This window comes from Hemiscyllium ocellatum, chromosome 42 (assembly GCF_020745735.1).
Source record: "Hemiscyllium ocellatum isolate sHemOce1 chromosome 42, sHemOce1.pat.X.cur, whole genome shotgun sequence".
Taxonomy (NCBI): domain Eukaryota; kingdom Metazoa; phylum Chordata; class Chondrichthyes; order Orectolobiformes; family Hemiscylliidae; genus Hemiscyllium; species Hemiscyllium ocellatum.
Genome location: NC_083442.1, coordinates 19,042,331 through 19,590,061, shown reverse-complemented (window position 1 = coordinate 19,590,061; position 547,731 = coordinate 19,042,331). Strand labels below are relative to the sequence as shown.

Genomic DNA, 547,731 nt, shown 5'->3' with positions numbered 1-547,731 from the left:
AGAGAGAGATAGAGAGAGACAGAGAGAGAGAGAGAGGGAGACACACACAGAGAGAGAGACAGAGAGACACAGACAGACAGACCATTTACAAGCCAGGGAATGGGGTAAGAAGAGAGACAGAACGAGACAGACAGCATGAGTGTGAAAGAGAAAGCAAAGGAAAGAAGGAAAAATAGAGGAAATTTAACAAAACAGCTCTTACAGTGTGTACAAAAAGGTAACCTTAAAGCAGTTGATGCCTTCAGAATTGACTCCAGTTTAAATGTGTCAAATAACTTCTCACCAAGAAAGGAGGAAACAACTTCAAGGGGGAAGCCCAGAAAAGTGAGTTTATCAAAGGAAAGTGAGTTTGTAAACTTTTGTTAAAAGAATCAACTGCTTTTAGGCCACGGCTGAAGGAAACAAAACAAGGTAAACAAAATAAAGTGAAGACTGAAAGTCCAACAGCAGAATGCAGAGTGGGCAGCAGAGGGAGAAAATGAGCTAAATCTTTCCTAAACACCATGGCACAACCCATTCCGCACCAGAAGTGTTTAGATAGCACACAGTGGTGCGAGGGAGCAAGGCAAGGCCATAGAGTGTATTAGTTCCAGTACCTTGCTTTCTGCTGCGGCTAAAGATTTCAAGGTTTGGTCCATTATTCTAACCTCCTCTTCCACTTGGCGAGCCCGACTAACAGATCACGAGAATTGCACGTGGCCACACAGTAATGTGCAATGAAAGCATGCAGTGAAGAAGAGATAACATGTTAAACAAAAATCCCTAAAACAGACACAGCCATGGACATTTCACATCTGGATGTGTTTCATTAGTGCCTTAATTCTTTGAGTACAGGCTTTGTCGAAATCTGATTATGGTTTCTAATGAATCATTTCATAGCCAAAAAAAAAAATCACATTAGAAATGATATTTTTCCATAAAACTCGATGAGATTTGCAGTCACTGTCCTCAAAGATTTAATTCTTCCAAGTGGCTTTGCACAACATGTTTCTAAGCAGGTTTTAATGCTTGGCTTTTAAAGCACGCTTTAGTTTCACAGACAATGCGCAGCAGTGAAAACGATACATACGATTCAGAGAGTTCTGCCCGCTCCTCAGTCCTCTCCAGGTCACTCTCAATGATCACCAGTTTACGTGCAACCTGGAGAGAAAAACACAAGCGTGAGTTTCGGCCAAGGTTTGAGACATTACAAAATGAACTCTCCTCGAAGACAGCGATTGCAAGTTTAGTGAAACAGAAACGTAAAAACGTGCCCCCTTACAAATGGACCCATTGTACCTATACTAGCTCACTGGGCGCAACGTAAGCATAATTAGCCCAAACCATTCATCCATCATCAACCTTGCTAACAGTTCTATGTCCATTTCTCTACACAGGGAGTTACTATGGAATCTGATTCCACTCCCCTTACAGGCAGTGCAATGCAGATCACAACAGCTCACTGCATTAGAGATCTCGGCTCCTGTCCAGTTGGTTCTTCCAAACCAGTTATTGTTGTACTTTGCAGTCAGTGTATAATTAATTATACACTCACCTACATCTACCAGGGACTGAAAATACAAGTCTAGCAGCCTAATCAGCAAGCACTAATGTCCAAAACTGTTCAAAGATGCAATGGGTCAGCCACTGGCTTGTAGCCACTGGGACCAGGATTGCTAGCCAACACAGATTACTGGGATGGAAATCCCTCCTGTCTGTTGACTATTAAGGGATAGGACACTAGATAGAGGTTTAAACAGCAGTATGACCCACAGTCCAAAGTGGTTAGCACTGCTGCCTCACTGTGTCAGGGACCTGGGTTTGATTCCTGCCTTGGGTGACTGTCTATGTGGAGTTTGCATGTACACCCAGTGCCTGCGTGGGTTCCCTCCCACAGTCTAAAGATGTGTAGGTTTGGCCATACTAACTTGCCCATATAGTGTTCAGGAACACACAGGCTAGGTGGGTTAGCCATGGGAAATGTGAAGCTAGAAGAATGGAAGGTGGGGTCATCTGGGTGGGATGCTCTTTAGAGCACCAGTGCAGACTCGAAGGGGCAAATGGTCTTGTTCTGCACTGTGACCGCTAACCCCCTCTAAAAATATTCCACGTCAGAAGGGTCGGCAAGACAGCTGATGTGGAAAATGGAAAAATATCATGCTTATTTTTGGATGGGCATTCTCACAGAGAATAGATTTGAGAAATAATGAATTCTAAATTTCCTTCATTCCAACTGCAGGATTATAAAGCTTTCGGCCCTGGCATCATCTTCTACGCAGAGCCGGTGCCACGCAAAAGACCAACCTCTTCATACTTGCGGTCAGCCTCCTCTGCAATGTGCTTGGCCTCCTTAAGCTGGATCTCCTGCAGTTCCATCTTCTCCTCGTCCTTCTGGGCTCTGTTCTCAATGACCTTCATGCCTCTGTAGGAGAAAGGAGAGCAAAATAGCACAGATGAGCGCAGAGCGACAATACATTCCCATTTTTGGTGCCATTGTGCAATGCTCAACCTTTCCTAACCCCCACCACCAATTTTTTTCACCCATGCAACTTTGGGAGATGCTTCCATTTCATTCTCATGGAGTTTCATCATCTTGGCTTTGATGGGACATTGGGGGGGGGGGGGGGGGTGGAATTGTCTCTGGCTGACCTTTGCACAAGATGGGTCAGCAGACACCAATTCCACCCCAGTTAGTCAATCCAAACCATTATTATCAATGGTCTCAAACTTTCATTGTTAACATTTCCCCTCCCATTGAGGGGGGAGTCAACACAACACTTCTTAATTTCCTCCTTTATACAGAGCATAAAAATTAAAATCAAGAAATATTATTGTTGAGATGCTTACTAATTACTGTACGATGTTCAGCACCATTCACGGCTCCTCAGAAATTGTAGCAGTCCACGTTCGAATGGTTTAGAGGGATATGGGTCAAATTTCAGTAAACACAGCTAGTTTAGTTGGGAAACTTGGCCGGCATGGACAGGTTGGACCAAACGGTCTGTTTCCATACTGTATGACTCTATGACCATGACAAAGATCTGGACAATATCCAGGCTTAGGCTGACAAGTGGTAAGCAACATTCACACCACACAAATGCCAGGCTCTGACCATCTCCAATAAGGGACAATCTAACCACTGCCCCTTGACATTCAATGGTGTTACCACCACAGTTCCCCAGTTACCAACACCCTGATGGTTACCATTGACCAGAAACTCAACTGGACTCATCACAAACTGCAAGAGCAGACCAGGAGCCAGGAATATTGCAATGATAACTTACCTTCTGACTCCCAAAAGCCTGTTACCATCTACAAGGCACATGTCATGGAATAATCCTTACTTGCCTGGATGGGTGCAGCTCTGAACACTCAAGAAGCCTGACACCATCAAGCACATAGCAGCCCACTTGATTGGTGGTGGAGGCAGTGATGTAGTGCCAGTCAGTATAATCTACAAGATGCACTGCGGAACATAGAACATAAGACATTACAGCGCAGTACAGGCCCTTCAGCCCTCGATGTTTTGCCAACCTGTGAAACCAATCAGAAGCCCACCTAATCTACACTATTCCATTTTCATCCATATGCCTATCCAATGACCATTTAAATGCCCTTAAAGTTGGCATATCAACTCCTGTTGCAGGCAGGCTGTTCCACAGTAGTAATTCACCCAAGATCTTTAGACAGCACCTTCCAAATGCATAGCCACTTCCGCCTTGAAGGACAAGGGCAGATAGATGGGAACACCACCACCTGCAAGGTCCCTTCCAAGCCACTCACTATCCTTGACCTGGAAATATATCACTGTTCCTTCAGTCGCTGGGTCAGAAACCTGGAATTCCCTCCCTAAGAGCATTGTGGGTCTACCTACAGCACCCAAGTTGCAGGGATTCAAGGAAGCAGCTCACCACCACTTTCTCAATGGCAACTAGAGACGGGTAATAAATGTTAGCAACGACCATGTTCCAGGAGTGAATAAATAAAAGAGATGGTGATCAAAGCAGAGACTTCCCTCCTCCTAAGCCTTATGTTTACAATTTCAACCCTAGCAGGCAGCGACCTATGGTGGGGTCCAGGGTAATATTCATAGAATGGTGGTCAGCACAGGTACTTGGGATAGAATGGCTCAAAGTAATTAACCCCTAGGATGTAGCAATGATTAGACAGGCTAACAGCACGGACAGAAGTGAGCACAAAAACAAATCTTCATCACTCATTTTTACTTCAGCAAGCGGAACCACTGGGGAGAATTGAAAAAAATATACAACTGGTTTTCTAAAACAACCTTCAAAGCTAAGCCTGCTCTTTTGCCAACCATGGTAGTAGACTGGAAGCGGTGAAAATGATTTTTGAAAGATAATTTCTGAAGACTTAGTCAATAATAATGCCACTTATAGTCATAGAGATGTACAGCATGGAAACAGACCCTTTGGTCCAACTCTTTGAGGTATTTCAGAACTTCTAAGCATTGCCTTTATAGGTCAATGAGTTCAATGTGTGCAAAAAAATGGAGAGCAACATAATCCTCCAACATCCTTCCCTCTTCTCAATGTTACCCACATTCCTAACATGGTGCAGATGCTAAAGCGGCCATCTTTGTTTCTCAAAGACTGGATGATATGATGTTAAAGAAATCCAGCTACATCTTCCCACTTGCTGACACAATCAGGCAGAACAGGATGGAGAGTGGAGCATCATAGAAGTCAGTCAAGATACCCAACAACTGGTTGAGCACATGATGACAACATACAAGTCCCTCCCCAGCGAAAACAAATTAACTTTCCACAAATGCTAACCAGAAAGAGAACCACCTCCAGGACATGTCCAGATTTCTGGCCTGGCCATATGCATCGCAGGGTGGGCAGGTGCCACGCGATGCCTACCATTTCATCTCTGCCAACTCAGCAACATCTATCACCCAGAGACTGCCAGACCCCAGCCAGGTGTGGAACCCCAACTTCAGGGCAGGGTGTAGGATTTGAAGTGTTTAACGTCAGTCCTCCTCAAAATATTCTTGCTTAAAAGAAAAAAAGTGGAGTTTGTTGGAGAACATTAACCACCAGAACTTGCTGGAGTCCAATCTTTGAGAAAGCTCTTGGGAAATTCCCTTTCCCTATGATGGAAAGTGTTATATAACATTGTTGTGCTTTAATATTAATAAAACTAATTAAATTTGTTCCTAAATTATTTTTAACCTCAGGAACTCTTAAAATAACTGCAAAGGGCATTACTGTACATTCGTATTTAAAAGACTGCAGCAAGAGATTTGCACGTGTTGGCTTTGGGTGCTGTGGGTAGTGTCTCTGCCTCAGGACCAGAAGTCCCGGGTTCAAAACCAACTCACCCAAACGGGTGAAGGTTAGAACCTGTTTGAAAATACATCAATGGTCAGCAGCAAAAACAGGAGAATCTCCTGGTCGGCTGAGAGATGGACCAAAATGGAAGGTTCTACCATCGTTGCCATAGTGCCGGGCAGTAATATGCATGTCAAAATGCACGTTGCCATGGGAACCTGGACTCGTTGAGGGAGGCTAGGTGGCTGAATGGGCAGTGAGACCCAGATTTAGGGTGGGCTACAGTTTGATCCCATCCTGACTGGCAGCTTGCCATGCCCCCTAATGGTGGCACCCTGGTCAGACCTGCCTTGGGACAGCATTCGAGAATGAGATCGGCACAAGAGCTGTGACCCAGAGATAAAAGTTACGCTGGACCTCCTCACCTTTCACTCTCATCTGCAGCCTTCTCAGCTTCCTCCAGCTTCTGCAGAGCGGTGGCCAGGCGTTCCTGGGCCCTGTCCAACTCCTCCTCAACCAGCTGGATGCGTCTGTTCAGAGAGGCGACGTCTGCTTCAGCCTGGAGCGGGGAGGGAGGGAGGGCAGGAAAACAAACATTCAATACACAGGGCAAACACCAGGTGGCGTATGTTCACCTCAGTGAGAAAGACAAATAAAACTGTAGATGCTGGAATCCATAGTGGACAGGCAGGAGGCTGGAAGAACACAGCAAGCCAGGCAGCATCAGGAGGTGGAGAAGTCAACATTTCAGAAGGGTTACGCCCAAAACATCAGCTTCTCCACCTCCTAATGCTGCCTGACTTCCAGCCTCCTGTCCACCTCAGTGAGTGAGCCAGGCACCTTCATCATTCGTTGCGAAATTCCTTCTCTCTTGAAATTTTCAACTGGGATCGTCCTATGCATTTGGAATGGATAAATACAAGATTATTTTTAACCCAGCCCACATTAACTCCCTAATACCAGTGAGAAGCAAATTTCCCCCTTTTTCTTTTTAATCCTCTTAAGCTACTTAAATAGAGGAGCTGTCCAAGAAAACAATTTGATTTGTAACTTTAATTATCCAAAAACAACCTTCAGCAAATTTACTATTCAGGAGCCATGCAAGGAATCCCAGAACAAAGCGCAAACTTAAGGCTGATCAAATTCAGTAACATTCTGATCCATCATTTCTAGTGTACACTTGCTAAAGTCATCTGGCTTTAAAGGGGGTCATTTCAGCAAGGCCAGCATGTGCCATTGTGTTTCAGGGAAAATGACAGGAGTAATGAGATCTGGGCTGCAAAAACCAAAAGGGATCAATCACAGGAAAGACAATTCATAGGAAGCAAATTCCAATGATTAAATCTCTCAATCTTAAATCTTGTTCATGGGCATTGACAGCACAGAAACCAGGCATAAAGTTTTGGTCTGTATGCCCTTGTTGAACCATCACACAATGCGACATGATTCAAGAGCAGAAGTAGACCATTCAGCCCACCTCGTCTGCTCCACAGTTCAATGAGATCGTGACTGACCTGATAATTCTCATCTCCACTTTCCTGCCTTTCCCCCATAACCATCGATTCCCTTTCTGATTAGGGCGGAACCGTGGCTCAGTGGTTAGCAGTGCTGCCTCACAGCACCAGGGACCCAGGTTCAAATCCCGCCTCGGACAACCGTCTGTGTGGAGTTTGCACACTCTCCCAGTGTCTGCGTGAGTTTCCTCCCACAATCCAAAGATGTGCAGGTCAGGTGAATTGGCTGTGCTAAATTTTCCACATTGTTAGATAGGGGTAAGTATAGGATAGGGATCTGGGTGGATTACTCTTCAGAGGATCGGTGTGGACTTATTGGGTCGAAGGGCCGGTTTCCATACTGTACGGAATCTATTTAAAAGGCACCTGGATGGGTATATGAATAGGAAGGATATGGGCCGGGTGCTGGCAGGTGGGGCTAGGTTGGGTTGGAATATCTGGTCGGCATGGACGAGTTGGACTGAAGGGTCTGTTTCCATGCTGTATGACTCCAATCTAATCTAATCTATCTCAGCCTTGAGATATTCTTAATGACCCAGCCCTCTGTAGTAAAGAATTTTACAGTCATTATTCTCAGAAGAGATTCCTCATCTGTCTTGAACATGCAACCCTTTGAACCACCCCTACAAAAGACTTTGTTTTATTTTACTCCTTTGACCACCTACCTAGTTTCCCCCACAGTGCACTGATTATCTTCACCTCAACTAGTCAATGTGGTAGCAAATGCCATGCTCTCATCACTACCTGAGTAAAAAGGGCTTTTTTTTCAATTTAAATGGAGACTATGATACATTTACCCCCTGTATTTTCTGGGAGTTGGGTGGGGGAGCATCGAACACACTCCCATTTGTTCACTGAATAACAAACAGGAGTCAAACATCAATTCTCAGCCACTCAGGGAGCTATCTGCCCGAGTGCCCTCCGAAGGCAATCCTACGACAATTTGAAATCAGTCTTTTCTTTTTTAACAAAAAAAGAACCCAAGAAGGAATTTTTACTCTTTCAAGTCAACAATGTATGTGCTGGGGCAGGAGAGACGTCTTCTGCAAGTGGTGCCCCACAACATACAAATGCCCACCCAGTAGAATGAAGGGAGGGCCAAAAGACCCAGCATCAAGTCCCATCTGACTCAGGATTTGGAGATGCCGGTGTTGGACTGAGGTGGACAATGTTAAAAATCACAACACCAGATTATAGTCTGACAGGTTTATTTGGAAGCACTAGCTTTCAGAGCACTGCTCCTTCATCAGGTGGTTGTCAACTGATGAAGGAGCGTCACTCCGAAAGCTAGTGCTTCCAAATAAACCTGTCGGACTGTAACCTGGTGTTGTGTCCTTTTTAACCATCTGCCTCAGAGATGTATCATGAGCTCCTCCCTCCCAGCACCTCAAGTGTGTACGAAACAATATTTACACAAGCCTTTGGTTTGTTTGGTGGACAGAGTTAAACTCTGACGTTTGACTATTTTCTTCCTATGCTACCCTTTAGTGGCTACGTATATGCACAAAGATATTTTTATGAATAAGCACATTAGGATATTTTTACAAATAAGAACATTTTTGAAATTAAAAATAGATTCATTAAAATAACAACAATAGGTACAGACTTCAGTGATTTTGCACTGATTTCTGGTCACAGAATTCAGATTTGAGATTAGATTCCCTACAGTGTGGAAACAGGCCCTTCGGCCCAACAAGTCCACACCGGCCCTCCGAAGAGTAACCCATCCAGATCCATTCCTCTCTGACTAATGCAGCTAACACTATGGGCAATTTAGCATGGCCAATTCACCCTATCCTGCACATCTTTGGACTGTGGGAGGAAACCAGAACACCCAGAGGAAACCCACGCAGACACAGGGAGAATGTGCAAACTCCACACAGACACAGTCATCTGAGGCTGGAATCGAACCTGGGTCCCTGGTGCTGTGAGGCAGCAGTGCTAACCACTGAGCCACCCATGGTTTCCTACAACTGGACAGCCATTAAATTTATCTCACCCGCCAAAACCATTTTTCCCTCCTTGGTTTTTAGGTTTTTGATTTTTACAGCCTCGGGAGGTAAACGTTGTTTAAAATCGCTCTGATGCAGTGATTGAGTTTTTTTTAAAAATGTGAGCGCACGCATGCGCACACTTTTCTTCTTAAGCAGTGTATCCCCTTAGCTTCCCTGAGCATTCAGCCTTGTCTCCTCCATTATTCCCTCCCCCCCCCCCCCCCCCAAAATCAGTGAACAATGTGTCCCTCCTTGCCAGAGTCACCACCCCTCAGTTTTCCAGATTATCCAGAGATTAAGGACTAGCCTCCCAGGCGCCGACGTGAGGAAGCCAGGAGGAAAAAGAAATCAACCAGACACGAGGAAAACAATAATTGGAAATGGTCGAAGAACATTAGCAGCTCAGAGTTATCAAAGGAGTCAAGAATGGCCACATGGGGCTGGATAGTGGGATTGAAGATTGTGTTCAAAGTTATAATCTCATTCCAACCATTGCATTTGGATAGCACCATTAAAGCAAAATACATCAATGTGCTTTACAAGTGCTTAAAGGGAAGATTCTTGACTAATTGGGGGGTGGGGAGTGGACTAAACGTTATCAGAGGTAGACTCAAAACTGGAGTTAAGGCCATAGTTGGATCTGCCATAATCTCGTTCAATGGTGCAGCAGGCTTGAGGGGGCCGAATGGCCCATAATCCATATTTAGCTACGTACATCGGGTAGCAAGTCATACAGCTTTGGCAGATGACTGAGAGCCCAGTCAGAAAGAGAAGTCCCAAAGGGGCATATTTGGGAGAGGAAAGCAAGGTGGAGGGGCACGGTGAAGAAATTCCGGAGTTTGGGACCAACTGAAGGCACGCCATTGAGTTGCAGTGATTAACAACAAAAAAAAAATCAGAAAAGTTCACCAGGGCCAGGACTGGAGGAGCACAGCTAAGAGAGGGACATGGGAAAGGAGAGGTCATGAGAGAAATCTTGACAACAAGGGTGGGAATTTTAAAATCGAGGTGGTGCCAGAACACAACTGACTTAAGTCGAAAGAAAAAGACAGCAGGAAATGGTAAGTGCGGGCAGAGTTAGAGACGGCCTCAAATCAACGAGGTTGAGGGGAGGTCACCACAAGGGCAGTGACAAGCACAGCAAGGGGTTTGGCGAAAAATAGGACATGAGACAGAAAGGCTGGAGTAGTCAGTCGCTCCATTTTCTGCTCCATCTGAATTCATTTAAACCCCGTGGAGCCTTTGATCTTCTGTAACATGAAGAGGAGTTCAGAGATAGACAACAAGGAGTGCAATGAAGCAGATGGAAGAAGAAAAAGTGGAAACAGCAATACATTAGATTCCCTACAGTATGAAAACAGGCCCTACAGCCCATCAAGTCCACACTGACTCTCCAAAGAGGAACCCACCCAGGCCCATTCCATTTATTGACCCCTGACTAACGTACCTAACACTATGGACAATTTAGTACGGCCAAGTCATTTTTGGATTGTGGGAGGAAACCCACGCAGACACAGGGAGAATGTGCAAACTCCACACCGACAGACAGTCACCAGAGGTGAGAATCCAACCCAGGTCCCTGGTGCTGTGAGGCAGCAGTGCCAACCACTGAGCCACCATGCCTGACATAATTTCATGACAACTGGCTGGAGAAGATTCCCCCCACCACTCCAATTTGCTGCCTCTATTTTTTTTCTCCCATGAGGCTGATGGTTTAGTGTCGTCCTTCCAGCTTGTTGCATCAGGAATGTGGAAACACATCCCCGGCACTCCCTGATGACAGCAATGCTGTCAGTTGCGAAATGTGCCAAGTTAAGTGACATTGTTAGAGTCAGTTCACACCCATCTCATCTTAGTCAGCCCTTGGTTGGGAAAGCTGACCCGACAATTGGGCCATTCAGCCCTTCAGACTTACTGCATCATTCAGTGCAATCATGGCTGACCAGGGTGGGATTCAATCCACACTTGGTGAAATGCTGCCTTGATGTCAAGGGGCAATCACTCTCACCTCCTCTCTAGAATTCAGTGGAACATCCATATCATTTAGCTCAGGCCTAATCAGTGATAATTTAGCAACAGGCATAACTTTCTTGTCTTTGTATTCCAAGCCCTTATTTGTTAAGGCACTGGATCCCACAAGGTTTTTTTTCAAAAAGAGTTCTTACCTTATCCCACCACCTTCAAAAGGATGGCCTAGCTAATCGGTCATTAAATTACAAAAGACACTGATCCTTCAAGGGTAAACACAAACAAACGCCAGCTTTATTTGGAAAGCTGGTCTCTTATCTGTTTAAAAAGAGTGACGATAAAAAGATCGATCCTTTCATTGTTTCTGCACAACCCAGAAAACCTTTAACTGAGGTGTATTTAGATCCCAATATGACAGTCTACTCCACAGGTGAATCAAACAAGGTTACTCGCACCACACCCTTTTCTCAAAAGCTTATTGTTACAAGAGGCTAAAGGTTAGTACGGCTTCTGGTAACATTTACGATAGTCAGCTTCTCCCCACAGAGCAAAGTGCCAGCAGAGAACTCATTGACCATAAATGGCCTTTAAAACAGCACCACGCTTCAGCTAGAGAAATAAACGGGGACCAGAACTCAGTGCCAACTATCTTTCAAGACTCCCACTTTAAAAGGCCAAGCTGTTTCATAAATGCAACTTGAATCAAACTCTCAGTGGCTGCTATTAGTTATTTTAACGTACTGTGGAGTAACAGCATTCAAAAGGTATCTGGGAGAAACCACAGAGAGAGAGAGCAGCTCACCTACAAATATTAACCAACATTTAAATGTTTTAAAAACCAACATGTTTTTAAATCAACCCGCTCTGGGTTGTTATGATACATCTCTGGAGCAGATAGTATTTGATCCCAGGTCTCCTGGTTCAGGGGTAGGGACACTACAACTTACATTACATCAGCCTTATGATTTGGTCGATTCTCCCTCCCTACAAAATGACTCAACTCCTTCTCATCATCGTTACAATGAGCTTTTGTTTCCAATCTGCTCAAGTGTGACGTTCCTGGATCTGCACAGCAACCCAAGGTCTGAAATTGGGGGAGTCTGCCCTGTAGACCATCTCCATTCCAGTAGGTCATTCGCCCAGAGGGCGGGTGCAAGTATTGTGGTGAGAGAAAAGGAGCCAGTCAAATTACTGGATATAAAAACGAAAATACTGCAGAGGCCAGAATCCAAAAATAAAAACAAAAGTCATCAGAGAAACTTAGAAGGTCTGGAAACATCTGTGGGAGGTGTGGTGCCGGAAGACTGGAGGTTGGCAAACGTGGTGCCACTGTTTAAGAAGGGTGGCAAGGACAAGCCAGGGAACTATAGACCGGTGAACCTGACCTCAGTGGTAGACAAGTTGTTGGAGGGAATCCGGAGGGACAGGATGTGTATGTATTTGGAAAAGCAAGGACTGATTTGGATAGTCAACATGGCTTTGTGTGTGGGAAATCATTTCTCACAAACTTGATTGAGTTTTTTGAAGAAGTAACAAAGAATATTGATGAGGGCAGAGGAGTAGATGTGATCTATATGGACTTCAGTAAGGCGTTTGACAAGGTTCCTCATGGGAGACTGACTAGCAAGGTTCGATCTCATGTAATACAGGGAGAACTAGCCATTTGGATACAGAACTGGCTCAAAGGTAGAAGACAGAGGGTGGTGGAGAGTTGTTTTTCAGACTGGAGGCCTGTGACTAGTGGAGTGCCACAAAGATCGGTGCTGGGTCCTCTACTTTTTGTCATTTACATAAATGATTTGAATGCGAGCATAAGAGGTACAGTTAGTAAGTTTGCAGATGATACCAAAATCAAGGGTGTAGTGGACAACGAAGAGGGTTACCTCAGATTACAACAGGATCTGGACGAGATCAGCCAATGGGCTGAGAAGTGGCAGATGGAGTTTAATTCAGATAAATGTGAGGTGCTGCATTTTGGGAAAGCAAATCTTAGCAGCACTTATACACTAAATGGTAAGGTCCTAGGGAGTGTTGCTGAACAAAGAGACCTTGGAGTGCAGGTTCATAGCTCCTTGAAAGTGAGTCGCAGGTAGATCGGATAGTGAAGGCGGCGTTTGGTATGCTTTCCTTTATTGGTCAGAGTATTGAGTATAGGAGTTGGGAGGTCATGTTGTGGCTGTACAGGACATTGGTTAAGCCACTGTTGGAATATTGTGTGCAATTCTGGTCCCCTTCCTATCGGAAAGATGTTGTGAAACTTGAAAGGGTTCAGAAAAGATTTACAAGGATGTTGGAGGATTTGAGCTATAGGGAGAGGCTGAACAGGCTGTTTTTCCTGGAGCATCGGAGGCTGAGGGGTGACCTTATAGAGGTTTACAAAATTATGAGGGGCATGGATAGGATAAATAGACAAAGTCCTTTCCCTGGGATCGGGGAGTCCAGAACTAGAGGGCATAGATTTAGGGTGAGAGGGGAAAGATATAAAAGAGATCTAAGAGGCAACTTTTTCACACAGAGGGTGGTACGTGTATGGAATGAGCTGCCAGAGGAAGTGGTGAAGGCTGGTATAATTGCAACATTTAAGAGGCATTTGGATGCGTATATGAATAGGAAGGGTTTGGAGGGATATGGGCCGGGTGCTGGCAGGTGAGACTAGATTGGGTTGGGATGTCTGGTTGGCGTGGACGGGTTGAAGGGTCTGTTTCCATGCTGTACATCTCTATGACTCAGAGAAAGCAGACTTAAAATTCTGAGCCCAGAACGACTTCTGATGATGATAGAGAGAAACAGAGTTAATATTTTGAATTCAACACAAGTGACTGTCGCGACATTATGAAGAGGATTCACCCTGGACTCAAAATGTTCATTCTGTTCTCTCTCCACACAAGCTGCCAAACCTGCAGAGTTTCTCCATCACTTTGTTCTTAATGTCTGCCTAATGACACAGTCTGCTTAATCCCATTCTCCATGGAGATGGTCTGTGGTGTAGTGAGAGTAATCACAGAGCATATGTAGGGATTGTGCCAAATTTCATAGAATCCTAGAATCCCTACACAGTGAGGAAAAAGGCCCTTCAGCCCAACAAGTGCGCACCAACCCTCCCAGACCCATTCCCCAACCCTATTCCTCTACATTTACCCCAGACTAATGCACATAACCTACACATCCCTAAAAGTCTATGGTCAATTTAGCATGGCCAATCCACCTAAGCTGTACATCTTTGGATTGTGGGAGGAAACGGGAGCACCCAGAGGAAGACCCAGGGAGCACGTGTAAACTCCACACAGACAGTTACCTGAAGCCAGAATTTCAAGGGATAGCCAAAGCAGAGAAGAACCTCCCTCATCTAAAACTGGACATTCAACAGTCCAAGAGGTCACTAATGGTACAGCAGTTAACGCTGTTCCTTGCATTTTACTTGAATTTACAGCATGGCGAAGATTACATACCTCTCCAGGGACAAAATAAAAACCATACTGTGACTGTGTAAGGAATTCCTCAGCCACAGGGCGCTAGCAGTTGAGGGGGAAAGACAGCGGCAAGATAGCAGAGAGACTCCTCTGTAGTCTCCACTGTCATACTGGTCTTCCTTTTGGAAGATTATCTGGGGATTCTACAGTTGTGCCACATTTCCAAACATTTCTTTTCCAGATAAAGCAAATGAAATTGCACAGCTATGAATCTCCAGTGTGTTTCAGAATCCTTGCTGAAATTCTACCTGCTCCAAGGGGTTTTGTTGTTTGGCCTTTTCAATCTAACTCTACACTGGGGCAAACACACAGACTGAGCCAGGCAGGATTTCCAGGGATATTTGCATCTGTATGCACTCGGGGGGGGGGGGGGGGGGGGGGGGGTAAAGAAAATATCAGAGCTCCAGGTCATTTGTCAGCTCCTGACCTGACCAGCTGGAGGGCAAGGGGCATTTCACCAAGTGTTTTGAAAACCAAGGGCCTTCTTCCAACCAGCTTCAACAGGCCAACATCCCCCCACCCCAGCCACTCTCAAATGGCAGCATCGTGGAAAATATGGGCCATTTCCCAGAACTTGGGGGGCTTTCTGTCCATGAAGGCAGACACTAACAATATCTTTCACGACCCTCAACATGCCAGCTGAGCTGAATGAGCAAGCGATTATTCCAGGACCAGGATCTCAAACCAGGTTAACGCAGCAGCTGTGACCCCACACTCCTTTAGACCTCAGAGACTTGGGCAGCCTACAGCAAGCCCCTCAAAGCACTGTCGAGGGTGTGGTGCTGGAAAAGCACAGCACACCAGGCAGCATCCGAGGAGCAGGAGAATCAACATTCTGGGCATAAGCCCTTCATCAGGAATTCCCCTTAAAGTCTTGGTGCAGTAAAAATCAGGGATGACTTCCGCAAGATTCCTCCGATCCAGGGGCAAGAAAGGAATCCCATCAGCAACATCCTATCCCAATCCACTTTGCCCAACATCGAGGCATTAATCACTCACAACCAGCTCCAAGGGGCAGGACATGCTGTCCACATGCCTCATGCAACAACGTAAAATATCCCATTCCACTCAGAATTCCACTTGGGAGTGACTCCCAGAGGGATACTGGAAGTACTTCAAGGATTTCTGTCAGAAAGGTCCCAGACTACCTTCCCTGTGGTAAGTGACCAACATGGAGATGATCCATTTGGGAAAGTCCGGAATGCTTGGGAGACACCTGCTGGGAACATCCAGAAGGGAGAACGGGAGGTATGCAGGCCAGTGCCCTAACAACCTGTCCCTCAAAGCAAGGCCTGCCCAGTATGGCAGGGTCTGCTAATCCACGTTGGACTTATCAACCATCCCTGGACCCAGGAGTGATATCAGGGCACTCTTGATCCCCAGCAACTGCCTAAGGGGGGGTGGGAGGGGGGAGGAAATGCCTTAGATAGGCCCCTTGTTCAAATAAACCAGGAGGCTTTGAACAAACAGCCCTGGGTTGAGCTGATTAAGGCCTGCGGCTGCTTCTCCTTTGTTCTGCCCATCAGTGAAAGAACTACACAGCCAGCCGCAAGGAGACTAAGCTGAAGCCAACCTTTGAAATACAGCACAGACCACATCAGAGGGGAAAGCACAGAGACTTCTTACAGCCGATTTATCAGAAATCTAGGACTGATCACTCTAGATTCACCTCCCAGTCATTCACCACCCAAATCCACCCGAAACAAGACCATAACCATATGTACACCTCGATTTGATTTCACCTTTGAATGAACTCATTACAGTGACTAAACCACACTCCATAAACACACAGGAATCAGAAAACCAGTTTCCTGAATTAAGTGTAATCTTCAAAACCTAGGAAGCCAGCTCCAATCTCAAAGGAAAACTAAAGTACAAGGCATGGGGAGTGGGGGAGCTTCAATTAAATTCCGATCTGTAATTAGGGAAAGAAAGCTTTTTTGAAAAAAAAGCTTGCATTTCCAGACGGACTCAGCCACATTTTAGACAGTACACACGTTGGTGCTTTAATCTGAAGTAGAGTCTCTCCTACAAACCTCACCCGAGTAAATCCCCAGTCACGTTAGGAAACAGGTAGGTCTGGTCCTGGGAATTAGGCCAGCTTCCTGCCTGTCGCTCGCACGCTTTGCTGGCTCGAGATGAAGCAGGGAGCTCCTTCCCACCCAGCACAGCCACCTCCTGCCTGAGGGTTACACTGTGGCAGCCCAGGGTTACAGTGTTGCCCGCTGAGGGTTACACTGTGGCAGCCCAGGGTTACAGTGTTGCCCGCTGAGGGTTACACTGTGGCAGCCCAGGGTTACAGTGTTGCCCGCTGAGGGTTACACTGTGGCAGCCCAGGGTTACAGTGTTTCCTGTTGAGGGTTACACTGTTGCAGCCCAAGGTTACACAGTTGCCATCGCCTGGATCTCAATGCCCACAATTCCCCCCCCCCCTCCCTCAATTGTATTCGTTCTCACTTGCTCACGGCACTTTCGCTCCTCGTCCACTTCTCTCTGCAGCCTCTCTGCTTTATCTTCCGCCACATCTGCCTGGTCCTGTAAGCTTTTAATCTTCCTCCTGACTGCATCCACCGACATCGCACAGGCCATCCTAATCTGCTTTACTTTCCCTCCCCCGCTACACCAACACCTTTCACTTCTCCTCCCACTTCTATTGAAAAAAAAGGTGGAGGGGAAAGATTTTTTGGGGGGAAAAAAATCAAAAGGAACCGGGGGAATAGATCCCTTTTAAAAAAAATCTCCACTCTCCCGGTTTCGAATGCACTTAGCACCGGAAGTAGCCTAGTTTTTAACCCTCTCCTTCCCACCAGGAAGCTGGGGGGAGGGGGGGAATTGTTGGAATTTTTAAAAAATGCAAGTTCAAATTCTCAGCTTTCCGGGTGTTTGCATTTGGAAGTCAATATTTTTGGTGCAATTTCTTTTTTTTTAAAAAAAAATAAATATTTGGTCGCAGACGCCACACCTCGAAAGTGACATTCCGGTCGATTTCACATTCCAAGGTGTTTCACACCAGGAACGCGCCACCTACAGGATTAGAGGATTTGGAATTAGATCAAATTCAAACACCACAAGAGCACTATAATAAACCCTGCGGAAGATCTTAAACGGGTGTTTACTGGAGAACAGGTCTCTAAAATCCTGTAGATGTAATGATGCATCACCCAAGTGCCGAATTCAATATTTCATAAACGAATCCTGCACCACTCAAGTCATTTACTTAAAAATTGAAAAAAGGCATGAAATTTCAGGTACAGGGCATTTCCGGGCTTTTGATATCCTGAAGTACGGTTAAGGTCGAAATGTCGGCAGCGAAATCTCACAAAACCGGTGTAATAATCACAAGGAAATCTGTTATTTTTCCATTCTTCAGCAGAGATGGATATCCGCTTTATTTGTAAGAAATAATTTTATAATCTGAAACTCACTAACTGCATTGGGGGCTACTTATACCAAATGGACTGCAGTGGTTTAAGAAGGCAGATTTGTTCCTCCTTCTCTCAGGCAACTAATGATAGTCAATAAGTATTGACCCAGTCAGCGATACTCATGTCCGATGAATCAATTTAAAAAAAAATCTCACTGGCCACTCGGGTGTTTCTTTTCTTCCTGGTGGTGGAAATTGAATAAAGATTCGTGCACTTTGTGTCTTTCACTGTCTCAAACCTGCACACACACAACATGGGTGCGGGGGAAAAATAAGCACTACCGCAGATAGTTGGGAGTGTGGGGGTAATGAAACAGAGAAAAAAATTAAAAATTCACCTCAAACCTGCAGCTTGAGCTAATGTAGACTATTCCAGAGTAATGCCACAGGATTGGCACCCCCACTCTCCACTCTAATCTCCAGCTCCTGCAATCCTCACTTTCACATAGAATCTAGACTCAATCCAAAATTCTGGAGACAGGTTTAAATCCCACCACACCAGCTGGTAGAATTTAAGTTCAATTAATAAATCTGGGAAATAAAGCTAATCTTATTGGGGCTCTAGTGTTACACTGGAAATGTCCTGACTCTAGCTGAGGAAGCCTGGGTTCAAGGATCATCTGCTCCATTGATGTATAATAGCATAATAATAAACAGGTTGATTTGGAAGTATCCATAAAGCATTGTCTCTAGTAGTAGCCACATAATTATTAATTGTCACAAATTTCAGGAAGGATAGCTGCCACTTATGGGTATATGAATAGGATGGGTTTAGAGGGATATGGGCCAAGTGCTGGCAAATGAGCCTAGATTAGGTTGGGATATCTGGTTGGCATGGGCGAGTTAGACTGATGCTGTACATCTCTATGACTCTATGACTTGGTCTGGTTTACTACAGAACCATAACAATGTGGCTGGCTCTTAAACCGACTTTTCAGTTAGTCACTTCATAGGCAATTAGGATGGGCAACAAATGTTGGCATTACCAGCAACAGCCACATCCCAATAAAATCATGCTATGGAAATGGAGGTATGTCAGTGATTTACCATTAAATCCTATGTATGGATATAATTTAATAAACTCTGCAATAAGGGCAGTTTAATGTAGACTGGGGGAGTCAATGTATCCTGTCTTTACATTGCACTGTCATTTCATTTTTCAATAATGAATAGTTAGAGTCTGCAATGCGCTGTCTTGAAGTGTTCAAATGAGGCATTCAAGAGAGCTTTGGAAGATTATTTAAGTAAAACAATGCACAGAGTTAAGCGGAAAGGGCAGGATTTTGTATTAAGCTAAAATGCTGAGGAAATCAGTGCAGGCATGATGGGACAAATGGCCTCCTTCTGCACTCTCCCAATTCTGTGATTATAAATGCAACAAAATTTAGCACAGATTAATGTTTGGTTGGTAATCTGGTTTAGATTGGCTACTGCACGAAATGCACACAGTCCTGAGTGTAAGTTCACTCTCCGACACAAAATCTAGACCAGTATTTTCATTGTGGCTCAGAGTAAGTACTACATTATTAGAAGTACTGTTTCAAATGGGACGTTAAATCCAGCCTGTTCTCGAGTGGACATAAAAGGTTCCATTGCCCCATTCGGAAGTACAGCTGGCCAATATCGATCCCTTAACCATCACAAAAACAGATTATCTGATCATTATTACATTGCTAGGTGTGGGGGCTTGTTGTGTGTAAATTGTCTGCCATTGTTCCCAATTGCAACAATGACAAAGTTTCAGAAGGGTCACTCGAAATGTAAACTCTGTTTTCTCTCTCCACAGATGCTGCCAGACATGCTGAGTTTCTCCAGCTATTCCTGATTTTTTTTCCCCCCGTGTTTCAGAAGTGCTTCTCAAATGGAAGGCCCTGTGGTTGTGAACAGTGATTTGGGAAACAGATTCTTTCTTTCAGAGTACGAGAGTTACTTTTCATGGGGTCTGTGCCTGCATCGTGCTGAGAGTTGGCATTGAGTGCCCACCATGTCAGGCATCCTTCATCCACAGCACTGGTAGCTGGCACTTTGACAAGCACAAACATTCACAAAAATCTGCATAAATGGACTGTACAGCGTTGAGGTACAATGACAGTCAGCGTTCCCAGCCCTGTTATAGGAAGGATATTATTAAGTGGGTTTGGAAGAGATTTGCCAGGATGTTGCTAGGTATGGAAGGTTTGAGTTACATAGAAAGGGACTTTTTCACTGGAATGTAGGAGGTTGAGGGGTGACCTTATAAAGATTTTTTAAATCATGAGGGGTACAGATCGGGTTAATGATTGGTACCTCTTCCCTGGATTGGAGAATTCCAAGAGTACATTTTTAAGGTGAGAGGAGAGTGATTTTAAAAAGACACATGGGGCATTTTTTTTTAACAGAGGGTAGTTCACATATGGAATGAACTTCCTGAGGAAGTAGTGGATGCAGGTAAAGTTACAACATTTAAAAGATATTTGGATAAGTCCATGAATAAGAATAGGAATATGGGCCAGGAGCAGGTAGGTAAGACTAGCTTAGTTTGGGATCAAGTTCGGCATGGGCTGGTTGGACTGAAGGGTCTGTTTCCATGCTGTATGACCCTATGATAAGTGGGAATGGGTTTGGATGGGTATGAGATGGTTTCGGGCTGGGTTAGGGAGAGGGAGGAGGGTAGGTGGTGTGAGGAGTTGTGGTGAGGGTGGAATCAGCCAGGACTGTCACTCCTGGTTATCCTCATGTTCACTCACCTCACTTAACAGCTTTCTGCGATACTGGTTATGGTTAACACCAGAATAGGATGCACTGGTTTCTGACCAGTGCTTGGTAACAGCTGGTATGAGCTGCCCAAGAAAGGCTGACCCACTGGATCAGAGCCCTGATGCTCAGTTATTTTTCCACAGCCACAGGAGGAGGGAATAATCAAAGGGCAATGACTCTCTCTCTCTGTTTTGGGGCCTCTGGGATCAGACTGTGCTGTTTCAGTCCAACAACCCTTGGGATCAGATCAGACTATACTCTCTCTGCCCACGGGCTCATGGGATCAAACTGAACTCTCTGTGCTGGAACCCCTGAGATCAAACTATGTGGTATCATGCCTAAGCACCATGGATCAGATTGTACTCATTCAGTGTACTGGTCATGTGATCAGACTGTGCTCACTTGGTCCAGTAATTTCTGAGGTAAGATTGGATTCTGCACTCTCTGTACAGTAGCCTCTAACATTAGACTGAGCTTTATCTGTCTCATAGCTCTGGGGTGTACATTGTGCTTTCTCTCTCTCTCTCTCTGTCTTACAGCCCTTGGAAATACACCATGTTCTCTCTCTCTCTGAATATATCCCCTGGGAATACATCTTTCTCTCTCTCTCTCTGCCCTATAGCCCCTGGGAATACACCAAGCTCTCTCTCTCTGTCCTATAGCCCCTGTGGGAATACACCATTCACTCTCTCTCTTTCTCTGAATATATCTCCAGTAATACACCTTTCTCTCTCTCTCTCTCTCTCTTTCTCTCTGTCCTATAGCCCCTGGGAATACACCAAGCTCCCTTTCTCTCTATCTCTCTCTCTCTTTCTCTCTGTCCTATAGCCCCTGGGAATACACCAAGCTCCCTTTCTCTCTATCTCTCTCTCTCTCCTATAGCCCCTGGGAATACACCATGCTCTCTCTCTCTCTCCCTCTCCTATAGTCCCTGGGAATACACCATGCTCTCTCTCTCTCTCTCCTATAGCCCCTGGGAATACACCATGCTCTCTCTCTCTCTCTCTCTCTCTCCCCTATAGTCCCTGGGAATACACCATGCTCTCTCTCTCTCTCTCTCCTATAGTCCCTGGGAATACACCATGCTCTCTCTCTCTCTCTCTCTCTCTCTCTCTCTCCCTCCCTCTCCTATAGCCCCTGGGAATACACCATTCTCTCTCTCTCTCTCCCTCTCCTATAGCCCCTGGAAATACACCATGCTCTCTCTCTCTCTCTCTCCCTCTCCTATAGCCCCTGGGAATACACTATGCTCTCTCTCTCCCTCTCTCTCTCCCTCTCCTATAGCCCCTGGGAATACACCATGCTCTCTCTCTCTCCCTCTCCTATAGTCCCTGGGAATACACCATGCTCTCTCTCTCTCTGTGCTGTAGCCCCTAGGATCAGATTGTGCTTTGTCTGTCCAGGAGCAACTGAGATCAGACTGTTTTCTCCCCCAGGAGTCCCTGCTCCCTGACAATCAGAATTCCACAACTAATACTGAATGTTGAGCGAATCCAACCCATTAAACTGATTCCACTAACTTCCGTACGACTCAGTGAGTCACTGTACCATACAACACAGGGAGGCCTGGGGTCAGTAAGTGGTCTGGGCGTAAGGCAGTGTTCTCAGTCCAGCTGGATCGCGAAGGGAGAGGTCAGCCACTGTTCGAAGTCCCAATTGGTACCTATGAACGTCTTCCCCTGTCCTGGATCAGTGCACATTGGCACACTCTTGCTCAGGATTAGAGGGGTCTTGGCTACTGGGTGCCAAAGTGTCCTTCGGGTAAAAAGTGAGGTCTGCAGATGCTGGAGATCAGAGCTGAAAATGTGTTGCTGGTTAAAGCGCAGCAGGTTAGGCAGCATCCAAGGAATAGGAAATTCCTGATGAAGGGCTTATGCCCGAAACGTCGAATTTCCTATTCCTTGGATGCTGCCTAACCTGCTGTGCTTTAACCAGCAACACATTTCCAAAGTGTTCTTGCCCATCGCTACCCAGTGTCAGGATTCAAACATGAGAAATTAGACTGAAGGTTTGAGCCCACTAACCCAGGGGGGAGTTAAATCTAACACCAGAGAAGTCAGCATCATCAGTGAAGGTACAGCAAGGAAAAACATCATTCTTTTCACCTCTTAGTTTGATGACTGTATCGTTGAATAACTGTCATAATCCAGAAGCTGTTAGCAACAAACTATCTTCTGTAGATATTCACCAAAAAAACCCAACTTATTTGAGGGAATCTTCTCCCTAGCTCCGACAGCCTCAGGGCTTTAACACATTGGACAGTAGGCGAGTCATAGAACTCCCCTTTTTTTTGAATGATAGCAAATTGAAAATATGATTGGGAGAATGTTCCAGAAGTGACAATCACACAGAGCTGGAAAAGATCCTGTAAAATCTTAACAAACAAAAAAAAACAGAGGATTGATTTGAAATAGACCGGACTGGGGAGGCAGCCCGTCCTGGAGGTCGACAAAGTAACCGGAGTCTGGGATGTTGTTACCCGTTCTATGAGGCATCACAATAAAGTGTAAATAGCTCAGAACTGGGAGCGGGATTTACACGTGGCGCTTGTTAATACAGCTCCCAGGGGTGATGGAACTTGGCAATGTTAATACTGTGGTTATCTGAAGCAGCCGGGGTTATTGGCTCTCCAAAATGCCAGGGATATAAATGCTATTCGGAATACTCCGCATACTTTTCCTTTTAAGGAATATCCTTTACGAACGCATTACAAATAGATTGGGGCGGGAGGGAGCGAGTGGATTTGGGTTCCTGTCAATTGGATCCGCTGGTTGTAGGGCGCTTTAATGGGAGCGTTTGATGGGATCTCTCAATCAGATTTTTTTGCTCCTAATAATCCCTGAGATTGAGTTACGAGTGGATTTCCCTTTTTGTTAAACAGCCTTGTTTGACAAGGGGACAAATACGTGCCTCTCCCCCCCAGGGACAGCTCCCTTAAGCCAGTGCATATCCATGCCATATAAAGCACTGAGCTATAAATACACCCAGATACCTACTCAGGACATACACACCACCTAATCTTGACTTAAACCTACAAGGGATATTATTAATGTCGTCTTGGCATCCAGCTGTCTGTCGAAGCATTTGGGGAGAGGAATTGAGTGAAACAGAATATAAATGGATCACTAGAATCAGTGAGGGGTGGGGTGAGGCTTGTCATGCAAGATGAGGAAGATAGGAAATAAAGAGAGGGGGAAAAAAGTGTATTTTCCACAGATTGAAAAGCTGTGTCTGATACTCACATCTGTGGCTTTCTTTTCAGCCAGTTCCAACTTCTCCTGTGCATCTTTCAGAGCTTCGGAATATTTGTCAAGTTCATCCTCAGTCCCCTTCAGTTTCTTCTGTAAGGCCACCAGCTCATCCTCCAGCTGCCCGGTGTTTTTGTTGTTTTTGTTTTGTTGTTGTGTGTGTGGGAGCAGCAGCGAGATGACAGACAGCACAGGGACACAGAGAGAGAAGCGGCGTGGTCGGTGGAAAGTGGAGCCATGCGTGCGTTTGTGTGTGTGTGTGTGTGAGAGAGAGACAGAAACAGACACAGAGAGAGAGAGGAGAGAGAGAGAAAAAAAGCAGAAAGAGGTTACAAGAGACGTTCATTCACCTCGCACCAATACCTTAGTGGCATTCTCTTCCGCCAGCAGCTGCCGTTCTTCCGCCTTGTTGAAATCTTCTACAAACTTATCCCTCTCATCCTCCACGGTTCGCAACTTCTTCTCTAGTTGTAAAGCATCATCCTCAAACTATACAGACAATTCATCAGAGAGCCATCAAACAAAGCCGTGGTCCAAATTAGCCCCAAACTTCCCCACAACAAATTAATGCAAAGCTGGATACAATCGGACAACAGCATGCTTTTTCGACAAATCCGTAAGTTTTTTTTAAAAAAGACTCGCATTTTAATCATCTGCGCGTTAAGTTTGCACATTTTACGCTCTACAAAGCTGCATTTTAACCATCTACACGTTAACTTAGCACATTTTACAGTCTACAATGCTGCATTTTAACCATTTAAGCGTTAACTTTTGCACATTTCAGTCTACAGTGCTGCAGTTTATCTGCGGGTTAACTTAGCACATTTTACAGTCTACAATGCTGCATTTTAACCATTTAAGCGTTAACTATTGCACATTTCTGTCTACAGTGCTGCAGTTTATCTGCGGGTTAACACAGCACATTTTACAGTCGACATTGCTGCAGGTTAACCATCGAGGCGATTTTCTTTTTGCATACTTTGCAGTCTTTTTTAATCCCTTGTTTATAAACATCTGGGGATTGGGCTGCAGATACTGGAGTTGCCCCCTTTCAGGGTAGGTTTTCAGATCCACACTGTAAGGTCAGGGCTGGGATTTGAACCCTCCGCGCAGTCGCTAACCTGCTTGCTCCTGTCCTCCGCTGCCTTCTTGTCCGCTTCGGCTTGTTCAGCTCGGTCCAAGGCATTTTCCTTGTCCAGCTTTAGCATCTGCATCTTTTTCTTAATGGCGTCCATGGCTGCTGCTGGTGGTGGTGAGCTTTGTTTAGAAAGGCACTAAAATGTACTTGTAAATAATTTTGGAAAAAAGAGGGAGAGGGTGTGCAGGAAGCCTGGAGGGAGAGAGAGAGAGACGAAGCTGATTCAGGAGCTGAGCTGAACTGCACGGGATCCTACCCCCAGCCTCAGAAATATGTCCTTCTCAGGGGCAGAGTGAATTCCTTAAGACATTTAATACTTTTTTGGAAGCGGTCAAAGCTTGCCCCTATCCTATGGCCAATCTTCTTCCTGCATCAGCCCGTTGATTCGTTGCTGGGGGACATTTGACTGGTAGCATCACCGTATATGGGGAGTTGCTGTAGACACCCTCTTCCCGTCAGCACTATTTCCAGTCCTCCCGCCTTAAAAAACACCAGCTTCCCGAAGCCGGCGGCTCCGTTCCAGAGTCGCCACATCAGCTGGACCTGACTCCTCAGTGTTGGTGGGGGGAGGGGGGGTCCTGACCGACCAACTCTCCAGCCCGCGACCACCCCGCAACCCCATTCTCCACTAACACCCCCCGACCTCAATCTCACTAAATCTCCCCCCCGCCCCACACCCCAGTCTTGTTACTCCTCCCCTCACTTTAGGCACCAATGTATCTCAACCCCTCCATCCAAGACCCCAACCTCATTCGTCCCTCCACACACCAATCTCACTGACCACCCTTCCACCCACACCCCAATCTCACCAAGCCCCTCACTTTAGATCCCATTGCCTCCAAACCTCCCACCGAAATCCCAATCTCACTGCCCTCTCCCTCTGAGACCCCAATCTCACTGACCATCCTTCTGCCCACTGCCCAATCTCATCAAGCTCTTCACTTTAGATCCCAGTGCCACCAACCGCCCCCCCATTCCAATCTCACTAGTCCCCTCCCTCCAATCTCACTGACCATCCCACCACCCAATTTCACTGGCACCCTTCCTATTAGATGCCAATTGTGTAAACCTCCCCCTCCAAATCCCTAATCTTTTATCTAACTCCTTCCCCTTAGAGCCCAATTTCACTAATTCCCTTTGAAACACCAATTTGAACCCCCCCATTAAAACCCAATCCCACTGACCCACTCCCTCCAAGATCCAAACTCACTAACCCCCAGCTTTTAGTCCCCAATCTCAGTAACCCCCTCACTTTGAAACTCAATCCCTGTAATGACCCCCCCTCACAACCTCTTCATCCCCTCCCAGACCCCAATCTCATTACCTACCACCTTCTCCTTATTAAGTCCTAGTGCTTCTTTAAGGATTCACTCATCTACAGACAACCTGACTACCTACCCTAAGGATATAGACTGAACCCGCTGGCGTGAGGGTACAGACTGATTACCCTACATCCTTAAGGTACAGAGTGTGCCCACTCTATCCTGAGGCTTATTAGATTACAGCCCACTACCCCAAAGTACAACTCTCACTGGTCAGCCTGGAATACAGTTTAGACTCGCTCTGCCTGGGGACGGAGCTGTGTGGGTACAAACTAGACCGTCTGGATGGGGGTGGGGAGGGAGGTTACAACTGAACTGTCTGTGCTCTAGGGGAGAGTTCCGAATTCTGTCTGCCCCAGTTAGGGGGAGGTGGTTGGGGATATTTGTACTGGGAAGGTAAAGACTGAAACCTCTGTGTCCCAGGCAAGTACAGCTTGAGCTCTCTTGTGCCCCAGTATGGGGTGAAATAAAGCCTGACATGTCCACGCTGCAGGGACAGAGAGGTGGGGCAGGAGTGGTGTACAGACTGAACTACCTGTGCCCGAGGCTACGCTGTGAATGCTGGGTGCCATTAGGTCGAAGTAAACCCTTTGTGCCCCGTTAATGCAGCATTTGCTTGTAGTTAAGTGGGTTTCTGAGGTTCTAATTGATTAGCTGATTGACTGGGCAGATATAAATGGGGAGTAGATGGTCTTGTGGCATGACATTTGTATTTCTATTTCTCGGCAAGAAGGACCAGGTTTAAGTCCCCCTGCCCACAGTGTGCTGGCCACAGACATGTATCACAACACACCCCAACAGGCTGATCAAAGGATTTTGTTTTATAAAGGGGCAACATGGAGGAGCTGGCGTGTGGAAGCAGCTGTAAGACTGAGTAGTTAATAGACTCTATCCATTAGGAAAGATAGAGTCATAGAGTCGCACAACACAGAAACGGACCCTTCGGCCCAACTCGTCCATGCTGATCAGGTATCCTAATCTGAACTAGTCCCATTTGCCTGCATTTGATCCATTACCCTCTCAATCTTTCCTCCCCCTGTACCCTGTCCAAATGACTTTTAAATGTTGAAATTGTACTCGTCTCTACTACTTCCCCTGGCAGTTCATTCAATATATGCACCACCGTCTGTGTGAAAACGTTGCCCCACAGGACCCTTTAAGATCTTGCCCTCTCACCTTAAAACTAAGTCAAAAGTCACACAACACCAGATTATAATCCAATAGGTCTTTGCTTCGAAATCACAAGCTCTCGGAGCAATGCTCCTTCGTCAGGTGAACTGGATGAAGGGGGCAGCTCTCCGAAAACTTGTGATTTCAAACCAACCTGTTGGGACTATAACCTGGTATCGTGTGACTTCTGACTTTGTCCACCCCAGTCCAACACTGGCACTTGCACATCTTAAAACTATGCCTTTCAGTTCTGAATTCCCCTATCCTAGGGAAAAGACCTTTATGCTCTTCATCCTACCTATGCAGGTCACACCTCAGCCTCCCACACTCCAGGGAAAAAAAAATCCCAGCCTATCCAGCCTCATTTTCTGTCTCACCAACTGGCCTGGTTGGGAATTGATGCATCCAGGGATTGGACCCTCTGTACCCCATCATTGAATATAGTCATCAATGTTTTTGAAAATTCACTGTATCCACTGTATGGCTGATGGACACAAAGGTGTGTAACATATATAGCACAGAGGCCAATGGACTGTAATCATTGTATCAATGTTGTTGGCAGTTCCTATCTATGCTTAATGCATTTCTCAAGTGCTTTAAAGCTGTTTGACTTTCCCTGTGAGCTAGTCCTGACATAGGACTACATCGACATATCAAGTTTTATATTAACTGAGGCAATCTCCATGGATTACAAACAAGTTTCCATCCTGTGCAGAGGGAATGGATACGGGATCCTGCTTGGTACGTACTTGGTCCATGTATGAGGCTCTCAAGGGTGCAATAATTTGAACAGGAGCTTTTCGAGTCAGTTCCTTGCAATGGCAGCTCCTGGTTATGAGGCTGTCTCTGAGCCACTCGACAGATATATAAAGCAAATGTTAAGAACGAGCAGTCAGCAGAACTACTTAGAGCCTCTGATCAAGTTGCTTGGCAGATGTGATTAGTAATCAACCCAATTTGTTTGTATGCCAGAGAGTTTGAGAAGTACGTAAATAAATAATAGGGAGTCACCTTGCCAAAATCCTATGGTATGGGGTTAAAAGGACACTAACTCTGGCTCTTTCTAAACTTGCCATCACAATGTAGCTTTCACTGAAACGCCTCCTTCTTATCTTAGAATGCTGTCATGAAGCCTTGTCTCGTTCTGGAAAATCTGAGTCATCCTGAAAAAAAGGACTTATCAAAATAAACCTAACCCAGTCAGGACATCTTTTGCAGCCTGGCATTGCTATTAGATCATTTAAGTTGACTGAGGCAGCGGAGACACAGTATTCAAAATGGTGCCACTTGAACTGAAGTATTGTTTGGTGAACTGAAACCGATTCCTCTGTCTCAGTCAATAGCAATATATTTCAACTGAGTTCTGACTGAGAGTCATAGAGATGCACAGCACGGAAACAGACCCTTCGGTCCAACTCATCAATGCTGACCAGATATTCTAAATTAATCTAGTCCCATTTGCCAGCATTTGGCTCATATCCTTCTAAACCCTTCCTATTGAACGAGATGCCTTTTAATTGTTGTAATTGTACCAGCCTCCACCACTTCCTCTGGCAGCTCATTCCATACACGCACCACCTACTGTATGATAAAGTTGCCCCTTAAGTCTCTTTTAAATCTTCCCCCTCTCACCTTCAACCTATGCCCCCTAGTTTTGGACTCACCTACCCACGACCCAGCATGCCCCCAATCCACCATTACCATCAAGTCAAGGGATCGTAGAGTCATAGAGATGTACAGCACGGAAACAGACCCTTCAGTCCAACTCGTCCATGCTGACCAGATATCCCAACCCAATCTAGTCCCACCTGCCAGCCTGGCCCATATCCCTCCAAACCCTTCCTATCAATATACCCATCCAGATGGCTTTTAAATGTTGTAATTGTACCAGCCTCCACCACTTCCTCTGGCAGCTCATTCCATACATGTACCACCTTCTGTGTGAATAAGTTGCCCCTTTTATATCTTTCCCCTCTCACCCTAAACCTATGCCCTCTAGTTCTGGACTCTCCCACCCCAGGGAAAAGACTTTGTTTATTTATCCTATCCATGCCCCTCATGATTTTGTAAACTTTTCTTTCTCCAGAGTTCCAAAACAACGCAACAGCATACAAAACATTAATTGCTGCTCCTGGAATTCGTGGGAATCACTTCCAACACCTAAAATACCTCAAAATAAAGGAGCAGCTGTTACAGCCAGAAATTTTTCACATCCTCCATCTTGGATTCTGTAGTTCAATGAAGAGTGCAGGAGGGCATTGCCAGGGGCTGCACGAGCCGTATCTCAAACTGAAGTGTCAGTTTGGTGAAGCTACAGATCAGGGCTACATGCATGCCAAGCTGAGGAAGCAGTATGTGATGGATGGAACTATGCAATGCACAACCAAGAGGTCAGATCTGCGGTCCTGATCCAGTCTGCCGACTCCACTCATCCCTGTGATCAAACCTGTTCCAGTCCTTCCAATCTCTCTTCTGCTGTGACCACTTTCACTCTGGAGAGCATCATTGAAGTGCGTGACAGAGAGAGGCAGATATTGATTGGAGGAACAGGTTCTCGATGAGTCTTCTCTCCAGGGCATGGGATTAACTTGGCTCTGATTGGGTGCAGAGAAGCTGTCTCTGAGCATGGGCTCCCTGAAAGCAAGGGTTCTATTTGAGGAGAGACATTATGAATTAAATGTACATTATAATGGGGGTGCAGGAGCAGACTTTGCCAGGATATATGCAGCCGAATCATTGAATACAGGATCATGTGCCTCACCAGTCGAAGCACAGGGAATGTAGAATGTTTAGTAAACACTGCCTCAGCTCGAGCATTATGTGTTAGGATATTGTTAGCAGCTTTGAGGAGGTAGGGGCAGACGAGAGTTGACCACAAGACTAATCAATAATATCCTTGAGAGAAGAAAATCTTCATGTCCGGCCTAGATGGGACTCCAGATCTGCAACAATATGGCTGACCCTATTAACAGTTATTAACCATTAGCTCGCTCTCTGCAGGTACATGTGGTCAGTTAGCTCAGTTGGCTGAATGGCTAGTTTACAATTACAGAATGGTGCCAACGGTGTGGTTTCAATTCCCACATCAGCTGAGGTTATCACAAAGGATTCTCCTTCTCAACATCTCCCCTTGCTTGACGCATGGTGACCCACAGGTTAAGCCACTATCAGTCATCTCTCTTTAATGGGAGGACAGCCCTATGTTCCTCTCGGGATATGGTGACTCTACCTTTATTAACAGAAGCTTGATAGAATAGGACTCTGCTCGTACCTTGAGCCATCAGGCCTCAGTCCAATGTGAGTTCAGTAGCTGTAGTTAAAGTAGTGCTACAGTTAACTCTTTACATGGTGGCCAACTCTGTACATTACACTTTTGAAAAGACATTGGAGAGGCTGCAGAGAAAAAGGAAATGCAATAATCATTTCAAGGATTCAGTTACAAGGAGAGATTGGAGAAGTTAGAGTTGCTCTTCTTGGAGAACAGGAGGTTGAGAGAAGATTTGCTCGAGGTGTTCAAAATCATGAGGTACCTGGACAGAGTAGGTAGGGATTAACTGTTCCTGCTGTTGGGAATCTCAAGTAGGAATCACTGATTTAAAGAAATTGGCAAAGAAACAAAAGATAATGGAGGGAGTGTGGAAAATCACGCATCGTCAAATGCCCGACACGAATTGCCCTTGGCTCGCTTGGCTATTTTTGTGGATCTGGAGTCCGATGTAGGTAGGACATTACTGAGCACAATAGGTTTTTCCAACAATCAATAATAGTTTCACAGCCACTATGTCAACTGCTGTCATGGAATTTGAAATCAGGACCCCCAGGGCCTACAGAATAACTCGACCTGTGACATTAGCACTGTGCCACTTCTAAGTAAATAGCCTGAGACTGTGGTGGACGGGAATTCAGCCATGGGTTATGTTGTATCACCATAGTCTTACCACACCATAGGGCTGCTCTCCCATTCGAGAGATGGAAGCAACTGGTGGCGATTTAACCTGAGGGCCACCAGACCTCAGGCAAGGGAAGAGGTTGAGGAGGAGAGCCCTTCATGGTAACCTCAAACCAGTGATGGGAATTGAACCCACGCTGTTGGTATCACACTGCTCTATAAACCAACAATCCAGCCAACTGAGCTAAACTGATTCCCTGAAAGGGAAGTAGATAATTATCTGAAGATGAAAAAATTTGCAGGGCTTCAGGGAAACGGATGAAGCATGGGAATATTGAAGTTACTCTTGCAGACAGCTTGCAGGGCAGTGAAAGGCTGAATGGTCTCTTTCAGTACTATTCTATGATCCTATAATTGTGCACTTTTTCATTGATGTCTTCAAAGGGCAATGAAATTGATACTCCCCAAGTGTTAATTGCTGTTCCCAACATCAGAACCTCGTTGTATTGGGAATCACTGTGTGGTCCAATTGGACAGCCAGCTCTCTGGAATCTGCTCCATTGGAGTATTAAATTAAAGCTGGAAATCTCCTTACATCTAATCGCTATTGGACTGCAATAAAAGCTGACTTGTTGCCAACTCTAATCACACACACACACACACACACACACACACACACACACACACACACACACACGATAGTGACCTCTCTTAATATCAGGCCTTTATAATGAACTAATTTGTGTTTCTAAGAACACGGACTGTTCATATGTTATGTGTAGTTCACTGTCACGAATTCTCAAAGGTGTTTTTCTGACAAGGTGACTCAGTTTATCCACATTTCAAGCCACTGAGCACACTGCCACACAACTGAATACATTATAAATGCCCCGGGAAAAAAGAAACACATTTTAAAAATAAATAAAAACGCGGATGTGGACTTTACTTCCACATGGAGTTGAGGTGAATGGATACAGTTAAAGGCAAACCAAAGAAGATACGATGGAGGGGGAAAGAAAAGGGGGCTGTTTTAATAAGAATCAGATGAAGTAGAGTTGCAAAGTGTGGCCCTGGAAAAGCCCAGCAGATCAGGCAGCATCCGAGCAGCAGGAGAGTCAACGCTTCAGGCATAAGCTCTTCATCAGGAATGTTGGGGGGTAAGGGGGCTAAGAGATAAATAGGGGAGTGGGGTGGGGGGTGAGGTAGCTGGGAGGGTGATTGCTAAATGCAGATGGGAGGTGATTCTGATAGGTCGGAGGGGAGGTTGGAGTGGATAAGCGGGAAGGAAGATGGACTGTTCGGACCATTCAAGAGGGCAGTGCCAGATTGGAAGGTTGGATCTGGGATTGGGGAGGTGGGGGGGGGGAATGGAGGGTGGGGGGAGATGAGGATACTGATGAAGTCAACATTGATGCCATGTGGTTGGAGGGGTTCTTCCTCCAGGCATCGGGTGGCTTGGATTTGGCAATGGTGGAGGCTCAGGACTTGCATATCCTTGGCAGAGTGGGAGGGGGAATTGAAGTGGGAAGAACAGGAGAAGGCTAGCATTAATATAAGACACATTGGGCTGAATGGCAGCTCCTGGGCTGTAATCAGACAGTTTTGTTTTAGCTAAGCGAGAGTTGCGATAAAGTTTTGGAAGGGATTCTCGCTGTGAGGCTGTGCGAGACCTCTTACCATTTCTTACCAAACTTGTCTCATTAACTACCTACCCAGCCCCTACTTTGTCATCCGATTAGAACTCCATCTTTCCATGTCCCAGTTCCTGGAACAGCTGCATGGACGTCCTCTGAAAGACCAGCTTCCCTGCATCTGTGCCAACTTTACCGAAATAACAATGCCACTCACTTTCATCCCCGGTTAATACCTGCCTCTGTCTCATTCTGGGGGGGGGGGGGGGGGAGGGGGAACAGCCCCCAGCTGAAAAAGTCGAGATGATAGACATTCAACTCCTCACCAGTTCGGAGAAGGAGATTTGCTGACCACCTCAAAGGATGACTGATGGAGTCCAAGCCCCTGGACTGGTAATGGAGGCTGCCTTTGACTTACAATGCCAGGGTCCCCCCCGAGTGAAGGCTGTATCCCTCCATTTGATGAGTCCTCTCCTGATAACCAGGACAAGCTTCCAGATGTTGTCTCTGCACCCAAGGGCACAGCAAGCCAGCAGCACCAAGAGCCCGGTATCTCTGGCTGAGGGGGTGAAGCACAGGAAGGTGATGCAAGGCTGTGAGCATCCAGAGATGCTCAGAGTGAGTGAGGGCTGTGACAGAGAGTGAAGAGCCTGGCGCAGACCCTGAGCTGGGGGCTGTGTGTCCCTGAACACACAGTGCCCTCGCTGCAGCATTACAATGAAAGTTTCCAGTATCGTCTGAGGTGTAGCATTGCAGAGCAAAAATGTCCTGTGCATGGATCAGAGACGGGCCATTGGGATAGGGGGACTTTAGAGTCTAGCACATGTCAGATGCCAATGTTTATAACTTTAAATAGGTAAGGGAGACCAGTCAGTCTCTCTCTATTTAGCCGGTACAGTCCCATGTTCAGTCACTTACTTGCACCTTCACCCCACCTCCATCCACTAGTGCACACAGCATCATTGTGGACTTCATCAGTTTCCTCATTTCCTCTCTCCCCACCTTACCCCAGCTCCAACCTTCCAGCTCAGCACTGCCCTCATGACCTGTCCCACCTGTCTATTTCCTTCCCACTTGTCCGCTCCACCCTCCTCTCTGACCTACCACCCTTACCTCCACCTCCATCCACCTATTGCACTCTCAGCTACCTTCCCCCAGCCCCACCCCCATCCCATTTATCTCTCCACCCCCGAGACTCCAGCCTCATTCCTGATGAGTGGCTTTTGCCCGAAACTTTGATTTTCCTGCGGCTCTGATGCTGCCTGACCTGCTGTGCTTTTCCAGCACCACTCTAATATTGACTGTGATCTCCAGCATCTGCTGTACCCACTTCTGCCCAATTACTTCACATGGTCTCCAATGGTTTCTGTGTCCGTGCTACCAATTGGATTTATCTGGGACAAAAAGTGTGGTGCTGGAAAAGCACAGTCGGTCAGGCAGCATCCGAGGAGCAGGAAAGCCGACCTTTGAAGCAGAAGCTGTGATGTCAGTCCTTTTGCCCACCACTAATGTTCACACTGGAGCCAGGGTTTCCATTTTGCGTTGGGCTGAAACAGGGGACTGCTCAGGGCAGAATAACCTGGCAGGGATGTTCAATGAATTGGCTAATTACGGAAACTTCAAGTGGCCCCTGCAACACTTTTCATTACAGGGACAGCCTCAGCTGCCGGGCAGTGTAGCTGGCTGAGATCTACATGCCTGTGAAAGCCATGGCCCTTATTGATCAGCCCTATCAATAGTGGATGGTAAGTGAGGACAACTTACTGAGAGTGTTGCACTCCTAGGCTCTCCAGTTGCCATGCACTGGCAAGTAGCTCAGAATAGTAACACCCAGAGGAGAGCTAATATTCCATAATGGACCAGCTTTCCGGAGGAGGGACCTGTGGGGCATCTTACGGCTGTTACTAAGCAAGTGGGGAAGGCCTCAAAACCCGTCTGGAGCACTGGACATCTCTCCCCACTCCCTCCTCCCAGTCTGTTTTTTTTTATTTTATTAAACAAATTACAAAACAGTTTACAAAAAACATTTACAGCTGTACACAAGAGACAGCAGTTTTACAAGGGAGAGGAGCAGCAAAGCTAGGCCCCAAACCCTACCGTTCAACCATTTTACAGGGAGATGAGGACAAACCTCAAATCCCAGTTCCACATACGACAGTGACAATGACATTTGTACATTAGACAATACTGTTACATACAGAAGTGCAGACAATACAGACCCAGCAAGCCCCCGTCCCTCCCACCTTCCGACCACTCTAAGGCAGCCCGCCCCTACCCACCTTCCGGTTCTCAGTCCACCCCGTGCCCCTTCCAGTTCTCGGTCCGCCCTGACACACCTCCTCCCAGTCTGTTAGCAAGGGGCTACCTCCAGAGAATTGGCAAGATCCAGTCTGCCTCTAATTGGCTTTACTTGACCATTAACTTTCCCTAATTGGCGACCCACTGCTTGATGCCTCTGAACTGCTTTTGATCCTCTCCTCCAGCTGAACCTCCAGCTCTTGGGTAATAAGTGACCTTCCTGTCCTTGCTACTGAAACAGACTGCGTCACATTTATAATCCCTTTCATTGAAGTCCAGCCTCAGCTACTTCATGGGGGAATAATTGCGTCGGCCATGTTCCTGCTCCCTTTCTGTGTGATGTCGTCCATCAGCGAGGTCCTGTCGACCCCAGCCTGGATTAGGTGTGCTTCCTTTATAGTGAACCTGAAGGAACAGTCGCCTCATCGTGTGAACCCTTCCGAGCAGAACGCCAGTTGATAAAAATCAACACAACTGAATCAACAAGTGCAACCAAATTCTTTCCAGTGTAGAAAAATGTGAAGAATTCACTGCTCATTCTTTCAGGAAATGCTCTCTACTCCATCAGATCGATAGCACATATACATGCGCGCACACACAGACAAATTGACACAGACACAGACACAGATACGAACACATAGGCATAGACACACACAAACACAGATACACACATTTATACACAGTCACATGCACATAAAATTACATACAGATACAGACACAGACACAGATACACACAAAATTACATGTAGACACAGACATACACAAACTCAGATACACACAGATACAGACACACATAGACAGAGAACACACTCACAAGCACAGTTACACAGACACCTATACACAAATACATACAAAATTACAAACAAACAGATACACACACATGCATACACAAACACAGATGCACACAAAATTACACAAACACAAGTATAGACACAGATACATACAAACTCAGACACACACAAAGACATACACACACAGATACACATAGACACAGACATGCACACAAATACACACCACACACAGAGACACAGACACACACAAACTCAGATACATGCAAAAATACACATAAACAGATACAGACACACATAGACACAATACACACAAATAAACACACAGACACATGCACACATACACAGATACCCATAGACGCAGGCACATACCCACATTGGCAGTCTCACACACATTGATAGACATATACATAAACATAAATACAAACAGACACAAACATATGCATAGACAGACATATGCACAAAGACAAAGTTACACAGAGTGACACACAAATAGATACAGAAACACACAGACGGACACACACATAGGTACAGAAATACACAGACATGCAAATAAACACACAGACAAAGAAACTAACTTGTGAATCACTTTATTGCAATTAAAGGAAGCATTTTTTTGTATCTCTGTAGACTGAAATAATTATACATAGTTTGACTGCTAAATAGGTATGGAAAGTTGGAAGCAGATATATGGGCAGGAAACTGAGAAGGTTATCACATTTGTTCTCAGGGGAACTGGATCCCCAAGCAGTGGATCCAAACGGATTTCTCCATCACAGCACCAAAACGTTACATTAAAATAGATTTGAATATGGATCTGGGCAGAAAAGGAGTGTCCCCTCCCCCGTCATTAAACCACTGACTGCCCATTGATCAGACCCTTCCTACTTCAATCTCACTTTTCGAGAATGTTCTTTCTTTGTCCAATCACCTCCTGACTACCCCCTTCTCCCTCCTGACACTCACTTTTCCCAGTCGCCCCCGTCCTGATACCCTTTCTCCCTCAGCACCCCCTCCTTCCGATTATTGATCGATTGATTGTTGTCACACGTCCTGAGATGCAATGGAATGTTCTGTCTTGCATGCTGAACAGGCAGACCGTACCATACACAGTGAGTCAGGATAACAGAGTGCAGAACACAGTGTTACAAGATGCAAAGAGAGAGATCAGAAGTAACATTTGCGAGGTCTGTACGACAGTCTGATAACAGCAGGGAAGAAGCTGTTCTTGAACCTGTTCATACGTGTATTCAAACTTTTACATCTTCTACTTAACAGAAGAAGGTGGAAGAGAGTGTAACCGGGGTGGGAGGAGGTCATTGATGATGTTGGCTGCCTTCCCAAGGCAGCACGAAGTGTGGATGGAGTCAGTAGAAGGAAGGCTGGTTTGCAAGATTGACTGTGCTATGTTCTGTCCTCCATCTGTTTACCCCCTGCTTATCTACCTCTCCTCTTCCAATGACTCTTCACCTTCTGATTAACCCCCTCCTTCTGGGAACCTGCTTGCCAAAGACTCCACTGATTGTCGAGTCACTCGGTTCACCTCCTACTAATTACTCTCACTGATCATTCTCTTCCCATTCACTCCCAATGTCCCCTCCCTCCTCCTGATCACCATGCATTCCTGTTTATACCGTCCCGATCCCTTTCTGTTCACCGCCTTCCTGATCACCATGCACCAATCAACCTATCCCCAATCACCACCCGGCAGTCAAACCCCTCCCAATCCACCCACCTCCCAATCACACTCTGCTGCCATGATCATCCCGTCTTCCCAACAAGCCCCTGACCTGATCACTCCCTTCCTTTTTACACACCCTACCCCCATAATGACATCCAATTTGATTACTCCCCTCCCAATCTCCCCTCCCCTGATCACTGCTTTTAAGATTTGGGAACAGAAGTTGGCCATTCAGCCCATCAAATTTGCCCAGCCATTCAGTGGGATCATGGCTGATCTTCAGTGCTGGGTCCACTACTTTTCATCATTTATATCAATGATTTGGATGTGAGCATAAGAGGTATAGTTAGTAAGTTTGCAGATGACACCAAAATTGGAGGTGTAGTGGACAGCGAAGAAGGTTACTCCAGGTTAAAACAGGATCTTGATCAAATGGGCTGAGGAGTGGCAGATGGAATTTAATTTAGATAAATACGAGGTGCTGCATTTTGGGAAAGTAAATCTTAGCAGGACTTATATACTTAATGGTAAGGTTGTTGCTGAACAAAGAGACCTTGGAGTGCAGGCTCATAGCTCCTTGTAAGTGGAGCTGCAGGTCGATAGGATAGTGAAGAAGGCGTTTGGTATGCTTTCCTTTATTGGTCAGAGCATTGAGTATAGGAGTTGGGAGGTCATGTTGCGGCTGTACAGGACATTGGTTAGGCCACTGTTGGAATATTGCGTGCAATTCCGGTCTCCTTCCTCTTGGAAGGATGTTGCGAAACTTGAAAGAGTTCAGAAAAGGTTTACAAGGATGTTGCCAGGTTGGAGGATTTGAGCTACTGGGAGAGGCTGAATAGGCTGGGGCTGTTTTCCCTGGAGTGTGGAAGGCTGAGGGGTGACCTTATTGAGGTTTATAAAATCATGAGGGGCATGGATAGGATGATTAGACAAAGTCTTTTCCCTGGGGTGAGGAGTCCAGAAGTAGAGAGCATAGATTTAGGGTGAGAGGGGAAAGATATAAAAGGGACCTAAGGGGCAACTTGTTCACGCAGAGGGTGGTATGTGCATGGAATGAGCTGCCAGAGGAAGTGGTGGAGGCTGGTACAATTACAGCATTTAAAAGGCATTTGGATGGGTATATGAATAGGAAGGGTTTGGAGGGATATGGGCCGAGTGCTAGCAGGTGGGGCTAGCTTGGGTTGGGATATCTGGTCAGCATATACGAGTTAGACCAAAGGGTCTGTTTCCGTGCTGTACATCTCTATGACTGTATGGTATTCCCTAACTCCTCTACTAACTTTCCTGATTAGAAATCTGTCTCTCTCAGCTTTGAATACACTTAGTGACCCAGCCTTGACAGCCGTCTGTGGTAAAGAATTCCGCAGATTCACAACCTTTTGAGAGACGATATTCCTCTTTATTTGTCCCCTGACTGGGCAACCCCTTATTGTGAGATGATACACCGTGGTTCAAAACTCTCCCATGTGGGGAAGCAACTTTTCCCATCTCACCTAGCAAGACCCCTAAGAATTGTGTATCTTTCAGTAAAGTCACCAGTTATTATTCCAAACTTCAATGCAGACATGCTCAACTTCCTCAATCTATGAGAAAATCCCTGCACACCTGGGATCAGCTTAGTTCTCCTTTTCTGGTCCACCTCCAATGCCAGTATGTCATTCTTTCAATAAGCGGACTAAAACTGTTCAGAATATTCTAGGTGTGGTCTAACTAGCGCCCTTGTGTATCTTTAGCTGGATTTATCCATTTTTTTATTCTATTTCCTTTGAAATAAAGTCCAGTGTTCCATTTGACTTCCTTGCTAGTCAGTTTGCTCCTGACCTTAAACTGTTTTCCACTGCCAGCGATGCCATGGTTGAGCTGTGAATGCTATCTGCTGGAGAGCTGTCTCTCACTCTCCACTGGCTCTCCTGCACCCTCAGACCCTCCTTGCCAGAGTTTCCAGGCCAATCTTTCCAACGTCATCTGCAGCACCATCTGCAGTCTCTGCACTTTGTACAGTATAGTCATTGGAATGATGTCAGCCAAGTGCACCTCATAGAATACGAGTTCTCTGAATGGGGCTGGTCCAATCAGGGAGCTCTGGCTGACAGATAGAAACAGGAGCAAGCTTGCTTCTGTACTGTAGTGGTCATCACGTTCGCCTCACACGCGAAAGGTCCCCAGTTCCAAACTAGGCAGAAACTGCTTTGTTCTTCAATTGCAGCCTTTAAAAAAGAAAAAAAAATATAATCAGATTAGCATTGCCCTTTGATGTGAAGGGCACTGCTTGTCACAGGCCACTTGGGTGTTTTCCTATTTTCCTGGTGGTGAAAAAAAAGAAAAAGAAAAAAAAAGAAAAGATAGAAAAAGAAAAAAAAATAGAAACAGGAGCATCAGGGATTCTGCTCACACTAGGAACTGGCTCTGAGGTAGCTGGGTCAGTGTAAGCAAAGGATACCAGCTTTCGTGGAGTTATTTCACATAGTCCAGACCAGGACTGCAGCAGTTCTATACGTTTGCTGGATAATTGCGTTACCCTCAGATTGACCAACTCGAGCCTGCTGCCTCTTGCAGGAGACGGAGCTGGGACCCCACTATTTATGATAGACATCAATAACATTGTCGAAGGGACTTAAGTCTATTGTAGCAACATTCGCTGATGGTACAAAGGTGGGTGGGCAAGCAAGTTGTCAGGAATGGAGGAATATCGATAGATAAGTGAGTGGGCAGAAATTTGACAAATGGAGCATACACAGGAAACTATGAGGTTATCCATTTCGGTAAGACGAAGGAAAAGGCAGAATAATATTTACATAGTCAGAGGTCGCCAAATGATACAGAGGGATCTGGTGTCCTTGTACGCAAACCATAAAATGTTAGTGTGCAGGTACACCAAGTTATTAGGAAATTGAGTGGAATATGGATCTGAACTAGATAGACAAAGGGGTGTAAAATAGGGAAGTGTATGGGGTATCTGCGAGACAAAATCTGTAGTATCCTACATAGTCTTAGTTCAGCAGGGATATACTGGTATTGAAAACAGTTCAGAGAAGGTCTCTAGACTGATTCTTGAGTTTTGTCTTAATCAAAAAGCTTGAGCAGATTAGCCCATACCCATCAGAGTTTAGAAAAATGGAAGCGATTCTGTGAGGGCTTGACAGAGTAAATGCCGAGAAAATACTTGCTCTTAAAGGAGTCTAGAATCCTTGAACCCCTACTGTGTGGAAATTTGGCCCAACAAGTCCACACCTACCCTCCAAAGAATAACCCACCCAGACCCTATCATATTACTCTACATTTACCCCTGACTAAAGCACCTAACCTGCACACTACAGGCAATTTAGCATGGCCAATTCACTCTAACCTACACATCCCTGAACACTATCAGCAATTTAGCATGGCCAATTCACCCTAACCTGCACACCTTTGGACTGTGGGAAGAAACCGAAGCACCCAGAGGAAACCCACGCAGACACGGGGAGAATGTGCAAATTCCACACAGACAGTCACCTGAGGCGGGAATCAAACCTGGGACCCTGCTGCTGTGAGGCAGCAGGGCTAACCACTGAGTCAAATGATGGGACACAACTTTTGGTCTGGCATTTAAGACAGAGTTGTGGATGAATTTCTTCTCTCAGAGGGTTGCTGTACTTTGGAAAATCTCTTCAACAGAGAGTGTGGCCGTTGAATATATTCAAGTTTGAACTAGATAGCTTTTTGTTTTGACATGCAGGTCATAGGGAATGAGGCAGAAAAATTGTGTTCAGACCAAGATTGTGTTGAATGGTGGAGTAGGTTTGAGGCCTACTCCTATTCCTAAAAGTTCAAATAAATATCTTCTGCTCCATCATCTCCCACTGTTGGAGTTTCATAGAATTCCTATAGTGTGGAAACAAGCCATTCAGCCTCTTGAGTCTATACTGAACCCCTAAAGAGCATCCCAACCAGACCCGATCTCCTACATTTCCCATGGCCTGTCCACCCAACCTGAACATCTTTGGACTGTAGGAGAAAAACCAGACAGACACAGAGAAGATGTGCAAACTCCACACAGACAACCACCCAAAGCTGGAATCGAACCTGGATCCTTGGCACTGTGAGGCAGCAGTGCTAACCACTGAGCTGCCCTGTTTGTGAAGGAGGAACAGTGAGAGAAACCAGTTTGCTCAAAATGACTTGTGCGTTTTATTCCATTTTTAGGTAATTGCTGTATTTACATAAAGCCTAAAATGGAAAGGCTGTTGAAGTGTCTGTTCCGAGGCCGTGTGCGGAATGATTCTGGGTTGGGTCACATTGTTTACATTCAGATTCACTTTATCACAACAACTGGAGACTCGATTTTCCTGTTAACCCAAACATATGCAGCACTCTTTGAGACCTCCTGATAGAGATGGGTACAGAGAGAGAGAGAGAGAGAGAGAGAGAGAAGCAACTGATGGAGTAGTAGAAGCAACAGTTTAAATGGCGAAAGTGTAGGCAGTGATTGTGAAGATACAGTGGGAGGCACTCGAAGGGTTCTGTTTGATGTTTAATGTGTATTCTCTGTGGAAAGGAATCCTTTATTCGGTCATGAGTGTGCAACTCTTAATCATTAATAAATGGCAAGTGTTTGACTCCATTTCCAAGAATTCGTCCTTGGCACAGGATTGTTCTTGCTAAGTTCACCTGAGCACTACCACATGGAAAATAAATGAAATTTTAATGGCCCATCAATTTACACACCATCCACGCTTGGGCATTTATAATGTCCATTCACTGTCACATTCTAGAATTCCTTATTCAGCGAGACACCTACACGGAGTACAGTCGCTTGAGAAAACTCAGCACCATCTGCACAAGGGAACTCCAGACCCTCAATGTTCATGGCCTCACCAACAACACTCACACCCCCAGAGGAATTTTATTTTTAATTGTGACAAAGAACAGAAAGTATTTCCTTAAACAGTGTGCACGGTATCAACGATTAGGAGTCAGGGATCTGTTGTAATGTCAAAAGAATTGATTTCATAAAAATGAAGTCCAACCTCAGCTAACTGGTTGGGGAATGCTATTCAATGGAAGAAACAGTCTATTCAAATGGACTTAAGGCGGCAGCGTGGCTATGTGGTTAGCACTGCTGCCTCACAGGGCCAGGGACCTGGGTTCAATGCCACCCTCAGCTGACTGTCTGTGTGGAGTATTGCACATTCTTCCCCGTGTTTGTGTGGGGTTTCCTTCCCATGGTCCAAAGGGGAGTTGGCCATGCTAAATTGATCATAGCGTTCAGGAGTGTGTCGGTGAGGTGCATTGTCAAGGGGCAATGTAGAGTAATAAGGAATGGGTCTGGGTGGGAAACTCTTCGGAGGGTTGGTATGAACTTGTTGGGCTGAATGGTCTGTTTCCTGAGAGATTCTGGATTGTGTCATAGTGGAGGAATTGGTGACAGTAAAGTCATTGAATATCAACAGAGGAGGAGACAAACACCTTGAGTGAAATGTTACTTGGAATACACCCAATGAATATTTTGGTTCAGTTGATCTTGGGATGTGGGCATTGTTGGCTGGGCCAGCCTTTATTGTCCATCATTGGTTGTCCTTGAGAAGGTGATGGTGAGCTGCCTTCTTGAACCACTGCAGTCAATGGGGCTTTAGGCTCCAGGATTTTGACCAGTGACACTGAAGGAATGGCTATATATTTCCAAGTCCAGATGGTGAGTGACTTGGAAGGGAACTTGCGTATTGTGGGGCTCCTATACATCTGCCACTCTAATCCTTCTGGAAGATAGAGCTAACAGGTTTGGAATGTCCTGTTGAAGGATTTTTGGTGAATTTCTGCAGCACATCTTGTAGATGATACACACTGTGGTTACTGAGCATTGGTGGCAGAGGGAGTGAATGCTTAAAGTAGAGAATGATGTTCCAGTCAGGTAGGAAGCTTTGTCCTGGATGGTCTCAAGCTTTGTGAGTTATACCTACCAAGGCAAATGTAGAGTATTCCATCACACTCCTAACTTGTGCCTTGTAGATGGCAGAGAGGCCTTAGGGAATCAAAAGGTAAGTTAGTATTGAATTCTTAGCCTCTGACCTGCCATAGTAGTCACTGTGTTTATATGGTGAGTCCAATTCATGTCCTGGTCAATGGCAAATCCCAGGATGTTGATGGGGGCGCGGGGTTCAGAGACAGTAAAACCATTGAATGTCATGGGCGATGGCTAGATTCTCTCCTCTCAGAGACGGGCATTGCCTGGCATTTTTGTGGTGCCAATTTTACTTGCCACTTATCATCCTGAATCGTCTTGCTGCATTTGGATACCGACAACTACAGGAGTCATGGTTGTTGCTGAACACTGTGCTGAACACTGTGCAATCATCAGTGAACATCCCCATTTCTGATCTTATGAGAGAGAGAAGGTCGTTGATGATGCAGCTGAAAATGGTTGGACCGAGGACATTATACTGAGAAACTAAGGGCTGTTGTGGGACAATGGTATTGTCCAGACCCCTGAGCCAGCAGACCTGGGTTTCAAGTCCCACCTGGTGCATGATAACATCACTGAACAGGTTGATTAGGAAAAATAGGAATACTGAAGAACTCAGACAGAGATGTCTCAGGACTGACGTGATTGACCTCCAACAACCACAATCAGCTTCTTTTATATTTGGCAATATTACATTAGAGAGTTGCCCACACCCTCCCCGATTACTAGTGATGCCAGTTTTGCTAGGACTCGTTGATGCCATACTCAGTCAAATGCAGCCTTGATCTCAAGGGCTGTCACTCTTGCCTCATGCCTTGAGTCCAGCTCTTTTGTCCATGTTTGGACCAAGGTTGTAATGAGGTCAGGAGGCAGACTTGAGTGAGAGAGGACCATTAACATTGATTTGGGCCTTTAGGTAGGCTTAGGGTGAGAGGGGAAAGATATAAAAGGGACCTAGATTAGATTAGATTACTTACAGTGTGGAAACAGGCCCTTCGGCCCAACAAGTCCACACCGACCCGCATCCCACCCAGACCCATACTCCTACATTTACCCCTTTGCCTAACACAAAGGGCAATTTAGCACAGCCAATTCACCTGACCTGCACATTTTTGGACTGTGGGAGGAAACCGGAGCAAACCCACGCAGACACGGGGAGAATGTGCAAACTCCACACAGAGAGTCACCTGAGGTGGGAATTGAACCCGGATTTCTGGCGCTGTGATGCAGCAGTGCTAACCACTGTGCCACCATGCCGCCCGTGACCTAAGGGGCAACTGTTTCATTGCACGTGTATGGAATGAACTGCTAGAGGAAGTGGTGGTGGGTGGTACAATTACAACACTTAAAAGGCATCTGGATGAATATATGAATAGGAAGGGTTTAGAGGGATATGGGCCAAGTGCTGGCAAAGGGGACTAGATGAGGTTAGGATATCTGTTCGGCATGGGTGAGTTGGACCGAAGGGTCTGTTTCCATGCTGTACGTCTCTATGACTCTAAGTGACCTACACCATTAGTGAATGAAACTTTGGGCTGCGTGGGTTTGTCTGTCTGTTATGCCGGAGGATGGTAAACATGGCAGTGAGCTCAAAGTGACCAAACAGCGAACGTGATTCTGTCTTTAGAGTGCTGAGCTCTGCACTCCGGAATCTCTCGACGGTAATGCAACACACAATGTCAATAAACATTTCTATCCTCTTGTCAGAGAAATAAGGTCAACTGGGAATTGCTGGAAAATATTCAACTGATTATTGAGGGCCAATGTTTAAAGGACATTAATTAAATTTGTTTGTTTGTTCTGCTGGAAAGACCAGTCTGTGAAAAGCCTGGGATCCTCCTGGGCCATAATTGGGCTAATTGTCATATATACATCAATCAGCTATTCTCTGGTATCTCGGGTATGTTTTGTACAGGCTGTGCTGTGCACTGTTTGACAGATTTACACCACCCTCTGGTACCAAAGGGATGCAGAAGCAAGAGGGAAGAGGGTACTGTGTACAGTTTAGTGCACAGACCTGGTGTACGTGGAGGTGGTAGAGTGGGCTACATCGTCACTGTGGGCAGAATGTGTTTCTGGGCATGGCCACACACTTGTTGTGTGTATATGTGCGTACAAACAAGACTGTGAGTGTGGTCAGGGTGAGAATGTGTGTGAGCAGAGCGTGAATGTCAGTGTCGACAGAGTGTGGGTGTGTTCAAGGTGCAGGTGTGATCAGGGTGTGTGTGTGATCAGGATGTGAGTGTGGGTGAGATCGGGTGTGAGTGTGTATGATCAGGGTGTGAGTGTGTGTGTGATCAGGGTGTGTGTTTGTGTATGTGTTCACGGTGTGTGTGTGTGATCAGGGTGTGAGTGTGTGTGTGATCAGGGTGTGTGTTTGTGTATGTGTTCACGGTGTGTGTGTGTGTGATCAGGGTGTGTGTTTGTGTATGTGTTCACGGTGTGTGTGTGTGATCAGGGTGTGAGTGTGTGTGTGATCAGTATGTGTGTGATCACGGTGTGAGTGTGTGTTTGTGTGATCAGGGTATGAGTGGGTGTGATCAGGGTGTGAGTGTGGGTGTGAGTGTGTGTGATCAGGATGTGAGTGTGGGTGTGATCAGTGTGTGTGTGATCAGGGTGTGAGTGTGTGTTTGTGTGATCAGGGTATGAGTGGGTGTGATCAGGGTGTGTGTGGGTGTGAGTGTGTGTGATCAGGGTGTGAGTGTGGGTGTGAGTGTGTGTGTGTGTGTGTGATCAGGGTGTGAGTGTGTGTGTGATCAGGGTGTGAGTGTGGGTGTGAGTGTGTGTGTGTGTGTGATCAGGGTGTGTTTGTGGGTGTGAGTGTGTGTGATCAGGGTGTGAGTGTGGGTGTGATCAGGGTGTGAGTGTGGATGTGAGTGTGTGTGTGTGATCAGGGTGTGTGTGTGGGTGTGAGTGTGTGTGATCAGGGTGTGAGTGTGTGTGTGTGAGTGTGTGTGTGTGTGTGATCAGGGTGTGAGTGTGTGTGTGATCAGGGTGTGAGTGTGGGTGTGAGTGTGTGTGTGTGTGTGAGATCAGGGTGTGAGTGTGGATGTGAGTGTGTGTGTGTGTGTGTGTGATCAGGGTGTGAGTGTGTGTGTGATCAGGGTGTGAGTGTGGGTGTGAGTGTGTGTGTGTGATCAGGGTGTGAAGTTACGGAGAATGAGTGTGGACAGATAGTTAGAATTCAGTGAGGTAAGAGGAGATGACTGACTGTTATGGTACCAGTGGGGGTAAAGGACATTCACACAATGAATTTGATGAGCTGAGGTTGTCTTTTACTCGAGTTTGTTGGGAGAATTGTAGTTCGTGTCAGTCTGGTTGATGCAGGCAGTCTGTGGGATCCTCCTATGTATTAGATGCCTTGGCAGAACCCAGGAGTTGCTTTCTGCATGTCACCAGATCATCTGTACAAAACCTGAAACCTGACTCTGGAAGTAACAGCCTGAATCTTGGAGCCAGCAATGAGTAAACTGGCCGTGGAATCTCCAGCTGACCAGAGAGGCCGATGAATGATTAATATGATCAGATGGTACTGTGTTCTGCCTGCACAGCTTTCTACTCATTTGAATTAAATGGGTTAATAGTTCTTTTAAAATATTGGCCAACAGAATGCCAGAAGAATGTTTAACAGTGTGTGTCCAACAATAACTTCAAGCTCGGAGTTACATAACAGTGAAGGCTGAATCGCAGTGAGATGGAGAAATGAGAATCCCAGGGATTGCTGAACGATCACAGAGCCTCTATATCCCCACGGTCAACAATTTAACCAGCTGCAGTAATCCCTGGAAAAGGGTAAAACTATTCAGGGATGACTGAGATCTCGGACAAGAATGAACGCGCACACCCATTCACTAACTTTCTCACAAACACATTCTTACACACGTGCAATCTCATACACACTCACACAACATACAGAATTATAAGTCCTTCCAGCGTGAAAACAGGCCATTCAGCCCAACAGGTCCTCCAAAGAGTAACCCACCTAGACCCATTCCCTCTCCCCTATTACTCTACATTTAACTTTGACCTAACCCAAACGTCCCCAAACACTATGGGGCAATTTAGCACGGCCAATCCACCCTAACCTGCACATCTTTGGACTGTGGGAGGAAACTGGAGCACCCGGAGGAAATCCACACAGACATGGGGAGAACGTGCAAACTCCACACGGACAATTGCTTGAGGCTGGAATCAAACCCAGGCCCCTAGCGCTGTGAGACAGCAGTGCTAACCACTGAGCCAATGTGCCGGCTCAAATATACGCACACATTCCCTCTCACACATTGATTCACACACTCAGTATCACACACTCACCCAGACACACATACACTCATACACACACACACTACCTGACCCACACATACACACAAGTGTGCACAAACACAGAAACACACACACATGCAGAAGTGCAGATAAATGCACAGATACAAGTGTGCATGAACACACGTGCACATATACACACAAGTCAACACATACACATCCCCAGTGTAAAAATTCACAATCACACCCGGGGGTGCTGAGAGAGGTAATGTTACTAAGCCGAAAGGAGATGGTGAGGTAACAGGCATAAGACCAGACGCTCCAGTTAGAGTTGGACTCTGAGATAGTGAGTGGCCTGGTTAAGCCCGACGCAGTGATCAGGGAGAGAGGTGGAGTCAATGCCAAGGGAACAGGAGAGATCTGAGTACAATGGATACCAGGATTCCCAATGTCCCAGTGGAAGAAACGGTGACTCCTCCAGTCCTTCCTATTGGAATGGCCGTGGAACAACTCAGAGGCTTGGAGACTGGTGATTGGGGGATGTTAGGATAACAGAGAGGCAGAGGTGGTCTAAGTTTGCCGCTGGTGAGTCTAACTGGGAATGTAAACTGTGGGCTGGTAACAGGGAGGTTGCAAAGACAGCTTCTGCTCGTGGTCAACAATGGGGCAGCGGCACTGTCACTTGGAGCAATGTGAATGGGAGAGGTGGTGATGTAGTGTTAATGCTGCTGGACGGGTAATCCTGAGCTCCATGCTAATCCTCTGGGGAAGTGAGAATGAACCCTGTTGCAGCAAATAGTGAAATTTGAGTTCAATAACATTATGGAACTGAAAGATAGTGTCATATTGACCATGTGACTACTGTCCATTGTTGGCTGTTAAAAAAACATCTGGTTCACTAATGCCATTTAGGGAGGGAAATCTGCCATCCTTTCCTGGTCTGGTCTACATATGAATCCAGACGCTCGGCAATGTGGTTGATTCTTAACTGTTCCCTCAACAATTAGGGATGGGTAATAATAGGTGACCCAGCAGTGACATTCAAATCCCATTAATGAATTCTACAGAAGTTGTCCGCTTTTATAGTAAGAATAAAGAAGAATAGTGTTATTTGAAAAGCTGTGAAACTCCCAAATGTTGATGTGCGGAGGAACTTGGGCCTATTGATACAAAGAAAATTAGCTTGAGGGTGCAGTAAACAGTCTGCACATTGGCCTTGGTTCCAAGAGGATTATGGTACAGGAACAAGGAGGTCCTACTAGAAGTCCTCTGGGGTTTGGTGAGATCAGAGCCATAATACAAAGCAAAGTTTGATCTCCATATTGAAGGGCGTATATATTTGCAATGATAATAGATACATTGAAGGTTCACAGAGTGGTGCCTTGATTAATTGGGTTGTCCAACGATGAGGGATTGAGCAAATTAAGTCTATGTTCATAGAATCACTACAGTGCAGAAAGAGGCCATTGACTCATCAAGTTTGCACTGACCCTCTTAAGAGCACCCCACCCAGACTCAACTCCCATCCTATCCCCATAACCCCACATTTCCCATGGCTACTCCACCTAGCCTACACATCCGTGGACACTGTGGCCAATTTAGCATGGCCAATCTACACGAGCCTGCACATCATTGGACTATAGGAGGAAACTCACACTGACATAGGGAGAACGTGCAAACTCAGTCACCCAAGGCTGGAATCAAACCCAAAAACCCCTGGTGCTGTGAGGCAGCAGTGCTAACCACTGAGCCACCGTGCAGTCAATATTCTCTGGCGTTGTGAAGAATGAGATGATCTCTTTGAAGCATACAGGATTTTGAAGAAGGTTAACAGGGTAGACTCTGATAGGTTGTGTCTCTGGGCTGGGAGGAAATCTACCACACAGGGGTTATAGTGCCAGAATAATGGGCTGGTTATTTAGGATTTAGATGAGGAGAAATTGCTTCACTCAGAGATGATGAACCTTTGGAATTTGGGTAGGGGTGGGTATCAGCAAAGGTGGGAGGAGGATGGTCAGCCATGATTGTATTGAAAGTTGGTTCAAGAGGCCAAAACAGAGGTGGAAGCTGAACCCATTCCTACAGATTGTGGTTTGTAGGAGCGAGACAGAGATTGGCATAAAGTTTGTGAAATGATCTCCTATCCCGCAGGTTCAGATCCCAAGGTCCCCGGCCAGGTCACAGTCCCGGGACTGTGGTTCTTGGAGTCTCAGGGCTTTTGTGACTCAAATGAATTGCCCAGCCATGGTTGTAGTCGTGGAGCCGGCATGGTTGGCAATTTTGCACAGGAGGACGGGTTCTCAGTGGATATCAACACTGACATTTGGGGGAGGTCGTTAATAATATCAATACTCACTGAATACTTAACCATTATTGCAGCAGCAGCTCTACAGAGAAGGCTTTTCCTGAGTCCAGGTGAATTTTCTACCCAGTATCCAACTGTTCCTGTTCACTTGTTGCTCTTCTAAGGATAGTCAGCTCTCTGCTACCGTGCCAACAACCTGGACCTGAACAAGTGCCAGGAGTCAGTGTCAGCATTGGGTCACTTGAACATGAGTTCTCAGGAAGAGCCATACTGGATTTGGAACACTAACACACTTTCTCTCTCCACAGACGCTGCCAGACCTGCTGAGTTTTTCCAGTACTTCCTGTTTTTGTTTCTCTCAGGCACAGTCTAGACTCCCCCATCCTGGAGAAAATGACTATTCACCCTATCCATGCCCCTCATGATCTTATAAGCCTCTATAAGGTCTTCCTTCAGCCTCCAGCACTCCAGGGAAAGCAACCTCAGCTTATTCGGTGTCTCCCCAAACGCAAACCTTCCGAACCCAGCAACATCTTTGTAAATGTTTTCTGAATCTTCCCAAATTTAACAACATTCTTCCTCAGGAGGGCAAATCAGAATTGAGTACAGTATTCTAAGGGTGGGCTAGCCAGTGTCCTGTACAGCTACAAAATGCCCGCCCAACTCCTATACTCAATGCAATGAAAAATGAAGGTGCCAGACGCTATCTTTGCCGTCCTGTCTACATGTGACTTCACTTTCAAGGAACTATGCACCTGCGCCCGGTCTCTTTGTTCAACAACACTCCCCTGGGCCCTCCCATTAACTTTATACGTCCTGTCCTGATTTACGTTACCAAAGTACCACACCTCCCATTTATCTAAATTAAGTTGTGGGTTACCAAGGGACGTAGATAAGATGCAGAGCCGGGCTGAGAAGTGACAAATGGAGTTTAATGTGGAAAAGTATGAAGTAGTTCACTTCGCAAGTAGTAACAGGAATGCAGAGTACTGGGCTAATGGTAAAATTCTTGGCAGTGTAGATGAACAGATCTCGGTGTCCAAGTGCATAAAACCTTGGAAGTTGCCACCCAGGTGGCAACGGTGGCACAGTGGTTAGCACTGCTGCCTCACAGCGCCAGGGACCTGAGTTCAATTCCTGCCTCAGGTGACTGACTGTGTGGAGTTTGCACGTTCTCCCCGTGTCTGCGTGGGTTTCCTCCGGGTACTCCGGTTTCCTCCCACAGTCCAAAGGTGTGCGGGTCAAGTGAATTGGCCATGCTAAATTGCCCGTAGCGTTAGGTAAAGGGGTAAATGCAGGGGAATGGGTCTGGGTGGGTTGCGCTTCGGCGGGTCGGTGTGGACTTGTTGGGCCGAAGCGCCTGTTTCCACACTGGAAATAATCTAATCTAATCAGGTTGATAGCGTTAAGAAGGCTGTTAAGAATATGATGTGTTGACATTTATTGGTAGGGGGATTGAGTTTTGGAGCCACAAGGTCATGCTTCAACTGTATAAGACACTGATAAGGCCGCACCTGGAGATTTGCGTACAATTCAAAAGGAAGCTTTGGAAAGGTTTCAGAGAAGATTAATTAGGATGTTGCCTGGTTTCCTGGTCTTATGAGGAAAGACTGAGGGAACTGAGGCTGTTTTCATTGGAGGGAAGAAGGTTGAGAGATGACTTAATGATTAAGTCACCTCTCAGGTGATTATAAGATAATCAGAGGGTTAGATAGGATGGACAGTGTGAGCCTTTTTCCTCAGATGGTGAAGGTTAACACAAGGGAACATAACTTTAAATTGAGGGGTGATAGATTTAGGACAGATGTCAGGGGTAGTTTCTTGACTCAGAGTAGTAGTACGGGCATGGAATGGCCTGCCTGCAACAGTAGTAGACTCGCCGACGTTAAGGGCATTTAAATGGGCATTGGACATATATATGGATAATAATGGAACGGTGTAGGTTCAATGGGCATCAGATTAATTTCACAGGTCGGTGCAACATCGAGGGCTGAAGGGCCTGTACTGAACTGCAACGTTCTATGTTAAAAATCCATCTGCTACCCCTTGACCTATTGGCCCACCTGATCAAGGTCCCATTGAGTACTCTGAGATAATTGTTTGCGCTGTCCACTCCACCTCCAATTTTGGTGTCCTCTGCAAACTTACTAACAAGACCTCCTATATTCACATCCAAATCATTCACAAATAACAGTGGACCCAGCACCGATCCCTGCAGCAAACCACTGGTCACAGGCGTCTAGTTTGAAAAGCAACCCTCCACCACCACCCTCTGTCTCCTACCTTCAAGTCAGTTATTGTATCCAATTGTCCTGGATTCCATGTGATCCAGCCCTGCTGACCAATTTACCGTGAGGAACCTTGTCAATGCACCTGACCTCCAATCAGCTCCCTCCTTTTGGAAGCAAATTCCAAAAAGCATTGTCATCGCTATCAGATCGTCATTTTGTCAGGCACCTTGCAGTGCAGGGCGGAGGTGGGTACTGCAGATGCTGGAGTTAGAGTCAAGATTAGAGTGGTGCTGGAAAAGCACAGCAGGTCAGGCAGCATCCGAGGAGCAGGAGAAATTGATGTTTCAGTTCCCGATGAAGAGCTTTTGCCCGAAACGTCGATTTTCCTGCTCCTGGGATGCTGCCTGACCTGCTGTGCTTTTCCAGCACCACTCTAATCTTGACAGGACAGTGCAGTCTGCTTTCCGCATTGTTGGGATGGTAGTCAATTAGAGTGACAAGCTCATGTATCTTATTCTCTGGTTGACATGCCTGGTGCTGATGCACGGGCATTTCCAACTCATGAATCAGCGAACTGCACACCCTTTGTTTTCTGAATGACGAAGGGCTGAGTGCCAGGGGTGTAATAAATGCCAGGCTACTGTACACTGTGGAGCCATACCCATTAAAATAACTCTTAAAAGCTGTAAAATCAAGATGATTCCAAATGGAACATGCTAAGACCCCTACTGTGTGCCTTTTGCTCGACATAATTCGCATTGTCTAAACAGCAGCTGCCATTGGCAGATGTCTAGCATGTGTAGCCTTGAGATAATTACTGACCATCCCAGCAATGCGGATAACAGGCTGCATTGTAAAGTGCCTGACAAAATGATGATCTGTTAACGATGACGGTGGTGCACAGGTTCTCTCGGGGGTTGGGCACATTTCTGTTCACCTTTCACAGGGACCACATTTCATGGAAAATGATACAATTGTACCTTGAAATTCCTGAAATACATTCCTGCAATAGTGCTTAAGTGGTACTGTCCCTATCACTGAATCAGGAGGCCTGGCCTCAAGTCCTACCTCCTCCAGACATGGGTCATAACACGTATGAAGAGGTTAATTAGAAATATCTGCATATGTCGGACAGGACTGCGTGTTTGCAAAATCTGTCTTGGCCTTTTTTACTAACTGATCATAGCATCTCTAGAGAACAGAAAAAAGCCACTCAGCCCATCATGTTTGCACCATCCCTCCAAAGAGCATCCCACTCAGTCGCCGTAACCCTGCATTTCCCACAGCTAATCCACCTCACCTGCATATACCTGGACTCTATGGGCAACGTAGCATGGCCAATCCACCTAACCTGCACATCTTTGGACTGTGGGAGGGAACTGGAGCACCAGGAGGAAACGCATGCAGAAACGGGGAGAATGGGCAAACTCCAGACAGTCATTCAAGGGTGGAATTGAACCCAGGTCCCTGGCGCTGTGAGGCAGCAGTGCTAACCACTGAGTCACTGTGCTTTCATTTGTTTTTTTAATTCAAATTTCCAACTGTTGCAGACTTTCTTGACTTGTCAGGGTTTGAGCCAGTTGCTTTCCTGAGGTCATTGTGGGGACAGAATCTCCAACATAAACTAAAAAATTGGTTGATTGTCCAAACTATCAGCTGCAGAATCCACAGTAACTGGGGTCAGGGATGAGAGTAGGGTATTGGGTTGGGGAGATAGGGAAGAGAGAAAGAGGGGGCAAATCTGTTTACTTAATATAAACCTTATGCAAAGCTTGCATTTCTGTCAAATCTTTGGACATTCCAAAGACCCTTAAGGTCAAGTAGAACTCAAGAATTGTTGAAATGTAGGAATGTGCACATAAAAACTCCCACAGGCAGCAATGGGATGACTGAGGAGGTTTCAACTGAGCACTGACATTTGTTTTTTTTGGGACAACTAACAAAACGAATCAATCTTATTTTTATCGCCTTTTCATGGTTGTCAATATCACATCAGTTGAGAAGAATGGGGGTAACTCATTGAAGTTTCAGAGTCTTAATAAGGGGCTTGACAGGCTAAATGCTGAGAGGATGGTTCCCCTCCTGGGAGGGTCTAGGACCAAGGGGATACAGTCTCAGAATAAAGGGCATTAATTTAAGACTAATACGAAGAGGAATTTCTTCTCTCAGAGTGTTGTGTGTCTTTGGAATTTCTTGGCACAGAGAGAGCTGTGGGGGCAGAGTCCTTGAGTATATTTAAGGCTGAGGTAGATGGATTGTTGATCGGGGAATCAAGAGTTAGGGGGAAAGGGCAGGAAAGTGGACGTAAGGAATGTCAGATCAGCAATGACGTTATTGAATGGTGGAGCAGACCCAAGGGGCCTACTCCTATTCCTGTTTCTTATGGTCTCATGACCCGCTGCCCACAGTGTTCCCAATTATGCAGGGTGCAAGGGTCAGACTTGATGACTATCTCTGAAGTGACTGACTCAGTATGAAATCAGGAGGTCAAAGGTTAGTTAGCTTCCTCCAGACTTTGGTTCACAATTTAGATTGACTCCAGTGCGGGTCTTCTTAGCACAAGATGTTTGTGAGCTCTGTGCTCGCGGCATCCTGCAACTCAACCCAAAATCACTTGGGTCTACATTTTATTTTCATTTCCAATTGTCATTTACAGAGTCATGGGGTTAAACAGCGTGGAAACTCCTCTCAAAGGAAAATGGTTTCTGATCTGTTAGTGTCCTCTCAGAAGTGACGTTAAATTGAAGCACTGTTCCTTTTTTATCAAATCACTCGTGGGGCGTGGGTGTCGTTGGCTGGGCCAGCATTTATTGCTCGTCTCTAGTTGCCCCTTGAGAAGGGCTGCCTTCTTGAATCACTGCTGTAGGCCAGATAGATGTAAATAATGATGCCTCAGCCGACATCCCTAAGCCATGTTATCTGATCATCACTTGCACACTTTCCTCCAAGCCATACCCCATCCTGGTATGAAACTATATTGCTGCTCCTTTGGGTCAGAATCCAGTGTGTCCCTTCCTAACAGCATTGTGGGTATTCCTACGCAGCAGTTAAAGAGGTCAGCTCACAATTGCCTCCTAAAGGGGAATTAGGGATTGGCAAGAGACATTGGCCTCACCAGCAATACTCACATGGTGCAAAAGAATTACATTGCTTTTTTGGGTGCTTGCTGTAAATTGGCTGTGGAGTTTCCTATGTTATAATGGGGACCATACTTCAATAAAATATTTCATTGGCTGTAATATCCATTAAAAGTCCTGAAATGATGAAAACTATTATAAAAATGGAAGAACTTTCATTTTCCTTGGAGAGGCGAATTTGGATCAGTTTGCTGATGGTTCCATTAGACAAGGTTTTTTTTTAATAAGGGCTTTCGACCAAGAGGACTCATTGAAAAGGAACAGATCTGTAAGTATCTCAGTTTCTGCAGCTAATTCCTGACAGTTTGCGTGACCAAGCTAGCCCGGAATTCTGCCTTCCTTTCCCTTTCATATTCATTCACCGGATATGGGCATCACTGGCTAGGGCTGACCCTTCCTGATTGGCCTTGAGAAGGTTGGTGACAAGTTGTCTTTATGAGTCACTGCAGCCCCTGCAGTATTAGATTAGATTAGATTACTTATAGTGTGGAAACAGGCCCTTCGGCCCAACAAGACCACACCGACCCGCCGAAGCGCAACCCACCCGTACCCCTACCTTTACCCCTTCACCTACCATTACAGGCAATTTAACATGGCTAATTCACCTAACCTGCACATTTTTGGACTGTGGGAGGAAACTGGAGCATCCGGAGGAAACCCACGCAGTATTGAGACACCCGTCATATTGTTAGGTTCCCAGATCACCGCAGCACAGTGGTTCTGTGGTTAGCACTGTTGTCTCGTGGTACCAGACATCCAGATTCGATTCCACCCTCAGACAACTGTCTTTGTGGAGTTTGTGCATTCTAAGTCTGTGTGGATTTCCTCCCACAGTCCAACAATGTACAGGTTAGTTTGGTCATGCTAAATTCCCCATAGTGTGCAGGTTAACCATGGGAAATGCAGGGTTATGGGGATAGAGTGAGGGGGTTGGGTCTGGGTGGGATGATTTTTGAAGGGTCAGTGTGGATTTGATAGGCCGAATGGTCTGTTTCTATACTGTGGGGATTCTATGGATCCTACCTTGATCCAGTTACATTGAAGGATTGGTGATTGATTGCCAAAACAGGTTGTGGCTTGGTGGTTGAATATGTTATTAGGAGCCTATTGTCCTTCTCCTTCTATGTAGTAGAGGTCAAAAGGAGTCTTGTTGAGTTACTGAAGTGCATCTGGTAGATTGTATATTCTCCTTCCACTATCCATCAATGATGGAAGAAGTGAATGTATAAAATGGTGGATTTCATACCAAGCAAGTGGGCTCTTTGGTGTTGACCTTGTTGGGAGATGTTGGAATAGCACTCAACTGGGCAAGTGGAGAAAACTACTGCTTAACACTTGTGCTTTGTAGATGGTGAACAGGCTTTGAGGAGACAGGAGGGGAGTTACTTGCTGCAGGATTCCCAGCCTATGGCTAACCAAGTCAGTTCCCAGTCAATGGCAGAGCATGTGAAGACAGTAGTGCCATTGGATGTGATGGGGAAATGTTTAAAGTTTCTGTCTGGTAGACTAGATTGTTCGATGTTTAAAAATATTGGATCAAAAGCAAGTTCAAAGCATGAACATTGGGTCCCACACGTTAAAAACAAAATTAAAGAGATTTCATATAAAAAAGACACCGACACCTTTCAACAGGTTGGTTGGAAGGCAGCTGTTCTTGAGCTGCCTCAGGAACATCAGAAACAGACTCCAAGTACAGATGGGATAGTCATTGCATTCTGGCTTTGACTCTAATGACTGCATTTTGCAATCTTGTTTGACCCTCACAATTCCATACTGGGAGATAGCTACACTCTCAGAAGGACTGCATTTCAGAAACCTTACCAGACTATCTCTGCTTTATGTTGGACACAAAAGATGCCATGGTATGATTCACGGATAGCAGGGGTAACTTTGTGGCATCGCGGTCAATATTTGTCCCTCCACATCAGTGACAGCCAGTTTAGCCAGTCAAATGTCACATTATGGTTTGTGGGATGAGGCTATGTGCATATTATCTGTTGGATTTCAGAGTAGTCGAGAATATTTGGAGCTCAGGCTGTTGACTTGCTCACCGAGCTGGTAAGTTTGTTCGCAGACGTTTCGTCACCATGCTGGGTAATATCATCAGTGAGCCTCCAGTGAAGCACTGATGATCTGTCCCACTTGCTGTGTATGTCTCTGGTTCTACTGGGGTTGGTGGTGCCATTTCTAGTTCTTTGTTGGTTCTGTTTCTTAGTGGTTGGTATATGGGGCCCAATCCAATTGAATCAAAACCAACAACAAAACTGAGAACGACACCACCAGCTCCAACACACCTAGACACGTAAAGAGCAAGTGGGACAGAACACCAACGCCTCATTGGAGGTGCGCTGATGATGTTACCTAGCATGGTGACAAAATATCTGAGAATGAACTTACCAGCTCAGCGAGCAAGTCAACAACCTTATCTGTTGGGTTTCTCTATGTTACAACAGCAGAATGCAGAAATAATTAATTCAGCTTGAAGCACATCTAGCACATGAACAAGAGTCCTTCCTCCCTGCAGTATGTCTCAGAGGGAAAGATGGTTCAACAGTAATGCACATGCAAAATTCAATTAATCTCCCATCTCCTAATTTCCATTATTAATTCTTACTTTCTGTAGGACAAATGCTCACTTTGTTTGCTATTTTTAAAACGTTTATAGAAACTCGTACTTTTTAAATACATTTCTGGCTAGTTTTCTCTCAGACATGATTTTTTCTTCCCTATAAATAATTAGATCATTCTTTGCTGTTTTTACATTCTGCCATGCCACTTAGCTTTGCACAGTTAGAAACTTTTCCTGCATTTCGGTTATCTCTCTCTGTTCCCATCATTAACTAATGTCTTCTTCAAAATTGTGCCATGTGGTTTTGGGATCCACCCTCAGGAGCTACTCAGGGATTTGGTTTAACATCTCTCCCTAAGAGGAATGCAGTGCTGGCAGTGTTGCAGTCCATCAGGGACTGAACTGTTAGCCCTAATCACCTTCTTTCACCTCTAGAGTGGGTTTGAACTCACCACCTCTCTCAAACTCCAGAGTACCAGCCAGTGAGACACAACGGGCAGCATTTTGTTAGCGCTTCACAACCTGCTGACTGTAAACCATAGACTCCAGTCTGTCAGGCGGACTGTCTTTCAGTTGAAATGCCCAATTAAAGCTCTGTCTGCCTTCTCAGGTGAAGGGATCAGATCCCACAGCACCATTCACACTATCATAGAGTGATAGAGTCATACAGCACGACAACAAAGCCTTCGATCCAACCAGTCCCCCCTGACCATATTCTCAACCAAACTAGCCCCACCTGCCTGCACTTGTCCCATATCCCTCCAAACCTTTCCTATTCATGTACCTATCCAAATGTCTTTTAAACATTTTAACTGTTCCCACATTCACCACTTCCTCAGGAAGTTCATTCCCCACACAAACCACTCTCTGTGTAAAAAGGTTGCCCCTTCGTCTCCATTTAAAATCTTCCTCCTCTCCCCGTAAAAATATGCCCCCTAGTTTTGAACTCCCCCACCCCTGGGGAAAAGACCCTCGTCATTCACCCTATCTATGCCCCTCATGATTTTATAAACCTCTATAAGGTCACCCCTCAACCCCCTACACTCTAGTCTTTCCAGTCTATTTTCACTACTTATAATGCCATCTATCCCTTTGGCCCCTTGATGAATATTTAACCTTTAATCAATATTACCAAAAAAAACAGACTATCTGGTCATAATCACATTACCTTGTGTGGCAGCTTTCTATGCAGAGATTGGCTATTGAGTTCCCAACGTTGTTACAGTGGCCACACCTCAGAAGGATTTGATTGGATGTAAAGTGTTTTGGGGTGTCCTAAGATTGCCAAAGGTGCTATAGGAATACAAGTCTTTGTTTTTGTTCTAATATGGGGGTGGGGGGGGTAGAAAACTGGCATAAAGTATTTGGGAATTCGGGCGTACATCGTGTAACACAAATTGAAACACTTCTCCCATGTTTATACACCCAGTGTATATCCATGCAATAAATCTAAAGCACATATCACTGGGTACCGTGAAATAATGTGCCCAATGAAATAATGTCAGTGCAGAATGAGTGCTGGCCATGCCAGGTTGCGTTGTTTCTTCAGTAGCTATTGCAGTATAATGGAAGAATTTCACACATTCAAGATATCAGTGACGTGTACATACTGGCACAGAGCAGTCAGCATTACTGGGAGATTAAGACATTGTCTGTGCTCACTGTTTAAATTCATTGAACAGCAGTGTTTGGATTATCCACTTGAACACCAGAAGAGCAATTTAATCTGAACCAGGGAGAGAGAATCTGAAGAGGATTGCTTGGAAATGGCTAATTGGAAATTACACCCCATCTGATTTACACCCACGCAGCCTACACGTGCTAAACATTCCCCCAGTGCCGAGAGTGTGGTGCTGGAAAAGCACAGCAGGTCAGGCAGCATTTGAGGAGCAGGTGAATCAATGTTTTGGGCATAAGCCTCATTCCTGATTTCCTAGCACCACACTCTGGACTCTGATCTCCTGCATCTGCAGTCTTCACTTTCTCCTTATCATTCCCTCAACCAAACCCAAAATATACCAGATACAATATGCACCCTGCCTGAAAGGGAGTATTGGAGCAATACATACCTTATTCAAAATGCATTCCAATCAATATACGTCTCACCCAGAGTATAACTGTTCAATTTACATACCTTACAACATACACATCTTCAACCCTTACTCACTAAATATACACCTCACCCAAATACAGTCATCCAGTAAACAAGCACCTGATATACACCTTCCACTATGCACCCCACTCAATATATATTGGCTGAATATACACCACTCAAAGTATATTCCCTCCAATATCCATCCAGCCACTAATCACTCGCCCAATATTCCTCCATGTAATATACACCCTCCCAATGTATACCCACGCAATATAACCTTACCTATTGTTTATCCAGTATACTCCCCCAAATATACACTCATGCAGTAGATACCTTGCCAATACTTGCACGTCCAATATATATCTGCTAACATATGCATCGTCCGATATGTTCCTTAATAAATAGATATACTGGCTGATATGTTGCTGCTGGATTTATACTCTAAGCAGATACAGTCCACCTGTATATACTTCATCTGTAACACAAGAGTGATCTTGAACTTCCTCTCTGTCTGAACGTTATATTTTAAAAAAAATTGTTCTTCAGATCTTCAATGTCCCAAAGTGTGAGTCAAGTCCCTACAGATTTCTTATAGGAATCTCCTCCTTAAGGTCTGAATGGAACCAGCAGTTGCCCTGAGATTTCTTCAGAGGCAATAAACAGCACCAGGTTTGATTCCAGCCTCGGGTAACTGTCTGTGCGGAGTTTGCAAGTTCTTTCTGTGTCTGCGTGGGTTTCTTCTGGGTGCTCCAGTTTCTTCCCACAGTCCAAAGATGGGCAAGATTCAGTGGCTTGGTAATGCCAAATTGCCCATAGTGTCCAGGGATATGCAGACTAGGTGGATTAGCCATGGGATATGTGGGGTTACAGGGAGAGGGTAGAGTGGTGGGTCTGGATGGGATGGTCTTTGGACAGGCGACGTGGACTTAATGGGCTGAATGGTCTGCTTCCACACTGCAGGGATTCCATGATCCATTCCCATCCATGAGATGCTGAGTGCAGTTCGAAGAATGGTGTCCAGTTTCAAATTGTGTCTCCCCATGGGTGCCCCAAACTTATGTCCTTTACAATTCCATAGCATCAGATTTTATCATGGATTCTGAAAAATGAATTCTGATTTTTATCATGATTGGATTTGAACCCCATTGCCCAGAAAATTGGAATGGGGTTTGGGATTACTAGCCCAGAGACATTACCACTATGGTGCTGCCTCCCTTTTATATGTTCAACAGTCCAGGCATGGATGTAAATAATGAATCCAGCAAAGTCCAAGAAGAAAAGGACTTGTCTATCCCCTTGGTTGCAAATAAGACAGAGGAGTGAAAATAAAAAAAACCAGGTGAGAAGAAAGGGAGTTCTTTTCCTTCACTAAGAACAATGGGGTGGGTACAGCTGATGCAACAGGAGGAGATGACCATCTCTTAGTTGACCCCTTAGCTATTGATCTTGATGTTTACCTCCTGTGCCGATGCAGACTGTATCACAGGCTTCACTGCAGCTACTCACTCAACACACTCCACCACAACCTGCCAGTTCCACAGTTTCCAAAACTTGGAAGCATAGGGATAGCAGTCACTTTGGAACACCAGCAGCAGCATGGAACCTTGCAAATCCTAAGACCAAAGGCTCTCTTTCTGTGCTGTACCACTCTCTGACTCTAGGTCACAAACCATATCACCTTGGACTCATATCACCAATGGGCTTCATTGTCACTGGATCAAAATCCTGAAATTCCATCCCCAACAAAATTGGGGAATTATCCCCACCACAAGGTTCAAGAAGGTGGTTCACCATCACTTTCTCCTCAGGTAATTGGGGACGAACAATTGGGGCCATTCCAGTGACATTCATATCCTGAGGAGAACCAACAAAAAGAATCGGTGGGGCTGCATTTTATAGACAGGAAACTGAACTGGATGTTTTTCAGATCATTTCAGAGAATGTGAGACTGACCACAAAAACTGCAATGTTTCCATTAGTGGTTCTTGCTGCTGACTACCCTGAACTATTGGCCAAGATTATATTGACTCCCATTTTGAGATATTACAGAATATAAAAGCTATTTTGCCAACCCAATAAAAACTGGAGCCATTAAAGAGGAGAGTTATATACATGTACAAAGAAATACATAGAAAGGCAGTGAAAATGAAGAAACAGGCTAATTCTTCCACATTGACATTTACATTAATTTAATCACATCTCCCTTCGAAACCCTTTTTGTTTATTAACTATTCAGTCAAAAAGAAAAAGTTTGCATTTATATAGTGCCTTTTTCTTCATTTATGTAGTGTATTTTCCTTCATCTGTATAGTGCCTTTTTCCATTTATATAATATCTTCCCCTTAATTTATCCATTCAATTGAAAGAAAAGCTTGCATTGATACAGTGCCTTTTCCTTCAGCTAACTATTCAATCAATAAATAAAACTTGCATTCATATACCTTTCTCCTCATTTATACAGTGTATTTTCCTTCATTTGTTGAGTGCCTTTTTCTTAATTTATATAGTGTCTTTTCCTTTGGCTAACCATACAATCAAAAAGAAAAACTTGCATTTATGTAGTATCTTTCACAACCTCCTAATTAATTTAATGGCCAGCGTTCATTGAAGGTTGTTGAGGTGCAGTCAACGTTGTCAGCATAGGTAATACAGCCACCAATCAGCACACAGCAAGTTCCCCCAAAACAGAAAGGAAGTACCAATGAGATGCTTGGATTTAGTGATGTTTTCTGAAGAATAAATATTGTCCAGGAACCCTGTTCCTATGTGAATGAGTGTATCCATCTGAGCATCCACAAAGCCACATTTTAATGTATCACCTGAAAGATGGCATCTCTGACTGTGCAGCACTCCCTCAGTAACTGAATTGACCCAGAATTGCTCAATCAGTCCTGAAAGATGACATAGTAAGATTTAGTAACTAGGACGGAGAACTCCCACCAAATGGCCTGGTTAGTTTAACTAGTCAGCTAGTATGTGGTTCTGAATAGCGCCAACAGTATGGGATCAAATCTGAGGTAAACATAGGACCTGTCGCCTGGTCTTGCCCCTGAGATAGGAAGGCAGCAAGAAACCATCGCTGACCAAAACAAAAACTGGCCCAGGATGGAACCTCAGCTGAGAATGAGCCAAAAATCTGTCTTCAGGAACAGTATGAATGAATAATTAAGGAATGTTTCTTGTGTGCGGCTGGAATGCAGTTTTGCTGTCCCTCCTTGTACTGTTCAAAAGGGTGGACTGTTTTATTTATTTCTGAATTCCAAACCATAATCAGTAAAAGCCACTTTTCTAAGGCCAGCATTGCTTATAATCAGTTACACTGCTCAAAAGCCTACACCAATCTTTGGTCTACTTTGCTCTTCAGTCTAAACTGAGCTGGGCTGATGGAGCTCACTATTTGGCTGATGGGCAGTACACTGCAGTAAGGAGAAAGTGAGGACTGCAGACACTGGAGATCAGAGCCGGGAGTGCGGTGCTGGAAAAGCACAGCAGGTCAGGCAGCATCCGAGGAGCAGGAGAATCGACGTTTCGGGCATTCCGTGATGAAAGGCTTATGCCCGAAGCATCAACCTGCTGTGTTTTTCCAGCACCACACTCTTGAGTCCACTCCAGTCATTAAGTTTGGCAGGATCCTGGGGATACTGAGAATTCACTCTTTTCCCAAATAATGTGGTGGGATCTGTGGGGGTTCTGCACTGTTGGAGGAGTTGATTTTTGCACAAGATGTTAACCCTTTCTTAACCCAGAGGCCATTGAGAAAGGAAAACTTGTTGTCACATGGGCTGGCTCAGCAAATAGCACTAATGTGTTAAAGGAAAATTGATGAAGGCAGAGTAGAAAGCAGGGTGTGTGCTGATAGAGTGAAAGGAAGTCGGGTGGTGGAGATGCAACATAACACCAGTCCCAGAGAAGTACTCTTAGAATGAGCAGATACCAGAGGAACAGCCAATGAAAATACACATATACTCATGATTTAAAGATGAGATGCGAAATGCATGCATGGAGATTGATGGAAGTGGAACTGACCAGAACTATCACAGTTTTAGACAATAGACAATAGACAATAGGTGCAGGAGTAGGCCATTCAGCCCTTCGAGCCTGCACCGCCATTCAATATGATCATGGCTGATCATTCCTAATCAGTATCCTGTTCCTGCCTTATCTCCATAACCCTTGATTCCACTATCCTTGAGAGCTCTATCCAACTCTTTCTGAAATGAATCCAGAGACTGGGCCTCCACTGCCCTCTGGGGCAGAGCATTCCACACAGCCACCACTCTCTGGGTGAAGAAGTTTCTCCTCATCTCTGTCCTAAATGGTCTACCCCGTTTTGTTAAATGTCAATTATATTTGTGGTAATGTGTATTGGGAAAACAATACTTTGTAAATGTCAATGATAGTGCATGAAAAGGGAAATGTTTAGTAAATGCATTGGTACTAAGGTGTACTAGCTGGCCTACAATAGTCATGTGACTGCTACCTCTGCTATAAATACAATCTGTGCCAGAGATTAAGCCGACATCACTTGAAACAGAGTTGGCGTCTATCTGCCACTTTTATATTATTTTGTCTGTGTGACCGCATCAGTAATTCATATTGCGCTGATCTTATAATTAAAAGGCACATGGGCCCTGACATGTTTGAGGGCTGCTTCTCCAACACCCCATGTCTCAGTCACAATCTTAGGCCCAGGGAGTGAATTCCAGAACAGAGCGACTCGCGCTAAAAATAAAACTCCTTTGCGGGAATCTGATAGCAAGCAATAAAATGAAATGGTGAAATTAGATACCTGCTGAAACATATAAAGTACTTGTTGAATTTTTTTTTCAAAATCCCCCCTCGCCTTTTTACAAATTGGTCACCATAAAACATAGGCCTTCAGAGAGAGGCCTCAACTTTAATTTCTCCAGCAATTTGGCTCCCACCCATGAACAAGTTCCTCTCTCACTCTCCAACAGAAGAAGAGTTGTTGGCAGTGTTAAGAAAGAAATTTGTGGGAACCATATTTAGCTAATACCAATCTAGTGAAGAAGCAAACATAACTGGCCTGAGAACACGACTGTTCATTTACATCCACAGCTCACCAAACCCCTATTTACCTGTCTAGTCTCATTCCAAGTTATCTCCTTAACCCAACAATGGTCTATTGAATTAATTGCATGACCTGCAATCCTTGAACATCCTTTTGAGGGAAGGAGAGAATTTGCTAAAGACTTTCTGTGGCTGGAGCTGGTGAAGAGCAAGTATCACTGGTGGCTTCAGTGAAGAGGTATCACTGGACCCAAGCTCTGTTTCTCTCACCAGAGATTAGATTAGATTAGATTACTTAGATTACTTACAGTGTGGAAACAGGCCCTTCGGCCCAACAAGTCCACACCGACCCGCCACCCACCCCTACATTTACCCCTTACCTAACACTACAGGCAATTTAGCATGGCCAATTCACCTGACCCGCACATCTTTGGACTGTGGGAGGAAACCGGAGCACCCGGAGGAAACCCACGCAGACACTGGGAGAACGTGCAAACGCCACACGCAGTCAGTCGCCTGAATCGGGAATTGAACCCGGGTCTCAGGCGCTGTGAGGCAGCAGTGTTAACCACTGTGCCGCCCACCTTGCCATTTGATGGTGCCAGACTTACCAGGTTTCTCCAGCACTTTCTTTTTGTGTACCACTGACGGCTAATTGATTTACAATCCAATCCTGTTTAACAAACGTCATCAAGAAGAGCAAAATTCTACTTCCACATGAAGACCCAATGAAATCAAACGGCGAACCACTTTTGATTTCTCTGCCTCAGCTTTCTTGTCACCCAATCTCAACACACCTTGTTTGTGCATTTGTTAACTTGGTTTCGATTAATCTGGGTTTAACACTTTGATGGGTAATGTTAAACTGACTCTCTCTGATGTATCAGTTTAGCAGTGATACTGCTTAATTCCTTCTGTCATTGTTAGTTCTGAACTTGTTGAACGTCTTTAGTCACCTGTATCCTGTAGCGAGATAAATCACTGATGACAATATACACTCAATGTTAATTGTTTTTTTAGTTGCATTTATTTGACTTTCTAGTGCAGATCAGAGCAGCAGCTGTGAGCAGCTTTGGGACCTTAGCTCAGTGCGATTCTTTAAGATGGGTGACAAACTCAAATTTCCCACACAGTAACTTGTCAATGATGGCAAGCATTCCCAGGGGGATTAGGGTGTATGACATCTATATCCCGAGAAAACTCAGCCTGAAGAGGATGTCAGTCAAAGAGCAACGTTGTGTGTGATTTGGGAGACGTGACTCACTATTCAAAAAGCTGATCTCTGAGTCAGGGGGTTGTGGCCTAACACAAAGGCTTGAGCACAGATTTAGTGAGGTGCTTAATGCACTGTCAGCGACATTGTCTTTAGGATTTAGAAACATTAAACTAATCTGTTAAATTATAAAAACTAGGTTCAAAGGAAAGCTCATCAACATGAAACACTAAGTCCATTTTTTACCCTTCACAGAAGCCACCTGGCCTACTGAGTTTTAATTTTATTTCAGATTTTCAGCATCTCCATCTTCTGTATCAAACAGATTTGAAAGATCCCATGGTTTTATTATTAAGAAGTGTTCAGGGGAATGTTGGGGTGTAGGGTGCTTCCCCTGGCTTCCTGGCTAATATTTGTCTCTCAAACAACATTATATAACAAAGGATTGAGATATCATTACATCGCTGTATGCGGGAGATTGCTAGGAGCAATTTGGGGACCTTGCTTCCTTTTGGACGAATGTGATGGCACATCCAAAGCATTTCATTGGGATGCCCTGAGGTTGTAGGAAACAGAGGCCATTCAGCCCACTGAGCCTACCCCACTGATCAAAAGGAACATGGCTGATCAAACACCTCAACGACCTTTAGCCACGCCAGCACCATAACTTTGTACATCATTGATAAATATGCATTATGTAATTGTTAATGCCCATTATGGAAAGTTGTACGTAAATATAAATTCCATTTTTTGTTAATGTGCTTCTTTAACAGGGGCTGATGTAAGAGGAAGGGGGTCTAATGGTGCAGTGACAGCCTCTGAGCCAGTAGTGTTGAGGTTCAAGTTCCACATGGAACGGATAGTCAAACATTCACTTATAAATTATTCCAACTTACATTAATGTCAGGCAGTAACAGCAGGAGAAATTCCATGTCAACTATTTGATGGAAAGACAGTGAAGTGTCTACAATCTAATATCCTTAACGACATAAGAACATTAGAAATAGGAGCAGGGGTAGGCTATTAGACCCCTTGAGCCCGCTCCACCATTCAATAAGATCATTTCATGGACTCAGCTCCACTTACCTGCCTGCTCACTGTAACCTTTAATTCCTCTACTGCTCTAAAATCTAATTATTGCTTTAAAAAAACATTCAAAAGGAAGTCTCAACTGCTTCACTGGGCAGGGAACTCCACAGATTCACAACCCTTTGGGTGAAGAAGTTCTTCCTCAACTCAGTCCAAAATGTGCTCCCCCTTATTTTTGAGGGCTAGTTCTATTTTCATCAGCCAGTGGTAACAACCTCCAGGTTACTATAGATGACTCAGTGGTTAGCACTGCTGCCTCACAGCGCCAAGGACTCGGGTTCGATTCCAGGCTCGGGCAACTGTCTGTGTGGAGTTTGCACATTCTCCCCGTGTCTGCGTGGGTTTCCTCTGGGTGCTCTGGTTTCCTCTCACAGTCCAAAGGTGTGCAGCTTAGGCGAACTGGCCATGCTAAATTGCCCATCGTGTTCAGGGATGTGTAGGTTAGGTGCATTAGTCAGGGGTAAATGTAGAGTAATAGGGTAGGGGAATGAGTCTGGGTGGGATACTCTACAGAGGGTTGGTTGTTGACTCAATGGCCTGTTTCCACACTGTAAGGATTCCATGAGCATGGAGGTAAAAGCGTCCTGTTACCAAAGGAACATGGACTCCCTGGGGAGGCAATGGGGCAGATGGGCAGAGTGGTTCAGATTGCTTCCACCAGGGTTCAATCCCATCTCTAGCTGAGGTTGATTTGAGCGGTGTCCCATTACCATCAAAGATGCTAATCACAACATGGCAGATCAGAGAAGCAGAGATGAAAGAAAAGAGTAAGAGGTTCAGTAACCTAAAGAATGGGAAAGATGCATTGAAAGGACAATCAATATCAGAGGAAATGGTGGACACAGGTACAATTTCAAGGTTGAAAAGACATTTGGAGAAGTACATGGATAAGATATGTTTGGAGGGACTTGGGCCAAGTGCAGGCAGGTGGGACTAGTTTAGTTTGTGATTCTAGTCAGCACAGGCTGGTTGGGCCGAAGGGTCTGTTTCCATGCTGTATGACTACATAAGGCTCTGACCAGGATGAGGAATTGGAGGCTGTGGCGCCTGCAAGTGTTTTCAGCAAAAGCCAATGTGTTCAGGAGTGGGGCTGAGGGGAGGAGAGGGAAGAGGAGGCAACAAAGGCTGACTGCGCCTCAACCTGGGAAATTAACCCGAGCAAACCACACAGAGAAAGGATTTCAGTCTCTCTCTGCTACAATGGACTCTAAGAGACCAAAGCCCATTCCTCGTGGGCATTAATTCGAATCCACGGTGCCCTTGATTGGAAATCAAAGAGGCTGCATTGGTGGATAACAGCGAGTCTGCAATTGTGACGAAGGCAGGCTGCTGAGGAGGGAAGATTTGCATTTCATTAATGCCACTCATAAACTCAGGGTGTCCTGAAGAGTGGTTCCCTGCCAAGAGCTTTTGAAAGGTAATGGAATGTCAGGTTTGTGGCAGCCAGCTAGTGCACAGCATGATCCCACAAATGACAAGGCAATCAGGTCTGGATAATCTTTTTTTTTGTCAACCATGTCAATCATGGGATTATGACATCAGCAGTGGCAATAACTCCCCAGCTATTTGTTGTGATATGACTGAGAGAGTGGCCAACACATCTCATCCAAGCAATGGCCTCCGTGACAGAGCAGCACTCCCTCGGTGCTGCAATGAGTGAGCATGTGGGTTTCCAGACTGGGATTTACACCTACAATCCTCAGAATCTGAGGTGATAGCGCTCCTCACTTGTCACCTTGGCGTTTGCTCTGGGTTTCCAACTAGTCTCCACGATTAAGGTGATGATCCCCTGTATCAATACCTGATTCTGAAATAGTGAAAACTGAGAGGGAGCTAAAGCTGGATGAGGTAGAGAATGGAAAGCACAAGGTCTTGTCAGTTGGACAATTGATGGGCTGAGCCAAACAGTCTTGCAAGGAGCCAATTAATTGAATTAGTGTGAACCTCCCAGAAATATGCCATCTGCCATTTTCATAGACGTGGAGTCAGTTATACATAGCCACAGACCTCATGCCAGCTATTTATAGACCCAACAAGACCATGCATGGTAATATTAACTTATGGCATCAAATACAAATGGAGCAGCACATACTGCAATCGTGGCCTCACGAAATACGATAGCCATCTTTTCACCATGTCAGAGGAAGGTGACTGAATACTGCCTGACCAAAAAAAAATTACGAGTGGAGAATTAAACATATTCAACAAATTTTAAATTAAAAGTACTTCAAAAATAATGTTTTCCAAAAATTTACAATAACCTTAAACTTTAGCAATTATTAAAATATTATTATGGGGCTATGGATGTCACTGGCTGGAATTTTAAAAACTTAATTTACAGGATGTGGGCACTGCTAGCTAGGCTATCATTGATCAGGCCCCCCCAAATGTCCAGCAGGCATTTCAGAGCCGACCACATTGCTGTGAATTATTTCTAAGCCAATTCAGGTTATGGCTTAAAGGACATGAGTGAAGCAGATCTTTTCTTCAACAATTGACAGCATTTATATGTTTGTCACTAGGCCAGATTTTTATTGAAGTCAAATTTCACTGTCTGCATGGCAGGATTTGAATCCATGTCTGCATAACATTAACCTGGATTTCCAACTTCCTCGTCCAGTAAGATGACCACTACACCATAGCTTTCCCTAAATCCCCTTTATTGCTCCTTAAGAAGGTGATGGTGAGCAGACTTCTCAAGTTCCTGCAGTTCCTGTGGTGTAGGGCCACCCACAGTGCTGATAGGACAGAGTTCCAGGATATTGACCCAGTTGTAGTGAAGAAATAGAAACCTAGAAACATAGAAAATAGGTGCAGGAGTAGGCTATTTGGCCCTTTTGAGCCTGCACCATCATTCGATATGATCGTGGCTGATCATGCAATCTCAGTATCCCACTCCCCGTTTCTCTTCATACTCCATGATCCCTTCAGTCTACAGGGCTACATCCAGCTCCCTCTTGAATAAATCTAATGGACAGACCCCAATAGTTTTCAGTGGTAGAGAATTCCACAGGTTCACAACTCCCTGAGCGAAGAAATTCTTCCTCATCTCAATCCTGAATGGCTTACCCCTTATTCTTAGGCTGTGACCCTCTAGATGTGGACTTGCTTAACATTGGGAACATCATTCCCAGATCTAGCCTGTCCAGTCCCATCAGGATTTTATATATTACCATGAGAGTCCCCTTCATTCTTCCAAATTCCTGTGAGTATAAGCCCAGTGGGAAAGTATTCCCAAATTAGGCTGGTCTGAGGCTTGGAGAGGAACTTGCAAATGGTGGTGCTCCCATGCCCTAGTATTCTTCTTCTGCTTCTAAGTGGTAAAGTTTGTGGGTTTGGAAGGTACCATTGATTGATTTATTGTCACGTGTACTGAACTACAGTGAAAAGCTTTGTTCATGAGCAGGCAGATCATAGTAAGCAAGGATATACAGATCAAAGAGACTCAGAGGCCTACAGGTTACATTGCACATGGCATGCACTAGGCAAGATCAGTGTTAGCGAGGCTAGAGAGTCCATTCATCATTGTTGTGGTTCTGTTCGCCAAGCTGGGAATCTGTGCTGCAGACGTTTCATCCCCTGTCCAGTCCATTCATCAATCTAATAACAGCCGGGAAGAAGCTGTTTCTGAACCTGCGGGTGTGTGTGTGTGTGTGTGTGTGTGTGTGTGTGTGTGTGTGTGTGTGTGTGTGCAGGTTTCTGTATCTTCTGCCTGATGGAAGAGGTTGTAGGAGATCATTACCAGGTTGCGATGGGTCTTTGATGTTATTGGCAGCCTTTCTGCAGTAGCGAGCCATGTAAGTGGAGTCTATGGATGGGAGGTTGGCTTCCTGACGGTCTGGGCTGTGCACACCACCTTCTGTAGTTTCTTACAGTCCTGGGCAGAGCAGCTGCCGTACCAGACCGTTACGCACCCAGACAGTCTGCTGTCAATGGTGCATCTTTAGAGGTGGTGAGGGTCCTTATGGACATGCCGAATTTTCTGAACCGCCTGAGGAAGAAGAGGCGTTTTTGTACCTTCTTGACTGTCACATCTATGTGGCGAGTCCAGGACAGATTGTCGGTTATCATCACTTTGAGGAACTTGACGCTCTCGACCCTCTGAGCCTCAACTCCGTTGGTGTGGATGGAGGAGAGGGGGGTGGCCTCCTCCTTCCTTTCTGAAGTCAATGATCAGGTCTTTAGTTTTGCCGACATTGAGAGAGAAGTTGTTCTCATTGCACCACATCTATCTCCCTTCTATATTTTGACATGCTGTTGTTAGACATCCGTGCAACTGTGGTTGTGTCATCAGTGAACTTGTAGATGGCGTTCATTTAGAATTTGGCAACACAGTTGTGGGTGTACAGGGAGTACAGTAGGGGCTGAGGTCACATCCTTGGGGGGGGCTCCAGTGTTGCATGTTATTGTGGAGGAGGTGCAGTCATCTATCTTCACTGATTGTGGTCTGTGGATCAGAAAGCTAAGGATCCAGTTGCAGAGTTTGGTCCAGGTTTTGGCAAGTTGCTGAGGAGCGTGTTGTAGGTGGTGGTAAGAGTAAACATTTTAGTTGGTAATAGGGTGGCATCAATTGGAATGCTTTGTCCTGGATTGTCAGTTAAGTTGTTTTAACAAAACATTTTCTCCCGGTTATGCAGATTATTTCTAATCTTAAAATAAATTTTGAATATTCAGATCAAGAATGCATTAATTAGGTTCATCAAAGAACAGAGCAGTGTCTAAATAATGATCACACGCAGTGGGCAGTGAAGTGATTTAAAGCATATTACTTTATACCAGGAAGGCAGAGTATTAGACATGTCATCCTATACACAACAATTCCTTTGAAGTTCCAGATAAAATCAAGACTACTGGAGGAAAAATAAGTGGAAAGTTTCTGCATTGCAGCCAAAAAACATCCACTGGAAACAGACAATCTCAGGATAGGGTGAATAGCCAAGGTCTTTTTCCCAGAGTAGGGGAGTCCAAAACTAGACGGCATATGTTTAAGGGGGGAGGGGAAAGATTTAAAAGGGACACAAGGGGCAACCTTTTCATGCAGAGGTTGGTGCGTGTATGGAATGAGCTGTCAGAGGAAGTGGTGGAGGCTGGTACAATTACAGCATTTAGAAGGCATCTGGATGGGTATATGAATAGGAAGGGTTTGGAGGAGCAATAGAAATAGAATTATGTTTATTGTCTCGCGGTACTCAAGTACAGAAGTAAGCAAAACATTTACAATGTCAGTCCAAATGCTAGCAAATAGGACTAGGTTAGGTTAGGTTATCTGGTTGGCAAGGACAAGTTGTACTGAAGGGTCTGTTTCCGTGCTGTACATCTCTTCTCACCAACTCTGGATCTTCTGCAGTTTAGGTTGGAATAAGGTTTGCCAAAATCATTCCAGTCAAGATTGTGTGCCATGAACCAAGGTGTCCACAGCAATGATAGAATCTGAAAATGTTGAAACAACTCTGGTTTACCAGATCATTTCCCTATGCAAAAGATCCTGATCCACTCCTTAATCGTACCTGATAGCAACTCACCCTTCAGACCCCAACAATCAACGAATGTGGACTAGGCCAGCATTTATTGCCCATCGTCAACTATATTGTCCCTGGAGTCACATGTGCTAGGCCATGACCAGGTAGACATTGCAGACTTCCTTTCCCTGCATGACAGCATGAATCAGTTGGGTTCTAAACCATCTTTGATGAAAACTGCATGGTGCCTATTTTAATTCTAGCTTTTCTACTGAATTCAGATTCCATTGACTGCCTCGGCAGGATTCAAACTCACGTCCCCAGATCATCTCCCTGTTACAGGGAGAATATTATTATACTGGACGGGGTTCAGAAGAGACTGACCAGGATGTTGCCAGGAATGGAGGGTTTGAGTTATAAGGAGGGGCTGGATAGGCTGGGGCATTTTTCACTGGAGTGTCGGACTTTGAGGGATGATCTTACAGAGGTTTATAAAATGATGAGAGGTATAGATAAGGTGAATAACAGGTGGCATTTCCCTTGGGTGGGGGCATTCAAGACAAGTGGGTGTATTTTTAAGGTGAGACAAGAAAGATTTAAACAAGAAACGTGGGGCAATATTTTTGACGTAGAAAGTGGTTTGTGGGTAACTTCCAGAGGGTGTAGTGTGGGGGAGGGGGGGGGTGTACTGTTATTATGTTTAAAAGACATTTAGATGAGTACATGCATAAGGAATCTTTGGAGGGATGTGGACCAAGTGCAGGCAGATTTAGGGACTATTTTAATTATGTTCAGCACGGACTGGTTGGACCGAAGGGTCTGTTTCTGTGCTGTATGACTCTATGAGGCCGAAGTTCTGAATCATTAGTCCAGTGATATTACAACACACACACACACACATACACACACACACACACACACACACACACACACACACACACAACTGATAAACCTTTGAACTTGATTTTGAATACTTTATGCAGATAAATAAATCATGAATGCTCAAATCCTCTGTCTAAGAACCTCTCTGTCAAATCAAAATCAACAAACATCTCAAAAACTTTCCAGTAAGAATTAAAGAACAATCTGAGGTTAATGATCTATTTTGTTGAGAAATTATGTGGAGGAAATCACTGTAAAGGCTGATATGCTTACTTCTATCACAGTTATATCCTTGTTTTTGACTGGCACAGACTCGATGAGCTGGAGGCCTTTATCTGTGTTGCAGACTGTAAAGTAGAGGCACTGTAGTCTAACCAGACCACAGGCCACTCTCTCACAAGAGAGAGATCGTTTGTGATGGTTTAACCTGGGGGTAACCATGCAACAGGCAAGAGGAGAGGTTGAGAAGGAGAGTCCCTAATGGTTACCTCAACCAGGATGTGGGAATTGAACCCACACTTCCAGTATCATTCTTAATCATAAACCAGCCAAATGAGCTAACTGAGCTCGTCTCTGACTAGTGCATTGATGAGACAGTACACACAGTACCAATCCTGGCCCATATGGTGACATCCTAGTTATTTCCAGACGTGTGTTGCATTGGTGACTCCCTTCAGCTGACAAAATTCAACCTCTGGCATTGCGACTAACTGCAGTCCCAGACTATCAAACAGATGTTGATGCCTTCCACCTTCTTATCTCATTCACAAACCCAGCAACACACAAAAACAGCAGCTAATAACTTGAAAGACCCTATACAGACAACAAGCTAAACCAATGTCATATACAAAATACCTTGCAAGAACTGTAACAAACACTACATTGGACAAACAGGCAGAAAACTAGCCACCAGGATACAGGAACATCAACTAGCCACAAAAAGCCATGACCCACTCTCATTAGTATTTTTACATACTGATGAGGAAGGACACCACTTTTACTGGGATAACACATCCATCCTAGGAAAAGCCAGACAGAGACAGACACGAAAATTCCTACAAGCAGGGCACTCCAAACAGAACTCTATCAACAAATACATTGACTTGGATCTCATTTACCTGAGGAAATAAACAGGAAATGACATCACAGGAAATGACATCACCAACCCAGGGAAACCTAAATATGTAAATAAAATGTGGGCCATACCACCAGTGCTTCACCGAAGGCCTACTGATGATGTTACCTAGTATGGTGACGAAACGTCTGAAAACGAACCTTCCAGCTCAGCAAGCAAACTCACATTCATCCATGAATATGGGTGTCACTGGCTGGACCAGCATTCATCGCCCATGAGAATGTGATGAGGACCTCCCTTCTTGCACGACTACAATCTGTGTGGTGTTGATATTTTCTACCTAACCTGCTCAGATGTCTGACGACACGCCTCTGGAAGCAGGTGGGATTTGAACCCAGACCTCCTGGCCCAGAGGTGGGGAGATTACCACAACAGTCCCCTGTCTATACAACGTAGGGCAAACAACAAAGCTGTCAAGGAGGGAGGTATGGTGTTTTGAACCAGCTACCCTCTGGAGGAATGGTAATAAATTGAATCAGTGGTTTGGAGGAGATCTTGCAAATGGTGGTGCTCTGTCCTTCCAGACGGTCACAGTCACAGGTTTGGAAGGTGCTGTTGCTTGAAGTCTTGGCACGTTGCTGGGATGCATCCTGTAGATGGTACACACTGCTGCTGCTGTGCATTGGTGATGAAGGGTGTGAATGCTGAAGGAGGTAGATAGGGTGTCAATCAAGCAGGATGGTGAATTATAAACATTAATGAGGGACACTATTCAAAAAATAATTCTGAAACAACTGTCATTTTAGAAAGACCAGCATTTATTGCCCATTGGTTTGAAATGGGTGTAATGCACCTTTACGTGAGTGATTGCTGTCCCTGTAGTGAGTGTGTTCTCACAGTGGTGTTATATCAGTAGTTCCTGAAGCCTGATCCTGAATAACCTACATTCATGTGGGGACGGTGAGATACTTAACAGTGTTCCTGTGGCATTGATGCTCCTCCCCTGGAGGACAGAGAAAACTTCTGTCACCAGAACAGATTGAATATTGTGGTAAAAGGTTCAGAGGGGATTGACTGGAATGGAAGCAGGAATGAGGAATGTGGAGAGACAGGAGAAACTGATGTTGTGCTCTTAGGATCTCAGAGAGCCAACGGGAGGTTCAAATTGAGGTGTTCAAAGGTATAAGAGTTGTGAATGGAGTGAATAATGGATGAGCAGGAACATCAGTAATCAGTATTGAAAAGTCATTGGAACGAAACCTTAATATTTCCAGTGGCCATCAGACATCGCGGAACATTTCACAGCTGGTGAAGGCACTGAGAAGTAGAATCATTATTGTAATTTGGGAAACACAGCAAGCAAATCAGCTAAGCCAATATAATAATGAGCAAACAATCTGTTTTTCCTGGCTTTGACTGAAGGAAAACTATTGGCGTTCGTGACAACTTCCCCACATCATTGTGTTGTGGGATCTTTTATGTCTGCCCGAGGATAGATGGAGACTCAGTCTCACCCAAAAGGTGGCATCTCCATCAGTTCAGCACACCCCAGGTACTGCAGTATAATGCCAGCTTTGATCTTTGTGCTTAAGTCCCTGGGGTAAGCTTAGACGCAGGGTCTGATTCAGATGTGACAGAGCTGCCAACCAAAACAGAAAGGAACAGCGTGATTGGAGAAGAAACAATGAGAACTTTCTTTTCCCTTTTTGCAGTGAGCTGCCTGGATCTGCTCTGGAATGCTCTGTCTGGAAGGAAGCAGGTTCCGTAATAACTTACAAACTTTGGAAAATACTGAAATGAAAATGCCGCAGGGTTATGGGGCAAGAGTGGGGGAGTTGGGACAAATCGAACTGTAGAATGGGGTGGACTGGATGTCCTTTGTTTGCACCCCATAATTTTGTACACTGAGTCTTTATTCCAGGAAATGTTTTAGTCTTAACTCCTCAGATTGTCAAACCAGCAGCAAAGATCACGGGATGTTGGAGGGTCTACTGTCCCATCAGGAGGAGGTGAGTGAATCCCAGAGGAGACAAGGTGCTCCCTCAGTGCTGCTATAGACATAGAATCCTTACAGTGTGGAAACAGGCCTTTTGGCCCAACAAGTCCACACTGACCCTCCAAAGAGTATCCCACCCAAATCTATTCCCCTGCATTTACCCCTGACTAATGCACCTAACTGACACATCCCTAAACATCTGAACAGCACATCATTGGATTGTGGGAGGAAATCAGAGCACCCGGAGGAAATCTGCGCAGACACAGGGAGAATGTACAAACTCCTCACAGACAGTCACCCGAGGCTGGAATCGAACCTAGGTCCCTGCTGCTGTGAGCAGTGCTAACCACTGAGCCACCGTGCCTGAACAGGAAATTGGAGGAGCAGTCTGAACCCAGAAAACAGAGATTCCAATTGCATCTCTGTCCTTGTAGCCCTTTCCCTTATCTGCAGGGCAATCGCAAAAAAATGACCCGGGGGGAGGGTGGGCGCAGGGATAGGTTTGTGGGGAGAATGGAGTATTAGTGGGCGGCACGGTGGCACAGTGGTTAGCACTGCTGCCTCACAGCGCCTGAGACCCGGGTTCAATTCCCGACTCAGGCGACTGACTGTGTGGAGTTTGCACATTCTCCCCGTGTCTGTGTGGGTTTCCTCCGGGTGCTCCAGTTTCCTCCCACAGTCCAAAGATGTGCGGGTCAGGTGAATTGGCCATGCTAAATTGCCCGTAGGGGTAAATGCAGGGGTATGGGTGGGTTGCGCTTTGGCGGGTCGGTGTGGACTTGTTGGGCCGAAGAGCCTGTTTCCACACTGTAAGTCTAATCTAATAACATGGAGGGGGAAAAGGATCAGGAGTTGACCTGACAAACACAAGCTTCTGATGCAATATTCCCAATATGGAAGTTACAGGAATTCTGAATTGTAATGCCTTCCTGCCTTTTCCAAGAGGACCATTGCTGAAGGGGTTAAAGGGCGTAAGCCCCACCTACATTCTGGAACAGAAACCGTGGCAACCCCACATGGAATCAATCCAACCTCGACACTGTGCTCCAGAAAAAATGCGAAATGCTCATTTTGATCTCTATCTGACGAAGAGAAATGGATAGTCTTTAAGGGGATGAAAGGGACTCTTGCTTTGGAGAATGCTGTGAAACAGTGGGAAAATTTGTTAACAGATTAACAGAATGACAAGCTAAAACATTAACACTGCTTTTATAGCTGGAAACACTCTGCTGTACCAGACCGTGTTTGGTCAGTCGCAGACAGTGTGGGAGGCCACACACGATGAGAGGGTGGGCAGATCACCTGCCGTGGTTGTGGGTATGTTCGCTGAACTGAGACGTTGATTTGCAGATATTTTGTCCCCTGTCTACGTGACACCTTCAGGGCTTTGGTGCCTCTTGCCAAGCTCTGCACTACTGTGTCTTCTGGAATTTATTTGGTTCTATTCCGGCTGCTTCTGGTTGATGGTTCCAATTGTTCGTTGTAGTGGCCGGTATATTGGGTCTAGGTATATGTGCTTGTTGATGGAGTCCATGGATGAGTGCCATGCTTCTAAGAGTTCTCTGGCTGTTCTCTGTTTAGCTTGTCCTGTGATCGTTGTGTTGTCCCAGTCGAATTTGTGGTCCTTGTCATCTGTGTGTGCGGCAACTAGGGGGCAGCTGGTCATGGCGTTTATTGGCTAGTTAGTGTTCGTGGATTGCCAGTTGTCTGCCTGTTTGTCCTTTATTGTGCAGTCTTTGCGTGGAATCTTGTTTGTCTTGTCCATGTTGGGTTGAGGATGTTTTATTCTGGTTGTTGTTTGTTGTTGTTGATTGAGTTGTTGCCTGAGTGTGGCTGTTGGTACCTTGAGCTACCAGACGTAGGGATTTAACACAGCTTCAGATCCAAGCTTCAGGACACACTCACTCAGACTGGTTGGAGTGGGATTTGAACCCTGCACTGCCAGTAGAGGGATTGACCGTAGATCTCAATGTAGAGGAGTCCTGTGATTAAGAAAGTATTCACATCAAGCTCGTGCTAAACAATCAGTAACTCCCCAGCAGAGGCAATCAGAATGATTCTCGCTTCCCAAAATAGGAACATTGTGGGCGACAGAATACAGTAAAAGTATGACAGTCTCTACGTGCTCCTCATCCTGTCTGGTCTTCAGGGGTTGGTGTTGGCTTAACGTGTGATGCGTGGACCCACATGGGCTTTCCTTCTGTCTTCACTACCGTGTGGGTTACCAATGAAACAGTCATTCCCCACCTGGGCTCCAAACAGTTCTTTCAGCGGAATGACTTCACAAACACGTAGTCTCCTGGCCGGTATATGTGGCAGCTTTCAGTAGTGGGGTTTCAATAACCTTGGGTGGCATGGTGGCTCAGTGGTTAGCACTGCTGCCTCACAGTGCCAGGTCCTGGGTTTGATTCCACCCGTGAGTGACTGTTTGTGTGGAGTTTGCACATTCTCCCCGTGTCTGTGTGGGTTTCCTCCCACAGTCCAAAGATATGCAGGTCAGGGTGAATTGGCCAAGTTAAATTGCCCATAGTGTTAGGTGCATTAGTCGGAGAGAAATGGGTCTGGGTGGGTTCCTCTTTGAAGGATTGGTGTGGACTTGTCGGGCTGAAGGGAATCTAATCTAAACCTGTGAGCAGAAATCTTTAAATGATTTAGTTAACATTATGTAGTAATTTTCATCCACGCTATGGCCATCCATCTGCTCAGTGATAAGAGGAACATTAATTGGTAGTCTCATTGGCCTACCCATGATTATCTCCTGTTATCTGGTTAGGACTTGATCTCATTAACATGAGTGCGATAGGCCATTTCAGGCCAGCTTCAGCACAAAGCTCATCATCTCTATTCTTTAATTTTCTGTGGTGACTTTCCACTGTTCCTGTTGATTGGGGGATGATGTGGACATGTCAGATGATGTTTAGTCTGGAGACCTTTAAGCAGTTCCTTAATAATTTGTCCTGTAAAATGTGGTCCATTTTGGCTTGATATCTGTTGTGGTACTCTGAAACGGAGTGCAAAGTCTCGCAAGAAGATCTTGGCATCCATTGTGGCATCATTCTTTCAGGTAGATTAAGCTACCACCCAACTGGAGAATACATCTAAAATAACTAATACACAACTAGAACCCATACATTACAGCATTTGTATGAAGTCCATTTGCAGATGCACAAAGGGGCCCCATTGCTGGGGCTGAGAATCAGGCGGGACACTGGGAGTTTTCCCTGCATTAAATATTTGACACGCCATGCACTTGGCTCAGTGGCTAGCACTGCTGCCTCACAGCGCCAGGGACCCAGGTTCGATCCCAGCCCCAGGCAACCGTCTGTGTGGAGTTTGCATGTTCTCCCCGTGTCTGGTTTCCTCCCACGATCCAAAGATGTGCAGGTTAAGTAAATTGCCCACAGTGTTCAGGGATGGGTAGGTTACAAGTATTAGTCGGGGTAAATGTAGAGTAATAGGGTAGGGGAATGAGTCTGGATGGGATACTCCTCAGAGGGTTGGTGTGGGCCGAAGGGCTTGTTTCCACACTGTCGGGGTTCTATGATTATTTTATCCATTATGGTCGTTCAGCTAGGATTGCTGTACAATAAGATTCATTCCACTCCACCCCCCCCCCCCACCAAACTTTTCCCAATGGCTGAATTGGCCACACTTTGGCCTCATTATAATGGCGGCTCTCTGGCAGTGTCCAACCCTCTGAAGTTACCAGATTAAAGATAAGGATCCCAGCACAGTTATCTCTGTGTGTGTGCACAGCTAATACTCACCAAAACTTCAGAGAATGTAGGTCTGGTCTGCTCAATTCCTGTCTCAGGCAACTGTCTGTGTGGAGTTTGCACATTCTCCCTGTGTTTGCGTGGGTTTCCTCCAGGTGCTCCAGTTTCCTCCCACAGTCCAAAGGTGTGCAGGTCAGGTGAAATGGCCCTGCTAATTGCCCATAGTGTTCAGGGATAAGTAGGTTAGGTACATTAGTCAGGGATAAATATAGGGGAATGGGTCTGGTTGGGTCACTTTTTGGAGGGTCAGTGTGGACTTGTTGGGCCGAATAGCCTGTTTCCACACTGTAGGAATTCTATACATTCTATTAATCCTCGCAAGCAATAGAACCATATAAGGTTTAGTAAAATGCTGCCAGACAATTTGAGTCTGTTTCGATGGATCTTGGGAATATTCCAGAAGTATGTAATGGGTCCTTTGTGATCAGAACAACATTGGAAACATGACACCACCTGCATCCATGAAATTCCTGTCAGGGGCTTCAGCTACTGGTGTCTTTAAAAGGATTAGGAGCAAAGAGGTCTTAACTTAAACAGATCTGACTGTGTGGAGACTCAATCTCAATGAAGTGTAATGGGCTCCAGTGTTAAAAGTGGCAGATAGTGATCTATCACTGAAGATGAAGGAGATCAGACAATGGCATTGCATACCAGTGTAGTCCCGTCATTACTGCTGTCTGTTTTCCATTTTTTTCCCTGAAGGATATCATCTTGATCTTCATTTTCACCTGTAAAAGCAAATTCTTTTCAATAGTCAGTGTGGATTTCCATATTTTGCTCCCATTTGAACACCATGCAAGTAAATCTCTTCAGCGGAGAGGTAAGGGAATGTGAAATTTCGGTTTAAGTGATATGGGCGCCGAACAGCAATGCAATCCCTTCCGTGACTTTTGCATCTGCAGTTTTCACGATAGTAGGGCTGCTATGTAAATGCAAATTGTTATTCTTGCTTGCTTTCCATTGTTTTGTTTGGTTGGTGTTGAGAATATTTATTTACATTTAAGGGCTTTCCGGGAAGTATTAGAGGATTTTTCACTGTTAAACATTCTCTGAATTGAAATGGTTTTTTCCATAGACTTCCAAGAAAAGAAACAAACAGTTTAAAAGTTGGGCAAACACAGATTGCTGGAAAAACTCAACAGGTCTGGCAGCATCTGTGGAGAGAGTTCTTGTTTCAGGTCCAGTGATCCTTGCCCAGCACAGGGGGGTCCTGAAGAAGGGTCACAGGACCCGAAATGTTAACTCTGCTTTCTTTCCACAGATGATGCCAGACCTGCTGAGTTTGTCCACCAATTTCTGTTTTTATTTTTGATTTCCAGCATCTGCAGTTCTTTGAATTTTTTGAAGTTTAAAATGTGATACAGCTTAGTTTTCTTGACTAGAAATCGGGTGAGTTTGGGGAAACAGCTTTGCAAAGATTTCAGAGAGATAAAAGATAAGATTTTTAAATCTTGATTATTAGAAAATCTGACTTTGAAAGGACTAGTAGTCTCCCTATGCTAATTATTACTTAACAACTGTTTCTGGCAAGTTTACTCAAAGAGCTTTTTGGGAGTATCTTTTCTTGTAAAGAGAACTTTTTCCTATGAAGATCTATTTTCAGTGCCCCCTTTATACAGACTTTCCCTTAAATTATTTGATAAATTTAATCTAATATCCGCTACTTTCACAGAGCAAGTGTTTCTGCAACTAAAATACTTTTTAACAGTTAGAAAAAAGTTCCTATCTTCCCAGGCTAAACGGTGACATTTCCCAATCTCATTCAACAAAACTATCATGAAGCCTGTAGCGTTTGTCTGCTTACTATGAAGACTGGTGACTTATGTGGAAACTAAATCATTTCATGTTCTTTTGATATGGACCAGATCGGATCAGATCCCCCACATGCCCAAATATAATTAAGAAATAGCCTAGACCCTAACTTTTATATTTATTTTAAAGCAAGTATCAGGTGCTGTCTTCCAGTTGTGATGTGATTGGTCCATTACTAATTCTTTACAACACAGTTAAAATACATAAGAAGAAGAAATGGCATAACTTTAATCTTGTTGAAATTGAAGTGGGAGATGGCACAGGACAGGGTGACACTAGGCACACTGGCACACAAGACGATCGCTGAGACATAAGTTGGCCACTTGACACACAAGATGGCCTCCAGACCACAATATGGAGAGAGACGGCAGAGCAAATATAGATACTGCCTTGGGCCACCAGAATGCCAGTACAATGTACTCACAACCTAGTTGATTAGTTTAAAGTGGGTGGGGGAGACAATACACATGAGTAGCATACACTGCCTGCCAAAGTGTCTGGGTCCAGCCAACATCTTTGATAGAAATGCTAATAGCTTGAAATACAGATTCAATAAAGAGTGATATTAGCCAGGGCTGCAGTAACTGTAATTCTCAGGAAGAGCGATTAGCGCCCATTACTACTGCAATGGACTTCTGTCCAGACATTGAAACTGACAATGTCTGCGCTGAAACTAACAACGACTGCGCTGAAATTAACAAAGGCTGCGCTGGAATTGACAATGACTGTATCAAAACTATCAATGATTCTGCAATGTTTACACTAAACAAACCATGTTACAAAGACAATAACCTCATCACTGATCTATTATATTACACAATGTATAATAGTATCTTGACCTGTGCTCTGGGGGGAGAGAAGACTCGCAGCTGACCACTGTGTTGTTGGTGTCTTTCTCTCCCCGGAGATCTGGTATTTCCTTGTTCAATAAACTCTGTCATTGAACCCCGACTCTGACTCTGAGGCCAGTGATTTTCCCCACAACAAAATACCTAACATAATGATGTATTACTTAACCACTTCTCATCAACTGTTCCAATATAGGCAGCATCCCATTAACACACCTTTGGCAAGGTCATTTAGCAAAACAGTTAAGGTTGTCACATACTGCTTCTCTTTAGTCCAGCCTATAAGAAACAGTCTACCTCTTTTTATTTCTAAGAGTAAGCCTCTTGTCTAGCAGCACAGAACTCAAGCTGTTAGCACATTAGCAGCAGAAACCTTCTCACTAACTGAAAGCAAATCTGAAAGTTTCCTGGGTCACTCATGCATCTTTTGTCTAATTTAACAAAAACAAATCATTCAGGGATGTATCCAAGCTGTTTACCAGCTGTCTGTCCACAGCAGACATTCTGGAACCAGTGTGGAAAGACCCCTCTGCAAGACAATCAGTACAGAACACATGCCTCTTTGGTACAGATACCTTTTGGCTCTTTTAAAGACGGAATCTGTAACAGTGTAAGATTTTCATACTTGAGACTGAACAGTGCCAGACTTTAATGAACGTAACTCTCTATATAGCAGCTGGTAAGGGAGGACATCTTACCTCGAGACAGACTCTGGATCCATGTGACCTGACAGCATAATGACATAGTTCCTGTTGCACATGCTCAATAGCTATACTTACAGTAAAGTATACCTTTACAGAAACTGAGGTATGCATTTCTCCATGCTTACTTATTTTCAAAGATTCATTTGCCCTTGAAGTATCCAAAACTTTAAGGAGGCCCACTATGGTATTTACTTCCAAGCCAGGGGATCCCTGACTCATCAATGTCTGACTTACGAATGATTGTACTTAATAATGAGATCCCATATTAATTTTACGATGCGCCCATTCACTCGTACTTACGAACAGTTATTTTATATTGTACCGTGCTGTGTTCTAACTTGCATACAAACTGACTTACAAACATAATCAGCAGCGGAACCCATTTGTGACCCAGGGACTGGCTGTATATCAAAGCTAGCCTTGATATCTTGTCTTAGTGTGTAACAAATTCAACTGACCGAGCAAGCTTGGTAATTGTTTCTTCTTCAGATGTGGCATCATATTTCTGCGAGGAGCTAGCGAGATTAACTAGGAATGGAGGAACACTCCTAAATAGGCCTGCTGATTCAAAGTTAGTCCAGACTTATTCTGCTCCAAACCAATAATCTAAAAGGCCCTGAAGCCTGACTTCAAACTTTAAATTCCACGTTAATCTTAGTAATAACACACTCCTCAAATTTCATCGCACCATCAGTGGAGACCAGTAACTTTTGAAAAGAAATTCGAGCTCCCAATTATTAACTGAAAGAATTGCAACACAAGATTTCACATTTCAAATCAAAAATGTTACTGCACACACGTCAAACATGTACTTACTAGGTGGTATAATGGTAATGTCACTGACCTGGTAGTTTTGGTTTAGGGTAACCCAATATACCGGGTAGGACGTCCCACCATGACAGAGGGTGGAATTTAAATGTGCATTTTTAAATTTAAAATGTCTGGTATCGAAAGCTGGGAACAGTAATGGTGACTGTAAGCTCTGAATTGATTGTCATAAAATTCCCATCTGGCTCACTAGTCATCCTTATCTGGTCTAGCCTACTGTGGCTTCAGATTCACAATGACACGGCTGACTCTTAATTGTCTCTGAAATGACTAGTTCCAAGACAATTGGTCACTGGCAACAAATACTGGGCTAGCCAGCAATGTCGATATGCTATGAAAGAAAGCGTTGAGGAAGCTGTAGATGTTTTGTCTCCATCAAGAAACTTGATTGAAATATATAAGGTATTGAACAGTCTTCACCAGGTGGATGTTTCCTGTTCTGTGGGGCGGTCCAGAACTGAGGAACACTGTTTGAAGATTAGGGATCCTAATCTTTAATTGGAGACGAGTAGGAAACCTCTTCCCTCAGAGAGCTGCATGACTTTGGAACAGATGGCAGTTAGTGAACCTTTATATATTTTTTCTTTTTCTATTTTTTTCTTTTCTTTTGTTTTTTTTCCCCCAGCACCCATGGTGTGGGTATGTGCAGGTGTGAGACACAGTGAAAGACAAAAGGTCCACGAATCTTTATTCAATTTCCACCACCAAGTGAATCTTTATAAACCAGAGGGGAACCCATACTCATTGGGCCAGGGAATAAAGGGTTAATTAAGTGGGGGGTCAAGAGGAATGTAGAATTCGACGCACAAACAGACCGGCCATGATCTTGGATAAACTGCAGCATTGGGCTGAGGTGACAAATGAAGTTCAATACAGATAAATGTGAGGTGATGCACTTTGGGAAGAATAACAGGAAGGCAGAGTACTAGGTCAATGGAAAGATTCTTGGTAGTGTGGATGTGCAGAGGGATCTTGGAGTTCATGTACATAGATCCTGAAAATTGCTACCCAGGTTGATAGTGCTATTAAGAAGGCATACGGTGAGTTAGGTTTCATTGGTAGAGGGATTGAGTTCCGGAGCTGTAATGTCATGCTGCAACTATACAGAATGCTGGAACGGCCGCTCTTGGAATATTGTGGATAATTCTGGTCGCCCCATTACAGGAAGGATGTGGAAGCATTGGAAAAGGTGCAGAGGAGATTTTTTTTTAGATTAGACTTACAGTGTGGAAACAGGCCCTTCGGCCCAACAAGTCCACACCGACCCGCCGAAGCGCAACCCACCCATACCCCTACATTTACCCCTTACCTAACACTACGGGCAATTTAGCTTGGCCAATTCACCTGACCCGCACATCTTTGGACTGTGGGAGGAAACCGGAGCACCCGGAGGAAACCCACGCAGACACGGGGAGAACGTGCAAACTCCACACAGTCAGTCGCCTGAGTCGGGAATTGAACCCGGGTCTACAGGCGCTGTGAGGCAGCAGTGCTAACCACTGTGCCACCGTGCCGCCCGTAAATTTACCAGGATGTTGCCTGGTCTGGAAGGAAGGTCTTATGACGAAAGGCTGAGAGACTTGGGTCTGTTCTCATTGAAAAGAAGAAGGCTAAAAGGGGATTTGATAGCTTCATACAAGATGATCAGAGGATTAGACAGGGTGGACAGTGAGAGTCTTTTTCCTAGGATGATGATGTCAGCTTGTATGAGGACGCATAGCTACAAACTGAGGGCTGATAGATTTAAGACAGAAGTCAGAGGCAGGTTCTTTACTCAGAGAGTGTTAAGGGCGTGGGATGCCCTGCTTGCCAATGTAGTAAACTCAGCCACATTAGGGAGGTTTAAACAATCCTTGGATAAGCACATGGATGATGATGGGATAGTGTAGGGGGATGAGTTTAAAATAGTTCACCGGTTGGCGCAACACCGAGGGCCGAAGGGCCTGTTCTGCGCTGTATTGTTCTATGTTCTATAACCTTATTGAATGACGGAGCAGGTTCGAGGGGCTGAATGGTCTTCACCTGTTTCTGGATCAGTGGTGCTGGAAGAGCACAGCAGTTTAGGCAGCATCCAAGGAGCAGCGAAATTGACGTTTCGGGTAAAAGCCCTTCATCAGGAATAAAGGCAGTGAGCCTGAAGCGTGGAGAGATAAGCTAGATGAGGGTGGGGGTGGGGAGAAAGTAGCATAGAGTACAATGGGTGAGTGGGGGAGGGGATGAAGGTGATAGGTCAGGGAGGAGAGGGCGGAGTGGATAGGTGGAAAAGGAGATAGGCAAGTAGGACAAGTCATGGGGACAGTGCTGAGCTGGAAGTTTGGAACTAGGGTGAGGTGGGGGAAGGGGAAATGAGGAAACTGTTGAAGTCCACATTGATGCCCTGGGGTAAAAGTGTTCTGAGGCAGAAGATGAGGCGTTTTTCCTCCAGGCGTCTGGTGGTGAGGGAGCGGCGGTGAAGGAGGCCCAGGACTTCCATGTCCTCAGCAGAGTGGGAGGGGGAGTTGAAATGTTGGGCCACGGGGCGGTGTGGTTGATTGGTACGGGTGTCCCAGAGATGTTCCCTAAAGCACTCTGCTAGGAGGCACCCAGTCTCCCCAATGTAGAGGAGACTGCATCGGGAACAACGGATACAATAAATGATATTAGTGGATGTGCAGGTAACACTTTGATGGATATGGAAAGCTCCTTTAGGGCCTTGGATAGAGGTAAGGGAGGAGGTGTGGGTGCAGGTTTTACAGTTCCTGCGGTGGCAGCGGAAAGTGCCAGGACGGGAGGGTGGGTTGTAGGGGGGGGCGTGGACCTGAGCAGGTAGTACGGAGACAACGGTCTTTGTGGAAGGCGGAAAGGGGTGGGGAGGAAAATATATCCCTGGTGGGGGGGTCTTTTTGGAAGTGGCAGAAATGTCGGCGGATGATTTGGTTTATGCGAAGGTTGGTAGGGTGGAAGGTGAGCACCAGGGGCGTTCTGTCCTTGTTATGGTTGGAGGGGTGGGGTCTGAGGGCAGAGGTGCGGGATGTGGACGAGATGCGTTGGAGGAAATTGCGGTCTCTAAAGAAGGAGGCCATCTGGTGTGTTCTGTGGTGGAACTGGTCCTCCTGGGAGCAGATACAGTGGAGGCAGAGGAATTGGGAATACGGGATGGCATTTTTGCAAGAGGTAGGGTGGGAAGTGGTGTAATCCAGGTAGCTGTGAGAGTCGGTGGGTTTGTAAAAAATGTCAGTGTCAAGTCAGTCATCATTAATGGAGATGGAGAGGTCCAGGAAGGTGTCAGAGATGGTCCAGGTAAATTTAAGGTCAGGGTGGAATGTGTTGGTGAAGTTGATGAATTGCTCAACCTCCTTGCGAGAGCACGAGGTGGCGCCAATGCAGTCATCAATGTAGCGGAGGAAGAGGTGGGGAGTGGTGCTGGTGTAATTACGGAAGATCAACTGTTCTACGTAGCCAACAAAGGGACAGGCATAGCTGGGGCCCATACGGGTGCGCATGGCTACCCCTTTTATCTGGAGGAAGTGGGAAGATTCGAAGGAGAAATTGTTAAGGGTGAGGACCAGTTCGGCCAAACGAATGAGAGTGTCGGTGGAAGGGTACTGTTGGGGACGTCTGGAGAGGAAGAAACGGAGGGCTTGCAGGCCCTGGTCATGGTGGATGGAGGTGTAGAGGCATTGGATATCCATGGTGAAGATGAGGCGTTGGGGGCTGGGGAAACGGAAGTCTTGGAGGAGGTGGAGGGCGTGGATGGTGTCCCGAACATATGTGGGGAGTTCCTGGACTAGGGGGGATAGGACAGTGTCGAGGTAGGTAGAGATGAGTTCAGTGGGCCAGGACCATGCTGAGACAATGGGTCGGCCAGGGTGGTCAGGCTTGTGGATCTTGGGAAGGAGGTAGAACCGGGCAGTTCGGGGTTCCTGGACTATGAGGTTGGAAGCTGTGGGTGGGAGATCTCCTGAGGTGATGAGGTTCTGTATCTCCACCAGGGATATATTTCCCTCCCCACCCCTTTCCGCATTCTGCAAAGTCTGTTGTTACTTCCGTGACTACCTGCTCAGGTCCACGCCCCCCTACAACCCACGCCCCCATCTTGGCACTTTCCCCTGCCACCACAGGAACTGTAAAACCTGCGCCCACACCTCCTCCCTCACCTCTATCCAAGGCCCTAAAGGAGCCTTCCACATCCATCGAAGTTTTACCTGCACAACCACTAATATCCTTTATTGTATCCGTTGCTCCCGATGCGGTCTCCTCTACATTGGGAAGACTGGGTGCCTACTAGCAGAGCGCTTTAGGGAACATCTCTGGGACACCCGCACCAATCAACCACACCACCCCGTAGCCCAACATTTCAACCCCCTCTCCCACTCTGCCGAGGACATGGAAGTCCTGGGCCTCCTTCACCGCCGCTCCCTTACCACCAGACGCCTGGAGGAAGAACGCCTCATCTTCCGCCTCGGAACACTTCAACCCCAGGGCATCATTGTGGACTTCAACAGTTTCCTCATTTCCCCTTCCCCACCTCACCCTAGTTCCAAACTTCCAGCTCAGCACTGTCCCCATGACTTGTCCGGACTTGTCCTACCTGCCTATCTCCTTTCCACCTATCCACTCCATCCTCTCCTCCCTGACCTATCACCTTCATCCCCTCCCCCACTCACCCATTGTACTCTATGCTACATTCTCCCCACCCCCACCCTCCTCTAATTTATGTCTCCACTCTTCAGGCCCTCTGCCTTTATTCCTGATGAAGGGCTTTTACCCGAAACGTCGATTTCTCTGCTCCTTGGATGCTGCCTGAACTGCTGTGCTCTTCCAGCACCACCAATCCAGACTCTGGTTTCCAGCATCTGCGTTCATTGTTTTCACCCCCCTGGTCTTCACCTGTTCCAGTTTTGTATGTTCCTCTCTAAAATTGTTTAGTGTTTTCCCACTTCCAGCTCTGACATTATTAATGGCAATTAGTTCTACCAGAGGGTGTTTTCTTTCATTTCACATTGAAAACTTACCATTCCTGACCTAAAAGTTATATTCCTAAAATAGTTGATTCATGGAATTACAGATTTGTAACTCTCCCTAGAAGAAATCAGGGACGTGCATTTTAAAGATGTGTGGAAGGCTTTTTTTTTATTCCAATAAAGCCTGTGTGTGACCTGCTCTTCATTGACTGCAGACCAGCAAAGCAAATCTCACTATCCCCTTAATAAGTCATGCACAATACTTTTATTGCCACAGTCTGTCTTATCCATCACTTGCCTCTTTAGGTCGGGTCAGGAACACTTCTCTCTGAAATCTATCCCTCTGCAGAAGTGTACATTTTGTATCAACTGACCTACACTGTAATGAATATTCAGCCAGAAAGGATTTTCAGGATTATTTTGCCTCCTGTGGGAAGTGCCCACCCTGACATTTGTATCCCTCAGTCACTCTTCAAAACCCCAACTTTCTCTTTATTCATGGAAGTGTGCTTCATCCCGAATTCCCCCAGTCGAGTGTCATTGCTGTGGGTCTGGAGTCACATGTAGATCAGGCCAGATAAAGATGGCAATTTCCTTCCCTAAAAGACATTTGTGAACCCAGATGGGTTTTCCCTGAAAATGGTTTCGTGGACATCATTAGACTTCTTCGTTTAATTAAAATGCCAACATCTACAATGGCAGGATTTGAACTCAAGTCCTCAGAGAGTTACCTGGGTTGTTAGATTAATAACCACTGGGTCCTTACCTCCCCATAGCTCAGGCCATCCAGTGTTAGATATACCATCTGCAAGAGTCCTTATTGTCCAAATAAATGAGGAGACTAGCTCTGCCATATCTAATACTTCGGAATGAATTCTAAATTCCTTCCATTGTCTAATTTGTTTTATTTGCCTCTGCTATTGGTTTACGTTCTAGTTTATTGGTAGCCATGGCAATTCCGTGGTGATGATTCAGAGTCTAAGAATAAGGGGTAAGCTATTCAGGACTGTGGTGAGGAAGAATTCCTTCACTCAGAGAGTTGTGAACCTGTGGAATTCTCTCCCACAGGAAGCTGTTGGGGCCTAATTCCCCAGTTAAGAGTCAACCGCATTGCCGTGGGTCTGGAGTCACATGTAGGCCAGACCGGGTAAAGATAGCAGTTTCCTTCCCTAAAAGACATTTGTGAACCAGATGGGTTTTCCCTGAAAATCAGCAATGGTTTGTTCGATATATTCAAGAGGGAGCTGAATGTGACCCCTTGGAGCTAAAGACACCAAGGGATATGGAGAGAAAGTGGGAGTGGGATAATGAGATTAGCCATGATCATATTGAGTATTGGTGAAGGCTCGAAGGGTCAAATGGCCTACGCCTGCACTTATTTTCTGTTTGTCATCCTACCTTGGGACTGGTGTATAGCCCTCCTTTCATTGATTCAAGCTGCAGTCTTTACTTGGAGTTTGAAGGTGACTCCTGTAACAGGGCTCTCTCAAGCTGTCAGAGATTCTTTCTCCAATATCTGATCATTTTCTAATGCGGTTCCTCCTGGGTTCATTCACGCTGCACTTTCGTATGACCCTCTTGGATCTCTCTCATTCAGCATCACCTCAACCAATGCCCTCGCCCACAGTGGTTGGATCCTTCTGTTGAATGGTCCATTCTGGAACATTTGCCACCCAACTATCCCACTTTGAGGAAGTGGTCATTGGATGTGAGCCATGTCCTGTGTGTCATGGTCTATCCAGCCCCTGATTAATTGCATTCTGTTACTCAGGAGGGTTTGGAGGGATATGGGCCGGGTGCTGGCAGGTGGGACTAGATTAGGTCGGGATATCTGGTCACATGGATGAGTTAGACCGAAAGGTCTGTTTCCATACTGTACATCTCCATGACTCTATGACTCTATGAGGACTGTCATCGCAAATCACTTGAGAATAGGTACCTCCACAGGTGCTCACATTCTGAGTGTTTACTGGAGGGCTTGTGTTATAAGGAGAGGCTGAACAGGCTGGGACTGTTTCCCCTGGAATGTCGGAGGCTGATGGGTGACCTTATAGAGGTTTATAAAATCATGAGGGGCATGGATTGGATAAACAGACAAGGTCTTTTCCCTGGGGTGGGGGGAGTCCAAAACTAGAGGGCATAGGTTTACGGTGAGAGGGGAAAGATATAAAAGGGACCTGAGGGGAAACTCTTTCTTACAGAGGGTGGTGCGTGTATGGAATGAGCTGTCAGAGGATGTGGTGGAGGCTGGTACAATTACACATTTAAAAGATATATGGGCAGGGTGGGTCACAGGTAGGAGTGGTTGAAAAGCCAGTGTATCTGAGGTATTACAGGAAGTAAATCCTGGGCGTTTTCTTGACTGTGAGATAACAAGGTCATAAAGCCACGAGTAGAAACAGAAGGGCAAAGAATACAGATACAAACGTTGTAGTAGAATTATTGGAGACCATTTTTTTGGGGAGAATGAACGGGGGTGGTGGTGCAAGGGAGAACGGGAATGGAGAATGGGAAGGGGAGAATGGTGCAGGGGGAGAGAATGGGGCAGGGAGAATGGGAGGAGAGAATGGGGGGAGAACAGTAGTGGGGAGCGATGGGGGATGGGTGAGAACAGTCTTCAGGAGAATGGGGTGGGGGAGAAAATGGTGCAGGAGAAAGAATGGATGGAGAGGGAATGGGGGAGGAGAACAGTGGGTGGAGCGAGAATGTGGAGGTCAGGGAGAACCGGGGGGAGAGAACACTAGGGGAAAAGAGAACGGGTAATGGGGAGAACGGGATGGGGGAGAGAACAGGGGTGGGGAGAGAATTGGAGGGAGGGGGTGAGAGTGAATGGAGGGTGGAGTTTAGAACAGGGCAGCTAGAGAACAGGATGGGGGTGAACAGGGAGGGGAGAGAGCAGGGGTGGGGCCAAGAGAAAGGGGCGGGAGTGTGAACAGGCGCGAGAGAATGGATAGGAAAGCTTCAGAGGGGTACAAACCAAACGCAGGCAAATGGAAGTAATTGGAATAACCTGATCAGCATGGATGAGTTGTGCGGAATGGTATGTTTTCATACTCTAACAATCTTACTTAACTGTGATGAATGAACCTTAATAGTTTACGTATAAATAAGGAACAAGAGTAGGCGAGCTGGCTGATCCCATTAACCCCAATAATTTTTCATCCCCTTGGTAATCAAAAATTTGCTGACCTCTGTCTAAAAAATGTTTAAATTTTCTACATCCACTCCTTTTTCAGAAAGGGAATTCCAAAGACTCTCACCCCTCTGAGAGAAAACAATATTTCTTCATCTCTCTATCCTAAATGGTTGGTCCTTATTTTTAAATTCTGCCCCCTCGTTCTCAATCTTCCCACAAGAGGAAACATCCTTTCCACAGCAGTCCTATCAAGTCCCCTCAGGGTTAGTGAGTTTTGAGAAGATTTGAGACACACACAAGAATTCTTAGAAGCATAGCATTCCAACTGGAACTCTATTAGCAAACACATTGACTTGGATCCCATTTACCACCCCCTGAGAAAAATAACAGGAAATGACATCACCACGGGAAATGGCATCACCACAGGAAATTACATCACCACGGGAAATGGCGTCACCACAGGAAATTACATCACCAACCCAAGGAAACCTGAACAAATAAATAGAAAGCGGGCCATGCCACCAGTGCTTCATCCGGAAGCTCACTGATGATGTTGAAATGACATCACCACAGGAAATTACATCACCAACCCAAGGAATCCTAAACACACAAATAGAAAGTGGGCCAAGACATCAGTACTTCATCCGGAGGATCACTGATGATGCTATCTAGTATGGTAATGAAACATCTGAAAACAAACCTTCCAGCTCAGCGAGCAAACCTACATCCAGTCCCCTCAGGGTCTTATATATTTAGATTCCCTACAGTATGGAAACAGGCCCTTCGGCCCAACAAGTCCTCACTGACCCTCTGCAGAGTAACAAATCACCTCTAATTTTTCTAAACTCCAGAGGATACAGGCCCACCCTGTCTAGACTTTCTTATTATCCACTCATTCTGGGTATTAGTCTGGTAAACCTGTTAACTGCTTCCAACACATTAACATCCTTCTGTAAGTACACAGTACTCCAGATGTAGTCTCAATTTCCCTCATAATAAAACACAACATCCTATTATTAGCTCTCCTGATTTACTGTTGTTGTAGTTCTGTTTGCCGAGCTGGGAATTTGTGTTGCAGACGTTTCGTCCCCTGTCTAGGTGATATCCTCAGTGCTTGGGAGCCTCCTGTGAAGCGCTTCTGTGATGTTTCCTCTGGCATTTATAGTGGTTTGAATCTGCCGCTTCCAGTTGTCAGTTGCTGTCCGCTGCAGTGGCCGGTATATTGGGTCCAGGTCGATGTGCTGATTGATTGAATCTGTGGATGAGTGCCATGCCTCTAGGAATTCTAGACAGGGGACGAAACATCTGCAACACAAATTCCCAGCTCGGCAAACAGAAGCACAACAACGAGCACCCGAGCTACAAATCTTCTCACAGACTTTGAACTCCTGATTTACTTGCTGTACTTGTATATTAACCTTCTATGATTCAGGCACTAAGATCCCTTTGGATCTCAGAACTCTGCAGTCTCTCACCATTTAGGTAAATCGCTTCTTTTCTGTTCTTTTTGCCGGAACGTTCTTTCTGCATTTGGCAGCCTCGGGTGTGGCACCCCTGGCAGAAGCTGTCTCTCAAGGGTTGGTCTCTTGTGAAATCAAGGAGGAAAAGCCCGCTGAAGACCCTCCTCCCACCAGCTGAATTATTTGCCATCTCAAATAGGATGGACTTGAGTGTCTGACTCAACCCAGGGGAAGAACACAAATCAATACACAATTCAACAAAATGGAGCCAGTTGTGGCCTACAAACTGACACTTGTATGATACGCGACAGCAAGTCAAGTGCAAGACTATAACAGTAACAGTGCGAAAGTGAGGACTGCAGATGCTGGAGATTAGAGTCAAGAGTGTGGTGCTGGAAAAGCACAGCAGGTCAGGCAGCATTCGAGGGACAGGAGAGTCACCATTTCGAGCAAAAGCTCTTCATCAGGAATGACAGTGACAATGACAGTAATACTGGCCAGTGCTCTTCAACAATGAGAAAGACAGATTTAACTCAGTCCTCTGAAACACTCATCTTGTACACAATCCTGGCCAGACCCCCCCCACTAGAGTAACTGCATTTGGATCTGGAAATTCTGCACCTTGGGAAGAATGCATTTGCTTTTTTGCAGAGCAGAAAACCACCAGGATGTGTAACGAGTTACATTACGGTAGTTCATGTATAAAATTTGCTACCAGTGCCTCGAGTTGGCAGGATTTGTGCAGATTTCATCCAGGTCTACAAAATGATAAGGGGATTCCAAGCGGTGAGGGTTCTAGATCAAGGTGGGATGACTGGAAACGTAAAACTAGGCTCTTCAGCTGTGTAGTTATTTTACTCATAAAGGCCAGTGGAGGTACTGTCCTTTGTGGCATCGTGGTTAGCACTGCTGCCTCACAGTGCCAGGGACCTGGGTTCGATTCCACTCTTGGGTGACTGTGTGGTGCTTACATATTCTCCCTGTATCTGCGTGGGTTTGCTCCGGTTTCCTCCCACAATCCAAAGATGTGCAGGTTAGGGTGAATTGGCCATGCTAAATTGCCTGTAGAGTCCAGGGGTGTGCAGGCCAGGTTGGTCAGCCATGAGAAATGCGGAGTTTCAGGGAAAGGGTGGACTCGATGGGCCGATTGGCCCCTTTCTGCACTGTAGGGATTCTAGGAAGCAGCCACACTCCTCACAATGTTGAGGGATCAACCAAAACATTTAGATGGTGATCAGTCAAATTTTGTTGGAAAGGGTGTAATAAAATGAACAGATCCAGGGCGGCATGGTGGCTCAGTGGTTTGCACTGCTGCCTCTTAGTGGGCCCGGGTTCGGTTCTCGCCTCAGGCGATTGTTGTCTGTGTGGTGTTTGCACATTCTCCTTGTGTCTGCTTGGGTTTCCTCCCACAGTCAAAAAGGTGTGCAGGTTAGATGGATCGGTGATGCTAAAGATGTGCAGGTTAGATGGATCGGTGATGATAAATTGTCCAGAGTGTCCAGGGATGGATAGGTTAGATGCATTAGTCAGGAGTAAATGTAGAGTAATGGGTCTGGATGGGTTACTGTTCGGAGGGTTGGTGTGGACTTGTTGGGCCTGTTTCCACGCTTTAGGGATTCTGTGATAAATGGGAGTCAGGACTTAGAGGTATAGCAACAGATTGCTGATTGACGTGGAAGTAATGAGCCAATTTACCCTCTCTCAGAAGTTGCTCATGGAGGAGGAGGTTCCTAAAACCCTCATTGATACCCCTGAATAGAACATATTCTTTCAGTGAAGCCTCGAGGCTGCAACAACAGGCCTGAAGGGCTTATGCTCGAAACGTCGAATTCTCTATTCCTGAGATGCTGCCTGGCCTGCTGTGCTTTGACCAGCAACACATTTTCAGCTGTGATCTCCAGCATCTGCAGACCTCATTTTTTACTCTTTAGACAATGAAACCATTTAAAGCACGTATTCTACGACAGCCCATGACGGAAGCCAGGGCTTGCTGGTGACTTCGTTAAGCAGATACATGTTTATCCAGGCAGTCAGCTATATTAACACGACGTCTCTGTGACTCTGTAGCTTCCTATGGAGGCCTGAAGAGATTCAGGACCAGGCTTTTTAAGGGCTGAGATCTGGAGTCACCCGAATTTGTATTGACAAAAGCATTTGCTCCGTCTGTTAAGGGAATGTTGCAGGGCAGTGAGCGAGCTTTGGCATCTGTTTGGATTTCAGAATTAAAAGCTGTCAGACAGCCCCGGTGATATAAACCTCAGAACTCCAGTACTGGCCCACATTCCTCGAAATTAACACAGAATTCCCTGAAGTGCAGTGTTTGATTTCGATGTGCCCTTTCCCTTCTCATCCAGCCCTTCTGAGTGATCACACATCTCTTGTTCTTTCAGGCTAATTGAAAGGACGTTTTGTAATCAGGGGCAAAACAAAAAAAGCAGGGGTTTGATCCAGACAAATAATTAAATCAGATCATTTCTTCCAGCATTAAGCTGGAGAAGGTAACTGATGTTTGATGTGGTGCCTATTCTTTGGAATTCTTTTGTTGAATTGACCATATCTTGCTTTTTAATTCAAAGCCATGCAAAATTTGTTCCTTTAAATTAATCAAGGAAAATATTTTAAACACACTAAACTTCATTATGTGCCAGGGATTAACTTTAATAATGGTTACATACTGCGTAATTAAAAGGAGTATGATGTGGATTTTTAAAGTCCTTTCCATGACCTCCCGAAGTCAGGAAGCATTTCACAGCTGATGACTGAACTGCAGACACTGTTGTAAAGTCTAAAACATGTGCATAGGAAGATCCCATGAGCAGCAGTGAGCTAACGGCCAGCTAGTCTGTTTTAGTGACACTGGTTGAGAGAGAGATATCAGCAATGACATAGAATCCTTGCAGTGTGGAAAGAGGCCATTCTGCGCATCACATTTGCACCAACTCTTTGAGGAACATCCACCCAGACTCCTATCCTATCACCCATATTTATCATGGTCAGTTCACCTAGCCTGCACAACCTTGGATGCTATGGGGTAACTTAGGCCAATCCACCTCATCTTTGGACTGTGGGAGAAAACCCATGCAGACATGGGGAGAATGTACAAACACCACACAGACCAGTCGCCCGAGGCTGGAATCGGACCCAGGTCCCTTGAGGCAGCAGTGCTAACCACTGAGCTACCATGCCAACATTAGGGAAATAAATACCTCTGTTCTCTATTGAGTAGCTCCACAGAGTTCTTTACCTTCACCTGTGGCTCAGTGCAGAGCTTCTTCAAAGAATACTGGTTGTCCTGGTTGGGTCCAAATTTTGTTGGTCGGAACGTAGTCCGGAGTCTGTGTGGGATCAGTCGGTTCCGTAGCAGGTGCTGAGGAAGGAGATGTGGCTGTGGTAACGAGTCTGTTTGAGAACGTGGCTGAAGAGCTTCTGTGCAGAGGAGATGTCCTGGGGGGTGCAGTGAGAGAGGGACTCACTGAAATCCTTGGAGAGGGAGGAAGAGAGCCTCTTCCTAATGAAGGGCTTATGCCCGAAACGTCGATTCTCCCGTTCCTTGGATGCTGCCTGACCTGCTGCACTTTTCCAGCAACACATTTTCAGCTCAGTGCAGAGCTGTCTTGATTCAGATTCAGAAAATCATATGTCCACCCTGGTGTTACAACCTTGAGCCCAAAAATCTCCTCCAGTGTAACGTTGTGGGAGTGCTCATTCATCTTACATGACAGAGGCCCTGTAGTAATGAAACATGGTACAGTTTTGCTATTAACTTTGATAATTTCATCCTTTTCAAAAAAAAATCATGCCAATGCACAGTACCATGTTGTTGAAGGCATCTCTAAAACCTGCAAAGAGTCAAGTTTGTGATTATGGTCAGCATGGACTGGTTGGACTGAATAGGAGAAAGTGAGGGCTGCAGATGCTGGAGATCAGAGTCGAGAGTGTGGTGCTGGAAAAGCGCAGCAGGTCAGGCAACATCCAAGGAGCAGGAGAGTCGACATTTTGGGCATAAGTTCATCGTCTGGAAAGAGTCACGTAACACTCCTAACTATTAAAGACATGTCTCTCTGTCCTGCCAACTGTCTCACTCCAGTCATTACTAAGAATTTTACTGTTTGGAATATACTGGCTTTTAATTTTCTTCTCTCACTCCAACATATAGTTTTCTCATTTGCTGTATTGAATTGCAACTGCCATTTACTTGCCCCTAGCCCTTGCCTATTATATTATGTACACTGCTCCCTAACCCAATAGCAGTAAGTTTCAATATCATAGTCCCCCAGTGTATGGAGAAAGTGAGGACTGCAGATGCTGGGGATCAGAGCTTAAAAATGTGTTGCTGGAAAAGCGCAGCAGGTCAGGCAGCATCAAAGGAGCAGGAGAATCGACGTTTCGGGCATAAGCCCTTCTTCAGGAATGAGGAGGGTGTGCCAAGCAGGCTAAGATAGTGTGTGTCCAAATCACTTACGCATTGCAAAAATAAAAAATTCCTAACAGATGTGCCGGGGGCATTCTATTATCCACATTTCAGCCAACATTGCCCCCTGGGCTTTTAAGCTTTCCTTGATCCACACAATTTATTTATTTCCATGGGATGTGGGCGTGCCTGGCTGGACCCATTTCACACCCAATGACATACTCTCGAAGCACAGTCAACATTGTAAAGTCAGGAAAGTGTCAGCCAACTTGTGGGCATGGGACGTTCCCATTGCCCTTGAGAAGGTGGTGGTGAGCTAGCATCTTGAACCACAGCCGTCCATCTGGTGCAGGTACGTCCCCATGGTTTCACATCGAAGAGGAATCAAAGAGGGTGGTTTAGGCGATATCTAAATGCAAATTAGTTCTGAGGAAGGGTCACTCGACCCGAAACATTAACTCTGATTTCTCTCCACAGATACTGTGAATTATGGATTTTTGTAAATGTACATTTGACTTCTCTATGCACTCTGTAACAAACTTCATCTGAAAGTCCAGTATCAACTGTGTCCCTTTATTTATAGCACTACGATTTAATACACAGTTTAAAGGTTAGTCAAGCAGAACCTCTTCCTTATAATTGGTGGGGGGAAGCTGAATAGGCTGTGGTTTTTTTACCCTGTAGCGGAGGAGGCTGAGGGGTGACCTTATCGAGGTTTGTTGAATCATGAGGGGCATTGAATGTATCTAAGACTGAGATAGATAAGTTCTTGATTGTCAGTGGGATCAAGGGTTATGGGGAGAAGGCGGGAGAATGGGGATGAGAAACGTATCAGCCATGATTGAATGGCGGAGCAGACTCGATGGGCCGAATGGCCTAATTTCTGCTTGCATGTCTTATGGTCTTACAAATAGGATGTATAGCCGAGGTCTTTTCTCCAGGGTAGAGGAGTCCAAAACTGGTGGCACAGGTTTAAGATGAGAGGGAGAAAGATTTAAAAAGGGCTAAGGTGGAACTTTTCACACAGAGGGTGATGCATGTGTGGGAGGAGCTGCCAGAGGAAGGGGTAGGCGTGGGTACAAATTAAAAGCATTTAATAAGACATTTGGACAGATACTTGGACAGGAAAGGTTTAGAGGGATATGGGCCCAGTACGGGCAAGTGGGACTAGTTCAGGAAATCTGGTCGGTATGGACGAGTTGGGCCGAAGGGTCTGTTTCTCTGCTGTATGACTCTATGTCTATGATTCAGTTTGTTTCTGTAATTATAAATCATTGTTGTGGTTCTGTTTGCCGAGCTGGGAGTTTTGATTGCAAACGTTTCGTCCCTTTCTAGGTGACATCTTCAGTGCTTGGGAGCCTCCTGTGAAGCGCTTCTGTGCTGATTCCTCCGGCATTTATAGTGGTTTGAATCTGCCGCTTCCGGTTGTCAGTTGCTGTCCGCTGCAGTGGCCGGTATATAGGGTCTAGGTCGATGTGTCTGTTGATGGAATTTGTGGATCAGTGCCGTGCTTTTAGGAATTCCCTGGCTGTTCTCTGTTTGGCCTGCCCTATAATAGTGGTGTTGTCCCAATCGAATTCATGTTGTTGGTCATTTGAGTGTATGGCTACTAGGGATAGCTGGTCGTGTTGTTTCGTGGCTAGTTGGTGTTCATGGATGCGGGTTGTTAGCTGTCTTCCTGTTTGTCCTATGTGGTGTTTTGTGCAGTCCTTGCATGGGAATTTGTACACTACGTTGGTTTTGCTCATGATAATTATAAATTATCATGATAATTATAAATTTTGCTCATTATAAATCATGCCCTTCGATGAACTTGATCTTTTATGAATAACCTTATTCATGACACTTTCGGACTTTGAGAGAGCGCAGAGGAGAGGGACCAGAGTGGTTCCAGGAATGAAGATTAGATTGAAAAAGTCGGATTTGTTTTCCTTGGAACAAAGGGTTTGGGAGGAGGGTGAGCTGGTCAAGATGATAACAGATTTGGATAAGGTCAACAAAGAAATGCATTAGTTGATGTTATTAGGACTAGGGGGACACAGATTAAGATGTAGAGCAAGAGATACAGGGAAACATGAGGAAGGATTTGGTTTCTGTTGAGTAGCAATTGGTATCTCGTGTCTATGAGGGTGGTGGAAACTGAGACAATCACTGATCTCAAAAGTAAAGCTGATGCAAGTTCGAGGGAAAAGACAGGGCCTTGGGGTCAGATTGGGGATACGAGACTGACGGGAAAGCTTCCGAGAGAGGAGAAAGTGAGGACTGCAGATGCTGGAAATCAGAGTCAATAATGGGGTGGCACGGTGGCTCAGTGGTTAGCACTGCAGCCTCACAGTGCTACGGACCCAGGTTTGATTCCACCCTCGGGCAACTGTCTGTGTGGAGTTTGCACGTTCTCCCCCTGTCTGCGTGGGTTTTTTCCGGGTGCTCCGGTTTCCTCCCACAGTCCAAAGATCTGCAGATGAGGTGAATTGGCCATAATGTTAGGTGCATTAGTCAGAGGGAAATGGGTCTTGGTGGGTTACTCTTTGGAGGGTGGTGTGGACCTGAGCCGAAGTGCCTGTTTCCACACTGTAGGGAATCTAATCTAATCTAAAAAAAAGTGTGACACTGGAAAAGCACAGCAGGTCAGGCAGCATCCAAGGAGCAGGACAGTTGATGTTTCGAGTATAATCCCTCAGGAAAGGCTTATGCCTGAAACATTGACTCTCCTGCTCCTCAGATGCTGACTGACCGGCTGTACTTTTCCAGCACCACTCTTTTTGACTCAAGCTTTAGAGAGAGCCAACATTATCTTGAAGGTCCGAATGCCTCCTCCATGATTTTATTGTGACATTAATTGTGATTGGCCTCGTGGCCCAATGTTGCAACTCCCCCTCCCACTCTGCATAGGACATGCAGGTCCTGGGCCTCCTCCGCCGCTGCTCCCTCACCACCTGACACCTGGAGGAAGAACGCCTCATCTTCCGCCTCAGAACACTTCAACCCCAGGGCATCAATATGGACTTCACCAGTATCTTCATTTTCCCCTCTCCTCCACCTTACCCCAGTTCCAACCTTCCAGCTCAGCACTGTCCCCATGACCTGTCCTACCTGCCTATCTTCCTTCCCACTTATCCGCTCCACCCTCCTCTCTGACCTCTGTATTACCTCCATCCCCACCCCCATTCACCTATTGAACTCTTTGATATCTTCTCTCCAGCACCCCCCTCCCCCCCTCATTTATCTCTCCACCCTGGAGGCTCCTTGCCTTCATTCCTGATGAAGGGCTTTTGCCCGAAACATCGATTTTCCTGCTCCTCAAATGCTGCCTGACCTGCTGTGCTTTTCCAACACCACTCTAATCTAAACTTCTCCTATAGATGGCCTGGTGATGTCATTGCTGAGCTGTTAATACTGTTCTGGCATGACCTGGCTTTGAACCCCGCCACGGCAAATCGTGGAATGTGAATTCAATAAAAATGGAATTAAGAATCTAATGATGACCCGGAATCCATTGTTGGAAAAGCCCATCTGGTTCACTAATGTCCTTTTGGGAAGGAAACTGGTGTCCTTACCTGGTCTGGCCTACACGTGACTCCAGACCCACAGCAATGGGGTTCACTCTTAACTGCCCTCTGGGATGGGCAATGAATGTTGCCTTCATCCAGTGAATGGATAATAAAAAAAGAGAAATGATTGGATCTTTACAGGTTCCATAATCTTTAATGTAGATTGGATGACAAGTAAGGCCTCCTGTTGATTTGCTGCACTCTCAACTGAGTTCAGATGTTAGCACTGATTAACCAAGTTCTGTACATGTTATTAAATATGGATAAAGAGAGACATGAACTTGAAGCTTTCTATAAACCTTCTCAGATGGTTTTCCTGTATTTCAATCCTGATGAATGCAAGATGAAGATCTTCAAATTTCTTTTTAACAGTTTTCAAACTCTGTAATACCAAGCAATTGTACAAATGTGATTTTTGAGAATAGTTACAGCTATATCCATTCATTCTGTTAATTGGCAATTTAAAATTAATTTAAGATTTTCAAAGTCTGTGTGTCTCCAGATCCTCAGGTATTGACTTTTTTTCAATCTTCGCATTTCTGGTAGCCATTAAAGCCCTGATGAAGGGCTTTTGCCTGAAACATCGATTCTCCTGCTCCTCGGATGCTGCCTGACCTGCTGTGCTTTTCCAGCACCACACTCTCAACTCTGATCTCCAGCATCTGCAGCCCTCACTTTCACCTCGGTGTAGCCATTAGACAGGCCTTGCTCAGTGCCAGTAATGGTTCAAAGGGCATGCACTCTGACCTCTCAGAGTCCTAATGTTATTTGCTTATAGCTGAGCATAAAATCTAGTCTGACTCTCCTGTGCAGTACTGATGGGATGCCACACTGTCAGCCTGAAACATGAGAATAAGACTTGGTCTGCCTTCCCTTCTCCTGGCTCCAGTTCTAAAGAAGTCTGTAACATTCTCCTTAGCTAACATTTACTCCTTATCCAACATTGTGCAAACAAATGATCCAAATACCTAGTGTTAAGGAAGATGGGAATACAGAGGAAGACAACATTATAACGTTTTTTTACATATTTCAGACTCGTTTGCTTCCACTTAATTTTAAGACTGATGTGTTTAATTGGTGATTATGATGTGCCAGTCGTAGCTTTATGAACAAAGTCACAAGTGAACATGACAAATCATCTATTTAGTTATTCTCCACTTGGAATTTTTGATGAGCTGAAAATTCACATTTTAGATCCTCAATTGTTGGAAGTTAATAATCTCCTTCCCAGCAGGAGTTCCTCAGATCCTTGATCCAATAATCTTCATCAGTAACTTCCATGCCATTATAAGGCCAGTAGTGAGGATTGTACAATGCTCAGTTCCATTCACAACTCCTCAGACAATGAAACACGTGCAGAGGCAGTGAGTGCTCGACACTATTCAGATGTGGGTTGATAAGTGGTAAGTAATGAGTGTCACATGAATACTTGGCAAGAGCTATTTTCGGCAACTTGTAACTATCTCCCTTTGACGGATAACCATTATTGAAACTCCCACTAATGGGGGATTACCATTAACCAGAAATGGAACCGAACCAGCTGTTAAAATACTTTGGCTACAGAGGCCAGTCAGAGTCTGGGAGTTCTCACCTTACTGCTAGACTCCCCAAAGCCAGACTATCGCCTACAAGTCAGGAGTGTGAAGGAACGCTCTCCACTTGTCTGGATGAGTGCAGCTCCGACAACACCCAAGAAACTCAATACCATCCAGGACAAAGCCGGCTGGAGATTGGCACTGAGCCCACCACCTTCCAACATTCACCTCTTCCACCAGGCAAGCAAAGTAGCAGCAGTGTGTACCTTTTACAGGGTAAAGTGCAGCAACATGACAAGAGGCCCACTCAACATGACCTTTCATACCCATGACCTTGACCACATGGGAGCACAAGGGCATGGGAACACCGCTGCTTAGAAGTTCCCCCTCCAAGCCTCACACCATCCTGACCAGAAACTAAATTCATCATTCCTTCAGGGTCGCTGGGTCACAATCCTGGGTCTCCCTTCCGAGTAGCACTATGGGTGCCCCTACAACTCGCAACAAATTGAGAAGACTGCTTCCCACCTCGTTCTCAAGAGTATGAGAGATGGTAACAAATGTTGGCCGAGCCATTGATGCTCCCATCTTGTGACCAAATCCAGAAATGAACAGAATATAATTTGGAATGGATTGCAAATTGCTTCAGATTTCGACAAGGTGGCCATGAGATCAAGTCTCACAGCACAGAAACAGACCCTTCGGTCCAACTCACCCATGCTAACCAGGTTTCCCCAACTAAACTAGCCCCATTTTCTTGTGTTTGGCTCATGTCCCTCAAAACCTTTCCTAGTCATGTACCTGTCCAAATGCTTTTTAAGTGTTGTAACTGTACCTCACATCTACCACTTCCTCTGGCAGCTCATTCCATACACAGACCACCCTTAGTGTGAAGAAATTGTCCCTCGAGGTGATTTTTCTTTATTTTGTGACTTGAGTTCTCTGAAATCAGAGTGAGGTAAAGACTCAAAAATAAAATCAACGTTAACATTCTCTTCGTGAAATCCTCCAATGATTTACAGACTCTGGAACACTGGAGATGACTTGGACTCCGAAGCAGAGAATGGTGGTCTAACCGAAGTGGCATCGTGTTACAGTCAATGAGCTCAGCTCACCCACATCGGGACTGATGTCCACACCTCAGCACATTTCAGAGTAGCGACCCCCTCACTGTAGGCAGCACGGAACGAGAGAGGTTAAACAGGGGGTGGAATGTGATTTCATTTCACATGCACCGCGGGGGGAGGGGGGTTTGTTTACACTTATGAAGATAAAAGGGGTTTATTTTCAGAAATCTCTGGGCCAGTCCAGTGTTTCTCTCGATGGACTCAGTCGCCTATTTCTCCTTGGACCTTATGGAAATTTTCTCCCTTGTGATAAATTAAGATGTTCCCTAAATTAGCCAGAGCTGCAACTGGGAGACAAATTTAGAAAGGCTTCTCCTTTGCTGACTCAGAAACATCTAGTGTTCTCAAACGCCAGCTTTCCTCTCTCCCGTTCTTTCTTACTCTCTCCCTCTTTTTTAAAATCTCTCTCCGTCTCTCACTTGTTTTCTCCCCCTCTCCTTCTTTCTCTTATTCTCTGCCTCTTTCCCTTCCCTACCGTTTCCACTCCATTTCTCTCTGCTCTTCCCCACACCGATCCTTCTCCATCTCTCCCTCATGCCCTCTCTCATTCCTTCCTTCCTTATTTCACTCCCTCTTATCCACTTCTCTCTCGCACCCTTCTCTCTTTCTCTCCAGCCTCTCTCTCTTTCCCTGTCTATCTCCTTTACTTGCTGTCCTGGCTCTTCCTCCTTCTCATTCTCTATCTCTCCACCTCTCTCCCTCTCTCTGCTTTTCTCTCTCTCTCTCCACCTCTCTCTCACTCTCTGCCTTCCTCTTTCTCTCTCTCTCTATCTCTCTCTCACTTTCTGCCTTCCTCTCTCTCTCCACCTCTCTCTCACTCTGCCTTACTCTCTCTCTCCCCACCTCTCTCTCACTCTCTGCCTTTCTCTCTCTCTCCCTCTCCACCTCTCTCTCACACTCTGCCTTCCCCTCTCTCTCTCCACCTCTCTCTCACTCTCTGCCTTCCTCTCTCTCTCTCTCCTTCTCCACCTCTCTCTCACACTCTGCCTTCCCCTCTCTCTCTCCACCTCTCTCTCACTCTCTGCCTTCCTCTCTCTCTCTCCCTCTCCATCTCTCTCTCACTCTCTGCCTTCTCACTGTCCTTCTTTCTCTTTCTCTCTCCCTCTCTGCCCTATATCTCTCTATCCACCTCTTCCTTTGTACCTTCTCTCTCTCTCTTTCTCACCCTCTGCCCTTATTTCTCTCCCTCTCTCTCTCACTCTCTGTTCTCTCTCTCTTTCTGTTCATCTCTCCATTGTCTAACTGCACTTATTTTCTTTCTCTCTCTCTCTTTCTCACACTGCCATTCCCCCTCTCTTTCTCCCTGACTGAAAACAAAATTGACTGGGATCCTCAGCAAAAGTTCCAAAATTCCAGAATGTGCTGATGAAATAATTGGCTTTCAATGGTGTCATTATAGAAAAGAGCAGGCGAGGGGCTTGGATCTTTCCAGGTGTTAGCACAGACAGTGGGTTAAATGATTTGTTCTGCGTTTCTTACATTTAATGATGTATACAGCATGGTAGAGGGTCCGATTATCCCAGCTCCCTCCCTGTAACTATACACACTGTGAAATAAACATAGAGAACACTGGAGGAACTCAGCAGGTCTGCCAGCATCTGTAGAGAGAGAAACAGAGTTAACGTTTTGAGTTCATATCCTTTCTCACCCCCTCTCCTGTATTTTTAACCCTTCCTCCTTGTCTATCCTGCTCTCTCCCCTTCTCCCACCGGAGTTGATCATGTTCTGATTTTCTGCTGAATCTTGTCAACTAGTTGATCAGCTTCCACTTCTGTTGCAGCTGGTTTTACTCCTTGCACCCACCTCCCCCCCATCCCCTGGAGGATGCCGGACACCCCCCAGTGGGGGTGGGGGTGGAATGTTCCCAGTTGGGGAGATTCGGTCAGAGCTGCAGTCATGAGATTCCCAATGTCGAGAGAAAGCAACTCCCCATTCTAGAAACCAAGTGCTGAATGCTGAGACAGCAATCTCACCAGTGAGCAGCTGGAGACTTACTTGCATCCAGTGACGCCTCAATAGTAGTGAATTTGTGCCTCATTAATATGCGGTTTCCCACTTTCTCATGTGTGGGATAGAAACTAGATGGGGACAATTCCCGAAGCGAGAGTCGGAGCAGGTACCTGGTGACTCCAGCATGTGTCTAGCTTTACATCTCACTGGTCATCAACGTTTGGCAATGGGCCATGACCACTTTCACTCCCCCTGCTGGCACAGACATTCACTGCACCCCTGTTATGAATCAGCCCAGAACCCCAAAAGCACGTTATTGAGATAGCCTAGACCCAAACGTTTATATTTATTTAAAAGGCAAGTGTAAGGCACAGTGTTCCAGATATGATTCGATTGGTCCTCCACTAATCAAAATACTTTCGTCTTCCAACACAGTTGAAATGCAACAAAAGAAGAATTGGCATAACTTTACTCTGTTGAGATACTTAACAAGGTAATGTATTATTTAACCACCAATCATCAACTGTTCCAATACAGGCAGCATCCCAAAAAGAAAAGAAATATATAACCAGGTGATGTAGGTCTCCTCAGTTTAGGGGACTGATTCTGAGCTGGCTGGTGCTTCAGTCAGTGTGAAAAAGAGAGAAGAAAAGAAAAAAAGTCTCGGCAGCATCCCATAAACACACACTTGGCAAAGACAATTCAGCCACACAGTTATGGGTCTCATGTGCTGTCTTGCTCCAGTCCAGAAGAAAGAAACAATCTGTCCCTTTTGATTTTGAAGAGGAAGTCTCTCTGTCTAAGACTTCACTCTTGCAGCAGAGAACTCCAGCTGTTAACCCCAGCAGCCTGCAAAACCCTATTCAACTCACTGAAAGCAAAACCAAAACCTTTTGAGTCTGTGGGAGCATGACTCCACCCACTCATGATGCTTTTGTCTTACTGTAAAACACAAACACTCAGGGAGGACTGAAAGCTGTTAATCAATGGCCTGTCTGAAGGAGAGATTTCGGGACCATTGTGACAACACCCTGCTGCAAGAGGAACAGCACAGAACACACCTCTTAAAGGCACAGGATCATCACAACCCTCATGGCACATTTCCAATCCACTTAGAATATGATTATGTATTTCAATGCTGTAATTTGGAGCACACTATCGCCTCCCAGTGTAATGCTGCCGCCAGGACACTTTGCAAGCAGGGACAGACACCCATCTCATGAATTGGACTAGGCTGCAACTCAGGGCTCCTCGCTCACTCTCTTAGCACTCACTCACTTTGACCTTATTTCAATGCTCACAGTATCTCTTCCAAGCCTTGCCTCTTTATGAATTGGGCTCTCAGCTAGAGCTGGTTGCCTTACGGTTTAGTGCCGATTCAAAGCCAGGCAGCCGGCCATGGCTACTCATCTTCCCCCTCGGAACACTTCAACCCGAGGGCATCAATGTGGACTTCACCAGTTTCGTCATTTCCCCTTCCCCACCTCACCCCAGTTCCAAACTTCCAGCTCAGCACCGTCCCCGTTGACTTGTCCTACCTGCCTATCTTACTTTCCACCTATCCACTCCATCCTCCTCTCTGACCTATCACCTTCATCCCACCCCCATTCGCCCATTGTACTCTTTGCTACCCTCCCCCAACCTCCTCTCTGACCTATCATCTCCATCCCCACCCCCATTCACCTATTGTACTCTTTGCTACTTTCTCCCCACCCCCACCCTCCTCTCATTTATCTCTCCACCCTGCAGGCACTCTGCCTCTATTCCTGATGAAGGGCTTTTGTCGATTTTCCTGCTCCTCAGATGCTGCCTGAACTGCTGTGCTTTTCCAGCACCACTCTAACCCAGAATCTGGTTTCCAGCATCTGCAGTCATTGTTTTTACCTATTAGTACCTGTCAGTCAATGAATGGACACATTTTGCTGTATGGCAATGTCAAAGATCACTGAATTCTAACAGGAGCCTCATTCCTGAAGAAGGGCTCATGCCCGAAACGTCGACTCTCCTGCTCCTTGGATGCTGCCTGGCCTGCTGCTCTTTTCCAGCAACACATTTTCAGCACTGAATTCTAATACCCAGCTTCTGTGACTAAAGACCTGCAGATAGGCATGAACCAGCTACAAGGAAGAGCTGTCCTTGTTAGCTAAAGATCTAAGCTCTGTCAATTTAGAAGTTGTATGCCAGAGTACAACGGGATCTCGATCAGATGGGCCAATGGGCTGAGGAGTGGCAGATGGAGTTTAATTTAGATAAATGCGAGGTGCTGCATTTTGGAAAAACAAATCAGAGGAGGATGTATGCACTTACGGTCCGATGGAGTGTTGCTGAACAAAGAAACCTTGGAGTGCAGGTTCATAGTTCCATGAAAGTGGATTTGCAGGTAGATAGGGTAGTGAAGAAAGTGTTTGGTATGCTTTCCTTTATTGGTCAGAGCAGTGAGTATAGGAGCTGGGAGGTCATGTTCCGGCTGTACAGGACATTGGTTAGGCCACTTTTAGAAGATTGTGGAGGATGTTGTGAAACTTGAAAGGATTCAGAAAATAATTAGAAGGATGTTGCCAGGGTTGGATTGATTTGGAGATACCGGTGTTGGACTGGGGTGGACAAAGTTAAAAATCACACAACACCAGGTTATTGTCCAACAGGTTTGTTTGGAAGCACTAGCTTTCGGAGCGCTGCTCCTTCATCAGGTGGTTGTGGAACAGAATCATAAGGCACAGACTTTATAGTAACAGAATTGCAGTGTCATGGAATGAGATATTAAACAAATTTAGCTTGGGTCTTTCATCTTTTAGAATGATCACGTTAGTTTTGGTTCTTTCATATGTAAATCCCATAACTTTTTAAAATTACATTCTCAAGATAGCTTTAACAATAGGTGCCATCTCAGCTCAGATAATGCATTGAAGGTGTGAGGTTAATGTCTGTCTGTGTCCCAATGTTAGGTCAGACTGGAGACCTGTGACTAGCAGGGTCCAGCTGGGATCGGTGCAGGGTCCACTGCTGTTTGTCATTTATATAAGCAAGTTGGATGAGCATTTAGGAAACATGGTTAATTAGTTTGCAGATGACACCTAAATCGTGGTATTTTAAGCAGTGAAAAAAGGTTATCGAAGAGTACAAAAGGACCTTGATGAATTGGACCAATGGGATGAGGATGGAGTTCTGACTGTATCTGCAGCTTTTCTCCTTTCCTATAACTGCCATCCATCACAACCCCGAGCTCTTGTAAATTCCTCATTTCCTCTAACTATCGCTCCAACTGATCCATGCAACACGACAGGATTCACAACCAAAGACACTTCCTGCAGACATAATCATCAGTAACATGGAAACTCTCCCTAAACTCCCACACCCGACAGGAAGAGCACATCCACACTATTAAAGGCTATCTTTGCTCCTTCACAATCGACAGACCCAGCAAATAGCAGTTATTTTGCCCTGAGAAATGGTGCTCCAGGCTAACTTAATACTTATGATTTATATTTTTAAAAATGTAATTAAGAGACACATTTCAATTAAGCATATAATCAAGAAAGAACTCACTCTATTTGGTACTGCAGGTGTACAGCAAGGTTACACGTTAAAAACTATGTGCTTATCTGTTCCTGCGCTGGTTCCTCCAAGGTCAGCTGTGAATTTTGCTGTTTGTTGATTTTTCTGAGATGCACTCTGTTGTCCATGAGCTCAAACAGCAAAGGCAGGAACAGTACAGCTTCACTTTTAGCAGGTTCCTTTTACCATCTCTCCTTTCTGACCATGCGCTCGCTTTCTCTGTCTATCTTTCTTCTTTTTAAAAGTGCAGCGGTTCTGACTTTATTTTTTTCTCTCCAAAGTTCCAAAACAATGCCACAGCATATAAAACAGTAATTGCTGCTCCCGGAATTCGAGAAAAATCACCTCCAACCCCTAAAAAAATGTCAGGATGTGGGGAAAAAATGGAAAAGGCATGTAAGAAAAACAGAATTACAATAACCATGGAGGACTTCAATATGCAGGTGGACTGGGAAAATCAGATTGATAGAAAAGGAATTTGTGGAATGTATGCACGTTGGCTTCTTGGAGCAGCTTCTGGTATAGCCCATAAGGGAGCAGGCAATTCTGGATTTGGTGCTGTGTAATGAGGCAGATTTGGGAGCTTAAGGTGAAGGAATCTCTGTGGGGGAGGAAGGCAGTGACTGTACTATGATAGAATTCACCCTGCAGTTTGGGAGGGAGAAGCTGGAATCAGGTGTATTCAAACTGAGTGAAGGTAACTACAAAGACAGGAGGAAGGAGCTGGCCAGAGTTGACGGGAAGGGGAGTCTAGCAGGGAAGATGGTGGAGCAGCAATGGCAGGAGTTTTGGGGAGTAATTCGGGAGGCCCAGCGGAAATTTGTCCCAAGGGACAGACTATGGGGAGGGCGAGGCAACCAAGGCTGACAAAGGGAGTCAGGGACAGCGTAAAAACAAGAAAAAACATGCAATGTGGTGAAAATTAGTCAGAAACCAGAGAATTGGGAAGCCTTTAAAAACCAGCAGAGGATAACTTTAAAAAATCAATAAAGGGGGAGAGGGTGAAATATGAAAGTAAGCTAGCTCGTAATAAAAAAGATGATTACAAGAGTTTTTTAATATATATTAGTTAAGTGAAAGACAAAAGTGGATTTCAGATCACTGGAAAATGAGGCTGGAGAAGTAGTAAAGGGGAACAAAGAAATGACAGAGGAACTGAATAGGTACTTCGCAACGGTTTTCACAGTGGAAGACATCATTAGCATACCAAAATTTCAACAGTCAGGGGACAGAGGTGAACATAGCAGCCATCACTAAGGAGAAGGTGTTGGGGAAACTGAAAGGCCTAAAGGTGGATAAATTACCTGAACCAGATGGATTGTACCCCCTGGTTCTGAAGGAGATTATAAAGGCATTGGTGGTGATCATATACACAGGCCATTGGTGGTGATCATAGACACAGGCCATTGGTGGTGATCATATACACAGGCCATTGGTGGTGATCATAGACACAGGCCATTGGTGGTGATCATATACACAGGCCATTTGGCCCATAAGGTCCACACCAACCCTCTCAAGAGCAGCCCACACAGACCCACCCACTACCCTAACACCCTCCATTTCCCATGGCTACTCCATTTAGCTTGCATATCCCTGGATACTATGGGCAATTTCCCATGGCCAATCCACCCTAACCTGCAAACCTTGGGAGGAAAACTGAGCACCCGAAGGAAATCCATGCGGACACGGGTAGAATGTGCAAACTCCACACAGGCAGTTGAAGGTGGAATTGAACACAGATCCCTGGCGCATTGAGGCAGCAGTGCTAATCACTGAGCCACCGTGCAGCGCTAAGTGATCTCTCAGGAATCGCTGGAGTCAGGGAGGGTCCCAGAAGACTGGAAAATGGATAATTATAGAATCCCTACAGCGTGGAAACAGGTCTTTTGTCCTAACAAGCCCACACTGACGAGTAACCCACACAGACCCATTCCCCTACCCTATTATGCAACATTTATCCTTCACTAATGCACCTAATCTACACATCCCAGAACACTACGGGCAATTTAGCATGGCCAGTTCACCTGGCCTACACATCTTTGGAATGTGGGAGGAAACCAGAGCACCTGGAGGAAACCCACGCAGACACGGGGAGAATGTGCAAACTCTGCACAGACAGTTGCCATGTATCACATGGCCTGTTTAAGAAGGGAAGGCAGCAGAAACAGGAAACCATGGGCCGGTCAGCCTGACCTCGGTTGATAGTAAGATTTTAGATTTAATAATTAAGGAGGAGATCATGAAGTACTTAGAAGTGGATGATAAACTAGGACTGAGTCAGTATAGAATCGTCAAGGGGAGAGAATGCCTGACAAATCTGTTAAAATTCTTTGAGGAGATAACAAGTAAATTCTTCACACAAGAGCCAGTTTGACGGCTGGCAGAAGGCAGAGAATGGGGATGAAGGGGTCTTTTTTAGGAAGGCATCTGGTGGCAAATGGATTTCGTGGGGGGGTCAGTGTCAGGACCACAAGTATTTACATTGTACATAGAGTCATAGAGATGTACAGCATGGAAACAGACCCTTCGGTCCAACCCGTCCATGCCGACCAGATATCCCAACCCAATCTAGTCCCACCAGCCAGCACCCGGCCCATATCCCTCCAAACCCTTCCTACTCATATACCCATCCAAATGCCTCTTAAATGTTGCAATTGTACCAGCCTCCACCACATCCTCTGGCAGCTCATTCCACAAATGCACCACTCTCTGTGTGATGAATGATCTGGACGTAGGAATTGAGGTCATTGTTGCTACTTTTTCAGATGATGCAAAGATAGGTGGAGGGACAGGTCATATTGAGGTAATGGAGAGGCTGCAGAAGGACTTGAATGGGATTGGAGATTGGGCAAAGAAATGGAATCCAATGTTGGAAATTGTGAGGTTATACACTTTGGTAGGAAGAATAGAGGCATATACTGTTTTCTAAATTGGAAAAGGCTTTGGAAATCTGAAATTCAACAGGGCTTAAGGATTCTCTTAAGGTTAACATGTCGGTTCATTTGGCAGTAAGGAAGGCGAATGCAATGTGAGCATTCATTGCAAGAGCTCTGGAATACAGAACTGAAATGTACTGCTGAGGCTCTGGTCAGACCACATTTGGAATATTATGAGCAGTTTTGAACCTATATCGGAAGAAGGATGTATTGACCTTGGAGGGGCTCCTAAGGAGGTTTACCAGCATGATCCCAGGATGAAAGGTTTGTCATATGAGGAGCACAATCATCCTCTGGAAGTGCATTCCACACACGAACCACTCTGTGTGTTAAAAAAAACTGCCACCCCACCCCCATGTCCTTTCAAAACCTTTCCCCCTCACCTTAAAAATATGCCCTCTAGTCTTGAAATCCCTCACTCGAGGGAAAAGACACCTTATTTATAAACCTCCTCACCATGAGAAAAGGAATGTAAGCAAAATTTATCTTCTTTGTTCATGGAAAGGTTTCCATTGTAAGGTTGATATGAAATAATAATCCAAAAATTGGGATGGTAATGCACACACATACACATTCATTCCCTCCTCATTTCGACATGCATTCAAAACCTGCATTGGGCATGGCAGTCAGACTTATTCATTCTCTGGGCCACATCAATGGTCTCAGCCTTTCACTGCCCAATTTTATAATTTATATGCCAAATTCAGACATTTTTACAAACTTGATTTCTCAGAGGGTTGTGCGTGGTAATCTGATGATTGCCTCTTGGAGGGTGTCTGGACTTTCATTCCTGACCCCACTTGTATCCAATTTAACTTTGCATCAGCCTGAAAATGAAATTTTCTCATCAACCTGTTCAGAGAAATTATTATGCACCTCTGGAGCAGGAGGAAGTTGAACCCAGGTCTCTTGGCTCAGAGGTTGGGACACTACCATTGCATCACAAGAGCCCTTTCAACCTTATTCGATCCATTAAGTTTTCAGAATTGTTTCTTTTCTTTTGATCTCCCAGTAGGCACCTCTGTTTTACCTTATTTGGTAAGCCCCTGTTATCCCCACCAGATGTGCCTGTTCCCTTCTCTTTCCATTTCATTTTGAGAAAGAATTTTCTACCATCATTTCCATTTCCCTGGAACATTATTTTGTAAACCTCTATAAGGTCACCTCTCAACCTTTTGCGCTCTAGTGAAAAAGGCCCCAACCTATCCAGCCTCTCCCTATAACTCAAACCCTCCATTCCTGGTGACATTCTGGTAAATGTCTCCTCAACCCTCTCCAGCTTTAATAATACACTTAATAATACCATTGTGTGCTGATCTCAGCATACAGTAAAACCCTGATTATCCAAACATCAATTATCCAAAATTTGGATTATCTGAACAAGATCTCAAGGTCCTGTAAGAACGGTATTAGGCAACCCAGCATTCTGTTGTCAGTCACATGGCATTATGGCATGCATTGCGGGATAACCGAGGCATGTTCAATAACTGGCATCCATAAATGACCACCTGTTTACGATCAGATCAGTTATCTGAACAATCAGTTATCCGAACAAAATACGACCCCCTCCCCCCCCTCCAATCTCGTTCGGATAATCAAGGTTGTACTGTAATCACAATGCATGGGACTCAAAGCACAGCCACTGTATTGGAACAGAAACACAATCAAATCAGTTGAAGTTGAAGACATTCTTAAGGTTGAGCTGTTACTTTGACCAGAGCCAATGTGAACTGTACCAGTTGATAACTGTTAAAGATAAGTAACTATAAGGGTCGCAAAAGATTATTATCCAAGAGCAGGTCAGAGGCTAGGAATACTCTGGCGAGTAACCCGCCTCCTGACTCCCCCAAAGCCTGTCCATCATCTACAAGCCACATGTCAGGAGTGTGATGGAACACTTCTCACTTCTCTGGCTGGGTGCAGCTCCAACTACACTCAAGGAGTTTGACACTATCCAGGCCAAAGCAGCCCGCTTGATATGCATCACATCCACAAACATCCATTCCCTCCACCACTGACGCTCAGTAACAGCAGGGCGTTCTATTTACAAGACGCACTGCAAAAATCACTGAAGATCCTCAGACAGCAAACACACAACCACTTCCATCTGGAAGGACAAGGGTAGCAGATACATGGGAACACCACCTCCTGCAAGTTCCCCATCAAGCCACTCACCATCCTGACTTGGAAATGTATCGCTGATTCCTTCACTGTAGCTGGGTCAAAGTCCTGGAAATTCCCTCCCTAAGGGCATTGTGGGTCAACCTACAGCAGGCGGACTGCAGCAGTTCAAGATGGCAGCTCACCCCCCACCTTCTCAAGACGCAACGATAGATGGGTGAAAAATGCTGGCCAGTCAGTGATGCCCACATCCTATAAAGGGAAGATCACTCACACACCATTCCACCCTTTTACTTTTGAGCTCACAAATAGACGAATGAAGAACAGGAGGAGATGAATTGACCCCTCAAGCCTGTTATTCCCTTAGATAAGATTGTGGCTGATCTGACCCAGACTCGATTCCACCCTCGGGCGACTGTCTGTGTGGAGTTTGCACGTTCTCCCCGTGTCTGCCTGGGTTTCCTTCCACAGTCCAAAGATAAATTCGACGTTTTGGGCATAAGTCCTTCTTCAGGAATCATTCCTGAAGAAGGGCTTATGTCCGAAACATCAAATTTCCTGTTCCTTGGATGCTGCCTGACCTGCTGCGCTTTTCCAGCAACACATTTTCAGCTCTGATCTCCAGCATCTGCAAACCTCACTTTCTCCTTCACAGTCCAAAGATATGCAGGTTAGGTGGACATACAGACTTGGTGAGCTAGCCATGAGAAATGCAAGGCGATAGGGTTGGGGTGTGTGTCTGGATGGGAGGCTCTTTGGAGGGTCAGTATGGACTTGATGGGCTGGATGGCCTGCTTCCACACAGTAGGGATTCTATGACTCATCAGCCCCTGCAAGAAGAAAATTCTCCTTGTCCCTCTCCATTAAATGTGTGAGGTTCCATTTTTAAACAGCGATCCCTCATTCTAACATCACCCCCATGAGAAAACATCCATCTCACCGACCAGCCTGACACTGAGCGATTCTCCCAGATACAATCTCTTTCTGTTCTGGAGTAGCGTACTTTCAAAGTGAATTGAATGGGCGAGATTCTGATTGGCTACTATTGTGCACAGCTTTTATTGTGTACTGACAGATCAGTCATTTTTGGGAAACCTGAGAATTAATATTTTCCCTTCCCAAATCCATGTAGCAGGAATTTAAACTATTTTCAATTGACCGGCCATTTCTGGAGGGAAAGGGTTAAGTTTTGTATATGGTGAGCAAAACGCCATCTCCTAACAAAAACCACACACACTCAAAAATCTATTTCTATATTTATCTATATTTCCTTTTAAAAACTGGAACACACCAACATGCAAATGATGGCCAATGCACAGCTAACGCACAGTCTGTTTAGACCCAGGCAAGTCAGTGAGCTCAGAGAAAAGACCAAATATGGTATTAATTAAACTAGAGGCTGACAGAAATTCAGTAGCTCCCTTACATTCCGGCCAAAGTTTCCTTCTGCCATGCCAGAGGAAGGGAGAGGGAAGGAGGGATTGAAGCAGGAGGATCCTAGCAGCTGGAAAAGGGGCAGGGGTTTATTGGGAAGAGGTAACGGAGGGGAGCAGGGGGTTTGGTGGGCGTCAAGGGGAAGAGGCAAAAGGTGCCAACAAGAGAGGGGAGGCTGCTAACTTCGAGACGGTCACGTTTTTGGCTGTTGCTTGTGCGAATGTACCAGATGACGCATGAATTCAGAGCAGGAGCCAGCTGGAGGGAGGCTGTACCTTTGAGTCAATGTCCCTGGGCTAGTACAGCCAAAGATTAATGCACTGGGGACATGGGTTTGAACCAGCATAGTGTTAGATTTTTTATAAGTCTGGAATAAAACCCTAGCCCGGTTTTTGCTGTTTAAATAAAAAACACCCCAGCTAGATCACTTTAGGGAAGGAAATCTGCCATTTTTACCTGGTCTGGCCTACTTGTAACTCCAGACGCGCAGTGAAATAACTCCATGAAGGCCAAGTCACTCTTTATTGACCCATGCACACGATATGGGCTCTCACCAGCTAGCTCAGAGCCTAGAGGGACGAGAATCTCTCAGAGTCCTGATTATATCTGTCAGCCAGGGCTCCCTGACTGGCCCAGGTTCACAGCCCCAATCAGGGGATCTGCCCCAATGCAATCCACCTGACCAGCCTTGTTCCAATCACTACACACAAGCAATGTGATTGATTCTTAATTGCCTCTTACCTGGACAATTGGTGATGAGCAGTAAATGTTGGCCCAGCCAGCGATGTCCATATCCCCAAACAAATTTTTATATCAAGCCCCTTGAGCCATTTAATAAGATGGTGGCTAATTTGATTGAGGTTCAACTTTACGTTCTTGACCATCTCCCGATACACTGTGCCTCCCTTTTGTAGGTAAGATATTATCTGCCTCTGCTATAATACATTCACTGATCCACCGCTCTCTGGGGAAGACATCATGAGAGAAATCTAATTGTCCTCATTGCCATCTTAAATCGGAGACCACTTACCCTTAAACTGTGCCCTTTAGTGGGCGGCAAGGTGGCTCAGTGGTTAGCACTGCTGCCTCACTGCATCATGGTTCCAGGTTCGATTCCAGTCTCACATAACTGTCTGTGTGGAGTTTGCACATTTTCCCCGTATCTGGGTTTTCTCCGGGTGCTCCGGTTTCCTCCCACAGTCCAACGATCTGCACTTTAGGTGAACTGGCCATGCTAAATTGCCCTTAGTGCTAGGTGCATTACAGTAGTCAGAGGGAAATAGGTCTGGGAAGGTCAGTGTGGACTGGTTGGGCCAAAGGGCCTGTATCTGCACTGGAGGGAATCTAATCATCTTAGTTCTACTCACTCCCAGAGGGGAAACATCCTCTTAGTTAGACCCCGCAGGATCTGATATATTTCAATAAAATCACCCCAACTTCTTTTAAACTCCAAATGTTGTAGTTCCTACTGTACCTCAAAAGCTGACTTCTTCATCTCAGGCAGTTCATCCCAAGGAAGAGGGCAGTCTGAATTCAAGACTCATTGCTGCCTCCAGATACATTTTGGAGAATGCTAAGGTGCCTATTGCACTAGAAGAGACCAGTTGGCCCATTGGGTCACTGTTGGTTGATGAAGAGCTGCCCAGTCAGATATTAGCTTCCTGCACTCAGCTCATAGCCCTGCAGGTCACAGCTCTTCACGTAGACATTCAGTCAATTTTGTTTTGGGTTTTGAGAGTTTCAATCTCAACCAGCCTTCCAGGCACTTAGTTCCAGCTTTCTGTCAACTTCCCAGTGAATAAATGTTATCCCTCTAATCTTCTCACTAACCCTTCAACCAATTACTTTCAATCAATACGCTCTGGTTTTTGACTTTATTGGATGGCACAGTGGTTAGCACTGCTGCCTCATAGCACCAGGGACCCGGGTTTGATTCCAGCCTTTGATGACTGTCTGTTAATTCTCTCTGTGTCTGCATGGGTTTCCTCTGAATGCTCTGGTTTCCTCCCATAATCCAAAAGAGCATTAGGGTCATAGGGATGTACAGCATGGAAACAGACACTTTGACCTGATTCATCCATGCTAACCAGATATCCTGAATTAATCTAGTTGCATTGGCCCATAACCCTCTAAACACTTCCTGTTCATATGCCCATCCAGATGCCTTTTAAATGTTGTAATTGTACCAGCCTCCACCACTTCCTCTGGCAGTTCATTCCAGACACACACCACCCTCTGGGTGAAAAGTTGCCCCTTAGGTCCCTTTTAAATCTCTCCCCTATCACCTTAAACCTATGCCCTCTAGTTTTGGACTCCCCCAACCCAGGGAAAAGACCTTGGCTATTCACCCTATCCATGTCCCTCATGATTTTATACATCTCTATAAGGTCACCCCTCAGCCTCTGACACTCCAGGGAAAACAGTCCCAGTCTAATCAGCCTCTCCCTAGAGCTCAAACCCTCCAACTCTGGTAACATCGTTGTAAATATTTTCTGAACTCTTTCAAGTTTTACAACGTCCTTCCTACAGCAGAGAGACCAGAATTGAATGCAATATTCCAAAAACTCCAAAACCAATGTCCTGTACAGCTGCAACATGACCTCCCAACTCCTATACTCAATGCACAGATTAATAAAGGCAAGCATATGAAATGCTTTCTCCACTATCCTGTCTACCTGGGACTCTACTTCCATGGAACTATGAACCTGCACTCCAAGGTCTCTTTGTTCAGCAACACTCCCCAGGATCTTACTATTAAGTGTATAAGTCCTGCCCTAATTTCGGTGTCATCTGCAACTTACTAACCATACCTCCTATGTTCACATCCAAAACATTTATATAAATGATAAAAAGTAGTGGACCCAGCACCGATCCTTGTGGCACTCCACTGGTCACAGGCCTCCAGTCTGAAAAACAACCCTCTGCCCCCACCTTTTATCCACTACCTTTGAGCCAGTTCTGTACCCAAATGGCGAGCTCTCCCTATATTCCATGTGATCTAATCTTGCTAACCAGTCTGCCATGAGGAATCTTGTTGAGCAACTTACTGAAGTCCATGCCGATCATGTTTACTGCTCTGCCCTCATCAATCCTGTTCGTTACTTCTTCAAAAAAACGTCAAGTTAGTGTGACACCATTTCCCATGCACAAAGCCATGTTGACTACAAAGCCAGGTTGTGTTGACTCGATGGGCTGAATGGCCTCTTTGTGCCCTGTATGGAATGCTATGGTAACTAGGCCCCTGATAATTTCATGCAGCTCAGTTAAGTGGCTCCTCAGCCCTCTTTGTCCTCGGGACATTGCACGTGGAATTGGCGAACTGCTGTGTGCTGACCCAAAGCCTGACATTTAATCCACTTTGGCTTCCCCTGTCTCTGGTACATGTTTGTTTGAGAATTCACAGGGGTAGTTTATTGGCAACCTGGCCCTGTGCCAATCTTAGCCAATTATGAATATCACCAGCTCAGAGAATTCGAATCTTTGCCACTAGCTCAGGTGGCATGATGTGGAATGTGTGTTCCCACTCATTGTCACATTTGGTTTTGTCAGTCACTTGATTGTATACTCAGCTGGTGGGTTACCAGATGGTCCGTATTTGAACTTTGAGATATCCTTTGTGCAAGTGCCCACAATTTTTTCCAGCCCTCTGCTGCAGTGCACTGCCAATGATCTTTTCTGTCACATGGCTTACCAAACCGATGAACATCTGGGGATCTAAAGGCAGCCAGACCTCCCTCCTTCCTTATGGTTGGGTGTTCTACTGATTGTGATAACCATGGAGTTTGAGTTTAATTCCTGAAGCTTCTTCAATCTCCACATTGTCCTTACTTCCATCCTTTAACAGCATATTGACACACTCGACTGATTTTTTTTGGGGGCGACGTTTCATGAACAGCTTCTTGTGAGATTTCTCACAGTGTCTTATGAAACAAGCCACATTGACCACCAGCCTTGTCCCTGAGGCCACTCGCTTGCCCGATTCAAGACCCATTTGACCACTCTACGATCCTGGAACAAAACTCGCTACTGCTGGGATATCTTGGAATAGTCCGGCATTCTTGGGACAACTCACTACTGCTGGAATATCTTGGAATAGTCCAGCATCCTTGGGACAACTCTACGATCCTGGAACAACTCGCTACTACTGGGATATCTTGGGATAATCCGGCATTCTTGGGACAACTCACTACTGCTGGAATATCTTGGAATAGTCCAGCATCCTTGGGACAACTCGCTACTGCTGGAATATCTTGGAATAGTCCGGCATCCTTAGGACAACTTGCTACTGCTGGAATATCTTGGAATAGTCCAGCATCCTTGGGACAACTCTACGATCCTGGAACAACTCGCCAGTACTGGGATATCTTGGGATAGTCCGGCATTCTTGGGACAACTCACTACTGCTGGAATATCTTGGAATAGTCCGGCATCCTTAGGACAACTTGCTACTACTGGGATATCTTGGAATAGTCCGGCATCTTTGGGACAACTCGCTACTGCTGGGATATCTTGGAATAGCCCAACATCTTTAGGACTAGTGCCATGGGCACTGGCCATTAGCACCCCAGGTTTCCAGAGACTGGCCACGTGTCAGATGCCCATGACTGTGGACATGGGGTGCCTGTGGTCAGTGCCTATGGAGTATGCCCTTAGAGGTTGGTGAGACAAATCCCAACGTCAGGAGAAATTCCCTACGACTTTTAGCTAAAACCCACTTGGTTTTCCATGTGAAGAATTCTTGGTGTTTAATTTGCTCACAGCATGTGGTCAGATAAGAGGCTGCATAATAATGAGGCAATATGTGCAGCTAATGAGGCCGTCAACACGGAACAGCACCTCCTCCAGTGAGTTACCGCAGCCTTCAGCCAGCTGAGGGAAAAGGTGTCCGAGGACAACAACATCAGATCCGACACCAATCTGATGGTATACAGAGCTGTGGTGGTCCCCAGCCTCCTGTATGGCTCCGAGACATGGACTGTCTACAGCAGGGACCTCAAGGTGCTGGAGCTGTCCCACCAACGCTGCCTGAGCAAGATCCTGCCAATCCACTGGGACGCATCAACACCAGAGTCTTCGACCAGGCCAACATCCCCACGATCGAGGTACTGACCCCTCCCTCGATCGGATGCGATGGGCTGGGCACGTCATCCCCATGACTGACACGAGTGGAGGAGGAGCATCCAAGGAATGCCTCGAGACACACCGTTGGGAATCACTGGCCCCAGACCATCCCAAAGTGGAGGAGGAGCATCCAAGGAATGCCTCGAGACACACCGTTGGGAATCACTGGCCCCAGACCATCCCAAAGTGGAGGAGGAGCATCCAAGGAATGCCTCGAGACACACCGTTGGGAATCACTGGCCCCAGACCATCCCAAAGTGGAGGAGGAGCATCCAAGGAATGCCTCGAGACACACCGTTGGGAATCACTGGCCCCAGACCATCCCAAAGTGGAGGAGGAGCATCCAAGGAATGCCTCGAGACACACCGTTGGGAAAAAGCGGAAGCCGAGGGGCAAACAGTGTAAGGAGCGCGCTGTCACAGCAACGCCCCACCCACCCCCTTCCTGTGAGACATGCACGAGAATTCCTAGAAGCATGGCATTCCAACCGGAACTCTATCAACAAACACATCGAGTTAGACCCCCATCTACCACCCCCTGAGAAAAGGAACTGGAAGTGACTTCACCACAGGAAATAACATCACCACAGGAAATGACATCACCAACCCAAAGAAACCCAAACATATAAATTGAAAGCAGGAATCATCAGCATTGCTTCGCCTGAGGCCCACTGAAGATGTTACCCAGTAGGGTAACGAAACGTTTGGAAATGAACCTTCCAGCTCAGTGAGCAAACCCACATCCAGCCTTTTTCTGTATTATAAAATTCTATGAGTCTGTGCATAGTCGATCTCCTGGATAACTATTCAATTGACCCCAGTATTATGTCCTATACCCAAACCACACTCTCCCAGACCTTGACTTGACACATCTGCCCCCATCACCTCCAGAAACAGCCGATATATCTCCCTCTGGGACTCAGCCCCCAACCCCAAACCCTCCCCCCTCACCCTTCACTGCACCCAGACCAACTCCTGTACCATAAAGGCACCTCCCCTCTCCCCCATTGGCATCATGGGTGGCTCTGCAGTTTTTCCCTTTTCCTCCCTGACAGCTCGACGATGTGAGAGATCTGTCAAAATGGAAATATAGCTCCTCATTTTCCTGAGGATTCTGTGCTCAGTATCTCCTGTTGGAAAAGCAGAGCTCCTTCCTCTCATGATAAAGGAGGGAGGGCCAACTAACAATCCGCCACTCCCTGAAAAATAGAATCCCTGCAGTGTGGAAACAGGCCATTCAGCCCACACCAACCCTTCAAAGGCCATCCCACCCAGTTTCTCTCCCTAAATTTCCCATAGCTAACCCATCTAGCCTACACAAATTCCCATGGACAATCCACCTAATCTGCACATCTTTGAACTCTGGTAGGAAAACAGAGCACCCGGAGGAAACCCACGCAGACACGGGGAGAATGTGTAAACTCCACACAGACAGTTGCCTGAGGCTGGAATCAAACCCAGGTCCCTGGCGCCGTGGGACAGCAGTGCTAACCACTGAGCTGCCCTGAACACTGCTCCCTGATTTCGGTCTCATCCAGGTGCCCTCTGTAGCGGCATGAAACCTCATCCAGCCCAATTTCAGGTTTCATTGGACTTTCCTGCTCCCGAATCCCAATATCCACCCAACCTGCATGTCCATTTGGAGGAATCCCGGTCAGTCGGGATTTCTGGTTGTGGACTGGCTCCACCCAGTGGAGAAGCATGGTACTGAAGGAAATCTCAAATGAACCAACATCCAGGAACTGTCCCTTGGTCAGGATTGCTGCAACATTTGGCCGCACACACTTACTATCACATTTCCTTATTTAACACAACAAGCAAGAAATGCTTTTATTTCCAAAGAAAGGCAACTTTTTGGAATTCTGAAGAAGGCTCGCTGGACCCGACTCTTTAACTCTGCTTTCTGTCCACAGATGCTGCCAGATCTGCTGAGTTTCTTCAGCTGCTTCCGTTTCAGATTTCCCAGCATGCACAGTTCTTTGTTTTGGGTGTGTTGGCCATGGTTGCTTTGATTCATTTCAGAGACAAAGATATTCAAGTTGCCCTCCAGGGAAATGCTATCAATGGCTACACTGAGGTAGGTGCTCCCTTTTGGATCATACATGAACCAAGACACTCGTCTGCCTTCTCAGCTGCAAGGGCACCCCCTTGGCAACTATTTGAAGAGCAGGGGGACGTTTTCCCAGTCTCCTGGCCCTCAGCCAGCAGACCAGGCCAGGTTATCTGGTCATTTACCACATTTATCTGTTTGTGGCAGCTTGCTGTACATCAGTTGGTCACTATGGTCACCACATTACAACAGTGACCAAAATTTGTGGGGCACTATGGGATGTTCTGAGGTTCATCGAAATGCTTTATAAATCTTGGCTTTTTTTATTCGATTACTTAAAGTGTGGAAACAGGCCCTTCAGCCCAACAAGTCCACACCGACCCTCCGAAGCGCAACCCACCCAGACCCATTCCCCTACATTTACCCCTTCACCTAATACTGCGGGAAATTTAGCATGGCCAATTCACCTAACCTGCACATCTTTGGACTGTAGGAGGAAACCAGAGCACCCAGAGGAAACCCACGCATACACGGGGAGAACATGCAAACTCCACACAGACAGTTGCCTGAGGTGGGAATTAAACCCCGGTCTCTGGCGCTGTGAGGCAGCAGTGCTAACCACTGTGCCACCAAAAATTGGACTGTTTTCTTCAAAAAGGAATCAGGGAAAGGATCAGAAACAAAAACAGAAGTTGCTGGAAAAGCTCAGTGGGTCTGACAGTGTCTGTGGAGAGAAATCAAAGTTAACATTTCAGGTCAAGTGCCCTTTTCTCAGGCCTGGGATAATTCGTTATTAGGAGCATGGAATCGAAAGCTTTGAGAGATTTGGAGATGATGCGTGTCTTGCCTTTGACAGGGGATTTTACCTGATGAGCCAATGCCTATGCTATTCCTTGTAACATTAAAAACTGGACACAGTGATTTATTTGAAGGTGAAATACCGATGCCCTTTGACCAAATAACCCATAAGTATGGTTTAGCTAGCAGAGAACTTTTTTCAGGTCAGGGATTCAGGAAGTGACCACACTTTTAACAGATTGCTACAGATCTGTCATGGAGGAGACATGCTTCATGCCAGAAGTACTCTCTGCCAGAGGAAGTGGTGGAGGCTGGTACAATTGCAACATTTAAAAGACATCTGGATGGGTATATGAATAGGAAGGGTTTGGAGGGATATGGGCCGGGTGCTGGCAGGTGGGACTAGATTGGGTTGGGATATCTGGTCGGCATGGACAGGTTGGACCGAAGGATCTGATTCCATGCTCTATGACTCTACTCTATCTTATGTTAGGGGGTGATCTTTCAAAAGACGTTGAGAGGCTTTGTAGGGGCTGGGAGAGAGAGGTAGGGGTTGAGATCTCTATGGAAACAAGGGAGGACATTTATGAAAATGTGAGAAAGGTTTTGATCTGTAATAGGATCCATGCCATGCAGCTAAAGATTCTGCATCGGGCCCATTTGGCCCCAGACAGTCTCGCAGAATTTCAGATGGTAGCATCTGCATTATGTCCTAAGTGTAAAATAAGTATCGCTACGCTCACTCATTGTCTGTGGTCTTGCTGCAGGCTCCGTACAAATTGGAATGCTGTAGGGAGGGTTTTGGGGATCGAAGTGAAGAGGGACCCTATCTCTCTTCCCCTGGGCCTACCCAATTTAACTTCTTTAGACACTCATGGGGAAAAAAAAACATTTTAATATTTTCAATTTTTGTGCGAGGAAAATATTCTGATGTGTTGGATTTTCAAAGACCCGGGTCTGTCGGATTGGTAAAAAATGAGGTCTGCAGATGCTGGAGATCACAGCTGCAAATGTGTTGCTGGTCAAAGCACAGCAGGTTAGGCAGCATCTCAGGAATAGAGAATTCGACGTTTCGAGCATAAGCCCTTCATCAGGAATAAGAGAGAGAGAGCCAAGCCGGCTGAGATTTGGCTCTCTCTCTCTTATTCCTGATGAAGGGCTTATGCTCGAAACGTCGAATTCTCTATTCCTGAGATGCTGCCTAACCTGCTGTGCTTTGACCAGCAACACATTTGCAGCTGTCGGATTGGTGTAGACTAATCATGGAACATATTCCTTTGGACTTTCTGATGAATATGGTACACCGAAAAACTGAACATGTTTATAAGCTATGGTAGCCCTTTTTGGATTATCCGGATGTAGATTGATTTGCCATTTTAACTCGGGCTTTTGTATAGCCATGATGATCTGATTTGGGGAACGTGGTGCTCTCGAAGGAAGAATTTCAAATTAATTTACGTGTAATACTCAATGCTCTCGGAGGTCGGGAGCTAATTGTGCTGAGCTGTTTCATTTATTTATTTATTAATTGCCTTTACTGATTTGTTCATCTTGCACATGAGTATGGCTGTGTTTTATTTGCGTTGTTGTTTCTTGATGCTGTTTTTAGTGTTTTTTGTTGATTTATTGTTGTAATTTTATAAAAAAAATCCTTTTCTTTCAATTAAAAAAACAACAACTGGACACAGATATTGTGGTATAGAAAAAACCCAAAAGACGTTTGTTACAAATGCAAATATTACATTCACAAACACATAAGTATCCAGGTTAACATTAAACAGATGAATTACTATGTTTTCTGTAGCATGCCATGCTTCAGTGATCCTGGGGTAAGATAGAGTCTGAGACTTTACACCCACAGGGCAGAAATGCGTACTGCAGGTGCTGGAGAAGCCCTTCATTCCTGATGAAGGGCTTTGCCCGAAACATTGATTTTCCTGCTCCTCGGATGCTGCCTGACCTGCTGTGCTTTTCCAGCACCACTCTAACCTTGACTTTATATCCACAGGTCACGTTCTGATATAATGATGGTCATGGTCTCTTAAAGGTACATGTACCGTGAGACAGAACACACTACGGAATAGAGAGGGACAATGATCAAAACACAAAGAGGTGGGGTCACAGCCACTAACTGCATTCCCGTTCCTGAAGCCTAAGAAAGCTTCAGTCAACAGCCACTATTTATCTTAGCCTGCGGTTTCACTTTCACAGGCACTGTCAGCTTATACTTTGACCATACGGAACAGTACCAGGTAGTAAACATCCTCTATAAGAGCAAAACTTCTTTATTCGTTAAAATGAAACAGAATGCAGCCGAGCTGCGAAGTGTCGAGAGGAATAAAGGCTCGTGATTGTATGACAGATGTTACTTGACTAATCCAGGGAGTCGAGGAGGGATCTTCATGCATTATTTCTGAGATTGACCATTCTGTTTATTGTTTCCTCTGGGAGTCGGATCAATCAGAGATTGGAAACAGCAAGCCCTGCTATATCACAGCAACGTCAACGAAGTGGGACCCAGTGGCAGAGAGCTGGTACCTTAATGTGGGGCGGCCCCTATACTGGGGGTGGTGGGTGGGGGGGGGGGGTGAGGGGGTTGGTGATGCAGATGGCAGTGAAGTGGTGGGACTCTCTCCTGAGGCTTGGTGCTGGCTTGGATGGGGTGGGAAAAACTGATAATCCACACAATTTTCTTCTTTATTTTTCTCATTTATTCCCAAGACCCATAATGCTGGACGATTTATTTCTTCACTTTTCTAATTTGTTTTGTTTCCGAAGAACTTGATCTTAAGCATTTATACCTAGGTACCTCTGTACCTGAGATAGCGCTGTAATGTGGCGACAGTAAACGGCTCACTGTATTCGTCTGAGTACATGTGACAATAAAACTAACTCAATATCCATGTCTAGTTTTTGACCTGCTCTCTCTCACCTCTGACCCCGAAGGTTCACGCCCTATTACATTCACAAACATGTACAGTCAGTTTCTCCAACGCAAGTTGGCTATAATACGATTGAAGTCTTTCGACCGCTATTTGTAGAATGTGAACTTTCCTTACCTGTATTGGCTATAACGCACTTCCAGTCCCATTCGTTTAAATGGTGCTGCTATTACACAATATTCTTATAACGCAGAATTACACAGGAACAGAAGCATTGTGTTGTAGCTGAAATGATTATAAGTGCCCAGGCTGACACTGAACTGAGAATCCCATGCTTTCAGTAGCATGCTCATGTTCAAGTGATCCTGGGGTAAGATGGAGTATGAGACTTTTATATCCACAGGTCGCATACTCTGACACAATGATGGTCATGTATCTTATATGGACAGCACGGTGGTATAGTGGCTAGCATGGCTGCCTCACAGCACCAGAGATCAGTGTTCAATTCCCGCCTCAGGCAACTGACTGTGTGGAGTTTGCACATTCTCCCCGTGTCTGTGTGTGTTTCATCCGGGTGCTCCGGTTTCCTCCCACAGTCCAAAAACGTACAGGTTAGGTGACTTGGCTATGCTAAATTGCCTGTAGTGTTAGGTGAAGGGGTAAACGTAGGGGAATGGGTCTGGGTAGGATGCTCTTCGGAGGGTCGGTGTGGACTTGTTGGGCCGAAGGGCCTGTTTCCACACTGTAAGTAATTTAATCTATTATGTACGCTGACACACGAACTGTGAGACAAATTGCATGATGGACTGGAGGGTTATGGGGGAGATGATGATCAAAATGAAAGAGATGACAACTGAACTATTCAATGGACTGACGGTCACAGTGCAGTGCTGAGGGGTGGCTGCACTGTCAGAGGTGCTGGTTTGCAGATATTCAGCCTGTTCCTCCTTCCAGGCTAGCTGGTACCGTTCCTCCCCACTATCACAGCTTTATCACACTGCTGGTTCTCAGAGACTGGGTATCACAGGCTTGTTTCACACTCTTTCCACATGTATTTTAAAAAAAAAAATTAAAGCTCCAAAGATTATTCTGGAACAATCAAATACACGGTTACACAACTGATTGCACTGTGAGACTCAAGAGTCTAGTGAGAGCCAACATCTGTTGTCTAGCCTTCATTGCTGTTGGGAAGATGATAGAATGTCATCGCTGCAGTCTGTGAGGGGGTAGGAGCACCCTCAGTGCTGCAGGCAAGTGAGGTAATGCCCAGGATTTTGACCCAGCACCAACACAGGAGGCCATTTGGCCCTTCAAGCCTGCACCCCCATTCAATATGATCCTGGCTGATCATCCAACTCAGTCTCCAGTTCCTGCTTTCTCCCCACACCCTTGAACACCCACCCCACCCTTATTATTTAAAAGGCATCTGGATAGGTAAATGAATAGAAGGACATGGGCCAAGTGCTGGCAAATGGGACTAGATAGGGTTGGGATATCTGGTCGGCATGGATGAGTTGGACCGAAGGGTCTGTTTCTATGCTGTACATCACTATTGACTCTATGATGACTACGTCTAATTCCTTCTTGCAAAACATTTAATGTTTTTGGCCTCAATTGGTTTCTGTGGCAGAGTTGATTAGCCCCCGCTCACAGAGGGGAAAACATGTTCTTTACCTGTGTAACCTTTTCACTGCCTTGCTCCCAGGAGGGAGGTCACACATCCGAGAGGTGGGGTCACTGCAGAGAGCAGTACCTCACTGCAGTCTGAGCAGATAGCTTCTGAGTGGATACAGCAGACTCAGAGCAGTGTAGCCCTAGTCCAGACAGTGACTGCAGACCCCAGTGTGGATGGCAGGGCAGGGAAGGGATTTGAAAACACAAGGCAAGAATTTTAAAGACCAAGGCTGGAAGCTAAAGTTGCCCAGGAACGATGGGCACATGGGGGTCACCCCAATCATGTTTTTGGACTGACAGAGCGTGATGTTGAACTTTCAATTCTTTTTCCATGTTTTACTGAGCAGAGAGTTCTCAGTGTCCATGTATATAGATCCCTGAAGGTTGCAACCCAGGTTGATAGGGTTGTTAAGAAGGCATACAGTGTGTTCGCTTTTAGGGGTAGAGGGATTGTGTTTTGGAGCCATGAGGTCATGCTGCAGCTGTACAAAACACTGGTGTGGCCGCACTTGGTGAATTGCAGACAGTTCTGGTCACTGCACTATAGAAAGGATGTGGAAGCTTTGGAAAGGGTTCAAAGGAGATTTACCAGGATGTTGCCTGGTGTGGAGGGAAGGTCTAATGAAGAAAGGCTGAAGGACTTGAGGCTGTTTTCATTAGAGAGAAGAAAGTTGAGAGACGACTTAATTGAGACGTACAAGATAATCAGAGAATTAGATAGAGTGGACAGTGAGAGGCTTTTTTCCTTGGACGGTGATGGCTAGCACAAGGGGACATAGCTTTAAATTGAGAGGTGATAGATATAGGACAGATTTAGGATAGTTTCTTAACTCAGAGAATACTAAGGGTATGGAACGCACTGCTTGCAACAGTAGTAGATTCACCAACTTTAAGGGCATTTAAATAGTCATTGGTTAGGCATATGGGTAAGAATGGAATAGTGTATTTTAGATTGGCTTCAGATTGGGTTCACAGGTCAGTACAACATCGAGAGCCTGTACTGCGCTGGAATGTTCTATTTTATACCTAGGTATCTTGTAACCAAGATGGTGCCGTGAATGGCAACATTGTAAACTTTTCACTGTACTCCTGGACTTGAGTACATGTGACAATAAAACTAATCCTAATGATTCTGTAGGCAAGTCCTGCTGTATTCAGTTAGCTCAATTGGCTGGATGACTAGTTTATGATGCAGAATAACACCTAACATTGTGGATTCACTATCTGCAAGGACTGAGCTTACAGCATAGAAACAGACGCTTCATGCTGACCAAGTTTTAAATTTGGGCTGTTTTCCTCTGACCCTTTCCTCTTCATGTACCTGTCTAAATGTGTGTGGACTTGTATCCGCCACATCCCCTGGCAGTTCATTCCACATATGAGCCATTGTCTGTGTGAAAAAGTTGCCCCTCGGGTCCCTTTTAAATCTTTTTCCTCTCACCTTAAAATTATACTCTTAGTTTTGAACCACCACCCCCCTCCCGGGAAAAGGCCTTTGCCATTCACTTTATCTATACCCCTTACGCTTTCACAACCTCTACAAGGTCACCCCTCAACCTCCTAAACTCCAAGTAAAAGAGCCCCAGCCTATCTAGCCTTTCCTTATAACTCAACACCTCCAGGCCCAGTAAAATTCTTGTTAATCTTTTCTGCACCCTCTCCAATTTACTCACATCTAGAACTGTACACAGTCACTCCTCACCAACTGCAGGAGAAAGTGAGGACTGCAGATGCTGGAGATCAGAGCTGAAAACGTGTTGCTGGAAAAGCGCAGCAGGTCAGGCAGCATCCAAGGAGCAGGAGAATCGACGTTTCGGGCATGAGCCCTTCTTCCTCACCAACTGCAACATGACATCCTAACTCTTAAACTCAACGGTCTGAGTAATAAAGGCAGAAGGCTGTGCCTTCTTAACCTTTCCCCTTGCCTGAGGTGTGGTGACCCTCAGGTTTAGGGGTCTGGGTGGGTTGCGCTTCGGCGGGTCGGTGTGGACTTGTTGAGCCAAAGGGCCTGTTTCCACACTGTAGGTAATCTAATCTTAACCCACCACCAGCCAGCTCTCTCTCTCTGGTGAGACAGCAGTCCCGATGGTCACATAAGATTACGAAGACGTTTCCTAACTTGACGAAAACCTCTCCCAAGACTCGAATTTCCTTTGAAATCTTTTTTTTTATTTCTGTGAATACAAAAAATAGTTTTTGTGGCCGATAAATTAGCAGTTTATGTTACATACAGTAATACATTCTGTCATGGCAGTTATAAGTGATGCTTCATTTCAACTTTGGGTCATAGGAGGTCAGGCAAGCCAATGGGAACTTGCAAACCGGAGAAGAAAACAGCATATTGATTTTGCAGGTACACCTTCCTTTTCAAACATACCATCTCAAAACAACTCAAACCTAAAGGCCAATACGAGAACACTTCAGGAATAATTTCGGTACATTAAATTTCATTCATTTCTTTAAGAAAAACAAAACAATGGTTGAAATTTCTCAGTGACTTAACAAAAGAGACGGATGTTTCTACGTTTGGAACTTAGAGACGATCAGGGTCACTGAGATGACAGAGCCTGGGCTGGGAGATAGGCAAGTCTGTGACACTGAGAGTTACAATACGACTTGGTGTAGTTCTGTGGAATGCAATATCCAGAAGGGGATTTCAGCTTGCTGCAACATTCTGGTGGACTACAACTCAGGTGGAGAAACACAGAAGGCAACCAAGTGCTGCTTAAACCAGCAGCTCCCCTGGGGATTAAGACTTCAGGAACACTACTTCAAATAGACAAGTGTAGAGGAACTTGGTGCCATTCTGGGGTTTAAGTAGAATAACAGAGGCAGCTGTTGTAGGCAATAGAAAAGTCAAATTAAAGCAACCGTGCAGCTATTATGGCAAAGCGTATAGACATGGAGAGGTGCACCAGGGGGAGGGTACCCATCACATTCCATATGACATGAACTTGGAACCGTGCTCTGAAATTCTCCCCGCACTCCCCTTTTCTTTTTATTTTAAGAACACTGCCTTTCTGGCGCACGCCCGGATTCTGCTTTGACCGAGCACTCGGGTTTGTAAACACAACATGGCTTTTTGTTTTATTTATTTCTTGCTCTCTTGCTTTTCCTTTTCCTCAGTGGGACTTGTCGCCCATTGGCTGCACAGAACGCAACCCTGGGTGGGGGTGAAGGAGTTAGGGGAAGTGGGGGGGGTGGGGGTTACAAATCGATGAGCTTTTCTGAGAGATGGGGATGAGGGAGGGGTATCTCACCCCAAACTGTGTTGCCCGTCCTGCTGTTCAGTGGGTCGGGGTCAGTTGAACACTGAACAGGAAGACACGACGACGATGTGGATTGAACCTCCCCTGTCCCCCATCAGAAAATCCTCAGCTCACATGGCTGCGCGACATCCCCACCACCCCCCCCAACAACATTATCCACAGGATGCTTTTCATCTTCCTACATCACCGGAGCAGACAGACTCAGATCGTCCAAGGTACAGCTCTGTGTCTGAGCATCGTCCTCCTGCACAGAACGTGGTCTGGCCCTATTCATCTTTGTCAACGTCCCTGATATGTATTTTTAGTGCATGCATGCCTTGGGAGTAGAGGAAGCCAATACTAAAACTAACATATTTCTGACTACAATCTACAATTGGGTAAATCCGGGTTGATGCAAAAGTTCCCCCAGCCTCGGCAGTCTGCCAGAGCGACTGGCTTTCCGCTCGGAGATGGCTCAAGTTCTGAGAGGGACCGAGATCCGTCCTGCCCGCCGACGATTAGCTTTCATCTTCACGGAGCTCCGACGGGAGGAACTTGTACTGCTGCTGGCGGATCTGTGCCAGCTTCTTGCGAGCCTCCTCCAGCTCCTTCTCCTTCCTCAGCATCTCCTCCTGGGCCGCGATGATCTGCCGGAGAAAAACAATGGTCACTGCCAACCGAGACGGACTTCGACTTAAACACCCAAGGGACCGGGGCACAAAGAGCAAAAGAGAAGTACAGCAGAGGGAACAGGCCCTTCGGCCTTCCCCGGCCTGTGTCGATCATCTGCCTTCTGCCCTTATTCAGTCTGTATCCCTCTATTCCCTCCTTATACATGGAATCTCTTTAATGTCACCAATGTGTCTGCTTCTACCACCTCTTCTGGCAGAGCTTTCCAGGCTCTTCCCACTCACCATGTGACAACTTGCCTCACACATCTCCCTTAAACTTTCCCCCTCTCACCTTGAGCCCTGAGCCCCCTTGAAACTACAACCCTGGGGAAAAAAGTCTCTGACCATCCTCCCTGTCTACGCCTCTCACAGTTGTGTAGATCTCCATCAGGACTCCTCTCAGCCGCCATCTCTCCAGTGAAAACAATCCCAGTCCATCCCCATAGCCAATGCCCTTGAGACCAGGCAACATCCTGGTGAATCTTCTCTGCACTCTCTCCAAAGCTTCCTCATCCTTCTGGCAGTGTGGCAACCGAACCTGCACACAATACTCCAAATGCGGGTTAACAGAAGGTTTTATATAGCTGCAGCATGGTCTGCCAACTCTTGTACTCCATGGAGAAAGTGAGGACTGCAGATGCTGGAGATCAGAGTCAAAGAGTGTGGGGCTGGAAAAGCACAGCTGGTCAGGCAGCATCCGAGGAGCAGGAGAGTCGACGTTTTGGGCAAAAGCCCTTCATCAGGAATGTTCTGATGAAGAGCTTATGCTCGAAACATTGACTCTCCTGCTCCTTGGATGCTGCCTGACCAGCTGTGCTTTTCCAGCAGCACAATCTTCGACTCTGGTATTCCATGCCCCAGCCAATGAAGGTGAGCAGACCATGTGCCTTCTTAATCACCTTGGCCACCTGTGTCGCCATTTTAAGGGAACTGTGGACCTGCACACCCAGATCCGTCTGTATGTTAACCTTTCTCAGCGTTCTGCCATTTACAGTAGAATTCATACCTAAATTTGATCATCCAGAATGCATCACCTCGCATTTGTCTGGATTAATCTCCATCTGCCATTTCTGTGTCCAGGTCGCTAATCTATCTATATCCTGTGGATAGAGAACTGATTACCAGACAGGGAACAAGGAGTAGGAAGCAATGGGCCTTTTTCCAAGTGGCAGCCACTCACAGTGTCATACAGCACGGAAACAGACCCTTCGGCCCAACCAGTCCATGCTGACCATAATCCCAAACTAAACTAGTTCCACCTGCCTGCTCTTGGTCCCTCTGAACATTTCTTATTCATGAACTTTGTCACAAAGCTGGCTCCTTTTTGCTAAAAGCTGTTCCTTTTCTCAAGGATACTGTGTTCTTGGTATTTTTCAGAGGGGTCGTAAACAGCTTCCTGTGCCAATCAGACTGGCTTGGTACCGAGATTAAAGGGTATTGAGAGGCCTTTTGTTTGTATGTAAACAGATGAGACTTCAGGCCAAAGTGGTCATGTTTTAGAAGTGACCTGTATAACGAAAGGTCAGCGGGCAGCTCTCTAGCTGAGCAGTTCAGTTCAGTCCAGAACTGGTTGGGAGTTCAACAGTGAGCTGTGTGGAAACTCTCTCTCTTCTTCTGCTGATCTAACTTCAACCTGTAAGCATCTTTTCCATTTATACTGGTTTTTAAGGGGGTTTGCTTATTGGGACTGTTGTGTATATTCAGAACAGCATACGTAAGTCTAGTTTGGATAGACTGAGTTCTGTAAGGGTTCTTTATTCAGTTCTTTGTGTTTCATTGTGTAATTTTGTGAATAAATGTCTGTCTGTTTTATAACCTGGTATCTTACTCTGAGTAATTCTCACTGTACACTTACCGAAACAAATTGCTAAGTTATGGTCTGGATTGCCGGCTCAAGAATGTTTTGAGTGGTCTGGCCTAGTCCATAACAACTTATCCAAATGTCTTTTAAATGTAACTGTACCCGCACCCACCACGTCCTCTGGAAGTTCATTCCACACTTGAATCACTCTCTGTGTAAATCTTTCTTCTCTTACCTTAAAAATATGCCCCCTAGTCTTGAACTCCCCCACCCTAGGGAAAAGACATCCGCCATTCACCTTATCTGGACCCCTTATGATTTTATAAACCTCTATAACATCACCCCTCAACCTCCTCCACTCCAGTGAAAACAGGCCCAGCCTATCCAGCCTCTCCTTATAAGCCAAACCCTCCATTCCTGGCAGCATCCTATAAGTCTTTTCCGAACCCTCTCCAGTTTAATAATATCCTTCCAATAACAGGGAGACCAGAACTGGGCACAGTATTCCAAGAGAGGCCTCACCAATGTCCTGTATAAGCTCAACAAGTGACTAGTGAGGTAACACAGAGATCAGGGCTATTCACAAGATACTTTAATAATTTAAATGAAGGAACAATGTATAATATCTTCAAGTTAGCAGAGCACACACAGAGTTGGGTGGAGGGTGAGCTGTGAGGAGGATTCAGTGGGATTTGGACAAGTTGGGTAAGTGGTCAAATACATGAATAAATGTGAGGCTATCTACTTTGGGAGCAAAAACAGGAAGGCAAATTACTATCAAAGGGGGAAAGAGGGATATACAATGAGACCTGGGTGTCTTTGTGCACCAGTTGCTGGAAGTGAGCATGCAGGGGTAGCAGGGGGTGAAGAAGTACCATAATCCCAAACTCAACTGAACATAGAACATTCCAGCACAGTACAGGCCTTTCGGCCCTCAATGTTGCGCCGACCTGTGAAACCAATCTGAAGCCCACCTAACCGACACTATTCCATTTTTATCCAATGACCATTTAAATGCCCTTAAAGTTGGTGAGTCTATTACTGTTGTAGGCAGTGCGTTCCACACTCTTACTACTCTCTGAGTTAAGAAACTATTCTAAATCTGTCCTATGTCTATCACCTCTCAATTTAAAGCTATGTCCCCTCATGCTAGCCATCACCATCCGAGGAAAAGGCCTCTCACTGTCCACTCTATCTAATCTTCTGATTATCTTGTATCTCTCTATCAAGTCACCTCTCAACCATCTCTCCAACAAAAATAGCCTCAAGTATCTCAGCCTTTCCGCATTAGACCTTCCCTCCACACCAGGCAACATCCTGGTAAATCTCCTTTGAACCCTTTCCAAAGCTTCCACATCCTTCCTATAATGCAGTGATCAGAACTGTACACAATTCTCCAAGTGCGGCCACACCAGAGTTTTGTCCAGCTGCAGCATGACCTCATGGCTCTGAAACTCAATCCCTTTCCCAATAAAAGCTAACACACCATACACCTTTTATCAACTTGGGTGGCAACTTTCAGGGATCTATGTACGTAGATACCAAGATCTCTCTGCTCATCCATACTACCAAGAATCTTATCATTAGACCAGTACTCTGAATTCCTGGTCCCCTCAACCAGCCACTACATTGGCCTTCATAGCAAAAGGGGCAGGGCTATCTCACCGCAATTGTACTGGGCCTGGTGAGACCACACCTGGAACATTGTGTGCAGTTTTGGTCTCCTTATCTGAGAAAGGGTGTTTTAGCTATTGATGGAGTGCAACAAAGGTTTACCAGACAGAACCCTGGGATGGCAGGACTGATGGAGGAAGACAGACTGAATCAGTTAGAACAATATTCATTGGAGTTGAGAAGAATGAAGGAGATCTCATAGAAACCAAAAACGTCTAACAGCACTAGACAGGGTAAATGTAGGAAGGATCTTCGTAATGAGCAGAGAGTCTGGAACAGTTTAACGATACGGAAGCTGTTTATGGCAGAGATGAGGAGAAATTTCTTCACCCAGATTCCCCGGCACAGAAAGGAGATGAAGCCAAAACATCAAAGGTTTACAAGAAAAAAATAAATATTGTTCTTAGGCCTAAAGGGATCAAAAGGTTTGGGGTGCGAGTACGAACAGGGGATTGTTGAGAGTTGGACGATCAGATGTGATCATATCGACTGATGGGGCAGGCTCGAAGGGCCGAATGGCCTACTCCTGCTCCTGTTTTCTATGTTTCAGCAATCTGCATTAAAATAACAAACCATCACTAGGTCCACCACAGGAGGTGAAACCAAATACGATTGGGTGCAAGAATAGATGACAAAGACTTGGTTGGAGGTAGGTTTTTGGGGAGCAATTTAAAAGCAGAGAGATGGGGGAGAGACAGTGAGATACTGGGGGAGAGAGACAGTGAGATACTGCGGGAGAGAGAAAGTGAGATACTGGGGGTGGGGGGGATAGAACGGTGATATACTGCGGGAGAGACAGTGAGATACTGGGAGAGAGAGACAGTGAGATACTGGGGAGAGACAGTGAGATACTGGGGGAGAGACAATGAGATATTGGGGGAGAGAACATAGAACAGTACAGCACAGAACAGGCCCTTCGGCCCTCGATGTTGCGCCGACCTGTGAATTATTCTTCCCCCTACACGATCCCATCATCATTCATGTGCTTATCCAAGGATTGTTTAAATCTCCCTAATGTGGCTGAGTTGATTACATTGGCAGGTAGGGCATTCCACACCCTTACCACTCTCTGAGTAAAGAACCTGCCTCTGACATCTGTCTTAAATCTACCACCCCTCAATTTGTAGTTATGACCCCTCGTACACGCTGACGTCATCATCCTAGGAAAAAAGACTTTCATTGTCCACCCTATCTAATCCTCTGACCATCTTGTATGTCTCTATCGAATCCCCTCTTAGCCTTCTTCTTGCCAATAAGAACAGGTTCAAGTTTCTCAGCCTTTCCTCATAAAACCTTCCCTCCAGACCAGGCAACATCCTGGTAAATCTCCTCTGCACCTTTTCCAATGCTTCCACATCCTTCCCGAAATATGGGGACCAGAACTGTCCACAATATTCCAAGTGTGGCCGCACTAGCGTTTTGTACTGTTGCAGCATGATATTGCGGCTCCGGAACTCAATCCCTCTACCAATGAAGCCTAACACACCCGTATACCTTCTTAACAGCGCTATCCACCTGGGTGGCAACTTTCAGGGATCTATGTAGATGGACTCCAAGATCCCGCTGCACATCCACACTACCAAGAATCTTTCCAGTACTCTGCCTTCCTGTTATTCTTCCCAAAGTGCATCACCTCACATTTAGCTGCATTGAACTCCATTTGCCACCTCTCATCCCAATTCTGCAGTTTATCCAAGTCCCCTTGCAACCTGTAACATTCTTCCACACTGTCCACTACTCCACCGACTTTAGTGTCGTCTGCAAATTTACTAATCCATCCACCTATGCCTGCGTCTAAGTCATTTATAAAAATGACAAACAGCAGTGGTCCCAAAAGAGATCCTTGTGGCACACCACTAGTAACCGGACACCAAGCAGCATATTTTCCATCAACCACCACTCGCTGCCTTCTTCCAGAAAGCCAGTTTCTAATCCAAACTGCTGAATCACCCTCAATTCCATGTCTCTGCATTTTCTCCAACAGCCTACCATGTGGAACCTTATCATAGGCTTTACTGAAGTCCATGTACACCACGTCAACTGTCCTACCCTCATCCACATGCTTGGTCACCTTCTCAAAAAACTCCATGAGATTTGTGAGACACGACCTGCCCTTGACGAAACCATGTTGACTATGTGAAATCAAATTGTTGCTTGCTCGATGATTATAAATCTTATCTCTTATAAACCTTTCCAAAGCCTTTCCTACAACAGAAGTAAGGCGTACTGGTTTATAATTACCTGGGTCATCTCTACTGCCCTTCTTGAACAAGGGTGCAACATTTCCAATCCTCCAGTTCTCTGGTACAAAACCTGTAGACAAAGGCTCTGCTATCTCCTCCCTAGCTTCCTAGAGAATCCTCGGATAAATCCCATCCGGCCCAGGGGACTTGTCTACTTTTACTTCTTCTAGAATTGATAACACCTGATCGTAACTCACCTCGATCCTTTCTAGTGTCAGAGAGATGTACAGCATGGAAACAGACCCTTCGGTCCAACCTGTCCATGCTGACCAGATATCCCAACCCAATCTAGTCCCACCTGCCAGCACCCGGCCCATATCCCTCCAAACCCTTTCTATTCATATACCTATCCAAATACCTCTTAAATGTTGCAATTGTACCAGCCTCCACCACATCCTCTGGCAGCTCATTCCATACATGTACCACCCTCTGCGTGAAAAAGTTGCCCCTTAGGTCTCTTTTATATCTTTCCCCTCTCACCCTAAACCTACGCCTTCTAGTTCTGGACTCCCCGACCCCAGGGAAAAGACTTTGCCTATTTATCCTATTCATGCCCCTCATAATTTTGTAAACCTTTATAAGGTCTCCCCTCAGCCTCCGACGCGCCAGGAAAAACAGCCCCAGCATGTTCAGCCTCTCCATGTAGCTCAGATCCTCCAACCCTGGCAACATCCTTGTAAATCTTTTCTGAACCCTTTCAAGTTTCACAACATCTTTCCAATAGGAAGGAGACGAGAATTACATGCAATATTCCAACAGTGGCCTAACCAATGTCCTGTATAGCCGCAACATGACCTCCCAACTCCTTTACTCAATACTCTGACCAATAAAGGAAACCAAACGCCTTCTTCACTATCCTATCTACCTGCGACTCCACTTTCAAGGAGCTATGAACCTGCACTCCAAGGTCTCTTTGTTCAGCAACACACCCTAGGACCTTACCATTACGTGTATAAGCTCTGCCAAGATTTGCTTTCCCAAAATGCAGCACCTCGCATTTATCTCTCGTACCTCATTCTTCTCCTCCACAATATTCTCCTTTTTCTGAGTGAAAACCAATGAGAAATGTTCATTTAGCACCTCTCCAATCTCCACAGCGTTCACACTCAACTTCCTACTTCTGTCTTTGACTGGCCCTATTCCTACCCTAATCATCTTTTTATTCCTCACATACCTATGGAAAGCTTTAGGGTTCTCCTTTATTCCATTTGCTAAAGTCTGCTTGTGTACTCTCTGTGCTTTTCTTAACTCTCTCTTTAAATCCTTCCTAGCTGATCTGTAACTCTCCATCTCCTCATCTGAACCATCTCGCCTCATCAACACATAAGCCTCCTTCTTCTTCTTAACCAGAGATGCAATTTCTGTCGTAAACCACGGTTCCCTTACCTGATCACCTGTCTGACAGCGACATACCTATCAAGGCCACACAATATCTGTTCCTTAAACCAGCTCCACATTTCCGTTGTCTGCATCCCCTGCATTTTGCTACCCCATTCTATGCATCCTAATTCCTGCCTAATCGCATTATAATTGCCCTTGCCTCATTGATAACTCTTGACCTGTGGCATGTACCTATCCCCTTCCTTCGCTAAACTAAATGTAACTGAATTATGGTCACTCTCTCCAAAGTGCTCACCTACAACTAAATCAAACCCCTGGCCTGGTTCATTACCAAGCACCAGATCCAGTGTGGCCTCTCCTCTTGTCAGCCCTTCGACATCCTGTGTCAGGAAACCCTCCCGTACACATTGGACAAAAGCTGATCCATCCGACGTACTAGAGATATAGCATTTCCAGTCAATGTTGGGGAAGTTAAAGTCCCCCATAATGATCACCCTGTTCCTTTTACTTCTACCCAGAATTATTTTACTAATCCTCTCTTCCACCTCCCTGGAACTCTGCCGAGGCCTATAAAAACTCCAAGCAGTGTGACCTCTCCTCTCCTGTTTCTAACCTGAGCCCACACTACCTCAGTAGACGAGTCCTCATCAAAAGTTCTCTCAGCCACCGTTATACTATCCTTGACTAACAAGGCAACACCTCCCCCTCTGTTACCGCCTTACCTGTTCTTAATGAAAGATCTAGACCCTGCAACATCCATTCCTCACCTTGCTCTATCCATGTCTCTCAAATGGCCACAACATCAAAGTCCCAGGTACTTATCCATGCTGCAAGCTCACCTACCTTATTTCGGATACTTCTAGCGTTGAAGTAGACACACTTCAAACCACTTCGCTGTCTACCAGCACATTCCTGTGACCCTGAAGTCCTGTCCCTGTCCTACTTGTGCACTCTCATCCTCCTGTGCACTGCAACTACACCTCCAGTTCCCATCCCCCTGCTGAGCTAGTTTATAACCCAACCAAATAGCACTATCAAATTTCCCACCCAGGACATTAGTACCCCTCTGCTCCAAGTGAAGACCGTCCTGTTTGTAAAAGTCCCACCTTCCCCAGAATGAGCCCAAATTATCCAAGAACCTGAAACCCTCCCTCCTGCACCATCCTTGCAGCCACATGTTCAACTGGGATACTGAGACACAGTGAGATACTGAGGGTGAGAGATAACGAGATATTGGGGAAGAAAAGTGACCATACTTAGACAACCAATGGCGATCGAATTAAAACATTGGGTGCCCAAAGGCCAGGATAACAACAGCACTGATCTCTGGAGGAGGGGGCTGGAAGAGATGACAGAAATAAGAAGGGATGTAGGGGCTGGAGGAGGTTACAGAGATAGGGAGAGATGTAAGGGCTGGAGGAGATTACAGAAATAGGGAGGGGGTGTAGGGGCTGGAGGAGATTACAGAAATAGGGAGAGGTGTCAGGCCTGGAGGAGGTTACAGAGAAAGGGAGAGGTGACGGGGCTGGAGGGAGCTACAGAGATAGGGAAGGGTGTAGAGGCTGGAGGAGGTCACACAGATAGGGAGGAGGTGTAGTGGGTGGAGGAGGTTACAGTGATAGGGAGAGGTGTAGGGGGTGGAGGAGGTTACAGAGATAGGGAGGTGGTATAGGTGCTGGAGGATGTTACAGACATAGGGAGAGGTGTAGGGGCTGGAGGAGGTCACTGAGATGGGGAGAGGTGTAGTGGCTGGAGTAGGTGACAGAGATAGGGAGAGGTGTCGGGGCTGGAGGATGTTACAGAGATAGGGAGAGGATGTAGGGGCTGAAGTGAGTTTCAGAGATAGGGAGAGGGTGTAGGGGCTGGTGGGCCTTACAGAGATAGGGAAAGGGTTTAGGGGCTGGAGGAGGTTACAGAGATAGGGAGAGGGTGGAGGGGCTGGAGGAGGTTACAGAGATAGGGAGGGGCTATAGGGGCTGGAGGAGGTGACAGAGATAGGGAGAGGTGTCAGGGCTGGAGGAGGTTACAGAGGTAGAGAGGGTGTGTAGAGGCTGGAGGGGGTTACAGAGATAGGGAGGGGGTGTAGGGGCTGGAGGGGGTTACAGAGGTTGTGAGGGGGGTGTAGGAGCTGGAGGAGGTTACAGAGATAGGGAGAGTGTGTAGGGGCTGGAGGAGGTGACAGAGATAGGAAGAGGGTGTAGGGGCTAGAGGAGGTCACAAAGATAGGGGAGGATGTAGGGGTTGGAGGGAGTTACAGAGATGAGAGAGTGTAGGGGCTGGAGGGAGTTACAGAGATAGGGAGAGGGTATAGGGGCTGGAATAGGTCACAGAAATAGGGAGAGGGTGTAGGGGCTGAAGGAGGTCACAGAGATAGGGAGAGGGTGTAGGGGCTGGAGGAGCTCACAGAGATAGGGAGAGGGTGTAGGGGCTGGAGGAGCTCACAGAGATAGGGAGGGGGTGTAGGGGCTGGAGGAGGTGACAGAGATAGGGAGAGGTGTCGGGGCTGGAGAGGTTACAGAGATAGGGAGGGTGTGTAGGGATTTCGGAAGTCACACAGATAGGAAGGGGGTGTAGGGGCTGGAGTAGGTTACAGAGATAGGGAGAGGTGTAGGGGCTGGAGGAGGTCACACAGATAGGGAGGGATATTGGGGCTGGAGGAGGTTACAGAGATAAGGAGAGGTGTCGGGGCTGGAGGGAGTTACAAAGATAGGGAGGGTGTTTAGGGGCTAGAGGGAGTTATAGAGATAGGGAGTGGGTGTAGGGGCTGGAGGAGGTTACAGTGACAGGGAGGGGATATAGGGGCTGGAGGAGGTTACAGAGATAGGGAGAGGTGTTGGGGCTGGAGGAGGTTACAGAGATAGGGAGAGGGTGTAGGGTCTGGAGGAGGTCACTGAGATAGGGAGTGGTGTCAGGGCTGGAGGATGTTACAGAGATAGGGAGAGAGTGTAGGGGAGGAGGAGGTTACTGAGATAGGGAGAGGTGTCGGGGCTGGAGGGAGTTACAGAGATAGGAAGGGGGTGTAGGTCACACTGATAGGGAGGGGGTGTAGGGGCTGGAATAGGTTACAGAGATAGGGAGAGATGTAGGGTCTGGAGGAGGTGACAGAGATCAGGAGGGGGTGTAGGGGCTGGAGGGAGTTAGAGATAGGGAGAGGGTGTAGGGGCTGGAGGCGGTCACATAGATAAGGAGGGATGTAGGAGCTGGAGGGAGTTACAGAGATAGGGAGAGGATGTAGGGGCTGGAGTGAGTTACAGAGATAGAGAGAGGGTGTAGGGGCTGGAGGAGGTCACACAGATAGGGAGAGGGTATAGGGGCTGGAGGAGGTTACAGAGATAGAGAGAGGGTGTAGGGGCTGGAGGAGGTCACACAGATAGTGAGAGGGTGTAGGGGCTGGAGGGAGTTACAGAGATAGGGAGAGGGTATAGGGGCTGGAAGGGGTTACAGAGATAGGGAGAGGGTGTAGGGGCTGGAGGAGGTTACAGAGATAGGGAGAGGGTATAGGGGCTGGAAGGGGTTACAGAGATAGGGAGGGGGTGTAGGGGCTGGAATAGGTTACAGAGATAGGGAGAGATGTAGGGTCTGGAGGAGGTGACAGAGATCAGGAGGGGGTGTAGGGGCTGGAGGGAGTTAGAGATAGGGAGAGGGTGTAGGGGCTGGAGGCGGTCACATAGATAAGGAGGGATGTAGGAGCTGGAGGGAGTTACAGAGATAGGGAGAGGATGTAGGGGCTGGAGTGAGTTACAGAGATAGAGAGAGGGTGTAGGGGCTGGAGGAGGTTACAGAGATAGGGAGAGGGTATAGGGGCTGGAAGGGGTTACAGAGATAGGGAGGGGGTATAGGGGCTGGAGGGGGTTACAGAGATAGGGAGAGGGTGTAGGGGCTGGAGGAGGTCACACAGATAATGAGAGGATGTAGGGGTTGGAGGGAGTTACAGAGATAGGGAGAGGGTGTAGGGGCTGGAGGAGGTCACAGAGATAGGGAGAGGGTGTAGGGGCTGGAAGGGGTTACAGAGGTAGGGAGGGGTGTAGGGGCTGGAGGAGGTGAAGAGATAAGGAGGTGGTGTAGGGTCTGGAGGAGGTTACAGAGAATGGGAGAGTTGTAATGGCCAATGAAGATTACAGGGATAGGGAGGGTTGAGGGGCTGGAGAAAGTTACACCAAATGGGAGGGGATTAGGCGCTGGAGAGTTTATGGAGGGGTGGGGTGGTGGTGTAGGGATTGGAGATGGTTATAGAGATGGGTGGGGGGGGGATGGTTGTAGGAGCTGGAGCAAGTTACCAAGTCAGGGAGAGGTGAAGGGGCTGGACGAGGTTGGAGGGGTCTAGGGGCCAGTGAAGTTACAGAGATAGGGAGAGTTGTTCTGGTGGGAAGTGGTTACAGAGATTGGGAGGGATGTAGAGGATGAACGAGGTTGAAGAGACAGGGAGGGGTTTAGGGGCCAATTGAGATTACAGTGATAGGGAGGGGCGTAGGGCCAATGGAGATTACAGTGGTAGGGAGGTGTGTAGGGGCCAATGGATATTAAGGAGATAGGGAGGAGTGTAGGGGCCAATGGATATTAACGAGATAGGGAGGGCTGTAGGGGCCAATGGAGATTACAGTGATAGGGAGGGGTGTAGGGGCCAATGGAGATTACAGTGATAGGGAGGGGTGTAGGGGCCAATGGAGATTACAGTGATAGGGAGGGGTGTATGAGCCAATGGAGATTACAGTGATAGGGAGGGGTGTAGGGGCCAATGGAGATTATAGTAATAGGGAGGGGTGTAGGGCCGATGGAGATTACAGTGATAGGGAGGGGTGTAGGGGCCAATGGAGATTACAGTGATAGGGAGGGGTGTGGGGGCCAATGGAGATTACAGTGATAGGGAGGGGTGTAGGAGCCAATGGAGATTACAGTGATAGGGAGGGGTGTAGGGCCAATGGAGATTACAGTAATAGGGAGGGGTGTAGGGGCCAATGGAGATTACAGTGATAGGGAGGGTTGTTCCAGTGGTAGGTGACAGAGATAGGGAGGATTGTTCTGGCTGGAGGAGGTTACAGAGATAGGGAGAGATGAGGTGATGGGCAGATTTGAAAATAGAGATGAGGATTTTAAACCAATGTGCTCCTGAACGGGGTTTCAATCCAAGTTCTCAGCATAATTGTAAATTACATCGAAAATTAATACCATTTAATATCTGATATAATTTTATCCAGCACCATGACAGATTCCTACAGTCAGGAGAGAGTAAAGATGAAGGGATAAGTCATACAGAGGAACCTCGATTATTCAGCATTTGATTATCCGAATTTCGGATTATCCGGCAAGATCGCAAAGTCCCAATGCTTGACTAAACTGTGTTATCCGGCATCCAATTAACCGAACAAAATACTCCCTGTCGTGTCCTTCAGATAATCGAGATTCCTCTGTATTTCTAAATGCTGAAAATGCTTGGTGGATGATTTGAGCACAGGATGTGAGGCTTAGATTCGCAAATAGGTCTGAGACACAGATGAAATAGAACATAGAAAAGTACAGCACACGACTGACCCTTTGGCTCCCGATGTTGTGCCGAGATTTAATCCTTATGTCAAATATAGTAACTTGTTGTGGTTCTGTTCGCCGAGCTGGGAATTTGTGTTGCAGACGTTTCGTCCCCTGTCTAGGTGACATCCTCAGTGCTTGGGAGCCTCCCGTGAAGTGCTTCTGTGATCTTTCCTCCACCATTTGTAGTGGTTTGAATCTGCCACTTCCGGCAGTAACTTAACCTATGCTCCCCTATCCATGTGCATGTCCAGCAGTCGCTTAAATGTCCCCAGTGACTCTGCTTCCACCAGCACAGCTGGCAACGCATTCCATGCATTTACAACTCTCTGTGTAAAGAACCTACCTCTGACATCTCCTTTATACCTTCCTCCTAATATCTTCAAACTATGACTCCTTGTACCAGACAATCCTGCCCTGGGGAAAAGTCTCTGGCTGTTGACTCTATCTGTTCCTCTCATTACCTTGTATACCTCAATCAGGTCTCCTCTCTTCCTCCTTCTCTCCAGAGAGAAAAGTCTGAGCTTATTCAACCTTTCTTCATAAGGCAAGCCCTCCAGTCCAGGCAGCATCCTGGTAAACCTTCTTTGCACCCTCTCCAAAGCCTCTGTATCTTTCTTACAGTAAGGCGGCCAGAACTGAACACAATATTCCAAGTGTGGTCTCACCAGGGACTTGTAGAACTGCAGCAAAACCTCGTGGCTCTTAAACTCGATCCCTTTGTTAATGAAAGCCAAAACACCACATGCTTTCTTAACAACCCTATCCACTTGGGTGGCACCTTTGAGGGATCTATGTACTTGTACACCCAGATCCCTCTGTTCCTCCACACTGCCAAGAATCCTGTCTTTAATCCTATATTCAGCATTCGAGTTTGACCTTCCAAAGTACATCACTTCGCATTTATCCAGGTTGAACTCCATCTACCATTTCTCAGCCCAGCTCTGCATCCTCTCTATGTCGCGCTGCAGCCTGAAGTAGCCCTCTATACTAACGATGACACCTTCAACCTTTGTGTCATCTGCAAACTTACTAACCCACCCCTCAACCTCCTCATCCAAGTCATTTATAAAAACTACAAAGAGCAGAGGGCCAAGAACAGAGCCCTGCGGGACGCCACTCAACACTGACCTCCAGGCAGAATACTTCCCATCTACAACCACTTTCTGCCTTCTGTCAGCCAGCCAATTCTGGATCCAGGCAGCCAAATCTCCCTGTACTCTATACTTCCTGACTTTATGAATGAGCTTACCACGGGGAACCCTATCAAATGCCTTGCTGAAGTCCATATACACCACATCCACTGCTCGAACATTGTCGACCTGTCTTGACACCTCCTCAAAGAACTCAATAAGATTAGTGAGGCATGACCTGCCCCTCACAAAGCCATGCTGACTGCCTTTAATCATACTATGCTTTGCCAAATAGTCATAAATCCTATCCCTCAGAATTCTTTCCAAACCTTTGCTGACCACAGACGTAAGACCAACTGGTCTGTAATTTCCAGGGATTTCCCTGTTACCCTTCTTGAAAAGAGGAACAACATTTGCCTCCTTCCAATCCTCCGTTACGACTCCTGTGGAGAGTGAGGAGGCAAATATCCTCACCAGCGGCTTAGTAACTTCCTTTCTCGCTTCCCGGAGCAGCCTAGGATAAATCTGGTCTGGCCCTGGAGACTTATCTATCTTAATGTTTTCCAAACTTCCCAGCACATCAACTTCATCAATCTTGATCTGGTCAAGACTGTATCCCAGCTCCTCTAAGTTGTCATTTATAACCAGCTCCCTTTTCCTTGGTGAAAACCGAAGCAAAAAACTCATTTAGGGCTTCCCCTATCTGCTCAGACTCCATGCACAAGTTCCTTCCGCTATCCCTGATTGGCCCTACTTTCTCCCTGATTATTCTCTTATTCCTCACGTATGAGTAAAATGCGTTTGGGCTCTCCCTGATCCTTATTGCCAAGCCTTTTTCATGTCCTTTCCTGGCTCTCCTCAGTCCAATTCTGAGCTCCTTTCTAGCAAGCCTGTAATCCTCTAAAGCTGTGCCAGATCCTTGCTTCCTCCACCTTACGTAAGCTGCCTTCATCGTTTTGGCGAGAAGTTCCTCTGTTCTTGTCATCCAAGATTTCTTAATCTTACCCCTTCTTACCTGTCACAGAGGAACAAATTTGTGCATCATTCGCAACTGCTCCTTAAATAGTCTCCACATGTCTACTGTGGAACAATTACGCCCAGTCTGTACTTCCCAACTCCTGTCTGATAGCGTCATAATTTCCTTTTCCCCAATTAAATATCTTCCCTCGGTAACTGCTCCTTTCACTCTCCAAGGCTATGCTAAATGTGAGGCAGTTGTGATCACTGTCACCAAAGTGCTCTCTCACTGTGAGATCTGACACCTGTCCTGGCTCATTGCTGAGCACCAAATCCAAAATGGCCTCTCCCTTTGTCGGTCTGCCTACATACTGAGTAAGGAAACCCTCCTGAACACACCTGACAAAAATGGCTCCACCCAAACCATCTACACTTAGGAGGTTCCAGTTGATATTGGGAAAGTTGAAATCACCCATAACAACAACCCTGCTACTTTTGCATTTTTCCAGAATCTGCCTGCCTATGAGATCTTCAATCTCTCTACTGCTATTAGGGGGTCTGTAGAAACCCCCCAGTGCGGTAGTTACTCCCTTGCTGTTCCTAACTTCCACCCATACTGACTCAGTAGACAAACCTTCCTCAACAACCTTCGTTTCTGTAGCTGTGATGCACTCTCTGATTAGCAATGCTACACCCCCCTCCTCTTTTTCCACCCTCCCTGTTCTTTTCAAACATTCTAAACCCTGGAACATCAAGCAACCATTCCTGTCCCTGTAAAACCCACGTGTCCATTATGGCCACAACATCGTAGCCCCAAGTACTGATCCATGTTCTAAGTTCGTCACTCTTATTTCAGACTCCTTGCATTAAAGCAGACACACTTTAACCGATCCCTATGTTTCATCGCGTGAGAAACCTTCCTGATAGATTCAATATTTCCTGTCACTGTCCTGTCTGCAACTGACCCCCTCTCAGACACGTGGCTCTGATTCTCACCCCCCTGCCAATCTAGTTTAAACCCGCCCGAATCACACGAGCAAATCTCCCACCCAGGACATTTGTGCCCCTCCAATTCAGGTGCAACCCGTCCTTCATATACAGGTCCCACCTTCTCCAGAAGGTATCCCAATGGTCTGGGTATCTGAAGCCCTCCCTCCTGCGCCAGCCTCACAGCCACGTGTCATGCTACACTCGCTAACTGTTCCTCACCTCACTATCTCGTGGCACCGGTAGCAAACCTGAGATCACTACTCTACTTGTCCTGCTCTTCAGCTTCCAACTTAACTCTCTGTAGTCACTTTTCAGATCCTCAATCCCTTTCCTGGCTATATCATTGGTGCCAATACGTACCACGATTTCTGGCTGCTCCCACTGCCCCTTCAGAATCTTGTAAACCCGATCGGCGACATCCCGGACCCTGGCACCAGGGAGGCAACATACCTTCTGGGAGTCCAGTTCCTGACCACAAAATCTCCTGTCAATCTGTCTACCAATCGAGTCCCCTACCACTTTCTATTTGATCCCCCACCCCCCACCTTCCGAGCCACAGTGCCAGAGACCTGACAACTATGGCTTTCCCCTGGTAGGCCGTCCCCACCAGCAGTATCCAAAACGGTATAATTATTGCTGAGGGGAATGGCAGGAAGGATTTTTGCGACTCAATGTCTCTTGTTTTGCCTTCTTGGTGCTAGCAGCTGTTTTGACATGTTGCTGTTTCCAGTAATATATAAAAACTTGGAACTTTAAAGGATGTCTACTCCCTGTGCCACTCTGAGCTTCCCATGGCCTTAAACGTGGTAAAATACTTCACACGGCAGAATGTGACATTGAGTTACTTAGATTATGGAGTTAGGCCACAGGTCGGCGAATGTCTCACCAAACGGCAGGACAGGCTCGAGGGGCTGAATGGCCTCCACCAGTGAGGGTCCAAAAGGAGGAGGCAGAGGAAGAGGTTTAGTTGGGAAATACAGCCCCAGGCTACAAAAGGAGTGGAAGTGTTTGAGTACTGAGGATATGGAAATGGCAGATATCATGGTGGAGTTGGAAGGAGATTATAGAGACAGTGAGTGGTAAGACTATGGAGAGATTTAAACACAAGAGAGAGAATTTTTAAGTGGAAGTTTTGCCAGGCTGGGAAACCCTCTGGATACATGAGTAAACTCTTCCCTGACACTCTTCAAACAGACACTGGGTTGGCCAAGGTGACAGGAGAGAAGAAACAAAGACCGATGTTAATGAGGGATCTACCCAGGAACAAGGAGAGCCAACCTGAGCGATTCCTCCAACAAATCGCGTTTTCACCACAACGTTCTCCTCGTCCGGTTTGTTGAACGCGGCTTTCTGAGCTGCTCGCACCAGGTTGTCAGATGCCCGTTTTACTGCGTTTCCCGCAGTCTGTAAAAACAAAGCAGGCCACAGAACTGTCACTACTTCTCCACCTTACTGTGACAACAATCAGCGCAAACAGTGTACAGTTAACACAGCCACTCAGTCAGAACAACGCCAGCCATCATTGCAACAGGGTCAGCGCATTGACTGTGTCAAGGGTCAATAGGTCACGGGCCATATTAGGGGGTCAACCATTGTGGGCAGACACACTGAGTGCTAATGATTAGCGTATTAACAACGGGATAAAGAGCGACATAACCAGGTTTGCCAGTGACATGAGGACTGGACATTACACAGACCTTAAGATGTGGGGTGGCACAGTGGCTCAAGGGATGGCATGGTGGCTCAGTGGTTAGCGCTGCTGCCTCACAACGCCAGGGACTTGGGTTCAGTTCCAGCCTTGGGTGACAGTCTGTGTGGAGTTTGCACATTCTCCCCATGTCTGTGTGGATTTCCTCCGGGTGCTCCGGTTTCCTCCCACAGTCCAAAGATGTGCAGGTCAGGTGAACTGTCAATGTTAAATTAACTATAGTGTTCAGTAATATGTTGGTTAGGTGCATTAGTCAGGGGTATATGTAGAGTAATAGGGTAGGGGAATGGATTTGGGTGGGATACTCTTCGGAGTAGTTGGGTCTAATGGCCTCTTTCCGCACTGTAGGAATTCAATGAGAAAAGGAGCCCACAACTGTTCACAGCATTCCAGCTATGGTCTGACTAGTGCAATGTATAGCTTTAGAAAGACTTCCTTGTTTGAACACTTCGTTCCCTTAATGCTATTATGAAGAGACTGGAACAGATTTGGTGAAAGGGCCAAACATTGAGAAATAGGTCTCAATGTGAAAAAGGGAAATATTACTTTGAATCTGGATAAGGTGAACAGCCAAGGTCTTTTCCCTGGGGTGGAGGAGTCCAAAACTACAGGACATAGCTTTAAGGTGAGAGGGGAAAGATTTAAAAAGAACCCGAGGGGTAACTTTTTCACATGGAGCGTGGTGCGTGTAGGGATTGAGCCGTCAGAGGAGGTGATGGAGGCTGGTACAATTACAACATTTAAAAGGCACCTGGATGGGTTTATGAATAGGAAGGGTTTAGAGGGATATGGGTCAATGGGACTAGGCCAGATGGGGCTGCCTGGTTAGTGTGGACAACTTGCACCCCACAGGGTCTGTTTCTGTGCTGTATGACTCTGTAAGTGACTTCCAGAATTCCGCTCCCCTTGTGATTCCCCTTTTCACTTCCTGTGTCTTCCTTGAATTTTAAGATCCTGCCTCTTGTTCCGGACTCGCTATCGCTCCCACAATCAGAGAAAATAATGTTTGTCTGCACCATGAAATCTTGAATCATCTCAAACACCTTGCTTCTATTATTATTCAGGACGTGGAGAAGCCGGTGTTGGACTGGGCTGGACAAAGTTAAAAATCACAGAATGCCAGGTTATAGTTTAACAGGTACTTCAGAATAAACCTGTTGGACTGTAACGAGGTGTTGTATGATTTTTAACTATTATTATTCCTTCACAGGTTGTGGGTATCCACGGACTGGGTCCAGCAGTTACTGCCTGTCCCTAGTTGCCCTTGGGAAGGTGGCGGTGAGCTGCCATCTTGAATTGCTGCAGGGGGGTCCACTTGCTGTGTGTAGACCAACCCTCTGTAAGAGGGGGTTCCAGGATTTTGACCCAGCGACACTGAAGGAACGGCAATATATTTCCAAGTCAGGATGGCGAGGGGCTTGGAGGGGGGTGGTGTTCCCAAGTATCTGCTATTCTTGTCCTTCTAGGCGGAAGTGGTCGTGGGTTTGTCACAGGAAAATACAAGCCTGATCCTAGTAAACTGTTTGAGACATCAACTCTGAAGTCCTGGTCCTGATAGTATTCTGATGAGGTGGCTGTGTACCTCCCCCCCACCTTCAAGAGTACTTCCCGAGATGTGGGCTCAGGACTGAGACACAAGGTCTAACCAGAGGTTTTAACGCTCGAAACTGGAAAGACTGCTTTGCATTCCAGCTCTGGGAATAATTGTCAACATTGTTTCCTCTCCTGACAGTGTCCAGGACCAACAGGCACAATCACAGATTAAAGGGTCACATATTTAAGAAAGAGATCATGAGGTAGTTACTCTCCCAGAGGGGAGTGAATAGCATACATGACTGTCAAGGCTGGGTTGGTAAGTATATCCAAGGCTGACATAGTCAGATTTCATTAACAGAATCTCAGGCTATTGAGAAATGGCAGGAAAGTGGAGTTGAGGATGATCAGATCAGCCATGATGTCATTGAATGACGGAGCAGACTCAATGGGCTGAATGGCCTACTAACCTTTTTCCATGTATGGAGTCAGCTATTACGAGGGGGCATAGCTTTAAATTAAGGGGTGGTAGGTATAGGACTGATGATTCTTTAATCAGCGAGCCGTGAGTTCATGGAATGCCCTGCCAGTAGCAGTGGTGGACCCTCCCTCTTTATGGGCATTTAAACAGGCATTGGATAGACATATGGAGGATAGTGGGCTAGTGTAGGTTAGGTGGGCTTGGGTCGGCGCAACATCGAGGGCCAAAGGGCCTGTACTGCGCTGTATTTTTCTATGTTCTATGTTCCTGCTCCTATTCATTGTGTTTTTTTTAACATATTAAGTGATATAGGGCAGGGAGTTTGAAAGTTTGCCAATAAATTGATTTACATCCGAGATGGTATGTTAACACGACAGGGCGGCACGGTGGCACAGTGGTTAGCACTGCTGCCTCACAGCGCCAGAGACCCGGGTTCAATTCCCGACTCAGGTGACTGACTGTGTGGAGTTTGCACATTCTCCCTGTGTCTGCGTGGGTTTCCTCCGGGTGCTCTGGTTTCCTCCCACAGTCCAAAGATGTGCGGGTCAGGTGAATTGGCCATGCTAAATTGCCCGTAGTGTTAGGTAAGTGGTAAATGTAGGGGTATGGGTGGATTGCGCTTCGGTGGGTCAGTATGGACTTGTTGGGCCGAAGGGCTTGTTTCCACACTGTAAGTAATCTAATCTAATCTAAAAAAAATGTAGATATAGTAGATGATCAGATTATGTTTAAAAGCTAGTAAACACTTCTTCAGCAAGTTGAATGTCCATTTTTTAGACTCATTGTTATTCTCTCGTGGGACCTGGGGGTCACTGGCTGGGCCAGTAAGCATTGCCCATCCTCAGTTGCCTTTGAGAAGGTGGTGGTGAGACGGCTTCTTGTACACCTGACAATTAAATCAAAATCAAAATTTAAATGCCCTCGGGGAGGGAATTCCAGGATTTTGGCCGAGTGACAGTGAAGGAACGGCGATATATTTCCAAGTCAAGATGGTGAGTGGCTTGGAGGGGAACCTTAAGATGGTGGGGTTCCCACGTTAACAGGTGCCCTTGTTCTTCTAGTGATTGTGGGGTTTGGAAGGTGCTGTCTGAGGAGCTCTGGTGAACTTCTGAAGAACCGTATAACACCCGAGTGAAAGTGGTGATGCGTGCACAGGATGTGGGGGGAGAGGGGGGTGTCACTTGTGCTCCAGGGTGATAGCCTCTCGGGAGAACAGACAATGGCGACAGATAGGCCGGGAGAGTGCAGGCCAGCGAACGTCAGGTTACCTGAAGCCTCCGCATGGCCTCCGAGTCTGTGTCCGCCTTCACCTTACACGCCACCAGGAGCTGCGCAGTGGAGGCTGCCACTTGCTTGGCGGAGGAAATGAGCTTCTCCTCGCTGGCGTGACCTTGAACTGACGCATTGGCTGCCTCGCACAGATTGCTGGTGGCAGCCGCGACCATCCGGGCCTAGACAGAGAGGGGGACAGGGGAGGGAGAGAGGGAGAGGGAGAGAGGGGGGAGAGAGAGGGAGAGGCGGAGGAGGAAGTGGAGTGAAGATGAGAGAGGGGGACAGAGAGGGAGGGAAAGAGGGAGGGGGGAGGGAGAGAGGGGGAGAGAGGAGAAGGAGGGAAGAGAGGGAGAGGGGGAGGGAGGGGAGAGAGAGAGGGAGGGAGAAGGAGAGAGAGGGAGAGAGGAAGTGGAGAGAAGGGGAGAGAGGGGAAGGGAGAGGGAGGGAGAAGGAGAGAGAGAGGGAGAGAGGAGGGAGAGGGAAGTGGAGAGGGAGGGAGAGGGGGAGAGGTGGGGAGGGAGGGAGAGGGAAGGAGAGTGAAGAAGAGGGAAGGAGAGGGGGAGACCGGTGAGGGGGAGAGAGGGATGGGGAAAGGGGGAGAGAGGGAGAGAGAGGGAGAAGGAGAGAGAGAAGGAGGGGAAGGGGGAAGAGGGTGAAAGATGGGGGGGAGGGAAAGAGGGGGACAGAGGTGGGGGAGAAGGAGACAGGGAGGGGATGAAAGGGAGGGGTGGGGGGAGGGAGAGGGAGGGGGAGACAGGGAGTGGGATGGATTATGAGAGGGAGGGGGAGAGAGGGAGGGGGAGAGAGGGAGTGGGGGACAGGGAGAGAGGTTGGCGTGGAAGAGAGGGAGGGAGAGGGAAGGAGAGCGAGGGTAAACAAAAATGACATTTGAAAGGCATCCGAAGTCTAGGCTCCATGTGGCAGTTGGGTAATTACCACGATCACATTGGACAATGAACAGTTCATGGAATCCATTCTCTTCTACAACATAAGACTGAAAACACATCGTTTTAACCCTCCCGAAATTGACCCTGTCTTTCCTTCCGAAGGGACCCTTCCAGAATCAAGAGTGAAATGGACAGTACTGGAACTTGAACCATCAAATACTCGAATTCCAATGGGATCATTCTCAGCCAACCTTGATCACAACCTCAGAACCCCTAGCACATCATGGAAATTGTGCTTCAGTGGCCCCTTCACAACAAAAGGCCATGGGATAGATGCCCAGTCAAGGGATCGGAGCTCAAACTGCAGTGCAGCACTGAGGGAGAGCCCAGTGTTGGAGCCACGGGCCTTACAACATGAGACATTCATTCAAACTGATTCCAAACAAAACTTCAATGCACAACCAGTGGATTTGAAACGCTGATGTTTCCCCTAAAATCTAGTTCTGCTTTAGGAGTGGGTCCCAGAGTCCAGGCCAGCGTCCATACTGCAGACTGAGTGCGTTACTGAGGGCTGGTTTTTTTTACAGTTTCTAGCCACCCAGCCATCACACTACACTACATCACACTACACTACAGCACACTACACTACATCACACTATACTACATCACACTACACTACATCACACTATACTACATCACACTACACTACATCAGTTCCCAAATCAGGAGGTGACAGAGTAGAAAGACACTGCGACACAGAGAGCACACTCTGTCAGAGTAACAGGCTGGGATCAGGGAGAGGGCTGTGCAGAGTAACAGACTGGGATCAGGGAGAGGGCTGTGCAGAGTAACAGACTGGGATCAGGGAGAGGGCTGTGCAGAGTAACAGACTGGGATCAGGGGGAGGGCTGTGCAGAGTAACAGACTGGGATCAGGAAGAGGGCTGTGCAGAGTAACAGACTGGGATCGGGGAGAGGGTTGTGCAGAGTAACAGAGTGGGATTGGGGAGAGGGTTGTGCAGAGTAACAGACTGGGATCAGGGAGAGGGCAGTGCAGAGTAACAGACTGGGATCAGGGAGAGGGCTGTGCAGAGTAACAGACTGGGATCGGGGAGAGGGCTGTGCAGAGTAACAGACTGGGATGGGGAGAGAGCTGTGCAGAGTAACAGACTGGGATCAGGGAGAGGGCTGTGCAGAGTAACAGACTGGGATCGGGGGAAGGGCTGTGCAGAGTAACAGACTGGGATCAGGGAGAGGGCTGTGCAGAATAACAGATGCTTTCCTTTACCTGTTAGAGTATTGATTACTGGAGTTGGGAAGTCATGTTGCGGCTGTGCAGGACATTAGCTGGGTCATTTTTGGAATATTATGTGCAATTCTGGTCTCCTTCCTATCGGAAAGATGTGAAACTTGAAAGGGTTCAGAAAAGATTTACAAGGATGTCGCCAGGGTTGGAGGATCTGAGCTAGAGGGAGAGGCTGAATAGGCTGGGGCTGTTTTCCTTGTAGAGTCGGAAGCTGAGGGGTGGCCTTAAAGATATTTATAAAATTCTGATGGATAACGAGACATAGTCTTTTCCCTGGGGTGGGGGAATGCAGAAGTAGAGGATATAGGTTTAGGGTAAGAGAGGAAAGATCTAAAAGAGACCTAAGGGGCAACTCTTCACACAGAGGGTGGTACGTGTATGGAATGAGCTGCCAGAGGAAGTGGTGGAGGCTGGTACAGTTACAACATTTGAAAACATCTGGATGGGTACATGGATAGGAAGGGTTTGGAGGGATATGCTGGCAGGTGCGATTAGATTGGGTCGGGATATCTGGTTGGCATGGACGGGTTGGACTGAATGATCAGTTTCTGTGCTGCACATCTCTAGGACTCAATGACTGGGATCGGGGAGAGAGCTGTGCAGAGTAACAAACTGGGATGCAGGAGTGTGCTGTGCAGAGTAACAGACTGGGATCAAGGAGAGGGCTGTGCAGAGTAACAGACTGGGATCAGGGAGATGGTTGTGTAGGGTAACAGACTGGGATCAGGGAGAGGCCTGTGCAGAGTAACAGACTGGGATCAGGAAGAGGGCTGTGCAGAGTAACAGACTGGGATCAGGGAGAGGGCTGTGCAGAGTAACAGACTGGGATCAGGGAGAGGGCTGTATAGGGTTACAGACTGGGATCAGGGAGCATGCTTTGCAGAGTGACAGATTGGGATCGGGGCTGGGCTGTGCAGAGTATCAGACTGGGATCAGGGAGAGGGCTGTGCAGAGTAAAAGACTGAGATCGGGGAGAGGGCCGTGCAGAGTAATAGACTGGGATCAGGGAGAGGGCTGTGCAGAGTAACAGACTGGGATCAGGGAGAGGGCTGTGCAGAGTAACAGACTGCGATCAGGGAGAGGGCTGAGCAGAGTAACAGACTGGGATTGGGGGAAGAGCTGTGCAGAGTAACAGACTGAGATCAGAGAGCAGGCTGTGCAGAGTAACAGACTGGGATCAGGAAGAGGGCTGTGCAGAGTAACAGACTGGGATCGGGGAGAGGGTTGTGCAGAGTAACAGAGTGGGATTGGGGAGAGGGTTGTGCAGAGTAACAGACTGGGATCAGGGAGAGGGCAGTGCAGAGTAACAGACTGGGATCAGGGAGAGGGCTGTGCAGAGTAACAGACTGGGATCGGGGAGAGGGCTGTGCAGAGTAACAGACTGGGATGGGGAGAGAGCTGTGCAGAGTAACAGACTGGGATCAGGGAGAGGGCTGTGCAGAGTAACAGACTGGGATCGGGGGAAGGGCTGTGCAGAGTAACAGACTGGGATCAGGGAGAGGGCTGTGCAGAATAACAGATGCTTTCCTTTACCTGTTAGAGTATTGATTACTGGAGTTGGGAAGTCATGTTGCGGCTGTGCAGGACATTAGCTGGGTCATTTTTGGAATATTATGTGCAATTCTGGTCTCCTTCCTATCGGAAAGATGTGAAACTTGAAAGGGTTCAGAAAAGATTTACAAGGATGTCGCCAGGGTTGGAGGATCTGAGCTAGAGGGAGAGGCTGAATAGGCTGGGGCTGTTTTCCTTGTAGAGTCGGAAGCTGAGGGGTGGCCTTAAAGATATTTATAAAATTCTGATGGATAACGAGACATAGTCTTTTCCCTGGGGTGGGGGAATGCAGAAGTAGAGGATATAGGTTTAGGGTAAGAGAGGAAAGATCTAAAAGAGACCTAAGGGGCAACTCTTCACACAGAGGGTGGTACGTGTATGGAATGAGCTGCCAGAGGAAGTGGTGGAGGCTGGTACAGTTACAACATTTGAAAACATCTGGATGGGTACATGGATAGGAAGGGTTTGGAGGGATATGCTGGCAGGTGCGATTAGATTGGGTCGGGATATCTGGTTGGCATGGACGGGTTGGACTGAATGATCAGTTTCTGTGCTGCACATCTCTAGGACTCAATGACTGGGATCGGGGAGAGAGCTGTGCAGAGTAACAAACTGGGATGCAGGAGTGTGCTGTGCAGAGTAACAGACTGGGATCAAGGAGAGGGCTGTGCAGAGTAACAGACTGGGATCAGGGAGATGGTTGCGTAGGGTAACAGACTGGGATCAGGGAGAGGCCTGTGCAGAGTAACAGACTGGGATCAGGAAGAGGGCTGTGCAGAGTAACAGACTGGGATCAGGGAGAGGGCTGTGCAGAGTAACAGACTGGGATCAGGGAGAGGGCTGTATAGGGTTACAGACTGGGATCAGGGAGCATGCTTTGCAGAGTGACAGATTGGGATCGGGGCTGGGCTGTGCAGAGTATCAGACTGGGATCAGGGAGAGGGCTGTGCAGAGTAAAAGACTGAGATCGGGGAGAGGGCCGTGCAGAGTAATAGACTGGGATCAGGGAGAGGGCTGTGCAGAGTAACAGACTGGGATCAGGGAGAGGGCTGTGCAGAGTAACAGACTGCGATCAGGGAGAGGGCTGAGCAGAGTAACAGACTGGGATTGGGGGAAGAGCTGTGCAGAGTAACAGACTGAGATCAGAGAGCAGGCTGTGCAGAGTAACAGACTGGGATCAGGAAGAGGGCTGTGCAGAGTAACAGACTGGGATCAGGGAGAGGGCTGTGCAGAGTAACAGACTGGGATCAGGGAGAGGGCTGTGTAGGGTTACAGACTGGGATCAGGGAGCATGCTTTGCAGAGTAACAGACTGGGATCGGGGGAAGAGCTGTGCAGAGTAACAGACTGAGATCAGAGAGCAGGCTGTGCAGAGTAACAGACTGGGATCAGGGAGAGGACTGTGCAGAGTAACAGACTGGGATTAGGTAGAGGGCTGTGCAGAGTAAAAGACTGAGATCGGGGAGAGGGCTGTGCAGAATAACTGACTGGGATCAGGGAGAGGGCTGTGTAGAGTATCAGACTGGGATCAGGGAGAGGGCTGTGCAGAGTAACAGACTGGGATCAGGGAGAGGGCTGTGCAGAGTAACAGACTGGGATCAGGGAGAGGGCTGTGCAGAGTAACAGACTGGGATCGGGGGAAGGGCTGTGCAGAGTAACAGACTGGGATCGGGGGAAGGGCTGTGCAGAGTAACAGACTGGGATCAGAGAGCTGGCTGTGTAGAGTAACAGACTGGGAGCAGAGACTGGGTTGTGCAGAGTAACAGACTGGGATCGGGGGAAGGGCTGTGCAGAGTAACAGACTGAGATCAGAGAGTTGGCTGTGCAGAGTAAAAGACTGAGATCGGGGAGAGGGCTGTGCAGAATAACAGACTGGGATAAGGGAGAGGGCTGTGCAGAGTAACAGACTGGGATCAGGGAGAGGGCTGTGAAGGGGTACAGACTGGGATCGGGGAGCATGCTTTGCAGAGTAACAGACTGGGATCAGGGAGAGAGCTGTGCAGAGTAACAGACTGGGATCAGGGAGATGGCTGTGCAGAGTAACAGACTGCGATCAGGGAGAGGGCTGAGCAGAGTAACAGACTGGGATCGGGGGAAGAGCTGTGCAGAGTAACAGACTGAGATCAGAGAGCAGGCTGTGCAGAGTAACAGACTGGGATCAGGGAGAGGGCTGTGCAGAGTAACAGACTGGAATCGGGGGAGTGCTGTGCAGAGTAACAGACTGGGATCAGGGAGAGTGCTGTGTAGAGTATCAGACTGGGATCAGGGAGAGGGCTGTGCAGAGTAACAGACTGGGATCAGGGAGAGGGCTGTGCAGAGTAACAGACTGGGATCAGGGGAAGGGCTGTGCAGAGTAACAGACTGGGATCGGGGGAAGGGCTGTGCAGAGTAACAGACTGGGATCAGAGAGCTGGCTGTGTAGAGTAACAGACTGGGATCAGGGAGCAGGCTGTGCAGAGTAACAGACTGGGATCAGTGATAGGACTGTGTAGAGTAACAGACTGGGATCAGGGAGCAGGCTGTGCAGAGTAACAGACTGGGATCAGGGAGAGGGCTGTGCAGAGTAACAGACTGGGATCAGGAGAGGGCTGTGCAGAGTGACAGACTGGGATCGGGGGAAGGGCTGTGCAGAGTAACAGACTGGGAACGGGGGAAGGGCTGTGCAGAGTAACAGACTGGGATCAGGAGAGGGCTGTGCAGAGTGACAGACTGGGATCACGGAGAGGGCTGTGCAGAGTAACAGACTGGGATCGGGGGAAGGGGTGTGCAGAGTAACAATCTGGGATCTGGGAGCCAGCTGTGCAGAGTAACAGGCTGGTATCCGGGAGAGAGCTGTGCAGAGTAACAGACTGGGAGCAGAGACTGGGTTGTGCAGAGTAAAAGACTGAGATCGGGGAGAGGGCTGTGCAGAATAACAGACTGGGATAAGGGAGAGGGTTGTGCTGAGTAACAGACTGGGATCAGAGAGCTGGCTGTGTAGAGTAATAGACTGGGATCAGGGAGAGAGCTGTGCAGAGTAACAGACTGGGATCAGGGAGCAGGATGTGCAGAGTAACAGACTGGGATCAGGGAGAGGGCTGTGTAGAGTAACAGACTGGGATCAGGAGAGGGCTGTGCAGAGTGACAGACTGGGATCAGAGTGAGGGCTGTGTAGAGTAACAGACTGGGATCAGGGAGAGGGCAGTGCAGAGTAACAGACTGGGATCAGGGAGAGGGCTGTGGAGGGGTACAGACTGGGATCGGGGAGCATGCTTTGCAGAGTAACAGACTTGGATCAGGGAGAGAGCTGTGCAGAGTAACAGACTGGGATCAGAGAGCTGGCTGTGCAGAGTAACAGACAGGGATCAGGGAGATGGCTGTGTAGAGTAACAGACTGGGATCAGGGAGAGGGCTGTGCAGAGTAACAGACTGCGATCAGGGAGATGGCTGTGCAGAGTAACAGACTGGGATCAGGGAGAGGGGTGTGCAGAGTAACAGACTGGGATCAGGGAGAGGGCTGTGGAGGGGTAACAGACTGGGATCGGGGAGCATACTTTGCAGAGTAACAGACTGGGATCGGCGGAAGGGCTGTGCAGAGTAACAGACTGGGATCAGAGAGCGGGCTGTGCAGAGTAACAGACTGGGATCAGGGAGAGGACTGTGCAGAGTAACAGACTAGGATCGGGGAGTGGGCTGTGCAGAGTAACAGACTGGGATCAGGGAGAGGGCTGTGGAGGGGTACAGACTGGGATCGGGGAGCATGCTTTGCAGAGTAACAGACTGGGATCAGGGAGAGAGCTGTGTAGAGTAACAGACTGTGATTAGGAGAGGGCTGTGCAGAGTAACAGACTGGGATCAGGGAGAGGGCTGTGGAGGGGTACAGACTGGGATCGGGGAGCATGCTTTGCAGAGTAACAGACTGGGATCAGGGAGAGAGCTGTGCAGAGTAACAGACTGGGATCAGAGAGCTGGCTGTGCAGAGTAATAGACAGGGATCAGGGAGATGGCTGTGTAGAGTAACAGATTGGGATCAGGGAGAGGGCTGTGCAGAGTAACAGACTGCGATCAGGGAGATGGCTGTGCAGAGTAACAGACTGGGATCAGGGAGAGGGGTGTGCAGAGTAACAGACTGGGATCAGGGAGAGTGCTGTGGAGGGGTAACAGACTAGGATCGGGGAGCATGCTTTGCAGAGTAACAGACTGGGATCGGGGGAAGGGCTGTGCAGAGTAACAGACTGGGATCAGAGAGCGGGCTGTGCAGAGTAACAGACTGGGATCAGGGAGAGGACTGTGCAGAGTAACAGACTAGGATCGGGGAGTGGGCTGTGCAGAGTAACAGACAGGGATCAGGGAGAGGGCTGTGCAGAGTAAAAGGCTGAGATCGGGGAGAGGGTTGTGCAGAATAACAGACTGGGATCAGAGTGAGGGCTGTGTAGAGTAACAGACTGGGATCAGGGAGAGGGCTGTGCAGAGTAACAGACTGGGATCAGGGAGAGGGCTGTGGAGGGGTACAGACTGGGATCGGGGAGCATGCTTTGCAGAGTAACAGACTGGGATCAGGGAGAGAGCTGTGTAGAGTAACAGACTGGGATCGGGAGAGGGCTGTGCAGAGTAACAGACTGGGATCAGGGAGAGTGCTGTGCAGAGTAACAGACTGGGATCAGGGAGAGAGCTGTGCAGAGTAACAGACTGGGATCAGGGAGAGGGTTGTGCAGAGTAACAGACTGCGATCAGGGAGAGGGCGGTGCAGAGTAACTGACTGAGATCGGGGAGAGGGCTGTGCAGAGTAATAGACAGGGATCAGGGAGATGGCTGTGTAGAGTAACAGACTGGGATCAGACAGCAGGCTGTGCAGAGTAACAGACTGGGATCAGGGAGAGGACTGTGCAGAGTAACAGACTAGGATCGGGGAGTGGGCTGTGCAGAGTAATAGACTGGGATCAGGGAGAGGGCTGTGCAGAGTAACAGACTGGGATCAGGGAGAGGGTTGTGCTGAGTAACAGACTGGGATCAGGGAGCAGGCTGTGCAGAGTAACAGACTGGGATCAGGGAGAGGGCTGTGCAGAGTGACAGACTGGGATCAGAGTGAGGGCTGTGTAGAGTAACAGACTGGGATCAGGGAGAGGGCTGTGCAGAGTAACAGACTGGGATCAGGGAGAGGGCTGTGGAGGGGTACAGACTGGGATCGGGGAGCATGCTTTGCAGAGTAACAGACTGGGATCAGGGAGCATGCTTTGCAGAGTAACAGACTGGGATCAGGGAGAGAGCTGTGCAGAGTAACAGACTGGGATCAGAGAGCTGGCTGTGCAGAGTAATAGACAGGGATCAGGGAGATGGCTGTGTAGAGTAACAGACTGGGATCAGGGAGAGGGCTGTGCAGAGTAACAGACTGGGATCAGGGAGATGGCTGTGCAGAGTAACAGACTGGGATCAGGGAGAGGGGTGTGCAGAGTAACAGACTGGGATCAGGGGGAGGGCTGTGGAGGGGTACAGACTGGGATCGGGGAGCATGCTTTGCAGAGTAACAGACTGGGATCGGGGGAAGGGCTGTGCAGAGTAACAGACTGGGATCAGAGAGCGGGCTGTGCAGAGTAACAGACTGGGATCAGGGAGAGGACTGTGCAGAGTAACAGACTAGGATCGGGGAGTGGGCTGTGCAGAGTAACAGACAGGGATCAGGGAGAGGGCTGTGCAGAGTAAAAGGCTGAGATCGGGGAGAGGGCTGTGCAGAATAACAGACTGGGATCAGGGAGAGGGTTGTGCTGAGTAACAGACTGGGATCAGAGAGCTGGCTGTGTAGAGTAATAGACTGGGATCAATGAGAGAGCTGTGCAGAATAACAGACTGGGATCAGGGAGAGGGTTGTGCTGAGTAACAGACTGGGATCAGGGAGCAGGCTGTGCAGAGTAACAGACTGGGATCAGGGAGAGGGCTGTGTAGAGTAACAGACAGGGATCAGGGAGCAGGCTGTGCAGAGTAACAGACTGGGATCAGGGAGAGGGCTGTGCAGAGTGACAGACTGGGATCAGAGTGAGGGCTGTGTAGAGTAACAGACTGGGATCAGGGAGAGGGCTGTGCAGAGTAACAGACTGGGATCAGGGAGAGGGCTGTGATGGGGTTCAGACTGGGATCGGGGAGCATGCTTTGCAGAGTAACAGACTGGGATCAGGGAGAGAGCTGTGTAGAGTAACAGACTGGGATCAGGAGAGGGCTGTGCAGAGTAACAAACTGGGATCAGGGAGAGGGCTGTGCAGAGTAACAGACTGGGATCAGGGAGAGAGCTGTGCAGAGTAACAGACTGCGATCAGGGAGAGGGCTGTGCAGAGTAACTGACTGAGATCGGGGAGAGGGCTGTGCAGAGTAATAGACAGGGATCAGGGAGATGGCTGTGTAGAGTAACAGACTGGGATCAGGGAGAGGGCTGTGCAGAGTAACAGACTGGGATCAGGGAGATGGCTGTGCAGAGTAACAGACTGGGATCAGGGAGAGGGGTGTGCAGAGTAACAGACTGGGATCAGGGAGAGGGCTGTGCAGAGTAACAGACTGGGATCAGGGAGAGGACTGTGCAGAGTAACAGACTAGGATCGGGGAGTGGGCTGTGCAGAGTAACAGACAGGGATCAGGGAGAGGGCTGTGCAGAGTAAAAGGCTGAGATCGGGGAGAGGGCTGTGCAGAATAACAGACTGGGATCAGGGAGAGGGTTGTGCTGAGTAACAGACTGGGATCAGAGAGCTGTCTGTGTAGAGTAATAGACTGGGATCAATGAGAGAGCTGTGCAGAGTAACAGACTGGGATCAGGGAGAGGGCTGTGTAGAGTAACAGACTGGGAACAAGAAGCAGGCTGTGCAGAGTAACAGACTGGGATCAGGGAGAGGGCTGTGCAGAGTAACAGAGTGGGATCAGGGAGAGGGCTGTGGAGAGTAATAGACAGCGATCAGGGAGATGGCTGTGTAGAGTAACAGACTGGGATCAGTGAGAGGGCTGTGCAGAGTAACAGACTAGGGTCAAGGAGATAGCTGTGCAGAGTAACAGACTGGGATCGGGGAGAGGGCTGTGCAGAGTAACAGACTGGGATCAGGGAGAGGGTTGTGCTGAGTAACAGACTGGGATCAGAGAGCTGGCTGTGTAGAGTAATAGACTGGGGTCAATGAGAGAGCTGTGCAGAATAACAGACTGGGATCAGGGAGAGGGTTGTGCTGAGTAACAGACTGGGATCAGAGAGCTGGCTGTGTAGAGTAATAGACTGGGATCAATGAGAGAGCTGTGCAGAATAACAGACTGGGATCAGGAAGAGGGTTGTGCTGAGTAACAGACTGGGATCAGGGAGCAGGCTGTGCAGAGTAACAGACTGGGATCAGGGAGAGGGCTGTGCAGAGTGACAGACTGGGATCAGAGTGAGGGCTGTGTAGAGTAACAGACTGGGATCAGGGAGAGGGCTGTGCAGAGTAACAGACTGGGATCAGGGAGAGGGCTGTGGAGGGGTACAGACTGGGATCGGGGAGCATGCTTTGCAGAGTAACAGACTGGGATCAGGGAGCATGCTTTGCAGAGTAACAGACTGGGATCAGGGAGAGAGCTGTGCAGAGTAACAGACTGGGATCAGAGAGCTGGCTGTGCAGAGTAATAGACAGGGATCAGGGAGATGGCTGTGTAGAGTAACAGACTGGGATCAGGGAGAGGGCTGTGCAGAGTAACAGACTGGGATCAGGGAGATGGCTGTGCAGAGTAACAGACTGGGATCAGGGAGAGGGGTGTGCAGAGTAACAGACTGGGATCAGGGGGAGGGCTGTGGAGGGGTACAGACTGGGATCGGGGAGCATGCTTTGCAGAGTAACAGACTGGGATCGGGGGAAGGGCTGTGCAGAGTAAAAGACTGGGATCAGAGAGCGGGCTGTGCAGAGTAACAGACTGGGATCAGGGAGAGGACTGTGCAGAGTAAAAGGCTGAGATCGGGGAGAGGGCTGTGCAGAATAACAGACTGGGATCAGGGAGAGGGTTGTGCTGAGTAACAGACTGGGATCAGAGAGCTGGCTGTGTAGAGTAATAGACTGGGATCAATGAGAGAGCTGTGCAGAATAACAGACTGGGATCAGGGAGAGGGTTGTGCTTAGTAACAGACTGGGATCAGGGAGCAGGCTGTGCAGAGTAACAGACTGGGATCAGGGAGAGGGCTGTGCAGAGTGACAGACTGGGATCAGAGTGAGGGCTGTGTAGAGTAACAGACTGGGATCAGGGAGAGGGCTGTGGAGGGGTACAGACTGGGATCGGGGAGCATGCTTTGCAGAGTAACAGACTGGGATCAGGGAGAGAGCTGTGTAGAGTAACAGACTGGGATCAGGAGAGGGCTGTGCAGAGTAACAGACTGGGATCAGGGAGAGGGCTGTGCAGAGTAACAGACTGGGATCAGGGAGAGAGCTGTGCAGAGTAACAGACTGGGATCAGTAAGAGGGCTGTGCAGAGTAACAGACTGCGATCAGGGAGAGGGCTGTGGAGGGGTACAGACTGGGATCGGGGAGCATGCTTTGCAGAGTAACAGACTGGGATCAGGGAGAGAGCTGTGCAGAGTAACAGACTGGGATCAGAGAGCTGGCTGTGCAGAGTAATAGACAGGGATCAGGGAGATGGCTGTGTAGAGTAACAGACTGGGATCAGGGAGAGGGCTGTGCAGAGTAACAGACTGGGATCAGGGAGATGGCTGTGCAGAGTAACAGACTGGGATCAGGGAGATGGCTGTGCAGAGTAACTGACTGAGATCGGGGAGAGGGCTGTGCAGAGTAATAGACAGGGATCAGGGAGATGGCTGTGTAGAGTAACAGACTGGGATCAGGGAGAGGGCTGTGCAGAGTAACAGACTGGGATCAGGGAGATGGCTGTGCAGAGTAACTGACTGAGATCGGGGAGAGGGCTGTGCAGAGTAATAGACAGGGATCAGGGAGATGGCTGTGTAGAGTAACAGACTGGGATCAGGGAGGGGGCTGTACAGAGTAACAGACTGGGATCAGGGAGAGGGGTGTGCAGAGTAACAGACTGGGATCAGGGAGATTGCTGTGCAGAGTAACAGATTGGAATCGGGGAGAGGGCTGTGAGAGTAACAGACAGGGATTAGGGAGAGGGCTGTGCAGAGTAACAGACAGGGATCAGGGAGTGAGCTGTGCAGAGTAACAGACAGGGATCAGGGAGAGGGCTGTGCAGAGTAACAGACTGGGATCAGGGAGAGAGCTGTGCAGAGTAACAGACTGCGATCAGGGAGAGGGCTGTGCAGAGTAACTGACTGAGATCGGGGAGAGGGCTGTGCAGAGTAATAGACAGGGATCAGGGAGATGGCTGTGTAGAGTAACAGACTGGGATCAGGGAGAGGGCTGTGCAGAGTAACAGACTGGGATCAGGGAGATGGCTGTGCAGAGTAACAGACTGGGATCAGGGAGAGGGGTGTGCAGAGTAACAGACTGGGATCAGGGAGAGGGCTGTGGATGGGTACAGACTGGGATCGGGGAGCATGCTTTGCAGAGTAACAGACTGGGATCGGGGGAAGGGCTGTGCAGAGTAACAGACTGGGATCAGAGAGCGGGCTGTGCAGAGTAACAGACTGGGATCAGGGAGAGGACTGTGCAGAGTAACAGACTAGGATCGGGGAGTGGGCTGTGCAGAGTAACAGACTGGGATCAGGGAGAGGGTTGTGCTGAGTAACAGACTGGGATCAGAGAGCTGGCTGTGTAGAGTAATAGACTGGGGTCAATGAGAGAGCTGTGCAGAATAACAGACTGGGATCAGGGAGAGGGTTGTGCTGAGTAACAGACTGGGATCAGCGAGCAGGCTGTGCAGAGTACCAGACTGGGATCAGGGAGAGGACTGTGCAGAGTAACAGACTAAGATCGGGGAGTGGGCTGTGCAGAGTAACAGACAGGGATCAGGGAGAGGGCTGTGCAGAGTAAAAGGCTGAGATCGGGGAGAGGGCTGTGCAGAATAACAGACTGGGATCAGGGAGAGGGTTGTGCTGAGTAACAGACTGGGATCAGAGAGCTGGCTGTGTAGAGTAATAGACTGGGATCAGGGAGAGAGCTGTGCAGAGTAACAGACTGGGATCAGGGAGCAGGATGTGCAGAGTAACAGACTGGGATCAGGGAGAGGGCTGTGCAGAGTAACAGACTGGGATCAGGGAGAGGGCTGTGGAGGGGTACAGACTGGGATCGGGGAGCATGCTTTGCGGAGTAACAGACTGGGATCAGGGAGAGAGCTGTGCAGAGTAACAGACTGCGATCAGGGAGATGGCTGTGCAGAGTAACAGACTGGGATCAGGGGGAGGGCTGTGGAGGGGTACAGACTGGGATCGGGGAGCATGCTTTGCAGAGTAACAGACTGGGATCGGGGGAAGGGCTGTGCAGAGTAACAGACTGGGATCAGAGAGCGGGCTGTGCAGAGTAACAGACTGGGATCAGGGAGAGGACTGTGCAGAGTAACAGACTAGGATCGGGGAGTGGGCTGTGCAGAGTAACAGACAGGGATCAGGGAGAGGGCTGTGCAGAGTAAAAGGCTGAGATCGGGGAGAAGGTTGTGCAGAATAACAGACTGGGATCAGGGAGAGGGTTGTGCTGAGTAACAGACTGGGATCAGAGAGCTGGCTGTGTAGAGTAATAGACTGGGATCAATGAGAGAGCTGTGCAGAATAACAGACTGGGATCAGGGAGAGGGTTGTGCTGAGTAACAGACTGGGATCAGGGAGCAGGCTGTGCAGAGTAACAGACTGGGATCAGGGAGAGAGCTGTGTAGAGTAACAGACTGGGATCAGGGAGCAGGCTGTGCAGAGTAACAGACTGGGATCAGGGAGAGGGCTGTGCAGAGTGACAGACTGGGATCAGAGTGAGGGCTGTGTAGAGTAACAGACTGGGATCAGGGAGAGGGCTGTGCAGAGTAACAGACTGGGATCAGGGAGAGGGCTGTGGAGGGGTACAGACTGGGATCGGGGAGCATGCTTTGCAGAGTAACAGACTGGGATCAGGGAGAGAGCTGTGTAGAGTAACAGACTGGGATCGGGAGAGGGCTGTGCAGAGTAACAGACTGGGATCAGGGAGAGTGCTGTGCAGAGTAACAGACTGGGATCAGGGAGAGAGCTGTGCAGAGTAACAGACTGGGATCAGGGAGAGGGTTGTGCAGAGTAACAGACTGCGATCAGGGAGAGGGCGGTGCAGAGTAACTGACTGAGATCGGGGAGAGGGCTGTGCAGAGTAATAGACAGGGATCAGGGAGATGGCTGTGTAGAGTAACAGACTGGGATCAGAGAGCGGGCTGTGCAGAGTAACAGACTGGGATCAGGGAGACGACTGTGCAGAGTAACAGACTAGGATCGGGGAGTGGGCTGTGCAGAGTAACAGACAGGGATCAGGGAGAGGGCTGTGCAGAGTAACAGACTGGGATCAGGGAGAGGGTTGTGCTGAGTAACAGACTGGGATCAGGGAGAGGGTTGTGCTGAGTAACAGACTGGGATCAGGGAGAGGGCTGTGCAGAGTAACAGACTGGGATCAGGGAGAGGGCTGTGGAGGGGTACAGACTGGGATCGGGGAGCATGCTTTGCAGAGTAACAGACTGGGATCAGGGAGCATGCTTTGCAGAGTAACAGACTGGGATCAGGGAGAGAGCTGTGCAGAGTAACAGACTGGGATCAGAGAGCTGGCTGTGCAGAGTAATAGACAGGGATCAGGGAGATGGCTGTGTAGAGTAACAGACTGGGATCAGGGAGAGGGCTGTGCAGAGTAACAGACTGGGATCAGGGAGATGGCTGTGCAGAGTAACAGACTGGGATCAGGGAGAGGGGTGTGCAGAGTAACAGACTGGGATCAGGGGGAGGGCTGTGGAGGGGTACAGACTGGGATCGGGGAGCATGCTTTGCAGAGTAACAGACTGGGATCAGGGAGAGAGCTGTGCAGAGTAACAGACTGGGATCAGAGAGCTGGCTGTGCAGAGTAATAGACAGGGATCAGGGAGATGGCTGTGTAGAGTAACAGACTGGGATCAGGGAGAGGGCTGTGCAGAGTAACAGACTGGGATCAGGGAGAGAGCTGTGCAGAGTAACAGACTGGGATCAGTGAGAGGGCTGTGCAGAGTAACAGACTAGGGTCAGGGAGATAGCTGTGCAGAGTAACAGACTGGGATCGGGGAGAGGGCTGTGCAGAGTAACAGACTGGGATCAGGGAGAGGGTTGTGCTGAGTAACAGACTGGGATCAGAGAGCTGGCTGTGTAGAGTAATAGACTGGGATCAATGAGAGAGCTGTGCAGAATAACAGACTGGGATCAGGAAGAGGGTTGTGCTGAGTAACAGACTGGGATCAGGGAGCAGGCTGTGCAGAGTAACAGACTGGGATCAGGGAGAGGGCTGTGCAGAGTGACAGACTGGGATCAGAGTGAGGGCTGTGTAGAGTAACAGACTGGGATCACGGAGAGGGCTGTGGAGGGGTACAGACTGGGATCGGGGAGCATGCTTTGCAGAGTAACAGACTGGGATCAGGGAGCATGCTTTGCAGAGTAACAGACTGGGATCAGGGAGAGAGCTGTGCAGAGTAACAGACTGGGATCAGAGAGCTGGCTGTGCAGAGTAACAGACTGGGATCAGGGAGAGGGCTGTGCAGAGTAACAGACTGGGATCAGGGAGATGGCTGTGCAGAGTAACAGACTGGGATCAGGGAGAGGGGTGTGCAGAGTAACAGACTGGGATCAGGGGGAGGGCTGTGGAGGGGTACAGACTGGGATCGGGGAGCATGCTTTGCAGAGTAACAGACTGGGATCGGGGGAAGGGCTGTGCAGAGTAACAGACTGGGATCAGAGAGCGGGCTGTGCAGAGTAACAGACTGGGATCAGGGAGAGGACTGTGCAGAGTAACAGACTAGGATTGGGGAGTGGGCTGTGCAGAGTAACAGACAGGGATCAGGGAGAGGGCTGTGCAGAGTAAAAGGCTGAGATCGGGGAGAGGGCTGTGCAGAGTAACAGACTGGGATCAGGGAGAGAGCTGTGCAGAGTAACAGACTGGGATCAGGGAGAGGGCTGTGCAGAGTAACAGACTGCGATCAGGGAGAGGGCTGTGGAGGGGTACAGACTGGGATCGGGGAGCATGCTTTGCGGAGTAACAGACTGGGATCAGGGAGCATGCTTTGCAGAGTAACAGACTGGGATCAGGGAGAGAGCTGTGCAGAGTAACAGACTGGGATCAGAGAGCTGGCTGTGCAGAGTAATAGACAGGGATCAGGGAGATGGCTGTGTAGAGTAACAGACTGGGATCAGGGAGAGGGCTGTGCAGAGTAACAGACTGGGATCAGGGAGATGGCTGTGCAGAGTAACAGACTGGGATCAGGGAGATGGCTGTGCAGAGTAACTGACTGAGATCGGGGAGAGGGCTGTGCAGAGTAACAGACTGGGATCAGGGAGGGGGCTGTACAGAGTAACAGACTGGGATCAGGGAGAGGGGTGTGCAGAGTAACAGACTGGGATCAGGGAGATTGCTGTGCAGAGTAACAGATTGGAATCGGGGAGAGGGCTGTGAGAGTAACAGACAGGGATCAGGGAGAGGGCTGTGCAGAGTAACAGACAGGGATCAGGGAGTGAGCTGTGCAGAGTAACAGACAGGGATCAGGGAGAGGGCTGTGCAGAGTAACAGACTGGGATCAGGGAGAGAGCTGTGCAGAGTAACAGACTGCGATCAGGGAGAGGGCTGTGCAGAGTAACTGACTGAGATCGGGGAGAGGGCTGTGCAGAGTAATAGACAGGGATCAGGGAGATGGCTGTGTAGAGTAACAGACTGGGATCAGGGAGAGGGCTGTGCAGAGTAACAGACTGGGATCAGGGAGATGGCTGTGCAGAGTAACAGACTGGGATCAGGGAGAGGGGTGTGCAGAGTAACAGACTGGGATCAGGGAGAGGGCTGTGGATGGGTACAGACTGGGATCGGGGAGCATGCTTTGCAGAGTAACAGACTGGGATCGGGGGAAGGGCTGTGCAGAGTAACAGACTGGGATCAGAGAGCGGGCTGTGCAGAGTAACAGACTGGGATCAGGGAGAGGACTGTGCAGAGTAACAGACTAGGATCGGGGAGTGGGCTGTGCAGAGTAACAGACTGGGATCAGGGAGAGGGTTGTGCTGAGTAACAGACTGGGATCAGAGAGCTGGCTGTGTAGAGTAATAGACTGGGGTCAATGAGAGAGCTGTGCAGAATAACAGACTGGGATCAGGGAGAGGGTTGTGCTGAGTAACAGACTGGGATCAGGGAGCAGGCTGTGCAGAGTACCAGACTGGGATCAGGGAGAGGACTGTGCAGAGTAACAGACTAAGATCGGGGAGTGGGCTGTGCAGAGTAACAGACAGGGATCAGGGAGAGGGCTGTGCAGAGTAAAAGGCTGAGATCGGGGAGAGGGCTGTGCAGAATAACAGACTGGGATCAGGGAGAGGGTTGTGCTGAGTAACAGACTGGGATCAGAGAGCTGGCTGTGCAGAGTAATAGACAGGGATCAGGGAGATGGCTGTGTAGAGTAACAGACTGGGATCAGGGAGAGGGCTGTGCAGAGTAACAGACTGGGATCAGGGAGAGGGGTGTGCAGAGTAACAGACTGGGATCAGGGAGAGGGGTGTGCAGAGTAACAGACTGGGATCAGGGGGAGGGCTGTGGAGGGGTACAGACTGGGATCGGGGAGCATGCTTTGCAGAGTAACAGACTGGGATCGGGGGAAGGGCTGTGCAGAGTAACAGACTGGGATCAGAGAGCGGGCTGTGCAGAGTAACAGACTGGGATCAGGGAGAGGACTGTGCAGAGTAACAGACTAGGATCGGGGAGTGGGCTGTGCAGAGTAAAAGGCTGAGATCGGGGAGAGGGCTGTGCAGAATAACAGACTGGGATCAGGGAGAGGGTTGTGCTGAGTAACAGACTGGGATCAGAGAGCTGGCTGTGTAGAGTAATAGACTGGGATCAATGAGAGAGCTGTGCAGAATAACAGACTGGGATCAGGGAGAGGGTTGTGCTGAGTAACAGACTGGGATCAGGGAGAGGACTGTGCAGAGTAACAGACTAGGATCAGGGAGAGGACTGTGCAGAGTAACAGACTAGGATCGGGGAGTGGGCTGTGCAGAGTAACAGACAGGGATCAGGGAGAGGGTTGTGCTGAGTAACAGACTGGGATCAGGGAGCAGGCTGTGCAGAGTAACAGACTGGGATCAGGGAGAGGGCTGTGTAGAGTAACAGACTGGGATCAGGGAGCAGGCTGTGCAGAGTAACAGACTGGGATCAGGGAGAGGGCTGTGCAGAGTAAAAGGCTGAGATCGGGGAGAGGGTTGTGCAGAATAACAGACTGGGATCAGGGAGAGGGTTGTGCTGAGTAACAGACTGGGATCAGAGAGCTGGCTGTGTAGAGTAATAGACTGGGATCAATGAGAGAGCTGTGCAGAATAACAGACTGGGATCAGGGAGAGGGTTGTGCTGAGTAACAGACTGGGATCAGGGAGCAGGCTGTGCAGAGTAACAGACTGGGATCAGGGAGAGGGCTGTGTAGAGTAACAGACTGGGATCAGGGAGCAGGCTGTGCAGAGTAACAGACTGGGATCAGGGAGAGGGCTGTGCAGAGTGACAGACTGGGATCAGAGTGAGGGCTGTGTAGAGTAACAGACTGGGATCAGGGAGAGGGCTGTGCAGAGTAACAGACTGGGATCAGGGAGAGGGCTGTGGAGGGGTACAGACTGGGATCGGGGAGCATGCTTTGCAGAGTAACAGACTGGGATCAGGGAGAGAGCTGTGTAGAGTAACAGACTGGGATCGGGAGAGGGCTGTGCAGAGTAACAGACTGGGATCAGGGAGAGTGCTGTGCAGAGTAACAGACTGGGATCAGGGAGAGAGCTGTGCAGAGTAACAGACTGGGATCAGGGAGAGGGTTGTGCAGAGTAACAGACTGCGATCAGGGAGAGGGCGGTGCAGAGTAACTGACTGAGATCGGGGAGAGGGCTGTGCAGAGTAATAGACAGGGATCAGGGAGATGGCTGTGTAGAGTAACAGACTGGGATCAGAGAGCGGGCTGTGCAGAGTAACAGACTGGGATCAGGGAGACGACTGTGCAGAGTAACAGACTAGGATCGGGGAGTGGGCTGTGCAGAGTAACAGACAGGGATCAGGGAGAGGGCTGTGCAGAGTAACAGACTGGGATCAGGGAGAGGGTTGTGCTGAGTAACAGACTGGGATCAGGGAGAGGGTTGTGCTGAGTAACAGACTGGGATCAGGGAGAGGGCTGTGCAGAGTAACAGACTGGGATCAGGGAGAGGGCTGTGGAGGGGTACAGACTGGGATCGGGGAGCATGCTTTGCAGAGTAACAGACTGGGATCAGGGAGCATGCTTTGCAGAGTAACAGACTGGGATCAGGGAGAGAGCTGTGCAGAGTAACAGACTGGGATCAGAGAGCTGGCTGTGCAGAGTAATAGACAGGGATCAGGGAGATGGCTGTGTAGAGTAACAGACTGGGATCAGGGAGAGGGCTGTGCAGAGTAACAGACTGGGATCAGGGAGATGGCTGTGCAGAGTAACAGACTGGGATCAGGGAGAGGGGAGTGCAGAGTAACAGACTGGGATCAGGGGGAGGGCTGTGCAGAGTAACAGACTGGGATCGGGGAGCATGCTTTGCAGAGTAACAGACTGGGATCGGGGGAAGGGCTGTGCAGAGTAACAGACTGGGATCAGAGAGCGGGCTGTGCAGAGTAACAGACTGGGATCAGGGAGAGGACTGTGCAGAGTAACAGACTAGGATCGGGGAGTGGGCTGTGCAGAGTAACAGACAGGGATCAGGGAGAGGGCTGTGCAGAGTAAAAGGCTGAGATCGGGGAGAGGGCTGTGCAGAATAACAGACTGGGATCAGGGAGAGGGTTGTGCTGAGTAACAGACTGGGATCAGAGAGCTGTCTGTGTAGAGTAATAGACTGGGATCAATGAGAGAGCTGTGCAGAATAACAGACTGGGATCAGGGAGAGGGTTGTGCTGAGTAACAGACTGGGATCAGGGAGCAGGCTGTGCAGAGTAACAGACTGGGATCAGGGAGAGGGCTGTGTAGAGTAACAGACTGGGATCAGGGAGCAGGCTGTGCAGAGTAACAGACTGGGATCAGGGAGAGGGCTGTGCAGAGTGACAGACTGGGATCAGAGTGAGGGCTGTGTAGAGTAACAGACTGGGATCAGGGAGAGGGCTGTGCAGAGTAACAGACTGGGATCAGGGAGAGGGCTGTGATGGGGTTCCGACTGGGATCGGGGAGCATGCTTTGCAGAGTAACAGACTGGGATCAGGGAGAGAGCTGTGTAGAGTAACAGACTGGGATCAGGAGAGGGCTGTGCAGAGTAACAGACTGGGATCAGGGAGAGGGCTGTGCAGAGTAACAGACTGGGATCAGGGAGAGAGCTGTGCAGAGTAACAGACTGGGATCAGGGAGAGGGGTGTGCAGAGTAACAGACTGGGATCAGGGAGAGGGCTGTGCAGAGTAACTGACTGAGATCGGGGAGAGGGCTGTGCAGAGTAATAGACAGGGATCAGGGAGATGGCTGTATAGAGTAACAGACTGGGATCAGGGAGAGGGCTGTGCAGAGTAACAGACTGGGATCAGGGAGATGGCTGTGCAGAGTAACAGACTGGGATCAGGGTGAGGGGTGTGCAGACTAACAGACTGGGATCAGGGAGAGGGCTGTGCAGAGTAACAGACTGGGATCAGGGAGAGGACTGTGCAGAGTAACAGACTAGGATCGGGGAGTGGGCTGTGCAGAGTAACAGACGGGGATCAGGGAGAGGGCTGTGCAGAGTAAAAGGCTGAGATCGGGGAGAGGGCTGTGCAGAATAACAGACTGGGATCAGGGAGAGGGTTGTGCTGAGTAACAGACTGGGATCAGAGAGCTGGCTGTGTAGAGTAATAGACTGGGATCAATGAGAGAGCTGTGCAGAATAACAGACTGGGATCAGGGAGAGGGTTGTGCTGAGTAACAGACTGGGATCAGAGAGCTGGCTGTGTAGAGTAATAGACTGGGATCAATGAGAGAGCTGAGCAGAGTAACAGACTGGGATCAGGGAGAGGGCTGTGTAGAGTAACAGACTGGGAACAGGGAGCAGGCTGTGCAGAGTAACAGACTGGGATCAGGGAGATGGCTGTGCAGAGTAACAGACTGGGATCAGGGAGAGGGCTGTGTAGAGTAACAGACTGGGATCAGTGAGAGGGCTGTGCAGAGTAACAGACTAGGGTCAGGGAGATGGCTGTGCAGAGTAACAGACTGGGATCGGGGAGAGGGCTGTGCAGAGTAACAGACTGGGATCAGGGAGAGGGTTGTGCTGAGTAACAGACTGGGATCAGAGAGCTGGCTGTGTAGAGTAATAGACTGGGGTCAATGAGAGAGCTGTGCAGAATAACAGACTGGGATCAGGGAGAGGGTTGTGCTGAGTAACAGACTGGGATCAGGGAGCAGGCTGTGCAGAGTAACAGACTGGGATCAGGGAGAGGGCTGTGCAGAGTGACAGACTGGGATCAGAGTGAGGGCTGTGTAGAGTAACAGACTGGGATCAGGGAGAGGGCTGTGCAGAGTAACAGACTGGGATCAGGGAGAGGGCTGTGGAGGGGTACAGACTGGGATCGGGGAGCATGCTTTGCAGAGTAACAGACTGGGATCAGGGAGCATGCTTTGCAGAGTAACAGACTGGGATCAGGGAGAGAGCTGTGCAGAGTAACAGACTGGGATCAGAGAGCTGGCTGTGCAGAGTAATAGACAGGGATCAGGGAGATGGCTGTGTAGAGTAACAGACTGGGATCAGGGAGAGGGCTGTGCAGAGTAACAGACTGGGATCAGGGAGATGGCTGTGCAGAGTAACAGACTGGGATCAGGGAGAGGGGTGTGCAGAGTAACAGACTGGGATCAGGGGGAGGGCTGTGGAGGGGTACAGACTGGGATCGGGGAGCAAGCTTTGCAGAGTAACAGACTGGGATCGGGGGAAGGGCTGTGCAGAGTAACAGACTGGGATCAGAGAGCGGGCTGTGCAGAGTAACAGACTGGGATCAGGGAGAGGACTGTGCAGAGTAACAGACTAGGATCGGGGAGTGGGCTGTGCAGAGTAACAGACAGGGATCAGGGAGAGGGCTGTGCAGAGTAAAAGGCTGAGATCGGGGAGAGGGCTGTGCAGAATAACAGACTGGGATCAGGGAGAGGGTTGTGCTGAGTAACAGACTGGGATCAGAGAGCTGGCTGTGTAGAGTAATAGACTGGGATCAATGAGAGAGCTGTGCAGAATAACAGACTGGGATCAGGGAGAGGGTTGTGCTGAGTAACAGACTGGGATCAGGGAGCAGGCTGTGCAGAGTAACAGACTGGGATCAGGGAGAGGGCTGTGCAGAGTGACAGACTGGGATCAGAGTGAGGGCTGTGTAGAGTAACAGACTGGGATCAGGGAGAGGGCTGTGCAGAGTAACAGACTGGGATCAGGGAGAGGGCTGTGGAGGGGTACAGACTGGGATCGGGGAGCATGCTTTGCAGAGTAACAGACTGGGATCAGGGAGAGAGCTGTGTAGAGTAACAGACTGGGATCAGGAGAGGGCTGTGCAGAGTAACAGACTGGGATCAGGGAGAGGGCTGTGCAGAGTAACAGACTGCGATCAGGGAGAGGGTTGTGCTGAGTAACAGACTGGGATCAGAGAGCTGGCTGTGTAGAGTAACAGACTGGGATCAATGAGAGAGCTGTGCAGAATAACAGACTGGGATCAGGGAGAGGGTTGTGCTGAGTAACAGACTGGGATCAGGGAGCAGGCTGTGCAGAGTAACAGACTGGGATCAGGGAGAGGGCTGTGCAGAGTGACAGACTGGGATCAGAGTGAGGGCTGTGTAGAGTGACAGACTGGGATCAGGGAGAGGGCTGTGCAGAGTAACAGACTGGGATCAGGGAGAGGGCTGTGGAGGGGTACAGACTGGGATCGGGGAGCATGCTTTGCAGAGTAACAGACTGGGATCAGGGAGAGAGCTGTGTAGAGTAACAGACTGGGATCAGGAGAGGGCTGTGCAGAGTAACAGACTGGGATCAGGGAGAGGGCTGTGCAGAGTAACAGACTGCGATCAGGGAGAGGGCTGTGCAGAGTAACTGACTGAGATCGGGGAGAGGGCTGTGCAGAGTAACTGACTGAGATCGGGGAGAGGGCTGTGCAGAGTAATAGACAGGGATCAGGGAGATGGCTGTGTAGAGTAACAGACTGGGATCAGGGAGAGGGCTGTGCAGAGTAACAGACTGGGATCAGGGAGATGGCTGTGCAGAGTAACTGACTGAGATCGGGGAGAGGGCTGTGCAGAGTAATAGACAGGGATCAGGGAGATGGCTGTGTAGAGTAACAGACTGGGATCAGGGAGAGGGTTGTGCTGAGTAACAGACTGGGATCAGGGAGAGGGCTGTGCAGAGTGACAGACTGGGATCAGAGTGAGGGCTGTGTAGAGTAACAGACTGGGATCAGGGAGAGGGCTGTGCAGAGTAACAGACTGGGATCAGGGAGAGGGCTGTGGAGGGGTACAGACTGGGATCGGGGAGCATGCTTTGCAGAGTAACAGACTGGGATCAGGGAGCATGCTTTGCAGAGTAACAGACTGGGATCAGGGAGAGAGCTGTGCAGAGTAACAGACTGGGATCAGAGAGCTGGCTGTGCAGAGTAATAGACAGGGATCAGGGAGATGGCTGTGTAGAGTAACAGACTGGGATCAGGGAGAGGGCTGTGCAGAGTAACAGACTGGGATCAGGGAGATGGCTGTGCAGAGTAACAGACTGGGATCAGGGAGAGGGGTGTGCAGAGTAACAGACTGGGATCAGGGGGAGGGCTGTGGAGGGGTACAGACTGGGATCGGGGAGCAAGCTTTGCAGAGTAACAGACTGGGATCGGGGGAAGGGCTGTGCAGAGTAACAGACTGGGATCAGAGAGCGGGCTGTGCAGAGTAACAGACTGGGATCAGGGAGAGGACTGTGCAGAGTAACAGACTAGGATCGGGGAGTGGGCTGTGCAGAGTAACAGACAGGGATCAGGGAGAGGTCTGTGCAGAGTAAAAGGCTGAGATCGGGGAGAGGGCTGTGCAGAATAACAGACTGGGATCAGGGAGAGGGTTGTGCTGAGTAACAGACTGGGATCAGAGAGCTGGCTGTGTAGAGTAATAGACTGGGATCAATGAGAGAGCTGTGCAGAATAACAGACTGGGATCAGGGAGAGGGTTGTGCTGAGTAACAGACTGGGATCAGGGAGCAGGCTGTGCAGAGTAACAGACTGGGATCAGGGAGAGGGCTGTGCAGAGTGACAGACTGGGATCAGAGTGAGGGCTGTGTAGAGTAACAGACTGGGATCAGGGAGAGGGCTGTGCAGAGTAACAGACTGGGATCAGGGAGAGGGCTGTGGAGGGGTACAGACTGGGATCGGGGAGCATGCTTTGCAGAGTAACAGACTGGGATCAGGGAGAGAGCTGTGTAGAGTAACAGACTGGGATCAGGAGAGGGCTGTGCAGAGTAACAGACTGGGATCAGGGAGAGGGCTGTGCAGAGTAACAGACTGCGATCAGGGAGAGGGTTGTGCTGAGTAACAGACTGGGATCAGAGAGCTGGCTGTGTAGAGTAACAGACTGGGATCAATGAGAGAGCTGTGCAGAATAACAGACTGGGATCAGGGAGAGGGTTGTGCTGAGTAACAGACTGGGATCAGGGAGCAGGCTGTGCAGAGTAACAGACTGGGATCAGGGAGAGGGCTGTGCAGAGTGACAGACTGGGATCAGAGTGAGGGCTGTGTAGAGTGACAGACTGGGATCAGGGAGAGGGCTGTGCAGAGTAACAGACTGGGATCAGGGAGAGGGCTGTGGAGGGGTACAGACTGGGATCGGGGAGCATGCTTTGCAGAGTAACAGACTGGGATCAGGGAGAGAGCTGTGTAGAGTAACAGACTGGGATCAGGAGAGGGCTGTGCAGAGTAACAGACTGGGATCAGGGAGAGGGCTGTGCAGAGTAACAGACTGCGATCAGGGAGAGGGCTGTGCAGAGTAACTGACTGAGATCGGGGAGAGGGCTGTGCAGAGTAACTGACTGAGATCGGGGAGAGGGCTGTGCAGAGTAATAGACAGGGATCAGGGAGATGGCTGTGTAGAGTAACAGACTGGGATCAGGGAGAGGGCTGTGCAGAGTAACAGACTGGGATCAGGGAGATGGCTGTGCAGAGTAACTGACTGAGATCGGGGAGAGGGCTGTGCAGAGTAATAGACAGGGATCAGGGAGATGGCTGTGTAGAGTAACAGACTGGGATCAGGGAGGGGGCTGTACAGAGTAACAGACTGGGATCAGGGAGAGGGGTGTGCAGAGTAACAGACTGGGATCAGGGAGATTGCTGTGCAGAGTAACAGATTGGGATCGGGGAGAGGGCTGTGAGAGTAACAGACAGGGATCAGGGAGAGGGCTGTGCAGAGTAACAGACAGGGATCAGGGAGTGAGCTGTGCAGAGTAACAGACAGGGATCAGGGAGAGGGCTGTGCAGAGTAACAGACTGGGATCAGGGAGATGGCTGTGCAGAGTAACAGACTGGGATCAGGGAGAGGGGTGTGCAGAGTAACAGACTGGGATCAGGGAGAGGGCTGTGGATGGGTACAGACTGGGATCGGGGAGCATGCTTTGCAGAGTAACAGACTGGGATCGGGGAAGGGCTGTGCAGAGTAACAGACTGGGATCAGAGAGTGGGCTGTGCAGAGTAACAGACTGGGATCAGGGAGAGGACTGTGCAGAGTAACAGACTAGGATCGGGGAGTGGGCTGTGCAGAGTAACAGACTGGGATCAGGGAGAGGGTTGTGCTGAGTAACAGACTGGGATCAGAGAGCTGGCTGTGTAGAGTAATAGACTGGGGTCAATGAGAGAGCTGTGCAGAATAACAGACTGGGATCAGGGAGAGGGTTGTGCTGAGTAACAGACTGGGATCAGAGAGCGGGCTGTGCAGAGTAACAGACTGGGATCAGGGAGAGGACTGTGCAGAGTAACAGACTAGGATCGGGGAGTGGGCTGTGCAGAGTAACAGACAGGGATCAGGGAGAGGGCTGTGCAGAGTAAAAGGCTGAGATCGGGGAGAGGGCTGTGCAGAATAACAGACTGGGATCAGGGAGAGGGTTGTGCTGAGTAACAGACTGGGATCAGAGAGCTGGCTGTGTAGAGTAATAGACTGGGATCAATGAGAGAGCTGTGCAGAATAACAGACTGGGATCAGGGAGAGGGTTGTGCTGAGTAACAGACTGGGATCAGGGAGCAGGCTGTGCAGAGTAACAGACTGGGATCAGGGAGAGGGCTGTGCAGAGAGACAGACTGGGATCAGAGTGACAGACTGGGATCAGAGTGAGGGCTGTGTAGAGTAACAGACTGGGATCAGGGAGAGGGCTGTGCAGAGTAACAGACTGGGATCAGGGAGAGGGCTGTGGAGGGGTACAGACTGGGATCGGGGAGCATGCTTTGCAGAGTAACAGACTGGGATCAGGGAGCATGCTTTGCAGAGTAACAGACTGGGATCAGGGAGAGAGCTGTGCAGAGTAACAGACTGGGATCAGAGAGCTGGCTGTGCAGAGTAATAGACAGGGATCAGGGAGATGGCTGTGTAGAGTAACAGACTGGGATCAGGGAGAGGGCTGTGCAGAGTAACAGACTGGGATCAGGGAGATGGCTGTGCAGAGTAACAGACTGGGATCAGGGAGAGGGGTGTGCAGAGTAACAGACTGGGATCAGGGGGAGGGCTGTGGAGGGGTACAGACTGGGATCGGGGAGCATGCTTTGCAGAGTAACAGACTGGGATCGGGGGAAGGGCTGTGCAGAGTAACAGACTGGGATCAGAGAGCGAGCTGTGCAGAGTAACAGACTGGGATCAGGGAGAGGACTGTGCAGAGTAACAGACTAGGATCGGGGAGTGGGCTGTGCAGAGTAACAGACAGGGATCAGGGAGAGGGCTGTGCAGAGTAAAAGGCTGAGATCGGGGAGAGGGCTGTGCAGAATAACAGACTGGGATCAGGGAGAGGGTTGTGCTGAGTAACAGACTGGGATCAGAGAGCTGGCTGTGTAGAGTAATAGACTGGGATCAATGAGAGAGCTGTGCAGAATAACAGACTGGGATCAGGGAGAGGGTTGTGCTGAGTAACAGACTGGGATCAGGGAGCAGGCTGTGCAGAGTAACAGACTGGGATCAGGGAGAGGGCTGTGCAGAGTGACAGACTGGGATCAGAGTGAGGGCTGTGTAGAGTAACAGACTGGGATCAGGGAGAGGGCTGTGCAGAGTAACAGACTGGGATCAGGAAGAGGGCTGTGGAGGGGTACAGACTGGGATCGGGGAGCATGCTTTGCAGAGTAACAGACTGGGATCAGGGAGAGAGCTGTGTAGAGTAACAGACTGGGATCAGGAGAGGGCTGTGCAGAGTAACAGACTGGGATCAGGGAGAGGGCTGTGCAGAGTAACAGACTGGGATCAGGGAGAGGGCTGTGCAGAGTAACAGACTGCGATCAGGGAGAGGGCTGTGCAGAGTAACTGACTGAGATCGGGGAGAGGGCTGTGCAGAGTAATAGACAGGGATCAGGGAGATGGCTGTGTAGAGTAACAGACTGGGATCAGGGAGATGGCTGTGTAGAGTAACAGACTGGGATCAGGGAGGGGGCTGTACAGAGTAACAGACTGGGATCAGGGAGAGGGGTGTGCAGAGTAACAGACTGGGATCAGGGAGATTGCTGTGCAGAGTAACAGATTGGGATCGGGGAGAGGGCTGTGAGAGTAACAGACAGGGATCAGGGAGAGGGCTGTGCAGAGTAACAGACAGGGATCAGGGAGTGAGCTGTGCAGAGTAACAGACAGGGATCAGGGAGAGGGCTGTGCAGAGTAACAGACTGGGATCAGGGAGAGAGCTGTGCAGAGTAACACTGCGATCAGGGAGAGGGCTGTGCAGAGTAACTGACTGAGATCGGGGAGAGGGCTGTGCAGAGTAATAGACAGGGATCAGGGAGATGGCTGTGTAGAGTAACAGACTGGGATCAGGGAGATGGCTGTGCAGAGTAACAGACTAGGATCGGGGAGTGGGCTGTGCAGAGTAAAAGGCTGAGATCGGGGAGAGGGCTGTGCAGAATAACAGACTGGGATCAGGGAGAGGGTTGTGCTGAGTAACAGACTGGGATCAGAGAGCTGGCTGTGTAGAGTAATAGACTGGGATCAATGAGAGAGCTGTGCAGAATAACAGACTGGGATCAGGGAGAGGGTTGTGCTGAGTAACAGACTGGGATCAGGGAGCAGGCTGTGCAGAGTAACAGACTGGGATCAGGGAGAGGGCTGTGCAGAATGACAGACTGGGATCAGAGTGAGGGCTGTGTAGAGTAACAGACTGGGATCAGGGAGAGGGCTGTGCAGAGTAACAGACTGGGATCAGGGAGAGGGCTGTGCAGAGTGACAGACTGGGATCAGAGTGAGGGCTGTGTAGAGTAACAGACTGGGATCAGAGAGCGGGCTGTGCAGAGTAACAGACTGGGATCAGGGAGAGGACTGTGCAGAGTAACAGACTAGGATCGGGGAGTGGGCTGTGCAGAGTAACAGACTGGGATCAGGGAGAGGGTTGTGCTGAGTAACAGACTGGGATCAGAGAGCTGGCTGTGTAGAGTAATAGACTGGGGTCAATGAGAGAGCTGTGCAGAATAACAGACTGGGATCAGGGAGAGGGTTGTGCTGAGTAACAGACTGGGATCAGAGAGCGGGCTGTGCAGAGTAACAGACTGGGATCAGGGAGAGGACTGTGCAGAGTAACAGACTAGGATCGGGGAGTGGGCTGTGCAGAGTAACAGACAGGGATCAGGGAGAGGGCTGTGCAGAGTAAAAGGCTGAGATCGGGGAGAGGGCTGTGCAGAATAACAGACTGGGATCAGGGAGAGGGTTGTGCTGAGTAACAGACTGGGATCAGAGAGCTGGCTGTGTAGAGTAATAGACTGGGATCAATGAGAGAGCTGTGCAGAATAACAGACTGGGATCAGGGAGAGGGTTGTGCTGAGTAACAGACTGGGATCAGGGAGCAGGCTGTGCAGAGTAACAGACTGGGATCAGGGAGAGGGCTGTGCAGAGAGACAGACTGGGATCAGAGTGACAGACTGGGATCAGAGTGAGGGCTGTGTAGAGTAACAGACTGGGATCAGGGAGAGGGCTGTGCAGAGTAACAGACTGGGATCAGGGAGAGGGCTGTGGAGGGGTACAGACTGGGATCGGGGAGCATGCTTTGCAGAGTAACAGACTGGGATCAGGGAGCATGCTTTGCAGAGTAACAGACTGGGATCAGGGAGAGAGCTGTGCAGAGTAACAGACTGGGATCAGAGAGCTGGCTGTGCAGAGTAATAGACAGGGATCAGGGAGATGGCTGTGTAGAGTAACAGACTGGGATCAGGGAGAGGGCTGTGCAGAGTAACAGACTGGGATCAGGGAGATGGCTGTGCAGAGTAACAGACTGGGATCAGGGAGAGGGGTGTGCAGAGTAACAGACTGGGATCAGGGGGGGGGCTGTGGAGCGGTACAGACTGGGATCGGGGAGCATGCTTTGCAGAGTAACAGACTGGGATCGGGGGAAGGGCTGTGCAGAGTAACAGACTGGGATCAGAGAGCGAGCTGTGCAGAGTAACAGACTGGGATCAGGGAGAGGACTGTGCAGAGTAACAGACTAGGATCGGGGAGTGGGCTGTGCAGAGTAACAGACAGGGATCAAGGAGAGGGCTGTGCAGAGTAAAAGGCTGAGATCGGGGAGAGGGCTGTGCAGAATAACAGACTGGGATCAGGGAGAGGGTTGTGCTGAGTAACAGACTGGGATCAGAGAGCTGGCTGTGTAGAGTAATAGACTGGGATCAATGAGAGAGCTGTGCAGAATAACAGACTGGGATCAGGGAGCAGGCTGTGCAGAGTAACAGACTGGGATCAGGGAGAGGGCTGTGCAGAGTGACAGACTGGGATCAGAGTGAGGGCTGTGGAGGGGTACAGACTGGGATCGGGGAGCATGCTTTGCAGAGTAACAGACTGGGATCAGGGAGAGAGCTGTGTAGAGTAACAGACTGGGATCAGGAGAGGGCTGTGCAGAGTAACAGACTGGGATCAGGGAGAGGGCTGTGCAGAGTAACAGACTGGGATCAGGGAGAGAGCTGTGCAGAGTAACAGACTGGGATCAGGGAGAGGGCTGTGCAGAGTAACAGACTGCGATCAGGGAGAGGGCTGTGCAGAGTAACTGACTGAGATCGGGGAGAGGGCTGTGCAGAGTAATAGACAGGGATCAGGGAGATGGCTGTGTAGAGTAACAGACTGGGATCAGGGAGAGGGCTGTGCAGAGTAACAGACTGGGATCAGGGAGATGGCTGTGCAGAGTAACTGACTGAGATCGGGGAGAGGGCTGTGCAGAGTAATAGACAGGGATCAGGGAGATGGCTGTGTAGAGTAACAGACTGGGATCAGGGAGGGGGCTGTACAGAGTAACAGACTGGGATCAGGGAGAGGGGTGTGCAGAGTAACAGACTGGGATCAGGGAGATTGCTGTGCAGAGTAACAGATTGGGATCGGGGAGAGGGCTGTGAGAGTAACAGACAGGGATCAGGGAGAGGGCTGTGCAGAGTAACAGACAGGGATCAGGGAGTGAGCTGTGCAGAGTAACAGACAGGGATCAGGGAGAGGGCTGTGCAGAGTAACAGACTGGGATCAGGGAGAGAGCTGTGCAGAGTAACAGACTGCGATCAGGGAGAGGGCTGTGCAGAGTAACTGACTGAGATCGGGGAGAGGGCTGTGCAGAGTAATAGACAGGGATCAGGGAGATGGCTGTGTAGAGTAACAGACTGGGATCAGGGAGATGGCTGTGCAGAGTAACAGACTGGGATCAGGGAGAGGGGTGTGCAGAGTAACAGACTGGGATCAGGGAGAGGGCTGTGGAGGGGTACAGACTGGGATCGGGGAGCATGCTTTGCAGAGTAACAGACTGGGATCGGGGGAAGGGCTGTGCAGAGTAACAGACTGGGATCAGAGAGCGGGCTGTGCAGAGTAACAGACTGGGATCAGGGAGAGGACTGTGCAGAGTAACAGACTAGGATCGGGGAGTGGGCTGTGCAGAGTAACAGACTGGGATCAGGGAGAGGGTTGTGCTGAGTAACAGACTGGGATCAGAGAGCTGGCTGTGTAGAGTAATAGACTGGGGTCAATGAGAGAGCTGTGCAGAATAACAGACTGGGATCAGGGAGAGGGTTGTGCTGAGTAACAGACTGGGATCAGGGAGCAGGCTGTGCAGAGTAACAGACTGGGATCAGGGAGAGGACTGTGCAGAGTAACAGACTAGGATCGGGGAGTGGGCTGTGCAGAGTAACAGACAGGGATCAGGGAGAGGGCTGTGCAGAGTAAAAGGCTGAGATCGGGGAGAGGGCTGTGCAGAATAACAGACTGGGATCAGGGAGAGGGTTGTGCTGAGTAACAGACTGGGATCAGAGAGCTGGCTGTGTAGAGTAATAGACTGGGATCAATGAGAGAGCTGTGCAGAATAACAGACTGGGATCAGGGAGAGGGTTGTGCTGAGTAACAGACTGGGATCAGGGAGCAGGCTGTGCAGAGTAACAGACTGGGATCAGGGAGAGGGCTGTGCAGAGTGACAGACTGGGATCAGAGTGAGGGCTGTGTAGAGTAACAGACTGGGATCAGGGAGAGGGCTGTGCAGAGTAACAGACTGGGATCAGGGAGAGGGCTGTGGAGGGGTACAGACTGGGATCGGGGAGCATGCTTTGCAGAGTAACAGACTGGGATCAGGGAGCATGCTTTGCAGAGTAACAGACTGGGATCAGGGAGAGAGATGTGCAGAGTAACAGACTGGGATCAGAGAGCTGGCTGTGCAGAGTAATAGACAGGGATCAGGGAGATGGCTGTGTAGAGTAACAGACTGGGATCAGGGAGAGGGCTGTGCAGAGTAACAGACTGGGATCAGGGAGATGGCTGTGCAGAGTAACAGACTGGGATCAGGGAGAGGGGTGTGCAGAGTAACAGACTGGGATCAGGGGGAGGGCTGTGGAGGGGTACAGACTGGGATCGGGGAGCATGCTTTGCAGAGTAACAGACTGGGATCGGGGGAAGGGCTGTGCAGAGTAACAGACTGGGATCAGAGAGCGGGCTGTGCAGAGTAACAGACTGGGATCAGGGAGAGGACTGTGCAGAGTAACAGACTAGGATCGGGGAGTGGGCTGTGCAGAGTAAAAGGCTGAGATCGGGGAGAGGGCTGTGCAGAATAACAGACTGGGATCAGGGAGAGGGTTGTGCTGAGTAACAGACTGGGATCAGAGAGCTGGCTGTGTAGAGTAATAGACTGGGATCAATGAGAGAGCTGTGCAGAATAACAGACTGGGATCAGGGAGAGGGTTGTGCTGAGTAACAGACTGGGATCAGGGAGCAGGCTGTGCAGAGTAACAGACTGGGATCAGGGAGAGGGCTGTGCAGAGTGACAGACTGGGATCAGAGTGAGGGCTGTGTAGAGTAACAGACTGGGATCAGGGAGAGGGCTGTGCAGAGTAACAGACTGGGATCAGGGAGAGGGCTGTGGAGGGGTACAGACTGGGATCGGGGAGCATGCTTTGCAGAGTAACAGACTGGGATCAGGGAGAGAGCTGTGTAGAGTAACAGACTGGGATCAGGAGAGGGCTGTGCAGAGTAACAGACTGGGATCAGGGAGAGGGCTGTGCAGAGTAACAGACTTTGATCAGGGAGAGAGCTGTGCAGAGTAACAGACTGGGATCAGGGAGAGGGCTGTGCAGAGTAACAGACTGCGATCAGGGAGAGGGCTGTGCAGAGTAACTGACTGAGATCGGGGAGAGGGCTGTGCAGAGTAATAGACAGGGATCAGGGAGATGGCTGTGTAGAGTAACAGACTGGGATCAGGGAGAGGGCTGTGCAGAGTAACAGACTGGGATCAGGGAGATGGCTGTGCTGAGTAACAGACTGGGATCAAGGAGAGGGGTGTGCAGAGTAACAGACTGGGATCAGGGAGAGGGCTGTGCAGAGTAACAGACTGGGATCAGGGAGCAGGCTGTGCAGAGTAACAGACTGGGATCAGGGAGAGGGCTGTGCAGAGTAACAGAGTGGGATCAGGGAGAGGGCTGTGCAGAGTAATAGACAGCGATCAGGGAGATGGCTGTGTGGAGTAACAGACTGGGATCAGTGAGAGGGCTGTGCAGAGTAACAGACTAGGATCAGGGAGATGGCTGTGCAGAGTAACAGACTGGGATCGGGGAGAGGGCTGTGCAGAGTAACAGACTGGGATCAGGGAGAGGGCTGTGCAGAGTAACAGACAGGGATCAGGGAGAGAGCTGTGCAGAGTAACAGACAGAGATCAGGGATAGGGCTGTGCAGAATAACAGGCTGGGATCGGGGAGATTGCTGTGCAGAGTAACAGACTGGGATCGGGGAGAGGGCTGTGCAGAGTAACAGACAGGGATCAGGGAGAGAGCTGTGCAGAGTAACAGACAGGGATCAGAGAGCTGGCTGTGCAGAGTAACAGACTGGGATCAGGGAGAGGGCTGTGCAGAGTAACAGACTGCGATCAGGGAGAGGGCTGTGCAGAGTAACTGACTGAGATCGGGGAGAGGGCTGTGCAGAGTAATAGACAGGGATCAGGGAGATGGCTGTGTAGAGTAACAGACTGGGATCAGGGAGGGGGCTGTACAGAGTAACAGACTGGGATCAGGGAGAGGGGTGTGCAGAGTAACAGTCTGGGATCAGGGAGATTGCTGTGCAGAGTAACAGATTGGGATCGGGGAGAGGGCTGTGAGAGTAACAGACAGGGATCAGGGAGAGGGCTGTGCAGAGTAACAGACAGGGATCAGGGAGTGAGCTGTGCAGAGTAACAGACAGGGATCAGGGAGAGGGCTGTGCAGAGTAACAGACTGGGATCAGGGAGAGAGCTGTGCAGAGTAACTGACTGCGATCAGGGAGAGGGCTGTGCAGAGTAACTGACTGAGATCGGGGAGAGGGCTGTGCAGAGTAATAGACAGGGATCAGGGAGATGGCTGTGTAGAGTAACAGACTGGGATCAGGGAGAGGGCTGTGCAGAGTAACAGACTGGGATCAGGGAGATGGCTGTGCAGAGTAACAGACTGGGATCAGGGAGAGGGGTGTGCAGAGTAACAGACTGGGATCAGGGAGAGGGCTGTGGAGGGGTACAGACTGGGATCGGGGAGCATGCTTTGCAGAGTAACAGACTGGGATCGGGGGAAGGGCTGTGCAGAGTAACAGACTGGGATCAGAGAGCGGGCTGTGCAGAGTAACAGACTGGGATCAGGGAGAGGACTGTGCAGAGTAACAGACTAGGATCGGGGAGTGGGCTGTGCAGAGTAACAGACTGGGATCAGGGAGAGGGTTGTGCTGAGTAACAGACTGGGATCAGAGAGCTGGCTGTGTAGAGTAATAGACTGGGGTCAATGAGAGAGCTGTGCAGAATAACAGACTGGGATCAGGGAGAGGGTTGTGCTGAGTAACAGACTGGGATCAGAGAGCTGGCTGTGTAGAGTAATAGACTGGGATCAATGAGAGAGCTGTGCAGAGTAACAGACTGGGATCAGGGAGAGGGCTGTGTAGAGTAACAGACTGGGATCAGGGAGCAGGCTGTGCAGAGTAACAGACTGGGATCAGGGAGAGGGCTGTGCAGAGTAACAGACAGGGATCAGGGAGTGAGCTGTGCAGAGTAACAGACAGGGATCAGGGAGAGGGCTGTGCAGGATAACAGACTGGGATCAGGGAGTGGGCTGTGCCGAGTAACAGACTGGGATCAGAGAGCGGGCTGTGCAGAGTAACACACTGCGATCGGGGAGCAGGCTATGCAGAGTAACACATTGGGATCAGGGAGAGGGCTGTGCAGAGTAACAGAGTGGGATCGGGGAGAGGGCTGTGCAGAGTAACCGAATGGGATCGGGGAGAGGGCTGTGTAGAGTAACAGAGTGGGATCGGGGAGAGGGCTGTGCAGAGTAACAGACTGGGATCGGGGAGAGGGCTGTGTAGAGTAAAAATTGGGACTGAGAGTGTGTGGTAAATTTGGATCTGATGAACAGGAGAATTCGTATCTACGTTACAACGACATTTACAAAGCGAGTAACTGATGGTCTTGGAACAAAATCAGATGGTCGCCATAACAATTGGCTGACGGACTGCACGTTCACTCCTGGGCGCTGCGTTAGAAATTCCTCCTTGCTCAATTACACAGAGACTCGAATACCCCTAGCCCCGAATCTGGAGAGATGGACACCTACTGCGGATATGAGACCTTGTGACCACTGTCCATCATCCACCGCATTCGCAAGAATAGCTCCAACCTAAGGACAGAGAGAGAGAGAGAGAGAGAGAGAGAGACATTAATTCAGCACCGGCAAGTAACAAGTTGCCGAATTGCAAGTCAGATTGCTTTGAACTCAGTGGGAACCCTGCTGCTTACCTTGCCCTGAGCCACGAGCTCTCTCTGGGCAGCAGAGGCTGACTTCACCAACGCACTGGTAGCAGCCGCAATCGACTTTGCGGCCTCCAGAATCTGTTCCTCAAAGTCGAGGGTCTCATCAGCTTGCTACGGGGAGAGTAAACGCTTGGTTAAAGGGGACAGTCAGTACGAATCACCGCACAGCGCCCCGTGCATCGCACAACACTTGCTGGAGTGGGTGGACTGGAATTCTAACTTCAAACCCGATAGAACGGGGTATAATCTGTGAGACACAGTTTTTCTGCCACTCAATTCTGACTGCAAAAATTGAACTAAACCACGGGAATACAATGTGAGTTGGCACGAGGCGCGGTCTAACGCCATTGTTGATCTTCTGTTCAAGAATCAACTCTGTTTTTAAGCGACATTGTCTCCAATAGCTGTTTGAGCCTGTGATAATTTACTTGTACCTTGGAGACAGGACAGGACACTATAGCAATATGTTTGATATATAGTTGACTCGAGTAACAACCTAATATATCAAACATATCACACAGCGTCCTGCAGGAAACATCCCACTTGCTTTCAGCTTCAGAGAGACAATAGTTCCTGAGCCATTCCTCCAGAATCAACCGCTAACCCGGGAGCAGTGGGGGGCGACTAGCTGAGGTTGTTCTGGAGGTCAGAGGCCAAGGCTGGTTCACACTGAGCTAAGCAGGTTCACAAACATGACGGGTGAGGAGCCCTGCGCACGGCCCGGGGCTGCTCTCTAAACCGCTCGCCGCCTCACTCACCCTGGGCTTGGCCCTCGGTTTCAGCTGCTCCAGTTTCTTTGCGGCGGCTTCGATGGAGGCCGCGGCTCCCAGCAGCTCTGCCTCCGCCACGACGGTCGGGTCTTCGGGATCCACCCATTCCGTGCCTGAGGAAGTCAAAACATTCCCTTTAATCTCCCCGGGCTCTTCAAATCCGATAAGGGGACGGAGGGACAGGGTGAGGGCAAAGGGATAGATCTTCCTGAAACTTTGATGTTGAGGAGCTGGTGTTGGACTGGGGGTGGACAAAGTTAAAAATCACACAACACCAGGTTACGGTCCAAAAGGTTCATTTGGAAGTACAAGCTTTCAGAGCGCTGCTCCTTCATCAGATAGCTGCGTCCTAATGAAACTACCTGATGAAGGAGCAGCGCTCTGAAAGCTAGTGCTTCCTAATAAACCTGTTGGGCCATAACCTGGTGTTGTGTGTAATTTTTAACTTTATTGGAACTTAGAAGATCTTCAGGGGACTTGCCAGTTCTAATGAGTTTATCCACTTCCTTCATACATTCTTCGTTTAAAAGGCATCTGGATGGGTATATGAATAGGAAGGCTTTAGAGGGATATGGGGCAAGAGGTGGCAAATGAGACTAGATTAGGTTAGGATATCTGGTTGGCATGAACTGATTGGACCGAAGGGTCCGTTTCCGTGCTGTACATATCTGTGACTCATGCCTACTTTAAACAACCCCAGGTGTCAGCATCCCTTCAAAGAGCACTTAACCATACGGCTGAGGAAGGGGACAGCACTTTGACTGGGACAACACATCCATCCAAGGACAAGCCAAGCAGAGACACACGCGAGAATTCCTAGAAGCATGGTGTTCCAACCGGAATTCTATCAATAAACACACGGACTTGGATCCCATTTACTACCCTCTGAGAAAAAGAACCGGAAATGACATCATCAGCCCAAGGAAACCTAAACACCTAAATAGAAAGCGGGCCTTTAACACCAGCGCTTCACTGGAGGCTCACTGATGATGTTACCTAGCATGGTGATGAAACGTCTGAAAATGAACCATCCAGCTCAGTGAGCAAAATTCCAACCAGCCACATAACCATTCCCAAAATGATATTTCTCCTTGTGGAGGAGACTGGGAGGGCCACTATTTAAAAATAAGAGAGCTCCAATTTAAGATGGAGATGAGGAGCATTGCTTTTTCTCAGAGCACTGAGCGCCTTTGGAACTCTCTTCCCTCAGAGGGTGAGGGTTAGTGAATCAGAGGCAGATGGATTCTTGATGGTTATTGAGGGGAGGTGGGAATGTGGAGTTGAAGCCAATCAGATTTGTCATGATCTCATCAAACGGCAGAGCAGATTTGAGGAGCTGAATGGCCTATTTATGCTCCTAATATTTCTGTATGTTCATATAGGAAAGGAATAAGTCTCCTCTTCAGGGTGTTTTGCTATTAACATCAGTGCAGGGATTACCAAAGAATTTCTCAGGTTTCTGCAGCAGAATTGGCGTGGATGTAATGGGTCACTGAAATGCAAGTTGAGCAGATCAGTTACGGAGAAATGGAAGCTCCCTGGATGATGCGCTTTATCAATAGGTACATCGTCACCATGGTCACCGTCTTAACCGAAGTGGTGCTAGAACCCTGATACCCAAAGTGCCGTCCCAAAACCTGTGCCAACTCTTCTTGGTGTTCGGAGGGGAGGGGCAATCGTGTGGAAATGAGGGAGAGTTGGGGTTCCCACAAGCACAGAGGTAGCTGCGCATGGGAACATGCAGCCACCTTCAATTAGGAGGTGCCGGTGTTGGACTGGGGTGGGCAAAGTCAGAATTCACATGACACCAGGTTATCATCCAACAGGCTTATCTGAAAGCACAAGCTTTTGGAGCACTGCTCATTCATCTGATGGCAGACAGGCAGGACACTGGAAGAACACAGCAAGCCAGGCAGCATCAGGAGGTGGAGAAGTTGATGTTTTGGGTGTAACCCTTCTTCAGGATTGGGCGGGGAGAGCTGCAGATAAAGGGGAAGGTGGGGGCAGGATGGGGAGACGGGGATAGGTGAAGACAGGCAGAGGGTACGACCTGGTTGGTCAATGGGAGGAATGGATCCGGTTGGTAGCTGGGAGGGGTGGGAGAGAGGGGTAGGGGCTGGAAAGGGAGTCGGGCAATGGGAAGGGAGGTTATTTGAAACTGGAGAACTCAACGTTGAGTCCTCCAGGCTACAGGCTGCCCAGGCGGAAGATGAGGTGTTGTTTCTCCAATAGGAGCTGTGGTTTGTTTTGGTAATCGAGGAGGCCAAGGATGGTTATGTCGGAAAGGGAGTGGGAAGGGGAATTAAAATAGACGGTGACTGAGGGGTCTGGTCAGACCCTGTGGGCCCAGCTGAGATGCTCAGTGAGCCATTCCCTAAGTTTAGATTTGATCTCCCCGAATGTAGAGAAGACCACATCAGGAGCACCTGATGCAGTAAACTAGGTTGGAGGAGAGGCAGGTGAACCTCTGTCTCACCTGGAAGGACTGTTTGGGGCCCTAGATGGAGGTGAGGGGAGTGGTGTATCAGAGGGTTTTGTACCTTTTCTGGTTGCAAGGGAAGGTACCTGGGGCTTCAGAAGTGTTGGTGGGGAGAGTGGGGCAAATCAAGGACTGTCAAAGGGAACAGGCCTTGCAGAAGGCAGAGAGGGGTATGGAGCGGAAGATGTTCTTGATGGTGGGATCTAGTTGGAGTTGGCAGAAGAGTTTAAGGATGATGCGTTGGATGTGGAGACTGGTGGGGTGGCAGGTGACAACAAGGGGGACTCTGTCTTTATTGTGTTGGGAGGGAGGTGGTTTAGAAAACTGGAATGGGGAATGAAGGTGGTTTGGTGGAGGGCCGTCTGGATGATGGGGGGGTAAAGCATGTTGTTTGAAATAGGTGGACATCTGGGATGTTTGGGAGTGGAATGTACCATCTTCATCTGATGGAGCAATGCCTGTGATTTCAAATAAACTGTTGGACTACAACTTAGGACATGTGACTTCTGACTTGGGCCTTCAATCAGATGCAACTTTCACTGGCATAACATTCATAAAATCCATAAAACGTAACTGTCAGAATTGAATATTTGAGGTAAATCTCCACTTCTGCCAGAATCATTTGGAAACTTACGGTACCTTCCTTTTGCAAATGGCCAGGGACCCTTTGGGAGGGGTGAGGTAATTTTTGGATTTTAAAACAGACCTGATTGCATACAGGAAGTGGATATCTAATTGGAACTATCAGGTTATCAAGGTATTGAAATTCTCAACACTCATTTTTAAAAAGAGAAAAGAACTTGCTACCACTTCTTGATGCTTCCCTGCGGGCTATGATTATAGGATGAGTGCTGTGTAACTCATTTCACAACCTATCATTATCTCAGTGGGGCAGGGGCTGGGAAGCTCATAATTTGATTGATCAACTCCAATGCTGGAGAGAGTCATTGTCCGATACGGTACAAAGATGTGAACAGAGCACCTTTACAAATTAACTGGAGTGTGGAGTTTAAATCTTAGGAGCACTCTTTCAGGGAGGACGAGGGCTCGAGAGTGGTGTTGGAAAAGCACAGCCGGCCAGGTAGTATCCAAGCAGCAAGAGAATCAACATTTCAGGCATAAGCTCTACATCAGGAAACCCTTCTTCTGCTCCTCGGATGCTGCCTGACCTGCTGTGCTTTTCCAGCACCACACTCTCAACTCTGATCTCCAACATCTGCAGTCCTCACTTTCTCCATTCAGAGGGCCTTTAAAAGGGGCAAAGGAGATTTACCAGAACACTGTGCAGAGTAGATTTACTCACTCTCTAACGGTTTAATTAACTTGAAACATTAACCTGATTTCTCTCTGCAGGCACTACGGGACATCCTGAACTTTCTTGCTATTTTCTGTTGATAGATCAGATTTCCAGCATTCTCAGCAATACCTTTTCTTTTCACTAGAATGATGTGAGTGACATGGAGGGATTAGGGAGTCGTGATGATCTGAAAGTTGCTTTGTGAAAGGAAGGTGCTAACTCTTCAAAAAGTAACGAATAAAGCAGAAGTGGAGAAATGTCAGAGCGTGAGGGATTTGCAGAGCTCTGGGTAAAGGGTGGGAGTGTGGGACTACGATAAATCATGGCATACAAGTCGATCTTTGAAATCTTGAAAAATCTTAAAACCACAGAAATGAGAAATAGGGACAGGAGGAGGCCATTTAGCCCCTTGAGCCCCTTGATCACCACTCTGAACTGCGAGATAAAAAGAGCACAGCTCTAGTAAATTTAAATTAAATTAGTATGAAACGTGTTCCTGAATGGATTAATTCTACATGGAGCACATTCAGCCACAATCAAACCGATTTAGAACCATTAAACCCTTTGGCACCCAGAACGTGGAACTCGTTCAGAGTCACTTTGGCATCGGGTCATGGGTCAGATTTGGTGCATCCATTTTCAGTGTTAGCCTTTTGCCATCTTCCTCACCAGTAAATTAGCTCTTCCTTATTCCTGCCGGACCATAGGGCTGCTCTCTCACTAGAGAGAGAGAGATGACTGGTGGTGGTTTAAGTTGAGGGACACTGTGCCTCAGGCGAGGGGATAGGTTGAGAAGGAGAGCCCTTCATGGTAACCTCAGCTATCACTCTTTATTGCAAACCATCTGTCTAGGCCGAGGGGAGTGAATCTGTGAAATTCTTTATCGTTGAGGGCTGTCAAAGCTGCGTTGTTAAATATATTCAGAGCTATTAAAAATTTTTAGTCAGTAAGGAAATCCAGGGTTATGGGGAAAGAGGCAAGAGAGGAATTGAGAATCATCAGATCAGCCATGAATTACAAGGCAGACTTGATGGGCTGAATGGCCCACTTCTGGTCCCATGTTTTAATCTCTTTCGTAGCACAGAGCGTTAGCACATGGGAAACTTGGAAGGCAAAAGAAATGTTGTCCTTTATTGTAAGGAAGGTGAAATATAAAAGTAGGCAAGTTTTGCTACAACTGTACAGGTATTGGTGGGACCTGTGCACTATGGACAGTTTTGATTTCCTTACTTAAAGAGGGATTAAGGAGATCAAAAAAGGTTGATGCAGTCAATTCCTGGACTGAGGGATTATTTGATGAGGATAGGTTGTGGAGTTTAGATCTACATTCATTGGAGTTTCGAAGCATGAGAGGTTACCTTACTGAAACATAAAGGTAGATGCTGAGAGAGCCTTTCTGCATCTTTGGGGGATGGGATCTAGAACAAGGGGGCAAAATGAGGGGTCTCCCTTTTAAAATGGAAATGAGGAAGGGTTTCTCCTGTGGTTGGAGAGGGAGAGCTGGGAGGGTTTGAAATCTCTTCCCCAGCAAGATTGGAGGAAGGCTCACTGAAATAATTCAAGTCTGAGTTTTGACTCATGAGGAACTCAAAGATTATGGGGACGTGCAGACAGTAGTAAGGTCATGATTAGATTGGCAATGAGATTACTGGATCAAGGGGCTTTTACAGTCAGTAGGAGTTATTTGGTACCGAGGGTCTTTAGATTCTGTTACAATCTACAATCTTTGTCAAGGTTGGAGAGTTAGCTGAAGGGTGTGGACGGGGTGGTCATAAAGGAATAAAGGGGGTAGACAGCAGATGGGATTGGGACTAATGTATGGAGGATAAACAGCAGCAGAGGCCGGTTAGAGTTTGCGATAATCGCTATGGTTCAAGATTTTCAAAAGAATAGATGAAACATTGCAAATCAGAATATTCACAAGGGTTTTGCAAACCAGTCATAGATCCATACATCCAATAGACCCTCCAAGTACAACTAGTCCACGCCCACCATGGCCCCAAACTCAACCAGTCCCACCTACCTACGCTTGGCCCCATATCCCCTCAGACATTTCCTACTCATGTACTTATCCAAATTTCTTTTAAACATTGTAACTGTACCCATAACCATCACTTTTTCTGCCAATTAATTCCACACACGAACCACTCTCTGTGTAAAAATGTCGCCTCTTGTGTCCTTTTTAAATCTATCTCCTCTCGCCTTAAAAATAGGCCCCCTAGTTTAGAACTCCCCCACCCTAGGGAAAAGCCACCCGCCATTCACCTTATCTATACCCCTCATGATTTTATAAACCTCTATAATGTCAACCTCAACCTCCTACACTCCACTGAGAAAAGTCCCAGCCTTTCCTGTCAATTTTTACATCTCAAACTCTCCATTCTGAGCAACATCCTGGTAACTGAACTCTCTCCAATTTAGCAATGTCCTTAAATTGAATGAATACGAATGCTTTTCTCTGGAATTATCCAGCAAGTACAGCACAAAGATAGGCCATTCGGCCCAACTGCTCCATGCCTGAGTTTAATGTTCTACACACAGCCTCTTCATTTCACCCGGTCTATACAAACCTCTGTTCCTCTCTCCCTCATCTATCAAGATTCTCCTTCAATGCAGCTCACATCAAACATTCTGTGTGGTCGCAGGCTCTGTATTTCAGAAAGGGATTCTCACATCATAGCAATGAACAATGTTACACAGGGACCTTCAGTAAAGTGTGGTGGATCAAAGGAGCTGACCCCAAACTAACTCCAGGTTTATGGAGTTGATAAAAAAAATCAGGTCCAGATCCTGCAATTAACTTAAAGCCAGCCTCTGTTGCATTGTGTGTGTGGTGGGACCCTACACTAACGTGGATTGCAGGGGAAATGAAAGAAACAGCCACAAGATTACTGACAGAGAGTTTGTTTTGAACAAGAATGTTCAACCCCAGCCAACTATTCAGATTTGGAAACAGCAGCGTGACCTTTCTGTATGTGGAATGTTGCAATGTGAGGACTCTGAGATGGTTGGGAAACTGGAATAGCAACTTTTTAAGTGGACAAGGCATTGGTTTGATTCAGTGATCCCACTCTCCCCTTTCAGTTCAGGTTCTGCGTCACAGACCACAGCCCCCAATCCAGGCCGATATGTGGGAGTGACACAGGGCTTGACTGCTGGAGGGATAGAGGTGAAACAAGGAAGGTCCCACAACGACCTTGCAGGTAGATGAGAGAGAGCCCATGGCACCACTTCACTGAGAGTGTGGGGGCTCTCCCCACATTTATCCTTTAATCAGCATCACAAAACCAGCTTCCCCAGTCCTTTAGACTGGAACATCTGAGAGCAGACTCACAGACTCTGTGGAAGACTCCCTGGACAAATAAACATCTGACAAACAACTTCCCTGTTGTGCTGAATCTCCTGCAAAAATCCCCATGTCCAGGTCATTCAGTAACCTTGGACAGCTTTGATGTAATAGACTAAATAATCACTTAGAGAATGTTGATGGATAGTCGCTGGGTAAATATACAATGAACACCCGGACTAAACCAGATAATAAACGACTCCCAACCCCCCCATTCCCCAAACCCTACCATGGCTGATCTTCCTTCAACTTTCTCAAAACCCAACACCTCTGACTTACCCCACCCATTCTACACCATCACCCCTGTACCGCACCCATTCTACACCCTCACCCCACACCCCACCCATTCTACACCCTCACCCCTGTACCGCACCCATTCTACACCCTCACCCCTGTACCCCACCCATTCTACACCCTCACCCCTGTACCGCACCCATTCTACACCCTCACCCCACACCCCACCCATTCTACACCCTCACCCCGCACCCCACCCATTCTACACCCTCACCCCTGTACTCCACCCATTCTACACCCTCACCCCTGTACTCCACCCATTCTACATCCTCACCCCAGTACCTCACCCATTCTACACTCCCACCCTGCACCCCACCCATTCTACACCCTCAACCCAGTACCTCACCCATTCTGCACCCTCACCCCTGCACCCCACCCATTCTACACCCTCACCCCTGTACCCCACCCATTCTACACCCTCACCCCTGTACCTCTCCCATTCTACACCCTCGCCCCTGTACCCCACCCATTCCACACCCCCACCCCTGTACCTGGTAAAGTGTCCATTCAGCCACAGGATGAAAAGTTTCAGGGCATGTATGCAGCTCTTCACCGTGTCAGTGATTTTGTGGGCATGTGAGGAGTGTGGGTGGTAACAGGTGAGTGGGTAAACTAAGGAGGTGGGCTGGATAAGGTGAGGGAGTTCAAGGTGTGAAGTGGGCAAAGTGTAGGGCTAAGGGTGTGGGGGGGGGTAAGGGTGTATTTTGGGTGAGATATGGGAGAAAGGGTGTAGAGTGGGTGAGTTAAGGGGGTAATGATACAGAGTGGGTGAGATACGGGGTTAAGGGTTTAGAGAGGGTGAGGTACAGGGGTGAGGGTGTAGAATGGGTAGGGTATGGGGTGAAGGTTTAGAATGGGTGGGGTACAGGGGTAGGGCTGTGGAATGGGTGGGGTACAGGGGTGATGGTGTAGATTGGGTGGGGTACAGGGGGGAGGGTGTAGAATGGATGGGGTACAGGGATGAGGTTGTGAAATGGGTGGGGTACAGGGGTGAGGGTTTAGAATGGGTAGGGTACAGGGGTGATGGTGTAGATTGGGTGGGGTACGGGGGGAGGGTGTAGAATGGATGGGGTACAGGGGTGAGGGTTTAGAATGGGTGAGGTACAGGGGTGAGGGTGTAGAATGGGTGGGGTACAGGGGTGTTAAAAGTTTGTGTGTCTGTGAGTGTCTGTTTATTGTGAGTGCCTGTGTGCTTGCGCACGTGTGTGCTGGTGCATGTGTGTGTTGTGTGTGTGTCTGTGTATGCACCTGTGTGTATTTGTGTGTGTCTGCGTGTCTGTGCATGTTCATGTGTGTCTGTGAGTGTCTGTGTGTTATGAGTGCTTGTGTGCTTGCGTATGTGTGTGCAGGTGCATGTGTGCATGCACATGCGTGCCTGTGTATATGCCAGTGTGTGTGTATTTGTGTATATTCGTGTGTGATGCGTGTCTGTGAGTGTGTGTGCGTGCATGTGTTTCTGTGTGTGTGTCTGTGTGTGTGCATGCATGTGTGTGTGGAGTGAGTTTCTCTTGGCCCAATAACCCAGCCCTATGAGGGAATCAGGTATCCTCTGCATTCCAGTTCAGTCTGGGATCAGAAATCCCAGCCCGATGTGTGGAGCTCAAAAAACATTTAGAGCATAGCGACAATCACCTTCGGATTGTCTCTTTCCAGATGCATCAAACTAATGTGTATTGGATGCGACCACCTACAGGGTGCAGTCTCCAGGGGTGATCGATGAGATTATGAGATATATTCTTCCCAAAACATGTGATGTCAATACAGGAGCGGGCAGTATTTTGTTGGGTTAATTGAATTCTGGATAATTGAATGCCGGATAACATAGTTTAGCCAAGCATCGGGATCTTGCCAGATAATCCAATATTCGGATAATTGAATGCTGGATAATCGAGGTTACTCTGTGTACTGTAGTGAACCTGGACTCAGTGAGGGTACAGCAGTGACACCACTGGTCGGAGGGTGTAACTGCAGGCTGATAATGGCAAAATCTCCATTATAATTACGGGCACAGAAATTCCTGCTGAAGACATAATTTATGGACTCTAACAGATGAAAGACTTAACAGACAATCAATTTTTCAATGTATAATTTCAGTTACATCATACTGTGAATTTTTGCTACAAATTCTGTGGGTTAGGATTGAGCCCTCCACTACCACCTGATGAAGGAGCGACGCTCCGAAAGCTAGCATGCTGTCCGAAACCTGTTGGACTATAAGCTGGTGTTGTGTGATTTTTAATTTAAGGACAACAGGTTAGATGGAAACTAAACTATAACAAGCATAGAGGATGCAGGAAAAACTCAGCAGGTCTGTGGAGAGGTAGAGACAGTTAACATTTTGAGTCTGGTGAGACTTGTAATGATGTAATCACTTTAAGAGGTTATTTTGTCTTAGTTTTTTTTCAAAGAGAGGTCATAAGACAGAGATATTGAGCTGGTGAGTTAGGACCACTTGAGTGAACAGCTTGGGAGCACTTGGGTTTTTTTTTTAAAAAGCAACCAAAATGGAGGTGGCCAGTTCTGACAGATCTGAAAATCTGGGTTTTGGTTTCTCAGTAACATCAGAAGCTGTTGGCGTTTCAACAGAGTTGGAAGCTTCAATGAATGTCTTCTGGCTGCTACCTTCACTGAATTTTCTCTTGATGTGTTTTTCCTCCTGGATTGGAGAACTGCGTGTGAGAATCTGTGTCTGAATTTGTCTCTTCTGTCAAGGGGTGTGTTTATGGGATGTTACTACAATGGAACAATTAGTTACTGTATCTATTATTCGATTAATTTTCCAACAGAGTTAAGTTATTCTAATTTCCTCTTTTTTTGGTTGTACCTTTAACTACAGTGTTTAAATAAATTGTGTTCTGCTTAACGTATTTTGACCAATTGCATCACATCTGGAACAGACTCTTAACATTTATCTTTAAAATAAGAAAAAGTTGGAGTCAAGGCTACTTTCTGAAAATATTTTGCGGGGAGTCTGGTCTAGTCCATAACAAACTCTTCAGAAACTAAACTATATCTGCCAACCCTGGCTCATTCCACCCTCTAAACTCACTTCACCTGATGACAATATTTGACTCGTGAGAGCTACACAATGCCATTATTTCCTTTTGAGGATTAGGTAATCTGTGAAAACAACATGCAGGATCCTATAGGTTTAGGTAGGTTCAATGAGGTAGTGCCCTGATGAAGGGCTCTGGCCCGAAATGTTGATTCTCCTGCTGCCTGACCTACTGTGCTTTTCCAGCACCACATTCTCAACTCTGATCTCCAGTATCTGCAGACCTCACTGTCTCCCTGGTGCCCATAATAAATCTATACAAATCATGGTAAGGCTTCAGATAAAATATTTGGATCCAGTTTTTGGGCATCCCAATTTAGGAAGGATGAGGGAGAATCCCACTGATGTGGGAGGCTTTAGACAGAGATTAGAAATTTTGGAAATTCCAGGTATTTTCATTGTGTTGTGAAACTTGAAATGGTTCTGAAAATATTTATGAGCATGTTGCCAGGATTGGAGGGTTTGAGCTACAGGGAGAGGCTGAACAGGCTGGGGCTGTTTTCCCTGGAGCATCAGAGAATGAGGGGTGACCTTATAGAGATTTATAAAATCATGAGTGGCATAGATAGGGTAAACAGACAAGGTCTTTTCGCTGGGGTGGGGGAGTCCAGAACGAAAGGGCATAGGTTTAAGGTGAGAGGGGTAAGATTTAAAAGGGACCTAAGGGGCAACTTTTTCACAGAGGGTGGTACATGTATGGAACGAGATGCCAGAGGAAGTGGTGGAGGGTGGTACAATTACAACATTTAAAAGGCATCTGGATGGGTGTAGAAGGGAAGGGTTTAGAGGGGTATGGGCCAACTGCTGGAAAACAGGACAAGATTAATTTGGGATATCTGGTCAGCATGGATAAGTTGGACCATAGGGTCTGTTTCCGTGCCTGTACATCTCCATAACTCCAAAGGAGGTGTATTTCAACATGAGAGGTTCAACATTGTCAAAAACAGATAGGCAGCACTTTCCAAACCCACAAACATCAGCAGCTAAAAGGTCAGGGGTCAAAATCCTGGATTTCTCTCCCTAAGGGCATTGTGGGTCTATCTACAGCGCATGGACTGCAGTAGTTCAAGAAGATAGCTCACCCCCACCTTCTCAAGGACAGTGACGCACGGGCAATAAATGCTGGGCTCAGCCAGTGACGCCCATGTTTCATGAGCAACTCAAACAAATCACAACACGGGGGGTTTTGATGAGGTAAATCAGGAATAATTATTCCCGTAGGCTGGTGAGTCAGAAACAAGAGGTCAATCAATTTATATTCATCAGCAAAGAATGAACATGCAAAATTGGGATGATTAAGCCACTCGGTCTCTCAGACCTGCTCCCCATGTCTGACCTGATTATACCACATTCCCATCTATCCCCGATAACTTTTCAACTCTTTGCTTATCAAGTATCTATTTAACTCGGCCTTAAAAAAAGATTCAAAGACATTCCTTCCACCATCTTTGGAGGCAGGAAGTGGCAAATAATTCATGACTGTCTCTGAGAAAAGGATTCTCCTCATCTCAGTCTTATTCTAGACTCTCTGACAAGTGGAGGCATCCTTTCCATTTCGGGGTTACCCACTTCTGAGATCTCTGTCATGCACATTCTCTGCAGAGGGCAGTTTTTCCACAAGTATTTCAATGGGAATTTGGGAGCATGCGGTTATCCTGGAACAAATTCCCATTAAATTGTGAAACTGTGGAACTTACGCCCCCAGTGGATGCTGGGACATTGAGTAAATTTAAGGAGGAGGGAGGTGAATTTTTAACGAGTAATGGGTTGAAGAATTATGGTGAGCAGGCAGGAGTGTGCAGTGGAGGCAGAGATGAGATCAGCCATGATGGTATTAAATACAAGTGAAGGCTCGAGGGGCTGAATGGCCTACTCCTGCTCCTGGTTCTTATGTTTGCTCCCTTGAGGTGACAATTGGATATTGTCATAGAATCGAATCCCTACAACGTGGAAGAAGGTCATTTGGCCCATCCAGTCCACACCGACTCTCCAAACAGCATCCCACCCCGACCCGTCTCATCCCTGCAACCCTGCATTTCCCATGGCTAATCCACCTAATCTGCATATCGCTGGATACTATTGGCAATTTAGCATGGCCAATCCATGCTAACCTGCACATCTTCGGACTGTGGGAGAAAACCAGAGGAAACCCACGCAGCCACAGGGAGAAAGTGCAAGTTCCACACAGACAGTTGCCTGAGGCTGGAGTCGAACCTTGGTTCCTGGTGCTGTGAGGCAGCAGTGCAAAGTACTGAGCCACCGCATGGTAATGTCACTGGGCTAGTGAAAAAAGGAGTAATTCAGAGCTTCAGGCTAATGGCTTGGGGACATGAGTTCAAATCCCATCATGGCAGATAGTGGAATTTAAAGTCAATAATAAATCTGGGATTGTTAATTGGTCTCAAACATAATGAGCATGACAGCTAACATCAACAAGATGGTAAGACCCATCTGGTTCACTCGTGTGTTTCAGAGAAGAAAATCTGCCGTCCTTACCCAATGTGGTTGATTTTTAATTACGCCTCAAACAGCCTGGCGAGACACTCTTCCTCAAGGGTCACTGGGCATGGGCAAACAATGCTGGCCTTTCCGGTGAGGCTCACATCCCGCAAAAAGAATAGAGGTTAAAAGAAATGCCAACCTTTCATGGCTTCCGCTGACTGGATCAGTTCGGTAACGGCTGCCGCTACCCGCTTGGAATATCCGGAGAGCTGCTGCTTCTGCTCTGCCGTGGGCTTCTGAACAATCTGTTCCAAAACAAAAGCAGGGCAATCCAAAGTTTTACAACAGGGGGGAAAAAAAAACGAACATGAATTCTGAAGCAACCAAGAGCAGGAAAAGCTAGTCATTCTTCATGTTTCATCAAAACCTCCCCAAAACTGGAAAACGGTGGGGAACTCCCAACCAGACTGGCCTAGCAGGCTTAAAGGGCTGTGACCTACTTCCAAGGCCATAAGACACAGCAGTGGAAGTAAGGCCATTCGGCCCATCCACTCCACCATTTAATTATGGCTGATGGGCATTTCAACGCTACTTATCCACACTCTCCCTGTATCCCTTAATTCCTTGCGGATTGTTCCTTGTTCATATAAGATCACCGTGGGTTAGAATGATTGTTGATTCCCTAAAATCTCAAATGTTCTGGATGTAATGGGACGAATTTAGGAGTCAGAGTTGTACAGAATGGAAACAGACCCTTCTGTTCAACTCGGACATGCTGACCAAACATCCCAATCTGACTTATTCCCATGTGCCAGCGTTTTACCCCTGTAAACTCTTCATATTCATGTACCCATCCAGATGCCTTTTAAATGTTGTAACTGCACCAGCCTCTATCACTTCCTCTGGCAGCTCATTTCATACACCCTGTGTGAAACGGTTGACCTTAGGTCCCTTTTAAATTTTCCCTCTGCCTTTGCCCTCTAGTTTTGAACTCTCCTACCTTGCGGAAGACCATCTTTTCTACGACTCCAGGGAAAAGACCTTGTCTATTTAACCTATCCATGCCCTTTATAATTTTATAAACCTCTATAAGGTCACCCCTCAGCCTCTGAAACTCCAGGGAAAACAGCCCCAGCCGTATTCAGCCTCTCCCTATAGCTCAAAACCTTCAACCCTGACAACACTCTTGTCAATATGTTCAGCATCCCTTCACATTTAACAACATCTTCCCTCCGTCTTAATATTTTCGAAAGCGTTCCAGTTTACCTGTAATCCTCATGTGGGTTCTTTTTTCTTAAAAGATCCCAACCTTATTGATGAGATCGACAGGCAGTTTTTCTTTATGCAGAGAGTTTGTGGACTTGCTCAGTCCGAGAGCTTTCATACGAGAACCCCGGTGTCCCAGCTATCTTTTATTTATATTTTGTCAAAGACAATGAATACCCACCTCACATTTCTCTGAACCTCACCAATGTCGATACAAACTGTTGCAACGTAATTGCTGAGTTGGACACAGTTCTGTGATGTGAAGCTGAGAATGTACTCACCACAAGGACGTGCTCCAGTAACTCCATGTAGCCGACAGTGCATTCAGTAGCAAAGTGTAAGGCTCGGCTTCGGACATCTTCCCCCACTTCGGCGTGGTATGCTGCTTGCTGTCCAGACAAACACATTCACATTTCAGCACTGTTACACCCGTCAGGCAGGACGCCAACTGCAACTGGGCGACCACAGAGAGAGAAAGATGCCCGCTTACCTTGCAGGCAGTCAGCATGTCGATGATGGCCTTGCGGCTGAGATTGGCTGTTGCAATCACATCGTCCTGGCGACAGGAGTTACCCGCTGCCACCGCCTTGGCAGTCGCTGTTGTGATGCCCTTTGTCATGCGGATAAATTCTTCCGGGGTGTAGGTCTTTGCTGGTACCTCCTTCGACTGGAAAACCTATCGTTGGTGTGAGGGACACAGACCATTAAAAAGGCACAATGGAGCAGTGAATCAGGGAATATCTGTAACGCACTGGGCCCATCTAGCATGTGTCAGCTCTTTGCAAAAGCTATTTAGTTAGACCCAGTCCCCTGCCATTTCTATATAGCTCTGAACATTTTCTGTCTCATTAAATTGGTTCTTATTCAACTGCCTTTTGATATCTATAGCTGAATCTACCTCCATTACACATTCTGGCCATATATTCCAGACCTTAACCACTCACAGCCTAATGCTTTTTCTCATGTCATCTTTGGTTCTTTCATCAATCATCTTAAATCTATGTCATCTTGGCTCTTGACTTTCACCTGATAAGGGACTGTTTCTTTCTTGTGATTTGGATTATCTCTATTAATTAACCCATTTAACTCTAAAGGTGAACAAGTTTAGCTTCTCCAATCTAACGTTGTGACTGAGGTCTCACTCTTCCCTGGAAAGATTAGCAGTTATAAGACTCCATGTATATCAATAGGGCAGTTGATTATGTTACTGAAAAAAACAGTAGCAATATGCAGATAATCTCTTGGTACTCCACAATTTGGGCACTGCCGAAAAATATTCTGTTGCATTGAAGCTTTCTATCTTACACACATCAGGAAAATTCACAAGAATACTAAAGGGAAAACAATGCTTACACCAGATAAGAAGATAATGTTGATTCGTTAGCAAGTGGATTCTGATTGGTAGAGGCGTTGTTATGGAAAATGCATCAGCTAATGATGACTGACAGTTAACTGTGAAGATTTGTGTAAATTCTAAACTAGGCAGGTTTCCTCTGATTAGTCAAGTTATTGACCTGAGAAATGAACCAGTGAGTGTCTCTCATCAATTTTGTTGAGTTGAAACAGGCACAGTGTGTGTACCTGCCCTTTCTGTTTGCAATGAACATGGCCCTGGGTAATTATGTATAGAACTTCTGCTACATATAAGTCCACCGCACTGACAATCGCAAATGAGTTTGAGTCAAAATGCGTGGCGCTGGAAAAGCATAGCCAGTCAGGCGGCATTTGAGAAGCAGGAGAGTCAATGTTCTGGGCATAAAATCTTCATCAGGAATGTGGGGAGGGGGGAGCAAGGGGGCTGAGAGATAAATGGGAGGGGGGTGAGTGGGTTGGGGGGAAGGTACCTGGGAATGTGATAGGCAGGTGCAGTTGGGGGCTGATGGTGATAGGTTGGAGGTGGGGGATGGAGTGGATAGGTGGGAAGGAAGATGGACAGGTAGGACAGTTCAGGAAAGCAGTGCTGAGTTTGAAAATTGGATCTGGGCTGAGGTGGGTGGTGGGGAGGTGAGGAAACTGGTGAAATCGACATTGATTCCGTGTGGTTGGAGGGTCCCAAGGCAGAAGATGAGCTGCCTCGCGTAATTCTTCAATTTGTTGTGCACTCGGGATTACTTAGCAAATGTCTAACATCGGAGATTGTGGGAGGGCTGGATGGGTATGTGCAAGACCCTGCTTGTTCTGAGCAGCAGTAAGAACATGCTGTTTTCTCAGGTCTGCCAGTCTGTTGGCCATACACTGGCACTGAAATTCATATAACACGTTACTTACACATGTGAGTGACAGAATGTATTTTGGCAGCATGCTGTTAGTAGTGAACAGCGCTCACATACTGTAGCAGCAGGAAACAACTGGCTTCATCTATTGCTCAAAGCTTTTTGTTTTCTTATCCATGTATTCGAATGATGGCCTTAGACCTGTTCATGAGTTTGCCTGATACAGAATGAAGAAATGATCTAATCAGGAAGAATTATCTAATCAGGGACGGCATGGTGGCTCAGTGGTTAGCACTGCTACCTCACAGCACTGGGGAACCAGGCTCAATTCCAGCCTCAGGCGACTGTCTGTGTGGACTTCCTCTGGCTGCTCTGGTTTCCTCCCACATTCCAAAGATGTGCAAGTTAGGGTGAATTGGCCATGCTAAATTGCCCATAGTGTTAGGTGCATTAGTCAGGGCTAAACGTAGAGTTATAGGGGAGGGGAATGGGTCTGGGTGGGCTACTCTTCGGAGGGTCAGTGTGAACTTGTTTCCACACTGTAGGGATTCTATGAGGATAGCTGTTATTCTGCACACTGGTTTGGTTGCACCTTCCTTCAACGTCAAGTTTTCACCCTGCACAAATCACTTGGGTCTTCAGTTACAAGGTTATCAATAAAGGATAGTCATAGACAGGAAACCGAAGACACACACAAGCAAAGACGATCATAGATGATCGGAATCTACATTTAGACTGGACAAGCCACCTTAGTTGTGGTGGAAGAACCCTGGAGTGTGCACAAGATGGGTTTTTTAGACCAGCATATTGGGGAACCTACTCACGAGGATGGGGGGGTAAGTTCGTAGAACTGGTGTCCACAGCCCTACGAGTCTGAAAACACCTGATCTCAGAAGCTAAGCAGACTCAAGACAGGTTCGCATTTGGACAGGAGGTCGCCTGGGAATACAAAGTGCAGTAAGCTTGCCCTCTTGTGGCGGTTAAGTCTCCTTACCTCGGGACTGGGAGACCCTTGTTCAAGTCCCACCTGCTCCAGAGGTGTGTAATAACATCTCTGAACAAGTGGATGTGAAAAACAGGCTAAACGAAAAGAAAATCCTTGAATTGGTTTTGTGCAATGGGAAAGGATTAATTAATAATCTTGGTTGTGAGAAGTCCTTTAGGAAAGAGTCACCATAATATGTTAGAATTCTTTAATGGGATAGAAGGTGGTGTGGGTCAATCCAAAGCTAAGGTCTAAATTGCGAAGGTATGAGGGATGTGGTGGCTGCGATAGACTGGGGAACCTCATTAAAAGACTAGAACGTTGATAAAAATGGTTAAAATTTAAAGAGTGAAGACATGCATTGCAGCAGTTATACATTCTGATCAGCTGAAAGAACCATTACCTGTCAATGCTCTGGTCTTTTAATGAAGTTACCCAGTCTATCGCAGCCACCACATCCCTCCTATCTTCACAATTTCCTTTCTGATTTAGACCTTAGCTTTGGATTGACCCACGTTCTCTTCCATTGAAAAATTCTAACGTGTTATGGTCACTTTTTCCTAAAGCCCATGCACCCTTTACAAAATAAATTAAGGACAGCATTCGGTCCAAAGTGGAATTATATAAAGCTGCCAGAAAAGTAACAGCCTGACGACTATGGGCAGTTTTGACTTGAGCAAAGAAGGGCCAAATCTAAGAGGGGAAAACAAAATAGGCCATGAGTGTGAATTTTCAAAGTAACATAAAAGTAGACTGTAAGAGTTTTGGTAGCATGTACAAAGGCAAGGATCAGTGAACACAAATTCAGGACCCTTACAATCTGAAACAGGAGAATGGGTAATGCAGAACAAGGAACTGGCAGAGCCAATTAAATGTTCTTTGCTCTGCTTTCACAGCTAGAGCAACACATTTCCCTCTGAGCACCACACGATAGGAAGGATGTGAATACGTCAGAGGGTTTGCAGAAGTGATTTACAAGAATGGCTTCAAGGATGAAGAACTGAGTTGGTACTGTTCTCTCTCGAAAGAAGAAGGGTTAAAAGGAGATCATGGGCAGCCTAGACAGAGTGGGTAGGGAGAAAATGTTCCTGCTTGTAGGAGGAACAAGAACGAGAGGGCACAGCTGTCATGCTGCAGCCGTACAGGACATTGGTTCGGCCACTTTAGGAATTCTGCGTTCAATTCTGGTCTCCCTGCTATAGGGAGCATGTTGTGAAACTTGAAAGGATTCAGAAAAGATTTACAAGGATGTTGCCAAGGTTGGAGGATTTGAGCTACAGGGAGAGGTTGAATAGGCTGGGGCTGTTTTCTCTGGATCATCGGAGGCTGAGAGGGGACTTTATAGAGGTTTATAAAATCATAAGGGGCATGGATAGGGTGAATAGTTTTACCCAGGGTAGGGGAGTCCAAAACTAGAGGGCATGGGTTTAAGATGAAAGGGGAAAGATTTAAAAGGGACCTAAGGGGCAACGTTTTCACTCAGAGGGTGGTACGTATATGGAATGAGCTGCCAGAGGTGGTGGTGGAGGCTGGTACAATTACTACATTTAAAAGGCATCTGGATGGGTATATGAATAGGAAGGGTTTGGAGGGATATAGGCCAAATGCTGGTAAACCAGACTAGGTCAGATTGGGATGTTTGGTGGCATGAATGGGTTTGACGCAAGTTCCGTTTCCGTGCTGTACAACTCTATGTCTCGATTTAAAAACAGCAACCGTGAAGCAAGAAAATAGTTTTTTTTCCCACACAGCGAGTAGGTAGGGTCTGGAACGCATTGCCTGGAAATGTGGTGCAGGCCAATGCAGGTTCTATTAAGACATTGATGAGGTACTGGATGATTATTCGAATAGAAATTACGTGCAGGGATGTGGGAGAGAAAGAAGGAAATTGGTTGCAAATAAGGATACTCATTTAATGAGCTGATGGGCTGAATGGCCTCCTTCTGCATCCTAACACTTCTGTGATTTGATGGACAGAAGGCGACCCAGAAACATTCCCAAATGTTCTTTGGGGAAGGAAGAACTGAAGGAGAAATTAATGGGACTGAAAATTGATAAATTCCCAGGGCCTGATAATCCACAGCCCCGGACACTAAATGGGTTGGCTATGGAAATGGTGTCATTTTCCAAAACTCTATAGATTCTGGAACAGTTCCGGCAGAGATTTTTGGAATGAATTCCAAGGTGTATTTATGGCTTCAGCAGCTAGCCAATGGGCTAGTGATTAAAAATGGGGACTTACAAGCAGTTTAGAAGCTGAGGAAGTTGGGAAGTGAATCGTAAAAAAAAACGATACCAGTGGGTGAAAAGTTTCCGAAGGGCGCAGGATCGTGCGCAAGTTTGAACTGAAGGTGCAGAGCTCTCACATACCGCCAGTTCCTGTTTGATGCTCTCTATCGTTCCCTCGAGTGCCCTGGTACCTCGTGTGGCCTCATCCTCCACAGCTTTCACTGTTTTCAGGAGCGATGTGACATTTGTAACCATCACCTGTGGCGAGGGAGGGGAGGGAGGAAAACCAGGTCATTGCACTGTCACGAGAACAGGAGGTATTAAGTGCACCTACCCACCTTGGCTCTGTCACCTGTGTATCCAGCAATCTCAATTTTACTCCTTAGAATAGACACTCCCTACATTCCTTCCCCACCCAGTACCTCAAACTCCAAGGGTTTCTGGGAGAGAGACTTCCCAATTTCTATTGTCCTCCCGTGTCAGGGGATAATTCCTCACATTAGCCCTGGATGCCCAGTTCGAAGGTAAATATCCCACGACAGGAAATGATTTCCCTCAATAGCTTCTTTTAAAAAACATGATCAACCCTTTAATTAGTTCACACACTGCTTCTCTTTGTGCAACAGAACACAGGTCCGTGCAACACATTCTCATAATTTAGCATTTGTAATTTTTTTTTGAAAACCGTTAAATGATAAAATCAATTCAGGACAAATTACACCATTGTAAGGGCTATCTTGAAGGCTGGTTATTGATGTGGAATTGTGGGTCACACAGCCAATACACACAACTGGAGACATCTGTTAGTACGCCATCTTCCCCACTCAGGACCCTCACCCCAGAGTTCCAAAACACAGCCTACAGACCCACCCCTCAATTCCACCATCCCATAGTCACACCTCTCACCCCACAGTCTCAATCCCACCATCCCACAGTCCCATCCCTCACCTCCCAGTTGAACCCCTCACCCTACAATCCCACCCCTCAACTCACAATCTCAATCCCACAGTCCCAACCCTCTCCCCACTTCATCAACACTCACCTCTCTCCCCACTCCACCAATACTCGCCCCTCCCACCCAAACTCCTCCCCGAACCAACTCTCGCTCCTTCAATCCCTCCCCCTCCTCAAAGTCCCAGCTCTACCCCCACTAACTCCCACCTTTTCCCTGCTCCATCCCTGAGTCCCCCCCCCCCCCCCCGGTCCCTGTTTCTACCCCATGCCTTTTGCCCTGTACCTTGGCCGCGCTCTTCAGTTGGTACATGGACGGATCGTCAGCGGGTTTGCCAGCTGCACATTTTGTGGCGCTGATGAGGTCGGTCAAAGCCTTTGCCACATCCTTCACTGCATTGATGAGCACCACCTAAAGACCAACAGGACTGTGCCTCAGTTCACCAACGGCTGAACTCTCCCTGTCAACTGAGCAATGATTAATGGCGGATCACTGAAAACACGCAGCGCCTCCTGTTGAGCTGGGATCCCAGCTCCATACCTGGTCTGTCTAGATTTATCATAGAATCCTGACAGTGTAGAAAGAGGCGGTAGTGGGCGGCGTGGTGGCACAGTGGTTAGCACTGCTGCCTCACAGCGCCAGAGACCCGGGTTCAATTCCCGACTCAGGCGACTGACTGTGTGGAGTTTGCACGTTCTCCCCATGTCTGCGTGGGTTTCTTCCGGGTGCTCCGGTTTCCTCCCACAGTCCAAAGATGTGCGGGTCAGGTGAATTGGCCATGCTAAATTGCCCGTAGTGTTAGGTAAGGGGTAAATGTAGGGGTATGGGTGGGTTTCGCTTCAGCGGGTCGGTGTGGACTTGTTGGGCCGAAGGGCCTGTTTCCACACTGTAAGTCTAATCTAATCTGAAGGCCATTCAGTCTACCGCGTCTGCAGCTTTGAAAAGCATCCTATCCACCAACCCTATCCCTAACCCTGCATTTTCCCATGGCTAACCCACCTAGCCTGCACATCCCTGGGCACTATGGGCAATTTAGCATGGCCAATCCACCATAACCTGCACATCTTTGGACTGTGAGAAGAAACCGGAGCACCTGGAGGAAAGCCACACAGACACGGGGGTAATTGCAAAATCCACACTGACAGTTGTCTGAGGCTGGAATCAAACCCGGGTCCCTGGCGCTGGGAGGCAGCAGTGTTAACTACTGATTTACTGTGATTTCAGGTAAATATTGATCAGAATCCTGGGGAGAAATAAAAATCTTGCTCTTGCCCTAACCCTAAACCATGCCCTGGGTCAGTTTACAGGATCTCTGATATCAAGCCCAGAGGGCAGGAGTTACATATTTCAAATGAAGGGCAGTTCTGACAGAACTGCACTGAACCATCAGGATCTCTGGAGTAAGACTTGAATCCCTGAACTCCGACCATAGCGGGGGAGAACTGGGATAGGCTCTACCAACCATGACACAATGAACTCTAATCTGCTTCCCCTGCAATTCAGGTCGCAAGATCATTGGTTTAGGATAAGGGGTGACAGATTTAAAACAGAGGTAAGGCAGCATGGTGGCCCAGTGGTTAGCACTGCTGCCTCACAGAGCCGGGGACTTGAGATCGATTCCAGCCTCAGGCAACTATCTGTCAGGAGTTTGCGTGTTTTCCCTGTGTCTGTGTGGGTTTCCTTCCACAGTCCAAAGTGCTGGTTAGGTGGATTGGCAATGCTAAATGGTTCATAGTGTCCAGGGATGTGCAGGTTAGGTGGATTAGCCATGGGAAAATGCAGGGTTACAAGGACGGGGTGGGTCTGGATGGAATGCTCCCCGGATGGTCGGTGTGGACTCAATGGGCTGAATGGCCTGCTTTCACACTGTGGGAATTCTATGAAACACTCCCCTCAAAGGATCTTGAGTTGATGGAATTCACTATCCCAGAGGAAGGTGGTATTATCGCAGGGCTGTTCATCCAGAGACCCAGGTGATGTTCTGGAGACTTGAATTCAATTTTAAAAAATTGGAATTAAGAGTCCAGTAACGACCGTGAATCCATGATCACTAGTTGGAAAAACCAATCCATACTTTGAGAAAGGAAACTGCCATCCTTACCTGGTCTGGCCTACATGTGACTCCAGACCCACTACAATGCGGTTGACTCTTAACTGTCCTCAGGGCAACGAGGGATGGGCGATAATGGCCTAGCCAGTGACACCCTCATGCTGGTAACGAATTTTAGTGAAGTGCTGGGACACTGATTCAGGACGAGGTAGACAGAGTCTGAATGAGGAATCAGGAGAGTGGAGCTGAGGCTGGGATGAGATTGTACCAAATCGTGGAGCAGGTTCGAGGGGCTGAATGGCCTACTCCTGCTCTCAGGCCTTATGTTTGCCAACCCACAGATGTTGTGAATGAATGGGGTCAGTATCTATTCCCTAGCCATTGAGTGCAGTAACTTGGAGACAGTAAGGGACTGCAGATGCTGGAGGTCATAGTCAATAGATGTGAAGCTGGGAAAGCACAGTAGGTCAAAGAGTATCTGAAGAGCAGGACAGTCAACATTTCGGACCAAAACCCTTCGTCAGGAGCTGCCATGTTTTTCGAGCTCCACATCTATTGACTGGAGACTCATGTGTGGGTACCTGGGTTTCTGGGTCATTGGAGCCAAGGCTGGCTGCTCCCTGCTTCACCACGTCTGCCAGCTGGGTGATGGTGTTGACCGAGGACTGCGCAGCCTGCGCCAGCTTCTCCTGGCTGGAGGCCGCCCCCGACACCAGGAACTTGGTGTCTTCGACCAAGGCCTTGGCTGTCTTCAGGATGTTCTCCCTGGGGACAGCAAACACAGTTCAGCCAATCAGGTTACTCCGTCACCGCGGCAAGGGCTCAAGCAGAAACAGACACCGTGGCACACTGTCCGGCAAGGCCAGGGGGAGAGAGGGGAGGGGAGAGAGGGGAGGGCTGAGACGGAGGGGAGAGAGGAGAGGGGTGAGAGGAGAGGGCTGGGAGGGGAGGGGAGAGAAGGGAGGGAAGAGAAGGGAAGGAAGAGAAGGGAGGGAAAAGAGGGGAGAGAGGGGAGGGAAGAGGGGGGGGGAACGGGGAGAGCAGGGAGGGGAGAGAGGAGGGGACAGAGGAGTGAGGGAGGAGGGGAGAAAGGGAGGGGAGGGAGAGGAGAGAGGGGAGATAGGTGCGGAGGGGGGGAGAGGAGATAGAGGAGGGGAGATAGAGGAGGGAAGAGAGAGAGGAGGGGGAGGGGAGAGAGGTGCGGAGAGAGGAGGGGAGAGAATGGAGAGGAGAGATGGGGAGGGGAGAGAGGGGAGGGAAAGAGAGGGGAGGGGGAGAGAGGGGAGGGGAGAGAGGGGAGGGGAGAGAGGGAGGAGGAAAAAGAGGGAATGGAGGGAGGGGAGAGGAAGAGGGGATGGAGAGAGGGAGGGGAGAGAGAGGCAAGGGAGAGAGGGAGAGAAAGAGGAGGCGAGCGGGAGAGGAGGGGAGTGGGAGAGGAGGGATGCAAGAGGAGGGAGGGGAGAGAGGGGAGAATGGGAGGGGAGCAGGAGGAAGGTAGAGAGTGGGTCGACAGAGAGGAGGGGAGAGGGGAGGAGAGAGATGGAAAGAGAGAGGGAATGCAGGAGACAGAGAGAGTGTGCAGGGGAGGGGGGGGAGAGAGAGGGAGGGGCAGAGATGGAGGACAGAAAGAGGGAGGGGAGAGAGAGGAGGAGAGAAGAGAGAGAGCCATGGCAAGAGAGAGAAATCACTGTCTTTGGTGTTTCGGAGTCCCTAATCTTCTACTGTACACCACCATCCCCCAGTCTTTATTGCTATGACTTCTCTCTCCAAGTATTTCCTCCAATTTCCTAAGGAACAGTAATTGGAATCTGTCACCATCGGGCAGGGAGAGCACTGGAATGCTGAACCACGCTTTCTATAAACATCCTCCCCACGTGTCACCCTCTGGTTCTCTCAACAATGAACCAAAATGAAGTTGAATCTGGTCTAGCTACCTTCTCTACCTGGTCCCAAAATGGATTTCCACCCACCCCCCCTACAGCTGTGGATTGTCATGTGCCGTCTCTGTGAGATGCCCTGTACCTTGGCACCAGGGAGGGAATGCATCAAAACATGGCGCAATGAACTGAGAAGCTGGGAGTTACAAAGCTAAAGGTGACAGGAGCAAGATCGGAATGTGACCTCCAATACCACTGCCCACCCCTCCCAGCCCCTACTAATTATTACCACCTCCAGTACTACTGTATTCCTATAGTTGGCTGTTCCCTTCTATACGGTCTATTCCTGCTCGGAGGCAGCTTTGGTCTATACTCCATCATGACGTTGCCACTCTCACTGTATTCAAGACCAGTTTACGTTAAGTGCCACACCCCTAGACTGGTATTATCCCTTACACAGAACTGACAGGACCCCTCAGCTCAAATCAAAACTTCTAATTCCCCAATTTCAACTTATTTCACAGGCTAGGAAGAGTTGAGTTAAATCCCTGTCTTATGTTCCCACTTAATCCTGACCTCAGTAAGGCAGTGTCTTAAATAGGTCTCAGAGCTGCTGTTTTCCCGCTGGGCTGAATGAGGTTAAAATTTTGCAGTGATTATGCAAGAAAACATTTTATTTCCAAATCTGACAAATAGTGTTTACTGAGGACAGCTACTCAACAGCCAAATGGCCTGGACAATGTTGAGTCAAAACAGACCTCCAAATTCTTAGCACGGAAACAGACCCTTTCGGTCCAACCAGTCCATGCTGACCATAATTCTAAACTAAGTTAGTCCCACCTGCCTGCTCCTGTCCCATATCCCTCCAAACCTTTCCTATTCATGTACTTATCCAAATGCCTTTTAAAATTGTAACTCTGCCAACATCCATCACTTCCTCTTGAAGTTCATTCCACACACAAACCACTCTCCATGAAAGAAAAGTTGCCCCTTATATCTTTTTTAAAAACTTTCCTCCTCTCACTTTCCTCCTCTACTCCTGAAATCCCCCGTCCTAGTGAGAAGACCCTTGCCATTCACCTTATCTATGCCCCTCATGATTTTATAAGCCTCTATAAGGTCACCCCTCAACCTCCCTCCCTCCCTCCATCTAGTGAAAGAAGTCCCAGCCTATTCAGCCTCCATAACTCAAACTCTGGCATCATCCTGGTAAATCTCTTCTGAACCCTCTCCGGTTTAATTATATCCTTCCTGTAACAGGGAGACCAGAACTGGACACAGTACTCCAGAAGAGGCCTCACCAATGTCCTGTACAACCTCAAGATGACATCCCAACTCCTAAAGGGTGGCAGTAAGGAGCTGTTGGACACTCGGTGTAACCCCTTTGGGTGTAGGACCATTCAGCACAGCCACTGTGGCGCGAGCGATTCGGCGTGGCCGGTTTGGTGCAGCCCGTTTTGGCGCAGACCCATTTAGGCACGCAGCCCATATTGATTCCTTTTCAGGCTTAGTTACAAGCATTAATGAAAGCAATAAAAAGAAAAATAACGTTTATCCTCTTCAGGAAAAATGTTAAAAAGAAAATAAAAATGAAAGAAGTAAGGTAAATACAAATAATCTGAAATATGACATTTATTCAAAATTATAGGCAATCCCTCGTAAATACTCAATGTCATTTCTCTCACTAAATCTTCTTACAAGTGTCTGTATTCTGATCCCTGAATTTCTTCAATTTCAACGGAATATCATTTTAATGGGTTATATTTTATTTTAATGATAACTATAAAGTACTGAATAACTACAAACTACTAACTACAAAACAGTGTCTGCGCTTAAATGGGTTGCGCCAAACTGGCCGCGCCGAATCGCTCGCACCAAACCGGCCGCGCCGAATGGTGCCACTCCGAACCTCTTTAGCATTTCCTGTGTCAGCATCTCCAGCTTTCTTGACCCCAAACTCTCCCATCACGTCTCTACAAAGCTAACTACATTTCAAACTCTTTCCCTCTCTCCTGAAGCTTTGCTGAGCGCACAGCTTTGACCAGGTGTGTTGAGTACCCGCCCAGCTCCTGCTCTCTCTGACCCTCCGCCTCTGTCAAGCAGGCTTCACTCAGGGAGCACGCTCTTGAATCAATTGGCAGCGCGCAGTGGCCGAACAAACTAACCTGTGGTCTGCAAACGACTCGTCGTTCTCCGCATTGAGAGTACCGGCTGTGGCGAACATGATGGTGGTGTCCAGGTCTCCGATGATACCAGACACAGCGCTGGCTGCAGTGATACAGGCCTGTGTGCCCCTGTTACCCGCTTGCAGGGCAGACAGAACCAAGGAGACCTGGCAGGAAGAAAGCTCTATTCAGAATATTGCACCCCCACAGCAATTCCCACCACTCCACCCTACCTGAGAATCAAACGTGTGGGAGCATTTCAAACAACAGTTCATAAATGAGCTCAGGAGCTGTGAAGGTGAGAATAGATATGGCATGTAACGTGAGCCTTGGACGACCAGATGGTATGATTAGATTAGATTCCCCCTACAGTGTGGAAACAGGCCTTTCGGCCCAACCAGTCCACACTGACCCTCCGAAGAGTAACCCACCCAGTCCCATTTCCCTCTGACTAATGCATCTACAAAATGCACTATGGGCAATTTAGCATGTCCAATTCACCTGAACTGTACATCTTGGACTGTGGTAGGAAACCAGAGCACCCCGAGGAAACCCACGCAGACACAGGGAGAATGTGCAAACTCCGCACAGGCAGTCGTCCGAGGCTGGAATTGAACCTAGGATGCTGGTGCTGTGAGGCAGCAGTGCTAACCACTGAGCCACCATGCTGGCCACGTTATGACCTTGGTCAGAAAGAAAAAGAAAGCATATGTAAGGTCTAGGTGGATGGGAATTGCTGAAGCCCTTTGAAGTATATAAGGAAAGAACTTTAATAAGAAATTAGAAGGTCTAAAAGGGATCTGGGTGTTCAGGTCCACAGATCACTGAAGGTGGCAGCGCAGGTAGATAAGGGAGTAAAAGGTCTAAAAGGGGTCATAAAAAGTCATTAGTAAACAGGATTAAGGACAATCCCAAGGCTATTTATACATATATAAAAAGCAAGAGGGTAGCCAGGGAAAGGGTTGGCCCACTCAAGGACAAACAAGACAATCTATGTGTGGAGCCAGAAGAGGTAGGTGAGGTCCAAAACAAATATTTTGTAGCAGTATTCACCAAAGAGAAGAAATTGGTGGAGGACGATATCAGGATAGAGACAGTCGGGTTTCTGAGCCACGTTGCTATTAAAAAGGAAGAGGTGTCGTCCGTTTTAAAGAGTATTAAGGTAGATAAGTCCCCCGGATCTGATGGGATCTATCCTGGAATGGTGAGGGAGGCAAGAGAACAAATTGCTGGAACATCGACAGACACCTTTGTATCCTCTTTGGCTACAGGTAAGGTCCCAGAGGACTGGAGCATCATTAATGTGGCCCCATTGTTTAAGAAGAAAAGCAGGGATAATCCAGGAAATTACGTGAGTCTCATGTTGGTGGTAGGGAAGTTACTGGAGAAGATTCTTGGGACAATATCTGTACTCATTTAGAAGCCAACGGATCTATTAGCCATAGACAGCATGGTTTTGTGCAGGGGAGGTCGTGCCTCACTAACTTAATTGAGTTTTTTTCAGGAGATGACAAAGATGATTGATGAGGGAATAGTGGTTGATTTTATCTACATTGACTTCAGTAAAGCCTTTGACAAGGTCCCTCATGGCAGACTGGTCCAAAAGGTGAAGTCACATGGTATCGGGGTGAGCTGGCCAGACGGGTGCAGAACTGGCTCAGTCAGTGGTAACGGTGGAAGGATATTTTTCAGAATGGAGGATTGTTACGAGTGGTGTTCCACAGGGATCAGTGCTGGGACCTCTGCTGTTTGTGATCTACATAAATAATTTGGAGGAAAATGTAGCTGGTCTAATCAGTAAGTTTGCAGACGATATCAAGATTGTGGAGTTGCGGATAGTGAGGTGGATTGTCAGAGGATATACATCAGTTGGAGACATGGGCAGAAAAATGGCAGATGGGAGTTTAATCTGGACAAATGTAAGAGGTGATGCATTTTGGAAGGTCAAGTACAGGTGGAAATTGTACAGTGAATGGTAGAACCCTTAGGGGTATTGATACGCAGAGGGATCTGGGTGTTCAGGTCCACAGATCACTGAAGGTGGCAGCGCAGGTAGATAAGGGAGTAAAAAAAAAGCCTATGACATGTTTGCCTTCATTGGAAAGGGCACTGAGTCTAAGGATAGACAAGTTATGCTGCAGCTTCATAGAACTTTAGCTAGGCCACATTTGGAATATTGTCTACAGTTCTGGTCACCACACTACCAGAAGGATGTGCATGTTTTGAAGAGGGTACAGAAAAGGCTTACCAGAATGGTATGGGGGATTTTAGCTCGGAAAAAAGGTCTGTTTTCACTGGAACGCAGGAGGTTGAGGGGCGACCTGATGAAAGTTTATAAGATTGTGAATGACATAGAAACCAGAGTGGAAAGTATGAGGCTTTTTCCCAGGGTGGAGGGGTCAGTTATGAAGGGACAAAGGTTCAAGGTGCAAGGAGGGAACTTTAAAAGAGATATGTGGGGGATTATTTTCACACAAAGGGTGGTGAGTTCCTGGAACACGCTGCTAAAGGTGGTGGTGGAATCAGATACAATAGCAGCATTCAAGAAGCACCTGGACAAATACATGAATAGGAAGGGAACAGAGGGATACGGATCCTGTAAGTGAAGAGAGTTTTGGTATGGAAGGGTGCAGGCTTGGAGGGCCAAAGGGCCTGTTCCTGTGCTGTATTGTTCTTTGAGAAGCTACTCAGCACCAAAAATATCTCTGTTACAAATTAGTTCGTCAGATATGTCAGTAAAACTGATTACCGTCGCGGCTGGTGGCTCTATCGACCTCAGGAACTCCTGTGATTGAATGAGCTGAGCTTTGGCATCACATCAAGCTGATAGTATGATTTTAAAAGGGGGAGAATCTTGTGGTGTGGTGGGTAGTGCCACTGCCACTGAACTAGAAGTTCTGAGTTCAAGTCCTTGATGGCTAGGAAAGTGGGTTCAAAACGCACTGTGATGGTGCAACCTTCAGAACTTTAATAACCGTTTATGGATTGAAAGAATCAGCAATAACTCCAGCTGGATTAAACTATTTCCCAAGATGAAAGAGACAAGGACAACTGTTATAAAGGAATTAAAAGCAGCACGCTAGTTGACCATGCCTGGGGCAAAAAGTGTTGAAGCAACAAAAACAAACTTGTCTTAACACGGTGGCTCAGTGGTCAGCACTGCTGCCTCACAGCGCTAGAGACCTGGGTTCAATTCAGGCAACTGTCTGTGTGGAGTTTGCACATTCTCCCCGTGTCTGCGTGGGTTTCCTCTGGGTGCTCCAGTTTCCTCTCACAAAGATGTGCAGGTTAGGTGGATTGGCCATGGGAAATGCAGGGTTACATAGATGGGATGGGTCTGGGTGGGATGTCCTTTGGAGAGTCGGTGTAGAGTCAATGGACCAAATAGCCTCTTTCTGCACTGTAGGGGTTCTATGAACAGCTGCTTGATAACTGGCTGCATTATGCCAGGACAAATGACTGCCCGATGGAAGAACATAAGGAGTTAATGGGAACAGGTAGCCAAATTAAAGGTAGCTTGTGGGAACTTACACACACCAGCAGCCAGACAGGTTGAATGTCAACACGGAAATACTTCTAACATAGCACTGGCACAGAGTTTGTTCAGGAGAGATTCCTCATCAGGTGGACTTGGTGTGGAGTTGGTCCCACAAGGTACATGGGCTAGCAACATGGAAACAGAAACAGCACGTCTCTAAGTTGTCCTGGGGATGTGACATATTGTATCTGTGGAATTCTTTACCACAGAGGGCTCTGGAGACAGGGTCGTATCCAAGGCTGAGGGTGATGGATGTTTAATCAGGAAGGGAATCAAGGGTTTGGGGGAAAAGCAGAAAAGTGGAGTTGAGGATTATCAGACCAGCCATGATCTCATTGAATGCTGGAGCAAACTTGATGGGCTGAATGGCCTACTTTGGCTCATAACTTAACAGGTAGGGTGAATGAAGAGGAACTATCTCTGGGGGCTGTGGAGTCCAAATAGTGGGGGAAGGAGAGGAGGAGGGGGAGAGACAGTTTAACAATTAGAGATGGACTTTTCTGCAATTTAACAATACAACACATCTTCACATGAAGGGCAGATGTTTGGAACTCTCTTCTGCAGATACCATAGTTCGGAAGATCCATTATTCAGTTTAGAATTGCAGACTTGGTGAACCAAAGGTATGGGGTAAAGACCCCAGGTCCATTATGTAAGGTCAGAGACTAAGGGGTGATCTCAATGAATGGTGGAACAGGATTGTGGGCTTAAATCATCTCCTCCAATACCAATGTTGGTGGCCATCACTGGTTAGTCTGCAGTTCCAATGGGCTCAGGGTTATCTGGCATCGGTAGCTAACTGCAATAAGAGCAGCAAGCCTCCTACAGGATGGGACAAGGTCTCTCTCTTGAAAGGGTCAATGTCTCTGACAAAAATGTCTTCGCAATTTGCATAAAACTGGGGAAAATGAGGCCTGGCAGCCCACATGTTCAAAACGTTCAGTGCTCTTTCTCGGTTTGTTGGAGAAATAGTCTTCTTTCCTGTCAGCTTGGAAGAAGATTTTGTCAGGGGTTTCTTGGGTTGAACACTTTATATTGGGCAGCTTTTGTTTTTAAAAATGCAGGGGGTGAGCACTGTCACACGAGGGCAAAATGGGAAACAGGAGACTGCCGCTCCCTCACCTTCTCAGTCACAGCACGGGCACACTCGATGAGCTCTCTCTTGGTGAAGCTGTCGGTGGGACTGATCTGCACAGCACCAGCTTTCTGCACCAGGAATATACAGCCGTGACCAAGATCCTGGACTCGGGTCTTAATCTGGAATCCAATCTGCAGAGCAAACAGAGCAGATCGTGACTGAACCCCAAACATTCTCACTCCAGGGAGAGAAAGGGGAGGACAGCAACTGTTAACCTGGGAACTGAAGGAATGAGGCCAGAGACTTGAGTACTGCACAGAAACAGACCCTTCGGTCCATGCCAAACATTATCCCAAACTAAACTGGTCCCACCTGCCTGCTCCCAGCCTGTATCTGCCTAAAATGTTTCCTACTCCTATAATTATCCAAGTGCCTTCAAGGTCAGTGCATCTGACTCTTTTGTCTTTATTGATTTATTTTTCTAACAAGCCTGTTCAGAGATGTTAGTACACACATCTGGAGCGGGTAGGACTTGAACCCAGGCCTCCTGCTCCAGGGGTGGGGACACTACCACTGTCCAACAAGAGGCTCCTTGCACCTGACACTTTGCAAACAGTGTTTCAATATTTGTTAGTAGAGGGCATTAATTGACGTTTCACTTTAAGTACACAAGGAGTGATCTAGTGTGTAGTGGTGGTATCCCTACCTCTGAGCCAGCAGACTTGAGTTCAAGTCCCATCTGCTCTAGAGGTGTGTGGCAATGTCTCTGAATAGGTTGGATTAGAAAATATCCAGCGGCAGGGTGATATTGTCCCTTCATCTGAGCCAGGAGACCAGGGTTCATATCCCTGTTTGCAGGTGTGCAGTTGTGGTCACTGTGTGCAGTGTTGGTCTCCTAGTCTGAGGAAGGACATTCTGATAATTGAGGGAGTCCAGTGAAAATTCACCAGACTGATTCCTGGGATGGCAGGGCTGACAGATGAGGAAAGACTGGATCGACTGGGCTTGTACTCACTGGAATTTAGAAAATCGAGTTGAAGGGGATCTCAGAGAAACGTATAAAATCCTGACGGGACTGGACAGACTAGATGCAGGAAGAACGCCCCCGAAGTTGGGGAAATCCAGAAAGAGGGGTCACAGTCTAAGAATCAGGGGTGGGCCATTCAGGACTGAGATGAAGAAGAATGTCTTCAATCAGGGAGTTGTGAACCTGTGGAATTCTCTCCCACGGGAAGCTGTTAGGACCAGTTCGTTCGATATGTTCAAGAGGGGGCTGGATGTGGCTCTTGTGGCTAAAGGGACGAAGGGATATGGAGAGAGTGTGGGAGTGGGACACTGAGATTGAATGATCAGCCAACACCATATTGAACGGTGGTGTAGACCCGAGGGGCCGAATGGCCTACTGCTGAACCTATTTTCTATGTTTCTGTGCTCAGAAGTGTATCATGGCATATCTAAACAGGTTGACTAAAATATTAAGTTCACAGGCTGAATCAGAGGAGCCAGGTTCATGCCCCACCTATCCCAGAGGCTGTGACATAGCATGTGAGAACAGATTATCAAAATAACTTTAAGCACACAGAGGAGCTCTGTGATACAGTGGTAGTGTTCATACATCTGAGCCACAATGTCCAGTTTCAAGTCCCACCTGGCATGAAAATGTCCAAACAGGTTGATTTCTCTTTTAAAAAAGACACTGAATGAAACAGGCTGTAAGTTGAGTTAGGAGGTGTATTGCTAGTAGTGCTTTATTCTGTAAATAAATATATGACTGAGTTTGGCTTCTCATTCTTCAATAACTGGTCTATTGGACTTGACCAAAACCTCGCCCCCCCTCAAAATATTTGAAGAAGGTAGCCTAGACCCCAACGTTTTCTTGTTTATAAGGCAAATGTAATGTCCAGTGTTCCCGATACAATTCGATTGGTCAAACTACTTGACATTAAGCAAAACACAATTTATTTAAACACTACAAAAAGTACAGCCAAAGAAAGAGGAATTTAGATTAGCTTAACTCTACTGGAAAACTTAACTGAATAACAAATACAGTTACTGTTACTAATTAACTGTTCCAATATAGTAACATCCCACAAACACACCCTTCAGGCAAAAAGGCAAATTCAGAAAAATAGATTTGCTCATGGGTGACCCAGCAGCAGAGAGAACCCTCCCAAGCTTCTGGTTGCAACTGAGAGAGGGAAAAGATAGCTTCAACTTCTTTCAAGCCCACAACAGCAACTGCTAAAAGAAAATAGTAGAAATCCTGATCTGTGAGAGCTGGCCACACCCAGCCAGGCTGCTTCTATTGTTCCAACTTTTTAAAAAAAAATCACCCCAAGGCCCTGTTTACTCTAGTGGTTTTGGTAGACTGCTCCGCACTTGTGCAACTTAAACCTCTTTTCCAAGAAAAAGGACAATATAACCTTTTAAATTCATAGCATCGTCACATTGGGAATCCAGAATAGAACATCTCAATTCTCCCTTATGTCAGCTGCCACTTTTTTCACTTATTCCCCATTGGCTTCTTTTATTTCTTTACTTTTCTGATTCTCCTGTATCTCATGCGTACTCACCACCTCACACCTGTCATACATATACTTGTTCTTCAAGTTAATTTCTACCTCATTTGTCACAAGCAAGCTGTGGATATGTTCGCCCTACCTTTCTCTACTGAAGGAATGTACCTTGGGCTGTACCTGAATCACCTCTTCTTTGAAGGATTCTGCTCAACTATTGCTTTCTGATTTATGACAGTCTTCCTGACCCAGCTCAGCTCTCCACCAGTTCTTCAAGAAGAGAAATTGAGACCAAGGAGAAAACAAGGCTAAGGGGAGAGTTGATAGAACCTTACAAAATAATTGCAGGTCTGGATGGAGTGGTTAGGGAGGAACTGTTCTCACTCACAAGAGAATTGAGAACCAGAGCACACAGTGTTTTGCAAAACAAGAAAATGTGACATGAGAAAACAAAAACATTTTCATTCAGTGAGGAGTTAGGGTCTGGAAGGCACTGTCTGGAAATGTGGTGAAGGCAAGTTTGATTCAGGCATTCCAGAGGGTTACGGACACAGAAAGGCTCAGGGAGACAGTGCAGACATGACGGGCTGAAGGGTCTCCTTTGGCCCTGTAACAATTCTGTGATTGGATTTAGAAACAACACAATGTGGCCACAAAGGTGTTTGAATTAAATACATGAAATCTGACAAGTGCAGAGTTACATGTCAACTTGGCTGGCGACATTTGATACAAGTGATAAGCTGCAAAAGCTGGGTGTACTGGTGCCAGGCTAATGTACTGGTAATCCAGCAATGAGCAATCGGCCCAGTGTCAGTGACAGTGACTGTCGGATCATTATTACAAACCTGACAATGCCTTGGAGAGAGAGTAAATCTGACCATTTTTGGCTTACACTGCACTCCAGAAATTTTCCAGTAGATTGATAATGGAAAGCAAGCCTTCAAAGAATACAAATGAAACATTCATATCTTAAAATTTTCTATGGGCCAGGTTTTCCAAAGGGATGGCAACCTCACACAGACTGTCCCTTCTGATCTTTCGAGTGTTTTAAAAATGGGAGGGTGCTCCACATTTTTGAGAGGAGATATCGAATCCAGACACCTTGAGCAATGTATACCTCCATTCTGACTATCAGGGGAGGGTGAGCTGAAACACAGAGGGATGTGGCAGCATATTAATCACTGGACTCAACTCGTAATCCAGAGGCCTGGACTAAAGATCTGAAATTGTAGGGTTCAATCCCCCCCCCCACCACTAACTGCAGCTGGGAGAATTAATTACATAAATCTGGAATGGAAAGTTTGTCTCAATAATTTTGTGATCACAAAATCACAATTGTCATAAGGTCCATCTGGTTCAAAGTTATCTCGAAACTGACCCTGAAATGGCCTCACAACTCGCCCAACTATAATTCAAGATGGCCGCTCACTGACATCTCTCTCAAGGGATAAGTAACAAATGCCTGATCAAAGAAACACAAACCACACATGCAGAGCTTTTAAACTTCGTCTCCCTCCAAAGACAGTACTGGGTCAAAGCAGTGGGAATACCAGCCTCTCAGGGGCAATTAGAGATGGGCAGCACACCTTCGCCTTGCCAACAATGCCCACAGGGCAAGTTAATTCCACTGGTAACAGAATGTCCTACCTCCTCGCTGTCAGCAGTAGCCGTGGCAAGGCGTCCTTGATGGGCCAGGTGGCCATAGTCAGTAGTCACCTGGGAGGCCAGGCCACCCAACTCCTCAGGGCTGGTGACGGATTTGGACATCTGTGGAGATAGCAGAATGGGCGTGGTTAATCAGCAAACTGAGAGGCACCGGAATGTTTAGGAAAAAAAGCAGCTCACTCAGGAAGCAAAGGGATCCAAAGCAAGGGCCTGAAAACTAGATGTATTTTGGGTCAGTTTTCCCCACATCACAGAGGTGTTGGGATTTTGAAGGAGTGACATTACTGAGAAACATTTAACCCACAGCAATGTGATTGACTCTTAACTGACTGCTGGGCAATTGGGGATGGGTAATAAATGCTGGCTTAGTCAGCAATGTGAATGAATTAAAATAAAAACACAGGTGGTAACGGATTAGATTTCGATTAGCTCCTAGTTGAGGAATTTGATTTTTAACTCAGGTTCATATTGCCAATAGGACCAGTTAAAGGAAGTGCAGGTTAGACTGTGCGTGCATGAGATGGGGTCTATACCTGTGTAAGTGTGAATGTAGCATGGTATGTGAGTGTACACGGGAGTGTACAAGGTGTAGTATGCACCTGGGCATGTGTACATGAGCATATAAGATGGAGTGTGCACCTGGGCATGTGTGCTTAATTATGCATATGTGTTTGCACATGTATGTGCATGTGTGTTTACCTATGTGGATGTATGTGTGGGTGCCTGTGTGCACGTGTTGGGGTGCACCTGTGAACATCGGTGCACACAGCGTAGCTGTGTGCTTATACACGTGAGCTTGGCGGGTTTACTGTGCCTGTGCACACTGGTGTAGAAGCTGCGGTGTACCCCTTTACGTTTCACATCCTTGCGTGAGGCTTGGTGTCAGCTGGTATTTTTGTGGCAAGAGCATTCAAGTTAACTGACCTCAGCACTCAGAGCCGATCCTCACTCACCATCTCCTGAGCGGTGACTGCGATCGCCTTGGAATATTTCACCATCGTGGTTTGGTAGTCCACAAAGTTTCCCTCAGGCTCCGGAGGTGTGCCTTCATCCAGCTGGAAGAGAGGAGACCAAGAGTAGTGAAGATAGGATATGGTCAGCAAGGAATCTTTGATTGTGGTCCTTCAGGTGTTAAGAGAAGCTCAGGCCAGACTTCCTCATTTACTGGGCACCATGTTTGATGCAGTCATTGGGACTGAAGGCAACAGGAACTAGAATTGAACATGACAAATGGTTTATTGGGCTCCTGTCTGAATCCAATTGTCAAGACTCATTAGTGAGACAAAGGGAAATTATTTGGGTCTTAACTGGTGCTACACAACTCACTCAAAGGTGGAGAGTTACATTAAGAATGTGATGGGTACACACGCTATCTCCCACCGGCATTACGACATTGTAAACACACTGGATAGGAGGATGGGAACTGTGCAACACGTATACCCAAGGTCACCAACATCAAGGGACACAGTGACCAACATAACCAGATCGACTCGGCCCACTGGTTGGGAATGTTGTTTTCATTTCCTTGTAGGAGGTGGACATCGCTGGCTGGGTCCTGCATTTATTGCCCATCCCTAGTTGCCCCTGAGGTGGCAGGGGTGAGCTGCTTTCTTGAACCGCTGCAGTCCTCCTGCTGTGGGTTAACCCACAATGCCATTAGGTAAGGAATTCCAGGATTCTGACCCAGTGACACTGAAGGAACAGTGATGTATTTCCACGTGGGGAGGGTACGGGGCTTGCAGGGGGTGGGGTTCCCATCTATCTGTTGTTCTTGTTCTACTAGATGGAAGTGGTCATGGGTTTGAAAGGTGCTACCTGAGGATCTTTGGTGAATTACTGCAGTGCATCTTATAGATAGTACACACTGCTGCTACTGAACATTGGTGGTGGAGGGAGGGAGGTGCCAATCAAGTGGACTGCTTTGACCCAGATGCTGTCAAGTGGGGAGTATTCCATCACACTCCTGACTTGTGCCTTGTAGAAGATGGAGAAAGTGAAGTCTGCAGATGCTGGAGATGAGAGCTGAAAATGTGTTGCTGGAAAAGCGCAGCAGGTCAGGCAGCATCCAAGGAACAGGAGATTCGACGTTTCGGGCACAAGCCTTCCTGAAGAAGGGCTTGTGACCGAAACGTCGAATCTCCTGTTCCTTGGATGCTGCCTGACCTTCTGCACTTTTCCAGCAACACATTTTCAGCCTTGCAGAAGATGGACAGGCTTTGGAGAAGTCAATGCAGCAATATGACAGTGTGCTGACTTGGCAGCTCATCAGAGCTCTGAACAATGACAGGACCATTACTGGCTGGCAGGATGGGAGTGCATACCAACACACTCCGCTAACAATAAAACTCTAATCACAACCTGGATCATTTCGAGTTACAATGAATCATTTCATTGAAGGACCGGTCAGTTACCTTCAACCCTGAGCTGAGTTTTAAACCTTTCCTTGCACCAACGGGTATCAGTATATGAGAATCAGTACAGAAGAGATGACAGAATAATAGTCTGTTCTGATACAACGCAATAGCTCCATTCCCCTCTGATCCTGCATTATAAGGAAATCGTGTTACAGCAGCACTATTTACATTAATGGGACTGGAATCACGTTATAGCCATACAGGTAAGGCAAGTTCCCGTTCTTCAAATAATGGTCTAAATTCTTCAATTGCGTTATAGCCAATTCACATTGAAGAAACGCGCGTTATAGCAGAACCGACTGTACAGTACAGAAGATTCCATCGGCCCACGGGGAGTGTAGCGCCTAAACAGTTTAAAGTGGTGTTAGGCATTTGAATATTTTAATGTCTCTGCCTCTCCACAGTCTCTAGCTCCTCATTATTGATCAAACACTGCTCGATCTCTCTCAGGTTCAGTGGGAGTGACCCCAAGCGTCACAGGTTCACCCCTTCAGTGAATTGACAGCACCAATCTCTCTTTGCAGTTTTCTGCTCCTATCTTCTGTATTTCCTGACGCATCTCACTTGCCCTGATATCACAAAGGCCACATACCACTGACTCCAAACTGCCTCTGCCCCCTCCCTGTGTCCCTGACATCCCCCCCCCCACCTAATCTGGGGTGTGATTCATAAGACTTCACCCTGCCGCTCTGTTCTCCACTCTCTCGGAACCACATTGCAAGGCCCTAACTAATGCTACGTCCCATTCCTCTGTCACACCTGTGCTCATGTCACTGAGTGGTTCCCAGACAAGCCACACCTCAAGTTTAAGATTCTCATCCCTATTTTCAAACCTCTCCACCACCTCACCCCTCTGTGTAATCATCCTGCGGTCAATACAACTCTCAGCACTTCACCAACCACTTGATAAATTCAAAGATGTACATCACTCATGGCAACCTGGTCTTCAGCTGTCCAGGTGTCAGCTCTGGAATCTCCTCCCTAAACAGTTTTTACTTTAGTACACACTCTCCAGCTTTATCTTTTTGATCACCAGTCAAAACATCTACGAGTATGGTTTGGGGTCATATTCTGCCCGATAATAGTCATGGAAGTCTGCAGTGCAGAAAAAAGGCTCTTTGGCCCATCAAATCCGTGCTGGCCAAAAACAAGCACCCACCTTTTCTAATCCCTTGGCAGTGCAGACGTACATCGAAATATTGAACAAATGTTCTGAACGTTTCTGCCTCTGCACTGCGCACCACCCACCCCCCAATCCCCGCTCCAGCCAAAGGCAGTGAGTTCCAGATTCCCGCTAGCCCCTGGGTGAAAACTGTTTCCTTACATCTCCGATACACTTCATGCTCCGTACCTTAAATCATAGAATCCCAACAGAGGCGGAAGCAGGCCTATTGAGTCCACATCAACTCCCATCCCACCCCCTTCCTGTAACCCTGCATCTCCCATGGCTAACCCACTCAACCTGCACATCTTTAACAATGTGGGTGGAAATCAGAACGCTCCCATGCAGACACAGGGAGAATGTGCAAACTCCACACAGACAGTCGCTCGAGGTTGGAATCAAACCCAGGTCCCTGGCGCTGTGAGGCAGCAGTGCTAACCACTGAGCCATCGTGCCTCAGAATATAAGCCCCTGATCATTGATCCCTACACTAAAGGGAAAGGGTTCCTCCTGTCTATCTTATCCACGACCCTCAATTTATACATCTCAATCATTTCCTCTCTCTGTCTCCTCTAAAGAAAACAAGGCCAGTCTATCCAATCTCTCTTCGTAAACGATACTCTCCAGCCCAGGATATTCTTGTCTGCACACTCTCCAGTAAAATAAAGTTGGTGAGAAGCACCGTGAGACAATTTATGACACCAAAGATGCTACATAAACACAACTTGTTGTTAACGGTTGGTAACTGGAAGTTGTCAATAAGAGGAACAATTTGAGCTGAAATTCACAACTTACTCTGTTCATCGCATCAGCGATGGCATCGACCATACCTCCCACCATTCCGATATCGCTGGCGGCTTCGTTCAGAGTCACCATGATATCGTCCACTGCTTCTTTCATGAGCTGAGCTGCCTCTGTAATCGCATCGTGTGTGTGCACAGCCTGGCAAGTCAATGATACACAATAGCGTTACTTCCTGGCTACAACATGAAATGAAATGTAACACATTGCATACTTAACTCCAACTTGGAAAAACCTACTGCACGAGGATAAGACTCACTTGAGGTCTTGTGATGTGATAGGGGAAGGACAACCAGTGATCCCTAGTTTGTCCAAGTAGCCTGGTTCATTATCATCCAGACTCAATCTCTGAGCAATGCTTAAAGAATTAGCAATATACGTTTGCATTTAATGCAGGCACATCTCCCCAGTGTTGAAAATGTCTAGTCAGTCATTCATACGTTTCAGATAAAACTTTCAGTATTCAAATTTAAGTGTCAAATAGATAACTGAGAAGCTGCTAAGCAGCTCTGAAGTAAATGTAATTCAAACAAATGTGGAGTTAATTACAGTTAAATGTGACTTATCTTCCGAGTCTAGTGTTGATAGTGAAAACCATGAGCTATCTCTCAGTTTGAAATACAGACAAGCAGTCTGCAGGAATTGTCTTGAAACCCCATTAGCAATAAAAGTATTATTTACATCCATTACAGGGTCAAAAGGTTGTGTTGAAGATAATGTTCTTTGTTGGTGTTTCTGTTTGAACTATCGTAAGGCATGCCTCTCTGCCAGCAAGACAATGATCAGTTTGGAGTACAGTGCAAAATGCCAATTCAGGTACAAGCACCTAGGTACAGAATCTTATGAACAAGGTAGAAGCAAAGAAGCAAGTTAAAAGTTTAATATTGCAGCAATTATGTAGAAACAGATGCTGGAATCTGCACAGAAAACAACCAATGCTGGAGATCAAGATGGGTCAGCAGCATCTGTGGAGAGAGAGCAAGCTAACGTTTCCAGTCTAGATGACTCTTCATCAGAGCTGATGTGAAGCGTGTTGGGGGTTGCTGGGGGTAGTGGATGTAGAGTGCTGGTGGAGAAAAGATACACAATAGCGTTACTTTCTGGCTACAACACGAAATGTAACACATTGCATACTTAACTGGAAGTTGTCAATGAGTGATTGGAACGTGAGAATGGTATGCCTCCTGCCAGACTTGAAAGGACAGGAAATGGGATGGGGGAGAGGAGGACATGATAACAAGCTCAAAGCAAGGAAAGAAATGGTTCACAATTTGAAGGTGTGGAACTCAATGTTATGTCCAGAAGGCCGTAAAGTGCCCAGTCTGAAGATGAGATGCCTTTCCTCCAGTTTGTGCTGGGATTCACAGAAGCCCTGCAGTATGCTGAGGACAAAGCATGTGAGCAGGACGTTGTGTTAAAGTGACCGGCTGCGGAAGATCAGGCTCATGGTTGCACGTGGACTGGAAGTAGTCTGCGTAGCGGTCACCCAGTCTGCATTTGGTTTCTCCAATGCAGACCACATTGGGTGTAGTGAATACAATACACAAGATTGGAGGAGATACAGGGGAAATCCTGCCTCACCAAACACATCCTCCTCTCATTCCCCCCATGTGCATTTCAGAGGGATCATTCCCCCCAGGAAACCCTAGTCCATTTCACAACCACCAAAGCCTCTCCACGGCACCTTCCCATGTAACCGCAGAAGATGCAACACCTACACCTTCAACACTTCTGTCCATTCTGACAGATCTCGTCATCACACTCTCAAAGAGCCTCTTGTCATTGCCAAGGTCCATGTTGTGAACACATCCCAGTCCATCATGGAAGCCAACCTTCCATCCATTGACTCCATCTACACTTCCTGTTGCTTCAGGAAGGCAGTCAACATCATCAAAGACCCCTTCCATCCCGGTTATAATCCCTTCCACCCTCTTCCATCAGGCAGGATATAGAAAAGTTCAAACACACATTCAAATAGGTTCAAGAAGAGCTTCCTCCCCGGTGTTATCTGAATGGACTTCTGAAATTTTCAACTTAATGTGATCGCGCTCTCTGTGCGTCTTCTCTGCAGCCCTAACATTATCTGTTCTATTACCCTGATGCACTTTGTATGGTATGATCAGCATGTACTGCACGCAAAACAACACTTTTCACTGTATGGAGGTACATGTGACATAACAAATCAAATCAAAGTGGGGTGACTGGAATTGGACAGCTCAGTTCAAACTCCAGCACAAGCTGAAGGTTAGCTCTGACATCTTGATGCCCTGTGAAATTCATGACTTGATCATCGCTGGAATGTGAAGCATAATGAAAATTCCAAGGTGGTTTTGCCCTGGTAGAATTTCAATTATCAGTGAAGCTGGAGTTAGACTGGTACAATCAGAACTCAGTGTGAACTGGTCTCACACAAAGTCATGTCACGTGAATGCAAGAGCAAATCAGCTTCCTACACTGATCCCAACAAACACAATCCAGATCACAAATCACAGACTGGATCCATTCCAGCAGGTCAGAGAGATTCAGGATTATCCCACTGACTTGATCAAAACATTCTGGATTCATCAACACAATGGGCAGCGTAACGCATCGGAGAGCAGGGTTATCAAACGATTGGAAAGGCGGGACAGGAGAGGTTTCTGATGTCTTTAGCACAAGCCAGGCCAGGGGCTGGGTTCACTCCCAACAGAGTGGCCCACCCTCATCAACTGGGAAGAGGCAAAGGGTCTGATCAAGGTCGAGGCAGACTGCCGGAAAAGAGGGAATGGCTACCACTTGATCATAGACTCATTGGGTATTTACAGACCAGAGTGAGGCCATTCGATCCATCACGTCAGTGCCGGTCAACAAAGATCTGATTACACTAAACACATTTTAGACTCTTCGCCCATAATCCTACAGGCTACAGCAATGCAAATCCACATCCAACTACTGCTTAAACGTTATAAAAATTTCTGACTCAACCACTTTTTCAGGTAGTGAGTTCAGCAGTCCCATCACCCTCAGTGAAAAACATTCTCGTCAACTCTCCTCTTAGCCTCTGACCTTAAATTTATCCCCCCATGATTATTGATCCCTCCATACTAATTAATTAAACGCCTTCCCATCCACCCAATCTATGCCCTCATTATCGTATATTAGCAAGCCCCTCTTCAACCTTCACATCTGTGACTCCAAACCCACAGTCATGTGATTGACTCTAAACTGCCCTAACCACTCCCCTCACCTCTGTCTGGGGCCCCAAACAGTCCTTCCAGGTAAGTCAGTGGTTCACCTGCCTCTCTTACAACCTAGTTTACTCCATCATGGAAGCCAACCTTCCATCCATTGACTCCATCTACACTTCCTGTTGCTTCAGGAAGGCAGCCAACATCATCAAAGACCCCTTCCATCCCGGTTATAATCCCTTCCACCCTCTTCCATCAGGCAGGATATAGAAAAGCTCAAACACACATTCAAATAGGTTCAAGAACAGCTTCTTCCCCGCTGTTATCTGAATGGACTTCTGAATTTTTCAACTTAATGTTGACCTCGCTCTCTCTGCATCTTCTCTGCAGCCCTAACATTGTATTCCTCGCTCTGTTCTCCTGATATGGTCTTCTCTACATCAGGGAGACCAAACATAAACTTAGGGAACAGTTCACTGAGCCAGGCCTGCAGTGGCCAATAGGAACTCTCAGTCACCGTCCATTTTAATTCCCCTTCCCACTCCCTTTCCGACATGACTTTCCTTGGCCTCCTCCATTGCCAAAACAAACCACAGCTCCAAGTGGAGGAACAACACCCAATCTTCCACCTGGGCACCCTACAGCCTGGACGATTCAACATTGAGTTCTCCAGTTTCAAATAACCACCCTCCCCATTCCCCAACTTCCTTCGGAGCCCCTTCCCCTCCATTCCACCCCTCTCAGCCACCAGCCGGATTTACTCCTCCTATTGACCAACCAGGTTGTATCGTCTGCCTGTCTTCACCCATCCCCACTTCACCACCCTGTCCCTGCCTCCCCCTTTATCTACAGCTCCTCCCATACCCACCCCCAGTCCGGAAGAAACGTTGAATTCTCCACCTCTTGATGCTGCCTGGCTTGCTGTGTTCTTCCAGCCTCCTGCCTGTCTACTCTGGGCAATTAGGAACAGCCAATACATGCTGGCCTTGCCCAAATGAACAAAAAGAAAAGGAAAACAGCTTCAATCTGTCCAATTTTTCCTCATAGTTCATGCCCTGCAGGCCAGGCACCATCCTGGTTGGAAATGCAACCACTGGGACCACAATCGAGCGATGACCGTCACAGGCTGTGTGGCTTTCGCTCAGTCCTTCTCTCTCCCTCCGCTTTCACATGACCACACTCAACATCGTGAATAGCAATGAAGAAGGTCACAAGGTGGGGATTGGAGCAAGTAAATTCACAACCAGGCAAACCACGAACATAATCCTGTCCACAGTTTTAGTCACCTGTTGGATTCATTTAATTCTTCGTCTTTATTTTCCTGGCAGGTTCCCACCCCCTTGTCCTCAATGATGGGCGTTCAATCGTTGAACACAATGACATCTAAATCTTATTTCTCCTGCAAGATTAGGACCATTGAGACTTCAGCAGATTGATGCAGTATCTCAGTCAATGAACGGAGGACTACATTGATACATTGTCACTGGGCAATCGCTGAACAAGATGGGCTAATTCAGATCCCTGGGGACAAACTGTGGAACTTACTGACAAAGAGCCATCGTTGCCATAGTCCCAGTGGGCGGCTCTCCATCAGAGAGAGGAATTTAACTTCAGGGTCACTGGCGAGCTTGAGATTCCCATTGACTCAAGTTGGGCTCTTTGGTACCACAGTTGGTCAAATGTTGCTTTGATGTTGAGGGTATTCACTCTCACCTCACCCAGAAATCAATTCCTTTTGTCCACGTTTGCACCAATGAGGTTTGGAGCAGAGTGGGACCAGTGGAACCCAACCTGAGCAGCTTATTGCTATACTCCATAGCACTGTTGATGATCCCTTTCCATCACTTGGCTGATGATCGAGAGAAGGCTGCTGGGATGGTAACTGGCTTAACTGAAGGTTTCTCACACTGAGCAACTTTTTCAAGTCCCCGCTTCCCCAACACCACCCCTCCCCGAACCCCGCCACCATCACTTTCTCTAAAGACGTGGCATCATTGTGAGCAGGTCCAAGTTATGCCAGACTCTTAGAGTCATAGAGATGTACAGCATGGAAACAGACCCTTCAGTCCAACCCGTCTATGCCGACCAGATATCCCAATCCAATCTAGTCCCACCTGCTAGCACCTGGCCCATATCCCTCCAAACCCTTTCAATTCATATACCATCCAAAAGCCTCTTAAATCTTGCAATTGTACCAGCCTCCACCACTTCCTCTGGCGTTTCATTCCATACACGTACCACCATCTGTGTGAAAAAGTTGTCTCTTAGGTCTCTTTTATATCTTTCCCCTCTCACCCAAAACCTAAGCCCTCTAGTTCTGGGCTCTCCTATGCCAGGGAAAAGACTTTGTCTTTTTACCCTATCCATTGTCTTATTGAATTCTTTGAGGAGGTGACCAAGCATGTGGATGAGGGTAGAGCAGTGGATGTAGTGTACATGGATTTTAGTAAGGCATTTGATAAGGTTCCCCCTGGTAGGCTTATGCGGAAAGTCAGGAGGCATGGGATAGAGGGAAATTTGGCCAATTGGATTGAAAACTGGCTAACCGGTCGAAGTCAGAGAGTGGTGGTAGATGGTAAATATTCAGCCTGGAGCCCAGTTACAAGTGGAGTTGCGCAGGGATCAGTTCTGGGTCCTCTGCTGTTTGTAATTTTTATTAATGACTTGGATGAGGGAGTCGAAGGGTGGGTCAGTAAATTTGCAGATGATACGAAGATTGGTGGAGTTGTGGACAGTGAGGAGGGCTGTTGTCGGCTGCAAAGGGACTTAGATATGATGCAGAGCTGGGCTGAGGAGTGGCAGATGGAGTTCAACCCTGCCAAGTGTGAGGTTGTCCATTTTGGAAGAACAAATAAGAATGCGGAATACAGGGTTAACGGTAGGGTTCTTAGTCAGGTGGAGGAACAGAGGGATCTTGGGGTCAATGTACATAGATCTTTGAAAGTTGCCACTCAGGTGGATAGAGCTTGTAAGAAGGCCTATGGTGTATTAGCGTTCATTAGCAGAGGGATTGAATTCAAGAGTCGTGAAGTGATGTTGCAGCTGTACAGGACTTTGGTAAGGCCACATTTGGAGTACTGTGTGCAGTTCTAGTCGCCTCACTTTAGGAAAGATGTGGAAGCTTTGGAGAGGGTGCAGAGAAGATTTACCAGGATGTTGCCTGGAATGGAGAATAGGTCGTACGAGGATAGGTTGAGAGTTCTCGGCCTTTTCTCGTTGGATCGGCGAAGGATGAGGGGTGACTTGATAGAGGTTTATAAGATGATCAGAGGAATAGATAGAGTAGACAGAAACTTTTTCCCCGGGTACAACAGAGTGTTACAAGGGGACATAAATTTAAGGTGAAGGGTGGAAGGTAAAGGGGGTCGTTAGGGGTGGGTTCTTTACCCAGAGAGTGGTGGGGGCATGGAATGCGCTGCCCGTGGGAGTGGTAGAGTCAGAATCATTGGCGACCTTTAAGCGGCAATTGGATAGGTACATGGATGGGTGCTTAATCTAGGATAGATGTTGGGCACAACATTGTGGGCCGAAGGGCCTGTTCTGTGCTGTATTGTTCTATGTTCTATGTTCTATGCCCCTCCTAATTTTGTAAACCTCTATAAGGTTACCCCTCAGCCTCCTCTTGGTGGGACACTTTTTGTTCCTGCTGTACCCGGCTTCATTTCGTCACCTCTTTTCACGCTTTGTTGCCATTTTCTACTCTTGTCCTGAACTGGAGTATCTTGACGCCTTTGCTCCCAGTCTCCACTCTGCTCTCGCCTTGGCACATTTTTGGTGAGGCCACATCTGGAATACCGTGTGCGGTTTTCGTCTCCACGTCAAAGAAAGGGATGACTTGCACTAGAAGCAGTACAGCAAAGCAAAGCTTCACTAAATTAATCCCTGGGTTGAGGGGTTTGTCCAATGGAGAGAGACCGAGCGAGCTGGGCCTGCATTCCTGCAATGTAGGAGAATGAGAGGCCCAGGTCTGATGGGGTTTTCACATGACGCATACTGCAAAAGCGTTTCTGCTGGTTAAGGAATCTAAAACACAGAAGCCTAGTCTTAGGATAAGGGGCTGATCATTTAGGATGTAGACAAACAGAATTGTCAAAGGGTTATGAATCATTGCGATTCCCCACCCCTTAGCGTTTTAGATGCACCATCATTGAATCCATTCAGGCAGGGACAGGCAGATACTCAGTCTCTCGGAGGACATGGGGAGCTGGTGAGGAACTGAGTTTAAAGCCCAAGATCAGACACGATCCTATGGAATGGTCGAGCTTGAGGGGCCAAATGGTCTCCTCAGCTCCTATGTCTTGCATTGATATGGCCCACTTCACTGTCTCCCCATCTCTGTCTTCACTTCCATGGACAAACCAGTATTTACTGCAAGCCTCCCACGCCGATCTTGTCTTCAGTTCCTCACACCCTAGTACCAAAAGGATTCTATTCCAATCTGTACTGATTGGAACATGTCAGCCAATTGGGTCTCCTAGAATAGAAGTTGCCTGAATGGACCAGATTAACAGCCCCTATCAGGGAGCCCTGGCTGACAGATATGAACAGGAGTGTCAGAGCTTCTGCTTACTCTAAGAACTGGCTCTGAGCTAGCCAGGTCAGAGTCAAATACTATACACGTGTAAATAAAGACTGACTTGGTGACGGGATACCGGTCTCTGTGGAGTTATTTCTCTGTCTCTGTCACATCGGTTCAGAGGATGTAGCTTTCCACACTGATATAGCTTGAAGTTATTCATGGCTCACAATGCAGTCTGCTCTCCATTGGAGAGTCCAATCACAGATTGAAATGATCGGTTTGTGGAACACCATTGTTCAGTCAATAAGCATGATCCCGAGCTTCCGGTCGCCTGACATCTTAATTTCCTATATGACTCTCACACTGACCTCTCTGTCCTTGGCCTCCTTGAGTAACCTTGAGAAACAGAAACTCATGTTTTCACCAGGCTCTTTACAGCTTTCTGCCCTCAATACAGGGGCTAACAATTTCAGACTGCAATCTCTATGGCCTGTTTGTTTCCTTTCTCTTTGCATTTTTTACACTCGAGCATCCCTTACCTTCATCTTTATTTTTCATTCTGCCATTCACATCTTTCCTTTTTTCTTACTTATCTCATGATCACTCTCTTTTTGCACCACCAACTCTGAATCTCTGGTGCATCGAGCCACTCTTTGTAATGATAGGGAACAATCAGCCATGCTATGCATTCTGGGTACAGACAGTCACCATTGGAACCATGATCAGAAAATTAAGTTTATCTGAAAGAAGTGACAGCAGGGAAATAGGAACAAGTATAGATCATTGAACCTGTGCCATGGCTCAAGGGGGAAGGTTGACTGCGTTTTAACTTAAGATAAATACCTTGGCTCCATAAGTCCTGCCTTAAAGCATTTCAGGTTCTGAAAGGCACTATAAGAATGCAAAATTTTCAATGCAGTCACAGATACAGCAAAAACATCCTGCAGTTCATTGAGATGCTCAGACTATGTTAGCTGCTTCTGAAAGTGAAGAAAATACATTTGCAATAAATTTGAAAGATAACAGAAGCCTGTTTGGAGGCCATGTCAACATCTGGACATAAAATCACATATAAATTTCTGCTGACCTCTTGCACATATTGTCAGAGGCCACTGAGTATCAGTCAGGAAATACAGAGCTTCAGGCACCCTGGTACCATGAACCGTTTTAATCTTTTTCTGTTTGTGTGCATCCACTGTCGAATTGGCCATAATTAAAGACAGGAAGGATCAACTTATAACACTCCTCATGAGATGCTGGGTCATAACTGACTGTGGTTAATGTAAATTACCCGTCCTTATTGCAATATCCACAATAAGGGACCCCCCAAACTTAATGCTGAAATAATGATACACAGCACACCCCTAGCAAACAGAAAGCAGGAACAGTCACAGGGGTTTAAGCTCATAAATGATGCAATAAAGCTGTGCTCTGTGAAGAACAAAGCAACAATAAGGATCAAACACCCATGAGGCACGTCCATCCACCAGAAACCCCAACCCCACACTTCCTGCCCACTCCTCCATTGCCCAGCTGTCAACCCTCCCACTCCCCCTCAACAGACCTGATTCTGTCTTCTCACTCCACTATCCACGTGCTCTGCTTATTGTCTCATTACAAGCAACTGCAATGTGAAATAAGTTACAGCCAGATCATAATTAGCCTGAGGCCCGGAAGCACAAATGACTTTCAATCAGTGCTGAGAACACATTTGGACCCAGCCAAGCAGATGGACGCAGAGATAAGGGAAGCGCTGTAATCACAGCTTGGAGAATCACATCAGGATATTAAAGCCATTAAACAATCAGCAACTTTGCAGGTTTTAATCGTTTCTTGGCCCTTGTTCACCGCGACTGCAAACCTACGAAGCACTCCATTAACAGGACACACAACAGCCCATTGAACAAGGGCTTTCACCATTTCTGTACAAAACCATACGCAGGCAAGCTCAACTTCCAGTTTTCTGATATGCAAGTTCAGAACGCAGGAGACTGGAAATCTATAAAGGCTGACGGAAAAAAAACAAGAGTATGCACTCGGCCCATCTAGCTTCAACAGGAGTTGGTTTTCTGGTGCCTACCACTTTCCGATTCATGTCTTTGACAGTACCACACCATGAGTTTAAACATGTTCCAATATTTATAAACCTGCATCCTAGTAAATAGAAGATGAATCTTCACTGTATTATTACTGCAGTGTGACCATCAAAACACCCCCACTAATGAGACTGCAAATAAGAGTCTTAGTCGTAGAGACGTTCAGCACGGAAACAGACCTTTGGTTCAGGTCATCCATGCCGACCAGATATCTTAAATTAATTTAGTCCCATTTGCCAGCATTTGGCCCATATCCCTCCAAACTCTTCCTATTCTAGATGCCTTTTAAATGCCGTATTTATACCAGCCTCCACTACTTCCTCCGGCAGCTCCTTCCATATACGCAACACTCTTTGCATGAAAACGCTACCCCTTAGGTCCCTTCAAAATCCTTCCCCTCTCAGCTTAAACCTATTTCCTCGAGCTTTGCACTCCCCTACCCTGGAGGAAAAGGCTTTACCTATTTACCCTATCCATGCCCGTCATGATTTTACAAACCTCAATAAAGTCACCCCTCAGCCTCTGATGCTCCAGGGAATTAAGTGGGTTCTGTTTGAAAAGTCACTGTTCATCAACAAATAAATTAACTGAAACCAAGGAATGTATGCTCAAGTGTTGTAACAAAGTCTTTCACCAATGTGCAGTTGAGCTGTTGCACTGACGAACTTTTCAGGGGCAGTCATACTGAGAGGAATGTGGGAACTGGTAAACTTTCAGAGTCTATATCAGCTCGCAATATTCACAGTCAGTGTCATGCCCATGAATGTGAAGCGAGACACCTGACAACAGAAACACAGCAGGAAGAGGCTGGGGCGAGACACAATTTACAAGGCAAGCTTAAAATGACAAAAACTAAATTTGCACACCAATGAGTAACAACTGAACACTCATGAAAGAGAATCAAAAACTAGTTGCGCACAACATGAGTAAAATCAAACAATGAGAGAGTCCAGGAGCCATGGTGTCAAACCTGAACACACAGCCGGTCAGTTGGTGGGATTTTGCTTATTGCTTTAGTGAGGAGGGGCTGCTGTTTGTCTGATCAACCGACTGTTGAAGGTTATTTTGCCAAAATGCTAAAACTACACTGGGAAAATCAAGAAGAGAGACCCTCAAGAAATTCTGCAGTTATACATAAACCTCACTCGATGGAGTACAGGCCAGAGACTCAAGATTCTGTCCCCTGCTGATGGGGCACTGTTATTACTCCATAGTTCAAATGGGCTGGTCATGGACACTCTCTCCAACAAGGCAAAGGTCTCCTGTTTTGGATTCTGCTCCCAAATGGGATGTTGGTTTTGCAGCGGTAAACCAGGGCCTTACACACGATAAGGGTCTTTGTCTGCTGCTTGTATCTGTCCAACAGTAGGCCACTACCGCCCAGGTGAGGTGGCTCACGGACTGTGTGAACCCAGAGGAAGAAGTGTGGCTTACTATTAAACTCACTGGCAAAGTTGCAGGGTGGATGTCTGTAACCAGAGTGTGCAAATCTCCAGGGAAGCAAATACATTGCACGGAGCAGGAGGCGATGGAACAATTTCTCAATGGACACACTTGCCATTGAATTTATAAGGTCCACATGTCACTTGCAAACTGTGTCCGACTTCAGTGAAGTTGGAGAGTCAAACTGACATGTGACAGAAACAAATGTCAGCCAGTAGCTGGTTGTAAAGACCATTCCAGTGCAATTTCAAATTAAGTGGGTGCTTTAGCAGAAAGTTAAACACCAACAACTCTAGTATCACTCCAAACTGAATCACAGTTAAAAACAGTAGTTTATACTTTAGCATCCAACAACAGGTCAACATTTCTGGCTTAATTTAAAATGTAGCAATGGATAATTACACCTACAGTGCAGCCTTCCTTAAATATCTACACTCAGAAGGAGTACAGGTTCCTTGCTTTATTACATGGTTAAAGCATCTGCAACACTAGCACACAATTTACTGGCTACCATTTAAGAAGCAAAGTCAACCCTCGATTTCTCATGGTGTGATTCCCCTCCCTCACCTCCCCCAACCCCCACCAATCGTCCTTTGCCCTTCCTTCCCTGTTAGCTACCCTCCCTCATGGACAGCTACAGCCACCTTGCTTCATCCCAGTCTCTCTCCACCTTTATCAGTGCACGGGAGCAGGACGATGTCCGAATTGGCCGCCCCTCATCCCTCAGGACTCAGCTCCACCTAGCACCTCCCTCAGTGATGATCAGGAACAGGGTAACAGACCTCTGCCCATGCCCCGCTGCTCACTGTGTTCGAGTCATAGAGATGTACAGCATGGAAACAGACTCTTCGGTCCAACTCGTCCATGCCGAGCAGATATCCCAACCCGATCTCGTCCCACCTGCCAGCACCTGGCCTATATCCCTCCAAACCCTTCCTATTCATATACCCATCCAGATGCCTTTTAAATGTTGCCATTACACTAGCCTCCACCACTTCCTCTGGCAGCTCATTCCTTACACGTGACACCCTCTGCGTGAAAATGTTGCCCTTTAGGTCTCTTTTATATCTTTTCCCTCTCACCTTAAAACTATGCCCTCTAGTTCTGGACTCCCCGAATCAGGGAAAAGACTTTATCTATTTATCCTATCCATGCACCTCATGATTTTATAAACCTCTATAAGGTCACCCCTCAGCCTCTATCACTCCAGGGAAAACAGCCCCAGCCTGTTCAACCTCTCCCTATAGCTCAAACCCTCCAACCCTGGCAACACCTTTGTAAATCTTTTCTGAACACTTTCAAGTTTCACAACATCTTTCCGATAGGAAGGAGACCAGAATTGCACGCAATATTCCAACAGTAGTCTAATCAATATCCTGTACAGCTGCAACAGGACCTCCCAACTCCTGTACTCAATACTTTGACCAATAAAGGAAAGCATACCAAACGCCTTCCTCACTATCCTATCTACCTGTGACTCTACGTTCAGGTCAAAGCTGGCAGGAAGGATTGCTGGAGGTTCTGTCACATGATTCCAACACCATTCTGCCATTGGTCACCCCTAGTACCCCACAGTGCCCCAACAGCTAAAGCAAACAGATCTTCATTACCCAGATTCTTATTATCTTTCATTTTCTTGTGGCATTATTGGCAAAGCCAGAGTTGATTGCCCGTCCCTAATTGCCCCTGGTCTTTTTGGCCCACTTCGGAGAGCAGTTAAGAGTCAACCACATTCTGGAGTCACATGTAGCCCAAACCAGGGCAGGATGGTCTAAAGGCCATTAGTGAATCGGGTTGGGGTTTATGAAAATCAGTGATAGTTTCTTGGCCATCACTGAAATGGCTTCAATTCCAGAATTATTAATTGAATTTAAATTCCATGACAGTTTCCTGAATTATTAGTACCTGCAGTACAAGTCCATTGGCATTACCATTATTCCACCATCTTCCACTTCGAAGAAATAGGATCATCTCAAGATCCTCTCTCATTGTGTAATGGATATAGAAATTTAAGATCATGCTGTTTAATTCCTCAATGACCGTCCTTTCAGTTATTGGTTCTCTCAGCGTCCTAGAGGTTAACCACTGATCCAGGGAGACTCTAGGTCAAACCTGGAGAGTTGATAACTCTGGTTACACCTCATCAATAACCACACTGACTGTCAAAAACAAGAAATACCTCACCAAAGCAAAAAGAAACAACCTGCAAATATAAGCTAGCATCTGCATGAAATGAAAATGGGCGAGGTTTCCCCCAAAGTTAATGCTGGGAAACAGCTGACTGTCCTCAGTGTCTCTGCCTACCTTGGGGTTACCACCACCTTCTTTAGCAGCGTAGAGCATTTGCAACGCAGACTCTGCCAGGGTCTTGGTTTGGTCCAACACGGTCATCTGCTGCTGGTGGTCAAGAATCTTTGATGCCACACCAATAGAGGCCAGGGTCAACGGTTCAAAGTAACTGGCCAGCTGAGTAACCTGGAGATGATGGGAGTGAGAGAAGGAGATATGTTTACACAGAGAGGAATTCCACACAGGGCTCAAGAGGTGGTGCGACCGATCTACTCCCTCCGTACCCTGCGACGGAATATTCGCAAGGGACCGTACATTTAGGACTGAGAGGGAGAGAAATATCTTCAACTCATAGGATCGCGAGTATTCATAATTCTCCACCTCAGAGGGATGCTCAGTTGCTGAAGAAGTTTAAAACAAAGATTTTTTTCATTGCTCAGAGGATACGGAGAGGAGGGAGGAGATCAGCCACAATCTTATTGGCCGACGAAGCAGGGTCTCGGCGGGCCGAATGGCCTCCTGTTTCTTACCTTATGGCCGAGCTGCGCAGCTTCTCCTCGAGCTGCTGTGGTGATCGGGTCGATCAGGTGTCCAATCTCCTGCACGGTGGAGCTCATCTGTTCCTGCAAGGCCTGATGGACAGAGAACAATCTGGAAAAACGGCGTTTACAGCAGAGAGCAGAAAACAGGCCAAACATTTGAGGGCAGCTTCCGTTTCGAGGTAAGCTTGGTCGGCCCAAAATGAATATTGGATTGAATTGTAACCCTTCAATCCCATCCCAAATATCCCAGGCGCGGGCTATCCACTTGCTTTCCTCAGATATTCATATCATAGAATCCCTACTGTGTAGAAAGAGGCCATTGGGCCTGACACATCCCACCCAGACCCCTCCCCTCCATCCCATCCCTGTAACCCTGCATTCCCCATGGCTAATCCCCCTAGCCTGCAGATCCCTGCACACTGTGGTGTAATTTCCCATGGCCAATCCACCCTAACCTGCACATCTTTGGATGGTGGGAGGAAACCCATGCAGACACGGGGAGAATGAGAGCCTCAGCGTGACCAGGGATGTCTACCTCCATTCCGCGAACTGTCGCCACTCCCTGTCTGCAGCCCAGCCATCTCCTGTCCACATTCTCATCTTCATCACATCAACTCTTCCAATGTTTTCTGGGCCAGCCTCCCCTCTTCCACAAGCTCTGGAAACTAAAGACCAGACCTCTGCTGTCCATGCGCTGCTCACCCACCACTATAACCTGCCTTCCAGAAGCTGCATTCATTGTCACTGCCTCAGCTATACTCATATAGCATAGCGTGAGGCCATTCGCTCCATCTATTTTGTGTCAGCTCTGTGACAAGAGCTCTCTAATCAGTCCCATTACCCTACTCTTACCACCTAACCCCCCTGAGGTTTACCCTTTCCCCTCCTACATTTATTTTGAAGCGTTTAGGAACAGTGCTCATAGTCTAAGTCAGGAAACTGTAGTGTGCTGACTTGGACTTGTATCACTCTTCTTAAATGTTTAAGAGCATATAGTCAGTCGTGACAGATTTCAGGGCAGCTTCAGCTTTTCGGTATGCTCAGTGAGCATGGTGATAAATACAGATATGGCAGTGAAAACTGAATCAAACTCTATCCTTCAATGCATTGCCAGCTATCTTGGTTCAGGCAAGTTCCTTCCAACCCTCAATGGATTCCAGCTGAGGCCGTTGTGAGTTCTCACCCCTGCACCACAGAGGACACACAAGCTTGATGGGGAATCACCAATCTTTCATTGTCGCTGGCTCAAAATCCTGGAAAGCTCTCCCTCAAAGGGGATTGATTCACTCAGTTGGGTAGTTGACTATAGTGTATGGTGCAGAATAAATCCAACATTGTGGTTTCAATCCCCAGACTAGCTGGTTGTTTATACCTACTCTCCTTACCCCCATTCTGGTGGAGTGGTTCCCCCCTACTCACAACGAACTGACCCTCTCAAATGGAGAGAGAGAGATGCTAAGGGTCCTTTGTTGGTTCTCGCACTATACCCTGGCCAACAGCAAATTTGGTGTATCACCCGCCACCATACCCTCCCCCCTGCTACGGACCGCAGCGGTTCCATAACGCATCTCACTGCCAACCTCTCAAGGGCAACTAGCGATGTGCAATAAATACTGACCCAGCCAGCGACAGCCTTGTCCCATGAATAAGAGAGAGAATCAAAATCAGATTTTCCTTTTATAAGTTACTATTAATCTGTTAGGGCAGGGAATGTGCTCCAGATTACAGTGAGGACCCTTTCCTCATTCCATTTTCTGCTTCTGCTGCCGATTGTGTTAAATTCATGGTAAATCGTGCATGCTCTCAGATTGCCAGCCCTTCAGCCACTGGGCATAGTTTTACTCCACATTTAACAGCAAGACCCCTCATGGTGCTGAACAATCTGGATTGAATACCGTCAGGGGAATAATCCCAGTTTGCCCAGTATCTCCACAGAACTAAAGTTCTTTTAGGCCCAGTATTAATACAGTAAATCTCCCTTGCACTCTCTCCATGGCTGTGGCTGGCATTGTCATGTGTCATGCCCAGAACTGAACACGATGCTCGAGCAGTGTGATTTATCGGGCTTAGCAAGTTCTTACACTTTTACTGCACTTCTCAATATAAAGTCCAACTGCAGACATCCACAATATTCCAAGTTGTCTATCTCCATCGTTCTTTTTGTGCTAACCCAAACAACATCCATTAAACAGAAGCAGATTGCAACTTAAAACACAGCGTAGAATCATAAGCAATAGAAGTGTGTCAGTCATAGCCAGTGACACCCGAATCTGTGAATGAGGAACAAAAAACCATGCCTCTACAAAAATCTATGAGAAAGCATGGAGGCCCTGCAGCGCCTCCCTCGGTATTTTACTGTGTCAATTTGAACAATATTTCAACGCCCAGGATCAAGGTTCACCTTTCAGACACACATTAGAGACAGAATGCAAGCAATTCCCTCTCTTCCGGAAGGAGGTGGAGGTGACACTATGGCGAGTGAAGTATTTTACCTCCAGGGAGATGTCGTCTCTGGTGGGCAGGTTCTGGCTGACTGCTGACAGTGAGGCTTGCTCAATCTCCCGGATGCACTTGTTAATGTTGTCGATGGAGCTGTCACACTCCCGCTGACCTGGAGCCTTGTCCCTTGGGCAGAAAGAGACAGGGTTCGCTCAACAGTAACTCAGCCCAGTACACACCGTCAACGCTCAGCCAATAGTTGGCACTGGGCCTTCTGTTAGCCATGCACCTGGCTACATACAATAAATCAGACCGTGGTACTGTATCGTCAGAGCTGTCCTTGGATTAGCAAATGGAAACAAAGAAATTGCTGGGAAAACTCAGCAGGTTTGGCAGCTTCTGCGAAGAGAGAAAGCAGAGGTAATGTTCTGGGTCCAGTGACGCTTCTTCAGGAACGACTGGTGAATTGGAAAATTCAGAGAAGTTCAAATTGTGGGATATGATCTGGGAAAGTGTAGAATCATTAAATCCTCAACAGTGTGGAAGTAGGCCATTCGACCCATCAAGTCCACACCGACCCTCCGAGGGACATCCCTCTAGACTCACCCCGCTACCCTATCCCTGTCACACTGCACTTCTCATGGCTAATCCATCTAGCCTGCACATCCCTGGACACTATGGGGCAATTTATCATGGCCAATCTACATACTTTGCAAATCTTTGGATGGCGGGAGGAAACCAGAACACCCGGAAGGAACCCAAGCAGACACGGGGAGAACGTGCAAGCTCCACACAGACAGTCGCCGGAGGTTGGAATCGAACCCGGGTCCCTGGTGCCGTGAGGTAGCAATGCTAACCACTGAGACACCATACCACCTGAAGGAGGGCAGCTCTCTGCCACCAACTCTTCAGGGTTCCTTGCCAGAGTGGCGCACCTCTACCATCTCTCCTCCCTCCCCAACCTCCACATCGGGCGGCACAGTGGCACAATGGTTAGCACTGCTGCCTCACAGCGCTAGAGAACCGGGTTCAATTCCCACCTCAGGCAACTGTCTGTGTGGAGTTTGCACATTCTCCCCGTGTCTGCGTGGGTTTCCTCCGGGTGCTCCGGTTTCCTCCCACAGTCCAAAAATGTGCAGGTTAGGTGAATTGGCCATGCTAAATTGCCCGTAGTGTTAGGTGAAAGGGTAAAATGTAGGGGAATGGGTCTGGGTGGGTTGCTCTTCAGAGGGTTGGTGTGGGCTTGTTGGGCCGAAGAGCCTGTTTCCACAGTGTAAGTAATCTAATCTAATCACTCACAGCAGCCTTACCTCCAAAGGACTTGCTTCTCCTCTCCCTCCCTCCCTCCTCCTACATGGAGCCCCCTCCCCAGAGATGCCTTGTACAGGCCCTCAGAAAAATAAATTCTACTGTGGTCCTCGCTGTACGTCCGACAGGATCTCCACCTTCCCGGGATTTCCCTGTGGCAGACACACCCCAATGTCTCCCCTGACGCAGTTGGGCTGGAGTTGGGGGTGAATGGACATAATCAGAGAGAGTCAGGAGAGTGATACAGACGCACCCAAAACACCAGCTTTCAAAGCTATGATAGTGAGAGTCTAGAATCATTACACTTCTGTCAGAGTGAAACGTAGGGCAGGCAGGATTAGAGGACAAAGGATGAATAGAGATATTGAAGTTTTAGCCAAGAATAAAGAAGAATTATATATTAGATATAAATGACTGGGTTCAAATGAATGTCTTGAACAGTATAAAGAATGTAGGGACATTCTTAGAGGTAGATCAGGAAGGCAAAGACAGGATATGAGTTAGCCTTGACAAATAAGGTTAAGGATAATCCAAAGAGACTCTACAAGTACATTAAATGCAACTAGAGAGACAGTAGGGCTCCTTAAAGATCAAAGAGGTTGTCTTTGTGTTGAACCTCAGGAGATGAGAGAGATATTAAATGGATATTTCACATCAGTTTTGTTTTTAGCCTGTCACGTTCCACAGAGATTGGTCCACTTTTGTTTGTCAGTTACATGAAATGATATAAATGAGAATATAGAAAATAAGTTTTCAGATGACATCAAGGTTAGTGGTATAGTGGACAGTGAAGAAGATGAGAAAGAGACAATGGGCTGAAAAGTGGCAGATGGAGTTGAATTTGGAAAAATGTGAGGTATTGCATTTTGGTAAAATAAACAAGGGCGGGACTTTTATAACTAAAGCAAGGCCCTGGGCAATGTTGTAGAACTGAGACATTTCAAAACAAGGGGGCATAACTTTCAGGAGAAAAGAAAAAGATTTAAAAAGATCTTTAAACTTGAGACAAATTTTATTTTTTTTAACACAGAGAGTGGTTCGTACATAGACTGAACGTCCAGAGGAAGTGGTGGATGTGGATTCAGTTGCAGTGTTTAAAAGACGTTTGGGTAAGTAGACGTTTGGAGGTCCATGGGCTAAGTGCAGGCAAGGTAGGACTAGTTTAGTTTGGGATTATGGACTATTTGCACCGAAGGGTCTGTTTCCGTGCTGTATGACTCGATAACTCCGAGATAGATAACACCATCTCTGAGAGACACTCTGCAAGTTGAAATCGGGAACCTCGGGTACAATTTTCATTCACAAGCAAATTTCGAGACTAACTCACCTGATAGAGGTGATGAGGCTTTTAATGGAGTCTGACACTGTACGGGAATGTCCTGCCAGTATGGACCAAGTTGGGGGATCTTTTGGGTTGATAGCGAGCGACCGGGCACTCTTGATGAGCGAGGACGAGCTGTCGAGCATCGAGCAGGCAGCAGCAAGGATGGGTTCCTGGGCCTGAGCGCCCTGTGGGAGGCAAGCCACAGCAACATGGAGTATTAATAGATATTCCAGTCTGGTCAACGCCAGGTCAAGGTAGAATCACCGTCGTCTTACCAGATCACAGGGCTGCTTTCTCTCATTACAGAGAGAGAGAGAAAAACAGAGAGAGAGAGAGACAGAGACAGAGACACAGAGAAAGAGAGAAGAGAGAAGAGAGAAACAGAGACAGAGAGAGAGAGACAGAGAGAGGCAGAAACAGAGAGAAAGAGAGAGAGATAGAAAGAGAGAGAGAGATAGAGAGACAGAGAAAGAGAGACAGAGAGAGAGGGACAGAGAGAGACAGGAGGAGAGGGAGTAGGGAGAAAGAGATGGAGGGGGAGTTGGAGAGAGGGAGAGGGGTAGAGGGAAGAGGGAGGGAGAAAGGTAGGGGGGAAAGAGGGAGAGGAAGAGGGGAAAGAGAGGAAAAGGGGAGAGAGGAAGACAGGGAGAGAGGAAGATGGGGAGAGAGGAAGATGGGGAGAGAGGAAGACGGGGAGAGAGGAAGACAGGGAGAGAGGAAGACGGGGAGAGAGGAAGATGGGGAGAGAGGAAGACGGGGAGAGAGGAAGACGGGGAGAGAGGAAGATGGGGAGAGAGGAAGATGGGGAGAGAGGAAGACGGGGAGAGAGGAAGACGGGGAGAGAGGAAGACAGGGAGAGAGGAAGATGGGGAGAGAGGAAGCGAGAGACAACCAACGATGTTTTAACCTGAGGATCTCCAACCTTAGAAAATGGAGAATCCTTCATGGTAACCTGGTAGCCAGTGCAGGAATTGAACCCACCCTGCATCTCTGAGTTAACCAACCCCTGCAGGGAATATACAATAACTTAGGCTTCACGACGACTGTGAACAAATCATTATTGTAAAATTCCGAACAGCTCTGCAAACCTTCCCTTTCGAAGTCGTATGAATACTAATGAACACTACCTCCACATGGTTTTTATTCCTGTTCAGTCAGTCCACTCTGCAAACACCCTGACCTGAACACACATCAATTCCCATTGACTCAGACAACTTCGGCACTAAACAGTCAACCCAACATTGCAAAGTACGATGAAACGCTGATGAAGGAAGGACATGAAATGGTGACCGTAACTGAGACACAGGAAGGACAGAACCAGTCAGAAAAGCAAAATGTTGCAGAAACTGGGAATCTGAAACAAAGGGAGAGAACGCTGGAGAAACTCAGCAGGTCTGGCAGCAACTGGGGAGAGAGAAACAAGTTAATGTTTCAAGTCAGATATGACTCAAAGAAGATGTGAAGGGCAAGTTTGTTTTATACAGACAGTGTCTGGAATGCATTGCCAGGGGTGGTGGAGGCAGATGTGATAGGGGCATTTAAGGGACTTTTAGATGAGCAAATTAACCTGCAAAGGAAGGGGAGATTTAGACCAAGGCAGAAGTGAGGACCAAGGGCAGGCAGAAGGCATTAGTTTCATTTGGCGCCATGTTCGGCACAACATGTGGGCCCCAGATGCTGCCAGAACCTACTGGGCTTCTCCAGTGTTCCTGAGCTCTACTGCTCTGCCTACGTTTTATAATCCTTCTTCAGAATTGCCGGAAGAGTCATAACAGAGTTGAAACATTACAGAAGGAGGATTGGTGGTATCATCCATTCACATATCAGGGGGTCACTGGATAGAAATGGGGAGCTGGACCCATGGTCATTGCCCCTCACTAATGCCCAGAGCAGGCTGCCTCTCTCCTGCTCCCCTTTGTGGGATCAGAACTGATCAAAATCTGGGCCATTCCAGATCAATCATAGCTGATCATCGAAAGTTAATCAGAGTCAGCAGCACGAGCATCTGAGAAACTGCCTTCCAATTTCTTTGTTGCGAAACATGCTGTGACCCACACAACGCATTCTCTCTCACAGAAACCATTCGCTGTCAATAACCATTAGCCCACAGATACATAACGTTTCTCCTTTCTGATCCTGTAATGTGTCTGGGCTTTACATCTGGGACCAGGGATGAAGAGTCATTAATGTTTTACAGCTTGCAACTGGCCCTATTTGCAGTGTTGTAAATTACCAACATTAGCCTTGTTCTGTAGAGACCAAATTATTCTTTTATTGGTCTGTGCCTTGTAATGCTACTCTGCACAGTCTGACCCGGCAGGAGATGAGTGATTAGGGGTCAACACTTTTCAGAGTGCTCTGCATTGAGTTTTTTTTAATAAACTAATGCTTCGTGAGAGTGACACAGGTCAAAGCTTTCACAGGCATAGTCACAGTCAAATTGAAATTAGGATGTATCTTAAATAATCAATGATTGTACCCTGAAGGGATTACTTGTTTTTCAAATCTTTTGATGAAGGAGTAATGACAGAAGTTCACTCCAGTGAGGGTTTGAAGGTACAAGCCCACATCCCTAGCAAAGCCACTGGGGAATTTAAATTCGGTTAATTAAATAAATCTGGAGTAAAAAGCCCATTTCAACAACAGTGGTCACAACATTCCTGGAGTTTTAATGAATCCGCATGTTTCACTAATAACTCCCAGCTCTTTGAAATGGCTGAGGAAGCCATTAACCACCTCAGCTCAAGGGCAGCTAGAGGACAGGTGTAAAGTGCTGGCTTTCTCCAGGATCTAGGCTGTGTTTTCTCTCATTCTTTCACAGGATGTGGGCATCGCAGGCCCAGGAGGGACAGGTGACTTTGGGCCTGCTATCCCCCAAGCTTTCCAACGCTGGGGGCTCTCCACGCCTATGTTGCAGACTCTTGGATGAAGACTGATCGCTGGAGTTGGTCAAGGGTGACATCATCACCTGATGACGAGGATGACGAACCTGAACAACCTGGACTCAGCACGTCCTGCCTTCCCACCAGCACACGCTCGAGACGAATTACCTCAGCTCCAATCTGGGCCGGGATGCTGACAAACTCAGGGTTGGAGGCAAACGCCGTCAGGTTTTCCACAGCCTCGATTAAAGGGGAAGTGGCTAACCTGCACTTGTCTCGATTCTCTTCGGAGAAGTCACCATCAAGGGCCTGAGAACCAAGGAACAGAAGGAGTGAACACTGCACCAGGTGAGCAAAGACAAATACACGCATGCACGAGCGCGCGCGCATATATACACACACACACACACACAGAATAAGGATAGAGCAACCAGAGATGCTTCATGGAGCACATTGTTCGTAATGAATAACAGTCAAATGCATTGAGTACAAGATGTTGGCATATTTACCACAATATGATTGGGTCAAGTCATCAGCCGAGGGGCAGGGTGGCACGACCTGAAGCCACTGTTTCAAGCTGGAGAAGGTTTTACTCGTAATGGGCTCCTCCTGGTGGGTGAGACTCATCAAAGGACAATTCTGGTGTATCCATTCCAAAGGCATACATGACACCCATGTTCTGTACAAGAGTGAGCCCCACATCCTGTTACAGGGTTGACCCCACATCCTGTTACAGGGTTGACCCCACATCCTGTTACAGGGGTGACCCCACATCCTGTTACAGGGGTGACCCCACATCCTGTTACAGGGGTGACACCCATCCTGTTACAGGGGTGACCCCACATCCTGTTACAGGGGTGACACCCATCCTGTTACAGGGGTGAGACCCACATCCTGTTACAGGGGTGACCCCACATCTTGTTACAGGGGTGACCCCCATGAAATCGAAGAGAAAATATTCTGTGCGATGCTGTGGCTTTAAGAAGTGTGTTTTGTCCTGATATCTGTTAGAGGGAGATTGGGGGACAGGTGCCAAGGGGTCTGTGAGAAGGTAAACAACTTGTGAAGCCTTGAGTTCTACAAGTTGGAACAATAGAAGCAGCCTGGCTGGGTGTGGTCAAGCTTCTTCCAATAGAACCAGAGATTTTAGGTTTAGCTTTCAGCAGTTGCTGTTGGTGTCTTGGAGAGGTAGAAGCAATTTTTTCGCCCTCTTGGTTACAGCTGAAAGCTGGGGGTCACTACTGCAGTTACAGGTGAGACAATCTGATTTCCAGAATTTGCCTTTTGTCAAATAGGAGGTATCTTGTACAGTCAGGAAGATTGTCAGAATTTGCAGCAGGACTTTGATCACCTCGGGAAATAGAAATAGAGTTTAATATAGATAAGTGTGAGCTCTTGTACTTTGGAAAGTCAAATCAAGGTAGGGGTTTCACAGTACATGGTAGTGCCGTAAGGACTGTAGTGGAATAGAGGGATCTTGGAGCTCAGGTGGACAGTTCTCTGAAAGTAGAGTCACAGGTAGATAGGGCAGTGAAGAAGGCTTTTGGCACACTGGCCTTCATCAGTCAGGGCACTGAGTATAGAAGTTGGGAAGTTATGTTGCAGTTGTACAAGACTGCACTTGGCATATTGTGTTCAGTTTTGGTCACCTTGCTATAGGAAGGATGTTATTAAAGATGTTGTCAGGACTCAATCATTCGAGTTATAGGGAGAGGTTGGACAAGCTAGGACTTTTTATCTTTACAGCATAGGAGACTGAGGGGGACAAGTTTTACAGAAGTATATAAGATCATGAGTAGCATGGTTAGGGTCAGTGCACTCAGTCTTTTTCCCAGGGTTGGGGAATCGAGGACTAGACGGCATTAGTTTAAGGTTAGAGGGGAAAGAATAAGAGGGAACCTGAGGGGCAACCTTTTTACACAGAGGATGGTACACATATGGAATGAGCTGCCAGTGGAAGTGCTTGAGATGGGTGCATTAACAACATTTGAAAGGCATTTGGAAAAATATATGGATAGGAAAGGTTTAGAAGGAATTGGGCCAAGTGCAGGGAAATGGGGTTAGCGTGGATGGCAAGGACCAGCTTAGGCCGAAGGGCCTGTCTCTGTGCTGTAGGACTCTATGAACCAGAACAATGGCGTAAACAGTGGAAGAGTCAGCTCCACAATGGGGACACACACGACAGCAGTCACACACGGTTACCTTGATGGTCTTCACCAGGTTGGCGGTGCTATTGGCAACTTCCTTGGCCGACTGGACAAAGTGTCGCTTGGCAACCGGGTTGGCGGTTTTGGAGGAGGCGATCCGGCAGGCGTTGCACAATGCCGAAGTGTGTTTGGCGACGATGGTAGCAGCAGACAGCACCTGCGCGATGAGAGTTACGCATTACCACGGACGCCAAACCCGAACAGGAGCAGCAACTGACCTTTCGCCAACATTGCTGTGCCCCGCCTTTTTACCTGTGATGGACTACTTGCTGGATCCACTAGATTCTGACACGCCATCTGGATCGCCTGATTGGCCCGAGCAAACTGGATGGGATCCACTAGCCCCTGGTGCCCGGCTTGGCTGTTGGGATCAGATATCCCAACCAGGTAACCAGCCTGCATGAAGGGAGATGTAATAAAACTCAGTAAAGAGTTGGATTGACAATACGTTGGTATCCCAACCCATCCTCACAGCTAACTTTGAGTGCAATGGAGTTCTTAAGCATCGAGAATTTAAAACAAGGACCTGCAGATGGGGCGTGGGGTGGCATGGTGGCTCAGTGGTTAGCACCGCTGCCTCAGCGCTAGCGACCTGGGTTCGATTCCCGCCTCAGGCGACTGTCTGTGTGGTGTTTGCACATTCTCCCCGTGTCTGCGTGGGTTTCCTCCGGGTGCTACGGTTTCCTCCCACAGTCCAAAGATGTGCGGGTCAGGTGAATTGGCCATGCTAAATTGCCCGTAGTGACAGGTGCATTAGTTAGGGGTAAATATAGGCTAGGGGAATGGGTCTGGGTAGGTTACTCTTCGGAGGGTCGGTGTGGACTTGTTGGGCCAAAGGGCCTGTTTCCACACTGTAGGGAATCTAGTCAAAAGATGCTAGAAATCAGAAACAAAGACAGAAAATTGCTGGAGAAACTCAGCAGGCCTGGCATTATCTGTGGATAGAAAGCAAACTCTGCTTTGTCTCCACAGGTAGTGCCAGACCTGTCAGGTTTCTCCAGTAGTTTCTGTTTCCATTGAGCCTTTAGTTGCTTTCAGACAGTTTGAGTTATAATTTTTGGGATGTGATGAGGTCAGCTCTAGTATCTTACGTTACTTGCAAGAATTGAGGATGAAACATAACCCTAGCTGAGCCATGTTCCCCTATGCACAATGCTGGCCAATTTGCACTCTCAGTTCCCAAAGCAACATTCAATGATCAGTCGTACTCATGTAGGAATGGGACAACAAAAAAATCAAGAGGTGGCTCTCTATCCCAGAGAATTGTGGAGTGTGCCATCTTATGTGCTAATGCCAAGAAGCTGTATTCTGTTCCCACACGTTCACACTGATGGACATGTTTCGTGGTTGGAGTAGAATTCATCTTCAACGAGTGATCAGTCCCACAATACATTCATTGGTTGTCTATTCCAGCAGCTTTGACCACTTCAGGAGTGAGAACTGGAGCGAGATTATAGGAAAGGAATTTCCAATCTTCTGAAATGGCCTGGCCTGGGATTTTATTGGCATTTCTGTCTCTGCAGGAAATCACGTAGTTTTCAATGGCGTGTCTATCTGTGTGCACGTGTGTGTGTTTGTGTCTGTCTGCATGTGTGTGTCCGCGTGTGCCTGTGTGTCCACGTGTGTCTGCGCGTGTCTGTGTGTGTGTCTGTGTGTGTTGTCATGTGTGTCTGTGTCTGCGTGTGTCTGTGTGTCCGCATGTGTCTGTGCGTGTCCGTGTGTGTCTGTGTCTGCGTGCTTTTGTGTGTCCATGTCTGCATGTGTCTGTGTCTGTGCATCTTTGTCTGCGTGTGTGTGTGTGTGTGTGTTGCAAAGAATAAAGTTTCCTTGTTGTGTAAGGGAGGCTGAACAGTTTCCAAAGTCTTCTCCTGTCTATGGATTTTTTAAACTCATTTGTGAGATGTGGGTCTCACTGCTGGGCGTAGGATTTATTGCCCGTCCCCAGTTGCCCTTGAGAAGGTGGTGGTGAGCTGCCTTCTTGAATCGCTGCAGTCCACCTGCTATAGATCGAAGCACAATACTCTTAAGGTGGGAATACCAGGATGTTGACACAACACTGAAGGAGGGTGACATATTTTCAAGTCAGGATGGTGAGTGACTTGGAGGGGATCTTAGAGGTGTGGCTTAAACAGTTACAGAGAAATGCCAGATCACTTTTCTAACCGGGTGGGGGTGACAAAGTGCTGCCTCACAGACCTGGATTCGATTCCAGCCTCAGGAGTTTGCCCTTCTCTCCATGTCTACATGGGTTTCCTCCCATCGTCCAAAGATATGCAAGTTGGGTGCATTGGCCGTGCAAAGTGCTGGGCTACAGGCATTGGTTCAGGTGCTGAACTGAATGGGATGTTCTTTGGAGGATTAGCACAGGTCCAATGGGCCAAATGGCCTCTTTCTGCACTGCAGCGATTCTAAGATTCTCACCCATCATACATAGTTTGCAGGGGTAGTGAATACTGGAAGACAGTAAATGGCTCGATACAGCTTTAGTAAAATAGACCAAACAATCCTGGGCAGGGAGTTTCATCATTCCAGAAGCAGATTTGATGATTCTGCGACTTTGCTGTCTATTCCATGCTTCGCTTTCGATGATGGAATCGACCCTAGATTCGGTTTCAGCCTCGGGCGACTGGAGTTTGCCCATCCTTCCCGTGTCTGTGTGGGTTTCCTCAGGTTTCCTCCCGCAGTCCAAAGATGTGCAGGCTAGGGTGAATTGGCCATGCTAAATTGCTGATAGTGTTCAGGGATGTGTAGGTTAGGTGCATCAGTCAAAGGTAAATGTCGAGGGTTAGGGTAGGGGAATGGGTTTGGGTGGGCTACTCTTTGGAGGGTCGGTATGGATTTGTTGGGCTGAATGGCCTGTTTCCACACCGTAGGGATTCTATTTTATGCTCCCCTCTCAGAGGGGGAGTCATGCTTATCTCAAGCTGCGACGGTGAGTTGGCAGACCGATGCCCACCTGAGCCGCTGCCTCTGTCAGACCACACAGTGCCTTGGAGGCGATGCCAACTGATTCCCCAAACGCCGGAAGATCGCCAGTCTTGGCTTTCTGAGAGATCCCAGTCATAGCCTCTCCGAGGACCTGAACAGCCAGAGAGAACGGGAAAAGGGGAAATAATGGAAAAGTGCCATGAGAGATGGTGCAGAGTGTCACAAACCAAATTTTCCCAAATCGCTCCCGAGGGAGCCTTGACCTACCTTGGAATTCTCCATCACACTCTCAATGCAGTCAAAGTAGGAGAGGTCACTGACAGGGTCATTGGGATTTTCCAGCATGCCTTTGACAGTCTGCAAACATTCCCAAAATTACAAGTTAGTGAATCTGCACGACGATTTTACCAGTCAATGCTGGAGCTAACTAGCGAACTAACTAACTGGCTGACTTTTAGAGACTTCAGGCATGCCCCTCTACACAAAAAAAAGCCCTTCATAAAATTCATCTCGGTTTCCTTTCCAGGTGACTGGAAAATGAGAGGCTTCACTGACACCCAGCAGTGAAATTGTCTCATGTCGCACCTACAGAAGTGTGCAGAATCTAACACACGCCCTACACCCTGTGTGTACATGGAGCTGCAGTGGAGCTTACCTCAGGTAATAGAACAACACAACACTGAAAGAGGTCATTCAGACCATCACGTCAGCGCTGTCTCTTTTAAAGAGCTAGCCAATTATTTGCAATCACCAGTTATTCCCTTTTGAGTGCTTATCCCAGTCTCTTTGGACTTATTATGGCAACTGCTTCTCCTGCTCTTAAAGGCACTACATTTCAGATTTGCTCACAAAATAATTTCATATCATTTTGACCTGGTTCTTTCACCAAATCTGTGTATCTGCGTCCGCTGGTTATAGTCTTCTGCCACTGGAAATGCTTTCCATTTATTTACTCTGCCAGAATCTTTCACAATCCTGACCAATTCAAAGTTAAAAATCACACAACACCAGGTTATAGTCCAACAGGTTGAATTGGAAGCACTAGCTTTCGGAGCGCCGCTCCTTCATCAGGTGGTAGTGGACTGATCTAGTGTGCTTCCAATTAAACCTGTTGGACTATAACTTGGTGTTGTGTGATTTTTAACTTTGTACACCCCAGTCCAACACCAGCATCTCCAAATCTTGACCAATTCAAACTCTGTTAAGGCTCTTCCTCCTGGGAGAACAATCTCCGTTTCAGAACCTCAGCCCTGGTATTATGCTACAAAATCTCCTTTCATCTAAAGGACTTAGCACCCTTGTTAAAATCTTACTCCAGCTGGCATGTAACCTGTGATTTCTCAAGAGTTAGCATCACCTCCTTCCTTCTGTACTCAATGCCTTTGCTTTTTTAAAAGTATCCGTTCAGTGGATGCTAGAAGCAAAGCCCATCTTTAATTCTCCTTGAACAGAGTGAGGCCATTTCAGAGGGTAGTTTATTAGAAGACAGAGGTTTAAGGTGAGATTTAAGAAGGACCTGAAAGGTAACTTTTTCATACACAGACTGGTGCGTGTATGGAACAGGCTGCCAGAGGAAGTGGTGGTGTTGGGTACAATTACAACATTTAAAAGACATCTGGATGGGTCGATGAATAGGAAGGGTTTTAAAGTGATATAGACCAAGTGCTGGCAAATGGGACTACGTCCGATTGGAATAGAAACATAGGGGATAGGAGCAGGAGGAGGACATTCGGCCCTTCGAGCCTGCTCCGCCATTCATAGCTGATTGCACAACTCAATAGCCTAATTCTGCTCTCCCCCCCATAACCTTTGATCCCATTTGCCCCAAGTGCTACATCTAGCTGCCTCTTGAATACATTCAATATTTGGAGATCAACTACTTGCTGTGGTAATGCATTCCACAGGCTCAACACTAGACATCTGGTTGGTGTGGATGAGTTGGGCTGAAGGGTCTGTTTCCGTGCTGTATGACTCCCAGCACAATGCTGTGGTTCTCAGGTCATAAGTAGGCCAGACTGGCTAACTCTGGCAGACTGCCGTCACTAAAGATGAACTAGATGGAGTTTTACAACAAGCAATGACAGCCATCATGGTCACAATGACCGGGATTAACATGTTTCTTCATGGTTTGGACTGAATGAAGGAATTGAAATTCAGCCAGCTGCTGAGGTAGGATCTGAGACCTCGTAGCAATCATCTGGATCTCTGGATTGTTAACCCAGGGACCGTCACCCCACCGAGCTTCTACTGCCCAGAGAGCTATCCATTGAGGGTTCACTGACACAACAGTGGGGACTTTGATAAAAACTCAACATTTAATCTCCTGCACTGCACATTCAATGTACTAGTTAGCTGCTGGGATTTAGCATCAAAAGGTGTGGTGTTGGAAAATCACAGCTGGTCAGGTAGCATCCGAGGAGCAGGGTCCTGATGAAGAGCTTATGCTCAAAACATCAATTCCATTGCTTCTCAGATGCTGCCTCACCAGCTGTGCTTTTCCAACACTACACTTTTTGACTCTGATTTCCAGCATCTGCAGTCTTCACATTCTCCCTCTGGGATTTAGCTGCCAGTTGAGTTGACCGTGTAAAATCCATCTCGATCTTGGCTGCGAAATCTTAAGCCATTTTATGGATCCAAATCTCAGCACTATCTTCCAAGTTATGAAACTTATACGTTATTGGTGCCACGGCGAAATAGTTCACCCCCACCTGACCTGCTCTCTTGGTAAGATTACTCGATGGAGGAGCAGGTAGTGAAATGGATTAACATCCACGATGTGAAAGAGCTGGGTGGATGGGGTGTCGGAGTTTGGTTTCAGCCAGTACCTCGAGTTCTCGGAGAGCGTTGTCACATTCCTTCTGGCCAGGAGCCTGCTGGGTACAGAGTGTAATCAGCTGGTTGATGCTCTCGGTAACAGCCCTGGAAGATATCAGATACACCTCCTGTTAAATTAACACTTCAACACCTCTTCAACCAGGCTCGCTTTACTAAATTTGACACAAGACGGACTCGCACCTTTCAGGACAACCCAAAGTTATTCACGCCCTCAGTCATGTACGTCTTGTTGCCAATCCTGGAAACCTGGCAACACATTTGCACAGCACGCTCCCACAAGAATAATCTGATAAAAGTAACATTAGACAATAGCCTGCTCCCACCCCCAACACTGTCCGTCATGCCCATTGAATGACTGACAGATCAATATTGGTCAAGACTCAAGGGAGAACCTCTGCCCACCTCCCTTCATCCTTCTTCCAATTCGTGGACAGTCTTGTGGACCCTTGGCTTAATGTCTCCTCTGAAAGAGTGACAGAATCATTACAGTGCAGGCAGAGACCACTCTGCCCATCGGGTCTGCTCCAGCTCTATTATCTCCTGCTGAATTCCTGCCTTTACTCCCACAGCCTGCACACCATTGATGTCCAAAAAAACACAGCCAATTCCCTTTTCAATTGAACCTGCCTCCACCACATTTCCAAGCAGTGCCTTCCACACCCTAACTACCGTATATACTCATGTATAGGTCAACCCTTTTTTTGGCCAAAAAACCTTTTACCTTCCATATATCTCATGTATTAGTCTACTCTACTATATCGCATTAAATCACATACATACATTCATTCGCACCACTAGCTTTACTCATTGCTCTGTGTTTACAATATCACATTTCGATTCATTTATTCCTAACTCTAACTTACTGCACTTGGTTGACTACAGCACGTTTTGAGTCATTCATTCAGAACAGTACTAAGTCTAAGTCTATCAGTACTTATCACACTTTATTCACTATACATCCAAAAGTTAATATCGTTAAAATTTTAATTGTGCCATTATATCTGAATAAAAGTGAGATGTATTAGCTACATACCAGTAGATCTTTAATTCTTTGGCAAATGTGTTAATGTTGTTGAGGTTCATAACATGAGGGAGTAAGTGGGAGGGAAAGGGAAGAATTTGGTGGGAAAGTTCCAGATGCTTACACATTCAGAATTTAATAAATGGTTCATTTTAAGTGTGCCATTATACCAGGCCATGACGATGTTGAACAATGTGATTTTGCAGGATTTCGATGAATCTTTGACATGTTCAATTTTTGTACCAGTCTCTTGCTTTTATCCGGTAGTTACGTTGACCGTAATTCATGGTGTTTTTGATCCTTACCCGGGATTAGTTGTGCGATCAAATCAACTTTTGAACTGCAGCGTGAATTGCAGCTCCTCAAAACTTGTGCCCGTGCATTAGTCGACCCCCTAATGTCAGCTTTAAAAAAAGTCTTCAAAATTTGACCTATGCACGAGTATATATGGTACTCGAGGAGAAAGTGAGGTCTGCAGATGCTGGAGATCAGAGCTGAAAGTGTGTTGCTGGAAAAGTGCAGCAGGTCAGGCAGCATCAGGTCAGGAATTCCTGAAGAAGGGCTTATGCCCGAAACGTCGAATCTCCTGCTCCTTGGATGCTGCCTAACCTGCTGATCTTTTCCAGCAACACATTTTCAGCTCTATATATGGTACTCACTGAATGAAAAAGGCTTTCTCTCACATCAGCATTGCTTTGTTTACACGTTACTTTATATCTACTCCCTTTTCTCTTGGATAAGCAGAAACAGTGTCATCCTATCCACTCTGTCTAGACCACAATTCTGAAAACGCACATCGGATCTCCTCCTGGCATTCTCCTCAGGGAGAGCACTCCTAACGTCTTCAATCTATCCTCACTAATAAAATGTCCTCATACCCAGAACCATTCCTGAAAGCCAATGTCGGTGCAGGGCTCCCACCGTCTGGATTTTGTGCTCAGCTGATTAGAGCGAGGCTTATACCCATGACCGACTGACTCAGAGGCGAGTGCGCTACCCACTGAGCTACAGCTGACCAGAGTGGGGTGAGGAGGCTCAAACCCGGGCCAATATAAAGTACAGCACGATGGTCCTTACCGGGCAGCTGCTGCCAGGAGATTCTTTGCATTGGGTGCAGCAGAATCAACAGACAGCGACTTGGCAGCGAGGAGCAGTTTGCTGGAAGCCATGGAGATATTCTTCAAGTTACCAATGACCTGGATCTGACCCTCCTTTGTCTGTGGGGAAAAAAAAACAAGTAAAATACTTAATGGCTCACGTTGTTGTTCTGAACAGGCAGGCTGTCCCTCTCAATTGTCTTCTGTTCCACCCCACACACAATACTGGGCTGTGTCAAAGGAAGCAGCCTTCAAAATGAAAGAAAGGGGGAAGCGATTGCAGAGTGTGGCATTATCAGATTAATCGAGAGGCCCGGGTTCGAATCCCACCATGGCAGATGGCGGATTCTGAATTCAATAAAAATCTGGAATTAAGCGTCTAATTATGACCATGAATCCATTGCCGATGGTTGGGAAAAACCCATCTAGTTCACTCATGTCCTTTAGGGAAGGGAATCGTCATCTTTACCATTAGTTCTGGCCTGCGTGTGACCCCAGACCCACAGCAATGTGGTCGACTCTTAACTGCCCTCTGGGCAATTAGGAATGGGCAAGAAACATGGACAGTGCAGAAAGAGACCACTCTGCCCATTGGGTGTGCTCCAGCTCTATTATTTCCTGTCAACCTCCTGCCTTGTGCTCTATTGCCAGTGATACCCATGTCCCATGAATGAATAAACAAAATAACACTGGGGGCAGCTGACTTGGTGAAATTTTCCACATCCACATGGAGATTTTAGAAGGGTGAGGTGAGGTGGTGTTGGGGAGGCTCAGCCTCTGACATCTCCAGGTGCTGGAGAGAACTTGAGCAAGCCCAGACAATGGGGATAGCCAAATCTCCTGTGCCTCAAGTTGGCGTTTTATCTGCTCGGGCACACGTGACGAGCTATGAGGAATGCAATCGCACAAAGGAAAACTTTCCCCTTGGAAATTTCTCCTGCTTTTAGACCCGACTCCACACTCTGTTTCAAAACAAAAATCCAGCATTCTGCCATATCTCCCAGCTGGGTGTTCGAAAAGGCCATCCAATCAATCTCACTCTTTCCTGGCGTCTTTAAGTAATGACCCAAATCCCTGTTGGAAGTTATTATGGAATTACTTCCATTACCTCTGCGGCCGCCTGTGCATTCCTGGCATAACAGCTCACTGTCTGAAGTAAATCTCTCTCTCCCACCATCTTCTCCCCAGATAGCTGCAGTCTGCCTATCCTCCGCACAATGGGAATCAATGGAAACTCATGATGCAGAATAAGACAGTGGGTGGGGGAGGTGTGGGGTCAGGGGCCAATGTACATCCATCTGCTCAGAATCACAGGGCACAGGGATTTGGACATAGTTCTGGAATCCACATTATAGGAAGGATGTAGCAATGGTGGTATAGTGGTGAGCATAGCTGCCTTCCAAGCAGTTGATCTGGGTTCGACTCCTGGCCATCGCACTGTTGCTGTTTTAAACCGACATTGAAAGGAAATCATCCCCACGATAAAATGAGAACTTGAATGTTTCGTTCTGTGGTAAAACGGATCTATCAGATAGGAAGGACGTGAACGAACTGGAGATGGTGCAGAGGAGATTTACCAGGAAGTTGCCTGGGCTGGAGAGTCTCAATCATGAAGAGGGATTGGACAGACTAGGGCTGTTTTCCTCGGAGCAGAAGGGGATTGAGAGGGGACATGACTGAGAGGTGTAAAATTATGAGAGGTAGGCAGGAAGAAACTTTTCTCCCGATGGAGGGAGCAATGAGTAGGGGCATCGATTTAAGGAAAGGGGCAGGAGGATATGTGAGGAAAATGTTTTCCTCCAGAGGGTGATGGGAATCTGGAACTGACTGCCTGTTAGGGTGGGAGAGGCAGAGAATCTCATCACATTGAAGATACTTGCAATACAAAGGCTAATGGACCAAATGCTGAAAAATGGGGTTAGAACAGTGAGGTGGTAGTTTTTGACCAATACAGAATCGACGGGCTGAAGGGCCATTTTCTATGCTGTATTATTCAATGGGGGAAAGTGAGAGATAGGTTCTCTCTTTAATGTGAACTCCAAACACCACAATCTTTCACTCCAACTGAGGGGGAAGAGCTGATTCGTATGTGATCCTCATGACTTCGGTCAAGGGTTTAATTCTGCATCCGATGAGGACATAGCCCCGTGCCCTTGAACCGTCTCCAATTTAAGGGACTCTCGGTTTGAGGGGTGGAGAACGTTCTATTGTCTGTTTGGGAGATGGTTCCCTGAGATGTTGGTGTTGTGGTGACTGAGAGAATTGCTGCGTTTGGCATTCTGTTCCACACTCGACCGAGAGGAGAACCATTTTGATGACCATTATCAGCATAACAATTCCAATATTAAATAGCCCACTGTGCGGAGTGCAATCATAGAGGCTCAGAGATTCCTATTAATGTTGTCACTTAAATGTGAGTCTCCCCCTCTCTGAAAGTAGACTCCTCCCAATAATGAGGGCTAGCATAATCTAGGCACTTCAAGAAAAATGCCTAGGGCATTCTGACTGAACTCCATTTGGTGGTGGGACCGTTACCACATTCAGTTGGGAGTCTGGATAAGTTTACCATCACTAAAGATCATTCATTGGGATCTTTACAACAAGAGGTAATTTTAGTGAAAACAGCCAGATTTTTAAGCCAATTTTCCAACCTGCCTTGTTGGATTTCGACTCACGTCTTCTGGATCACCTGCTAGGCCATACGCCTTACCTGAGCCTCACGCCTTTTGGATTAACCACTAGGCAGCACACCTTACCTGAGCCTCATGCATTCTGGATTAACCGCTAGGCCATACGCCTTACCTGAGCTTGTCCAGCCATTTCAATGCCCGCATCCAGAAACTCATCAAAATCTTCACTGAATTTGCCGGAGGCAGCGGCCAATTGCCTGCTGGTCCCTCGCGAGGCGTGTACCACCTCCCCCGCTGACTGATTCAGGCCTGCAGCCGCTTGATTCAACTCGCTCTGAGCCTCCTGAAAACTCTTGGTGCTTGGTGGCAACTGTGGGAGAGGCGAAGGAGAGAGTGATTGATAAGGAAATTGAGAGAGAGAGAGAGAGAGAGAGATAGAGAGTGAGAGAGTCTCATTGATCCCACCTGGATACTTATAAACCTTAGCATCTGAAGTTCACACTCATTCAGAGATATACACACAAAGCACACACTCGTACAAATACACATTCATGTAAAGACACACACACACTAAGTGGCACATACAGTGAGACACACACACACAGAATGGCACCAAGTGACCCCCTTGGCTCTGTAGACAAATGGGACTAGTTTATTTCTGAATACTGGGCAGCATTGGGCACATCAGGCTTAAGGGTCTGTTTCCATGCTGCAGACCTCCAAGTGACACTGACACACACACACACACACACACACACACACACACACACACACACACACACACACACACACACACACACACACACACACACACACACACGCAATAACATATACAGTAAGACACACACACAGACGGTGTGAGATTGAATGAGTCCCACAGAGTGATGGGCAAACACTATTGGAAACCCATGGTGCCAGGACTGTGAACCTGTTGAACTGGGTGGCTTTGCCTTGTAATGTCAGAGCGAGCAATGTCATGATTTTGGATGAGGGTGAGAGTTATCAGCATGGTGTGTTACTGACCAATGGGCAGCAGTAAATCAAGAATGCTATGACAAACAACAAGAATCTACTTTTTGAATGAGACTGAAGCTTATCAGCTAGACAACGCAGTGGGGTGGTGTGGTAAGTCTAAGATTAATCTTAGTTGGGTCTTCTATGAATATGGGTCCCGAATCTGTGCGTGAAACATATGATACTCGCTTAGCTCTGCTACCCTTCCATGCTCCGTGCTCATTCAGTACAAGATTCCAGGATAAGAATCCTGTACTGAATGATGGACTCTCCCTCTTTATGGGCATTTAAACGGGCATTGGATAGACATATAGAGGATAGTGGGCTAGTGTAGGTTAGGTGGGCTTGGATCGGCGCAACATCGAGGGCCGAACGGCCTGTACTGCGCTGTATCTTTCTATGTTCTAAGACAGTTCTAGCTGCATTTTTACAGTGAACAGGAGGATTTCATGGATGGAGATTGAGTAAGAGACTCTGGCTCAGTTGTCTCGATCATCTCCAAGTCTTTGATTGGGTCTTGGGTAGATTTAATGAAGGAAAATAATGATCAAAGCTTACCAAGTCAACCAGCAACTTTTTGCTGGATTCTCCAATGCTTTTAAGTGCCATGTCCACATCCTTCTGTCCTGGCAAACAGTTCACACAGTTGTTCAACGAATGGGAGACCGACTTAGCCACCTTGAGAAAAGAAAGGAGCAACGTTGACACAATTGGAATTGTTCAACACATTCACTGTCTCAAGTGGAGTCCAACTCGATGACCTGTTGGAGGGCAGCGGTCAATGCTGAGGGTATGACCCTCTGAATGGAAATTCAAGATTCCAACTGATAGTAGGGTGAGAGGAGACAGTGCCACTTGAAGGTAAGTGGTGAAGAAGCCCAAACAACCTGAACTTATATAGCACCTTTAATGCAGTGGAACATTGACAGCAGCGAAGATGAGGCTAACTGAACACTAAGCTACCCATTTGGGAAAGCAGTGAAAACGTTAAATGACAATGACTGAAGATCAAAGAAAGAGAGAGAGAGACCGAGAGGCAGAGGGGTTTAGGGAGGAATTTCCAAAGCATGGGGCCTGGGCGGCTGAAGTCAGGGCCACCGATGGTTCAGTCAGGATGGTCAAGAGGCCAGAATTAAAACAGCACAGAGATGGGGGCGGCACGGTGGCTCGGTGGTTAGCACTGCTGCCTCACAGCACCAGGGTGCCAGGTTTGATTCCAGCCTCAGGCGACTGTCAGTGTGGAGTTTGCACATTCTCCCCGTGTCTGTGTGGCTTTTCTCTGGGTGCTGAACATTCCAAAGACGTTCAGGTCAGGTGAATTGGCCATACTAAATTGCTCATATTGTTAGGTGCAAAAGTCAGAGGGAAATGGGTCTGGGTGGGTTGCTCTTCGGAGGGTCGGTGTGGACTGGTTGGGCTGAAGGGTCAGACCATGGCAACATGATGCCTGGAGGAAGAGCGCCTCACCTTCCGCCTAGGAACCCTCCAACCATAAGGAATGAATGCAGATTTCTCCAGCTTCCTCATTCCCCCTCCCCCCACCTTATCTCAGTCCCGACCCTTGGACTCAGCACCGCCTTCTTGACCTGCAATCTTCTTCCCGACCTCTCCGCCCCTATCCCCTCTCCGGCCTCCCACCCTCACCTTAACCTCCTTCCACCTATCGCATTCCCAACACCCCTCCCCCAAGTCCCTCCTCCCTACCTTTTATCCTAGCCTGCTTGGCACACCCTCCTCAATCCTGAAGAAGGGCTTATGCCCGAAACGTCGATTCTCCTGCTCCTTGGATGCTGCCTGACCTGCTACGCTTTTCCAGCAACACATTTTTCAGCGCTGAAGGGGCCCGTTTCCTCACCATAGGGAATCTAATCTAATCTCCAAGGATTGTAGGGATGTTTAACCACATTTCTCAACTGGAGATCAGTGAGTTTAGGGAAATATTCTGAATTATTTTGAGTACAGTCGATAGATTTTGAGGTTCTTTCTTTGATATCAATAGTAATAAGGGTCTGAATAAATCAGAGAGAATCACAGAAGTGGGGTGAGAGAGGCAGGTTTTTCGTTACTGACCTGAGTCAAGCTGTGCCTTGCAGCTTGTTGTGCTAACATTGTCCTGTACTGTAGTGGGATCAGTAAGACACAGTGTCCACTCACTCCCGTTACGGAGGGTGAACAGATCAGTTTTAGTTCAAAGGACAGTAAATGTGTCTGGAGTAAGAAAATGAATGTAAATCCACTCAGACCCTTTCCCAAGGCACAGCTATAGGAAACCCTGAACAGATGGGAGATGGACATGAGGTTACTGAGAATGGGTCCACAACTGAGGACAGAGAGTCGCTCTCTTAAAATTAAGGACATTCCTATTAAGACAGAGATGATGAGAATTTGTTTTCTTTCAGAGGATTGAGCGACTTCAGGACACTCTGCTTCAGATGACGGCGGAGGTCGGGGGTCATTAAGTATTTTTAAAGCTGTAGATTTCTGGAAGGCCGGGGAGGAATTAAAGATTATTGGGGATAGTTGAGAATGTGGAATTCTGAACTCGAACAGACCAGCCGTGATCTTAGTGGATTACAGAGCTTGAGGGGCTGAATGGCCTACTCCTGATTTAAATGCTTGTGTAAAGTCCTCATGTACATGGGTCTGATGTAAAGTCACTCACCCTAAGACACAAACTCTGGTGTTGCTCTCTCTCCACAGATGCTGCCGGACTGCTGAGTTTTTAAAAATTCATTTGTAGGATGTGGGTGTCGCTGGCTTGGCCAGTATTTATTACCCGTCCCTTGAGAAGGTGGGTGTGAGCTGCCTTCTTGAACCGCTGCAGTCCACCTACTTTGAATTGACCCGCAATGCCCTTAGGGAGGGAATTCCAGGATTTTAACCCAGCGACAGTGAAGGAACGGCGATATATTTCTAAGTCAGGATGGTGAGTGGCTGGGAGGGGATCTTGATATCCCCATGTATCTGCAGCCCATGACCTTCTGGATGGAAGTGGTTCTGGGTTTGGAAGGTGCTGTTTGGAAGGTTCTGTAGTGCACCTCATAGATGGTACACACTGCTGAATCTGTGCGTTGCTGGAGGAGGGGATTTGTGAATGCGGTGCCAATCAAGTGGGCTGCTTTGGCCTGGATGATGTCAAGCTTCTTGAGTGTTGTTAGAGCTGCACCCATCCAGGGAGCATTCAATCATACTCCTAACTTGTGCCCTGGGGATAGTGGACAGGCTTTGGGGGAAGTCAAGAGGTGAGTTACTCACCGCAGGATTCCTAGCCTCTAAGTTGCTCTTGTAGTCACTGTATTTCTGTGGTGAGTCCAATTCAGTACTTCCAGCACTGTCTGCTTCGCTTTCAGATTTCTAGAGTCCACTCTATTTTGCTTTTATATTCCTGTTGAAGGAGATCCTTACAACATTTATATATCTCACTCTGACTGACGTTTGACAATATCATGTATTGTCCTGAGAGGGATCCTGTTATCCTGGGATAAAGAAAGCTGGGATTGAGGATAAATCATCTCAGATTTAAAAAGGGGCATTTTAAATCTAATTCATTCAGTGGAAAGCCAGTGAATCCACGTTCACCTCCCACTGGGCTCTCCTTTTCATTGCCCTTCCACCCGAACTGTTCAGGTTCATAGTATCCTTACAATGTAGAAGCAGGCCATTCGGCCTAACAAAGCCACACCGACCCTCCGAAGAATATCCCACCCACATCCATTCCCCTGTGATTAATGTACCTAACCTACACATCCCTGAACACTATGCAGCAATTTAGCACGGCCAATCCACCCTGACCTGCATATCTTTGGATTGTTGGAGGAAACTGGAGCAAACCCAGGCAGACCAGAGGAGAACGTGCAAACTCCACACAGGCCCGATGGTTGAATCGAACCTGGCTCCCTGGTGCTGTGAGACAGCAGTGCCAGCCATTGAGCTACTGTGATATTAGATGGGACATCAGCATGATAGCTCATCCAAACACAGCACTTCAGCTCGCTCAGTCTGCAACTGGGAAGGTCAGTTTGGTCAAGCCTCTGGAGTGGGATGTGAACACACGACCTTGAGACCTGAAGAGGGGAGAGCGCTGCCCACTGAGCCACTCCCAATATTGTGGCTTTTGGTCAGAGCCGGGTCTTACTGTGACACACACAGGGGTCCCTGCACAATTGGAGCAAGACGCTTGATCTGACTAACCTGTGCCAGCCGTTGCTGGCTCTCAGTGTCTCCGGGTGAAGCCAACGCGTGCTTGGCTTCCTGGATCAGCAGGGCAGACCCATCCATCACATCCCGAGCAGTGTCCAACATGGAGTTCTGAGCTGGAGAGTTTTCCGTCGAAGCCGCCACACCACGGGCAGCTGATGCCAGAGTCTTGAGAGCTTGCGCTGTTTCCCGTGCGGCGATACCTGAGGGCAAGAGTACAAACAAGAGGACCTTGTCTGAAATGCTTTGGCATAAAGGAGAGAAACAAGAGTATCGAACACCAAGTGGTCTCCTGCCTCACTGTATCAGCCCAGTGGTATTATAACTAAACTGTTAATCGAGAGAATCGGAGGCTCGAATTCCCAGATGATGAAATTTAAATTGAATAAAAATCTGCAATTAAGAGTCTAATAATGACCATGAAATGCTTCTTGATTTTTGTAAATATCCACCTGGTTTAGAGGGGAAACTGCCATCCTGGTCTACAGAATTGGAAGGGTCAGGAATGGAACTGAGCGCTGTGTGAACACCTGCACTTCTGAATTTACCACAATTCTGCTCCATCAGCAATGTACTGAGAGGATTCACCTCCAATAACCACAAATACTTCCCTCTGTGTTAGGTGTTAGCGCAGTCAGTGGGTAGCCTTCCCAATCATTCAAGGGGCTCCTCAATGGCACACTTGGTTAAATGCTACCTCAACGTCCAAGGTCATCTGTCTTCTCAAGTTCAGCTTGTTTGCTTGCGTTTGGACTGATAAAGTCAGGAGCTGGGTGATGGAGGGCTTCTGCCCAATTCTCCTGCTCCTTGGATGCTGCCTGACCTGCTACACTTTTCCAGGCACCACGGTCTCGACTCTGATCTCCAGCATCTGAAGGCCTCACTGTCTCCTAGTTGATTTCGACCCTATTGAGAAGCCTCTTCCAGGGATACCTACCTTGAAGTTTTCCTCCTCTCTCTACAAGGATCTCAGTGAGTTCTGGATGTAGGCTTGCTCGCTGAGCTGGAAAGTTCATTTTCAGATGTTTCATCACCATAGTAGCTCATCTCAGTGAGTCTCTCTTTCACTGCACCTCCATCCCCCCCCCCTACTACCCAGGTAATCAGATTCCTGATGAAGGGCTTATGCCCAAAACGTCGATTCTCCTGCTCCTCGGATGCTGCCTGACCGGCTGTGCTTTTCCAGCACCCACGCTCTCGGCCTTGGAGAGACCCAAACTAAGCAGCAGTGGGAAGGTGGTCGCTGAGTCATTGGTACTGTCAATGATACCTTCCACCCCTTTCATTACTCCATCATTTCCAAGACTGATTTAGCGAGAATTGGTCAAATTAGATTTGCCCTGCTTTTTTGTGGACAAGATGCACTTAGTTAATTTTCCACATTGCTAGTTAAATGGCAGTGCTATTGCTTGGCTAGGAGGTCTGACTAGTTCTGGAGCACAAGTCTTCGGTACAATCACCAGAATGTTATCAGCGCCCATCACCTTTGCAGTACCCAACGCCTCTCACCATTCCCCGCTGCGATGAAGAGTGAATACGAGTTATCGAAGACTAGCATTCATGTAGTCCGGGAACCCAGGAGGAGGCTGCAATGGATTATCCATTTGTCACTTCTGGCTGATATGAAGATGGTTGCAAGTACTTCAGACCTTTACAATGATGTTGATTGAGAGTGTGTTGCTGGAAAAGCACAGCAGGTCAGGCAGCATTCGAGGAGCAGGAGAATCGACGTTTTGGGCCTGAGTTCTTCATCAGGAATGAGGGACGTGGCTGAAGAGCTTCAGGGCAGAGGGAGGGACTTGGGGAGTACAGTGAGAGAGGGACTCACTGAGATCTTTGTAGAGGGAGGAGGAAAGCTTCTTCAAAGTAGGCATCCTTGGAAGAGGCTTTGCAGTGAGGTTAAAATCAACTAGGAGAAAGTGGAGACGCTGGAGATCAGAGTTGAGAATGTGTTGCTGGAAAAGCACAGCAGGTCAGGCAGCATCCGAGGAGCAGGAAAATCGACATTTCGGGCTGGAGCCCTTCATCAGGAATGACGATGTGGCTGAAGAGCTTCAGGACAGAGGAGAGGACTTGGGGAGTACAGTGAGAGAGAAACTCACTGAGAATTTTACAATGATCTGCGAAGCTCCCCCACTGAGGGAGATAACTGTCCAGCCTCCTTTCCCACCCAAGCGTCATTCACAACTGAATAACCAGGCTGTAGAGCTTTGATCAAGCCCATTGGTTGTGGATTCACTTAGTGCTATCTTTCGCTAACTTCTTCTTGCTTCTCATATTCCCAAGCATCCCCTCCTTCCACCACCGACGCTCAGTAGCAGCAGTGTGTACCATCTACAAGGTGCACTGCAAAAATTCACCAGAGATCCTCAGACAGCACCTCCCAAACCCACGACCACTTCCATCCAGAAGGACAAGGGCAGCAGAGTCATGGGAACACCACCCCCTCAAAGCTATTCACCGTCCCGACTTGGAAATATATCGTCATGTCATTGGGGCAAAATCCTGGAATTCTCTCCCCAATGGCATTGTGGGTCAACCCACAGGAAGTAGGCTGTAGCGGTTCAAGAAGGCAGTTCACCCCCACCTTCTCAAGGGGCAACTAGGGATGGGCAATAAATGCTGGGCCCAGCCAGTGACACCCACACTCCACAGATAAATTAAAAAACATACAAGCCCATGGAGCTTCACCAGTTGGTACCTCATTTTTAGGCGTGCCTTGTGCAGCCATAATCCTTATTGAAACAGGGTTGTTTCTTTGACTTGATGGCTACGCTAGAGTGAAAGATATACCGGGCCATGAAGACTGTTTTGCTGCTGTTCATAGACCAATAAACCTCATGCATGCCCAGCTCTGAGCTGCCAGATCTTTCTTGAGTCTATCCCACTTAGCACAATGCTGGACGTGATGGATGGTATTCTTGATGTAAAGACAGGATTTCACTCCCATGAGGACAGTGCGGTGGTCACTCTAACCAACACCATCACGGACAGATGCATCTGCCACAGATGTATGAATCAAGATACAACCAGTCAAGTAGATTTTGGCCCAAAACCAAAATAGAAATTGCTGGAGAAGCTCAGCAGGTCTGGCAGCATCTGTGGAGAGAAAATAGAATCAATGTTTCAAGCCCAGGGACCCTTCCTGAGAATATTTTCCAAACTTGTGGGTTTCTGTCTCACCAGCTGTAGGCCCAGTCCTGCAGCTACGCCATTTCGGAGACAAAGAGTTAAGGCTGAAACCAGTGCCTGGCTCGAGGTACATCTCATTGGTTCAATGTGAGTCACTTCATTTCTGAGACTAATTTTACAAGCTCACACTGGGATGAAAAACGTGTGAGTGCCTCTTTTCAAGTTTGGATTTTAAACTAGTGGCATATGGATTTAATCAATGTAGTTGAAAGGATTTCATAATTAACCTTTTCAGTTCTTGTCCTGTGAAGTGTGAAGCCTTTTCTCTTTGACTCACATGATTAACTTCAATGATTAACCTTTTCAGAACAGCGATTTTAAACCAGTATATGTCAAAAAGCAGGTAACTGAATGCCCCCCGAACGTCAATGGAAGTTTGTTTATACTGTGGGGCTTAGGACAAGAGGAGAAGAAACAATAAGTCATTAGCATAGCAAAGGTTGGGTTAAGCAAGGAATTTTGACAATTTAGTCAGAAACTTTTGAATTTAGTTGGTAAGAGGTTCAACTAAATTTAGATGCAAGAATAGTTTCTCCTTGAAAAAAGAAGTTAGTTTAGTTAAGGAAATACGTTACCTCAGTGAAAGGGTTTCATTTTGTGAAAACCTTCCACATCAGGAGTGTTTGGTTAGACATCTGCATTGGTTATTCAAAAGTTGAGAAACTCTAAGATCACAGTCGTGTGAGTCAAAGAGAAAAGGCTTCACACTTCACAGGACAAGAACTGAAAAGAAGCAATTCAGCCAGCGTACAGAAACAACAGGGAGGAAAACTATAAAGTGATGGCATTAGGTAATAAATGCCACTTTGTTTTGCTAGGTGTTTGCAAACTTTAAACCTGTATTTTATATAGCTAGCTGGTTTGTTTTACTTTATTTTTCTTTTTTATTATATAATAAACTTCTGTTTTATTGTTAAAACTAAATTTACAGCTAGCATGCCCAGGTTTCAATGGAAGATCACTACATTACATTTACAAAAAAAAACAAAATATGATGAATCAAGCCAGATTTCAATCTGGGATCTGACTTGTCCAGCTGTCGCATCTGCCAGGACCATAACTAATGGAATTTGCCTGTGATTCACTGCACAGTATCATCTGTGTGAATATATTGAACAGATTCTTATCTAACATTTGATTCCCAAAGTTTATGAGAAGATTTGTAGCTCGGGTGCTCGTTGTTGTGGTTCTGTTCGCCGAGCTGGGAATTTGTGTTGCTGACGTTTCATCCCCTGCCTAGGTGACATCCTCAGTGCTTGGGAGCCTCCTGTGAAGTGCTTCTGTGATGTTTCCTCCGGCATTTATAGTGGTTTGTCTCTGCCGCTTCCAGTTGTCAGTTCCAGCTGTCTGCTGCAGTGGCCGGTATATTGGATCCAGGTCAATGTGTTTGTTGATAGAATCTGTGGATGAGTGCCATGCCTCTAGGAATTCCCTGGCTGTTCTTTGTTTGGCTCGTCCTATAATAGTAGTGTTGTCCCAGTCGAACTCATGTTGCTTGGGACAACGCTACTATTATAGGACAAGCCAAACAGAGAACAGCCAGGGAATTCCTAGAGGCATGGCACTCATCCACAGGTTCTATCAACAAACATATCGACCTGGACCCAATATACTGGCCACTGCAGCGGACAGCTGGAACTGACAACCAGAAGCGGCAGGTACAAACCACTATAAATGCCGGAGGAAACATCACAGAAGCGCTTCACAGGAGGCTCCCAAGCACTGAGGATGTCACCTAGACAGGGGACGAAACGTCCGCAACACAAATTCCCAGCTCGGTGAACAGAACCACAACATCTGATTCCCAAATTGTCAAGCCACCTTGGATACACCTCGGTTAAGCATGTTCACAAACAGTAAATACTACAAGGGGTTTGTGGGTAAAAATGATGTGAAGTGAGATGTTAATTGTATATCAAGTGAGGACTTATGCAGAGGTGGGGGAGTGACCTACAGGTTTCCATTTCTTTTGGCTGTTTCTTTTATTTCTCCTTCAGTTTCAAGTCCTGTCTTTTGTCGATTAAAATGATGCCGGAGAATGGCGATTCTGTATACTTTTCATTGTATTCCTGAACTCGAGTACACATGACAATAAAATTAAATTTAAATCTAGCCTAAATCTAATTATAAATGGTAAAGTCATCATAGTCTCACTGGACTATAGGACTGCTCTCTCATTACAGAAAGAGAGAGAGAGAGAGAGAGAGATAGGGAGAGAGAGTGTGAGGTGACTGATGGTCATTAAACCTGAAGGTCACCACATAGTTGTGATCCCCTTATTTAAGGAAATAAATAATTTTATTGGAGGCAGTTCAGAGAAAGTTCATTAGGATGATCCCTAGTATGGAGAGAGTGTCTTATGAGCAAAAGGTAAACACGCTGAGTTTGATATATTGTTGTCTCATGCACTGAGATACAGTGAAACGTGTTGTTTTGCGTACCATTCAGGCAGATTGTATCATACAAAGTGTATCAGGGTTGCAGAACAGAGTGTAACAGCCACAGAGAAGGTGCAGAGAGAGAGAGAGAGAGAGAGAGAGAGAGAGAGAGAGAGAGAGAAAGAAAGAGCAATATCATCAGTAACATTGGAGAGGTCCGTTCAAAAGTTTGAGAACAGCAGGGAAGAAGCTGTTCTTGAATCTGTTTGTACGTGTATTCAAACTCTTATACCTTCTGCCTGACGGAAGAGGGTGGATGAGATTATAGCGGGTGGGAGAGGGCTATGGTTACCTCCCTGAGGCAGTGGGAAGTGTCACATTGAAACATATTGGATTGTTCAGGGGCCTGAAAGGGTAAATGCTGAGAGGATGTTTCCCCTCATGGGAGTGTCTAGGACAAAAGGGCACAGTCTCAGAATAAAGGGGCTCCAATTTAAGACTGAGGAGGAATTCCTTCTCTCAGAGGGTTGAGTGTCTTTGGAACATTTTGACCCAGACTGCTGAGGGCAGAGTCCTTAAAGCTGAAATAGATAGATTCTTGAGCAGTTGGGGAATCAAGGGTTATGAGGAATGGGCAGGAAAGTGGATGCGAGGACCATCATGATGGTATTAAATAGTGAAGCAGGCTCATGGGGCAGAGCGGTCTACACCTGTTCCTGCTTCTTATGGTCCTGTGGGAGAGGCTGAGAAGGAGAATTCTCCATAGGGACCTCAGTGGGTGGGCAAAGTTAAAAATCACACAACACCAGGTTATAGTCCAACAGGTTTAATTGGAAGCACTAGCTTTCAGAGCGCTGCTCCTACATCAGGTTTGCCCGGAACATCGATTTTCCTGCTCCTCGGATGCTGCCTGACCTGCTGTGCTCTTCTAGCACCACTCTAATCTAGACTCTGGTTTCCAGCATCTGCAGTCCTCACTTTTGCCTAGTTGATTTTAACCTCACTGTGAATCCTCTTGCAAGGATGCCTACCTTGAAGAAGTTCTCCTCCTCTCTCCACAAGGATCTCAGTGAGGCTCTCTCTCTCTCTCTCACTGCAACCCCCAGGTCACCTCCTCTGTCCTGAAGCGCTTCAACCATGTCCTGAAACAGACTCGCTACCACAGCCACATCCACTTCCTCAGTGCTTGCCTCCATAGCCATATGATCCCACATGGACATCGGACAACATTTAAACCAACACAGTTTGGAGCTGAACAGGACAACCAGTACAGACAACAGATACAAAGCCACCAGCAACGGTTCTCCTTCAGGATCCTCCGCTCCACACTCGCAGCAATGTGCCGGTACCCCAGCTCTCTACAGTCAGCACTGCCTTAACTGATGGCCATACTCTCTCAGAACTGCAAAGGACCTTTTCTGTACTATATTCTAAGAAGAATTCATACTCTCAACAAACAGCATTTCAACACCCATTTCTGATGAAGGGCTTTTGCCCGAAACGTTGAGTTTCCTGCTCCTTGGATGTTGTCTGACCTGCTATGCTTTTCCAGCACCACACTAATCTAGACTCTGATTTTTAACTTAGTATACCTCAGTCCAACACCGACATCTCCTAATCAGCAGGTCACAGAGTCAGAGAGATGTACAGCCTGGAAACAGACCCTTCAGTCCAACCCGCCCATGCCGACCAAATATCCCAACCCAATCTAGTCCCACCTGCCAGCACCTGGCCCATATCCCTCCAAACCCTTCCTATTCATATACCCATCCAAATGCCTCTTAAATGTTGCAATTGTACCAGCCTTCACCACATCCTCTGGCAGCACATTCCATACACGTACCACCCTGTGTGTGAAAAAGTTGCCCTTAGGTCTCTTTTATATCTTTCCCCTCTCACCCTAAACCTGTCCCCTCTAGTTCTGGACTCCCCGACTCCAGGGAAAAGACTTTGTCTATTTACCCTATCCATGCCCCTCATAATTTTGTAAACCTCTATAAGGTCACCCCTCAGCCTCCGATGCTCCAGGGAAAACCGCCCCAGCCTATTCAGCCTCTCCCTATCACTCAAGTGTGTGAGAATTGAACCCACACTGTTGGCATTGCTCTGCATTGCAAACCAGCCATTCAGCCAATGTAACAGTATGGGTCAGAGGATCCAAGCTGAAGTTTCAACATGTAAACGGGCCCTTATTGAAAGTCAGGAGTGGTTCAAGTTGGCTCCCATATCAGGAGAAAGTGAGGACTGCAGATGCTGGAGATCAGGGTCAAAGAGTGTGGTGCTGGAAAAGCACAGTCAGTCAGGCAGAATCCAAGGAGCAAGGGAGTTGACGATTCCGGCATAAACCCTTCATCAGGATGGGCTTTCCTGATAAAGGCCTTATGCCCGAAACATCGACTCTCCTGCTCCTCAGATGCTACCTGACCGGTTGTGCTTTTCCAGCACCACACTCTTTGACTCTGTCTCCCATATCATCCCTCACTAACTGGCAAAATTAGTTTGTGACAGGGTGACACAGTGGCTCAGTGTTTAGTACTGTTGCCTCACAGCACCAGGGACCTGGGCTTCAACACTTAATATGATCATGGCTGATCTGTTGGCTCTCGCGGCTGCTTTCTTACCTTTACCCTTGATTCCCTAAATGATCAAGAATCTAGGTATCTCAGCCTCGAAAATATACAAGGACTCTGCCCCCACGGCTCTTTGTGGCAAAGGGTTCCAAACACGGACACCCATTCGAGAGAAGAAATTCCTCCTCATCTCAGTTCTAAGTTGGTGCCCTTTATTCTGAGACTATGCCCTCTGGCCCTAGACTCTCCCAGGAAGGGAAACATACTGTCAGCATTTGCCCTGTCAAGCCCCTTAAAAATCCCCTACGTTTCAATGTGACACTTGGGTGACTGTGCGGAGTTTGCACATTCTCCCTGTTTCTGTGTGGGTTTCCTCTGGGTGCTGTGAGTCCAACCATGTACAGATTAAGTGCATTGTGCTAAGCTATCCTGTAGGGACTGGGGATGTACAGGCTAGGTGGGTTAGCCATGTGGGGTAACAGGGGTTGGGTCAGGGTGGGATGCTCTTCGGAGGGTCGGTGCAGACCCGATGGGCCAAATGGCTTCTTTCTGCACTGTTAGGATTCTACGATTCCATCAACGGATCATAAACTTTACTTGAGGTGGTACAGGGAATTTAAAATAACCCATCAGAGGCATAGATCGCAGCAACCACTGTATGTGTGAACCCCCCTCGCAGCCTGAGCTAGATTTATCACTTTGTTATTTCCCACGGTAAACACTTTCTGTTTCTGTTTATACAATTGAGACATTAATCCTGTTTTATTGTCAATTAGCTTGTCATGTTTTGCTTTCTGATTTTTGAGAAGTCCTGCTAAAAATGAATTAGACCAGGAAGCCATAAATCAAGCTACAAAAATAATGAACTCAGGAAAAAAAAAAGACTGGACTCCGACTCGGAAAGACCTTGCTCCCTGAGAGAGACTCGGACTGTATTTTTAAAGTATTGTTTTGTAATATAGGAAAGAGAGCAGCAAAGCTTGCCAGTGTAAGGTCCCACAATCAATAATAATAAACGATACGAACATGCTAATGATTAAGTCATCTGTTTTAACAGCTGCTTGAGAGACATGGACGAGGACAATGAGAATAATTCATCAACTCCTCGTCAAATAGTGAAGGAATTCCTTCTCACCTCAGTCTTACATTGGTGTCCCTTTATCTGAGACTATGCCCTTTGGTGCTAGACTCTCCTAGGAGGGAAAATATCCATCACTAAGACAGGACAGACTCTGTCCCTTAAAAGGGATATGGGCCAAATGCTGGTAAACGGGACTAGATTCATTTAGGATATCTGGTCGGCATGGATGAGTCGGAATGAAGGGTTTGTTTCTGAGCCGTATATCTCTATAACTTCATAACTTATCATCAAGACAGCACTGCAGACAAGTCAGCATTCCCTCAGTGCTGTGTAGCCATGTCTGCCTAGGCCAGGTGCTCAGGCCTATGGACTCGGACTTGAAACTATGAGGACAGGATGAACAGATGGGTAACAAATAGGGAATTCTCAGCCACAGGGATTGGCAGAGTTGAATGCATTGAAAGAGAAGCTAGATAAGCTAAGAAGGGGAAATCATGAGAAGGAATTAGCAGAAACACAACTCATATCCCATTTCGAAGCCGAGGGGCAATTTAGGCGAGGGGTTTGAAATGATGGAAGGATTCAGTGGGGTGGATGTGGTGAATCCAGAACAAATCTAGAACCTTCCAGCCCTCGGACCTCAATGAACTGGAAGGACAAGGGCAGCTGATGGATGGGAACACCACCTTCCAGGCCTAACACCATTCCGATTTAGAACAATACTCTTACTGTCCTTCACTGTCACTGGGTCAAAATAATCCCGGAACCATAATCCCGGAACTCCCTTCCTGGCAACTGGGGGAGGTGGGGGGGGTTGAGTGAGTGAGAGAGACTGAGACAGACACACCCATGTTATTCACACATCTCCCTCCCCTCCCAATCCGCACCCCAGGACCCAAATTGAAAGCTCTATCATTTCCAACCCCTCTGCCAACTTTCATGGGAACTCTGCCAGGACTAGCTGAGAGAGTTCACCACAGCTCCTTAGCCTGGCCTCCGTCCCCACCCATTTCCCTTCTGATCAGGACTTAGGGTGTAATCTTTCACTCTCCCTAGCTCAGCTCCTTAAATCAGAAAAGCAAAAACATGTTCCATTAATTAGCTCTGCTGCTACTTTTTAAATAGGCCAGCTCTATCAGCTGTTGAGTTAAATGATCGATTTGACGCTTTGGACATTATTTTAAAAAAAAATGAAATTCATGGTTTACTGTGGTACCACACCTGCCCTGAAGCAGAGAAGGGTGGCACGGTGGCTCAGTGGTTAGCACTATTGCCTCACAGCACCAGGGACCCGAGTTCAATTCCAGCCTCGGGTGACTGTCTGTGTGGAGTTTGCATATTCGCCCCGTGTCTGCATGGGTTTCCTCCGAGCGCTCCGGTTTCCTCCCACAATCCAAAAGGTGGTTTAGTCACGAGAAATGGGGGGGGGGGGCGGTCCTCAGATGGGTGGTATGGTCTCGATGGGCCCAATGGCCTCCTTCCATACTCAGGAATCTGTGAAAAGCTGCAAGGGAGCCACTGCCACTCTCTGTTCAACAAAAGGTTAAACAACTCTGCTCAAGAGCTTGCTGTTTGATTTACTCTACTCCATCCTTCGCTTCATAAAGAACCTGCTAAGCTTGCACATTTATTACCCATTACACAGGTGCTGTTCTTTCATTCATGCATGGAATATGGGCACCACGAGCAATTATTGTCCATCCTTAATGGGCCAGGGGGCAGTTAAGAGTCAACCACATTGCTGTATGTCTGGAGTCACATGTAGGGGAGACTGGGTAACAACGGCACTTTCCTTCCCTCAAGATCATTAGTGAACCAGATGGGTTTTCACTGACAATGATCCCGTCATTAGACGCTTAACTCCAGATGTATTTATCCAATTCAAATTCCACCATCTGTTGTGGAGGGATTTGAACCCAAATCCCCAGAACATTGGCTGAATTAACAGTTTAGCAATAATACCACTAAGGCCATCACCTTCAGGGAGGCAGGAGTAAGGTCAGAAATGGTAGGAACAACACAAATATGCTCCTTAACAAACTGATGGTTGCAAATAACATGCCAATGCAGCGCCCGACCCCAGAATGGGAACATTTTAAACTGCCAGGGGCTCACTCCTGCAGGTGATGAATAGAAATTGGAAGCTTTTACAAAAATCGTGTATCATATGGCAAGATGCCCGAGGTCAGTGAGAGTCAGTCCATTGTTACCATGGAGACCAATCTCACCACAGTTAGCACAGCAGTCAACATGCTTCACATCACAAACTGTGACTCCAAGAAACTGCAGCTAGTGCATGGACGTGAGGGATATGGGATCAGGCGTTATTCTCTACTCGATCACACTTAGCAATGATCTGACGAGAAACAGGATTGTCAGCACGCCACTGTCCCGATGTTACACTGCTAGACTTCTGGCAAAGTTTCGAAGATATCCTACTGAAAATTCAATGGGTTTCGTCACAACAGTTCAGAACTCAAGGTTCAGAAATCAGCAATGGAGGCTTCATCACCTGCACACCTCCACAACCTGCTCTACCCTGCACTGGACCCACCTCCACAACCTGCTTTACCCTGCACTGGACCCACCTCCACAACCTGCTCTACCCTGCACTGGACCCACCTCCACAACCTGCTTTACCCTGCACTGGACCCACCTCCACAACCTGCTTTACCCTGCACTGGACCCACCTCCACAATCTGCTCTACCCTGCACTGGACCCACCTTCACAACCTGCTTTACCCTGCACTGGACCCACCTCCACAACCTGCTTTATCCTGCACTGGACCCACCTCCACAATCTGCTCTACCCTGCACTGGACCCACCTCCACAACCTGCTCTACCCTGCACTGGACCCACCTCCACAATCTGCTCTACCCTGCACTGGACCCACCTCCACAACCTGCTCTACCCTGCACTGGACCCACCTCCACAACCTGCTCTACCCTGCACTGGACCCACCTCCACAACCTGCTTTACCCTGCACTGGACCCACCTCCACAACCTGCTCTACCCTGCACTGGACCCACCTCCACAACCTGCTCTACCCTGCACTGGACCCACCTCCACAACCTGCTTTACCCTGCACTGGACCCACCTCCACAACCTGCTCTACCCTGCACTGGACCCACCTCCACAACCTGCTCTACCCTGCACTGGACCCACCTCCACAACCTGCTCTACCCTGCACTGGACCCACCTCCACAACCTGCTCTACCCTGCACTGGACCCACCTCCACAACCTGCTTTACCCTGCACTGGACCCACCTCCACAACCTGCTTTACCCTGCACTGGACCCACCTCCACAACCTGCTTTACCCTGCACTGGACCCACCTCCACAACCTGCTTTACCCTGCACTGGACCCACCTCCACAACCTGCTTTACCCTGCACTGGACCCACCTGTACAGTGAGTTTTATCCTGCACTGTACCTGCCTGCACAGTGTGTTTTATACTGCACTGTACCCACCTGCACACTGTGTTTTACACTGCACTGTACCCACCTGGACACTGTGTTTTATCCTGCACTGTACTCACCTGTATAGTGTTCATTGCCTTGAGCTGCACAGGTGAGGAGTTGTGCCATTGAAGAGCCCACAGCCTTGGATGTGCTTCCCAGATCCTGTGCACATTTCTCCAGCTGGAATAAAACAGGAAGACAAGAACTCTTCACACAAAGGATAGTGAATCTTTATAATTTCCAACCAGCAGGCCTGTGGCAGCTCACTAAGTATGTTCCTGAGTGATTGATAGATTTCTAGACATTAAAGATACCCAGGACATGGGGAGGGGGTGAAAAAAGGCACTGAGGAAGTGAATTGGGTAGATTTGATGGGCCGAATGGCTCTTGCCTGTGCTCATTCCCAGTGACCGAAATGAATTGCCTGCTGAGCCATTAGGCCCTCACTCGCTGACTGAACCCTTGCAGTTCCACTGAACCAGATCATTATGGCCTAACAACCCAGGAAATGCTGATGAACAGCATCACCTCCACTGCAATGAGACAGTGCAAACATTTTGGGGTGATCGACATCTCAAAGTGACTGTCAATAGCAGAAAATTTAGATTAGATCACTCATGATTGGATTAGATTAGATTACTTACATTGTGGAAAAAGGCCCTTCGGCCCAACAAGTCCACACTAACCCTCCGAAGTGCAACCCACTTAGACCCATTCCCCTATATTTATCCCTTCACCAAAGACTACAGGCAATTTAGCATGGCCAATTCACCTGACCTGCACATCTTTGGACTGTGGGAGGAAACCGGAGCACCCGGAGGAAATCCACGCAGACACGGGGAGAACGTGCAAACTCCACACAGATAGTTGCCTGAGGCGGGAATTGAACCCGGGTCTCTGGCGCTGTGAGGCAGCAGTGCTAACCACTGTGTCCTGACCAACAAGACATCAATCACAGCGACCAAAGGGGAGGGTTCTACATGTCTCACACCATCTGATCAATCGATTGGTGAAATTCCGTCAATGGATAAAATAAGACGTTTCAACACAGGAGAGACACTGGAAGCCAATGAGACACAGTTAAAGCTCTAATTCTGGGTGGATTTGGCAAACCTTCATTTCAGGGCCGCTCAAAATTAAATCACAGGTGAGGTGCCGGAAGACTGGAGGTTGGCAAATGTGGTGCCACTGTTTAAGAAGGGTCGTAAGGACAAGCCAGGGAATTATAAACCAGTGAGTCTGACCTCGGTGGTGGGCAAGTTGTTGGAGGGAATCCGGAGAGACAGGAAGTAAATGTATTTAGAAAGGCAAGGACTGATTCGGGATAGTCAACATGGCTTTGTGCGTGGGAAATCATGTCTCACAAACTTGATTGAGTTTTTTGAAGATGTAACAAAGAGGATTGATGAGGGCAGAACAGTAGATGTGATCTATATGGACTTCAGTAAGGCATTCAACAAGGTTCCCCATGGGAGACTGATTAGCAAGGTTAGATCTCATGGAATACAGGGAGAACTAGCCATTTGGATACAGAACTGGCTCAAAGGTAGAAGACAGAGAGTGGTGGTGGAGGGTGGTTTTTCAGACTGGAGGTCTATGACCAGTGGAGTGCCACAATGATAGGTGCTAGGTCCTCGACTTTTTGTCATTTACATAAATGATTTCGATGCGAGCATAAGAGGTATAGTTAGTAAGTTTGCAAGTGACACCAAAATTGGAGGTATAGTGCACAGCAAAGATTACAACAGGATCTGGATCAGATGGGCCAATGGGCTGAGAAGTGGCAGATGGAGTTTAATTCAGGTAAATGTGAGGTGCTGCATTTTGGGAAAGCAAATCTTAGCAGGACTTATACACTTAATGGTAAGGTCCTAGGGAGTGTTGCTGAACAAAGAGACCTTGGAGTGCAGGTGCATAGATCCTTGAAAGTGGAGTCGCAGGTAGATAGGATAGTGAAGAAGGTGTTTGGTATGCTTTCCTTTATTGGTCAGAGTATTAGTACAGGGTTTGTGAGGTCATGTTGCGGCTGAACAGGACATTGGTTAGGACACTGTTGTAATATTGTGCGCAATTCTGGTCTCCTTCCAATCAGAAAGATGTTGTGAAACTTGAAAGGGTTCAGAAAAGATTTACAAGGATGTTGCCAGGGTTGGAGGATTTAAGCTGTAGGGAGAGGCTGAATAGGCTGGGACTGTTTTCCCTGGAGCGTTGGAGGCTGAGGGGTGACCTTACAGAGGTTTACAAAATTTTGAGGGGCATGGAAAGGGTAAATAGGCAAAGTCTTTTCCCTGGGGTCAGGGAGTCCAGAACTAGAGGACATAGGTTTAGAGTGAGAGGGGAAAGATATAAAAGAGACCCAAGGGGCAACTCTTCACACAGAGGGTGGTACGTGTATGGAATGAGCTGCCAGACGAAGTGGTGGAGGCTGGTACAACTGCAACATTTAAGAGGCATTTGGATGGGTATATGAATAGGAAGGATTTGGAGGGATATGGGCCGGGTGCTGGCAGGTGGGACTAGATTGGGTTGGGATATCTGGTTGGCATGGATGGGTTGGACTGAAGGGTCTGTTTCCATGCTGTACATCTCTATGACAATGGCACCATTGCAAAACCAAGCAAGAGGAATTGAATTCAGTGACAGGAGATACACGAAACTGGGCATCGATCTCCATTCTTGAGGATGGGAAAGGTAGAGGCAAGAAAGTTCTTGGGAAACATCTCACAGACTAACCTTCCTTGGACTTTGGGGGCCTTTTTTGAGGGTAAATGGTAGTGAGTTAATAAGACATGACTGATGTTTAATAGCAAACACATCACTCTGTCATGTGACTGTAATGAGCTTGTACATACAAACTGGGGCCAGGAGTTGGCCATTCAAACACTCCAGCCTGCTCCACCATTCGGTACGATCATGGCTGATCTCATCTCGCCCTCAACTCCACTTTCCTGTTTGCTCCTCCATAACCCTCCATAACTTGATACTTGTCCAAATTATGTCTATCTCCTTAAATGCGCCAGTATCCATTGCACATTCTGGGGGAATGAATTCCACAGATTCATGACCCTTTGAAAGTAGCATTTCCTCCTCATTTATATTTTAAATCTGCTCCCCCTTATCCTAAAACTATGACCTCTCATTCTAGATTACCCCGCACGAGGACCATCTGTTCTTCGTCTACTCTGCCAACTCCCTTTAGCATCTGTTATACTTGAATGAGACCACCTCTCATTCTTCTAAACTCCAGCGCCTATCAGATCAATCTCTCTTCCAAAAACAAACCCCTCCCCTCTGGAATCAATCCGGTGAATCTCCTCCGAACCGTCTCCAATACAACCACATCCCTCCTCAAGTAAGGAGGCCAAAACCGTGGGTAGTACTCCAGGTTTATTTGCTATCCTTTGGTCAAAACACACAGTCAACTGTGATTTTATTCACCATTCCAATCAACCATGAAGCTTGGAGGCACCTCAGGCTCCCCATTACTTGGACAAGAAGCTGGAAACAGCATCAACCGACTGGGGCATGTGTAAGAATAAACGACAACATCCAACTCCCATTGGTGCTAAAGGTGAGGACAAGCAGACTTAAACAACAACATGCATTTGGAGAGCTACCTTTGGATAATATTCTCAGTGGCTCAACAGATTACTCAAAACGTGGGTAGCCACACTTCTGCATGAGGGCTGAACTCCTAAAGTTCTAACTCCTTCATCCTTGTAATAGAATAGGCCTGATAAATACTTGATTAATCAAAGCACGTTCACCGGGACATTAATGAATAAATAGATTAGAGAGCGGTGCTGGAAAAGCCCAGCTGGTCAGGCAGCATCCGAGGAGTAGGAAAATCGACGTTTTGGGCAAAAGCCCTTCATCAGGAATGAATAATGAATAAATGTCAAATTGATGACTCGCCAGCTGACTTGACTCAAAACCAAACAGTATCTTTTCTGTCCACTGCTTTTTCACAATTTCATTCACATTCTGACCTTCCACAGTTTGAGGAACAAGCCTCTTCAGGAATGGTACACTGGCATTGGAGGCTGTCTCGGGAAGGCTCACGCAGCTCTGCCCTGGGTATGGAGGGACTGTCTTATGAGGAAAGTTGAAGTAGTTTGAGCTTGTGCTTATTGGAGCTTAGAAGGATTCTATTGAATCATATAAGATTCTTAGAGGACTCGACAGGGGAAATGCAGAAAGGTTTTTTTCTCATAGAGATGTACAGCATGGAAACAGACCCTTCGGTCCAACCTGTTCATGCTGACCAGATATCCCAACCAATCTAGTCCCACCCGGCCCATATCCCTCCAAACCTTTCCTATCTCTATATCCATCCAAATGCCTCTTAAATGTTGCAGTTGTACCAGCCTCCATCACATCCTCTGGCAGCTCATTCCATACACGTACCACCTCTGCGTGAAATGGTTGCCTCTTAGGTCACTTTTATATCTTTCTCCTCTGACCCTAAATCTATGGTCTCTACTTCTGGACTCCTCGACCCCAGGGAGTTTCTTTCACCAGAGGATATAATTTCAGAATAAGAGGTTGCACATTATAGAGATAAGAAAGGATGTTTTTTCACTCAGAGGATGGTGAATCTGTGGAATACTTTGCTGCAGAGGGCTGTTGAGGCTGGGTCACTAAGTATATTCAAGGATTGAACAGCTTACTGTTTCTAAGTCTCTGGTCATGTGGATGCACTGGTTATAAAGGCACAATAGCTTCCTCAGGCAGCTGAGGAAATTTGGCATGACGGTGAATACCTTTGCCAACTTGTATAGGTGCACCATCGAGAGCATTCTGTCTGGATGTATCACTACCTGGTATGGCAACTGTACCATTCAAGATCGGAGACGGTTACAGAGAGTGGTGAACTCACAATCACAAAGGCCAACCTCCCAAACTATAGAATCCATCTACCAGGCCCGATGTCAAGGAAAGGCCGCCAGCATTCTCAAAGATCCATCCCACCCTGGCAATGTTTTTCTACAACCTCTACCATCGGGGAGAAGGTACAGAAGCCTGAACACACGCACCAGCCAGTTTCGTTCCTGTTTCTACCCTACTGTTGTTAGAATACTGAATAGATTCACAAACTCTTAACATTCACCTGTACCTGTTTTGGGTTTTGCAGCTGTTTACCTATTATTTGCTTATCTATGCTACTTAACCATGTGATCTGCCTGTATTGCTCTCAAGACAAAGCTTTTCACTGTGCCTCGGTACACCTGACAATAAATTCAATTCAGTTCAATTCGATGTAGTTCTATTTTCAACACACTGGCACAAGCAGCAATCAATCACTGCAGGCCAAGAGCTCAATGCAGTTTTCATGTTTATGCCTTCATTCTTTAATTTTAATAACAGAGTCCCTCCTTAATTTCACATCCGCACCTTCTGGCTTGGGAATCCAGAATCAACCATCTTACCGCCAGACCAGGATTCAGGAGCAACACAAGTTGCAGTGAACAATCAAGGGATAGTCTGGGAATACCAGAATCGGCATTTCAGTGTGCTCTTGCCACTTGGAGTGAAGGTGATGCCCACTCACAGTGAGAATGTGCATGTGAAGTCATTGAATCTAGGGAGGATGAGGCATCGCACAGTTCTGACTGACCAGAAAACTTCTCCTTTTCCCACACGTCAAACGGGTGGTGTCTTTTCCCCAGGGTGGGGCATTTCAAGACAAAGGGGCCATACTTTTAAGGTGAGAGGAGAGAAATTGAGACAGACACAAGGAGCACATCATTTACATAGAGGGTCGCTTGCATCTGGACTGAACCTCCTGAGGAAGTGTTGGACACGAGTCAAAATGTTTAAACACACTTAGGTAAGTATATGAATAGGAAATGCTTTGATGGATATGGGCTAGGAGCATGAGGTGGGACTGGTTTAGTTTGGGATTATGGTCGGTATGGACTGGTTGGACTGAAGGGTTTGTTACCGTGCTGTGTGACTCTCTGACATGGTACCAGACATGTTTAGAACCTGATACTTAACGTTACAACATAACCTCCATGGCCATTGAGTCCAGGAGTGGGACTTGAACCAGGAACGTCTGGCTCAGAGGGAGGGACACCTGAGTGGGCCAACATTTGTGCCCTAGTATTCCAGTGGCATCCAAGTGTGATGAAGGTGAAAAATATCACTGCGATACGTCTGAGCTTCACAATCTGGGTTATGACAACATAGTGGCTCAGCTAGTCATGGCTGGATGGCTGGTGAGTGATGCCAACAATATGGGTTCAATTCCCGCAGCAACTGAGGACTCTACTTTTCAACCTCTCCCATCGACTGAGGCATGGGGACCCTCAGATTAAACCACAGTCAGACATCTTTCTCTCACGAGAGCGTGACCCTCTGGAAAAATGGCAACTTTATCTCATTTTCTGAGGATGTACAAAAGTGGTCACCCTCATATGAGTCGAAACATTTCCGCACTGACAGTCAAAGAACCAATTAAATAAACGAAACTCCTGTCACACTCAGTGCCAATTCTTCACACTAACTTGATTTTTAAAATAAATTCCGAAGGTCAATGGTCACGGCCTTCACTCAAAACAACAAGATTGATGTGCGAAGGAGTTCATCTTACCGTCTCCCCTGGCAATGGCTTCAGTTGCCCATCAGCTGCCGCCATCTTGGCATCCTGCAGTTCGTTCCTCAGAGTCTGCACCGACTGCAAGGCAGAGTCAATTTCCATGGGCCCACACGTCTCATGAGCCTGAATTCAAGAGAGTCGGACGTTACCGTGTTAGTTCGCCTGTCAAGATCAGTTTGCTCAATTGTTTTGGTGAACGACTGGGCCACTCCAGACAGAAAGCAAACCCGTACGAAGACACAGTCAGAGCTAACATGTGGGGGGAGGGGACTGTGGGGACCATGACCATTACTGACCTTCTGTACAGATGTTCGGAGCTCAGCCAGGCTTGTGGCGAGGTTCTTGGCGCATTGTCCAAGCTGCATGGCAGCGGCCTGGTCAGCGACTGTGGGCACAGCAGCTTTGGCAGAGGAGACCATCTTGCTTCCGGGCTACAGGAACGTAACGACAAGGTTAAGCAAAAAGCCTTACATTTACACAGCGCCTTTCACAACCTCAGGATATCCAAAGTGCTTTTTCTTACGAGAAATGATGCACTCCTGAAGAGCACTCATTGTTGCAATTAAACAAAAAAAGGCGGCTAATGAATACACAGCAAGGTCCCAGGATCAGCAAGACTAGATTCCCTGGTTTCCTAATGAGGGTGTTGATAGTGACCGGGCCAGGTTACTTCTGCTCTTCTTCAAAATTAGGCCAAACGATGTTTGAAATTCACCCAAAAGTGCAATTAGGCCCCAACATTTTCAGCACTGAGCCTCCAACAGTGCGGCACTCCCTCAGCACTGACCCGTCGACAGTGCGGCACTCCCTCAGCACTGACCCGCCGACAGTGTGGCACTCCCTCAGCACTGACCCTCCTACAGTGCGGCACTCCCTCAGCACTGACCCGCCGACAGTGCGGCACTCCCTAGCACTGACCCTCTGACAGTGCGGCACTCCCTCAGCACTGACCCTCCCACAGCGTGGCACTCCCTCAGCACTGACCCTCCGACAGCGTGGCACTCCTACAGCACTGACTCTCCGACAGTGTGGCACTCCCCCAGCACTGATCCTCCGACAGTAAGGCACTCTGTCAGCACTGACCTGTTGACAGTGCGGCACACCCTTGGCACTGATCCGCCGACAATGCGGCACTCTCTCAGCACTGACCCGCCGACAGTGCTGTACTCCCTCAGCACTGACCCTCCGATAGTGTGGCACTCCCTCAGCACTGACCCTCCGACAGTACAGCACGCCCTCAGCACTGACCCGTTAACAGTGCGGCACTTCCTCGGCACTGACCCGCCGACAGTGCGGCACTCCCTCGGTGCTGACCCTCCCATAGTGTGGCACTCCCTCAGCATGACCCCCCAACAGTGCAGCACTCCCTCAGCACTGACCCTCCGACAGTGCGGCGCTCCCTCAGCATTGACCCTCCGATAGTGTGGCACTCCCTCAGCACTGACCCTCCGACAGTACAGCACTCCCTCAGCACTGACCCGCTAACAGTGCGGCACTCCCTCATCACTGACCTGCCGACAGTGCGGCACTCCCTCGGTACTGACCCTCCGACAGTGCGGCACTCCCTTGGCGCTGACCCTCCCATAGTGTGGCACTCCCTCAGCATGACCCTCCGACAGTGCAGCACTCCCTCAGCACTAACCCTTCGACTGTGTGGCACTCCCTCATCACCGACCCTCCGACTGTGTGGCACTCCTTCAGCACTGACCCTGCGATAGTTTGGCATTCCCTTGGTACTGATCCTTCAACAGTGCGGCATTCCCTTAGTATTATACTGAGAATGTCAATCTGGATTAAGGCTCTGGAATCTGGTTTGAAACACAACCCTCTGACTCAGAGGCTGGCGTACTAACCACTGAGCTAGCATCGAAACATAAACATATCAGCTTTCAAAATCCAAAATAAACCTGTCTGTCTTATATGCAGTAGGAGCTGTGGAAAGGATACTGAATCTCAGAATACTGCCCACAAATGGTTTAAGCATTTGAAAGACACCATAGAACATTTATTATTTAAACCTCCAAAATGTCTATCTTTCCAAGTACTTGTATAGCCTTATAAAATGGAGCTTATTTGCAAAGTGGCACCTTAACAACTCAATTCGATAGAATCTATCGAGGAACAAATAGATGGTACCACCACAGCAGCATCAGATAAATATTTTAATCTGGATAAATGCTCCATAAAAACAATGCCATTTAATGGTGTTCAGTAATGGCTGCCTGATTTACAAACACAATTATGTGGAAGAATTTATTACAGGCTCAGGGAAAAGGGAAAACGCATTTATTCGGATTCTGAAAGTCCAGGTCATAGACCAGCCACTACCAACATGACATATGAAGGTTTTCGATGCAAGGACATTGACTGATTAGACATTCACTCTCCGCTGGTTAACTGAGTTGGCTGGACGGCTGGCTTGTGAACCCAACATCATGGGTTCAATTCTCACACTGGCTGAGATCACCATGAAGGTGCCAACTTCTTAGTCTCTCCCCTCACCGGAGGTGTAGTGACCCTTCGGTTACGCTCACCACCACTCGTCTCTCTCATACAAGGGCAGGCTACAAGACCAAGACAACTTTCAATTCTCACTTCACGCCCTCTCTCCTTCGACAGCGCCTTCCCAACCCATGACATCCACCATCGAGAAGGACTCGGGGAGCTGATGGGTGGCAACACAAGCAAGTTGCCCTCCAAGCCACATACTATTTCATAGTTACTTCAGTACCACTGGGTCCAATATCCCTCCCTAACAGCACTGATAATGGAATCATAGAATCCCTTCAGTGCAGATAGAGGCCATTTGGCCCACTGAGTCCACACTGACCCTCTGGAGGACATCCCACCCAGACCCGTTTCCCCACGGTATCCCTGTAACCCTGCATTCCCCATGGCTAACCCATCTAGCCTGCACATCCCTGGACACTATGGGCAGTTCAGCACAGCCAATTTACGCTAACCTGCACACATTTGGATTGTGGAAGCAAACCGGAACACCCAGAGGAAACCCACGCAGACACGGGGAGATAATGCACACAGACAGTCGCCAAAGGCTGGAATTGAACCTGGATCCTGGGTGATGTAAGGCAGCAGTGCTAACCACTGAGCCAGTACTCCAATCCAGAGTTCAGTTGCTGTGGGGGCAAGAAGATCTTGGGATTTGTGTGTGCCAATACCCTGTCTAATTCAATGTCCTCCCCAGCTCTCTGCTCACCACCTCCGGAAGCAGAGGGTCCTGCAGTGAGATGTGCAGAGAAACACACACACACACACACACACACACACACACACACACACACACACACACACACCCACACACACACCCAGAAAGACAGACAGACAGACACACACACAGACAGACACAATCACACACACAGACAGACATAGATATAGAAAGACAGACATACACACACAGACAGACAGACACACAGGCAGACGCACACAGACAGACGCACACAGACAGACAGACACACACACACACACACACACACACACACACACACACACAAACAGATCATGGAAAGGTGTAGAGGCAATGAGTAGTGGTGATAAGAGATTTTAATTTTCCTAACATTGACTGGGATACAGTTAGCGTCAGAGGTCTGGATGGGGTAGAATTAGTAAGAAGTGTCCAGGAGAGTTTTCTAGAGCAGTATGTCAATAGTCCAACGAGGGAAGGGGCCATATTGGACCTGGTATTGGGGAATGAGCCAGGACAGGTGGTAGAAGTTGCGGTGGGGGATTTCTTTGGGAACAGTGACCACAATTCTGTAAGTTTTAGAAGACTCATAGATAAAGATGAGCGTGGGCCTAAGGGAAGAGTACTAAACTGGGCCAAGGCCAATTATATCAAAATTATACAGGAGCTGGGAAGTTATTTGAAGGGAAGTCCACATTTGAGATGTGGGAGGCTTTCAAAGATAGGTTGAAGATAGTGCAGGATAGGCACGTCCCATTGAAGGCAAAGGATTGGAAAGGCAAGATTCGTGAACCGAGGATGACAGGAGAAATTGTTTGACTAGCCAAGAGGAAAAGGGAGCATACATAAGGTCTAAGCAGCTAAGAACAGAACGGGCCCTGGAGAAATATTGGAAGAGTAGGATAAGTCTTAAGCGAGGACTGAATTGGAAGAGTAGGATAAGTCTTAAGCTGGCCAAAAGCGGTCATGAAGTAGATTTATCGAGCAGAATTAAGGATAATCCCAAAGCATTTTATTATTATTTAAGAAGCAAGCAGGTGACTAGAGAAAGGATTGGTCCATTAAAGGATGATGAACGAAGGCTGTGTGTCAAACCTGAGAGAATGGGTGAGATTCTGAATGATTACTTTGTATCAGTATTCACTAACGAGAGGAACATGATGAATCTTGAGATTAGAGATAGATGTTTGATTCATCTGGATCACAGTGACATAAGTAGAGAAGATATGTTGGGTAGGCTAAAGGTTATAGAAGTGGACAAACCCCCAGGACCAGATGGGATCTATTCCAGGTTGCTGAGGGAGGTGAGAGAGGAAGTAGCTGGGGTCCTGACAGATAACTTTGTGGCATCCTTAAACACAGGTGAAGTGCCGGAGGACTGGAAGGTTGCTCATGTTGTCCCTCTGTACAAGAAAGGTAGTAGGGATATTCCGAGTAACTATAGACCAGTGAGCCTGATATTGGTGGTGGGAAAGTTGCTGGAGAAGGTACATTTGATAAGGTTCCCCATTGGAGACTAATGGAGAAAGTGAAGTCACATGGCATGCAGGGCGTTCTAGCTAGGTGGGTAAAGAACTGGTGGAGCAACAGGAGACAGAGAGTAATAGTTGAAGCAAGTTTCTCGAAATGGAGAAAGATGACCAGTGGTGTTCCACAGGGGTCAGTGTTGGGGCCACTGTTGTTTGTGCCGTGGGCGGCACGGTGGCACAGTGGTTAGCACTGCTGCCGCACAGCGCCGGAGACCTGGGTTCAATTCCCGACTCAGGCGACTGACTGTGTGGAGTTTGCACATTCTCCCCGTGTCTGCGTGGGTTTCCTCCGGGTGCTCCGGTTTCCTCCCACAGTCCAAAGATGTGCAGGTCAGGTGAATTGGCCATGCTAAATTGCCCGTAGTGTTAGGTAAGGGGTAAATGTAGGGGTATGGGTGGGTTGCGGGTCGGTGTGGGCTTGTTGGGCTGAAGGGCCTGGTTCCACACTGTAAGTAATCTAATCTGATATACAAAAATGATCTGGAAGAGGGCACTGTTGGTATGATCAGCAACTTTGCAGATGATACAAAGATTGGTGGAGTAGCAGAAAGCATAAGGGACTGTCAAAGAATACAGCAGGATATAGATAGACTGGAGAGTTGGGCGGAAAAGTGGCAGATGGTTTTCAATCCAGACAAATGTGAGGTGATGCATTTAGGCAAGACTAATTCTAGAGTGAATTATACAATGAACAAAAGAGCCTTGGGAAAAGTTGATGAGCAGAGAGATCTGGGAGTGCAGGCAGGTCCACTGAACCCTGAAGGTTGCTGAACAACCGGATAGAGTGACCAAGAAGGCATATGGTATGCTTGCCTTCATTGGATGGGGTATTGAGTATAAGAACTGGCAGGTCATGTTAAAATTGTACAAGACATTGGTTAGGCCGCAATTTAGAATACAGTGTACAGTTCTGGTCGCCACATTACCAAAAGGATGTGGACACTTTGGGGAGGGTGCAGAGAAGGTTTACGAGGATGTTGCCTGGGATGGAAGATGCTAGCTATGAAGAGAGGTTGAGTAGGTCAGGTTTGTTTTTATTAGAAAAAAGGAGATTGAGGGAGGACCTGATTGAGGTTTACAAAATCATGGAGTGTATAGACAGGGCGGATAGAGACAAGCTTTTTCCCAGGGTGAAGGATTCAATAACGAGAGGTCACACTTTCAACGTGAGAGGTGGAAAGTTTAAGGGGGATACACTCGAGGCAAATACTTCACACAGAGGGTGGTGGGCATTTGGAACACATTGCCAGCAGAGGTGGTAGAGGCAGGCACAGTAGATTCATTTAAGATATGCCTTGACAGATGCATGAGTAGGTGGGGAGCTGAGGGATACAGATGCTTAGGAATTGGGCAACAGGTTTAGACAGTAGATTTGGATCAGCTCAGGCTTGGAGGGCCGAATGGCCTGTTCCTAGGCTGTAAAATTTCTTTATTCTTTGTTCTTTTGTTCACACATACACACATTCACGCATAAACACAGACACGCACACACACACAGACACACGCACACTCACAAACAGACAGACAGACACACACCACTCACAGACACACCACAGACAGACACACACACACAAACACATACAGCTACACGCACACACAGACACACACACACAGACGCGCACTGACAGACACACACACAGGGACAGACATAGACACAAACAGACACACACGCAGACACATTCATACACACAGATACACACTCACATACAGACATACATACTCAGACACAGACACACACACTCACTCTCACACACAGACAGAGAGACACACACAGACACAGACACACACACACACACACACACAAAGAGGCAGACACACACAGACGCACAGAGGCACAGACAGACGCACACAGGCACAAACAGCAAACACAGACACATACACACATAGACAGACACACAGACGTAGACACACAGACAGACACATATATTCACAGACACACACTGACACAAACACAAACAGGCATACATAGACACATGAACACAAACACAGACAGACACATATACACACACACACACACACACAGACAAACTTACCGACAGACACACACACACAGAGACACAGACAGACAGACAGACACAGACGTACCTGAAGGAAGTTCTGGCTGGCAATAATCAAGGCGAGTTGGGCATTAAGATTCTCAGGCTCTGCCTGACTTCCTCGCACACCTTGCACCAACTGAGGAATATAATCAGCAACAACCTAGAGAAAGCAAATAGGAGACATTGCATGTGAGGAGATCTTCCTCAAACTGCTTCTCTGCAAACTATCCCCTGCTAGCTCGTAGCTCCAACTACCACCTTCAAAACCGATACAATCGCGGGAGTGTGTACCATCTACAAGCACTCACCAAGGCTCCGCAGATAGCACCCTCCAAACCCATGACCACTTCCACCTGGAAGGACAAGGGGAGCAGATACATGGGAACACCACCCCCTGAAAGTCTCCCTCCAAGCCACTCACCATCCTGACTTGGAAATGTATCGCCGATTCCTTCACTGTAGCTGGGTCAAAGTCCTGGAATCCACTCCCTCAGGGCATTGTGGGTCAACCCACAGCAGGTGGACTGCAGCGGTTCAAGATGGCAGCTCACCCCCACCTTCTCAAGGGGCAACTAATGATAAAGGAGGTCAACCCAAAACAAAAAGGGAAAAGACAAAAAGGGGATGTGCCAAGAAAGGGGTGATGAAGAATATTTCCATTTCCATAGTGTTCACCTCAGAACATTGCAATGTATGAACAACCAAACTAGGCCATTCAGCCCTTTGAGTCTGCACAGCCATTCATTCAGATCACGATTGATCTGACTGGAGCTTCAAATCTGTCACCCTCCAATAACCTTTAACCTCTTTGGTTAAGAAGGGTCAGTCTACCTCTGCCTTAAAACTAGTTACGGACTCTTCCTGCCCCTTAGTCGGGAGTTATATTCGGTGCAAATATTTCTGCAAGGGGCCCAGCAATTTCCTCCCTCAACATCCCAGGATACGCCAGATCAGGTCACCCCCTCAGCTTCCTTTGCGCCGTCTAATCGGAATTGAAGAGGGAGATGTCCCAGCGCACCTTCCAGGGAAGAAATAACCGAGCGAGAAACCGAGGCGGACTCGCACCCAGCCCTCTGGGACGCCCCTTTACCTTGCAGCTTTGTACCAGTTGCTGGTGGGCGGCCGTGTTCTTATTGGACGACGAGGCGTTTTGCGAAGCAGCGATGGTTTGCGTGGCGGCGGCAGCAGCTTGCTTGGCCGCGTTCTGGTCAGAGGAGAGAGTAAACACAAACACATCCTGATCAAGAAAAAGATCCACCGAGCCCTGCAAAGCGCTACTGGTCAACTGACCCGCACACGAAATATTTGAATTGGGTGCCATTTGGTGAGTGAGGGGGTTGGGATGACCCTGCCTCTGGCCCCATTGATAACTTCAATGCGTTTGATCCTTTATGGAATGGCTTCCTCACACACTGGCTCTCCCCCTTTCACTCAGTTACCCAATGCTGGGAGGAGGCCGCTTATAAACCCACCTGAAAAGTACCCGTGGTGCGTTACCTCAAGCCGGTTGATCAGCTTCTTTTTGATGGCGTTCTGAGCTGCTGAGTTGGTGACAACGCGGAGGCCCTCTGCTGCCTCCCGCAGTTTCTGCTGCTGGTCCTGGTTTTCCGGATTTGCTGCCGCACCCTACGAAGGGCAGAGAGATGGGAGGGGGTCACAGAGGGTCACACGCGAGAGGACGAGAGAGGCTGACCCCGTTGGCACAGCTGGTATACCCGGCTAGCTTCAACTGCACGCAGCTGCCCCACACTAACGTGGCGGAAAATATCAGAAAATCACCTCAGCCCTGCGGTCAGGGACTGCTGCTTGGCCATTTCGATTGAACTTGTTTGCGACATCCGTGCTGCCCTCATTGAAGGGTGGTCATCAAGTCACACAGCACAGAAACAGAACCTTCGGCCCAAACAGTCCATGCTAACCCATAATCCCCAAACTAGACTGCTCCCACCTGCCTACAGTTGGCCTATATCCCTCCAAACCTTTCCAATTAGATTAGATTCCCTACAGTATGGAAACAGGCCCTTTGGCCCAACAAGTCCACACCGACCCTTCGAAGAGTAACCCATCCAGACCCATTCTCCCTGACTAATGTACCTAACACTATGGGCAATTTAGCATGGCCAATTCATAAACTTATCGAAATGCTCTAACTGTACCCATATCCACCGCATCCTCTGAAAGCTCATTTCACACACGAACCACTCTGTGCACAAAACAAATGTCCTTCACGCCTTTTTTAATATTTTTGTCCTTTCACCTTAACAAATTATGCCCCTTAGTCTTGAAATCCCCCACCCTAGGGAAAAGGTTCCTGTCATTCACCTTATCTATACCCCTCATGATTTTATCAACCTCTATAAGATCACCCGTCAACTCCCTACACTCCAGGGAAAAAGCCCCAGCCGATCCTGCCTCTCCTTATAAGTCAAACCCTCCAGTTCCAGCAACACTCTGGTAAATTTCTGCTGAAAGTTCTCTCCAGCTTTAATAATATCCTTCCCATAATAGGGCATACAGTCGCCTGGTGAGGCCCCCAAGACAGACTTTCAGAAAAGAGGTACTCTGCATATCCATAGAAACTGGGAGTTGGGGGAGGCCATTCAGCCCATCGAGCCTACTCAGCGAATCAATGTGATCATGGCTGGGCTTCTACCTCAGTGCCATTTTACTGCTTTCCCTCCACACCTTTTTACACATCATGAGTAGCGATCCCTTTCCTGAAGATATTCAGTGGCTCAGCCTCCACAGGTTTCGGTGAAAGAGAGTTCCACAGTTTTGTTGCCTTTCGAGTGACACGATGTTTCCTCATCTCATTCCTTCCCTGTCTCCTGAGACTGTGACCCCTGGTTCTAGAGTGCGTTGCTGGAAAAGCCATAACCACCTGATGAAGGAGCAGCGCTCTGAAAGCTAGTGCTTCCAAATAAACCTGTTGGACTATGACCTGGTGTTGTGTGATTTCTAACCAAGATTGGTGGTACAGTGAACAGTGAAGAAGGTTATCTAAGACGACATGGAGATGTTGATCAATTGGGTCAATGGGCTGAACAGTGGCCGATGGATGAATTTGGATAAACGCGAGGTACTGCATTTTGGTAAAACAAACAAGGGCAAGATTTTTACAATGAAAAGTAGAGCCTTGGGTAGTGCTGTAGAAAAGAGACCCCCTAGGGAACGAGGTACATAATTCTTTGAAATAGATACAGAGGTTAAGAAGGTATTTAGCTCACTCGCCTTCACTGCTCAGACCTTTGCGTGTATGAGTTGGGGCATCGTGTTGAGGTTTTACAGGACATTGGTGACCTCTCTTCTGGAGTACTGTGTCCAGTTCCTGTCACCCTGTTGTAGGAAGGATGTTATTAAACTGGAGAGGGTTCTGAAGAGATTTCCCAGGATGTTGCTGGGAATGGAGGGTTTGAGTTATAAGGAAAGGCTGGATAGATTAGGACCTTTTTCACTGGAGCATAGGAAGTTGTGAGGTGACCTTACAGAAGTTTATAAAATTATGAGGAGGATTGAAAAGCTGAAAGGCATGTGTCTTTTCCCTGGGGTGAGGGATTTCAAGAATATTTTTAAGGTGAAAGGAGAAAGATTAGATTAGATTACTTACAGTGTGGAAACAGGCCCTTCGGCCCAACAAGTCCACACCGACCCGCCGAAGCGTAACCCACCCATACCCCTACATTTACCCCCTACCTAACACTACGGACAATTTAGCATGGCCAATTCACCTGACCCGCACATCTTTGGACTGTGGGAGGAAACCGGAACACCCAGAGGAAACCCACGCAGACACGGGGAGAACGTGCAAACTCCACACAGTCAGTCGCCTGAGTCGGGAATTGAACCCGGATCTCTAGCGCTGTGAGGCAGCAGTGCTAACCACTGTGCCACCGTGCCAAATTCTAAAGACACAAGGCGCAATTTTTTTTACAAAGAGGGTGTTCACATGTGGAATGAACTGCCAGAGGAAGTGGTGGATGCGGGTATAGTTACAATGTTTAAAAGGTATCTGGATACGTAGAAGTATTTTGAGTTCGATACAACTGTTAATACATAACATCTGAATGCTATGTCACTTGTTGTCCCAATAACAGATACCCTTTCACTAACATCAATGACATCATTTAGATTCCTGCCAAGTGCAGACAGGTGTGACCAGTTTAATTTGGGATTACAGTCGGCACAGGCTGAAGGGCCTGTTTCCGTGTTGTATGACTCTATGACAGGGAAACAGGATAAACTGACGAAACCAGCAATAGGATTCCAAAGAAATTCCTGACACCATTGTACTCTGGCCAACAATAAACTGGAGCCAAGCTTGCTTGAGCGACTCTCGGGTTTTGCTCGAGTTCTGCACAAAGCAGTGTATCAGCACACCAGCTGCCAAACTAAACAATCGACCACTCTTTCCACAGAGATCTTGATTTTCCTTCGAAAGCAAGCTGCTCGAAATATCAAAGCCTTGCAAATTTGAGCAAAAGACCTTGCAACGAGTAATTTATTTGCAATTAGGAGAAATTTAGTTCCCTTGGTGACTTTGTGTACAAATAAAACAAGAAGTCTGGGAAACTTTGAGAAAGCAAATTAAACCAAGAGTCAGCCTTGCTTTGTTTTCTTGAAATGAACCAAGTTATTTAATAAGCCCCACACAAACAATTTAATTTCCTCTCAAGTATTTTTGCATTTCAAGGGATGGACGGGGATTATTGTCCACTTTCGGGACAAAAATGCGCTTGAAAGATTAGATTCGATTCCCTACAGTGTGGAAACAGGCCCTTCGGCCCAACAAGTCCACACTGATCCTCCGAAGAGCAACCCACCCATACCGATCTCCCTCTGACTAACACACCAAACACTATGGGCAGTTTAACGTGGCCAATTCACCTGACCTGCACATCTTTGGACTGCAGGAGGAAACCCACGCAGACACGGGGAGAATGTGCAAACTCCACACAAACAGTTGCCCAAAGGTGGAATCAAACCTGGATCCCCAGAGCTGTGAGGCAGCAGTGCTAACCACTGAGCCACTGTGCCGCCCCAAACAAAAGCCCACAGAACAGCCCAAGAATGATCATCTGACTTTGTGACCACTGTTAAAATGGTGACCGCTAGAGAAAGGAGAATTTCCTGACAGGACAAAAAAAATCTCACGGTTGCAGGATGGACCCGTGATCCAAAAAAAAAAGCAGAAGTGCTGTGGATGCTGGGGATCGCAAACAGAAGCAGAAAGTGCTGGAGAAAGCCAACAAGTCTGGCAGCACCCACGGAGAAAAGCAGAGTTAACGTTTGGGGTTCAATACAACTGTTAACACACAACATCCGAACGCTATGTCACTTGTTGGCCCGAGAGCAGACATGAGAAAGTCTATAGCCTTAAAACTTGTGTTTAAACATTTCGACTAAAATGTAATGTTCAATTATAGAACACATTTACTGCACTAGAAAATAGACAGGCAGGTAGAATCAGAAAAAGGGGGGGACTCAAGGAGTGCAGAAGATAGGGACATCTGTGCTCACCAAGTGATAACAGGATGCTGTAAGGCAATGAAGAACATTTCCCCTAGCATCAGTGAATATGTATGAACAGGGCACCAAGTGATAATATTCATGGCCGTTCCCTTGTGAAATTAATGACAGTGTTTGATTCTGACCCTGAACCGAAACTCGGTACTATTAAAAGCCTTGTAATTAACGGTCAAATCCTGTCAATTATAATGGATTCTTATTACCCCTTGCAAGTGGGGCAGATACAGAGAGAAAAACATCTTTGCTGTTACAAGACTCTGACTTGAGATTCAAAAGGACATTAGACAGAGGCTTTACAGGTCTGAATCCACAAGGGATTCCCGGGGCCATCTCAAATCTCTACTTTAACAGATACGCTTTCACTGACATCAATTATACCATTTTAATTCAGGATTTTTGCTGAATTCAAATTTCACCGTCGGCCGTGGTGGGGCTCAAACCTGCGGTCCCAGCCAGAAATTTGGGAATACACGTACGATGATACCACCCCCCCAGCTGGAGCTCTGCTCCAAATTAGCCGGGGTCTGATTGATGAGCACAGCACAGTGGAGGGGGCTGAATGGCCCCCTTCGCTTTGCAACATTGCCATGATAAAACCCCAGCTGGGGCACTCAACCATGACGGAGGGAAAGGAGCGAGCACTTCCTTCAGCCCCATGGGCAGTCATTGAGGGGGTCACAGATGAGGGTGGGGGTTTGCAGGCAGCTGTTCTGGTGAACTGTTGTTGAGCTTCCCTCATAAAATCACAGAATCCCTAGAATGTGGAAACAGGCCCTTCGGCCCATTAAGTCCACACCAACCCTCCAAAGAGTAACCCACCCAGACCCATTCCCTTACTCTATTTACTCTACACTTAAGCCTGACTAATGCAACTAATCGACACATCCCTGAACACTATGGGCAATTTAGCATGGCCAACTCCCCTAAGCCACACATCTTTGGTCTGTGGGAGGAAATCGGAGCACCCAGTGGAAACCCACATAGACACTGGGAGAATGTGCAAATTCCACACAGACAGTTGCCTGAGGCTGGAATCGAACCTGGGTCCCTGGTGGTGGGAGGCAGCAGTGCTAACCACTGTGCCACCTCTATTCTGTTCAATGACCCCTGCTATATTAAAGGTGGTTCAAACATCAGCACTGATGAAGGAACTCAGCTAAAAGATAAATGATGTAGCCAGCTCAGTTAAAGCCAGTGATCACTTACAAAGTATGAGGTTAATATCAGTCCTACTCTCCATCCATCACCCAGCCCAGAAACGCATCGCATTAGCACTTGTGCAGATGTTCAAAAGCCCGCCTGCAACCACAGCAACAGTGACCCATGAAGTGACCTCACATCTGGTCTCTTCGCTCCCTCAATTATTATTCGCCTCTGCTTCACTCTAAACCAAACGAGCTGTGACAGTTCGTCTTCAGAGCTGGGGCAGTTTTAAGACACGGGACAGCAGATACCAGCCCTGGCTCCTCTCGGAATCCGCCCGATGAGAACTGCAGAATGGCTACAATCCAACGTGAAGCTACAGCATGGAATTTGTCGGTCTGCAGAAGATGGAGAGATTTGATTGAGTCGCTCAGAAATCATGAGGGGTAGACAGGGCAGAAAGACTGAGAATGAGGGAGGGCACAGCTTTATTTTGGCGAGACAAGCAAAAGCAATGAGCGGGAGAAATCATTTTTCTTACGTAGGGAGCGGTTGAGGTGTGGAATGAGTCGCCTGAGAGCGTGTGGTGGAGGTAGGTTCAATCGATGTGTTCGAAGAGGGAATTAGACCCTGGTGCTCTGAAAAGGAAAAGGACGTGAAGGGGGCTACAGGGAGAACGGCAGGAAGTGAACTGCTCGTTTGGCACAATGGGCCAAATGGCCTCCCTCTGGACCGGAACATCTGTACATCTGTGCAAGGCAATACTCAGTGCCAATCTCCTCTCTCCTGGAGTCGGGCAAGGCGCAGCAAGCATCACGTGCCAGCCAGTGGGTAGGGCTGTAGGATCACCCAGCCAATGGGCAGGGCTGGAAATCACCCAGCCAATGGATAGGGCTGTAGGATCACCCAGCCAATGGGCAGGGCTGTAGGATCATTCAGCCAATGGGCAGAGCTGTAAGATCATCAGGTCAATGCGCAGAGCTGTAAGATCACCAGGCCAATGGGCAGGTCTGTAGGATCACCCAGCCAATGGGCAGGGCTGTAGAATCACCCAGCCAATGGGCAGGGCTGTAAGATCACCAGGCCAATGGATAGGGCTGTAGGATCACCCAGCCAAGAGGCAAGGCTGTAGGATCATCCAGTCAATGGGCAGGGCTGTAGGATTATAAACCAATGGCAAGGCTGTAGGATCACCCAGCCAATGGGCAGGGCTGTGGGATTATAAACCAATGGGCAGGGTTGTAGGATCACCCAGCCAATGGGCAGGGCTGTAGGATTATAAACCAATGGGCAGGGCTGTAGGGTCACCCAGTCAATGGGCAAGGCTGTAGGATCACCCAGCCAATGGGCAGGGCTGTGGGATTATAAACCAATGGGCAGGGTTGTAGGATCACCCAGCCAATAGGCAGGGCTGTCGGATTACAAACCAATGGGCAGGGCTGTAGGATCACCTGGCCTTGAAGGACATGCCATGCAGTCAGTTTCAGTGTCACCGAGCCAACTTCAAGCACCAGCTCATTAATTATCAGATGAATTGAATTCATATTTCGAAGCTGTCCCTGGAGTATCGACTGGCTTCTCTGTCCGGTATCACAATCTATCAGTTCTGCAGACAGCAGGAATTGGAAACTAAGGGGGCCTGGCTTTTTGAATCAAATTGCATTTTCTTTTTCCTCATGGAGATTCGTTTGTAATGTTTAAAGGACAACTCTGACTAGACCGCAACTCCGCCCTCTGTATCAGTCCCAGTGAGCGCCAGTTGAGAACCTATCAAACCCAATGAGTTCACTCGGCAGCAGACTGTCGACACTCTGGGAGTCAGGGGAAACATGACAAACCAAACTCAACCACATTCAACCCTGAGCGAGACCGCTGAGAATCAGATTATGTCTGCCAGGCTGTGATTAACAGGATAAATAACCACAAAAAGGAAAGCTATATTAACATTGGAGGAAATGCAGTGAGAAATGGCACGGTGGTTCAGTGGTTAGCACTGCTGCCTCACAGCACCAGGTTTGATTCCAGCCTCGGGCGACTGTCTGTGTGGAGTTTGCTCATCCTCCCAGTGTCTGCGTGGGTTTGCTCCAGTTTCCTTCCACAATCCAAAGATGTGCAGGTTAGGGTGAAATGGCTACGCTAAGTTGCCCATAGTGTTCAGGGATGCGTAGGTTAGGTGCATTAGTCAGGGGTAAATGTAGGGGAATAGGGTAGGGAAATAGGTCTGGGTGGGTTACTCTTTGGAGGGTTAGTGTGGACTTGTTAGGCCAACAGGCCTGTTTTCACACTGTAGGGATTCTGTGGTTCACTCAGCTGATACCCACATGAAAGGACTGTCTTATGAGGACAGATTGAGTAGGTTGGGCCTGTACTCACTGGAGTATCAAAGGATGAGAGCAGATCTTACTGAAACATATAAGGGGACATTAAAGAAACATTCTTACTAAAACACTAAAGGGGAATCCACAGAATGGATGCAGAAAGGTTGTTTCCCCTGGTGGGAAAGTTGAGGAAGAGAGGGTATAATCTCAGAGTAAGGGTTTCAAGGATAGAGATAAAAAGTGATTCCTTCTCTCAGAGCGGAGTGAATCTGTGGAATTCTTTAAAGCAGAGAGCTGTGGAGACCGGCTCATTCAGTAAACTCAAAGCTGAGATAGACAGGTTTTTAGTCAATAAAGGGAATCACGGGTGATGGGGAAAAGTGAATTTCAGGATTATCATATCGGCCATGATCTCATTGAATGGGAGCACCCCCTCACTGGGCTGGATGTACTACTCTGCTTTATGGTCCTAACCAGGAGCCAGGGTTGGTTAGTGAGCACAAGGTGATAAAGGATCTGGACAAGTTGAGAGCTCGGAGAGCAAAGGTTTGGATGAGATTGAGTTTAAAGAGGGTGGAATTTGGGATACCTACTGGGAATACGCTGGAACAGCCATATCTGGAATTAAGGCAAAGTACATCAGTTTGTTTGTCAGTGGGAGGAGATAGCTTAATGGTATTGTCGCTGCAATGTTAACCCAGACACCCAGGTTATGTTCTGGGGACCTGGGTTCGAATCCTGACATGACAGACAGTGGAATAAAATTCCAATGATGGCCTTGAAGCCATTGTTGATTGTTGGAAAAATCCGTCCGTGGCTCAATGGTTAGCACAGCTGCCTCACAGTGCCAGGGACCGGGGCGACTGTCTGTTTGCACGTTCTCCCCATGTTTGCATGAGTTTCCTCTAGGTTCCCGTGTCCAGAGATGTGCATTGCCACAGGAAATGCAGCATTACAGGAGTAAGGTAGGGGGTGTGGGTTTGGGTGGGATGCTCTTCAGAAGGTCAGTATTGACTCCATGGGCCAAATGGCCTGCTTCCACACTGTAGTGATTTTATGATCTGGGTCACTAATGTCCTTCAGGGAAGGAAACTGCCATCCTTACCTGGTCTGGCCCACATGTGACCATCGTTCTGACTCGGAGATGGGCCATAATTGCTGACCTAGCCAGCAGCACCCTCATCCCGCTAATGATTATGAAAAGAAGTGAGACTGTTTGGATTGAGATTTCCGCCGATTCAGAGGAAGTTCAATACCTTTGCAGCTTCCACCATTCTCGCTGTGGAATCGGCCAATAACTTGGCGGCGGCTAGCAGCTTCTTGGAGTTATCGACATCGCTCTCTGCCTCTGCGTCCGACCTCATGGCGTTCACCAAATCCGAGGTGGCCTGGGCCAGCACTCGCGCTTGCCGCACCATCTCCCCTGTGGGCCACAAGATGCCAACTCGCGGTTACTCAATTCTGCCCAGTCGACCGTGTGCCCTCTCACCGACCCAGAGCCACGCTCATCCCCTCATTAACCCGACCGGCCTCCCTCCCCCAGCTTGCGAGCTGCTGCATCGCACTCCCCTCTCCACCATTATTTCTACACCGTCCAAGATTCACTTGTCCTGTCTCCTGGTATTCCCAAGATCCAAACTACCCTTCGATTTGACCCTTTTGGAATTCTGGATCCAAACTATTCCTGTAACCCAGCAGCAGAGAAGATCCCAGGAAGAGCTTGGCATAGTCCACTCCATCTGCCCCCAAATCCTGTCGTCATCCTAGAAATTACCAACTGAACAAGCTTTCTCTGGGGCTTCCCCCTACCTGGGAAAGGATGTAGTTGCCATAGAGGGAGTACAGCAGATGTTCACTCGCCTGAAACTGGGGACATCGCGACTGTTTCACACGGAGAGATTGGTTTGACTTGGGCCTGTATTCACTAGAGTTTAGAAGGACAGGAGGGAATCTGATTGAAATGTACCAAATTCTGAACAGGGTGAACAGACAAGGTACCTCAAGGAGTCATGAACCGGTAGACACTCTCTCAGTATCTGTGGTGGCCCATTGAGGACTGAGATGAGGAAAACTGTCTTCCCTCAAACCCATGGAACTCTCTACCGCAGGAGGCTGTGGAAGCTAAGTCACTGGATATATCCAGGAAAGAGCTTGTAATGGCCACAAGGGGAGCAAGTGGGAAAATGGCGTGGAGACAGATGACCATAATGAACAGGACAGCAGGCCAGAAGGGCCAAATGGCCTACTCTAGCTCCTATTGACAGCCTTCCCAGTACTCTGAGCACACAGGGCCTTCCCTCATTAACTTGGGATCCACTCTCCTTTTAAAACAAAATGCTAAAGGCGGCTGATCAGCTGAATGTTTTCCCAATTTTTGAACCACGCTGATGGTGAGTTGCCTGATGATTCCCATACCAATGTTGAAAAGTGGTGGCCCCGTTAAACCTGTGCTTTTTCAGTATTCGACATTTTCCGAATAGCAAGAGACCTCATTTAAATTACCGCAAACCCGAAAACCTAAAACCGACCCAGCATTACTCTCTTCAGGCTAATGTACAGGTTAAACCATCATTTTCAAATATCTTCTGAAATTGCTACAAAATCCTTCTTTTGAAACATTCAAGTCAATGGTCTTTCACCTGAAATGTTAACTCTCTTCCTCTCTCTCTCTCTCTCTCTTTAGTATGTACATAATTCTGGATTTCCATTGCCCACAGGACGACAGAGAGAAAACAAAACTGCAGAGGCTGGAATCCAAAGTCGACAAGCAGGAGGCTGGAAGAACAAAGCAAGCCAAGCAGCACCGGGAGATGGAGAGGTCAACGTTTCAGATGTAGCCCTTCTTCAGGACTGATTACATCCGAAATGTTGATTTCTCCACCTCCTGATGCTGCCTGACTTGCTGTGTTCTAGAATTAGATTAGATTACTTACAGTGTGGAAACAGGCCCTTCGGCCCAACAAGTCCACACTGACCCGCCGAAGCGCAACCCGCCCATACCCCTAAACCTGAGGGTCACCACACACTACGGGCAATTTAACATGGCCAAGTCACCTGACCCGCACATCTTTGGACTGTGGGAGGAAACCGGAGCACCCGGAGGACACGGGGAGAATGTGCAAACTCCACACAGTCAGTCGCCTGAGGCAGGAATTGAACCTGGGTCTCTGGCGCTGTGAGGCAGCAGTGCTAACCACTGTGCCACCGTGCCGCCCGCAGTATTCTACCAGCCTCTTGCTTGTCTACTATTAATAGATGGAGGCATAATTATTCTCTTTAAAAAAAATAGAATACTGCGGACGCTGGGAAAACTGAAACAAACAGAGCATGCTACGGACTGTGGAGATAGAAACAGAGTTTCGAGTAACTCTTCAGGATTCTGAAGAAGAGGCACCTTATCAAAATGGCGTACCAGGCCTGAGGCCTACTCCTGCTCCTAACAGATATGTTGTAAAGACACCCACCCAGACCCTACTACCTACTGGCAAGGGCTCATTGCAGATTAACATTTTTCTGCTAATGGTTTTCCCAGACGCAGCGTGTGCCCCTTGAGGCCACTCCCGACTCACCCGCATCGCCCATGGAGCTGAAGATGCTCTCGGTCACAGTCATGATGGTGTCGGTCGCCTGGTCGTAGCGCCCAATGGGCTCCCCCCTGCTGGCGTACTGGCGCACGTGCTGGAGGAGGTCGTTGAGGGCTTGGCTCACCACGCTGGCCGCGGCGCTGACCTGCTTCAGGAGCTCCGTGTCCTCTGTAGCCGCCTGGCAAGCCTTGACACAGCCCTCGACCGAGCGGTCCACCAGCTTCCCGGCTTCCACCAGCTGCTCCTGGCACACGGGCGAGCTGATGGTCGGACTGACCACCTGTACCGGAACACACAAGATTGGTCATTTGCCGAACACCGATACCAATAGCTGTCATCGAGTTGTACAGCATACAAACAGACCCATGGTGGCCCAGTGGTGAACACTGCTGTCTCACAGCGCCAGGGACCCAGGTTTGATTCCAGCCTCGGGCAACTGTTTGTGTGGAGTTTGCACATTCTACCTGTGTCTGCGTGGGTTTCCTCCCATTGTCCAAAGGTGTGCAGGTCAGGGTGAATTGGCCATGCTGAATTGCCCCATAGTGTTCAGGGATGTGTGGGTTAGGTGCATTAGTCAGGGGTAAATGCACAGTAAGAGGGTAGGGAAATGGAGAGTGAGTGTAGACTTGTTGGGCCGAAGGGCCTGTTTCCACATCACAGGGATTCTAATTCACCCGTGCTAACGTGATAGGAGTAGATTAGATTAGATTCCCTACTGTATGGAAATAGGCCCTTCAGCCCAACATGTCCACACCGACCCTCCGAAGAGTAACCCACCCAGATCCATTCCCCATACTTACCCTGACTAATGCACCTAACACTATGGGCAATTTAGCGTGGCCAATCCACCTGACCTGCACAAATTTGGATTGTGGGAGGAAATCGGAGCACCCAGAGGAAACCCACACAGACACGGGGAGAATGTGCAAACTCACACAGAGAGTCACCCAAGGCTGGAATCAAACCCTGGCGCTGTGAGGCATTGCTAACCACTGAACCACCGTGCCTCCCCCAAATTAATCCAGTTCCATGTGCCGGCATTTGGCCCATATCCCTCTAAACCAATTTGATAAGAGTCAGGTCACGTCCAGCGTAACACTTAGACAAAGCTTTGACCCAGGTTATCAGATGCTATCGCATCTTCCAGCACAGCAGAACCCATTCAGCCCATTTATTTTTGCTTGTTAAGGTCCCATCTCAACTGTTTTTTGTAGTCAATGCTCAGAATCAATTCCGGTGTCTATAATGGACAGACACGCAATAGACAAACATTTTTCTCCGTCACCCTTTCCCCATTCAGCTCCTTCTTGGAATGAACTTTCCCACTTACCCGTATCTTTCCATTATTCTATAAATTTTCACCCTTAGTAAATGAGCATGTTGATTGATTGATTGTCATGTGTACCCACGTGCAGTGAAAAGCTTTGTTTACGAGCAGATCACATACGCAAGGATGTACAGATCAAAAAGACTTAGACAGGGGGCTTGCAAGTTACATTGCTTATTGAGGCTAGAGAGTCCATTCATCAGTCTAATAACGGCTGGGGAGAATCTGTTCCTGAGCCTGCTGGTGGGTGTGATCAGGCTTCTTTACCTTCTGCCTGACACAAGGGGTGTGCAAGGGTTCAGGAATGGACACTGTTCTTTTGAAGTTAGACGCATTAGGTGGATGTCATCACAATGTGAGCCAACACAGGAAGGATGTGTCGACCTACAACAGGGCGATGGTTGGGGGTGGGAGGTAAACAATGTTCCTTCCTTTCACTTCTCATGGCTTGTCTGATTAACAAAGCCAATTTATGCCCATATTCTGAGTTGCCTGGGATACGGCTTGTCCCCGAGCCAGCCAAGGATGAAGTTTCCATGCATTTCAATTGGGTTGGCCTGACCTCAGCAGCCAAATGTCAAAGGTCAGGATATAACACCCTGCACCAAACAAATGGCGTGAGCAAGAAGGGGCAGGCCGGGGTCGGTTCGCGGGATAGTGAGCCCTCATGAGGAGAGTGAGCCCAGCATGGCTAGGCACTTACAGACTGGGTGTTGGACTGTTAACTGTGTTCCTTTGTTTTCCTACTTTACAAGTAAGCATGATGTTCAGTAAGGAAAGACATGGTTACACTGGACAGAGTGCAAAGAAGATTGACGAGGATGTTGCCAGGTAGGGTCGAAAAGTGTAGCACTGGAAAAGCACAGCATCTGAGGAGCAGGAGAATCGACGTTTCGGGCATAAGCTCTTCATCAGGAATCTTATGCCCGAAACGTCGACACTCCTGCCCCTCGGATGCTGTCTGACCTGCTGTGCTTTTCCAGCACCACCGTTTTTGACCCTGATTCTCCTGCAGTCCCCACTCTCTCCCAGGACTAGCAGGCCTGAGTTTTCAGGAGAAGTTGGACAGGATAGGACTTTATTCCTTGGAATGTAGGAGAATGAGAAGGTGACATTACTGAGGCGTATGAAATCATGAGGGGCATAGATAGGATGGAATGTGTATAATCTTTTTCTCTCAGGGATAGGGAGCTGAAAACTAGAGAGCATAGGTTTAAGGTGAGAGGGGAAAGATTTAAGAAAGACCTGAGGGGCAATTTCTTCATGCAGAGAGTGGGGTGTATTTGGGAATGGGCTACCAGAGAAAGTGAGCAGAAGTAGGTACTGTGGATGCTGGAGATTCGAGTCAAGACTAGAGTGGTGCTGGAAAAGCACAGCAGGTCAGGCAGCATCCACGGAGCAGGAAAATCGACGTTTCGGGCAAAAACCATTCCTGATGAAGGGTTTTTGCCTGAAACGTTGATTTTCCTGCTCTATGGATGCTGCCTGACCAGCTGTGCTTTTCCAGCAGCACTCTAATCTTGCCAGAGAAAGTGGTTGAGGCAGGTACAATAGCAACATTTAAAAAACATTTGGATAGGTACATGGATGGGAAGGGTTTAGGGGGATATAGAGCCAATGTGGGCAATTAGAACAAGGTGAATGGGCACCCTGATCAACATGGACCAGTTTGGGCTGAAGGGCCTGTTTTCATACTCTATGACTGTAATCTTTCACTTTTTAAACTTTGTTTTCTTTATTTTTCAGTCTTGTACCAAGATATTCTCCCAGGATGGCGCCATAAGTGGCGACTTGTAAACTTTTCACTGCATTCACGTGAGTGCACTAATTCAAATTCAAATTCACAGCATTGATGTAAATCAAACCCACGTGTAAAGACGCAAAATACAGGCATCCCGCTGATGCACTGGGACCCAGTGACGAGGAAGTCTGGGATCTTTCCTCCTGCCCCTGCACTCACCTTGGCACAGGCGACCAGCTGGGAGGTGGAGAGGGCACACTGCGTGGCAGCAGCTATCACCCGGTTTTGGAGCACGGTATCCTCTGCCACTTGGGCCACGTTCTTCGCCTTCAGGACCAACATGGCGGCTGCATTGGCCACCGCCTTGGCCAAGCTCATCAGCACATCCTGCCACAAGGGGGAGACAAAGGTGGTAAGCGGCTCAGCCATGGCCTGTTCACAGAACAGGGAGAAATAAAGACGGTGTATACGGCACAGACTAGAGGCTGCTCCCGGACACGGTCTATTGTCAAACAAGGGATCGGTTCATTATCATTAAATGTTATTACACAGTAACTGGAGCACGTGGGACTCAAACTGGGCTTCCTGGCTCACAGGTACGGACACTACCACTGTGCCACAGGAGCTTTTGAGATCATGCATTGTATCTTAATCACCACAATTGATAATTGTGTCAAACATGGAGCATTAATACTCACCAATTACTAGTTAGCGATGCACGGATCGGTTACTGATTACTGAACATCAAACTAACTGATTACTGGTTACCATTCAGCTTTAACAAGAACTGATTACTTGAATCAGTTGCGAGTGACTTGCGAGTTAGGGGGTGGGAGAGAGGAGGTGGGGGGAGGAGCACGTGTGAGGGGGTTTTGGGGGATGGAGAGCGGTTGGGGGGATGGAGGAAGGAGAGCAGGTGGGGAGATGTGGGGGAAGGAGATTGAATGGAGGGTGGGGGAGGAGAATGAGTGGAGGGTAGAGGGAGGAGAGTGGTTGAGGAGGTTTGGGGGACAGAGAACGAGTGAGGGGTGGGGGGACAGAGAACGAGTGGGGGTGGTGGGGGGACAGAGAACGAGTGGGGGTGGTGGGGGGACGGAGAGCGAGTGGGGGGTTGAGGGGATGGAGAGTGAGTGGGGAGGTGAGGGGTTGGAGAGCGAGTGGGGGGTGAGGGGATGGAGAGCGAGTGGGGGGTGAGGGGATGGAGAGCGAGTGGGGGGGGTGAGGGGATGGAGAGGGAGTGGGAGGGTGAGGGGATGGAGAGTGAGTGGGAGGGTGAGGAGATGGAGAGTGAGTGGGAGGGTGAGGGGATGGAGAGTGAGTGGGAGGGTGAGGGGATGGAGAGCGAGTGGGGGGTGAGGGGATGGAGAGCGAGTGGGGGGTGAGGGGATGGAGAGCGAGTGGGGGGGGTGAGGGGATGGAGAGGGAGTGGGAGGGTGAGGGGATGGAGAGTGAGTGGGAGGGTGAGGAGATGGAGAGTGAGTGGGAGGGTGAGGGGATGGAGAGTGAGTGGGAGGGTGAGGGGATGGAGAGCGAGTGGGGGGTGAGGGGATGGAGAGCAAGTGGGGGGTTGAGGGGATGGAGAGCGAGTGAGGGGATGGAGAACGAGTGGGAGGGCGAGGGAATGGAGAACGAGTGAGGGGATGGAGAGCGAGTGAGGGGATGGAGAGCGAGTGAGGGGATGGAGAGTGAGTGAGGGGATGGAGAGCGAGTGGGGGGGGTGAGGGGATGGAGAGCGAGTGGGAGGGTGAGGGGATGGAGAGCGAGTGAGGGGATGGAGAGCGAGTGAGGGGTGAGGGGATGGAGAGCGAGTGGGGGGGTGAGAGGATGGAGAGCGAGTGGGGGGGTGAGGGGATGGAGAACGAGTGGGGGGTGGAGAACGAGTGGGGGGTGGAGAGCGAGTGAGGGGATGGAGAGCGAGTGAGGGGATGGAGAGCGAGTGGGGGGGTGAGGGGATGGAGAGCGAGTGGGGGGGGTGAGGGGATGGAGAGTGAGTGGGGGGTGAGGGGAAGGAAAGCGAGTGGGTGGGGTGAGGGGGTGGAGAGCGAGTGAGGAGGTGGGGGGACGGAGAGCGAGTGGGGGGTGGGGGGCGATGGAGAGTGGGCGGGGGGGTGAGGGGATGGAGAGCGAGTGGGGGGTTGAGGGGATGGAGAGCGAATGGGGGGATGGAGAGCGAGTGAGGGGTGAGGGGATGGAGAGCGAGTGGGGGGCTGAGAGGATGGAGAGCGAGTGGGGGGATGGAGAGCGAGTGAGGGAGTGGGGGGATGGAGAGCGAGTGGGGGGCTGAGAGGATGGAGAGCGAGTGGGGGGATGGAGAGCGAGTGGGGGAGAGGGGGGATGGAGAGCGAGTGGGGGAGTGGGGAGACGGAGAGTGAGTGGGGGGTGAATGGAGGGAGAGCGAGTGGAGGGGGTGGGGGGAAGGAGGGTGAATGGGGGGTGGGGGGAAAGAGAGCGAGTGGGGTAGGGTTGAGAAGTGCAAGTGGGGGTAGTGGGAGGAGAGTGAGTGGGGGCTAGGGGGAGGAGAGTGGGTGAGAGAGTGGGGGAAGGTCAGTGAGGGTGGGGTGGGTGGAGGAGATGAAGGGAAGCAACAGGAACTGGGCCAGATTTTCAAATCTGGAGGGGGTCAGCAGCAATTGAGCTGAACAAGAGGCAGGCATGTGATTGATCTGGACAGAGGGGGTCTTAGTAATGGCACAGATATAGAATTCAGTGATTATTAGCTAATAACACGAAACTTTAATGTTACTATCACTGGCAGCAGTAATACATCGTATGAACATTCCCTGGAATCACCTTGTGACACATTGGGTAGAGTCTGAATGCTGCAGGTTCAAGTCCCACTTTAAGAGGTTAAGGTTGAGGACAGTGTTTATAACACGACTACACCAGGCAACTATTAACCTGCAAATCCCCACCAAACCCCCGACCAGAGACATGGACGTCGGGCAGTAAGAGCAGGAGAAGCTCCCGTCGGCCATGTTGTGAAGCAGAGTGGCGCCCCTCGAGCCCCAAGGTCGGCAATTTGTTCCAGGGAACCGTTGCCATGGAAACAGAAGCGCGCACACACACACTTGGGCTGTTGTCTGCCTCGTTACCCACTCATTGGGAGAAATTTATTAACATTCTCATCCAGCACCAAATTCATGCAGCTGCTGAACAAGTGCATCGGAATGAGTAGGAGGAAGTGAGGACCGCAGATGCTGGAGATCAGAGCTTAAAAATGTGTTGCTGGAAAAGCGCAGCAGGCCAGGCAGCATCAAAGGAGCAGGAGAATCGACGTTTTGGGCATAAGCCCTTCTTCAGGAATCTGAATGAGTAGAACATTCTAGATCAAACATGGAACTAATTTAGCTCCAGGGACAATAAATGAAGGATCAATCCTGTGAAAAGTCCATGGAAAACCAACACAAGTCAGACCGACAAACAAGGGTAAGTGTCAAACTGCGATGACAACAACCAATGAATCCCTCCCGAGAGACGTTTCTTCCTACCTGGAATCGTTCGTCTGTCTCGCTCTCTCCAATGTGCCGCAGGAGGTCTCCACTGGCCTGGCCGATGCTTCCAGCCGCTGTCAGTACAGTCTGCCGAGGCTGCAAACAGGAAAGCACACACACAGATGCACTGACTTCAGACTAAACATTGGGTCCTGAAACTATCTCCTAATAACACCCAGGAGGATGTGGAGGAGCCGATGTTGGACTGTGGCGGACAAAGGTAAAACTCACACAGCACTAGGTTATAGTCCAATGGGTTTATTTGGAAGCACTAGCTCATAGCCACCTGATGGAGGAGCAGTGCTCCGAAAGCTAGTGCTTCCAAATAAACCTGTTCGACTATAACCTGGTGTTGTGTGGTTTTTAACTTCAGATTAAGAAAGACTACCAGTCCCCAATGACAGGGACACGGCAATAAGTGTCAAAACCTTTGGCCTAAAGAACCCAGCAAAGGTTTGCATCGCTCTTACTCCAGCTCAGTGACTCAGGAGGTGGGGTAACATCCATTTCATAACAGGAGCTCAAGACCATATCACACACTGTGCATTATTGCACAGATCAGGCAGAGGCGGAACGGAAATGGGGATTCAGTTGGACCTTCATTGGAAAAGGTGAAATAAAACCAGCCTATTGGGACAAAGCAGAGCTAGTGGGATTGCTCTTTCAAAAGAGCCAGTACTGGCATGATGGATTGAATGGCCTCTGTATTTGTTTGATGTTATTCTCCAACGCCAGCCGGCAGAACTAACAGCCATAAATATGTTTCCCAAAGCCAGAAACTGTGTGACTGCCCATTCAATTTTCTCAATTTCTTTGCATTTCAGACTTCAACGAGAAATGTTTTCACGATGCCCACTCCACCCCACCCCCACCCAGCTCGTGACTCATCACCCTCCCCTTCCCGCCAGCTCACCTCCCCTGACGAAGGTTCGACTGCCTTCAGCAGGTCAGACACGGCGCCAGCCAACGTCCTCGCGGCCCGCAGGAGGTCCTGCCCACTGCCAACGTCATCGTCCATGAGAGCGGCCAGCATCTTCACCCCCTTGGACATCTCCGTCAGGTTGGAGGAGATGGTGGTGATGGCGCAGCCCACCGCTGTGTAATCGGTGTCTGCGGGATCTCCTGGAGGGAAGCATCGCTACTTACAACCTGTCCCAGCTTTCCGCGTCACGTCACTCAGCCCTGCTCCTCCTGCCATCACATTACTCCCATAGTCTCTCTCTCTCTCACTCACACACACACACACACACACACACACACTCTCTCATTACTGAGTCCCGGAGCAGTCGAAGCACGTGCTCCTTTTCTCCTCTCTGTGCTGACAGGCTGTGCATTGGGGGGGGGGGGGGGGGGGGGGGGGGTCGTCAAATTCTGCAACACACTCACCCCTCTCTCCGTCACACACAACCCCACATCACTCACCCCCTCATCACACTCACCCTTCCCTCCGTCACACACACACCCCTCATCACACTCACCCTCCCCTCCATCACACACACACCTCTTATCACACTCACCCTCCCCTCCGTCACACACACACCCCTCATCACACTCACCCTCCCCTCCGTCACACTCACCCGCTTCCGTCACACTCTCCCCCTCATCGCACTCACCCTCCCCTCACACTCACCCCCCTTCCATCACACTCACCCTCCCCTCCGACACACTCACCACCTCATCACACTCACCCTCCCCTCCGTTACACTTGCCCCCTTATCATACTCACCCTCCCCTCCGTCACACCCACCCTCCGTCACACTCACCCCCTTATCAACACATCCCCTCATCACACTCACCCTCCTCTCCATCACACTCAACCCCCCCCCCTCCGTGCCACATTCACCTCCCCCATCACACTAGCCTCCTGCCCGTGTAAGGAAAAAACACATTCCATTTCAAAGATCAATGTCACATTTCTTCTTAGAATGATAGATCACACTCCAACTGCACCAACTGGCCCCTTGGATAACGTGGGAGGCTGTGAATTTAGTCAAACATTTTATAAGGTTTATGAAGCCAAAACTGGACCAGGCACATGAGGAGTATGAAGAAAGCAGGAAAGAACTCAGGTAGGGATTTAGGAGAACAAGAAGGGGCCATGAAATGGGAAGCATTTCATTAGCAACAGAATCCCAAGGGATGAGATGCATACATTAAAATTAAAGGGATAACTAGGGAGACGGTGGAACCACTCAAGGATAAAGGAGGGAATTTGTGCTTGGAGACAGAGAATGTGGGTGAGATCCTAAATGAGTACTTTGTGTCAGTATTCACCCAGGAGAAGGAGAATGAGACTGGTGTGGAGCATGCTAAACTGTTAGGGCATTGTGAGATTAAGGAAGAACAGATGCTCAGTCTCTTGAAGAGCATTAAGGTGGCTAAGTCCCCAGGGCCCAATGGGATCCATGTTTTAAGCTTCATTCTCCATCACTTGGTCAGACAAAGACAACAGAAGGTGGGTTGGCGCGGGTACCACTGAATCGGGAAAGGCTTTCACCCAGCTTGAAGTGACGGTGCTTGGAATAGCCGGGACTTACCGGCGGTGAGGTTGACCACCGAGGCTGTCCCCGCTGTGATTGCATCGACCTGCGAGTGGATTTCGTGCTTCGATTCATCCACCTTGTTCTGGACCCACACCTTGGATGCCTGGGGGGGGGGGGGCAGGGGGGGGGGAGACGGAAATCAGCAGCAATGTCATCAGGATGCCAATGGCTCCCATCCCAGAGCAACCGCTATCTACACCGGAGAACACCCTCAGGACATGTGTTGCCATTAAACCCGTTCTGAACCCAGGTTCGAATCCCGCCACGGCAGATGGTGGAATTTGAATTCAATAGATGTCTGGAGTTAAAAATCTAATGATGACCATGAAACTGTTGTCATTTGTCATAAAAATCCATCTTGTTCATTAATCTCCTTTAGGGAAGGAAACTGCCATCTTTACCTGGTCTGGCCTACATACGACTCCAGACCCACAGCAATGCGGTTGACTCTTAACTGTTTTTGGGTAATTAAGGATGGGTAATAAATGTTATCAGCAATGCCTACATTCTGTGAAAGAACAAATAAAAAACCATTCTGAGTCACATCTGATCCAAGTCCTAGCCACCTTTAACGCCAATGTATACTGTGCTGTCTGCTCTCAGACCTCTCACTGAGATCTATTATATGGAATAGCTTTGAGAGAGGAAAGATTTGAAAGAGACCTAAGGGGCAACTTTTTAACACAGAGGGTGGTACGTGTATGGAATGAGCTGCCAGAGGAAGTGGTGGAGGCTGGTACAAATACAACATTCAATGGAGACATGAATCGGAAAGGTTTATAGGGATATGGACCCAATGTTCGCAAATGGGACCAGATTCCACACTGTAGGGAATCTAATCTAATCTAATTCAGGATAGCTGGTCGGCACGGATGAGTTGGAACGAAGAGTTGGTTTCCGTGTTGTATAACTCTGCTTAAAAAAAACTCAACTGTAGAGCCCATCCAATCCATTTCCACAATTAGAGCAAATGACATTACTTTCCCAGTGGGCTACTGGGAACAGAATGAGTAGGATGGATGTGGATGTAAGTTTGCTCGCTGAGCTGGAAGATTCATTTTCTGACGTTTCGCCTCCAAACTGGGTAACATCAGCATGCCTCCGGATGAAGTACTGGTGGTATAGCCTGCTTTCTATTTATGAGTTTAGGTTTGCTTGAGTTGGTAATGTCATTTCCTGTTCATTTTCTTGGTGGGTGGTAAACGGGATCCAAGTCAATGTGTTTGTTGATAGCGTTCCGGTTGGAATGCTATGCTTCTAGGAATTCTTGCGCATGTCTCTGTTTGGCTTGTCCTAGGATGGATGAGTTATCCCAGTCAAGGTGGTGTCCTTCCTCAACTGTATGTCAGGATACGAATGAGAGTGGGTCATGTCATTTTTGTGGCTAGTTGATGTTCATGTATCCTGGTGGCTAGTTTTCTGCCTGTTTGTCCAATGTAGTGTTTGTTACAGTTCTTGCAAGGTATTTTGTTTATGACAATAGTTTTGCTTGTTGTCTGTATAGGGTCTTTCAAGTTCATTAGCTGCTGTTTTAGTGTGTTGGTGGGTTTGTAGGCTACCATGATGCCAAGAGGTCTGAGTAGTCTGGCAGTCATGAGTGGGATACTAAATCAGATGGATGAGCAGAAGCTGTCAGGGTACGGTATCTCCTTTTCCAACAACCATTAAACAAGTCCCCTTCTCATTTCCCTCCTGAGTTTCACATCCTGACTGACCACTGAGCGATTTGTGAACAGGCAAACGTCGATGAGCACAGGTTATGACCACCATAACTGTGAGTGACTCATGTTTAAAATATCAAATTTTGGCATCCTGCATATAAGACTGTTTGCTATAAATCCAAGGAGAAAAAAATTGTGCTGATAATCTGGAAACACTCAAGAGACCGAGGAAAACAGTGCGGACACACTGAGGAAAGAACAGAATAGAGGAATACAGTGTCGAGTAAAGAAAACGGTCTTGTTACTCTCAGGATATTGACTGACCAAATTCACATGGCACTGGAATCTGCGCAACCCCAGATAAAGTGCCCTTTTTAATAAATGTGGACCCAGCCAGCCTGAGAATGGGCAAAAACAATATGGTCACATTCAACAATGCCAGTTGCTCTTCAATGACCAGGGAAAGAACATCACCTTCCTACAAACGCTGATCAACACCAGCAAAAATTAGATGGGCCAAACGGCCTGACATTGTTCAGTCAGTTATGATACAGCAACCCATTCTGCAAACAGTTGCAGGCCTCGATAGCCACTATGGCTGGACTGGGGGTTTCGATATTCACAGGTAACACTGGAAGAGGAACAGAGGGGGTTAGCCCAAACACCCAGACCCCTCCCATCAAACGCCCAGACCCCTCCCATGTACAGGACGTGAACACGAACGGCAAGGTCAAGGTTTTTTTTTGCTTCGGAACCCCGTGAACCCAATTGCTCGTCGGGTCATTTCAGAGGGCAGTTACGAATCAACTTGGAGATAGTGGGAACTGCAGATGTTGGAGAGTCAGAGTGGAGCTGGGTAAAGCACCGCAGCATCAGAAGAGAAGGGGAGTCGATGATTTAGGTCAGAAGCTTTCGTTAAGAACCAATCACATGGTTGTAGGTCTGGAGTCACATGTAGACCAGACCAGGTAAGGACAGCAGATTTCCTTCCCCGAAAAAGAACCAGGTGGGTGTTTAACAGCAATTGACTGTGGTCACACAGTCGGCATTAGACTGTATTTGTATTCTAAATTCTGGATTTTAACGATCTGCCTGTGACAGGATTCGAACCCACGTCGCCAAGAACATTAACCCGGGGCTCTGGCCCCATCACAATGCCGCCATTTCAAAAACCCCAAATGCACGACTGAAGAGAGTCCCTGCTAATAGACGAAAGCGTGCTGAATACTTCAGGAGAATAAACTCAGGCCCAGTGCTTTCCTATTTGAGACACGCCGATTTGAAACAAGGAGTGAAGTGGGAGCAAACAGACTCACCATGTCCTGCCCCAGTGGGGGTAAGTTATCTATCTCAGTCAGGTCAGACTCAGCTTGCTGAACCGCCTGCATACTGGAGTTAATGGTTCCCATTAATGCTTGCTGTGCGGATGTCTGTTAGGCAGAGCAAATTAGCAAAGCCAGTTAGGATCAAGTTGTACATTTCTTTCAAAGATAAAAGATGCATATTAATCAACGTAAATCAGTGGTGAAATTATTTTAAGACAAACATTTTAACTTATTGAAAATAAAAATCAAGAAACTGAATCCAAATTGCAAATCAAAGAGCTTCCAAAGGAATGGGAGCAGTAAATGAACTTTGGTGTTAATGCATTGTTGAAAAACATGACAAACTGTGAAGTGAGTTCTCACTGGTGGTGGACTGAACAAGTGGACTGCTGTCCAGAAATCGTAATTCCAGATTCCTACCAGTGGGGGCATGTGGCCCCGGTGCATTTGCCCGCTCAGGATCTGCTGCTGAGGAGCTGGCATGGTGCCAGTGTTGAAGCTCTCCGGCCCGCCCGCGCCCGGCCTCATCACAGCTGGCAGCGCCACCGACGCGTGCTCAATCTTCCCCGTCTTATTAAACTGCTGCTGCAGTATGGTGGATCTGTGGAGAGTTAAGGGCAGGAGAGTCATTCACCGGTGGCCAGGGTTCATACCGCTGTCAAAAAAAATTCAGAATTTGCGCAGCGCCTTATGCCATCGTGGGACGACATGTAGTCGCCGTGGAAGAAATGCAGCAGCCAATTTGCAAATGGGAAGCTCCCAACAAACAGCTACAGTGTTGGAGCACATCGTTGGTCAGTGGTTAGCACTGTTACCTGACAGCACCAGGGTCCTGGGTTAGATTCCAGCCTTTGGTGACTGCCTGTGCGGAGTTTGCACATTCTCCCCGTGTCTGCATGGGTTTCCTCCCACATACACAAAAATGCACAGATTAGGTGAATTGGCCACGCTAAATTGCCCATAGTGTTAGGTAAATTGAGGGTGGAGGATTGAGTCTGGGTAGGTCACTCTTCGGTGGCTCAGTGCGGACTTGTTGGGCCGCATGACCTGTTTCCACACTGTAGGGATTCTAAGCTTCTATGAAACAGCAGTGTGACAATGAGCAGATTATTCATTATTGGCGATGTTGGATAGGGAGATAACCATGGACTGCGACACTAGGAACGATAGCTCATCTTGAAACCAGTGCCAGGAGATCTCTCCAGGAAAGGAAGGTGGGGAGACTCTGAGGAGCATTCCCCTCAACAAGGTGCCACGCTCCCTCAGTGGGAGGGTCAGCATGACAATGATGTGCTCAAATTCCAGAGTGAGACTTGAACCCACCATCTTCCGACTCAGAGCAACTCCTAAATGGAGCTCACAATTTAGATTGATGCAAACAGTCGGTTCGGAAAAACCATATGCATGAGGATTTTGGAACAAGGCAAACATGCTTGACCTCTAACCAAACATTTCAGATTTCAGTCAGTAGGAAGGTTTATGTATATTCTGGTGAGGAGGTGCAAGAATAATTATGGTAAAATAGCTCTGATTCTTTACTTTTTTGGAGAGACCGATTCTTCCAGCATTGTTGACTCTTCATCCCCTTCCAGTCCAAATCGATCCTTACTTTGCTTCTACAGGAAGGAGGAAGTGTTAGAGACATCACAAACTCATGCAGTCAAGGCTGTGCTGTTATCACTCTCACTATAATTGTCCAAAGAATCTAGAGACTTCTCCAGGAATCTCACATAAAAGACAACCAAGAAACAAGCTCTTCTAACCCAACCGATCGATGATGGTGTTGGTCTCAAACATGAGCCACAGTCCCAATCCCATCAGCCCCATTTCCCTATCTTTCTAACACAGGCCCCTCCCCTTCATTAAGCTATAACCAACCCCCCACCCCAGTCTCAAACAGTCATTTAATAATACAGTATCGAGGAATGTGGTGCTGGAAAAACGCAACTGGTCAGGCAGCATTCGAGGAACAGGAGAATCGATGTTTTGGGCATAAACCCTTCATCATGACTGAAGAGCTTATGCTCAAAACGTTGATTCTCCTGCTCCTTGAATGTTGCCTGACTGACTGTGCTTTTCCAGCGCCACACTCTTCGACTCTGATCTCCAGCATCTGCAGTCCTCACTTTCTCCTACTTAATGATATAACCAAATACTGACTGGTCTTTACACAGCTTCAGCTTACATACAGATAAGGAAGGACACCACTTCAACTGGGACAACATATCCATCTTAGGACAAGCCAAAAAGAGACACGCACGAGAATTCCTAGAAGCATGGCATATTAACTGGAATTCTGTTAACAAGCACATCGATTTAGACCCCAACTACAACCCCCTGAGAAAAAGAACAGGAAATGACATCGCCACAGGAAATGAAATCACCACAGGAAATGACAACACTGACCCAAAGAAACCCAAACATATAAATAGAAAGCAGGAATCATATACAGTGCTTCGCCTGAGGCCCACTGAAGATGTTACCTAGTAGGGTGACGAAACATCTGGACATGAACCTTCCAGCTCAGCGAGCAAACCCACATCCAATAGCTTCATTTTTTTTTTAACAAACAGCATCTTGTCCTTGACTTTGAGAACCTTGAGTGGCTTGAGTTATAAGAAAAGGTTGGATAGGCTGGGTTTTTTTTCACTGGAGTGTAGGAAGGTGAGGGGTGACCTCATCCAGATTTGTAAAATCATGAAGGGTGTCAATAAGACAAATGGTGGGTGTCTTTTCCCCTGGGTGGGGCATATCAAGATCAGGGGGCATACTTCCAAGTTGAGAGGAGAAACATTAAAAAAAAATGAGAGGCAATTTTTTTTTACACAGAGTGGTTTGTGTGGGGAGTGAACATCCAGAAATAGTGGTGGATGAGGGTACAGTTAAAAAAAACTAAAAAACTTGTGGATAAGTACATGAATAAGAAAAGTTTGGAGGGATATGGGCCAAGTACAGGTAGGTGGGACTTGTTTAACTATGGTCAGAATGACTGGTTGGACCGAAGGGTCCGTTTCTGTGCTATATAACTCTAACTTGCTTAATTTTGCATATTATTTGCCCATTCAACTAAGGAAGGACAATTCAGCTGCTAATAGTTGGAAGCTGATAGTAATCAATGCAATTACCAACCAACTGCTCTGGCCCAGGAAAGTTACCATTTAAACCATTCGGTCATCGTAAATATTTCTTTATGATTTAAAGCATCCCAAAGGGAATCGATTTAAAGAGCAATATTATGCCAACAGCGTGGGTTCAATTCCCATCACCGGTTTGAGGTTACCATGAAGGGCTCTCCTTCTCAACCTCTTCCCTCACCTGAGGTCTGCTGGCCCTCAGGTTAAATCACCACCAGTCACTTCTCTCTCAAATGAGAGAGCAGCCCCTATGGTTTGGTAAGACTATGGCGATGCAACCAGAAAGCATTTCAAAGTTGGAAATATAACTGTTGCAAAGGAACTGAGCAACCAGACAGCCCAGATTTATTATTCTCCGCTCAGAAAACTGGGGAAGACATTTTTCTGTAGGGGGCAGCTGGGGAGGGACAGGCAAGACTGGGAGAGTGAGGACAACGTCACGGAGGTGGTTCAGAGGTGCATAATGGATGGACAAACCCCTTGAGAAGTTGAGCAAAGGCAAAGGCAGCAATGATGTGACTCGGATTTGAGCTGTTTCAGAGCTGAGGCAGAGCAGGAACTGATCAGAGAGCCTAAAACATCTGGCCAGCAGGGTGTAGACTTGACAGGAATCAATTGGATAGTAGAAAGAGAGATAGGATTTTGGCTGATATTTGACAAGAATCATTCCCAATGAAGGGCTTATGCCCGAAATGTCGATTCTCCTGCTCCTCAGATGCTGCTGACCTGCTGTGCTTTCCAGCACTACACTCTTGACTCTGATCCCCAGTCCTCACTTTCTCATCAGTCGGGTTATTAGAATGATGAACTTTGATTAGTCGCATACCTTTGAGTCTTCAGTTTGTTCTAGACAAGTGTACTGACCTTCTTGAGGATGATGTCGATATAACCTGCAATTAGCTGAGAGATCTGTTCACCCTCTGTCGTCTGAACTGAATAGTAGCTTTCCTGGTATTCTCCAAAATCCTACAGAGCAAGACCGAATTTCATGAATACTTGGACCAACAGCCTCGTGAAAATGGAACATAGTCTCAAGAGCATTCACATTCCAAACGTCAGCCACTTCCCAATTCTTGACGTTGTCCAAAAGTGCAGGGCTGTAAAAGGTTGGGAGGGTAACCTACTTCGCCCCACCCTCCACCGTCAAATGGCGGGATATACAGTGACTTGGCAGTCAATCTGTGACAACCACATCATCAACCTCAGGCAACTGCCTGTGTGTGGAGTTTGCAAATTCTCCCAATGTCTGCATGGGTTTCCTCTGGGTGCTCCGGTTTCCTCCCACAATCCAAAGATGTGCAGGTTAGTGTGGATTGGCCATGCTAAATTGCCTGTAGTGTTTAGGGTTGTGTAAGTTAGGTGCATTAGTCCGGGGAAAATGTCGAGTAATAGGGTAGGGAATGGGTCTGGGTGGATTACTCTTTGGAGGGTCGGTTGTTGCTCCAAATGGCCTGTTTCCAGACTGTAGGGATTCTATGAACTGATGCCTGCCCTTGACACCAAGCGTTAGACCAGATCTGGTTCAGTGTGGCTCAGGGCTTAAAGCCTTCACTCTGCCAGCTGCAGAGTGCACACGTTGGCACAAATAACCCATGAGGACAAGCACTTCAAGTGAATGTGCTCACTGCATTCCTGGGTCCAAAGAGTGATTCTGTTCCAGTGTTGGCTTCACTGTGGCTGTACCTGCTCTGTGGCCTCCAATATAGCACAAACCTCCCATCGTTCCCAATCACCACGGCAACCGTCTCTCCTTAGACACCAGCAAGCTAAAGGTAGGCAGGGACTGGCTATTCCTAAGGGCAGCACGGTGGCTCAGTGGTTAGTACTGCTGCCTCACAGCGCCAGGGACATGGGTTCGATCCCAGACTGTGTGGATTTTGCAAGTTCTCCCTGTGTCTGTGTGGATGTCCTCCCACAGTCCAAAGATATGCAGATCAGGTGGATTGGCCGTGTGAAATTGTCCCATGTTGTCCAGGGATGTGCAGGCTAGGTGGGTCAACCATGGGAAATGCAGGATTACAGGGATAGGGTACGAGATTGGGTCTGGGTGACATGTTTCTCAGAAGGCTGATGTGGACCCAATGGGCTGAGTGGACTGTTCCTACACTGTGGGGATTCTATAATTGATGGGGAGTCATCCCGTTGCCCCATTCCTATATTGGGGCCCTCACAGATAACGCCTTCTTCATCAGCCTAAGAAGATCCCAGAGATGTCATGGTGGATGTCACGCTTAAAGGAGCTGAGAACCCAAGGAATGGGTCTTTGGAGATCTGCTGAAGCTGATCAAACTCTCTGGGATCTCCCAGGTTTCTGGGATCAGGTTCTGTTTCATACAGTGCCCCCATTATCTGGGAAAACAAAAGCTTAAGGGGCTTCTCAGCTTTCATGACCTATCCGTGAGCAAGCTGGCTCAGTCACTAACAAAAAGCTCAGCAACTCTGGGCAGTGAGAACAACCTCTTCCCCAGTATCCTACCAGAGTGAAACTCTTCGGAGAAGCAGCCCAGCGTTTGACAGTTGTGAGTGGCCACTCCTGCATCACTTCTTTGGTCTTTTCGTCGACACGCATCACGGAATCCTTGGTAATGCCCAGGAGTCGAGGTACTAACTTGTTCTTCCCCTTCATTTTTTCCTAAAAGGAAAGGAAATGCCATTCATATGTAAAGATTCACCCAACATGACACTGGTGCCAATCTTTTAGATTTTCCAAATACAATGGATGGGATTGCCCGTTCAGTGAACTGCCCCGCCCATTTGCAGTAAAGATGGCCGACCATCCCACCCGACTCTTCAGGAGCAAAGGCCACCCCATCACTTCCTCCCATCAGACCTTGCAGACAGCAGCAATGGGCCCTTCTCTGAAATCAAGACCCCGGGCACAGAAATGATCATGGAATCATCAAATTTTATAGTACGATAGGTGGCCAATCCACCCATCATGTCTGTACTGGCTCCTGAAGGAGCGAGCCAGGTAGCCCCACTCTCCAGCCCTATCTCCATAGCTCTCTAACCTTCACCGTGTTTAAATACGTATCCAGCTCTCTTCTGGAAACCTTGCATGGAATCAGCCACCCTCAATCTCCCAGGCAGTGTATTCTAAATCGTAACAATTCTGTGAGTGAAGAAATTTCTCCTCATCTCACTCCTTGCTCTCTCTTTAAATAGTTACTGACACACCAACTTGTAGAAACAGAATATCCTTCTTTATGCTCTGAAAATCCTTCATAATTTTGAACATCTCAATAACGTCATCTCATAATCTTCACTGATCCAAGGAAAGTAAGGCCAGTCTCCTTGCCTTGAATCTTTTCAATGGCATTACCATCACTGAATCCACGATGAGGGAAAAGGAGGCCTAAGACTGGAACCAGATAGTTTGGCTAAGGTGAGGGTTTGGGTCAATGACAGTACAGACTGAAGGAAATTTATTGCTTGGCACAGACTTGGCATCATCTTAATGAGGGGCCAAGAAGCGAGTGGCATGGTGGCTCAGTGGTTAGCACTGCTGTCTCACAGCACCAGGGTCCCAGGTTCGGTTCCAGCCTCAGGCGCCTGCCTGGTGGAGTTTGCACATTCTCCCTGTGTCTGTGTGGGTTTCCTCCCACAATCCCAAGATGTGCAGGTCAGGTGAATTTGCCCATAGTGTTCAGTGCATTGGTCAGAGGGAAATGGATCTGGGTGGGTTACTGTTTGGAGGGTCGGTGTAGGCTGATTGGGCCAAAGGGCCTGTTTCCACATTATCAGGAATTTAACCGAATCAATCAAGTAAAGGATGAAAAACAGTGCAATTAAGTAAGACTGTCCCGAGAGAGAGATTTTCGAAACTTCCTCTTCAGAAATATAATGCCTAGGTGTCTTGGTCCAGAGGTAGGGACACAACCACTACAGTACAAGAGCACTCAAATATTAATTTAACAACACAGCCATTTATTATAGACCTTTTGTCATCAACCTGCTCAGAAATATTGTTCTCCACTTCTGGAGCAATTGGAACTTGTACAAGCCTTTTGGCTGAGAGGCAGGGACACTACCAGTGCATCACGGGAATCCCCTACTGCTCAAGGACATCAGTGAGTGAAATTGGTGACTGGCATTGCTGAAACATGCTTATTTCTGAAGAACCAATTGTGATCTCCAATTCCAAACGTAGACCCAGGTAACAGCTGCACCCAACTGTTCATCCAGACCTCCATTCAGGGTTTCAACCAACAAGGTTAGCAATCGGTAACAACAATTAAATTTAAATTATTTCGGAAATCATATCCCATTTTTGATTATTCTGGAGAGACAGAGAGAGAGAGAGAGACAGACAGACAAAGATTTACAGTCCACTCTATGGGGGCTTAATTGGGTTGACTCAGAGATGGTTTCCATCGTAACATAGAGGCCACTGCCTCATGATAAAAGGCCAATCATTGACAAACGAGGCGAGGAGAAGTTACAGATAGCTTTTCTATAATGCAATGGCTGCATTCTCATGCATCCCCGCATGACAGAAAAATTGCACTTTGGGAACAGCGTTCCAAGTGTCGGTGATGTAATCGCATTCCTGCCAACACACGTTTTAAAAGTTTGAGCTTTAGAAACAGTGTCCCCACGTATTCAATTGTGTTACCGTGAATTAGTGTTAATGAAATGCGCGTTATAGCTGAACAAGTTGTACTTGATCAAAAGGGGTGAGGTTCTTTGGAACTCTCTATCCCATTGGAGATTAGGTGCTCACTCGTTCACGACATTGAAGACTACAATAAGCAAAGTCTTTGATGTCTCAGGGAACTGAGAGACATGGAGACTGGAGGGGAAAGAGAAACCAAAATCAAAGGTCAGTTATGATCATTTCCAATGGCACAGCAAATTCGATGGGGCAGAATCATCTCCTTCTGTTTTCACTTATTGGGGAGCGACGGCCTAGTGGGATTATCGATGGACTGTCAATCCAGAGAACTATACAAAATAAAAACTGAAAGAACTGCGGATGCCGTAAGTCAGAAACAAAACCCAGAAATTGTTGGTCAACCTCAGCAGGTTTGGCCACCTGTGGAAAGGAATCAGAGTTCGGTCGGGTCAATTCCGAGGAAGGGTTGCTCAACCCGAAACGTTGACTCTGATTTCTCTCCACAGACGCTGCCAGACCTGCTGAGCTTTTCCAGCAATTTTTCTTTTTGTTTGCGTTAATCCAGAAACCCTGGTAATGTTCTGAGGACCCAGGTTCAAATCCTGCCATGGCAGAATTTGAATTCAATAACAAAATCAGGAATTAAGAGATTAATGATGACCACGAATCCATTGTCGATTGTCGGAAAAAAACCCATTTGGTTCAGTAATGTCCTTTAGGGAGGGAAACTGCTATCCTTACCTGGTCTGGCCTACATGTGACTCCAGACCCACAGCAATGTGGTTGGCTCTTAACTGCCCTCTGGGCAATAAGGGATGAGCAATAAATGCTGGGCTAGTCTGCGATGCCTTTATCTCATGAATGAATAAAAAGGAATTTCTGTGCTGTGTTCAATAATACCACTTTCGTGTTTCAGCTCCCAACAACTCAGTCACTTAACCCAACAGACAAATTCAGGGAGCACTACGTCCAGGAATAATAGCTTCGAGTGTTGGTCACTGAATGCTTGCTGAATGTTTGACACACGCAACAACAACTCACTTTTTCACAAACTGAGTGCAGCTGGTCACCGAAAGCACGTGAAAACTGGGCAAGCAAGCAAAATTCTTACCTTCACCAAAAAGAATGACACCCCATAGGTTCGAAGCGAGCGAGCCAACTTAACATATTTGACTTTTGCTTCAATCTCAGTCATTTCCCCGCAGTTCTTGTGTTCCTAGTGTAAGGAACCAGATCAGAAAATAAGTATTTGCTGAAGCGATTTTTGTTTAACTTCTTTGGGTAATAACTCCCTTCCTGCTAATTTTTCTTGACCATTTCGCACTCTCCACTCGTCTTCGTTCATCTCACTAATTGGCACGGTGGCTCAGTGGTTAGCACTGCTGCCTCACAGCGCCAGGGACCCAGGTTTGATTCCAGCCTCGGGTGACCGTCGGTGTGGAGATTGCACATTCTCCCCGTGTCTGCGTGGGTTTCCTCTCACAGACCAAAGATGTACAGCTTAGCTGGACTGGCCGTGTTGAAAATTCTTCCCTACAGTCCAGGGATGAGCAGGTTGGGTGAGTTTGGGGATGGGGCCAGTGGGCCATGATCTGCTGGGAGTCCACACCTCTGTTACAAGAATATCATGCAAGCAAACAATGAAGATCTGAGTGTATACGGAACAGACTGCCAGAGGAAGTGGTAGATGCAGGTACAGTTACAATACATAGAACAGTACAGGCCCTTCGGCCCACATTGTTACACGTTACTTCTATCCTACTCTAAGATCAAACTAACCTACATACCCAACATTTGACTATCATCCATGTGCCTAAGAGTCACTTAAATGTGCCTAACATAACTGACTATACTACCACTGCTGGCAGTGCATTCCATGCACCCACCACTCTCTGTGTAGAGAACCTACCTCTGACATCTCTCCTAAAACTTCCTCCAATCACCTTATAACTATATCCCCTCATGATAGCCATTTCCACCCTGAGAAAATGTCTCTCGCTACCCACTCTATTTATGCCTCTCATCATCTTGTACCCCTCTATCAAGTCACCTCTCATCCTTCTTCACTCCAATGAGAAAAGTCCTAGCTTCCTCAATCTTTTTTCCAAAGACATGCCCTCCATTCCAGACAGCATCCTGGTAAATCTCCTCTGCACCCCTCTCTAAAGCTTCCACATCCTTCCTATAATGAGGCGATCAGAACTGCACACGATATTCCAAGTGTGGTCTAACTGGGACTTTATAGAGCTGCAGGATAACCTTGCGGCTCTTAAACTCAATCCCCCTGCTAATGAAAGCTAACACAAAATACGCCTTCTTAACAACCCTATCAATTTGGGTGGCAATTTTGAGGGATCTATTGACATGGACCCCAAGATCCCTCTTCTTCCCACACTGCCAAAAATCCTGCGTTGGACCCTGTAATCTGCATTCAAATTCAACCTTCCAAAATTAACATACCTCACAATTTTTCAGGTTGAACTCCATCTGCCACTTACCAGCCTAGCTCTGCATCTTTGAGAAGAAAGTGAGGATTGCAGATGCTGGAGATCAGAGCTGAAAATGTGTTGCTGGAAAGGCGCAGCAGGTCAGGCAGCATCCAAGGAACAGGAGAATCGAGGATCCTGAAGAAAGGCTTATGCCCGAAGGCTTATGTCGATTCTCCTGTTCCTTGGATGCTGCCTGATCTGCTGCGCCTTTCCAGCAACACATTTTCAGCTCAGCTCTCCATCTTATCAATGTCCTACTGTAACCTACAAAAGCCCTCCACACTATCCACAACTCCATCAACCTTCTTGTCATTTGGCAAACTTACTAACCCACCCTTCCATTTCCTCATCAAAGTTATTTATAAACAGCACAAAGAGCAGAGATCCCAGAACAGATTCCTATGGAACATCATTGATCACCAAGCTCCAGGCTGAATACTTTCCATCTATTACCACCTTCCATGGGCCAGCCAATTCTGTATCCAGACAGCCAAACTTCCCTGTATCCCATGCTTCCTGATTTTCTGAATGAGCCTATTATGGGGAACCTTATCAAATGCCTTGCTAAAATCCATATGCACCTCATCCATTGCTCTGCCTTCATCAGTGTTTTGTCACATCTTCAAAGAATTCAATAAGGCTTGTGAGGCATGACCTGCCCCTGACAAAGCCAGGCTGACTATCTCTAATCAAACTATGCTTTTCCAAATAATCTTAAATCCTGTCTCTCAGAATCCTCTCCAATAATTTGCTCACCACCGATAAAAGACTCTCAGGGTTATCTTTATTCCCATTCTTGAACAAGGGAATAACATTTGCCACCCTCCAATTATCCGGTACTGCTCCAGTGTACAATGAGGATACAAAGATCATCACCAAAAGTGCAGCAATCTCTTCCCTCACTTCACGTAGTAATCTTGGGTATATCCTGACCTGCATAGGGGACTTATTTATCCTTATGCTTTTCAAAATTTCCAGCATCTCCTCCTTATTAACATCACTCTGTTGGAGTGTATCAGCCTGCCTCCCTGTCACCCCCTGAATGGGGACAGCTCCAATATTTAAGAAGCTTGACACCATCCAGGACAAAGCAGCTGCTGGTTGATTGGTACCACATCCACAAACGACAAGGTCCCTCTCAGTAGTGAATACTGAAGCAAATACTACCTCCTCCGACTCCAGCCACAAGTTCCCTCCACTATACCTGATCGGCCCTACCCTCACTCTGGCCGTTCCCGTGTTCCTCACCAAAGTGGTTTGGTGCAACGAACCAGATCAGGTTTAGAAGACAAATGGACAGGTACATGAACAGGAAAGGTTTAGAGGGTTATGGGCCAAATGCAGGTAAATGGGACTAATTTAGTTTGAGGAACCTTGTCAGCATGGACTATTTGGACCGAAGGGTCTGGTTCCATGCTGTGCGATTCTATGGTGGACCCTGACTCTGACAATCGAGAGGCTGTTACTGATGGCCCTAAGCCCTGGAGGCTGACTGTCTGAAAGGGTTTCGGAGGAAGCAAATGGGAAACAAAATGCTGTTGAGAAGAGGGCCCACAGCAAACGGAGGCCAGTGAATCCTGGCCCCTTTTCCCCAGGCCGCTGCCTTCCCAAAGCACCTTCTGTGCCATACCAGGAGTGTCGGAGCATGGAGCTGGCTCAATGGCACTAATCCTCAGCCTACAAGATAGAAGGTTCCCACAACCCACAATTGAAACTGTGGCGGGGGGAGGGGGGTGTGTACTTGTAGAGTTTCAGTTTACAAATAAATGGAAGAACTGCATAAAGATTGGTACCACTACCATCCTTCCCCGGCCGGCTTCACATCTAATATTCTTTCACTCTCTATTCCTGTATGAAAAAGGGCTGGTCGGAGAGGTGCTCTACACCATGCTGGGGCAGTTCAGAGTGAAACTGCTGCTATACCTGGAAGATCTTCTTCTCTGCATTCCTCTGCTTAATGTACTCCTTCGGCAGGAACTCCTTCAGACTGAGAACAAGACGAGAGAGAGAGACACACACAAAGAGAAAGAGAGAGTTAAAGTCATCATCACCAGCCACACATAGACCCAGGTCAGAAATGCATCCCTGTCACATCCTGAATGCGGGCAGCTCCAGCAATATTTAAGAAGCTTGAAACCACCCAGGGAAAAGCAGCCCCCACCTGATTGGCACCATGTCCACAAGCATCCACTCCCTCCACCACCGACGCTCAGTAGCAGCAGTGTGTACCACTTCCAAGGTACACTGCAGAAATTCACCCACGATCCTCAGACAGCACCTTCCAAACCTATGACTACTTCCATGTAAAAGGATACCTGGGAATACCAGCTCCCTGCAAATTCCCCTCCAAGCCACTGTCCATCCTGATTTGGAAATATATCACCGTTCCTTCACTGTCGCTGGGTCAAAGTCCTGGAATTCCCTCCCTAAGGGCATTGTGGGTCGACCTACGGCCCATGGACTGCAGCGGTTCAAGAAGACAGCTCACTCCCACCTTCTGGTGGGGCAACTAGGGACGGGCAATAAATGCTGGGCCCAGCCAGCAACACGCACGTCACGTGAAAACTATCCCTGCCCAGGAGTTCGAGGTTGCTGGCTGACTCTGCCTCCCCCACAGTCCTGCAGGCCCCAACAGACCATGTCCCCCTGACACACAGCACCATCTCAAAACACGGACACTCACTCAAGAAATCCAGGTTTGTGCTTGTGTTCCAAGTAGGGTCCAAACTGGATCTGAGCCTGAATGCCCCCGAATTCACAGGCTTTCTCGAAGGAGACTGGGTGGGATCCGTTCAGAATATCATCTCGAGCCTTTGAAACAGCAGGGAGCCAGTGAAATATAAAACACACACACACACACACATATAACACGCACGCACACACAACACGCACACACCAACTTTACTGAGAGAAAAATAAAATCACATTCAGAGAGAGACAGAGTGGGAGAGGATGTGAGAGCTGAAGAGATTGAGAGAGGAAGAGGGTGAGAGAGGAGAAAGGGTGAGAGAGGAAAAAGGGTGAGAGAGGAAGAGGGTGAGAGAGGGATAAAGAGAAAAAAAAGAGAGAGAAAAAGTGAGAAAGAAAGAGCGTGAGTAACTGACAATGAGAATAAATGCAAATGAGAGCAAGCAAGTGACTGTGAGACAGAAAGGGTATCAGTGAGAGAGAGGGAAAGACTGAGAGTGAAAGAGTTGGAGAGAGAGTGATAGTGGGAGTGAGCGTGTCAGCTCGAGTATTATGCACAGTTGTGGGCGTGACAATTATAGGAAAGATGTGAATACATTGGACAGCATGCAGAAAGGAGTTACAAGAATAGATCCGGGGATGAGTAACTTTACTGAGGCTGATAGATTGAAGAAGTTGGGACTGTTCTCCTTGGAGAGAAGGTGGCTGGGAGGATTTCTGACAGAGGCGTTCAAAATGATGAGCAGGCTGGATAGAGCAGAGAGGGTGAAGCTGTTCCCGCTCAAAAAAGGAACAAGAACGAGAGGGATGTACATTTAAAGTGACATGCAAATGAAGAAAAGGTGATGCGAGAAAAAACATTTTCCCTCAGCGATTAGTTTTCTTTTACTAGTGGGGAAATGGGAATTCTAATTCTCCGAGGAGCGTCCAGAGGGAGAAGCCGAGATACTGGCTGAAGCTGAACTGGCAGAGGACCCTGCTGGGAAGTGCTTAGGTGTCTGTTTTACGCCTGTAAAATGGCCACAATGTAATTCAGCACCAAGGCTGCAAACCCACTTTCATGAATATTCCGATTCATAAGTTTCTCTAATCAGGCTCAACCCCATGTCTCCCCACAGAGTGAAGCAACCAGTGAAAGGGACCCTGTACCTGGACATACAGCAAATTCAGCTGTACTGGGTCTCGGGAATCGACATTCTGGTCAGAGTAGAAGAACTTGCGTCTTAGCAGCAGTGTTTCGTTTTCGTCGACGCCCTGCTCTCGGAAGGTCCGACTGTGATCCAACCAATTCACTGTCGGAGACAAAAATATCAGCCAACACCATCCTCACTTGTTGCTCCCCCTCCATTGGGTCCAACCCATTGAGGATCACAGCTCCCCCCCTCCCTGTGCACTGCCTTCAACCAGGTCTGAAACTTCACAAGAAGGAGGTCACAGAACCTCTCCATCTTTCCGCCCGCCCGGCATATGTCAGCCCTGTGAAAGAGCTGTCCAATTTTGTGAATTTACAAAAAAAATAACCAGAGGCACACTGTTTGACTTTACCAATTTGATCTTCACCCCAGATAATGGAATTGGGAGAGTCCCAATTATTCAATAGCTGCCGAAAATATAACCCAAAGATTTTTAAATCGTAAAGGAATTTTGGCATCCGAGTAAGTATTTTCCTTTAAGACTATTTCCTAAGTTATTGCATTTTCAATGATACTTCAAATTGATTCCAGGTACCATCAATAACCCAGAACATTTGAAGAACCTGTCTTCTAAACGAACACGGGCCTTACGATCATCATCAGTGTGAAGCTTTGCTTTTAACTTCTCCATCTTCTTCTCATCCCGGTGTAGTGTTCTGTCTTTCTTCAGTGTTGCTGTTCCATCTTCCTTTTTCTCCTCAATGATATCTTGAATCAAGGAGTACTCTTCATAATTCGTGATGCCTGCAAATTAGAGAAATGTGACCAGTGTTTACTGGGGCCAGGCGAAGATTGCCGAAGGTGGAGGGAGTGTCCAAAGACTTCAATGTCAATGCCAGGGGTGACCACTTGTGGCACATAGTGGGTAATTTGCTCATCTCTCAGTCAAAATGTTGTGGGTTCAGTTCCCTCTCCAGTACCAAGGGAGCACTGCACTGTTGGGGTACCAGTTAAGACTTAATCTGAGGCCTCATTCACCCGCTAAGGTGTCTTGGGGGCGGGAAGGTCAAAGATCTCAATATTTCGATGAATACCAGGGGCGCTCCCCTCAGAGTTCTAGCTAATCACCTGGAACATTCTGTGCAGCTTTGATAAGAAGGTCATAGAGTCATAGGGCACGGAAACAGACCCCTCGGTCCAATCCGTCCATGCTGACCAAGTCTCCCAAACTAAACTAGTTCCATTTGCCTGCATTTGGCCCATATCCCTCTCAGACTTTCCTATCCACGTACATCTCTAAATGTCTTATAAATGTTGTAATTGTACCTCTATCTACCGCTACCTCTGACAGTTCATTCCACATATAAACCATCCTCTGTATGAAAACGTTGCCCATCAAGGCCCTTTTACATCTTTTTCCTCTCACTTTAAACCTATGCCCTCTAGTTTTAGACTCCCCTATCCTAGGGGAAAAGACTTCTGCTATTTAGCTTATCTATACCCCTCAGATTTTATTAGCCTCTGTAAGGTCACACCTCAACCTCCTATGCTCCGGTGAAAGAAGTCCCAGTTTATCCAACCTCTCCTTGTAACTCAAACCTTCTAGCCCCAGTAACATTCTGATCAATCTTTTCTGCACCCCTTCCAATTTAATAATATCCTTCCTATAACTGTACACAGTACTCCAAAAGTGGCCTCACCAACGTCTTGTACGAATGCAACATGATGCCCCAATTCCAAAATCCGATGGTCTGAGCAATGAAGGCAAGTGTGCCAAACACCTTCTTTACTACCATTACCTATCTGTGGTGCCACTTTTAAGGAACTATGTACCGGAACCATTAGGACTCTCTGTTTGACAACACTCCCCAGGGCCCTACCATTAAGAGTCGAAGTCCTCCCTTGTTCGTCTTACTAAAATTCAGCTTATCTAAACAAGTGTATGCTTTCCTAGAGAGAGCGAAAGTTTGTTGGACTGGTTAGTGGGAGGGCAGTTTTGTTGGATGAGGAGAGGTTGGGATGATTGGCATGCACGCACTTGAATTTAGGAGGAGGAGGGCAGGACCTTACTAAAATGTATCAAATTCTGATAGCGCTGGACCAACCAGATGTAGGGAGGATGTTTCCCTGACCTTGGATCTGGAACAAAGGGTCTTGGCATCAGGATATGGACTGCTCTAGACTGAGATGAGGAGAAATTCAGAGGGTGGCCAACTTGTGGCATTCTCCAGCACAGAAGGCTGTGAAGGTCAAGTCACTCAATATTTTAGATTACTTACAGTGTGGAAACAGGCCCTTTGGCCCAACAAGTCCACACCAACCCGCCGAAGCATATACCACCCAGACCCATACTCCTACATTTACCCTTGCACCTAACACTACGGGCAATTTAGCATGGCCAATTCACCTGACCTGCACATTTTTGGAATGTGGGAGGAAACCGGAGCACCCGAGGAAACCCACGCAGACGCGGGGAGAATGTGCAAACTCCACACAGTCGCCTGAGGTAGGAATTGAACCCGGCTCTGTGGCACTGTGAGGCAGCAGTGCTAACCACTGTGCCACCGTGCCGCCCACTTATATGGCTTTCCTAATATGTTTAGGAAAGAATTAGATAGATTTCTGGAAGCTAAAGTTGTCAAGGGATGTGGGGAAAGCATGGGACTATGACATTAAGATAGTAGATCAGCCATTATTGTGTTGGTGGAGTGAACATAAGAACTAGGAGTAGGCCATCTGGCCCTTCGAGCCTGCTTCCCCATTCAGTAAGATCATGGCTGCTCTTTTTATGGACTCAGCTCCACTGACCCACCCGCTCACCATAACGCACAATTCCTTTAACGTTCAAAAATCTACCTATCTTTGCCTTAAAAACATGCAACAGGATGGCCTCAACTGCTTCACTGGGCAGGGAATTCCACAACTTTTTGGGTGAAGAAGTTCTTCCTCAACTCAGTCCTAAATCTGCTCCCTCTTATTTTGAGGCTGTGCCCCCTAGTTCTAGCCTCCCTGTTTCTATCTTATCTATTCCCTTCATAGTTTTATCTGCTTCCATAAGATCCCCCTCATTCTTCTATACTCCAATGAGTATAAATCCCAATCTACTCAATATCTCCTCAGAAGCCAACACACTCAACTCCAGAATCAATCTCGTGAACCTCCTCTCCAGTGCCAGTACATCCTTTCTCAAGGAAGTTGACCAAAAGTGGGCACAATAGGAACGAGAGAAAGCTATTCTTTCTATTTTCCTGTTTCAATACTTAACCCTCAACGAAGACTTCAAACAGACCATTTGGTTATTCTAACGCTGCTGTATGTGGGAACTTACTGTATCCAAATCAATTGCCAAACTTCCCTACATAACAGCAGCGTTAGAATAACCAAATGATCTGTTTGAAGTCTTCGTTGAGGGATAAGTAACACAACAGCAGTGACCCCTCAAGTATTTTGTTGGTTCTGAGGTGCTTTCGAGAAACCCTGAGGATGTGAAAGTTGTTGAATAAATGTCGAGCTTTCTTGTTTAAATCTGAACGGCCTAACACTGGTGTGAAAATCAGGCTGGTTAGAAAATGACCAAGGGGGATCATTGGGGAGCGGGAACCTTCCAGAGACTGGATTCTTCAGTGAGCTGGGTAAAAACAAGAACTGCAGATGCTGGAAACCAGAGTCTAGATTAGAGTGGTGCTGGAAAAGCGCAGCAGTTCAGGCAGCATCCGAGGAGCAGGAAAATCAACGTTTCGGGCAAAAGTCCTTCATCAGGAATAGATGCTGTATTCCTGATGAAGGGCTTTTCCCCGAAACATCGATTTTCCTGCTCCTCGGATGCTGCCTGACCTGCTGTGCTTTTCCAGCACCACTCTAATCTAGACTCTTCAGTGAGTTGGCTGAGCGAAAGAATTGTCTGAAAAGGATTCGTACACCCAACAAAGGGATAATGACAGCATTCACTTAGTGTCAGTGGAGACGAAGCACAAAATCAGGTAGAGGGAAGGCCTCTTGGATTTTCCAACCTGAAACATTGAGCACCCTTCCCTCACTCCCCACACCCACTTCTGGCTCCTTCCAGTCGGTTCTGGTTCAGACCGGTTCCCAGCCTCTGCTTTTCACTCGTTTTACCAACCCTCACATTATCGAACCGCGACCAACAGCCTGAGACATCGTGTGTTCAATGCCTGTTGTAGGAAGGATTTCACTAAACTGGAGAGGATTCAGAAAAGGTTTACCAGGACGTCGCCTGGAATGGAGGGTTTGAGAAATAAGGAGAGGTTGGGATTTTTTTTTTCTTTGAAGCATAGGAGGTTGAGGGATGGCCTTGTACAGGTTTTTAAAATCATGAGGAGTATGATAAGGAGAATAGCAAAGATATTTTCCCTCAGGTGAGAGGGTTCAAAACTAGGAGGCGTAATTTTAAGGTGAGAGGAGAAAGTTTTAAAAAGGACACGGGGGATCTATTTTACACAGAGAGTGGTTCATGTGTTCAATGAACTTGCAGAGGAAGTGGTGGATGAAGGTACAGTTACAAAGTGTAAAAGACATTTGGCTAAGTAGATGAATAGGAAAGATTTTGAGGGATATGGGCCAAGCGCAGGCAGGTGGGACTAGTTTAGTTTCGGAACATGGTCGGCCTGGACTGGTTGGACCGAAGGGCCTGTTTCTGTGCTGTATAACTCTATGACTCAAAAGCACTGGGTCAAAAACGAGGACTTTGTTCATGTAATTTCTCAGTCAACTCATGAAACAAGTAAAATGAAATTACAATCCAGTCAGAGCCCACTTTACTGTGCCCACTCCACCACCTTGATCATGGTTGGCGCGCTCTCTAACACCATACTCTCACGTTCTCCCCATACACCTTGACACCTTTTAGTTTCTAAAAATCTAATTCTTTCTTAAATATATTTAGAGACGGGCCAAACGCAGGCAAGTGGGACTAGTTTAGTTTGGAAAACTTGTTCAGCATGGACGGGATAGAGGGAAGGGTCTGTTTCCCTGCTCTACGACTCAGCCTCCAAAACCTTCTGCAGTAGAGAATTCCACAGCTAGGCCACCTTCTGAGCCCGTTTAAACTGGTCAAAATGACAGGGGGAATTACAAACCTATCCGACTGCAAATAGGGACGAGTAGTTCACCAACAGTCTTGGAATCATCAATCATGACCGTCTTCACTGCTCCATCCAGCATCCTCACTTTCTGTGGCCTCTGCTTTTTCTTATACTCCAGGATGTCCTAGGCAGGAGAGCACAAGACACGTTCAATCACAAAACCCCAGGGAAGTGCTTGGGTGGAGGTGTGTCAGTGGGCGAGCGGTCCTTGAATCCCAGGCCCATATCCCGAGGTTCAAATCCCACCAGGACAGGTTGAGAAGTTTGAATCCGTTGAAAATCTGGAATAAAAGGTTAACCAAATGGCCACCACGTTCACTCGCTGTAAAAACCCATCTGGTTTGCAAATGTCCTTTCGGGAAGGAAATCTACCGTCCTGACCTGGTCTGGTCTACACATGACTCCAGACCCATGGCAATGTAGGCAACTCGAAACTGCCCTCTGAATAGACTTAACAAGCCGCTCAGTTTAAAGGCAATTATGAATGGGTACTAAATGCTCTCCTTGTCAGCACTCCCCATGTCCCACAAACGAATTAAAGAAAACATTGTCCTACAAAGTATTGATCGGACCTAAATCTTGTTCACCTAACTCAAGGAAGTACATGAACCAGTTCAATATCCAAGTAGAAAATCTCCCCAACCCTTAATAAGCTTTCACCAAGAATGAATGACAGGCTAACATCACAGCTTATGCTACAAGCCCAGTTCAATTTCTAGCCATGCACCCATACAGACATGGTGGAGGCCAGCTAACCCATCTAATTCTTCACTGTAGCATTTGCTCTGATTCCCATTGATGTCATTATAGGGCAAATCAGATCTCAGACTGAAATCTGGCTTGACTGCACTTTCTTTTTGTTTTATAGAATTCGTGCCTCACTGAAATACAAACACACAATACTGCAGATTCGGGTCTAACAATAAAACAGAAACTCATTACTCAAAAGAAATGAAGATGAAAATAAATCCAATCAGAACAGAAATTTAAAGAGTTTGAAACACGTGATGGCATGTAATTCTAGTAAGCTTATTTAAGATTTAAACTGACATCAGCTGCATGTCCCTAGATCATCAGTTTTAGCCTCTACATACTAGCCCAGAAACAAACAACTGCTGCACAGTGGTATTTGGAATTACGTTGCAGGTCAGTCATGGCTTGAAGGACCGAATAGCCTACACCTGCACCTATTTTCTATGTTTTTCGATGGTCTTGATAAATGGCCACACAGTCAACAACCTAAATTGTCAACCTGCATCCAGGGAAGACAGTGAGGCAGGAAGCCAAGACACCTTCCTGTGTGGATGGAGTTTATTGACTCCAAAGTCTTACAGCTCCTTTCACTAGCTTCCATCGCCAGTAATGCTGCTTGTCTTTTTATAGCCAACACCTGTTTCCCAACCTGAAAGAAAAACTTGAACAAACATTAATCACGGGATTAACAAGACAACATAAATTGCTGGCACAGGCACTAACCTTCATAGTGAGACGTCTGATAGAGTGAAATGAGAAGGCATAGAACGATAATTTTGAACTCACTAACAGCAATCCCGCTTTTTTTGACAGGTGGGGTTTCTGAAATAGGTTTGTTTCATTTGTCAGTCAAATTCCTCCCATGCCTAGGATTCCAAGCCCTTGACCCAAGCAGCCAATCATTCCTTGCAACTTGGGAGCTACGTAACCTGATTCAGCTACAGCCCACCAATCCTACTTCCTTGGCAACGTACAGCTATGCATTCTGGGATTTGATCCTTCCCTTGAAGTTACTTTGGGTCAAAGGGCAAACCTCTACATCAATGTAAAAGACAGACTTCACTCGCTGATCAATGGATTGTTCATTTGGAGATGGAGTCAACACCTTACTGCATGTTTGTAACTAATTTCCACCCCACTCTGGTCCCTCATTCTCCATTACAGTTGGTCAGCAGCTATGACATTACTTCCTAATAGTGTCAGTCACTGTCAAGCTAACATGGCGTCTATCTACTGCCTTGTTCATCAGGGTTTGTGACTGCCAAACACCTTTAGCCAGAGAGTGGTCAATCTATGGAATTCATTGCCACAGAAGGCTGTGAAGGTCAGGTCATTGAGTATATTTAAGACAGAGATAGATAAAATCTTGACAGCCAAGGAGATCAAAAGTTACGGGGAGGAAGTGGGAAAATGGGGTTGACAAATCCATGATCGAATGACGGAGCAGACTCGATGGGCCGAATGGCCTAATTTCTGCTCCGCTATCTTATGACCATGTGCCCATATTGTGACACTTAATCCAACAATTTCCATTAACAGACTCTTGCACCATATCAAGTTTCTTCTCAATTGATTCCTGAACACATTCTCCTCCTTTCCGGAACATTCTAGAGTCATAGAGATGTGCAGCATGAAAACAGACCCTTCGGTCCAACACGTCCATGCTGACCAGATACCAGATATCCTAACCCAATATAGTCCCATTTGCCAGCATTTTGCCTATATCCCTCCACACCCTTCTTATTCATATACCCATCCAAATGCCTTTTCAATGCTGTAATTGTACCAGCCTCCACCACTTCCTCTGGCAGCTCATTCCATACATGTACCACCCTCTGTGTGAAAATGTGCCCTTTAGGTCTCTTGCATGTCTTTCCCGTCTCACCCTAAACCTATGTCCTCTAGTCCTGGACTCCCCCCCCCAACCCCCCCCCCCCACCCCCCCCTCCTCCAGGGAAAAGACCTTGTCTATTTACCCTATCCTCATGATTTTATAAACTCCTGGGGAAAACAGTGGGGGAGGAGGGGGTTAATGTCTGTGATTGTTGTGGGAGTGCAGGGATGTGTTGTTCAAGCTAAACTGTGAACCCTTGCCCATTGAGGAGCTAAAACACCCCCTGTCCTGCTCACTTAGCAGCTCAAACTTGTCCCAAACCGCAGGGTGCCACAAAATCTAGGAGGGGTAAAATGGAGTCACAGCAGGGAGGAGTGAATGCTAACCATCAGCCCCTGGCTTGGGAGGGGGAGAGGGAAGGGGGAAGTTCAGTGTGGTGAAGATTGTCTGAAGTTCATCTGCTGCAACATCCCAACTGTGAGAGAAAGCACGAGGCGTTTGAGGATTTTGCGAGCACATAGTCTGAGTTTGATTTCAGCCAGAGCTTCCCGTTGAAGATCCTGCGCCCCAAAATTTCATGTCGCGGCCCCCAGCTATTCACCCTATCCAAGCCCCTCATGATGTTATAAACCTCTAGAAGGGCATCCCTCAGCCTCCAACACTCCAGGGAAAGTAGCCCCAGCCTATTCAGCCTCTCCCTATAACTCAAACCCCCCCAGTCTCAGCAACATCCTTGTGAATCTTGTCTGAGCCCTCTTAAGTTGAACAATGTTAAAAATCACACAACACCAGGTTATAGTCCAACAGGTTCATTTGGAAGCACGAGCTTTCAGAGCGCTGCAAACCACGATGAAGGAGCCGCGCTCCGAAAGCTAGTGCTTCCAAATAAACCTGTTGGACTTCAACCTGGTGTTGTGTGATTTTTAACTTTGTACGGCCTAGTCCAACACCAGCACCTCCAAATCAAGTTTAACAGCATCCTTCCTATAGCTGGGAGACCAGAAATGACTGCAGTATTCCAAAAGTGGCATCACCAATGTTCTATACACCAGCAACACGGTGTCCATCCTACAGCCCACACCAGGTAATGACAGCAGATTCTCTTCTCTAAAGGACACGAGTGAACCAGATGAGTTTTTACAGCAATCATCAGTGGTTACAGGGTCACCATTAGACGTACTTTCTATTGCAGACTTGCACTGAACTCCAAACTGCACCCTGTGCCAAGGTATGATATGAACCGCTGCCCCCTAAACATTACTCGTTCACTGGTATTACCACTAAACCACCAGCTCACACATGTTCACCGTCAGAAAGGAATTGTTCTTCATTAAACTACAATGAGCATTAAATTACAAAAAGAAATGAGTGGAAAGTTTGTAAAATCTCTGGGCAGGGCTCCACGCGGTGACTCATCACATCTGGCAGCTCTCCCCGCCTCCAACCAGAAACAGTTTCAGGCCTCAACAGTCACTGAACAGTTCTCGATGCGGTGGGAAGCGCTTGAACCAAATGTTTGACCAACTGTTTGGAACATGAATATTTTGCTTTTGTTTGAGTCAATGAGAAGTGCCCGGCACCAAGATGTTCACTCAGGTGTCCAATGCAATCTGTTACCTTCTGTCTGGGCAAGAGATGGAAACAGATTCAGCAAAAGGGAATTGGATAAGAGATTTCAAGAGGAAAAGAAATTACAGGGTGTAGGGGAATAGCAAGGAAGTGGGACTAATATTACGCTTGTTCCAAAAAGCCTGACTGGTTGTGCTTTTCCAGTATCACACTCTTCGACTCTAATCTCCAACATCTGCAGTCCTCACTTTCTCCTAGCTAACACTGCAAGATGGGCCAAATGGCCTCACACTGTGCTTCATCATTGTATGAATCTATGAATGGGAGACTACAAATACAAGGAAATCCTCAAGGAATACACTGAGAATCAATATCAAGTGAAGCTTCCCACAGAAATGACAGTGAAGGTCTGTGCCGTGAGCTGTGGTGTAACTCTCAATCCTGATCCATGAAGTCAGACTCTTCCCAATCATCCTCAATTCGACCGAACCATCTAACCCTTGCTGCGCTATGAAAACTCCAATTAAAAAATCAACAGGCAGCAGATATTGGAAGGGTGACCAAGATTTATTCACAGCTCTTCATCAACAGCTGCTCAGAACTTGAGTACCACTGAAAACCAATACACATTTTGTTGAATGGCGTTGTCTTGCACTCATCAGGACAATTCGCAAGAAATACCAATTCGAGGGGAAAGCAATACTGTCCAAGTGCTCATGGATTGGCTGTCATGAAGAGTGCAGCAGCTAGTTATGACTGACATCAGGAATGATGAAGGACTCCTGTCTGAAACGTTGATTTTCCAGCTCCTCAGATGCTGCCTGACCTGCTGTGCTGTTCCAGCACCAATCTGATCTTGACCCTAATCTCCACCAACTGCAGTCCTCACTTCCACATAATTATGACTGACAGTTAACTGCCAAGCTGTGTTTAAATTTTAAGCAAGGCAGGTTGACTTCAATCAGTCAAGGCACTGCCCTGAAATGGATGAGATGCAGTCAGCATACACGTTCTCTGTCTGCAGAGAATCAGGCTCTGCGTGTTATTATATATAGCTTCTGGTACATACAAGTGTATCACACTATGATCCTGATTGACAGTCTTAATATTTCTTAAAGCCGAGAAAAAGATTAGACAGACCCCATTACGAAGCATGTAATAATCCAGAGTGCGGCCAGATTCAAGCCAGATCCCTTTCCTTGGATCGTCATCGGACAGGAACAATCCATAATCCAAGGCTGTAAAACAGAAATAAACAAGACCTCAAAATAGTTCTGCGATGAATCAACTTGCACTTGTATCCAAAAACGACAGCTCATTCAAAGACAAAAACGTGAAATTAAAAAACAAAACTTTGCATTTGTACCCTGGCGCCTGTTCCAAAGTACAGCTCAGAACAGTCAGTCAGTCCAGCTCCCCTCTCCTCCTGATCTTCCCACCACCTCTCCCATGACCACTCCTCGATTGATATTTCTCTTCTCCTTCCCTGCCCTCTTCTTCCCACCCCTGCCTACTCCTCCCAAAATCCTAGCCTCCCCTTGACTTATTCTCCATCCCCCTTCTCCACAGTCCCAGTCTGCCGCTGCCCTTTCCTTCTGTCCCCTCAGGTTCCCTCCCTCCTCCTGCACGTTCTCCCAAGGCTCTAACTGCTGCGGCCCTGAATGCCAAAGGGCCATGTTGCTGGAAATTGACTTTGGGAGTTGCCTCTCCTTTCCTAGTTCTTCAGATATTTGGAGCCAGGATTAACCAGGCTCCCCCCATCAAATGGAAGAACCATTTTTAGACTGGAACATCATCTAGGAATGTGAATGTACAATTCCCTTCCTTTCCTCCCCTGTGCAGTAATCTCTTTGTAGAATTCCTCATAATTCTCACTGAGCGAAAACATAGATTCAAGCTGTCAGTTTTGACAATTCGAGGTGAGTAATGTCAACTTGAATCCAAGCCAGTCTGAGAGTTAGAAACTAAGATGCTTTTCCTTGCAAGTAGAAAGTTTATTAACTACTCAGTCTAACAGCTCCTTCATACACTAGTTCAACCTATTCTCCCTTTGTTCCAATGGGACAGTACAGTGACTCAGCGGTTAGCACTGCTGCCTCACAGTGACTGACTGTGTGGAGTTTGCGCATTCTCCCCATGTCTGCATGGGTTTCCTCCCACAGTCCAAAGATGTGCAGGTTAGGTGGATTGGCCATGCTGAATTGCACATAGTGTCCAGGGACGTGTAGGTTCGATAGATTAGCCAAGGGAAATGTGGGATTACTGGAATGGAGTGGCTCTGGATTGGATGTTTTTAGGACGGTCAGTGTGGACTTGATGGGCCAAATGACCTCCTCCCACACAGTGAAGATCCGATGATCCTATTTTATACTTAACATTCAATCATCTTGATTGCCTGCTTAATTCTTGCTATATTAACAAACAATGCTCTCTTCAGTTATCTCACCTCAGGTCCACAACAGTGGATTTACTCAGAGCTGCCTAGCTCAGTTTGTAAGAGTTCCCAAAACATGGACCTCCACCAGTTCCAGACCAGCAACACCTCAATAGGTGTCGATAGTCATCCTTGTCTTGGATTGTTGAGGGATCTCACTCACATTCTCTGGAATTTTCTGCAGTCCACAACCACCCCCACCCCCACCCCACAACTCACCATGGTCTCCGCAATTCCTTCCAAATTCTGGCTGTACCTCAGCTGAGACCTAAAGTTCTGGAAGTCCCCCCAACCCCCATAGACCTCTTGGCGTGCTGCTCTACCGCAGTAAAATCAACCTCGATCTTGCCTTTACCTGATACAAGGCTTGATGTCTGGCCTCTGATGTGCCTGGGTACACTGTACATGAACGGTCAACGTATAAATCCAAGTAGTTGTTATACTGATGAATGATGAACCCATTCACTTCTGCACTGGGACATTTCTTTATTACGCTGAGTGACAACGGGCGCCCCTGGCAGAAAGAGCGAGCAGAAAACCAACAGCCAAGTAATAGATCAGGACGTGCGCTCTCACCTTGGCCCATCTGTGCCTCGGGCACACGCTCTCGGATTACACGACAGGCATCATAAACCACAGTGGAGGGCTCGAACTGTATCGTCTTGACGACATTACACTGGCGGACACAAATCTTCAGTGAGAGGGCCACCATGGTGCCGAGCGAACAGAGATCAGGCCCTCACCACGCCTGGGGGAACAAACCAAGAGAGATTCATTCACGCACCAATATAAACTCATTATCACCCTCACTGCATGCGGGCATCACTGACCAGGCTTTTGCCCAAAACGTCGATTTTCCTGCTCCTCGGATGCTGCCTGACCTGCTGTGCTTTTCCAGCACCACTCTAACCAAACAACGGCCAGCATTTATCGCACACCTCCAGTTTCCCTTGAGATGGCAGTAGTGAGCCACCATCTTGAACCATGACCATCCTTGGGGTATTAGATTACTTACAGTGTGGAAACAGGCCTTTCGGTCCAACAAGTCCACACCGACCCGCCGAAGCGCAACCCACTCATACCCCTACATATACCCCTTACCTAACACTATGGGCAATTTAGCATGGCCAATTCACCTGACCCGCACGTCTTTGGACTGTGGGAGGAAACCGGAGCACCCGGAGGAAACCCACGCAGACACGGGGAGAACGTGCAAACTCCACACAGTCAGTCGCCTGAGGCAGGAATTGAACCCAGGTCCCTGGCGCTGTGAGGCAGCAGTGCTAACCACTGTGCCACCGTGCAATGCTGCTCAGTGGAGCTCCAGGATTTTGGCCTGGTGACACTGTAAAAAAAAGAGGTGATGCATTCCCAAATGGGGAACCAACGGCCTAGTGGTTAAACCAGAGACCCAAGCAATGCTATGAGGACCCAGGTTTGAATCCCGCTGTGGAAGATGGTAAAAATTGAATCTAATGAAAATTTGGAATAAAGAGTCTAATGGTGTCTGTGAATCCATTGTCGATTGTTGGGAAAATCTGGTCACGAATGTTTTTCACTGGTCTGGCCTACATGTGACTCCAGATCCGCAACGATGTGGTTGACTCTTAACTGGGCAATTAGGGATGGGCAATAAATGCTGGCCTAGCCATCCCTCATCCATGAAGGAACAAAATAAAATCAGGAATTGAAAGGGAATCTACAGGCAGTTCATGGTCGCATTCTTCCTGAAAGTAACCCATGGAGTGTACAAAGACTGTCATCCAGATCAACTTGAGAATTAACCATGGGCAGCACGGTGGCTCGGTGGTTAGCACTCCTGCCTTACAGTGCAGGGACCTGGCTTTGATTCCATTCGCCCCATGTATGGGTTTCCTCCGGGTGCACTCGTTTCCTTTCATAGTCCAAAGATGTGCAGGTTAGGTGGACTGGCCATAGGAAATTACCCAGGGATGTGCAAGCTAGATGGATTAGCCATGCTAAATGCAGGAATGAGGTGGGTCTGGGTGGCATGCTCTTCTGAGGATCGGCGTGAACTTGACGGGCCAAATGCCCTGCTTCCACACTGTAGGGATTCTATGAAAAGCAACAGAGCGATCAAGCACCACACAATGGGAGGTAAATTCCGATAAATTACCAATGGGATCAAAACGAACATTTTCCTCATAGATCATTGTTTGGTTGTTCAGAACCTGAGCATTGCTGGGAAAAGACATTCTGACAATTTTTTTTCATCTCGCAGTCATCAGGACAATTCACAAGAATGCCAACTTGCAGGGGGAACCAACATTCATAGTGGATGAGAGGAGAGCACTCACTGGTTGGCAACTCGACTCTGATTGGTCAAGGCATTACCATGGGGAATGCGCCGATTAACGTGTCTTTTCTCGGCAATTCTGAGATGTCAACAGATGTAGGTCCTGAGAAGAGTATTCACTGCACGATGATCTAACAAGACATCTTACAATGCGAGCGATTACACTTCACGGAGCATGGTGAGAAATACAGCAGGAAAGCTCATTGATGGCTTCTTCCATTGATTTGACATCTAATCCTGTGGCAGTGATGGATGCTGAATCAACAGTCCCACAGCAAACCACTTCATTTACAGATAGAAGCTGGAAAATACCTCCAACATCACATCCTGTCACACACTGACATCTTCAATCTGGTCTTAAATTCTCGGACTGCTTCATGACTGGCTGGATTATAGATATCTGGGGAGAGTTATTTGAGGAAAGTGATTCAAAGCCAGGATCAGAAATTATTTTCATTCCAAATAGAAAAGCAGAGAGATTAGTTAAATAGAGTTGGGCTCATTTGCACATCACCCACCAAAACCAAGCATGCCGAGTTCATTTGGCACAATAGGAAGCACACACCGCTCTGGGATGGAAGGCTGTGAGTTTAAGTCTCATTTCAGGGAGGTGGGTACACAGTCCAGCTGGCACTCTCAGTACAGTGTGACTCTGTCAGAGGGTCAGCACCCACTCAGCGCCTCATGCTCAGAGGATGAGCAATGAGACAGCTACACACTGTCAGAGGGTCCATTCTCAGACAGCGCTGCACTATCAGAGGGTCAGCCCATAGGGGACGTTGCACTGTCAGAGAGTCGGTACTGAGGGAATGCTGCACTGTTACAGGATTGGTACAAAGGGAGTGCCACACTGTCGGAGGGTCAGCGCTGAGGGAATACTGCACTGTTGGAGGGTCAGTGCTGAGGGAGTGCTGCACTGTTGGAGAGTCAGTGCTGAGGGAGTGCCGCACTGTCGGAGGCTCAGTGCTGAGGGAGTGCTGTACTGTTGGAGGGTCGGCGCTGAGGGAATACTGCACTATTGGAGGATCAGTGCTGAGGGAGTGCTGCACGATTGGAGGGTCAGCACTGATGGAGAGTCAGTGCTGAGGGAGTGCCGCATTGTTGGAGGGTCAATGCTGAACTATCAGAGGGTCAGTGCTGAGGGAGTGCTGCACTGTGAGAGGATCAGTGCTGAGGGAGTGCCACACTGTGAGAGGATCAGTGCTGAGGGAGTGCCACACTGTGAGAGGATCAGTGCTGACAGAGTACTGCCAAGTTGTTTCTCACATTATGGTTGCTTATTTTTCAATCTGTGCCCTCTGCCTTTCATTCCTTTTACCAACTGGAGCAGCTTCTCCTGACCTAATCTATCCAGCCCTCTCCTAACTGTGAAAATCTCAATCAAAACTCCAACAGATCACTTTGTGCCCATTAGTAATAACAGCTTGCATTGCTGTAGCATGGTGTAAATAAATGGAAACTTCTACAAGTTTACAGTCAGAAATATTACAGACACATTTTTTATGTACATTCAGGAACTCCCTCCTCATTACCTGAACCTCAGGAAGGGCTAATAAATTCAGAAGTAAAGCAAGGCTGAAACACGATCACCAGCTTGAGAAAAAGTAGAGTGTGTCTCTCCAACATTTACACAAAATAACAGCCACTTGACATGGTACAAAGGTCATGTGTCTGACCAGCAACAGGCTTGCAATCAGTAACGTGACCGGTTAGTTTTGGTTGGGTCCTCCAGCTGGGTCTGCCTTTGGTCCCTGCCCGACCGAATTCCCAATAACAATCTCACCGTCTGGTGCAGCCCCAGTACCAGCTCTGAAGTTACACACGGACTTGACAAAGTGAAGCCTACCTATAAAACACTGAAAATGGCTGCACTGCAGAAGGAAGTGCTAATAAAACAGAGAAAGCAGTAGACAATTTCACAGAGATGGAACAGGTTGGCCAAAGGCAGAAATGACAATACTTTAGCCTCCTGAAACCCAATGCCTGTGGGTGCTTCATCCCATTTTTTCCTCAAACACTTGGCTCACAAGTCCTCGGGAATGCCGACTTGTCTGACAGCCAGTTCTATTTCTCCTCTTCATCTTTCTAAGGTCATTAACAAACTTGGTCAGGTGGGACTTGGTTCATCTAAACCCACACTTTGCAGTTCCCTTTGACGCTGTACAGTTATTGCTCGAACCTATCACTGGCTTGCCCACTGACCAGAAAGTGAGGACTGCATATACTGGAGAGCCAAAGTTGAAATGTGTGGCGCTGGAAAAGCACAGCAGGTCAGGCGGCATCCGAGGAGCAGGAGACTCGACGTTTCAGGCATAAACCCTTCATCAGGAATGTGGTCAGGCGACATTCAAGGATCTGGATGAAGGTTTGCTCGCTGAGCTGGAAGGGTTGTTTTCAGACATTTTGTCACCATATTAGGTAACATCTTCAGTGAGCCTCTGAATGAAGCACTGGTGGTGTAGCCCACTTTCTATTTATATGTTTGATTTTGGGTTGGTGATGTCATTTCCTGTGGTGACATCATTTCTAATGGTGGTGTTATTTCCTGTTATTCTTCTCAGGGGGTGGTAAACAGGATCCAAGTTGATGGAGTTCTGGTTGGAATGCCATGCTTCTGGGAATTCTAGTGCGTGTCTCTGTTTGGTTTGTCCTAGGATGGATGTGTTGTCCCAGTAGAAGTGGTGTCCTTCCTCATCCATATGTAAGGACTCTAGTGAGAGTGTGTCATGTCACTTTGTGGCTAGTTGACATTTTTGAAACTCACGAACATTCAAGGATGTTTCTGATGAAGGGCTTATGCCCGAAACGTTGACACTCCTGCTCCTCGGATAATGCCTGGCCTGCTGTGCTTTTCCAGCACCACACTTTTCGACTCAGGAGCTTGCCCGCTGCAGATCCTAGCATTTCTTTCATAGGATTGGCAGAACGAGTGTACACCACACTCGCTTAACAAGAGGCAACTCAGGCTGGTGTCAAGTTCTGGTCTATCGCCACAAAATAATGAGGGAAGTGAGCAGCTAAGGTGGGGAGTTAACACTCTCACAAATGTGAGACGCTTCATCCTTGGCCTTGCGTCCTTGAAATGCTCAACACTGGTAAGAAGGTAGACTGAAGCCTTGCCACAACCACCACGTATCATATCCATTTGCACCACAGCACAGGCTCAGCCCTGACATTGCAATGTGTACCTTGATGAACATTCGCACACCAACAGTGTGATGTCTTCAAGTTTCTTGCCACATCACCAATCACCCAAAGCAACTTAGCCACTACACCTGGATCAAGATGCTGTCTGACACTCCAAGCTTCCAACCAGGCATCTGCCAATCTGGGAATGGATGGGAGGTTTCCTCGCAGAGTTGATTTGGGATAAGCAGCAGTCCCTCCTGAGATTTCTTCACCCCTTGGGTTTGCAGGGAACTTAAGGCATAGAAGTGTCTCTGTGTAAACCCTTGAAAGCAAACACGGTAGCTGTTTCATATCTACTGGCGAAGGTAAGACAATGGCCCAATTTATGGAGGAAATGTCAAACCCAAATTGGAACAGAGCTCAGATTCTGAGCGTGGTGCTGTAAGTGAAGGAGAGGGTGAAAACTTCAGTGCACTCTCTGGTGAGGTTAGTTCCCCACGGGAACACAATAAAATGACAATAAAATGACATTGTGCCCTCCAACATTCAAACACATCCAGTTCTAACATGTTGCGACAGAAGGTTGAAATTTATTATTTGCGCAATTGTTAATAACTAATCCGGCTTTCTTCAAAACTATCGGCAGCGTGATTTTAAATTTGCAACACACTCGACAAGAGCGAACCGAAAAACCTGCACAAGACTGATTAGCCTGTGAATACTTTCACAGCTGTCGGTGAATATGAGAAGTCCATTGTTGAACTTGTTCTGCTCTCCTGGTGATCACAAGGTATGACAGCGATGGACCTCCTGATTATCTCACAGATCTCTCTCTCGCTCTCTATCAAAGCCTACAACAGAGCCAGACACGAGATGAAAAGAACACCGCCCCCCCCCTCCCCCCCAGCTTTGGAGAACATTGGGAGCTAAAGTTCCAAATCAACTGCTCCTCCCAAATACAGGGCCACATTCACTGTGCCATGTCTCCAATGACTCATCATCAACTTTATCGGAAAATCTTCATCTCCAAATGAAGGCCATTTGATTTTGCATTGGGATGAATCCACATCATCCATTTCCCTCTGTGGCCTGCCCTGGTGCTTTAATACTCACTCACTGCCATGTTGCTTCCATGGATTGGTGTCGAATATACCCGCTTCCAATGCAGGTATGTCCTCTCATTCTACAGTCCAGACAAGGTGAAACCGTAGTCAACATTATCTCGGCCCTTTAGAAGTCAAGAACATTAATCATAGAATCCCTCAATATTCTCTTAGAATCCTAGAGTCCCTACAGTGTGCAAACAGGTCCTTTGGCTCAACAAGTCCACACCGACCTTCTCAAGAGTAACACACCCAGACCCATTCCTCTCACCTATCATTCCACACTTACTCCTAACTTATGCCCCTAACCTACACATCCCTGAACACTATGAGCAATTTAGCACGGCCAATTCACCTAATTTGCACAACCCTGGGCTGTGGGAGGAAACCGGACAGACACAGGGAGAACGTGCAAAATCCACACAGTCAGCCGAGGCTGGAATCGAACCCGGCTCCGTGCAACTGTGAGGCAGCAGTGCTAACCACTGAGCCACCATGCCACCTCTTCTCCATCAAGAATTCATCCAATATACAAACTCACTCAGAGTCAGAGAGTCATATAGCACGGAAACAGACCCCTCAGTCCAACCGTAATATGCCAACCATAATCCCAAACTAAACTACCCCCGCCCATCTGCTTTGGCTTATACACCTCGAAACCTTTGCTTTTCATGTGTCTGTCCAAATGTCTTTTAAACTTTGTAATTGTACCCCCTTCCATTATTTTCTCTGGAAGTTCACTCCACACATGAATCACTCGCTGTGTAAAAATCATGTTGATTGGATCACTCCACATACCCTTAAAACCTACCACCTTATCAGTGATAAGAATCTATCTCAACTTAGAATAAAAATATTCTCAGACTCCATTCTTACAAATCCTTGCCTTCATCATTTCTCATCTCAACCAAAGCTACTTTAATATCACGGCTTCTGAACTTCAGCCTTCCCTCTTGATTATGTTTAGTTATCCACCAGCATTCATGTCTGGACATGGCAGGAATTAGAGCCTAGATCTGAGCCACTGGTGACTAGACATTGTCGGTAAGGTATGATCCCTTAAGTGTGAGCCAGAGGGCAACTTCAAGTCAACCAGGTTGCTGTAGGCCTGGAGTCAATGGCAGATTTCCTTCCTTCGAGGGTATTAGTGAGCCAGATAGGTTTTGCAACAACTGGCAATGGATAGTCATCAGTGGATTCTAAATTCCAGATGTTTACTTACTGGATTCAATTCATCTGCTGTGGTCGGATTCGAACCCAGGTCCCCAGAGTGTTTGCTGAGCTTCTGGATCAATAATCTAGCCATAATACCACTCGGCCATTGCCTCCTGTTGAGCCCGCAGCTTCCTGGCTCAAAGATGCACATGCTCCCACAATGCACCAAGACTTCCTTTGCAGATGAACAGAGTTAAATGAGAAAGACTACAGTAGATTATGGATTCCTGCGCGATTGTCCACAAGCAGAAGGGGATCTTGGAATCCCTGGAGTGTGGAAGCAGGCCATTCAGCCCATCGATGCACTTCTTGAGATCGACATTACAAGACAAAACCACGTTGACGCGGAGGAAGGCGGACAGACAGCAGGATTACTTCTGGTATCTTCATTCACTCTGCGTTTTTGCAAATAGATATCATTGGCTGCTTCTCCCGGAGGTCCATGTTTAGCTGATTCTGCCTCTAGGCCCTGTTGCCTTGATTCTACCTCTATCTTTCAATGAAGCCTCTGACGATGAGCTGAGGAACAGCACTATATAAGGCGTCAATTAAAAGTGCCAAAAATCTCTCATGGCAAGTATTCTCATGAGGTAAACCAAGCCACCGATAAATTAAGTGGCTTGCGTGGTCAGGATGCCATACTGCGTGTTTTACTCAAACAATCACAATGAGAGGTGGGGGGGTGGGAAACAGTCCAAGATTGAGGTCAAAGCCACCAGCAGCTATGTTATAAACGAGCTGTGCTCTGAAAGATCACTTCTACCGTGGTCAAGCAGACATTTGATTTATACACGACAGTCCGCGACCCAGGGCTTGGCACCTTCTCCAGAACGGACCCTGCTCTCAAGATCACATGGGTTTTGTATTTGCTGAGCTTGACAGAAAGGTGGTGTCACTTCTCCTTATGTGGAAAGCGGGTCTGGAACCTGTTCAGTGCAGCAATCCATCAGCTTTCACCTCCCTGCGCCGACACAGCAGCTTTAGCTCATTACAAAAGGCTCGAGAACACGCGCCTGTACACCGACAAGGAAATAAAATGGCCCCAGACACATTTCTGCTTTAAAACAAGAATTATTACAAGGCTGGCATTTTTATTGGCTATGGATGGGTTTGCTCTTTTATGGGATGAACTGCGCAGGACAAAATATAGTCAGACTCTAAGATAGCAAACAACACACAAAGAGTGAAAACAGTGCAAGGCAAATGGACTTTATGCACAGGAGAAATGGCTACAGAAGGAAAGACACCTTCCAACCAGATGTGGTGGCAATAATCCTGCACCAGAATTCCAGAGGCTCAGGGCAAAGCTTCGGTGACATGGGTTCAAATCCCATTGTGGAGTATAAATTCAACTTAATAAATCTGGAATTGAATAAACCTGAAGAGGCAATGATCTAGTGGTATTATTGCCGAACTATTAATCCAGAAACGCACTGGGGACCCTGGTTTAAATCCCACCACGGCAGATGGTGGAACCTGAAATCAATAAAAATCTGGAATTAAGAGTCCATTGACAACCATGAATCTACAATCCATTGTTGGAAAACCCCATCCTGACCTGCTCTAGCCTACATGACTCCAGACCCCACAGGAAAATGGTTGACCCTCAAGGGCAATTAGGGATGGGCAATAAATGTTTGCCTGGCCACTCACACCCCCATCTCATGAATGAATTTTTAAAAAACTAACCATTAGTAATGGTGGCCGTCAACAGCTCCAAGGTTCCAGAAAGTTCTGTTACCTCAGAGACCCGCGGAGCAGGAATGAAAATTAGAAGAAATGTTGCTGACTGTGATAGTCATCAACAAATTTTATTTTTTTAAAAGAAAATCTTCTCGTCCACTGATCCCGCTTTGAGAAAGAAATCTGTCATCTTCACCCAGCCTGGCCTATCTAAGAGTCCAGACCCACAGCAATGCTGTTGAACAGATTGAGTGCAAGACCAATTCAGGATAGGCAACACATAATTCATCACCAAAATCCAAATGCCATCAAGGTATAAAGACACAAAAGATTCTTGGAAACACCGGCTGAACTTCTACTCCCACCCAGACCCGGTGTTCACACCGTTATCCACCCACCTTGTCCCCGCACGCACACCGTTATCCACCCACCCTATCCCCGCGCTCACACCGTTATCCACCCACCCTGTCCCCGCGCTCACACCGTTATCCGCCCACCCTGTCCCCGCGCTCACACCGTTATCCGCCCACCCTGTCCCCGCGCTCACACCGTTATCCGCCCACCCTGTCCCCGCGCTCACACTGTTACCCACGCACCCACCCTTTCCCCACGCCCCCACCGTCACCCACCCACCCTGTCCCCGTGCCCCCACCGTCACCCACCCACCCTGTCACTGCGTCCCCACCATCACCCACCCACCCACCCTGACCCGTGCTCCCACCGCCACCCACCCACTCTGTCCCCGCACTCACACCGTCACCCACCCACCCTGTCCACGTGCTCCCACCGTCACCCACCCACCACCCTGTCCCCGCGCTCCCACCCACCCTGTCCCCATGCTCACACCGTCACCCACCCACCCTGTCCCCGCGCTCACACCCTTACTCACCCACCTACTCTATCCCCGCGTTCCCACCGCCACCCACCTACCCTGTCCCCAAGCTCCCACCGTTACACACCCACCCTGTCCCCGCGCTCACACTGTCACCCACCCACCCAGTCCCCGTGCTCACACCATCACCCACCCACCCACTCACCTAGTCCCCGCGCTCCTACCGTTACACACCCACCCGGTCCCCACGCTCACACCGTTACCTACCCACCCTGTCCCCGCGCCCTCACCGTTACCTACCCACCCTGTCCCTGCACTCACACCGTTACCTACCCACCCTGTCCCCGCGCCCTCACCGTTACCTACCCACCCTGTCCCTGCACTCACACCGTTACCTACCCACCCTGTCCCCGCGCTCGCACCATTACCCACCACACCGTCCCCGCACTCCCACAGTTACCCACTCACTCCTGCCCCCGCGTTTCCACCATTACCCACCCACCCTGTCTCTCCATGTTCCCACCAATACCCAACCACCCTGTCCCTCCATGTTCCCACCAATACCCACCCCATCCTGTCCCCGTGAACCCACCAATACCCACCCCATCCTGTCCCCGTGTTCGCACCAATACCCACCCACCCGGTCCCCGTGTTCCCACCAATACCCACTCATCATGTCTCCTTTCACAAAGTGAATGTCTTCCTTAGCCAATTTTCAATTTGTCAGTTGAATGATCTTCCCTGCATCTCCAGATAATTATGCAATTTAAAAATAAAAACACACCAGGAATTTTGTTTTTCAAAGAAAAGGGCTCTTTTTTAAAAAAATACCGCTTGAATTCCCTTACAGAGAAGGTTCACCAGGAGGTTGCCTGGTCTCGAGGACATTGGCTATGGATAAAGGTTAAAAACACCAGGGTTGTTTTCACTGAGAGGAGACCTGATGGAGATCTACACAACTGTGAGAGGGCGGATGGTCAGAGACGTTTTCCCCAAGGTTGAAGTTTCAATGAAAAGGGGGGAACAGGTTCAAGGTGAGAGGGCGAAAGTGTAAGGGAGATGGGTGAGGGAAAGTTTTCACGCAGAGAGTGGGAAGAGCTTGGAAAGCATTGCCAGAAGAGGTGGTGGAAGCAGGCACATCGGTGACATTAAAGAGGCATCTGGATGGTTACTTGAATAGGGAGGGAATAGAGGGACAGGCCGAATAAGAGCAGAAGGTTTGGTTTTTAGTTTAGTTAGGGCATTATGATCGGCACAGGACCAGGAAGGCCGAAGGGCCTGTTCCTGTGCTGTACTTCTCTTTTGTTCTCTGGGATTGCGCACTGCTGTATCCTCAAAATGTCCTGGAGACTGCAGGACACTGCTGCAGAGTTGGAAAGCCTCACAGCGCTGTCAATTCTCAGGCCGGGGGATTGTAACACGGTCCTGGACAGGAGACCAAAGAGAGAAAGTGCACAGTGGGGATGTGTGAAGGGGAGGTGATTAGGTGAAATGGTGAGCTACAGCACATCAGGAACAGGTGTGGCACAGGAAGGAGCTGCCTATTTCCATTTGGTCCCCGACAATCATCAACAGCTCAGACTGTGAACAGCAAGTCGGAGGATATGTTTGTAAATGAGGACCCTCGCTGAAGAGGAGCAGCAAATGGACAGGGGTCCTATTGGCTCCAGTCACAAAGGGGAAGTGATGGGGAAGAGGAGTCTCAGAGTAAAGGTGAAAGGAGACTAAATGAGGGCCCTCCTTCATGTTAAAAAGAGGCACCAGTCCTTCCAGGATGCAGAGAAAAGAAGTCCATTCCCATTGGTTTCCGTATTGTCAGGGATTCCCCCCACCTCCTCCACCACAACCCCAGTCCGCCCCCAAGATCAGTGTTCATTGACCTACATGAGCTCCAGCTCTGGTGATGCCTTCATTTGAGAACTTTCATCCCATTTTACAATTTTTTCATGTCGTCAGCACCCCCTCATCTCACCAATCCGCCCAGCAATGATGGAGTCATACAGCACCGAAACAGACCCTTCAGTCCAACATATCCATGCTATCCAGGTTTCCCATATTAAACTAGTCCCACTTGCCTGCAAAGTGGCCCATCTCCCTCTGAACCCTTCTTATTCACGTATCTGTCCAAATGTCGATTAAATAATGTCACTGTGACTGAAACTACCACCTCCTCTGATAGTTTATGCCACATACGAACCAAGCTGTGTGGGAAAAAGCTGCCCCTCAGGTCCCTTTTAAATCTTTCTCCACTCGTCTTAAAATTATATTCTCTAGGTTTGAACTCCCAGCTGCGCTTCAGTGCAACACAAGTGAGATTTTCTGAAGTTAGTTCATGGGATGTGGGTGTTGTGGGTCAGACCAGCACTTGCTGCCCATTCCTAATTTCCCACGAGGTGACAGTGAGATGCCTTCTTGAATTGCTACAGGCCTTGACGTCTAGGTCAACCCACACTGCTGGTCGTGAAGGAACAGTGACACAGTGCCAAATCAGGGTGCGACATTGATAGGCTAAGAGTCATACAGCACAGAAACAGACTCTTTGGTCTAACCAGTCCAGAATCCCAAACTAGTCTAACTTGCGTGCTCCAAACCTCTTCTATTCATGTACTTCATGGGGGAGTCAGGTGGTGAGTTACTTGCCACAGTGTTTCTAGCTCCCCCCATATTTATAATGATCCAGTTCTGGCCTATTAAGCTGCCTTCATCTTAATTGTTCCATAACTCAAGACCATACCTTCAGCTACTTGGCCTATGCCCCAGAGTTTTCTTTTCCAACCTCTCCACCTCGCTCTTGTCCTTTAAGATACACCTTAAATCCTACCTTGTGACCAAATTTTGGTCATCTACCCTGAGATTTCCTGACTTGGTACCATATCAAACTCGACTGGTTACCACTCACAAAGTGTCTAAAGCACATTTAACATGCTGTGGAGGAGGCAGTATTGGGCTGGGGGTGGACAAAGTTAAAAATCACACAACACCAGCTTATAATCCAACAGGTTTATTTGAAAGCACTTGCTTTTGGAGTATAACCACCTAATGAAGGAGCAGCGCTCTGAAAGCTAGTGCTTCCAAATAAACTTGTTGGACTATAACCTGGTGTTGTGTGATTTCTAAATTTGTCTATATTTACCACATCAAAGGTGTTATATACGGCTTACAAAAGAAGTCCCCAAAGCCCGTCCAAAAGTATTGAGAATAAAACATCACATGCAGTGTGGATGGTTGCCATATTAATATGATTAGATTTCATTTGATTTATTCTTGTCACATGTTCCTAAGTACAATAGAAAGTTTTGTTTTACGTGTAATACTATGCAGATCACAGCATACAAGTAAATACAAATTATAGGGTCTTTAGACAGAACAAGGCATAACATTATTAGCAATTTTTACAGACTTAAGAGTTTGGGTTTAAAAGTGCAGATGGTTGTTAGATATTTGAGAATAAGATCTGCTTTACAGAACTCGCAAACAGTCGCCCAGTGTTGGCGCCATTTTGAAAACAGACATTATGGTAACAGAAATTAAATTAATGTGGTAGAATTTACGAGATGAATTCGGTCAACTAAGATATACTTAACCACAATCAAAGCGTTTTAAAAATTTATTGCCTTTAGCAGTCGATGCAAAGACTTCACTGCATTCATATTAAGTCACACTGGCATCATGGCAAGGTCCCACTCTGGGTCAGATTTGATTCTTTCCTTTTCAGAATTACCTTCCTCACCTTGAGCTGGATATTGGTGCTGACTGATAGCTTTTGGCATTAATAGCACCTCCTGATTTGGTCATGAAACTGCATGAAACATCAAGTGGAGTGGTGTACAAGTCTCCACTCTCTATCGCTGTGTAAACCAATCCACCTTCTCCTTTCAGGATGTGCATGATCCTCAAATGGCTTGTTCAGCTTAAGTATTGAATATTCTGCTCCTTCAGTATATCAGGAATATGGATGTAGTTCTTGATTTCATGGATTTAGATGGTATCTGAGCACAGGTGCCATCTAAACTCATGAGATCAAGAACTATTATTAAGTTGCATCCTTTGTGTAAAGTACCTAATCCACACCTTCAATCTATCCTCATCCATTCAAATGTCATCACAAAAACTGCTTTTCTCCAGTTTTACATGTGACAAAGATTCTCAGCTTTAACTTTGTTGCAACACCCACTGTAGATGAACACCACCAAGCTTCCTACCTTCTGGCCTTCTACCTTTGGGGCGGCACAGTGGCTCAGTGGTTAGCACTCCTGCCTCACAGTACCAGGGTCCCAGGTTCGATTCCAGCCTTGGGCAACTGTCTGTGTCGGAGTTTGCACATTCTCCCTGCGTCTGCGCAGGTTTCCTCCGGGTGCTCCGGTTTCCTCCCACAGATGTGCAGGTCAGGTGAATTGGCCATGCTAGATTGCCCATAGTTTTAGGTACATTAGTCAGAGGGAAATGGGTCTGGGTGGGTTACTCTTCGGAGGGTTGGTGTCAACTTGTTGGGCCGAAGGGCCTGTTTCCACACTGTAGTGAATCTAATTCTTATAATGTGCTGCTTTCATTCAAATGGTCTTTGAAGCTAAGCACTCTACATCAAAATTCATGGGCATTTCATTTGTGTGGCCACTTGAGGTGGCACAACGGTTCGTACTGCTGCCTCACAGTGTCAGGAACCCGAGTTCGATTCCAGCCTTGGGTGACTTCCTGTGTGAAGTTTGCACATTCTCCCAGTGTCTGCGTGGGTTTCCTCCGAATGCTCCAGTTTCCTCCCACAGTCCAAAGATGTGCAGGTTAGGGTGGATTGGCCATGGTAAATTGCCCCATTGTGTCAAAGAATGTGCTGGTCAAGTGGAATAGCCATGGGGAATGCAGGGTTACAGGGATAAGGTACGGGAATGGGTCTGCATGGCATACTCTTCAGTGAGGCAGTGCAGACTCAATGGGCTGAATGGCCTCATTCCGCACTGTAGGGATTCTGTAATTCTAAGGTTGACCCCAAGGGGAAGTGCATGCAAAAGCATAACATTTGGTGGCAGGAGAAAGAAGGTCCTCTAATACCAGGTTGTGAAATTTGAAAGGGTTCAGAAAAGATTTACAAGGATGTTGCCAGGGTTGGAGGGTTTGAGCCATAGGGAGAGGCTGAATAGGCTGGGGCTGTTTTCCCTGGAGCGTTAGAGGCTGAGGGGTGACGTTATAGATGTTTCCAAAATCATGAGGGGCATAGATAGGGTAAATAGACAAGGTATTTTCCCTGGGGTAGGAGAGTTCAGAACTAGAGGGTATAGATTGAGGTGAGAGGGGAAAGATATAAAAGGGACCCAAGAGGGTGGAGCGTGTATGCAATGAGCTGCCATGGGAAGTGGTGCAGGCTGGTACAGTTACAGCATTTAAAAGGCACCTGGGTGGGTATATGAATAGGAAGGGTGTAGAGGGATAAGAGCTGTAAATGTGTTGCTGGAAAAGCGCAGCAGGTCAGGCAGCATCCAAGGAGCAGGAAATGCTGCCTGACCTGCTGCACTTTTCCAGCAACACATTTTCAGCTCTGACCTCCAGCATCTGCAGACCTCACTTTCTCCTTGTAGTGGGATAAGGACCAACTGCTTGCAACTGGGACAAAGCAAATTTAAGATATCTGATCAGCATGGACAAATTGAATCGAAGGGTCTGTTTCCAAGCTGTACATCTGTATGACTACAGGTTGACATAAGCACTGTGATCCACGGGAAATACCAATAGCTTTTGAACGAGGACCAATTAATGACTGAAGAGCACAGAGCGTAATGGAATGATTTGACAAGAGGCAGAGTGGGGTTAGGGAACAGATGAAGGGGTTGAGAGTAGACTCAAATAAATCATCAGCTCGTACGTTCTACACTGTACTACACTGCTCATGCAGTGCAGTACAGTTGGAGTGTTACACTGTCAGAGGTGTACTGCCTTTTCTATGAATATCTCCCCTCCCAGATGAATGTAAAACATCCATTTGCACAATTTTGAGGGTGGTGGGAGGTGCTTACCCATGGAGTCATGATCTTACTATTTATACCTCAACCAACACCTAGAGGTAAGGTCTGACCAGACCATTGGGCTGCTCTCTCCTGAGAGAAAGAGAGAGAGGACTGATGGTGGTTTAACCTGAGGGTCACCGTGCCTCAGGCAAGGGGAGAGGTTGAGAAAGAGAGTCCTTCATGATAACCTCAGCTGGTTCAGGAATTGAACCCACATTATTGGGGACATGCTGCATCACAAACCAACTGTCCAGCCAATCTAACCAACCTCCAAACATCAGGAACTGGAGTCAGCTGTATAAGAATTCCCACTGCATCAACAAACTGGTCATTGGTTGGCTACTGCTATGATGCTTGCAGGATCTTGTTTTTCACATTTCTGACATTGCAACAGTAACAATGCTTTGAATATATTTTTCCCAAGACGTACTGAACATAGGATAGCGCAGCACAGCCCTTCAGTCCTCGATGTTGTGCTAACCTTTTATCCTACTCTAAAGATCAGACTAACCTACATACCCTTCATTTTACATCCACGAGTCTATCTAAGAGTTGCTTAAATGTCCTGAATGTATCTGACTCTACACCCACCACTGGCAGTGCATTCCATGCACCCACCACTCTCAGTGTAAAGAACCTACCTCTGACACCTCCCCTAAACCTTCCTCCAATCACATTAAATTATGCCCCACAGACTGTAATGGAATGTTTTAACAAGGGGCAGAGTGGGGTTAGTGAACAGATGAAGGGGTTGAGAGTAGGCTTAAACAAATCATCAACTCGTACAGTCTGGACTGACAATCTGATAACACCAACACAGCCAGAGAACAGGAAACAAAACAGAGCAAAGAAAACCACAAGGATTGCACAGCTGAGTGGTTACGCGCATGAGGAAAAAAACCGAAGGGGGAGAGCTTTTGTCTTCAGAAAAGTGACAGCTCAGGCGAAGACTGAGATTTTTTTTAATGATTATGAAATGATTTAACAAGGTAGACACAAGGAAGATGCTCTCAATTGAGGGAATACCAAAGTTAGAACCCAATGTCTCAAAGAGTCACTGATAAAATAAGGAATTCAAAAGCAGTTTGCATGACATGCAATCTACTTAATTTTATGAAGCAGGATTACAAAACAAGAATATTTTATCAACATATTAAAAAATACATGCGAGACCTGAGTGGTTTCCAATAGCAACACGTATTCACTCTCTCGGCTACCAATCATCCGTTCAAAATAAGGTTCCACTTAGAACCAAATTCAAAAGTTATAGATTTCACAATGAACTGATTGGATTTACCTGACAACCACTGGTTTTCTGCCTCAGATATCTGCAGCTCAAATTAAATCCTTTGGCGGTTAAAATAACATTTTTCATAAATGACCTGAAATATAAAGTAGTTCCCAGGCCTACGTCTCCCTCAAAAGCCTGGGGCTATCGTTCTCTCTGTCTCAGATTGCCCACTTGCTCTACCTGCAGGTTGCCATGGCAACACACTTCCTGTTCCACCAGTTTCCCTTCCTCCCAGAGTGACAGAACGTGAACTGATGTAACTCATGTCCACCAGCCTTTCAAATCGTCCCTCCTCATTTCTGATGACTTCATTACCACACGGATTTTTCTAGAATGCCTTCTCTGAAGAATATGGCTGCTGAGTGAAAATGAATTTCTTTCCTCCCTTAATTTCTCCACTGCCCTTTCTGGCTACTCCATTATTTTGTTCCAACACTCAAATCAAATCTCTGTTGCTTCCGAGTCCAATCCTTGGACTTCTCCCTCCATCCCAAGGCCTCAAATCCCACTATACCTCGCTGTTTTGTTGCTGTCCACAGATTCTCAGAACTCCTGGTGTGGTCTTACTCACCAGTCTGCAGACTAATGCCACCCCACTTCTCCACATTCGTCACTATGAATCCAAACATACTTTTGTAACTAGGAGAAAGTGAGGACTGTGAATGCTGGAGATCAGAGGCGAGGGTGTTGTGCTGGAAAAGCACAGCAGGTGAGGCAGCGTCCGAGGAGCAGGAGAATCAACGTTTCAGGCAGAAGCGCTTAATCAGGAATGAGGCTTGTGAGCCTCGGGTGCTGAGACAAAAATGGGACGGGGGGTGGGGCTGGGGGGAGAGGTAGCTGAGAGTGAAATAGGTGGATGGAGGTGGGGGTGAAGGTGATAGGTTGGAGAGAAGGGTGGAGTGGATAGATGGGAACGATGATGGACAGGTCAAGAGGGCGGTGCTGAGTTGGAGGCTTGGGACTGGGATAAGGTATTGGGGGGGGTGAAGGAAAAAAAATGGTGACATCCATATTAATCCCGTGTGGTTGCAGAGTCCCAAAGTGGAAGATGAGGCGTTCTTCCTCCAGGCGTCGGGTGGTTTGGGTTTGGCAGTGGAAGAGACCCAGGACCTGTATGTCCTTGACGGAGTGGGAGCGGGAGTTGAAATGTTCAATCATGGGGCGGTGGGGTTGGTGAGTGCGGGTGTCCCAGAGATGTTCTCTGAAGTGATCCACAAGTTGGCGTCCCGTCTCCCCAATGTACGGGAGACTACACTGGGTGCGATAGATACTGGAGCTGACATTTGTGGAAGCACAGATGTGGAAGGATCCTTTGGGGCCTTGGATGGAGATGAGGGGGGAGATGTGGGGGCAGGTTTTGCACTTCCTGCGGTGGCAGGGGAGCAGGGGAAGGTGCCGGGTGTGGGGTGAGGGCTGGTGGGGGCGTGGATCTGACAAGGGGCATACTTTTGATCATGACCAATTACTCAGGAGTACTATTCCAAGATACTTTGACTTTGAGTGCATTTTTAACACAGTACTTACAAAATCACTGGCAGTTTAAGACGGAACACAGTTTCTAGCTTTCATGACCTTGAAATTTTGATTAGCAAAATTGTAAGCAAAATTTACCATTAATAAATCCAATTGGACCCATGTTTACCCAATTGCGCAATGCCACACATAATCCAAGTTGACTCTGCAGTGCAAGACAGTCGGAGTGCTATACTGTCTTTTCTATGAATATCTCCCCTCACAGATCAATGTAAAACATCCAATTGCACAATTTTGAAGATGGTGGAAGTTGCTTACCCCTGGAGTCCTGATCTTACTATTTATACCTTAACCAACACCTAGAGGTAAGGTCTGACCAGACCATTGGGCTGCTCTCTCCTGAAAGAGAGAGGACTGATGCCTCTGGTGAGGGGAGAGTTGAGAAAGGGAGTCCTTCATGATAACCTCAGCTGATGTGGGAATTGAACCCACGCTATTGGGGTCATACTGCATCACAAACCAGCTAGCCAGCCAATTGAGCTAACCAACCTCCAAACATCAGGAACTGGAGTCAGCTGCATAAGAATTCCCATTGCACTAACAAACTGGTCATTGGCTGGCTACTGCTAATGATGCTTGTGGGATCTTGTTTTTCACATTTCTGACATTGCAACAGTCATGGAATACTTTGCCAAGGCATATAGAACATAGGACAGCGCAGCACAGTCCTTCGGTCCTCGATGTTGTGCTGACCTTTTATCCTACTCTAAGATGAAACTCACCTACAGATCCTTCAGTTTACTATCATCCATGCGTCTGTCCGAGAGTTGCTTAAATAGAGTCATAGAGATGTACAGCATGGAAACAGACCCTTCAGCCCAACCCGTCCATGTCGACCAGATATCCCAATCCAATCTAGTCCCACCCACCAGCACCCGGCCCATTTTCCTCCAAACCCTTCCTATTCATATACCCATCCAAATGCCTCTTAAATGTTGCAATTGTACCTGCCTCCACCACTTCCTCTTTTCTCTCCTCCCCGTAGTAACCTTGGGTATATTCCCCTGGCCCACGGGACTTATCAATCCTTATGTTTTCAAAATTTCCAGCACATTCTCCTTCTTAACATTAACCTGTTCAAGCATATCAGCCTGTTTCACGCTGTCCTCACAAATGACAAGATGCCTCTCATCTGTGGATACTGAAGCAAAATATTAATTAAGGGACCTCCCCTATCTCCTCCGACTGCAGGCACAAGTTCCCTCCACTATACCTGATCAACACTACTCTCACTCTGGCTGTCCTCTTGTTCCTCTCACAAGTGTAGAACGCCTTGGGGCTTTCCTTAATCCTACCACCAAGGCTTTTTCATGCTCCCTTCCAGCTCTCCTACGTCCATTCTTCAGTTCCTTCCTGGCTACCTTGTGACCCTCTAGAGCCCTGTCTGACCCTTACTTCCTCAACCTTAAGTAAGCTTGTTTTCCTTCTTGACTAGTCATTCCACATCTTTCGTCACCCAGGGTTCCTTCACTCTACCATCCCTTCCTTGTCTCAGTGGAACAAACCTATCCAGCAAGTGGTCCCTAAACAACCTCCACATTTCTGTCGTCTATTTCCCTGAAAATATTTGCTCCCAATTTATGGTTCACAGTTCCCGCCCAATAGCATTGTAATTCCCCTTCCCCAATTAAATATTTTCCCATACTGTCTATTCCTATCCCTTTCTATGAGTACAGTAAAGGTCAGGGAGTTGTGATCACTATAACTGAAATGCTCTCCCATTGAGAGATCTGACACCTGACCTGGTTCGTTGTCAAGCACCAAATCCAATATGGCCTCCCCTCTAGTTGGTCTATCTACATACTGAGTCAGAAATCCTTTCTGGACACACCTGACAAAATCTGATCTTTCCAAACTATTTGCACTAAGGAGGTTCCAATCAATATTAGGGAACTTGAAGTCACCCATAACAACAACCCTGTTATTTCTGCACCTTTTCAAAATCTGCCTCCCGATCTGCTCCTCCGTGTCTCTGTTGCTATGGGGGTCTGCAGAAACTCCTAATAAAGTGACTGTTCCTTGATTTCCAGTGCACTTTTCATACTTACAACATAACTGAGCGTTTAAAATAGAGCACAGTTTTTGGTATTCATAATCTTTAAATTTTTGTCAGCAAAATTATTGTTTCAGTGTTCAACATTTGCCATTAATAAATGTAATTCAACCCATGTCCATCCAATTGTACAACACAGCGCTTAATCCAAGCCGACTCTGCAGTGCTATACAGAGGGAGTGCTACACTATCAGAGGGACTGCCTTTTCAATGAATACCTTTCTCTCAGGTGGATGTTACAAAACACATAGCTGTCTGTGACCAGCTTCAAGACATTCTGAGGTGGAGAAAGGCACGACCCAAATTTACATTTTTCGATCTGCCATGCGTTGATACCTATGGGATTTCATTGGATGGAAACCTCGCCCACACTCTGTACACCGACTGTGGGGAAATGTCCACCACTGCAGCTGACTGGATTTAAATTCAATGATTAAATGTGTAATTGAAAGATAGGCTGCGGAATGACGATTTGGAGATGCCGGTGTTGGACTGGGGTGCACAAAGTTAAAAATCACACACCAGGTTATAGTCCAACAGGTTTAACTGGAAGCACACTAGCTTTCACCTGACGAAGGAGCAGCGCTCCGAAAGCTAATGCTTCCAATTAAACCTGTTGGACTATAACCTGGTGTTGGGTGATTTTTAACTGAGCAATGGTGACCATGGGGTTTTTAGATTAGATTAGATTAGACTTACAGTGTGGAAACAGGCCCTTCGGCCCAACAAGTCCACACCGACCCGCCGAAGCGTAACCCACCCATACCCCTACATTACCCCTTACCTAACACTATGGGCAATTTAGCATGGCCAATTCACCTGACCCGCACATCTTTGTGACTGTGGGAGGAAACCGGAGCACCCGGAGGAAACCCACGCAGACACGGGGAGAACGTGCAAACTCCACACAGTCAGTCCAGGATTGGCGTAAAATCTCATTTGGTTCACTCAAATCCTTTCAGGGATGGGAATCCACCATCCTGAGCTACATGTGACTCCAGACCCACAACAACGGGTTGACTTTGAACTACCCTCTGAAAAGGCCCAGTGAGCTGATCAGTTCAAGGGCAATGAGAGAGGGGCAGCACGGGGGGCTCAGTGGTTGGCACTGCGGCCTCACAGCACCAGGGTCAAAACACCTGTCCGTGTGGTTTGCACATTCTCCCCGTGTCTGCGTGGGTTTCCTCCCAAAGATGTGCAGGTCAGGTGAATTGGCCATGCTAAATTATCCACGGTGTTAGGTGTGTTAGTCAGGGGTAAATATTGGGTAGGGGAAAGGGTTTGGGTGGGTTTCTTTTCGGAGGAGCGGTGTGGATTTGTTGGGCCGAAGGGCCTGTTTCCACACTGTAGAGAATCTAATCTAAAAATGCTTGCCTTGCCGGTGATACCTACATCCAATGAAAGAATAAAGAGGAAAATAAACTTATATTATTACCAATGCAGTAATGGGATAAAACAAACTTCACAATGCAGGATAGTAATACCGAGAACCACGGATGCTGGAAAGTTGAAGTAAAAACAGAAAGTGCTGGAGAACATCAGGTCTCTTTTTGGGGTCATTGGAGCAGAAATGTTAACTGTTTTTCTCTCTCCACTTCTGCTTTTGTTTGATAACGCGGGATTTTTATTTAAGCACACAACTTGAAGCTTCCTACCATCTGGCCTTCTACCTTTGGGGCGGCACAGTGGCTCAGTGGTTAGCACTCCTGCCTCACAGTACCAGGGTCCCAGGTTCGATTCCAGCCTTGGGCAACTGTCTGTGTCGGAGTTTGCATATTCTTCCTGCGTCTGCGCAGGTTTCCTCCGGGTGCTCCGGTTTCCTCCCACAGATGTGCAGGCCAGGTGAATTGGCCATGCTAGATTGCCCATAGTTTGTGGGCGGCACCGTGGCACAGTGGTTAGCACTGCTGCCTCACAGCGCCAGAGACCCGGGTTCAATTCCCGCCACAGGACTGACTGTGTGGAGTTTGCACGTTCTCCCCGTGTCTGCGTGGGTTTCCTCCGGGTGCTCCGGTTTCCTCCCACAGTCCAAAGATGTGCGGGTCAGGTGAATTGGCCATTCTAAATTGCCCGTAGTGTTAGGTAAGGGGTAAATGTAGGGGTATGGGTGGGTTGCGCTTTGGCGGGTCGGTGTGGACTTGTTGGGTCGAAGGGCCTGTTTCCACACTGTAAGTCTAATCTAAAAAAACTGATTTTCTGTTTAACCTGCAAAACTCTGCCAAATGCTTTGTGAAAATCCAGTTGACCGATTTCACAGAGTGCTTTGACCCTTCGAGTGGTCATTTAAAAAAAAACTTTGTTCGCTGGATTGAGGGGGAGACATGGCTGGCTGGGCCAGCATTTATTGCCCAGGGGTCAGCTAACAGTCAACGACATCGCTGTGGGCCTGGAGTCACAAGTAGGCCAGACCAGGTAAAGATGGCAGTTTCCTTCCCTGAAGGGCATGAGTGAACCAGATGGGATTTTCCACCAATCAACAATCGATTCATGGTCATCATTAGACTCTTAATTCCAGACTTTTAAAGATTGAATTCAAATTCCACCATTGGTCATGGTGGGATTTGAACCAAAGCCCCCAGAACGTTACCTGGGTCTCTGAGTTAACTCCTTCCTCAGATAAAATATCCTCAAACAGACTCGCTACCACAGCCACATCTCCTTCCTCAGCAAAAATCTTCCTCCCTCTCTGAGTTAACAGCCCAATCCAAGTACCACCAGGCCATAGATTCCTCGAATTCTCAGAATGATCTTCTCGCGTAGCTGCGCTGCCTGTTCATTTCCCAACTTGGGTACATGCTCTCTGTCCAGCTGACATTATGAGCACTTACCCAACACTGACAGCAGCCACTGTAGTTATAGTAACAGAGCCTCAACTCAATGGACCCGAGGTGTCACATTTCCCAAATGGATCGTGTCCCGGCCCAACAGTCTCCTCCAGAACTTGGGCCGGTTCACGAGTCTCATTCAAGGCCCTAATGTCTGCCAGTTGACCCCAATGGATTGGCTGTTCTTCAGCAACTTCCGTTTGCCAAGTACCTCAGTTCCATTGACCTTAAAGTCATGCTGGATATTTGGATGTGTTGCAATGACTGGATTGGTTTGATATTAACTCCTTCAGTCACTGCCGCCAGAAAATACTACTACCGACCTTGGGTTATCTTCGACCCTGTTGATCTTTGTCACGTACCAGCAGACTCCCTAAACCCTCTTCCAAAACAGAACTGACAGGAGTATTCCAGTGTGCAAATACAGTCCATCACGACAGCACCTTATGCCCCTCAATGAGGTCCCCTCACTCTGCAAAGCTTCCCTAGACGTTGCCAATCAGGCACAGACAGTTCAAAAAGGGAGTGAATAACTACATGAGAGGAAGCATGGGCTGTGGAGAGAAACAAAGGTGAGTGAGACTCATTGGATGGTTCTTTCAAAGGGCTAGTACAGCAATGATGGGCTGAAAGACTTCTTTCCAAGCTGTATGTTCCCATGATTTGCCTCTCCTGCATTATTTCCTATGATATACAGTCAACATTTATATTCCTTGTCATCGCGCTGTCCAATTTGGCAACATCCCCTTGGCTACTGTGATTATGCTGCTCCTTGAATAAATTTATGTTATCCTTGGTTTATTTTTCAGGATTTCGCACTCTGTTTGTTACCCAGATAACCATGCATCGCAGTCCGGAATGCCGCAAATTAAACTGCTTCCATCACATTTGCCTATCGAGTCATACAGTCACAGAAATGGGCCCTTCGGTCCAACCAGTCAATGCCAACCATAAACCCAAACCAAACTAAATTCCATGCCCATATCCCTCCAATCTTTCCTATTCATGAACTTGTCCAAATGTCTCTGAAAGATTGTGACTGTACCCACATCTGTCACTTTCTCTGGGACTTCACTCCCCACAGAAGCCGGTGATAGGTGGTGGTGGGGTAACAGGGCTGTGTGCGGGCACTTGCCCAGGTCCCACCCTCTCCCATCCACTCTCCTACTTTGTTTTACTTTCACTTCCTCGCTTTTCTTTTGTTTTATTTTCTTTTGGCTTTTGCTTCCCTTCCTGTCTGTGGTGCTTGGCTCAGCAGCACCGGCACGGCAGTGAGAGGGAGCCGCATGCGGGGAGACAGACGTGGCTTCGCTCGGCAAACGGAGGTATCAGCAGGAACGTTCTCCCAGTGAGAGGGATACTGGTAACAGGGACGTTCTCCCGGTGAGAGGGGGCACTGACAGCAGGGACGTTCTCCCGGTGAGAGGGATACCGGCAGCAGGGACGTTCTCCCGGTGAGAGGGATACCGGCAGCAGGGACGTTCTCCCGGTGAGAGGGATACCGGCAGCAGGGACGTTCTCCCGGTGAGAGGGATACCGGCAGCAGGGACGTTCTCCCGGTGAGAGGGATACCGGCAGCAGGGACGTTCTCCCGGTGAGAGGGATACCGGCAGCAGGGACGTTCTCCCGGTGAGAGGGATACCGGCAGCAGGGACGTTCTCCCGGTGAGAGGGATACCGGCAGCAGGGACGTTCTCCCGGTGAGAGGGATACCGGCAGCAGGGACGTTCTCCCGGTGAGAGGGATACCGGCAGCAGGGACGTTCTCCCGGTGGGAGGGATACCGGCAGCAGGGACGTTCTCCCGGTGAGAGGGATACCGGCAGCAGAGACGATGTCAGGTTCTTTTCCCGAGGTTTCACAGATGAGATGCAATTTGCACACACCAATTCCACAAACAGTTAAAGTTTATTAAAGCCTGCACAAGCAAGGTGACCCCTTTGACCCTCCTTGCAGGCGTGCAAAGTCAAGGAAAAGGTAGCTTCGAACTAAGGAAACACATTCCCTTTATCTAGGTCAGTTGGTACTGCTCACAGGTACTCCAGCCACTCCCCCCACCCATAACCACGTTCCCCCAGGTACAACGGTAGGCTGGGGTCATCCTGGGAAATAATGTGAATGTAAACACCCTAATCCTGGGGAATTGTTGTGCAGACAGTTTCCTGACTCCGTGATTCTCAAAGACAGTGTGGGTGGGATATGTCCTTGCTTCAGGGTGGCTCTGCAAAAGAGTTCTGGTCCCGCTCCTTCCCCAGACAATATAGGTGAGATATACTGCAGTATCAGGGGATGATCACACAAACGACTGGCTGGGGGATGGCTATGAAATCATTTCTGAGTGGAAGGGACTGAATTAAAGTTTAATTTGAAAATAGCAGTAGAATGGTAGTAAATGGCTGCCCAGGTGAAGTGTGAATTGCAACGGACAGTCATCCACATTCCTGCATGCTGTCTATGAGACAGAACGTCACCCCTACCCACTTCCAGAATGTTCAGCTCCTTGGACAAATACAGTACAGTTTAACCCTTTAACATTAATGTTCAGACAGAGAGAGTACAATTTAACCTTTTAACATTACAGGTACATTCTCCCAGCAAAATGGCAGAGCGGCAGCGCCGCGTAATTCTCCCGGTGAGAGGACATAGCGCCCGGTACATTCTCCGGGCGAGAGGACATAGTGCCGGGTACATTCTCCCGGTGAGAGGACATAGCGCTGGGTACATTCTCCCGGCGAGAGGACATAGCGATGCGTACATTCTCCCGGTGAGAGGACATAGTGCCGGGTACATTCTCCCGGCAAGAGGACATAGCGCCGGGTACATTCTCCCGGTGAGAGGACATAGTGCCGGGTACATTCTCCCGGCAAGAGGACATAGCGCCGGGTACATTCTCCCGGCGAGAGGACATAGCGATGCGTACATTCTCCCAGCGAGAGGACATAGCGATGCGTACATTCTCCCGGCGAGAGGACATAGCGCCGGGTACATTCTCCCGGCGAGAGGACATAACACAGGGTACATTCTCCCGGTGAGAGGACATAGTGCCGGGTACATTCTCCCGGCGAGAGGACATAGTGCCGGGTACATTCTCCCGGTGAGAGGACATAACACAGGGAACATTCTCCCGGCGAGAGGACATAGTGCCGGGTACATTCTCCCGGTGAGAGGACATAGTGCCGGGTACATTCTCCCGGCGAGAGGACATAGTGCCGGGTACATTCTCCCAGTGAGAGGACATAGCGCCGAGTACATTCTCCCGGTGAGAGGACATAGTGCCGGGTACATTCTCCCGGTGAGAGGACATAGCGCCGAGTACATTCTCCCGGTGAGAGGACATAGTGCCGGGTACATTCTCCCGGTGAGAGGACATAGTGCCGGGTACATTCTCCCGGCGAGAGGACATAGTGCCGGGTACATTCTCCCGGTGAGAGGACATAGCGCCGAGTACATTCTCCCGGTGATAGGACATAGCGCCGGGTACATTCTCCCGGTGAGAGGACATAGTGCCGGGTACATTCTCCCGGCAAGAGGACATAGCGCCGGGTACATTCTCCCGGCGAGAGGACATAGCGATGCGTACATTCTCCCAGCGAGAGGACATAGCGATGCGTACATTCTCCCGGCGAGAGGACATAGCGCCGGGTACATTCTCCCGGCGAGAGGACATAACACAGGGTACATTCTCCCGGTGAGAGGACATAGTGCCGGGTACATTCTCCCGGCGAGAGGACATAGTGCCGGGTACATTCTCCCGGTGAGAGGACATAACACAGGGAACATTCTCCCGGCGAGAGGACATAGTGCCGGGTACATTCTCCCGGTGAGAGGACATAGTGCCGGGTACATTCTCCCGGCGAGAGGACATAGTGCCGGGTACATTCTCCCAGTGAGAGGACATAGCGCCGAGTACATTCTCCCGGTGAGAGGACATAGTGCCGGGTACATTCTCCCGGTGAGAGGACATAGCGCCGAGTACATTCTCCCGGTGAGAGGACATAGTGCCGGGTACATTCTCCCGGTGAGAGGACATAGTGCCGGGTACATTCTCCCGGCGAGAGGACATAGCGCCGGGTACATTCTCCCGGTGAGAGGACATAGCGCCGAGTACATTCTCCCGGTGATAGGACATAGCGCCGGGTACATTCTCCCGGCGAGAGGACATAGCGCCGGGTACATTCTCCCGGCAAGAGGACATAGTGCCGAGTACATTCCCCCGGTGAGAGGACATAGTGCCGGGTACATTCTCCCGGTGAGAGGACATAGCGCCGGGTACATTCTCCCGGTGAGAGGACATAGCGATGCGTACATTCTCCCGGTGAGAGGACATAGCGTCGGGTACATTATCCTGGTGAGAGGACATAGTGCCGGGTACATTCTCCCGGCCAGAGGGCATAGTGCTGGGTACATTCGCCCGGTGAGAGGACATAGTGCCGGGTACATTCTCCCGGTGAGAGGACATAGTGCTGGGTACATTCTCCCGGTGAGAGGACATAGCGATGCGTACATTCTCCCGGTGAGAGGACATAGTGCTGGGTACATTCTCCCGGTGAGAGGACATAGCGCCGGGAACATTCTCCCGGTGAGAGGACATAGTGCCGGGTACATTCTCCCGGTGAGAGGACATAGTGCTGGGTATATTCTCCCGGTGAGAGGACATAGTGCCGGGTACATTCTCCCGGTGAGAGGACATAGTGCCGGGTACATTCTCCCGGTGAGAGGACATAGCGCCAGGTACATTCTCCCGGTGAGAGGACATAGCGACGGGTACATTCTACGGTGAGACGACATAGCACCGGGTACATTCTCCCGGTGAGAGGACATAGCACCGGATACATTCTCCCGGTGAGAGGACATAGCGCCGGGTACATTCTCCCGGTGAGAGGACATAGCGCCGGGTACATTCTCCCGGTGAGAGGACATAGCGCCGGGTACATTCTCCCGGTGAGAGGACATAGTGCCGGGTACATTCTCCCGGTGAGAGGACATAGCACCGGGTACATTCTCCCGGTGAGAGGACATAGCGCCGGGTACATTCTACGGTGAGACGACATAGCGCCGGGTACATTCTCCCGGTGAGAGGGCATAGCGGCATTAAAAAGGTGCTATCCTGCCATCGGGGCAGTGAAAGTGAACCATTCTCGATGCCAGCGCCGGCAGGGTGAAGGGAGTCTCGAGACCCATCTGCAGCCCAGCCTGGCAGCAGTGCCAGGGACTCTCGGTCACGGGGTGAGTGTGGGCTTAGCAGTGTCAATAAAGTCTGCCCAGAATTGGTGCCTAATGTGTGGTGACCCAGACATTGAGATCTCTGGCTCAGGCAGCAATGAGGCGGGTGAGCCTAGTGCTGAATGGGTCGGGTCAGAAAAACTGATATTCTGACTGCTTTACATCTTTATTTTTCTAACTTATTCCTATTACCAATAATGCTGGACTATTTATTTCTTCACCTTTCTAGGTTTTTGTGTTTTTTAAGAATGTGACCTTCAGTACCTGTAGCTGAGACGATGCTATAATGAGGTGGCTGTAAACTTCTCACTTATTCATTTGAGTACATGTGGCAACAAAGGTAATTCAGTCCAAATCATTCTGTATAAAACAAGTTGCCCCTTGTGTATTTTTAAAAATCTCTCTCCTCTCACCTTAGAAGTATGCCCCATAGTTTCAAAATCTCCCACCCTCAGGAAAAGACACCTGCCATTCATCTTATCTATAGCCCTGGTGATTTTATAAACCTCTATAAGGTCACCCTCCAGTGAAAAACATCCCAGCCTATCCGGCCCTTGTTTACAACTCAGACCCTCCACTCCCAGCGACATCCTGATCGATCTTTTCTGAACCCTCTCCAGCTTAATAATATCCTTCCTAATGTCTAAGGTTCTCGCAGTCTGGCAGTGTGGATTCCAGGCTATTGGAATCCAACAGCAAACCCAGGACTCAGCCAAGGTTCAGAGGCGTAAACCCTTGGCTGCACTGTCTCTTGCACGTTGCTAATCTGTAGTGAAGTCAGTGAGTAGCTCCAACTGAGCGATGTTTAAACGTATTTAATCCAGCAATGCAGAAAGCTGCAGATTGAGTTGTAACAGGTCGGAGAGCCCTACCTTATGCATTACTAACCCTGATGCATTACTAACCCTGATGCATTACTAACCCTGATGCATTACTAACAAGATGTTGCATAAATGCACAAGGGGTCACCTTTAGACATTTTAAAATTTACGTCCTGAGTCTTTCCTCCAAACTCGAGGACTACAATTGCTGCACTGTCATTACTTCACCCTCCTGATGCCTCATATACACGTAAATAGTTCTTAATACCTCACATAATCAAGAAATATTTTTGGATTAGTTTTAACTAACGAGAAAGTCAAAACCTCAATGTTATTTTCTCCTCTGAACGCAACAACTCCACAGATCTGAACTGCCTTAGTAACTGCGAACGTACATAAAGATTTCCTTTCTTTCTGAATTATAAAGTATAATTGTTTGCAAACAAAACAATTACTTCAGGCTGAGAGTAAAGCTATTTATTGCTTTATTCCAGGAGCCAACTGTCTGAGTCTTGCCTCTGAGCCACGAGGTTGGGGTTCAATCCCACCCGAGGATTCAAACACAACAACCTCAGCGAATACGCCCAGCAGAGTTCCCAGAATGATTAGATTCCCGACAGTGTGGAAACAGGCCCCACGGCCCAACCAGTCCACACCGACCCTCCAGAGAGTATCCCACACAGACCCATCTCCCTCTGACTAATGCACCTAACACGATGGGCAATTCACCTAACCCGGGTAAAAAGTGAGGTCTGCAGATGCTGGAGATCACAGTTGAAAATGTGTTGCTGGTTAAAGCACAGCAGGTTAGGCAGCATCCAAGGAATAGGAAATTCGACATTTCGGGCATAAGCCCTTCATCAGGAAACTGATGAAGGGCTTATGCCCGAAATGCCGAATTTCCAATTCACCTAACCCGCACATCTTTGGACTGTGGGAGGAAACCGGATCACCCGGAGGAAACCCACGCAGACACGGGGAGAATGTGCAAACTCCACACAGACAGTCGCCTGAGGCGGGAATTGAACCTGGGACCCTGATGCTATGAGACAGCAGTGCTAACCACTGAGCCACCGTGCTCAGTAGTAATGCGCCGCTGTCAGACGTGCCACCTTGCCAATGGGAAACTAAAGCCAGACCTTGTCTGTCTTCTCAGATCAACATTAAAAAAAAACCTCCGTACGTACGATCGCTAAGAGGGCCTGAGGAACTGGTCCCTCTCATACTGGCCAACGGTGACCCCTCAATTAACATCACAAAACCAGACAATTTGCTCAGGTTGCTGTTTAGGAAAAGTGGGAAATCATCTGCCCTGGTCCCCACTACAGCAATTACACTTCAACAACACTTGGCTGCAAACACTTTGCCAACAAAGTGGGATACTGGCAACAGGTCAGGCAGCATCTGAGGAGTGGGAGAGTCAACGTTTCAGGCAGGACCCTTCAGGCTGACCTGCTCTGCTTCTTCCAGCGCCACACTCTATCGACTCTAAGTCTCCAGCATTGTGCAGTCCTCACTATCGCCTCGCTGCTGCAAACACCTTGCATCATTCTGAGATTGTAAAGTCACCGCCGTCTGACCACACCATAGGGCTGCTCGCTCAATCCCGTGAGTGAGGCACACGACTCATGTGGTTTAACCTGAGGATCACCAGGTAACTTCAGCCACACTGGAAGTGAACCCACGCTGTGGGTGTCACTCTGCAATGCGAGCAGGCGTCCAGCCAACTTAGCTAAATATAAATTGGTGAGGCCATTTTTGTCTTCAATTCTGGTCTCCCTACTATAGGAAGTATGTTGTGAAACTTGAAGGATTTGCGAAGATGTTGCCGGGGTTGGAGCTATTGGGAGAGGCTGAATAGGCTGGGGCTGTTTTCCCCGGGTGCGTCAGAGGCTGAGGGGTGACCTCGGAGAGGTTTATAAAATCCATGAGGGGACATGGATAGGGCAAATAAACAAGGTCCTTCCCCCACAGTAGGGGAGTCTAACCTCCTCTGAACTGCCTCCAAAGCCATTACGTCTTTCCTCAAATAAGGGGACCAAAACTGTGCACAATACTCCAGGGGTGCTCTCACCAATACTTTGTGTAGGGGTAACAATACTTCTTACCTTGATGTTCTATTCCTTTCACTATAAAAACCACCATTTCATTCCCTTCCTTTCTTACCTGCTGTACCTGCACACTAGTTTTCTGTGACTCATGAACAGTTGCACCTAGATCCCTCTGCACCAGACGACCCCGAAGTTTCTCCTATTTTAGATAATAAGTCGCCTTCCCACTTTTTGACCCAAATGCATGACCTCACACTTACTCATGTTAGACTCCATCTGCCACATATTGGCCCACTCTCCTAACCTAGCTATGTCCATTTGTAAGGTCCTGGTTTCCTCATTACCATTTCCCATCCCGCCTATTTTTGTGTCGTCTACAAATCTGGCTACAGGGCCTTCTATCCCTCTGTCTGAGTCGTTAATGTAGGTTGTAAATAGCTGGTGTCCAAGGACCCAACCGTGTGGCACCTCACTAGTTACGAGTTTGGAGGGATATAGGCCAAATGGGAGTAGATTAGGTTAGGATATCTGGTTGGCAGGGATCAAAAGGTCTATTTCCGTGCTGTACAACTCTATGACTCTAAATGGAAGGAAGTCTCACTTTTTGCCCACACAATAACAACGTAGCCATTTACATCGTATCCTTAACGCTTTATGCAATGAAATGGCAGTCACATGACTGAATATCAATGCCCTCCAGTATCATTCAATACCTTGACAGGAAGGGAGCAGAAAGCCTAATCTCCAGGGTAAACCAGGGTGAGTGAACAAAGCTGTGATGTAGCAGAACGGATAATCCATGGCACATTAAACACGGATACTAGTGGGATTTGTACTTCCTGCCCCTTTGTTTTTGACAGACTCTGGCTTACTGCTGTCCAATAACATGCTGTCTGAGTTTGGCTAAAGCAGTGTAATGAACCAAGGTGCTGCCACTGCCAAATTCGTAAAAATAACATCGGGCATTAGCTGCTGCAAAAATATCCGGCCAAACACAGCTCCCTCTCCTCCAGCTTTAAAAGGGAAATAATTCTGGCTCCTCACCGTGCCATCAACCTGCACAGAAAAGATCAACTTTCAAAATGAAACTGGCCCAATGTAGGGCCATCGCTCGATCAGCCTGAGGTACAGTCATCAAACGTTCTGCACCAAAGACAAACTCCCATCTGGGGGGAGTGTAAAGAGCTCAGTGAAAAGCAGATAGCAAAACTGAGGAAAGCCACACACCAACGCCACCAGAATTCAAGATCCAATGCTCATTTTGGGACTGTCACAGACATAATTATATAGTCACACCCTGAAGAGTCAACCTGCATTTACAAAGCACCTGGCGCAACCTCAGAACATTCCAAAGCGCTCTGCAACACCTCAAAAGTACAGTCAGTTCTTCTATAACAAGAAGTTGTGTCTTTGTGCGACCCCACATTACAGAAAAAAATCACACTTTAGAAACAGCGCTTAAAGTGTTCAGGATGTAATCGCGTTTTAAAAGTTCACACTTTAGAAACACAGTCTCTGCAGTTCATCAATCGCGTTAAAGCAAATTCACATGAACGAACTGCATGTTACAGCAGAACGACCTGTACTTCACTGTCTGTGATACAGCAGCCAGTCTGCACACTGCAAGATCCCATATGACCATGACCAGGTAATCTGTCCACAGTTAGTTGAGGAGTGAATATTGGTCAGACTGGGGAAAATTCTATGCTTTTTCAAAAATAGAGAGATGGGACATTTTATGTTCACCTGAAAAACACAAAGGTTTAAATTTCCCTCTATTGGTGGGAGGTCCGATACAGTAGCAGTCCCACAGTGCTGTGTTGGCAGGTCAGCTGTGCGTCTGTACTCAGATCTCTGAGGTAGGAATTAAAATCATAAATTTCTCCTTGAAAGGTAAGAGTGATACTCACTATTTTTGTTTTAAAAATCTGTGTTTCCACTGACTGTCATAATCCAGTAAAGCAAATCAAAATTCAAGTGCACATCAAACATGTATAAATTATAAGAATTAATATTCAGGGAGAAAGTACTGGTGCACTGGTGATAGACCAGGAAAATACTTACCACTTTTAGTTCAAATGAACAGCAAGAGTTTTGCTCTGTATCTAACCTTGTGCTGTCCCTGACCTACAAGTGTTTGATGGGACGACGTTGAGAGAATTTTATTTTCCATTTCCCTTCAGTTTTAAAAGAGTAGAGAGAGCCTTACTCTGCATCAAACCCAGTGCAGTCCCTGACCTGGGAACATTTGATGGGGACAGTGCCAAGGGAGCTTGGTTTTCATAGTGTCATTGAGATGTACAGCATGGAAATAGACCCTTCATTCCAACCCATCCATGCAGACCAGATATCCCAACGCAATCTAGTCCCACCTGCCAGCACCCAGCCCATATCCCTCCAAACCCTTCCTATTCATATACCCATTCAGATGCCTCTTAAATGTTGCAATTGTACCAGCCTCCATCACTTCCTCTGGCAGCTCATTCCATACACATACCATACTAAGACCATAAGACCATAAGACATAGGAGTGGAAGTAAGACAATTCGGCCCATCGAGTCCACTCCGCCATTCAATCATGGCTGATGGGCATTTTAACTCCACTTACCCGCATTCTCCCCATAGTCCTTAATTCCTTGTGACATCAAGAATTTATCAATCTCTGCCTTGAAGACATTTAGCGTCCCGGTCTCCACTGCACTCTGCAGCAATGAATTCCACAGGTCCACCACTCTCTGGCTGAAGAAATGTCTCCGCATTTCTGTTCTGAATTTACCCCTCTAATTCGAAGGCTGTGTCCACGGGTCCTAGTCTCATAGAACATAGAGCATAGAAAAATACAGCGCAGTACAGGCCCTTCGGCCCTCGATGTTGCGCCGATCCAAGCCCACCTAACCTACACTAGCCCACTATCCTCCATATGCCTATCCAATGCCCGTTTAAATGCCCATAAAGAGGGAGAGTCCACCACTGTTACTGGCAGAGCATTCCATGAACTCATGACTCGCTGAGTAAAGAATCTACCCCGAACATCAGTCCTATACCTACCACCCCATAATTTAAAGCTTTGCCCCCTCGTAATAGCTGACTCCTCGCCTAACGGAAACAATTTCCTGGCGTCCACCCTTTCCAAGCCACACTCTGCGTGAAAAAGTTGCCCCTGAGGTCTCTTTTATATCTTTCCCCTCTCACCTTAAACCTATGCCCTCTAGTTCTGGACTCTGACCCCAGGGAAAAGACTTGGTCTATCCATGCCCCTCATGGTTTTGTAAACCTCTATCAGGTCACTTTACTTTTAGCTTCAAAGAGTAGAATAAGCATTATTTTGTGTCTGACACCATGTTACATTTGATCACGATCTCGCTGCTTTCAAGGAGCTTGCTGTCCACAAATTAGTTGCCGTGTTTCCGACACTGCTGCATGCCCTTCATTGGTTCGCAACCACTTTGGGGCATCCAGCTATGTTACAAAAGGTGCTATGCAAATGCAAATCCTCCTTCCTTCAATCAAAAGATAGGTTTCAATTAGGATAAGGGAAACGGAAACAGACACCTCACTCAGCCACCCAAATCTTCCCCATCCTCGACAGTCACTCAACGCTGAGAATGGTTTGAAGTCACACACATACAGACCCGCACACATCTCTGAAAATGTGTTGCTGGAAAAGCGCAGCAGGTCAGGCAGCATCCAAGGAGCAGGAGAGTCGACGTTTCGGGCGTGAGCCCCTCTTCAGGAATTCCTGAAGAAGGGCTCATGCCCGAAACGTCGACTCCCCTGCTTCTTGGATGCTGCTTGACCTGCTGCGCTTTTCCAGCAACACATTTTCAGCTCTGATCGCCAGCATCTGCAGTCCTCACTTTCTCCTTCCACACACATCTCTGCACAGGTAACCCCCGTCATGTATACGGTTCAGCGAAGAGACTGGGCAAGAATAAAGCTTTGGCCACAGAACAGTTCTTTCGAGTCTCGGATGAAGTAAGCATTTTCATTCAGGTTGCAATCATGCAGAACAAACCACAGTTTATACAGACTGCTTTCGAGTTAATGCATGCACCGGTTAACACGCCAATATTCGAGTGTTTATTTTCATTGCTGTCATGACCATATCCGCTACAAAAGGACACTTGATTCAGCCTTCTATATACACAAGAGCATTCCAAAACAATCCAGGAAACTGATAGGACAGGCTTCACTGCATTTTTAATTTAAATTTGTTTGAACAAAGAGAAGGCCGAAACAGATGGAAGTGACCAAATTCCACGGTGTGGAAGCAGACCATTCAGCCCATCGAGTCCATATCAACCCTCCAAACAGCATCCCACCCAGACCCCCTCCCTACCCCATCCCTGTATTACCCATGGCTAATCCATCTAGCCTGCACATCCTTGGACAATATGAGGTATTTTAGCTTGGCCAATCCACCCTAACCTGCCCATCTTGGGACTGTGGGAGGAAACTGGAGCACCCAGAGGAAGCCCACGCGGATACGGGGAAAATGTGAAAACCCCACACAGAGAGTCACCCGAGGGTGGAATCGAACCCAGGTCCCTGGCGCTGTGAGGGAGCAGGGCTAACCATGAACCATTGGCATCTTTAAAGTGCTGTGAAGATTGTGATGGAGTAGATTCCGAGAGAATGGCAACCCTCAAGAGGAAGTGAGCAAGAGGCCATTGACAGGATAGTCACCAGGAAATCTAAAGGAGAGTTTGGGAAGGAACATCTTGCAACAAATTTGCTGTTGCATGCGAACAACTGAATTAGGAGCAGGAGGAGGCCACTGAGCCCCCTCCAGCCTGCTACACCATTCCATATAATCACAGATGAACAGATTGTAGCCTCAATATTCCCAATGAGCCCATGGACTCCCTGGTTCATCAAGAAACTCACCTCCTTCTGCCTTAAAAATAGTCCATGACTCCGCCTCTACCACCCTCTGTAGACAACCACAGGAAGCGAATATTTTAAATGCATTTAAGAGCGAACTGGAGAAATAGATGAGGGAGAAGCAGATGTAGGATTCTGTTGATCATTATTGAAGAGAAAGATGAGAGGATGCTCAAGTGAAGCCTATATGGGTTGGGCCGAATGGTCTGTTCCTGTGCCGTGCGATTAATCCCAGTTAAAACTGAGGGAAATGATCTAAAGGTGCTTCTCAATGTGGAACATGTGACTGATCATCACTTGTAGGCGCAGGAAAAGAATCGACAAAATCCCTAAAAGCTCTCCACACCAAAGTACTTAGCCAGAAATGGGAATCACAGCATTGCAGACTGAGTATTTAGTGCAAAGGGAGCAGAAACTAGAAATAAATCTCACCTTAAACCTGGGATGTTGATGTTTTGGCTTCTGGTCCAAGTTCACAGCTGAAAAAGATTTCAAGAAAAAGAACAGTGATTAATAATTGCCCCCAAGACAACTCCTGCAACACTCAAACAACCACGAATGGTTTGTGTAAATTTATACAATTGTAGAAGGATATTGTTAAACTTGAAAGGGATCAGAAAAGATTTACAAGGATGTTGCCAGGGTTGGAGGATTTGAGCTTTAGGGAGAGACTGAATAGGCTGGGGCTGTTTTCCCTAGAGCATTGGAGGCTGAAGGGTGACCTTATAGGGGTTTGTAAAATCATGCAGGGCATGGATAGGGTGAATAGACAAGGTCTTTTCCCCAGGGTGGGGGTGTCCAGAACTAGAGTTGAACTGAAGGGTCTGTTTCTATGCTATATATCTCTATTACTCGATGAGTCTAAACAGAGAGAAAGCAAAGGTGCACGTTGACTCGGTTCTGAAAAGATTCTTTCACAGGATACAAGCACACAAGCTATACCAGCACTTATTAAGCTGAACCCATCCCTAATTGCCCCAGAGGGCAGTTAAGAGTCAACCACATTGCGGTGGGTTTGGAGTCACATGTAGGCCAGATCAGGTAAGGACAGTCCCTAAAAGGTGGATGTTTAGATATAGGTTTTATTGTCTCGGGTACAAGAATACAGGATACAAGAGTACAGTGAAAAACGTACAATGTCACCACAACCGGTACCATCTTAGGTACAAAGTACCTCGTTACAAAGCTTAGTTACAGAAATGGAAAAATAAAGAAGTTAAAAAGTTCATCACTACAGCCTTCTTAGCATAAAAGTAGAAAAATAAAGAAACAAAGTTAATAAGTCAAAGGGCCTACAGATGCTTTGAGCTGGACTTTCCCCAAGATGGCTCCCTCTCTCCCCTGAGGCTGGGCTAAGACCTGCCCAGAAACACCAGGCTTCGCTGCTGCTCGCAAGGCCTCAGCTCTGACCACTACATCACTACTGCCACCATTTTACGACAATCAACAATGGTTATGGGGTTCTTGTTGGACTAGTTTTTTTATTAAATGTTTTTCAATTGACCTTATAGGGTTTTAGAAAATCATAAGGGGCATGGATAGGATAAGTGGAGTGGGGGAGTCCAGAACTAGAGGGCATAGGTTTAGGGTGAAAGGGGAAAGATATAAAAGAGACCTAAGGGGCAACTTTTTCATGCAGAGGGTGGTACGTGAATGGAATGAACTGCCAGAGGAAGTGGTGGAGGCTGGTACGGTTACAACATTTAAAAGGCATCTGGGTGGGTACATGAATAGGAAGGGTTTGGAGAGATATGTGCTGGGTGCTGGCAGGTGCAACTAGATTGGGTTGGGATATCTGGTCAGCATGGACGGATTGGACCGAAGGGTCTGTTTCTGTGCTGTACGTCTCTATGACCCTAAACTGCCGTGGTGGAATTTAACTCCCGTCCCCAGGACAGAAACCTGAGGTTCCTGATTACTAGACCATTGACATTGTCCCAGAGTTGGTTGTTGCAATTAATTCAGGGGAAGGATGGAAAAGGGAATGGAGATGAAACAGGAATGGGAGGAGTTTTACAATGAGTTGAAACACTGCCATATCTCAGTTGGGTTGAACAGCCTGCACTTGTGCTGACAATTCTGTTCAAATGGATGCGACACAGCATCCAATCTCCGGACTCAAACAATGGGAACTCTTCAAGTCTGACCATTCAGCAACGGCTCAACAGCTATTTGATGTTCACCTTAAAGTTGGCCATTAATCTTCAGCCCACTCACTCACTCTTACAAATGAGCTCTGCTCACTCAATGACCACTATCTGCATTCCCCCCAGACTGGTCAGAACCTCAGGTTAAATTGATTCCCATCCCCATGGGCCAATGCACTGGGGTGACCCCACCTCAGCTGCAAGAGCACTGAATTATTGCTTGGAAGCAGCCAGTATGACACACCCAGCACTGAGGTACAGCAATCGGCTACCGAATGCTAGACACCCCCAGTGTATTCCGTTCGAAAAGTAAATAGGTGAATTTGTATTTGGAACTGGCTAAAATCTCCTCCCACCACCCACACCGCCAGCAATTAGAGTCATAGAGATGTATAGTATGGAAACAGACCCTTCGGTCCAACCCGTCCATGCAGACCAGATATCCCAACCCAATTTAGTCCCACCTGCCAGCACCCAGCCCATATGCCTTCAAACCCTTCCTATTCATATACTCATCCAAATGCCTCTTAAATGTTGCAAATGTACCAACCTCCACCACATCCTCTGGCAGCTCATTCCATACACGTACCGCCCTCTGCGTGAAAAATTTGCGCCTTAGGTCTCTTTTATATCTTTCCCCTCTCACAGGAAACAGAGTAGGCCATTTGGCCATCCAGAGTCTGCTGTCCCCTGCAGCTATATCACGGCAGCTCTCTTCCACACCATCTCCACTTTCCCACGTCCCTCAACATCAAGAAATCAAGGGCTGGAAGATGGGTGGTAGCACGGACAGAATGGGCTGAATGGACTGCTCCTGGATCTTATACAGTTTCTGACGGCGTTCTTTCGGACCGAGACCAGATATGCGACGGGAAACGGACTGGATCCCTGCCTTCCCGAAAAGAGAAAGGAGGTTTCCTGACTGAGTCCAGTCAGGATTTGACAACAACTAACCCTTAAATCATAGAATCACAGAATCTCCAGCGTGTGGAAACAGGCCATTTGGACCAACAAGTCCATACCGACCCTCCAAAGAGTACCCCACCCATTCCCCTACCACTGTGGGCAATTTCCGATGGCCAATTTCCCTAAACCTGCACATCTTTGGATTGTGGGAGGAAACCCACGCAGACACGGGGAGAACGTGCAAACTCCACACAGACAATCCCCCCAGGCTGGAATCGAACCTGGGTCCCTGGCGCCGCGAGGCAGCAGTGCTAACCACTGCTGACCTTTTCGCAATCGGGAGAGGAACGAGGTGAGAGATTCCTTTGCCTTGTCAGGCCCGACTCTTGCCTCTCCCGCTGAGGGGAGGAGGTGAAGGGCCGCGGGTTGGGAGGCATGTACACTCACGAAAACTCCTCCCCACTGCCCCCACCTTGCCCCCGCCACAATCTCCACCTCCCCGGGAACATCACGAAAGCAGCTTCTTGCTAGCCACGGCTGCACTCTCCTGCCGGTCGCCTTCATTCACTGGCGTGCAGTAATTAGCAATGTAAATCTCCTGGAAACGAGCCAGCACCGATACAGTGGCTCATTCAATCACAAAGGCCATGTCAGCATGTGTCCAGCTCCCACAGTACAGCTCCTTCACAGCCACCCTTTGTAACCATCACTCAAGAGTGTTCAACTGAATGACATCATTCGCCCAGCTCCTGCGAGGAGAACAGGAAGTGAGATCGCCATTGACAAAGTCTTCAATGACAAAGTAAAATGACTCTCCCCTACCGTTACTTTATTTAGTCGGGCCCTTCTGTGAAATCTCAGCTCTTACCCAGAGGTTAAATCCAAAGGGCTGCGTGTAATACAGCCTATCTTTGGTAACACAGCAGTCGAGTCAGGAAACAAATTCCCCAGGGCTCCTTCGACAGCACCTTCCAAACACATGGATGCTAAGGGTTTACAGAGGTTTGTAAAATCCCTGAGGCTGGAGGGTTTGAGTTATAAGGGGAGGCGGGAACCTTTTTTCCTTCAAGTGTGGGAGGCTGAGGGAAGACTTTACAGAGGTTTAGAAAATCACAAGGGAGGTAGATAAGGTTAATAGCAACAGTCCTTTCTCTAGGGTAGGGGAGTCCAAAATAGGTTAAAGGCGAGAGAGGAAAAGATTTAAAAGGCACCTGAGGGGCGACGTTTTCACATGGAGGGTGGTGCATGCATGGAAGAAACTGCTAGGGGTAGAGATGGGTACAATTACAACATGTAAAAGATGTCTGGACAGGTACATGGACAAGAAAGGCTCAAAGGGATAGGGGCCAAGTCCAGGCAAATGGGACTAGTTCAGTTTGGAAACCTGGTCAGCATGGACAGGTTGGGCTGAAGGGTCTGCTTAATAGTTGGCCGGGCGGAGGGGTGGGGGGAAAAAGTTGGTGGATGGATGCACCACCCTGACACCAACTGAAGCCCTTCAAATGGCCAATTGTTGATTTCATTCGAGTCAGTTGCATTTCGATAATCCATATCACAAGAGCAGCCGATCTGGTCAATGCCGTTTTGCTGACTGTGGGATCGTCCTGTGCGTACATCAGCCATGTTTCCTACTCTGCAACAGTGAACAACACTTTGGAAGGGTTTTCATCGACTGACAAGGGGTCGGGGGCCCTTGGAGGTCATGAAAAGTGCAACAGAGAAGATAGTAATCAATTTTGTCGAACGTATGCTCCATTTCAGTAAAGGTGCTCTAGACAGTTCAACACACACTGAGTGAAATTGAAAAATAAACAAGTACGTGAGTTCTTCATGCGTATATCAAATGCAAAATGTACATATCGCCGAGCCAAACAAGAAATTACATTTTAAACAAAATGCAGGGACTCTGACAGCCAAACTGAGAATGCTGGAGAAACTCAGCAGGTCTGGCAGTATCTACGGAGAGAGAAACAGAGTTAACACTGAGTCCATTATGACTCTCTCCAATCAGAAGCTTTGAAGTTTTCCCAGTTCTTTCTCCACAGTCGCTGCCAGACCATCTCAGTTACTCCAGTGCTGGCTGCTATGACTACGCTTGCACTCAGGCCCCTGCTGTTTCGCAGGTTACCCAGATCCCAATGCCATATAGCCTTCACCAGGAAGAGCCATGTGGCATCCCAGCCCCATGGGCAGTTGTCACCTTGTTGACACACTGAAGATACAAGCAATAGGAGGCCATTCAGCCCCTCAGGCTACTGCACCATTCACTGAGATCTGTCAATGTTAGATCTTAATCTAACAGACTGTGGTTTCAACTCCACACTCGCGCTGATTCCCGGTCAATACGACCAGGGGTGATCATTGAGCTCAACATCCCAGCCCTGTCCTTCCCCTATACCCCTTGATCCCTATAGCTACACGATCCGTACCTATGTTATTCCTGAAAACAGTTGTTCTAGCCTCGACTACATTCCAATACTCAATACTCCCTGGGTGAAGAAATTTCTCCTCATCTCAATCCTAGAAGTTTTATCCTTTATCATTAAGCTTGGACCCCTAGTTCTTGACATCCCCGTCAGTGGGATCATCCTTCCTGCATCTAATCTGTCTGGTTCTGTTCGGGTTTCGGAATTTTGAATGAGATCCCTCCTGATTCTTCTAAGCTCCAGCGAATAGAATCCTAACTGACGATATCTCTCCTCATATGTCAGTCCTGCCAACCTAGGAATTCAACTGGTAAACCTCCGCTGTATTCCCTGAAGAGCAAGAGCATCCTTCCTCAGAAAGGCAGACAACAAATCACAAGAGAGTAGCCCCACAATCTTCAGCAATCAGAATTTCAATCAAGGGAGTGGGCATCAGGCGCCTGGGGTAGGCCTGCTTCCATCACTCCCTTCACCCCCTCACCTCTCTCCATGACCTCCAACCACAGAAATAGCCTTCCCGCTCAACATCACCTGACTGCGGCCTGGTTCCTTCCTGATGGTGGGTTACCAAGGCTGTCCTTCCAGCATCAGCCACTGGCATCTCCATGGTGCTGCTGAGCACGGGAGGAGCCAAGCTGATTGGCTGGAAGCTGTCGCTTGGCAGGAATCTCAAGCCTGGGGTCCTGATTCCATGGGAACACATGCTGGCGTCTTCCCCTACTGCCCGAATGTCACGTGGGTTCAACCTGGTTTTTCCCAAAATCAAGGTCCACCGCTTCTCCAGATGCCAACACCACAACACGATCCCACCATTAACCTTGTTCATCGCTGGCACTGTCTGACCTCGCCGCTACTTTCAGCATTTACTCTTCTACTTAAGTCAAACAGAGAATCCCCACCCCCCACCTTGGTTTAACAAGTTGCTAAGAAACAACATCTCAGATACCAGAATCTTTCCCAATAATTTCCTCCGACAACCTCCTCGAAATAGACAGAGGTGGGTACTGCAGATGCTGGAGATTAGAATCAAGAGTAGATTGGTGCTGGAAAAGCACAGCAGGTCAGGCAGCATCCGAGGAGCAGGAAAATCAACGTTTTGGGCAATCCGATGAAGGGCCATGGAATGTCTACTCAAACCCTACGGTTAAAACAAAAGGACAAACGTCCATCTCACCAGCAAGCACAATGAGTCACTGCTTACAGAGACCTGAAGAGACTCAATGGTAGTGTCCCTATCTTTGGGTGAGGAGGTTCAAATTTCTGCTCCAGTGATCCTAGATACAGCACAGAAGAGGCCCATCTGCCCATCCAGTCTGTGCTGACCTGTGTTGCATATCACATTTGAAAAGTCTGCTGATAAAACTATCGGTAAGACAGAGTAGGTTAAATTATGTCATTAATATGTTGAGTCCTGTTCATGGGGAATATTGTGAAATAATTAGTGTAACCCTGATGCTGCCTGGCTTGCTGTGTTTTTCCAGCCTTCTACCTGTCCACCTTCCAGCATCTGCAGTTTTTTTCTTGTCTCTAACCACTTCTAAATGCTGGGCTGGGTCAGGTTCGCTGGTACCATCTCAAGGGTAATGGAAGAAATGTCACCACTTGACTCCGCAAGTGCACAGGAATGCCATTGCGAAAACACTCGACAGCACAAAGCAACAACAGCAGACTGCAGGAATCCAACCCAGATCAACAGACGCTCTGATCCATGGCAACACCTGCCCCGCTCCTCAAGCCCGGAGACAGGTCCACCAAAAATAGGTTTACTCCAACTTGAGAGAAGACTCATTGCCATTTGTTACCTAGCAGAAGGCTGTTTGGCCCATCTTAACGGTACCAGCTCTCAGCTTACACCTCTCCCTTTACTCTCAGTGGCTACCTTAAAATCAATAATTGTTCCCTCTCACTTCGATCAAAACTCTTCACAGTCGTAAGGATTTCCTCCGATGCTTCAATGGTAACACTCTGAACATTTCAGTTTGTCCTCAGAGAGGGAGCTGTTCACCGTCATAACTCAGGGAGCCAGACTGGAAAGGAATGTCATTTATTGCTGAATACTAAATACAGCCACGACTTGTGACATACACAGGCTAATCCCAGGCCGGGACAAAGCTTAATTTTTTATTAAAAACGTACTCGAAAGGGCTCTTCCACACAACTGAATGCTTTCTTCCCCCATCACCAAATCACCAAGACATGTTTTTTGTTTCTTTTACACTATTAACAATCACCAATCACTTGTGTAGGCAATTTAATATTTATACACAAAGCCATTGCAAGGCAAACCATCAGAAGGTGAGGGGGGGTAGGGAAAGGGGGGGGGGGGGGGGGGAGAAGAGGTAGGGAAAGGGGGGAAAGTTGGGAAAGGGGGGGTGGAGAGAAGGGGAGGAGTGGAGAGGGGGAGGTAGGGGCGAGGGGGAGGTAGGGGCAGGGGGAGGTAGGGGCGAGGGGGAGGTAGGGGCGAGGGGGAGGTAGGGGCGAGGGGGAGGTAGGGGCAGGGGGAGCTGGGGAGAGGAGAGGAAAGGGGGAGATGGGAGGTGGGGAAGGTAGGAGTAAGAGAAGAGAAGGTAGGGGGAGGAGAAGGGGAGATAGGGGAGGGAGAGGAATGGGGAAGGGGGGAATAGGGAAGGGAAAGGGGGGAAAAGGGGGAGGGAGAGGGGCAAGTAGGGAAAGGAGCGGTAGGGAGAGGGGGAGGTAGAGAGAGGGGAGGGGGGAGGTGGAAGAGGAGGGGGAGGTGGAGGTGGGGAAGGTGTGGTAGGGAGAGGAATGGAATGAAATCAAAATTTAATTGGAAGGGGAAATAAAGCATTCCACTCCATCCCCCCCAACATACCCAGCTCTCTCTCCAACCCACCTCCCCACCCCCACCCCCCAGCAGTGTCCACCTCTCTCTAAACGCATCGAGAGCACTGATGGACACCCGCGTGCTCCATCTCCAAGGACACCTGGGATCAAACATAACCATGGAACAGGAGCAGGCAGATGTGATGCCGCCCCCCCACCCCCAGAACACAGCCAGCCAGGTAGCATCAGGAGGTAAAGAAGAGTTATACCCAAAATGCTGCCTTCTCCACCTCCTGATGCTGCCTGGCTTGCTGTGCTCTTCCAGCCTCCTGCCTGTCTACTTTGGATTCCAGTATCTGCAGTTCTTTTTGTCTCTAACCAAGGGTGCTCACACTTTAGCTAGACCAGGTAACGTTCCTTCCCTCAAATACATGAGTGAACTGGACAGGTTTCTCCTGACAATTGACAATGGATTCATCATTAGACTCCTAATTCCAGATTTTTATTGAATTCCAATTTCACCATGTGCCATGGCATGGTTCAAACCCAGGTTCCCAGAACATTATCTGGGTGTCTGGATTAACAGTCCAGCGATGATACCATGATAATGCTAATGTTAATGTCAACCTCTCTCTGCACCTCCTCAGCAGTTGTATCCTGCACTCGGCTCTGTTACCCTGATGCATTTGTATAACACAGTAAGACAGGGCGGCACAGTGGTTAGCGCTGCTGCCTCACAGCACCAGGGCCCTGGATTCGATTCCATCCTCGGGTGACTGTCTGTGTGGAGTTTGCACATTCTCCCCGTGTCTGTGTGGGTTTCCTCTCACAGTCCAAAGGTGTGCAGGTCAGGTGAATTGGCCAGGCTAAATTGCCCCATAGTGTTCAGGGGATGTGTAGGTTAGGTGCATTAGGCAGGGTAAATGTGGAGTAATAGGATAGGGGAATGGATCTGGGTGGGAATACTCTTTGGAGAAGGTAAAAACAATGACTGCAGATGCTGGAAACCAGATTCTGGATCAGTGGTGCTGGAAGAGCACAGCAGTTCAGGCAGCATCCAACGAGCAGCGAAATCGACGTTTCGGGCAAAAGCCCTTCATCTTTATTCCTGATGAAGGGCTTTTGCCCGAAACGTCGATTTCGCTGCTCGTTGGATGCTGCCTGAACTGCTGTGCTCTTCCAGCACCACTGCTCCATACTCTTTGGAGAGTCAGTGTGAACTTGTTGGGCCAAATGACCTGTTTCCACACTGAAGGGATTCTATGAATACATTTCACTATACCTCAGTACACGTGACAATAATAAAATCAAAATGGAGTTAGCTTGGATGGGCATTCTGGTCGGCACAGACTGATTTTAGACAAATGGGCCTGACTCATTTTGTAGGCCTCTACAACTCTGAATCAAATCACGAGGCCTTTGTTCGGAGGACAGTGGGCAGAGATTTACTTTGCAGCAGCCCACTCAGCACTGGTAGTAAGCGATGCCAACATTGCTTGTGCTAAATGGAGGAAGTGTTCCAATTCCGATCAGTAACAACAAGCAAGGGGCACATCCGTTGCAGTAAATTAACAGCAAAGAAAAAGGCTCAGGGCGGCACAGTGGCTCAGTGGTTAGCACTGCTGCTTCACAGCACCAGGGTCCTGGGTTCGATTCCAGCCTCGGGTGACTGTCTGTGTGGAGTTTGCACATTCTCCCAGTGTCTGCGTGGGCACCCTCCGTGTGCTCTGGTTTCCTCCCACAGTCCAAAGACCTGCAGGTCAGGTGAATTGGCCATGCTAAATTGCCCATAGTTTTAGGCGCACTAGTCAGAGGGAAATGGGTCTGGGTGGGTTACTCTACAGAGGGTCGGTGTGGACTGGTTGGGCCGAAGGGCCTGTTTCCACACTGTATGGAAACTAATCAAATAAATTTCTAACGAAGGGTGCATCACCGATGCTAAATAATCTGAAATAAAAGGAAGCCTCAAGAGACACATAACCTGCAAATCAAAACTCGCTTCAATTCAAAAGTTAGCTGCAGGAAGCCGGGCTGTTTCCAAGACACTGGAGATTAATCGTTGCCAATGGGCTGGGGGAATGCCAGGATGAGCTGGGAATCTTGCTGCTCACTGCCCTCTCCCAGGCACAAACTGACAGGACCAACTGCGATCTCTGGCTCACAGCCAAACAGAAAGGCTTCTTTATCCACTATCCCTCCCTCCCCCACCGTCCAAGTGCTCCAGATTGCTGAATGTTTTAGATTCTGCCAGAGCTAAAGGGCAGTGGCTGAAACTTTAGGGGCGAGTTGGGGGGGGAGGTGGGGGAAGAAGAGTCAGCTGTAGTGGGAAGAAAAATCCTTTAATTCCTCAGAGATGGCCAAATGTTCAAGTATCTTGAGGAATGCCCATTTTTCCCCCCTGCAGCTTCCTATCTGTCATTAAAATGTCGAGACTCTTCTCATAACGATGACAGGACAACGAGCGCTGGTGGGGCAGGGAGGTGCTATCTGATATCCACTGACTGGCAAAATTGATGGCACTGCTCCTGATGATTTAACGTGAGCTCTTTTTATGGCAGACGTGGAGCGCTTCCCTCATCCGACTACCTGTCCAATAAAAATAGCAAGACTTCCGATGACATACCGGCCAAAAGGGACAGGCCAGAGCAGCGGTGGTGGGACCCCACGCCAATTCCAAAAATAACTCTGCTCCACACAGAGCCCGGACTGTGGCCAGCAACACCAGAACTGAGGCAGAGTGTGGAGTCAGAAACACACCACAATGTGCTGGAGAAACTCAGCAGGTCTGGCAGCATCTGTGGAGAGCAAGAAACCAATCTAACGTCGCGAGTCCAGTCCCACTCGTCTTCCGAACATTCTCTCATGTTCCATCTCCGTTTACTTCATGGGTTTTCTATCTCAGTTCCCTGAGGCTGGAAGGCTTGAGTTATAAGGAAAGACCACACATATTGGGGACCTGGACTCGAAACCCGCCACAGCAGATGGTGGAATTTAAGTTCAATAAAAATCTGGAATGAATGATGACCATGAATCCATTGCCAATTGTTGGAAAGCCCCATCTGGGTCACTCATGTTCTTTAGGGAAAGAGACTGTCATCCTTATCTGGTCTGGCCTACATGTGACTCCAGACCCACAGGTATGTGGTTGGCTCCCTCTGGGCAATTAGGGATGGGCAATAAATGCTGGTCTACCCAGTGACACCCACATCCTGTGAATGAATAAATGATAAAAAATATTCATTGAGCCAAACAGTGCAGAAAAGGCCCTTTGGCCCATCAAGTCTGCACTGTCAAAACTACCACAAAAGGTGCACTAACCCCAGTTCCCTGCACTTGCTCCATATCCTTGAATGTTATGATCTTTCAAGTGCTTGTCCAAATATCTTTTGAAAGGTTGTTATGTTTCCAGCCTCCATGACCTTCTTGGGCAGCGTATTCTAGATTCCAACCACCCGCTGTGAAACAAAAATTTCCTCAAATTTACCCATCTCCTGATCCTTGCCCTAAAGCTATGCCCTCTTGTGACTGACCCCTCAACCAAGAGGAACAGCTGCTCTCTATTGCCCCTGTCCATACCCTTCATAATCTTAGACACCTCAGTCATGTCACCACCCCCCCTCAGTCTTTTCTGCTCTAAAGAAAACAATCCAACCATAACTTGCCTCTCCTTTTAGCTCAGTCTCTCCATCCCAGGCAACACCTGGTGAACTTCCTCTGTATCTCCTCTACTGTTATCCCATCCTTCCTGTAGTGAGGAGACCAGAACTGCACACATTATCCAGCTGTGGCCTAACCAACACTCTGTGCAATGCCAACATTACTTCCTTGCTCTTATACTCTATGCCATGACTTATGAAAGCAAGTGTCCCAAATGCCGCCTTAACTATCCTATTCGCATGTTCTGCTGACTTCAGCGATTTGTGAATAATAATCCCTCTGTTCCTCTAAGGTATCCAGGTCCTGCAATTCATTAAATATCCCCTCACCGTGCTGAGATACTTGTATCATCGATAGCCATGGGTGAGGTGCCAGAGAACTGCAGGTTGGCTAACATGGTGCCATTATTTAAGAAAAGCTGTAAGGAAAAGTGAGAGTCAAAAGGCACACGATAGCAGGTTATAGCCCAACAAGTTTATTTGAAATTCTTTGATCCAGACCTTCAGAGCATCCTATCATTGCCAGTCAGGTAATTCTCAATTCAGTTCAAAACAGCCAGAGGTGAACAATTCAGAGATCTGACAGGAGTAATGAAAACCATAAAGGCAGAACCAACAGGGAGGGAAACTGTTGCCATTTGTCAAAGCATCAAGAACAAGACGGCATGGATTGAAAATAATTGGTCAAAGAAGTAAAAACAATTGGAGAAAAAATATTTTTGTGCAGCAGGTTTTAAGGATCCGGAAAGTACAGCCTGTGAGAGTGCATAGGGAACACATTTCTATTTGAAACACAGTTTGACTATCATTTCACAAAGACATAATATGTAGGGTCACGGGCAGAAAGCAGGGGAATGGGACTCCTGAAAGTATTCATTTGGACAGCTAGCATAGCAATGATAGCAGTATGGCCTTTTTCTGTGCTACAGTAATTCTACAGTCTGTGAATAAAAGCACAGGCAGTGATCATTCCCATTGATTTTATGTCAGTGTGTAACAATCCAACCCAATTTTTCATTAAAGTTTCCATAAAGCTCTGATAATGTGCTCTGCTTGAATATTCGTTCACTCTGTAGAAACAGGTCAATTTTCTCAAGTTCAGGGAGTTACGCCATGTTGCCAAGAGCAACGCTGGCCTTGAATCCATCTTGTGGCCCAAGAATAATCTGCATTTGCTAGCCCTGCTAGACGAAGATCAGCACCCAATAATTTTAAGCAGATCAATACATCGCGGTGATGCTCAATTCTTTTTAATTATTCATCACTGGTTAGATCAACATTCATTGCCCTAATTTTCCCAGAGGACAGTTAAGTTAACCACAATGCTAAGGGGCTGGAGCCATACGTAGGTCAGACCAGACAGTTTTCCACAGTAAAGGACATGCATGACCAGGTGGGTTTTTCCAACAATCGACAATAGGTTCATGATCAGCAGTGGAGATTTTTATTGAATTTAAATTCCACCATCTGCCGTGACAGGATTAAACCCAGGTCACCGGAACATCACCTTGGTCACTGGATTAAAAAAGACAAGGGATCATCCAACTAGGCCTTGCCCAGATTCTGTCGCACTCACTTCAAACCTCATTGACCACAACCTTTGAAAACAGATGTGTCGATGCTTCAAGAAGGGATAAGATAAAAGCTTGGAACTGAGAACAATCAGCTCCCTCCAAACCCAAGTCATTTTATTCCCAACTGAAATAAAAGAATTCACAGCAATCTATCTGACTAACAATTAACACAAGCACCAACTAACAGGTATATCCAACTCAATACTCCTTCCAGGGTGAGACACAAGGGGAATAGATGAATTTTAAAGGGTAAGAATTAGGTCTCACATCAGGAGACTACATAGGAGACAAAAATTGCCAATTATGGAGATTTGAATAAAATGAGCCACTGCAGGTTTGTTCTAGAAAGAAGTTAACTAGTACCTTTTCAAAAAATCCCAATCGACGATATAGAGTGTGGTGCTGGAAGAAAATCACAGCAGGTCAGGCAGCAACCGAGGAGCGGGAGAATCAACATTTCAGGAATGTTCTTGATGAAGGGCTTATGCCCGAAACGTCTATTCTCCCGCTCCTCAGATGCTGCCTGACCTGCTATGCTTTTCCAGCAACACACTCTCGACTCTGATCTCTAGCATCTGCAGTCCTCACTTTCTCCCAATCTATGATATAGCCAATAAATACTTTTTTTTGAAGTGTTGTTTGAAGAGTGGTGCGCACTTTGTGGAATCTGACAACCAGTTTGCACGCTGCTACTTCCCACACAGTGATGTGATAAAGAGCAGGCCAGTTTCGGTGCTAAGTTTTAATTCCTCACAGGGACGTGAGTATTGCCAGTATTTGTCGCCCATCACTAACTAAATGCGCTGGGCCATTTTTGAGGGCAGGATTCAAAGGAACAAAAATTGTAGGATTAGGTTTTTAAGACATTTTTTTCCCTCCTTTCAGTGAAGCACACAGGAAGTGCTCTCCAAAGCGATCTACCAAGCCCAAACAATGAACTGCGTGTATAGGAGGTCTGAGATACTGGGGTCGCAGGAGGGGGGCTTGGTGGATCTGGTGGCATCTGTGGAGAGAGAGAGAGAGAGAGAGAGAGAGACAAAGATAACATTTCAAGTCCAGTGGCCCTTCTTCAGAACTTGGAGGAGGTATGTTCTGGGGAATGGAAAGAAGGCTCAAGCCGCAGTCTCTCTCTCTCTCCACACAGATATTGCCAGGCCTGCTAGGTTTCTCCAGCAATTCTTGTTTTCTCGTTTGTTTATAATCGAACAACGTTTAGTGCTTTTGAGAATTAGAGGAAAGTGACTTATTTTTGGGATAACTACATCGGTTACGACTTTAATTTCTCAAATCTGCACATATTGGGAGAAGTATTGGACAGTGGCTTGCACAGGAGTCCATGGGGGAAGCTGCTCCCAACTGTAAAAGAAAACAAAAATGAGAAGGCAAAGTAATGTGCAAATAAAGTAAATGTAATTATATCATGCTACAGCTTGTACAAGACATTGGTTAGGCCACTTTTGGAATACTGAGTACAATTCTGGTCAGGTCAGGCAGCATCCGAGGAGCAGAAGAATCGACATTTCGGGCATAAAGTGAGGACTGCAGATCAGAGTCAAAACGTGTGGCACTGGAAATGTCGATTCTCCTGCGTTTCGGATGCTGCCTGACCTGCTGCGCTTCCCCAGCACCACACTCTCGACTCTGATCTCCAGCATCTGCGGTCCTCATTTTTTTTCGACAATTCTGGTCACCCTACTTTAGGAAGTTAAAATTCACACATGATTACTTTAGAGAGGATATTATTAAATTGGAAAGGGTGCAGAAATGATTTACAAGGGTGTCGTCAGGACTGGAGGGTTTGAGCTCGCAGGAGAGGCTGGATAGGCTGGGATTTTTTTCCCTGGAGTGTAGGAGACTGAGGAGTGAAAAGAACATGAGGGGACTAGATAAGGTGCATAGCAAAGGTCTTTTACCTTGGTGGGGAAGTAGAGGGCACATGATCAAGGTGAAAGGGGAAAGATTTAAAACGGACAACTTTTTCACACGGAGTGTTGGGTATATATGGAATAAACTGTCACAGGACATTGTAGAGGCAGGTACAGATACAAGATTTAAAAGACATTTGGATTAGTACATCAACTTTTTTAGGTTAGATTCCCTACAGTATGGAAACAGGTCCTTCGGCCCAACAAGTCCACACCGACCCTCTGAAGAGTAACCCACCCAGACCCATTCCCTTACCCTATATTTACCCCTGACTAACACTATGGGCAGTTTAGCATGGCCAATTCACCTGACCTGACATCTTTGGACTGTGGGAGGAGGAAACCCACGCAGGCACGGGGAGAATGTGCAAACTCCACACAGACAGTCGGTAGAATCAAACTCGGGTCCCTGCTGCTTTGAGGCAGCAGTGCTGAGCCACTATGCTGCCCCAATTGGAAAGGTTTAGAGGGATATGGGCCAAATACGTGTAAATGGGCCATTTGGACTAAAGGGTCTGTTTCTGTGCAGTGTGACTTTATGACACTCCGTGAATAGCTCTGGTGTGGAATGCATTGCCTGGAAATGTGGTGGAGGCAGATTCAATTGAGGTATATTCAAGAGGGGCACTGGATGATTTCTTGTTAGAAATGATGTGCTGGGGGTATGGAGAAAGGGTATGAGATTGCCACTCAGCAGTAAACCCTAGGAATGGCATGGTGGCTCAGTGGTTAGCACTGCTGCCTCACAGCACCAGGAACCCAGGTTCGATTCCACCCTTGGGTGACTGTCTGTGTGGGGTTTGCACATTCTCCCCGTGTCTGCATGGGTTTCCTCCCACAGTCCAAAGATGTGCAGGTTAGGGTGGTTTGGTCATGCTAAATTTCCCATTGCGATCGGGGATGTGTGGGTCAGCCATGGGAAAATATGGGGATAGGGTAGGGGGGCAGGGTGGGATGCCTTTTGGATGATTGGTGTGAAAGGATTCTGAGAACCAGTGCAAGCACGATGGGCTGAATGGCCTCTTTCTGTGCCGTAGCAATTCTGGGAACTGCAAGCTTGGGTTAAAAGTTCAGCTTCAACCAAGAGCAGTCCTGGGCGTTTTTTTTGGCAAGGAACCACAGTGTGCACCGAGCATTGGAATTCCTCCTTTTGGACAGGGTCATGTCTCTCTCTTGTCTTTTCAGTGAGCTGCTTCAGCTCCCAGCCCTCATGGGAAGAAGCCATCTGCGAGCTGACATTGCCTTTGGGAAAGGGCATGATTGACCCCACATTACCCTCCCTCGCCCGAGAACAATCCATTCATGAAAAACATCGGAAATCTCTCCCCACTGCCAGAACACTGAACCAGGCAGCAATCGTGCCTCACAGTCGGAATCAGAGAGTTATAGAAAATCTCAGAGAGGGTTGGAAGACAACGTACAGCCGGAGCACATGGATCTCCATCTGGACCAAGGAAGGAGGAAAACTTACATGAAAATAAAAAGGTGTTTGAGAAACTCAGTAGGTCTGTGCAGAGAGGAATGTTTTGATTTGATTAGATTAGATTCCCTACAGTGTGGAAACAGGCCCTTCGGCCCAACCAGTCTACACTGACCCTCCGAAGAGTAACCCACCCATCCATTTCCTTCTGACTGATGTACCTGACACTATGGGCAATTTAGCATGGCTAATTCACCTGACCTGCACATCTTTGGACTGTGGGAGGAAACCGGAGCACCCAGAGGAAACCCATACAGACATGGGGAGAAAGTGCAAACTCCGCACAGACAGTTGCCCGAGGCTGGAACTGAACTTGGGACCCTGGTGCTGTGAGGCAGCAGTGCTAACCACTGAGCCACTGTGCCGTGAGTTGGATCTGATGCTTCTTTGGAAACGACAGAGATTGGAGAATTACGTTTGGTTCTATGTTGCAGACAGACGGAGGAGGAGGAGTGAGTTGAACACATTGTAAAGGCGCCCAACGCCAAATGAGGAGAAAAGATAGCGATTGTATAGAGGGTGGAAAGCAGAAAGTAAGTCCATCCACTCGGAGAACAGCTTGCTTCATGCCAATCCAAGCAGGAATGACAAGAGCTCAGTTCCCTTTCCCATCAGAGAGAGTTTATGGCTCCAGGAGTGGAGATTCATTCAGGAAATCCTTAAACACTTGGACAGTCATTTAACAAGCATCTATCACTGACTTCCTCTCCCCATTTTGTTGCTGGTTCATTTTCTTTTCCCTCGATTTTCTTCCCCGGCTTTCAGACAATTCCGTATCCTACCACTCACACCTCCTCTGCTCGTGTTTTTCTGATCTTTGGCTTCTCCCATGAGCACTCTCCGGGCCCACAACCATGGAACCTTCCAGCATTAACTCTCGCCTGTCGTCCGCCCTATCATAGTTTCTCCTCTCACCTGCTCCAAATCTATTACAACGCAAACCTTTCCTCAAATCTCATCAAAAGTCACATTAACTCTGCTTCTCGCTCTTTAGGAATGATGCCTGACCTGCTCAGTATTTCTGGCATCATTTGCTTTAGCTTCAGAATTTTTCTCCCGACAAGTGAAATGTCTAATAATGCGGGGCGTGCATTTCAGGTGAGAGGGTGAAAGTTCAAAGGAGATGTGAGGGACAGGTTTTTTTTTCAAAACATAGAGTGGTAGGAGTCTGGAGCCAGGGGTGGTGCTGGAGGCAGACACGATAGGGGTGTTCAAGGGGTTTTTAGAGAAGTGCATGAATATGCAAGGAATGTGGGGATATGGACCGTGGGCAGGCAGAAGGGATTAGTTTAATTTGGTGTCATGTTCGGCACAACATCGTGGGCCGAAGGGCCTCTTCCAGTGCTGTTCTGTTCCACGTTCTATTTCCAGCATCTGCAATATTTCACTTTTCTCCTGAATTTAAGGGAGTATTTAGTTAATTTCAAAGAGGATTGGAGTAGAACAGCATTTGATGTGATTGTTGTAGCTGACCAAAGCACCAGAGAACTGAGGGTCAAGTGGTCAGTTTCCACGCCCCAACCATTTTAGATTCCACCCAAACAGGACCCATCAACAGCTTTGTTAACAAATCAACATCTAAAGTAGAGCTTCCCAAACAGAGGAGGAGGGGTTAGGATCTCAAGTGGGATTATCATCTAAAAAATTGAGGTTCTGAGATCCAAGTTCTTATGGCGAAAGGGATCAAAGAGCCTGGGGGAAGAACGCGAGGACAGGGGACTGAGTTAGATGATCGGCCATATTGAATGAACGGCAGAGCAGGCTCGAAGGGCCGAATGACCTACTCCTATTTTCTAGCTTTCTCTGACTGCTCTAACAGGCCCCCAGGCTCTCAGCTTGTACTGAGGGGATCATAGCTTCCAAGCCTCAAAAAGATTTGGGAAGCACTGATTGAAGATATACTTCAGACACACTAGCAATTGAAGTTCAAGCTGAAACATATTGTGTGAGACAGTCATTGACATTATAGCGACATAGAAACATGAAGGTTTTATCTAGAACTATCCACTTGAGTCTCAGTTGCTCCCCTTTCTGGATATGTTTGTACATTGTTTTTTCTCACACACGTGAAAACTTGTCGAATGAAATCATCGTGTCTGTCTCAATAGCCACTCGTCAGAAAATATCTAAATTCCACACTTTGATCTTCAAAGCCATTTACTCATTGCGCCAAATTATCACCATTCAACTATCAAAGGAAAAGAAAATCTCGCACTTCTCACTGTTATGGACAAGACCAAACCGAATCAAAATATACGACGAATATGGCCTAGACCTTAACTTTATCTTATTTTCACTGTAAGTGTAAGATGTTGAATTCCAGATGCAATACAATTGGTCAAACTACTAGATGTTAAACCAAATACTTTTTTTTGTATTACGGTTAAAATATAGACAACATAAAAGAACTGGCTTCACTGTAACTCTAACGAATGATGTAACAAAATAATAGACACAGTAACTATTACTGATTAACTGTTCCAATATAATAACAGACCATAAACACACTCTTGGCAAATTCAGTAAAATAGATTGCCTCACATGCAATCTAACAGCAGGAAGAGAACCCCCAGCTTTCAGCTGTAATAGAGAGAGGAAAAAGCGCTTTCACATCCAGCTTCAAGACCCCAGCAGCAACCATTACTGAAGACAAACTGAAAAAAGCATCCTGGTTCTATGGGAGCTAGACCCCCACCCAGCCAGGCTGCTTCTTTTGTTCCAACTTTAAGATACTCAAGGCCTCACGAGCTCTTTACTGGCTTTGGAGCAGAGTGCTCAGTATCTCTGTCTCAACGTTTCTTCATTTTAAAAAAGGCACATTACACTGCCTAAAGCCATTGTATAGTCAGAACATCTTCTGATTCCTTTGACATTTTCAGGAAACTCACAAGACCATTTCACTGAACAAAACCCTTCACATTCTCTCGAACCAGATCTCCCCTTGGTAAGCCTTCGCTGTGCATTCTCAACGCTGCACCCACCTTGAAATATAACTAGGTTCCCACATTGATTGACTCCCAGATGTTACCTGACAAGAGCCTTGTACAAATGAAACTCCCTTTGGACCCCCATTGACCGACAGTGCATTAGGCAGAAAGGTGAAAGGCAAGAGAAATGAAAAGCCAATGTCAGCAGAGATCTTGTACGGGGTAAGGAGAGGTTGAGAAGCTCTGCGTGGAAGTGTGAAGGCAGAGAGGAAGCCTGATAGAGACATTCAGAATCATGAGGGGTCTGTACAAATGCGAGAGTCAGAAACTGTTTGGACACAGGCTTAATGCAATTGGCAAAAGCAACGAAGTGACAGGAGGGAAATCTATTCTGCACAGCGAGCGGTTGGGGTCTGGGAATGCATTGCCTGGAAGTGTGGTGGAGACAGCTTCAACGCATGCACTCAAAAGGGAATGTGAGCACCCCCTGAGGAGGATCAGAATGCAGGGTGGGGGGCGGCATGGCATCATTGGACTCACACATTCAGAGAGCCAGCATGGGCACAACGGGATGAAGGTCCTTCTGTTCAGTAACAACGTCATCCAGTGTAAAGACAGACACCTTGCTGCTTGGGGAATTGAAAGATTCACGTTTTCCAGAGGCTCACATCCTGTGGGCTGCAAACCGGAGAAAATAACTGGATGCCAAAGCCATTTGACCCCACCCCTCACTCTGACAGAACGAACAGACCAAGCCCAAGATCCCGAGGGTTTTTGGCCAGGCACAGACTTGCAGGGGGAATCTTTTTTCCGTTGAACCGTTCACATAGAGGAAAATAAGAATTGGATTAATTCAGCCTCCATGGAGTTTGCCGTGGAAGTAGAAAAGGGATTTCCGTTGGCAGGAAGGAGACTATCTCACAGACAGAGCAGCATCTTAATGCCACAATCTAAACCCAAAAGCATAATACAGACCATTGCCAGCAAGACCTCACTAGCAAAATTCATAACATAGCCACCTACATTAGGTATGGATAACACTTGCTGAATAATCCTAAGTGCACAAAGAACTACACAGGCACCAATGTAGGACTGACCATCCGGTTCAGAGTGCAGTGCACTTGCGTGTGTATATATAAATTACACAGGGCCCTGGCCTTTGTAGGCAGACAGAACAAGTACATTTACAGGGCCTGGTTCAAAAGAACAGAGGTAACAGCTATTCACTGGCTCCTTTCTCAGTATTACGCCCTAACCAATTTGAGTCAGAGTTAATCTGCCTAGTTCAACATTTAAATAAAATCTGGCAGTTAACTGCTAACCATCATCAGTTGGTGCATTCTCCGTATCACCTTCCATTTGCCAAACAATTAGCACTTTCATCTTCTGTAGTCTAAATGTTGGCTTTTCTCCTTGAAGTGGTATTCTTGTGACCTGTCCTGCTGATCGTGAGACGAGAAGTTTTGACAAAGTATGTCTCTTCTGTAATATACAAGTAATACTCCTGTCAAACTTCAAGAAAGCCCCCAATAACTGCCAATTGTTTTGTTGTCCCTTTACTAAACTCCTCCAACCAATCTCCCTGATCGTCACCGATACAACTAACGTCACAACCAACTGGAGTATAACTTTTTGCAACTTGCCAACCACTCTCCACCGCACGCACATGAAACCCAAAGTGTAATGATTGATGGTACCTACCACAAAGTTCACTTTCCCAACAAATTACAGATTTTGTGACCCAGAAATCAGCTTTGTTGGCAGGATAAAGTGTTATGAAAATGCGATGCAAGGGAACCACGGGGTTGTTTGAATACTACTGGTGGTGCATACTTGTTGAACTGTATTCCAGAACAAATCTTCTTGCCACAGTCCACCAATCTCCGGAGAGGACTTGTCCATCCTCCAACAACTTGCATCCATGCAGTTTTTGAGGACGCATTCTAAGCTGCTGCATAGAAACACCAAACAAAATGTGACACTGAACTGTGAGGCATCAGCGGAGACAAGAGGCAAATTTTAAGATGGTGAGGTTAACTTCAACTCTTGGTGCACTTAATCAATTTGTCAGAGATGTGATGGCACCCCTCTGGAGCAGGTGGGGCTTAAACTCAGGCCTTTGGGCTCAGAGGTAGGGACACCACCACTGCACCGGAGCCCCTGTTCCGGGTTCCTCAGGGTAGTATCCAAGGCCTAACTATCTTCAGTAGCTCTAATGGCCGTGCCTTCATCCGCATGTCAGAATTGAGGGTGTTCACTGAGGCTCAGCATCATTCTGAGCCCTGCGTTTTATGTTAAAAGATAATATAAGCATTTCCACAGCCAATCAAATACCCCATTGGAGGCAACAGCATGCCAATTCCTGGTCGTTTCTGACTCCTTCGCCAATCACCTTCAATCTGTCTTCTGGTTAGCCAGCTTCCCTACCTCACCCTTTCCACATCCAAAGCCATTTCTCCTCAACTTCTACCACAAGAACAACCATCCCAACTGCATTGTCAACTAACGGAGGTCTTTCAGAACTGGGCACATTCCCGTTTTGGAGAGGCAATGGGCTGGTGGTATTATCATTTGGGAAGGATTTAGAAGGAGGTGGACCAAGTACTGGCAAATGGGACTAGATCAGTTTAGGACATCTGGTCAACATGGATGAGTTGGACCGCAGGGTCTGTTTCTGTGCTGTACATCTCTATGACTGGTAATCTAGCTAATGTTCAGGGGACCCAGGTTCAAATGCAACTATGGCAGAAGGTGGAATTTGAATTCCGTTAAAAATATCTGGAACTAAGAATCTATTGATAACAATGATTCCATTATTGATTGTTGGAAAAACCTGTCTGGTTCACTAATGTCCTTTGGGGAAGGAAACTGCCATCCTTACCTGGTCTGGCCTAGATGTGACTCCAGACCCCAGCAACCCTATCTGGATGGGTGATAAATGCTGGCCTAGCCAGTGGCGTCCTCATCCTGTGAATGCACTTTTTGAAAAAAACTCTGCAGCATTACCTCTCCAAGGCCTCGATATCCATCCTAAAGTGCAGTGTGCAGGTCATATTCTCAATCTTCCAGCTGGGGTACAAAACAAAAGAAAAAATTTTGTAACAACTTTGTTTCAGCAGCATGATGACTCAGTGGTTAGCACTGCTGCCTCACGGCACCAGGGACCCAGGTTCGATTCCAGCCTCGGGTGACTGTGTGGAGTTTGCACGTTCTCCCCGTGTCTGTGTGGGTTTTCTCTGGGTGCTCCAGTTTCCTCCCACAATCCAAAGATGTGCAGGTTAGGTGAATTGGCCATGCTAAATTGCCCATAGTGTTCAGGGATGTGTAGGTTAGGTGCATTAGTCAGGGGTAAATGTAGGATAATAAGGTAGGGGAACGGGGCTGGGTAGGTTACTCTTCAGAGGGTCGGTGTGGACTTGTTGGGCCAAATGTCCTGTTTCCACACTGTAGGGATTCTATGATTCTACGTCTTTGAGTTTAAACTCCATGTATCTCCAGACAAAAGGCCAGGATGCGGCCTGTTTATTTGTTCTGCTACTTTGTGTACATTTACTTCACAATGCCACTGCAGGCCTTGTGAAAAAAGTATTTACCATTTACTTTACACTGTTTCGCCTCAATCATTCTGCCAAAAGTGTAATACTTCACCACATTAAACATGCTCTGCTGGGGCGGCAGTATATTTTACCAGTTCCGAGATTGGTTAATCTACTGCTCTTTGTTTACTGTGCTTCCACCATGTGTCATTTGTACTGTTCTTGGGTGAACTTGCCCCATTAAGCTATGGATTTATCATAGGACCCCTACAGTGTGGAAGACAACCAATCGACCATCGAGTCCACACCGACCCTCCGTAGATCATCCCACCGAGACCCCACCTCCCCTTTACCCTAGTCCCTTAATCCTGTATTTCCCATGACTCACGCAACTAACCCATATATCCCTGGACACTATGGGAAACTTAGCATGGCTAATCCACCTAAACTGCACACCTTTGGATTGTAGGAGGAAACCGGAGCACCCTGAGGAAACCCACACAGACATGGGGAGAATGTGCAACTCCACACAGACAACCGGAATCAAACCCGGTCCCTTGCACTGTGAGGCCGCAGTGCTGACCTTTGAGCCACCGTGCTGCCCATCAAGTTGTCGGCTTCTAATGGCCAGCGCTGGCCAATTGGAAAGAAGCTTGATGGCTCACTTCCGGACTGCATTGGTCCATCCAAGCCTGAGCACTGCAGGAATGACACTCACTCGCTCTTTACACTGACGTTTTGTGAACTCCAGGCGGTCTTGCAAGTTATGACACTGGGTTGACACAACAAGTTTAGAAACTGGCAACAGATGGAGGCATTCTGCATACCCAGGAAGATACCAGTCCCATTGACTTACCAATGGCGACATGGATCAGTTTCAAATACATACATTCAATGTCCAGTCTTCCTTCACAACTTCTAGAACACTGCATTGCTGACCTTCTCCCCACTGCATTTCAATGCATAAACAACACGCATAAAGAACACTACAGCGTACAGGGTCATTAGAATTCTTTTGAACTTGTGCACTGATTGAGATGCTTGCAGTTATTGGAGACCAGACCTCTCAGTCTTAGCACATTTTTGCAAGATAGCTTTCTTTTAATCAGATTGTTCAGTGATGTTATGACACCTCTGGAGCAGTGAACCTAGGCCGCCCACAGTACCACATTCCTGTGCCTGCAGAGTAGATATTTTCTGACCAACACATTAAGGAATGTTATGATTAGGACATCTCTGGAGCAGGTGGGATTTGAAACAGGTTCTCCTGGCTCAGAGATAGGGACACAACCACTATGCCACAAGGGCTCTACACCTCTGCAGAATAGTGTCCTAGGCCCAACCATCTGCAGCTGCTTCATCAAATACTTTCCCATCCTCATAAGGTGCCCAACAGCGCATTCCATGCATCCACTTCCCACTGTGGAGAGCAAAACTTACCTCACATGTCTCTTTTAAACTCTCTCACTTGAAACCTATGCCCTCTAATATTTGACATTTCCAATCTGGGAAACAGATTCTGACTATGCACCCTATCCACGCCTCTCATAATATATACTCCTGGATGTATGTTTGCTCACTGAGCGGGAGGATTTGTTTTCAGATGTTTCCTCACCATACGAGGTAACATCATCAGAGAGCCTCCACTGAAGCACTGGTGGTATGGTCCACTTTTTATTTAGATGGTTAGGTTTCCTTGGGTTGATGACATCATTTCCTGTGGTGATGTCATTTCCTGTTCTTGTTGTCAGGGAGTGGGAAACGGGATCCAAGTCGATGTGTGTGTTGATTAAGTTCTGATTGGAATGCCATGCTTCCAGGAATTCTTGTGCATATCTGTTTGGCTTGCCCTTGGATGGATGTGTTGTCCCTGTCAAAGTGGTGTCCTTCCTCATCCGTATGTAAAGATTCTAGTGAGATGGGGCAAGTCTTTATATACTTGCATCGAGTCGGCCCTTAGCCTCTGACATTCTCATGAAAGCAACCTAAGTTTGCCCACCGTCTCCTTATAGCTTTAGCACTCCAATCAGGGCCACACCCCGAGATACCTCTTCTGCACCCTCTCCAAAGCCTCCACATCCTCCCTTTAGTACGGCGAACAGAACTGCACACAGTATTCCAAATGTAGCCTACCTCGAGTCTTAAAGAGCTGGGCTGCTGGATTTATCCAACCTCACGTGAAGGTGAAGGTGATCTGTGAACTTGTAGGGAAAACATGGCGCTGGATTTTATGAAGGAGGGTGTGGACTATTTGCTGGCCCTATCCCTCCTTTGGAAGGAAATGGTCTCAGACAGGTATACCTGTAAAAAGCTTGCCTCTCAATGCATCCATACTGAGTGCAGACTAACCAGGCTTAGAGGTGAACATCCTCCCAGTTGGATTGGTTAGCTGCTTCTGCAGTCCCAGACCACAGTCATGGGGGTTGCTGCATCCAAGAGGAGGGACAAGATGATGAGAGTGATGGCAACTGGAGGCAGGTATTTCCCCCAAAACCTGGACAGGATAAACAGACATGGTCTTTTTCCTGGGGTGGGGGAGGTCCAGAACTAGAGGCCAGAGGTTTAGGGGGAGGGGCTAAGACTCAGAAGGGACTTAAGGGGGCAACATTTTTACACAGAGGGTGGGGCATGTATGGAATGATCTGCCAGCGGAAGTGGAGGAGGCTGGTACAATTACAGCAATTTAAAGGCTGGATGGGAATATGAATAGGAGGAGTTTAGAGGGATATGGGTCAAGTGCTGGTAAATGGGACTGGATTAGGTTGGGATATCAAGTCGACATGGACGAGTTGGACAGAAGGGTCTGTTTCTGTGCTGCACGTCTCTATGACTCTATGACACTTGCAAGGATGAGGGACTTGGTACCAGGTTTGTCACTGGGGAGTAAGAAAAAGTCAAACTGAACTGCCAAGTTAGAGTGAATGGGAACGCAGAAGGTCTTGAGCTCTGCCTGAGGGTCACCTCATCAGGAGACCAATTCTCATCAGCAGGGTACTCCCTTCAAGAACAGACACAGACTCCAGGAGGAACTGGAAGCACAGAGTCTCAGATAAAACAACACTGCTTCCCAAACATTTCACAACTCATTTCTCATTTTGTCACAGTACATCATTTGAAAACTACCGCAGTATTCATCCCAACAGAGAAATCTTAGGAGCCAGGTCAATGAGGAGCTTGTCAGTTTTCTTCCCCCCAGTGACGCATCCTGAATCCTGCCCTTCTTGTGTAATGACATAGAATATCCTATAGTTCGCTCTCTCACTGGCACATAGTTCATGATCAAACTGCTGTGTACATAACAGAAGCTCATGTAGGGTCTGTCTGACTCTGGAGCATAATTTGGAACCTCTGAATTATGCCAAATTACTGAATTTGACCAAAGAGACTGTGCTGTGACAATGCTATGATTTTACGAGATGTATTTCATCCTGGTTTTAAGACAGAGACACTGAGCTGTCAATTTGAATCAAATGAAGTAAACAGTTTGAGAGGCTTGGTTTTTTTCTTTAAAAAAAGAGAGGTTGGAACAGTAAAAAGTCTGAATGGGTGGGGTCAAACTCCCCCAGAGCCAGGATTTTTTAGTTTTATTTTTTCAGGAACAATTGCTGGGGTCTTGAAGCTGCAGTACATCTCTCCCTACTACTCTCTTTCTCTCTGAGTTTTCTCTTGATGCTTTCCTCCTAGAGTGCAGAATGAAATGTGAGATCATTTATTTTGCTGAATTTGCCTTTGCCAAGGGTGTGTTCATGGGGTGTTACTATATTTGGAACAGTTACTGTTCAGTAGTTAAATAACCTATTATTCTGTTAAGTTTTCCGATAGAGTTGTTATTCCAATTTCTTCTTTCTTTTGTTGTGTTTTAACTACAGCGTATGAATAAAGTGCGCTTTGCATCAAGACTGGTAGTTTGACCACTCAAATTGCATCTGGAACAAGCTACCTGGCACTTCCCTTTGTAATAAGTATCTAGGGCTATCTTCATAATATACTTTCAGGTAGCTTAATGTGCACATTATTGAGCGGACATTTCTATATGTAACTGAGGGAGTACTGCATTGTCAGACATTTTGTAAAATTGAGACTTATCTGCCCATTTCTCAGTGGACAAAAATCAACCAGCAGCTCTACTGTTAGTGAACAAAAAAAAACGCTCTGCTCATGTCCTGCTCAACACTCTTCAGTCAAACCCAGTGAAAATGTATCATCCAGTTATTCATTCCTTTAAGTTTTGGGAAGATCTTGTTGAGTTTAAAATGGCTGCCCCATTTTTTCTCGAAGGCGTAGCATTCCTAGCCAATCAGCATTCTTCTCAAGTGATGCAGGACATCCTGAGGTTGTGAAAGTCATGGGTATCCATTTTCCAATAAAGCCAAGACTGATATTGATTGCACTTCCGAAACTTGGTCATCCAACGGAACTTGGGATTTCGTTCCCGGAAATCAAAGAATCCCAACAGTGTGGAAACAGGCCATTCGGCCCAACAAGTCCACACCGACTCTCAGAAGAATATCCCACCCTGACCCATTACTTTACATTTCCCTTTACTAATGCGCCTAACCTACACATCCCTGAATACTCTAGGCAATTTAGCATGGCCAATTCACCTAACCTTTGGATTGTAGGAGGAAGCAGGAGCACCCGGAGGAAACCCGCACAGACACAGGGAGAATGAAATATCACAATGCTTGATAACACTGTACTTCAAACAGCAAGGAATATACATCCTACAAAAGCTCAACACCTTGCTATCTGCACATCCTGACTCCCCAACACATTCTCATTGCAAACATATTCCTCATTAACTAATTATAATGAACTATAACAGGGCACATCTACAAAAGGATGCCAAGGACTCTTGGTCTCTCAAACAGCAGCTCATTCCACGAGCTCTGCTTTAACAGAATGCCACCAAACACATGCATTTCCATTAATTAATAACAAGCTAGGTAATGGCATAGAATTCACAGGTCTAAATCGAGCTATGAAAAGACAGATAACTGGTTCATTGTAAAATTATCTTGGAGGCAGCTGCCGGGTTAAGATGATGGTACAAAGAAGATGAGGAGTCATAGCTGGTAACAAAAGCAAAAATTGCTGAAGAAACTCAGGTGGGTCCTGCAGCATCTGGAGCGAGAAAGCAGAGTTCAAGTTTCGAGACCAGTGATCCATCTTCTGAATTATACTCTCGATTCAATATGTTAACTCTGCATTCTCTCTATCGATCGCCAATAGTTGGCATGTTCACCATGATGGAGGCTAGTTTTCAATTCCAGGCCGAGGTATTTCCTAACCAATCTATTCGGAGATGTTAATACATACCTTTGGTGTGGATAAGACGTGAACCTCTGCCTTCTAGTTCAGAGATAGGACACTACCACTGCACCACTACCAAGTGACCTTCAAAGGCTGGATTTCCTTAACTGGATTAAAACACCACCTTTTGCCATACAATCATAGAAACACTACAGTGTGAAAGGCCATTCAGCCCATCGAGTCCATACCAACTCTCTAAACAGCGGCCCACCCTCCTTCTGCATCCCTGTAACCTTGCATTTCCCATGGCCAATCCATCTAACCTGCACATCTTTGGTCTGTGGGAGGAAACCGGAGCACCTGGAGGAAACCCACGCAGACACGGGGAGAATGTCGGTGTGGAGTTTGTACAGTCACCCAAGAATGGAATCAAACCCCAGGTTACTGGTGCTGTGAGGCAGTGGTGCTAGCTACGGAGCCAACCTGTCACTACAATGAACCAACGTCCCTAGAACATTATTCTCTATTACCACTACACTGCTATGGCTCTTGGGAGAAAACATCTGACTTGAATCAATGTGACAACATTAATAAACATGTTTATTAGTGTCCTTTAATGCAATAAAAATCTTGTAATGCTTCACAGGAGTGTTATCAGACCACCATTTGACTCTATTTGACCACATAAGGCAACAATAAGACAGATTTTAATGTGTACTTTAAGGAGGGGTGGGAAGCAGAGCGGTTCAGGATGATGTTCTAGATCTGGAAACCGGAAGGATCGACGTCAAAAGAGGATCAATCAAAATCAGCGATGTACCTGGGACCAGGATTGGACGGAAGGAGGAAGTCATTTGTGTAAACGATTTGCATGTGAATCCAGGAGGAGTGTTGCTGAACAAAGAGACCTTGGAGTGCAGGTTCCCTGGAAGTGGAATCGCAGGTAGACAGGGCAGTGAAGAGGATTAGAGTGGTGCTGGCAAAGCATAGCAGGTCAGGCAGCATACGAGGAGCAGGGAAAATCTACATTTCGGGCAAAAGCCCTTCATCAGGAAACTTTTGCTTTTGCCTGAAATGTCGACTTTCCTGCTCCTCGGATGCTGCCTGACCTGCTGTGCTTTTCCAGCCCCACTCTAATCTTGACTCTGATCTCCAGCATCTGCAGTCCTCACTTTCGCCGAGGGCAGTGAAGAAGGTATTTGGCATGCTCGCCTTCATTGGTCAGTGCATCGATTGCAGGAGTTGGAAGGTCATGTTGTGGCTGTACAGAAGATTGGTTCGGCCACTTTCAGAATACTGCATTCAATTCTTTGGAAGGAAAGATGTTGTGAAACTTGAAAGGGTTCAGAAAAGATTTACAAGGATGTTGCCAGGGTTGGAGGGCTTGAGCTTTAGGGAGAGGCTGAATAGACTGGGACTGTTTTCCCTGGAGTGACACAGGCTGACGGGCATGGTTAGGATGAATATTCAAGGAATTTTTCCCAGGGTAGGGGAGTTCAAAACTAGAGGGCATAGGTTTAAAGGTGAGAGAGGACAGATATAAAAGAGACCTCAGGTGTAGTTTTTTTTTCCCACACAGAGGGTGATGCATGTATGGAATGAGCTGCCAAAGGAAGTGATGGAGATAGGTACAATTACAACATTAAAAAGCATCTGAATGGGTACATAAATGTGAAGTATTTAGTGGAAGTTGGGTCAAATGCAGCAAACAGGAAGAGATCAGTTTATGACATCTGGTCAACATGGACGAGTTGGTCTGAAGGATCTGTTTACATGGTGTACATCTCTATGACTACGAGGTGCTACCAGACCTGCTGAGATTTTCCAGCAATTTCTGCTTCAGATTTCTGGCATTTGCATTTGTTTTATCATAACTGTCACGGGAAACATTAAAACAAAATACAAGGTGATAAAGAAATTGTACACTTACTAACATTGCAATTTGCAAACAATTAGAATACGTTGCAAAATATAAGCATCCTCAATTTATTAAATTAAAATTAAAGGTCTCGCGCCCTGTCTTTTGTATTCAAGTCCACAGATCGTTTAATTCTCAGTTCTTTACTCTGAGTTTTGTAAAGTTGGGAACATCAAAAAAAAATCACATATCAAAAAAAAACATATTGGGATTACAGTCTGGGGAGAGCTGCCAATCCTTCAGGAATAACCTGGAATATTCAGGAATTGAAGATCAGGACATGGCTACAGTGTGGAAACAGGCCCTTCAGCCCAAAAAGTCCACACCGACCCGCCACCCATACCCCTACATATACCCCTTTACCAAACACTACAGGCAATTTAGCATGGCCAATTCACCTGACCTGCACATCTTTGGACTGTGGGAGGAAACCGGAGCACCCTGAGGAAACCCACGCAGACACGGGGAGAATGTGCAAACTCCACACAGTCAGTTGACTGAGTCGGGAATTGAACCCAGGTCTCTAGTACTGTGAGTGCAGCAGTGCTAACCACTGTGCCACCGTGCTGCCCACAAAGACAGGAAGAAAACTGGAATATGAAAAGTCTACTTTTTCAATTTATTGGGGCATTCTTTGTTCATTAGTCACTCATGGCACATGGATTGGCACTTATTGCCCATCCTTAATTGTCTTTGAGAAGGCGTTGGTGAGCTAGCTTGTCAAAATGTCTGTCTGGTGCAGGTAAACTCACAATGCTGCAGAAAAGGGAGTTCCTTCAGTGTGGCGGGGTCAAAATCCTGGAAGAATAACATATTTGCAAGTCAGGATGGTGAGTGGGACACCTGCAGCAAGTCATGTTACCAAGGACCCACTGTCCTTGACCTTCCAGATGGTAGAGGTTTGTAGCTTTGGAACGTGCTGCTAGAGGATATTGTCTAGGTCATGCTGCATCTGCTCACAGGCTGCTTCAGTATCTGAGGAATTGCAAGTGGTTGCTGAATGTTGGACAAGTCAGTGAAACCCCTCCCCTCCGACCTAATAATGGAGGGATGGCCATTGATAAAGCAGCTGAAGACAGTTGGACCTCAGATACTATCCTGATGTCAAGGACAGTCTGTTTCAGCTCACCTCTGGAATTTTGATGATGGATGAATGGGACTTGGCCAGAGTTAGGTTAGAGAGAACAAATACACTTGGATAAGTACATGAATTGGGAAGGTTTGGAGGGGTATGGGCTAGGAACAGGCAGGTGAGACTAGCTTAGTTTGGGAATATGGTCAGCATGGTCTGGTTGGACCGAAGGGTCTGCTTCCATGCTGCATGACTATGACCTGGGATAGAAGACAGAGACAGGAGCAGTTGTGGAAATGGAAGCAAGCAATCTTATGTCAATATATACGAACAGGAACAGAGGCCAGAGCATAGAATGGGCTGAATGGCCTCATTCCACTCCTATCTGGCTCAGAGTTAATTGTGAAACCAAGTGGCATCCTGCTTGCCTGACATCCAGGATGGGCAAAAGTTGCCTCCAACTGGACTGTGGGAGGATGGAAACCATTCCCTTTAATCCCTGCAACGGACTCCACTCCCTCGCCATTGACTCCAATCCTCTCCAAGATTACCGTGTAAGACGGGGTCAATGGCGAGGGAGTGGAGTCCGTTGCAGGGATTAAAGGGAATGGTTTCCATCCTCCCACAAACCAGTTGGAGGCAACTTTTGCCCATCTTGGATGTCAGGCATGCAGACTGACCAATCAGAAACAGCGGAGGGGTTGGGAGAGAAGGTCACACTTCAAAACTAAACACTGGACCTTCGGGTGACGTGGCTGAGAGAAAGGGGTCAGACGAGGGGGCTTCAGTGGTAGACCCTTGGGGAAGACCAGAGCTGTCAGAGTCATTGAGCCGAACAGCACAGAAACAGACCCTTCAAGTCCAATCACCGACCAGATATCCTAAATTAATCTCGTCTCATTTGACAGCACTTGCCCCATTTCCCTCTAAACCTTTCCTAGCCATGTACCCATCCAGATGTATTTTAAACATTGTAATTGTACATAGTCACATTGCGGGAACCCACTGCAAGGGAATCTCTCATTGTCGTCTGACAGATAAAGGCAAGGGGTTGGAAAAGGACAGGATCAACCTGTTAAAATATCAAGAATCAGTCCAAATGGATACCCTTATTCTATAAGCAACGTGAGGAGAGTTTAACTAAATTAACACGTGGCAATGATCAGCCACAATCTAAGTGAACAGTCAAAAAGACTTCAGGAGTGAAATTGTTAACTTCTTTTCTCATGGAAAATCTGAAACCAAAATTACAAAAGAGTGGCATTGCCGGAGTTGCTTTGTTTCCTCTTATAAACGAAAGCCCTTTCCAAAAAAAAAGGTGACAGTAATTACACTGTAATTGGCTGCAAACTTCAAAAATCATTGCCAACTACATCGCTGCAATATTTCGAGTCGGTGCTTTGAAGTCTCCGCAGTATTGGCAGAAAGGAACACCAACACCTTTCCTGAGCAAACATTTCCAGAATGAGCAATTTTCCTGTTGCAGATTTCCCCCTGAGCGAGCTGCAAGTGAGCACACTGACCCATCCTAGGCTGACACAGGGCGTGTTCAAACAACACACTCAAGGGCTGTCCTCAAAACTAGGCCAGGCCTCATCAAAACCAGTCACAGAGCACCAAGGTCAACAAACGCTGCGTGTCCTACAGCATTGGACAGATGGAATTTTAGAAGTGGGTCATGATCTGACAGAGCTACCTGAATCTGTATCATCTTTCCACCCGATCACTCTCTTTTCTTCTGAAGGCATGCCCACCAGTCCAAACATTGGCCTCAATGGCCTTCCTTGGCAACTTGTTATTCTTTTGAGTTCAAAAGTTCTGTTTCAGTTATAGAGTCATAGAGATGTACAGCACAGAAACAGATGCTTCAGTCCAACCAGTCCATGACAACCAATATCCTAAATTAATCTAGCCCCATATGCCAGCATTTGGCCCATATCCCCCTAAACCCTTCCTATTCATATACCCATCCAGATGCCTTTTAAATGTTGTAACTGTACCAGCCTCCACCACTTCCTGTAGTGGAGCTCATCCCATACATGTACCACCCTCTGCATGACAAAGTTGCCCCTCAAGTCCTTTTTAAATCATTTCGCTCTCATCTAAACCTACGCCCTCTACTTTTGGACTCTCCCACCCTTCAGAAACAACCTTGTCTACTTACCCTATCCATGCCCCTCATGATTTTATAAACCTGTGTAAGGTCTCCCCTCAGCCTCCGACGCTCCAGAGAAAACAGCTCCAGGCTATTCAGCCTCTCTCTATCGCTGAAAACCCTCCAACCTGGCAACATCCTTGTAACTCTTTTCTGAACTGTTTCAAGTTTCACAACATCTTTCCCATAGAGAACTTGTGATCAATCTTCAAACTCTGAGACCACCTCTGCAGTCTTTGGGGGGAGGCATCATGAATGACCACATGTCCCTATCTCACAGTTAGCCCTGGAATTCTGGTCAATTCTTGTCCCCCTCAGTCACCATGGAAATAACAAACCGTTTCAGGTCATTATCCCGTCGCTGCTTGTGGGATCTTGCTGTGCACTGATTGGCTGCTGCATGCCCTGCAACAACTTTTTAAACATACCTGTACAGAATGCAGGCGTGACTGGTCAGGCCAGTATTTGTTGCATGTCTCAAACTGCCCCTTTGCACTGAGAAGATCACTAGGGCCATTTCAGAGGGCAGTTAAGAGCAAACCACATGGCTGTGGGTATGGAGTCACATGTTCGTCAAACCAGATAACAGTGGTACGGTGGCTCAGTGGTTAGCACTGTGGACCCGCAGCACCAGAGACTCAGGTTCAATTCCAACCTCGGGCGACTGACTGTGTGGAGTTTGCACGTTCTCCCCGTGTCTGCGCGGGTTTCCTCCCACAGTCCAAAGATGAGCAAGTTAGATGGATTGGCCATGCTAAATTGCCCATAGGGTCCAGGGATGTATCGATTAGGTGTGTTAGTCAGGGGTAAATGTAGAGCAACAGGGTAGAGGGAATGGGTTTGGGTGGGATACTCTTTGTAGGGTCAGTGTGGATGCTTAGGCCAAATGTTCCCTAGCGCTGTGAGGCAGCAATGCTAACCACTGAGCCACTCTTATCTGGTTTGTCCAACATGTGACTCCATTCCCACAGCCGTGTGGTTTACTCTTAACTATGAATTTCCTTCCCTGAAGGACATTAGTGACGAGCACTGACAATGGTTACATAGCCATCATTCGACAAGCTTTTAATTTCAGCTTCTCAAGAATTCAAATTTAACCATTTGTCACGGTGGGATTCAAATTGCCGGAAATTTAGTCCAAGTCTCTGGATTACTAGTCCAGTGACCACTACCTCCGCTCTCCATGAGTTACACGTCTGTAAACCTCCTTAACACATCCGTAGATCAAATAATTACAACTATTCTTTCCTTTTTTAAAATTCGCCTCAATTTATTCACATGAAGTGAGTCAATCTCCTTCAGATTTTCAATCTCTTCCCTTTGGGTTTTTTTGTAAAAAACAAGATGGACTGCACCAACTCTCCTCAAAGCAAATTCCTGAGACTCAGTCCGCCACAGGAAGGATTTGGAAGAGCTTATTGTTTCTATTTGCATTTCAAACCACAAAGTATTAGCTCGAGCGGAGAGCAAAAAGCACTGAGGCAATTGCTGGTTACCGCACGATGTTCCAATACACTCGGGCAATTCATTAAAGCCACAACAGATTTCAATGGATCTCGAACCACCAGGTGACCACGAGACAAACATAGAACAGAAACCAATCCTCCAGCAGGTCACAGAAAAAGGTCACAAAAAGTTGGGTTAAAACCTCACTCAACAAATCCAGCCATTTAACATTCCAGTCTCCACTCCATTACCAGAAAGATAAGATGTTACTGACAACATCTTCAAATGGCACTTACAGAACAATAACCTGCTCACTGATGCTTCACTGGAGATCTTCCAGGGCCACTCAGTTCTTTGTCACATCCTAGCCCTTTCAGAATCGACACCTTGCTTTTACATAGTGTCTCAAAATGTCAGAAAACTGCCTTACTGGTACATCACCAGAGTCACATAGAAGGAAGCAGCTTAGGGATTTTAAAACCTGATCGAGGTAAGATTTAAAAAAGGAGAGAGAAGCCAAATGACAGAGAGGAGTAGGAAGGGAATTCCAAATTCCCATGCTCTGGACCTAATTGGCAATCCACTGGACTGAAGCATCTTGTCCCATCAAACGTTACTCTAGAATCATACAATCTTTACAGTGTAGAAACAGGCCCTTTGGCCCAACAAGTCCCATTAGGCCCTCTGAAGAGTATCGCACCCAGACCCATTCAGTTAGATTCTGCACCTAACCTACACATCCATGAACACTACGGACAATTTAGCATGGCCAATCCACCCTATCCTGCACATCTTTGGACGGTGGGAGGAAACCGGAGCACGCGGAGGAAACCCACGCAGACACAGGGAGAATGTGCAAACTCCACACAGACAGTTTCCCAAGGCTGGAATTGAACCCTGGTCCCCGGCACTGTGAGGCAGCAGTGCTAACCACTGAGCCACTGGTACTCTGGACTGGATAGCTTTCCAGAGTCTAACCCCAGGGCAGGGACATCCTCCAGATTGACGAAGGCCTCTTCCAACCACAGAACCAAGTGAAGGCTCTTGACCTTGGTTATATCTTCTTCAAACTGGAACCATCTGCCACACATTGTGCCCCCTGCCATTATTCCCAGGGGACCTCGGGGTGGCGAGGGGGGGGGTGTGGGGTCCTATTCAGTTTCAGTGCCAAGGGACTGTCTGCTCAACCTCGCCATCCATGCCAGCTCCAACTGGAAGGAGTTGCGTCTAGTCCTGCCTTTTCCATTCTCGCATGGAAAGAATTGTTTACACAACTTGGAAGTTGCTGTGAAACTTCATCCGGGTTTGTTGTGAGATGGCAGACAACTGTATTTACTTCCAAAGGAATAAAATTGTACAACAGCTGGCATTACAGCTTGGGGAGCAGGAGCAGCTGCTCCGAGTTAGTGAAAAGGACCCAGTTCATGACTGAGAGAGCATTCTGCTCTGAGCTGTTTGAACGGTCGACTGCAGGAACTCATTCAGAGCTCCAAAGAAACGGAGAGATTGTCCCAAAAAAGCAAACCAGTCTGGGACCACAGGGAATAAGGGGTGGCACATTTAAGACAGACGGGAGCAGGAATTTCTTCTCGCTGAGGGGAGTGAATCCATGGAACTTTTATTTTTACTGCAGAGGGCTGTTGAGGTTGATTCGTTAAGTATACGCAAGGCTGAGAGAGAGAGACAGATTTTTAACCAGCAAGGGAAACCGAGAGATAACGCAAGAAAGTGGAGATGAGGATTATCAGATTAATCATGACGACATTGAATGGCATGGCTGGGCTGAATGGTCTACGTCTGCTTCTCAGTGTTAAGTTAACTGCAGACGGAGAAGGTCGAATTGTGCAACAGTTGAGTTAGAAAGAAGAAATGTATTGATGGACGGTGGAAGCTGTCAATCTTGTTTTAAATTCATTCATGGCATGAGGGTGACACCGGCCAGGCCAGCATTTCTCCCTCATCCCTAATTGTTAAGAGTCGACTATATTGCTGTGGGTCGGCAGTCACATGTAGGCCAGACCAGGTAAGGATGGCAGATTCCTTCCCTAAAAGGACATTAGTGAACCAGATGGGTTTTTCTTGACAAATCGACAACGGATTCATGCTCAACATGAGCCTGTCAACTCCATGTCCAGGCTTCAGCTCAGACAATGAGCAGAGTTTGTACAACGGAATGGGCAACTTTAACTTAGCAGCAAAAACACCAGGATTCAAGGTCGGCCTCATGTTATACCCTTAAATGGCTTATCATGACTGCATAAGACCATTTGGCCCATTGACTCCATTCTGCCATTTGATCATGGCTGATGTGTCTCTCAACCCCATTCTCCTGCCTTCTCCCTGTAACCCTTGATCCCCTTATTAATTAAGAACCTATCTGTCTCTGTCCGAAATACACTCTTGGCCGCTACTGCATTAAGTTCCACACATTCCCCACCCTCTGGCTAAAGAAATTCCACTTCATCTCTGTTCTAAAGGGTTGTCCCTTCACTCCAAGGCTGTGCCCACGGGTCCTAGTCTCTCTTATGAGTGGAAACATCTTCTCCACATCCACTCTATCCAGGTCTCTGCACCAGCAATCATCATTACCTAGTGCCAATACCCTGCTTTACCGCCATATCCCTACACACCATTTCTATCCAAGTTCTCATCCTATCCAGTCGGGAATGCCTCAATTGAACCTGTGTCCACCACATTTCCAGGCAGTGCATTCCAACCATTCACCGAGTGATGAAGATGTTTGGTCTCCGGTCACCCTCACTTCTTTTGCGCACCACTTGGAATTTATACTCATTTATTTGTGTTCCCTTTGTGAGTGGTAACCACCAGAAACTAAACATGCAGACACAGTTCTGAAGAATCCAAGAGGCACTTATTACAGCTCACTAATATTTAAAAACATTACATTCATAGACACATCTGCAGTAGGCTACAGAGCGCCTTGTTTTCAAATGTTACGGCATACTTTCAACTCTGACAGCATCTGCAGAGAGAAAGCAGAGTTCACGTTTCAGTTCAGCGGCCCTTCTTCAGAATGTTAACTCTGCTTTCTCTCCACAAGAAAGTTGAAGGGGTTCAGAAAAGATTTACAAAGGACGTCGCCAGGGTTGGAGAATCTGAGCTGGAGGGAGAGAATGAACTGGCTGGGGCTGTTTTGCTTGGAGCGTCGGAGGCAGAGGGGTGACCTGATAGAGGTTTACAAAATCATGAGGGGCATGGAGAGGGTAAATAGACAAAGTCTGTTTCCTGGGGTGGGGAAGTCCAAAACTAGAGGGCATAGGTTTAGGGTGAGAGGGGAAAGGGTCCTGAGGGGCAACCTTTTCACCCAGAGGATGGTACGTTTATGGAATGAGCTGCCAGAGGAAGTGGTGGAAGCTGGTACAATTACAAGGCATCTGGATGGGTATATGAATAGGAAGGGTTTGGAGGGATATGGGCCGGGTTCTGGCGGGTGTAATCCGAGGTAACCTTCTTCGCTGTCCACTACACCTCAAATTTTGATGTCATCAGCAAACTTACTAACTGTACCTCTTATGCTCCCATCCAAAGCATTTATATAAATGACGAAAAGTAGAGGGCCCAGCACTGACCCTTGTAGCACTCCACTGGCTACAGGCCTCCAGTCTGAAAAACAATCCTTCACCACCCTCTGTCTTCTACCTTTGAGCCAGTTCTGTAACCAAATGGCCAGGAAGTGGAGGATGCGGGTGCAGTTACAGTGTTGAAAAGACATTTGGATAAGTTTGGGTGGATATGGGTTGTGAGCAGGCAGGTGGGACTAGTATAGCTCGGGATTATGTTCGGCTTGGACTGATTAGACTGAAGGTTCAGTTTCTGTATTGTATGACTCTATGACTATGATACAGTGATAATAGCATGAGCAGGGCTCTTTCATGTATCCTGGCATACTAGGTTTTAAAGGCATATTGATAAAATGATCTCCACACACAAAATAAACAGAAGAGAACCAAATCAGACAGGATCAATCAGGTGAAATTAATATTCAGAATTCACTCATGCCAATATCTGAAGTCGTCACTCAATGCATATCTTTCCCATGCCCACTTTCTCATCACTGACTCTCTCCCTAATGGTTCCATTTTCCTACTTGACCCTCATAATCACAGCCCTGTTTGCTCGCTCTCTTCTTATCACTGCCGAGAGCATGAGGAAGGTAGCTATGGGGAAAGAGTTAGGACATGAACTGTTAACAAGAGAATTTTGGATCCAGATTCCAATTGATCTAAATCATCTGCTGCAGCCAGTTTTTTGTTTAAAAAGAGTTATCAAAATAAGGAGGAGAGAGTGAGGACTGCAGATGCTGGAGATCAGAGTCGAGATTGTGGTGCTGGAAAAACACAGCAGGTCAGGCAGCATCCGAGGGGCAGGAGAGTCGACGTTTCGGGCGTAAGCTCTTCATCGGGAATTCCTGATAAAATGCTTATGCCCGAAACGTCGATTCTCCTGCCCCTCAGAGTTATTAAAATAAGATTAACTCTGAAAACAGTCACCAGGTTACGAACAGAAAGGCACTGTCCACATTTCACCCTGGGGTGACGGAGACCGGATGAATAACTGAAGTTTCATCCTCCCAATTGTGAATAGTGCCTTTTCCTTCCAAGTTCCAAATTCTTAAAGTTACAACAAATTGGGTAATTCTGAGAGATCCGGATGTGTTGTTGGCACTGCATTTCCTGACTCTCTTCCCATACCCCAGGATCTGGTGCAAATCACTAAATAATAATGTGAAGGCTCATCTCTCGTGTGAGATTTAACTATGTAAACTTGCCACAGTGCCTATCCTCAATTTATTTCTTTGCGTTCAAAGGAGTGAACTGGTTTATTAACACGTAATTCATTAATTTCTAACCTTTCAAAAACAAAAGGCGGGAGATACAAAAGTCACCACTTCCCCAAAAACTATTATGACCTTCCCCATCTACCAGACTGAAGAACAATCGTGGATTCATTCACAGGGACACGGTGTCTCTCTGATCTTCCCCCTCCACTCCACAAAAGCCAAACTCTCTCCAAATCCAGAAAGATGTGACCTCCGCCTGAGAATGGTTGCCACTGTGAAGAGTTGAGTAAAAAGTGAGGTCTGCAGATGCTGGAGATAAGGAGCTGAAAATGTGTTGCTGGTTAAAGCACAGCAGGTCAGGCAGCATCCAAGGAACAGGAAATTCGACGTTTCGGGCCAGAGCCCTTCATCAGGAATCTGTGAAGAGTTAGTCTACCTTCCTTTCGATTCACAAAGTTTTGAATAAAGCAAACACTGAATCAGGTGAGAAAATGCAATTTACCTTTTCCACACTTTTGACAAGTTCAAAAGGCAAGCCGCCTCAGCCCTTCCTATTTTGTGCTTATTAAATTCTAACAAAAGATTCTTGTCTTCTCTTGAGCGAGTGCCACCAATTCAACCGATCCTCAGTCAAGTGACTAAAATACAAGCTACAAATTAAAAACAAATCCTTCTCTCATGGGCAGCAGTCTGATGGTTATGCACCGAATCTAAAACCTCAAGCTCATGAATTCAAATACCAACACAGTCAAAGATATGGAGGTGTTGGTGTTCGACTGGGGGGACAAAGTCAGGAGTCACACGACACCAGATTATAGTCCAACAGGTTGATTTGATATTCGTTTAAAAAGGGTTTTTAAATAAACCTGTTGGACTATAACCTGGCGTTGAGAGACTTCTGACATTTTCAAACCAAATTCAGCAAATGTACTAATTTAGCTTGTGACCACGTCAACAATCTTTTTCCAAAACTAGGAAGATTTTTACAAATATATACATCATTAAGCTGTACACTAGCTTAATATCTGTTCATGTAAAAAAACCACATTCCACACACCGATGGAGAAAATAAGAGGGAACATTGCTCAGATCAGTTAGAGAACTCAATATTTGAGTCATAGAGTAAGCAGTATGGCATGGAAACAGACCCTTCAGGATTTTATGGACCAGGCCAGACCTCCTCAAAACATTTCAAGAAAGTGGTCCAGACCCTAACTTTCCTAGTTGTTTGAAGCAGGTAAAGTGTATATTCAATTAGAGTAGATTACGTACAGTGTGGAAACAAGCCCTTCGGCCCAACAAGTCCACACTGACCCTCTGAAGAGTAACCCATTCAGACCCATTTCCCTCTGACTAATGCACCTAACACTAAGGGCCATTTAGCATGGCCAATTTACCTGACCTGCACATCTTTGGACTGTGGGAGGAAACCCACCAGACACTGGGAGAATGTGCAAACTCCACACAGAGGTTGGACTCAAAACTGGGACCCTGGTGCTGTGAGGCAGCAGTGCTGAGCCACTGAGCCACCCTGGATCCAGCTGGTTAGACCACTCAATTTTAGACAAAACTGAATTTATTTACAAGAGTACCGAGAGAAACGTGAAAAAGAATACAGAATAACCAAACCTACCTGAAGGCCCAACAGATTATCTCAACTTAATGATGCAGTTCCCAATACGTGCAACAAACCCTCTGACGCAAAAGTTAAAATCAAACCCAGGGTCTTCCAAGACAAATGTCAAAGTGAATTAGCATGGACCTGCTTCTTTTTCCACACCTCTGCTAGAAACCAAACCAAACCAGAGAAAAGCCAGAGTGGGAGAAGGGGCCACTCCCCTTTCATTGTACAAGTGTTTTTTTTTAAACTTGAAAGCCTTCAGTCTGAGGCAGTATCTGTTAGCTATAAGCAAGCCAGGCAGCATCAGGAGGTGGAGAAGTCAACGTTTCAAGTGTAACCTTCCTCCAGGACTGGGGGTGGGTGTGGGGGTAGCTGCTGATAGAAGGAGGGGCAGGGACAGAGTGGCGAAGTGAGGATTAGATTGGATTACCAAAAGAGAAACTGCTGGAAAATCTCAGCAGGTCTGGCAGCATCTGTAAGGAGAGAAAAGAGCTGACGCTTCAAGTCTAACTGACCCTTTGTCGAAATGACAGCTCTTGTCTCTCGTTACAGATGCTGCCAGACCTGCTGAGATTTTCCAGCATTTTCTCTTTTAGTTTCAGATTCCAGCATCCGCAGTAATTTGATTTTATTAGATTAGATTAGTTTAGATTAGATTCGCTACAGTGTGGAAACAGGCCCTTCGGCCCAACACCGACCCTCCGAAGAGTAACCCACCCAGACCCATTTCCCACTGACTGATGCACCTAACAATACAGGCTATTTAGCATGGCCAATTCACCTAACCTGCACATCCTTGGATTGTGGGAAGAAACTGGAGGACAAGGAGGAAACCCACACAGAGAATGTGCAAACTCCACACAGACAGTTGCCCAAGGCTGGAATCGAACCTTGGGGGATGGAAAGGGAGGGTATTTGAAATTGGAGACCTCAATGTTGAGTCCTCTGGGCTGTAGGCTGCCCAGGCGGAAGATGAGGTGTGGTTTGTTTTAACAATGGAGAGGGGCCAAGGATGGTCATGTCTGAAAGGGAGTGGTTGGGTGAATAGAAATGGGCAGTGACTGGGAGGTCCGGTCAGTCCCTGCAGGTCTGGCTGAGATGCTCGGCAAACGGTTCCTTAAATTTACGTTTGGTCTCCCCGATGTGGAGAAGACCACATTGGGAACACCTGAGGCGGTAAACTGGGTTGGAGGAGAGGCACACAAGGATGGCAGATTCCCTTCCACAAAGGACATTAATGAATCAGATGTGGTTTTACAACAATCGAAACGATGATGACTATTAAGACAGTACTATGGAATGAACTGCCAGAGGAAGTGGTGGGTGCAGATGCAGTTACACCATTTAAAAGAAATTTGGATAATTACATGAACAGGAAAGGTTTGGAGGGATATGGGCCAAGCGTAGGCAGGTGGGACTAGTTGAGATTGGGATTATGGTCAGCACGGACTGGTTGGGCCAAAGGGTCTGTTTCCGTGCGGTACAACTCTACCTGCAAGGTACACTGTAGAAACTCATGGCCTCTTGGTCAGAACCTTCCAAAATACATGGGAACACCACCGCCATCTTAACCTGGTATGATATCACTGCTTTAAGATCCTGAAATTCCCTTTTGGACAGCATTGCTGTCTCCACATCCCAAGGACAGTGGGAGTTTCAAGCCACAACTGTTTCCTTACCTCTCAAAAACAGTTCGGGATGGGAGGGCAATAAACACAGAATGAATTAAAAAGAAACGTTTTCAACACTGTGTTGGGAAACAGTTGAATGGGGAAAGGTTTACAAAGGAGGGCAGAGTTATTGAGTTTTTTCAAAGACTTACGATGAGTCACATAGTCTTCATCCTAAGCACTGCCTAGGAAAATAATTTATTTGCAAGTTTCCTTCCAGGGCCTAGTCACCCAATTATTTTCCCCGACAACCACTCCCAAGGAGCGGAAAATTCCATCCCGAGGTCTGTGAGGAGCAATGGTTTAACAAAAGACTCTTTCCTATACTGAGCAGATCCGGTGGTGAACATGCGTTGGGCCAGCACTGTACAAAGTGGATCACACGGCCTACCGTTTTGCTGACTCATATTCTCCTGACGATTCCACACCAGCAGCCTCAAACCGGAGATGGCCTGCTGCTCCCAAGCAGAAAACCTGAGTCACACCCTTTCATCAGTTCTCTTCCCCACTTTGAGAGAAGCTTGTGATAACTTCCAGATCCGTCAGGATTTCAGGAGCTGATGAGGAATTAAATTGGCACGATGCCAGAGCTATGAAAAGCACCTTATCTGGCAACACTTTTGACCAACAGTCTTCAAGCTCCCTCGCTCGTGCTGAGATGGGTGGGGTCACTGAAGTACAGCATTTTTACCACAATTGCTGTGCTCTCTGATCCCTTTTGATCCTCAATTTCAAGATATTTTCCTAAACTAAAATCTTCTCGTAATGCATCCCTGATGGTGAGCAAGGCCTGGAATTATTACAGGAGTTATCCAAAACATCCAGGCTTCATTCTGGAGGCTGTTCAACATCACAGTCTCCACATTCACTCACCACACCCTTCAATATCACACCCTTCATTACTCCACCCTCCCCCCCCCACCCCTCACCACACCCTTCAATACCCCATCCTCTCCCTCATTGGCCACACCCTTCATTAGCCTACCCTCTCCCTCTCTCTTGCCACACCCCCAATAACGCACCCTCGCCACACCCTTCAATTCCCCACCCGCCCACTCCCTCGCCACACACTTCAATACCCCATCCTCCCCCTCCCTCACTAACCTCGCCTTCAATACCCCACCCTCTCCCTCACTGGCCACACACTCCAATACCCCACCCTCCCCCTCCGCACCCTTCAATACCGCACCCTCTCCCTCACTCACCACACCCTTCAATAATCCACCCTCCCCCAGTCTTCAATACCCCACCCTCCCTCACCATACCCTTCAATACCCCACCCTCCCCCTCCCTCGCCGCACCCTTCAATACCCCATCCTCCTCCTCCCTCGCCGCACCCTTCAATACCCCACCCTCTTCCTCACTAGCCACACCCTTCAATAACCCACCCTCTCCCTCACTAGCCACACCCTTCAATAACCCACCCTCTCCCTCACTAGCCACACCCTTCAATAACCCACCCTCTCCCTCACTAGCCACACCCTTCAATACCCCACCCTCTTCCTCACTCACTTAGGTCGCCACTGAAGGACCTGGACTCTGTCCATTTAATTTTATGGTTGGAATGACAATACTCTATCCTCTCTCTCACTCACCAACCCCTTCAATATCTCTCTCTCACCATCACACCCTTCAATATTTCACCCTGCCAAATCCCATCCTCCCCCTCACTCACCACACCCTTCAATACACTAACCTGTATAAATCCACATTCCCTTTCACTCACGGCACTGTTCAATACCCCACCCTGTTAAACTACAGTCACCCCTCATTCATCCGATGCTATTGGTAATGTGCCCAGTCTAAATTCCAATCTCCTCCTAATTCCCTTCACACTCCGAAGTTCTCTGCAGTCTATTTTAATTCTCCGGGTTCGTCTAGTTAGTTTCTGAAGGAAGGGCCAGCTAAGTTCCTTGGAAAATAATTTAGTGGTTCTGACTCATCCACAATTTACTTCATGAAATTCCACATTGTAACCATCCCGTGCGGTGCTCCTTCCACAGCTTCTGATAATCTCAAATTCTGCCAATTCACCCTTCATGAAGTGGGACCGCAGGATCTCTGCTTGCTTTCTGGATTGGCCTGAAGGGATAAGGGTTATACAGCCAGAGAGCAATGGTTAAAAAAAACATTTACTGGTCATTCAATTCTCAGCCTCCACACCTTCACCCAAGTCCAGTTGGTGAGCCTCTGCTTGTTACTTTGCAAAGTGTGCTCTAAAGGCTTTCAGACTGGAGTGGGCCATTCGGCCCTTTGATCAGAAGGACACATCAAGGATGTTGGGATTGGGAGTTAGGGTCAGAAGAGTAATGTCAACTGTGAGGGGTGAGGGGAGGGAAGAGATCAGAGATTAAGGCTTTGCTCCCATCTCTCAGTCCCGAGGTCAGGGGTGGTGGGTTCCAACATCCATTACCTACATATAACAGTGACAATGTTTCATTGGCTACCAATTTCCTGAGTCATGAAAGGTGCTACATAAAATATGTCTCCCTTTGCTGCTGTTATAAGTTTTTTTTTAAATACTCTGTTGATCCACTAAGTGGTGTTTGCAAGGTCAAGGTTGATGGGCTCAAATGCAAAAGTAACAGAGGAATGGTAGAAGAGATTGTTACTGGTTGTCACTCTAACAATACAATTTTATGGACAGAATCCAAGTCCTTCAGAGATGTCCTGAGACCGGTTTGGATTGAGTTCCAACAACGATACCCATCTTCCTTTGTATTAGCCAATGGCTCCAATCAATGCAGAGTCCCTCACACACCACGTGTCCACAACCCACCTCCTGCCCATGTGACTCCCATTTTGTAACTGCCCCTTGATACCATATTTGATCAAATGCGACCTCAATGTCACTCTCCCCTCAGCTCGCTCAATAAAATTGGTGTAGGACTGGAGTCACATATAGGCCAAACAACCTCAGGACAGCAGATTTCCTTCCCTAAAGAGAATGGGTTTTCAGAACAATCCAGAAGCTTTAGATCCATTTTGGCGTGCACAAGATATATTCTGCTCTTTTAAAAAGATATTAGAATTAGAATTTATTGTCGCATCACTGAACCCTATGGGATTTTCATCAAAAATCAATGATGGTAGCCATGATTGAGTTATTTTTAAATCCACTTGAAATTGGAAAAGTTTATGACACATCTCTGGGGAAAGTAGGATTTGAACCTTACCCTTACAGTCCAGAGATAGGGACAGTACCACAGCAAGAGCCAACCAGCTTTTTCCACTCCAAATACAAATGCTTAAAATGTGGCCATGCGTGTTAGACTTGACGCTTATTAAAAACACTGCTTCGTTAGAATCTCTACAGGGCACAAAGAGGCCATTCAGCTCATCAAGCCTCCTCATACCCTCTGAAGAGCATCCCACTCAGACCCAGCTCCACCCCCACCCTATCCCTGCAACCTGCCTTTACCATGGCTAATCCATCCAACTCAAATTCACGACGTGATCAGTCCTGGAACAGAACACTGCACCAAGTCGCAAACATGCCTGTGCATTGAGGAAACTTCCTGAGCTCCACTTAACTCAAAAGTTGCAGACAGCCATCATTGCTATTCTTGAAGTTGAAACAGTTGAGTGGATTTCACCAGCTCTGTACAGGAGGGGTACAGACATACATTATAGTTTGAGATTTCGAATCAGAGCTTTATTTGGTCTTACTTCAACATGAAGCAGGCATTCAAAGTTCAATATTTACATTGCTCCACATTCCGACTGCAATGAACTGAGTGATCATGAATTTATTACGCAGATATCTCACCTGCTTACATGGCATCCATGTCAAACCTCTAACCACATCATTCAACAAGGCAACACCAATATTTATGACCCCTTCACCTCAATGCTTCTGTAAATATTGATTCCCATTGCAACCATCCTTAAACAATAAATACTCAAATCACTCTGAACACCAACACTCAAAGCTAACCACAGACTTCAACATCCTTCAGCTCCATTTTAGCATCAATGCAATCCAGTTAAGATGAGTCAGAGTTCTACAGACCCTATGGTCCAACTCGACCACACCAACCACATATCGTAAATTAATCTTGTCCTGTTTGCCTGCGTTTGGCCCACATCCCCCCAAACCCTTCCTATTCAAATGCCCATCCCGATGCCTTTTAAATGTGGTCATTGTACCAGCCTCCACCACTTCCTCTGGCAGCTCATTCCGTACATGTACCACCTGCTGTGTGGAAAGGTTGTCCCTTAGGTCTCTTTTATATCTTTGCCCTCTCGCCCTAAACCTATGCCCTCTAGTTTTGGACTCCCCCATCCCAGCGAGAAAGACCTTGACTATTCACCTTACCCATGCCCCTCATGATTTTATACACCTCTATAAGGTCACCCCTCAGCCTCCAACACACCAGGGAAAACAGCCCCAGCCTATTCAGCCTCTCCCTGTAGCTCCAACTCTGGCAACATCTTTGTAAATCTTTCTGAACCCTTTCAAGTTTCAAAACATCCTTCCTATAGGAAGGAGACCAGAACTGCTCTCAATATTCCAAAAGTGGCTGAACCAATGTCCTGTGCAGCTGCAACATGACCTCCCAACTCCTGTACTCAATCACTGACCAACAAAGGAAAGCATACCAAACGCCTTCTTCACTATCCTATCTACGTGCGACTCCACTTTCAAGGAGCTATGAACCTGCACTCCAAGGTCTCTTTGTTCAGCAACACTCCCTGGGACCTTAGCATTAAGTGTATTAGTCATTTCCTAAATTACTTTTCCAAAATGCTGCGCCTCACATTTATCTAAATTAAACTCCATCTGCCACTCCTCAGCCCATTGGCCAATCTGATCAAGGTCCTGTTATACTCTGAGTAAAAAGTGAGGTCTGTAGATGCTGGAGATCAGAGCTGAAAATGTGTTGCTGGTTAAAGTGCAGCAGGTCAGGTAGCATCCAAGGAACAGGAAATTCGACGTTTCGGGCATTAAGCCGTTCATCAGGATTCCTGATGAAGGGCTTATGCCCGAAACGTCAAATTTCCTGTTCCTTGGATGCTGCCTGACCTGCTGTGTTTTAACCAGCAACACATTTTCAGCCCTGTTATACTCTGAGCTAACTTTTTTCACTTACATTACTCAAATTTTGGTGTTAGCTGCAAACTTACTAACTATACCTCCTACCTCCTACGTACACATCAAATCAATTATACCAATGACGAAAAGCAGTGAACCCAGCACCAATCTTAGTGGCACTCCACTGGTCAGAGGCCTCCAGTTTGAAAAGCAACCCTTCATCACCACCCTCGGTCTTCGACCTTCAAGATAATTTTGTATCCAAACGGTTAGTTCTCCCTGTATTCCATGAGATCTAACCTTGGCTAACCAGCCTATCATGAGGAACTTTTTCGAACGCCTTGCTAAAGGCCATATAAATCACATTCAACGCTCTGCCCTCATCAACCCTCTTCCTTACATCTTCAAAAACTTAATCAAATTGGTGAGACATGATTTCTCCCACACAAAGCCATACAGACTATTCTTAATCAGTCCTCGCCTTCCCAAATATTTGTGAAATCCTGTCTCTCAGGATTCCCTCCAACAACTTGCATAAAGTTGCAAACCCCAAACAAATGTTCCCACCAAACTCCACCGGAAATCCATTCCTGACATGAATCCCCAACTCAGTTCCCTGTGGACCATAGCCCAAAACATTAGTGATTCCTCATGGAGGGCCAAGAAAGAATCAATTGCTTTTGTAAAATGGCCTGAAATCTAGAGCTCGCATGCCAGGAGTTACAAATACACCAATAAGCCCCCAGTGAATGATGTAGCAAGAACGTGCATCTGTAATAGCCCTTTACAAAAGACTTGAGCCACCTCAAACTACTTTATTTGAAGTGTAGCTACTTGTTAGACCAGGAAACTCAGCAGCAAATTTACACACAGCAAGTTCCCACAAACACACACCAGTTAATCACCAGAAAATGAGTTTATTGGTGAAAAGCAGCACCGCTGCCTCACAGCACTAGGGGCCTGGGTTCAATCCCAGCCTTGGGCAACTGTACGTGTGGAGTTTGCACATTCTCCCCGTGTCTGCGTGGGTTTCCACCGGGTACTCCAGTTTCCTCCCAAGATGTGGGAAGAAATTGCCCATAGCGTTCAGGAATGAGCAGAATAGGTGGGCTAGCCATGAGAAACGAGGGGCTACAGGGGGCCTGGGTCTGGTTGGGATCCTCTTTGGAGAAACAGTGCAGACTTGATGGGCCGAATGGCCACTTTCTGCACCATGGGGATTCTATGAAGTAGATTTTAAATAAGCATCAAGTCCACTCCAAGCAACCACATTTAAAAATAAAATTGAAAATGACCAATTATACAGCATCATTTAATGGTTAAATCAATATCCACTCGTCATTCATACACTACATACAGCATCGGTCAATATGATAAAACATTCCTCTAATACGAGGGAGCACCATTTGACAGAATCTCACCGTGTCAATCCTCAAGAGGGATCTGATCCAAATGAAAAGGGCTTATTTGAAAGGCAAGAGAGAGAATATGAACATAAATAGTTTAGGGGAAGCTTTGAGTTTAAAATTCCTGATTTCTGCAAATGGTTTGATGGTTCGGAATTACATTGAGCTAATTAGAGGGAAGTCAAGCCCCAGTATTTGGTACTCTCTCTAAATTCAAGGCTTTCATTACTAAACTCCAAGACTCCGACTCAAATAACTACCTCCTTACCTCTGTCATTTCCTCCAGCTCCTACACCCCTCCTTTTCTGTCACCTCCTCCATTCACCAGCACCCTCCCTACCTGGATCACCTTCTCCAGCCCCTACACCCATTCCGACCTGTCACCATCTCCAGTCCTTACACTCCTCCCTATCTCTGTCACCTCCTCCACTCCCCTAATCCCCTCCCTATCTCTGCCACCTCCTCCAGTCCCCGACATCTCTCCCTATCTCTGTCACCACCTCCAATCCCCTACGCCCCACCTTATCTCTGTCACCTCCTCCATTCTCCTACACCCCCTCCCTATCTATGACCTCCTCCCTTCCCCTACGCCCCTTCCTATTGGTCACCTCCTCCATTCCCCTATGCCCCTCCCTATCCCAATCACCATCTCCAATCCCCAACATCTCTCCCTATCTCTGTCACCTCCTCCAATCCCCTACGCCACTCTCTATCTCTGTCACCTCCTCCATTTCCCTACGTCTCTCCCTATCTGTGACCTCCTCCATTCCCCTACACCCCTCCCAATCCCCGGCATCTCTCCCTATCTCTGATACGTCCTCCATTCACCACGCCCTTCCTTTGGTTACATCCTCCAATCCCTGACATCTCTCCCTATATCTGTCACCTCCTCCATTCCCCAATGCCCCTCTCTATCTCTATCACCTCCTCCATTCCCCTACGCCCCTCCCTATCTGTCACCTCCTCCATTCCCCACTTCCCTCCCTATCTCTGTCACATCCTCTAATCCGCTACGCCCGTCTCTATCTTGGTCACCTCCTCCATTCCCCTACATCCCTCCCTATCTCTGTCACCTCCTCCATTCCCCTATGCCACTCCCTATCAGTGCAATCACCTCTATTTCCCTATGCCCTCTCCCTATCTTTTGTCACTTCCTCCAACATGTACATCCCTTCTTATCTCTAGAACCTCCTCCAATCTCTCTGCATTCATCAAGTTCTGCCCTCTCTCCTTTTGTGAGTGTCCTCATCTTCAACTTTACAAACCCCAAACACTGCAAGTCCATCTGATTATTATTATTATTACTACCTTCTTTTTTCTCTATGCCATCTCCTCCAGCAGGGCCGTGCTAGCCATTTAATCGAATCATAACCATGTAAACACTTATGCACATTGAAAGGTTGCAACAAGAATTCAGTTTTTGTTATTAATCACACTAATCTATGTACTCTTGGCCTTCTAACATTTGATAGGTGAAAATACTCTGACGTTACCATAGTGATGAGCTGGTCACATGAAACGCTAACTCCTTGATCCTTGGAGTTGGTTGGGAACAATGCTATGCTCTTGTTATAATCAATCACGAGGTTAGGCAACTTGGGTCAGTTTATAAACAATTCGGTTCACTGCCAATCAGCTGGTATTAAAGTTCTCGGCATGCAGATTTCTGCACAGTCAGCCAGCCCTGCTATAGGCTGCAGGAGGTCACATTAGACTGCAGTCAAAGAGGTTCAATGTGTGCGAGAGAAGGGCTCGAGAGATTTTACCCTTTGGTTGCTGCAGCACTCTGAATCCGGTTGGCTCCAGTCTGTACCTGACAGAGTCATAGAGTTGTACAGAAAGGAAACAGACCCTTCGGTCCAACTTCTCCATGCTGACCAGATATCCTAACCTAATCTAGCCCCATTTGCCAACACTTGGCCCAAACCCCTCTGAACCCTTCCTATTCAGATAACCATCCAGATGCCTTTTAAATGTTGTAATTGCCTCAGACTCCACCACTTCCTCTGGCAGCTCATTCTATACACGTACCACCCCCTGTGTGAAAATGTTGTCCCTTTAAAATTTTTCCCATCTCACCTTAAACATATGCCCTCTAGTTCTGGACTCCCCCACCCCAGGGAAAAGACCTTGTCTGTTTAGCCTCTCCATGCCCCACATGATTTTATAAGCCTCTATGAAGGTCACCCCTCCGATGCTCTAGGGAAAACAGCCCCAGCCTATTCAGCCTCTCCCCATGGCTGAAACTCTCCAACCCTGGCAACATCCTTTTCTGAACCCTTTCAAGTTTCACAACATACTTTCAATAAGAAGGAGACCAGAATTGCATGCAATATTCCAAAAATGGCCTAGCCAATATCCTATACAGCCACAACATGAACTCCCGACTCCTGAACTCAATGCTCTGACCTATAAAGGAAAGCATACCATTCACCTTCTTCACTATTCAGTCTCTCAGGGCCAGAGTGTGCAACAGTTTCTTCCCCCAAGCCATCCAGCTCCTTAACACACGATGATCGGACTGTTTCCCATCTGAAATTCTTTGCACAACTTTGAATTGTTGCTAGTAAAATGGTCTATTGTTTATCATGCTTCAATAACACTGTAACTTGCAAGTTTTGCACTTCTTATGTACTTTATGCTGCCCTGTGTATGACTGCATAGTCCATCTAGTACTGGAGAAACGATGTCTTGTTTTAGCTCTATCTGTTGTATATGGTAGACGTGACAAATAAAAAGCAACTCTACTCTATCTACCCAATGCTAGGTTTAAAGGTTCGATAAGGTTCCCCACAGTAGGCTATTATACAAAATACGGAGGAATGGGAATGTGGGAGACATAGCAGTTTGGATCAGTAATTGGCTTGCTGAAAGAAAACAGAGGGTTGTAATTGATGGAACATGTTCATTTTGATGTCCAGTTACTAGCAGCGTACCGCAAGGGTCGGTGTTGGGTCCACTGCTGTTCGTCATTTTTATAAGTGACCTGGATGAGGGCTTAGAAGGGTGGGTTAGTAAATTTGCGGACGACACTAAGGTCGGTGGAGTTGTGGATAGTGACGAAGGATGTAGTGGGTTGCAGAGAGACATAAATAGGATGCAGAGCTGGGCTGAGAGGTGGCAAATGGAGTTTAATGTGGACAAGTGTGAGGTGATACACTTTGGCGAGTAATCGGAATGCAAAGTACTAGGCTAATGGTAGGATTCTTGGGAGTGCAGATGAGCAGAGAGATCTCGGTGTCCAGGTACACAGATCCCTGAAAGTTACCACCCAGATTGACAGGGTTGTTAAGAAGGCATACAGTGTTTTGGCTTTTATTAATAGAGGGATTGAGTTCCGGAACCAGGAGGTTATGCTGCAGCTGTACAAAGCTCTGGTACGGCCACACTTGGAGTATTGTGTACAGTTCTGGTCGCCGCATTATAAGAAGGATGTGGAAGCTTTGGAAAGGGTGCAGAGGAGATTTACTAGGATGTTGCCTAGTATGGAAGAAATGTCTTAGGAGGAAAGGCTGAGGGACTTGAGGCTGTTCTCATTAGAGAGAAGAAGGTTGAGAGGTGACTTAAAAGAGACATACAAAATAATCAGACGGTTAGATAGGGTGGACAGTGAGAGCCTTTTTTTCAAGTATGGGGATGGCAAACATGAGGGGATACAACTTTAAGGTGAGGGGAGATATGTATAAGACAAATGTCAGAGGTAGTTTCTTTACTCAGAGAGTAGCAAGGGTATGGAATGCTTTGCCTGCATTGGTAGTAGATTCGGCAAGTTTAAGTGCATTTAAGTTGTCATTGGACAGGCATATGGACGTACAGGGAATAGTGTAGGTGGGATGGGCTTCAGATTAGTATGACAGGCGGCGCAACATCGAGGGCCGAAGGGGCCTGTACTGCGCTGTAATGTTCTATGTTCTCTAAATGTGAAAATCTCGGTTCCGAATTCTACACCAGCTTGCAGGCTCATAGATTTACTTTTAAACCTATTTCACTTTGACCTACAAACCTTCACCCTACCAATCCTTTCCTCTAACAGCTTAGCCTGATAATGAGGGGAAAGCCATTCAGGATGGAGAGGTGGAAGTATTTCTTCACTCAGGGAGTTGTGAACCTGTGGAATTCTCTCCCACGGAAAACCGTTGGGGCCAGTCCTTTAGACACGGAGTTGGGCATAGCCCTTGTGGCTGAAGTGACAATGGGTCATGGAGAGAAAGCGTGAGTGGGATCCTGAGATTACACATCAGCCATGATCGTATTAAATAGTGGTGTGGGCTCAAAAAGGCCAAATGGCCTCCTCTTGCATCCATTTCCGATGTTTCTCCAAAACCGAAGTGGCAGCACGGTAGCTCAGTGGTTAGCAGGTTCGATTCCAGCCTCGGGTGACTACCTGTGTGGGGTTTGCACATTCTCCCCTTGTCTGCGTGGGCTCCCTCCGGGTGCTCCGGTTTCCTCCCACAATTCAAAGACGTGTAGGTTAGGTGAACTGGCCATGCTAAATTGCCCATAGTGCTAGGTGCATTAGACAGAAGGAAGTGGATCTGGGTGGGTTACTCTTCGGAGGGTCGGTGTGGACTGGTTAGGCCAAAGGGCCTGTTTCCACACTGTAGGGATTCTAGAATATAGCGGAAGTCGACCATTCAATCCATTGGTCTCTGCTTTGCCATTCAACATGATCATAGCTTATTTCAACTCACCTCCACTTTGCCCATAAGCCTCCATTCCCTTTCTGATTAAAAACTTGCCCAGCTCGGCCTCGAATGTACTTACCCGACTGCCCTCCGTGGTCAAGAATTGCACAAATTTGAGGAAAAGAAATTCCTTTATGTCTTGGTCTCAAATGTGCAACTACTTACGCTGAAATTAAACTCTTAGCCCTCGACTCTCACACAACGGGAAGTAGCCTTCCCACATCTCCCCCTGTCAAGTTCCCAAAGAATCTTCCCTTCTTCAGTGAGGTCCCTCTCATACATCTGAACTCCGATGAGTACAGGCCCCAAGCTACACTACCTCCCCTCATGAGGAAGTTCCCTCCCTAGCTGGTGGACTTTCTCTGATCTGTCTCAAAATGGCACGATCTAAGCACCTCAAAACTGTATTCCAGGTAGGCAGGTTAGCTCTGATTGGTCAGGGCATAGCCAACCCTTGCTGCATCTCAATGGCAAAGTCCGGTTTCAGTTTTGTGGCAAGGCCGACTTAGCGTATAGTCTGCCAGTCAGTGAGATGTGTCAGACTGCCATATACCGCAACGACTGGCAAATTGCCACATCAAACATACACCTCCCATTGACTGTTTGCAGAGGGCAGAGTACGAGTAGAATTAGAACAGCAATTTACTGCCGTATGCCATCTTACAAAAGAAAAATACAGTGAAAAGTTTGATAAGTTTGCCATACCACGGCATCTAAATTAATGACAGAAATCATAAAGAAGAAATGTAAAAGTTCATCACAGTTCAATCAATGGCTCCTGGGTACGCAGAAAACCCAGGCCGAGACCAGCTCACCACCGAGGGACAAAACTTCCACACCTGGACGAACCTCGTGGCCGAGAGAAGGACCTTACGTCAGGTTGTTGTAATAGCCAGCAGCTGAATGGAATTGAATTAACTTTGCAAGGTTTGTGAAGGTTTGTAGCTCAGGTTGAGGTTTAGGGTGTAGGTTTGCTCGCTGAGCTGTAGATTTGATAACCAGACATTTCATTACCTGGCTAGGTAACATCATCAGTGGCGACCTCCAAGTGAAGTGAAGCTGTTGTCTCCTGCTTTCTACAACCTGAATTAACTTTATTGTCACATGCACTAGTGTGTGTATCCCGAGTAGATTGGCAGGAAAATCGACGTTTCGGGCAAAACCCCTTCATCAGGACGAAAGGCTTTTGCCCAAAACGTCGATTTTCCTGCTCCTCGGATGCTGCCTGACCTGCTGTGCTTTTCCAGCACCAATCAAATCTCGACTCTGATCTCCAGGATCTGCAGTCCTCACTTTTGCCTGCCTGAGTAGATTGGGCAGGAAGGCGAAAATGTAAGACAGCGGATGAGCAGTGGCAATTGTTTAAGGAGCTATTCAATTCCTCACAACTAAACTATATCCCAGAGTGGAATAATGATGCTAAGAGGGAGTTTAAAAAACACCCATGACTAAACAAGGTGGTCATGGACAATATGAAGTCAAAAACGAAAGGTACACCATATTGCAAAGGCCAGTGACAAGGGGTTGGGAAACTTTCCAACATAAACAAAGGGATATTAAAAAAAAATTAAAAGAGTAAGGTCAATTACAAAAGAAAACTAGCACAAAATTTCAGAAATGGTGAACAGTTTCGGTCTCCTTTTCTGAGGAAGGATGCTCTTGCTCTCAAGGGAGTGTAGCAAGGGTTTACCCCGGCTGATTCTGGGGACAGTGGGACTGACCGATGAGGAGATTGATGAGGTTCTCACTGGAGTTTAGATAAGTGAAGTGGGTGGGTGGGAGGGGAGGGGGAATCTCAGAGACTTATAAAATCCTAACAGGACTAGATAGGGTAGGTGCAGGGAGGATGTTCCCGATGCTGGGTGCATCCAGAACCAGGGATCACAGTCTGAGGATTCAGGGTGGATCATTTAGGACAGAGATGAGGAGACATTTCTTCACCCAGACAGTGGTGAGCCTGTGGAATTCATTACCACAGGAAGTAGCTGACGCCAAAACATTAATTGTAGTTAAGAGGCGGCTAGAGATAGCACTTGGAGCAAATGGGATCAAAGGTTATGAGGGGAAAGCAGGATTGGGCGACTGAGTTGGACAATTAGCTATGATGGTGATGAATGGCAGAGCAGGCCCGAGGGGCTAAACGGCCTCCTCGTGCTCCTATCTTGTATGTTTAAAAGCTTATGTAAAAGGGGAGAGAGTAGCTATAGTGAATGTTGGTCCCTTGGAAGATGAAACCGGAGAGTTAATAGTGGGGAACACTGAAATGGCAGAGATGCTGAATCAATATTCAGTTTTCACAGTCAAGGGCAATACTATCATTCCTATTGCAACGGGTAGATCAGAGGCAACAGCAAGGGTACAACTTAGAACAATCAACATTGAGAGGGAAAGGTACTCAGCAAACTATTAGGATTAAAGGCAGACAGGCCACCAGGCCTGATAGCCAAGATCCGAGGGTATAAAGAAAGTATCATTGGAGATAGTAGATCCATTGGTTGCAATATTCCAAAATACAAGGGAAAAGTTCCAGTGGATTGGAAAAATGCTAATGTAACGCCCTTATTCAAAAAAGGAGGAAGGCAATATTTGTGAAACTACAGGCGAGTTAGTTTAACATCTGTTGATGGAACAGTGTTAGAATCGATTATCAAGGAAGCAATACCAGGACACTTGGAATGTCAAAATGCCATCCAAAGTCAGCATGGTTTTATGGAGGGCAAATCACGTTTGACTAATTTGCTAGAGTTTTTTGAAGTAGTAACAAGCAAAGTGAATAATGGGGACCCTGTAAAAGTAATATATCTGGACTTCCAGAAGGTGTTTAATAGGTTCAATCATATTGGATTAAGGTAATTTATAGCTTAGACAGACGACCGGCTGATGGACAGAAGACAGAGTCGGGGTAAATGGGCTTTTTTGTCTGGATGGCAAGATGTAACTAGTGGGGTGTCACAGGGTTCAGTCCTTGGACCCAACTATTTACAATCTACATGAACGACTTGGATACAGGGATGGAAAGCCCGATGGCCAGATTTGCGGATAACACAAAAATAGGCAGGATGGTAAATTGCAATGAGGAAACAAGGACCTTACAAATGGATGTAGCTTGATTTGCAGAGTGGGCCAGTATGTAGCAGATGGAGTTTAACGTGGGTAAGTGAGAGGTCATACATTTTGGTCAGAAAAATGGGATGGTGACCTATTATCTAAATGGGCAAAGACTTAGAGGTGTACCGGTGCAGATGGATCTAGGTGAACTCGTTCATGAGTCACAGAAAACTAGTGTGCAGGTACAGCAGATAAGAAAGGAAGCGAATGGAATGGTGGCTTTTATAGTGAAAGGAATAGAACATCAAAGTAAGGAAGTATTGTTACAACTGTACAAGGTAATGGTGAGACTGCACCTCGAATATTGTGCACAGTTTTGATCCCCTTATTTGAGGAAAGGTGCAGTGAGATTACAGGCAGTTCACCAGATTGATCCCAGAGAAACACGTAGGTTTCTCCTATGATGAGATTGAACAGTTTAGGGCCTATACTCTCTGGAATTTAGAAGAATGAGGGGAGATCACGTTGAGATGATAAAAGGTGTGGATAAAATAGATGTGGAGTAAATGCTTCCTCTTGTGGGACATTATGGGACGAGAGGTCACAGTGTTAGGGTAAAGGGCAGCAAATTTCAAACAGAGTTGAGGAGAAACTACTCTGCCCAAAGGGTTGTGAATGTGTGGAATTCACTTCCCCAAAGTCCGGTGGATACTGGGACAGTGAGTAAATTTAAGGAGGAGTTAGACAGATTTTTAATTGGTGATGGTGAAGGGATATGGAGAGAAGGCAGGAAAATGAGGGTGAGGAGCATATCAACCCCAATTGAATGGCAGGCCAGACTCGATGGGCTGAATGGCCTAATTCTGCTCCTATATTTTAGGAACTCATGAACTTGAATGAGTGCAGTTTGCAATGTCACCACTTACGGCCCACCTTAGGCGAAAGATACCTAGGTACAGATTCCTAAGAATTTGGTACAAGATTGAGACAATAATAAACAAAGTCCAATGTAGGAATAAAAAACATCCTGGATTTACAGTCCATTTCACCCCGGCCCACACCAGCACCGAACCCAATCTCCAGAACATGCCAGGCTTCAAAACTCAAGGCCTCCTGCCCGCCTCTGGGACTCTCCTCCCACAACGACCCGGTCTGGGACTCGTCTGTGATGGCCTCCAGTCCAGGAGCCTCTTCCTCTATTCTCAATCAACTCAGTTTAACATTAAATGTTTGGAAGGAGAAAAACACTCCAGAAAAGAGGAAAAAAGCAAGAGGAAAGATTAGGTGGGGCAGAGGAGCTCCAACTCGAGCCTCCTACGCTGCCGCCATCTTGATGAGGCCAAAGAAGACCTCTGCAATGGGACATGAAGGACACGCCAGATTGCGAGCACGCCCTCCTGGACAAGACCAACATGCTGGGGCTGAGACAGAGTCATTCCAGATCGTTGGAAACCACCTTGTCACTGAACCGGGAGAAGGCATCCTCCACAAAAGTTGTTAAAATAAAAGGCATGGTACCACAACAAATGGAAATACTTAAGAAGAAAAGTAAAGTGGATGGTGTAGGCAAGCCCTGGGCTCCTGGGTTGAAGACTAGGCAGAAGTGGATACTGCAGATGCTGGAGATAGTGAGATGAGATGGTGCTGGAAAATCACAGCAGGTCAGGCAGCATCCGAGCAGCAGGAAAATCGACATTTCGGGCAAAAGCCCTTCCTTAATGAAACATCGATTTTCCTGCTCCTCAGATACTGCCTGACCTGCTGTGCTTTTCCAGCACCACTCCTGGGTTAAAGACCCAACACACTGCAGCGTTACTCCACCACCATCTTGGAAAATAACTGACCAGGCTGTGCTTGTGAAATATCAGAACACCATGTCAACTATTCCATTGAACAACATTTACTAAATAATCCTGACTGTGCTTAGTTACACTGGAAAACCAGACCATCAGTCAGCCTCAACTGCTAAGAAATGTTTAGTCGATGTTGACTTGAGTAGGTTTATTACAGTCAAGGTCTCTAAGCATGAAATTTTATCTTGATACAGTGAGAGGGAAATTCTTATCTGTTTATCAAAGATATTGAATGGGGTTCTGAGGACTGAGGACTGCCTTAACACTGTATTGCAACAATCTCAAACCTTAATTCAAGGACACAGAAATCACATGAAAAGACCAACTCAAAAGAGAAAACAAGTTCACTCCAACAACTGTATCTGATCAGCACCTGGAGATTTGATCCTTCTTGCTTTCTACAAGTCTTCCGAGCAGCTTCATTAGTGAATCCCCGTTTCTTGGCAAATTCCTAAATATTGTGGAGGAAGTCACGTGCCTTGTATCAGTGCCAACTCAACAAACAAATCTCGCTCCAAAACTGGCTGCTTCTAAACTTTTTACTCTGCCTGCTAAAAGAAAAAAATGCTGCAAATCTGTTCTTCGCAATTTGGTGTCAGAGCAGGGCCTCATGACAGAGCTTCCCAAGAAATCCTCAACACAGAGAAAGAGAAAGCAAACCAAGAGCAAGCAAATAGACATAAAGGAGGAAGGAATAACATGAATGAAAGGAAAACTGACAAGAAACGCAAGAATAATAACGAAAGGATGATAGAAAGAAGAACTCCTAAAGGTTTTGAAGAGCAAAGCGAGGTATGGAGAGAGGTTGTTTTCTCACAACAAAGGGGGGGTGAAGGCTTCATTTACTTTGAGGGAGGGTGGGGTGTGATGACAGCAAGTTTAATGGAAGAAAAGGCCAGGACTAGAGGAGGAGAAGGAATCATCAACAGTGTCAGCTAAGGTGGGAGTCAGGCTACACAGACAAGACTTGCTCAGAGAGGGAGTGACAGGAGGCGAAGGGGGAAAACGAGAGTGGGAGATGAATGGGGGAATTGGGGAAGCAGCCTCCGGGGAGGTTCCGTCTCTAAGGGCGCACACACGTGCACATCCTGACACCCACCCAGGTCTGTACACTCCCATATACATGTGCTTGCGCGTGCGTGCGCGTGCGCACACACACAGACACACGTATGTGCTCAAACACACATGGGACTGCACAGTCCTATACACAGTTATGTGCACCAACACACACACAGGACTGCACAGTCCCATATACAGGTACAGGCACACAAGCTCTCACACACACACACACACAGGACTGCACAGTCCCATATACAGGTGTGCGCGTGCACATACACACACGGGACTGCACATACCCATACACAGGTAGGTGCGTATATATATACACACACACACACACACACACACACACAGCTACATAAGTTTGAATTCTAATTTATCGAACAACGGAACATCATGCTAAAGTTTTACCCTGCTGATGACAGATGTTACAAGACATTAACAGACTAACACTCTGCAGACTCTTGTCAAAAGAAATTAAATTGTCTCCTGCAGATCCACACAGAAAACGAAATGAGGGTGACAGAAATTCAGTTTCAAAAATGCAGCCTGGAATGATTTGTTCCTTTCAGAAATACAATTAGTTGTGGGACTGCTGGGATAGAAAGGGCACAAAATAAAAAGAAAATGTGTCAGATTCAACTGTCAGCACATCAGAGGCAGTGTGTGAAACCAGCAGCTCCTGAAATAAGATAAATAAAGCTTCTAGGTGTTCAAAACTCAAGAGAAAACAACGACAAGAGGAACAGGCAATTTCAGAACCGCACCCAACCCTCACACTAACTCTCCGCACTGGAGTGCCAACTCCTTTCTCCAACATGAATTGTCCAAAGATAGCAAATTCTCAAGTCTGATCAAATTGACAAGAAAAAAATCTCAAAATGTTTCCTGATTTAATCACCGGAGCTGCTCCCTGCTTCAGGAACACTGATGCCGGGGAGAAGGCATGCAGCAGGGTGAGAGAAGTTGAAATCTCTTTCAGCAGTTTGCCATCTTGGTTTTGTGCCAACTGCAGATCGTGCCCTCAGCTCCAACACTGGGAGGACTCTAAATATGGGCTTCAGTTCCAACCGCCTGACTATTACAGTCAGCAGGAACAGAGGCCCCTGCAAGTCAGTGAAAAACACGACAGCTTTACAGAGCCAGGGTTTTGTTTGCAGTTTAATTTTCCCAGCGTTCTCACTTCGACAGAATCTTCCTTGACAGCATGGTGGCTCAGTGGTTAGCACTGCTGGCTCACAGTACCAGGGCCCCGGGTTCGATTCCCGCCTCGGGTGACTGTCTGCGTGGAGTTTGCACATTCGCCCCGTGTCTGTGTGGGTTTCCTCCCACAATCCAAAGATGTGCAGGTCAGGTGAATTGGCCATACGAAATTGCCTGTAGTGCTAGGTACACTTGCCAGGGGTAAATATAGGGGAGGGGAATGGGTCTGGGGTGGGTTACACTTTGGAGGGTCGGTGTGGACTTGTTGGGCCGAAGGGCCTGTTCCCACACTGTAGGGAATCTACTCTAGCCCACCAACCCTTACAACTCTCAGCACATAGCACCTAGCCGTGCCCCCAGCTCCAGGCATCCCACGTGCCCTCCCCATTCCCTCCCCTTTGTTCCTGCAAGTCTACAAGGCCCCCAAAAGGAAACTGGGAACCTCCTGACTACTCATGCAGCATTTGCCTCAATAATTCTTGCGATCACCAAGTCTGTCGGAGTTCTGAGGTTCCTGAAACACAGCGTACAACAAGAACATAAACGATTATACTTCAAGCTGTGCCCACTTTGGACTGTTTCACAATGAACTCCCAAAGTGTATTTTTTTATATAAGTATATATTTTGAGAGAAAATCTATACTTGGAGAACAGCAAATCATAATTTAAGAGGTTGAGGAAGCACTCGTCATAAAATACAAGGAAGAAAAATGACTAAGAACGGAGTTAAGAAAAAGTTAATAAAAATTGACATTGAAAATGGAGAAGCAAGGCCAATCAGGTCACTTCCCAAGTCAATTTCTTTCCCCCCAAACGAGTCCCTCAGAAAATCAATTAATTCTGGTCAAATTGGAGCCTCCTCTTCCTCATTCAATATCTTCAATTCACTCCTATCTATGACCCCTCTTCCACATGAGCAGTCAATGAAATACGATGTCCTGTTTTTCCTCACTGTCACATGGTGCTCCGGTTTCCTCCCACAGTCCAAAAATATGCCGATTGGCCATGCTGAATTACCCCATAGTGTCCAGCGATGGGAAGGCTAGGTGGGTTAGCCATGGGAATTTTCTCTGGATATTTGGAGACTTCTGGAAGGATAAACATATCCTATACTCACTCACTTAGGTCTTCACAATGCTCTCTCTGAGGAGCTAATGTTCTTTCTCTAATTAAGCAGTGAATCAAAATGGGTTCTAACAAAGAGTGGCTCAGTGGTTAGTACTGCTGCCTCACAGTGCCAGGGTTCCCCCCCACCCCCCCCACCCCACCCCATGTCCAGTCCAGTCCCCTCTGGTTCTCGGTTTCAATTAAACTACACCTCGCTCTTCTCAAATTCCAGAGACATGGAGAACACAAACAGACCCTTCGGTCCAACTCATCCGTACCAACCAGGTTTCCCAAACTAAACTAGTCCCATTTACCAGCGCTGGACCCAGATCCCTCGAAACCTTCCTCTTCATGATCCTGTCCAAATGTTTTTTGAATGTTGGGACTATATCTGCATCTATCACTTCCCCTGGCAGTTCAAACCACTTCCGCACCATTATCCGTGGATCCACAACTGTATCTCCACCTAGTCCCCTCCATCCATCATCCTGGTCTTCACTGACAGACTTTGGTTCCTGGGGAAGTCCAGCCTCAAGTTTTGAATTAACATCCTGGTCATAAACTCCCTCTGTGGCCTTGTCCATCTCTATCTCTGGCAGAGGATACATGCCTAACCTGTCTAGCATTGCCTCACAAAACAATCTGCTCATTCCAGGTAGAGATCTGGTAAACCTTTTCTCAGGAACTGGTTGAGTGAACCTTTGTGGCATCCTCTCTAGGTCAAGCTCATCCTGGCCTAGCGACAAAGACTAACACTGCACACAATACTGCATTGCGGTCACCGTAACCCTCGGTTTCATCGCAGCAAGACCAGTTCCCAGACCAGCGCAATCAAACGTCGGCCCCCAGAGCTAAATTTTGTTCAGGCCAGCAACGTGGCTCTCCCCTCCCAGTCTGAAAAGTCAGCCATCTTTAGGAACTGAGGTTCCATTGAATTGTTCAGGAGGATGGAAAAAGTCCCCCAGCCCCGTATTAGTCTGAAGAACAGCAAGGGAATATTGCCTGATCTCCCAAAAAGCACCTTTCCCTCAAACATCACAAATCAAACAGTTTATCTGGTCTGTCAGATTGTTAACCAAATGAACAATAAACAGAAGTTGGTGGATGTTAGTCTGTGATGCTGACATAACCAAAAGAAAATAATTCATATTCGACCATTAGATATAGGTGCAGGATCAGGCCATTTCGCCCATCGAGTCAGGTCTATCAATCCATCATGGCTGATTGGGTTTGAGGAATGTTTCCCCTGTCTTTTGCCAATAACCCTTGATCTGCTGCCTAATTAAGAACTCTCTCTGTCTTAAATACACTCAGTGACTTGGCCTCCACAGCTCCCTGCAGCAGTAAGTTCCACAGATTCCCCACAAGCAGCTGACCCACTCAGCGATCCAAGCATCTAATCAAAGGAAGACACCTCAGTGCAGTACTGAGGGAATGCTGCATGGTCAGTGCTACCAGATTTCAACACCAAGACCCTACAGGTGGATGTAAAAGATCTCCCTTCCTCCTCTTCAAGTGGTTCCTCTGGATCATGTTTCCCCCTGGAAGGGCCTGAGTTTCACTCACTCTGTACTGCAGCCTCGGCCTACACACAGTGCTCAAGTCCCTTAGAGTGGGATTTGAACCCACAACCCTGTGACTTGGAGGCAAAAGCCAAGCTATCGAGCTGGAGCTGGATGTTCTCTGTGGGATCTGGTTTCAATCTGGAATAGAATCTGGACGTTTGCGGTGCTAATCACCTATTGTTAAGCGATCAACAGAGGCCTGGCACGAGAGCCTGTTCGTTAACACTGCTCACCAGGACTCTCCTCACAGTCAAGCGACAGCCTTGACTGGAATAATTTTCACTTAGGTTTGATTAGGAAGTCTTTCCAAGACTGAAGGCTATAATGAGCCTCCAGGTTACCACATTGTACACAGGGCCCTGATTGGTCAAGATTTGGAGATGCCAGTGCTGGACTGGGGTATCCAAAGTTAAAAATCACACAACACCAGGTTATAGTCCAACCACCTGATGAAGGAGCAGCACGCTGAAAGCTAGTGCTTCCAACTAAACCTGTTGGACCATAACCTGGTGTTGTGTGACTTTTAACTCTGATCGGTCAAGGATTTCTGTACAATCTGGCAGTTATGACCCAGGGAACACCCCACCCTCCGCTCCCAGTCGGGACACTGTGGCCTGAGCACTAAAATCAAGCTGGTCCTGCCATGCAGCACCAATGGAGTGCCACACTGTCAGAAATACTGTATCTGGGATGAGACATTAAACTGTGGCCCAGTCTTGGGTGAATATAAAAAGATCCTATGACACCAGTCCTGGAGGTAGTGAGAACGTGGAGAATCAGATCAGCCATGATCTCACTGAATGGCAGAGCAGACTAGAGGGGTCGAATGGCCTGCTCACACTTTGTACATTTGTCTGCAAGAGATGGTGTCCTGGACAATATCTGTACATCACTTCATCCCAAAATATAAATTATCTTTGTGGGAGTTTCCTGTGCACAACCTGCTTCATTTCCGAAATTGCAATAGCTATCAGGCTATTAAAACGTACTTTGGCAAGTCTTACACTTGTGAAAGTTGCTGTCTAAGTGCAATTTTACTTTCACGCCTGGTGCTTTAATGTAGGTTCTGCAGTCTATGAACACGCCACATCTGCAGATAGAGTCAGAGAGATGTACAGCATGGAAACAGCTCCCAATATTCCCAAAGAACAGGAGTGCAGCCTTATACATCCTCAAATAGTACGCCCCTGCTCTTGTGCTGTAGCCCTCTCGGAATGAATGCTTAACATTGCATTCACCTTCCGAACTATCATGTGAACCTGCTTGTTAATCTGAAACGAATCCTGAACTAGAACTCTGTAGGTCCTTTGTGCTTCAGATTTCCAAAGCCTTTGCCCATTTAGAAAACCAATCTACACCTGTATTTCCTACCAAGATGCGTAACTTCACAGTTTCCCACACTGTATTCCATCTGCCACTTCCTGGCCCACTCTCCCAGCCTGTCCAAGTTCTGCAGCCACCCTACCTCCTCAACATTGCCCGTCTCTCCACGTATCTGTGTGTCAACCGCAACCTCAGCAACAATGCCCTCACAGTTCCTTCGTCCAGGTTGCTCATGTGAAAAGTTGTGGCCCCGACACCGACCCGCAGGGAACTCCACTCATCACCGGCTGCCATCTTAATCTCACTTGAGTGCGGAGGTCACAGCGCCTCAGAGGTTTATCCTCACGTGGCCCACAGAGGCCTGAACATCCAACGTTCAGTTGCTAGGTTTTTTTTTCTCATTTGTGCCAGCTTACCACCCCGTCCCCTCAACATTTGGGATGACCCATGTGTCCCAGCAACCCAAGTCACTCTGTCCAACTCAAATAAATCACAGAAGGTGAAGTCAGGTGTTAAGAGAGAGTTCGCAGTGACTGTAATGAACCAGCGCATCATTTAAAACATTCCCACCAGCTCCCACCTCACGCCCTCATCAGAATCTGTCCAATTTCAAAAAGGACCCCTGCAGAACAAATCCCCTGCTGACTCGATACTTCTCTTCAATGAGCTGGCACGCCTATCACTGGACATTAGTATTCCTGAGGGAGAGGCCAGGATTAGAACCTCACAAGCAGACTCTAACCTCATGACGTACGATTCACCAGCAGACACTCTGCCAGACGATCCAGAATATACGCTGAGAAATTGAGAGAGAAAGGAGTCTGCCCTTCTGTCAAATTTGACAAAATGATGTTGGCAAAGTTCTGAAGGTACATCGGACTGGACTCGAAGCATCAACTCTGATGCTCTCCCCACAAATGCGGAGTTCCTCCAGCACTGCTTCTGATTCAGATCTTCAGCGTTTGCCATTCTTTGGGTTTTGCTTCCTGGAAGTGGTGTCATGGTTTCACACCCCACACACACACACACCGCTACAGAACAACAACAACTTTATTTACATGACAACATTAACATGGTAAAACATCCCAAGGCTCTTCACAGAATCATCAGAGAATCCCGAAGTGTAGAAGCAGGCTGTTTGGTCCATCAAGTTCATACCGACCCCTGATGAACATCCCACCCAAGATCCACCGCCTGCCCCATCCCCGTAACCCTGCATTTCTCATAGCTAATCCACTTACCCTGCACATCCCTGAGCACTATGGGTAATTTAGCATGGAGAAAAAGTGAGGACTGCAGATGCTGGAGATCAGAGTTGAGAGTGTGGTGCTGGAAAAGCACAACAGGTCAGGCAGCATCCGAGGAGCAGCAGAATCGATGTTTCGGGCATAAGCCCGAACTTTAGCATGGCCAATCCACTCTAACCCGCACATCTTTGGACTGTGGGAGAAAACTGGAGCACCTGGAGGAAATTCACACAGACATGGGGAGAATGTGTAAACTCCACACAGGCAAGAATCGAACCCGAGTCCCTGATGCTGTGAGGCAGCAGTGCTAACCACTGAGCCACCAGGAGTACTATCTGACAAACTCTGACACAGAGTCACGGCAAGAGATATTAGGGCAAGTGACCAAAAGCTTGGGTTAAAAAAAAGGGGTGGGGTAGGATTGAGGGAATGTCTTCAAAATGGAGGAAAGAGAAGTGGGAGGTTTAGTGAGAGCAGTTCACTGTTTCAGGATCAGGAGGACTCAAGGCCTGGCCACCAGTTACTGGAGCTAGAGAAATCAGGAATTCAATGGGAAGCCAGAAATGTAGGAGCGCAAAGCCTCATTGGCCTGGGGTTGCAAGAGAGAAAGGGAGGGCTGAGTGATTTGAAAACTAGGAGAAATAATGGAACTGACTCGATGAGCTGAGAAGTCTAGTTGTGCTCCTACATCTCAGGGGATACAAGCAGCAAAGACTCTGTTTAATCATACGAGGGGAGGCAGGCAGGTTCGTCAACTGCATAGACCAGAAGGGTGCTCACTGGCTCTGAAACACTTCAGGACATTGTGAGGTTATAAGAGGAGTTTTGCAAACACAAATCTTCACTTTTTATTCAGCATAAAAACACAAACCCCTCACGTGGTTTCCCTGCAGGTTAACTGCTCCTTGTTTGGGGCTAATTTTATTCCTTTTCGAACGATAACTGCCATACAGGAAGGCTAGAGTCCCACTTTTGAAAATGTTCCAATGAGGTGGAGGTTTCAACAACTCACTGCAGGAGACCAAGTGGAACTGTGCATTTCCTACAAAAGCCCCACGACCAAGACACAAGCAAACCCTCTGGAGCCACCGGGTCAAAGGGAGAGGGTTAAGAGGGGGCTGGGGGAAGGGTGGGGCAAAGTCATGAAGAGGGGGAGTAAGAGCAAGAGGAGGAACAGTCTGCCTTCTGCAACTAACAGAATCTGTACGTTTGTTACAAGTCATGCAGTAGGCTGCTACATGACACCAGAGTGGAGACAGGCAGCAGCCCCACGTTTCGCCAAGTGATAGCACGTTCCATCCTGACCGGGGGGTCGGAGGGGAAAGAGTCCGTTCGTTCTGCTACTGTTCTTGGTCCCTCCGTGACCTCCAACCCCACCCTCCACATCTGTAACCATCTCCAGCCCCTCTCTTCCAACAAGCCCCTCTCTTCCTTGATGCGGTGCTGGTCCTTTGTTTCAGCTGGCAGTTTACCTACGCTGAGGCAAACGGGCAGACTGCACTCCGTCTGTGACACCAGCCAGCTTCATGGGGACCTTTCCTCCTACTCTCTTAAGCCTCCATTTTCCTTCGATTGTTGCCCATTGCATCCACTCTTGTGCCTTCATTCAGCCATTTTCCCTTCCTTTAGAGGCACCAGGACCCCCACTAAAGTACGTTATGGAGATAGACCCTAACTTTAAATGAAGAAAAATTATAAAAGGCGAGTGTAAGGCACTGTGTTCCAGATGTGATTCGATTGGTCTGCCAATAAGCTTTAATTAAAACACAATTAAAATATAACAAAGGGAATCGGCATAACTATACACTATTGAAATATCTAATGTATTATTTAACCACTAATCATCAACTGCTCCAATATCAGCAGCATCCTGTGAACACACACTTTGGGATCGGCTTTGGGAAAAATGCAACTCAGCCACACTGTTATGATTCTCATGTAATTTCTCGCACAACTCCAGAAGAAAGAAACAATCTGTCCCTTTTGATTTTGAAGAGGAAGTCTCTCTGTCTAAGACTTCACTCTTGCAGCAGAGAACTCCAGCTGTTAACCCCAGCAGCCTGCAAAACCCGATTCAACTCACTGAAAGCAAAACCAAAACCTTCTAAGCCCGACACCTCCCATCAGTGTTTCTTCTGTCCTCTTTAGAAAAAAAACACCACCCAGGGAGGACTCCGAGCTGTTTACCAACAGCCTGTCTGAAGGAGAGATTTCGAGACCACTGTGACTACACCCCTCTGCAAGAGGAACAGCACAAGATACATCTCTTAAAGGTACAGTATCAATACGCATCCTTCAAAAGGAAGCACGTTGACTCCACAGTACCAGACAGGAGGGAGTCACTTCCTTTAGGGCCCTCTTGTGGAGCAGTGGTAGTGTCCCTACCCCCAGACCGTGAGGCCCAAGTTCAAGTCCCACCCACTCCTGAGGTGCACAATAAAAGAGTCATAGAGATGTACAGCACAGAAATGAACACTTCGGTCCAACGTGTCTATGCCGACCAGATATCCCAACCCAATCTAGTCCCAATTACAAAACCTTGTGGAACGCCTTACTGAAGTCCATATAGATCACATCTACCACTCTGCCCTCATCTATCCTCTTCATTACTTCTTCAAAAAACTCAATCAAGTTTGTGAGACATGATTTCCCACACACAAAGCCATAATGACTACACCTAACCAGTCTTTGCCTTTCCAAATACATGTACATCCTGTCCCTCAGGATTCCCTCCAACACCTTGCCTACGACCGAGGTCAGGCTCACTGGTCTATAGTTCCCTGGCTTTTCCTTACCAACATTTGAATCAAACTACTCACATACGTTGGTAAGGAAAAGCCAGGGAACTTGTTTGTTATGATCTGCCTGTGCTGCTCACAAAACAAACCCTTTCCCTGTACTTAGGTATATGTGATAACAATAAATCAAATCAAAAAATATTGGTAAATAAAATTGAAGTGTACCTCCTTCGCGAACACTTTGAACACTTCTGTCCATGCCTCTCATTGGTGTCATTTTGAATCAGACTGCATTCCTGTGAAGTACCTTGGATTGTTTGTCTAAATCAAAGGCAGCGTGGAAATCGAAGCTGTTCCTGTGACTGTTCTAATGTCAAGTCCACACAGAGCACAGCACTGAACTGACAGGCTGCAGCAATGCAGCAACATTCCTCCAACAACACCTCCCGAATTCACTACCACTTCCATCGTGAAGGGCAAAGCCAGCAGATACATGGGAATACCACCTTCCTGCAGGTCTCATAGAACATAGAACAATACAGCGCAGAACAGACCCTTCAGCCCTCAATGTTACGCCGATCTATGAACTATTCTAAGCTCATCCCCCTACACTATCCCATCATCATCTATGTGCTTATCCAAGGATTGTTTAAATCTCCCTAATGTGGCTGAGTTAACTTCATTAGTGGGCAAGGCATTCCATACCCTTACCACTCTCTGAATAAAGAACCTGCCTCTGACTTCTGTCTTAAATCTATCCTCAATTTGTAGCTATGCTCCCTCACACAAGCTGGCGTCATCATCCTAGGAAAAAGGCTTTCACTACCTACCCTATCTAATCCTCTGATCATCTTGTATGTCTCTATTAAATCCCCTCTTAGCCTTCTTCTTTCCAATGAGAACAGACCCAAGTCTCTCAGCCTTCCCTCATAAGACCTTCCTTCCAGACTAGGCAACATCCTGGTAAATCTCCTCTGCACTTTTTCCAAGGCTTCCACATCCTTCCTGTAATGGGCGATCAGAATTATCCACAATATTCCAAGTGTGACCACACCAGCGTTTTGTACAGCTGCAACATGACATTGCGGTTCCGGAACTCAATCCCTCTACCAATGAAACCTAACTCACCGTATGCTTTCTTAACAGCGCTATCAACTTGGGTGGCAACTTTCAGGGATCTATGTAGATGGACTCCTAGATCCCTCTGCACATTCATACTACCAAGAATCTTTCCATTGACGCAGTACTCTGCCTTCCTGTTATTCTTCCCAAAGTGCATCACCTCACATTTAGCTGCATTGAACTCAATTTGCCACCTCTCAGCCCAATTCTGCAGTTTATCCAAGTCCCCTTGCAACCTGTACTATTCTTCCACACTGTCCACCACTCCACCGACTTTAGCGTCGTCTGCAAATTTACTAATCCATCCACCTATGCCTGCGTCCAAGTCATTTATAAAAATGACAAACAGCAGTGGTCCCAAAACAGATCCTTGTGGCACACCACTAGTAACCGGACACCAGGCAGCATATTTTCCATCAACCACCACTCGCTGCCTTCTTTCAGAAAGCCAGTTTCTAATCCAAACTGCTGAATCACCCTCAATTCCATGCCTCTGCACTTTCTCCAACAGCCTACCATGTGGAACCTTATCAAAGGCTTTACTGAAGTCCATGTATACCACGTCAACTGCCCTACCCTCATCCACATGCTTGGTCACCTTCTCAAAAAACTCAATGAGGTTTGAGAGACACAACCTGCCCTTGACAAAACCATATTGCTTGTTAGATGATTATAAATCCTACCTCTTGCAATCCTTTCCAAAACTTTTCCTACAACAGAAGTAAGGCTCACTGGTCTATAATTATCTGGGTCATTTCTTCTGCCATTCTTGAACAAGGACACAATATTTGCAATTCTCCAGTCCTCTGGTACTAAACCTGTAGACAATGACAACTCAAAGGTCAAAGCCAAAGGCTCCGCTATCTCCTCCCTAGCTTCCCAAAGAATCTCGGATAAATCCCATTTGACCCTGGGGATTTGTCTACTTTCACTCCGAGAATTGATAACTAACCTCAATCCTATCTCATCTAATATCTCCCTCCAAGCCAGTCACCATCCTGACTTGGAAATATATTCCTTCACTGTCGCTGGGTCAACATCCCGAAATTCCCTCCCAAACACAATGTGGGTTTACCTCCAGCACACAGACTGCAGTAGTTCAGGGTGACAGCTCACCACCACCTTCTCAAGGGGAAGTCAAGATACTACAAACCTCGTCAGAAATGCCTACATCTGTGAAAGAATATACATGCTAAATAATAAATCTATATCCTCCAAGACAAATTATCAGCAGCACAAAGTCAGACTGATCCAAACTCACACTTCAAGCTCCGCCCTGACACAATCCAAATCGTTATCATACATCAACCGAAAGTCGACACTGGCTTTACCATACGTGAGCCTGTATACGGTACAACGTCCCTTGCTCCTGGGCCAAAAGCTCCAGGTTCAAGTCACATTTCCAGATCTGATGGCTGTAGAATGGGTGTCTCACACATACACTGGCCCAACAGGCCAATTGTCACCCTGTAATCTCCTCCGAAACACCTGCCAGGCTGAGGCTAAATGTGGCAGGAGTTTCCTTTCCAGTCAGAACCTGCCATGGAAAGACTCCACAGAGAAACACACACAGGCACAGACAGAGACAGAGACACACACACAGGCACAGACAGAGAGAGACACACACAGGCACAGGCACAGAGAGACACACACACAGGCACACAGAGAGAGACACACACACAGGCACAGACAGAGAGAGACACACACACAGGCACAGGCACAGAGAGACACACACACAGGCACAGGCACAGAGAGAGAGACACAGGCACAGAGAGAGAGACACAGGCACAGAGAGAGAGAGAGAGAGAGACACACACACACACAGGCACAGACACAGAGACACACACAGGCACAGAGAGACACACACACACAGGCACAGAGGGAGACAGACACACAGGCACAGATATATGTGCGCACGCGCACACACACAGGCACAGAGAGAGACACACACAGGCACAGAGAGGGAGACACACAGGCACAGAAATGCGCGCTTGTGCACACACACACAGGCACAGCTATGCACGCGCATGCACACACACACACAGACACACACAGGCACAGACAGGCACACACAGGTACACATATGCGCGGGCGTGCACACACACAGGCACAGAGAGAGAGAGACAACACACAGGCACAGAGAGAAGCACACACTGGCACACATACAGAGACACACGTGGAGGCAAAGAGAGACACAGACTCTCACATGTACAGTAACATGCACATTAGCAGGGACACACACATACACAGGCACAGAGAAACACACAGACAGACACGTGTATGTGTTGCCAGAGGTAGATTGGAAATTGTAAGCCCTATACGACTATTCAAGATTATGTGCATTAATTCGCCATCGTAAGTTCCATCAGCGACGAAACAATCCTGTGGCAAGACCACACAAACCTTTAAAAATCAGTATAGGAATTCTCCCTCTAGAGTGAACAGGGCCAACAGCCAGCAGCTGTGAGAGATGTTGGGAGTTCGGGAATGCTTTCAGACTTTCCACTAACAGCATTCTCATTTGCACCTCAAACATAGAGAAGACTCAACACCCTCAATGTCAGGAACAGTGGCTTTTTCAGAGTGTTTTCTATTACTTATGATAAACTTTTCCAATTCTGGTTGAACGTGAAGGAGTCCAAGGTGAACAGGGCAGTGATGCAAGTTATTGGCCAGATAGTGATCATCATAGAGTATTACAGTACAGATTGAGGCCCTTCAGCCCATTGTGTCAATGCACACCTATCTTCTATAATCCCATTTCCCAGCACTTGGAATGCAGATGCACAGAAAGTTATGGGCCAAGTTGTCCATCGAGATACTTGTTAAATATTCTCAAGGTTCCCACCTCTACCACCCTTTTGGACAGCAAGTTCCAGATACCCACCACCCTCTGGGGAAAAAACATCGCCTATCTGCTGCTGAATGATAAAGTGGAAAGTGAGCTCCCTGTACTAATTCCAACCCTTTATTCATGTACCAAGTAACATCAAGTGATCTGTCACCATGGTTTCCTAAATAACTTTACAACAAACTGCTATGGGAAGGAGGACTAAAATGATAACGGCCAATTTGGAAGGTCTAATCTGCAATGGCCTTGTGAGCTGTCAATCCAATTCCTAAAGAAGGGCTTATGCCCGAAAAGTCAATTCTCCTGCTCCTTGGATGCTGCCTGACCTGCTGCGCTATTCCAGCAACACATTTTTCAGCTGTTAATCCAGAGACTCAGATCATGTTCTGGAGACCCACGGCAGATGGTGGAATTTGAATTCAACAAGTATCTGGAATTAAGAGTCTAATCATGATCATGAAGCCACTGTCAGAAAAAACTCACCAATGTCCTTCAGGGAAGGAAACTGCCTTCCTTACCCTGGCCTGGCTGACATGGGACGCTCTTCCAAGGGTCATTTTGGACTCAACGGGCCAAATGGTCTGCTTCCCCCATGGTAGAGATTCTATGAACAGCATTGGCTGCAAGTAGTAAGTGCATAAAGGAAACAGCTAGGCCCAAACAGGGGAAGTCACCACATTGCTTTAAAAGTCTTGCTCCTGCAGAGTACGTTATGTGGCTTTCTGCTCCTTCGAGTTGGAAGCACAAACGATCAGCTTTGGAACAGCATGTGGTTCAAACAGAGGTCCCTGGGGGATCTGGGAAGAAACATGCCTCAAATGTTTCGACTTTTAATTTCTGTACATGGAAGAAAAACTCCCCATGGTGATAATACTCACCTCCTGAACTGGTCTTAACTGAAGTAGGAGGAGCAGGAACAGACCGTCAAGCCTGCTCCTTCACTCAGATCAGGGCTGATCATCAACCTCCATCTCAGTTCCCCACACTATTCCCGTATCTTGTGATGACAGTAGAACCCGTAAATTTATCAATCTCTGTCTTGAAGCTGCTCAGTGAGCTCCCATAGCCCTCTGGGGTAGAAAATTTCAGCCACATTTCAGGGAAGCAATTCCTCCTCATCTCAGCCTTGAGAGGCCTACTTCCTGTTCTGAGACTGTGTCCCCTGGTTACAAGCCAGCAGTTCACAACTGACATAGATTCACCCTGGACAGCCCTAGAAGAGTTTTCTAACAGTCAATGAGGTCACCTTTCATGCTTTGAAATATGAATACACGCCCCATTTTCCTCCTATGATAAGGAGACCAAAACCATACACAATATTACAGGTAAGGTCTCACCAAGATTCTGTACAAGTGCAACAAGACATCTTTACATCTGTACTCCGACTCCTTTGTGATGAAGGCCATCATAGGGCGGCACGGTGGCTCAGTGGTTAGCACTGCTGCCCTACAGCACCAGGAACCAGGGTTCGATTCCAGCCTCGGGCAACTGTCAGTGTGGAGTTTGCACATTCTCCCCGTGTCTGCGTGGGTTTCCTCTCACAATCCAAAGACGGGCAGGTCAGGTGAACTGGCCATGCTAGATTGCCCATAGTGTTATAATTCACAGCAGACGTAGATTCACCCTGTAACAGCCCTAGAAGAGTTTTCTAACAGTCAATGAAATCACCTTTCATGCTTTGAAATACGAATACACGCCCATTTTCCTCAAAACAAAAGCAGCTGGAAATTGAAAAGCTCAGCAGATCTGGCAGCGTCTGTGGAGAGAAATCAAAGAGGGCGCAGTGACCCTTCTTCAGGCTGCTTCTGATCAGATAATTATGGGGGTAATTATAGGGAAATGAGTCTGAGTGGGTTACTCTTCAGAGGGTCGGTGTGGACTTATTGGGCCGAAGGGCCTGTTTCCACACTGTAGGGAATCTAATCATACCGATTCCCTACCAGGCTACCTGCCAAACCACAGGCACTACCTTTAGTGAACCATGGGTAAGGACTCACAGGCCTTTACATATGTTTCAAAATCTCATCACTGATGAAATAAACTGTCTTTTCTACTAAAATGGATAGCTTCACCCTTACTTACTCCATCTACCACGTTCTTCCCTATTCACAATGTCCAAGTCCCTTTGAAGCTTCCTACTCGATCTCACATGGAGGTCCACGTCCTTGGCAATTTCAGAAACAACACAGGCTTTGGGACATAAGGATCAGGGATCCAGGCCAGCAAGCACTGAAAAAGATAGCTCTAATGCAGAGGAAATAAATCAAAGGAGCACCCCAGCGAATGCAAGAGATTAATCACACAGGGATTCCCAGGAATGAGAGAGAATTCTTCACAGAAGGGGCAACAGAAGTAACAGAGCTGAATGACTGTAGATCAACAGGAGTGAGGGGGACTTGGCACAGATTAACTGAGATTAATCACAGTGGGATTGACAGGAGGGAGTGAGGTTAAGTACAGCAAGGTTCCCAGAAAGCTCTGACAATTCCCTGTTTGAAACTGTCCCCCAACGTTAAACAAGGACAACACCGTTTATGGCGAAGGGATTTCTACCGCAAGAGTTGCCGAAAGGAAAATGGTTAGAGGGGAAGTAAGTATAGGAAGAGACATTGGGGGAAAAAGGTCGAGCAGATTGGGCCTGCACTCAACGGAGCTCAGAGAGGAATGAGAGATGCTCCAAGTGAAACATTCAGGAAAGCTTCCTCGGGGATTGGACACAGATGTTTCCTCTGCTAGGGGGGAGTCTAGATCAGGAAGGTACAATTACAAAAATCACTGTACCAGCGATTCTCAACAAACAATGATTCTACTTTATAATCTATTATTGCAATAACACGCAGTATCAGGATAAGGTGATCCTGATAATGCCGACGGATATATAAACAATGATTGAGGTGACCTTGAATGGATGCTTGACATTTGTTTGTACCCTACCTTCAGGGGGAGGATGGTGCATGTATGGAATGAGTTGCTAGAGGAAGTGGTACAATTACAACATTTAAAAGCCATCTGGATAGGTATATGAATAGAAAGGGTTTAGAGGGATATGGGCCAAGTGCTGATAAATGGCACAAGACTAATTTAGGATATCTGGTCAGTATGGATGAGTTGGACCGAAGGTTCTGTTTCTGTGCTGTACATCTCTACATTGCAGGGTCTTTTCTAAGTCTCTGCCCTTGCTGTTCCAACCCATCCTGTTAAGCCTGGATCTTTTCCAACTTAATTCCTTTCTCCATGTTATGTGTAATTTCAGGCTGACACGAAACACAATGATCTTTATTTCAAAACTCGAGTCAAGGATGGTCTACGAATGGCGACAATCTGTTTCATCCCCTCGTCTTGGGAATGGAAACAGATATTTCCACACAGCAGGAATAATGAGCAGCTCCATTATGAAGATGGCAGATTGGCCTGGCGGACCAATGGAAATGTAACAAACATGACATGGGTTTTGAGAGAACGTGTGTCCTCAATAAGACGGATTCATTTAACGCGAGGATTTTCAGGGATGCGAGCACCATGTTGTTTGAGGACTGTATCGCCTGCCAACACATTGGAGCAGGAGATTGATGCCACTGTCCTCAATGTGATGCCCTGCTACAGGAAGGAGGTTATTAAATGGACAAGAGTATAAAAAAGATTGACAAGGATGTTAGAGACTGGAGGGCTTCAGTTATAAGAAGAGGCTGGGTCTTTTCACCCCTGGAATGTCGGAGGCTGAGGGGTGACCTTATGGAGGTTTATAAAATCATGAAAGGCATGGATAGGATAGATAGACAAGGCATCTTCCTCAGGGTAGGAGAGTCCAAAACTAGAGGGCATCGGTTTGATTTGGTTTATTGTCAGGTTTACCTCAATACAGTGAAAAGTGCTATTTTATGTGCTTTTCTGGCAGATCATGCTGTACAAGCACATCAGGCTAACAGAACAGAGAACAGCACACAGTCTTACAGCTACTGAGAGGGGGCAAAGAGAGACCAGTATTAACATTCAACGTTCAAAGGTCCAGTAACAGCAGGGGAGAAGCTGCTCTTGAATCGGCCTGTATGTGTATACCAACTTTTACATCTTCTGCCCGACGGAAGAGGGTGGAAGTGCGTGTAACCGGGGTGGGAGCGGTCTTCAGGTTAGATCGGTTGCTTTCCTGAGGCAGCAGTTGGTGCAGATGGAGTCACTGGAAGGTTTAAGGGAAAGATTTAAAAATGGACCTGAAGGCCAGCTGTTCCATAGAGACAGTGGTGGGTATTTGGAAAGAGCTGTCAGAGGAAGTGATAGATGCAGGTACAGTTACAACATTTAAATGACATTTGGACAGGTATGTGGAGAAGGAAGCATGCGAGGGATATGGGCCAAATGGGACGAGTTCAGTTCAGGAAACCTGGCTGGCATGGACAAGTTGGGCCGAAGGGCCTGTTTCCGTGCTGTATGACTCTATGGCACCTCAAGTTTACTGCCCTGGTCTTTGCTTCCCTCACTGCCTCACTCAGGGTGCAGGGCAAGGTAGCAAGGGCAGGAAGGGGGTCAACTTGTGACACAGAGAGCGAGAAGGGTCAAGTGATCCACAGTAAGGCAACACGTTCCTCTGCGACGGAGGCAATGGCTAGCAGCGTCAGATACATGACAGAGACACCCCGACTCCAGAAGGGCTCCTACTGGAGGAAGCACAGCCTTTCAGAATCGGGAGTTCCTGTTGAGGATTGGGATGAGGAGAAACATCATCTCTGAGAGTCGTAAATTGGAATCCCCTTCCCCAGAGAACAGCAGATGCTGGATGACTGGATATATGTAAGATGGACTTCAATGAATTGTTGCTTAACCCAGGATTCAATGAGGGCGGAGTGGAGGGCAGAGCAAGCAGCGAAGTGGAGTTGAAACCACAATCAAGATCCACCATGAACTTATCTTGATAAGTTTCCCTGCTGTGTGGGAACATGCCCTTCGGCCCAACCACTCCACACTGATCCTCCAACAAGTAACCCACCCAGACCCACTTCTCTCTAACACTATGGGCAATTTCCCATGGCCAGTTCACCTCACTTGCACATATTTGGACTGTGGGAGGAAACCGGAGCATCCGGAGGAAACCCACGCAGACACGGGGAGAAAGTGCAAACAAACAGTTGTCCAAGGCTGGAACCGAACCTGGGACCCTGGTGCTGTGAGGCAATAGTGCTGACCACTGAGCTACCGCGCTGCCCCTATATGAAAGACAGATGGTTGAATGGCCTAGTTCTCATGCTCTTCACACTAACTGCAGCCATTACTGTCTCATTAAGATAATTAAAACAATGCCCAGATTTTAGTGATCAGGGTGGGGTCCGTGTTGCTACAAAGCACACTGTTCGTGAGACCCGTTTTAGAAAGCTCAGGATTCTTTCAGTTCCAAGACCACATCTGTTCCCCATTATTAAACCATACCATCAACAGGAGACAACAACATCTTCCGAGGCGAATTTCACAAGAGCAAAATAAAAGCATTTTGTCTTCTTGAAGTGCAAACGATAGCCTGCCTCCCTCTGCACATTCAGTGATTCTTTGCCAAGTTGCTCATTTCCAAAAAAACACACTTGCTTGTCAAATATGCAGAGTCAAGGACTCCCAGTGATCGGAGGCACCAGGCTGGGATGAGTGAGAAGGCAGGAAATACAATTGGGGGGGGGGGGGAAAACCACACACTAAATTCCATACGGGATGAGGGGGCGTGGGGATGGAAAGAGAGACAGAAGAAAGTGAGTGATTCAATTTAGGCATTAGTAATGCACTCAAATTCCTGAGTCAATGAGCTACTGGAAACAAAGCGAAATCTGCTAACTAATGATGCTGTCAGTTATAGGCACAGGATCCTCATGGTTTGGAGATTCTCTCTGTGTCAAAGGGAACCCCTTCACACTCCCCCTCCCCTCTCTTCATTGTTGCTGCCCAACCCTGGATGTGTGCCATTACCCCTACCCCCCGCCCCACCACCACCACCTTGGCATCTTCCTGATCTGGCTTCAGACTTCCAGCACTTGTAGCTGGAAAGTTATTTTCCCCTGACTTCTCCCCCAGCCCCGTCCCACTGAAGCCTCCTGTAAGAGGAGCAGACAGTGCGGTACGCCACTCAGAAAACCAGAGTATCACACAGCCCAGTCAGAGAGTCAGAGATGGACAGCACAAAAACAGACCCTTCGGTCCAACTCATCCATGCTGACCAGATATCCTAACCTAATCTAGGCCCACCTGCCAGCACCCGGCCCATATCCCTCTAAACCCTTCCTATTCATATACCCATCAAGATGCCTTTTAAATATTGCAATTGTACCAGTCTCTACCATTTCCTCCAGCAGCTCATTCCACACAGGTACCACCCTCTGCGTGAAAACGTTGCCCCTTAGATCCCTTTTATATCTTTCCCCTCTCACCCTAAACCCATGCCCTCTAGTTCTGAACTCCCCCACCCCAGGGAAAGGACTTTGTCTATTTATCCTATTCATGCCCCTCATGATTTTGTAAACCTCCATAAGGTCACTCCTCAGCCTCCGACGCTCCAGGGAAAACATTCCCAGCCTATTCAACCTCTCCCTATAACTCAAATCCTTCAACCCTGACAACATCCTTGTAAATCTTTTCTGAACCCTTCCAAGTTTCACAACATCCTTCCGACCGGAAGGGGACCAGAACTGCACACAATATTCCAACAGTGGCCGAACCAATGCCCTGCACAGCCGCAACATGCAGTCAAGCTCCAACAGCATAGTGGTATTATCACTGGACCCTTCATCCAGAAACTCAGCTCCCAATCCAGGGACCCGGGTTCGAATCCCACCAAGGCACTTGGTGGAATTTGGATTCAGTGAACAAAACGAAATCTGGAATTAAGAATCTACTGATGCCGACTGTCGAAAAACCTATTTGGCTCACTCATATCCATCCTCACCTAGTCTGGTCCACATGTGACTCCAGACCCACAACAACGTGGCTGACCTTAAAAACAACATAGCAAGCCGTTCACTCATGTCCTTTTGGGAAGGAGGCTGCCCTCCTCACCTGTAATGGCCTACATGTGACTCCAGACCCACAGCCATGTGTTTGACTCTTAAAATGCCCTCCGGGCTATCAATATTGGTCAGTCATGAAGAAGTTGAAAACAAAAATCTGGGAATGGAAACCATGAGGGTAGCAAGACCATAGCCAGCTGTCAAGCCAACACCAATACTAGACACTCACTGAGCCCGTTACATGTCACACAAGAGAGAGTAATTAGATTAGATTAGATTCCCTACAGTGTGGAAACAGGCCCTTTGATCCAACAAGTCCACACTGACCCTCCAAAGAGTAACCCACCCAGACCCATTTCCCTCTGACTAATGTACCTAACACTATGAGCAATTTAGCATGGCCAATTCACCCTAATCTGCACATCTTTGGACTGGGGGAGGAAACCGGAACACCCAGAAGAAACCCACGCAGACACGGGGAGACTGGAATTGAACTTGGGTCCCTGGCACGGTGAGGCAGCAGTGCTAATCACTAACTGCAGCATCCCACAACAACGCTGGGCTTTCAGGATACCCAAGTCGAGAGTGTGGTGCTGGAAAAGCACTGCCGGTCAGGCAGCATCTGAGGAGCTGGAGAGTCGATGTTTCATCAGAATACCTGAACCTCCCCTGCCCTCAGGTCCCCCAGTGCTTCATCCCAAAATCTATGAAGAGCCCTTTGCTGCAAGATCTCCCCTTTTTCCCTCATCAGTGGCTCTCTTCCCATCCTGAGGTGCCTCAAAGCTGAGAGTAAATCCATTTTGTTCACGTGAGGGAAGAAGTGAGTCGAAGGAAATTGAATGAAGGCTGCCTGATTACACACAAACAAACACTTTGTCAGCAAAACCTACCCAGTACCATGTCACACCTTCCTCCACCCTCCCCACCCCCATGCCAGCCTTAACCTAGCTGGACCACAAATCACCCCCAACTCCCCCCAGTGCCAGCCCAATACAGCTGGACCCCACTCCCCCCCACAACCCTCCAGTGCCAGCCCAATACAGCTGGACCCCACTCACCCCACAAGCCACCCCAGCGCCAGCCCTAATACAGCTGGACCCCACTCCCACCCCCCCCTCACACCCACAGTGCCAGCCCTAATACAGCTGGACCCCATTCCCACCCCCCCCAACACCCACAGTGCCAGCTTTAATACAGCTGGACCCCACTGCCCCACACCCACAGTGCCAGCCTTAATACAGCTGGACCCCACTCCCCCCACAACTCCTCCCCCCAGTGCCAGCCTTAATACAGCTGGACCCCACGCCCCCCCACAAGCGCCCCCAGTACCAGCCTTAATACAGCTGGACCCCACTCCCCACCCCCCCCACACACACACACACACACACACACACACACACACACACACACACAGAGTGCCAGCCGTAATACTTGGAAACAAGAAAGTAGCACAACACGCTTCCAGAGTAATAAGCCTCAAAAGACCTAGAAACATAGAAACAGAAAACAGCAGGAGTAGGCCATTCAGCCCTTCGATCCGGCTCCGCCATTCATTATGATCATGGCCAGTCGTCCAATTCAGTCCCCATTCCCAATTGCTCCCCCATACCCTTTAATCCCTTTAACTCTAAGAACTCTAACTCCTCCTTGAAAACATGGAAGGTTTTGGCTGCATTCACTTCCTGTGGCAGAGAACCCCACAGACTCCCCACTCTGACTGAAAACATTCTCCTCAACCTCAGTCCGAAATAGCCTACCCTGTATCCCGAGGCTGTGACCTGTGAAATGGTGAAATTAAGATGACCATTTTAACAAGGCCTGCAATGCTGGCAGGCAGAATTGTCACTCCAACATTCCCGCCAAACAGATTCCATTCAATTCTTTTTTCTCCCCTTAAAATCCTACCACAGTTTCCGATGCAGACTCTCTACCCCTCCACCTGTTCCACAACACTGGACCAAAAACGTGCTGCACTCAACCATCCCTCATGACCCACGGCTGTCCAAATCTTGAATCGAGCTGTCCCAAGATCTTCCAGTTCAGGAATCAGCCTCACGACCAAGCTCCTCAGACTATGGAGAAAGTGAGGACTGCAGATGCTGGAGGTCAGAGTCGAGAGTGCGGTGCTGGAGATGCACAGCAGGTCAGGCAGCAGCCGAGGAGCAGGAGAGCATAAGCCCTTCATTAGGAGTGGTTGCAGGTTCCCAACGCTGAAGATGAAGCGCTCTTCCTCCAGGTGTTGGGTGGTAACGGTTTGGCAGTGGAGGAAGCCCAGGACCTGTATGTCCTTGACGGAGTGGAAGGGGGAGGGTTGAGGTGTTCAGCCATGGGACAGTGGGGTTGGTGGGTGCAGGTGTTCCAGAGAGTTGCCAACCTCCTCCTCCCCAGGCTGGATCTCTCAATCTGACAGTCTATGTCTTTGATTGAGGGGCCTCCAGCCCTGGTATTGCTTCAAAAGCTTCCATAACCTTCCAAAAGACAGCAGTGACAGGAGAAAGCCTAAGGGTAGACCTCAACATAAGCCGAGGACAAATTGGCCTAAAACGGGCCTAAGGGCGATAAATTAACAGCGCGGAGGCATGAGAGTAGCAGGGTCTCACCCTGATGCCTAACTAAATACCCCCTGGATAGGGGAAGGTGGGTCCCCTCTGTAACTCTCTTTCTCACATCTCCTTACAGGCCTACCATACACACCCGAAACTTGCATCTGTCATGTGGTGGTTCTTGGGACTCAAATAAAACTTGACACGAAGTCACATGACGAGATGTTAGGGGAGATGAGCAAAGTCGTTTATTAAAATTCATTTAAGGAAGGAGTGTGTCGCTGGCTAGGCCAACATTTATTACCCATCCCTAATTACCCAGAGGGCAGTTAAGAGTCAGCCACTTTCCTGTGGGTCTGGAGTCAGGTATAGGCCAGACCAGGTCAGGACACTAATGTGCCAGATGGGGTTTTCTGACAACTGTTTCATAGTCAGCATGAGCCTTTAATGCCAGATTTTTACTGATTTCAAATTCCACCATCTGCCATGGCGAGATGAGAACCTGGGTCCCAATGTATCCAGAATTGATAACTGGACACTTCCAGCACAGAATCATAGAACCCTGCAGTATCGAAACAGGCCAATTGGCCCAACAAGTCTACACTGACCCTATGAGAAGTATCCCTCCCAAACCCATTCCCTTACCCTACCACTCTACATTGACCCCTGACTAATGCACCTAACCTGCACATCCCTGAACACTATAGGCAACTTAGCAGAGCTAATTCACCCTAACCTGCACGTCTTTGGATTGTGGGAGGAAACCCATGCAGACACGGGGAGAATGTGCAAACTCCACACAGACAGACGACCGAGGGTGAATTGAACCTGGGTCCCTGGCGCTGTGAGGCAGCAGTGCTAACCACTGAGCCACCGTGCTGCATCTTAACTCTATTCCAGCGAATGGAAAGAATGTGCACTTGGTGAGCGCTTCCCACAGCCTCTAAATTAAATGGAGTGCTTTTGAGGTGTAGTCACTGCTGTTGTGTAAGAACCACAGCAATCAAGTTGCACACAGCAAGATCCCACAAACAGAAACATGATATTAATCAGATCTTTTTTTTGTGGTAGAAGTGGCATCAATTGATTTATCGATTTATCAAATTGTCGACACTGAAAGCGCCAAGAGGGTGGACATGACCTCTGATTCACATCATCCCAAAGGTCAGTGCCTCCTGCAGGTACGGCTCAAACACCTGGTCCTGTCGGAGCAAAGAGCAAAAGGTATTTTCTGGTGGATTCTAGCTACAAGCCAAGTCTCCCTCAATGGCTACTACACAAGGCAGGTTAACTGCTTTCACTTCTTGCAGATTTGTGGAATATTTCCATTCCAAACCTGGCTCCAGCTTTCAGCTTGCACAAGAATCGCAGTCCAAGAGTCATTAATTGACCTTGGAAGGGCAGTTTGGACTTTCAAGCCATTTAAAAGGACAGTTGGACATGTAAGAAGCTCTTCAATGTGAAACAAAAATGTGCTGTATCCTAGGGCTGTGACTAGCATCATGGATATATCCACTCAAGTTCACACACAGAGAACCAGCCAGCGATCATGGTCTTAATCTCAAAAGAAGTTTGGACACAGGAGGAAATGATTCTGCCCAATGCTCCTGTGCAACTGTTCAAGCAGGTCTCAATACCTACTGCCAATTTCCTGCCTTTTCCCCAGACTGCTGCCCAACATTCCAAATAACCAGCCTCCACAACCCACCCTCACCACATATCCAGACAATGCATTCTACACCCCACTCTCACATCACTTTAATTCCATGCCTCTCTTGTTCCTTTTACAGACTGGAATCGCTTCTGTCTTCTTTAATCGAGCATCGCTCATGATTTTGAAACCCTCTCTTCCCATCTCCTCTCAGCCTTCTTCACTCTCCAAGGAGAACGCAGTGCCAACTTCTTCAGTCAGTGATGAGTCTAGAAAGTTCTCATTCCTCCAACCATTCTTGTAAATCGCACTGTCACCAACACAATCGGGTCTTTGCTCGAATGGGGTGCCCGTTACTGGACCTTCAGGTGTGACCTGACAACCCTCTTGATGTCTCACCTGAAACACAGCGCCTCCAACAGTGCGGCACCCCTACAGTAGCCCTGGGATGGGAGAGAGTCTGCCTGGAAGATGTGCTTTAGTCAGTACAGGGATAGCAATGAGAGGGTGGGGAGGTGGGAGGAGGGGGGATGGTGTGGAAACAAAGCCTCAGGGATTGGTTTGTGATCTATCTATCAGTGGGGGGAAGGGCACTTACACAGCACAGAGAGCAGATGTACTGAGCTTGTACTGTTTCTCGTGTGACCCTGAAACCTGCCGTGGAGATTTGCGGGCCACATATAAAGATTAAATCCCTATCCCACCAACGTGCAAAACGTTGCATTGCTGACAGCGGCAGAAGACCTTCAGGGTCGGTTTAAGCCCCAATGAAGCCGCCGCCCAACTAACATTAAAACAGGACAAGTCAGCAAATGGCAAAAGATTAGCGAAAAAAGTTTATGATTCAGCAGAAAACTGTGGGCTAATTCACATTTGCACAGGGAGCCACTGTTTGGATAACCTACTTAAAAAGCTTTATTCTCTCGGTACCGTTGTTATAATGTGGACAGTACAGATTCATTGCTTCACTTAAACCCTACCGTCAGGAATGTCAGGGACCACCTCAGGGGCTCACACATTGTTTCAACACACCAACAGGCAGCAGTAACCAGCACAACCTGAAAGTTTGGTCTTGCACTTCATCACAACGTGAGAGAATTCAGCTCTCAGGAGCAGAGCAGTTGGCGAATGGCCGCAGCACCGTTTGGCCCATCCTGCCCCGTGCTGGCCCGTGGTGAGGGTGGTGCAGGAACAAGCACAGCAGGTCAGGCAGTAGCCGAGGAGCTGGCGAATTAACGGTTCGGGCATAAGCCCTTCATCAGGAATCAGGCTGATGCCCAAAGCGTCGAGTCTCCTGCTCCTCGGATGCTGCCTGGACCTGCTGTGTTTTTCCAGCACCACACTCTGGTCTCCAGCATCTGCAGACATCACTCCCTCTGGCCCTTTCATCGAGCTGTCCAATTCGGCTCATGTCTGGCTTCAGTAAAAGGTAAAAACAATGACTGCAGATGCTGGAAACCGGACTCTGGATTTCTGGTGCTGGAAAAGCACAGTAGTTCAGGTAGCAGAAACGTCGATTTTACTGCTCCTCGGATGCTGCCTGAACTGCTGTACTTCAGGAAAAGCCGCAGCTGGTTTGGAATCAAGCTGAGGAAGACTGACAAGACAATTGTAACGTTTAAAAATATATTCGGATAAGTACATGAATAGGGAAGGTTTGGAGGGATATGGGCCAGGAGCAGGCAGGTGGGAATAGTTTCGTTTGGGATTAAGGTTGGATGAAGGGTGAGTTTTCGTGCTGTTTGACTGTGTGTGTGTGTGTGTGTGTGTGTGTGTGTGTGAGTGAGTGAGTGAGTGAGTGAGTGAGAAAGAAAGAAAGAAAGAAAAGGAAACTCAGGAGAACGCATTGCGTTTCCCGCTGGGAAACCTAACAACCTTTAAAACTATGTGGATGAACATTTGAATTATTATAACATTCAAGACTATGGGCCCAGTGCTGCAAAGGGGGACTCATGTAGATAGGTCAATGCAGACCCAATGGGCTAAAGAGCTTCTTCTGCACTGTACGACTCTCTAACTCTAAGGTGTGCCACCCTTCATTGACTCTGACTGGCCAAAGACTGACTACCAATGCAAAATTTGCGTTTAAAGAAAAGGTTATTTTTCTCTGCACCATCTGGCTTTCTTTCACCACCCCAGTCACCTTCAAATGAATTTACCCCACCTCTCCCACTCCTTACTCTGGGAATCTGTGAAAAATGGGCGGCACAATGGCACAGTGGTTAGCACTGCAGCCTCATAGCGCCAGAGACCCGGGTTCAATTCCCACCTCAGGCGACTGACTGTGTGGAGTTTGCAGGGGTTTCCTCCGGGTGCTCCGGTTTCCTCCCACAGTCCAAAGATGTGCGGGTCAGGTGAATTGGCCATGCTAAATTGCCCGTAGTGTTAGGTAAGGGGTAAATGGAGGGGTATGGGTGGGTTGCGCTTCGGAGGGTTGGTGTGGACTTGTTGGGCCGAAGGGCCTGTTTCCACACTGTAAGTAATCTAATCTAATCTAAAAATGTCTTTGCTCTGATGGAGCCAACACGAGACAATATTAATCCCATCTTCATTATTCTTTACCCATAATTGTGCAATCTTTCTCATCTGTCAAATTCCTCTTGGTGAAAGTTACTCTCGAATCCATTTGCACCTCCCTTTCAAGCAGCAGATTCCGGATCACAACAACTTGCTGCTAACAGAAATAAGATCCTTCCTTCGTTGGATATTTTTCTGTCAATTGTCTCAAATCTGTCACCTCTGGTTACTGAATGAAGGACTGGCCAGCAAAAACCTCAATCGAAACAGCTTTGTAATGCTGTAAACCTCAGTTAAACCTCCCCTTAACTTTTCTCTGCACTGAAGTGAACATAGAAATTAGGAGCAGTAGGCCATTCAGCCCCTTGGCCTGCTCCATCAATCAACGTGATCATGATTATCCTTCATCTCAACACCATATTACCACTTTCTCTCCATACCCTTTTTTTAAGATTTAATATCTACAGATTAATCCAGTCTTTTCCTTAAATATTCTCAGTAATCTGACCTCTATGGTTGACCAGTCTCCAACTGAAGAAATGTCTCCAATTCTCAGTCCAATACACTCAACCTTGTACCCGAGGCTGTCATCCCTAGTTCTACACTCCCCAACGAGGGGATGCATCCTCCTTGCATCTTGCCTGTCCAGCCCTGGTAGAATTTCACACATTTCAATCAAGTCTCCACTCATCCTTCTAAAGTCTAGTGAATATAGGCCCAGGAGAAAGTGAGGACGGCAGATGCTGGAGATCAAAGTCGAGAGAGTGGTGCTGGAAAAGCACAGCAGGTCAGGCAGCATCTGAGGAGCCGGAGAATTGAGGTTTCTGACACAAGCCCTTAAGAGCTTATACCCAAAACGTCGACTCTCCTGTTCCTCGGATGTTGCCTGACCTGCTGCGCTTTCCCAGCAACACACTCTCGACTCTCTTCCATTGGAGGCCAAGATACCATTTGCTACCGTAATTGGTTGCTGCAAACTTCGTTCTGAGGAAGGGTCACCAACCCGAAACATTAATTCTGATTTATCTCCACAGATGCTGAGATTTTCCAGCAACTTCTGTTTTTGTTTCTGATTTAGAGTCAACAGTTCTTTCATTTCTTTTGCCTACTTTCATTGACTGGTCCACAAGGACACCCATATCTCTCTGTACATCCACATTTATAGCTCTCCATTTAGCTATGTTACACTGCATCTGCCCACTCCCTCAACTTGTCTCAGTCACAATCCCAGTTTATGACATTACTTGTCATAACTCGGCTTTTCATTCTTGGTCCCATTTCTGTAAAGCTCTTCTGTATCGCTCTAAGATGTTGACATTCTCTTGAAAAACATTGTGCCCAGAATTGGACAGAATATTTTAAGTGAAGCCAAAGAAGCAAGGTGTAAAGATATAGCTAAAAGTCTCAGTTTTTTGAGCCAGTGGTTGGAGCTCATGATTTGGTGTGCTGTTCAGCAGAACCCCACTGGTTCTCACCTACCACCCCACCAGAACCCCACTGGTTCTCACCTACCACCCCACCAACCTGCGCATACAACGTATTATCCGCCGCCATTTCCGCCACCTCCAAACGGACCCCACCACCAAGGATATATTTCCCTCCCCTCCCCTATCAGCGTTCCGCAAGGACCACTCCCTTCGTGACTCCCTTGTCAGATCCACACCCCCCACCAACCCAACCTCCACCCCCGGCACCTTCCCCTGCGACCGCAGGAAATGTAAAACTTGCGCCCACACCTCCACACTCACTTCCCTCCAAGGCCCCAAGGGATCCTTCCATATCCGCCACAAGTTCACCTGTACCTCCACACACATCATCTATTGCATCCGCTGCACCCGATGTGGCCTCCTCTATATTGGTGAGACAGGCCGCTTACTTGCGGAACGCTTCAGAGAACACCTCTGGGCCGCCCGAACCAACCAACCCAATCACCCCGTGGCTCAACACTTTAACTCCCCCTCCCACTCCACCGAGGACATGCAGGTCCTTGGACTCCTCCACCGGCAGAACACAACTACACGACGGCTGGAGGAGGAGCGCCTCATCTTCCGCCTGGGAACCCTCCAACCACAAGGTATGAATTCAGATTTCTCCAGCTTCCTCATTTCCCTCCCCCCACCTTGTCTCAGTCGGTTCCCTCAACTCAGCACCGCCCTCCTAACCTGCAATCCTCTTCCTGACCTCTCCGCCCCCACCCCACTCCGGCCTATCACCCTCACCTTGACCTCCTTCCACCTATCCCACCTCCATCGCCCCTCCCCCTAGTCCCTCCTCCCTACCTTTTATCTCAGCCTGCTTGGCTCTCTCTCTCTTATTCCTGATGAAGGGCTTATGCTCGAAACGTCGAATTCTCTATTCCTGAGATGCTGCCTAACCTGCTGTGCTTTGACCAGCAACACATTTGCAGCTGTGATCTCCAGCATCTGCAGACCTCATTTTTTACTGTTCAGAGATGATCCCAAGCTCTCCTCTCCTGGTCCTTCTCCTGACAGGGGATGAGGTGCTTTAAAAGGTCCAACTTGTCTTGTTTTTATGCATATCCCTTTTGGGATGTGGGCGTCACTGGCTGGGCCCAGCATTTATTGCCCGTCCCTAGTTGCCCTTGAGAAGGTGGGAGTGAGCTGCCTTCTTCAACCACTGCAGTCTAAGTCCAGGAGGTTGACCCACAATGCCCTTAGGGAGGGGATTCCAGGATTTTGACCCAGTAGCAGTGAAGGAGCGGTGATATATTTCCAAGTCAGGGTGGCGAGAGCTGGAGAAAGAAATTGCAGGGGTTGGTGTTCCCATCTATCTGGTGTCTTTGTCATAGAATCAGAGATGTACAGCATGGAAACAGACCCTTCGGTCCAACCTGTCCATGTTAACCAGAAACTTCAACCCAATCTAGTCCCACCTGCCAGCACCTGGCCCATATCCCTCCAAACCCTTCCTATTCATATACCCATTCAAATGCCTCTTAAATGTTGCAATTGTACCAGCCTCCACCACTTCCTCTGGCAGCTCATTCTACACACGCACCACTCTCAGCGTGAAAAAGATGCCCCTTAGGTCTCTTTTATATCTTTCCCCTCTCATCTTAAACCTATGCCCTTTAGGTCTGGAGTCCCCCACCCCAGGGAAATTACCTTGTCTATCTATCCTATCCATGCCCCTCATGATTTTATAAACCTCTGTAGGGGCACTCCTCAGCCTCCGATGCTCCAGGGAAAACCTAGCCATTCAACCTCTCCCTCTCGCTCAAACCCTCCAACCCTGGCAACATCCTTGTAAATCTTTTCTGAACCCTTTCAAGTTTCACAACATCCTTCTGATAGAGCCTTCTGGATGATGGAGATTGGAAGGAGCTATTGGAAGGAGCCTTGGCAAATTGCTGCTGTGCATCTTGTAGATGTTTCACACTCTGTCACTGAATATATTTGAGGCTCAGGTCTCAGGAAATCAATGGGTACGGGGCTATGTTCTTACACATCTCATTCTCAGACTCTCTTTTACCCCAGACAATGTCAGATTGACATAATTCTCTGAACATACAGAACAGAAAGACAAGAGTCAGTCTGCCCAAAGATGCCCCAGCTCTCACTGAATTCCAGCCCTGTCTTATTCCATCTCCAAAATAACTCACCCCAAAGCAATCAATTGCCCATCACTCTCAGGCTCTCACTCCTCCAGGGTAAGACCTACCTTCACCCACACTTATTATTTTGGTCTTTACTCATCAGTTCAGAAGCCAAGTCCAAACATCGATCATCTCAGGAAAAATACTTTTTTCAAATGCTTGCTGCTCATAGTTTCAACTGTTGGCTCCTGACCCACATCTCGTGAGGTTTCCTCGAATGGTGTAATTTAATATTTTATCAAAGGTCAGTGTGATCCTTCCTTTTTTTCTTTCCATGCATTGTCGCTTGATATTTTCTGATATTTCCTTATCTGCTTCACACTCAGAATTCTCATCGGCAATCTTCACCCTTCACTGAGCCAAACAAACCGGGGTTTTGTGGTCTGCTGGCATTGGTCCAATATCATCTGCCAACTTCCATCTGACCAGCATGCAGGAAAACATCAGTACAACCTCAGGAGCCTTGTACTCAACAGCTAAATTATACATCTCAGGGTAGGCCTTGCCATTTAATTGCAGGCCACAATAAGATAATGACAGGACAAGTTCCTTTGAGAAGCTTCCCACTCCTACTTACCTCCATTCATTCTCAAGTCACACAACTTCCCACTCTGCACACTATGAAATATGATATTCATCATCTGCAAGGCACAAGTCAGGAGTGTGATGGAATACCCCCCACTTGCCTGGATGGGTGCAGCTCCAACAATACAAGCAACTCCACACCACCCAGGATAAAGCAGCCCATTTCATTGGTACCACATTCATCACCTTCAACATTCATCCCCCCCCCCATTCCTCGTACAAAGTAGGAATGTGTAAGATCTACAAAACGATCTGCAGCCACTCACCAAGGCTTCTTCGACATCATCCTCCATATCTGTAATTTCTGCCACATAGAGACAAATACACCTCCTGCCTGTTCCCCTCCAAGTCACACAGCACTCCGTCTTGTTTGATTTATTATTGTCACATGTACCCAGGTACAGTGAAAAGTTTTGTTTTTTGTGCAGTGCAGGCAGATCTCACCATACAAAGTGCATCAGGGTAATAGAACAGAGCGAGGAGTACAGTGTTACAGCTCAGAAAAAGTGCACAAAGACAGAGATCAACATTAAATTTGAAATGTGAGGGTACATCCAGGTGCTCCGATTTCCTCCCAAAGATGTGCAGGTCAGGTGAATTGGCCATGCTAAACTGCCCATAGTGTTAGGTGCATTAGTCAGAGGGAAATGGGTCTTGGGTGGGTTACTCTTCAGAGGGTCGGTGTGGACTTGTCGGGCCGAAGGGCCTGTTTCCACACTGTAGGGAATGGAGTCTGGTTATCTAGTCTAGTCAATCAGCAGTAGAACAACAGCTGGGAAGAAGCTGCTCTTGAATCTGTTGTAAGTGTTTGTCGCCGTTCCTTCAGTGTTGCTCAGTCAAACTTGTGGAATTCCCTCCCTAACAGCACGGAATCTAGCAAGGAAACCAGCAGTTCAAGGCAGCTCACCACTAACCACTCTGGGGCGATTAGAGATGGCTTATAAATGCTAGCCCAGTCATTGATACCAACATCCCACTGAGGAACAATTTTTAAAAACTGGCCACGTGAATTACCTCTGGATGGTGATTTAGTGTCTTTACTCGAGGAAGATTTACTGTGTACCTCAATCAGAATTCACATATGTCCAGCACCTCATCCGTTTTTCAAACAGTGGTTAAGAGTCTGTCTGGATGCGCCAGTATTTTCTCCACTGAACAGCTCCCCACTCTCCACATGAGAAAATGGCCATTTCTGAGTGTGCCTAAGTCCGACGTTACTGCTACAAGTTGCCAGAGATTTCAATCTCACCGATAGTCACTAACACAAAAACCTCATTGAATAACAAACAGAGTAGTCATCCAGAAATAAATGCAGAATTTAAAAATAAATTACCCATTGTGTTCAGAATCAATAAGAGAATTCAAAAACCCACTGTTGTTTGAGAGAAGAACTGGGAGATTTTTCCACATTTCAGAATCTTCCCGACCTAGTTAACATGAGAGATCAGGTCGGAGTACCCAGAATGGTTTGAAAGAGGGTCCCTCTCCCAGCAACTTGTCCAGAGTTGCTGAGGCCTCAAGGGTAGATAAATGTTTGGGGCGAGAAGTAAAAGTTAAAGTTACCATAGTCCCAGAGGGCTGTTCTCTCATTAGAGACTAGGAGAAAGGGAGGTCTGCAGGTGCGGGAGACCAGAGTCAAGGGAGAGGCACTGGAAAGACACAGCAGGTCAGGCAGCATCTGAGGAGCAGGAGACTTGACGTATCCGGCATAAGCCTTTCATCAGGAATGAGGCTTGTGGGCTGGGGGGGCGCTAAGCGATAAATGAGAGAGGGGGTGGGGTTGGGGGTAAGGTAGCTGAGAATACGATAGGTAGTTAAAGGTGGGGAGAGAAGGTGATAGGTCAGAAGGGGGGGGTGGAGCAGATAGATGGGAAAGGCGATGGACAGGTCAAGAGGGCGGTGCTGAGTTGGAGGCTTGGGACTGGAATAATGTGACTGACTGGTCATGGTTTAACCTGAGGGTCACGATGCCTCAGATCAGGGGAGAGGCTGAGAAGGAGAGACTTTCATGGTAGCCTCAGCATTGAACTCACACTATTGGTGTCACTCTGCATCAGAAACCAGCCAACTGACCTAAACACCCCCTCCACCAAATGAGGGTGACATCAGCACACAAACAGTCACTAGAATAGTCGCACCAAAAGCTGTGTGGAAAAACAGAGGCTGGTACTGCTATGTTATACAGGAACAACAGGAGAAGCATTCAGACTCTGTTCTCTCAGGGGATGTGGGTTTCACTGGCAAGGACAGCATTTACTGCCCAATCCTATTTTCCACTGAGCGGAGTGGCTTGTTTGATAAGAGTCAACCACATTATTGTGGAGAAAGCGAGGACTGCAGATGCTGGAGATCAGAGTCAAAAAATGTAGCGCTGGAAAAGCACAGCAGGTCAGGCAGCATCCGAGGAGCAGGAGACTCAACGTTTCGTGCGTGAGCTTCTGCTCGAAACGTCGACACTCCTGCACATTGCTGTGGGTTTGGAGTCACATGTACACAAGCCCAGGTTAGGATGGCAGTTTTCTTCCCTACAAGGACATTAGAGAACCAGGCGAGGGTTTGAACGATTGATCACAGTTCAGACACCATGGCTGTGACCAGCTCCACTCCTGATTTTGCAAATTAAATTTAGATTAGATTAGATTAGATTACTTACAGTGTGGAAACAGGCCCTTCGGCCCAACAAGTCCACACTGACCCTCCGAAGTGCAACCCATCCAGACCCATTCTGCCACATTCACCCCTTCACCTAACACTACAGGCAATTTAGCACGGCCAATTCACCTGACCTGCACATCTTTGTGACTGTGCGAGGAAACTGGAGCACCTGGAGAAAACCCACGCAGACACGGGGAGAACGTGCAAACTCCACACAGACAGTTGCCCGAGGCGGGAATTGAACCCAGGTCTCTGGCGCTGTGAGGCAGCAGTGCTAACCATCATGCCACCATGTCGCCCACCAATCCCACAGGAGGATTTGAACCTATGGTTTTTAGATCATCAATCTGTATCTCTGATCTGTCAGTGCCATTTCCAACTGTCTCATCCGACTTAAATGTGTTCCCATCAAACTGAACATTTATTAAAGTAAACATGTAAAAGCAGGAGCGTGAATTCTATTTAATAGAAACAATTAATTCTTCTCCATTCACTACACAATATCATTTCTGAGAGGCATGACACTTTAGGGTTATTTTGGTTAGTCATTAAATCGGTCAAATATTGAATCACGAACAGGAGTCCTGCTATAATTTCACATTCTACGGGGAGCCCGGATCAATTGAGCTTCCACATCCATCGCAAGCGTCAACCATAAAAGACAGCACCCAAACAATTGCCCCCACGCCCACTCCAAGAGACAACCCAGATGTTAAACTGTCTCCAATGACAACCCAGTCATTGGAGACAGTCGAGAGGAGGTTCATTGGGCCAAATACCAGCCGAGGAGGGACTGCCTTATGAGGAGAGGTAGAGTCGGCTGGGCCTGTACTCTGAGGTGGCCTTGTTGAAACATGTAAGATTCATGAGGCACTTGACAGGGTAGACGTAGAAAGGTTGTTTCCCCTTGTGGGAGCATATTGGACCAGCGGGCAGAAAAAGGAATTGCCCATTCCAGGCAGAGATGAAGGAGGAATGCCTTCTCTCAGACTGGAGTGAATCTGTGGCATTCTTTACCACAGAGGGCTGTCGAGGCTGGGTCACAAGGCACAACCAAGGCTGAGAGAGATGGATTTTCAGTCAGTCAGGGAATCAAGGGTGTTGGGGGTGAAAGTGCAATTAAGCCTTATCATCCACGACCTCATTGAGTCGGGAAGCAGACAGGATGGGTTGAATGATTGTGTGTGTGTGTGTGTGTGTGTGTGTGTGTGTGTGTGTGTGTGTGTGTGTGCGCGCGCGTGTGTGTTGGGGGGGGGGGGGGTGAGGGTAGGGGGTGTACTTCCTCCAGTCAAACCCACACCTTGATGAATGTGGCACTTCACTTTGAAGCAGCAGCAAGCGTTTTCACAGATTTCCCAGGGGAATCCCTTTGACCGTGTAACAGCAGCTCAACAGCAGTCACTCAGTACAGCTCTGTCTCAGAGTCCTCCCAGCACCGGGGGGTAACTGGGGCAGCTGCAGGAAGATTAGGGATAGGGGAAGAGGGCAAACAATGCTCATTTCAATACATGCCTGAGACATTCAATACAGGCATTCCCATACCCCAAAACCCTGGTACACACTGAAACACCCACCACCCTCGATTCTAAACACAAGGCTGTGGGTGTTGGATGCGAGAGGAAGCTATTGCAGAGCAAGGGGAGGGACAGGGGGGCGTGTGGGAGGGGGGGTATGTGGGAGAGGGGGCGTGTCGGACAGGGGGAGTGGAGTGGGGGAGGGGGGTCGGGAAGTGGGAGAGGAGAGACAGGGGCAGTGGGGGGGGGAGAGACAGGGGCAGTGGGGGGGGGGGAGAGACAGGGGCAGTGGGGGGGGGAGAGACAGGGGCAGTGGGGGGGGGGGGAGAGACAGGGGCAGTGGGGGGGGGGAGAGACAGGGGCAGTGGGGGGGGGGAGAGACAGGGGCAGTGGGGGGGGGAGAGACAGGGGCAGTGGGGGGGGGAGAGACAGGGGCAGTGGGGGGGGGAGAGACAGGGGCAGTGGGGGGGGGGAGAGACAGGGGCAGTGGGGGGGGGGAGAGACAGGGGCAGTGGGGGGGGGGGGGGGAGAGACAGGGGCAGTGGGGGGGGGGAGAGACAGGGGCAGTGGGGGGGGGGAGAGACAGGGGCAGTGGGGGGGGGGGGAGAGACAGGGGCAGTGGGGGGGGAGAGACAGGGGCAGTGGGGGGGGAGAGACAGGGGCAGTGGGGGGGGGAGAGACAGGGGCAGTGGGGGGGGGAGAGACAGGGGCAGTGGGGGGGGGAGAGACAGGGGCAGTGGGGGGGGGAGAGACAGGGGCAGTGGGGGGGGGAGAGACAGGGGCAGTGGGGGGGGGAGAGACAGGGGCAGTGGGGGGGGGAGAGACAGGGGCAGTGGGGGGGGGAGAGACAGGGGCAGTGGGGGGGGGAGAGACAGGGGCAGTGGGGGGGGGGAGAGACAGGGGCAGTGGGGGGGGGGAGAGACAGGGGCAGTGGGGGGGGGGAGAGAGACAGGGGACTGGGGGGGAGAGAGAGACAGAGGACTGGGGGGGGAGAGAGAGACAGAGGACTGGGGGGGGAGAGAGAGACAGAGGACTGGGGGGGGAGAGAGAGACAGGGGACTGGGGGGGAGAGAGAGACAGGGGACTGGGGGGGAGAGAGAGACAGGGGACTGGGGGGGAGAGAGAGACAGGGGACTGGGGGGGGGGAGAGAGAGACAGGGGACTGGGGGGGAGAGAGAGACAGGGGACTGGGGGGGGAGAGAGAGACAGGGGACTGGGGGGGGAGAGAGAGACAGGGGACTGGGGGGGGAGAGAGAGACAGGGGACTGGGGGGGGGAGAGAGAGACAGGGGACTGGGGGGGAGAGAGAGACAGGGGACTGGGGGGGAGAGAGAGACAGGGGACTGGGGGGGAGAGAGAGACAGGGGACGGGGGGGGAGAGAGAGACAGGGGACTGGGGGGGAGAGAGAGACAGGGGACTGGGGGGGAGAGAGAGACAGGGGACTGGGGGGGAGAGAGAGACAGGGGACTGGGGGGGAGAGAGAGACAGGGGACTGGGGGGGAGAGAGAGACAGGGGACTGGGGGGGAGAGAGAGACAGGGGACTGGGGGGGGGGAGAGAGAGACAGGGGACTGGGGGGGAGAGAGAGACAGGGGACTGGGGGGGAGAGAGAGACAGGGGACTGGGGGGGAGAGAGAGACAGGGGACTGGGGGGGAGAGAGAGACAGGGGACTGGGGGGGAGAGAGAGACAGGGGACTGGGGGGGAGAGAGAGACAGGGGACTGGGGGGGAGAGAGAGACAGGGGACTGGGGGGGAGAGAGAGACAGGGGACTGGGGGGGAGAGAGAGACAGGGGACTGGGGGGGAGAGAGAGACAGGGGACTGGGGGGGAGAGAGAGACAGGGGACTGGGGGGGAGAGAGAGACAGGGGACTGGGGGGGAGAGAGAGACAGGGGACTGGGGGGGAGAGAGAGACAGGGGACTGGGGGGAGAGAGAGAGACAGGGGACTGGGGGGGAGAGAGAGACAGGGGACTGGGGGGGAGAGAGAGACAGGGGACTGGGGGGGAGAGAGAGACAGGGGACTGGGGGGAGAGAGAGACAGGGGACTGGGGGGGAGAGAGAGACAGGGGACTGGGGGGGAGAGAGAGACAGGGGACTGGGGGGGAGAGAGAGACAGGGGACTGGGGGGGAGAGAGAGACAGGGGACTGGGGGGGAGAGAGAGACAGGGGACTGGGGGGAGAGAGAGACAGGGGACGGGGGGGGAGAGAGAGACAGGGGACTGGGGGGGAGGAGAGAGACAGGGGACTGGGGGGGAGAGAGAGACAGGGGACTGGGGGGGAGAGAGAGACAGGGGACTGGGGGGGAGAGAGAGACAGGGGACTGGGGGGGAGAGAGAGACAGGGGACTGGGGGGGGAGAGAGAGACAGGGGACTGGGGGGGAGAGAGAGACAGGGGACTGGGGGGGAGAGAGAGACAGGGGACTGGGGGGGAGAGAGAGACAGGGGACTGGGGGGGAGAGAGAGACAGGGGACTGGGGGGGGGAGAGAGAGACAGGGGACTGGGGGGGAGAGAGAGACAGGGGACTGGGGGGGAGAGAGAGACAGGGGACTGGGGGGGGAGAGAGAGACAGGGGACTGGGGGGGGAGAGAGAGACAGGGGACTGGGGGGGAGAGAGAGACAGGGGACTGGGGGGGGGAGAGAGAGACAGGGGACGTGTGGGAGGGGGAGAGACAGGGGACGTGTGGGAGGGGGAGAGACAGGGGACGTGTGGGAGGGGGAGAGACAGGGGACGTGTGGGAGGGGGAGAGACAGGGGACGTGGGGGGGGAAGAGAGACAGGGGACGTGAGGGGGGAAGAGAGACAGGGGACGTGGGAGGGGGGGGAAGAGAGACAGGGGACGTGGGGGGGGGAGAGAGACAGGGGACGTGGGGGGGAGAGAGACAGGGGACGTGGGGGGGGGGGGAGAGAGACAGGGGACGTGGGAGGGGGGGAGAGAGACAGGGGACGTGGGTGGGAGGGGAAGAGACCGGTGGAGTAAGAGGAGGGGGAGTGGGAAAGTGGGGAGGGTGGGAAAAAGCAGGGGGAGTGGAAGAGGAGGGAAAATGGGTAAGAGGGGAAACAGGGAGGAGGTGGGAGTGGGAGTGGGGGGGGTCTGATGGTGTGATAGTCCAGGCTCAATCCCCCCTCCCCACACACACACACACAATGCAGGCGGCTCCTCATCCCACCCTCCCTCCGCTATCTTGTCCCCCTCCCCTTCCCTCCCCTCCATTGGCATTACAGCGGGGAGATGGGGGGGGGGGGGGTCCCTATTAATTTGCGGGGAAGATACACAGGGAAATATGGCGGCTCGAAACCTCCTGTAACCCACAGGCACTGGCAGAGGGAACCTGAGAAACCAACATCGGGAGCGAAACAGAGGGGCTGGGAAACCGCACTTAGCACAGACACACACACAGATCATCCCACATCCACTCTCTCTCTCTGCTTCACATTTCTCACTAAGATATGAGATTTTCCATTTCATTTCTGAAAGGTATTACAAATCCTAACCTACCACACAATCCATGACTGGGGTCTGAAATTCATCTCAATTCCACATATAGCAATGCAATCCCTCCCTGCGTTTCAATCTGTCAACCTGCACACATATTTGCCTTCAATGCATTCTCTCCCCCAACAGGCAAAAGGACACAAAATGAAACTGCCAGGAAAATGGTACAGGGAAACACACAGAGACTAGCCCAGGATCCAGCAGGCTGGAACTGTGCTGCAGACTGACTGAGTTGACGAAGCAGAAATGGAAAGGTTTACCTGTGGCATTCCTAGGCAGACATCGCGTGTGATCGCATTTCCCCAACAACGGAATCTCCCGTTTGCAACCAGCCTCCAGAATGAGGTGAGGAGGGGGGGGAGTGGAATATATGTTTAAAAAAAAACACAAAGATTTCAACCAGCACTATGGCCGGAAAAGCGTCATCATTCCGGGACTAGAGATTTTGGCGGTGAAAGGTCACCTTCCCAAATCCTAAATTAGTTGGACGAGCTCCTGGGGGTGGGGGGAAAGTAATGTCTTTAAGCTGCGGCTGTAGAATGGGAATGGGAGACGGAGAGCAGCAGCAGCAGCTCCTGTGGTTCCTGCACTGAGGGTCCTTCTGCATTCCCTTAGCCAATTCCAGCCCCCTCTCACTGCATGACCATACTCTCAGGCAGAGATTGAGCTTCACTTGGGTGGGAGTGTGTGCGTGCGGGTTTAATTTTTATGTCGACCCATTGACATCTGAGGAAGGTCTCTGAACCTTGCAAACGCTTTCACGCCCTGCATCCTCCCTGTCACACTGACTGCCCTCTGTAGGGGAATGCATTGTCGAGGTTTAACAGGGAGAGCACCATCACCAGAGAAATTCCTATCCATCGACATCACCTGTTATTTTGAAATGAGCAGCGGCTTGTTTTCCGCACGCAACGGGATTTGCTCCTCCCTGCGAGATACCCACAGTGTTTGGGAACTGAAGGCCATTCTTTACAAACGGCGAAGTAATAATTACACTGTGGTGGGGTGTTCCAGCGAAAGATGGGAGCCAAGGCTACCACACAGAACTCAACATAGAGCTGTACAGCACGGAAACAGACCCTTCAGTCCAACTCGTCCATGCCGACTCGACATCCTAAATTAAGGTAGTCCCATTTGCTAGCATTTGGCTCATATCCCTCCAAAACCATATCGCTCTTCCTATTCACATACCCATCAGGTGGCTTAAAATGTTGTAATGAATTCTCATTTTTAATATACATACAGGTTGCTACCCACCCATGCAGATGTCAATTATGATGTGGAGGTGTCTGTGTTGGACTGGGGTGCACATAGTTAAAAGCCATATAACTCCTGGTTATCGTCCAATAGGTTTAATTGGAGACACTAACTTTTGGAGCGCTGCTCCTTCATCAGGTAGCTGATCAGTGTTCTGAAAGCTAGCACAGTAGCGCCTCGACTTATGAACTTAATCCGTTCCGGGACCCGGTTCGCAAACCTAAAAGTTTGCGAACTGAATCGATTTTTCCCATTGTTCGGATAGCGTAAGAATGCTTGGACAGCTGTTCACAGCGCACGCTCCAAAGACGAACTGAATGAGCATTTGCGTTCAACAAGTGCGTAGCAAAGCAGAACAATGAAACCACGTGGTCGCACACGGGCTTTTTGCGTTCGTATCTTGAATTTTGTACGGACGTTGAAGCAAAATGTTACGTACAATCCTGTTTGTATACCGATTTGTACGTGAACGGGGACGTTCGTATGTCGAGGCGCTACTGTACTCGCTAATAAACCTGCTGGACTAAAACCTAGTGTTGTGTGATTTTTTTAACAATGTCTATTATATTTGCATATCTATAAATTAATCTATCTGCTGAATACATACTTCATTTTCTATATAGCTCTACATATATTTTCAGATGTATTTGAATTTATAGGATGTTGTGGATAGCCATCAGAAGAACATATTGATATTAAGAATAGCAATTTCAAATTTCATCAGTTTGCCATATTAATTGAAACTGTAAAGATCCAGGAAAGGTCTGCATCATTTGGAGAATTGAATGCAGCAAGCCAAATTGCAAACAGTTTTCACACTGTGACCACAGAGAGCTTCAGAGATAAATGATAATTGGATGAACAATCCGAAAGAGAATGAGATATTCCCAAGTCATCACAGGTTGGGGATTTGAAAATCATCAGAACAAAGCCTGCACACATCTTGACGTGACAATTACTTGCACTGCATTACATCAAAGTAATCATCTTAGGTTCGGATACAGTAACTCATAAAACAGTCCTGCCCATTATCAGAAAGTCACCATGACCTGATTTGACAAATAAGCTGTTCAGGAAACATTTACAAGACCAAAAATGGACGAAAAATCATTCAGTCAGATTTTGAATAAATTTTGTTGGTGGATAAGTCTCTTGTTAATATAAATAGTTTGCAGACTACTAGTTTTATAGAACTGTTTAAGATTAATATTCACATATATAACTTGGGAAAAGAAATTCCCATGTGGGTCCAATGCCAGTCTTTAAACTTAAAGATAGATGTTGTGATAATGAATTGTAAAAAGGATAGTTCTTTCTAAAAAAAAAGTTCTTTCTAATAGCCTCTGCAAACTACTCAGATTGTCTAAAACCAGAAGAGACAGCAAGGTGGTTTCATCCTGTAGCTAATTCCCATTCCATGCATCAAGATTTTATCCCATTGGGATCAAGTTGGGAATCTGGGGAGGAATTGGAAGGGAGCTTGCTGCAATATCTTGAGGAAAGTTTTAAAAAAAGAGGAGCAGAAAATGTAGAGATTTATACCCAGCCAGAGGGAAACAGACTCCTCTCATGTGATGAGGATGAGGTTGAGAAACGAAGTGAATAGATAGAAATTTAGTAAACCTTAGGAGATAGGTTCAGCAAAAACACACACAGTTTTGGGAAGTCAAATTGCAAGCTTAAATTGAAGGTAAATGAGAATATTCTTGAATTCCACAAATGCTTCTCCATTCCAACTTCATTGGGATCCTTCTTGGTGAGATCTCAGGGTATAACAGAACAAGGCTGTTTGTTAGGGAATAACTATATAAGGCAGTTTGTCAGGCTACAATTGAACAAGGAGGGTGCTTGTGCTGCAGTGGCAGTGTCCCTACCTCTGAGCCAGGATGGCACGGTTGAAGTACTTCACCACACCCCTCTCCCACTTGCTCCAAAATATCTCTGAATGGGTTGATTAAAAAATACTTATTGGTGAACAAGAAGGTTTGACAGGGTTTAACTGCAGAAGAAAGTTTGTCAGAGTCTATCTGTACAAGGACGTTTGACGGGGATAACTGTGTAAGGACGTTTTTCACTGTATAACTGTACATGGAACTTTGTCACAGTATGTTTATAAAGTGAAGCTTGTCAGGGTATAGCTCAACAAGTAAATGCATTTTAGCTTAACTGGACGGTAACAGGAAGCCCCCAACTGCGTTATCTAAGCATTTGCAATATCTACTCTTGCTGATCCTGTGCTGTTTCTTTTAGAGCCCCTTAAGAAGCTATACATGATTGGAGACCACCCTCAGTGGCAGCACATCTCCGTCAACCTGCTGTCCCTCAACAACATGCTCTGAAAACACCAACATCAGTTTCCATACTCCTGGTGATGATCACCCAGCTCTACATCGCCACCTTGTTGTCGACTACTCCAGTGCCTCTGTTTAATGGGTCACAACACTTCACATTTATCAGGGTGAGCAGAAAGTTCCTGCATCCAAGACAGTAGCTACTGGGAAAAGTTTAATGCCCGCCAAGGAGGTGAGTTTGGAGCTGGGGAAGGAAGATTTAATCGGGAAGATGAGTTGTGGCTGCTGGGTAGGGACCCACCACCCCTCAAACATACCCACGGGGACACACACACGCATATAAACATAAACACAGACACACACATATTCTCTCTCTCCCATATTCTCTCCAGCCTTTACCCCAGTTAAGCTCATCACAGGAAAAGAAACTGAAAGTCCTCGCTGGCATTTTCTCTGGGCATCCACCTAGGCCATTGTGCCTCAAGACCCCTGGACCCTGTGAACGGGCAGCAACCACTTGAACCCTCTTTCCACAGATGCTGATATTGGAAAAGCACCAGCGTCACCACATCACCAGGGCACAGCTCGGAATCACTTGTAATACTGTTTAATACTTGTACTATGGAGCACACCAACACCTTACATCTCAATGCTGCTGCCAGGCCACTTTGCACATCTCATGCATCAGAATAAGGTTACAAATCACACAACATCAGGTTGTAGTCCAACGGGTTTAATTGGAAGCACTAGCTTTCAGAGCACTGCTCCTTCATCAGCAACCGCCTGATGAAGGAGCATCGCTCCGAAAGCTAGTGCTTCCAATTAAACCCGTTGGACTATAACCTGGTGTTGTGTGATTTTTAACTTTGTACACCCCAGTCCAACACCGGCATCTCCAAGTCATCAGCACAAGGTACATCCTCGGGACCTTAGCTTGTTATCTTAATGATGTTGGAAAAATTGCAACACATGGTGCAGCTCCAGATAAAAGGCCACTCAAATGTGAGGCCCAGGGAGAACCAACTCAAGTAGGACTCTAGAGTGGTCCCAATCGCACACTCGATATTCCCAGGAGATGGTCAGTCACCATGTCCCGGATTTGCACTGCTAATACAATCAGAGAGTTATAGAGCCACACAGCACGGAAACAGACCCTTCGATCCAACCAGCCCACACCGAACCATGTTCCCAAACTAAACTAATCCCACCTCCTGCATTTGGCACGTATTCCTGCAATCCTTTCCTATTCATGAACTTATCCTAAATGTCTTTTAAATGTTGTAACCGTAACTGCATCCACCACATCCTCTGGAAGTCCATTCTACACACAAACCACTCTCGGTGTAAAAAAGATTGGCCCTCAGATCCTTTTTAAATCTTTCTTCTCTCACCTTAAAAAAATATGCCCCCTAGTTTGGAACTCCCCCACCCTATGGAAAGGATCTTTGCTATTCATCTTATCTTTACCCCTCATGATTTAATAAACCTCTAATAAGGTCACCCCTCAACCTCCTGTCTTCCAGTGAAAAATGTTCCACCCTATCCAGCCCTCCATTCCCAGCAACATCCTGATAAATCTTTTTTGAACCATGTCCAATTTTATAATATCCTTCCTATAATGGGGTGACCACAACTGCACACAGTATTCCAGAAGATGCCTCATCAACGTCCTGTCCAACCTCAATATGACAAACAGGGTTAAGGAAAATCCCAAAACCTTTTATTCATATATAAGGAGCAAGAGGGTAACTAGAGAAAGGGTTGGCTCACTCAAGGAGGAGAGATATGCGTGGAGTCAGAAAAAATGGTTGAGATTCTTAATGGGTTCTTTGCATCGGTATTCACTGAAGAAAGGGACATGGTGGATTTTGAGTTCAGGGATAGATGTTTGATTACTCTCAGTCAAGTCAGCATTAGGAGGGAGGAATGTTGGATATTCTAAAAGCCATTAAGGTGGGCAAGTCACCAGGTCCAGATGGGATCTATCCCGAGTTCCTCAGGGAAGCAAGAGAGGAAATAGTTAAGGCTTTAACAGATATCTCTACAGCATCCTTGAACATGGGTGAGGTCCTGGAGGACTGGGGAATTGTTCAGAAGGGCAGCAAGGATAATCCAGGTAATTATAGACTGGTGAGCCCAATATCAGTGGTAAGGAAGCTACTGGAGAAGATACTGAGTGAGAGGATCTATTTACATTTGGAAGAAAGTGGGTTTATCAGTGATAGGCAGCATAGTTTTGTGCAGGGAAGGTCATGTGTTACCAGCTTAATAGAATTCTTTGAGGAAATGGCAAAGTGTGTATAGTTCTGGTCACCACATTACCAGAAGGATGTGAATGCTTTGGAGAGGGTGCAGAGGAGGTTCACCAGGATGTTGCCTGGTATGGAGGGTGGTAGCTACGAAGAGAGAGTGATGAGTGAAGGGTTGTAGATATCATATACATGGACTTCAGTAAGGTGTTTGATAAGGTTCCTCATGGTAGGCTGATGGAGAAAGTGAAGTTGCATGGAGTCCAGGGTGTACTAGCTAGATGGATAGAGAACTGACTGGGCAATAGGAGACAGAGAGTAGTAGTGGAAGGGAGTTTCTCAAAATGGAGACCTGTGACCAGTGGTGTCCCTCTGCGATCTGTGCTGTTGTTTGTGATATACACAAATGATTCGGAGAAAGATATAGGTGGTCTGATTAGCAAGTTTGCAGATGACACTAAGATTGGTGGAGTAGCAGATAGTGAATGGGGACTGTCAGAGAATGCAGCAGAATATGGATAGATTGGAGAGTTGGGCAGAGAAATGGCAGATAGGGTTCAATCCGGGCAAATGCGAGGTGATGCATTTTGGAAGATCCAATTTAAGAGCGAACTATATGGTAAATGAAAAAATCCTGGAGAAAATTGATGAACAGAGCGATCTGGGTGTTCAGGTCCATTGTTCCCTGAAGGTGGCAACACAGGTCAATAGAGTGGTCCAGCAGGCATACAGCATGCTTTCCTTCATCGGATGGGGTATTGAGTACAAGAGTTGGCAGGTCATGTTATAGTTGTATAGGACTTTGGTTTGGCCACATTTGGAATACTGCGTACAGTTCTGGTCGCCACATTACCAAAAGGATGTGGATGCTTTGGAGAGGGTGCAGAGGAGGTTCACCAGAATGTTACCTGGTGTGGAGGGCACTAACTATGAGGAGAGGTTGAGTAGATTAGGATTATTTTCTTTAGAAAGCTGGAGGTTGAGGGCGGACCTGATTGAGGTCTCCAAAATCATGAGAGGTATAGGCAGGGTGGATAGCAAGAAGTTTTTTCCCAGAGTGAGGGACTCAATTACTAGGGGTCACGAGTTCAAGGTGAGAGGGGAAAAGTTTAAGGGAAATATGCGTGGAAAGTTCTTTATGCAAAGGATGGTGGGTGCCTGGAACGTCTTGCCAGCGGAAATGATCGAGGCAGGCATGAAAGCGATATTTAAGGTGTATCTAGATAGATACATGAATGGGCAGGGAGCAGAGGGATACCGATCCTTGGAAAATAGGCTACAGGTTTAGATAGAGGATCTGAATTGGAGTAGGCTTGGGGAAGGGGGTAGGGGGGGTGGGTGGGGGAGAGCATGGAGCCTGTTCCTGTGCTGTAATTTTCTTTGTTTTTTTGTTCTTATCTCAACTCCTGTACTCAAAGGTCTGAGCAATGAAGGCGTGTGCTAAACACCTTCTTAACTATCCCATCTACCCTTGAATCAAATATTAAAGAATTACGTACCTGAACCCCTAGGTCTCTCTGTTCTACAACACTACCCACTCAGAATTCCTTCATGTGAAACTCAATATTCCCAGGGGATGGTCAGTCAATGTGTCGTGGATTTGCACTTTTAAAAATTAATTGATCCTAATTTTTTGATGGATTTGCAATTTTATAGATCAGTTTTGAAATGTATTGATTGGAATTTCAAAAGCTGTAAATTCATTTAAAAAGAGAAATTGAGGCAAATGCATCATTCAACTTGCCTTATGAGAAATGCTCCCATTTCATCAACCTGTAGAGGTGTGGTAACATATTAAAATGATTTTTTACCACAAGATTATGATTAGTCTTCTACATGAATAGTTAGTTGTCTCCTTGAAACCCTTCACTGTGATTTTAGCTTGTAGGCCTCACCTTCTCTTCAAAGCCTGAGTTTGGAGTTACAGTTTTCACACAGCTATCAGCCCATGAGGATAGAACCTTCCGGCAAAACTCAGGATGATTCCCTCAGAATTCAGCTTGATGCCTTTATTTCTTCAATGGGGATTTTTGAGTCTGTTTAGCTCAATGACTTGAAAGCCAGATGTGGGAATTATTTTTTCAGGTAATAGTTTACTTTTAGTTTTTTAACAATAACTATACAACAGAATAACTTGTAAGATAGGAAATGGTGATAGCATGATATGGTACACCAGAACTACAAATTCTTTCGTCAACTTTTGCCAGAAGTTTAATTTATATTTTGAAGACAGAACATAACTGGCAGGGAAAGACAGCCATAGATTGCCTGGAAATGTTTTGATTATATCGCGGACTCAAAAATAACTTTCTTAAATAAAAATATACATTTTTACGGTGGGAAATTTGTATGCTGTCTCTGTAGCAACACACATCAGTCTGTTTTATTTTCTGAAAATAAACGAGAAGATGAATCAAAGAAGCTCACATAGAGGATACTATTAACTAGTTATTTTTAAACTACAGAGGCTAGTTCAACAAAAGATAAGCAAACAGTGAAAATGTGATATAGAGCTAGACTACTGAATTCCTAAGCTGTTTTTGATAAGTACTGGAAATAGCAGCTGATGCTGTAATGGGAAGGAAGGAAAGGGGTTCTCGAGGTTCAGTTCCTTTGTAAGTAAGTACAAAGGTTAGGAGGTTCAGACAATAATGCAATCAGCCTCCAAAATGATATCTGGCAATTGTTGCACCTCTTACCAATTTTTATAGATGAACCACCTAAAGCATCCTATCTGGATGCATTACAGCTTGGTACAGCAAGAAACTGCAGAGAGTTGTGAACACAGACCAGTCTATCGCACAAACCAACCTTCCATCCATTGACTCCATCTACACTTCCCACTGCCTCAGGAAGGCAGCCAACATCATCCACAACCCTTCTCATCCTGGTTACAATCTTTTCCATCTGGCAGAAGATACAAAAGTTTGAAAACATACACCAACAGATTTAAGAACAGCTTCTTCCTTGTTGTTATCAGATTTATGAATGGACCTTTCATATATTAGAGTTGATCTTTCTCTGCAACTGTAACACAACATTTGGCATTCTGTCTATTACTCTGGTGTAGTTATGTAAGGCATGATTTATCTGCTTAGCACGCAATGCAATACTTTCCACTGTATCTCGGTACATGTGACAATAATAAATCAAATCAAATCAAGTACTTCTCACTCTCAAAGATCACAAGCAATTTAAGAATAGTAGTATGCATTAAATATTTTAAATGAAATTCCTTTGATTAAAAAAAACAAATTCCTTCCAACAATAGATACTAACAAACTTCTAGGGTTGAAACATTGACTTCTCCACCTCCTGATGCAGCCTGGCCTGCTGTGTTCTTCCAGCCTCCTGCCTGTCTACTTTGGGCAGGATTCCAGCATCTGCAATTTTTTATTTCTCTCTGCACCATATCCATGTTAGAGAGAGTTCCTTTAATCACAACAGTTTCACTTAGCAACTGTTTCCTTTGATGGAACATAACTCCCAATGTAATTTCATCCTGAGTTGTGAGATCATTTGAATCCAGAAATTCATTAATTCCATTGTCTTCCATTGAACTGGGGTATTTTGGACAACATTGTTTTTAAAAACTACATCTAAAGTATTGGAACCTATCCTGATATTTATTTTATCATCATTTCCTGCTTCATTAGCCTCTAGAAAATGTATAACCTTTGTTCATAATTACATCCATCTTGTTTTTGAGCGTGCAGTCACCCCACTTTCCTCAGATATGCCTTTTTTATCCAGTTACATATTGCGCTGTGTGTATGATGTGCATCGGGAACACTCATTCAAACTTTCTCAAAATCAACTTTAAGAATTCCAGAAAAGTGTCTCAAGGTTCCTCAATTCTTAATTTCTCCAGTGAAATAGAGAAGGAAATTCCATCCTAGCCTTGTATATAATCCCTACAGTATGGAAGCAAGCCATTTGGTCCATCAAGTCCACACCAACCCTCCGAAGAGCATCCTACCCAGAGCCACCTCCCCCCGCTCCTACACTATCCCTGTAATCCTGCATTTCCCATGGCTAATCCACCTAGCTTGCACATCTGTGGATACTACAGGCAATTTAGTATGGTCAACCCACCTAACCTTGCATCTTTGGACTGTGGGAGGAAACCAGAGCACCTGGATAAACCCCACACAGACACAGGGAGAATGTGCAAACTCCACACAGACAATCGCCCAAAGGTGGAATTGAACCCAGGTCCCTGGTGCTGTGAGGCAGCAGTGCTAACCACTGAGGCATGGTGCTGCCCAATTTCTGGCGTGTACTCCTCTGACAGAAGCTCATCTTGCATGATTCACTGCAGAGAGCTATTTTTAATAACATTATTTACACCCCTCCATCAGCGGGGCACTGCAGGAAACAACACAATAAAATGCTTCGATTTTGCAACATACCATACTCCGCAATCAGTCAGTGTGTGAAATTATTCCATATTTTCCACGGTCTGGGACCAGTATGTTAGGTCATAACTAACATGACACCCCAACCGGTGTGGTATCTCACCCGATTACCCATCAATCACCTCAATAAGAAGAGGCTAATATTGTTGTTCAGAAGTAGTGTCTCTACGTCCAAGCCCCGCCTGCTGCAAAAATGTGCCATAACATCTTTGGACAGACTCATTAGAAAAAATATCTATCTGGCTATTGTGGCACAGTGGTAATGTCTCTACCTTTGGGAGAGGAGACTGGGTTCAAGTCCCACCTGCTCCAGAACTGTGTCTTTACATCTCTGACTGGGTTAATTAGAACATATCTATAAACACGGGCTTCTGATGCAAAGAATTAAGTCCTTGGAAGGGCTCCTGTAGAACCATGGTAATGCCCCTACCTCTAAAACAGGAGTTCTGGATTCAAGTACCACCTGCTCCAGAGGTTTCTCACATTTCTGAATGGGTAGAGCAAAATAACACCTGATCGAAGTGTACAAGATAATGAGAGGACTGGATAGAGTCAATAGCCAGAGACTTTTCCCCAGGGCAGGATTGACTGGTACGAGAAGTCATAGTTTGAAGATATTAGGAGGAAGATTTAAAGGAGATGACAGAGGCAGGTTCTTTACGCAGAGAGTTGTGAATGCATGGAATGTGTTGACAGCTGTGGTGATGGAAGCAGAGTCATTCGGGACATTTAAGCGACTGCTGGACATGCATTTGGATAGCAATGAGTTGGGGGGTGCGTAGGTTAATTTACTATACTTTACATTAGGATTAAATCTCGGTGCAACATCCTGGGCCGAAGGCCTGTTCTGTGCTGTACTTTTCTATGTTCCATGTTAACAGGAAGGAGAGAGTCTGTGTTTGTTTTAAATAAAGTCTAATTGGGCATTTGATATCTGATTCAGACGAAGAGAGAATGTTCTGGGAAATCTTGAAATTTTGTTGCAAGGTTCGGACCTGTGATAGGGTGTTAAGAATTGGAGTTCAAAAAGTTTAACATCAGTTCGACGCAGGTAAAGGTCCCACGTATATCAGTTCAAGACTTCAGACAGAGGAGTAGAAGTTACAGTGTCAGGTCTCGGAACTATGCAAGGATAGACCCAGAAGGAAGGGACGTGAACAATGGAGCAAAGCTGAAAGATCAGAGCTCCACATAACAATCACTGTCAATGAATGTGTGTCCTGAGGAGGAGTTTACTCCTTATGTCTCCACCAGAGCTATACAGAATTCCAGAATAGAGTCATACGGCATGGAAACAGACCCTTCGGTCCTACCAGTCCATGCTGACCATAACCCAAAACTAAACTAGTACCACATGCCTGCATTTGCATACCTCTTATTCATGTGTATATCCAAATATCTATTAAACATTGTAATGGAGCCCACATCCATCACTTCCTCTGGGAGTTTATTTCTAACACTCCATGTATAAAAAAATTGCCAATCATGTCTTTTTTAAATCTTTCTCTTTTCACCTTAAATATGCCCCCTAGTCTTAAAATCCCCTACCTGAGGGAAAAAATCATCTGCCATTCACCTTATCTAAACCCCTCATGATTTTACAAACCTCTATGAGGTCACCCCTCAACCTCCTCTGCTCCATCAAAAACAGTCCCAGCCTGTCCAGCCTCTCCTTATAACTCAAGCCCTCCATTCCCAGCAACGTCCTAGCAAGTCTCTTCTGAGCCCTCTCCAGTTTAATAGTGTCCTTCCTATAACAGGGAGACCAGAACGCGACACAGTACTCCAGAACAAGCCTCACCAATGTCCTGTGCAACCTCAACGTAACATCCCAACTCTTATACTCAATGGTCTGAGCAATGAAGGCAAGTGTCCTGAACGCCTTCTTAACCACCCTGTCTGTCTGTCTTATATATTTTATATTGTATTATTATAATTATTATATATAATATAATATATTATATATTTTAACTATATAAGTTTTGCCCTTTGTTTGTTTTACCGAAGTGCAATACCTCATATTTATCCAAATGAAATTCCATTTGCCACCCTTCAGCCAATTGTCCCAGTGGTTATTTTCAAATCCAGCAGTTTATGAGAAATGTGAGACATTAACTCTTTCTAAGTAAACTTGCTACATAGGGTAGTTGTGGTAATAGTGCTTGCTGACACAGTCTTGAGTGATGTGTGAAGCTGACACTGAACTGTAGTGTTGTATCGAAAACCCACCAAATTTTCTTGATTACAATATATGCAAGTATTAGAATAGAATCCCAACAGTGTGGAAAAGGCCTTTCAGCTCAACAAGTCCACGCCAGCCCTCCAAAGAGTAACCCACCCAGATTTATTCAAGATTAGAGTGGTGCTGGAAATGTACAGCAGGTCAGGTAGCATCCAACGAGCAGGAAAACTGATGTTTTGAGCAGTAACCCTTCATCAGGAAGAAGGGCTGATGAAACTCTGATGAATTGCCCAAAACGTCGAATTTCGTGGTCCTCAGACACAGCCTGACTTGCTGCGCTTTTCCAACACCACTCTAATCTCCAGCATCTGCACTCCTCACTTCCACCCAGATTTATTCCCCTATCCTTGATTTACTTCTAACCAATACATCTAACCTACGCATCCCTGAACACTGTGGGCAATTTAGCATGGCCAATTCACCTAACCTGCACATCTTTGGACTGTGGGGGGAAACTGGCGCACCCAGAGGAAATCCACGCAGACACAGGGAGAATGTGCAATCTCCACACAGACAGTCACCCGAGGCTGAGAATTGAACCCAGGTCCCTGACACTGTGAGGCAGCAGTGCTAACCACCAAACCACCATGCCATCCAAACCATTGCTAAATGTTTAAATGTTTAAACATAAACAGGTGAGCAAAATGATGTCCCATTGTATCTATCTGAGTTTAGGAGAAAGTGAGGTCTGCAGATGCTGGAGATCAGAGTTGAGAGTGTGGTGCTGGAAAAGTACAGCAGGTCAGGCAGCTTCCGAGGAGCAGGAGAATTCACGTTTCGGGCATAAGCCCTTCATCACGAGGAAGGGCTGATGAAGCTCTGAGGAATTGCTTGTGAAGGGTTTATGCCCGAAACGTCGATTCTCCTGCTTCTCAGATGCTGCCTGGCCTGTTGTGCTTTTCCAGCTCCACACTATCCAGGCTGGCCTGATGAGAAAACCTGGAGTGAGCTGTTAATTCCACGTCTACCACAGCAGCTGTGTTTATTTAGGTTATTGTAACTATTACACTTTGGGCTTGTAAATGGAACACACTTCAAATCAGCCATATTTAGGCATGGGATCATTCCGAAGCATAGATGGAAGATTGCCACCTTTGAAGTGGTCTTCAAGGAAAAGGTTTGAAAGCTGATATCCATGACTAATTCAGCGGACATGATTTGTGGATTTCCCAAGTTAGAATTGTGTACCTGCTTCAAAAATGCGAAGTAGAGACAGGAGGCGAATAATCAAGGGGGTCAGTCCCTTTAGTTAGATCATGCCTGATCTGTTAATTCCATCTCACCACTTTGGTTACACGACCTATGATACACCTGGCTGACAAAACCAACTTTGATATGTATGGTTGACTCACAGTTACAGCACCTGCTTGGGAGAAAGGGTTTTAGATTACCACTGTTAGTGTGACAAAGAGATTCCTTCTGTGGAGATTCCTTCTGTAATACCTGTTGTGCTGTCTCTCACAGCCATTAACAGGCATCTTTTAACAGACAGACTCATAACATCATCACTGTGACCTGTGGGTTCAATCATTATTTTTTTGATTGCAATATCAGGGTGAATCAAATATTATTTAACAGGCAATTAATACATCAAACAAAAGAGAAGATGGTTTTAACTTAATGCAACAGAAATAATTAGTGAAGCTAACATGTAGATCAGCGGACAATTGGCTATGGAGCAGAAGGTTATGGTATGGTGGCCGGATCTAATCTTGGAGATAGACATTTTTTGATGCTTCTCCAAGCTTCATTCTTGATGAAGGGCTTATGCCCAAAACGTTGATTCTCCTGCTCCTCGGATGCTGCCTGATCTGCTGTGCTTTTCCAGCTCCACATTCTGCTTCTCCAAACCTGGCTGTTATCCAGTCCCACCTTCAGTAAGAAGAGCTACTTCACCTGAAAGAGTTGTAAATGGGCTGGAACCCTAATTCTGATTTTAAAAACAACTTGCGAATGTCAGAAATCAGAACCCAAAATAGATATTGCTAGAAAAACTCAGCAGGTCTTGCAGCCTCTCTGGATTCGTGCAACACAGAAGGTTGAGAAACGACCTTATAGAGGTTAGCAAGTTTTGAGAAGATTTGAAGCTCAGGTTGAGGTTCTGGATGTAGGTTTGCTCACTGAGCTGGAAGATTCATTTCCAGATGTTTCATCACCATACTAGGTAACATCTTCAGTGAGCCTCCGGGCAAAGCACTGCTGATTATTCCTGATTTCTATTTATAGTTTTAGGTTTCTTTGGGTTGGTGATGACATTTCCTGTGGTGATATCATTTCCTGTGGTGATGTCATTTCCTGTTTCAGGACGTTTCTGAAGATTCTTAGGTGTAGGATTTACTTGCATTTGGAGGAGCATGGACTTATTAGGGACAGTCAGCATGGCTTTATTCAGGGGAGGTCCTAGTTCATAAACTTGATTGTGTTTTTGCGGAAGTGACGAAGATGATTGATGAGGGTGAAGCAGTGGATGTGGTCCACTTTAGCAAGGCTTTGAGCAAGGTTTCTCATGTTAGACTGACCTAGAAGATCAGACAGCATGGAATCCACAGTAAGTTGGTAAATTGGGTACAAAATTGGCTTGGCCATGAAAGACAGAAGGTATTTGTGGAGGGGTGAATTTCTGACTGGAGATCTGTCATGTTCAACAAGGATCAGTGCTGGGACCTCTATATAGAATGATTTGGGTGAAAGTGTCACTGGTATGATTGATATGTTTGCAGATGACATGAAAATTGATAGAGTTATAGTTAATGAGGAAGGATATCAAAGGATTCAGCAGGTGATAGATCAGCTGGAAAGTTGGGTGGACAAATGGCAGATGGACTTTAATCTGGACAAGCAGAGGTGATACATTTTGCGAGGACAAATGCAAGAGGAAAGTATACAGTAAATGGGGGGCCAAGACCTGTAGGACATTGATATACAGAGGGATCCTGGCGTCCAAGCCCTTAGCTCCCTGGATGTGTCAACAAAAGTGTTGAAGGTATAAAGGAAGGCAGTTGGCATGTTTGCCTTCACCGTTCGGGGCTTGAGCCCAAAACATCGGTTTTCTTGCTCCTCGGATGCTGCCTGACCTGCTGTGCTTTTCCAGCAACACTCTGATCTAAATTCTGGTTTCCAGCATCTGCAGTCCTCACTATGCGATGTTGGTCAGGTCACATTTAGACTACTGTTGATGTTTTGGTTGCTACATGATAGGAAGGATGTGGAGTCTTTGGACAGGATGCAGAAGACGTTGACCAGGATGTTGACTGGATTGGAGTGTTGTAGCTGCAAGGAGAGGGTGGACAAACATAGATTATTTTTGTGACAGTGTCAGAGGCTGAGGCGGGGGACACCTGTTATGGTCCAAGTAGGTAGCCCAGACCCTAACTTTGAGTTGAGCATGTGTAGAGTGGATATCCCAGGAGAGAATTAACTGGTCAAACTACTTAGTGTTAAACAAAACCAAACTTATTTACAAGATTACTGAATGAAACACAAAGAACAGAAAACAGAATACCGAATAACTTATTCTATCCGAAAGCTCAACAGATTATCCCAATTTAATGATGCTGTTCCAAAATACTTGCAACAATCCCCATAAACACCTCTTGGCACAAAAGGAAAAATCAAACAAATTCTTATAGCAGAGAAGTCAGAGAGTAATAGGGGTCACATGGTGGCTCAGTGGTTAGCACTGCTGTCTCACAGCGCCGGGGACCCAGGTTCGATCCCAATCTCAGCTGACTGTCTGCGTGGAGTTTACACATTTTCCCTGAGTCTGTGTGTGTTTCCTCTGAGTGCTCCAGTTTCCTCCCCCAGTCCAAAGATGTGCAGGCCAAGTGAATTGGCCATGCTAAATTGCCCATAGTGTTAGGTGCATTAATCAGAGGGAATGGGTCTGGTTGGGTTACTCTTCAGAGGGTCAGTGTGGACTGGTTGGGACAAAGGGCCTGTTTCCATATTGTTGGGGAATCTAATCTAAAGAGAGAGTCCAATAGTCTTTCTTTACACACACATACACTGTTGCATTAAAACCAAACCAGAGAGTAGCTGCGCTGTGAGAACTGACCACTTCCCATTCATTATACAAGTCTTTTTTTAAAAACTTGAAAGCCTTCTGCCTGAGGCAGTATCTGTTATCTGTAAACAAATTGGTCCTAAACGCCATCCAAACTCAGACCTTTCCAAACCTGTGTTTTTACGACCCGCTGAACCAAGGACAACCTAACCGTGCTTTCAGAACAGCTTCATCATACACCTGATAGACATATATAAAATCACGTGGGGTTTGGATAAGTTGGATAGTCAGACCCTGTTTCCCAAGTGAAAATATCAATTACAGGAGGGGCATAGGTTTTAGGTGAGAAGTGGAAAGTTTAAAGGAGATCATACAATCCTTACAGTATGGAAGCAGGCCATTTGGCCCAACAAGTCCACACTGACCCTCCAAAGAGTACCCCACCTAGACCCGTTCCCCTACCCTATTACTCTACGTTTCCCCTGACTAATGTGTCTAACCGACACATCCCTGAACAATATGAATAATTTAAAATGGCCAATCCACCTAACCTGCACATCTTTGAACTGTGGGAGGAAACCAGAGCACCTGGAGGAAACCACTGAGAATGTGCAAACTTCACAGAGACAGTTGCCCGCAACTGGAATTAAACCTGGGTCCCTGGCGCTGAGGCAGCAGCACTAACCACTGACCCACTGTGCTACCCTGAACAGAAAGTTTTTACACAGAGGGTGTTAGGTGCCAGGGGAGGTGGTAGAGCAAATTATGAGCCATTTAGACAGACAGGTGAACAGAAAGAGAGTAGTGGGACCATGTGTTGGCAGATGGGATTAGTTTAGAATAGTATCATAATGGGCTGAAGGGCCTGTTCCTATGCCATGCTGTTCTATGCTGTTCAATGCTATTAATGTGAAAAAGACAAGCCTTAAGGCTTTATGCCTTAATCTGTAGAGCATTCACATTAAAGTGGATGAGTTAATCATGGAAATTGATGAAAACAGTTGGGATATTGGAGACATGGCTACAGTGTGACCAGGGATGGGAAATGAATATCCCTTTAGAAAGGGCAGACAAAAAATTTAAAAGGCAGTGGAGTTACATTTCTGGTTGAAGCAGAAATTAATGCAATAGTGAGGAAGAGTATTCATTTTGATTTTATGGAATCTATTTGGGTAGGTCAGAGAAACACCAATGAACAAGGAACATTAGTGGGTGTTGTATATAGAACCATCAAACTGTGCAAGTGGAATTAAACAAGAAATTAGAGATGCATGCAATGGGGAAGTATTTGTCATTATAGGTGACTTTAATCTGCACAAAGATTGGGCAAATCAAATTTGCAACAAGATCACAGAGGAGGAATTCCTGGAGTGCATCTGGGATGATTTTCGGGAACAATACATTGAGGAACAAACTGGAGAACAGACCATCCTGGTTTTGAGTAATAGGAAAGAAATAATTGACAATCCAGCTTGTGAGTCCTCTTGGGGATGAGTGATCATAATATGATTCCAAGTTTCGGTCGTTATTTTTGCCATAACAACATAATGTGGACTGTTTCAGCACATCTCGGGATTTAAGACCAAAACTCTGGGTCTGGGAAAAGGAGGACTCATGACAAATGTGTTTGCTGGGATTGAAAGCAGGACCCAGTTCCTTTCCCATCTATTTCTTTATGCGAACTGTTGAGTTCTTCCAGATTTTCCAGATGAAGTAGAACCTTATACTCATTGGAGCCCTACAGGAATCTTATATTCTTAGGAAGCAGGCCATTCAGCCCATTGAATCCACACTATGCCTCTGAAGAGCATCCCATCCAGAGCCACCTTGACTCTATCCCTGTAACCCTGCATTTCCCATGGTTACTCCAACTAGCCTGCAAATCCCTGGACACCATGGGCAATTTAGCATGGCCACTCCACCCTAACCTGCACATCTTTGGACTGTGGGAGGAAACTGGAGCACTCAGAAGAAAACCCATGCGGACACGCTCAAGGCTGGAATCAAACCCAGGTCCCTGGCGCAGTGAGGCAGCAATGAGCCACCATGCTGCCCGAAGAAATTCAGAAGTCACTGGAACTGGCAAGACTGGCAGGGTGGCGGTGTACACTAGAGATCTAGCTATGTCTGCCTTTGGTTACCACCTGTGTCAATCAAGGTACCCAGACGGTGGCACAGGTGTATACTGGAGATGACACTGGATCTCAGAGAGAATGAATTTTTTTTTAGTAACACACTTACAGTAGTGTTGTCCAGCACGGAGTCAGTCTCCTAAACTGAGGAGACTCTAAATCTCCTGGTTATTTTTGTATATATATATATATATATATATAAAATATATATATATTTATATATATCCATGATGTATATGTGTGCAGGTGTGAGACACAGTGAAAGACAACAGGTGCACAAATCTTTATTCAGTTTCCACCACCAGGAAGAAAGGAAACACCAGGGTGGCCAGTGACCAGCAGTGCCCTTCCCATCAAAGGGCAATACTGTGAGAGAATGATTCTTTTGAGGAGAGCAAACACTTCTGACTTTTAAATATCCAACAATTGGCCAACATTGAAAAGGAATCTCTGGATGTCCAAATGTACTTTACAGTTAGCAAAGTTCTTCTGACTGTTGTAATATAGGAAACCAATTTTGCCTCATGCTCTCTGCAGTGTGTTTTCTCAATTCCTGTCCTCTACCTTCATGTTTCCCCTACCCACAACCCCAGTGTCTTTGCTGTAACTGATGCCCACATGTGGTAAAATCACTCCCCTTTAGCTTAGGACCATGGGTATCTTCTTCCTTTAGTCTATAGCACCATTATTAGCACCATTCGTCTGACCAGCCTTCTCTGCCTAAGTCTAATAGCCCCTGGCTTGCTCTGCCAGTTCAGAGGACGACTGATGCAAGAGAGGCAGGGCTGTTGCACAAAGGATGGCAAAGACTGAGTGACAGGTTACTCAGGACAAATACAACATGAGAGGAAGCTAGCTAGAAATGCAAAAACAGATAGCAAGAATTTCTAAAGGCACCTAAAAAGGAAAAGAATAAGTGACTGTTGCTCTTCTAGAGGATGAGATGGGCAGTTAATAATGGACAATAAAGAAATAGCAGATGTAATGAATATTTGAAAGTGGAAATAGACAGATCTCTGGGGAAAGAGCAAGGGGTGGAATTAACAGAACAGCTCTTCCCAAGAACCTGTGCCAAGGGCTAAGTGGCCTCCTAGAGTCCTCTGAAGTTCCATCATTGACAGGACAGTTCAAAGGAACCTGAAATGCCAAGCTGCCATTTCTTAAAGATACTTTTGGAGTGGTTTGCTTTTCAGATTATGTACAGCAAAAGTATTATGAAATCCGCAGCCAGTGGTGAGTCGTCTGCTGAATCCTCCGAAAAGTCGAACACATTCCTTGCAACCATGGTGCTAAGATTCCCGAACACATCCTACAGTCTCACTCCTACCAACTGTGTCAACTACAGGGACTCTATTGTTGCTCCTGTTATACAGCTGTTTCTGATGTGACACTTAGTGAACTGCTCACTGCTTATGAGTGTGACAGATGTCAAAGTGTTGGCTAATCTCAGTGACTCATCACAGCTGGATGCGATGGGATATTTTAGTTGTGAGTTCAGAATGGCATTGCATTTGAAGAAACAATGTGTACTGACCCTACAACATGCCTGCCCCCTCAAAAGAAAATCTTCTCACAGAACCACATTAACTCAATTTGATCTCTGGATAGGCGAGGGGAAAATTTGAGGAGTTGGGACATTCATGGTAACCACAGCCATCCAGATCAAGCATCTGAACAAAAAGAGAGAAAGTGCTGCAGAAACTCAGCAGGTCTGCCAGCAACTGTGAAGAGAGAAATCGAGTTAACATTTCAAGTCCAACAAGACTCTTCTTCAGATTTTGAAAGTTGAACGGTAGAATTAGAACTAGGTTTCATGGTCATGTGTACTCAAGTGCAACAATACACGATTACAGTGAAGGGTGTACAAAGTCATTATTTTCCACTGCCTTCTTGGTTTCCAAAGCAGAATTTTTTTTTAAAAAAGCAGCAGAAATAAAAGAAAGACAAAAGCTAAGAAAAATGTCCAGATCTTAAAGTTCAAGTCTTATTACCACAAAGGTGTTTGGAATGTTCAGCCATTGGTGCAGGCATTCGGGCCTAGCCATGGCCTGCAGTCTTGGTCAGCCTGAGTCTCACATTGATCACTGGGAGGAACCATGTTCTGGATTCCGCTGTCAGCTCCAATCACTGGGATCCTGCGGACACTCCGCAGATAGCCTGGTCTCGCTGCCGAAGCTGTGTCCCCATGACTGACACGAGTCTCTCTGAGCAGGTGCTCTCCTCCCAGCTCCGAAACGGCAGGCCAGCCCCAGGTGGGACAGAGCAAGGGCCTCAGGGATACCTTTAAGACCTCACTGGGGATGTGCAGCAATCTCACAGACACCTGGGAATCGCTGGTCCCAGACCGTCCCAAAGTGGGGGAGGAGTATCTGGGAAGGTGTCGAGCATGCCAATGATGATGATGATGATAACTGCTGCCTTACAGCACTAGGGACTGTGTGGTTCTGGATGGAATGCTCTTTAGAGGGTCAGTGCAGAGTCATTGGACTAAATTACCTCTTTCTGCACTCTACGACAGGTTATAGTCCAACAGGTTTATTTGGAAGTACACACTTTTGGAGCACTGCTCCTTCGTCAGGTAGCTCGTGGGGCACGTACTTAGGACACAGAATTTATAGTAAATTTAGTATAAATTCTGTGTCCTATGTACCTGCCCCACTAGCTACATGACAAAGAGTCAGTGCTCTGAGAGTTAGTGCTGTACTGTTGGACTATAACCTTGTGTGACTTTTAACGCTGTCCACCCCAGTCCAACACCGGCATTTCCACATCGTTCCATGACTGAAGGAAACCTTCTCCATCTTGAGTATTCCATTGAATCGATATTAATCCTCAGCCAACCTGTTGATGGTCCACATTAGCAGCTTTTCTTTCAATTTGGCCTACCATTATCTGTTCCTTTAACTGCCCTACTGCTGTTTTTTCTCTCTCTCTCTCTCTCTCTCTCTCTCTCTCTGTGCTTCATCTCCACCTATTGTTCACTTCCTGCCCACTCCCTATCTTCAGTATATCTCTTGTTCCAAGCTACAATCAATTCTGAAAAGGAATCACTGGAAACAAAACATGAATTCTGCTTTCTCTTCACAGATGCTGTTGAATTTCCCAGCAATTGCTGTTTTTGTTAATCCTTTAGCCTTCTTTTATGAGAAGCCCTCACGTTAACCTTTAAATTGACCACATGTCTTTACGCGCACGTCCCTACATATCTCTATTTGCATCTTTTTCTTGCTTTTGGGATTTCTGCTAAATTTTTTTGCCTTTGCATTGTATGGCTCCTTCACAGACATTTGTTCCTGACCCTGACTAATCTTTCCGGATCAAACCAGAAAAAATTGAACTGATTGTAATCCTTTTTTCACACCAAGTGAAATGGTCTTCATCATCTAATCTCCCTCAGCAGCAACGAATCTCTTCCTGAAATTAGCTGTACATTTCAAATTTAAGATTTAATTTTCTGGCATTGAACAGATCATTTAGCCCTTAATTGCCTGGGAGTCAATTATCATCTGACTGGCTTCACAGTCAATGCTCTTATCAATCCCCTTGGCACAGATTAACCCTCACTTGAATATAGCATTACTGTGCACATAGTCACAGAATTGTCATAAAGTAGAAGGAGACCATTCAGCCCATCCCACCTTACAAGTCCTCTCAACAAGCAGCTTACACAGTGACATTCTCCTGTCTTCTCGATGTAGCACTGCACATTCTTCCCTCCCGGATGACAGTCTAACTCCCCTTTTAAATGTCTCCTTTGAACCTGCCACCACCACATTCGCCGGCAGGTCACAGTCTAGGAATAAGGGGAAAGCCATTCAGGACTGAGAGGAGGAGGAAGCTCTTCACTCAGAGAGTTGTGAACCTGTGGAATTCTCTCCCACAGGAAGCTGTTGGGGCCAGTGCATTTGAGAATGTTGAAGAGGGGGCTGGATGTGACCTTTGCCGCTAAAGGGCCCATGGGGTATGGAGAGAAAGCTGGAGAGGGATATTGAGATTGCATGACCAGCCATGATCATATTGAATGAAGGTGCAGACTCAATGGGGCAAATGGCCTACTCCTGCTCTTACTTTCTATATTTCTATGTCATTCCAGACTTCAACCACTCACTGTGTTTGTTCTTTTAACAGTTATGTTAAATCTATGCCCTCTTGTGCTCGCTCCTTTCGTGAGTTTCCCCCGCCCCTGCCTCCTCTGTGCAGACCCTCACTGATTGTGAAAGCCTCGAACACATCTTCTCTCAGCCTTCTTTTATTCGAGGTAAACAGTCCGACTTCACAATCTACATAACTGATATTCCTCAGCTCTGGACCTCGTGAATCTTATGCGTTTACTTTATTGCGCCGTCTCCAACGTCTTCACCTCCTTCCTTAAGTGTGGCATCCCAAACTGGATGCAATATTTCTCAGCCACATTAGGGAGATTTAAACGATCCTTGGATAAGCACATCGATGATGATGGGATAGTGTAGGGGGACGAGCTGAGAATAGTTCACAGGTCAGCGCAACATCGAGGGCTGAAGGGCCTGTTCTGCGCTGTATTGTTCTATGCTCTATATTCCCCTTAAGGCTGAACGAGAGAGATTAGATTAGATTACTTACAGAGAGATACACATGATCAACATAACATCCTGATCCTGTATTCTTGGCTTCAATCAAATAAGCCAAGGATTCTGTCTGCATTTTGTCCACTTGTCCTCTCACGTTTAACAAATTATTTACATACAGACCCAGGCTTCTCTTCTCCTGCATTCTCTGCAGGATCCTTTTTTATGACATCGGTATGTGTTCTTCCTGCAAATATCTATCACCTCTTATTTCATAATATCATAGAATCTGCTACAGTTGTGTAAGCAGGTCACGTCTCCCAGAGGGTCTACACTGACCCTCCGAACAGCATCCCACCCAGACACACCCCTATATCCTATCCCTGAGACCCTGCCTTACCCATGGCTAACCCACCAAGCCTGCCCATCCCTGGACACTATGGGGCAACTTAGCACCACCAATCCACCTAACCTGCACATCATTTGAATGTGGGAAGAAACTAGAGCACCCGGAGGAAACCCAGGCAGACATGTGAATGTGCAAACTCCACACAGACAGTCACCCGAGGGTGGACTTGAACCCAGGTCCCTGGCACACTGAGCTGCCCCACATTGAATTCATCTGCCACTTTTCCATCTTTTCCACAACCTTTCTATATCCTTTTAAAGTTCTACACACCATCCACCTTCAGGTTCACTGCTTCCAAGTATCGTACCCATCTGCAGTTTTGAAATTTCGCCCTGTACACCGGAGCAATAATATATCAAGAAGTAACAAGATACAAGCACTAAGCCTGGACATCTCCATTACAAACCTTCCTCCGGCCTGAAAAAGATCCACTAACTACTCTTTGTTTCCTGTCACTCAGCCAATTTCGTATCCCTGCTGCTGCCCGCCCCCCCCCCTTCATTTTCTGAGCTATCATGTTGCTCACAAGTCGATTGAATGGCACTGTATCAAGTGCCTTTTGCAAGTCCACTTACACCACATCAACTGCAATACTCCACGTCTCTTTGAAAACGCCAGCAGGTTCATTCAACATGATTTTCATGTTCAGCCCTCCCCCAGTTTATCCTGATCAGTTGGTAACCTTGCAGTTTCTGAATGATTGAGAACCTTTCTTTATAGTTTACTCATGGGATTGGGCGCTGGCTGGCCAACTTTTATTGCCCGTCCCTGGCAGCCTTTGGAATGAGTGGCTTGCTTGGTCATTTTAGAGTCAACCACACTGTTGTGGGTCTGGAGTCACATGTGGGCCAGACCAGGTGAGGGTAGCAGATTTCCTTCCCTGATTGATGGGGTTTTTCCCGTTGATTTCATCAGTCGATTTTTATTTCCAGATTTCCTTTTAATTGAATTCAAATTCCACCATCTGCTGTGGTGAGATTTCAACCCCAGGTTCCTGGAACATTAGCTGTGCGCATAGATTAAGAGTACAGTAGCTTTTTATTTGTCATTTCTGTCATTATATCTTGTTCAGTAAAAACAAGACAGCATTCTTCCAGGACTGAGGGTGCTATGTGGACATTAATGGTCTAGTCAAAGAATCCCCACAAGTGTAGAGGCAGGTCATTTGACCCATCAAGTCCACACTGACCCTCTGAAGACCCATACCCATCCCTGTAACCCTGCATTTCCCATGGCTAGCCCACACACGATGGGCAATTTAGCATGGCCAATCCATTTAACCTGGATTGTGGGAGGACACCAGAGCATCCAGAGGGAACCTACACAGACATGGGGACAATGTGCAAACTTCACGCAGACAATTACCCAAGGGTGGAACTGAACCCGGGTCCCTTGTGATATGGGGCAGCAGTGCTAACCACTGAGCCACCATGTCACCCCTGATAATGCTGTCAATGAAAGGGAAGATGACAGTGCATTTCAGGAGCAGAGCGGACATTCTCAGAGGAAAAGATGGCCTGATAATGCTGTCAGGCCATCTTTTCCTCTGAGAATGTCCGCTCTGCTCCTGAAATGCACTGTCATCTTCCCTTTCATTGAAAAATGGGAAAGATAGGTCATTTTCCCCTTTCCCTAGAAGGCCCAGTTGTGGTTGTTTCAGATGGTCGGAGGGTCAAGCCGAGTCCTGGGACATGAAGGGAAAAATCCAGGCTGTCTCTCCAGCACAGTACTGAGAGAGTGCTGCCATACAGGAGGCATTGTCTTACAGATAGACTGTGGCTCTCTACATTAGACAGAAAAAATGTAGTGAAGTTCCTCCCAGTGTCCAGATATTTATCCCCTGAGCAACATCTGAGAAAGTGGGAAACGAGAACAGAAATTGCTGGAGAAACTTAGCGGGTCTGGCAGTGTCTGTAGAGGGAGAAACAATTAACATTTCTGGTCAGGTGACCCTGCTTTGGAACTGATTGTAGCTGGGAGAAGGTTGATGTGTATGCTGAAGGTGGGGTGGGGCGAGGAGTAAACAGTAGGTAAAGATGGATCCCAGAGGGAGAGGGAGAGAGAAAGAGAGAGAGAACAGTTGGACAGTCACAGGAATGTGTAAACACTCAGCAGGTCTGGCAGCATCTGCAGAGAGAAATCAGAGTTAATGCTTTGGGTCCAGTGACCCTTCCTCAGAACTGTTCTGAGGGTCACCGTACCTGAAACTTTAATTCTCATTTCTCTCCACAGATGCTGCCAGACCTGCTGAGCTTTCCCAGCAGCTTCTGTTTTTGTTTCTGATTTACAGCTTCCGAAGTTCTTTCGGTTTTTATGAAGACACGTGCAAAGGTCAGCCTGGGAGAATCAATGCCTGCTAATGGGGAACATCAGTGACTGACAATTGGTTGTGTGTGGTAGAAGCCAATGTGATAATGAGGCCTAGTGTGTGGGGGTTGGGTAAGGACATGGGAGAAGGTGCCTCTATCCCTCAAATTATTGACCTCGGTATTGAGTCTGCCAGAAGGCTGCAGGGTCCCCTGAGCAGGAGGTGCTTATTCATTCCTGATTAGGGGCTTATGCCCGAAATGCTGATTCCCCTGCTCCTCGGATGCTGCCTGACCTGCTGCGCTTTTCCTGCACCACACTCTCGACTCTAATCTCCATCATCTGCGCTTTTGCCTGGGAGATGAGATGCTGTTCTTCCAGCTTACGCCGAGCTGCGCTGGAGAAAACCCGAAAATCTGAGCGAGTGTGGTCTGCTCATCGTTGCTTATACAAAGCAAAGTGGCAGATTGGCAAGTCGACACAGGGACTGTACTTCAAATGTACTTCCATTGCCTTTTAAGGGATCACTCTGTGCAAACTGTGTTTCACTTCCTCTGCACCACGTTGACTTTAATGATCATTCATTATCCCCCGAGGTTCCGAGCGCGAAGGCAACTTTAAAAGAGACAGTGACAGCAGCTGGCAGCTGTTGTTTTAGATGTAGTCTCAGTGTGTGAGAGGCTCAGGTCCTATTAGCAATGTGTTTAATGGGCAGACTGGAGCATCAATGGATTCTTCCACATCTGAGTCATTTTTTTCTGAACTGTCGTAATGCCGTTCTCTGCAATCCACAGTGTTGCTGAAATGAAATTGTAGCCAAAAAAGGAATGTCGTGTAATTTTAGGAAGGCATATGAGCAGATTATACTGTACCATTGAAATATATCAACGGAATAGCTTGTACTTTAGTTCTAACACACAATAAATTAGGAACGTTTATCAGACAATGGATTGTTTTTTGTCTCAGATTTTGCAGGAACAAAGAATCCATCCAAAGTTTGTCACAAAGTGATTCACTGACTGAGCTGAACTGATCCAGTGGATTTTCAAAGACACCCAACAATCCAAGGCAAGGATTATTGAAATCTCACAAACAGAGGCAGAAAATAATCAAAATGTCTCCTCATCCAGGGAAGTAGGAAGAGGTGAAATTTGAAAACCAGTGGTCAACCTGATTAAAATTGTTCATAAAAGTTTTGCACAGGTACACGATGGCTCAGTGGTTAGCACTGCTTTTAGCTCACAGCACCAGGGACCCAGGCTCGACTCCACCCTCAGGTGACTTTCTCTGTGGAGTTTGTATGTTCTCCTTGTGTCTGTATGGGTTTCCACCCACAGTCCAAAAAGGAGCAGGTTAGTTGGATTGGATGTGCTAAATTACCTTGTAGTGTGCAGACTAGGTGGGCTAGCCCTGGGTAATGTAGGGTTACTGGGATGGCATGAATCTGGGTAAAATGTTCTGCAGAGAGTCAGTGTGGTCTTGATGGGCTAAATGGCTTGCTTCTGCACTGTATGGATGTCCTTCTATGAAGACAGAGAGAAACTGCTGAAACGTCTAGCAAAAATTGTTTTATGTTTTGCCTGTAATTAGCAAGATAGTGACTCCATTTGACTAACTCACTAAGAATCAAGAAGACCATTTTTTGATTTGATTTGATTTATTATTGTCACATGTACCTACGTACAGTGAAAAGTTTTGTTTTGCATGCAGTAAGGCAGATCATACCATACAAAGTGCATCAGGGTAATGGAACAGAGCAAGGAATATAATGTTACGGCAGTAGAGAAGGTGCACAGAGAGCAAGATCAACATTAAATTGAAAATTTGAGAGATCCATTCATAAGTCTAATAATAGCCAGGAAAAAGTGGGCGGCACGGTGGCACAGTGGTTAGCACTGCTGCCTCACAGCGCCTGAGACCTGGGTTCAGTTCCCGACTCAGGCGACTGTCTGTATGGAATTTGCACGTTCTCCCCGTGTCTGCGTGGGTTTCCTCCGGGTGCTCTGGTTTCCTCCCACAGTCCAAAGATGTGCAGGTCAGGTGAATTGGCCATGCGAAATTGCCCGTAGTGTTAGGTAAGGGGTAAATGTAGGGGTATAGGTGGGTTGCGCTTCGGCGGGTTGGTGTGGACTTGTTGGGCCAAAGGGCCTGTTTCCACACTGTAAGTAATCCAAAAAAAAAAGCTGCTCTTGAATCTTTGTTGGTCCGTGTGTTTCAGCTTTTGTATCTTCTGTCTGACAGAAGAGGGTGGAAGAGATTATAACCGGGGTGGCAGGGGTCTTTGATGGTGTTGGCTGCCTTCCCGAGGCAGTGGGAAGTGTAGATGGAGTCAATGGATGGAAGGTTGGCTTGCGTGAGGGACTGGGCTCAAAGCTGTTTGTAGTTTCTTACGGTCTTGGGCAGAGCCATTGCTGTACCAAGCTGCAATGCATCCTGGTAGGGCACTTTCTATTCATAGGATGTAGGCATTCATGCCTAGGGAGTAGTTTTGATGCAGCCACCTTGCTGTTGGTCCGGAGCTACATAGCCAGACGAAGTAAGGACTGCAGTTTCTTTTCCTTAAGAGCAGTCTTGAATCCAATAGATTTCGCCTAATAATTGCCATTGGGCTAGTTTTTTGTTTCTAATTCTAGATTTTTAATTCAATTCACCAATTACTGTGGCAGGACTTGGATCCAGATTGCCAGCACATGACTTGGGTCTCTGTATTAATGGTCTAGTAACCGTAGCACAGGGCCATCATTGCCCCTATGTTGTGGAGCACAGGAAATAGACCAGGAGTCAGCCATTTGGTCCATTGAGCCCACTCCATTACTCAGCTAGATCAGTGCCGGTCTGCTACCTCAGTGTCATTTCCCTGCACTTTCCCCTTATTCTTAGATATCCAGAAGTCTATAAATATTCATCTTAAATGACTGAGCCTCCCCAGCACTTTGCAGTATAGAGTTCCAAAGATTCACCACTCTCTGAGTGAAGAAATGCACTCCTTCTCTAAGTCTAAATGGCCTACTCCTTATTCTGAGAATGTGTCCCAGCCAGGGTAACATTTGTCTGCTTCAGCATAAAATGATGAATCTCTACAATATGGAAAGAGGCCATTCAGTCCATCGATTTTGCCCTGACCCTCCACAGAGCATCTCAGACTCACTATCCTCTCATATCCCTTTAACCCTTCATTTTCCATGGCTAATCCATCCAGCCTGCACATCCCTGGACATTATGTGCAATTAACCATAGTCAATCTACCTAAACTAGGTGGACAGAATAGGGGTGGCATGGTGGCTCAGTGGTTAGCACTGCTGCCTCACAGCGCCCAGGGACCCAGGTTCAATTCTAGCCTCGGGTGACTGTCTGTGTGGAGTTTGCACATTCTCCCCGTGTCTGCGTGGGTTTCGCCTGGGTGTTCCGGTTTCCTCCCACAATCGAAAGATATGCAGGTTAGGTGAATTGGCCATGCTAAATTGCTCCAGTGTTCAGGGATGTGTAGGTTAGACCTGTTAGTCAGGGGTAAATGTAGGGAAATGGGTCAGAGGTGGGTGTGGACTTGTTGCGGCAAAAGGGCTGTTTCCACACTGTAGAAATTCCACAAAGAAGTTGTTTGGTATACTTGCCTTTTTTTGGTCAGTGCATTGAGTATAGGAGTTGGGAGGTCATGGTTCAGCTGTACAGGACATTGGTAAGACCACTTTTAGAATACTGCAGGCAATTCTGGTCTCCCTGTGTTAAAAAGGATGTTCTGAAACTTGAAAGAGTTCAGATAATACTTATAAGAATTTTGCCAGGGTTAGAGGGTTTGCGTTTAAGGGAGAAGCTGAGTAGTGCGGGGCTATTTTCCCTGGAGTGTCGAAGGCTGAGGAATGACCTTATAGAGGTTCATCAAATCATGAGGGGCATGAACAAGGTGAATAGAAAAGATCTTTTCCCCAGGGTGAGGAGTCCAAAACTAGAGGACATAGGTTTAAGGTAAGATGGGAAAGATTTAAGGGGCAACTTTTTCACGCAGAGGGTGGTGCATATATGGAATGAGCTGCCAGAGGAAGTGGTGGAGGCTGGTACAATTGCAACATTTAAAAGGCATCTGGATGGGTATATGAATAGGAAGGGTTTGGGTCAAGAGCTGGCAAATGGAACTAGATTAAGATATCTAGTCAGCATAGTTGAGTTGAACTGAAGGGTCTGTTTCTGTGCTGTACAGCTCTATGATTTTTTGAATCTATAAACAGCACATCTTTGGATTGTGGGAGGAAACTGGAGCACCCAGAGGAAACCCACTCAGACCCGGGGAGAACGTGCAAATTCCACACAAGACTGGAATTGAACCCGGGTCCCTGGTGCTGTGAGGCAGTGGTGCTAACCACTGAGCCACCATGCCACCCCTGTTGAAAAAGCCAAAGCCAGCAATTTCTGTTTTTGCTTACCTTGTCAGGCCTTGAAAGAGTTTTGCATGCTTTTTCTGCAATGATGTGTCAAGTCTTTCCGGGCTGGGTCATACTGTGTCTTTAACAGAGATTTGCTCTGTCCTTTCTCTTTTGCAGAGAGCCGTTGCCACAGTGGTGCCAAACTTCAGACAGACTATTGGCAATCAGCGTTTGGATGTTTTATTTGAAATGAGACAAAAAAAATCATGAGTGGGTGGGGTCAGGGCTCACACAGACCCAGGAAGGCTTTTAGTTTGACTTTCAGTTCGTCAAAAGTTGTCTGCGTCTGCTGAGCTAACAGCCTGAGTTCCCTACTGCTAGAGTAAAGCCTTAGACAGAGAGACTTCCTCTTCAAAACCAAAAGGGGCAGATTGCTTCTTTTCTCTGGACTGGAGAGAGACAGCACATGAGACTCATAACTGTGTAGCTAATCTGCATTCTTCCCAAAGGGCGTATTTATGGGACCACTGATATTGGAACAGTTGATGATTAGTGGTTAAATAATACATTATCTTGCTAGATATTTCAATAAAGTTATGCAAGTTCTTTTGTTGTAATTCAACTGTGCTGTAAGAATTAAGTGTGTTTTGATTAAAGCCTAGTGGTGGACCAATCAAATCACATCTGGAGCACAGCAACCGACACTTGCCTTTAAATAAAAATAAAAGTTAGGGTCATGGCTATCTCCTTAAAGGACTTGAAAGTGGAGTCGCAGGTAGATAGGATAGTGAAGAAGGCATTTGGTATGCTTTCCTTTTGTTATAGACCAGGCCACACTCCCTCAATCCATTTCAAGAAAGTAGCACAGCCGGTTTAAACCACTTAATTTTAAATAAAACGGAATTTATTTACAAGATTACCGAATGAAACACCAACAAAAGGGAACAGAATATAGAGCTATCTGAAAACCCAACAGATCATCCTAACTTACTGATGCTGTTCCAAATACTTGAAACAATCCCATAAACACCGCTTGGCACAAAAGGTAAAATCAAACACAGGGTCTTACAGGAGAGATGTCAGAGAGAGGGAGGGTCAGCATGGACCTGCTTCTTTAGGTCCAGTAGCTTCACAGACTGCTATCTGTGAACAACCAGACTGCTAAAACCAAATCAAACCAGAGAAGAGCTGAGCTGGGAGAACTGGCCACTCCCATTTCATTGTACAAGTGTTTTTAAACTTGAAAGCCTTTTTCCTGAGGGAATATCTATTAGCTATAATCAAATATGGCCTTAAAACTCATTGAAGCCAGACCTTTTGGAATCACTGCTTTTATGGACTCTCTGAGAAAAATAGCCAAGAGCAGCATCACCTTGGTCAAGGAGCATCATCATCACACTTTATTGGTCAGTGCATTGAATATGGGAGTTGGGAGGTCATGTTGCAACAGGACAAGATTTTGGTTAGGCAACTTCTGGAATATTATGTGCAATTCAGGTCTCTCTCCTATCAAAAAGATGTTGTGAAATTTGAAAGAGTTCAGAAAAGATTTACAAGGATGTTAATGATGTTGGAGGATTTGAGCTATAGGGAGAAGCTGAATAGACTGGGACTATTTTTGCTACAGTGTTGGAGGCTGAGGGGTGACCTTTTGAGGTTTGTAAAATCACGAGGGGCATGGATAGGGTAAATAGACAAGATCTTTTCCCTGGGGTCCAGAATGAGAGGGCACAGGTTTAGGTTGAGAGGGGAAAGATTTAAAAGACACCTAAGGGGCAAGTTTTTCACGCAGAGAGTGGTGCGTGTGTGGAATGAGTATCTGGATGGAAATATGGATAGGAAGGATTTAAAGCAATATGGGCTAAATGCTGGAAAATGAGAAGAGATTAATTTAGGATATCTGGTCGCCATGGACAAGACAGACCAAAGGGTCTGTTTCTGCATCATACATCTCTAACAATCTACTTTCAGTGGCAGGGAGGTGGGGAGATCGGCTCAATAGCAGTAGCATGCTCTGCTAAGTGAGACTTGCCCCTTCAGCCTTTATCACAAATGTAATGTCTCAGTAATTTGCCAGAAGTACAACTTGATCATGTCCTAGTGGGAGTAATGCGGCTTCTCAAACCTCAATAGGTGACAGAACCAAGAATCTACGACTTTAACAAGTGAAATTTTGCAATTAAACATAAGCAGAGGAACAACAGAGATGGAAACATGCTGAATTAGCATCAAATCAAGTTGTGAGAGTGTGAAAAAGAATAACTGAATTAATGAGGGAAAAAAAATGATGAAGGACATTAAAATGTTTTAAGTCTCCCACAACAGTCTACTACATACCTGAACGAGACTGTGCAGTTTAAATTGTTCCCTCTCTAGGTGGATTTGTTGGTTAGCATCACAGAATTATTATAATGTAGAAAGACACCATTTAGTCAATTACACCTGTACTGCTTATTAAATGACCATCATTACCGAGTGCCATCTCCTGCTTTGTTCTTCCATACCCTTGGAGAAAGGGAGGATTGCAGCTGCTGGAGATCAGAGTCGAACTTTGTGGCACAGCAGATCAGGCAGCATCTGAAGAGCAGGAGACTCAACGTTTCCGGCATAAGATCTTGACCAGGAATGTCAGGGGGAAAGGGGGCTGACAGATAAATAGGAGGGTGGGGGGCGGGGATGGGGGTTAAGGTAGATGGGAAGATGATAGGTAGATGCAGGTGGGGGTGTGATAGTGATAGGTCGGATTGGAGGGTGGAGCGGTTAGGTGGGAAGGAAGATGGTCAGGTAGGACAGTTCAAGAAGGCAGTGCAGAGTTGGAGGGTTGGATCTAGGATGAGGTGGGGCGAGAGGATATGAGGAAACTGGTGAAGTCAACATTGATCCCCTGTGTTTGGAGGGTCCCAAGGCAGAAGATGAGGCTTTCTTCCTCCAGGTGTCAGGTGGTTTGGATCTGGCGGTGGAAGAGGCCCAGGACTTGCATGTCCTTGGCGGAGTGGAAGGGGGAGTACTAGGATTTGACAGTGGACGAGGCCCAGGATTTGCACGGCCATCGTCAGATTGTAAGAAGGGTACTTGTTCTGCTAATTGCCAGCCCTAACATTCTGCGGCAAGTTTAATCAGTAACCAATCAAAGTGCAGGCCCGGCAGGTTCTTCACAATAATGAGGAAGCAAAAGGCGAAATACTGATCGTGTGAAGCAAGTGGTGGGGCCAGAGAATACCGAATAAAGCTTGTCGAGATTCACAATTCTTGGAGTATTTTGGCATCCCTTGAATCTGGTTGGCCAACCTGCCCATTAATGAAGCAGGCATCATTAAGAAGTCATTATTTATTCCAGAAGGGTTTGCTTTCAGAAGTTTGGAATTGAATTGGCAGCATTGTGACAGGATGCTACATCAGCAAAGGTTCTGGGTTCTACTTTCTCTGGGATCCATGATTTATGGCGGACAGGCAACAAGTTGGACACCTCTCTTTGGACAGAGACACAACAGGAAACATTTCTTTCTCTGAACCTTCAGCTCTCACTCCAGAACCTGTTGGCCAATGGTAGGTCAATTCCTAACATAGTCAGGAGAGTTAAGTATCAATCCACAAAAACTTTCAAAATGCCTATGGCAACTGTTAAGAGCAGGAAAATCTCCAGGTCAGTTATAGTTGATTAAGAATGACACCTCTCAGACTGCAACCTGGAAAAGTCAGGTTATAGGGATGTAATTCTTTGAGGTTTGCAACACATACAGACAGGGTGATTAAAAAGGCATTTAGCACGCTTGCCTTCATTGCTCAGTCCTTTGCGTATAGGAGTTGGGAAGTCATGTTGAGATTGTACAGGACACTGGGGAGGCCTCTTCTGGAGTACTGTGTCCAATTCCAGTCACCCAGTTGTAGGAAGGATATTATTAAGCTGGAAAGGGTTCAGAAGAGATTTACCAGGATGTTGCTGGGTATGGAATGTTTGAGTCATAAGGAGAGGCAGGATAGGCTGGGACTTTTTTTACTGGAGCATAGGGAGTTGAGAGGCGACCTGATAGAAGTTTCTAAAATAACGAGGGATATAGATGGAGTTAATGGTCATTGTCTTTTTCCTAGAATGGGGGATTTCAAGACTGGGGGCACATTTTTTAAAGATGAGAGGAGAAAGATTTCAGAAAGTCATGAGGGGCAATTTTCTTTACGGTTTGCATGTGGAATGAACTTTCTGAGGAAGTGATGGATGCAGGTACAATTGCAATGTTTAAAAGTTGAGAGGTAAGTACATGAATAAGAAATGTTTGGAGGAATATGGACCAAACGCAGGCAGGTGAGACTAGTTTAGTTTGGGATTGTGGTCGGCATGGGTTGGTTGGACAGAAGGGTCTGTTTCTGTGCTGTAGGACACTGTGACAGGATAGTGACTTCCAGTCTTAAAGAAAACCTGGTTATGGAAACAGATTTGCCCCATATGACACCAAATGTCCGAAGAGAAGATTGAGTCCTTCATAAATAGCAAGATGACTGTTAGAGAGTTTGACCATTTAGGATTACTGACAAGGATTTGAAAATTCAAATAAAAATCCTCTGACTGATTTTCCAGCAGAGGTGTTTGGAATAATACAGAGAGGAATCACAAACAGACCGCAGCAGCATTTACACAAAGTAGTTTGAGGAATGACTAAATTGGATGACGGTTATTTAATTGGACAGATGGTATTTTCCAGCTGTCACTGCTAAAAGCAAAAGGTTAACTCTCTCTAAAGTTCAAATCTCAATTTTCACACCTTTCAATGCTTATCCCTAAAGTGACAGGGAAAGGATTGAACCTAGTTTATAGTCAGCAGTGCTGATACTATCCAGTGCAATAACATTAACACAGCTGCTAAGATATATTAACATTTGAAGTTTTCTACTTGGTTTTGATTAAACATAAGATAAAGGAGCAATTTAACCCAAAACTTCAATCTAGTTTGTCACATGCTGTTCGAGAAAGTGGATTATTCTATTACCTCATTAACCCAGTGAGAGAATGGGAAATGCCATTTCCCCCATGTCAACAGTCTTTTCCAGCCCCCTTAAGTTCTGAAGAAGAATCATGACAGAATAGAAATGTTAACACTGTTTCTCTGTCCACAGATGCTGCCAGACTTGCTCAGTTTCTTGAACAGTTTATTGTTATGTGAGAGATTGGAGACTCTGCTTAAGCTTCAAGAGGATTGTACTTGGTTTCCCCTCAAGGTTAGATCACATGGAATACAGGGAGAAGTAGCCATTTGGATACAGAACTGGCTCAAAGGTAGAGGACAGAAGGTGGAGGTGGAGGGCTGCCTTTCAAACTGGCGGCATGCGACCAGTGGAGTGCCACTAGGATCGGTGCTGGGCTCACTGCTTTTCATAATTTACAGAGGAACCTCAATTATTCAGCATTCGATTATCCAAATATTGAGTTATCCAGGAGATCACAAGGTCCCGATGCTTGGCTAAACTGTGTTATCTGGCATTTGATTATCCGGAATTCGATTAACCGAACGAAATAATCCCTGCCCATGTCCTTCAGATAATCGAGGTTCCTCTATATGTAACTGATTTGGATGTGAACATAAGAGGTATACGTATGAAGTTTGCAGATGACACCAAAATTGGAGGTGGAGTGGACAGAAAAGAAAGTTACCTCGGATCACAATGGGATCTTCATCAGATGGGCCAATGGGCGATGGAGTTTAATTCAGATAAATGTGAGATGCTGCATTTTGGAGAGGCAAATCAGAGCAGGATTTATACACTTAATGGTAAAGTGGTGGGGAGTGTTGCTGAACAAAGACTTTGGAGTTCAAGTTCATAGTTCCCTGGATCGCAGGGAGATAGGATAATGAAGGAGGTGTTTGCTATGCTTTCCTTTATTGGTCAGAGCATTGAGTATAGAAGTTGAGAGGTCATGTTCTGGCTGGACATTGGTTAAGCCAGTGGAATATCGTGTGCAATTCGAGTCTCACCCTCCTGTCAGACAGATGTTGTGAAACTTGAAAGGGTTCATAAAGATTTCCATGGATGTTGCTAGGGTTAGAGGATTTGAGCTATGTGGAGAGTCATACAGTTATAGAGATGTACAGCATGGAAACAGATCCTTCGGTCCAACTTGTCCATACCGACCAGATATCCCAACCCAATCTAGTCCCACCTGCCAGCACCCGGCCCATATCCCCTTCCTGTTCATATACCCATCCAGATGCCTTTTAAATATTGTCATTGTACCAGCCTCCAACACTTCCTCTGGCAGCCCATTCACACACGCACCACCCTCTAAGTGAAAAAGTTGCCTGTTAGGTCCTTTTTATATCTTTCTCCTCTCACCCTAAATCCATGCTTTCTAGTTCTGGACTTCCCCACCCCAGAGAAAAGACCTTGTCTATTCACTCTATACATGCCCCTCAGTATTTTATAAACCTCTATCAGGGCACCCCTCAGCCTCCGACACTCCAGGGAAAATAGCCCCAGCCTATTCAACGTCTCCCTATAGCTCAAACTCTCCAATCCTGGCAACATCCTTGTAAATCTTTTCTGAACCCTGTCAAGTTTCACAACATCCTTCCAAAAGGAAAGAGACAAGAATTGCACGCAATATTCCAAAAGTAGCTGAACCGATGTCCGCAACAGAGGCTGAATAGGCTGGGACTGTTTTCCCTGGAATGTTGGAGTCTGAGGGGTGACCCTATAAAGGTTTATAACATCATGAGGGGCATGAATAGGATAAATAGACAAAATGTTTTCCCTAGGTTGGGGGAATTCAGAAGGAGAGGGCCTAGGTGAGAGGGGAAAAATATAAAAGGGACCTAAGGGGCAACTTTTTCACACAGAGGGTGGTGCATGTGTGAATAGGCTGCCAGAGGAAGTAGTGGAGGCTGGTACAATTACAGCATTTAAAAGGCATCTGGATTGATATATGAATAGGAAGATTTTGGGGGGATATGGGCCAAATGCTGGCAAATGGGACTAAATTAATTTAGGATATCTGGTGGGCCTGGACAAGTTGGACAGACGGGTCTATTTCTGTGCTGTACTATATGACTGTAAGGGTGTAATCCTGACATAGAGATGTATAGCACAGAAACAAACCCTTCAGCCCAACACGTCCATGCTGACCAGGTTCCCCAAACTGAACTAGTCCCACTTGCCTGCACTTGGCCCATATCCTTCTAAACCCTTCCCATTCATGTACCTAGGAGAAAGTGAGGACTGCAGATGCTGGAGATCAGAGTCGAGAGTGTAGTGCTGGAAAAGCACAGCTGGTCAGGCAGCATAAGAGGAACAGGAGAATCGATGTTTCAGCCATAAGACCTTCGTTAGGAATGAAGATTGTGAGCCAAGGGGGTAGAGAGATAAATGGGAGGGTTGGATGCGGTTTTGGGGGAAGAGAGCTGAGAAAGTGATAGGTGGATGTAGATGAGGGAGAAGGTGATAGGTCGGGTCGGGGGAGTGATGGACAGGTCTGGAAGGTGGTGCCGAGTTAGAAGCTTGGGACTGGGATAATGTGGGGAGAGGGGAAATGAAGAAGCTGTTGAAATCCACATTTATCCCGTGTGGTTGCAGGGTCCCAAGGTGGAATTGAGGCATTCCTCCTCCAGGTGTTGGCTGGTAACGGTTTGCCAGTGGAGGAGGCCCAGGACCTGCATGTCCTTGACAGAGTGGGAGGGAGAGTTGAAGTGTTCAGCCACAGGGCGGTGGGGTTGGTGGGTGCGGCTGTTCCAGAGATGTTCTCTGAAATGATCCGCAAGAAGGTGTCCTGTTTCCCCGATGTAGGGGAGACCACACCGGATGTAACAGATGCAGTAGATGACATTGGGAGAGGTGCAGGTAAATTTCTGATAGATGTGGAAAAATCCCTTGGGGCCTTGGACAGAGGTGAGGGGAGTGGTGTGGGTGCAGGTTTTGCACTTCCTGGGAAGTCTGCCGGGAGTGCGGTGTGGTCTGGAGTGGGGTGTGGACCTGACGAGGGAGTCGCGGAGGGAATGGTCTTTTCGGAATGCTGATAGGGGTGGGGAGGAAAATATACCTCTGGTGGTGGGATCCGTTTGGAGGTGGCAGAAGTGGTGGAGGATGATGTGATGTATGCAGAGGTGGGTCGGGTGGAAGGTGAGAACCAGGGGTGTTCTGTCCTTGATGCATTGGGAGGGGTGGGGTCCAAGGGCGGTGGCACGTGAAGTGGAGGAGATGCGCTGGAGGGCAACGTCAACCATGGGGGAAGGGAAGTTGCGATCATGGAAGAAGGAGGCCATCTGGGACTTTCTGAGGTGGAATTGGTCATCCTGGGAACAGATGCAGCGGAGGCAGAGGAATTGGGAATAAGGGATGGTGTTTTTACAAGAAGTAGGGTGGGAGGAGGTGTAGTCTAGGGAGCTGTGGGAGTCAGTCAGCTTGTAGTATATGTCTGTGGTTAGTCAGTCGCCAGAGATAGTGATGGAGAGGTCCAAGAAGGGGAAGCAGGTTTACAGGAGGTAGGGGCAGGTTTACAGGAGGTAGGGGCAGGTTTACAGGAGGTAGGGTGGGAGGAGGTGTAGTCTAGGTTCCCCGAATGACCACACAAGATACATGTGGATTTCAACAGCTTCCTCATTTCCCCTCACCCCACATTATCCCAGTCACAAGCCTCCAACTCGGCACCGCCTTCTGGACCTGTCCATCACATTCCCCCCTCTGACCCTCACCTCCATCCACCTATCACTTTCTCAGCTACCTTCCCCCAAACCCCACCCCCTCCCATTTATCTCTCAGACCCAGCCCCACAAGCCTCATACCTGATGAAGGGCTTATGCCCGACACGTCGATTCTCCAGGTCCTTGGATGCTGCCTGACCTGCTGTGCTTTTCCAGCACTGCACTCTCAACTCAAAATTAAACAGTAAAACTATCTCCATAGTAACTAAAGACCAGCACAGAAGGGTTATCAAGTACATATGACCTAGCAAGATGGTGCCTGAACACAGCAGCAATGCATTCCATCAAATATAGACAGTTCAAGATTGATGGAACTAGCCACAGTCATGAAAATGTTAATTCAATGAGATTCTCAACTGATAAAATTTAGTTATTAATTAGCACTTCAAGGCACTGCTCACTGGAGGGAGGGAATATTTATCTCAACAATGTATTATAGCTAAATATGATCAAAATGTAAACATTCTTCAATGTGCTTTCAAAAGAGATGGCATTTCTTAAAAATGTAGCTAACGTCAGGGATAGGGGCCAAGTGGGGCTCAAGTCGCATCGAATATCTGGTCGGCATGGATGAGTTGGACTGAAGGGTCTGTTTCTGTGCTATATCTCTATGACCCTAGCCTCATGGCATACCTGTGGTCACATGGATTTCAATGATCACAGAGCTAGGAGCAAGTCATTTGAATGTTTAGAATTGCATCTTGCAGGAAGTGATACATCGCAGCTTCAGGCTGGATGCATGTGACATTGAATGCCCGTCTCTTTCTCGTTTTTCTGCCGATTTTCCCCTTGATTGGAAATAACTTGAAGGCAGAAATACAGATTTGCCAAAATGTTTTTTTTTAATACAAAGTAAGAGCAGAGTCCTTCGCTCAGACTGACCCAGTTTCCTCAGAGACAGCTGTCAGTGAGCAAGGTGTGATATTTCTGTTTCTTTTTCAGAACCTCCGACACTCCTGTATTTTTTCCTTCAGGAGGTCTGACAGTCCTGATTTTTTTATACTAGTGTTTATTTCTTATTTATTACCCCACACTACTGCCTGACTGCGATAGTGCTTATATTATCCCCAGCACCCATGTTGTATGTGTGCGGGTGTGAGACACAGTGAAAGACACAAGGTGCACAAATCATTCTTCAGTTTCCACCACCAGGAAGAAAGGAAATACCCAAGTGGCCTGTGACAAGCAGTGCATTTCTTAGAGGGCCCAAAATGGTTTTATCTTGACTGCCTCTCCTTTAATGTTTAGCTTATTAGGCCTTTCCAGAACAGCGGAGCTCAGTAAAATGGGTCAGGGAATGGGTCAGGGGCTGAAGGATGGTGAAGGATTGGCACTGTCAAGGGTGGGGCCTTAAGTGAGCTTTAAAGCAACGCGCGATATGAAGTGAGGGCGATGTGGGAAGAAAAGCCTTTCGCACAGTGAGACGTGAGGGTATGGAATGCATTGCCTGGAAATGTGGTGGAGGCAGGCTCAATCGAGGCATTCAAGTAGGGCACTGGATGGTGATTTGGACGGAAACGGCGTGCAGGGATATGGGGAAAAGGTGGGAGGTTAGCACCAGGGAGGAGAAGCAAGCATGATGGGTTGAATGGTCTCATTTTGCTGTTGTGATTCCGTTTCCTGAGCATTGGATTGAGGCTGCCTGTTGGTGGAGACAGCAATCAATGTCAAAGTGGGGAATTGTACTCCATTTGGAGGCAGGTCAATGGTGTGTGAAGGTCTCTTTGGGGTGGATCACACAGTCAGCCTCACTCGCCTCATCCTTAGGGAAGTGGATACAAAAATACTGGCATGACAAAATGAGGCATGTGGCACCTCTCCTGTGTGCCTATGTGTTCCAGCCTGAGATATCACCTGTGTTGCTTGTTGCGTTCTGGAGGCTACGCCTGGTGTTGAGGTTGCAGTTCCCTGTGACCTTGACGACCCCCAGTGTGGAGTCCCACCAAATCCATGTGGCTTTGCATCCCGAAGAACAATCTGTCCTCCCTCGGCACCCATTCCCCGGGACATGCTCCAACGTGCCTGGTATTTCTTATCAGATCTTGGCAGGTAGTAGTCAGTATTGACACAGCAGTGCTTCTCTTGACTGTGATGCCTTTCCTGGATGTTTCCATCCAGTCCACCCTCCTCTGCTGGTGTTGTCCATCGCTGGCATCAGCATCTGTTTTCAGTTGTTTGTGCCAGTTTGCTATGTGCAAATTGGCTATTTTGTGAACTGCTTGGCATTTTATTGGCTGTGAATTCTCTAGTTGTCTTAATAACATAAAAGAGATTCTACCTTGTGTGTCATGATGCCGGTGTTGGACTAAGGTGTACAAAGCTAAAAATCATGCAACACCAGGTTATAGTCCAACAGGTTTGATTGGAAGCACTAGCTTTCAGAGCGTCACATCACCTGGTGAAGGAGCAGCGCTCCGAAAACTAGTGCTTCCAATTAAACCTGTTGAACTATACCCTGGTGTTGTGTGATTTTTAACTTTGTACCATGTATGTGAGTCGTGAAGTGACAGGGGCAGGAGTGGCTCAATGGTCAGCACTGCTGCCTCACAGTGCCAGGGACCCAGGTTTAATTCCAGCCTCAGGTGAATGTCTGTGTGGAGTTTGTACGGTCTCCCCGTGTCTGTGTGGGTTTCCTCCAGGTGCTCCAGCTTCCTCCCACCGTCCAGAGACGTGCAGGTTAGGGTGGATTGGCCATGCTAAAATATTGCCCTGTGATGATGCAGGTTAAGTGTGGGTGGGATGCAGGTTGATGCAGACTTGATGGGATGAATGGCCTCTTTCTGCACTGTCAGGATTCTAGGAGTTCTGCAGGAAGCCGAGCTCCATGGTGATCGGTGTAGCAGTCAGCCTTTTTTGCAACAGGGATAATCTAGGTTTTTGTATAGGTTAGCCAGTCTGTGAAGGGTAAAAACAATGACTGCAGCTGCTGGAAACCAGATTCTGGATTAGTGGTGCTCAGCACTGTCCCCATGACTTGTCCGGACTTGTCCTACCTGCCTATCTTCTTTTCCACCTATCCACTCCACCCTCCCTCCCCAACCCACCACCTTCATCCCCTCCCCCACTCACCTATTGTACTCTTATGTTACTTTCTCCCCACCCCCACCCTCCTCTAGCTTATCTCTCTACCCTTCAGACTCTGCCTTTATTTCTGATGAAGGGCTTTTGCCCGAAGCGTCGATTTTACTGCTCCTCGGATGCTGCCTGAACTGCTGTGCTCTTCCAGCACCACTAATCCAGTCTGTGAAGGGCCCCAGTGATGCCATGTGTCTCTGAGTTTCATTTCAGACCTCCCCCTAGGGGATAGAGGCAGTAACTGCAGAGGAAACCGGTTGCATCGAAGCAAGAGAAAATAGGAGCGGGAGTAGGCCATTCGGCCCTTCGAGTCTGCTCCACCATTGGATATGAATGTACCAATGTGGAATTTTCCCAGTACTCTTCTGGTGACCACTGTCTCTGTCCTTGTGTTAGTTGAGGACCAAGGTGTTGATTGAGGGACTGCTTTCTGCACTTGATCTGCAGCCGCTGAGAACTGGATTGTGGCAAACTAGATTCATTCCACCTTGCACCACCTTGAAATGTAGAAAACAGGAACAGGAGTAGGCCATTTGGCCCTTTGAGTCTGTTCCACCAGTCAATATGATCATGGCTGATCATGCAACTCAGTCCTCTGTTCCCACTTTCTCCCTCAATCCCTAAGAGTCATAGAATTCTGACATCATAGAAACAGGCTCTTCGGCCTAACCAGTCCACACGGACCTTCCAAAGAGTAATCCACCCAGACCAATTCCCCTATACTTACCCCTGACTAATGCATCTAACCTACACATCCCTGAACACAATAGGCAATTTAGCATGGCCAATCCACCCTAACCTGCACATCTTTGGATTGTGGAAGGAAACCAGAGCACTCGGTGGAAACCCATGCAGACACGGGAAGAATGTGCAAACTCCACACAGACAGTTGCCTGAGGTGGGAATCAAACCCAGGTCCATAGTACTGTGAGGCAGCAGTGCTAACCACTGAGCCACCGTGCCAGCCTGTTAGAGCTATATCTAACGCCTCCTTGAAAATATTCAATGTTTTGGCCTCAACTATGGCAGGGAATTCCATCGGCCCAACACATGGTTTTGCATTCAACTAGCCTCTGCTTCCTGCCAGGCCCTTTTCCAACCCCAGTGCACACCTCAGGATGCTGGTTGAGTGCTCCTTTGACACGCAAGTGGCTCCAGAAATACCCCTAGGACACCCGGCATGTTCATACCTGGCACATAGACCAGTCCATTCAGATCGAATAACATCTCTCAGTGAAGGAAGAAGGCTTTAACATGTCGAAGTAATTGGGACCTTTTATAAATTCCTAGTTGGACATTGTTGTTCTCCTAAATTAGATGTTGATCACGTTGCATTCCTGCGTGCAACAATGTTATTGCTTGACCAAAAATGGTGGGCTTTCAGAGAGGTCTCGAAGGAGGTGGAGGAGAACAAGGGGAGTGGAGGGAGTTTCAGAGCAAGGGGTCAAGGCAACTGCTAGTGCAACTACAGATCGAAAAGCAAAGGGAAGGGAGCGCGCATGAGCAGATAAAGGTTGGAAGGGTCACAGAGGGAGGAAGGGGGGGTGGAAGTAGTTACAAATATGACTGAGTTTGGTTACGGGAAGCTAAAGAGATCTTAGGGCATGGGGGAGCAGAAGGCTCAGGAGTTGGGAAGGGGCTGGAGAAGGTTAAAAAGATAAGGGGTGAGTTGGGGGAAGTTACTGAAATGGGGAGGGCTGAAGGCCAAGGTATTGGGTTGGGTCTGCAGGAGATCACAGAGCTTGAAGGACCAGAGGAAGTTACGGAGAAGGGAGGGAGTTAGAGAAGGTTACAAAGACAGGGAGTCGTCTGAAGGAGGTTTTAAAGGTAGGGAGGGAGACGAGAGGAGGTTGCAGAGACAGGGAAGTTTAAAAAGATAGAGAGGATGGTATGGTGACTCAGTGATTAGCACTGTTGCCTCACAGCAGCAGCAGAGATCTGGGTTCAATTCCACCCCTGGGTGACTGTGCGGAGTTTGCACATTCTCCGTGTCTGCGTGGGTTTCCTTTGAGTGCTCCAGTTTTCTCCCACAGTCCAAAGATGTGCAGGTTAGGGTGGACTGGCCAGGCTAAATTACCCCATAGTGTCCAGGGATGTGCAAGTTAGGTGGATTAGTCATGTGAAATGCAGGGTTACACAGATAGAGTAGGGGGATGAGTCTAGGTGGGATACTGGAGGTCGATGTGAACTAAACGGACCGAATGACCTGCTTCCACACTGTAGGGATTCAATGAGAGGTTGCTAAAGGAAGTTAGAGATAGGGAAGGAGATTGCAGCATGGGGAGAACGGTATTAATCCCAGAGGGCAGGGTTAATGAGCAAGTCTGACATGGTGTGAGTTTGCATTATTAGTTATGGGATGAAAGTGACTGAGTGAACAGAGGGGCAAATGTCCAGAGGTGAACTTCAGTGATGTATGAGCTGAGACGAGACGGGAAAACTAATGAGTTGGAAATGGAGAATCTTGGTGTGGGAACCAATATCAGGGTCAGAAGCTCAGCTGAGGGTCAGATAGGATCCTGAGATTGTGAACAGTCTGTACTGAACCTTAGACAGTAACACATGGCCATTGGAAAGTGCTGTTCACTTTGCTGTTTCAGGCTACAATACTATCATTGTCATTTTATCATTTACTGCCTGGTTATAATCCATTAAATTACTGCAGATTAATAAGCAACCAACAGCAATATTTGGTTGGATAAACACCCTGACAGAGTTCAGCACTGCAAGTTCCTCATTTATTGAAGCAGATGGCCTCTGTTATCGGAAATTGCAATAAAATATCAGCATGAATCAGAATCATCGGGCACTTGGCAGCAAATTATCCGCGGATCACATTCTTTTTGGGAACAGTTCAGTCGCTGGATAGTTGTAGTGCATGGAAACGTGATTGTGGAGGGTCAGGCTATCAGCAGACACTGCAGTGCTGCGGGAATTCCAATGGACTTTGGGCTCCAAATTCGCAAAACCCATGAAGAGGGGAAAGCTGCATTTTAACGGTTTCTCAGGAATCTCATGATGCAGTCAAAACGCTCACGGGGACATATTGCACTCACTTTTTGGGAAACTAGAGTCATACAGCACGGAAACAGACCCTTCGGTCCAACCAGTCCATGCCGACCATAATCCCAAACTAAGCTAGTCCCACATGCCTGCATCTTGGCCCATATCCTTCCAAAATTTTCTTATTCGTGCAATGTCTTTGAAATGTCGTCGCTGGTTTTACCTTTTTTAACAATGAAGTTCATAGTGAAACCTGCAATGATTGTTACTGAAGTGCCCATTGCTGCATTTAATGTAATTGATTTTGAGGAACATTCCTTTGTCAAGATGCTCTTTCAATTTATTCTTCAATCAGCTGTGATCAAACAAGAGGCAACCAACACAAAGATATTGAGTGATTTTTGCACTGTCCAGCTGTGTGTAGGGATTCGATACAGTGATGTTGATGCTCTATTTCCAATCATCTTTGGAATTATCTTTCCTCTCAGCTGTTAGAAGTTCCGGCTTAACAAAAGCCAGAAACTCCTGTTCTATGAGCGAGCTGGAAACTTGGTGAGCGTAAGGCTGATTTCATAGAGTCCCTACAGTGTGGAAGCAGGCCACTCGGCCCATCTCGACCACACTACTCCTCCAAAGAGAATCCCATCCAGACCCACACCCTATCTCTGTAACTCCACATTTCCCATGGCTAATCCATGACCTGCACATCTTTGGACAGTGGGAGGAAACCAGAGCACCCAGAGGAAACCCACACCGATTAGATTAGATTACTAACTTACAGTGTAGAAACAGGCCCTTCAGCCCAACAAGTCCATACCGACCCGCCGAAGCGCAACCCATCCAGACCCATTCCCCTACATTTACCCCTTCACCTAACACTACGGGGCAATTTAGCATGGCCAATTCACCTAACCTGTACACCTTTGGACTGTGGGAGGAAAACGGAGCACCGAGAGGAAACCCACACAGACACGGGGAGAATGTGCAAACTCCACACAGTCAGTCGCCCAAGGCGGGAATTGAACCCAGGTCTCTGGCGCTGTGAGGCTGAAGTGCTAGCCACTGTGCCGCCCACGGCCACCGTGCCACCCACATGGGGAGAACGTGCAAATTCAACATAGACAGTTGCCCGAAGCTGGAATCGAACCTGGATCCCTGGCACTGTGAGCCAATGTGCTAAGCCACTGTGCTGCCACACACTTTGGCACCATCCTCATTGAAGTTAGCATCTCCAGAACATAGAACATAGAACATAAGACAATACAGAGCAGAACAGGCCCTTCGGCCCTCGATGTTGCGCCGACCTGTGAAGTATTCTCAGCTCGTTCCCTACACTATCCCAAAATCATCCATGTGCTTATCTAAGGATTGTTTAAATCTCCCTAATGTGGCGGAGTTGACTACATTAACAGGTAGGGCATTCCATGCCCTTACCACTCTCTGCATAAAGAGATCTTGTTTGGTCAGATGTAATGGAGGAAAGCAACTATTTGTTTATTGAAACAAGGCTTTTGCCTCAATCAAGGCAGATAGTTTTTAATCAACCTGTTCAGAGATGTTACAAAAATCTCTGGAGTAATTGGGACTTGAGGTAAGGAGGCCATTCCTCTGAAAAAAAGCTAGATATTTTTAATCCACCAGAGGGAGGGACACTATCATTGTCCCACAAAATCCCGGGGAAAAGTATGTTTGAGGACAACAACATCAGATCCGACACCAATCTGATGGTATACAGGGCTGTGGTGGTTCCCAGCCTCCTGTATGGCTCCGAGACGTGGACTGTCTACAGCAGGGACCTCAAGGTGCTGGAGCTGTCCCACCAACGCTGCCTGAGCAAGATCCTGCCAATCCATTGGGACACACCAACACCAGAGTCCTCGACCAGGCCAACATCCCCACCATCGAGGCACTGACCCCTCCCTCGATCGGCTGCGATGGGCTGGGCACGTCGTCCCCATGACCGACACGAGGCTCCCTGAGCAGGTGCTCTCCTCCCAGCTCCGGAACAGCAGGCCAGCCCCAGGTGGGACAGAGGAAGGGCCTCAGGGATACCCTCAAGGCCTCACTGGGGAAGTGCAGCATTCCCACAGACCCCTGGGAATCACTGGCCTCAGACCGTCCCAAAGTGGGGGAGGAGCATCTGGGAAGGCGTCGTGCTCCTCGAGACTCACCATCGGGAAAAAGCAGAATCCGGGGGGAAATAGCAAAAGGAGCGCGGTGTCACGCCAACGCCCCACCCACCCCCTTCCTGTGACCACCACCTATCCCCAGTGTAACAGAGCCTGGGGTAGCTGCATCGGGCTGTACAGGGTTGCCACCTACAGACTCACCCTGAGAGTGGGAGGGAGTCACCCCCGTCTCTGTGGGAGTGCTGATGTTGATGAATACAACTGCAGATATTTTCTAATCAACCTGTTCATAGAAGTTATAACACACCTCTGGAGCAGGTGGGACTTGAACCCAGGCCCTCCTAGCCCAGAGGTAAGGACACTGCCACAGCACCACAGAATCCGTGCTGAGCCAGATAGCTTTATTTACAATCCAGAGATGTTTGCATGCCCCTTTGGAAAGTTTTCTCTGCCATCAAATGTCACATGTAGCTCATGAGGCAGGACATTTCCAACAGCAGTCCATCGGGGGCAGTGGAAAGTTGAGGGACGCGTAGTGCTTTTTCCGAAGGACACCTTGCCCTGAAGGGAGCTGTAGAAGGGAGTTGCGCACACAGCCCCAGTCCATCACACAAGCCAACCTTCCATCTGCACTTCCCGCTGCCTCGGGGAGGCAGCCATCATCATCAAGGACCCCTCCCACCCTGGTTATAACCCCTTTCAACTTCTTCAGTCAGGCAGGAGGTACGTAGGCCTAAACACACGCACCAAGAGAGTCAAGAACAGCTTCTTCCCCATTGTTATTAGACTTCTGAATGGATCTCTCACATTTTAAATTGAATGTTGATGTCGCTCTCTGCGCACCTTGTCTGCAGCTACACCATTTAATTCCGCACTCTGTAGCATTACCCTGATGCACCTTATCTGGTATGGTACTGCACGCAAAACAAAACTTTTCACAGTACCTCGGTAAAATTATGATTTGGAGTGGGGTGTACAAAGTTAAAAATCACACAACACCAGGTTATAGTCCTACAGGTTTAATTGGAAGCACTAGCTTTCGGAGCGCTGTTCCTTTATCCTGATGAAGGAGCGGTGCTCTGAAAGCTAGTGTGCTTCCAATTAAACCTGTTGGACTATAAACTGGTGTCGCGTGATTTTTAACTCGGTAAAATTAAGAAGGGGGACAGATAGTCAGGAGCTATGAACTCTCTATGTCCAGACCTGTTGATAGGCACTTTGAATCATAGCATCACTATAGTGTGGAAACAGGCCATTCTGTCCAACAAACCCACACCAACCCTCCCATCCAGACCTGTATCCCTGCCCTGTTACTCTCCATTTCCCCTGTCTAATGTCCCTAATCTACACATCCCTGAACACTATGGGCAATTTAGCATGGCCAATTCACTCTGACCTGCACATCTTTGGACTGTTGGAGGAAACTGGAGCACCCAGAGGAAACCCACGCAGACACGGGGAGAATGTGCAAACTCCACACAGACAGTCACCCAAGATTGGAATCAAACCTGGGTCCTTGGTGCTGTGAGGCAGCAGTGCTAACCACTGAGCCATCTGGCCAGGCCTAGAGCAGACCGACAAGGGGGTCCTTTCACATGCCCATACCCCTCCACACCAGGTGCCCAAAGATCAGCAGCGTGGGCCTGAAATGCAGCCCAAAGGAATACAAAGATTTTTCAAATTACTAAGAAGGGCTTTCAATCTCTCATGGTACACAGACCTCACAGCACTGCAAACTAAACTGTTGGGACTGGGGATCCGTGAACTGACTCCACCTACAACACATGCAGCACCCTCCACCCCGGATACTTGATGGAAAGGGGTAGGGCTCCCAAGTAAAGAACCCTCCACTACACATCCAGGAGCCTCCTCTGTGCCAGGGGGAAGGACACTGAGGGCATAGACATTGGTCAGCTCCTGGTAAAGATAGGCAACATCCTGAAGGGAAACTGGCAGATCCTCGCGGTTTTTAAAAGGAATGTCGTGGTTGAGCTTGCATCCCCAGTGGTAGAAATGTATCATCAGGCCACACCATCCTGGGGGGGAAGCTCGGTGTAAAGACATTGAAGGGTTTGAAGGCAGGAAGGGGGCTCAATCTGAACCCAACCCAACTCAATCCTTCTGACTCAGGTTACCACTCAGTTGGAGGTCATTTTGCCCACTACTAGGTAACAGTCAGTATGCCAAAGAGCAGACAAAAACATTTCCTTGAATGTAGCAAGTTACTGTGATCTCACACATGGCCTGAGAGGGCAGTGTAAGCACAACAAGTGGGTGGCACGGTGGCTCAGTGGTTAGCACTGCAGTCACACAGCTCCAGGGACCCCGGTTCGATTCCAGTGTTGGGTGACTGCCTGTGCGGAGTTTGCACGTTCTCCCCATGTCTGTGCGGGTTTGCTCCAGTTTCCTTCCACTGTCCAAAGGTATGTGGAATCATAGAAGCCCCACAGTGTGGAAACAGGCCTTTCAGCCCAAAAAGTCCACATCAACTCGAAATATTATCCCACCCAGACCCATTCCTCTACCCAACTAATGCACCTAATCTGTGCATCCATGAATACTGTGGGCAGTGTAACATGGCCAATTTACCCAAGCTGCACATCTTTGGATTGGTTGGCATACTAAAGTGCCACTGTGGTGCAGGTTAGGTGGGTTACAGGGATGGGGTGGGATGCTGTTATGGAGGGCTGAATGGCCTGCTTCCACACTGTAGGAATTCTAGTGGGAACCTTCAAAAAGAAATTGGACACATAGTAAGGTGGCACAGTGGTTAGCACTGCTGCCTCACAGTGCCAGAGACCCGGGTTCAATTCCCAACTCAGGCGACTGACTGTGTGGAGTTTGCACATTCTCCCTGTGTCTGCGTGGGTTTCCTCTGGGTGCTCCAGTTTCCTCCCACGGTCCAAAGATGTGCAGGTTAGGTGAATTAGCCATGCTAAATTGCCCATAGTGTTAGGTAAAGGGGTAAATGTAGGGGTATGGGTGGGTTGCGCTTCGGCGGGTCGGTGTGGACTTGTTGGGCCAAAGGGTCTGTTTCCACACTGTAAGCAATCTAATCTAATCTAAGGGACTTGAAACGGAAGAGCTTGGGGACGTGGTATGAGTTGGATCCTTCTGCCAAAGGGGCCATCAACGACACAATGGGCAAATGGCCTCCTTCTGGATATAATTCCATAAATGCCCTTGCTGTGTTTACACACAGTTTCTTGCAAATTACAGCTCACCGGGGGCAGCTGGGAATGGGACTCCAGCTCTGAGACAGGAATGGCCGGTGGTAAGAGGGAGAACTTGCTACAAGGATCAGCAACGGGAGACAAAACTGGGACTGAGGGCCCAGCTCTCATTCCACAAATCAGCACAGGGTGGCGCTGTCAACAAGGAGATCAAGCCTGACGGTGAGAGCAGTTGGTCCACCGTGATGGAAGAGTTATGTTGCTATTTGGATGAATAATAGTGACCTTCATCTGCCCGAGTCCCAGCTTCAAGGAGAGTGCGTCCCCTCAATCTTAACTTCATCCACAAATCTTTTGCCAGTACCTTAACTCACAGCAAGTCGCACTCCTCTGTCACCTGCCCAGTGCTCACTGACCTCTTCAGCTCTGGTTTGCTTTCATAGGTTTCACCTTCCCCTTCAAACCCCTGCACAGTGTCTCTAGACTCTGCCTCTGGGATCGCCACCAGTCCCACAACTCTCTGAGATGTCGGTGCTGTACTAATTCTGAGCACAAGACCCAAAAGAACTGCGAACGCCGGAAATCAGAAACAAGAGCAGAAGCTGCTGGAAAAGCTCAGCAGGTCTGGCGATGTCTGTGGAGTGAAATCAGAGTTAATGTTTCGGGTCCAGGGACCCTTCCTTTGGATTCTGAGCATCCCTGGTTTTAATTGATCCACTTAAAGAAAAGCCAGGAAAACAAGCTAATGACCCATACGCAGTCATGGTGTCTTTACAGCTGGGAATGACATCCTTCGGCCAATCATGTTTGCTCCTTTCGTCCAGAAATGATCAATTCTAATTCCATTTTATTACACACTGCTGGTATATAGAGTCAAAGAGTCAGGTGGGATTCGAGCCCCAATCTCCTGGCTCAGAGGAGAGACACTACCACCGCCCTACAAGAGCCTTCTATGCTATTGTGTTTCAAGTTCTTATCAAAACTCTTCTCAAATGCCTTGAGGATTCTCATCTCTTCCCCCCCTTTTCAGGTAATGAGTTAGGTCGTGGTCTGACCTACCTTGTATACCTCAAAACTGAGCTCCAGTTCAACTATTATATTCATTTCCAAGTATTACAAGATTTATTTGAATGATATTAGGAAATACTGAACTCACGGGATGGGTCCTCACTACATTCTCATAACAGTACTGAAGACTTGCACTCCAGAACTAGTCATACCTCTAAGGCCCACAATAGCTCCTGCTTCAGCGCTGGCATCTACCTGACAATGTGGAAAATTGTCCAAGTATGTTCTGTACACAAAAAAGTAGGACAAATCCAACCTGGCCAATTACCGTTCCATCAGTCTCTTCCTGATCACCAGTTCAGTGGTGAAAATTGTCATTAACAGTGCTATCAGGCAGCTCCTACTCAGTAATAACCTGCTCAGTGATGCCCAGTCTGGGTTCCACCAGGACCACTCAGCTCTTAATCTCATTACAGCCTTGGTTCAAACGTGGTCAAAAGAGCTGAACTCCAGAGATGGGATGAGAGTGATAGCCCTTGACATCAAGACTGCATTGGACTGAGTGTGGCATCAAGGAGCCCTTGCAAAACTGGAATCCATGGGAATCCAGGGTTAGGGGCGGGTGTGAGCTTTCAGGTGGTTGCCATCAGACCTGGCACATAGTTGGTTGTGGTTGTTGGAGGCCAGTCAGTTCAGCTCTAGGACATCTCTGCAGGAGTTCCTCAGGGTAGCGTCATAGGCCCAACCATCTTCAGCTGCTTCATCAATCACCTTCCCTCCACCACAAGGTCAGACATGGGGAAGTTCGTTGATGAATGCACAGTGTTCAACAACGTTTGCGATTCCTCAGATGCTGAAGCAGCCTGTGTTCAATGCAACACGACTGGGACAATACCCAGGCTTGGACAGATAAGTCATAAGTAACAGTCGGGACACACAAGTGCCAGTCAATGGCCATCTGAAACAAGAGAGAATTGACCCAACACCCCTTGGTGTACAGTGACCATCACTAAATACCCTACTATCTCTATACTAAGGGGTTACCAATGACCAGAAATTGAACTGGACCAGCCATGTAAATACAAAAGTAATTCAGATGTTGCAAATTCTGTTGTGAGTAACTCATCCCTTGACTCTCCAAAGCCTGTCCATCATCTACTTATTTCAAATCTGGAGTGTGATGGAATACACCTCATTTGCCTGGATGGGTGCAGCTTCAACAAAACTCAAGAAGCTCAAAACCGTCTAGGTCAAAGCAGCCCACTTAATTTGTACTGCATCCACCACCTTTAACATTGACTCCCTCCACCACCCATGCTGAGTAGCAGCAGTGTGTACTATCTACAAGATGCACTGCAGAAATTCGCCAGCAAGCTTCGACAGCATGTTCCAAACCCATGACCACTTCCACTTGAAGGACGAGAGCAGCATGGGTGAATAAGAAACAGAAATGCCAGTGGATTCAGCAGTAATCGTCGCAGTATATTGATGGCTTTGATCAGGATTGATTCCATTCGACAGACCACCATCTGTGTGCGCCTCTGTCCAGGCAAACCTTGATGGCTCTATCAGTGCAGACAAAATCCTGGGGCTGGGGCAACTTCTTTCACTTTCAGGTCAAGGGTGAATTCCCTACCAAACAGGGCGGTGGTGGCCCCTTCAACACAGTTCATCGCCACGTTAAAAAAGGGCAAGGAGGAATGGGTCAGAAATGCCAGAACATCAGCAGCACTCCGCTCCCAAGATGGAATTCTTAAAAAGAAATACCTGTGTATGTTTCTGAAATAGGTAGCCGTGATGTGCAGGTGTCAGGGTTGGACTGGGGTGGACAAAGTCAGAAGTCAGGTTATCATCCTGTAGGTTTATTTGAAATCACAAGCTTTCAGAGCATTGCTCTTTTGTCATGCTCAAATAAACCTGTCGGACTATAATCTGGTGTTGTGTGAGTCCTGACTATGTTTCAGAAAGTAAAAAGTGAGGTCTGCAGATGCTGGAGATCAGAGCTGAAATGTGTTGCTGGTTAAAGCACAGCAGGTCAGGCAGCATCCAAGGAACAGGAGATTCGACGTTTCGGGCATAAGCCCTTCTTCAGGAATGAGGAAAGTGTGTCCAGCAGGCTAAGATAAAAGGTAGGGAGGAGGGACTTGGGGGAGGGGCGTTGGAGATGCGATAGGTGGAAGGAGGTCAAGGTGAGGGTGATAGGCTGGAGTGGGGTGGGGGCGGAGAGGTCAGGAAGAAGATTGCAGGTTAGGAAGGTGGTGCTGAGTTCGAGGGAATCGACTGAGACAAGGTGGGGGGAGGGGAAATGAGGAAACTGGAGAAATCTGAGTTCATCCCTTGTGGTTGGAGGGTTCCCAGGCGGAAGATGAGGCGCTCTTCCTCCAACCGTCGTGTTGTTATGTTCTGGCGATGGAGGAGTCCAAGGACCTGCATGTCCTTGGTGGAGTGGGAGGGAGAGTTTCAGAAAGCCGTCCACCACTGCCAGAACAGATTTGTTTCACAGTGTGATTATTGCCAGGGGTTTTTGACCAATTAATTTTACAACAAAATGTCATGACCCTTCGCTGCCTTTCCCCCAGCAACTGTTGACTTTACCTGTGCGTAGATCACTCTAGGTCTGTCTGTGTGCAGCCCATACTGTTGGCGGTGCATGCTGTGCAGAGATAGTTAAAAGCCTGTTCATGGGATCTGGGCATCCTTGACTGAACCAGTATTTACTGTCCATCTCTAATAGCCGTGGAAACGTTAATGTTGAGTTGTTTTCTCAAAATGCTGCAGTTATATGTGCACCCAAGAGAAAGCGAGGACTGCAGATGCTGGAGATCAGAGTTGAACAGTGCGTGGCTGGAAAAGCACAGCCAGTCAGGCAGCATCCGAGGAGCAGGAGAGTCGATGTTTCAGGCATAAGCCCTTCATCAGGGTACTTTTCCAGCACCACACTCTTCAACTCTGTACGTACACCCACAGCGCTGTCAGGGACAGAGTCCTGGAATTTTGTACCTGTGACAGCGAAGGAAAGGTGATATATTTCCAAGTCAGGATGGTGAGTAGCTTGGAAGGGAACTTACAAGTGGTGATGTTTCCATTGCTGCAAGCATGGCTGGCTGGAACAGCATTTATTACTTGTCCCGAGCTGCCCTTGAGAATGTGATTGTTGAGTGCTTTTTCAAGCCATGTTCTGGAATTAGATTCACTGTACCCTTAGAGAGGGAGTTCCAGGATTTTGACCCAGCAATACTGAAGGAACAGATATATATTTCCAGGTCAGGATGATGAGTGGCTTGGAAGAGAACTTTCAATTAGTGATGGCCCCAAGTATTTGCTGTTCGTCCCCTTCCAGATGGAAGCGATCATGGGCTTGGAAGGTGCTGGCGAATTTCTGCAGTGCACCATATTGATAGTACACACTTCTGCTACTGAGCATTGGTGGTGGTAGGGGGGGACTGGATGCTTGTGGATGTGTTGCTTGTCATGATTGTAATAAGGTCAGTCAACTGGACGTCACAGAACATGAATTTCCTGACTGGGGCTGTTAATCTGGTCCAATCAGGGAGCCCTGGCTGACATAAAAAAGGTTGTGTGTCAGGGATATTGACGCTGTGGTGTCTGACTCTGTATGAGGCAGTAATATTGGTGAGGCCTCTTCTGGAATGTGTCTGAACTGTGTCCAGTTCCGGTCACCCAGTTATAGGAAGGATATTATTAAGCTAGAGAATGTTCAGAAGAGATTTTCCAGGATGTTGCCAGAATTGGAAGGCTTCAGTTATAAAGAAAGGCTGGGATTTTTTTTTCACTGGAGCGCAGGAGGTTGAGAGATGAACTTATAGAAGTTTATAAAATCATGAGAGGTATAGAAGGGTTAATAGCAGGCATCTTTTTCTGAATATGGGGCATTTCAAGACTAGAGGGAAAATTTTTAATGTGAGAGGAGAGAGATTTAAAAAAGACATGCTGGACAAAGTGGAATGAACTTCCTGAGGAAGTGGTGGATGCAGGTACAGTTACAACAATTAAAAGACTTTTAGATAAGGACATGAATAGGAAAGGTTTGGATGGAGGTGGGCCAAGAGCAGGCAGTTGGGACTAGTTTAGTTTGGGATTATGTTTGGCATGGACTGGTTTGACTGAAGGGTCTGTTTCCTTGTTGTGTGACTCTATAACTGTTCATGTGTAAATAAAGACTGATTTGGTGACTGGATACCGGCCTCTAGAGAATTATTTCAATGTCAGTCAAGCAAGCTACTTTGTCCTGGATAGTGTCAAGCTTTGATCGTGTTGTCGGAGCTGCATTCATTCAGGAATTCATAGATTCTGAGAGATCCTATGTTCCCTGCCATCCTCAATCATTGGGAATGGGAGATAGAGCCGGTCACACCTCAACAATAATTCTGCAAGTGATTGTGTCAGGATGAAGAGCAGAGGTTGCTGTTTACTTTGCTGGCTACAAGATTCAAATCAATTCTTTTGAGCAATTCTTTGCTGCAATCATAGATCGTTAGCTAACAGGGAGCCTATGAGACAGGACAGGACAGGTTCAGATGATAGAGGATGCTATACTGACAGAAAGAAGACAATGAGATATTGGACAGTGGGAAGGTCAAGAACAGTAAAGGGAATATACAACACACCTTTGCAAACATAGAAGACAGTTGAAACACGGTGGTCGCTAGACTGAGAGAAGTTGCACTGAAAGAGTTTGAAGCCAAGCGTCAGGAATGAGTTACTGCTCCGATGATTCAGCCAAGAAAGTTCTCAGAAAAGAGAGCAAACAGAATCCAAGAAGGATCTAAAGATTTGCGTCAACGCAGCGTTGAGGCTCAGAATGAATTTGTGAAGGACGTGCACTGTGGTATTTAAGATAATCTTTTGACTGAATTATCTCGGTGTTTGGAAGGTTTGACACATCAATTGATAAGTGTAAACGGTCCTCAGATGGTTAGCTGTTGCCAGATGATAATTACATAACATCAATTCATCGCCTTTCAGGCAAGGCTTTTTAACCCTTTCCTCTTGGCCGAGGACAAATGTTCTTGCTGAACCACTTGCTAGGTCTGTGTCTAGCCTTTCAGGCAGAATGAGAGACATCAATACTGCTCTGGTCTGACCTTGCCCACCACCATCACTGTAGATTTAAAGTCTCATGGTTTGCCAGTGCATATCAACATTGTGAACTGGCACATGGTTACTCATGGCTGAAAATGTGTTGCTGGAAAAGCGCAGCAGGTCAGGCAGCATCCAAGGAACAGGAAATTCAACGTTTCGGGCATAAGCACTTCTTCAGGAAGAAGAAATTCCTGAAGAAGGGCTTATGCCCGAAACGTCGAATTTCCTGTTCCTTGGATGCTGCCTGACCTGCTGCGCTTTTCCAGCAACACATTTTCAGCTCTGATCTCCAGCATCTGCAGACCTCACTTTCTCCACATGGTTACTCATGGGCAAGTGACACCTTGTGATTTAACCGTCCTAACTTGCTTCTAACTTCATCTGTTCAGCAATTGTATCATTAGCTAAATCCAATGTGAGAAAGTTATACTTGCACTGAATTTCACTGCTCACCTGAATGCATGTTTGACTTTACAGAAACCAAGACAGAAGTTGCTGGAAAAGCTCAGCAAGTCTGGCAGCACTTGTGAAGAAAAGTCAGAGTTAACTTTTCAGGACTGGTGACTGGATGACTGGAAGGGTCACTGGACCTGAAACTGCTTGGAGTATTCTCTATGAGGTCTCACCAGCACCTTTCCCGAGAGAACATTACAGGCCTTCAGCCCTTGATGTTGTGCCAACCTTTTATCCTACTCTATGATTAAACAAACCTACCACCCCTTCATTTTACTATCATCCATGTGCCTATCCAAGAGTCGCTTCAATGTCCCTGAAACATTAACTGATTTCTCTTCACAGTTGCTGCCAGACCTGCTGTGCTTTTCCAGCAACTTCTATCTTTGTTTCTGATTTCCAGCATCCGCAGTTCTTTCAGTTTTTATTTTGTTTTTACAGGATTGTGGGCTGTCAAACCAGCAGTCCAATTTCATCTACAGCACCATTTCTTCACCCTGGGAGGCACAGATGGAGTGGATTGCCAGAGACTTTTTCCCAGGGTGAAATGGCTATCATGAGGGGGCATAATTTTAAGGTGATTGGAGGAAGGTTTAGAGGAGATGTCAGAGGTAGGTTCTTTACACAGAGTGTAGTGGGTGCATGGAATGCACTGCCAGCAGTTGGAATAGAGTCAGGTACATAAGGGACAATTATGCGACTCTTGGATATACACATGGATGATAGTGAAATGAAGGGTATGTAGGTTAGTTTAATCTTAGAGAAGGATAAAAGGTTGGCATAACATTGACAGCCGAAGGTCTGTAGTGTTCCCTCGGGAAAGATGCTGGTGAGACCACAAGGGAATACTCCAAGCAGTTTTGGCCCCTTACCTAAGAAAAGATATTATTTCATTTGAGGGAGTTCAAATGAAATTTTACTGGGATTATCCCTGGAATGGAGGGATTGCTTCATGAACAAGATTAAACAAGTTGGGACTTCACTCATTGGTGTTTAGAAGACTAAGGGGTAATATCATTGAGATATAAAGGATTCTTACTGAAGGGTCTGTTTCCATGCTGTACATCTCTGTGACTATGACTTTATGACTTGACAGGGTCAATGCTGAGGGGATGTTTTTTTCCTCATGGGAGAGTTTCAGATAAGAGGGCACAGTCTCAGAATAAAGGGGCACCAGTTTAAGACTGAGATGAGGAGGAATTCTTCTGTCAGAGAGTGGAGACTCTGTGGAATACCTTGCCACAGAAAGCCCTGGAGGCAGAAACCTTGTGTGGATTTAAGGCTGAGATAGATTCTTGATCATTGTTGTGGTTCTGTTCGCCGAGCTGGGAATTTGCGTTGCAGACGTTTCGTCCCCTGTCTAGGTGACATCCTCAGTGCTTGGGAGCCTCCTGTGAAGCGCTTCTGTGATCTTTCCTCCGGCATTTATAGTGGTTTGTACCTGCCGCTTCCGGTTGTCAGTTCCAACTGTCCGCTGCAGTGACCGGTGTATTGGGTCCAGGTCGATGTGCTTATTGATTGAATCTGTGGATGAGTGCCATGCCTCTAGGAATTCCCTGGCTGTTCTCTGTTTGGCTTGCCCTATAATAGTAGTGTTGTCCCAGTTGAACTCATGTTGCTTGTCATTTGAGTGTGTGGCTACTAAGGAGAGCTGGTCGTGTCGTTTCGTGTTGCATCTGCCACTTTCGGTTGTCAGTTCCAGCTATCCGCTGCAGTGGCTGGTATATTGGGTCCAGTATATTATATCACTATAAATGCCGGAGGAAAGATCACAGAAGTGCTTCACAGGAGGCTCCCAAGCACTGAGGATGTCACCTAGACAGGGGACGAAACGTCTGCAACACAAATTCCCAGCTCGGTGAACAGAACCACAACAACGAACACCCGAGCTACAAATCTTCTCACAAACTTTGAAGATTCTTGATCAGCGGGGAATCAAGGGTTACAGGGGAAGTGGATATGAGGCATGTCGGATCAGCCATTGAATGCCAGAAAAGACTGGATGGGCCGAATGTTCCTATTTTTAAATCCTGAGTACCTTCAATCTGTTTCACACCGTAAGCGAGGAAAGAGAGGTGTGGGGTCTGGAGCCCAGGATCTTGGCAATGATGCAATAATTAAAATCAGAAATGTACAACCACGTAGGGAATACTCCAAGCAGTTTTGGCCCCTTACCTAAGAAAAGATATTATTTCATTTGAGGGAGTTCAAATGAAATTTTACTGGGATTATCCCTGGAATGGAGGGATTGCTTCATGAACAAGATGAAACAAGTTGGGACTCCACTCATTGGTGTTTAGAAGACTAAGGGGTGATCTCATTGAGATATAAAGGATTCTTACTGAAGGGTCTGTTTGACCATTGAAGTGTCAATGTGAGAAATACTCATGCAGTAACCCACAGAGTTCGACAGGCGGGTGCAGAGCGACCAGGAGTCGAGACCAGGGAGGGATTTGATGAGGATTTTAAAAGTTCGAAAACCACGGAAATCTGAACCGAACTGCTGGAGAAACTCAGCAGGTCTGGCAGTGTCTGTGGAGAGTAAAACAGAGTTAACGTTTGCAGTCCGCTGTGACTCTTCTTTGGGAAGTTGAGAATTATAAATTTGATGCTTTACTTAACCCTGGATCATTAGCTGAGACCCCTGTATCTGGTGAACTCTCCTCAACCTCTCCTTCCAGCCCGATACAAATACGTAAACAATACACACTATGAACTTATTTCCTGACCATGCATGATATCTTTAATACCTTTGACAACCCCGCAGGCTGACCAGCGATGAATGTCTCTAGTAATTGATAAAACCTTGAAGTATCCTTGGTGATAAAGCTGCACTTTACAGCTCCATCAACAGTACATTAAAAGATCAAAGCGAGGAAAGGTCCACTTGCACACACACCTTCACTGCCTTACAAGGTCACCTGCCTAAAACATGTGCGAATGTTTGCAATTTAAGATCCAGCTGGGGGATTGGGAGCAATGTCAATCCTCCACATTTCCTGTTAGTTTGCTTTAGTGACCGTGCTTTTTCAAAACAAAAATCCCATTGCTTCGTATCTAAGCAGCTCTCTCTCTCTCTCTCTCTGTGGTAGGGAACTGGGAAATTACACACCATGCTACAAATAATCGGCATCTGTACTTTTTCTGTAACTGTTCAGTCGGACTTTTGCAATTTCACCTTCCCAATGCAATTTAGTGATTTTTAATGTCATCCCTCTCAGTAAGCTGCTGTTGCCATCTGGTGAATGGATTAGCCTGATACCATTGGTCAGAAAATAATAAGGCCAGGATTTGCAGGCTGATTGGTTTAGCTTATGAATGAGTGTGACCAATCGGTTCAGCACCTGCTCTGAGTCACCCATTGGTTTATAAAAACAAAGTGTGGCACGGAGTGACCAGGAGACTGGACTGTTCAGAGTGACCAGGAGGCTGAATAACACATCACAGAGTGATCAGGAGACTGTGCAGAGTGAACAGGAGACTGGACTGTGCAGAGTGACCAGGAGGCTGAATAACACATCACAGAGTGATCAGGAGTCTGTGCAGAGTGAACAGGAGACTGGACTGTGCAGAGTGACCAGGAGGCTGAATAACACTTCACAGTGATCAGGAGACTGTGCAGAGTGACCAGGAGACTGGACTGTGCAGAGTGACCAGGAGGCTGAATAACACATCACAGAGTGATCAGGAGACTGACCAGAGTGACTGGGGGTCTGGACTATACCAAGTGGCTGGAAAATGATCCATTGAGTGAACAGAAGACTGGAGATTGTTGTATAGAGTGGCCAGGACTACTCACCTTTCCAAGTAAATATGTCTTAAATTTGCAATTTATACTGAATTGTGAGTTGTAGATAATGTGAAGTAAGATTGTGTGACAAATTGCAGAAAGTCATTAATAAACATGCTTTTCAAATAGTAAATGAATTTCAATGTACTAAATGGGAGGTGGGGTGGGAACAATGAGGAATCAATATTTTGCTTGGGTAGAGGAATCTGGGCTGGAGACAGGCGCATGTCTCAAAGTAGCAAGATGGGTTAATATTGATAACATAAAAATACAAGATGGAGTTTACTGCTTGATGACTATGACTGAAAGAACGAGAAAGTCCAGTTTAATTTGGATTGTAACAAAAACAGAAGTTGCTGGACCGCAGATTCCCCCCAGACGTGATCGACGATGCCCTCCACCGCATCTCCTCCACTTCCCGCTCCTCCGCCCTTGAGCCCCGCTCCTCCAACCGCCACCAAGACAGAACCCCACTGGTTCTCACATACCACCCCACCAACCTCCGCATACAACGTATCATCCGCCGTCATTTCCGCCACCTCCAAACGGACCCCACCACCAAGGATATATTTCCCTCCCCTCCCCTATCAGCGTTCCGCAAGGACCACTCCCTTCGTGACTCCCTCGTCAGATCCACACCCCCCACCAACCCAACCTCCACCCCCGGCACTTTCCCCTGCGACCGCAGGAAATGTAAAACTTGCGCCCACACCTCCACACTCACTTCCCTCCAAGGCCCCAAGGGATCCTTCCATATCCGCCACAAGTTCACCTGTACCTCTACACACATCATCTATTGCATCCGCTGCACCCGATGTGGCCTCCTCTATATTGGGGAGACAGGCCGCTTACTTGCGGAACGCTTCAGAGAACACCTCTGGGCCGCCCGGACCAACCAACCCAACCACCCTGTGGCTCAACACTTTAACTCTCCCTCCCACTCCACCGAGGACGTGCAGGTCCTTGGACTCCTCCACCGGCAGAACATAACAACACGACGGCTGGAGGAGGAGTGCCTCATCTTCCGCCTGGGAACCCTCCAACCACAAGGGATGAATTCAGATTTCTCCAGTTTCCTCATTTCCCCTCCCGTAAAAAATGAGGTCTGCAGATGCTGGAGATCACAGCTGCAAATGTGTTGCTGGTCAAAGCACAGCAGGTTAGGCAGCATCTCAGGAATAGAGAATTCGACGTTTCGAGCATAAGCCCTTCATCAGGAATAAGAGAGAGAGAGCCAAGCAGGCTGAGATAAAAGGTAGGGAGGAGGGACTAGGGGGAGGGGCGATGGAGGTGGGATAGGTGGAAGGAGGTCAAGGTGAGGGTGATAGGCCGGAGTGGGGTGGGGGCGGAGAGGTCAGGAAGAGGATTGCAGGTTAGGAGGGCGGTGCTGAGTTGAGGGAACCGACTGAGACAAGGTGGGGGGAGGGGAAATGAGGAAGCTGGAGAAATCTGAATTCATACCTTGTGGTTGGAGGGTTCCCAGGCGGAAGATGAGGCGCTCCTCCTCCAGCCGTCGTGTAGTTGTGTTCTGCCGGTGGAGGAGTCCAAGGACCTGCATGTCCTCGGTGGAGTGGGAGGGGGAGTTAAAGTGTTGAGCCACGGGGTGAAAGTCGGTTCCCTCAACTCAGCACCGCCCTCCTAACCTGCAATCCTCTTCCTGACCTCTCCGCCCCCACCCCACTCCGGCCTATCACCCTCACCTTGACCTCCTTCCACCTATCCCACCTCCATCACCCCTCTCCCAAGTCCCTCCTCCCTACCTTTTATCTTAGCCTGCTTGGCTACTCTCTCTCATTCCTGATGAAGGGCTTATGCTCGAAACGTCGAATTCCTTATTCCTGAGATGCTGCCTGGCCTGCTGTGCTTTGACCAGCAACACATTTTCAGCTGGAAAGACTGAGCAGGTCTGGCAGCATCTGTGGAGAGAAATCAGAGTCAATGTTTTGGGTCTGGTGACCCTTCCTCAGAACTGATGGTAGATAGGAAAATGTTGGATTTTATGCTGAGGATTGGGGGTTGGGGGTGGGTAGTAGTGTGGGAAGGAGTAAATGATAGAGTGGGGGGGGGCAAAGGCTGAGAAAAACAGTCTGACAGACAAAAGTGTGGACAACAGCCTGACTCAGAGAGTGAATTGTCATTAATGGGGGCTAACAATGGGTTTTGTGTAATAGGTAACAAGATGTAATGCAGATGTAATATGATAACAAGGCCAAGCATGGGGTAAGGACTTGGGAGAGTTCAAGCCCTAAAGTTATTGAACTTGACATTGAGTCCAGATGTCTGCAGGGACCCCAAGCGGAAAATGAAATGTGATTCTTCCAGCTTGCGCTGAACTTCCCTGGAACACTGAGATAGAGATATTGGCCAGGGAAAAGGATGGTATGTTAATGGAAGGCAACTGGTAACTTGGATTGAATCTTGTCTGGATCTCACATGAAGCACAGTGAATTGTTCTGGTCTCCATCTTATGAGAAAGCTAAAACCTCTCAGTTCCAGTCTTATCCTTCTGAATCTTTACAATTTCAGGCAAGACTGGGGCAAGGGTTCTTTTCTCTCAAAAGGTGAGAGCTCAGAGATGACATGAGAGACCCTGAAAATGGTAGCAGGGGCACAGAAAAGTGGCTCCTATTTCCATGGAATGCAAAACCTGGAACCACAAGTATGAGGGAATCACTAATAAATCCAGTCTGGAAATCAAGAGAACTCTTTCAGCTGCGGGAATGTGCACCGTGCTGCTGTTGGAAATAGCTGAAAATGTGTGGCTGGAAAAGCGCAGCAGGTCAGGCAGCATCCAAGGAACAGGAGATTCGACGTTTCGGGCCTAAGCCCTTCTTCAGGAATCATTCCTGAAGAAGGGCTTATGCCCGAAACGTCGAATCTCCTGTTCCTTGGATGCTGCCTGACCTGCTGCGCTTTTCCAGCCACACATTTTCAGCTCTGATCTCCAGCATCTGCAGACCTCACTTTCTCCTGCTGTTGGAAATAGTTGAGGCAAGCAAAGTAGGGACATTTAAGGGGGACCTAGCTAAGGGAGAGAGGCGATCCAATGGATATACTGATGGCATTACATGATGATGTATATGAGGAGAACTTGAATGGAGCATTAATCTTACAGCAGACAAATGGGTTAAATGGCCTGGTCTGTAAATATGTTGTAATTTGCTGACTCGCTGCACATTGTACAATATTTTACTCCATGATTAAAAATAGGAAGGATGTTGTACTGAGTGAGTGACCACACACTGGACAGCTATGTAGTGGGGCGCCGTGACTCTGGTGAATCTTGTACTGAGTGCACAGGCAAGATCCGGCAGATCCTGCAAACTGAAAATAAAATCAGAAAATGGTGGAAAAATGTTCACTGCGTCTTAGAGTCATAGAGGTCTACAGCACAGAATAAAGTCCTTCAATCCAATGAGTCTTTGCCAATCGAAAACAGGCTCTTAACTACTTTGATCCCATTTTCCAACACTTGGTCCATAGTCTTATGTGCTTTGGCATCACAAGTGAACATCTAAATGCTGCTTAAATGTGGTGAGGGTTTCTGACTCTATTACTCTTACAGGCAGTCAATTCCAGATTCCCACCACCCTCTGGGTGAAAAGATTTTTCCTCATGCCTCCTCTTCAATCCATCAGGCAGAAGCTGCTGTAATTGGAACAGTTTGAGCGTTACAGGCTAAATGTGTCAAAACTGGGAAACAGGTGAAATAGTGTAGGTCCCAAAGTGGGGGAAAGAAGATACAGGAAGGTCTATGACAGGGTGAAAGGCAGGATGTTACTGTTAGAAGGCTGAAAGCTCGAAGGTG

The 547,731-nt window shown here is 47.2% G+C and overlaps 2 protein-coding genes and 2 long non-coding RNA genes across 22 annotated transcripts in view; 2 read left to right on the top strand and 2 right to left on the bottom strand.

Moving 5' to 3' along the window:
• The window catches only part of LOC132834645 (tropomyosin alpha-1 chain), a 41,981-nt gene extending 16,813 nt beyond the window's left edge, over positions 1 to 25,168 (bottom strand). For 2 of the 15 annotated variants that reach the window (XM_060853547.1, XM_060853546.1), the window contains exons 1-5: positions 24,752 to 25,156; positions 23,625 to 23,750; positions 5,702 to 5,835; positions 2,284 to 2,401; positions 1,070 to 1,140 (exon numbers count right to left, since the gene is read on the bottom strand). In XM_060853547.1, coding sequence (XP_060709530.1) covers positions 1,070 to 1,140; positions 2,284 to 2,401; positions 5,702 to 5,835; positions 23,625 to 23,750; positions 24,752 to 24,865 — 563 coding nt within the window. In that variant the 5' untranslated portion in view covers positions 24,866 to 25,156. Of the gene's footprint in view, positions 1 to 596; positions 673 to 1,069; positions 1,141 to 2,283; positions 2,402 to 5,701; positions 5,836 to 16,679; positions 16,989 to 23,624; positions 23,751 to 23,993; positions 24,120 to 24,751 lie in introns of those variants that run through there. The other 13 variants (XM_060853558.1, XM_060853557.1, XM_060853562.1 and 10 more) reach the window with 12 other exon arrangements.
• LOC132834646 (uncharacterized) lies at positions 23,630 to 31,750 on the top strand. The gene is made up of 2 exons (XR_009647239.1): positions 23,630 to 24,246; positions 29,347 to 31,750. It is a non-coding gene; the product is annotated as an uncharacterized LOC132834646 (long non-coding RNA).
• A 49,642-nt stretch (positions 31,751 to 81,392) lies between these two features.
• On the top strand, positions 81,393 to 255,592 carry LOC132834838 (uncharacterized). Its single transcript, XR_009647252.1, has 4 exons — positions 81,393 to 81,423; positions 249,679 to 249,757; positions 252,794 to 253,202; positions 255,075 to 255,592. It is a non-coding gene; the product is annotated as an uncharacterized LOC132834838 (long non-coding RNA).
• Positions 131,626 to 483,656, bottom strand: LOC132834837 (talin-2). 5 transcript variants are annotated; one of them, XM_060853909.1, is made up of 59 exons: positions 483,556 to 483,636; positions 407,036 to 407,098; positions 384,637 to 384,683; positions 347,828 to 347,999; positions 345,958 to 346,055; positions 340,656 to 340,785; positions 336,211 to 336,363; positions 335,576 to 335,718; positions 334,422 to 334,549; positions 333,662 to 333,725; positions 330,361 to 330,465; positions 327,111 to 327,266; positions 325,499 to 325,600; positions 323,040 to 323,116; positions 321,921 to 322,101; positions 321,492 to 321,605; positions 318,509 to 318,617; positions 316,885 to 317,093; positions 315,969 to 316,067; positions 312,700 to 312,867; positions 309,398 to 309,692; positions 307,085 to 307,251; positions 298,339 to 298,467; positions 297,932 to 298,045; positions 296,888 to 297,001; positions 290,368 to 290,502; positions 290,066 to 290,194; positions 283,548 to 283,650; positions 270,781 to 270,989; positions 267,148 to 267,267; positions 265,748 to 265,945; positions 262,926 to 263,065; positions 260,818 to 260,911; positions 258,257 to 258,346; positions 258,018 to 258,140; positions 255,314 to 255,457; positions 255,057 to 255,218; positions 253,023 to 253,163; positions 249,976 to 250,157; positions 247,394 to 247,526; positions 244,890 to 244,991; positions 244,375 to 244,545; positions 230,840 to 230,986; positions 227,422 to 227,523; positions 226,451 to 226,570; positions 222,332 to 222,478; positions 217,672 to 217,838; positions 214,211 to 214,394; positions 211,865 to 211,990; positions 210,769 to 210,885; positions 205,691 to 205,876; positions 205,482 to 205,589; positions 204,134 to 204,239; positions 191,010 to 191,134; positions 190,237 to 190,362; positions 190,055 to 190,117; positions 154,050 to 154,232; positions 150,338 to 150,463; positions 131,626 to 133,373 (listed from the first exon to the last, which is right to left on the bottom strand). In XM_060853909.1, exons 4-59 carry the CDS (start codon positions 347,961 to 347,963, stop codon positions 133,245 to 133,247), a joined length of 7,629 nt encoding a protein of 2,542 aa, XP_060709892.1. In that variant the 5' UTR covers positions 347,964 to 347,999; positions 384,637 to 384,683; positions 407,036 to 407,098; positions 483,556 to 483,636; the 3' UTR covers positions 131,626 to 133,244. The 5 variants fall into 5 exon arrangements, with proteins under 5 accessions (XP_060709892.1, XP_060709891.1, XP_060709895.1 ...); XM_060853908.1 differs by lacking the exon at positions 407,036 to 407,098 and having other exon boundaries at positions 483,556 to 483,656; XM_060853912.1 differs by lacking the exon at positions 407,036 to 407,098 and having other exon boundaries at positions 316,885 to 317,090; positions 483,556 to 483,656.
• Positions 483,657 to 547,731: the final 64,075 nt, after the last annotated feature.

Excerpts from the sequence above, each read along its gene's own strand:
- LOC132834837 (XM_060853908.1), bottom strand. The coding sequence starts at position 347,963 with ATGGTGGCCCTCTCACTGAAGATTTGTGTCCGCCAGTGTAATGTCGTC. Across the intron at positions 267,268-270,780 it reads GCCAGCAACGGCTGGCACAG|GTGGCTAAGTCGGTCTCCCA; the intron begins GTTAGTCAGATC and ends TCTTTTCTCAAG. Across the intron at positions 214,395-217,671 it reads GAGTCGTTTGCAGACCACAG|GGAGAACATCCTGAAGACAG; the intron begins GTTAGTTTGTTC and ends TGCTGTCCCCAG.